This window comes from Triturus cristatus, chromosome 10, assembly GCF_964204655.1.
Source record: "Triturus cristatus chromosome 10, aTriCri1.1, whole genome shotgun sequence".
NCBI lineage: Eukaryota > Metazoa > Chordata > Amphibia > Caudata > Salamandridae > Triturus > Triturus cristatus.
In genome coordinates this window covers 342,076,236-342,652,951 of record NC_140593.1, presented here as the reverse complement: position 1 = coordinate 342,652,951, position 576,716 = coordinate 342,076,236, and positions in this window count along the sequence as shown.

Here is a 576,716-nt window from a genome sequence, read left to right as displayed (position 1 = left end):
ACATGCAATGCGCTATTGTAGAAGACTTACTAATTTGCCATAAGGACTACTTGAATAACACATGTTAAGGACAATTACACAGCATAGACTCCAGGCCCTGTGCTCTGCTAGTCAAACAAAAAAAAGTAGTGCCAGTGGACTGACACATCACGTTATATTAGGAGAAAAAGTGAATTGCAAGCTAAAAATTGAAAACAATGGGAGAAAACATCTTTATAGTGTAAAGACCATTGTGCCTTTAGACTGTATTAATTATTTCTCCTTTTTTCTCCATATTGCTGCTCTGAACTATGAAATAACTTTGGGACAACCTTTCTACAGTTTATATAATATGCAGAATGTTCCTGTAGCATGATTTTTTTTACCATAAACAAGCATGAAATATCGAATTCTAAATCGTGAGGGTTAAGTTCCAACTTCCAGCCACCGCCCCACCCTCAGTTCCTGGGAGTATTGTTCTAGATATTGCATTGCTGATATGGGTAGTAGAGGTAAGCAAGCCAATAAATTCACAGGGAGCTGTACTTGAGGTAAGGGTCTGGCCTGGCTCTAAAAGCATGAGCCAAGCCATTAGAAGATCCGGCAAATAAACAGAGACATTCAAGGTACCAGCAAAGGAGGCAATTGCCTTGGCCCCCCACCTTCTAAGGGGTTCCCAAGGAAACTAAACTTTCCCTCTATTTGACATATGTCTATTCTATTTGTTTACATAAACCTCTCACCTCTCTCCCTCCCCACCTACCTTTACCTCCCACTCTGCCTCTCTACCCAGTGTCATCATAAGGATTAATGTTGTCCCAGGCAAGACCTATCTAAACCTTTTTTTGTGTGACCCAGTAAAAATGTAACATATAGTGTAGTATTGTTGAGCATCATGTGGGCATGAATTTATTGGAAATGGGTAATAAAACTTCAAATGTGTTCGGTTCTGGAGCTCCTCATATAAGTCTTGCACAGGGACCCCAAAATCCTTTAGATGAGTTGCAAGTAAATGATGCATCGAGGGACCTGTAAAAACATGATCTGGGCTATTTTAGTCTTTTGTACAGTAGATTATATCACAGCATAGACATCAGTTTTAAGTATCAGTTTTTAAACATGAACATTTCCCCACATCCAGCTCCCTAACACTACAGCCATGAGTGAACCAAGAAATGCCAGCTTTTCATGCGCAGTGTATTAGTGGCCAATATTGTTGTCATATGTGCACAAAAGTATTTTCCACTTAACTCTGCTCAGATGAGATTTTGATATACCACACATGCTGAACTGAATGTTCTTAAGGTGGTGTAGGATTTGACACCTAATTAAAATGAGGCACAGTGAAGTATAGTGATTTATGTAGGATAACAGAATTTGTTCAAGAGGGGAAGTTTGGATTTGACCCCCACTGTCCATGATTGCACATTATGCTACTCACCCACTCAAGTAGTATTTTTTTCTATGCCCCTTAACCACCAAATTAGTATATGTAGGAAAGTAGGATTTGCTTCTTATGGTTACCCCCACTTTTTGCTTCATGTTACACTGTTTTTGACTAGTCTGACTGGGATCCTGCTAATGAGGACCCCAGTCTATCTGCTTTCTCCCTAAAATGTTATGTCATGTACTTAGGTTCACTCTAGATTGGATACTATGGTACCCTTGTCAGTCCCTAGTATATGGTACCCATGTACCCAGGGCCTAGGTACCCCAGAGGCCTCCCATGGGCTGAAGCATGTATTATGCCACCCATGAGAGGTCATGCAAAATGGAACTACAGGCCTGCCATTGCAGCCTGTGTGAGATGGTGCATGCATCTCTTACTTTAGATATAGGTTTCCTATATCTAAGGGTCGCTGCACTTAAAACCTATAAGTCACCCCTCTAGCAGGCCTTATCAATCCTGAAGGCAGGGTGTTTGGTTCTAAGTGAGAGGGTGCCCTTGCATGAGCAGGACACCCCTGTAGCCTACGGAGTCCATTCTCCCAGGTTGTCAGTGTATCAGCCATTTATGACACATAGAGTGGCATTATGCGACCGCGTAATGACCTACTCTAAAACTGCTGAAAGTAATCCTATCTTGTTTGGTATCAAACATTGTGGAATCATCCACCCACACCAGTAACCGGTGTGGGAGGTATGATTCCACCCCTCAGAAACAAGCTTTGGGGGGGTCCCTGGTGTTCCAGATACCAGACTTCTAGTCCCGGGCGGCCCAAAAGGGTTGCTGCTGACCGGAGACACATTTCTGCCCTCCTGCTGCTGAGCCAAGCTCGAGCAGGGAAAGGCAGAACAATAGGCATCCTGTCACAGGGAGGTGTGACCACCTCCCAGACAGGATTTAGTGTATTAGGCCTGGGTGTGTGCGCTTGCCAGTGACCAAAAGTCTGCATGAGGGGCACATTTGGGGTCCCTGTGCATAGTCCAGTTCAAACCAGTCGTGGGAGCTGTTGGCTCCTGCTCTGGCGCAAAACTGGACAATGGACATGGGAGTAACCTCCCCACTCCCCTGAATTTGTCCAACCCTCTCCCATGGGTACAAAAGGGCTTACCTGGCTGTAGAACCCAAGATTCGACGGGGACATGATTCTGAACCAGAAACAACTGAACTGCGACCGTCTGGACACTCTGGAATTCGTTTGGGACCAACTTAGTCTCCCTCTCCATCCAAAGCATCGCCTGTGCCCATGCAACATACAGGTTCCGTGCAGGTCCTGTGGAGCATCAAGGACAACCAAAGACATCTCCCTTGTAGTGAAGGAGTCACTCCCCTGCAGTCGCAGGCATCGTAATGCAACTAACTGGTCTTCTGATCCTGAGCTCCTGTAGACTACGAAGGCTCCAGCAACACAGGGGGTGGGCTCCACATCCCTTGAGGTCCGAGCTGCCCCTCACCAAGTTTGAAGTCAGAATCCTTCCTGGGGGCTGCAATACCTGTACCCCTGTGCACCTTGTATTTTTGCAAGTGCATATGCTTGTTGGCGTTCCCAAAACAAGTGCCCTGGGCTCCAAGTAGCCCCAACTTCTGGCACCATTTCCACCAAAGAACTTTAGCCTCTTTGCACTGAGTGCTCTGTGGGCTGTTGCTTTGTAATTCTGCTAGAGGTCCCCACGCGACTCCTGTGCCTCTGGCCTGTGAGTCATCCTGAGGGTCAACGCTGCTTTTCTTGGGCTTTCCCTGGTTGCTCCAGGCTTGCCCTGACTCCCCTGTGTTTGGTGAGTCTCCTGGACCTTGCTGGGCCGAACCGTAACCTTTCTTGACATCTTCGTGGGTTGCAGCTGGCAAGGCTTGTTCGTGCTCCCGCCGCACACTGACCTCTCAGCACTTGACATCCTTTGTAGGACAGCTTGTATGTGGCTCCTGGTCATCCTCGACATCTCCTGGTCCCTGTGGCTGCAGAGTCAAGAACCCCGTCAACTCACCTAAAGCACCCGACAACGGTGGGCATTCGTCTACCTAGCCCCTACTCACTCGTGAGTGACCCAGACTCTGTCCCCTCTGCTTTCAGATAGTCTTCAACACAAATCCACCTTTGGATTCCAACAGACACCTTTCTTCTTTCCCGCAGTGGCCTTTCCTTGAAGTCCTCCATTAAGATCAATGGCAGTTTCCGACACCACTTCAACCCTATGCACTCGACTTCCCTGGGATAGGTAACTCTGGTGCTATGGTATCCATGGGTGGGGGTGGCTCTTAAACCTCCTATGATCCAAAGGGCTTCTTCGTAATCCACTGGGAAGGGTCCTTAAATTTTAAAACTGCAACCGCGACTCTCCTATTGATTTGTAAGCAGCATGCGGTTGTGTTCTCACACTGCACCCGTCCTCCGTGGGGTCCCTAGTTACTCTCCTTGGGTGGTTCCTTGGGGTCCCAGCGATTCTACATCCTCTAGACAATGTCTTGACTCGAGTCGTGGTTCTTATACCACTATTTTAGTATATGGTTTGGTCTCCCCCTGGAGCCCACTGTGTATTAGTGCTACTTATGATTGTTTCTGTGCTACAGTAGTGTGTGCTTTGTGTTTATCTACGTGTAGCAGATACTGTGAAGTATTGAGCGTTTGTTATAATAATAAATACATATTTTTATAACTACTGTGTGGTTCACCTTTCATTTAACCAATACAATATGGTTGCATTCTTGTAAAACAAGCTGCTTAACATTCCTTCAAGACTAGGCCTGAAAGCTGCTCTCCGCAGCTACCACTTTGATCGCTTTCTAAGGTTATCTTTGACCTCTTAAATCACCATAAGGGTTGTTTGGAGTGGTGCCAGGTGCCCACTTTAATTAGTGGGCCATCATATACCAGGCCAACTTCTCACAGTATACTTTGCTCAAAACACAGAAGCTTCACTTGTTTATTTAGTCTAACTCAAACATCTTGTTTGAGAAACTTTAACCCCTTCAGCGCGGCGCGGAATACCGCGCTGTGCTGAAGGGTTCTTGTGCGGGCGGGGCCGTGACGGAGAGGTTCTGTCATGCGCACAGCGCGACCAACGCGCATGATGGAACCGCTCCGTCACAAGCATCGAAAGAGTTAAGGGTAGGTTAAAGTAGATGACTATTTTAATGGTGTTATCATTACCTTTGTACAATTTAACAAACAATAAAGAGGGAGGAGTCAGCACCACGGTAAGAGCAATTACATTGATTAGCAAATTGAAGAGGACCCTAGCTGTCTACATATATGTGAATTATAGCTTAGCTTGGCAACTGATACTCATTGCAGGAAGGGCACTTTTTTAGATTTTGCGCACTCAGTTGTTATGTGTCTAGTGCAGTGGTTATTGATCTGTGGTGTGGGGGCGCCTTGGGGTCCGCAAAGGGGGTCTACGACTGCTTAGAAAATTAAATAATATTAACAGATTAATAAAGTTGATATAAATAAAAAAGATCAATGTAATCCTGAAAATTCTAAGACCCATTTAGAATTTCAATGGGGGTCCCCGGGTTCCAGTAATGACAAAGTGAGGATCCACAGAATTCAAAAGGTTAAGAACCACTGGTCTAGTGTATTTTGTCTTTTCAAACTGCTTTAGAGAGAGAAAACGATAACACCTAGGATGCACAGTCCAGCTCTGTCAGCTCGCGAATCCCCCTGGGACAACAAGCAAAGCCAGACATTCATCTCCAGCTAGACTCATGGATGACATGACCTGTATTAATTTGTCAGGAGATAATACCGCACTAGGCTTGTTGTTCAGAAGCAGAAAGATTAATGACCTCCCAAGTGGGTATGTCTGAATCCTTCCTCTGAATTGTATAATATAGTGTGAGTCTGTAGACCTAGAAACAAGAAATCCAGGGGGGCATATTTATGAAATAGTGGTGCAGTGCAGCTCAGCAAGTCACCTTGCTGCGCTGCACTGCATCACTGGGAAAGGGCAGGAATGCACCACATTTAAGATATACAGTGCATTCCTGACTTTTCCCCCTGAGCTGGAGCCTACTGAGCAGCCTAGCGCCAACGCAAGCACCCATGCACCATGGGACAAGGGTGCCTGAGTTGCATGCCTTATTGATTTTGTGTGGGAAGGAGCACCTTCGAATTGTGGTGTCACAGAATCAATGGGTTACATATTCTTTACAAAAATAAGGTCAAATGTCTCCTTTTCCCATCCATGTTGGAAATAAAGACATACTCATCCCGCCTGGTCTATTTCTGTAGGAGTCAATGGCTGACTAATAGATTTCACATGAAAGTTGTGCCTTTATTCATTGTGCAGCACAAGGGTCGCTGTGCAAATCAAATGCATTTTCTTTTGTACCGACATTTTCACTTTTACTGATGTCTTGTAGAAGGTGCTTCTGAAAGTCATTTGCTCTGGTCCGATGCACTCAAACCAAGAGATGGCAGAGAAGTATTGAGAGCCTGGCACCCTTCTTGGTTCAAGAGGTGAAGAACCAAACTAAAGTAAGAAACAATTTGCTTGAGTGCATATTGGGTTTACCAGATTAAGCACATTTACTTGGAAGTGATTAAAGAGGGGAACCTCAAGGGAACATCAAGTGAAGGGGCTGGTGTGTGTTAAAGGTCCTGAAGTATTTGCAAGTTTGACAAGAATCCTGTGATCTGGGATGTTTTCTCATTTAAGAGTCAGACTGTTGGGAACATTCATCGCACTGTGCTCCTTAATAACTCAGCTCCCCACCCTCCTACCTACAAATCCCCAGCTGATTTGTCAGCCATGTTAGATGGAGTGGCAGAGTAAGGTACCACAAACAAGACAAGAAGGCCACATCACAAATAAGGGTGGCTTACTCTCTCCACGTGCCACCCAGAAACATCCCACAGTATAGGCACTGTCTATTCATATAGCCAAGTCACATACATCTCAGAGGCACTTGTGTCCCCAATGAGCATGCCACCAAAAGGGACATCCAGCAGGTGGGTGCATGTGTTCATCTCCTTCCTGAGTTGCTTAGAGAGAAACATCTCAGGTTTTAGAGAAGAGAGTTCTCATTCTTTGCAGCGGCTTAGCTAAACAATGGTGCAGGATGAGCAGTGGCACCGGGGCCGAGTGGCCTGAGGGGCTCACTGAGCCCTGAATATTACTGTATTGTATTGCCCAATCAATGGTGAGAAGACATAATTTCCTTGCTTGCACTAGGGTCCATGGCACACTAGCTACACCACTAACTACAAACCTGACTGCAGTGGACGGAGGTATCTGTGTTTGCTGAGACTCATTGGTAATTGAGCAACAGCACTTTCTCTTCCCATAAGAACATATGCCTCTCCTGAGAAACTGAAAATTAGGCCTGTTTCGAAGGATGCATGCGTCACAATATTTGGACCTTTGCCTGAATATAGAACGAAAAATAATTAAACTGGAGCTCCTGTGTAACTATATTTACCGACATGTCCAATAAAAAATTAATCAAACGTGATAGTCTTTCCTCTCTTCGAATACGAAATATTGATAATTGAATGCAAACATTTGGTTGCATGATAATAAAGTTTTGTAAGAGAACTGTCATAATAATTTTGACTCACACAAATGTAATCGTGAATTTGCAGTGGCAAGCTGACGTTAACGAGGTTTACTATTTCTACTGTGTTTTATGATGTGGTCTGCAGGAAGTGAAAACCAGGATGGAAACATTAACTTTTAAAGAAAATAAATATGTACAGAAAAATGGTCTAAAGTGTTATGGAAATTAAAATAGAACATAAAATGTTGCTTAACAAATCTCATTTTCTGATTTAACACGTGCGTGTTAAGGTGTTTCAGCACACACATATCTTATTACTGCACTAATCAAGATCTGAAGAAGATTTGCACATTTTTTCCATTCATAATGATAGGTTAAAAAGAATGCTTTGAAGTGCCATCTATGACAGCATCAGTTTCAATAACATTTCAGAGCAGTTACCGTAGTAAAGGAGTTTGACAACATTTCACATCAACATGTTTAAGGTAGTTGAATACATACATTTTCCCTATTAACAATCACAAGTATCTGACAGCAGTTTTCTTCCGCCTGCGGTGGAAGAAACCATGAAGTGTTCAGCACAGTCACAGGGTTCAGACACAACTGGGCTTAGGCTATTCAACAAAAGAACTAAAACAGGCGCCTGGAGTAAACAACGCATGTTATGCATGTGCTTGCTTTCAATTTATGGCAGGCACATTCCCTTATACAGACCCGTTTTTATGCAAGAGCCATTTAGTGAGAGCCTACAAAGCCCTCCTCCTGGGGGTGTACCTCCTGAACTACTCATTAGGAAGGAGAGGGGGTGGTAGTATGCCTGTTGAACTCATTATGTGGGGGGGGGAGGGCGGGAGGTTGGGAGTTGTGCGTAATATGTGTAATTGGCAATGACAAAATGCTCATTACATTTCTCTGGCCAGTTCCCTAAAACTTCCCGGATATACCAACTTTTCCAACCCAGGTAGACTGTCGCATGCATAAGATGCATATCTTTGGGCCGATTCACAAAAGCATAGTGAGTACAGGAAGTAATACTACAAGAGTACTTTTCTCTGTACTCTTACAAACCTTTGATAATTTGCCCCCAAAAGTTAACAACCTATTACTAAAAGGAGAAAGAGGCCGCAGTAATTTCTGTTTGGACTAGTGATATATGAATATTCCCTGAATATAAGTTTTCTCCTATTTAAGATGTTTTGAGCCAAGCCAAAAGGTATATGATGCTACAAAAAGATGATTACTGCAGTACAATTTTACACACTCCAAAATGCCTTTGTGAGTAGGCCCACTTGTGCACATTTTATACACACTTGTAACAGCTTTACAAGCACACACTTATTTGCTACTCTCTTTTGTGAAATAAACTGTCTTCATGCATAAATTGCAATCCTCATTTAGTTTAAGACAAACACATTCTCCATGTGTGACTCAAAGGGAAGCCCCAGGCAGTGACCGAGCAGCACCGTCTAGCATCAGCTACTAGAACAGCACTGACGCCTTGGTTCAAAATGTGTCAAAGTTTAAAAAAGTAAAATAAGTGACTCTACCGTTTGCCTTAAAGGCTAATGAACTGGAGTACAGGAAACACCTGTCCCTCCTAAAAACATCAGGCGGACAGTCCTCACAGTGTATTCAGAGCTCTAGTTTCATGTGGATTTAAAGTTTGCTAACTTGAATACTCCAAAGTAACTTAACATAATGTGATACTCCCTCTTTCTCTGATGTAGAAATGTGCTGATAGTTCCAGATCTTGGATTAAGAAAAGGGAGGGGTAGGAACAAGATGTAAAAAACATTAGTGATCTGTGAGGAGTACAGGAAAAATGGGACATTCAGCAAGATCAGACTAGCTTCTTTGGAAAAAGAACAAAAATGTTGTTTTTTGTGGCGTAAATCCAGGGTGCTCTTTGCTAGCGCATGTGAAGAGCATTCTGCTTTGTTCTCACTTTTACCTAGAAATGTTGACATATTTTTTATCAGTTTCCCTTCCTGTAAATCATTATTTTATTAGTGTAAAATGTTTAGAAATAAATGTCCTAAACAGGCTAATGCACTTCATAATTTATTCAATACATGATTACCGAATGAACGAATAATATTCCTGAGAAAGGACTGAATACAAAGACAACATTGACAAGCATTGGCAAAGTGTATTAATCTGGCTTTCATTTTCACTTGTAAGCCAGACACAGTGGCTTTGCCAATGCTAACACACAAGCGTATCGAAGACAGAAACCTATCTGACACACAATGTTATTGGGATTAAGGCAGGAACTGAGCTTTTTTTTTAGTTTACAGAAGCGGGGTTCCTAACCAATCGTTCTTTGACTTTGGCAGTGAGATCTGGACTTCTTGTGTGTGAGACGCATAGATGTTGAATGTTGTAGCAGAAGGAGGAGCTTCGAGGAGGCTGGACAGAGGCTCCCGATGTTCCTGCTTCTCCCACTCACTCTCCAGCTCCCGGTCCCACTGGTGCTCCAGCTCCATCGCCCCGACTTGACGGCTTTGTTGCTACCAAGGAGCAGCCAGGCACGGCAGAATTCAGCTTTTGGAGTTGGGGGTAATTGGGGGAGCACTCTGGGCAGCATCGGGTTGCACCAGAGACCCAGAGAGGTCAAGCAGCGAAGTTGCCTTGTGGGCCAGCAGTACACTTGGCACAGTGGCCAGAACCCTTGGGTGTGGAGGCGACCAGCCTAGTGGCTGGTGCAGCTTGCACCCGGGATCGCGGCTACCCTCTTAACCTCCACCTCACTACTGCTTCTATTCACTGTTTGGCCAGAGGGCACTTTGTTCAAAGAGAGCCAGCCTGTTGTGCAGTGATTCCAACTTGTTTTTTTCAGACGTGTCTGGCCCTGTTCTTGTCGTCCCCGGGCACAGCCACAACACCAGATGACAGGACCTCAGTGAGTTGGATTTTGTATGCCTTTGCTCCTTTAAAGAAAGACTTTCAACAATTCTGGTAAATACCTGCGGGATATTGTCTCAAAAGCACTGTAATTGTTCCATCCATCGGTCACATCGTTGCATTGGCTTTTCATTGGTTACAACCTGCACCAGCATTTGTACCTGTCACTGGTGTGCCCATGTCCCCCCTAATCAGTGGGCTGCCAAAGAACCCCCCAGATGAGACATAGGGGGGACGTGACCAGAGGATCAGGTGGAAGGTGGCAGCATTACCCACAACTGCAGAAGTTTACGGAGACTCTGGGACTTTGTGTCCATATGCACCTCACACCATACAGTTTAAGTGCCTAACTGTCATACTGATGCAGGCCACAAGCAAGCTGGCACCGAGATTGAAGAAGACCCGTAGAAGCCAATCAATCAATCAATCAATCATGGCATTTGTAAAGCGCACTACATACCCGCGAGGGTCTCAAGTGGCTAGAGGGTGAGGGGGGAAGCTGCTACTGTTCAAAGAGCTAGTTCTTGAGAAGTCTTCTGAAGGTCAGGAGGTCTTCGGTCTGCCGCAGGCGGATGGGGAGGGTGTTCCATGTCTTGGCGGTGAGGTGGGAGAATGATCTGCCACCACCAGTCACTCTTCGGATTCGGGGGACGGTGGCGAGGGTGCAGTCTGCGGAGCGGAGCTGGCGGGTGGGGGTGTAGAGGCTGAGTCGGCTGTTGAGGTACGTTGGTTCGGTGTTGTGGAGTGCCTTGTGTGCATGGGTGAGGAGTTTGAAGGTTATCCTCATGTTGGCAGGGAGCCAGTGTAGGTGTCTCAGGTGGGGTGTGATGTGGCTGCAGCAAGGGATGTCGAGGATCAGGCGTGTGGAGTCGTTCTGGATGCATTGAAGCCGCTTCAGAAGTTTGGCCGGGGCTCCTGCGTAGAGTGCGTTTCCGTAGTCCAGTCTACTGCTGACGAGGGCCTGGGTGACCGTCCTTCTTGTTTCGGTGGGGAACCACTTGAAGATCCTGCGAAGCATGCGGAGGGTGTTGAAGCAGGACGAGGAGACGGCGTTGACCTGCTTCGTCATGGAGAGGGTAGAGTCGAGGATGACCCCTAGGTTGCGTGCGTGGTCGGTGGGTGTTGGGGGTGTTCCTAGTGCAGTCGGCCACCAGGAGTTGTCCCAGGCTGAGGGGGTGGATCCGAGGATGAGGACCTCCAACTTATTCGAGTTCAGCTTCAGTCAGCTGTTCCTCATTCAGTCGGCGCCGGCCTTCATTCCTTCGTGGAGGTAGGTTTTGGCCGTGTGGGGGTCCTTGGTGAGGGAGAGGATCAGCTGGGTGTCATCAGCGTAGGAGATGATGTTGAGGTTGTGCCGTCGTGAGATGTGGGTGAGCGGTGCCATGTAGACGTTGAACAACGTTGGGCTGAGGGATGAGCCTTGGGGTACACCGCAGATGATCTCGGTGGCTTCGGAGCAGAAGGGGGAGAGGTGAACGCTCTGTGTTCTGACGAAGAGGAAGAAGAAGGTCCAGTCCAGGGCTTTCTCTTGGATTCCGGCGTCGTAGAGGCGTGTTCGTAGTGTGCTGTGGCAGACCGTGTCAAAGGCAGCTGACAGGTCCAGGAGGATGAGGGCCGCGGTTTCTCCGTTGTCTTGCAGGGACCTGATGTCATCGGTGGCGGCGATGAGGGCAGTTTCGGTGCTGTGGTTGCTGCGGAACCCGGACTGGGACGGATCCAGGATGCTGTTCTCCTCGAGGAAGCTGGTCAGTTGTTTGTTGACGGCCTTTTCGATGATCTTCGCCGGGAACAGGAGCAGGGAGATGGGTCGGAAGTTCTTGAGGTCCTTGGGGTCCGCCTTGGGTTTCTTGAGTAAGGCGTTGATCTCTGCATGCTTCCAGCTCTCTGGGAAGGTCGCTGTCTCGAAGGAGATGTTGATGGTTTTCCGGAGATGGGGTGCGATGGTGCTGCTGGCTTTGTTGAAGATGTGGTGTGGGCAGGGGTCTTCCAGGGATCCGGAGTGGACGGTGTTCATGATCTTGATTGTGTCATCATCGTTGATGTTGGTCCAGGAGATCAGGCGGTTGGTGCGGGTGGTGGTCGTGAGAGCGGGGGTCTCAGTGGTTGCCGGGTTGGTGACAGTGTTGAAGCTGTCGTGGATGTCTGCGATCTTGCGATGGAAGAAGGTGGCCAGCGAGTCGCACAGGTCTTGTGAAGGTGGAATGTCGTTGGTGTTGGAGCTGGGGTTGGAGAGTTCCTTCACGATGTTGAAGAGCTCTTTGCTGTTATGTGCGTTGTTGTCTAGGCGGTCTTTGAAGGAGGTCCTTTTGGCGGATCTGATGAGGTGGTGGTGTCTGCGGGTGGCGTTCTTGTGGGTGGTGTAGCTTTTCTGTGTTCGTTCACGGATCCAGGTTTTTTCGAGTTTTCGGCAGGTTCGCTTGGAGGCTTGGATGTCTTCGGTGAACCAGCTGGCTTTCTTGCTAGTGTGGGTGTTGGAGGGCATCTTGAGGGGGGCGAGGGTGTTGGCGCAGTCGTTGATCCACTGTTTGAGGTTGCGAGCGGCGGTGTCGGGGTTGGTCGGATCTGTGGGTGGGTTCCGGGCGAGGGAGGTGGAAAGCTGGTCTTCGGTAGCTTTGCTCCAGCAGCGGCTCGGCATTTGTTGGGTGCGGTGGTGGGTTTCCGGAAGGTGAAGTGGATGCAGCGGTGACCGGTCCAGTGGAGCTCGGTGGTGTGGTTGAAGGAGACGTGGGAGCTTGCGGAGAAGATGGGGTCAAGCGTGTGGCCAGCAGAGTGGGTGGGTGTAGTGACGAGTTGTCTGAGTCCGAGGTTGGCGAGGTTGGCGATCAGGGTGAAGCAGTTGGTGTCGTTGTTGTTCTCGAGGTGGAAGTTCAGGTCCCCGAGGAGGATGTAGTCCGTGGAGGCGAGGGCGTGTGTGCTGACGAGGTCGGCGATGGAGTCGCTGAACTGTGCTCGTGGTCCGGGGTCTCTGTAGATGAGGGTTCCTCTGAGGGTGGTGTTGGGATCAGTGTGGATCTGGAAGTGCAGGTGTTCGGCGGTGCTGAGGGTGTCATCAGTGTTGGTTGAGACTTTGAGAGAGTTCCTGTGGACGATAGCGATTCCTCCTCCTACTCCATTGGTGTGATCCTGTGGGTGATTTTATAGCCTTCCGGGATGGCTATGGCGATGTCGGGTGCCAAGGAGGGGTTCAACCAGGTCTCCATCAGGAAGGCGACGTCTGGAGTGTTGGAGTCCAGTAGGTCCCAGAGTTCCACGGCGTGTTTGCGTGCGGAGCGGGTGTTGAGAAGGATGCATCTGAGGTGGTTGGGTTCTTTGGTAGGTGGGTTGGTGGGCCGGATGCTGGTGAAGCTGCAATTCCAGCAAGAGAAGGGTCCTTGGGTGCCCTTGGGGGAGGCCAGGCAGCAGGTGCGTGATCGTCCGGCATTGAGTGCGTGGAGGGTGCTGGAGTCGTAGCAGAGGCAGGCGTCGTGGCGTTTGCGGGGGCCAGGGGTCCTGGCGCTGGGCGCGGTCCAGGCACGGACGAGCTCAGATAGGCTTGCCTTAGGCGCACCTTCGGCGTTCCAGCGGCGTGCCCGCTGCGCGCGGCCGCACAGCGGCCGCCTTATATGGGGAGGAGCGAGGGAGGAGCAGCTGGGATGCGGGATGTGGGAGGTAGGGGCAGCGAATGGACAGTCAGGGGGGCGGGGCCGCAGGGGATGCAGCGGTGGGAACAGGAGCAGTGGACTGCACGGGGGCAAGGGCACAGAATCACAGGGGCACAGAAGGCAAAACGGGGCACAGATCACGGGGGCACAGAAAGAAACAGAGGGCACAGATCACGGGGCACAGAAGGCAAAATGGGGCACAGATCACGGGGGCACAGAAAGAACAGGAGGGCACAGAGCACGGGGGCACAGAAGGTAAAGCAGGACACAGATCACGGGGGCACAGAACTTACCTCAGCAGCAGTAGTTGGGGCAGGGACAGGACGCACAGGCGGTGCTGTGCGGAGGGGGAGCGACCTACCTAGCAAGGTCAAGGGTCACTCACCTCACCGCGCAGTGGCTGCCATATATGGGGAGGAGGGAGGGAGGAGCATCTGGGAGGCGGGAGGCAGGAGGTAGGGGCAGTGAATGGACAGTCAGGGGGCGGGGCCGCGGTGGATCCAGCGGCGGGAACGGGAGTGGTGGACGGCACGGGGGCAAGGGCACAGAATCACAGGGGCACAGAAGGCAAAACGGGGCACAGATCACAGGGGCACAGAAAGAAACAGAGGGCACAGAGCACGGGGGCACAGTAGGCAAAACGGGGCACAGATCATGGGGCACAGAAAGAAAAGGAGGGCACAGATCACGGGGGCACAGAAGGCAAAGCAGGGCACAGATCACGGGGGCACAGAACTTACCTCAGCAGCGGCAGCTGGGGCAGGGACAGGACGCACCGGCGGTGCTGTGCGTAGGGGGAGCGACCTACCTAACAAGGTCAAGGGTCGCTCACCTCACTGCGCAGTGGCCGCCATATATGGGGAGGAGGGAGGGAGGAGAAGCTGGGAGGCAGGAGGTAGGGGCAGCGAATGGACAGTCAGGGGGGCGGGGCCGCAGGGGATGCAGCGGCGGGAATGGGAGCGGTGGACGGCACAGGGGCAAGGGCACAGAATCACGGGGGCACAGAAGGAAAAACGGGGCACCGATCACGGGGGCAAGAAAGAAACAGAGGGCACAGATCACGGGGGCACAGAAGGCAAAACCGGGGCACAGATCACGGGGGCACAGAAAGAAAAGGAGGGCACAGATCACGGGGGCCCAGAAGGCAAAACGGGGCACAGATCAAGGGGGCACAGAACTTACCTCAGCAGCGGCAGCTGGGGCAGGGACAGGACGCACAGGCAGTGCTGTGCGGAGGGGGAGCGACCTACCTAACAAGGTCAAGGGTGTGATCACAGTGGCACTACAAGACCTACTACACTCCTTACAAAACTGCATTCCCTCTATCAATTGTGTGTCTTTTGCTTTCTTGCCCTATGTGCGCCGGGTATGCCCAGACGTGGGTCCCGGGCTCACTGTGCCACTGGATTCAAGCTATCCTGGCTGATGAGGGGTGAAACCCCGAAACCGGCCCTAGGATGCTTGTTTCCGGTCCAGGGAGGACCTGGCTTGGCAGTTCGGGCTGGTCTGTTCCCATGAGGCACAGGGTCAAAACTGATTTGCATATGGCCAGGTCTAAACTGGGGTGGCATGGTGAGCAAAAGAAGGATGGATTTAACCAGATCTGTTGACTGGGGGTGAATGTTTTGATTTGTTCTGCATTCCGTCCATCAATTGTGTGTCTTTTGCTTTCTCGACCTAAGTGCGCTGGGTATGCCCAGACATCGCTCCCGGGCTCACTGTGCCACTGGATTCAAGCTATCCTGGCTGATGAGGGGTGAAACCCCAAAACCGGCCCTAGGATACTTGTTTCCGGTCCAGGGAGGACCTGGCTTGGCAGTTCGGTCTGGACTGTTCCCATGAGGCACAGGGTCAAGGCTGATTTCCATATGACCAGGTCTAATCTGGGGTGGCATGGTGAGCAAAACAATTATGGATTTAACCCAGATCTCTTGACTGGGGGTGAGTGTTTTGATTTGTTCTGCATTCCATCCATCAATTGTGTGTCTTTTACTTTCTCACCCTAAGTGCACCGGGTATGCCTAGACGTGGGTCCCGGGCTCACTGTGCCACTGGATTCAAGCTATCCTGGCTGATGAGGGGTGAAACCCTGAAAGCGGTCCTAGGATGCTTGTTTCCAGTCCAGGGAGGACCTGGCTTGGCAGTTTGGGCTGGACTGTTCCCATGAGGCACAGGTTCAAGACTGATTTGCATATGGCCAGGTCTAAACTGGGGTGGCATGCAGAACAAAAGAATGATGGATTTAACACAGATCACTTGACTGGGGTGAATGTTTTGATTTGTTCTGCATTCCGTCCATCAATTGTGTGTCTTTTGCTTTCTCACCCCAAGGCAATCAGGCAGACACACAGGACCGCACAGTCCTGTTGCTACCCTCATGTCAGGGGTTCCGGTAGAGCTGCAGCAGCACTCTGCAGATGGAGCTCCCCCGCGACATCCAGCAGTGAAACAGCAGGGCACCTCCAAGAGTTCTTTAATAGGGGTTCTAATCTGCTTATTGGAAACGCCCACTACTTGGATTGCTTCTCCCGAGAGGGATAGGTTTGGAATTTCTGCTGCTCTCACAATAGAATGGGTAGCACCAGTGTCCACAAGGAATGTAACATCATTACCTTCCACTTTTCCATCAACTAAAGGACCTGATTGATCTACCTCTAGAGATGCGCCAAGCACGCACTCTTCTCCCCCCTCAGGCACCGTCATTGAGATGAGTCTGAGTTACTCTCTGAACATTGCAACAAATATTGTGAAACCACTTATACATTTTGATTCTTACCAACTTGATCACCCGCGTGAAATCCACTATTCGCACTGTATCTCTGTACTTGAGCATTCACATTATGTGGCAGAGGAGCTTGAGGCACTTGTACGTGTTGCTGTTGTTGATTCACAACCACCTCATTCTGCATCTGCGGATTGAAATTTTGATTCATTCCATTATTCTTCATTAAAGATCTACACTCATTCCTCCAATGTCCAAACATTCCGCACACATAACAAGGACATTTCTTTATCATTTCTTCTCTACTCAATTTTCCTCTGCCTCTACCTCCATTTGGTACCTGACCATTTTGATTTTGTCCTTTCATCTGAAAATCTGTTTGAGAACCATTGTTTCCATCTTTCTGTTCTGCCACTCTCACCTGTGCCCACATCATTTTCTCTTTCAGCTTTTTATGCCTTGACTCAATATCATCACTACAATATTTAGCATATCTCAGAATCTCATCAACTGTTTTACTCTGCCAACAAATCAAATGTTGCTGAATCATGTCACTGATTTCAGGTTTCAGTCATCTGTACTCTTGAAACCACTATACGGATTAAAAACCTGTAACAACCTTTCATAAAAAGCATGTACCGATTCTTTGGGTTCCTGTGTTGTCCTGTCAATTTTAACCCAATTTGTTTCCTTCGGTGAAATCTTATTTTCCAAGAAAGTAATTACTTGATTATATTTTCTCATCACTTCTTCTGAAGGTGCTCTTGTTTTCACATCTCTAGGATATTCTTCTTTAGGCCAATCAACAGTTATTTTACACTCAACCATATATCAGCTGGAACTACAATTTCAAACACACCATCTAAATCTTTCAACAAAACTTTTGAAACTTTTACAAACCTCTCTACCTGATTATACCACTTGACAGGTTTCCCCCTCAACCTGGGAAAATCATTTGTAAAGGATAATATATCCTATCTTGACCAAGGAACGTGAACATATCCACCACCTGGAACTTCTCTCATCGGTCAGCCTGTTCTGTTTCTCTTAATGGAAACAAAGCCACATTTTTACTTGCAAGCATTTCTTCCTTCTTTTTCATCCATCTACCTTTCCGCTGTTCTAAATCACCCGATTTCTTCAAAGTATTCATTAATTCTTTTTTTTGCAATCGTTTGCCAGACGTATTCAAACTCTCCAAGTCTATAACAGTAAAATCCAGTCTACACGTTTTCTGCAAACCTTAGACCTCTCTATGTCCACTCCATGTTCTTGTGCAGCTTCTGCCAACCTCTCATGTAAATTCTTTGCTTTCCACTGAATATTCTTACACAAAAATAACAACTCTTCATCTCAGAACTTACTCAACCTCTCTGGCCATATTGCATCAATAATCATTTCTTCCAGATCCACTCACAGTCTACCTACATCTATACTCGATTGAGACTTATTATTTTCCATTTCTCTTATCCAGTCATCTAACTCCTCTGGCAAAGGATCCACTGAACTCCCTGATACTGGAGTTGTTCCTCTGAGGTTCTGCACTATTTTTCTAGGATCCATCTGTACACTTCTCTTGGGTGTTTCAGTCACGTTTTCACTAACTGGAAAATCAATCAATGAAGTATTCGTCTCAACTTGTTCCGATCCACTAACATTCCTGACATTATTCACGGGAATTGTCAATGCATGTACTCTCGATATATTTTGACTCTCATTATACAATGGAACTATAGGACCAATTGTTACTGGTACCAATAATGCTTCTGTATTCAGACTCATCTGACTAATTCTCTGAGTTAACTCTTCTCTCACCTTATTTAACATGTCAATCACACTGTAACACGGGAGTACCTAATGAAACTTGTGAAGCTACTGGAACTTGTGTAACCTGTGGAACTTGTGGAATTTGCAGAGTTTGTGGAATCTGAGGAACTTTTGTTTCAATCAATGGTGCACTTGGAATTGTTTCTCCTGATATGGTGGAGGCCTTTTTAATTGTATTACATCCATCAACTCATCATCGATTTCATTCGAGTCTATTTCTAGTTCTGAAGTCTCTATGTTATTCTTTTTCTCCTTACATTTGCCTTCAGTCTGATCTTCAGCATCTATTACTGGATATAATCCATCTGCATTTACATCTCTCCTCCGTCTTTTCATTTGATCATTCCATTTAGCTTCAGATTACCTTGACATTATATTCCTGTACTTTATTCCATTCCTGTCTCTCTCCTGTTCCTAAAGCGTGTCATACTGCATAGGTCTAGGATTTGGTTTTAATGAATTCATTCGTCCCCTTAAGTTCTCCAAAATCCTTACTTTAAATGTACATTGCTCTGGGAAAGCTAAAACTCCATCATCTTCTGTATAACCCAATTCTCTAACCATGTACACGTATGATACCCACGTTCCAACATCATAAAAGAAGCAGGCGTTCTTGGAGGAGGTATAGCAAGTCCTTCTCTAGTAACTATCAGCTTGTCCTTTTTGAAGATATCCTTTATTCTTTTTACCATCTTCATTTTTCAACTCTTTTACGCTAAATATTTCAGCAAACAAAAACAAAATCCTTCCGTAATTCTGCTAATTCTATTTGCTAGCGCTCATCCAATACCAGCGCAACTCACACCAACCAACCAATCACAGCTCACTATGTATCCGCTATTCTAACCAATACCAGCACAGCTCACAGCGATCAACCAATCACAGCTCTCTATGCGCCCGCTGCCTGACCAATGTCAGCGTGGCTTTTTGTGACGTCAGTATTACTCCTGCTACTGACCCTCCCTTTAAAAAATAATACAGCAATGTATTTCTAGGTTTTTCTCAACTAAATTCTTGTTAGAAACAACGCAAAACATTGATACTCTGTCTGCTCCACTAATAAAAGAGATAGTTTTATTGATTCAAAAAGAAATTCTTTCACTTCTAGTAAAATAACGACCAGTGCTACTCTACTCTCAATCAAGTTAAAGGAAGCCTTGGTACTCCTCTGGGGATGCTAGCCAAAGTTTTCGGAAGAGGACTTTCCTTTCAGAAAGAGGTCTTGGTACTCCTTTGGGGATGTAAGGCCAAAGTTTCGGAAGCGGACCTCTCACTATTTCATGCAATCTTCTCCCGACCGAATAGTCCCTAAAATAATATCAACAACCTTTTGCTGTTCGATATTACAACAACAGACAAAGTACTTCTGCAATGTGATACCTTTTCTACACTATTCCTCTTCCACATAGGCTAAAATAACATCATCCCAGGATCTTAGGCAACTTCGTACCCGTACTTTCAAACAACATAAAACAAAGACACTAACTTTTCATATTAATAACCAATAATTCAATAATCAATAATTATTGCCAAACTAATCAATAATTAACCATCCTCTGCTACCCAGATTGATCCAGTGATCAGGGATCGATAATTTTTCACTAACAGAGGCCCATTTAGTCTACCCTACTAATCCCTTCACGCTGGGGTTCAGTGTGATACAAGTTTATTCACCACTTACCAAATGCACAATAGAACCTGCATTTCTCCTAATAAAATGTATATGTCTGTGGCGACAGATCATAAAGTCGAAAAGTTGATAGCAATACTATGTACCTATCAATGACTTCTAAATAAACAGACTCAGTTTGTGATTTATAATATTTATCATAAATAATGTGAAATAAATGCACCTCAAGTACCGTCAGAAAATGCAAATCATAGACTATCACGGAGGAAAAGTATTAGCAATGTACAGAATCAGACTCATGTCAAATAAACAATGCATTGAAGGAGTAGATAGGCGAAGAGAGAAAAGTTTCAGAGACGAAATACATTTGCAATTGATTATGCAAATTCAGAATATTATCTATACTAACCCAATTAAGAATCTGGGAAATGTACCCTCTGGCCAAAGGGCAGCAAAAGCCCTCAAGAAGATTTGAGTGGCAAAGATTAAGTCAGGAATCAGGAAACAGGCAGGCCTATATCTGGAAACAGCAAACCGACGACAGCAACGATCTCCCGCTAACTAAACACCAGCCAACCATAACCACGCCCACCGGGGCACCTCAATTATACCCTAAAACCTGATTGTCCAACCCACATTTGTTTCAATATGAGAATAAACTCTGTTTCTCATTGGCTAAGGATGGGGGTGTTCTGCCACACCACTCTCACCGTGATCATTTTATTCAATATCCTTTTGTCTTAAAATTTCAGCATTACAACAGATTCTCCCCAGGAAACAACTTTTGAACACAATCATAGTACACTTTTCCTTCAGCATATTTTATGTACCAAGTCCTTGCGCTTCCATTATTTGCCTCTGCCATCTCGTGAAGGAAGTTGTTCGCTTCCACTGATATTATATTTTTTCTTCCGTAACTTGGCAGTCATTCAGCACAACACGAGGGTCATGTTCATGCTTTTGTGTTCTCTTTTCTCGTTAAAACCCTCTATTGGTCATTTTATTTTCTCTACCAAATATTAACCCCAAACTGGCATGCAGAATAGTAGGGCCATGCTTGCTTTTCTTCAGAAAACAAACACATAACATTTATTATTTTCATGATATGTAATTTAATTGCACATCATCCCAGCATTGCACTAACCCATGCACAACCCGTATTATTTTCCTAGCAATCATTATTAACGTGCACAAAAGCAGCATTAGTTATTTTTATTTTTATCAAAGCCAAAAGCAATTGTGGCCTAGTTCCATGCATCAGTACACGCATTCACAAAAGCATTTCCCATTATTTTAGCACTTCATTAATAATATTTTCACAGCACACTGTTAATGAATGTTACTGAGGGTTCAATCTGAGCAGGTTTTATTTTTGCAAAACCCTACTCCATCAAAGGCATCTATCTGCATTGGGGCTGTGACACTTTCTTGGGTGTAGAGGCCCCGGTTGTAGTCTGTGAACGCATTCACGATTTTCTGAGTGGCTGACAATGCAGCCGGGCTCGGTTTTAATGGCAGAGATAGCCATTCCTGCTTCCCTGTGTCGCAGTTGTGCTGATAGCAGCCTGACTGCCTTCTCCCTTTGCTTGTAGTTGCAGTATTTACATTTTTATAGTGTGCATTTTGCCCTGGAGGTGAGGAGCGCGTTGAGATCCATAAGTGCTTTCTCATGGCAGTGTCTGGTGTCAACAGAAAGTCTGACCGTATATAGGCGCGCTGACTCAGATATGTATCACTCCAATGTTCTCTGCTGTTCTGATGTTGATGTTTATTGATTACAGCGGCTTCTCTGATTAACTGTCCTCTAGAATTTGCCTTGGCCGCTACCCATAGGCTTTGAGCCAAGGCCATTGACCCTTTGTTGTACTCAAGGTAGGTGTGGACATGGGATTTAAGCTGGTCCTTGCCTGTGGGCGGGTTAAAACGGGAAAGGTTGAGGCACCAGGGTTTATGGATCAGTGTCTCAAGTTCCAGGTCAGCTGGCAAATGAATAGGTGAGTGATCAGATAGTGCTCCCTCCCTCAAGTATAATACTGTCGCTCATCATGGTAATCATTGGCAGGAAGGCAAGGAAGTAATCCAGCCTAATTGAGTGGCATGAACCAGTGAGATATAGGTGTATTATTTGGCTATGGGATGGAGGTGATGCCAAACTTCAAGGAGGCCATGATCCGCAAGAATAATTCCCATGAGGGCCTGATATACATTGTTGAATGCATCTACAGAACCGGTGCGATCCAGTATTGCATCCCGTGCTAAGTTCCAATCACCCCCCCTACCATGAGCAGATGGGTGGAATCTATCTCAGTCAGCAAACGATTAAGGTGAAGAGAAAAAGATGTTTGAGCCCCGTCGTTGCATATTTTAGGCCTACACAGAGCACTTTGTCACAGATTTGCATCTTAAGAAATGTGTACCAATGCTACAGGTCAGTCCATGTCTTGAGCACTGTGTGCAGGAGTGACTTGCATATCAAGATAGCCGCTCCACATTTCCAGGAGGTCGCATGCCCGCCAGCCAGTGGTCATGGGCAACTTCTATGAGTCACGCCGGAGTTTCTCAGCCTTGATGCTTGTGTGGTGGGTTTCCTAGATAAAGCATGTTTAGAGTTAAGGTATGTGAGCACCTTCATGCATTTCATATAATGCATGTGGCAGATCACGTTCCAAGATATGATGTTCAATGCTCTCAGTGGCATCATCCTAATGTGCTATATCAGTGGGCATCAATGGTGAAATTAGGAAAGGGGTATGCTCTATCTCGCTGTGTGCGATGTACAGTACACCACTGGTGAGGGTCTGGGAGGGATGAGAGACATGCTGGGTGAGTGATAAAGGGCAATATGGATCAAGCGAAGAAGGGGGAGAAAGGAGGGCTCCCCGTAAGGGGCTGTGAGTGGACCTGCGAGTCACTTGGGACTGGACTAGTAGTCTTACCAGTGGATGGGGTGTGGGAGACAGGGAGCTGGTATAGGATGAATGCTGAGTAGGGAGTGGGGCAAGAAAATCAGGAGGACTGGCAATGCAGTCTATGGCCCGGAACCAAGCAAAGATAAAACTTTAGTCAGTAGGTCTAGACCTGTGAGTCCACCGAGCCTGCGGAACCCCCACGGGGGAAGTAACAAGAGCAAATCCTGAGTATGGTCCTCGCAGTGGGGAGGATGGCAGTCATAGAAGTCCTTCTGTGATGGAGGGGTGGGGGGCTTGCTGAAGGCCACCAATGGGAAGCCAGGCAGGGAAAAGGAGGAAGTTGCTCCATAAGAGCTTTGTCAGCGGGCGAGGGAAAGTAAAGGTGTACAAAGGCCTGCGCTGGGCTGGATAGCTGTGGATGCATAAGACACACATTTGATGAACGGAATGCAGAACAAATCAAAACATTCACCCCCAGTCAAGAGATCTGGGTTAAATCCATCATTCTTTTGCTCACCATGCCACCCCAGTTTAGACCTAGCCATATGTAAATCAGTCTTGACCCTTTGCCTCATGGGAACAGTCCAGCCCGAACTGCCAAGCCAGGTTCTCCCTGGACCGGAAACAAGTATCCTAGGACCGGTTTCGGGGTTTAACCCCTCTTCAGCCAGGATAGCTTGATTCCAGTTGCACAGTGAGCCCAGGACCCACGTCTGGGCATGCCTGGGGCACTTAGGGTGACAAAGCAAAAGACACACATTTGATGGACGGAATGCAGAACAAATCAAAACATTCACCCCAGTCAAGAGATCTGGGTTAAATCCATCATTCTTTTCCTCACCATGCCACCCCAGTTTAGATCTGGCCATATGGAAATCAGTCTTGACCTTGTGCCTCATGGGAACAGTCCAGCCCGAAATGCCAAGCCAGATCCTCCCAGGACCGGAAACAAGCATCCTAGGACAGGTTTCGGGGTTTCACCCCTCTTCAGCCAGGATAGCTTGATTCCAGTGGCACAGTGAGCCCAGGACCCACATCTGGGCTTGCCTGGCGCACTTAGGGTGAGAAAGCAAAACACACACACTGTGGATGCATGGCAGGGGCATGGTGATGCTCGAGGTGACCATTGAGAGAAGGTAGGGATGCAATGCCAGTAGTCAGGCATCACTGACATGATTTTGGAGGGGTGCCGCAACCCCTGGGCGCAGGACACCGAACCACGTGCCTGGAGTAGGCGGGGCTTACTCGCCTTCAGTCATGACTGTGTGGGTACCGGCTAGCCATGCACTCTCAGAAGGCACCGCATGATAACCATTAGATCTGTGTTTTGGGTATGGTGTTAGTCGTATCTACTCAGATTTTAGTGGGTGCTAGTCCCACCTACTTTATTGGTAATGGGTGTTAGTCCCATCTACTCTGTTTATAGGGGGTGTCAGTCCCACCTATTTAATTTGTAATGGGCGTCAGTCCCATTTACACTCTGCATTATTGGTTGGAGGCCCATTTTTGACATGTTTTCTTGTTTGTGTTCCTTACATAGGAATACCTACATGGGTGCAGTCCACCCATAGTTTGGAGTACGTACATGGGTGCGGTCCAACATAGTAAGTAAGTATGTACATAGGTGCGGTCCACCCATAGTGTTTGTTAAAAGTGTAAGGAGTATGTACATGGGCGCGGTCCACCCATAGTGTCTGTTTCAAATTGTAGTTGTACGTACATGGGTGTGGTCCATCCTTAGTGTATGAGTTCTGGGGGTGTTCCACTCCCATTTGTCACATCACTGTGTAGAGTTCTCGTAGTCTTTTTATACCGTGTTTCTCTGCACTTTGTTTCACATGTATGTTCATATGGTGTTTTCTCACTTCTTGTCAGTGAGCTAAATGTCCTTTGCTCTTTTTTTGTGTTTTTTTATTAAAGGAGGAGGGTGGTGATAGTTGGTATATATCTTTTCACTCTTCTTTCTTCTTTTGTGTAGTCTGGTTCCGTCTCGTGGTGTGGTTTCTTACCATTTACCCCTGGGTTTTAGACTATTGATTTCATTTGTATATCTTCTGTATAGTTGTCTTTCATTTTTAGTATGGTGTGGTAAATATTTCATTACCGGTACTATTTTTTATGCGGTAAAATCTATCAAGAATAACTCAGTAAATATAAGAGGCAGAATCCGTGGTATTAGAGTGTTTTAAAAGGTTTTATTCCTATAAAAAGGGAGACAATTCGAATTGTGGGCCTTCTATTCCATCACCACGAAAGTTCAGGAAGGAAGGGACATATATTATTGATAGTTAAGCGGTTTTATAGAAAATGCATTACAGTGAAACAGATGCAAGAGGCGTGACAGCTGATAACTCAGATAAACTGTACATACGTAACTAAACATGGGTGTAACTAAAATACGTCATTTAAACATGATGTTACAAGTGGGTGGATCCATAAAAGAATCCTGCAATGTCAGCAGAAATATATGGCAGAGATGCGCGCGCAGCTGCATGACGTGTGATTGACGTGCAACTAGAGGGTGAAGGAGACTTGACATTTAGCTCTACATGTGGAGACAGAAGTCTGGGGTTCTGTCAACCTAATTCCAAATCATATCTAATATCCTATGTTTAAAGAACTGTGTGACACAAAAGGAAAGGTCTCTTAGGATAGAATCTTATTCTATACTGACTATACGGACTGTTAGTGCGTGTACAAGCGTCTAAGTGTCTACACTAGATGCGAGGGGATAGGAATATTCCATGGTAACGGGGCTATGAATTACTGGCATGAGGGCAGCGAAGCCTGGCCCTTTGCACGGAAGCTGGAAGAATGTTTACCTAAACTACTAGACAGGAATGCATCGGATGAGGAGCGAAGGAGATAATCTCGAAGGTGAAATACAGTTTTTGGCAGGCGACAGGCTGGATCAGGCACCGTTAGCCGCGCAAGGAGTAAAACAAAGTTCATGGTCACAGATGCAGGCTCAGACTGGAGCTTTCAGAGGCAGAAGGCAGGAAAAGGCTTGATGACAGAATTCGGGCCTACTCGCCTGAATCTGTGAAATGTGGAAAGTGAACCACATAAAGTCGGTGGCCTTTCATACTTAGGAATGGAATATCTGACCCATTCATGGCGGATCTGAAAGAGGACATGTTGACGGTGGACGCACATATGTTTGCGTCTTCAGAACTGGAGCAGGAGGGAACATACATGTACTTATAGCATGCACATGGAGCCGTTGGGGTCTACGATAGGGGACATAACTGATCACAAAATTCATATTTCCTCATTCCCTCCTTGTCCCCTTCGGACCCTTAGGAGATATCGATCTTCATCAATCCATCGATCTGTTCATATAGCATCATTTGTTCTTCTTTCTTCTTCCGGGATCTCGAATGAAAACTTGGATGTGGGATACACGAGGTGGCACACAGACCACAAATCGCTGGCCCACATTGTAGACATAAGCAGCAACTGAATAGTATGAGAAAGCCAATACCTAGGAAGGATAGAATTCTCCATCCCCAGGCTGACAACACGCCCCAGAACCAACCGGACCAAGTCCAGGTGCCTGGACTCTGGTGTATCTGGCTTACAATCTTATGAAGGCGAGTTATGGCTTTATATACTGACGGTGAATTTTCTGGTATGAAAATGCAACAACTTGATCCGATGATCCTACAAGCTCCGCCCCTATCGGCCAGGATGACGTCAAGGACAAGACGGTTTTGAAGCACAACAATCCGCATAGCAGACTGTTCTTCTGTTAAATTGCCTAAGGCGGAAATAGTTTCGTTCACTACTGCTTCAAGGGTTCTGGTTAATCTACGTATCAGCTTACTATTAGTGACTGTACCTATATAAGGAAAGAAACCTTTATTGAAATCTGTGTATTTCTCCCATGCTGTTTCAGTGTAATCGACAATTGGGAGATCTCTCTGCTGTCTATTGTGTACTAAATGGGTATTTCTATGATAATCAGGAGGAGCTAGGAAAACAGGTGGTAGAAGGAATGCTATGTAACAGGTACCATCCCAATCTAAAGGTAGACATATATATGCGGTCTGGCCACATATGAAGTAGGAATGATGGGAAGCTCTAAATGTAGACTTGCCTTGATCACTGAATTTTATTACAGTGGTGCATTTACTGTGGCCCATATGTATGGAACCATTCTTTCTTATACATAATTCCCCTTTTACTGGGAATACTGACATGGCGGGCAAGATTGGTGTAGCTTCAGATTCAACGTTCAGGATCATGAGGTTAAGTGTAAAATTACCTAATCCATATACTTCATTTTCTAGATCAGTTCCTGTTCTTTTGGGAAATCCCTCCTTGTTAGGGTAGCAGACTTTAAGCAAAACTAGGTTCAGGTTTCCCCATACCCAGTTGTCTTGATAAACTGCGGAATTTGAATCTAGGGTATTAATCAAACTAAACCATGCTCCACAGGAGCCATTGTGTGTGAACGGATAGGGAAAGAGGGGCAAGACTCCCTTATAGTTCTGATAAGGAGGGAGTCGGCCACATATCCAACAATTTGTGGCATTGCTGGTTTGATGGGAATGATGTAGCATACTAATGAATGTGTTGTTGCGCAGCGCAAATCTATATGACAACTCATGCGGAGGAAATTCGCTAAAAGAATGTTCTGCAGTTATATTATAAGCATGCTTAGGAATAGGGTAATACATGTGCAATAGGATGCTGACAATGATGATCAAAAGACTTAGGAAAAAAAAAATTAATAATGTTACTGTACAATGACTACGAAATGATTTACAATACGCTTGCTTTTTCAGCTGCTTTCGCTGATTTCTTTCTCTATTTCGGTCTAGAGGATACATGTCAGAGACAAATTCAACCGATTCACCTTGGAGAGGACTTAAACAATCAAATTGTCTGACTTATTAGACCTCAATTTTAGTTTATAGATTTCTGAGTTCGATTGCTCAACCAAGGGGAGCTTTGAGTCTGTCTTTGAGGAAATACAGGGTTTAGTCTCTATATCGGATGGTAGTCCATAAAATTTCTTGATATGACTCGAGTGCAACCATCCTTTTCTTCCCTCGATTTTCACGGCTGTCCTTGTGGTGAGTAAAACTAACTTCGGTGACTTCCACCTAGGATCCAGTTGGGTCTTCCGGTCAAAGTTCCTGACCAGCACCAAGTCCCCAGGAACCACGTCATGGGGCTTCACCTCAGTATTGTCGGGAAAAGCTGCGGATACCTGTGAACGACAAGATTGTAGTGCAGACATCAAGGAAGCCAGGTAATCTGTCAGCATATTACAGTCAACGTCAGTGATTTTACGAGGTATAGGCGTCCCCCACATATTTGGTGGTCTACCGAAGATCACCTCATACGGGGATAGCCCTGTTCGAGAATGTGCTACCATTCTCATGTAAAAGAGCGCAACTGGTAAGGCTACTATCCAATCGACTCCTTTTTCTCTACATATTTTGGACAATCTAATTTTCAAAGTTTGATTATGGCGTTCTACGAGACCTGCTGCCTCGGGATGTCGGACACAGTGAAATTTCCATTGATACCCTAATAGAAGGGAAACGTGTTTCATTAGTTCGGATGAGAACGGCTGGCCGTTATCTGAATAGACAACACGTGGTAAACCGTACCGTGGGAAGAATTCTCGAACTAACTGTTTGGCAGTAGTCGGGGCAGTGTAATCTGAAACCGGGTATGCTTCTGTCCAACGGGAAAGAGCACAGACAACTACGAGAACATATTTGAATCCTCGACATCGTTCCATCTGGATATAATCCATCTGGAGGACTTCAAAAGCATGATCGGGAGTTTGGAATCCACCCTGTTCTACGGGGATGCTTTTACCTGGATTAAACTGACAACATATCATACAGGTACGAACTTTTTGTTTAGCTGTGGCTCGCAAGTGTTTGTTAAACCAAATGTGTTGAATGCTGTCTAGCATAGCTTTCTCTCCTAGGTGCGCTGGACTATGTATAGTGTTAATGATGACTTGGACCATTGAGTCGGGAAGAAACCATATAGATTTTTCCTTCGTCATCCATCCGTGATCTGTTTGGATCCCTCCTAATTCAGTCCATTTCTTTATTTCTTCTGGTGTAGCATGTGTCTGTATGTCAATTACATCAAGGGCGGGATCCTTAACTGTCATGCAATGGGTTGGTGTCGGAACTATTGTCTTTGTCATGTCAGTTGTGTGAGTCTGATTCTGAGCAGTCTGTTTAGCTGTTCTGTCAGCTAGGTCATTACCCTGAGAAATGATATCGGTAACTTTTGTATGGGCTTTGCATTTCATAATCGATATTGCAGTAGGTAGATGAATCGCGTCTAATAGGGCTTGAATGAGGGGTCCATGTTGAATGTGGGCACCGTGAGAAGTTAAATAACCTCTCTCTCGCCACAGTACGCCGAAGTCATGGACGACTCCGAATGCATAACGTGAATCTGTGTATATGTTGACTTTTTTATTTGTGGCTTGAATACAGGCTTGTGTCAGAGCGGTGAGCTCTGCTGCTTGAGCTGACAAAGTGTTAATACAATTTGTTTCAATGACTTCAGTGTCTGTTGTGACTGCGTAAGCGGCCACTAGCTCTCCTGTACTTGCTCTCATACATGACCCATCTACATACAATGTCAAGTCTGGATCTGACAAAGGGATATCTGTCAAGTCTTGTCTGGGTTTCGTCGTGATAGTAATAACTTCGACACAATCATGTGCCAATGGATCTGTTCCGCCCACTGGTAACAGTGTGGCAGGATTTAACGTATTACAACGTCTGATTTCTATATGTGGCTGAAACAATGTTAATTCGTAACCAGTGAGTCTTGCTATCGTCAAGTGTTGTGTTTGTGTGCGGTTCAAGAGAACCTCTACTGCGTGTGGTACTTGTACTGTTAATTGATGTCCTAACACTATGGCATCGCTTTGTCTGATTGCTAAAGCTGTTGCTGCCACTGATTTCAGGCACGCTGGAAGTGCCTGAGCTACTGGATCTAATGTACTAGAGAAATAAGCACATGGTTTATGTGATCCTGCTTGTTCCTGAGTGAGTACTGACAAAGCAGTACCTTCGCGTTCTGTAACGAAGAGTGTAAACTGTTTACTGTAACATGGTGTTGCTAGGACTGGTGCTTGGCATAAAGCTTTCTTTAAGCTTTCAAAGGCGTGTGTATGTTCTGGAGTCCAAGGGAGGACAGTCGATGTGGCTGCCTCCTGTGTTGTCAACTGGATGAGTGGTTTTGCTAGAAATGCATATTGAGGGATCCACTGCCTACAGTATGAAGTGAGGCCTATAAAAGCCCGCACCTCCTTTTGTGTCGTAGGTGGTGGCATGTTAGCGATTAACTGGATGCGGTCGGATGTAAGCTGCCTTCCCTCCTTGGACAGCGAGTGCCCAAGGTAAACAACTCGCTGGACACAGAATTGCAGCTTAGAAGGGGACACCTTGTGCCCCTTGTCGGCCAGAAATTTTAAAACCGTCAGTGACGCTTTTTCACATTCAAGTTCGCTTCGGGCGGTGATCAGCAGATCATCGACATATTGAAGCAAGGCAGTGTTAATTGGCATATGGATACTGTCAAGTTCTCGTTTCAGTGCTTGGCTATAGATGCTGGGGCTTTCTGTAAATCCTTGAGGTGCGCGTGTGAATTTAAAACTTCGTCCATTTAAACTAAATCCGAATAAATATTGACTTTCCGGATCAATTGGGACACTAAAGAAAGCATTCTTGAGATCAATTACAGTGAAGAACGTTGCTTCTGAGTCAATAGCTGTGAGTAATGAAGAGATATCTGGAACCACGGGGTATTGTGGCACAATACATTTATTTAATTCGCGCAGATCAATAACTAATCGATATACTGGTGGAGCTTTTGGATCCGTTCTTTTAAGAATCGGAATTATCAGAGAATTACATACATTGGAGTCGGTTTCGACAACCACTCCTCGTGCAATGAGCTCGTCAATGATTTGCAGTAAAGCCACTACAGCATCTGGTGGTAACTTGTATTGTCGCATTCGTGGTAGTACTATTCCTGATTTCAGTGTAACTCGATATGGTGTAATGTTCATGCAACCAACATCAGTGGGGCCTTGTGCCCATAAATGTGTAGGTAAATTCTGCAGTCGGTGATCCATGTCTCTGGATACGTAGTGACCTTTAAAGTCACGTAAAAATAGTCGTACTCCTTCCGGAGAAAAACATATTATGGCTCCTAGAGCTTTCAATGTTTTTATACCTAACAAGTTTTCTGGACATGATTTAGTAAGCAACAAATCTGTTGTACGTGTTAATGGACCTACTGTGAGTGCAAGAGGTTGTGTTACGTCGTTAATTATAGGTTTTCCTGAAAATCCAAGAGAAATATTCTGTGAGCCTGAGAGGGGTGCCCCTGGAACTTCACTACGTCTTATAGTTGTTCTGCTTGCCCCTGTATCAAGTAAAAACTTTCTGTCTTCCCCTAATAGTTCACTATGTACATAAGGTCCTTCTTGGTCTACAGGAACCTCAATAAGGGGTAAGCCAACTTCCCTCTCTAGGCTATCTCATGAGTATCGCTGATAATCGGGATAATGATAATCTGCTTGTGCATACTGATACATCTGTTGTGTCGTTGCTTGTGTTGCAGCAATAGGCTGCGCTTGTGGTGGTGCTACAATTTGTTGTGGAGCTGCCTGTTGCAGAGCTAGCTGTTGCGGAGCTAACCTAGGTTGTGCTTGCTGAGGTATTTGTTGTTGGTTCTGATCCTGTCTAGGTGGACGTGGTCTCTCATGTGTTCTACCTGTAGCAATATTATGTTTCAGGACTGGACAATCGTGTATATAATGACCTGGTTGTTTACAATAGTTGCATGTCCCTTTTGCAGGGCCTGCGGAATCACTCCTTTGATGACTATCGGCTGGAACCGACTGTGCAACAAGCATTTTCATTTTTGTATCTTTCATACGTCTTTGTTCGTGTTCTTGTTCTTCTCTAATTCTATTGTGATGATATTGTAACATCTGTAGCATCTGTGATGGGGTATTACCTTGCCAGGTACTTTCGAATTTCAATACTCTATTCTTAACTTGTATCAGAGAATTTTCAACTAATTTTGTCACAAACAGATGTGGGTATGACTCACTACTGGCTTTTATGCCACTATTTATACTAAAACATTTTTCAAATCGGGAATAGAAATCACTTGTATCTTCATCTGGTTTTTGTTTACAGGCTGAGATTGCACCCCAGTCTTCCTTTTTCGTGGTTAATAAACGTGGCAATACCTGTATTAGTAATCCTGCTAGTGCTGTAGTCTTATCCCCAAGCCCTGCTCCTGCAGCTCGGGCCTTTTCTTCGTTTTCTAATGCTGTCCAATCTATCTTTTGGTCTCCTACCTCCCATTATTTTCTTTGAGTTTTTCATAAACACCTGCGGGTAATAGGACTTTTAATATTTTCATAATGTCGGGGTAGGTATACTCTCCCATGAGTAACATGTCTTTTATCTCACGGTGGAAACCTGCTGGATCTTTGTCATGACTGGGTACTACTTTCTTCATTTCTAATAATTCCAGTTTAGTTATAGGCGTGTATACAAACACACGTGTGAAATTATCGTCGGCACCTCTGATCGGGTGCACTTCGCGTAACGGGTTCTGTCTATCTATGTGATACATTTTTCTTCCCATTATGGGAACTGAGACGTGTTCTGGGCATACGAAATTTAAATATTGGTTTCGGGATTCTAGTATTTTCTTAATCAAATCAGTACCTGACCCTCTCCATATGTTCGTGAGTAGTTCTGTCAATATGTCAGGTAAGGGTCCTGGATCTGAGTGTTGGCTTTTATATAATATAAGGAGGTGTTGAATCATGTATATACTAGCCAAACGCTGTTCATATGGGTCTAGATTCAGAAACGTGTGTGCAAGTACATCATCATTGTATTCGCCGGGACTGTCAGCCCATTGTACTGCTGACCTGACTAATTCTTGTTCGTCCATGGAATCGAGCACGTGGTACCCCCTTTTATCTCGGAGTGATTTATCAGCGGCTTGGAATAAGTGTTCAGGGGATTTTGTATTCAGCATAGGGTTTGGAAAATGTCTATTATATTCTGGACGTATTGGACGTATTGGGTCGTTAAAACCTCTGTTATTACTATGGGGTCTTCCTTTACCTACATAAGCTATCGTTTCTACTTGCTCTGACTCTTGCTCCTCCTCTTCTCTGTTTAGGTCAGTAGCGTCTACCTCTAATCTTTCTTCGTGTATTCGTTCTACTTCTTTGCGGATCTTTCGGTACATAGCTACTATACATAACTGTTTATCATGTCTTCCTTCTGATATATTCCGACCCCAAGTGACAAGTGTTTGCATTTCTTCCGGATTTACCCCAGGCCGGTCTTGATTTCTAATTACACAGTTTATGAGGAAACGTAACAGTTGTCCCTGTACCTCCGCTTTCTGGTACTCCATGGCTCTACTAATACTTTCAGGACCTCGCCCTGACTGGACAAAGTGATATATATTTTCTAAATGTGTATTCATTCCTGGTAACTTCGTTAAATATATTGCAGCTTGTCTAATACGTAATGATGACAGCAGCATTTCGTCCCGTTTACCGGGCACAGGATCATATCTACAATCTACTAGAAGTTCCTTAAGCATGTCGGGAGTGGCTAGTTTGGGTGTACGTTGGAGGGCTAAATCTCTAAGGGAAAATTTCTTTCCTCTGGGTGGCGTAGAAAAAATGTCTGTCGTACCTCCTGTAGCACCGTCTGGGGTGCTGGACGTGAAAGGATTTGTTGAGGGTGAGACAGCAACCGTCGTTGTGGGAAAAGCTGTAGAAACAGATGTGCTTGTCGGAATGTGTGTCGAAGCGTGTTGATGCGGAGGTACAGACGAAAGATCTTGGTGATGAGCATCACCGGCAAGCGGTCTATGTGGTGCGGTATTAGCATACTCGGGAGCTGCGTCATCTAAATAGCGGGAGAGGAAAACATCTTCTGCGGTTCGGGGATGTCCCTTGGGATGTGCTTTTATCGGAAACAATGGAGTTGGCAAGTCTTTTGGTAGTTCCGGAGTAGCCTTAGGTAACCCTTCGGCCAGAAGTGGATACATACCATTCATAAGAGCGTTTCTTTGTCTATCTACTTGTTCTGATTTTACTCGGGTACCTTCCTCAAGTAATAGTTTTTCTCGGACTTTATTCGAATTCTCCTTACCCTTATTTTTCTGTCTGAGTGCTTTTTCTGTACGTCTATACGATTCTTTACGCCATAATTCAATGGCATCTTTCTGTGACTGTCTGGCTTTCTTTTTCCATAATTCTTCTTCTACTCTCATGATGCAATCTGCATCCCAGGTCCCCGCTGCGGGCCATCTCTGACTCTCTGGTAATTCTTTGGTGTAATCTACCCATAAATCAAGAAATAATACGGCATCTAGGCCATGCTTATGATACATGAAGTACCCTGGAGTGTCCCTCGGTGGGATGGGAACAGCTTCTTCGAGTACACCTTTTCTAGTTTTGATCTGTCTTAGTTTCGAAAAGAGCGGCATTTTTAGATCTTGTTTCTAGAACACACTTTATACGAGAAAACACAATAATGAACAGTCATTCATACCACAATATATAGAACGTATTTAAAACATTTTAACGCTTAACAGTTTTACGAACAATGATAACTAATAAGAAACTAGTTACTGACATTATACTGACACTGGATAATACTTATTTATATGCACAACCTACTATATATACTGCTAAACAGTACAGATACACTGCTAAAACAGTGCAGACCGGATTTGTGTACCCAAACCCGTCTTGACCGGCACAAACTATGTGCACGTTAAATGCCTCCCCGGTAATGGTACTCACCGGGTAGCTCGGAACGGAAGGCCTCGGAACGGAACTTGAAACTGGACCGGACTGGACTCGACTCGACTGGACTCGGAACTTCGGAACTTGGCGGGTCTCTGTATACCTCGGATCTTGCTCTCTCAGCTAGGCTCTGGTCGGGATACTTCGCACTTCTCACCGCCTCGTCTGGGTGTTGATCGCAGCCTCAGTCGTCCCCGCTTGGCCGGAAGGAGACACAGGAAATCCTGCAGATACGCGTTTTTGTTGTCCGTTCAGCTGTGGCAGGAGACCGGGCCTGCAACGCACCGCCGGCGCGTGAGATGAGAAAGTGTCCCTGTTCGGGCGCCAATTTATGTGGTAAATATTTCATTACCGGTACTATTTTTTATGCGGTAAAATCTATCAAGAATAACTCAGTAAATATAAGAGGCAGAATCCGTGGTATTAGAGTGTTTTAAAAGGTTTTATTCCTATAAAAAGGGAGACAATTCGAATTGTGGGCCTTCTATTCCATCACCACGAAAGTTCAGGAAGGAAGGGACATATATTATTGATAGTTAAGCGGTTTTATAGAAAATGCATTACAGTGAAACAGATGCAAGAGGCGTGACAGCTGATAACTCAGATAAACTGTACATACGTAACTAAACATGGGTGTAACTAAAATACGTCATTTAAACATGATGTTACAAGTGGGTGGATCCATAAAAGAATCCTGCAATGTCAGCAGAAATATATGGCAGAGATGCGCGCGCAGCTGCATGACGTGTGATTGACGTGCAACTAGAGGGTGAAGGAGACTTGACATTTAGCTCTACATGTGGAGACAGAAGTCTGGGGTTATGTCAACCTAATTCCAAATCATATCTAATATCCTATGTTTAAAGAACTGTGTGACACAAAAGGAAAGGTCTCTTAGGATAGAATCTTATTCTATACTGACTATACTGACTGTTAGTGCGTGTACAAGCGTCTAAGTGTCTACACTAGATGCGAGGGGATAGGAATATTCCATGGTAACGGGGCTATGAATTACTGGCATGAGGGCAGCGAAGCCTGGCCCTTTGCACGGAAGCTGGAAGAATGTTTACCTAAACTACTAGACAGGAATGCATCGGATGAGGAGCGAAGGAGATAATCTCGAAGGTGAAATACAGTTTTTGGCAGGCGACAGGCTGGATCAGGCACCGTTAGCCGCGCAAGGAGTAAAACAAAGTTCATGGTCACAGATGCAGGCTCAGACTGGAGCTTTCAGAGGCAGAAGGCAGGAAAAGGCTTGATGACAGAATTCGGGCCTACTCGCCTGAATCTTTGAAATGTGGAAAGTGAACCACATAAAGTCGGTGGCCTTTCATACTTAGGAATGGAATATCTGACCCATTCATGGCGGATCTGAAAGAGGACATGTTGACGGTGGACGCACATATGTTTGCGTCTTCAGAACTGGAGCAGGAGGGAACATACATGTACTTATAGCATGCACATGGAGCCGTTGGGGTCTACGATAGGGGACATAACTGATCACAAAATTCATATTTCCTCAATGGTTTAATTAATTGTCCATGTTAAAGGGAGCAGATAATGTAGTATCTTCATGTTATGTTAATAGTGTTCCCCTTCACCTTATAACTAGCTATTCAGCCAAGGTGAATGTTCTGTGTGGAATGTTGATATGAGTGGAATGGTTGGGGACCAGGTGTGAGTGAGACATCTGGAAGATGGGCTGAGCAGCTACCAGGCTGCTCCTGGTGAGGCTGTTTTCTCTGTTAGTATGGATGTTAAAAACTGAATAAATATGCTTAAGACATCTCTTGGCTACGTCCGCTGTGTCACCTCTACGCATGGAACCAGCTTATTACACAATGATAACTGCTTCAAACAGTGAACATTAAACATTAAAAGGACAGTCAATACTCATCTGCTGGTAACAAAGATACAATGAAGCAGCAACAGTCTTTGGACACATCAGTTATTAGTTGGCCCAGTCTTCAAGGGTGGGATTTGTCATAGCCCCTGTCCTGTGTCAGCTCCACCACTGCCCTGATCACCTTTTCCTTTCCACTCTGCAATCTAGATGATTTGTCCTGATGCCTGCCCCCTCATAGCAGTAAGATCTCAGTTGTGTGCATGTGCGTGTGCATGGGTGTGGTAGTGGCCGGTGTGACCTAATTGGGGGTAACTTGAGACATACCCATGCTCAGGTCTTGTAGTCCTTTCAAGAAAGATCGTAGTTCCTTCAGATCATAAAAGTCTTTGGACTTGCCATCCATCATGATCCACATGCACACCAGCTCGAAGAGTCCATATTTAATGTCCCATTTCCACAATTGAGGTCTGAAGTATATGAAGCATTCCCTTCTCATTCATCTCCCTAGAGAAGTCAGCTGATATGTGAATTTTGTGACCTTCATAGTCATACAGTCCGTGTGACAGCACTGCCGCAAGTATTTATAGCAGCTATTCATGACAAAGGAAGAATTATATGATGGGTCTCATATATCTGATGTCATCTGTCTCCACAATCAGATTCTGTGGGTTCTTTATATTTCCACTGGGGGCAAGAGCAGCCCCAAGACGTTAGGGAGCAGCTCCTGGAAGAAACCACAGGCGTTGGTCACCTCCACCTTTTCTGAGATACCAAAGAAGCAGACGTTGTCCCTGTGGCTCCTGTCTTCAAGGTCCATGATCTTGTTATGCAGGTGCCAGAGCTTGGGGTCTTTACCCAGGATGTTGTCAACTCTTGCTTCCAATGCTGTCAGTTGTTGGTCCAGCCCCTCCACTTTGTCGTGAAAGCCGGTGATGTCCGCCCTACTGGACTTCGTTTCTGCCATGAGGTCTGTCATTTTCACAACAATGACCTCCAATCTGTGTCTCGTTGCTCTGATTTCCTTGATGATCAGATCCATCGTGTGTTCTGAGGGGCCCATGGATGGGGTCTACATGGCTCTGGCCTGAAAGACAACTTCTGAGAAGTGCAGCTGTCGCGTTGACTTCCCAGAGGTCACTGCATTCAGTACAGATGGCCTGCAGCCATTCAGCTCCCTGGGGTGAATGCATGCACTCTTGTTGGCCGACGTGCCACCCTTTCCAGGCAGATGAGCAGGCAAATGCAAAGTGGGGTGGTGAGGTGTTAGTCACCATTGCCCTCTCAGTGGTGCCCCCTGGAGTAATAGCCAATGTCCGTAGGGTCCTTCAGGGCTTCTGTTTCAAGGGGGAAAGTGGGGGGGAGTAGTTGAAGCGTAAGATGACATCCCACCTAGGGCCAGAGGACAGTCTATGGCCTGCTGGGCTATTTTGAGTCCCTGACAATCCGGCCTCCCTCCTGTGGAGCTTGCAGTCCACCCTCGGTAGGAGGGGAGATGGGCTGCCACCTAGCTGGGGGTGCCCCATATCCAGCTGGGAGCGAGTGGTGTCTTGAGCCCACTCCCTTCCCCCGCAGGTCCTATACGAGAGGGGGAAGGGCTGGGTGTCGGCCCAGTGTAGCCTAAGGCAGCTCCCCTGCTGCAAGTCCTCCAGTAGAGGAGTGAGCAGTTGGGTAGAGGAACAAGGAGCAGTTGCTTATAATAACCTGCAGCATGATCATCCTCTTGCACCTCACCTGATTGGTAGTGGGGCAATATTCCACCTCTGTTTCACCCATGGAGCCGACTCCAGTTGTCCTGTAGGTCTGCGAACATAGACTGCACGGAGTTCAAGTTGAGCTGCTCCCTCAAGGCTGCTGCGTCTCTTCGGAGCGCGAGAGCTGGCATCAGGCTACGGCCACCCACTCCAGGTTGCTACCACTGAGGGGAAATGAAGGGAGACTGTCAATCAGCCCCTCAGTTGCTCCTGGGATACCCTCCATCCTGCAGGCATTGGAATTACGCCATGTGCCGGAGCTGCATCCCCTGAGGCCTCCGAGCTCAGCGGAGCCTCCAAGTCAGACGGCCATCTCTGTCTGTGGCCAGACTCGCCCCCCCGGTGTCTATGGAATTGTGTAATTAAAAGCCATCTTTAATGGTAAAGTCTGATTTTTAATCATAATTCTGAAAGTGCCACTTTTAGAAAGTTTACATTTTCTTATCCTAATGATTTGGTACCTGCAGCCTGATCCTAGGTCACATGGCTAGATGTAGCTGGCAGTTGGTCTTTGTGTATTGCACCCAGACAGTGAGACAAAGGAAAACTAGGTATTGGAAGGATGGGCCACTCTGAGTTAAGGAGGGGCAGGAGCTGTCACCTACTACACTTGCACATCACAAATGTTCTGCCTGAGCACCCTCACAAAGGGTTTGACATTGCTCTTTTGTGGCATCAGACACGCTGGGGTCAAGACATGGAGGAACGGGATGCCTGACACCTCAAGGATGAAGAAACCTCGGGGGGCGTGGCCAAGCCGCGGGCTAAGATGGCCGCACGGCGTTGAAGCTCCGCCATCGACCCGGCGCAAACCCTGCTTTCCTCGCCCTCCTGATGCGGGCGCGAGACGCCAGACGCTGCCGCTTACCCTACTAAGACTCCGGAGTGCGCTGGGATGCAGAGCGGACCTCCCGGGTCACGGGGGCGCCCGGAGATGACCACACCATCCTGAGGCCCAAGATGGCGGGCTGATCCGGGAGCGGGGGACTCGAGTGCGAGGAGGGCGGCCGGCCAAGAGACAGGTAACCGGGGGGCTCGGAGGGGGGGGCATTGAGCACCGGGGTACTGGCTGGCGGGGGCCCGCTTCCTTCTCCCTACGCCGTTGCGGACCGGAGGACGACCGGGCGCACGGCTCTGGCCCTGCGCTCCGGCCGCGGCCTTGCTCGTTGTCTCCTCCCTGGGGCCCCGGACTAATCCGGTCGGGGGGCCTGGGAGGGGTGGCGGGACGGCCTGCTGGCGGTGGGGGGGGGCGGTTGGGGCCCTGCGCTGGGCCTGACGCCCGGGTTGTCTCTGTCTCGTCACTTGGGCCCTCTCGGGTTTTGCCATGTGCTCCGCGGCTGGTTGTTGCGTTCCTCCCTTGCCCCTCCCGGCGGCTCCGAATCGAGGCTGCTGAACACATTGCGATGGCGCACTTGATGTTCCATTGGGGCCCTGCTGGCTACACGGAGTCGTGGCTCTTGCCTGCTGCGCAGTGAGGACGTGAGCTGTCCGGTGCCTGGTGGGCCCACCATCATCAGTGCTCCTGTCCAGATTGGCTAAGGATTGGCCGGACGCTCCATCGCACCATCGCCTCCCTTGCGCTCCACACGTCGGGCGGTTGTGAGAATGGGTCGCAAGGACCCCAAACAGAAAACGCTGCAATTCGAGAAACTGTCTGAGCAGCCCACGGATAACCCCCCTGACATGCCGGACCCGGCTGGTGGGGCGACCGGCGGCTCGACGACCCAGGCTCCGGCCCCGGACTGGCTACAGGAGATGCGTGCCGGCTTCAGGGCCCTGGATGGTCGTTTTGACGCCCTCAATAAGACGCTGGAAACTATGGGGGCCAAAATCCAGGCCCATGACAAGCGTTTGGGAGAGGCTGAGGCCCGGATCTCGGCAGTGGAGGATAAATCGGTACAGGAGATCAAAAGGGTGGACAGATTGGAGCGCATACTGAAGGAAGTGGCCAGCAAAAACGAAGATTTGGAATCACGCAGTCGGCGAAACAATGTACGGATGATTGGGGTTCCGGAGTCCACGGCCACGGGCCGGCTGGATGTTTTCGTGGAACAACTGCTGGCTGATATCTTTGGGAGAGACTCCTTCACTCCTGGCTTCGTGGTGGAGCGTGCCCACCGCTCCCTGGGGCCGAGGCCTAACCCGGGGCTCCCGCCTCGCCCCCTGATTGCCCGCATTATGAACTTCCGAGACCGTGACACGGCCTTGCGGCTTGCCAGAGAGAAGGGCGAGATTACTTGGCAAGGTGCAAGACTCTCATTCTACCCAGACTTCACTGCCATGGTCCAGGAGGCCAGGCGTAAGTATGCGGGGGTGAAGGCGGCGCTCCGGAACCTGGGCCTTAAATATGGCATGCTCTATCCGGCCCGGCTCCGGGTCGAGGTTGATGGCCGAGCACGGCTATTTGACAATCCCGCTGCGGTGCAGGAGTTTTGCCGTACCTACAAGCCGCGCAGGGGCCCGCCGGGGGGAGATGAGGGTGGACGGTCTCCCCCTGGTAGTGGGTCTGCGGGCAGCCAGGACCTGTTCTCATCCTCCGGTGTCGGCTGAGACTGCGCCCGTTACTGAACTTTGCACTGTTTTAACTTTGGTTATTTGAGGACGTATTAACATTTGGAGTACATAGGTGCTACAGCGCTGGGTTGATTACGGATCGTTGTCACCCCCCTTTGGTTCAAACCGCTGGGATCGTTTTCTGTTACGATGCTCTACTTTTTGTTATTTGGTTACACTGGGTATTCCTGCCTAGAGCTATGTTCTTCTTTTTTTCCAGAATTGGGATTGCCTCACGTTTGCGTGGTTTGGCTGGGCGGGGGGAGGGGGGTTGGGGTAAGCAATTTTGATTCTACTACTACGGCTAGGTGTGAACGAACTTTATTGATGCACAGTGACATTCCGATTTTGCTGCTCCCATCACTTGCTGACTGGCATCAATGGCCCACATAGGTTTGAATGAAGCTCCTCTCAATCTATCGTTAATGACTTGGAATGTCCGGGGCCTGAACAACCGGAGTAAATGCAAACAGGTACTGCATTACTTAAATCGGCATCAGGTGGACATTGCTTTTCTCCAAGAGACTCATCTGCATGGCCCCGTGCCCTCCCGCTTTGCGGCTTCCTGGGGCGCTCACCGATACTTCGCTAAATATAGTACTTACGCCAGAGGCACTGCGGTGCTGATCCATAAGAGAGTCCCGTTTCAATGCCAAACGTTTCTGGGGGACAGGGAGGGGCGCTACTGTATTGCACAGGGGGTCTTGATGGGCCATGTTGTTACTCTTGTCTGTGTGTATGCCCCCAACACTGATAACCCGGATTTTTTCAATGCGCTTGCGGCCCAACTGGTAACCCTGGCACCGGCTGGCGTTTTGCTGGGCGGCGACCTAAACATGTTGCTGGATGTGGGGCTGGACAGCACCTCTGGGGCCACAGACGCTAAGCCTAGGGCAAGGCGCGCATTCCAGGACCTTTGCCGCCGATTCTTGTTGACGGATATATGGCGCAGGCGACACCCAAACACTACTGACTACACACACTTTTCAGGGCAGCACAACACTTGGACCAGAATTGACTACTGGCTCCTCTCCCCGGGCCTGTCCCCTTGGTTCCGCGCGTTGAGGACGTTTCCGAGAACGTACTCGGACCACTCTCCAGTCCTGCTTGGCTTAGACGTTCCTCGACCTGAGGGGTTTGAGCGGCAGTGGCGCTTCCCTGGGAGGGCGCTGCTGGATGACCTTTTTGTGCACGAGGTTTCCGAGGCGATAGAGGACTACTTCACCATAAATACTGGCTCGGTGGACTCGTGGGCAGTGCTCTGGGATGGGTTCAAGGCATACATCAGAGGGGTCTGCATTGCCAAGCACGCAGGGGTCCTGAAAGTATTGCGCGCCACAATAACACAACTGGAGACACAGCTAGACGCGCTAGACACTGAGGCGCAGCAGGCACCCGCGGACGAGGTGTTTACCAGGCGCTTACGACTGTTATCTGACTTCCGGGAGGCCGCGGACAGGGAGATCCTGTATCTGGGGAAATACCAGGTTGCGCGTAGGTATGGAGAGGGGGACAGACCGGGGCGCACGCTAGCGCAGGCCTTGCGACCACCATACAGCAAGTCCCTGATCGCCGAGGTGTGGGGCACGGACGGGGAGCTCCGCACAACGCCCGCTGAGATCCGGGACGAGTTCCTGGCCTACTACACAGATCTATACACCACCAAGTTGGGTGACTCCGCGGCCGCGCGTGCGGCCTATTTATCGGAAATCGCTCTTGTGTTCCTGGATAAGGGCATGCAGGAGTTCATGGCGGAGCCTATAACGGTTGCGGAGGTGCGGGGGGCGATCAAAGTGCTCCGGGGCTCTTCTGCCCCGGGCCTTGATGGCTTCTCCGCTGACTTCTACAAGGCCTTTTCGGATCTGCTGGCGCCCAAGCTAATAGAGGTGTATGCGGAGGCCTTGGAACGTGGCTCCCTCCCGTCAACTCTTAGTGAGGCGGTCATTGTGCTGCTCCCGAAGCCGAATAAGGACCCCACATTGTGTGGGTCGTACAGGCCCCTCTCCCTCTTAAACACTGACTATAAGATCTTGGCCAAAATAGTGGCCAACAGGCTTTCCCAGCTGATGGAATTCATTATATCGCCCGCACAGTCCGGCTTTGTCCCCCGCCGCTCTACGTCGCTTAATTTGCGAACGCTCTTCACGGTTCTGCACAGAATTAACCCGACCACTCCGGCTGCAGTGATCCTCCTAGACACCGAAAAAGCTTTTGATTCTTTGGAGTGGCCTTTCTTTCTATCCGTCATGGAGCGCATGGGCATGCCCATGAACTTCCTGGCGACCGTCAGACTCCTTTATAGTCGCCCTACGGCCCGTTTGCGTCTCAACGGCACGCTATCTCGCCCATTCTCACTCACGCGCGGTACGCGGCAGGGTTGCCCGCTATCACCGCTCTTGTTCATTTTGGCTATGGACCCTCTGATTCGGCATTTCCAAGAGCGGCACCTCCACAGGGGTCTCCAGTTTCGGACGGGCCCATTGCTGGCCTCTCTTTATGCCGATGACACAATCCTGTATGTCAGGGAGCCGCAGGCCAACCTGGCCCCCTTGATACATGAGATCCTTCGTTTCGGTAGCCATTCGGGCCTGGGCATAAACTGGCATAAGTCCATCATCTTCCCACTGACTATCGGCACCTCCCCATGGCAGTGTGAGTTCCCTCTTGAGTGGTGCTCAGACTCGGTGCGATACTTGGGCATACATATACATTTGAACACGGACGAAATCATCCGCCTCAACTATGGCCGCGCGATTGCGCGGCTGGAGACTCAGGTGGATGGGTGGTTGCGGCTCCCGCTCTCTATGTCCGCCAGGATAGCTATTCTTAAAATGATAGTGCTCCCCAACTTCTTGTATCTTTTCAATAACATCCCTATCCCTCTGACCCGGGCCTTCTTCTCCACACTGCGGTCCCTCATGATTAGGCTGGTCTGGGGTGGGAAACACCCCCGGATCCGCTGGGCGACCCTCACACTCCCACAAGATCGTGGCGGCCTTGGAGTGCCGGATTTATATTTATACTATCTAGTCGCTCAGTGTGCACATGCCTATGCCTGGTATCACCCTGATGCTCGGATCCCATTCCTTCGCCCAGAGGCGGACTTTGTCCTCCCGGGTCGCCTGTTGACGGTGTTGCCCAAAGGTGTCCCTAGGGACCCAAAGGACATTCAAACCGTGTCTACCACCAGCTGGGCATGGAACAGGCTCTCGCGCTATTTGGCTCAGCCTCTGTTGTACTCGTCTTCCCTCCCGATACCCAACCCGGGGCTGTTACCTGACACGGATGAAGCACTAGTGCGACGAACGTTGACGAAATTTGACCTCACCAGGATCGGGGACTTGTACCCGGGTGGGCACATTTTCTCTGCGTCAGAGGACGCGCGATTAAGCGACGCTACATTCATGGACCGGTTCGTTCTTCGCAGACTCTATTGCGCCGCCCGGGCGGAGATTCAGGGATTCCCCCTCGAGCCGGCCTCCCTTGAACCTCTCACCATCCTGATTGACGCCGATACGGGGGCACATATTGTTTCCAAGCTGTACAGGGCGTGCGCAGCACGGGTCCCCTGTGCGGACGATCGTGCGCGGGAGGAGTGGGGGACGGACCTGGGTAGGCCTATCGTGGACGAACAATGGACGGCATGTTGCAAGGTCACCGACACAGTGTCATTGAATAGCCGTCACAAACTCCTACATTATAAATTCCTACGCCGTTGGTATATGACCCCGGTTAGACTCCATGCCATTGATCCCGCGCAGCCGCACGCCTGCTGGAAATGCGCTGCACCACATGCCGATTTTGCACACATGGCCTGGACGTGTCCGAGACTGCAGACGTTCTGGGCTCAGGTTCACAAGATCCTAGAAGAGATGCTAGGGCTTACACTCATTCCCACTCCTGAGGTCGCACTGTTGGGTTACACGGTCAATTTCCCAAAGAATGTTCGTAAACTTGCCTCTCTAGGGCTTCTTCTGGCCAAGCGGGAGATAGCAAAACACTGGGGGAGGAAGACAGCTCCCACGTCCAAGACATGGCTTACCGCCATGGCTTTCTGCAGCACGAATAGCGAGCTCTACTCTAGTCTCCTCCCAACGATAGCGCGTCCTAGGGACATCTGGGGCCCTTATAAAACATACATTGCAGGTTTGCCTGGCTCGACCCCGCCATCCCCAAATCCCGGAATAGCTCCCACTGGAGTGGGGTAGGTCGTACCAACCCACTATTACGAAGATGTATGGGTCCTGCTGGGGTGTCGACGCGGGGATATTAAGCTCCTGGGGTCGGGTACTATACACCGAGTGGCGTTTTCCCAGGTTAGAAATGAGGGCAGGGGAGGGGGACGTCTTTAGTACCCTGGAGACAGCTCACGGGTCAGGGATCCCCCTGGTTCAGGTTCGGGCAGATGTTGATGATGGATTGGTAGATGGGGTCTTGTTGTCGGTTGCATTCATGTTGTGGTATTGTTTATTTCAGGACCGGAAATGTCACAATGCTGCTACTGATTGGTCATTTGTGTATCGCACAGCCGCAAAATCTGTATTATTTGATTTGTCTAATTTCAATAAAAACATTTAAAAAAAAAAAAAAAAAAAAAAAGGATGAAGAAACCTCTAGAAGCCTCCTCTACTTCAAAGTGGACACCAGGAATAAATATTGGACCCTAAGTTCCAACTCTTCAGTGTACGTCTGGACCTGTGCAAAACTCTGCCAGGAAGAAGGGCTGTTGTGCTGCTGAAAGGACTACCACTCTTAGTGCTGCCCTGAAGGACTGCTGCCCCACTGTGCTGACCTGCTACCTGCCCCCTTCTTGCCTCAGGGTAAGAAGGACTGGACCTGCATCTCTAAACCCAGGACCCCAGAGTTACTTCAAGGGCTAGTTGGCTGGCCTCCTTATCAAAAGGATCAGGGACAAAACAGGCTTCCATCAACCTTGAATCCAGTACCTGGACTCTGCTATCTGTGAGTCCAATTGGTGGCATCCCAATCCTAGATACATCAGTGATTTCATTTTAGATGTCATGAGTGATGTCACTGATCATGTCATGTTGAGTATGCACCATGAGTTGCGCTGTACGATTGGTCGACGGCGTTTCGATCTGACTAAATAGGATCAAAACGCCGTCGACCAATCGTACAGCGCAACTCACGGCACATACTCAACCTTGGTTCATAAAAAGTTATATATCTTCCAATCACTGAAAAGAAATAAATCTACTGAACCATTGATTCTTGTATATATATGTTTTTCATCACCTTGTCACCTTGCGTCTTTTGCTGTGTTTTTCCCCTTGTCACTTGCACCGTCACTCATTGTATCACGAGCACAACTTGCACAACTTGCACAAAGTTCTCTTGGGTTGCCTTCGCAATTTATCCCCACAGTGCTGCTATAACTGTTTTGTATAAACTGTGAATTTAAATATATGATACCATGAGCACTTTTGAAAGAGTACTGGGAGTCTTCCCATTTTGCTTCTGCCGTGTAATGTCATGTACATACACATGTATCTGCCTGCCTCATTGAATCTGGTTGAGACATTGTTGTCAATTACGTTTGATAAATTAATGACACTTTTCCCACAAAATGCCTTGTGTTCTCCAACATTTGCCGCAGACAGAAATAGCAGTGGTCAACCGAATATTGTCCACAGATAGAGAAATCCAAGACACATGTCAAAAAAACAGTTTCTACATTCATCTGAGACCACCACATGGGCTCTATATACCACAACAACTTGCGGTTTGATATTGATGCAATGTATTGAAAAGATGGAGTCCATTTCACAGATGAAGGTAACAGGGTACTCCTCAGCAACCTGAAAGACTGCATCCTGTTCTCTGTAATTATCATCTACACATCCTAAACAAAAAGGCTCTTTTCAGAGCCAACCCTTTTCCCAAATACTGGTTAATTTTATTTTTAAATCCTTTTTTTAATTTCTCACTCGGGTCCACGGATCCGTTGTGGATCCCGACAAAAAGCACTCATTCAATACAGAACAACAACACATTTAGGCTCTGTGACAGATCTGCAGTGTCAAGTCACCACCCAACTGCGCTCCGGGTTGTTCCTTTCTTGATGCTGCCTTTTTCCCTGATCCTACCTGGTACTAATAGAGAGGCAAGGAAGTGTTACTTATTGCACTGATTGTTCCTCGGGGGAAGGGGAATTGGGAGTGAGAAACAAGAGAAAACACGAAACTGGATTCCATCTGCCCGACTCTCTGAAGTCTCTCGGGGATGAGGATGAATGACGGGACTTCGAATTCTACTTGTGACCTGTTCACGATTGTTAACTAAAAGAGAGATAATAACATGACCAACAGTGCGTTTAAAAGACTGTTCTCTTTTTACCAAAATATTAGTTCTGTTGTCTACCTACCAAAAAAATGATTGGTCGAGCATTGAACGCTCCACATTGGTTCTGCGCTCTTCAATTCTTAAGTACTTGGACCTTGAAAACGAAATTGCAATGCTAATTGCATGCTAAAGAAAAAACAACAAACACAGAACAACTCTATTCAAAGTTATGCACAAGGGTTTTCAAAGATTCGTCTACCCAGCTTAGTAAGCTTATTCTGTGCTAATGGCTTTAAAAGTACTGTAAAAGTGTCTTTACATCGTTAGTCGTTAGTGCATGTGTCAAATAAATACAGTTCTTTATACCAAACTTCTTGATTCCTTTTGTGTTCTTTGATGTCTTAAAAACACTTTCAAGTGCTGAATCGTTATAAAAAAAATAATAATAAACTACTTAGTTCGTGGCTTGCCAATGTACTCACCGTTTAGGGAAGTATCACCTTTTCAGCAAGATGCAGAGTTCAAAAAGATGCCCGATTGAAGAGACACTGTAACCGACGTTGTCTACAGTAATTGGTTATCTTACCGCAATGCCTTTCTCCTCAGGAAAGCGTTACCGTAAGGATTGCTGCGTTGCCAGGCAACCGGTTTGAGAATTAACCTACTTTCTCTCTTCAGTGCAGGGAATAGGACGGAACGTCGGAGGGAGTCTGGAACCGGAAGGACATCACAGGATGCAGAGGAAGTCAGGATGGAATCGGCGAGGAGCAAGAACAAACACCGACCAGGTCCAGAACCAGGTGAGTGATGCAATGAAGCCACAAAGCGAAGCGCTAGTAGGAAGGCGTGTGGGGTTTAAATACCCGAGCGTCTGACTTCTTCCACGAGGTTCACGTTTGCATGTTGGATCTGTTAGCACGTGTACCAAAGCAGTGGTTGGAACTCAATTTGACTAATGGCAGGCATCAACGTGAATGGATCTGTTAGCACGTGTTCCAAAGCAGCGGTTGAAACTAATTTGACTAATGGTGGGCATCAAGGTGAATCTGAAATGGTTCTGCATTTGTCACTACAACATCTTAAATGTATAACAAGCATTGGCAACCACGAATGTAGCACAAGCATAGGTACTTATACAGGAATGGCCAAAGCACATCGTGCCAATACCTTAGTACATATATTTTGCCCATAATAAAGCAACACATCATGACCCTCCGGTATAACATAACCATTGCTGCACATGTTGCCTTGGCACAGCTCTTAGCACTCTCGTAACATGCAGATCCATCTCATAACTGAAAGCACTCATTCAAAACAACAACATATTTAATAAAGTGGGTGTGTGAGTGGCTGTATGGGTGTGTGAGTGATGTGTAAGAACGTGCCTGTATGGGTCTATGAGTGGGTGTGTGAGTGGTCTTGTGGGTGTGTGAGTGGCTGTATGAGTCTGTGAGTGGGTGTGTGAGTGGGTGTATGGGTCTGTGAGTGGATGTGTGAGTGGGTGTGTGAGTTGAAGTATGGGTCTATGAGTGGGTGTGTGAGCAGTTTTGAGGGGGTGTGTGAGTGGGAGTGGCTGTATGTGTGTGTGAGTGGATGTGTAAGTGGCTGCATGGGTCTGTGAGTGGGTGCATCAGTGGCAAGATGGGTGTTTGTGTGAGTGTGTCAGAGGCTGGATAGATATGTGGGTGTGGGTGTGAGTGCTTGTGTGGATGTGTAGGTGGGTGTGTGAGTATTTAAGTGGGTGTGTGAGTCCGTGTGTGAGAGGCTGTGTGGGTATGTCCTTGGGTGTGTCAGTGCTGGTGTGGGTGAGTAAGTGAGTTTGTGAGTGGTTGTATGGGTATACGAGTTAATGTATGAGTGGTAGTGTGAGGATATAAGAGAGTGTGTAAGTGGGTCTGTGAGTGTGTATATTTTTCTGGGGCTGGATCTATAGATCTGATGTGGATTCACCTGGGGGTCACGCTGAGCGCAGCGATTAATCCATGGATCCTTGCACATAGTAAGAAAAATTGGGGGCAATTTCTTGCCCATCAAGCTGCAACCTTTCTATCACACCCATGGGGTCAATATACCTCTACCCTGACCCCTTCTATTACTTTCGATTTTTAACTTCATGCTCTGAGACCATGCCCTATACCTAAAATGGTGCTGCAACTTTCCTGCCAGGTTGCTATCAGCCAATCAGGGCATTGCTGTTGGTGCTGTGGATCCAGTATGGATCTACATCGCTAGATATTTATAAATCTTTTTTCTTTAACAACTCCAAAACTATAAAACAGATTGACACCAAATTACAAAAAGAGATCTTTCTGGACCAAGATCTAGCTTTTGGCCAAATTTGCTGTAATTCAGTCCAGGGGTTCAGGCAGCAGTCGTGTCTAAAATCTCTATGGGAAATTGCATGGGGAAAACGTGTTTTGGGGCCCCCCCTTTTTCTCAGCCCCCACTTTATGGATCAACCCAAAACTTTCAGGAAAGCAGCTGAAGTGGCAAACTACTTTTGAAAATGTTGTGAAGAGTCGTCAAACTGCACCAAAGTTATTAGCAAAACGAAAAATGCTTTGTCTATGGAAATTAGGTCCTAACTATAACTACCTACTGCCGACCACAAGTAGGTAATGTGTGTATATATATATTGTTAAACTTGGCTTCTTTGGCGTGACTTTTTGCCTCTACCTCCTGTACTTTTGATGCTGTGCTGGATTTCGTTTTTGCTGGCTTAGATGCTTTAGGCACTTTGCCACTGCTGATCAATGTCAAAGTGCAAGTGCTCCCTGTGTAAATTGTTATTACAATTGGCTCTACCTGATTGGCATATTTGATTTGCTTGCAAGTTCCTGGTAAAGTGCACTGAGTGTGCCAGGGCCTGAAAATCAATTGCTAGTAGTGGGCCTGCAGCACTGATTGTGCCACCCACATGAGTAGCGCTGAAAAGGTATCTCTGACCTGCCACTGCATTGTTTGTGCACTGTTTCAAACTGCCATGTTGACCTGGCAAGTGCACCCACTTGCCAGGCCCTAGCCTTCCCTTTTCTTTCATGAAAGGTACCCCTATGGTAGGCCCAAGGTACCCCCATGGGCAGGGTGCCGTATATGTGAAAGGTAGGACATGTACCAGTGTGTGTGACATGTCCTGATAGCGAAATACAGTGTATTTCGTTTTTCACTATTGAAAGGCTATCTGTCCCATAGAATAGCATGGGAGATACTTTGAGACATCTTACACGTATATCTTCCCATTGGGACAAGATAGAGGAGTAAAGTTTAGGCTCTCTGAACTCAGACTTTAATAACACATCTTTTTGTAAAGATGGTTTTTAAAATGTGTTTGTGAAAATGCCAATTTTAGAAAGTAGCCATTTTCTTGTTTAACCATTCTGTGTGCCTGTTTGTGGATTGACTGTCTGGTTTTGGATTGACAGGGGCTGGGGATATGCATTCACTGTAGACAGCCATTGGGGGGCCGAGGTGTGCCTAGCCCTTCCTGGATGACTCAGAGCTGAGCTGAATTGGGCTTGGCTGCATTTAGTGTAGTGGGAAGAGTTTTCCTTGTACCTGAATAGGATCTGTCTCGCTTGCACAGTGCTGTCTCCAACCCCTATGGTCATATTGCACCAGTGAGGACAGAACTGGTTTGGACTGGGCTCAGTGACCCTTGCACAAAGAAGAACAAAGACAAAATGGGGTATAAGTAGTGAACCTTAAACCCCAGAATGTTAGATCACTTCTGGACTCAAGAGGAACCTTTGCCAAGAAGAAGAGCTGGAGAGATGGGAGGAGGAGTACTGCCTCTTTGTTGTGGCTGTGTGGGGTTGGCCTGCAGTTGCTGTTTCTGCCAAGGAGAGGACAAAGACTGAAACTTGCCTGTGAACCTGCTTAATGAAGAATCTCAAAGAGCCTGTGTGTGCTGGCCTCTTTTTCTGAAGTCTCAGGGATACAAAGACTTCACCCCAGCTCCCCTGATCTCTACTGCTGAGAGTTCTGACCTTCTAGGAGGAGCCTGTTCCTGTTTTGGACCTCAGGAGGTTGTTACTGCTTTTGGAAGCTAGAAGAACCAGAAGGAACTGAAGAAATCGACACATCAACCTTCTTGCGGCTGTTTTTCTGATACAGCACCGCCATCCGGGAAGAATCTCCATGCACCACTGTTGCACCTCTGCAGAGACGACACAGCACCTACAACTGCAAGAACCAACACATTGTGGGATCGCGGCTAGAGAAACCAACACAGTGCCGCTTGCCGCCTCTGCATTGATCACCAGCGCATCCCGGATTTCCACGCATCGCACGTGGGCAGCAAGTTTTACCGACGCATCACCCACGAACCCGAACAGTCTTGGAATCGATGCATCACTTCCTCCTACAGTCCAGATTTGACGCATCACTTCTCCTGGTGCAGCAGAACTGTCGCATCGCTGCCCCAAGAACTCAGGAACTGACAAATCCCTCTGTTTCTTGACACTTCCCTTCTCTGCGGCTGTTTGGCCTTGTGAATTTTGGCGCATCTACAGGTACTTTGTATGAAATCCCACATCCATAGTTTCCTATGGACCAAGTTGCTTGAACCCTTTTAAAAGTCATATTCCTATTACATGTATGTCGGATTTTTGTCATTTTGGTCTTATTGAGTTTAGCACTTTAATTTCCTAAACTGGTGTGGTGTCCATTTGCGGTGTTATCACTGTAATACTGTGTTTTGTGAGTACAAATTCTTTCCACATTGCCTTTGGGATAAGCCTGTCTGCTCGTGCCAAACTACCAATGGGGTGAGCAGGGGTTATCTAGAATGCGTCTCCTCTTACCATGACTAGAATCAAGGGTCCCTATTTGAACAAAGATACCTACCTCTGCCAATTAGAGACCCCCATTTCTAACATTGGTGGTCAGCAGTGAGGATTTGAAATTGTATTTGTACCTGACCCACAGTGATTGGTGTACGTCACTGGTTTATTGCAGACAACTACGCAACCACATACTGTGTTTTATTTTTGGTTCTATTTTTTATCTGACCCTTGAAGTATCCACGCACTATCTCTCTAAATGGTAAACCAGCAAGTGAGGCTACAGAACTGGAGTTTGACATTGAAATGTTAAGTAGCTACAAAGTAGATCAACTCAAGCAGTTCTGCAAGAGCTTTGGATGTCCCATGAGGAGCAACTCTAGGAAAGAGGAGCTACAGAAGGCCTTAGGGGCCTGATGGGAGGTCAGAGAACCTGGAGAGACAGATAATGCAGATGTGGATGGTGGTGTGCCAGAGGGCGGCTTCATATCCCAGGATTTGACTGTTGGGAGAGCAGCCTCTGTGGCTGGCAGCGATCATTCTTCCAGAAATGTATCTCCAGAGGAAATGGGAGAAAGGGAGAGGGTCAGAAATCACAACTTGGAACTACTGAAGTTCCAGATGCAGAAGTTAGAAATGGAGAACCAAAAGTTTGAAATGGAAAAAAACAAGGAAGCTAGCCTAGCATTGGATGAGAAGAAATTGCTTTTGGCACATGAATTGAGCATGAGAGAGCTGGACCTCCAGCCAAACAGGCAGAGTCGAGTACAAATGGTGGCAGCGTACAGCCAGTGCAAAGACCTAGTGCAGAATTTCCAGAAGGGGGAGGATATTTATGCTTGGTTTGCATCTTATGAGGCAGCTCTGTGTATGAATGAGGTCCCTGAGAAGAGTTGGAGACAATTTGAGGCTAATGGGAGGAGCACCCTGACACTTTGGAAAAGGAGGGTGCTCTGACCTATCCCAATATGAAGGAGGCTTTATGCCTCAGGTATGGGCTCACACCCCAGCAGAGTAGGGAAAAGTTTAGGTCTTTCAAGAAGCTTGAATCCAATACAAGGGTTGAATGTGTGAATCTTTATTGCAGAGCACAGAATGGTTGGATAAAGGGCAGCAAGGTAACTGATTACCAGGGGTTGTACAATCTGATTGGTTGGGAGCACTTGAGTAGTCTGGGTGTTCCAGAGCTGCACCTGCATTAGATGGATAGTAAGCTGACTGATCCCAGGAAGCTTGCTCAGGACGCGGACCGCTGGACGAGTACCAGGGTCCACAAGGGGTATGTGGGAAACCCAGCCAAAGGTGGGCAGGGTCCCCAGCAGAAGAGTGGGAGGGACAAGGTTAATCAAAATAAGTTCTCTAAAGTGCCCCAGTTCTAAGAAACCATGGCCCCCTAAGGGTAGGCCAGGCAACCGGGGTCCTCACAAGAGTTATGCATGTGGTTAGGAGGGCCACATAAAGAATGATCACAAGTGCCCCAAGGCACCAACAGCTCCCACTGGTGCGCCATCACCAGGGTTAGTTAGTGTAGTGCTGGGGGAGGAGTTGGTGGGGAGCCAGCTGTGATGACCCTTAAGAGATGGTCCAGGAAACCTGCCGCCGGATAACACTAAAAAGTACCTGCAGTGGGTTATCATCAATGGGAGGAGGGTTGAAGCTCTGAGAGACACAGGAGCCAGTGTGACATCTGTCAAGTGTCAATGGGTGTCTAAAGAGAAGATCATCCCCAATGTGCTTCACCCTGTAGTTGCTGCAGACAACTCTGAACGCCTGTGTAAGGTGGCACAGGTTCCCTTTGAGAGGGGGGTCTCAGGTTCCTTGAAGGTCGTTGTAAGTCCATCCATGCCTATTGACTGTCTGCTTGACAATGACCTGGAAAGTTCCCCTTGGAAGGAGGCTCATTTAAAGATGTTGGGCCTACCTGAGTGGGCTTATGTGACCACTTGGTCAATGGCAGCCAGTAGGGGTACTCAAGAGGACCTGGAGCCTGAAACAGTGGCCCAGGTGCCTGCCAGAAAGAGAAGGGGCAGAGGGCGTGTGAAACCTGCCACAGAAGTTCCCACAGTCCAGGAGGAGGCAGACCCCGAGGGGGATGCTCAGACACCTACAGGGGAGCAAGTGGCTGAACTGGGAGACCTGCCTGAGCTGACCCATTGCAGCAGGAAGGAGGTCCCTCCAAGGAGGAGTTCTGCAAGGTGCAGATGGAGTGCCCTACCTCATGTTGGTTTGCGGCAACAGGCCAGGCAGCAGGTGGTCAGTCTGGATCACATTTGATTTATTGGGAGAATGGTCTCCTATATAGTGAGCCTAAGGCCACTGAACCCGGGGCAGCCTGTGTGCTGGTTAGGCCTGGGCGGCAAATTCCGTTCCGCTCGCGGAATTTGCGGAATTTGCGTAATTTCGCGTTCCGCGGAGAACGCGAAATTGCTCAAAAGCCTGCTTTCCGCGATTTCGCGAAATTTTTGCTTGTTTGCGTTCTCAAAATGCATGTTCGCAAGATATTTCTCCTCGAGCACGCAAACATCAATTGCGAACAGGAAAAAAGCATTGCGAACAAGCAATTCCGCGTGTTCGCGGAATTTCTGCGTGTTCGCGGAGATTTTTTACCGTTTCGCGGAGATTTGCGTAACGCAATTGCGCAAATTCCGCCACCCCTAGTGCTGGTGGTACCTGAGTACTACAGGACCTTCCTACTGGGTCTGCCTCATGATGTGCCTTAGGCAGGACATTTGGGGTGCCACAAGACCTATCACAGCTTGTCACCCACTTCTATTGGCCCCAAATGCAAAGGCGAATTGGCACACATTGTCGGTCTTGTCAGACTTGCCAGGCAAGTGGCAAGAGTGGGGGGAAGTGTAAGGCTCCCCTTCAACCCTTTTCTGTGTTGGTCACCCCTTTCGAGCGGGTGGGCATTGACATAGTTGGGCCACCGGAACCCAAGACAGCCTTAGGCAACAAGTTTACCTTGGTCTTGGTGGACCACCATGCCACCCGGTACCCAGAAGCTGTCCCTCTCAGGATAATCACGGCCCCTGTATTGAGCCATGCATTGATGGGGATCTTTTCCCATGTAGGGTTCCCCAGAGAGGTGGTCTCTCCCTGTGGTACAAACTTCATATCTAGGTATATGAAGTCATTGTGGGAGGAGTGCGGTGTAAAGTGCAAATTCACCACTCCTCACCATCCCCAAGGAAATGGGTTGGTTGAGAGATTCAACCAAACCCTGAAAGACATGATAAAAGGTCTTGCAGAACCCCTGAGACATAAGTGGGACGTCTTCCTACCATGCCTGCTGTTTGCCTATATGGAGGTACCGTAGAAATCCTTAGGGTTCAGTCCCTTTGAATTAATGTATGGGTTCCCTGCGAGAGGACCTCTGAGTCTGGTGAAGAAGGGATGGGAGAAAACTCCTGGTAAGACCCCTCAAGATGTGTTCAGCTACATGGTGGCCTTCAGGAAACAGACTCAACGCTTCAGGGAAATCGCTCAGGCGAACTTGGAAGCCTGCCAGGAGGAGATAAAACGATGGTACAACCAGAATACCACTCTGGTTGAGTTTCAACCTGGCCAAAAGAGTGGGTGATGGCACCAGTGGAGCTTTGTGGTCCATTTGAGGTAGTGGAGCAAAAGAGTGAAGTAACCTACTTGGTGAACTTGCAGACTCCTAGGAACCCTTTGAGGGTCCTGAACGTGAACCGCCTCAAACCTCCCTATGAGAGGTCTGAAGTGACAATGCTCCTGGCTACAGATTATGGAATGGAAGAGAAGAGTGAGCCACTTCTTGATCTCCTGTCTGCCAAGGAACGTGATAGGTCAGTGGATGGAGTAAACTTCTCTCCCACCCTGACCCCAGAGCAGCAAAGGGACTGTCGCCAGGTGCTGGGACAGTGTGCCTCTCTGTTTTCCCTGACTTTGGGAATTGGTGTGTGTTAGAAATTGAATTTCTGGTTGGCTGGGGTATACACCCAAGCCAGGCAGAACCCACAACTTTAGTCAGGGTAAGGGAGTTACACACCTAAAAGATAACCCCTGCTCACCCCCTTGGTAGCTTGGCAGAGCAGTCAGGCTTATCCCAGAGGCAATGTGTAAAGTGTTTGTGCAACACACACACACACCAGTGACACACTAGGCACCCCACAAAAAAAGACTACACACAAGGCTATATATAATATGTCCTTTGTATTGTATATATATAAAAACACATTAGACCATAAATCACTGTGCAGCATGTAAAGCACATTAGACCACATAATATAACTCACTGCACCCCTAGGCGCTAATAAAGAAGTCCTATGAAAACAACTCAGACCTCTGTCACATAAAATACCGTGCCACTAGGCACTTGTAATAAGGATGCATGAACCATAAACCATCATCACTTTGTCATGAACATAACATATATTGAATATATGAATCGCTGGGTAGTAGGTGTGCAGCACATGGGTCAGCAATGCCTGCTTCGTTCTTGGGGGCGTTTGGACTATTGAACTGCTGCCGACCCAAGAGGGGCCGAGTACGTGGGTGTGCCCCTGTGTTGCTGCTGCTGCTGTGGGGGAAGGTCGTTGCATGGGACTCCAGTGCCCAGGAGTCCGTGCGTGTCACCAGCCGTGTTGCGGCCCGCCCGCCCGCTCGCCCACTAACTCCTTAAAACTGCTCGCGGAACCCGCTGGCGCGGGTCCCGCTTCGTTCTTGGGGGCGTTTGGACTATTGAACTGCTGCCGACCCAGGAGGGGCCGAGTACGTGGGTGTGCCCCTGTGTTGCTGCTGCTGCTGTGGGGGAAGGTCATTGCACGGGACTCCAGTGCCCAGGAGTCCGTGCGTGTCACCAGCTGTGTTGCGGCCCGCCCACCCGCCCACTAACTCCTTAAAACTGCTCGCGGAACCCGCTGGCGCGGGTCCCGCTTCGTTCTTGGGGGCGTTTGGACTATTGAACTGCTGCCGACCCAGGAGGGGCCGAGTACGTGGGTGTGCCCCTGTGTTGCTGCTGCTGCTGTGGGGGAAGGTCGTTGCACGGGACTCCAGTGCCCAGGAGTCCGTGCGTGTCACCAGCTGTGTTGCGGCCCGCCCACCTGCCCACTAACTCCTTAAAACTGCTCGCGGAACCCACTGGCGCGGGTCCCGCTTCGTTCTTGGGGGCGTTTGGACTATTGAACTGCTGCCGACCCAGGAGGGGCCGAGTACGTGGGTGTGCCCCTGTGTTGCTGCTGCTGCTGTGGGGGAAGGTCGTTGCACGGGACTCCAGTGCCCAGGAGTCCGTGCGTGTCACCAGCTGTGTTGCGGCTCACCCACCCACCTATTGGTTTACGCCCCCTTATTACACCTTCGTCAACCGCTGCGCGGCACGCGCGCGGGACGCGCGCGGGACGCTCCGGACGAAGCCCGGACAAAGGGCGCACAGTCTGTGACAGTTCGGGACAGGAGGGGGCTGGGGGAGGCTGGACTGGGCCTAGGACTTTACGTGTCGATCCAAGGTGTTCGTCCACCCAGGTTGCCATATTAAGTTTCATTCTATTTTGCCTCCTATTGTGTTGTTTACTACAGTGATATTTAGCGGAAAGCCAACAGCAGAAGAGGGAAGTGGGTTTGTGTTGTACGCCACTGTAGGGTTTTCCGCTATCTCTGTGTTGTTGAACTAGACTATAAGGTCAATAAGGTTAGTCCATAATGTCCAAAGCCAAAACTGCCCCAGTGATAGCTACCTTGGACAATTATTTGGTCAAGATGGTGGATAAAATTAACCAAGAACGACGAAAGTCTTTGGGGCGGCCGGGGCCCCTTGATCCAACCCCCTCATCACCTAATCCATCTATCTCCCTGTCTACCCCCCCACCAGGACGTTAGCAATCATTCTAACCACATGGATAGTCCTACCTCGGCGGTACCTTTAGACCAAGTCCGCTCTGTTAGTTTAACACCTGGGGCTCTTATAGACTTAGAATCTAGTCAGGCTGTCCCTCTAGATTCACCGATACCATGCTCGACGGCCCCGAGATCACAGAGATTATTACGTTCATGTAGGAATAACAGTAAGAATGTCCAATTAAAGCGGGGGGGAGTCGACCTAACAAGAGAGTAGATCCCCTACTAACCAGCGCTGTTTGTGACCCTAAATTAGCACTGGATAGTACCTCGGTCACTTTAGACAGCGAGCAATTTGACTTCTTAATCAGTACTATAGACGCTAAGTTTGATCTGCTTGTTAAACCTTTATTGATCAAACTTGATACGATTACTGATGAGGTAGTCAGACTGGGAGGTCTGTTGGAATCACATATTAACACCAGCATAGGACCCCAAGTTAAGGACAAGGATCTTGGAGGTAGTAAAGTACCCTCTAAGATCTCTAGTGAGGTTATACCAACGGCCATGTCTAATACATCTAAGCCATCTTCCGGGGGCCATCGTGAGGAGGTAACTATTGTATCTAACCCCCCGCAGATATTGGGCCGAAATAACTCTTCTTCCAATTCAGCCTCAGGGATTCAGGTAGGACATAGAGCTAAAAGTCACGATAATTCACAGTTTGATTTACCACCAGCCTGTGCTCCTTTTGTGGCAGTCTTAACCAACGTCCCCCCTGCTAGTGGGACTGGACACAATAACATTTATAGAGAATCTCATGCCTCACTGAAGAACAAGACCGTGGATTGGCTCCATCGGGAGTGTGGTTTTCCAGTAGCTTTAGCAGATGAGATTCTAAGCACCAGAAGAACCAACTGGATAGGCAGCTCACGCAAGAATTGTGGTGGCGATTGCATAGTTGTTAATTTTAGAAATCCACAACTCGCCTCCACCGTTTTGCTAAGAGCTACTTCACTCCCCTTTCGAGATCAAGGGATTTCTCTTCGTCCCCTAGGTTACTTCTATAGGCACTTACTCAATCAGCCTAATGCTGAACTTACCAGGGCGGGGGATAAAGATATGAATTTGTACACCGGCTTTAACGTTGCTACGTCTAATAGATTCCAGTCTCTGAGTGGACTTGATTCCAATGTCTGACTGGAATCTGTTTTGACGAAATCAGGGGATGCAGCTGTTTCCTTAGGAGGAGGGGGGGTGATGCAATATCGGGGGTTTCAGACACTGTGGGTTCTAGTGGTAACTGTACTTCCACAGCCAACCCCAATAATGACTCCAGACGCTGCGAAGATGCGAGGCAGGTCTTTGATGGCCAGGGTGGGGACTCTTCCCCTAAGAACGTATCTCACGGCCATAGTAGACCAACATCCTTGACCAATACGCCCATTAAAAGTTCATGTTCGATTGCCAGTTGGAACGTCGCAGGACTTTTATCAAAGGATGCCTGCCTGGGCTGGCCTGAGTTTATTAATGCTTTTAATATAATTTGTTTCCAAGAAACATGGTGTAAGGACCCAATTAATTACAATGGTTTTGTTTTATATCAATTACCAGCTGTGGCCTCCCCTTCGGGCAGGGCAAAGGGTGGGCTCCTGGTTTTGATTTCAGTGGAAGTCCCTATCATTGTTAAAAACATGTATTGGTTGGGGTCCATTCCCAGATTTTATGGCTTTATGAGGAGCAAGGTAGAAATATTCTTTTAATTAATTGTTATAACAATATATTTGATAGTACTAGGCATCAGGTAGTGTTTGCTCTGGAGACCGCTTTGGCTGATATCATAATGGAGTATGATATCGATTTTTATTTCATTTGGGTGGGGGATTTTAACACTGCTGCGTATTCCCTTTCCGCCCAAAGGGTCTGTGGCTTTACTAATTGTTTCGGGGGTGGTGTCCCTCACTTTCCCCACAATTTCTATGGGGACTCATTGAACAAAATCCTGGCCACCTATGATATGGAAATTTTAATAAACACGAAAAATGCCTCTGGAGAAATTATTCCCACCTTCACGGGAAGGAATGCAAACACTATGATCGATTTTATTTGCATGTCCTCCAGCCTAAGTCCATGGTGTATGGCTCCTGTGGTCGTGGATAATCTGCTCAGTGATCATAATTGTATCACTATTGAGGCCATACTTAGGAAGGTGCAACAGGGTTCTAAAATTTGCACCATTGCTAACATCGAGCCGCACCGACCGAATGGAACCAGAATCAGATGGAAAGGGGATAAAGCGGATATCATGTCAAACTCCATTGTTAAAAGCTGTTTAACTGAAATCATTACCATTTTAGAGAGTGAGGAAGTAACTGATGAAATCGTGTGTAATTTTTTTAACATCAATCTCATAATAGATAGTAAATTCCCCAAACCCGGCAAGGGCAAGACATATCAACAAAGAGGGTGGTTTGACCACGCAAGTACTATCGCGCTCAAGGGGCTTAAAGCAGCATTGGCAGCCAAGCAAAGAGATAAAATTGTGGTTAGGGAGCTAAGAGCCACCTATCAGGCTGCAGTTAAACGTAGGAAGACCGAATTAAGGCAAGAGGCCTGGGATAAACTAGATCAGGCAGCCGTAACTTCGGATTCCTCTTTATTTTGGGCCACAGTTAACTGTCCGTTTTTAAAGGACGACAAGATGCCGAACTGACGGCCAACGTCAGTGTGGAAAACTGGGTTACCCACTTCCCTTCGATTTTTGACACGGATAGACCAAGGGGTGTGCACGAAGATGGTTGGCCTGTCGTTCCTCTGGACATTTCCATCGCTGAAGTGCAGGGAAGTATTACCTCCAGTAGGGGTGGGAAGGCCCAGGGGCCCGATGGGGTGCCCATCGATGTGTATAAAATAGTACCGGAGTTGTGGGGCCCGTTGCTAACTAACGTTTTTAATGCTGCTGTATGTAATGGTGTTCCACCTACTTGGGAGGAATCCATCATCATTCCTATTTATAAGAAGGGAGACAGGGGGAACGTGAAGAACTATCACCCGATCTCCCTCCTTGACTCCTCAGTGAAAATTATGAGCAGGGTGCTTACGGTTAGGCTGGAAGAATGGGCCGAATCTAATAGCATTCTGGCAAATTGCCAATATGGCTTTAGGAAGGGACGAGGGACCATTGAACAATATCTTAACCTTGAACTATTAATCGGGAAATATACGAAGGCTAAGAAAGGCTCCCTCTTTCTCTGCTTTGGAGATTTGAGCAGTGCTTTCGACATGGTGGACCATACCATTTTATGGGCTAAACTGCTTGAAATGTGGGCACCCGAGGGCATTGTCTATTTCTTGGCCCGACTCTATGCCAATCTAAGTACCAGTGTTCGTTATGGTCCGGGTGGGGAGCGCACCCCAAAGTTTAAGATTAGGCGTGGTATAAGACAAGGGTGTGTCCTTGCCCCCCTACTCTTTACTCTTTTTATCAACGATGTTGATTCCGCTCTAAAGACGATTGCGGCAGATGCACCTAAAATAAATGATCTTAACGTCCCTGTATTACTTTACGCGGACGATGCCGTAATCTTGTCCAGGACCCCTATTGGCCTACAACGCCTGATGGACAGGTTTTCACAGTTCATCAAGGATAGAAAGCTGTTGATCAATAAATCCAAAACTTACATCATGGAATGTGGCATGGGGCGTAAAAAACCCCACCCCTACTTTATTGATCGGCATAAGGTGCAAACGGTGGATTCCTTTAACTATCTTGGCATCACTTTTTCTAAAACCTGTAGCTGGACTAGTGAGCTTACTCATGTCCGGGCCAAGATGGCGAAATGTGCCCATGGGGTGTTCAAGTTTGATACCAAAATAGGGGACAAACGGATCAAAGACATGTTAAAAATTTATCAAATGAGATGTCTTTTAATTGCCCTCTATGGTGCTGGGGTTTGGGGACACGCTATGGCAGGGAGCCTACAAGTGGAGGAAAATCTCTTTCTCAAGAGACTCCTGTGTTTGCCTAAATCAGCCTCTAACGACCTGGTGCACAGAGAGCTTAGGATTCAACATCTTTCAGACTTGATCACCCTAAGACCATTAATGTTGTGGCGTGCTATCTGGTCGAAGTAAGAGACTTCCTTAAATAGAGCTATCATTAGAGATTGCTTTTCTACTGATGACCACTTAAAGATTCCCTGGATCAAATTTGTTATTACCAGTTTTTTAGAGATCTATGGTTTCGATTTAAGAGAGGACTGTTACGTTGCCTCTAGTCTGTCTAAAGCTGAGATGAAGACTGTCTTTATGAGCCAGAAGCTAGAGAGGCGGGGGAGGGACGGTGGCAACCTTACTACATGTATGCTCTACGGAAGATTTTGTGAGACTGTGGGCTATCAACCGTATTTGAGTTTTGTCACCAGAGCTTCCACCAGTTTGTTTTAACGAGATTAAGGTTTGGGATTGCGCACCATTTGGTGGCCTTCCCCTGCATTAAAAAACACCCGATTGGTCCGTGCCCATGTGATAATACCTCAGCACAAAGCACTATGCACTTTCTATTGCTGTGTAAACTTTATGGTAACTTTCGCTCAGCCTTTTTAAAACCTATTTTTATGAAGTATGGAGTTAGAAATGTACATGATTCTATGAAGTTGTTTTTTAACCCCCACCCTGATGTTTGTTTTTTCACTGCTACCTTTCTTTAACCTTGTAACCTGTACAGTATTTTTACTACGTTTTTTTTTTTATGATTGTTGTATTTGTAGTGTAAATGTTTGTGCTTTTATGGACTTTGTGTTTAAGCTCCGAATAAAGCCTTATGAAATGAAATGATGGGTCAGCAATGCAGTGCACCCCTGAGAATGAAACAAAGACCCAAATTACATCAGGGCATGAATACTACCATTAGGTAAGGGGACGAACCACATAGATCCCTAAAAAACATCACCCGTACATGCAAGCTTATGCAGTTATCACCCGTAGGCCACAGGAGCACTAGTGCACCTACTATGGGTATAACGGTAATTCTGCGGAGCCTTCATGAACTACAACGGGGTTCTTCCGTCAAGCACTCACCACATAATGCCGGTCTGTGTGAATGCCCCCAAATTGCATGCTTTCAGGTAAAGGGGGTACACACTGTCCAATTTGGCGGGGTATCCTTTCACTGCCACCCCGCATATCCACCATGGGATGGCAGCCACCCACAAATGTACCGGACAGCTGCAGATGGGCAAGGCAAGTTACGGCCCCACCACCCTGCAGATTCTTCTGGGGAGGTGGGAAGAACCTCCCGTAAACCCCTCCTCGCACAGTGGAGCAATCGGCGGCTGCGGCAAGGCAGTCTCTACCGCACACATCACCTTCCTTCTTGCAGCAGCCCCAGCTTCCTCAGGGAGGGCGGGCCTGCAACATCAATCCTGGCCATGCTGGGATTGGCTCCTTCTATCTGCATGGCCCTCTGGCAGCTTCCTTCTTCCTTTGGCTCACCCGGCAGCCTCTGCCTATGGCCCTCAGTTCCGCCCTGCTTTGAGGGGGGAGTCAATCAGTGCTGCGGTGCCTGCGACTGACATCTGTTGTAAGGGCCGCCCCCTGAATGGGTAGAGAGGAACATGCGCAGTTTCTCTTGCCGGGCCCCACCCACTGAAAAATCCTTGGCTCGTATAGAGGGATGGCAAGGCAACCCTGTAGACTGCTTCCCTGGTTGTTAGGGACAACAGAGCGACCTCCTGCCACGCTGGCTCCTGTCCTCTGGTCCCATTGGGGATCCAAAAGAGCTTCTCTGACCCCGGCCTGTTTACACAGGGTGGGGGGGCTCAGCCCTAAACTCCAGCCCAAGGATCTGTTAGTGGGCAACGCTCCATGCACTCTTCAAGGAGCGAAGCACCAGGAGGCTTCCACGAGGGGAACTGCCAGGAAAACTCCCCAATGAAGTAAAGCCTGAGGGAGCTTTCCAATAGATGAAGCACAGGGAAATTTCCAGCAAAGCCCAAAGAAATTTCCAGCCAGTAAAGCACAAGGAAGCCTTTGATGTCCCTGAGTCTTCCACAACAGAAGGCCAGCACACACAAGCGCTTGGAGATTCTTCACAAGCAGGATACCACAGCAGGGCAAAAGGAGTCAGACCTTTTCTTCCACCACAGATAAAAGAAGCAAATGCAGGCCAACCTCACACAGCATACAGCAAAGGGGCAGTACTTCTCCTTACAGCTCTTCATCTCTTCTTCTTGGCCGGGTCCTCTTGTTCCTGGAAGTAATCTAAAGTCCTGGGGGTTTAGATGTAATATTTATACCCCAAAATGTCTTTGTTTTCTTTGTGGCAAGCAAGGGTCTATGAACCCAGTCTGAACCAGGTCTGCCCTCACTGCTGCAAAATGACCACAGGGGCCGAAGACAGCATTGTGCAAAAGGAGACAAAGCCTATTCAGGTGTAAGCAAAACTCCTTCCACCACTCTAAATGCAGACCACGTCTATTCAGTCCTGTGATGAGTCATCCAGGCAAGGTAGGGCACACCTCAACCCCCCTCAGTGACTTTCCAGAGTGAATGCACATCTCAGCACCAGTCACTCACACACCAGACGCGGAATCCACAAACAGCCAGAGGCACACAGAATGCTAAAGTACATATGCTCTCTGTGTAAATTGTGACAATGATTGGTTATCCATGATTGGCATATTTGATTTACAGGTAAGTCCCTAGTAAAGTGCACTGAGTGTGACAGTGTCTGTAAATCAAATGTTACTAGTGGGCCTGCGTCCCTGATTGTGCCACCCACATGAATAGCCCTGAAAAGGTATCTCAGACCTGCCACTGCAGTGTCTTTGTGCAGTTTTAAACTGCCATGTTGACCTGGCAAGTACCCACTTGCCAGGCCCTAACCTTCCATTTTCTTACATGTAAGGCACCCCTATGGTAGGCCCAAGGTACCCCCATGGGCAGGGTGCAGCGTATGTAAAAGGTAGGACATGTACTGGTGTGTTTGACATGCCCTGATAGTGAAATACAGTGTATTTAATTTTTTCTCTATTTAAAGGCTATCTGTCCCATAGGATAGCATGGGAGATACTTTGTAACATCTTATAAGTATATCTTCCCATTGGTACAAGATAGAGGAGTAAAGTTTAGGCTCTCTGTACTCAAAATGTAATAACATCCTTTAGTAAAGATGTTTTTTAAGTTGTGTGTTTGAAAATGCGACTTTTAGAAAGTATATCCAAAAAATTCCCTTGAGGAATTATTTACATTAACAATAAGTTCTCACAGTTATTAACGGTCACATGTGTGATCCTAGACAATGGAAGAAAGAAAATACTGTATTCAAGGATGTATTCAAATATAAATGTATTTAACTTTATTTATATTGTATTTAATTCATTATGCATGACATCCACATTTATTTAAAAGAGCTGCCCTGGGGGATGAGGTCCCCAGGACTTAACACAGCTTGGGGAGAAGCCACATGGCCCCCCTCCCCTTTATTTAAATAAGTGGCCCTGGGGCATATAAGTGGCCCTGGGGGATGAGGTCCCCAGACCCGATAACGACTTGTGGAGAGGGTCCACGTGGTTCCCCCTCTCCTTTAACTAAAAAAACAGCACCGGAGCATGGGGTCCCCAGGGCCAAACCCTATGGCCAACACCCCACTGTGCACGGCCAAAGGCTAGGCGCAGCGTGGGGTTGGCTGTATGAGAGAATTGGTTTCAGGGCCTGGCCATAGGCCCTGCAGTCAACCTCCTACCACGCACGGCCAAAGGCTATGCAGGGTGGGGGGTTGCATTTATGTATAGGAATTAAGTATTACTTTAGGCAAAAAAAAACTAGAAATTCACTGAAAAAAACAAATGTTAAAGTAACGTTATAGTTAGGTGTGATAAAAAGATCTGGGTTTTTTTGCTTTTTTTTACTTAGAAATTCACTGAAAAAAACAAAGGTTAAAGTAACATTATAGTTAGGTGAATTTGTCAGTGACAACAATAATGTTTTGAACTAAAAAAACAGAGAAATTCACCAGTTATAGTTAGCAACAGTGGGTCGACGTGGGAGATGCAAAATCCACCTCCTTCTCCCTCCCTTGTGGGGTGCCACAGGGATTGACGCTTAGCCCCACACTTTTCATTGTTTACATCACCCCCCTGGTGAAGCTTATTCTGAGCTTTTGCCTGACTGTACTATCCTATGCGGATGACACTCAGAAAGTGGTGTCCGTTTCGTCTCAGTTTGAAAAAGATGCCCAAAAAAATTCTGTAGCTGTATGGCTGCAGCTGCAAGCTGGATGAAGGAGAATTGTCTCAAATTACATTCGGATAAAACAGAGGTGTTGCTCTTTGGGAATGAGACCTCCTTCTAGAATGGATCCTGGTGACCTCAGGAGCTGGGAGACCCGCCCAAGCCATTGCAGAAGGCAAAAAACTTGGGAGTCATTTTTTACACCAAACTACGTTTCGATGCTCAGATCAATGCAGTGGCCTCGGGGGGATACTTTATGCTACGGGTTCTCAAAAAATTCTCCCGTTCATCCCAACGGATTTACAGAATACCATAATGTTGGCCCTTATAGGATCCAAATTGGATTACTGTAATGCCCTTTATCTGGGCACCTCGAAATATCTGCTGAAAAAATTGCACTCTCTACAGAACGCTGTGACCAGAACCCTTTTGAACATCTTTAAGTTTAAACCAGTATCTCACCTGCTACATGGCCTTTATTGGCTACTGTTGGAGTCTGTGTCTAATACATGAGGCTCTTCACTGTACCGGTCCGCTTTATTTTCAGGAACGATTCACATGGTATGCGGCAAGTAGGACATTAAGTTCTAGCTCGCCGCACATGGTCCTGATCCCCAGAATCAGACTAGCAAACTGGGGGGGCAGAATGCTGACCTTGGGGGTGGGGGAAGCTATGGAACTCCCTTCCTCTTGCCCTCCAGTCTCAATTTAGCTTGCAGCTGTTCAAAGAGCAGCTAAAGACCTGGCTCTTTCCTTCTGGTAACAATAAAATAACTCAGACCTAACTCAGTTTGTTGCCATGTCCTCAGTCTTTGATCCGCCTAGCGCTAAGACAACTCTGGGTAATGCGTGCTTTATAAAATCACTTCATTCATTCATTCATATAACTTGCGTCTCCCCATGCACTACTTATGACCTCACATATGACATCACTCATGACATGTTCTATATCATTTATGACTACACTGATGACATCTCAAATTACATTATTGATAACAGCACTGATAACATCATCCAAGCCTCATTTTCCTGCACATTGCTGTATAAATTACTATGGCATTAGAGGTCTGACAGTAAGTGTAAAATAGCTCAGGAGATAGCTCAAGAGAAGATCAGGCATTATTACTACCAACACAGAAACAGCTCTCTTAGGTGTTGAAACCACGCACAATGTGCAACATTGACCCTATAGCACATACTTTACAGGTAGCATAGTTAACAATTAACCACAGATATATGGGAAACAGAACATATCCACACCAAATCACAAAAAGCACACTTTCTGAGTAAAGATCTAGCTTTCTGTCAAATTTGATGTGAGTCTTTACAGACGTTTTCTGTACAATTTGTGCAGTTTGGGACTTGCCTTTTTCTCCTTCCCCACTTAATAGATCACCTGAAAACTTTCTAGAAAGGACCTGCGGTGGATGAGACTTGTTTTGGGAAAGTTTTAAGAAGATTTGTCAAACAGTGCTAAAGTTATTAGCAAACCAAAAACTACATTTTCTATGGAAATTTGGTCCTAACTATATATACATATTGATAACCACCACTGGGTAATATATATGGTAAAGTACAATTTTATGTACATTATAAGGATACTTCAAGTAAAGAGTTCTATAGAGGAACAAAGCTACAGGTTGAGTGCCTTTATTGATCACAGAACACGGAGGTGACTTGCAATATCCTTTATATTATACTGAAGAGGGTATCATTTATCCCTTATAATATGTGGACTTCATGCACCCTCTTTCTCAAAATACATAGCTTACAAGTGGCCCCTTTCTATGTGTGTCAACCTCTGTGCAGCCTGCCTTTTTAGTGCTTTTGCAGATGAAAAGGCTTCAGTGCACTTTAACATTGTTTTTTCATGAATGTGGGTGCATATATGTGTGTATATGTGTGTGCGTGTGTGTCTGTGGGAGTGTGAGAGATTATATGTAAAAAATGTATGCAAACGGGGCATGGCTAAGATGGCAATAAGTGCGGATGCACTGTAATCAGCTCTGCACCCGGCCCGCCAAGAATCCTGTATAAAACCTGCATTTGCCGATCAAGTACAGAACCTACATAATATGCGGCACCCCCAGTCACTGCGGTGCCCCGGTTGCGCTGAAAAAGAGCGCATCGGAGCCTGAGTGCCGCGACTGATGTAGTGCAGGGCAGCGGTGCCCCACTGACCGGGAGCAGACGCTCTGCAACCCCCCATTGGTAGGCAGGATCGCACACCACTTCCGAAGTGGGTCCTGCAGAACGCGGGGGACTGCAGGACCCCCCCAATGTCACTACCGGAGGGGAGCTACTGTTAAGGAGTCCCACAGGTGCGGCAAAGGCAATACTACGGAACCAGAGGTCCACGGACACATGGCACGGAGCCTCCACCAGAAGGCTTGACTCAGACTGCATAGGTGCCCCACCCACCGCACCAATGCCACATTAGAGGTTTGTGCCCCCCTCACCTGCACCCATCAACAAGCAGAGGTGGCCCCCACTGTCGTGGAGGCCTCGGCACCCTGTGGCCAACCTCTTGTGTGTGGAACTGTGTGCGACCTCCATAGAGGGTGCTGTGGCACACAGGGACTGCAAAGCCTCACAATGTCATTCCCGGTGGAGGATTATTGTCGGTGAATCCCACGGGTGGGGGCGAAGGTGGATCTACAGAGTCAGGGGGCCGCGGGCAGCCGGCACTGAGTCTCCCCCAGAGGGCCCGAATCGGACCATAACACCACTGCGCCCATCGCATCGGAACCACAACGGAGGACAATGCCCCCTCCTCAACATCAACAAGCAGAGGCGGCCTCCGTCGGAGCAGAGGCCTGCCGCGTGGCACCCCACAGACATTACTGTGCCCCCTGGTGTGCCGGGACAGCGCACATCAGTAATCGAGCGCCACATTTGGCGTTAGTAGGCCTGGAAGCACGGTGTGCCGTTGGCTGTGATCTTGCGCTGTGCTACCAACAAACAAGCACACAGGCCTACACACGACCCCTGCGATAGATGCTCCTGATTGCGACAGACTCCAGGACCCCCGAGAACTGCCAACAGAGGAATCCCCCTGAGGGAGCACAAGGCAAGCCCAGGGGTTGGAGGGCAGGGGCAACCGGCACCTAGCCTCCATGCAATTTAAAAAATAAAAAAGGGGGAAAACAAGAAGCGGCTTGACAAAGACTGCTGTGCTATCGCGCTCAACGACACTATAATTAAGGCCTGTGCTCCCCCCTTTGCTCATCACCAAGAAGAGGTCTACCACGCAGTGTATGTGGTGTGGGTGCGACCTCAGCTGGGCTGGTGCCCAGTCCATTATCACCTGCATGTGGGGCACTGGTGTCAGCAACTGAGGGGCACTTGTGAGGCGTTATCAGTGTACTATCCTGCACAGCATCACATGGTCAGGCCACGACATGGGTAAAACCAGAACAGACAGGGCGCAACCCCAGCTGCCCGATATAGCAACTCCGGCAGCCAGTGCGGAGGGTGCTGCACAGGCCGTGGTCTCAAACCCAGCAGATCACGCAGACCATTCACACCGGTTCAACAAACTGATGGCAGCGTTACTTGATATCAAAACTACATTGGGCCCCAAGATCGACTTGCTATGTGTGTAAATGGGATTCCTGAGAGAGGATCACAAAAAATTGAAGGACAGAGTGGAGAAATCGGAATCGGCACTAGCTTCCTTGCGGGCCCTACTGTATTCATGGCAACAGACCAGATCAAGTCCATCCAACAAGAGGTGGAATACCTGAAGAGCTGGGTGGAGGACCAGGAAGGTAGGCCTTGCAGGAACAATGTGCGCATAGTGGGTCTTCCGGAATGTATAGAAGGCCACATCATGGAACTCTACCTGGAATCCAAGTTCTCCATGGATATCTTAAAGGGCAAGATCTCAAAACGTTTCTCAGTTGAGAGGGCGCATAAAGTGCCAGGATGCCCCCCGTGCCCGGGTAACCCTCCTAGGCCTGTGGTAGCGAGACTTTTCAATTACCGCGATAGGAGCCACATCCTTCAGGTCACCAGGGCCGTGGCCCATGGCAAATTGAGAATGCAGAGGGGCATATCTACCCAGACTACATGCTATCAGTACAACACCATAGGTCCTCCTAACGTGAAGTCAAGAAATGCCTCCAGGACCATGAAATACAATACTCACTGCAATACTCTGCCAAGTTGTGCATCCGTTACAAGGAATGAAGCATCTTCTGCCCTACCCCCGGAGATGTGTGATCCTGTATAGACCAGAATGGCTTTTCATATGCCCCACCTACCACCTCAGCGGACTCTCGACAGGCATGGAAACTGGCAGGCACACATAGCAATCGAGGCAGGTGCAGAGTGCACCATCCAACAAAGGTCCAGCTGGCCAGAGAACGCGAACAAGCTATTAAGAAAGCGGCACACCTTGGTAACTCTGTGTCCTTTGCACAATCCGAATCAGATTTGGATATGGCTCTGGATCAAACGTTGCTTCTTACTGATTCACAATACTCAGCATTGATGGAAGAAGGCCCTGTAGTCACCCCACAAACTGTATATGAGCTTAAATGATGCCTCATGCAGCAGAAAAAGAATGGCCCCAGCGGGACATTGCACGACCATTACTCCTACAGGGACTGGCGCCCCTCTCTACGGGTGTCAGCTGCAAAATTGAAGCATGAACACAGCAGGCTTGTACTGTAAATGGTGGCCAACTCGCAGACAAAGCACAGATTTGACACTCCCCCCTCATTTGATAAGTGGCTGGTATAGCACCCTTATGTTTTCATCTTCTTTTTCTCTCTCCACTCATTTGCAATTTATCCCTTGCATGATATACTGTCGAGCATGTATTGCCTTCTCTTATATATTGTTAATTCTTGTTTTGACTAATTGCATTTCAGTGCAGATGGCCAATTACCCGTCGGCTAGCAGGCCTGGGGTGGGGAGTTGAGTATTTTTGGGGTGGTTGTTGTTATGGCATCTGTGATTGGGAGGGGGTATGGGTGGGGACCTTACAAATAAGGGCAGAAGCCTGTAAGCAGAGCTGCTTTCACTCTTATACTCATTGATAATTAAATGACAAGCAATGATTGTCTCTTATTAACCTGGAATGTGCGGGGATTAGCTGGATGTGTTAAGCGTCACAAGGTTTATCAATATTTACGGAGTCATGGGATTTCATTTGCATTAATACAAGAAACACACCTTACTACACAAACCCTCAAGTCACTCTGCAAACGATGGAGGGGCACAATCATAGGAACCACATACTCGGGGTACACCACGGGCACCCTTATATGGGAGGCACCGGCACTCCTCTGCAAATACTACATACCTGGATAGACAACCAAGGCTGCGACACAGTCTTGGAAGGACTCTTAGATGGCTTCCCATTATCACTAGTCTCCCTGTACATCCCAAACTCAGGGCAATCCTCTTTTTTGCAATCAATAACACCATCCCTGCTCAGCGACCCCAAAGTGCCAGCATACTGGGGCGGGGACTATATTCGTGTGCATTATCTTTCCCTAGATCGCTCGCGTCCACTGCTACCGGGGCCACAATCCATTAGCCTGACACAACATATGAAGAACTGGACTGTCAACATGCAATTGGCTGAAGCCTGGCATGGTAAACATCCCACGTCGCGTATGTACTCACACTACTCCATGCTCCACGACCTCCAGATGAGAATAGATGCAATATATTGCTCTGCCAATGCTTTGCCCAGGGTCACACAGGCAGAATACCTGGCCTGCCCTTTTTGGACCACAGTCCTCTGCAACTGCGGCTCTCGTGGGGTACACAAAGATCCTGACCTGGCATATCCTCCTTGCCGCACTTTATTGATGCAGCGTTTCGCACTTCCCTATCGCAATCCATTACCTCATACTTTCAGATAAATGCAGGCTCTGCCTCAAATGTGGGAGTGATGTGGACACATTCAAGTCTGTCCTCCGTGGGCAAGCCATTAAAACAGTCTATGGATTTTGCATGACACTGATGAAAGAACTTCAAAAGCATGAGTCGGAATGCAGCGCTGCGACCGTCTCTCTCCCAAAGACCCACATATCATTCCTTCATTAGCTGAGGCTCGACTAGCTAATAAGGAGATGCTGGATAGTCTCTGTGCGTTGGACTATAAACAATAACTGGCCTGATGACACGCCGAAGAGGACAAAGTGGGTAAAATGCTAGCATGGTTACTAAATACCAGTGACCCTTCTCTTATACAGCAGTTTGTATCTCATGTCCAACTCCTGCAGGTAACGCAAACTCAAAATGCTCAACTAGAGGACTCCATCTCCTCAGATGAGTCCTCTGAATCTACTAAACAACTAGCCACAGGCACGACCCCGGGGGCAGACGGATGGCCATCAGAATTTTATTCAACCTATTCAGAGCAACTTATTCCCCGGTTGTACACCCTGTACGAAGAGACATTTGAAAGGGGGGAACTCCCGCCCTCCCTGCGAGAGGCGATACTGATAGTGTTACCCAAACCAGGTAGAGACCCACTCCAAATGGGCTCATACTGCCCCTTGTCACTGCTGAATTTGGACTATAAAATGTTAGGTAAGGTATTAGCTAATAGACTACTGGATACAGTACACATACTGGTGCATGAGGGCCAGAATGGCTTCATCCCAGGGGGAAATACCGGTCTGAACCTACACCGTCTTTTTAAATTATTGGAGTGGGCCCGTACAGAAGTGGGTACACCTTGGATAGCTGCCTTAGACATGGAAAAGGCGTTCAACACCTTGGGATGGCAATATTTACTGGCTGTGCTGTCGGGATTCAGTATGCGCCCTAACTTTCTGAGGTGGGTGAGAATACTATATACAAAGCCATGGGCCAGGGTTAAAACTGGTCGTACCATCTCCCCGTTGTTTGAAATAGAGCGCGGAACAAGACAGGGATGTCCTCTTTCACCCACTCTATTTGTGTTAGCCATGGAGCCGCTAGCATGCAAGCTGCTCCAACATGTACTTGATTGGGACTTACAGGCAGATAACCAATGGCATATAGTCTCTCTCTACGCAGATGATGCATTAATTTATCTACGTTGTCAGACATATCAATTATGCAGGAATTAATGGAGCTGCTAGACATACATGCCCAGGTCTCTAGACCAGAGACATATTCTGCCCTGCACACCGCTGGTATGGGTGTTTGACACCTTCAGATATTTGGAAGTTCAAATTTACCACTCCCAGGCAGATCTAATAGATGGTAACTTAGGTAGAGCAATCACTAGGGCCCATGCAGCCCTTCCATTCTGGTTGAGTTTACCCTTATCCCCCATGGGGTGGATCGCCATCTCCAAGATGCTCTTACTCCCCCGACTCTTATATTTCTTCTCTACCCTTCCCCATAGACTACCGCATAAGCTTTTCAAAGACCTGTAATCACTTCTTGTCTCCTTGAGCTGGGGGGATCTAGATCCAGCATAGCACTCCGTAAACTGTACCTACCACTAGCTGAATGGGGCCTGGAGGCGCCGAATTATGAACATTACTATGCCGCAGCACAACTGCAGTGGCCTATGAGGTGGCTCGCTAGCAGTAACCTCACTGAGTTGGCCCATTGGGCGGTAACACTGCGACAACCAGCTGTGATAGAATGGCTGTCAGGATCTACCACCACACTGCAGAAAAAACAGGGTAACATGTTTATGTTAGCAGCGAGGCGAAACTGGCTAAAATATGTACTACCTAGGGGCCAGCCTGCACAATCTGCCATTCAAAGTTCTCCCGGGTTCTTACGCCTGCCACAGGCGACCAAAACTTGAGGCCTGGAGGGCGGTGGGACTGGACGCCTGGGGTGACCTCTTCGCAGATTCACAATTACAAGATTTTGCGGGTTTGATGGATGACTAAGGGGTGAAACAGGGGACATTCCTGCTTCACGCATTGCTATCTCAGCAATAACTTCAGACATGGGGTAACACTCGAACCGAGCCCACAATATCCCAGCCGTTACAAACTCTACTAACACATGGACGTGGCAAACATGCGATAACTGCACTTTACAACTCTCTCAGGTCTGACTCTACGCTTTTGTTGGCAACACTGCGCAAATACTGGGACACAGCACTGACGACTAATATTACAGATAGGCAATGGATACAATGCATAAGTCATCCTAAAGTCATATCCACGAATGCTAGGCTGAAGTACACACAGTTCAACTATCTCCATCACACATACTTAACACCACACAGGCTGGCATATATGTACCCTTCCTCTGTTGATATCTGCCCCAAATGCCTAGCCCCAGAAGCAACGTTCCACCACACGGTTTGCCCATACCCACATCTCCAGATATATTGGTGCAATGTGGCTGCAATGTTAACGGAGGCAGCGGACACTCTGATAATAGCCCGGAGCACACGTTTTTTGCTTGGAATTACGAAACGTAATAATTCACAAAAAACCCTCAACAAATTCTTAGATCTGGAACTGGGGTTGGCAAAACGCAGAATAGCTATGGTTTGGAAATCGTAATCAGGCCCCAGTACACAATCATGGCTTCTAGATCTCCACAGAGCACTTGTTGCAGAGCAGACAACCCAATTAGCCAATGCACCACATCAGCTTTCAAGGGTTAATCCTGTACAATGGCGGGAACACCTGACTGTCATAGAGACTAAATTGAACTCCGTAAATCGAACCACACCATAAAGCACATCCTCACCCTGCACCTCCAGCGCATCATGTTGCAACCTAGATGCACATGTAGTAAGCCTTCACTGACTGCTTTTTTATGCCCAGATATGGGCCGGACTGTACTATATACACGACTATGTGGGTTGTGGGGTCCCCCCCCCAGCACTACCTAAGTTCGCACATAGACGTTTACTCCTGTTCACATACGGCCGGATTTACATCATAAATGCAAAACAGACGAGATCAAATAACTCCGAACAAATAGCAGTCTACTTGTAGAGTTTAGAAATTCTAGAGACAATGGCACACAATGTTAATACTGTTTTAAGAAGATTGTTGTATATGTTAATGCTTTGGCACCCCACCAAAGCTGCTCTATTTATCGGTATTGTAACACTAAGCATATCACTGTTACTAAAGTTTACTTGAATAACTTGCTGGAAACTAATAAAGACTATTTAAAATGTATAAATATAAAAAAAAAAATATATATATATATATATATATATATATATATATATATATATATATATATATATATATATATATATATATATATATATTCACTTAAAAAACCATAGGTTTCACACATGTCATAGTTAGCTGTACATTTCACTCGTAAAAAACCAATGAAATTCCACGTTATAGTTAGATCAGGTAACTATAACTTGCGCGCCCACAATAAACTGCTGATGACGTCACATATTACATCACTCATGACATGGTCAGTGACATCACTCATCACATCAATGATGACATCTGAAATGACACATTGTGGATTGCGGTCGCGCAAGTTATAGTTACCTGATCTAACTATAACGTGGAATTTCATTGGTTTTTTACGAGTGAAATGTACAGCTAACTATAACATGTGTGAAACCTATGGTTATTTAAGTGAATTTGCAAGGTTTTTTAAATGCTAATTCCTAACTATAACGTGTGTGAAACCTATGCTTTTTTCGGTGAATTTGAACGGTTTTTTAAATGCTAAGTTATGTATTTATTTTTAATTTTTTTTTCTGGTTTTTCACCGTGCGCACACCCTGCGCGCATGGTGCGCTGCACGCACCGTGCACGCGCTGTGGGCACTCGGTGCGCTTCGCGCACCGAGCGCCCACGTTGTGCAGTTCATACCGTGCGCGCCTCGCCTTTTTTTACACAGTAACAATTTTTTTTTTTCCCTTGCGGGTCCTTCAATTTATTTAATAAATGTGATTGTTATTTCGCGTTTTTTTTTAAAATTATTTTTTTTTGCCGTGCGCGTACGGTAAGCTTACCGTACACGCACTCCGCGATTTTTTTTTAAAATTATTAGATGTATTTTTCGTACTTTTTGGTCCTTCGTGGACCCCCTGACAAACGTTAGGGGGTCTGCAACTCTCTCCGTTGCCCCCTTTTCACGTTATCCACCTTTGTTTTTCAGTGCGAGAGACAGAAAATGGCGGCCGACACTTTCTGATTTCGACCGATTCGAATGTTTACAGTCATGTAACCACCAATCAGAATTGAGCTCGCGCACGGCACCGTACGCGTACGGTAAGCTTACCGTAAGCGCGCGGAGCACGCTTACAGATATATATATTGATTTAAATGCTATTTTCTCAGGACCTACTGAACAGATTTACACCAGACCTGCAAAAGGCACATCTCTGACCTGAGGACTACCTCTCTGCCAAATTTCAAGTAATTCTGTTCAGCCGTTCGGGCTGTAGCTCGGACTAAAGGTCCTATGGGAAAATGCATGGGGAAAACGCGTTTTGGGACCCCCCTTTTTTCTCAGCCCCCGCTTGACGAATCCCCCCGAGACTTTCAGGGTAGGAGCGGAGCGGAGCGCCCCACCTATTTTGAAAATTTCGCAAGGATTCGTCAACCGGCGCCAAAGTTATTCCAAATAGAATGTTGCGGAATTCCTATGGAAACACGGTCCTAACTATAACTATCTACTGGCGACCGCCAGTAGATAATATATATATATATATATATATATATATATATATATATATATATATATATATATATATATATATATATATATATATATATATGTAATTTCACAGAGCCTCTCCCCGTGGGAAAGATTGAGCCGCACACATCGCGGCAGTTTTCAGAATTTATTTAAAGCAGATTCACAAGCTCCGGTAGTCCTAATGCATTTCAGCCAACCTTTGGCCTTCTTCAGAGGAGGAGCTTCAGGCATCTGGGGACTGTACACGCAGAAACCAGGTAATTGCTTATTTTATATCACAGTGATTTCCCTCTAGTGGGCGCCGTGGTGGACTGCGGTATGAAGCATTCTGGTCCCTGTAGTCAGCCTCACAATTCCTTCCCTTCAGTGGGTGATGTCTGTTACAATCCGCCAGTAAGAATCTGCCGCAATCCCTTTGCACACCATTTTCAAGCGTGCTGAGGACTTAACCAAGGGTCGGTCCCTGGTGGCTGCCACTACCCATATTGCCTTCGCCAAATTAACACAACTGTTCCTTTGTGGGTAGTTTTGGCACGCTTTTCAAAGTGGTGCGTTGCTCCGCGGCTGAACCATGCTGCATTATATTTCACAGAGCCACTCCCCATGGGAAAGATTGAGCCACACACATTGCGGTAGTTTTCAGAATTTATTTACAGCAGTTTATATAAAATCGCCAAGGTTGCCCCTGTGGAAGAGCCACAAACAGGTAGGTGATATTCCATTTATTAAATCAAGAAGGCTGTGAACAAGTTCGGCAAAAGCAGTCATCCATCTTTTTCTCCAGGCACGTTTCGGGTCTTCAACCCTTCTTCATTGGCACTGAAACGTAGAAACAAAACCGGAAAGCACAGCCCATTTTGTTTTCACAAAGTCTGTCCCTGTAGGCGTGGCCACTCGCATGGCCTTGTGGTGTTTGTGGTTGTGCCTGTATTCCTCTAGTGAGTCCAATTTGTGAAATCGTTTATTCAAAGTTCATAGAACCCCAGTTGGGTGATGAAAGGTTTTGCAAAGAACAGGCCACATGCTTACGCCTTTGTGATGGACTACTTCCCGTGAATTTGGAGACCCCGGGTGGCGTCTCCACGTGTACCCTGATCAGCGGGGCTCATTCCGCGGCTGGGCCATGTCATGCAGTGATATCATGAGTGATGTCATTTGAGATGTCATCAGTGATGTCATCAGTGATGTCACTGACCATGTCATGAGTGATGTAATATGTGACGTCATCACCAGTGCCTTGCAGGCGCGCAAGTTATAGTTAGCTCAACTAACTATAACGGGCAAATTTCTCTGGTTTTATATGAGTCAAATGTCCAACTAACTATAACGTCCCTGAAACCTATGGTTTTTTCAGTGAATTTCAAAGGTTTTTTAAATGCTAATTCCTAACTATAACGTCTGTCAAACCTATGGTTTTTTCAGTGAATTTCGAAGGTTTTTCAAATGCTAATTTCATATTTTAATATTTATAAAACCTATATTTTTCTTTTTTTTTTGTAATATTTTGTAACTCTATTAACTTTTTTTTTTATTTGAAAAATTATATAATTTTTTATATCTTCAAAAAAAGTACGTATATCTATTTTTTTACCAAGCTCCATTAGCACGCGAATCCTATCCACCATATTGCTAAACTCGTAAAGGATGCGCATTTTGTATCCGATGGCTTCGTAGCGCCGCGTCCCACCTAACATCATATACATATAAGGTCGCGCAAGCTGCTAGTTTAGTATGCGACGGGTGTGCGGTAACAAGCCGCACGTTACGTCATATACGTATGGGGTCACGCGGACTGTGCGTTCCGTATGCGACGAGTGCACGCTGCCAGGCCCTGTTTTACGTCATAGACATATGGTATCGCGCCGGGTACGCCATTCCCTCATTTTTTTATGTCTCAAAACTATATTTAAATAAGTTTAAAGTGTATATGAGAGCAAGCGATAATCTCAAATATTTTAAACATTTATATATTTCTAACTGTAATAAACTTATATTATGGTAAATATATTTTCTCAAAATCACGTCGAGTGCGGCCTCCTTGCACGCTCGGTGCACGATTGCCATGTGACCTTAAATAAAAGCATTTGATTGGTTCATAACATTTCCCATTGTAACAGTTGGAGGAGAGACACCTCTTCTGCTTAGAGAGCTTTTTTGAAAAGTTTTTTGCTGTGTACACATATCTTATAGTACACACAACATACAACGATCATCTTGATCAATATTCATGCTCTGCACAGTAGCCTTCCACGTGTGATGGTCATGCATCTGAAACGTTACATCAAAAAACAAATGTGTGTTACACGATGCCCCTGGTGTGAATGTGCGTGCGTATTATTGTGCTGCCTTTCGGCCTGGGTATATGAAGGGGTATCATCAGCCATGGGCAGAGTGCACATCCTAGATCACATGTGAGAAACAGTAAAGAGTAATGTGTAGATTTGTGTTGCAGTATGCTCTGTTGTCAGGCTTTACCAGTATAGTAGTGTGTCATATGTGAGACTTTCAGATTCACGTTTGACATGCATTGCTTGACTGTAATGAGCGTTATCACTGTGTATGACGTAGCCTCACTGCTGATCCTCCCTCCATCCGAGCACATTCACATGTGTGCGCTTCGCGATAGCAACACTTTCAATAATACCGCACACCATTGACATGCGTGTCTGCGCATATCCACAAACGACATGTGATGTTGTCCATTCAGTGTTTTCGGACAGCATCTCATTAGCAATAGTTGCTGCCCTCCCGGTACATGCTACATTAATGTAAATTGCGGATTGTGCGACGTCAAAACTGCAACAGGGACACACACATAAGTACACTTCCTGCCCAGGCAGGAACTGAACAACGCCCAGGTCCCCGGAACAATTATTCACACCCCTACGCTGGCCTGGCATATGCAAGCCCAGCCCACTTTGCATACGTATAAATAGGATAACGACGACGCCACAAGTCCCAGTTCTTCAACACTGCCTCAGGTGATATGGCCGCATCCACCTCGCATTTCATAATGCGCAATAAAAAAAAGGGATCCATGAGGTGTACACCATCCTGGCAATCAAAACTAGATCTGGATTGTGAACCTTGCTGGCCGTCGTGTTTGGACACACACCAATGACAGCAGGTGAGCAGTGGGGCCTGGGTGCACAGGGGCTGCAATTGAGCGCGGTGCGGCGGGAAGGGTGGGGTGCATCAGCCTGGGTGCGCATGTGCAAACAAGCGATGTTGCCATGCGTAATGATGTGATCTCTGACCTCATTCAGTCACATCTCTGTCTCATTTTAAGGACCTGCTGGACTGTACTGTAGGCCTGAGCCAGCGGCCAGCGCTGCCCTACAGACACGTGGCATTGGCTTTTGGGGCACTGTAGTGAGCTGATTACTAAGTGTATATGCACACAGGCTCCCGCCACTGCATTGCACACGCACATTATGCTTCTAGCATGTGCTCTGTTCCTTTGTATGTGAGCGTTGGCATAACATATTATTTAACCTTGTGTATTCTCGTGCACTCCAACTCCTCTTTGAACCATGATTACCACTAACAGTTGGTAGATCGTACTTCAAGAAGGAAGGATGCACTCAACTGGTGTTCTCTATTAAGCTTGAAATAAACCTTCATTTACCTCAAGACGTTTCCAGCATTATATTATTTCTCACTTTTCAGACACTGAGTTAGTGGCACCATAATCGGCGGAGCGGATGCTCAGCCCGTGATGAGACCCTGGGCATTCTGACGCCTTCCATCGTGGTATCAAGACACCGTCCCTGACCAGAGACCTGCTGTGCCACCCTGAGAGCGGCACCCCGGAGTTGGAACTCGCACCGGCACGTCGTTGGACACACCGGTTGTGGCAGGCGAGCAGTGAAGCCTCGGTGCGCAGGAGCTGCAATTGAGCACAGTGCGGGGAAGGGGCTGGGGTGCAGCAGCCTGGGTGCACAGGTGCAGGCAAGCGATGTAGCCGTAGATAATAATGTAATCTCTGGCCTCATTCATATCTCTGTTTCATTTTAAAGACTTGCTGGACCGCACTCTTTCTCGCAGACCCCAGCATCCCAGACACACGGGTGACGGGAGGTGAACAGTGAGGGCTGGGTGCAGTAGGCCGACGCTCTGTCTCCTCCTCCCTCTGTTCTTTTGACTCTCCCTCCTCTTCTCCCTTCCACCCACTCACTGTCCTATTCTCACTTTCTTCCTTTCATTCTGACTACCTTTCTTTTTCTCTTGGACATGGCACACATACTTATGTTTCCTTTTTTGTCTTGCAGATTTTGTACGGTGCTTCCGGAGGAGTCCCACACACTTATTTCATGTTTTACAGTTGTTTGTTTGAATAAAGTTGTGTTTCCATTTATTTGTGTTGTTTTAATAAAAGTTATTTTTTTTACCAATAAATAAGTGAGTGTATGGGTCTTCTTTTTCTGTCAACACTTATCTGTAGTTTATTGTGAAAATCGGCAGTTGATAGGAGGTTATGAGGGAAAACATTTTTAATTTAGCGGTGCACCTACCAAATATAAACCATTACATAAATGAAGCCTAGATAATTCTACAACTGCAAGGGTTCTATGAGTGTATCACTTTATAACACTATGAGTACTGCCCGTGTGATTACAGAACCAATAAGGCACTGCCCCTTTTGTACCGCTTAGGGCCACCGAGGCGTCAGGGACTGTTGACGCCCACCCTGCATATTTAAGTGAAGTCCCAGAGGGTGGCGATCGCCGGACTTGAGTTGGCCTCGAAGCCCCCCGAACAATTACTAAACAATACCCGGGCAGGTGGCGATTCTGTAGGCTGTGAAACATCTCTGTGCCCTCCCGCACCTAATTACATGTGAGTTTAAGGTCCCCAGTGCTGCAGAGACCCCGCAATATGATAATAGGATAGGCCCCAGAACATTACCCACCAGGGGGCTCATTTAAATGAATGCGTGAGACCCCGCTTCATTTTTTCTTTCTCCATTTTTACCATCCGGATCCGCTTTATTGAAGCGATACGAGGTTTTCCTCCTCTCGCTTCAACAAGGCAAACACGGATTTGCTATCACAGGGTCGAAGCCATGCTCCCGCCCTGTAATAGCAAACATAAATGTCCCGCGGATGCACACCCCAGGACATAGTATGAGCTGCGCCTGGGAGGTGGCGCTCCATAGGGCCATGATGCATTGGTTACTGCATAACTACAGAATTAGTATAAATGCATGCTAACACTACTTACACACGTGTTGTACAGCAACCAGAGTGTAGTGAAGAGGCAGAGGAAGCCCAAAATCCAAAAATTTAAATCCTACCAGAGGTCGGATGACATAGCTTGATAAGCCGACAAACCTGGGATGAGTAGAAACAGCTTCACGAAGAAAACGTGTCTTCAGCAGAACACAAGGAAGCTCAAAATATTGGTGAGTACTGCCTTCTTTTTACCTTCTCCCGCTCGTTGCCAAATTTATGTAGTGAAGAGGAAGACAGCAGTGGATCCGATAAGTAGATTTATTGCAGGAAAAGAAGACAGCTTAAACAGCCACCAACAGGAGAAGACAGCAAGGCAGCCGTCTTCTCCAGCACCATGTACAAACTTCCCAAGATTCCCCTCATGACAGCCCTACATTCTAACATTACATACTTACATTCTAGTAGCATTACATACTAACATTCTACTATGACTTACATTGGAATACTACACAGAGCACATGACTTTACAGCAATGAGATCATGGTTTCAGCCACGAGTCTTGAGACCGGTAGGGGTGAGTAGTTCGCTTCCCACTCCCTGTATTGTATAAACGCAAACTAACACTACTTCCACAGGTATCCTACTGCGCCCAGAGCACATCACTTTACAGCAATGAACTCACGGTTCAATCCCCAAGTTTTCAGACCAGTAGGGGTGAGTAGTTTGCTTCCCACTCCCTGTATAGTATAAACGCATACTAACACTACTTGCACAGTTATACTACAGCGGCCAGTATGCTACAGCGCCCAGAGCCCATCACTTTACAGCAATCAGCTCGGTGTGATCCACAAGTCTTCACACCGGTAGGCGTGAGTATTTTGCTTCCCACTTCCGGTATAGTATAAACGCACGGTAGAGGTCAGTAGTTTGCTTCCCACCCCCTGTATGGTATAAACGCCTATGAACACTACTTGCACATGTAAGCTACAAAGACAAGAGCACATCACTTTACAGCAAGGAGCTCACGGTTTAGGCTCTTGGTTTCATACCCGAGTGTAGCAGCATCTCATCTCAGCACCATGTCACTCTGAGCAACTGATCAGCGGAAAGAGGTGAAATTTACATATCCTCCCTTCGTCACAGATCCGTCATCACACTTACTCATTCACACACACATTCATTGGTGGGGCCCATAACATCAACACTCACACTTCCCACTCGTATCTGCACGCAGGAGGATGAAGAATCTGCTGGACATATGGGGGTACCTTATTACCTATAGGGACGGAAACTTGTTACAATATATACATATATACATCAATACCTATAGAATCCTAACCTTAACATCAAGGCACTCCACCACTTGGTCGACGGACCAATTAGTTGGACTGGTTGATGGTGATTTAGAACCAGCTAAAACACATTAAAGCTTCGGAATCCTTATTCAATGCCCTACTTAAAGAACCACAAACTCATTCTCTGTTAATCAATGTTTAGTTTATCTAATTACTTGCTTTCAGTTGCATAATTAGCATTTCAGTCAACCAAGTTCAAATTTGATTATTCAGCAAAATTTTGCATGACATTTATATTTACCTATTCTTGATATCGGGGCTCTTTCTCTAACTCTGTTAGCTCTGCATAACTCAAATCCCTTCTGATAAAACCATCCCAATCGAATGCAGGCCAAAACTCAAACAAGTCCACAAAGTTCTTTTGCTCAGCACGGCACAGTCCCAAAGATATCCAAATGACCAAGCAATCGTGCAAGCAAGTCGATCACGCAAGTTCGGGTCACCCCTTCTGAACGCACTAACCTCCTCTCTCCATTCTCCAACCCCTCCTATTTTACTATCCTTCTTTTATAATAAAATTCTGGGTAACATGAAACATTTATTGAACTGGGAATGACTGTGTTTGGCTAAGCCTGTCAAAATTGTTATATGGTCCGACATTCTCAGAGTCTTGGGTTCTCAGTAAAAATAGCTATGTCATTCCTTTAGCTTATAACGTTCTCATGCGAAAAGGTCCGATGTATCGACATGTTGACCTTCCGTTATAGGTGGTTATTGTTTCTTTTGGTCATTCACACTGACTGAAATCTGGCAGTCCTCCACATTCCTATCCTTGACAAGGAACACTGTGCTCTGAACGGAGGATGCCTGGAGATCTTCGGAGCCATCCGAGTCTGCGCAGTAGACATCGCACTCACAAGACGGTGGCCACTTTCGAACTCCATTTTGAATATCATGGCCTGGTAGGCCCGAATGCCAACTTAAGCAAAACAAACATAAAACATAATTAATATACGGAAATGAAGATTCTAATAATTAAACCCACACTAATCCCATTATATATTAGTATTTTCCTACCTTATAGCGACATTTAAAGCAATCATACTCACCATTTGGTCCTAGCAGGAACGCAAAACGTCACAAAAGCAACAGAAATCATGCAATTTCTATCACAACACCGTCTATGATTAATGTGCGTACCATTGTTAGTCACCAAAGTTATTCTGCCATGCAAATAGCAATTAGTCCCGCGTTTAATTCGTGTTTATCAAGGTGCACTTTATTGGTTAGTATACCACGGCACACAGTTAATACAGGTTAATATATAAATTGATTACGTCATTAGTATTTTCATGCAAAATAGAGAAGGTACACAAAATTTTGTTTTACCTGCTCCATCAATCCCCCCTTTGGGGATTTTTAATATCACCACAAATTCCACTAAATTTTTGATAATTATTTATTTTATTTTATTTTTCACGGAAATTAATTCAGTTCTCTTAAGTTTTGTTACGTCACATCATAGTTTCCCCTGTCTCATCCTCTCTTGTTTTCTTATACATATTTTCTTTCCATTCTTCCAGTTCTATGTCTCCTATTTCTCTTTCCTTTCTTTCTTTCTTTCTTTCTCTCTTTTCTTAGCGACTTCTCTTTTTATGTTATTTTGTAACTTTCTTCTTTTTATACATACACATCCTAACCTCAGAAGTAATACTAATATTATCACACAAGTTACTGGAATTAGAATCTTACCAATAAATGAACTACCTAGTTTTATAAAAAAGTTTTTAATAGTAGAAAATCCCTTTCCAATCTTTTCCCATGCACTCTCAACCTCCAATGGAACAATTTCCTCATGCAAGTCCGTAATATTTCGAATATATTTCTTTAAATCATTACTCTCATCAGGAATATAAGTACAACAATGCTGCACTTTCAGCATTCCACAGACTCCTCCCTCTTTTGCTAAAATAATATCAAAGGCAAGTCGATTCTGCATCACCATGGCTCTCATGGCAACCATTTCGGTATTCACCAGCAAGAACCCTCCAGCATTGCTTGTCGATAAGCGATCCACTACTGTAGACAATTTTCTAATTTTGTGTGCATTCAGAGATATTCCAACGGCTGGTATCAGTGCTCCAAAAATATCCCCTACAATTTCTGACCAACTTTCCCTCCTTCTACGTGTTAGTTGTCTACCTATCTCGTGCGCACCATCTTTTCCCCTTCCCACATGAAATATCTTTGGGAAGACCAGGCCTAGGTAACATGTGCCATACCAATGGTCCAGTAATCGATAATAAGCTTTGTTCCCACAGATAAAATATAATCCAGGGAATACCGGATCATTTCCTCCTTTAAATCCCCATCCTCCCATGATTCTATACGTATCATGGCATTCACTCGCACCTATGAAATAGCTATCCTACACAGTTTCATTTCTTCTAATACACAATTTACCTCTCTGAGGCCAATCTTAAGCCATAGCCGGACTGGTTTCTCCTTTCAAATGTTTTTCTCTTTCAATGTCCCAGATTGTCTTTTCCCCTTTTCCCTCAGGTATCTTCCTTTGCATCTTGATTCTCCATTCTTCTACCATATCCAAAAAGGTATTTTCTTCCCTCTTCAGACTAAAAGTGAGATTATTCCTAAATACTGCTTCTAAAGTTAATTCTTCTAGTTTCTAAGAAATATTCACCTAAAACTTTTCCAGGTTTTATCTTATTCAATTCAGGAACTACAGGTACTTGTGAAAAAATGTTATCTATATCAGAGAAGTAATATTCCAGTCTCCCTGTTTTAAAGAACAAACTTGCTAATACACTACATGTTATTCCATATGTCACGGGAAGGTGGTGGTTCGTAACATCTTCAGACACTGATGCAGGTAACTGCATGCAAACGTAACAGTCTCTCACATCCATAGTTTTTACGTATTCTTATAATAACTTTGAGAAAACCTTGTTAGAAAAATCAGTTATGGACCTATCCTTATGTAAATCAGTTCTATCTATCACTCTAGTTGTATGAGTATCATGAATCTTGTCTATATTAGTCTTATTCTCACTATGACCTTCTATTGTTTCGAACGTTACCTTAAATGAAACTATAAAAGCTAATACACTCCACAAAAGCAGTAATCCTGTACAACAACAATACACCTTGCACCATCTTCGAAGGAACACACATGCAGATTTTCTACCTTCTGTGTTTGCCATTTCAGAAATGATCAGTGTCTTTTGACTCGTCTACTCACAACTAATTTTGTCTAAACCCAAGGCTCTGGGCGCCTACTTGGTTCCTTTCGGGTATGTGTCTTACTCAGTAATTCAATCTCTCTGTAACACCTGCGTGTCCCTTCAATCTGGCATTTAATCACTCTTCACTTCGTTCTCACAGTCTTGGTTCAGAATTTCCTGAACATCCGTCTCTTCTCCGATGTCGGACAAGATAACTCTCAGGATTTCCGAATCTTCGTCTTCCTCAACTACTTCTGGTATAGTCACACCTAGACTTCCTTGACTGTCCTATCCTCTTGTACTTCAGGAAGTGCCACGTATGTCCATTCTGGTGACTTATACTTCTGGTTGGGTTTCTTAGTCCGTTTTTCCTTCTCCAAGCGTGTCTGATCAATGTCCTTTGATTTCTCTTGGCTAGACACCTCATTCACTTGTTCTGCTCTTGATGACTTTACTCGTGTCAATCGATATCTTAATCTTTTTAGCTTGTTTGGCCAAATTTCCTCCTTCGCTGGTCTTTTCAACTTACTTCCCCTTTCACCTCTTTCAGTTTTCCATGCTCTATTCCTCAAGACTCGACCTTCTTGTACTTCTTCTTCACTGTCCTCAGATTTGGTTCCACCTTGACCCTTACCTTCGGTAGATTTTCTCTCCACAACTTCCTGTTCTCTATCTAAGTTTGTCCCTCCTCGTGTTTCTTCCACGCGTTCTTCCTGCTAACTAACTGTCCCTTCTTCTACCTAGATGTGTGGTTTCCCTACACCTCCTCGGGGGTATTCTGCAACAATCTTACCCTTACTCTCTGTATCTAGTACCTCACCTTCTACTTCTGTGACTTCAGGTGGAATTTCTCTCGTGTTTACATGTGGAGCTTCTTTATCGAGAATTTCCTTGACAGTTTCCTCAATGTTTTCTTTTACATTTTCATTCTCTTGCACTCGTTCAGTATCTGACTCTGGGCTAGTGTCAGAAATCTCCAATCTCCTTCTTAAGGGCAGATTCTCTGGTGCTATAACTGGACTTGATTCCAACTCCCCCCTTCCAGGAGTTGGTCTTGTTCTTGCTTCTTCTGAATCCGACTCGGAATTGGTATCTGATTCATCCAAGTATTCCTCTTCAGGGTTATTCACTGGACTAGGGATTCGCAAGGTATGACTCGCATGAATCCAGTTCTTCACTCTGGCACATTTCACAGCTGTCGTGGTGGTCAAGATCACTTGACGTGGTTTTCCCCACCGTGGAAACAGACAATTTCTTCCTCTATGCACTTTAACTCTCACCCAGTCTCCTGGACTTAAATCATGACCTGGCTTCTTTTCAAGAGTGGTTGCATCCAATCCAACCTGATGAAACACAGACTGAACGGAATCAGCCAACTCCTTGCAATAATCCAACACTAAGTCATCAGATATAGGCAGTAGTTTGATGACAGGAATGAAAACATGTCTCATTGCCCTCCCCATTACAATTTCATGGGGACTCAGTCCAGTATTCCTAGCGGGGATAGATCTAATAGTCATGAGCACTAGAGGCAAGACATCAGGCCATTTCAAACCTGTGGCCAAACATATTTTTCCCAATCTATTTTTAATGGTGCCATTCACTTGTTCTACCACTACGTAAGCCTCTGGGCGATAAGCACAATGCAGTTTTTGCTGTACATTCAATGCCTCACAAATCAGTTTCATAATTTCATTATGGAAATGTTTACCTCTATCTGATCCGATCGTGACTGGAAAACCAAATCTGGAAATGAATTCTCTCAATAGGAGTTTTCCTACAGTAATTCCATCACTCCTTCTAGTTGGGTACGCTTCCACCCAACGTGAAAATAAGCAAACTACTACTAGAACATACCTCAGCTTATTGCAGGGGGCCATTTCAATGAAGTCAATCTGCATTCTGGTGAAAGGACCTCCATCCCGTCCTATCGTCCCTAGACTCACCACTGTTTTTCTTCCTGGATTGTATTGCTGACATATAAGGCATCTCTGACACAGACTCTCAGCTACAAGCCTAAACTTGGCATTATACCATGTCTGTTTGAAAAGCCTAATCATAGCATCCTTTCCTACATGTGCCTGTCCATGATACATCCGTGCCATGGTAGAGACCATGCTATCAGGCATGACTGGTCTTCCATCCCGATAAACCCAAACGTGGTCTGTCTCTCGGGTTGTGCATCCTGATTTTATCCACTGTTTGCTTTCCTCATCTCCTGCCTCTTCTTGTAACTGCCTCACCTCCTCCCACGTATTCAGAGTGTTAGTAAAAAGTAAGGGACATGAATTAATTTTTTTCCCTGCCTCGATTAACCGAATTCTGGTTGCACGCACAATATTGCGCCATGTCATTTGCAAACTCGTTCCCAGCCGACACATAGTCAGCGGTCTTTGAATGGGCAGTGCATTTTACTAGTGCCAATTGCTTAGGCAGCTGTATCGCCTCCAGCAACTTCCCAACCACTTCAGCATTCCTTATAGGAGTTCCACTCGATGTCAAGAACCCTCTTTGGGACCATATCTGCCCAAAATCATGCACCACCCCAAAACCATACTGACTATCGGTAATCACAGTGACTCTCAGATTCTTTCCCAATTTGCTCGCTCTTGTTAATGCGAACAATTCGAATGTCTGACAGTATATCGACGGACAGAAAATCGACCTACAAAAATATCGACACAAAAATATCGATGACAAGAATATCGAGATCCCATCTACAACATGGTAAGTACAAAAATATCGAAAATAAAATATAGAATGTCAAAAATATCGTTATTAAAAATATAAAGTATTTTTTAGTTAAAAAAAAAAAAAGTAAAATAAACCAAATAATACTTATGATTAAAATAAACATAATTAAATATATGTTATAATGTTTAAAATTAATAATGAATATATATAATGTAATAAAACATTAATTAAACATATACATATAATATATAATATATATACTTACTTAATAATAACTTTTAATAATTGTTTTAATAACTTATTAAAAATTATTATACATTACAAATACATCATACACATAAAACAATAACATGAATAAAAATTAAATAATTATATATAACACATTTAAAAAATTACATTTAATTTGAATATTGTTAAAATTAATTATATATTACATTAGCTAAAATAATACAAAAAATATTAAATAGCACCGACAATAAAACTACTACTCCAGCTCCAAAAAAAAACAGTAAAGAAAATGTTGGATAGCGTAGAGCTAAAAAATACTATTTCCACTCCAGGGAGTGTGACAATAGGGGAAGTGTTGGATAGCGTAGGGGTAAAAATTACTATTCCCACTCCAGAGAGTGCAACAGTAGGGAAAGTGTTGGATAGCGGAGGGGTAAAAATTACTATTCCAACTCCAGAGAGTGCAACAGTAGGGAAAGTGTTGGATAGCGTAGGGGTAAAAATTACTATTCCAACTCCACAGAGTGCAACAGTAGGGAAAGTGTTGGATAGCGTAGGGGTAAAAATTACTATTCCCACTCCAGAGAGTGCAACAGTAGGGAAAGTGTTGGATAGCGTAGGGGTAAAAATTACTATTCCCACTCCAGAGAGTGCAACAGTAGGGAAAGTGTTGGATAGCGTAGGGGTCAAAATTACTATTCCAACTCCACAGAGTGCAACAGTAGGGAAAGTGTTGGATAGCGTAGGGGTAAAAATTACTATTCCCACTCCAGAGAGTGCAACAGTAGGGAAAGTGTTGGATAGTGTAGGGGTAAAAACTACTATTCCAACTCCAGAGAGTGCAACAGTAGGGAAAATGTTGGATAGCGAAGGGGTAAAAATTACTATTCCCACTCCAGAGAGTGCAACAGTAGGGAAAGTGTTGGATAGCGTAGGGGTACAAATTACTATTCCAACTCCAGAGAGTGCAACAGTAGGGAAAGTGTTGGATAGCGTAGGGGTAAAAATTACTATTCCCACTCCAGAGAGTGCAACAGTAGGGAAAGTGTTGGATAGTGTAGGGGTAAAAATTACTATTCCAACTCCACAGAGTGCAACAGTAGGGAAAGTGTTGGATAGCGACGGGGTAAAAATTACTATTCCAACTCCAAAGAGTGCAACAGAAGGGAAAGTGTTGGATAGCGTAGGGGTAAAAATTACTATTCCCACTCCAGAGAGTGCAACAGTAGGGAAAGTGTTGGATAGCGTAGGGGTAAAAATTACTATTCCAACTCCAGAGAATGCAACAGTACGGAAAGTGTTGGATAGCGAAGGGGTAAAAATTACTATTCCCACTCCAAAGAATGCAACAGTAGGGAAAGTGTTGGATAGCGAAGGGGTAAAAATTACTATTCCAACTCCAGAGAGTGCAACAGTAGGGAAAGTGTTGGATAGCGAAGGGGTAAAAATTACTATTCCAACTCCAGAGAGTGCAACAGTAGGGAAAGTGTTGGATAGCGTAAGGGTAAAAATTACTATTCCAACTCCAGAGAGTGCAACAGTAGGGAAAGTGTTGGATAGCGTAGGGGTAAAAATTACTATTCCCACTCCAGAGAGTGCAACAGTAGGGAAAGTGTTGGATAGTGTAGGGGTAAAAATTACTATTCCAACTCCACAGAGTGCAACAGTAGGGAAAGTGTTGGATAGCGACGGGGTAAAAATTACTATTCCAACTCCAAAGAGTGCAACAGAAGGGAAAGTGTTGGATAGCGTAGGGGTAAAAATTACTATTCCCACTCCAGAGAGTGCAACAGTAGGGAAAGTGTTGGATAGCGTAGGGGTAAAAATTACTAGTCCAACTCCAGAGAATGCAACAGTACGGAAAGTGTTGGATAGCGTAGGGATAAAATTTACTATTCCAACTCCAGAGGGTGCAACAGTAGGGAAAGTGTTGGATAGCGTAGAAGTTAAAAATAACATAGTTATAAATAAAATAATTATTTAAAATAATTAGTGATTTAATTATTAAATAACTCAAAATTATTTACAAATACCAATAAATAATTATTACAAACATAACTACCAAAGAATAATTAATTAACAATACATTAATAATAAATACCAATAAATAATAATTAAAAAATATTAATTACCAAATAATAAATATAAAACGATAAAATATTTTTCATAACCAAAAACATATGAATTATTAAAAAGTAAATACCAATTAAAATATATTTAACCATTTAAAAAAATATATACAGCAAAATAATAATGATGAAACATTAATTAACAATTAAAAAATATTGAACTATTAAATATTTTTCATACGCCAAAATAATAAATATTACACATTAATTACCAATTAATAACTACTTATTAATATATTAATTAGAAATATCAATGCATAATATTTAATTATATTTAATTCACAATTAATGATTAATCAACAATTAATTATTTTTCATAACCAAAATATTATAATTTAAAATATTTACCAATTAATAATTATTGTCCAATTAATTAATTATCAATACCCAACAACTAATTTAATAATGACTTAATTACATTTCAATTACTTCCAACACTATTCCCCTATAAACGCACGACACACTCCACTAATAAAATAATACACTTAACATAATTATCAATTAATCAACTAATTAAAACTAATTGCCAATTAATACAAATTAATTACCAATTAATACTTAATTAACAATAATATAATTATCAATACCAATAAATGAAAATAAATTATTAATTAATTACAATTAAATTACTTCCCACCCTATTCCCCTATAAACCCACAACCCGCTACAGAACTTAAACGCAAAAATGTATTAATATCAATTTATAATTCCTAAAAATGTATAATTAATTCCATATAATTAAATTACTTCCCACCCTATTCCCCTATAAACCCACAACCCGCTACAGAACTTAAACGCAAAAAATTATTAAAATTAATTTATAATTCCTAAAAATGTATAATTAATTCCATATAATTAAATTACTTCCCACCCTATTCCCCTATAAACCCACAACCCGCTACGGTACTAAAACACAAAATTGACTTAAAAAACCATTGTTAACATATAAAAATTGTATACATATATGTTAAAACCAGTAGAACACTTAACTAAAAACATATAACACATACATATTAAATACATAATAAAATACATAACAATAATATAAATATCGATATTAGTAACATCAATATTAGTAAAATCGATATATTTGATGTCGATATTACTAACTTAGATATTACTAACATCGATATTAAAATACTTACCTTAGGATCGATATTCTGTCCATAGATATTATTGACATCGATATTCTGTCCCTTCAATATTTAAAACTCGATATTTGTGTAGGTAGATATTTTAGTTTCGATATTTTGGCTGCTCACCGAACAATTCAGCAACCTGGGCTGATCTCACTCCTTTCAGGCAAGACGCTTCCAGTACAGCCGCTACAGTACATACTGCATACGCTGCACTCAAAATCCCTTGGTCAGTTCTCAAACATAACCCGTCCACAAACATCACATAGTCACTTTCTTTCAGAGGCACATCTTTTATATCAGGGCGTGGTTTTGTGCAAAAGTCAAGCACCTCTAGACAATCATGATCCACGTCATCCCTGACTTCCACATTCTCAGCATCAGGTAACAACGTCGATGGTTTCACATTGAGACACCTCACAAGGCTCACATTCGTTGCACCTTCTCATACTTAGTTAGACAACTATCCATCATAAACTGGGTGCGACTCCTAGTTAAAAGGATCGCCACATTATGAGGCACAAAAACTCTCACAGGATATCCCTTCACAATTCCTTCACTCTGTTCCAAGCTCTTACAGGTAGCCGCTACAGCTTTCAAACAACCAAGTAATGCTACAGCTACAGGATCTAGTACAGCTGAAAAATATGCAATTGGTCGCCTCAATTTTCCATGTTTCTGTACCGGCACAGAAAGTGCACACCCATTCCTCTCGCTGCAATAGAGCCCCAACAGCCTTTTCATAGTCAGGCATTCCAAGAGCTGGGGCTTCACACAAACCATCTCTTAATTGTTTAAAAGCCTTCAACTCCTCCTTATTCAATTCAAGGGGGTCTTTCACATCACTCTTTGTCAATCGTACCAGATGTTTTGCAATCAGTGAGAAGTTGCTGATCCACTGACGGCAATATCCAACCATTCCAAGAAACATTCTCATCTCTCTTTGAGTCTTGGGTGCTCTCATTCCTTTGATTATCCTGATCCTATGTGCAGTCACCTTTCTCAGCCCTTTTTCAATTTTATGGCCTAAATACTGTACTTCTTTTTGGCAAAATTGTAATTTCAATGAGGATACCTTAAGTCCTCCATCCGCCAAATTATTCAGCAACGCAACAGTATCCACTACACAGGCTTCTCAGGTTCACGATGCCACCAGTAGGTCATCGATATATTGGACTAGTACTGAGCATTCGGGCATTTTTAAATCCTCTAGGGACTTCTTCAAAATCTGATTGAATATCGATGGACTTTCTGTATACCCCTGTGGGATTCGGCACCATGCCAAAGTACGTTCGCCAAATCGGAACGCAAAAATCTGTTGGCTGTCAGAGTGCAATGGGATGGAAAAGAAAGCATGACACAGATCAATGACTGTGTACCATTCTGCATCATGAGGAATCTGGTATAGGATCACAGAAGGGTTTGGTACGATGAGACAACATGATACAACAATTTTATTCACTTTTCTCAGGTCTTGTACTATCCTGAAGGTTCTGTTAAGCTTTTTCAAACCCATAATTGGCGAATTGCATGGACTACTCATTATCTCTCTCAAAATACCTTGTTCAATCATTCTGTCTATTATAGGAGTTACTCCTGCAATTATTTCAGGTGTCAATTTGTACTGGGGAATATTTGGGTAACTTATTCCTTCTTTTACAGTAATTTTAACGGGATCTACATTTTTCATTAACCCCATGTCTTCTTCCGCGAAATCCCATACCTCGGGTCTCACTGTTTTCTTCAATTCTTGAGGCAATTCCTCGGGGGTCAAATACAGCAAATGCCTCAGTAACCTCAGGTTCCATATTGGCCATTGTCATTTTGTATAATACATCCTCATCAGGAGTCTCAAAAGCTATGCCATCAGGAGTACAGAAGATCGTACAATTCATCTTACACAACAAGTCCCTCCCTAACAAATTTACAGGCCTGGTGTCGCATATGACAAAGCGGTGCATGTCCGAAAATTTCCCTATTTTAACTTTAACTGGTTCAGTAAGATACGTTTTTATCTGTCTGTTTGAGACTCCAACTACTTGGATTGTGTCATCCGAGAGAGGAAGATTTTTAACGTCAGCTGATCTAACAGTTGAACGAGTAGCACAAGTATTTACTAGGAAAGTAATGTTTTCATCATTTATCTTTCCGTCCACATCAGGGCCTGTCTGGTCTACTTCCAGAGTTGCGCCAAGTACGCACTCTTCTTCCTCTCCTCGGCACCGTCAATAACTCTCTTCTGACTCACTCTCATCGCGTTGCAGCCAATACTGCGAAACAGCACTAGCGCGCGACAGCTTAGTTACCTGTTCCTCGGTGTAGAATCCTGTCTCATTACTGTATCTCTGAGGGTTTACGCTCTGTGGAAAAGGTGGTTTTGGCACCTGACACTGTTGGGCAATAACCTGCTGCTGTCGCTGTTTTTGACAACTCACCTCATTCTGCACCTGCGGATTTAATGATGCATTTTCGCCATTAGCACTTGGGGGTAATTTTCACTCGGATTTCCAATGCCCTACCTTTCCGCAGTTATGGCACGGCCACTTCTTTTTAGCCTCATCTAAACTTATCTGTCCCTTTCCTTTCCCAATATTGGGTTTCGGTTTTACATGGCTCATGCCATTTGCCTGTTCAATCAATTGGGCTTCCTGTCTTTCCGCCACCTTAACCTGAGCCTACACGGCCTTTTCTTTTAGCTTACGTTGCTTGGCTTCAATCTCATCACTAAAATATTTTGCATGCCTCAATACTTTGTCTATCTTTTTATTTTGCCAATCCACAGTATGCTGTTTTATCATTTCACTTACTTCAGGTCGCAACACATACACAAATCAATATACAAAATGACTTAAATATTTCTCACTCAAATTTTCATCACCACTGTATTGCTTAAAAGCCAATAGCAATCTCTCATAATAAGCATGTACAGATTCTTTTACTTCCTGGTGAGTACTATCAATTTTTACCCAATCAGTTTCTTTTGGAGGTACTTTCTTTTTCAAGAAAGTAACTACCTGTTAGTATTTTCTCATTACTTCTGGGTCAGGGGCACCTGTTTTAGGATCCCTAGGGTATTCCTGAGTGGGACAACCTACTGTAATTTTACATTCTGCCCATAGATCTGCTGACACAATTATATCGAACAGACCATTAAAATCTATCCATAATACTTTTGATAATTTGACAAACCTTTCTACCTGCCGGTACCATTCCACCGGCTTCTCGCGTAGACGGGGTAAGTCATTTGTAAATGATAAAATGTCCTGCCTAATCCAAGGAACATGCACATTGCCCCCTCCTGGGATCTCCCTCATGGGACATTCAGTTACCACTGTCTCTTTTTCTCTTACTGGGAAAGCTGAAAATGTCTTGTGTGTTGCATCGTCTCGTTTCCGAAACCACCTGCTCTTCCATTTATCTACATCGCCCCATTTTCTTAGCAAAACAATCAGTTCTTTAATTTGAGTTAATCTTCCTGCGGTATTCAAATTCTCAATATACTTTTCAGCAAAGTCTACTCTGTATGGTTTCTGTAGCGATTTTATTCTCTCAAAATCAATACCCATTTCACTCGCCACTTCTTCCAATTTCTCATGCAAACTTCTCGCCCTCCATGTTATACTTTTACATAAAAACATTAGCTCTTCATCCTGATAGGCTTTTAATTTTTCTGTTGGAATTGTCCCTACTATCAATTCTCCCAAAGTTATTTTCAATTTTGACACATCTAAAGGTCGAGGTTCTGCATCTTTTTGCTGTAGGCTCCTTAACCAATCACTTAGTTCATCAGAAGTGGGACCTACAGGGATTGTTTCATTCCTTACTCGTTCTATACTTCTCTCTGGGGATTCTGGTGCCGATTCTGTTGTCATCAATGTTTTACTTGCTGAACTTTGATTTATTGTCAAATTTTTAGGAGTACTTAACCCAGAAGTTCCTACCACTTTTCCCCGTGGATTTTCTCCTGAATCCCTTTTCCCTGTCTCAATTTGCTTATTACTATTGTAAGGAATCGTTAGACAATGCTCGCTATCTTTCTGCTTATCAAAGACAGGCATCCCTGGTCCTTTTGTTACAGGAACAGTTAGGGCTTCCATATTTTGGTTAATTCCCTAATCTTTTCAGTTAACTCCAGGGTAGTTCTAGTCAATTCAGCTGAGTTTTCATTTGCCATCCTAACGGGCTGTGTATTTTCAGATTCCCTAAATTGATTGTTTTTCACTAAATCAGGTGGCGTCTGCTCAAATGTCTTATTTCGTGGTGCTTCTTTTACTGGCGCACTAAAACATGTCCACGAGTACATCATCCTCTGACTCATTCACACTATACTTGTAGCCTTCTGACCCTGTATTGTTTCTCTTCTCTGTACACTTTCTACTACTAGTCTCTTCAGCATTTCTCATAGGGAACATCCCATCAGCCATGTTTGCACTCTGCCATCTCCTCATCCTGTCATCATGATTTTCCTGTCCACAAGGCCTCCCAAACATATATTTATACCTTCCGCCACTCCGCTGTCGCTCCCTTTCATACATCTCATCTTCCCATTCTGTTAAAGCCTCAAACTGAGTAGGTCTAGGTTTCGGTTCCAGTCTCATCATCCTTTCTCTTAAATTCCTTAATACCGCTAAACTAAAGGAGCCATTTTCTGGGAATGCTAATACTCCATCTTCTTTGGTATACTTTGCCCAATTATCTAACCAAATCCATGTATGGTACCCATATTTCGCCACCATGAAGGATGCGGGCGATTTCGTTGGGGGAAGTATCTGTCCTTCCCTAGTCACAATTGGCTTATCCTTTTTAAATAAGTTCTTGATTTTTCCAAACCATGATTTCTTCTCTTTTTCTGGTGGATCGTAATACATAATTTTCCTTATCCTATATCGCTAGATTTCCTCTACGACTATTCTGTGGTCTTATCCAATCGTATCGTGACTCACACTAACGCACCAATCCGGAGCGTTTACGTGACCCTCTAATTCTACTATCCCAGCGCGACTCACACTAACGCACCAACCCGGAGCGTTTACGTCACCCTGGCACTTCTCCACTCCTAGTGCGGCGTACACTAACGCACCAATCCGGAGCATTTACGTCTCTTAATGGCTGGCCAATCCCAGCGTGGTCTTCCTGAAGTCAGCTTTTCTCGCTACTCCTGCTTCTGCTGACCCCTCCTTTACAAATTTTATCGGCAAACTTTCTTCACGTTTTCTCTCACTCAAAGTCTGTTAGTAACGACATAAAACACCACCATTGTCCGCTTCGCTAAACCAAAGAGATAGTTTTGACCTTTTACCCAAGAATTCCGTATTTCTCGAGAGCAGCGCTTACCTCTGCCCTTCCACAGAATTATTCCATTCGCCGATAATGTAGCACTTCCCTCTACTTTACCCTTCTAACAAGCAAAGGCTAACCATTTCTCTGGGGATAAAACACATGTGGAGACTACCATGCTCCTGAGAATTAAGGCCAGAGTTTAACGAGAAAACCGAGTGCTATTTCACTTATGCACATTCATACGGAAAATGTAGTCCATTCTTACAAGAATCCTGTATTTCTCGAGAGCAGCGCTTACCTCTGCCCTTCCACAGAATTATTCAGTTTCGTTGATAAAGTAGCACTTCCCTCTACTTTACCCTTCTTACAAGCTTAGGGGAGACCTATTACCTTTCCAGTGATAAGCGTAATCAGAGCTCACAATTGACTCCTGTTCTTAAAGCTGAAATTTCACAGGTGGCCTTCGCTATCCATACACCACTTTCACACAGAAAATATCCCTACCGATAACACACAACAATGTTACCAATTCGAACCCAGACAATGCGTTGTGCGACTCCAATCGTCACACGTTTTCCCCGTGTAGCCACAGGGCAACAAGACAATAAACCGTGCGACTTCACTTGCCACACGTTTTCCCCGTGTACCTACAGGGCATTCAACTTCCTACATCCCGGAAGTCTTCAAAAACAACATAGAACGCAACACAATTCAACACAGAATGTTAGAACATGAATCAGCAATAAATCGATCAATCACCAATAATCAATAATCAATAATCACCAAACCAATACAATAAAACCATCACAAATCACCAAACTAGCCAAAAATACCCATCAATCTGCTACCAGAAAAACTGATCCAGCGGAAAGCGGCGAAATGTACATATCCTCCCTACGTCACAGATCCGTCATCATGCATACTCATTCACACACACATTCATTGGTGGGGCCCATAACACCAACACTCACACTTCCCACTTGTATCTGCACGCAGGAGGATGAGGAATCCGCTGGGCATGTGGGGGTACCTTATTACCTATAGGGAAGAAAACTTGTTACAATATATACATATATACATCAATACCTATAGAATCCTAACCTTAACATAAAGGCACTCCAACACTTGGTCGACGGACCAATTATTTGGACTGGTTGATGGTGATTTAGAACAGCTAAAACACATTAAAGCTTCGGAATCCTTATTCAATGCTCTACTTAAAGAACCACAAACTCATTCTCTGTTAATCAATGTTTAGTTTATCTAATTACTTGCTTTCAGTTGTATAATTAGCATTTCAGTCAACCAAGTTCAAATTTGATTATTCAGCAAAATTTAGCATGACATTTATATTCACCTATTCTTGATTTCGGGGCTGTTTCTCTAACTCTGTTAGCTCTGCCTAACTCAAATCACTGCTGATAAAATCGTCCCAATCGAATGCAGGCCAAAACTCAAACAAGTCCGCAAAGTTCTTTTGCTCAGCACGGCACAGTCCCAAAGATATCCAAAGGACCAAGCAATCGTGCAAGCAAGTCGATCACGAAAGTTCGGGACACCCCTTCTGAACGCACTAACCTCCTCTATCCATTCTCCAACCCCTCCTATTTTACTATCCTTCTTTTATAATAAAATTCTGGGTAACATGAAACATATATTGAACTGGGAATGACTGTGATTGGCTAAGCCTGTCAAAATTGTTATATGGACCGACATTCTCGGAGTCTTGGGTTCTCAGTAAAAATAGCTATGTCATTCCTTTAGCTTATAACGTTCTCATGCGTAAAGGTCCGATGTATCGACATGTTGACCTTCCGTTATAGGTGGTTATTGTTCCTTTTGGTCATTCACACTGACTGAAATCTGGCAGTCCTCCACGTTCCTATCCTTGACAAGGAACACTATACCGAGTCTGCGCAGTAGACATCACGCTCACAAGACGGTGGCCACTTCCGAACTCCATTTTGAATATCATGGCCTGGTAGGCCCGAATGCCAACTTAAGCAAAACAAACATAAAACATAATGAATATACGGAAATGAAGATTCTAATGTTTAAATTCACACTAATCCCATTATATATTAGTATTTTCCTAGCTTATAGCGACATTTAAAGCAATAATACTCACCATTTGGTCCCAGCAGGAATGCAAAACGTCACAAAAGCAACACAAATCATGCAATTTCTATAACAACACCGTCTATGATTAATGTGCGTACCATTGTTAGTCACTAAAGTTATTCTGCCATACAAATAGCAATTAGTCCCGCGTGTAATTCGTGTTTATCAAGGTGCACTTTATTGGTTAGTATACCATGGCCCACAGTTAATACAGGTTAATATATAAATTGATTACGTCATTAGTACTTTCATGCAAAATAGAGAAGGTATACAAAATTTTGTTTTACCTGCTCCATCACAACACCGCACTTTCAGACCGGTAGGAGTGACTACTTCGCTTCGCACTCCCCCACAGAGGTTACAGTGCTCCTATCCTCCTGTTTCCTACTCTTTTCGCCCTTTTTTCCCCTTACTTGTTTCAACGGAATCACAAAATGGCTGCCAACACTTCCTAGTTGCAACAGCTTGCAGCCAATAAGCAGCAAGCTCTTGCTCGTAACGCCTCAGCCAATCAGATGGCAGAATTCCCAAATATTGATATCTGCAAATTTCGATGTTTCTCCAAAACTACTGAACGGATTTACACCAAATAAACAAAAGCATGCTTTCTAGACCAATACCCTTTTCCCTGCCAAATTTGGGGTAATACCGTTAACCCGTTTGACCTGTAGCCTTGTCTAAAGTTTCCTATGGAAATTGCATGGAGAAAACACGTTTTGGGACCCCCCTTTTTTCTCGCCCCCCCTTGGCAAATCACCCCCAAACTTTCAACATAGGAGCTGATATGAACAAAGAATTAGTTTGGAAAATGTCATTAAGATTCATCAAACAACGCCAAAGTTATAAGCAAAACAAAAAATGCTCTTTCTATGGATACTTGGTCCTAACTATAACTACCTACTGGCAACCGCCAGTAGGTAATTACCTACTGGCAGTCGCCAGTAGGTATTGAAAAGAAGGGGGGTCCCTAGAGGAATGATGGGTAGACAGGAGGAATAGGGAACAGAATAGGTCAAGGAAAAAAGGAAAACCTACTGTTTACACTACACTGATTTTAATATGCCCAGAAGTGGGTCAGGATTAGAGAAAAAACCACGGACCACTACTAACTCAGAGAGATAAAAATACAAAGAAGGAGATATAACAATGCGTAATTTATTTAGATAACAGAGATCAGGATAATAATCGTTGTACACAAAATAAACAGTATAGGATACACTCCAATATACAACTATATGTAGGTCCCACACAGTAAAACAAACATACGTACACTCATTCATACATCATACTCATATATAGGACAGAACAGACATAATTGTAAAAAAGTTGCTTTTCCGTAAAATTTAAAAATCACATCAAACAATGTGTACATAAACAGAATGACAATTCAAACAGGCTCGTGCACTCCCAGTTCTTAGAGACAGATGAAGTCTTCTGGTGGGCACGAGAAAATAAGAGCCAACGCACGTTTCGGTGTTTGCCCATATAAGGCTACACCTTCATCAGGGCAGCGGTGATGGAGGGCGAGTGGGACAACACAAAAGAGACCTGTGGAAATGTTATAAAAGGAGAGAAGAAAAATATATATATCCGATCAAAACATTTTTGAAAGAACATACTTTTCACATTGCATTAAACTCATAATGTCTCCTTCAACACTCTTAATAGTATCAAAATACAGCTAATGTCGTATAAGGACCCAAAAAATGAAGATATAACAAATGAGTCAGTAAGGTCCAGGTTCAGCAAAAGTGTAGTATAAGATTAACTTCAAAACAAAAATGCTAAATTGCTTAGGAAAAACCGAAGTGCACCCCATACACGCAGATCGGAACAAATGAATAGTGATCAGAAGTGAGTGTTCAAATCCCAGTAATCCGAGGAAGATAGAAGCGAAAAACAGCAAAAGTGCCCAAAGGGTAACCAGATACAGGTGAGGGACGGAAGGAAGCTACGAACAATATTAGCAGATCAATGACAGGACACCAGTACCACAGATGAGAACAATATTAGGGGAGTGCATATATAGTCAGCCATCCACCCACAATTAAACGAAACAAATAATGATACAAAGAAGAAGAATAAAGGTGGTATAAACAGAATAGGTCAAATACCTTAGAATCACGTCAGTTGAAGAGACTACAGTTCTTCCAAATGGCTTTAGAGGAGCACGAGGAGATTTATCATCAGGGTGGGCAGCCCATCTAATATACATACACGAAAAAAAACAACTTAGAACTGGTCCTAAAGAGCGATCTAAACAGTCCAGACAGGGGATGAAGGAGGGTAAGAACCTGAAGGTGGCTTACCCATAGCTTGGTGCAATAAGCTGCGATATTCCAGGGATACAGGTAGGGGACTCCTCAGGGAGAGTTTAAAGCGTCATAGATGGATTCTTCTAGACTTAGTAGATATACGAAACGAGAGGGCCAAAACCTCACTGAGACCTGCTTCTGTATAAAGATGGAAGGGTGGGGGGGAGAATTTAGATTCAACTGGCAAAACATTCCCGACGCTGCTGCAGGTCAGACTGACTACCATCAGTGGAGATGCTTACCGAACATGGAGGGCCGACGTCAGGCGGGATAGTAGGCTTAAACGTAGCGCATACCACTCTTCGGGGTTGTAGCCATACTGTTATGCAAGGTATTGTGATTGGTCCTACTACATTTAAATTCCGGATCATCTAGTGTTAACCCTACGTGTTATTCTGGCACATCATTGCTGTTTTCCTTTTCGCTCGAGTGACGCTTTCATCTACGGTAAGAGCTCCCGTTTTTAGCCATGTCTCTTTGTATCCATGCAGTCTGTTTTGGGCTCTTGAACTTATTAGCATAACCAGCCCGTGTCTTTGTTTTAGTAATCTTGCCACTCTGACCAAACTCGTATACATGTTAAGATCTTGCCTCTAAACTCCGGGCTTTTTACCTCCAATAGTCACCCTGGTAGGAACAGCCTCCCCCCCGTCCGTCGTGTGGGCTATCCTCCCATTAGTACCTTGTTGTGAGTTGAACCGAGTGCTTGTCTTTCTTTTAGGCTTTGCTATATATATCCGGAGTTGAGACAGTCCCTATCTTCTCCTGTATGGCAACGACCGCGAAGAGTGGTATGCGCTACGTTTAAGCCTACTATCCCGCCTGACGGCGGCCCTCCATGTTCGGTAAGCATCTCCACTGATGGTAGTCAGTCTGACCTGCAGCAGCGTCGGGAATGTTTTGCCAGTTGAATCTAAATCCTCCCCCCCCCCTTCCATCTTTATACAGAAGCAGGTCTCAGTGAGGTTTTGGCCCTCTCGTTTCGTATATCTCCTAAGTCTAGAAGAATCCATCTATGACGCTTTAAACTCTCCCTGAGGAGTCCCCTACCTGTATCCTTGGAATATCGCAGCTTATTGCACCAAGCTATGGGTAAGCCACCTTCATGTTCTTACCCTCCTTCATCCCCTGTCTGGACTGTTTAGATCGCTCTTTAGGACCAGTTCTAAGTTTTGTTTTTTTCGTGTATGTATATTAGATGGGCTGCCCACCCTGATGATAAATTCCCTCGTGCTCCTCTAAAGCCATTTGGAAGAACTGTAGTCTCTTCAACTGACGTGATTCTAAGGTATTTGTCCTATTCTGTTTATACCATCTTTATTCTTCTTCTTTGTATCATTATTTGTTTCGTTTAATTGTGGGTGGATGGCTGACTATATATGCACTCCCCTAATATTGTTCTCATCTGTGGCACTGGTGTCCTGTCATTGATCTGCGAATATTGTTCGTAGCTTCCTTCCGTCCCTCACCTGTATCTGGTTACCCTTTGGGCACTTTTGCTTTTTTTCGCTTCTATCTTCCTCGGATTACTGGGATTTAAACACTCACTTCTGATCACTATTCATTTGTTCCGATCTGCGTGTATGGGATGCACTTCGGTTTTTCCTAAGCAATTTAGCATTTTTTGTTTTGAAGTTAATCTTATACTACACTTTTGCTGAACCTGGACCTTACTGACTCGTTTGTTAGATCTTCATTTTTTGGGTCCTTATACGACATTAGCTGTATTGTGATACTATTAAGAGTGTTGAAGGAGACATTATGAGTTTAATGCAATGCGAAAAGTATGTTCTTTCAAAAACTTTTTGATCGGATATATATATTTTTCTCCTCTCCTTTTATAACATTTCCACAGGTCTCTTTTGTGTTGTCCCACTCGCCCTCCAACACCGCTGCCCTGATGAAGGTGTAGCCTTATATGGGCAAACACCGAAACGTGCGTTGTCTCTTATTTTCTCGTGCCCACCAGAAGACTTCATCTGTCTCTAAGAACTGGGAGCACACAAGCCTGTTTGAATTGTCATTCTGTTTATGTACACATTGTTTGATGTGATTTTTAAATTTTACGGAAAAGCAACTTTTTTGCAATTATGTCTGTTCTGTCCTATATATGAGTATGATGTATGAATGAGTGTACGTATGTTTGTTTTACTGTGTGGGACCTACATATAGTTGTATATTGGAGTGTATCCTATACTGTTTATTTTGTGTACAACGATTATTATCCTGATCTCTGTTATCTAAATAAATTACGCATTGTTATATCTCCTTCTTTGTTTTTTTATCTCTCTGAGTTAGTAGTGGTCCGTGTTTTTTTCTATAATCCTGACCCACTTTCTGGGCATATTGAAATCAGTGTAGTGTAGACAGTAGGTTTGCCTTTTTTCCTAGTCGCCAGTAGGTAGTTATAGTTAGGACCTATTTTCCATAGGAAATCCGCAACATTCTATTTGGAATAACGTTGGTGCCGATTGACGAATCTTCGCGAAATATTCCAAACTTTTGGCCAGCTCCGGTCCGCTCCTATCCTGAAAATTTCACGGTGATTCGTCAAGCGGGGGCCGAGAAAAAGGGGGGTCCCAAAACGTGTTTTCCCCATGCATTTTCCCGTAGGCTTTTTTGACGCAGCTACAGCCCGAACTGCTGAACGGAATTACAGCAAATTTGGCAAAGAGGTAGTCCTCAGTTCAGACTCGTGCCTTTTGCTTAAATGGTGTAAATCCGTTCAGTAGTTCCTGAGAAAATTAGAGTTAAAAAGATAGATATATCTGGGCGGAGCCTAACCACACATCTCATCGTGAGATCTGATTGGCTATCAGTACTTCATCCAAGAAGTGTTGGCAGCCATCTTGGGACCAATATACATGATAGCACCTCATTAAAAAGCATTGCAGTTAGTAGAAGGTTTTAAGACTTTAGTTACATTATAAATCATTTGTTGATGGTACCATACTCATTTTAGGAACTGTGGTGTGTTCTAAGGTGATTTTACCATGTGAAAAAGCCTTCTGCTGTGATATCATGAATCATGTTTGAGAGAAAACTATTTTCTCATGCTTTTCCCACAGAGGTTTGGAAGGTGATCTATAAGCTAAACTGAGAGCATATTTTCTGTAAATTCACATTATCTTTCTCAGTCATGTGAGAATGAAGTCTGACATTCTCAGTAAAACATGTACATCCAACAAGGGCAGAGACTGTCAGTTGATTCCTTTGTGTTCTACTGCAGCTTCCCAGAGTGTTCTAAATAACAACTAGAGCGCTAACAGTCCTACTTATGACAAACGTATTGCACACCTGAAGCTATCTTGATTGGAATGAAGTGGTAACTCTTAAAACATTTAATTTAAAAAGGAACAAAATGAGGGGGTTCATTTTGCCGTAGAAAGTATGATTAGTGCCGCAGAAAGAAAAATTAGGGCACATTTTGAGTGACTTCTCAAATCCTCTTCTATTTCATTAAAAAATTCTGACATGCAGACTGAAACATGCACTTTCAATACCAGCAGCAGACTTCCCTGGTGAGCAGTAGCTTTACTACAGTGATCTAATAAGCAACTAGAGTGCTAACATTCTGAATTTATGGCAAATGTGTGACACATCTGAATGCCTTTTTGATGGAATCAAAGTAAAAAACTGAAAGTATTTCCTACTGAGAAGACTGTAGTAAATGAGGAAATAAGGAAACTTCATAACAAATAAGTCTCCCAAAATGGCCACCAGAGACAAAAGAGCCCAAATGTAGCACAAATATCACCCAGATGTAGCCCAAGTATAGCCCAATGACAGAATGTCCCAGAGTGTTCTAACGAACAACTAGAGCACTAACAGTCTTACTTATGAAAAAAGTATGGCACACCTGAAGCCATCTTGATTAGAATAAAGTGGGAACACTTAAAACATTTAATTTACAAAGGAACAAAATGAGGGGGTTCACTTTGCCATAGAAACTATGATTAGTGCTGCAGAAAGAAAAATTAGGGCACATTTTGACTTCTCAAATCCTCTTCTATTTCATAAAAAAATTCTGACATGCAGACTGAAACATGCACTTTGAATAACAGCAGCAGACTTCCCTGGTGAGCAGTAGCTTTACTACAGTGATCTAATGAGCAACTAGAGTGCTAACATTCAGAATGTATGGCAAATGTGTGACACATCTGAATGCCTTCTTGAGGGAACCAAAGTAAAAAACTGAAAGTATTTCCTACTGAGAAGACTGCAGTAAATGAGGAAATTAGGAGATTTCATAACTAATAAATCTCCCAAGATGGCCACCAGAGACAAAAGAGCCCAAATATCACCCAGATGTAGCCCAAGTATAGCCCAATGACAGAATGTCCCAGAGTGTTCTTAAGAACAACTAGAGCGCTTACTGTCTTACTTATGACAAAAGTATGGCACACCTGAAGCCATCTTGATTGGAATAAACTGGTAACACTTAAAACATTTAATTTAAAAAGGAACACAATGAGGGGGTTCATTTTGCCATAGAAATTATGATTAGTGCTGAAGAATGAAAAATTAGGGCACATTTTGAGTGACTTCTCAAATCCTCTTCTATTTCATTAAAAAAATCTGATATGCAGACTGAAACATGCACTTTCAATACCAGCAGCAGACTTCCGTGGTGAGCAGTAGCTTTACTACAGTGATCTAATGAGCAACTAGAGTGCTAACATTCAGAATTTATGGCAAATGTGTGACATATCTGAATACCTTCTTGATGGAATGAAAGAAAAAACTGAAAGCATTTCCTACTGAGGAGACTGCAGTAAATGAGGAAATTTGGAAACTTCATAAAAAATAAATCTCCCAAGATGGCCACCAGAGACAAAAGAGCCCAAATGCAGCACAAATATCACCCAGATGTAGTCCAGATGTAGCCCAATGACAGGAGTGTGCAAAACACTTATTTTTTGTGTATTTGCAGTTTTATATAGTGCAGTCTTGTCAGGTATTGGAGTGCTTTACATGAGCATTGGTTACATCACACAAGATCAAATTCATTTTGGTTGTAGACATGGGGAGATTAAGTGATTTGACCAGAATCACAGAATGTTGAACTGAAGCAGAAACTCCAACCTGGTTCCCCAGTTGCAAAGTCTGTAGCTCTGGAAGTAACACCACATCCTCTCCCCTAGGTGCAACATTTAATCAAGTGGTCAACTGGATAAAAAAAACATAAAGATTACAAATAATTTAAAAATTCTTTGTCGCTATTTGAAAACTCAGAAAATATGTCCTCATTTTAGTTTTTTAGAGCACTAACCATAATTTTGATGCAAATAAGACACTCTCATATATGTAATTTCTAAAGGAAATGCTCTAGGCATTACAGTTTTGATTACATCAAGATGACGTCAGGCGTTCCACACTTTTGTAATAAATATAGAATGTTAGCAATGACGATTTTTGTAAGTGGCTTGCTCAGTCACTGGATGTTCTTATACCAGCTAGGTGGAGCAAGGCTAAACCCGGCTCCCCCAGTCCCTGGTATGACGAATCTCTTAGGGTACTGAAAGCATCCTGTAAAAAAGCAGAACGCGCTTGGCGCAAAAACTATGATACTGAGCTTAAAGCAGTCTATAGATCTTGCATCAGGATGTATCATAGGGCCATTTGTTTAGCCAGGGCTGCTTTTTACTCACAAGAAATAAAAAATAGTACTAACCCTACCAAGACCATCTTTAGGGTGTGCAAGGACCTTACCAACAAAAGAACCGCCTCCACGTTCATTGCCTCTATGTCACACTGCGAAGATCTGACCTTGTTTTTCGTGGAAAAAGTGGAGTCTATATATAGGTCGTTTGCTACGCCTTTGGTTAGTGAAATTAACAGTGCCCCTCTGACCTCTAAATTCTTATTAGCCATTCCAGGTCCTACCCAAGAGGAGTTTCTAAATTTGACGATCAAAGTTAAATCAGGTTCTCCGGATGACCCTATGAGACCCATACAATTCCGTGATTTCGCCGATTGCTGTTACCCGGCGATGCAGAGCTTAATTGACCTATCTTTTAGAACGGGTAGTGTACCCACTGCTTGGAAGCAGGCCACTATCATACCAATCCTGAAAAAACCCTCTCTGGACCCTTCTAAACCAGAGCATTACCGACCTATCTCCCTCCTTCCTTGGATGGCTAAATTAGCCGAAGCCCACGCCAACAGGGTCTTATCTTGTCATTTGCAAGAAACAAACATACTAGATAACTCCCAGAACGGGTTTCGAGACGGTCACAGTACTGAGACCGCTCTCTTGGCGGTCGTGGAACATATTAGGAAAATACTAGACCAAGGTCAGACGGCGGCAGTGATCCTATTGGATCTAAGTGCCGCTTTCGACACGGTCTCCCACCACATCCTTCTACACCGCCTTGTGGAGGCCGGAGTTGGAGAACAAGCACTTGATTGGTTTTGATCATTTCTTAAGGGTCGAACCTTTAAAGTTTCCACTCCTCCCTACATTTCTGCCCCACGCCCTATTCTGCAGGGAGTACCTCAAGGTTCGGCTCTCAGCCCCACCCTTTTTAATCTGTATGTTGCACCGTTGGCGCAGGTAGCTGCCAGCTATGGTCTTACAATAGTGTCATACGCCGATGATACACAGCTGGCGGTATCACTTAATGGCGATTCCAACATGACTGCCCCCACCTTTCAGGCAGCCCTCAAAGCTGTCGCCGGTTGGATGGCGAACAATCGCCTACAACTCAACGCCACCAAGACGGAGGTCATTCTTTTTGGTAGAGACAGCGCGCTCTGGGGAGACCAATGGTGGCCTCCTGAATTGGGTCCTATCCCAACTCCTGTTGCCGAAGTCAGAAACTTGGGCGTATGGCTTGACGATTCATTGTCTTTTATTTCCCACATCAAGCGTGTCGCGGGAACTTGTTTTGGTGCTTTACAATGCCTACGGCCTATTTTAAAAAAATTTGACGCCGACACCAGGCAGACCATAGTCCAATCTCTGGTGCTGACCAGATTAGATTACGCCAGTTCTTTATTTTTGGGTGTTAATCAAGCCGAGCTTGCCCGCCTTCAGCGGGTACAAAATGCGGCGGCTAGGATGCTGGTTGGCCTCCCTAAATTTGTTTCCGCTCGCAGCACTATTCATGACCTCCATTGGCTCCCAGTAGCCCAAAGAATCAAGTTTAAGGCTTTGTGCCTTACTTTTAAAATTCTTAATCTGGCCTCCCCTCCTATTCTCTCCCAGACTATTCTTCATTATGTCCCCTCAAGAGCTCTTCGGTCTGCAGGGTCCAATCTGGCCATTATTCCTCGTTTTAAAAAGTCCAGAATGGGTGGACGCTCCTTTTCGGTAATGGCGGCGACATTATGGAACTCTTTGCCTGCCTCACTTCGTTCCATCCACGATTTATTTCAGTTCAGGAAACAATTAAAAACTCATTTATTTTCCTCTGTATAGTTTAGTACTCTGGTCTTTATCGTTGTGTTGTGTGCTCCATCTCCTAAAGCGCCGGGACGCCTCTTGGCTGCGGCATCTGTGCGCTATATAAGAAATATTAACATAACATAACATAACATAACATAACATAACATCTAGTTGTTCATTGGGATACTGTTGAGAGGCAGAGGCCAGGGGCACGGACTCTGAAAATTGAAGGCAGGTAGGAGAGTGCACAGGCAACAATTTGACCACACAACAGACTATGGAGGGCAGTGGAAAGGGGGGCAGGGGCAACAAACCAACAATAGAGGACTGGCAAGAGAGGCTGTGGCAATATAATAGACCATTGTGGGCAGAAGGAAGAGGCAGTGGTAGTACAACCATACATGCCAACAGACCCGTTTCAGCCAGGAAACGTCCAATGTTTTTAAGCTCAAATGGGCTTTATTTGATCTGTCTCCTGTCTACAATCTCCTCTTTTTCAATGTAACTCAAAGGGGAAAATCAATACCCCAGTTATTTTTCAAAATCTCCCTCTTACCAAGTTCAAAATGTTCGCAAGCATGGTACATTGGATCATGGTAGGCAGAAGGAATTGGGGTAGGGACATGGACTCGGATAACAGAGGACAGGAGGGACATGGAGAGGTGCACCAAACTGACCCTACAGGGCAGTCATCAGGGTTAGCAGCGGCACAATACACCACACAGGGCATGCAGGACGGGAGTGCAGCACAACAATCCATAGAAAGCAATAGGGAGGGGACAGGACCATGCACATGGACAACAGAGAACAGAGGGGAAAGAGGCAATGGTAGCTAGCTGACCATAATGGACAGACAGGAGAGAAAGCTGCAGCATAACAGACCAAAAAGGGCAGGAGGGACGGATCAAGGGCATTACAATGGAACAGACCAGCCAGGACGGAGGGAATAGGGGCCTGCACATGGAAACAGCGGGCTGGGGGCAAGGGGGCAGGGCAGGAGCAGCAAGATGACCACGGAGGTCAGGCAGGATGGGCACTAGAAACAAGACACACCATGGAGAGCAACAGTGAGACTATGATAGCATACACACAGACCATGGAGGGAAGGTGGGAGGGGGTCAGGGGCAGCTAACTGACCACACAGGGAAGGTGGGAGGGGCCATGGCAGCACAGAAGATCATGCATGGCAAGCGGGAGGGTTAGTGGGAGCACAATGGCTATGATGGGCAAGAAGGAGGGTGCAGGGGCATGCACAAAGGACCATGGAGGATAGAAGGGAGGGTCAGGACCTGGGCACAGACAAGAGAGTTCAGGGGAAGGGGCAGGCAGGAGGAGCAGTTGCAGCACAACAGACCAGGGAGGGCAGAAGGGTGTGGCAGTAAAATGGACATGGCATGTGAACAGGCAGAGTGGAGGTGGCAGGGACAGGTTACAGTCATCTGACAATGCTAGGCAGGTGGGAGTGGCAGCTCAACAGAACACTCAGAGTAGATAGGAGTGGCAGGTCCATGGAACATGGTGGGCAAAAAGGATGGAGCAGGGGCATGCACAAAGTCATCGGAGGGCAGTGGGAAGGAGAATAGGGACAGCAAGCTAAGCACAGAGGCTAAGCAGGAGGTCAATGATGGGCCAAAGAATTGGGCAATGGAGGGCAGGCGGAGTGGACTGGTACATCATGCTAAATGGAGGGCAGTGGCAGCACATCAGACCATGCATGGCAGGAGGGAGGAGGCTAGTCCATGGATTCAGACAACAGAGGATAGGGAGGAGGTGGATGGGGCAGCAAGCTAACTGTTCAGAGAAGGTGGGTATTAGGAACTTTATTGTTTTTAAAATGTGTGTCTGTGCGAACTACTTAAAATATGAACAAGTATGCAGCATAATCTCACTTTTATTCAGGAAGAAGAGGACGTTTGTGACTGTGACTCTGGGCTCACTTGGCAGAAACACCCCCTGACCCTCCACCCCCCATCGCAAAATGTAATGCCCGTGAAAAGGGTAGGTGGACGCAGTGTTATATAGAACATAGTCCTGAGAGCACGATTGAAAATGAAAACTAGATATAGTATATGGTATAAACTATGCACCAAAAAGTGTGATATAAGATGAAGCGGCGTGAAATATAATATGCAATACATTGTGCGCAATGACAGATTCATTGGAGAGCGCGAGATAGCACAGGCACTAGCACGTGCTATGCGATATGCGCCTTGGAGTGTAATATGCACAGGGCAGTGTTGTGTAACCTAACTAGTCTATAAAGTTGTAATATAAAATATGTGCTGTGGAGTGTAACGTTGCATATGCACTGTGACAAAGATATGGATCCCAGATTGTAATATGTATGGCATAGCGCTGTGCGTTATAACATAGGCATCGAGGAAGGCACGTTAGATGGGGAATATATCACGTGCGAAGGCAAGTGTGGCATGACATATTCACGGGGCGGTGTTACGGTGCACATGGGCTAGAGAGTGTCATAGCATATACACTAGCTGGTGGAATACAACACAGAGGTGTGTGGCACTCGGCGGGCACTGGTGGGTGTAACACAGCATTGGGCTCAGCCAGGAGTACGCTGTGACTCTCAAGTGAGGTTTGTCTCCTTTCCAGAGAGTAAAATAAAAAGTATTACACATCCGGCGGTGGATGTGTGTTTTATTAACCGTGAGGGGGGTTTCTTGCATAGTTTGGTTGAATTTTTGTCGAATCCCCTTTGAATGGCTTGGTGTGCGTGTGTATTAAATGTGCCCGTCAATAGCTACCCATGTCTGTGGCGCTTACTGGAGGTACCTAGTGGGCTAGTTTGACCCTAGGGACCCTTAGGATTCAAGGGGACTTAATCTCTCAACTCAGAACGGCCACAGGGCGCGTTTACACAGTGGAGAAGGGAGGGGACGGGGCCTGAGGTGACGTGTGCAAACACGCCCTATGGCACGTTTTAAGTTGGGGAAATAATTCCTCTTCAATCCTGAGGGCCCCTGGGAGCTAACTAGCCCACCAGGTGCTTCCAGTAAGCGCCACTGCTCTGCGTTGCAGGGAGGTGGTGCAGGCCGTGCCCCTTTTTACACCTCTCTGCAATGGCACTTACTGGACGTACCTAGTGGGCTATTTTGCCCCTAGGGACCCTCAGGATTCAGGGGGACTTAATCTCCCAACTTAAAAAACGGCCACAGGGCGTGTTTACACAGTGGAGAAGGGAGGGGACGGTGCCTGAGGTGACGTGTGCAAACATGCCCTATGGCGTGTTTTAAGTTGGGGAAATAATTCCCCTTCAATCCTGAGGGCCCCTGGGAGCTAACTAGCCCACCAGGTGCTTCCAGTAAGCGCCACTGAGCTGCGTTGCAGAGAGGTGGTCCAGGCCGAGCCACTTTTTACACCTCTCTGCAACGCAGCTCTGTGGCGCTTACTGGAGGTACCTAGTGGGCTAGTTGGACCCTAGGGACCCTCAGGATTCAAATGAACTTAATCTCCCAACTAAAAATGGCCACAGGGCGTGTTTACACAGTGGTGAAGGGAGGGGACGGGACCTGACTTAGCGTGTGCAAACACGCCCTGTGGCGCGTTTTAGGTTGGGGAAAAAATTCCCCTTCAATCCTGAGGGATCCTGGGGGCCAACTAGCCCACCAGCAGCTTCCAGTAAGCGCCACTGCGCTGCGTTGCAGAGAGGTGGTCTAGGCCGTGCCCCTTTTTATATCTCTCTGCAACGCAGCTCTGTGGCGCTTACTGGAGGTACCTAGTGATCTAGTTGGACCCTAGGGACCCTCAGGATTCAAGGGGACTTAATCTCCCAACTTAAAACGGCCACAGGGTGTGTTTACACAGTGGGGAAGGGAGGGGACTGGGCCTGAGGTGACGTGTGCAAAGACGCCATGTGGCACATTTTAAGAGGTAGTTTTAATCCCCTGCCCTATTATATACTAAGGGCTTACAGAGGAGGTCATGCTAATCACAGGGGGACCCCAACGCATAGTGTTCCCTAGCCTAGTGTATGTAGGTGTTTTCACTGTATTCTGGGCGTCTTTTAACATAGCACTGGCTCTAGGACTGGTTAGTCAGACTCAGTTACCACCAGTATCCTTCTGAAAAAGTTGAGGGTACAGGATGATTTTGCAACAAGGCTTCTTTCTGCTCTTCTGTTTGTTCTTTCTGCACGTTATCCTTCTTCCTGCACTTTTCTTCGTCTTTGAGGACTTCTGATGCTTCTTTCTGCATTTCTTTTTTTTCTTTCTGTGCGTTTTTTCTTCTTTCTTCACATGTCCTATCTCTGTAGACATAGTTAGAAATTAGCATTTAAAACAACCTTTGAAATTCACTGAAAAAACCATAGGTTTCAGGCACGTTATAGTTAGGAATTAGCATTTAAAAAACCTTAGAATTGTACTGAAAAAACCATAGGTTTCAGGGGCGTTATAGTTAGCTGGACTTTTCACTCGTACAAAACCATTGAAATTCCCCCGTTATAGTTAGTTCAGCTAACTGTAACTCGCGCGCCCGCAATGCACTGCTGATGACGTCACATATTACATCACTCATGACATGGTCAGTGACATCACTCATGACATCACTGATGACATCTCAAATGACATCACTGATGACATCACTGATGACATCATCCTTATGATAGAGTGGCAGACATCCTCTCCCCCTAATATAACCTTTGATACACACATTCAAAAATAGAAACTAAAATTTTCAAAACAATGGACATACCAATACCAGTACAACAACCTATTCAATAATTCTAAGATCCACATACACATACACTCATTCACCAACCGTCCTATACAGTCACTCATACATGTACTCACTCATCATATGTCATCATACACCTTACACAATGCCACTCATCCATAGAGTTACTCACACACATAGTCACTCATGCTAATAAAGAATCAAACATCCATTTACTTGCATATACAGTTATACACACACCACCACACTTACTTCTACAGAAACTTACACATACTTAGTCTTTTAAACAATCACTTATAGAAACACATACTTATTCATACAGGAACTCTTTCAATCTTTCACTCTCACATATACTCACTTATATACACCAATAGTCACATATACTAGTTTAAAACATATGTAGTTACTCATAAAGACACTATTGAGACAGTTATTCACTCACTAACACACCCATGCACACACTCATCCACCCATACAGTCCTGCACACATGCTGTCTTCAACACATACAAACAGTGAGTCACTCATTCATGCACCTATGCACTACACAATACCCCCCACCGAACCATACAGACACTCAGACACTAATATTGATACTCAAAAGACCAACTAATAACCTATATAGACACTCATGTAGCTACTCACCAACCCATGCAGCCACTTATACACAAAGTGAGAGACTGATACAGATATTTACATATTTAAACATTACTCACTAAGCCATGTATTCACTAAGATACACTTAATCAGTCAGTTATACAATCAATTTTTCAAAAACAAATCATCCATTTAGACACTTATATACCCATTTATTCTTCCATCGACCTTGAGATATACATATATAAAACATATGTAATTTTCAGAAAAACACACATTCACTGGATGATGTAATCAGTGATGTCATGAGCGATGTCACTGACCATGTCATGAGTGATGTAATATGTGACGTCATCAGCAGTGCATTGCGGGCGCAGGAGTTATAGTTAGCTGAACTAACTATAACGGGGGAATTTCAATGGTTTTGTACGAGTGAAATGTCCAGCTAACTATAACATGTTTGAAACCTATGGTTTTTTCAGTGAATTTGCAAGGTTTTTTAAATGCTAATTCCTAACTATAACGTGTGTGAAACCTATGGATTTTTTGTGAATTTCAAAGGTTTTTTAAATGCTAATTTATGAATGTTTTATTATATTATTTTTTATTTTTTTAACAAAATGCTACCTATGTATATAATTATAGATTTACTGTATCCTACAATATGGAATAGCTCACCTTTTTTGAAAAATGTTTAGATATAGTTGAACAGCATAGTTAATATCTTCTAAAAACCTGTAAACATTTTTTTTTTATTAAAAGTTTTTTTACCGTGCGCGCACCGTAAGCTTACGGTGCGCGCACGGTACGGTACAAGTACGGTGCGCGCACGTAGTTTGCATGCGTACGTGCTCCGCCTGCGCATGCGTACGTGATTTACGTACGCACGCGTACTTTGTCTACGATGCGTACACGTGAGCTCCGTACGCGCATGCGCGCGTGTTCTTTTTGCGCATGCGCGCGTGCTCCATACGTGGGTCCGCCGTACGCGCATGCACGCGTCTTACGTACGCGCATGCGTGCTTGTACCGTACGCGCACCGTAAGCGTATGGTGCGCGCACGGTAAGTCATGTGATCAAGAAACAACACTTTTCATTGGTTTAAAGTACTTTCATTTCCAGAAACTTCCAACACCACACCCATTCCCCTCATTATTACTTCTGATTCCCTGGGAGAAGGAGCTGAACCGTTTTTGTGATACAATGGCAGAGCAGCAGTCATCTTCTGGGAGTGAGCAGGAGAGCCTTGTCAGACAGAGACAGAGGAAACAGAAAGATTCTTTTGTCTGGCAATTTTTTACATTTCCACAGGGGCAGAAGAAAGTGAATGCTCCCAAAGTCACCTGCATTCTTTGCAAACGTGTCTTATCTAGAGGAGATCCTAAGAAGAAGTACTCTTTTAGTATCTACACTATGATCAGGCACATTAGGGATGTACATCCTGTGACTTATGCTCGAGCTACTAGAGAAAACCCTCCTGCAGCTCAGCCGAGTACATCCGCAGCAGCTCAGCCGAGTACATCATCGGCAGCTCAGCCGAGCACTTCCTCTGCGGTGGCAGCTTCACCTTCTTCTGCTCCTCTGGACATTCACCCTCTGTTTGAGAGGGTGCATATATGATGTAATACGTGTTGTGCTCTTCTTGCTTTGGGGGAGACCAGCATTCCCCTAATAGAGAACAAGATACGGCAGCACACGTGCGGCACCGTATAATTTTTGCCATTCTTTCCTTCCTCTGTCCCTCTATTAACACAACGACTCTTTTTAGAGCCACCTAACATCTAAAACGCGCACCCCTTGTGTTTTTTAATAAAATAAAATGTTTTTTTCACCCTTCATGGTCCTTCAGGTACCTCCTGTCAAAAGGTAGGGGGTCAGGAACTCTGTACCCTGCCCCCTTTTCACATTCTCCACCTTTTTTTTAAAGTGAAACACACTTTTTTTTTGTTGCATATTTTAACCCTTTCTAAATGATTTCTACCCCCAACATGACTTCTGCCTGCTAGCATAGCATTAGATCATGTAACAGTTGTGTGTGCAGAGACGTCAGAAGTTCAGCACATAATGTTTCTAATCCAAAGAGCAAGAGTACATTTCACAGATGAAGGGAACAGAGTCTTCCTCTTGATCTTTAGACACTGGATCGATACTTACTTATAGGTACCAAAAAACAATCAATTAACACAATGGCTCTTTTTAGAACCAACCAACACCCAAACACTTAATCTTTTATTTTAATTCTATTTTTTATACGATTTTTTTCTCGCATCTCTATGCTTCCCCTGCGCAGGCCTACAAATTGCAGCCATGCGCCAGCGCAGGTTCCCTTGCACCATGGTACAAGGATGCCTGCATGGTGGGGAGATTGTTCTTGTGCAGGAAGGGACACCTTCCTGCACAAAAACAATCACAAGAGGCTTTTTCCTCTTTCAATGCATGCTGTAGAATGGAGGACGCAAAAAAAGAGGAAAAAACGAGGAGAAATAAAAACATTTCTCCTCGTTGTGCCTCGCAACACCACCTCTAGGGTTACTTAGCATTCACACACATTTCTAGAGTTACGATTTCTCGTAAACCTGGAGATGTGTCTAGTTCTTTGTGTGTTGCGTGGGAACACCCGAAACAACATCCATGGAACGCCCCTTCAACGCACACTGCCGCGTGTGAAGTGGCTGTATTTACGAGGAAAGGAAAAGTCATGTAGGGTGGCTTTTCCTCTCCTTGTAAATATGAAGGAGCTCCCTGCGCCACCAGTACGTTATGAAAAGTGACATAGTGGTGGCACAGAGGCCTTGTTAATCTGCCCCAGAGATGTAATGGAAATTAAGGGTAAGACAGACAAAGGGAGAGAGACAGAATCAGACACAGAGAGCAAGGAACTGAGAAGGAGTAAGGTAGTTAGAATGACTGAGACACATGGAGACAGGGAGAGATACATGTTTGAAAAAGTAGTGATGGAGGCAGTAAACCTAGGGGAGTAGTAGAGAAGGAGTGAGGGAGTTACGAAACAGCAGTAAAGGAAGAAGACAGAGAGAAGGGGAATGAGAAAAGCAGAGTGAGGAGAAGTGGAAAAAAGGAAGCATGAAAGTGAAGGGGTGAGAAATACAGATGTTTCAAACTTACCTGACCAACAAAATAACTTAATTATAAATAAATGGTTTTTTTAATTGCTAGAAAAAAGGATTAATTTTCCTACATTTTCTTTCTTGATCTGAAAAAAAAGAAAAAAAGTATTAATATTTAACAATACATTTAAGAATACAGTACACATATTTTCATATTTAACAAAGTCATTTTTTGCCCTTTTTTTGCTGTTTTCAGAATATATTGAATTTCACTGCAAATTGTGAAACCAATTGCATTCATCACTTAACAGCGGGCAAAAAAATTAACAATCTTAAAGATTGTTTAAAAAAAGCCCTGAATCTCTTCTCAGTAAAACATACCTTGATAGAAATGTAACATATATAATAAAAATATCTTCTAAGAACAATAACTATTTGCAATAAATAACGTCTGTAAATCTTGTTGCTTTAGCACATACACCAAAATAATATCTGTCAAAGAAGTCCACAAAAGAAATTTTTACCTTTCCATGAGGCCAAATGTTAATTTTTAAATTCTTTTTTGGAGAAATAACCAATGGTAATCCAATAAAATCGAAATAATGGTTTGTTCAGATGCTGCAATTTGTATCTAAAATTTTGGTTTTAGAAAAATTAAGTAGGAATTTGGTAATTCTGCAGGCAAACGTTGCTTGAAAATCAATTGAGAATCATTACACAGTGTCCAGCCTTTTTTACATTTTAGATAAACTGTGTAATGACCAGAAGTTATAGAAGGTCCATCATGGAAAATTATTGCAACTGCAACAAAAGTTTTTCCAGATATTGATAATTGATGTCCTGTAAACTTCTTTATTAAAGTGTCCAATTTTGTACCATCAGCTCTACAACGTTCCATCCTTAAAATTACATACTGTCCATATTTATTTAAAAATAACGTTGATAACATGTCTGATTTACATTGAGAACATTCCATGTTGTGATTGGCATCTTTAACTAATTTACTAAAAGTCACTGATCTGGTAATGTTAAATATATGAACCTTTCAGAATCAACATTAGAGCTGCATGTGTTCAAACAGTTTTCACAACTATGTTCCCATTTATAAGAGAGACCAAACATATTTTCTATTTCTACCCCTTCATCTTCCAGTACCATAAGCATATACATCAAGAATTCCTGTGCATCTTGCTGGACATTTTGAGTAAACTGTGTACATCCTGAACATACATCTAAACGTTTTCTAACATCAGAAGCACTTTCTATTTTAGTTTTATCATTACTCAGCTTCTCAAAAAGAAAACTCAGCAGAGAACAGAATCTTTTTTCATGATTTAGTATTATCTGCTCTTGCAAACTTTCAAGATAAAATACAACATTCAGCACTACATTAGCGTAGCAGTTGACACCAGAGCTATTTTCAAAATGACAACCAACAACCTCTTCAACATTGTCCTTTTTCTTTTTGCTTGGAATCACATCACTCTCCTTTTGTTTTCTCTTCTGTACATCCTCATTACAGATATTCTCAATTCTCCTTTTCCGACAAACAACACGTTTTTCAAACACAGGATACTGACCTAAATGAGGAGCATAGCTTCTTCTTAATCTATTATATTCCTTTACACAGTTTGCATCAGCACTAACTTTTGACTCATCAAAGTCTATCATGAATAAACCAGATATTTTTTTCACGCGTGACAAAGCAACATATGCCATACATTCTTTAAACACAGTAGATCCAATGTTTACAAAAGCACTATCTACAGTTAATCCTTGAGATTTGTGAATAGTTACAGCATATGCTAGAGAAAACGGAAACTGCTTCCTACGTACATATAAGTCTTTCACAAGCAAGAAACGAACTGAACAACGACAAATGTCTTTAACCTCTTCAATCTGATCAAATTTTATTTTTAAAAATTCAATTCCATCTTTGTTCTGGTAATTAACAAAACCCACAACTTTACCCATAGCTCCATTAACTAAACCTTTTTCTACATCCAAATTACGTCTTAAAATTACTCGACAGTTCATACATACATAAAGATTGTTTTCTAAACCAGCTGTTTTCGAAAGGTTTTTCTCTAGAGAATCCAATTTAGTTGTCAATTTGCTTGTCAATATAATAGTTATTCCTTCATGTTGTATTTTATCCACAGCTTCCAGTTTGACAATCTCTTCATTTTCCAATTTCAAAAGTTCTTGATTGAATATAGAGCATTCATGTAGTGTTGGCATTAAGCAGATTACAGTATTTTTTCCAGCAATTTTCTTGTATATTTTCTCTGGAACAATTTGTTCTGTTGGGAACAAATTACATAGCAATCGACTCTGTAAAGCTTTTCTGCCATGTTCTGTGAGTAGTCCAATACTGATATCTTTGAGAATACTTGCATAATCATCATCATTTGCCTGCCGCATATTGGTAATGAGTTCTTTATACTGAAAGTATGTCCAAATATTCACATTACCTATACTTCCTAACAACTTTTTCGTGTCTTCATGTGTAAGAGTTTGAAATACTGGTTGTCCTTTAACTGGAGTGAGCTGCAGAAGATCCCCAAAAACTATAACATGTTTTCCTCCAAATAGCACTTCATAGTTTGTCTTTAGAATTTGCTGCATTCTTAAATGCACAAAGGCAAGCATTAAGTTTGATACCATGCTTACCTCATCAATGATGAGAACTTTCATTTTTTTCAATACTCTTGCAACTTCAAAACATGCTTCTCCTGTTAGCTTGTGGTATTGTATTTTGTTCTCATGCTCTACTGGTAACATTAGCAAACAATGGAGGGTAATTCCTTTTATGTTATATGCTGCTAACCCAGTTGGAGCAGTAACAACACAAGGCAAAGTTGAATCTGTTTTTTTCTGTAGGTAGCTTCTAATTACTTTAATCAAGAAACTTCTTCCAGTTCCGGCTTGTCCACTCACATACATTCTGATTGGTTCAAATGATGTGCATGAGCACTCTTTATTTTCATGTAGTAATCCATGATCAATTTGTTTTGTGACTTCCTCATAAATTTGTTGTTGTTCATCATTCAGCTGCTGTTCCAAACTTGGTAAGTTTATTAAATCTTCCTGAGCTTGATTCATAGCTGTTTCCACTTCAGTCATGGCTATTGCAGCTTCATTTTCTACGATTGGTTGTCCTAGGGGATCTTGACTGAGCGTCCCAGAAATTTGACTGTCTTGAGAACTGTCTCTAGCTACTTCAGCTGCAATTGTTGCTTCTTGTTCAATTTCTTCATTTAACATTTCTACATAAGTTGTGAAAGTACTGCATTCGATGGTACCCTTGCATGCATTAAAGGAATCTTCATAGCTTTAAAAATGTCCAAGTAATTCATCCTCTGAGCGCCATGGTATAAACAACTGTAAAAGTGCTAAGTGGTAAAATTCCTTCTTGTCAGTAGTGTCGCAACTCAGCTTTCTGTGATTAATCAAACTTCCTTTTGTTTGTTTTACCAAACATCCTTCCTCACCAATGACTTTATATTTTCCATTGTTGATGTCTTCTGTTGCATTCCGTTTATAAATGTAGTTCTGCAGCACTTCACAGAGACACATGTTCTCAAGATGATGACTTCTCTTTGGGTAATATGTGTCCAACATGTTTGTTCTTAAAATGTCTGTACTGTCAGGTTCGAACTCTGCTAAATATTCAATTTCTCGAATAGATTTCAGTACCCGATTTCTCATTCCTGCAAGGCCTAAACTTACCCAAATTATTCTTCTGGATTTGGAGTACAGACTTGCAGATGATAACCTATCTGAGCATTCGTAGGATCCAATTTCTCGATGCGATAACATCTTTAAACTGAAACTGTATAGCTTTTTACTGACAGTCTTCTCGTGAGAAATCTCTTCCCACATTTCTTTCAATTCCGTTTTCTCAGATTTAGTGATGTAAGATGTGACATACCGGGCAAAAGCAATAGAATTGTCAGCTACATACTGTATATCCATGTTAGCATTCCACATGGATAAAATGACTGGGTTGTAGTCATTTATATATTTTGACTCTTCTTTTCTTCTTAGGTTGTAGGTATTTTTAGGCGATTTTCTTGTAATAGTATGTCGCACAGCTGACATAAAACTGTTTACTCTTCCTTTTGAAAGAACAGGTCGTGGAAATCCAAATCGACATTTTGTGTAGAATTTATCTTTACTCTTGTACTTTCGTCGACAGTATTTTCCACACCGATGACTTTGGAAACGTAAAACTTGCTCTTTTAAGTTTTTTCTTCTGTGCTTTTAGGTATAGCACAGGTTGCATATCCTTCAATGAAAGATAAAACTGCATCATCAGAATCTGTTCCAAATTTTGGGGCATCCTTGATCCACAACGGCATATGAATATGAGGAACACCTCTTGCTTGGTACTCTTTTCTCCAAAAGAAATCCACAACTTCTCCAAGAGGTGGATTTTTTTTATTGCAGATGAAGGACATCATAGCCTCAAATCTATGATTGAAATATCTGCAAACATTAACCGGATCCAATGAGCACAATTCTCCTGCTGTCTTGTATTCTATGTTTTCAATATTTGAATTTGCCTCTCAAAGAAAATCCAGTAAATCATCCCAAGCGTACTCTGCACAGCTTAGGGTAAGGAACCATGTAGGAGTTCGTAAATTCCGTAACATACATTTCAATTCTCCATGGCGTTGGTACCAATATTCATTAGTCCCACGCTGACAAGCCATCAGATTAATTAATTGTGATTCCAGATGATCATCTCGCTGTTGCACTTTGTTCAGAAAATCCTTTGCAGACACATTATGTAGATGTACTCCAGTTTTCAAAATGTGATTTACTGTATAGGATAGTGCTGATAAGTCACTTTCAAATAAAAGATGGAACAAATAAGGAATACTTTGACGAAATCTTGGATCTTCTGCATATAACCTTATAGTCCGATACTCAGAAGCAGGAATCTGTACTGGACGTTCATCATATCGTCCACCTTTTCCTGTAGGAAACAGCTGGGGAAAACAACGAGCTTCCAAGCTCTCCTCCCATACACTCACGGGAGTTCCTTTTGCTTTTTTCATCTGAAAGAGATCAATAGTGTTTCCCATAACTTCTTTAGAATGAAGAGGATGTATGCTGAAATGTTCATAAATTTCTTCTTCTTTTGATTTATCCACTTTTTCAATTTGCCCAGTTGGTATTCCTGTGTCTGCTAGTAAATCTTCTTTATCTATATAAATTGATTCATACCATTTATTATTTCTTTTCAAATAGAAATTTGCTCTTTGTACTTTTCGTACATCCACCAGCTCCTGCCAAATTTTCTTATTCTTTGTAGGTACACCATTAACCAGAATAACTAATGGTTCAGTTTCCAAACTATCTGCATCAATTGTTTCAATATTTTTTTTCAAATTCAATGGCAAATAGACAACTCTTCCTTTTAAACCTCTTTGTAAATCTGAAGGAGGTAATTTGCCTGTTTTGGGCTCCATACGAACTATAGTCTGAAATGGATGGACACATTGAATGAGTATAGACTCATACGTATTTAAATCACTAAGTTCTGCAGGAATATCAACCAATTTTAAATTATTATGTACAGCTCTAGCAGGCATTTTATTTTCTTCTAACTTGTTATAACAATATTTACAAATACGCTGATCTTCACCCAAATCAAAACAATTTTCCAGAAATAAATATGTAGCAAAATCCTTCCACTCATAATTATTTTCTTTTTCACTTTTTTTATAGAGATCAACCTTCCTTGTTTGATTTTTGTAATGGCTTCTCCGGCAACAAATACAAGAAATATTTGGTCTTTCATTAGAGATGATAGTAAATTTTGTCATTTGATCTTCAAATGTTTTACTAAAAGTGGGTTCTACATTCTCTTCCACATTTTCTTCAATAACTCTGTCATTTCCTGAACTTTCTTGCTCTGGACCAAAGTAACAAAACTCAATATCCTCACAAACCTTCTTCACATCTGTTACAGATCCACGGAACAGAGCACTATTCAACTCATTTAACTTTAGTGCTGGACTTTTAGCAAAAAACAGTCTTCTCACAAACTTTCTCATTTCAGTATGATGGACTGCCAGCATCCTAAAATGGTGAAAAACACTTTGACAAACTTTCCTAGAAAGACAAGCCAGAGAATGTCCTTGCAAACCAGTATTCTCTCTCACTCTGCATGGATCTAGTCTTTGAAGCACCTTAATCTTCTGTTTAACACTTTTTTTACTATATTCTCTTAGAAAGTCACGAAATTTATCAATAGATTCCTGTCGTACAGTACAAATACTACTACAATTCCAAGTGTACACTGGGGCTTTAGGACGTCTCCCCATAACCTCATCTGCTAACACTTCTTCCTCATTCCTTGGAACCATTTTCTCCTTTTCCATTACACAACCATCCTTAACTTCATATGCTCGACCACTGGTGTCAACTGCATACAGCAAACTATTACTTTGAAGATAACTCTCTTCATTAAAAAATGGTTCAGTACTTGAACTATGCTTCCATTCTCCTAAGAACACTTTACAAAAGTTTTTTTTTCACTTCTCTTTTTCTTTTGCTTTTTGACTTCATTACATTCACTAATTTATCTAATGTACGGATCCTGTTCAAAATTAAAATGAATAGTTTCCTTTTAACTCCGAAGCCTTGGCAACAATTGTTTAAATATGTTTTTTTTTCTTATAAAATTTGGCTTTCTTCCTATATTTTTTCACATCCTTCAGCAAATTGAACATCACTCTTCTCTCAAACATTTTTCTACGAATGTTTTTAAAATCTATTTTTCTTTTTAAGTAATTCTTTCTTACTTCTGTTTGTACATTAGCATTTAGTATATTCTGTCGATTGTCTGCTTGTTTTCTACTTGAAACACTATTTCCAGTGGATATATTTCTTACATTTTTTCTTTGCTTGAAGATATTTTTAAAAAAATCCTTAGTCTGCTTACCAGAAGGCTTTTTCTTTTTTCCAACATGAGGTTCTTCAACTATTTTTTTTTTGTCCAGTTGTCTTCAAATATAGATGTTGTTGCTGTTCTTTTCTCTTTCTTGATTTTGTAGGCATCTTTAATTTATTTCAGTGTTGTTCAGCAATACCTGAAAGAAACCAAAAAAAAAATACCTTTATGTAATTTATATCTATTACTATATTTTTTATGAGCTTTTCAAAACATATCATATGAGCTATCCCTTTCCTACGACTGCAAGTCTTACACAATAAAAGCGACACAAATTAAATCTCTGACAAAAATTCCTGTATGCACACAGACTCATGGTGTGATTCTAGGCAGAAACCAATATTTGATTTGCAATTTCAAAACACATTTACTACTGTGGTTGAGCAAGTGATAATTACTGTAAGAGTCTGACACATTTTCATTATAGTTTAGAGAGGCAGAAAAGAGCACATGTCCTAACAGCTACTTGAGAGCATGAGCATGTGGAACCTGGATGAGTGATTAGACTAGAGCAAAGGAAATGAGCCTTGGTGATGTTGAATGTGGTAGTGTAACAAACTACTATCTGAAATACCACACAATGCTGGATACTTCACATGGGAGTGCAGGAGAAGCAACTGCCTGTGTGCTAAGAGCGTGCTTTTGGAGACTGTGTATTGTCAGGTGCAAGAGAGATCTGCATGGACGCTTGTAGAACTGCATGAAAACTGCACAGATGTATGTAAGAGTACATGTGGGGTAAGGGTTAATTGCAGTTTTGAACATGTAGGATCTACCTCACCCATGGCAGGTGTGGAAGGAAAATCTACCCTGTTGTTTTCAAATGTGTTAGCATTTGCCTCTCATTTGTGAGATAGTGATTTCTGCTGAATGCAAACCATCACAGTTCAAGAAAACAAGCTGCCCCTTTCCTACGAATGCAAGTCTTACAGAACCAGACCAACACAAATTAAATCTCTGACAACAAATTCCTGTGTGCACACAGACTCATGGTGTGATTCTAGACAGAAAACGATTTTTGATTGGCAATTTCAAAGCATATTTACTGCTGTGGTTTTGCAAGTGATAATTACTGTAAGAGTCTGACACATTTTCCTTATAGTTTAGAGAGGCAGAAAAGAGCACATGTCCTAACAGCTACTTGAAATCATGAGCATGTGGAACCTGGGTGAGTGATTAGACTAGAGCAAAGGAAATGAGCCTTGGTGATGTTGAATGTGTTAGCGTTACACACTACTATCTGAAATACCACACAGTGCTGAATACTTAGCATGGGAGTGCAGGAGAAGCAACTGCCTGTGTACTGAGAGCATGCTTCTGGAGACTGTGTATTGTCAGGTGCAAGAGAGATCTGCATGGACGCTTGCAGAACTGCATGAAGACTGCACAGGTGTATGTAAGAGTACATGTGGGGTAAGGGTTAATTGCAGTTTTGAACATGTGGAATCTACCTCACCCATGGCAGGTGTGGAAGGAAAATCTACCCTGTTGTTTTCAAATGTGTTAGCATTTGCCTCTCATTTGTGAGATAGTGATTTCTGCTGAATGCAAACCATCACAGTTCAAGAAAACAAGCTGCCCCTTTCCTACGAATGCAAGTCTTACAGAACCAGACCAACACAAATTAAATCTCTGACAACAAATTCCTGTGTGCACACAGACTCATGGTGTGATTCTAGGCAGAAAACGATTTTTCATTGGCAATTTCAAAGCACATTTACCGCTGTGGTTTTACAAGTGATAATAACTGTAAGAGCATGACACATTTTCCTTATAGTTTAGAGAGGCAGAAAAGAGCACATGTCCTAACAGCTACTTGAGAGCATGAGCATGTGGAACCTGGGTGAGTGATTAGATTACAGCAAAGGAAATGAGCCTTAGTGATGTTAAATGTGTTAGCGTTACACACTGCTATCTGAAATACCACACAGTGCAAACCATCACAGTTCAAGAAAACAAGCTGCCCCTTTCCTACGAATGCAAGTCTTACAGAACCAGACCACCACAATTTAAATCTCTGACAACAAATTCCTGTGTGCACACAGACTCATGGTGTGATTCTAGGCAGAAAACAATATTCCTGGTTGATACCAGTACACCTTTACTTATTTTGAAGACATACTCCATAATATCTGACAAGTTCAAGGCAGTTAAATATCTTCCAAAACATAAAATGTAAAACACAACTTTAAAACAAGAATCTCATTTACATTTTTTTTTATCAAAATGCACCACATACATCCCCTCTCAAATTCATAACTCACCTTTAAAAGTAGTTAGTTGAGAAAGAAATGTGGCACTCACACAGCAGATTATCAGAACCAGAATCTCTGAACTGTGCACCTCTTAGCAGAACCAGTAAATGGCAATGTTTCCCTCTCTTTTTTCACACATATACATGTTAACTTCAAATCACAGTGCTTCCCACATTTTTTCAAATGGAAACACACATTTCTATTGGTTGCAAATTCCAACCCTTTCCAAATGATCCCTACCCCCCACATGACTTCTGCCTCGTACCATAGCAACAGGTCATGGAACACTGGTGTGAGCAGAGAGGTCAGAAGTTCAGCACACAATGTTTCTAATCCAAAGAGCAAGAGTGCCTGACTTTTCAAACCTAACAGCAAATCCAAAGTAATGTTCTGTGGGTATACATTTTTCTGAACCAATACAAAACATGCTTTTAAAAATTTAAACTTACAGCCTAGTTTTTTGTGTAGAATGATCTGAAACAGCCAATGAGCTCTTTTTATTAAAAAAAAGTGTGTAAGCCTCCATTTTACAACTATCTTTCTTTTCATATTGCCATTCTACTGAAAGACACCTTCTGAGTGCATCCAGATCTCCTTGAAAGATGTTCACAGTGTGGATTGTAGGTCATAGCTATGTCTTCTGGAGTGAAAAGTATGCAGAAAAAAGAGGTATTTTCAAAGACCTTGCTTTGCCAAATGTAGACATTAAATGGATTGGTCAGAGAGGGTTAAAGTGGCACCAATTAATGCCTTTGGTGAAAACCTTTCTACATCTCCCACAGCCTGACCTTATAATTGTGCACTGTGGTGGAAATGACCTAGGCACTTTCACTGGGGTAGGTCTGGAAATGCTTGTTAAGGACACCTTTGTGCAATTGATGTCACTTTTTCCACAAACTACCTTTGTATATTCTAATATATGCCAAAGGCAAAAGTGGAACTGGTCCAACCAATATTGTCCACAGATTGACAAAGCAAGAAAGCACGTCAATAAGTCTGTTTCTGCTTTCCTCAGAGACTATGGTATGGGTTCTATATACCACAACAACTTGCGTTACAACATGCAAGGCATTTATAGAGGAGACGGTGTTCATTTCACAGATGAAGGCAACAGAGTCTTCCTCTTGAACTTTAGACTCTGCATCGGTACTTACTTGTAGGTACAAAAAACACTCAATTAACACAACGGCTCTTTTTAGAGCCAACCAACATCTAAACACTTATACTTGTTTTTTTAATGTATTTTTTTAATGTTTTTTTTGCCACCGTGCGCGCACCCCGCGATAATTTTTTTTTTTTTGAGACCTAAGACGTCTTTCATGGTCCCCCTGACAAGGCCTAGGGGGTCAGGGACTCCCTACCCTGCCCCCTTTTCACGTTCTCCACTTGTGTTTTTAACTCTCTTCTACCTCTAAAACTCAAAATGGCGGCTGGGGGTGCGCGCACCGTGAGCGAACCCCGCGATTTTTTGAAAAAAAAAAAAAATACATTTTCACCCTTAAGGGTCCTTCAGGGACCCCCTGACAAGGCTAGGGGGTCAGGAACTCTCTACCCTGCCCCCTTTTCGCGTTCTCCACCTTTGTTTTTCACTGTCACACATACAACACACAAAATGGCGGCCGACACTTCCTGATTTTGACCGATTCGAATGTTGACTGTCATGAATCCACCAATCAGAATTACGCTCGCGCACGTTAGGGTGAGCGCACCTTGCGCGTACGGTGCGCGTACGGTGCACGGCTATAGATATGTATGTGCTTTTAACTGCAATTTTCTCAGGAACTACTGAACAGATTGACTCCATATATGCAAAAGGCACATCCCTGACCTGAGGACTACCTCTTTGCCAAATTTCAAGTAATTCTGTTCAGCCGTTCGGGCTGTACCTTCGACTAAAGGTCCTATGGGAAAATGCATGGGGAAATCGCGTTTTGGGACCCCCCTTTTTTCTCAGCCCCCGCTTGACGAATCCCCCCGAGACTTTCAGGGTAGAAGCTGAGCGGAGCGCCCCATTAGTTTTGAAAATTTCACGAGGATTCGTCAACCGGCGCCAAAGTTATTCAAAATTGAATTTTGAGATTTCCTATGGAAACACGGTCCTGACTATAACTATCTACTGGCGACCGCCAGTAGATAATATATATATTATCTACTGGTGGTCGCCAGTACATAGTTATAGTTAGGACCTATTTTCCATAGGAAATCCGCAGCATTCTATTCCCAATAAGTCTGGCACCGGTTGATGAATCCTCGCGAAATTTTCCAAACTTTTGGCCAGCTCCGCTCCGCTCCTACCCTAAAAGTTTTGTGGTGATTTGTCAAGCAGGGGCCGAGAAAACGCGTTTTTTCCATGCAATTTCCCATAGGATCTTTTGTCGCAGCTACAGCCCGAACCGCTGAACGGAATGACACCAAATTTGGCAAAAAGGTAGTCCTCAGTTCAGACTCGTGCCTTTTGCATAAATGGTGTGAATCCGTTCAGTAGTTCCTGAGAAAATTAGAGTTAAAAGTACATATATATCTATGGCCGGGGAGAATCCGCGCACCCTACCCGCACCGTAAGCGCACCCTCCTCGAACCGAGCGCGCACCCTCCCGATCGCACGCTGAATGCTAATTGGCTGTCGAGTGTCTGTCTACATTCGAAACCAGGAACTGTTGGCGGCCATTTTCTGCCTCGGTAGAAGCGAGGCTGAAGATGCAAGAGGAATAAGTGTGTAAAACATATAAAGGGGGCAGAGTGGAAATACTCTGACCCTCTAGAGGTGCTTAGGGGGTCCCAGAAGGATCCCCTGGGGCCCCCTTTTAAAAAAAAACTGCGAAATGCGCGCACGGTGCGCACATCCTATCGCGTGTGGTGCACGGATCCTCTCGCGTTGGGTGCGCGGATCCAAGAAAAAAAAAAATGAAAAAAGACAAGAAATCATTGGTTGTATGACAACTTTCTACACTGAAAGGTAGGGTTATATTTCTGTTTTTTAAAGGCATGATTCTTATTGGTTAACAAAAACTGATTGTAAGCAACATTATATATGATAAGCTGATATATTGAAAAGTCAAGCACACTTGCTGTCTTGTTTAGCAACATTGTGTGCTGAACTTGTGACCTGTGTGCTCAGTGCAGTGTTCCATGACCTGTTTCTATGGTAACAGGCAGAAGGCAGATTGGGGGAAGGGTGGAAATGTATTTCATTTGGAAAGGGTTGAAATGTTTAACCAATAGAAATGTGTGTTTGCTTTTGAATTTATGTGTGAAGGATTGTGATTTGATGTTTACATGTATGTGTGTGGAAAATGCAGAGATTCTGTAAAAGAAAATCTGGTGTGTGACTGATATCTGGTGTGTGACTGATATACTTCTTAATCTACAAAACAACTTGAAAGGTGAGTTATTTAATTGTGAGGGGATGTAGGTAGACTATTTTGATTTTAATCAGACTAATGTATTTCTCCTGCTAAAGTGTAGGGAGTACTTTTTTTCTCTACAATCTTATTGACAGTGTGTGTGCATGTAGAAACCATTCTGTGATAAGCATTTGTGTTTTTCATGAGTTTGCAGACAGATATCTGTGCTGTTTTTATATTTTGGTAGAATTAGAAACCAGTCATTGTTTATGAATTTGTGAAATGAGTTATGTTTCTATACTAAAATGTAGTACTCCTTCTAGATGAAGAAATGTGTTTTGGTATAGTGCAAGGGATAGTGTTGTTTGTCTAGAATCACACAGTGAGTATGTGTGCATTTGGGAACCACTGTGAGAGAAGCATTTGGTAACATTGTGTATTTGCTGACAGATAACTGTTTTAAAACCTGTCATGTTGTCAAGTTTTAGTAGCATTAGAAGCCAGTCTTTGCTTATGCATTGATAAAATAAGTCATGCTTTGACACTAATGTGCTGTACTTTAATATGTACATTGTGTGTAGTCTCCTTACCCTTTTCACAGTAGTGAATGAGTTTTGGTAAGCTGCTAGGGATAGTGTTGCTTGTCTAGAAGCACACTGTGAGTCTGTGTGCATTTGGGAACCACTGTGAGAGAAGTATTTGGTAACATTGTGTATTTGCTGACTGATAACTGTTTTAAAACCTGTCTTGTTGTCAAGTTTTAGTAGCATTAGAAGGCCGTTTTTGCTTATGCTTTGATTAAATGAGTCAGTCTTTGACACAAAAGTGCAGTCCTGAAATGTGTAGATTGTGTGCAGTTCCCTTACCGCTTCCACTGTAGTGTATGAGTTTTGGTAAACTCCTAGGGATAGTGGTGCTTGTCTAGAATCACACTGTGAGTCTGTGTGCATTTGGGAACCACTGTGAGAGAAGCATTTGGTAACATCGTGTATTTTCTGGCAGATAACTCTTTTAAAACCTGTCATGTTGTCAAGTTTTAGTAGCATTAGAAGCCAGTCTTTGCTTATGCGTTGATTAAATGAGTCATGCTTTTACACTAATGTGCTGTACTTAAATATGTAGATTGTGTGCAGTACCCTTACCTCTTCTAGACTAGTGAATGAGTTTTGGTAAACTCCTAGGATAGTGTTGCTTGTCTAAAATCACACTGTGAGTCTGTGTGCATTTGGGTAAGGATTGTGATAGAAGCATTTGGTAACATCGTGTATTTGCTGACAGATAACTGTTTTAAAACCAGTCATGTTGTCAAGTTTTAGTAGCTTTAGAAGCTATTCTTTGCTTATGCATTGATAAAATGAGTCAGGGTTTGACACTAAAGTGCAGTACCATGTACTATTCTTTTCACTGTGCCAGAACTGAAAATTTAAAAGTTTTACCCAGGCACTGTCCTAGCAGTAGTCTGATGATTTAGTCAGTTTCCAAGTACTCATGTTGTGAACCATACATTACCACATAGACTGCTTCAAATGTCTATGCAGTATGCATGCAGTCTTCTAAGAGACTATACACTTGTCTTTCACATCTTCAATTCCCTAGTCAGTATCCATACAGTCCAGCAAACATCCTGTCACTCCCTTTGCACTCTTCTAGTGACCCATTCAGTACCAAGTACTAATCCATTCACTGTGTCAAAAGCCAACCACTTATAACTTCGCCCAGGCACTCTCCTTGCTGTACTCTAATCATTCTGTCAGTTCCCAAGTACTCATGCAGTGAGCCAGACCTTAACACATAGACTGCTTCAAAAGCCTATTCACTATGCATGCAGGCCTCTAACCACCTGCACAGTTGTCTTTCACACCTTCAATTCCCCAGTCAGTATTCATACACTTCTAGCAAACACCCTGTCACTCACCCAGTGTGTCTTCTTATAGTACTGTAATCATTCAGTCAGTTAGCATGTAGTCTTTTAGTGAGGTAGGCTTTAGGGCATGAACTGCTTCAAAGCAGTATGCACTATGCATGTAGTGTTTTAACCATCGTCACACTTGTGGTTCAGGGCTATAGTTTCTTAGTCAGCTTTTATATAAAATGTGTTTGTACAGTAATGGAATAGTATAAATTTGAAAGTTATACATATACATTTATTTGTGATTCTTTTTTACGGATACAGGACAGGAGTGTTTCTCATCCGTTTGCACTCTTCTCGTGCAAGATTGTTTGGATGAAGGGTCCTTAGGTGTTTCAAAACCAAAGGAAATGATGGACGGAGTGTTGAACATTGCAAGCACTCACCCCCAGTCAACTGATCTGGGTTTAATCCATCACTGTTCTTTAGCCCACTCTGCCACCCCAGTTCAGACATGGCCATATGCAAATCAGTCTGACCCTGTGCCTCATGGGAACAGTCCAGCCCGAACTGCCAAGCCATGTCTTCCCTGGACCGGAAACAAGCTTCCTAGGACTGGTTTCTGGCATTTCAGCCGTCTTCAGCCAGGCTTGCTTGAATCCAGTGGCAAAGTGAGCAAGGGACTCACGTCTGAGCATACCCTGCCAACTTAGGCGAACAAAGCAAAACCAAAGGAAATGATGGACGGAGTGTTGAACATTGCAAGCACTCACCCCCAGTCAACTGATCTGGGTTTAATCCATCACTGTTCTTTAGCCCACTCTGCCACCCCAGTTCAGACATGGCCATATGCAAATCAGTCTGACCCTGTGCCTTATGGGAACAGTCCAGCCCGAACTGCCAAGCCATGTCTTCCCTGGACCGGAAACAAGCTTCCTAGGACCGGTTTCCTTAGGTGTTTCATCATACTTGCCGTGCCGTACGAGTATTTCTTGTTAGGATCCCCTTGCAACAGAACTCTTTTGCAAATCTTGCACGTGACCAAGGTGGCATTGATCTTTGTTTGCCCCTCGGGAAAAGTAAAAAGTTTCCACACCACTGAAGAAAAACGTTGTGGGCGTGGTGCCTCCTCCAAAAATTCATCCTCAGATGAATGAGGAGATGCAGGTGATGCCTGCTGCCCTAAAGCCATTTTAAGTTGAAAAAAGTAAGAGCTAAGTGTAAACTTAGTCTAAAAAATCTTCTTCTCTGCAAAGAGATGCTCCTCCAAAGAAGGTGAAAGAAGAATGATTGAATTGGGTGGGGACTTTCAATAGTTAGAACAGGAAGTGTACTGAACCAATCAAATCTCTTTTTTTTGCACGTCACATGGGATCCGCGCACCCTGCGCTTACGCATCATGCACCCAGCGCACATCCGCGAAATTGAATAAAAAAAAAATATAGGATTACATGTAAAAATATATTACTTTAAAGACTAGTTTAGAGTTTGTCTTCAATTAATATTCACATGAAATACATATATATGTTTTTTCAAATGTTAAATATTTCATGGGATCTGCGCACCTACCGCGTCATAGACGCAGATGACGCATCGCGGAAGCGCGTAAACGTCGTGTTACGTACATCGAACGTGTCGCGTATAGGCTGGGAGTCGCGTACCGGTCGCATTGCGATCGCGCACTAAACACGTACCCAACGCATACCATGCGCGGATGCTAACGCGTAGGGATCGAGAACGGTGCGCATAGGGTGTGCGGATCCAAAAACATGGAAACAAAATATATAAAATAAAGTTTTGAACATATAGTTAAAAAAAAAATTGAAAAATATAAAAAAAATGTTTGAAAAACCCATTAAATTCAAATTATATTTTTTAATTTTTAAAAGAATTAATTGAAAAAATAAGTTTAAAAAATGGTGATAAAAAAGTATTTAAAGAAAACCATAATTAATTAAATTGACACACTGAATTTGAAAAATATAGAAATCCAATGAAAATCATTAAACATGATATCTTTAGAGATAAGTAGATAGGAATTAGCATTTAAAAAACCTTTGAAATTCACTGAACAAACCATAGGTTTCATGCACGCTATAGTTAGGAATTGCCATTTAAAAAAAACTTTGAAATTCACTGAAAAAACCAAAGGTTTCAGGGGCGTTATAGTTAGGAATTGGCATTTAAAAAACCTTAGAAATTCACTGAAAAAACCATAGGTTTCAGGGGCGTTATAGTTAGCTAGACATTTCCCTCGTACAAAACCCTAGAAATTCCCCTGTTATAGTTAGTTCAGCTAACTATAACTCACGCCGCCGCAATGCACTGCTGATGACATCACATATTACATCACTCATGACATGGTCAGTGACATCACTGATGACATCACTGATGACATCTCAAATGACATCACTGATGGCATCACTATCACTAATTTATACAGTAAGAAAATAAATAAATAGGATAATTAATAAATGGGAGGAAGATTAAAGCTTAAGCAAAAATACGTTTATACATGTAAAAAAGATAAAAAGTAAAATTGCAGTGTCATACAAACCCATATTTCATGGAGACCCACTAAATAAAGACAATATTTCACAGGACCCTGTAAAATATAAAAAATATTTAGTTGGTGCCTTTGATATCAAATTTCATCTTCATGACAGTCCCTAAGCACAATTTAAATATTGTCAATTCTTTTTTTTTAAATTCTTTTCATTAAACATATTTGACATCTTCAACACAGGTACAGTTCCATCAGATCAATGACAGGGCATACAGCGGCATCAATGTATACAGACTTAGGAAAATGAGGGTTGGGAGTTACGCTGTGGGGGGACTCTCACGTTCGGGGTCTTCTGGGGGGGCACATATGTAACCTCGATATGCGTTCCAGGGAGACCAGATCTTGGACCACTTTTAGGGACAGCCCCGGGCTGCATGTACCGTCTTTTTCCTCAACATACACCAGTCGAGGTCCGTTTTCCACTCTATGACTTTTGGGGCTTGCGTCGCCCCCCAGAGTTGAGCGATGTTTCTTTTGGCGATCATGCAGCCCAGCGTCGCCCATTGTATAGCATACGAGTTCAGGTCGGTGGGTTCCCAGATATTAAGGAGGCATCTGGGGGCTTCCGGCTGTAAAGGAAGTCTGAGCACTTGGCTCATGATATTGTGAATGTCTCGCCAGTAGGCCTGTATGGGGTCGCAGTGCCAGATTATGTGGGTGAATGTGCCTAGCTGGGTGCATCCCCATCTGCAGTGACCATCTGTTGAACTACCCATGTGAATCAATTGGGGTCCCGTGATGTAAACTCTATGTAGGATTTTCAGCTGCACAAGACGGAGGCGCGCCGAAATGGCAACCGTTTTGGGGGAGGAGACTGCCGTCTGCCAAGTTTCATCGTCCAACTCTATGCCATCTCTCTCCCATTTCTCTCGCAGAGGCATCAGTGGGTCGTCCATGTTGTTAATGAGTTTCCTGTATGTTAAGGAGATGGCCCTCTCAGGTAGATAGCCATCTAGCAGTCTGTCCTCCAGTGGTGAATAGTCAAGTGGGGAAGTGTCGTGAGGTAGTGTCGTTAGCAGTGCGTGACGCACCTGCAAGTAGCGAGAACGCTCTGAGTCTGCCATGGCATATTGACGTTGGAGGAAGTCAAAAGACTTGACGCCATTTTTGTCCCATAAGTCTCTGATATATGAAATGCCAATTAGGTCCCATTTATCAAAACCCTGCGAGTTGCCCAAGTCCCCGAGTTTCTGGGAGTCCCACAGGGGCGTGGAGAGGGTCAGTTTATTGCTCCAGCCCAGCGAGGCAGTCGCTGCGTGCCAGATGTGGACGGAGTGCTTGGTGGGGCCAGTGAGAGGGTATCTGTTGGGCTTGGAATAAAGGGCCTTAGCAAAGGCACCGCTGGGAAGGAGGTACCTATCCATACCATACCCAGGATCATCAGGCCGCCCGTATGTGCAGTGATTTATTGCCATCAGATGTGAGGCCTAATAGTATTTTCTGATGTCGGGAAATCTTATCCCCCCGTCAAACCAGCCGAGGGTGAGCTTTTTTAGAGCAATACGAGGCCTCCCATTCCAAAGAAGGTCCCGTTTGAGCATTTCTATTTGTTGAAAATAGCAATTTGGTACTGGGTCTGCCGAGTTCTGGAGAACATAGAGAAAGCGGGGTAAGGACATAATTTTGAAGAGGGCCGCCTTCCCTAGTAAGGAAAGGGGAAGTGATTTCCAATTTGCAATATCTTGCTTTAGTCGTTGTATTGGGGGGGCAAGATTTCGGGTGAAACGGAGAGTCTTGTCAAGTGAGATAAAGATCCCCAGATATTTAAAACCGCCTGAGGCAATTGTTATGGGACAGTTTCGGGGTATTGGGGGGCCTCTCCACTCAAGACATAATGGTGGGACTTCTGCCAGTTGATGCCGAACCCGGAGTACCTGCCAAAAACGGAAAGGATGTCGAATAGTGCAATAAGAGAGTTTTTTGGAGAGGCGAGGTATAAGAGAATATCGTCCGCATACAAGGATATTCGGTCCTCCCAGCCGGCAGCCCACTTCAATCCACGGATCATTACATCTCTGCGGATCCAGGCCGCAAGGGGTTCAAGGGCTAGGGCGAACAACAGGGGGGAACGGGGGCACCCTTGGCGCGTCCCTCAACTAAGTAAAAAGGGGTCGGACTTCCTGTTATTCACGACTACCTGGGCCAATGGGGAGCTGTACAACAATCTTACCCATTGAACAAAGCCCGGCCCAAATCCCAGTTTATTGAGCACTGCAAATAGATAGGGCCATTCGAGTGTATCGAAAGACATTGTGGCGTCCAAGGAGACCACAATGGCATCTTCCCGCAGGGTTGGCGCTCTGCACAATACTACGTGCAGTCTGCGAAGATTGAGGGCGGTATTTTGCCGGGGCATAAACCCCGATTGGTCCGGATGTACAAGGCCACTTATGACCTTGATCAGTCTATTAGCAAGCACTTTCGCTAGTATTTTGGGCTCGGCGTTTAATAATGAGATAGGTCTGTAGGAGGCACAGTCAGTTTTGGGTTTCCCTTCCTTATGAATCGCGACAATAGTCGCGACTCGTTGGTCATGGGGAAGTGCTCCTTGCTCAAGGCAGGTCTCAAACATTGATTTCAGACGTGGCGATACTTTATCAGGGCGTAGTGTATAGAGTTAGTTCGATCGGGAGGCCGTTAGGTCCCAGGGCCTTGCCTGGGCGGAGTGTCCTGATTGCAGTTGCGATCTCATCTGGTATTAGGGCGCTATCCATGAAAGCACGGTCACTATCAGACAACACCGGCAGATTTATGTCACGCAGGAATTCAGAGGAGTCTGTTTCGGTGTATGGCACTTTGGAGCGATAAACTGTACGGAAGTGAGCTGCAAAGCGGTCGACTATTTCCTGAGGGTCCACTATAGCTGTTCCCCCAGGATCCCTGAGTTCAGGGACTAGCCGGCTAGTTCGCTCCCTTTTGTCTAGCCAGGTGATTAATTTCCCGGCTTTGTTACCCCAGTCATAAACCCGTCCTAGTCTGCATTGCCCTAGAATCTTGGCCCGGTCGGTGACCTGGGCTCGATACGCCTCCTGTCTGAGTTGCAGGGCGTGAAGGGCCTCCGGCGAGGGGTCAGGGTCAAGATAATTTTCCAAACGGTAGATGTCTTGTTCCATGACCTCCGCTAGCTTATCTTTCTTTGACCCTGCTATGAGGGAGAGGGCTTCGCCACGCACTACTGTTTTGAAGGCTTCCCACAGTGTCTGCGGGGAGTCTGCCGAGCTTTCATTATCCAAAAAATAATTGTCGATGGATTTGACAAGGCCGGCCCGTATTTTAGGGCACTTGAGATGCCAGGGGTTAATCGGGGCAATGCGTCCCACCGGGGTGTCATCAAGGACAACATGGACCCAGAGGGGAGAGTGGTCGGAAATGCCCCTAGCCAAGTGCCGTACTTCCTGTATGTGCGACACCTGCGTGGCTGGGACGATGACATAATCTAGCCGTGAATGGCTGTTGTGAGCCCCTGAGTGGAAGGTATGTTGGATCTTGTCAGGGTGGTAAGCCCTCCAACAGTCCTCGAGTCCCATTGCCTCCAGAAAGCTAGAGAAGGAGTGGGCTGCGGGTGGCAATGTGCGGGGGGCATCTGTCTAGTGTACCTGACACCACTGAGTTGAAGTCTCCCCCGATCACTAGGTGTCCCTCCGGCAGTGTCAGCAGCACAGCACTAAGGTCTGAGAATGTAGTGGCTTGCAACCCTGGGGGGGCATAGACAGACATGAATGTGATGGTTATTCCTTCCCACGCGCCCGTGACCCCCACGTATCTACCCCGGTCGTCAATATAAGTTGAGGCAGGCAGGAATGGGAATGATTTCTTTTGCATAATGCCCACCCCTCTAGAGTTAGACGCAAACCCCGAATGAGTGTGCATGGAATAGCCCCATCTGTGCATGGCTTTACATGTGTGGCCAATGAGGTGGGTTTCCTGAAGCAGAACTATGTCAGGCGGCAGCCTCCAAATCTGTTGTAAGACTATACTGTGTTTGATCTTGTCCCCCAACCCATTTACATTCCAGTTTAGGATTTTAATTTCCTTGCTTCGCCGCATCCCCATCGGTGCTTTTGTGGAGAGTAACGTTGATACCCATTAGGAAAAGGAACTGCACCTTCATCATAACAACAAATTCGCCAAACAAAAAACAAATTACCACAAAGTCCCCTACCCAACACCCCCCCTCCCTGCTCCCCTGCCCTTCAGGTTCAAAACTACCCATTAACAACTTGCAGAGTGCCTGTCGCCCTATAAAATTCAAAGAAAGAAGAAGAAAACAGTCCAGGGGGGGTAAAGCGGGGAGCCCCGCGCCCAGGCCCTTGCTCAACATATAAATCACACCATGATCGTCACTTTATCGTAAACCCAACTAGAGATCTTTAGCCCCGTATCAGATCCAAAGATCCCGCCACTCTCCCCCATCCCCCCACCCCCACCGCGTACCATGACCAGTCCTCGCCGGGGCTCCTCCTCAGGTCGGCGCATTGTCACCAGGGCCACCGGTTCTTCCTGTCCCGGGTTTGTTAGTGTCTCGATACTCGATCCAATCTGCGGCGCCCTCAGACCGATCAAAGAACCAAGCTCTCCTCTCCGCCTCAACCCGAATGCGGTCCGGGAACAGCATCTAGTACTTTAGGCCTTTCTCTCTCAGAACACGTTTGATTGATAGAAATTGTCGTCTCTGTTTCTGTACTCTTTGTGTGAAGTCCGGGAAGAAAGAGATTTCAGCGTTTTCGTATCGGAGGGGGCCCCAGCCCTGGAGCTCTGAAGAATCACATCTCGGTCTCTATAGTTGAGGACGCGGGCCAACATAGGCCGCGGGGGAGCACCTGGCTTAGGTCGGCCGCCCAGGACCCTGTGGGCCCGCTCGATCGCAAAGAATTTACTGAGTCCCTTTGGTCGCAGGTGTTTTAGGATAAGGTCCTCAACGAATAGGTCAGGGGTCTGTCCCTCTGATTTCTCCGGGACCCCTATGATGCGGAGGTTGTTGCGTCGAAGACGGCCTTCGTAGTCGTCCAGCTGAAAGGCTGCAGCGCACCGAGAGTCCTGTAGGTCATGGACCTCCCTTTGTAGCTGCGCCACGTCCGCCACCAGGCCAGCAGTAGTGATCTCCACCTGCTTCACCTTTTCGTTACGTTTCCCAAGGTCTGCCCTTATGAAATTGACGTCCACAGCCACTGAATCTAGAGAGGTCTTAACCCCAGTTATTGCATCCAGTACATCCTTAAGGGAAAGTTCCTGCTCCTCAAGTCCAGGGCCACTCCGTTCTACATCGTCCTGCTGTTGCCATCGCTGTGGGTCCTTAGAGATCGTATATCTGTCTAGCTTGTTGGTTTGGACCGGCCTCGCTGTCCTAGTGCCAGCACCCTTGATGCAGTCCGCCATGGCTCCAGTTATCGACAAACGCCAGATAGGAAGCGTGGGGGGGGCCCTGCAAATAGGTAATGCAGCTGACGCTGCACTCTAGCCAGCTCTTCCGGGGTTAGGCCTGGCCCCCTCACACCCTCGGCCCACACGATCAATGCGCCCTCCCCCGGGCGCTAGACGGCTATCTGAGCCAAGATATAGTTCAGTACCTGGGAGGGCTCCCTTTATGTCACCGTTATCTCCGAGTGGGCCGCCACCAGCAGCAACCTCACACTTAGTCACAGTCCCCCGCAGCAATCGATGGTACCCAGGGGGGCCACTGACCCGCTGCCCTGCTCCTCTGGTTCAGTGCGCCCCCAGTCCCTGGCAGCCTCCACGACCCACACCCTGAAGGCGAGTTTGTCTCAAACACAGGTCGCCAGTAGCAAGTGCGTGTCACCTGTGAGCCCAGTGAGGCAGGTCTTATCTTGATAGGGTTCGTTAAGCAATTCGGCAGGGTCAGGCTATTCCCACTGTTTGTCACAGGGTTGGGTCACTTCAGCCGTGCTGCATGCAGATGGTCGATCACTGAGCACCACTAGATCTTTGGCCCCCAACTGAGTGCTCACCTACGGCGTCGCGCCGCCGCCTCCTAGGGTCCCGCAGCCGGCGTACACTGGATGGGCCGTGTGAAGGCGCTTTGTCCCCTCCGCCATCTCGCTTCGTGTCCGGGGAGCTCTCAGTCCCCGCAGTGCTGCCCAGGGTTCCAAATCGACGTCCGCTGTCTCTAGACTCCAGGGAGGGGGATGGGGGGCCAAACAACCGCACGGGCCGCGGCCTCAGCGGCGTGGAGGGAGGAGCGGAGCAGAGCCGCGCGGCGGCCGGAGCCGCCACCACAGGACCCGGCTCCGGAAGGGCGAGTAGGCCGCGAGATCGCGGGAGCCCCCGCAGCCACGCTACCGCCAACAGAGACACCGGGTCACCGCGGATGGGCTCCGCAGAAGTTCCGAAACCCGGGGTCACTTGTAGGTGCTGCGGATATTATGGCAGGATGGTAGAGGGCTAAGTCGGGCGCCGGAGCTCGGACGCTACGCGGCCATTTTCCGAATATTGTCTATTCTTAATCAATTTTCAATTCATGAAAATCTGAACATTCTAATTCCAAGAGAACAGTTTTAACAATCCGTACAAAGGTCTGGATTTACTAAAAGTTTGCCTTAGTGCTCATGTGATGCAATGTAATATAAAGTGATGCAAACACCAGAAACAGACCAACTTTCAGTCACAAAAGCTATTAAGCTGTACAGGTTAACCCTTGTGCAGTACCCAGATTTCTTGGATCCATCCCTCTTCTAATTTGTGCAAAGCTGATGTATCTATGTTTGGCCAGCGCAAAAACAAAGGGCTATATATATAAGGGGAGTTGCTTCACTCTGCACCAAGCAACATGGTGCAATCACAATGCAAGCCCAAAATGCGATTTATGAAGCCACGCGAGTGGCTTCATCAATATGGAGTAAGGCAACGCAGCGCAAATCGCTGTGTTGCATAACTCTGCCCTGGGAGTGCATTCCATGGGCATTGCGTGGGTGTTCACACTCAACTCTTGTGGTTTTTGAGGCATTCTCAGATATACCAAAAGTGGTGGACCTGAGAATGCGCCAGAAATATATGCCTTCTCAGGAGAGGTGTAACGAGGAGCAATAGCTTTATTTCTATGTGTGCTGCAGAAAAGAATGAAGAATATGCCTCTCAGGATTGTTATTGTGCAGAAAGGTCCCAGCAAAAACAATCCTGCATGCAACACAAGCACTCTTCCACCATGATGCATCGGAGCTAGGAAGAGAGAACAGCGCCAGCGCAGGAACAAAGGTAGGAATGAGCCATATTCTTTTAAATCCTGCGCATCCCTCTCATGTTCCTGTCACGCAGAACAGCAAGTAGACTTGCCGCACTGTGCTGCGTGACATTGTCATCAATATGCCCCGAGGATTTTGGTACAAAAGCAAGTCTACTAAAGTAGCATGATCTGACTTTGCTGCAGATCCTAATGATAGAGTGCCATGAGGTTTTGAAAATTGTAGGGGTGCATCATAATCACGTATAGTACACACCTACACATGTATCTTATGTTGTATTAACAGATGATCATTAGAAGAGTATATGTAATAACGAATAATGTGAGTGTAATGTTAGAAATTTAATTCGTGTTAGTTGAAAGAGTTCATGGGTTTTAAAATGTAACTACCTAGCGTAAGGTGCTTAGTAAATTAATTTGTGTGAAATGTAATGCATTAGATTAAACGCGCACCCTATCAACGTCTGCACATGTAGAAATGATTATATATATATTGAATGTAATGAAAATAACGCTTGTAGATGCAATGTTATTAATGTGTGATTTATAATGTGTGAAGGCCTGATCAAAGGTTCATGTATTGCAATCAAAGGCCTATTTGTTTCTTATGTTAGCTGAATATCGTAGGCCCGAAATGTATTTTCCTTGGGAAGGCTTCCATTTAGAAAGTCAGCAAGAATGATGTACGTGCAAGGATTTTAGTTTCTCAAGCTTCTGTTGCAGGTGCAAGGACATCCTCCTCATTAGCTAAGACTAACCTTTTGTTTTAGGAGTTAGATATGGAGAAGCATTTGCTACAAGAGTCTTCAGGTATGCAGATAATGAGAAGCCGATACTTTCGGTGCTGAGGGAGCCTGGGACTCAAGGACGTTTCAACCGTTATTGGACGAAGTACAGGTTTCAATGGAAAATCATCTCAAGGAGGTGTCCAGCCATAAGATGTCGAACGAAGGCGTTTTTCCATGTTGTGCATTTTGTATTAGTGACAGTGCTCTGAGGGAAGAGTTTGGAGATGAGACAGTGAGGCGTTAGAGGGCAGGAGTAAGGGCTTGATACAGAGGGAGAAGACTTAGAATGATGCTGTAGCTTTGGCTACTGACCCTTCAATGTGAGTGTACTTCTTAGGTAGTCTCCACGAGCTGACACCTTTTTCTGATCTTGCCTTGGGAAATGCTAAGTAGGGATGTCACTTTAGTGGTAGAGTAGGGACAGGCTAATCAATTTCTTGTAGGTATCCATGAAGACTGATTTAGATATTGGAGGAGTTCCTTATCCTCTTTATGCTTCATCGAGTTAGATTGCTGCGTAGATTTGTATTAGTTTCCATGTACTTTCTTAAACTCGTCATGAGGTGCTTGTATGTTCAGTTATTTTTGGCTTTGTAATACACCCCCTAAACTTAACTCGGAGTTAGTGATTCTTCAGTATCAAAATTGATCGGTTATCTGAATGAATTAGTTCTCTACCCTTTGACTCCACAGCAGGTAAAAAGGTCCAGTCGGCCGAGGATTCTTAAGAGATGGTAGGATAAGATAAGAATCCAACGTTATCAGTTGGTAGCAGAGTAAGATAGTTATGTCTGTAGTAAGGGGAGATCTAGTTTAGGGTAAGTTACTATTGAGTCCCCATAGAGCTCGAGGGATGGTGATCCAGTGGATCATGAGAGGAGGAACAGTGTTGATGGAAGCTGACGTAGAGTAATGGTGCGGCGAAAGCAGCAGTTCATGGGAGAGTGAGTATGAACAGGGTTGTGTATCTATTAGTTTGAAGTGTTGTGTTGATTGTGTGATGTCTTGCGGAGTTGGTGTGAGAGTCGAGTGATTGTGGTTTCGGACTGTGAGCGCGCACGATCCGTGAGGATTGACTTCTACACCACAATCTCTTATCCTGATAAGAGATTGTGGTGTAGAAGACACCCATAGTTGAAATTGTCTGACCAGAGATTTTGGGACTCTTTAGGCATCATAGACTGACACACCTGTGATAGGGAAATGCGTGTGTGAGTGCGTGTGTAACAGACGCAGGTCATGAGTTGCTATATGTGGAATATTGAGTGTTTGGTTCCTATCAATTAAGTCTGAGGCAGTTGTCCAGTCACTTTGCGGACAGACGATTGCCTGAGTTGAGGTTGACAATTTTGCGAGACTGTCCGGTCGTTTGGTGGACAGACAGTCAGAGAAGTGATCGTCCGGTCGTTTGGTGGACAGACGGTTTTTTCAGAGGGTGAAAGAGGCGTGTGAAAGTGTGAGAAGCAAATTGTAAAGGAGGGGAACTGCTGCATGCAGAGGAAGAGTGATGTCAGAGGGTGCCGCGCTGCGATAGGTCGGTTGGTGTACAGCCGCGCTGGTATTGGTGGATAGACATCAGGAAGTAGAAGGAAACGCTGTGTCTAAATAAGCTGATAAGTTGATTTTACCATGAAATGGTTTAAGGTTTTATGAGACCTGTGTAGAGGAGATAGAGCGGTGGTCACTCGGGGTGGGGAAAAGGCTCCGCCCGAAGATACCCCGGCTCATTACATGGCTACGAGTGTGGGTTTGCATACTATACTGTGGCTTGAGAATTGGCATAAAATGACTGAAAAGGAGGGAGAACTGACTTTTCCACGCTATGGCACATTCAGGTTGGAGGTGTTGTATCAGTTGAAAACAGTGATGTCCTCATTGCGACCTTGGCCTAGACCGATGCAGTTTGAGGCATTGCACGCATGGATAAGAGCAGCGTATGACAGGAAGAAAGACAGAAGTCAAGAAAGAGTGAAAAAATTGATCAGAGCATTTCAGGATGCACGATGGGATGCATTGGAGAAAAAATGGAGGGTGGAGATGATTGAGGGGGATAGATTGTTCCCGTTGAGGGTGAAGGTGGGGGACATGCAAAAGAAGAGTACTGAAGAAGATGACAGTGACACAGACAATGGCTTGCTAGAGAGGCTACTGTCAGAGAGACCACCTCCATATAACCCAGACTCAGAGGGGGGAAAGTCAGTATCAAAAGAGGGGACTGAGGATTCGCAGATCCAAACCCATGGGAGAGTAGTGGGAAAAATGTCAACAGGAACAGAAGGGATGAGGATGCAGACATCAGCAAGTACTGAGACTAACGGAACTGCAAGGTTACCAGATGCTCTTACAGTGCCGGTCACCATTGGACCCATAGTGTCCGTGTATGACCCGGACCAGGTGAGGGAAGGGAGCCCGGTGCAGTCAGCAGTAGGTGAAGGGATTACCCCTGAAGGGAATGGCACGGTGGGTGGAATAGCTCACCTTCCGAGACCTATAGAATCAAGTACACCATTGCCAGCCACTGCAGACTCCTCTAGAGGACAAGCGGATGTGAGATCAAAAAGACCAAAGCCCCTGGCTGAATCCAGATCAGATCTAAGAATGTGGGAGCCACCAGTAAGAAACCAGTAGGACAGAATGCAAGGAGACTGGGATCAGGAGGACTCATGAGGTCGACCAGTTCTTAGGAACATAGCAGAAGAGAACTGGTGTGAAGATCAGAGCAGTGGGAACGAAGAGTCGAGTGGCACATCGAGTCAAGGGACACTGAAAGTTGCTATAAGAGCAAATATGTTGGATGTGGTGAGGTTGAAGGCAGAGATAGACGAGATAGTTAGTGGGAACCTGCCTTTGGAAAGAACTTTATGAGCCAGAGGAGTTACTGTTTGTAGCAAAGAATGTAACTCGCAAACCAAGGTCCGCACACGAGAAATTGTCCGAACTAGCAAAAAGGTATGAAGTGGACCTGTACAAAACAAAGATGTTGCAGGGGAATAATAGATTGCAGTACAGTGATCAGGAACTGGAAGAGAAGAGAGTCATAGGGTTGAAGGCTCATATTCGAGAATTGATTGTAGGGATACGTGCATGGAGCATGCTTGATAAATGGAAAGAAAGGTGGTCCAAAAGGAAAAGCACTAGGAGAAGCATAGGAGAGACGCCGCCTCCGGGGGGAGGAATGGTAGGAGTGGAGAATTACCCTTTACGAGAGGTGCAGAATGAAGGGTATGTGCATCTGCCTTGGCGTAGAGGTAACTTGACAGCATTCAGTAATGATTTCCCCCGGCTGAGGGAGAAACCTGTTGAATGGTACAAGCAGGTTGATTGGTTTGTCAAAATCTCGAGGTGTTGTGGATCGACCTGAATACATTGTTTGACATTGTGGTACCAAGCGATTTGTGGGCAGCTTGTAAAGTTGCGGTTGATTGGCCAACTTCTGAACCAGACAGGGATTCTGTTACCAATGGCCCATCTCCAATTGTTATGAAAAAGTTTGAGCAGGTAATTACATGGCTAAAATCTAAAATCTCGCCACAAGATATTGATTGGGTTAAGATAGATCGGACTGTTCAGGAACCGAAGGAGACGGTGCATGAATATTATGAGAGGCTCTTACAAGCCTTCAAACAGTACAGTGAATTGGACACCTTAGACCCCAAGGACATGGGACAGTTTGTCTCAAAGTTTGTTCTGGGATTGAGACCCGAGGTTAGTCTCATGATTCAGCAACATCTGTTTTGCTTGACCTGACCGGTAGCGTGAGTGCATAGCGCGTTGCGCTTAAAGCAGTGATAGCGTAAATTGTAAGACTTGGATTTTTAATGTTTCCCGGTTTTGGCATTTTTTTTTATTTTGTTTTCTGTTTTCCCCTGGTTTTAATCTGCTGGCCCTCTACTTACACCATAATTGAGGAATATTCACCGCTCTTTTAGCGGGTCCCTTTTTCACCTGCACTATTTTGGGGGACATATTGGGGGGAGAGAAGGACGCCTGGCAGCGCCATCTTTGTTGATGGTCTAGTCGTCAGAAGGACGCTAGACCTGTACTTAAGGCGGTTAAACTCAGCGGTAATCCTTGACCTGACCGGTAGCGTGAGTGCATAGCGCGTTGCGCTTAAAGCAGCGATAGCGTAAATTGTAAGACTTGGATTTTTAATGTTTCCCGGTTTTGGCATTTTTTTTATTTTGTTTTCTGTTTTCCCCTGGTTTTAATCTGCTGGCCCTCTACTTACACCATAATTGAGGAATATTCACCGCTCTTTTAGCGGGTCCTTTTTTCACCTGCACTATTTTGGGGGACATATTGGGGGGAGAGAAGGACGCCTGGCGGCGCCATCTTTGTTGATGGTCTAGTCGTCAGAAGGACGCTAGACCTGTACTTAAGGCGGTTAAACTCAGCGGTAATCCTTGACCTGACCGGTAGCGTGAGTGCATAGCGCGTTGCGCTTAAAGCAGCGATAGCGTAAATTGTAAGACTTGGATTTTTAATGTTTCCCGGTTTTGGCATTTTTTTTATTTTGTTTTCTGTTTTCCCCTGGTTTTAATCTGCTGGCCCTCTACTTACACCATAATTGAGGAATATTCACTGCTCTTTTAGCGGGTCCTTTTTTCACCTGCACTATTTTGGGGGACATATTGGGGGGAGAGAAGGACGCCTGGCGGCGCCATCTTTGTTGATGGTCTAGTCGTCAGAAGGACGCTAGACCTGTACATAAGGCGAGTAAACTCAGCGGTAATCCTTGACCTGACCGGTAGCGTCAGTGCATAGCGCGTTGCGCTTAAAGCAGCGATAGCGTAAATTGTAAGACTTGGATTTTTAATGTTTCCCGGTTTTGGCATTTTTTTTATTTTGTTTTCTGTTTTCCCCTGGTTTTAATCTGCTGGCCTTCTACTTACACCATAATTGAGGAATATTCACTGCTCTTTTAGCGGGTCCCTTTTTCACCTGCACTATTTTGGGGGACATATTGGGGGAGAGAAGGACGCCTTGCGGCGCCATCTTTGTTGATGGTCTAGTCGTCAGAAGGACGCTAGACCTCCATTTAAGTCGGTCATGCTGACGCGCAGCGGGCCCGCGCAGCGGGCTCGCTGGACTTTCGCCAGAGTTACGCCTGAGTTCAGCCCGTCTGGCCCGTCCGCGCTCGGTCGGGCTCCGGGTTGCGGTCTTCTGCTTCGCGACAGGTTTTCGCTGCTAGAGATCTGCGGCGTTTAGATATTGGTAGGCAGAGGCCAGATCCCACCATTATCACTGGGCTAGAGGATATGAATATCCTCCGAGATCCCAGTGGGAGGTCTGGGACTGACCCACCTTCTCTAAAGTTAACTAGTCTGAACACAAAGTCACTTCATAAACATCATCTTGAAATCTTTTCACTCCTTCAGGATGAGGATATTGACGTTTTAACTCTTACGGAGACATGGTTGGGTAATGACTCCTTGCCTGATATTATTGCTGCCCTTCCCAATGAATATGATGCGGTATCGCACAATCGTGCCGATAACGCCCGGGGTGGGGGGGTAGCAATTCTGTATAAAAAACATCTAAAGGTCGTTAAAATAGCGGCCGAGACCGTAGATATATCTGACATACTTGGAGTGAAGACTATCCTGAATAACTCATGCCTTGTGATTCTTACAGTGTATCGTCCTCCAAATTCTACTTCAGCATTTAATGATCTACTTGCCCCTTTGATGTCTGACTTTTGTACAAGATATCAAAAAATTGTGGTAACCGGGGACTTTAACATGCATTGGGATAAAGTCTATAAAGATTCGGCAACCCGTCATTTGGAGAACATTATGTCCTCATTGGGCTTTAAACAGCTTGTAGATGCCCCTACACATATTAAAGGCCATATTCTTGATCTTATGTGGACCTCAGATCCCAAGGTACAACTTGTGGACATTCTACCTTGTATTTGGTCGGATCACCACATGGTGAACTGTGAGATTCCCATTGTTGGGTATCCGGCCCAAAAACCTCTAAAAATGAAAAAAGTTTGTCAGTGGATAAGAGTTGACTCACAATCTTTGACCAGTATTCTTCCTGGTTATACTCAATTATTGGCTTCTAGTGGGGATTTAGATCAGGATTACAAGGACATAACGCGGAATCTGAGCCAAGCGATAGATCAGATAGCACCTGAGAAATTACACAAAGTAAAAAGAGTAGAAAAAGGGGCTCCGTGGTTTACCCCGCTCCTGAGGGATCATAAAAAGAAGCTCCACCATCTAGAAAGGAACTGGAGGAGAACAAAAGATGGCATAGATCGGGAACAGTATAAAACCTCACTCAACTTATACAAAAAGTTGATTATGGTAACAAAAGCAGACTTTTATGAAACCCGTATAAATCAGGCCGAGAATACTCAGAAGGAAACGTTTAAAATCCTAACAGAGTTGAGCAAAAAATCAGAAACGATTGAAACTACAATAAATGTTGATACCTTTCAATGTTTCTTTCTGGAGAAGGTGGAGACTATTCTCTCTGAGATTAAGAATAGTACCTTGAATGGCCCGCCTTTGGTACAGGAAGCTCAAATCTCTGTGGAAGTATTTATCTCAAGGTTCCCGGAGATAGACTCTTTAAGTCTTGAACAGCTCATGAGTACAATCAAGTCAGGATCCCCGGCGGACCCGTGTCCCCCTAGGGTTTTTCGTCTGGCATGTTCTTTTTTAGAAGACCATATCATCTCCCTCCTTAATAGTTCATTGGAGACTGGCTTTTTACCATCGAGTCTCAAGGAGGCCCGTGTTAAACCGTTGTTAAAGAAGCCAGGAGCCGACCCGACTATCTTGAAAAATTATAGACCGATTTCCCAATTGCCTTTCTTGTCCAAAGTCTTGGAGCAACATGTGCTGAAGTCCCTTTCCTTATTCCTGGAGTCACACCATCTACTCCAGGAGCATCAGGCAGGCTTTCGTGCACATCACAGCACCGAGTTGGTGATGCTCGCGGGGCTGGATGAGCTTAGAGGCATGGCTGACAGTAAGAAACCGAGCGCCCTGATACTTTTAGATCTATCAGCGGCGTTCGATACTGTCAGCCATTCACTGCTATTGGACGGAGTGGCCTCTTTTGGGATAAGGGGCTTGGCCTATAAATGGCTTCAGTCTTTTTTGACGGGCAGGTCGCAGAGGATTCAACTGGGGGATTGTATCTCTGAGGTAGGTATTCTGGAGTGCGGAGTCCCTCAGGGCTCTGCTCTATCCCCATTATTATTTAACCTTTACCTGCAACCATTGATTAACTCTCTAGTAAATATGGGCTGTCGTGTGCTTAATTACGCTGATGATACCCAGCTGCTACTGAGTATTGATAATACGGCTTTAGCACAAACCAATGCTAAAAACATCCTTAGACATACGGTCGGCTGGATGACGGCAAATCTGTTGAAAATAAATCCGGACAAAACAGAGATACTGGTGGTTTCGACCACAGTCTCACCCTGGAGTGACCTTTTTTGGCCCCAGGAATTAGGTCCCACGCCGATACCAAGCGATAAAGTAAAAAGCCTAGGTATCAAGATCGACAATGAGTTGTCAATGGCCAGTCAGATTTCTTCTGTAGTAGGGATATGTACCGGCTTGATTGGACATCTGCGCAAGCTAGCCCCCTTCCTTTCTTTTTCCATGCTTCGTATGGTTGTCTCTGCTACAATTATTTCGAGGTTGGATTATGGGAACGCCCTCTATTTAGGTCTGCCTAAGTTTTTGATCAATAGACTGCAGGTTGTTTTGAATGATGCGGCACGATTAATTTTCAGACTCCCTAGAAGAACTCAAGCCTCTTCTTTACTGCTTAAGTTGCACTGGCTCCCTATTGAGCAGAGAGTGGAGTTCAAGAGTCTATGCACGGCCCATAAGGCAATTTATGGGCAGGCTCCCGCATATATCAAAGAACGCTTGGAGGTCTATAAGCCCAAACGAATTCTTAGATCTTGTGATGCTCAGCTCTTGGTTTGCCCTCGATATAAGCTGTCAACCAAAGGAGGTAGATCTTTTTCGGTTTTGGCTCCACAGTTATGGAACAGACTACCAGAACCACTTCGGAGAGAAGTAAATCTCCTATGTTTTAGGAAACAGCTAAAAACGCTTCTTTTCAGGTAGGCTTTTGGCCCATTTAAATAACTGCATTAAAAGGCACTTCCTTTCATCTTTGTTACGCTTTGAACCACAGCTGTCGGTCATCGGTCTTGAGCGCCTAGAGACCTGTAGGTGAGTTGGCGCTATATAAACCGAAGTTAACATTAACATTAACAAACCGGTAGATGAAATACTGCGGTATGCCAGGTACTGCAGTGACGAAGTAGACTCGAAACACAGGAAGCTGAAGGACAAGCTGATGCTTGTTCAAATGCAAACCTTTAATAAGGGACTCCAGGTGCAGGCCAGTGGAGGGACGCTATGAAGAAGACAGGGAAACAATCAAGGAGGGAATCAGAATGCACAGGGTCAGGAAAAGGGGAAACCCGTAGACCACAAAACGGGAGTGGATGTGGCCACACTGAAGAAGACCACCGCGTGTCATCTTTGTAACAAGATAGGGCATTGGAAACGCGAGTGTTTATTGAACCCAGCAAACCAGGTGCAACAGGAGGTAGAGGTAGTGCAAGTGCCTGAAGTTGTCAATACAGTAACGAGACCTAGATCCATGCAAGGGGGGGACGATGGTCCCGCAGGTCCAAGTCCCACATCCTCCGAGGATCCCGCAATGGACTCGGATGTACCAGCAGATGCCTCTCTTTGAAGGGTTTGATGAGTACAGCCCAGACCCGTTGGCATGACGGTGCCTGAGGGGGAGGAAGACTGCACTCTTGGGGCAGTCTTAGAGGTAGACCAGAGGGGACCGTTTTTAGAGGCGGATGTTGACGATCACCCTACCACCTTTTTGGTTGACACTGGTGCTACCCGGTCTACTGTGAGATCTGCAGTAGTCCCTAACCTACCCCTCTAGGGACAATCAATCCAAGTCATAGGATTAGCAAACAAGAAAATGACAAATCCACTGACTGAACTGATTCCAGTGACAATAGGAACCTTCCGAGACCAACACCAGTTTTTGGTGTGCGACTCAAGTCCAGTCTGCCTGCTAGGACGAGATCTTTTGTGTAAGTTGAATTGTACCATCTATTGCATGCCCAAAGGAGTGGAAGTACAAACGAAGGATGATGATGCCACCTTCAAGGTTGCGAATCAACACCTGTATATAAAAATGTACCCTGTGTTGACAGTGAAAGAGCTTCCACTTGACCTAAGAGACTCCGTTTCATTGGATGTGTGGGATTTCACGGGAGAAGAGATTGGGTTAATCAAAGGTGTCGAGCCAGTTAAGATCCAGATTAAGCAGAATGTTGAGTTCCCGAGAACACCACAGTACAATTTGTCACCAGAAACGATCGCTGGGATCAAACCCGTAATCAACTCCATGATTGAGCAAGGAATGCTGAAGGAGATAATGGGCAGTCCATGTAACTCACCCATTATGGGATTACAGAAACCATGCGGGAAATTCAAAGTTGTCAAGACCTGCGAAAGATCAACACGATTGTTGTTCCATGTTGTCCAGTGGTGCCGGATCCATTAGTGATATTATTCCAGATTCCATGCCAAGCTGAGTGGTGTACTGTGATTGATTTGTGTCAAGCATTATTTTCGATACCTCTTCACGAGGAGAGCCAATTTTTATTAGCTTTCCAGCTGGAAAACCCTGTGTTAACGTGGCATCGAATTCCTCAAGGGTATACGGAGAGCCCTTCGATCTTCAATCAGATCTTGAAACAGAATTTGGAGAGACTTGTGTTGCCGCAGAATTCGGTTCTTGTGCAATACATTGACGATCTCTTTATTGCGTCGGAGACTGAGGAGGCTTGCAGGATTGACACCATTGCCCTACTGAATCATTTGGCAGAGAATGGACACAAGGTGTCCCCAAACAAGTTGCAGTACTGTTTGAGTGAAATACATTACTTCGGTCATCGAATTGAGAAAGGCAAGAGAAAGGTGTGACCAGATCGAATTGAGGCAATCATGAACATGGCAGTACCTATCACTCAGAGGGAGGTCAGAATGTTCTTGGGTATGGTTGGCTATTGTCACCAATGGATTCCCAATTTCTCTCTGAAGACATAGCCATTACAGAGACTGATTCACAAGGATGTAAGTGATCCGGTACCATGGGACCATGATTGTCTGGTTTCATTCTTGGGGTTGGGAGAGGGCATGTGTTGTGCTCCGGCTCTGGGAAGGCCTGACTACAACAAGCCTTTTTCATTGTTCTGTTGTGAGAGAGAAGGTTGCGCAGTCAGTTCTGACTCAGAGTCATGGAAGTGTCCGTAGAGCAGTTGCCTATTTCTCAGATACTTTAGATCCAGTAGCATCAGCGTTGCCCGGATGTCTCTAATCCGTTGCTGCAACGGGTGTCAGTATTGAGAGATGTGAAAGCATTGTCATGGGTCATCCATTGATTGTGTTAGTTCTGCATTCTGTTGAACTGTTGATGAGGAGAACTAAAACACAGCACCTGACAAACAACAGACTCACACGCTGCGAGCAGGTTATACTTGTTGCAGAGAATGTGACTCTGAGGAGTTGTTCTGTTTTAAACCCTGCTACACTTATGCCATTGGCAAACACAGATGACGAAGATTGTGAAGACCATGACTGTCTTGATGTGACTGAACTTTGCACCAAGCCGAGACCTGACATTGTTGATGAACCTCTGCCTGACCCTGGTGAAATTTTCTTTGTTGACGGTTAATGCTTAAGAGACAATGTTAGGCAATTGAGAGCAGCATTTGCTGTATGTACCATTACAGGAGTGGTTGAAGCGGCTTGTCTACAGGGAGTATATTCCACACAAGTGGTTGAAATCATTGCTTTGACTCGCGCCTGTTTGGCAGCAAATCAGATTCGAATAACCATTTACACCGATAGCCAGTATGAGTTTGGTGTGGTTCATGACTTCGGACAGCCATGGTCTCAGAGGGGTTTTATGACATCATCTGGTTCTCCCATTAGGAACAGAGAATATGTTAGACAACTGTTGGAGGCTTTGCAATGTCCAAAATAAATTGCTGTAGTGAAAGGTGCAGCTCATGGAAAAGGAACTCACTTTGTCTCTCTAGGTAACAGATATGCCGACGAAGTTGCACGTTTTTGCGCTGAACAAGGTTGTATTTTTACTGGAGAGTACATGGGAGAGAGCCAAGAGAGAACCGAGCTCAACATGATGTTATCCATGACACTTGGGATGAGCTCAAGCATCTGCAGGGCGAGGCTTCAGAACAGGAGAGGGAGATATGGGTCAAAGCAGGCTGTGAGAAGGGAGACATTGACATTTGGGTTTCAAGTGATGGTCGAGCCGTGTTACCAGATGACCTATTGAGCCCGATGGCAAGAGAGATTCATGGTGCTGTGCATCTTGGAAGGGATGCGATGGTGGGAGTGTTCAGACAGACGGGGTACAACCCACGGTTGCTGAAGCAGTGTGTCAGAGATGCATTACTTGTCAACAGATGAATACTGGAAAGAAGACTGTGGTTACACTAAGTCACATTGGGAGGTCGGGAGGGCCTTTCAATAGGATGCAATTAGACTTTATTGAGATGCCTAAGTGTAATGGATTAAGGTACATTCTAGTGGTGGTGTGTGTCTTCTCACGGTGGGTGGAAGCCTACCCGACAAGAAGGTGTGACACTTTCACAGTGGCAAAGCTGCTACTTAGGGAGCTGATTCCTAGGTTCGGTTTTCCAACCTCATTGGAATCGAATAGGTGGACGCACTTCCACAGCGAGATCATGAAGTTGCTTTGTGCCGCCCTAAATGTTGATCAGAGACTCCATTGCATTTATCGACCAGAGGCTTCTGGGATAGTGGAGCAGATAAATAGAACTTTAAAGGCACGGATGGGAAAAGTGTGTTCGTCCACGTCTTTGAAATGGCCTGATGTTTTGCCTTTGGTGTTGATGAGTATGCGCAGTGTCCCAGATAGAAGAACGGGTCTTTCCCCACATGAGATCCTGATGGGGAAGGCGATGAGATTGCCAGCAGTACCGTCAGCCGCTTTGATAAACATCACTGATGACTTAATCCTTGACTACTGCAAAGGACTAGCTGATGTGATCTGTTCTGTGTCTCAGCAGGTGCAGGCTGCCACTGTTCCAGCTTCAAGTGATCTATGCCACGATTTGTGACCTGGAGATTGGGTACTGGTCCGTAAGCACATGAGGAAGAGCTGCCTGGACGCTCGGTGGCAAGGCCTGTATCAGGTGATACTGGTAACGAACACAGCAGTGAAGTGTGGAGGATTGCCAGTTGGGTACATGCTTCCCACACGCGCAGAGTTTCAGCACCCTTGGAAGAAGCAGCTCCTCTCACGAATGAGAATCCAGCTGTGGTAGCAGGGCCACAAGAGAGGACAAGCCAAGCTGTGAGGGTTGCTGGAGTAGCTGGTTACTCATCAGACCAGGCTAAAGAGGGTCACGTTGTCTATAACCCAGATATTGACTCTAAAGAAGAAAGTGACATTGGGAGTGGCATAGAGTCAGATTCAGCGGAAGTAAGTGGTGCACAGAGAGACCGAGAAGAAATCAGAAGGGCTGGAAGTGCAGAAGAAGCCTGGCCCAGGAGACAGAGAAGGCTAAATCTGAGATTGGCTCCCGAGAGAGATCTTGCCCCTGTGTCTAAGGTCTCTGAATCAGAAGAAAGCGAAGAAGAGCAGGATCAAAACCTGAGGTGATCAAGGAGGACGAGAGTACCTTGCCAGAGATACGCTACCCCGGAGTGGACTTACACAGTAACTGATGCCAGGAGTAGTGAGCTCCGGGAGACTGAAGTCCGTGAGCGTGGTCAGCAGGAATCCACTACTGAAGATCAAAGTGGTATTGCTGGTGCCTGGTCTTGAAATTGAGGGAGTGCTGACACTCGCGGTTCCGAACCCTCCACTTTTGAACAAGGTGTGAATCCTGGTTTTGCAAAGACTAGTTTTCCTGACGTTTGGATTTGAACCATCGACTCATGAACAGGTAACTATCCGTCTTGAAATTTTGCATCATGTTTAGCTGCAATTGGATCTGAACTTTTCGTGGATTGTGAATAAACTGTGTTTTGTAAATAAGTGCTTAACTGAAGATAACCTAGGCCTGAGTGGAAGAAGAAGAAATTTAGGGGCTTTCCATAGAAGAAGAACGAGGGTTAAGAAAGCCTTCGGACTGTGTAAATAAGGAACTAAAAGTACTGTGAATGGATTTTCCAGCCCTTCCGGAGTGGTGTTTTGAATTGGTGAACAGCAACTTGAGGTGGAGAAAGAGACTCTAAGTGTTCGTTGCTGAACCTAAAGGCAATAACGAAAATGGAGGCTGGAAATCCGAACCGCACGTCTAAATGTATGATAGGTACACTCATAGGAGGAGTGATAGTTTCAATAGTTGTAGTTATTATAGTGTCAGTTGCTATTCCACATGAGGTAGGAGTTGTAGAGGTGAAGGGAACGCCTACACCCAGTACTTCAACCAAGAAAGAGGGCATCATAGGAGCTGAAAAGGCTTTGCTAGATCAAGATAGTCGTAGATTGCATATAGATTTGTCTAGGGGTGATTTTAAGCTTAATGCGTATGCAAGCTGCTATATGAATATGTGGAGGCGATGGATGCGAAAGATTGTTATGTGTGTATGCAGTTGCCTGCCTCAGTGGACGAGGGGATTAAGTATCACCATCTTCCACTGACGTATGGAATTTCGTGTAGCTTGTTGCTTAGTATGTTCTATGGGAGAGGTCATTATGAGTACTTCTTTTCGAATTACGATGCAGTGCTTTCAGAGGTACCAGCTTACAAGCACCTGAATAAGTATTATTATTACAAGCAGGAGGACAGGATTGGAAAGTATTTCATTCCGACTTCAACATTGGATACAGCGTATGCTCATAGACATAATTTGACCTGTTCATTGACTGAGGTAGAGAAGAAATTTGTAGACCAAGTAGAAGATAGATATAGAACACTAACAAAAACACGTGATACTGGGGAGAATCAAGTAGATTGGACTGTGGAGGAGAGATCTCACAGAGCAAAGGGGAGTTATGGCCCTATAGCATTGGACCTGGTGCAGAAGGGGAAGTTGTTTGTGAAGCGGGTGCAGACATACTATGATAAGGTCTATGTGGGACAAAGTACGTGTGATCATGTTTTCACTATGGAAGAGTCGGCAAATAACTTTTTGCAAGGTTCAGTGCAAGTGGTGCCAACAGTATATTATGTGTGTGGAAAGAATGCTTTTGTGAGATTGCCTGCGCATTGGTATGAAACTTGTTATTTAGGAATCATTTTTCCCAAAATTTACCACGCTGAAGAATTAGATCTTTTGGAAGATGGAAAGCACTCTAGAGTCAAAAGAGGTGCGAGTGCAGGAGCAGTGATTGGGGATATCTTTGGAGCAGTAATTCAAAGTTTGGGAGTGATTCTGAATGATGTGAAGATTAGGAGATTGGCGACTGTTGTTGATGAGTTGTCAATGAATACGGCTAAGTTGTTGATACTTGTGGATGGAGAGATGTTATTAATAAGGACGATGGTGATGAAGAACCATCTTGCTTTAGATGTTTTACTGGCAAAAGAGGTCAGAGTCTGTAAAATGTTGAAGGTTCAAGAGTGCTGTACTTATATACCAGATAACAGCAAAGATCTGAAGAAGTATATAAGTAACATCACTGTGATCCACCATGAGATCCAGGATCTGACTGAAGAGGGTGTTTGGGAAAAGGTCGGAAAAGGATTTGGTAAGGTGGGAAATTGGTATGCAAATCTAGGAAAAGGCATTCTTGGTTATATTCTGAAGCCTATCATTATCATAGTGGTTTGTGTGGTTTGTTTGTGGGGATTTGCCCCAGCTTATCAATGGTACAGGGCGAACCAGGTTGAAAGGTCCCCTAGGGAGCAAGAGATGAGGATGGCCAGACTGCAGGACAGTCATTATCAGAATATCAAGAATCTCGAGAAGTTCTGACAGGGAAGAGGTGCAACGAGCTCTGTTTAGGTCGGTTCTTTCTCCAGGGAGTTGTGATTTTGGTGATGACACTAGTCATCAAAGGAGGGGACTGATAAAGCGCCATGAGGTTTTGAAAATTGTAGGGGTGCATCATAATCACGTATAGTCCGCACCTACATATGTATCTTATGTTTAGTTAACAGATGATCATTAGAAGAGTATATGTAATAACGAATAATGTGAGTGTAATGTTAGAAATGTAATTTGTGTTAGTTGAACGAGTTCATGGGTTTTAAAATATACCTGCCTAGCGTAAAGTGCTTAGTAAATTAATTTGTGTGAAATGTAATGCATTAGATTAAACGCGCACTCTATCAAAGTCTGCACGTGTAGAAATGATTTTATAAATATTGAATGTAATGAAAATAACGCTTGTAGATGCAATGTTATTAATGTGTGATTTATAATGTGTGAAGGCCAAGAGTCTTCAAGAATGCAGATAATGAGAAGTCGATACTTTCGGTGCTGAGGGAGCCTGGGACTCAAGGACTTTTCAGCCGTTATTGGACGGAGTACAGGTTTCAATGGAAAATCACTTCCAGGAGGTGTCCAGCCAGAAGAGGTGGAATGAAGGCGTGTCTTCCATGTTGTGCATTTTGTATTAGGGACAGTGCCCCCTAGGGAAGAGTGAGGAGATGAGACAGTGAGGCGTTAGAGGGCAGGAGTAAGGGATCAATACAGAGGGAGAAGACTTAGAATGATGCTATAGCTTTGGCTACTGACCCTTCAACGTGAAACTCTCCACGAGCTGACACCTTTTTCTGATCTTGCCTTGGAAAATGCTAAGTAGGGATGTCACTTTAGTAGTAGAGTAAGGACAGACTAATCAATTTCTTATAGGTATCCATGAAGACTGATATTGGAGCAGTTATCTTTTGTTTCACATTTTTAGAGTTCCTTATCCTCTTTATGCTTCTTCAAGTTAGATTGCTGCGTAGATTAAACTTTGTATTAGTTCCCATGTACTTTCTTAACCTCGTCATGAGGTGCTTGTATGTTCAGTTATTTTTGGCTTTGTAATAAACCCCCGAAACTTAACTCGGAGTTAGTGATTCTTCAGTATCGGAATTGACCGGTTATCTGAATGAATTAGTTCTCTCCCCTTTGACTCCACAGCAGGTAAAAAGGTCCAGTCGGCCGAGGATTCTTAAGAGATGGTAGGATAAGATAAGAATCCAGCGTTATCACTAATCCAAGAGAAAGCAGGCACAATCTAGGGGTCAAGTAGTAAACCTCCTGAGATACCTACGTGCAACATGCAGGCTTTAGTCTAAAGCACTCATCTTACATGTATGACCCCTGTGCAGTTGTCTAGAAGTAGCAATTTTTACTGGAGGCTAGACACTACTTGGTCACCTTTTATCACACGCGTGAAACTGAGCATCATACAGAACAGCCAGATTTCGTAGGAGCGCCACCGACAGCATCATGGGCAGGCTATTTTTACTAAATCAGGTGCTGCACTATTTTATGCCTTCCGGGTAGCACAGTGCTGCTAATTTTCATGCGCTGCATTGCATGTTGGGCAGTACATCTGGAGGGCATTACAGCTGGCCAGAGTGTGTTGGTCTGACTGAAAAAAATCAGAAAGCAGAGCAAAGCGCCAATTGCTGCTCAGATATTATCTATGGGGATCCTAATGGGGCGCTCATGTGGATATGAGCAGGTCAGCTTTCGGATCATTTAAAAAACCTTTCAGAGAGAGAGCGCATCAAGCCATCTCTAAAGGGTTTTAAAAATAAGGTTAAGATAGCAAATAGCAAAGCGGTGGATCGATAAAGTGATTGATTTTTTAGGAAAATGGATTAAAAGGCAGTCACGAACCTGATAAGGAGGTAGACCTAGGTACAGAAAAGAGCTATGATAAACAGCAATTACTGGAAGTAGCTTTAACAACAAAAAGACTCGGAATGAGAGATTCAATAAGGGTTCCAGTGATCTAATAAATGGCGAGCCAGATGTCAGTGTGTGGAAAATCTATATGCCGACTCATGTGAACAAGAATTCTGCAAAACGAACACAGAAAGAGTTCATTGCTGCGTCCTTCAGTCCTTCACAAAACAACTCGCAGTTTCTGAAGTGTGCATCCATGCCAATTAAAGCAAACTACTTCCCTAGCAAAAAAAAATAAAGATATTTAACTTTGAAACATGCAAGCCTAAAATCCCCCTAGATGTTAAGACCGTAAGTCTGCCCAAGAACACCACGGGAAGAAATCGTCAATTAAAAGGGCAATGAAAATGTATGAGAAAATCGATTTTATGCATGTTAGTGCTAGAATTTTTTTAACCTGTGGGCCTGGTTTTGTTTTACTCTGCCCCATCAATTAACAGGGAGCCTCTGTGACTGCCTTTTGGGGGTCTGAGTTTACTCACTAGCTTAATCAGGGGCGTAGCTTGGTCAGTAAAATTGGGGGAGGGGACGAGCATCAGATTTCTTAAAATACATTATATTACTAGCAGGGTGTATGAGTGCGGCTTAAGAGGCAATGGAAAGGGAGAGGAATATGGATTACTAAGAGTACTAAATGAGAGAAACACAATATTTTGTAAAATAACATTTTTAGGGCTTTCAAAACAGAGAGGAGTGAGAGTGTGTGTGTGTTTTTGTCAGTGTATGCATGCAATAATCCCAGGTGAAATCCGACAGACACCACTGCCTCCGCCTACCCGACTGAACACTCCTGTACCCAACTATTCACCAGAAAATACATTTATGAGGGGTGTGTAACGCCCGAAACACCCCCCCCCCCCCCGCAGATGTCCCCCTGAACTTAATACTGCCCCTTATGTGGGTAGTTGATGTTTTCCACCTTGATTTGTATTCTCTGTTTAGTGTCCAATCTGAAAAAGTTACTGAAATGAAAATAATAGCCTTATCATAAGGCATCAATAGCTATCCAAAGCCTCGTTAGCTTCTGGAGGAGTGCAAAAGCCATCATATGGTAACACGTTGCCAAATAATTTTCTTCATTCACTTTACACCCCAGTTCCATGCTCACTATCTGCTCTTTACAGTCAATGTCAATTGTTGAGGTACGATATAAAAAAAATAAGCTGTAAAACATAGCACAATGAGCTGGTCTTTTGTCTTTGTGTGCAAAACTTTCTTCTCTGAATAAGAAATATTAAAATTAGGTGTGGTATAGATCAGTATTACCTCATTCTCGCCTACCTAAGAAAAGCAAATAGAATTGCCTTTCCCATAGGGAATGCAAACAGAAACAGAACATCCACATACATTGTCATAAATATTTACTTGTTTTTATATAGCACCTCATAACGTTCTTCTGTTGTGCCTTTGCCAAGACCCTAATACCTGAGTTAGTAGTATTCAAATCACTGATGCCAGTGTTATATTCCATATAGGTAATATAAATATAGTCCAGGTAAGCTCATTACCCTTCACCTATATTCTTCCCTACATTACACTTGTCACGGTTTACAGGAACTGACCTTTTACCTACATACAACACTGCATTCAGAACGCGGGTTTTCCCTAGTTCGAAATCTCATACCTTATGCATGAGGATTCTTGGATGCACAGCGGGACTTCCATCTTCTGTATAATATCTATGTATAAAGTTCATGCCCGACGTCATCCTTAGGCCCACACAGTTAAACAGCAAGGCAGGACCCCTTGGGAGACCTATAGGTATATATACATTACATCTTGCTAAGATAGACAGAGGGGAACGTGACTGCCCGGCCGACACACTGACCAGAGATGCTGAGGTTCCTGCATGCAGATACTCCAGCTCGCAGTGGTCTAACATCCCTCGCGGGGTGTCCAACTCGAGACCAGGACGGGGTCCCATAGTCTCTCCCTTCAGGTAATGGGGTTGACTAAATCCTAGAGGGATTCTTGGCTTAACACCTACAACCATGCTAGGTAGACTTAGGTGCATCTAGTTAGGGAGGCATCGTAGGAGTACGCATCTTTTATCATGTGTTTTATATACTTGAATGTATTCATGATTAAGTAAGATGGTAGAACTATACCATCCATTTACCTTTATACTACTGTTAATCATTTATGTCTTATACTGTCTAACAGTTGTTGCAGCACATCTATTCTACACCAGAATAACAACTGTTCAATAAATGCTTTTTGAAAATGCCCAGCCTGTTTATTCGGTGTATCTCCCTGAGACAGACTAAGTAAGCACGAGTGACTGAGCGAAAGGTAGTATTTTGTTTCCACCGTCCTGCTGGATCAGGGTTGTCATGTTCAATGGTTGCCAAGAACTATTCTCTCCTTGGTAAGAGAATATTCTAGTGGCACTGTGAGCTAGTTGGTACAAAAAGGGCCAACATACCCGGTGGGGGTGATCAGAGTTCGTCTGACACCAATCCTACAGCGTATGTAGTCTAAACGTGCAGAATCAGATCCTGTATACTTTTATAGGAACTTGTGTTTATACAGCACCTCATAACATTCTTCTGCCATGCCTTTGCCAAGACCCTAATACCCGAGTTAGTAGTATTCAAATCACTGATGCCAGAAGAACGGTAGGATGAGTGGGCTATGCTCGGATTCATACAAGAGACCCGCAGCTAACTACAAAGATCACTGGTGAGCATTTAACTCATTGAGCCATTGTAATGTAATGTTATGTAAAGGATATTTCTAAAGCGCTCTGTTACGCCAAGGAGTGTCCTGGCGCTCTTCACCTACAGTGAAATGTAGCTGAGAGAAGTAACACTATTCCTGCTTAAAAGGCCATGTTTTCAGTTTCTTTCGAAACTTGGGGATAGATGAAAGTTTGTTCCAAAGGGAGTTTGTTCCAAAGTGAAAGTCCCAAAAGCGAAAAGGACCTGCCCCCCGTTCTGAACCGTCGAATCCTAGGGATTCTGGCCAGAAAGAAGTTGGCTGAGTGCAAATGCTTGGAAGGAGCATGATGACACCTGTATGAGGACAAAGCAACTTAACTATCTGTGCGTCCACATAGTCCAGCACACCTACAGCCAACCGCCACATAAACCAGACTCATGCACAATGAACTACAGCCTCCCAAGCTTATGAACCCTCTGACATGCTCTGAACCCATAGGCACACAACAAGAAACCTGATTATATAGTGCTCCATGCTGCTTTAATGCAATCTCTCTGTGAAAGAAGCCTGCAAAGTATGGACCGAGAATGAGAAAGGGAAAAGAGACTTGTAAGTGGAACCACCTTCCTCAAAACAGAGTGATACTGGATAGGCAGGCTGCAGAAAAGAAGGATGGACAGAAACAGGCTGCAGAAGAGGTAATGAGATATAAGGAGTAGCTAACTGGTGTAGTTTAAGGGGGCGGGATGCAGTATAAGGACAGTGAGGTAAGAAATATACTGGAGAGAGGCCAAGGCAAGCCAGTATAGCCTGATGGCCATATCCAACAACCTGTTTACAGTGTTGCACAATATGTTACACAATCTGTGTAGGTGCAGGTTTTTATGCAGACTTAGGCCCTGATTTAGAAATCGGCAGACTGGCTACCCCGTCACATCCACAACAGATATCCTGTCCACATACTTGTATGCTTGAAAGTATATCCGCCATGTTTGTTACTGACTAAATCACCCACCAAACTTTTAATATTCAAACACTAGGCAAGCAAAATCAGAATTTATGTAGACTATATATTGGCGCCAACTCCTATTCGAACTTTGGTCTCTTCTTGGAGAAATCATTTCCTCTAGGGGGATGGAATAATTCATTCTCCATGGCTGTCCAATCATTGGCTTTTTTGCAATGATCACTTGCCAGTGAACTGCATCTGCATGCCCATTCCATCCTTGGTCTCTTTGCCACATGCATGCTTATGTAGTACAGCAATTCAGCCCCTGCATGTCTTTACTGCTATCGTAGGACACATTTTCCAGATACCCATATCTACACCAAACACTGCCTGTGGTACTACATAATGCAGTATTGGTGCACATGGTAAATTGAGTCCAGCATTACAGGCTGGCAGGAACAGTCCAAAAACCGAAGTCCCTGAAAATCTTCTGCCAAAGGCAGGTGGTAAACGATAACAATTAAGAAAATTAACCAATATCTTTTTGACAAAGGTCACACTACCACACTCCACAAATGAAACACAACATTAATCAACTATTTTTCTTTTCCAATAAATGTGTAACAGTGCCAAAAGGATTATACAGAATAACAAATTAACATAACCCACCCACAGGTGGATCCAACTAACCACACAGGCTTGTAAATTCATTCAGTCATCACAAACAGCTATTGACATTCACAAACACCACCATGGAGGCAGTTTTTGTTGACCATTTATTTGCATTATACCAGATCCCAATCATAATTCTATATGTAATTCGGTTGGTGCAACAGCAGCAGGCTGCACAGTGTCATAGGGCAATGTCAGTCCCTAAATGGAGTGGAGTGACCAGGATCAAGTCTTGCATTTGTCAGATTCGCGCCTCCTGACAATATATCGCCTTGACAGGGACGTGACATCCTGTCTGCCACTGGAGCTAAAAGTGCTTAATTTGTAACCAATTAAGTGCCAGGGCGCTTTGGAAGGCCACTGCAGCCGGCACCACTCTTTTCCTCTGCCAGCACTGCCAGTGGCAGTACCCACATAACACCTAACCATCGCACTTCCACAAGTGTGACAATTCAGGCTATTTCAGGCCACACAAAGCAATAATAAAGGAGTGAGAAGCACGTATTATTCATTTGCAATGCCATTCGACTAAATAAACACCGTTGTTGTGCACATCTTGGACAGTGCCACCATGTGGTGGACTATCGCTAGAGCCGAGCACCGGAAACCACCGGCTCAAATTAAGCACTGATTGAGACGCAATTTATTTAGTTATTTTTGACAGAGTTTTATATAACGCGAATTTGACCCGAACCGGGTATCAGAGCACTTTACATAGCACCAGTTGCATTACATGAGGACACATTCATTTTAGTTAGGCACGGGGAGATTAAGTGATTTGCCCAGAATCAAGGATTCAGCTGTCATTGCCGAGACTCGAACCCAGTTCCCCAGATTTGAGGGCGTCAGCCCTAGCCGTTAGGCCAACTCGTCTCTCTGCGTTGACATCCCCTCTTGTGAAATGACTGGCAGTTCTGCATTTCTTGGAGCCAGCCCTACCAGCCAACAGTGGTGGAAGTGGATAGCACAGCCCATATTTTCCAAGATACTGACATAGGTCATGGACTCTCTGCTCGATGAAGTAGACCAGCATGTCATATTACTCAAAGACAATGAATGCTGTAAAATCAAACTTTTATGCCTTTACAAGCACCTCTAATGTTCCAGGGATTATTTATTGCTCTTACCAACTACTGTTCACTCCTAATGTTGGGGAAATGTTTACTGCAAAAGGAAGATGCAGCACACGTGTGTGCGCAGATGGCATGTTACCTGTGCTTTGCACATTGCTGTACGAAATTTCCAGGTTCTGCTGTTGATTCCGTGGTCCAGAGGATTGGCTGCATTCCATACATCATAAATGTATCACCTACTCAGGATATTGATACTTGCAGAGTACATCAGAACACTTCCTTATGTCCATCGTGCTTTCACAGACTTGCAGTAGATTAAATATACAAAGGCGGTTCATTTTGAAAGTCAGCATGTCAGCTCATCTGTGGGCACATACCATCCATTCATATGAGTCCCGAGATTTGTAAACAAATGAACATGTTGGTGTGTGCTCTCAGCATCACTGCTTATGTATGCACCCATCTGTGCATCCTTTGAAGGCGACCATGGCTATCCCCTAAAGTCACAGCTCATGACCCCTCTGTGACAACCATCGACTTCTCAGGGGCAATGCACTAGATCACATAAGGCAGGAGAAGTGCTTGCAGGCACTTTGCTTAGAAGCAATGGTTTGATCGAAGTCCAGAGAGCCAGCAACCCAGTCTGTCTACACAGTGGATGTCTCTGTGTGTGCTGCCCAGAGACCAACACACGGATGGCGACTCGGAGCAGGGAATAGTGGCTGTTGAGCTGGAGATCAGGGCCCAGGCAGAGTAGTATTTAGTTTAAGCCGGTGGTTTCCAAGGTGCTGGACACCTGCAATTAATTGTCAGCAACAGCACTTATGACAGTGTATACATTAAAATCATTAATACTTGCCGCCCAAGCCATTCTTCTAGCTTTTTGGTGCCTGGAATTGTTTGAAATGTCACACTAGTAGGTATGAGATGGTTAGTAGTTGTGTTTTTTTGTTTTTGTTTGTTTCTGTCCTCATTTGCCATATCCCACTTCTCTGAATACACCAGCCACCTCGCGTGCCCCCCTTTAGAGAACAAGATTTATTTCTCTGCCAAGCCCAGGCACGATTGTCGTATTGGTGGAAGATGATATACCAGAAAAAAGAATAAGCACTCACTCCATCAAGGTATGTTACTACCTGTAGGACCTGACTAGTGGAAAAGCCGGAGATCAATGACCCGAGATCCTTGGAGTCGTTTAGGCATAATCATTGGACCCGGAGGAAAGAAATAAAATTAAAAAAAATACCCCGGAACCCTATCTCCAATAAGTCAAAAAGTCCCAAAAGGCTCGATTACGCTTATTACCAAATCTGGCTAAATCAACCTTTGATGTCTCAATTAAGGACGACAACCAGCCAGAATGCTGAGGCGCAGATGGTTCCACCCAGACTTTACAAATTTGTCTTCTGGCCAGAAGAATTGCGTAGAATAAGAATGACCTGGCCTGGCCCGTAACATTGGGGTCTAAGCCAAGAACAGTTAATGGCAGAGTTATAGACAATGTAGTCTTTAGAATGGAATTCAGTGATATTATTACTTCTTCCCAAAACCGGCCAATGGAGGGGCAGTCTTTGAACATATGAACATCTGAGGCTTTGGGGAGATTGCATTTATTAAATTTTTTATTTTGCTGGTACTTCGAGAGTCTTAACGGGGAGAGGTAGGCCCGGTGTATCTTGAATAGGTGGTTCCGTCTCAACCATGCTGGTTTCACAATTTTGTAGAGAAGGGAAAAGGATTTTATCCAATCATCCTCACAATGGGGACCCAACTCATCTCCCCAGAGATCACCGGGAAGGGTAAACTCCCCATCAATCTCTTCCAGCAAACTCCAGTACCACAGAGTGACCTCTTTACCCCCCCTTTGCCGTTCTACCAACTGTTGTTCCAGATTGCTAGTAACCCCCAAAAACACTCCATTTTTACCTAGAGCCCTGGCCCAGCTAACAAGCTGTATATACTTAAATCTTGACACTCCAGGTTCTACCTTATCCTGCAGATCTTCCCATGACATTATAGTTCCTCCAATCAAAAGATCCCCCCACCTTGCAATTCCTGCGTCCCTCAAAGGTATAGCCAGACTATCTTTTAAACAGGCCGGTAGGCCTGGGGATTCCCAAATCGGTGCATAGCTGGAAAAATAAGAGAGCCCCATGTTCTTTCTGATCAATGCCCAAGCTTTAGCCAAAGATTGAAGGGTTTTTAGTTTGACCTTTTAAAAAAAATTTTGATCTCCGTATTTGAACATAAATCCATCTAGTGGTAGGTCCGCCCCCATTAGCATGGCTTTAAGCATTGTCCCCGTTAGTACACAGCATGGAGACTTCAATAGCATCCTTGAATGGGACAGCTGAAAAGCCCATGCATAGTATACCAAGTCAGGCAGTGCCAACCCCCCCTTCTCTCTCCTCCTCCTCAACTTTTTCCATGCTAGCCTAGTGGCTCTGTTATTCCAGATAAAGGAGTTGATTTCTCTCTGGCATCTGTCCAATATTTTGGGATCAAAAACCAAAGGGATAGTATTAAAAAGGAATGTGTATTTGGGCAGGATAGATATCTTAATTAGGCTGGCCCTCCCCAAGATGGTAAGTTGGAGGTAGGCCCATGATTTTAAAAGCCTCCGACATTCCTTGTAGACCCGGTCTAAATTACATTGTACAATTTTGCCAACATCTTGGGTTACCCGGATTCCAAGATATCTCATGGAGGAGGTCGTCTTCAGATGTTTACTGACGACATTCCATACCATAATTTCTGTTTTACCGGGATTGATTTCATACCCAGAAATGCGTCCAAATTCCTCCACCCTTTTAATGACAGTAGGAAATGATAAATCGGGGTCAGATGTTAAAATAAGGATGTCGTCTGCATAAAGTGCTACCCTCCTCTCCCACTCCTCTAATTTGAAAGAGGGAATATTAACGTCTGTTCTCAGAACCTGCGCAAAGGGTTCAATATAAAGATCAAAGAGGAGGGGAGAAAGAGGGCAGCCCTGCCTAGTGCCTCTAGTTATTGTAAAGGGTTCTGTCAACTCCCCATTAATTAATAACCTGGCCGATGGTACTCCATACAGCAAGGAGATGGTACGACAAAAATATTGACCAAAATTTAATTTCTTCAGGACCGCAGCCAAATAACTCAATTTAACCCTGTCAAAAGCTTTAGTTGCATTCAACGTAAGGGTTGCCAAAGGAAGGGAGAAAGCAGTAGCAATGTCAATAGCCCCCACCAACTCCCGTGTTAAATCAGCCAATTGTCGCCCCTTAATAAAACCTTTCTGGTCGTGATGTACAATTGAGCCGATTACGCTCCCCAATTTTGCTGACAAAATAGTTGCGAAGATTTTATAGTCGCTGTTAAGGAGCCAAATTGGCCGATAGGAACCACGTTCAGATGGATTTTTCCCTGGCTTAAGAATCAACACAATAGTTGCTTCATTCCAGGACTTAGGAGGAACCATACCCTTGATAAGAATCTCGTTGAAAAGGGCCGTCAGTGTTGAGACCAAAGTTGGTGTCAGCACCCGAAAGATCTCGCCGGGTAAGCCGTCGGGACCGGCTGCCATCCCTTTTTTAATTTGACCGATGGCTTTGCTAACTTCTTCCTCCGAGATTTCCATCTCTAAGTATTTACATTGAATCTCGGTGAGAGTTGGCAGCAGTATTTTATCCAACCAAAGATCTCTTATGGCTTGGTCCTCTATGGTATCCTCATTGTATATGTCCCTAAAGAATTCTAGGGAGGCATTACAGATATCCAAGTTAGATAATCTAGGGACGGTCTCCCCTTCCACTTTTATCTCTCTAATATAGTTTTTAGCCTGGTCAGCCTTAACTCTCCAGGCCAACAACTTTCCTGCAGCTTCACCGAATTCAAAATAAGAGATCTTACTTGCCTCCCACCTCCTAGTAACCCTCTCTTGTAGGATAGTTTCCAGCTGACTTTTTAAGTCCATGAGCTTCTTTTGCTCATCGACTGAGCCCATAGAAATACCGAGATTTTGTTCCATTAATTTCATCTCTAATTCTAAAGCTGTTATCTTCTCCCTATATATCTTCCGCCTATAGGAGGCTCTGTTGGTAATGATACCTCTAAGAAAGGCTTTCATTGTCTCCCACACCGTTGTTATGCCAGCAGAGTCTAGATTTATGCTTATACTTGGAGTTCTGAAAAGAGAACCCCAATTTATTGCCCGATCTCTCTCTCCATAGGTCCGCTAAGCCCAACTGCGTCATAATTACCGCCAAGGTTTGCCTAGATTTAGATAGTACATGGGCTCTACAGCTCGTTGATTTATCCAATTTAGTATTAATAACTATATTAAAGTCCCCCATCCATATTACGGGATTTTGGGATGTGATCATGTGACCAGATGATTTCTTATACAGTCCAGCTAATAAGGATCATCTTGGTTAGATCCATAATAGCCCACTAGTGTGTACGTTCGGCCATCTACCAGAATTCTTGTTAAAAGCCACCTACCACTCTGATCTTCTTTATAGTCCAATATTTGAACCTTCACCGATTTCTTAAAAATAAAAAGGATCCCTCTTATATTGGCATTATGGTCCGTAGATAAAAATTTGTCGATCCATCTCTGCTTCCCTAAAATTTCGGAGGCTTCAGCCTTAACGAGATGTGATTTCTGTATGACAATGATCTGCGCGGGAGAGTCTCTCAAATATTGAAAAATACGATCTCTTCTGCACCTCACGCGCAAACCATTGACATTCCAGGATAGATATTGTATAACAGTCATGATCCCTCCTCTCTGTCCCCTCCCCGATCCCCTGCCCTTCTCCCGTCCGCCGTCCCTTTCAACCAGCTTACCTTACCCGGCACTTGGGGATTTCCTAATCTTAAAAGGAGCTAACAAATGAGGATTTTTAAACATTTTCCACCCTCCACCCGAGACTTCCCCCCCTCCCCCCCCTGGAAAACCCTCCCATACTTCCTCTGACCTGTTGGACTGTCAGATTTGCATCCTTGAACAACAACCCCTTCCTCCACACTGCTTACGCAGTTTGCCCTTCTGATCCAAAAAAAAAAAGTCGCAAAAAGAGGGGGGAAGGAAAATTCCTAACAAAAAAAGAAGAATATATATATTTCCTCTTTTTTTTTTAATCTTTTTTCTTCTTTTTTCTCTCTTTTCTTCCTTTCTTTTGTTATATATATTTTTGTCTCCCTTTCCCCTCTTATTTTAAAAATTCTTCTTTTATTATTTTTTCTTTTTTTTCCCTTTCTTTCCCTTTCCTTTCTCTTTATAAGATCTTTTTTTTCAATTCGTCATATGCCCATCATTACAGTATTACACTATGGCTTTATTTCTATAGTCTTCACTAATAACCCCTCTTTATTCTCCCTCCTTCTCCTTTCTTCTTTTTTCTCTTTTCTTTTAATTTTTCCTACCTCGTATAGAGAAGACACACGTACTCAGACCCCAGAGTCGAATGCTTAACTCCCCCCCTGTGATTGCCCTGCAATATCTTTCAACAATTCATCCACCTCCCAGGGGGATCTAATATTGAGCATTTTTTTATTATGCATCACCCGCAGGAATGTAGGAAACCTCATCTGTACCGTTGCACCCAATGATCTGAACTTTTCCATTCTTTGGCCGAGCTCCCACTGTCGATCCAGTGTGGTTTTTGACAGATCTGACCGTACCTCGAAGGAAAACTCAGGCCCCTTGACCGATTTTTCTTTTAACGCCAAATTTAAGATCTTTTCCTTTATTGCGTATATATGGAAGTTAATCAGGATTTTTCTCAGTTTTGCTCTGCCGGGTTTTAAACGAAAAGGATCCCGATGAATCCGCTGTATGTCCTTCTCTAAAACCTCGACATCCTCCTCAAAGAACAAAGAACCTTTAAGCAAATTGACCAGATAGGCCTTAATATCCGCTCCTTCTTTCCCTTCTGGGATCTTAAGGAGCCGGAGGTTATTTTGTCGCGAAAATTTTCCAGGGACTCAACTTTTTCTTTCATAACGTCCCCCTCTCTCTGTAGGGACTGGATTTTGTTCTCGGCATTCTCTAAATCCGTTTTCAGGGCTCCGACCGAGGTCTCAAGAATCTCTATCCTTTCCCCAAGACCATCAACTTTTTTCTCAAGAATCTCACATGCGGCCCTTATCTCAGACTGATTAATCTTAGAGACTGAAAAGTCAGATCTGATCTCCTCCCTCATTTCTGTTATTGTTGCTATGAGGGCTTCCAGCATGTTTCCTCCCTCTAACCTTGCCACATTTCCAGTACTGGCACCAGTCTCAGTAGCCTCAAATAGGGTTTCCACACCCCTTTCCTCCTCCTCTGTGGCCCTGTCTTCTTGGGCACTGAGGATTTGTGCTTCTCTTTCTAAGGGCCTCATATCAGTCGCAGGGGCAAGAGAGAGATCAGCCATGTCTGACCCAGGGGCTTTGGTAGCTCGAATCTCTAGTACTTGAGGCAAGACCTTAAAGAATGAGCACAAGGAGGGAGTAATCCGTACTGCACTGCTCTGTTTATTTTTTGCCCCCTTCTGAGAGCTTGTTTTCCCTCTAGTGCGTTTACTTACTTCTTTAATTCCGACCTCCTGACTCACACCTGCCCTTTTGATACTTAGGTCCGCTTTGCCAACTAACTCAACCCTCCTGTCTTCGCCCGCATTGAGCTCTTCGCTGACCCTCTCCACCACCCTCGCGGACTTTGTCACTTTCTTGCCCAAGACCTGTTTGTTGAATACACTTTTATCGCCTTTGCCCGTTTTCTTCCCTCTACCGATGCCCTTTCTTTTGTCGAGTTCGCTGCTGTTGCTCCTGTAAGCCTCCTCCTTTCTCCCCCGCAGCTCCGCCTTACCTTCTGGCTCCCTGGCCGAGCCTCGGCGTTCTTCCGTACAGGCCGAGTCAGAGTCAGATGCCTCTAGACCTGTATCCCGATTTCCGGCCCCCATAGCCTCACCTGTGGACACCGCGTGACAGCCGGCAGCTGCGCCTCCTGTGGGGCTGCCGAAACTCCCCCTCAGGAATCCGCGAGCAGCCACCGCGCGGCCGCGCCTGAGCTCCATGGCTGCACGGCTCCACCGCGATAGGGAAGCGGGAGGAGATAACTTTGTCCCAGAGAAGCACATCCACGGGGTCTTGACCCGCCCGAGAAAAACTGCAAAAAACCGGGGGGAAAAAAAAAACTCCTCTCAAGCCATAGTTTTCACGGGCTTCTCAAATCAGAAAGACATTGATCTCGGGGATTAGTGGAGGTTTTCTCAGAGGTGCTGCTCAGGACGCGCGGACCGCACTAGCCTGCGGCCGCCATGTTTTCCCGGTTAGTAGTTGTGTTGGTGCTGTCACTGGCAGCCCTGGCAAGGGCAATGGGTGATGCAAGCTGCAGTGGCCTCCTGATGAGGGCCCTGGCATTTTTTTTTGTTGACAAACTAAGCAGTGACTGCAGAGGCAGGAAAGACACAAGAGACAGAACAGGCATGAATGGGCTACTCTGTGGTCCTCGACCTCGCGTAATAAGATTATCCCAGTACTGGCACAAACTAAATTTTGGCTGCTTCCCAAGGCCTTCTGAACCCCTGCAAGACTACACTCACTAGGGCTTAGGGATGACTCACTCTGCTGGAACTGCAACAAAGAGAAGGGGGACATTGCACACCTTATCTTCCTTTGCCCAACACTCAAGGGATTCTGGGGGAAAATCTTTGACTTCATTAATGTGGTGTTTAAATGCAAACTACCAATGGAATTCTCCACCCTCACTTCAGCATTCATGTGCTCGAACTTGAGAACTGAGCAAGACAAGGACCTAATGGACCTCTTGTTGACAGCGGCAGTGAAAATGGTCCTAATCAACTGGAAGGACGCAAATAAAACCAGCTACAAAGAATGTCTCAATTGATTCACGCATCTCAGAGGAGCAGACAATATTGCGCTACAGCTCTCACCATGGAAAGCGTCCTTGAGAGGGTTGTGGGAAGCTCTGGACACTTATCTTGACTCGTACGAACCACCACAGACAGATGTAAAACAACAAATCGACCCCCACCCAAGTGTTTGCTCCCTAACATAACACCGGTGGCCAGGCATCTGGACTAAAAACCTAAGAAAGTTTGACAGTAGCAACGTAATATGTATAGCTGATGCAAATGTTATGTATAGCGCCTGATGTAATGCAGTTTGCATAGCTGATGCCATTGGTAATGTACAGTGACTATAGCTCTCTCTTGTCTGTCCTTTTCCTCTCCGGCTTCACCACTAATTTGTCTATCCTTTCCTCTTAAATCTCTTTCTCTCCCAAAAAACAATCTAAAGGGGCTAGCTATATGTACGCCAATACGTAAACGACTATTACCCAAGCTAGTCTAACCCTGTAGCAGTGGCTGTGATTGTATTCTATGTAAAAGCAAATAAAAATTTATAAAAAAAATAAAAATAAAAAAAAGGAAGCAGATAGCAACCTAATGTCGTCCAACACCCGGTTCTGATTAAAATAGTCAATGCCAAGAACAACATGTGGATGGTTTGCTAATCTTCTGCACTAACCCTGATTACCCATGGTTGAAACCAGATTTACTATATGTTTGCATGGCGCTTGCGCAGTGCAAGGCAGTGTAAAGCAGAGCAAAGCAGTGTAAAGCAGCGCAACACCAAAGAACTTTCGGATGCAAAAACTATTTTGCGATGCAAGTTGATGCAAACGAAGCATTAAACTCGTGTTGCATCATAGAACGTCAACCTCACTCTTATCTATGCACACAGGGTTTAACATGGCAGTATAAACACCTCCGGGTTATGAGGCAAAGCCATTTCTACTAAAATATTGTGACCTGCCTTTGTAAGACATCCCAACACCAAATGAAAATAGGAGCAGACAAGAGACACATTAAATGGCACATAACATTAGAAAAAGTAATGTGTAATTTATGCAAAATTACACGCTATGTTGCTTTCCCCTTAGATGTTCTCGAACTGAAATTTGTATTGGAGAGAGAGCACCTGCACTACAAATGTCACACAAGGCAGCACCAGTTCACCTTTGACCCATAAGGCAATGAGCGTCATGCCTTTTTAGATCGATCATGTGTCGTCGTCGGTGATCGATTTAGCAGATGTGGCGCGTCATGATATTTTGCCACTCGAGTGAGACACAGAAAAAAACAACTCTACTGACCTTAACTCGGCCCTCGGCTAGGCAAACTTGAAAAAATCTGGGCCTAGATTTAATTTCCAATGAGGACATGTATACATTTTACATGCAATGTATACAAAAAAATGGCCAAGAGGCCTGAAGGGTGGAGAGGTATTTCCGCACAAGACGGGGGTTTTCTTGTGTGGAACCTCCAGGGAAGGATACGTCCTCCCAAACAATATACAATAACCACAAGGTATCCAACCCAGTAGAGACTAGTAAATAAAGTGTAGGCACAGGTCTCTGTCAGAAGGTGATCTTCTGATGGAGAACTGTGCCTACACTTTATTTACTAGTCTCTACTGGGTTGGATACCTTGTGGTTATTGTACATTTTACATGCCTCAAGAGGCTCCGCATTAAAGATGGATATATATTTTGGAGCAGGAGTGGGCGAGGAGACAGAAGACTACTAGAATAACAGAAATTGATTAAAAAGGTGGATTTAACTGCAATTTTAAAGAGAGGGCAAAAAGCAGAGCGGCATGGGGAGCTCAATGCAGAGTAGTGTGGTATTTCTCAGAATCCATTTTAACAAATTAAAAACTAAAATATGAACGAAAGACAGCAGTAACATGAGTCTAGCATGGTGTTGCTGACGCTCATGCAGGATGTGAGGCTCGCCAGGAGAGCCTGATAAACACCGGTGTCTACGAGGTTAGACAAGTCTAAGAGAACTAGTAGTCTGGGATTTCCACTGTCAGTAATACTTAGGGGCACATGGACTGCCCCTGCATTTGCTGCTTTGCAATTGCTTCCGAGATAGAAACATAACTCAGAGGCAAGAAGCAGCTGATGGTGAATAGAATACGATGAATGAATGACATGACTTATAAAGCGCACAGCTACTCAGAGTGTGTCCCAACACTAAGACACGCAGCTACGTAGTGGAAAACAGAGATTAAAGACTGAATCACTGGGTTTTGAGTAGTTTGCGAAAGGAGATCTCATTTGACAGATATATGAGTTAAATGGAGAGCAGGTTCCAGATTTTGGCCACACGGACCAAGAAGGACGCACTGACATGCCTTGCTTTTTTAAAGTGAGGGACCATGATCAGACAAGCCTTTCCAGACTGCAAAGCCCTGCCCGACTGGTAATGCTGGATTCTCGGATTTGAGTAATGTGGTCCTTTGTCATAGAGGGCACGGTGGGCTAGCACTCTGGGGTATTTTCACAAGAAAGTTTGATAACTACCTCAAGAGTAGCATGTCAACGTGGAATTCACAACAAGGTGGTACCATGCGATAGTCCGCCAACACCGCGGACAATGTCCGTGATACAACCACCACAACGGATAATAAAACCACAACACCAAAAAACAAGCGAAGGGCCAAAGCGCGATGAGGAAATCAGCAATAAGCAGCACCAGGCCTGCAACACACACCTGGCAGGCCAAAAAAATCACCATAAAAGTAGAAAAACACACACACCCAAACTGACCTACACCCAAGTACCATGGAGGCAGCCGGAGCAGGCGCAGAGGACGAGCGCAACCCCACAAGCACCCCGGACGACCAGCCAGGGACATCGGGGACAGAGAAGGGCAAGGACAAGAAGACGAGGAAAACGAAGTTCAGTCTGCAGGCGAACAGGATCATAGTCACGGAGGTGATAGAACACCATCAACAACTGTTCATCACCTCCAACGTGTCATTGGGCACTAAAACTGGAATATGGCGGGACATCGTCGACAAGGTGAATGCCGTCGGAGAGCACAAGCGGACAATGGACGAGGTCAAGAGGCGATGGAATGACATCAAGCGGAAGACCAAGGAGAAACTCTCCGCCAACCAGAAGGCAGCAATGCAGACTGGCGGTGGGGGTCCAGCGCCACAGCTCGAGCTGGATGACATGGAGGAGCTGGTGTCGACAGTCATCAGTGTGGATACTGTGTCAGGAGTCGGGGACCGGACTCTGCTCGACAGGACACAACACAACCGCAACAGGGTGAGTGACCATCAGGTACTGGGGGGACGGGTGGAGATGGCCACGATGGGACACATGCACAATCAAACAAGGCACAGTACACACCCACAATGACCCTGGCTCCTCGCACAGACCCACAGACTGTCACCATGTACAATGCCATGCTGTCATAATGTCACCCTGTACCATGCGGCTACATACATGTGGACACATTGTAATACACCATCTCCCCTTCACATTGCAGGGGCATCATCAACACCTCCTGCAGAGCAGTCCCAGCCTCTCTTCACTGATGATGAGGAGGACAACACCAGCATCGACGCACAAGCCCTCCTAGACATCATTGACCTCATCCGCGACTCACCTCCAGGATCAGGGCAGCCCAGCTACATCGAGGATGATCCACCCACCACCCAAACCACCCAGCAGGAGGCACCCACAGCCCCAGCACCCTCCCAAGTCCCCCCGGAACAACAAATGGCCTTCCAACGCCGTGTGCTGGAGGGCCAGAGGGAGACGGCTGAGGAGGTTCGGGTGGGGTTAGAACTCATGGCTGCCAAATGGGACGCCATCCTTGGGTGTCTATGTCTGCCCCATGGTCTCCAATGAGCCCTGACTGACATCGCTGGAGTCATGACGTGGAGAGTAGAACAGCTGTCCACTCAGAGTGGCTCCAGTGATACCAGCCGTGAGCTGGCACACATGCGAAGGCTCATGGAGGACATGGTGCGCATGGAGGCGGAAAGGATGGCAGCCACCGCTGCACATCATCGAAATGTAGCTGGGATCTATCATGCCCTGCAGACCTCCATCATGGCATTGCTGCCACAAGGCGTGGCGCTGATGAATGCTGCTGCCCCCTCACCATCCATATCCCCACACCTTGGTGTGTCAGTGCCTCACAGTGCGGCAGACGTATCCACTCAGGCCCCTGATGTGTCAGGGGTACACAGTGCCGCAGCCAGTACTGCAACACCCACAGGGTGGGCAGGGCACACATCCGGGGATGAGGACATGGATGGGTTTGTGATCAGGAGGCACTAGCATTCATTTCTGCAACCTGGCCTGTTTCTGCTTGGTGCCCCACATGGCCTCATGACCTTCCACTGACCCCCGATACACTCAGATGCACTCACCTTGGACAGCAACATGGACTACCAAATCTTGGTCGACGACCAATGACACGGTGGACAGACTGCGGACTGTACCCTTCCTCTTCCACAGTACATGTCATCCCTGGATGGACTCTGGCTGGCCCTCCACGGGCCCATATTGTGTAGTGTGCTCGGCATTGCCCTGTACCGCTCCCGCTGCAGAACTGCACTGGATGTCAAAATAAACATCTAGTGACGCACTAATGTGTCATTTCTTATATCAATCATGTATGAATGTGTGGATGAATGTAGGGACAGCGATTTCCCTGCGCCAATGATACTCATCCTGTGGGATGCCAGTCAGAGGTTACCACATTGCATATTGTGTACCTGGTCCAATGAACACTACAACAGGGACACAGGCATCAGTCACTTCCTTGTCCGTACATGGACTGACCAACCCCATGAACCCACAAGCCATTGGGGCTGGTCCGGCATACGGCAGGCCAGACCACTCCGATGACACACCGAGGGGGGCCATCATTGCTACCCGTCGCAGGAGTATGCGCTGGTGGTGTGCAGGTCACTGGTCTAGTCGTCAGCATGTCACAGCCACTCCCTGAGGGCAGGTGTGCACACACACCACACCCATCCAGCACAGGTGTCACTGGCCATGTGACTCGGCCAACATAAGGGGCTGACGACATCACATTCTCCTCTTCCGGTGGTGACTGGATGGCGGCCGCTCCATGCTTATAAAGGGCCCATGAGTTGTTGCGCACAGGGTTGGTGGCATCTGAGGCCTGGCGCACAGCACTGGCCTACCGCCACATGGCGCAGACTGGGGTTGCACAGGGTTAGTGGCACTCGAGGCCTTGCGGCCGGCACGGGCCTACCACCACGTGGCACTGACTAGGGTTGCACAGGGTTAGTGGCACTCGGAGCATTGCAGCCGGCACAGGCACCCTGCCACGGGACGGTGACTTTGGGTGCACTGAGTCAGTGGCACCTTAAGCTGCTGAGCGGGTGTGCAGCCTGCGATGATGTTCCGTCCCGGCGGTCCGGAAAGCTCAGGTTTAGTGTGCCCTGCTGGACCGCAGTGTAGGCCAGAGCCAGCGGGCAGCGCGGGCCTACTGCCACGTGACGTTGCTTCCGGGATCCCAGAGTTAGTGGCACCCATTGGGCTGAGCAGGTGTTCAGCCTGCGATGGTGCCGGGTGCACTGGTATGTCCTCTGCCATGGAGTAGTCAAGACCCAGCACCAAACGTGGCTGCATGGTATGGAGGGTGCCAAGTCCGTGGGCCGAAGCCTTGTGGCTTAATGCGGCACGTGGTGGCGGGAGGTGAGCAGTGTGGCCTGGGTGTGCATGGGCGGGCATGCTCTGATGGGCGGCGAGAGGGGTTGGGGTGCCTCTGCCTGGGTGTGCATGGGCGGGCAGGCTATGTTATCTTGTGCAGGTGTGTGTACTGTGCCAGTCATGTTTCTGGACTCTGTTTCAGCTGACGGCTCTTACTCAGATGTGTGACCTGGTGAACTGCGATACATACCGGCAAGTGGTTGGAGACACACCGGTGGCAGCGGGTGAGCAGTGTTGCCTGGGTGCACGGGGGCGGCACTCTCTCTCCCTCTCTTTTCTCTCTCCCACTCTCTTCTTCTCTCTCTCTCTCACTCCCCCTCTCTTCTCTCTCTCTCTCTCTCTCTCTTTCTCTCCCCTTCTCTTCCTCTCTCTCCCCTTCATTCTCTCTCTGTCCTTTGATGTGCGGAGGACACACCTTCTCATCATGTTTTTTGTCTTGCAGGCTGGGACCTACGGATTGTCCTGAGTGGATCGGCCATGTGTCTTTATTTCATTTCAGTGTTCATTTTAATAAAGTTTCATTTATTGCTTCGAAAGTGAATGTGTGCTGCTCATTTCTGTGTCTACACATGCATGTCACCAGTTGTGATTGTGCGACGTCAGGCGGATTATTTTGTGCATGTTTAGGTGTAGCTGTCTTTGGTCAGGGGTGCCAGGGAGGGGTGGTCCTGGGGGTGGTGTTGGTGGGTGTTGTGGCCCTCTTGGGTGTCCGAGCCGCATGATGGGTGGCTCCATGGCATCTGTTGCCCTTCCAATGTGGCTGTGGGCTGTGCTCCCTTTTGTTGTGCAGGCTGCCGTCCGACTTTACACGAGGTCAGAGCAGGTGTAGATTTCCTGGTGCTAACGCACCTTATTGCCTGTTTTGGGTTTTCATCGCAGTTCTGTCTGGCCATTGTGAATGTTGAGGTGTGATGTTGTTGCGGCTTTTGGCACGGGAACGCCCACTCTGCATCTCATTAGCGATAGTTGCGTGGGGCCTCTGTGGCGATGTTTTTTGCGGCTGCTATCGCGGGTATACTGGTGCTGTGGGCTGTTAACACCAGCTTGTGAATGGAGCGATAGATTTATCGCAACATTGACTGCGATAAAGTGCCGTAGACTCGGCGATAGTTTCTTGTGAATATGCCCCTAAGACTTTAAACATAATTCTCTTATTGACTGGAAGTCAGTGAAGTTGCTTAAGATGGCAAGATGTCGGGGAACTCCTAGGCACAGCCGTACTGGAAACCGAAACCAGTCCTGGCAAACAGATCGACTGCCCTCAAGGGTGGCACTGCTGCAAAACCGGCTCCATGTACCAAAACCTCCCCCTTTGGTCCAAAATTGGCACCAAACTCTTCCGGTCCACTGGGAAAACAACCGATGCCCACTACAGCCAGTCCGGCCCTGCTCCTAGGGAGATTTAAGAGAAGGCAAGCTGCATACTCTGGACTACCTGAAGATGCTGAATCAGGAAGGAAGGTAGGCCCAGGTATAAGACATTTGAATAGTCCAATCTGGATAAAATGAAAGCTTGAACAACAGTTTTTCGAGCTTCCCATGGAAGGAAGGTTAAGAATATTTAAGTGCCTTCAAACTCCAGAAGCACCTTCTCACTACAATTAGAATCTGAGACATAAATGAAAACTGGTCATTGAAGATTACCCCAAGATTTCTAGTCACTTGAGTAGGCAAAGTAGAGGCTGGACCATCATTAGGCCAGTATACAGTCCAACCTGGACTTAGGTTGGAACCGAAGAGGAAAAGTTCAGTCTTATCTGGCTTACATTGCAAGTGTTTTTCTATAAGCCAGCCCAGGACCACCCAAATACAAGCAGGGAAAGTTTATTTAGCAGTGTCCAGGACATCCCCGTATGAGAGCATTAGCTGAATATTATCCGCACATTCATAATGTTAATACCAAATAACTCCACCAGGGTGGCGAGCGGCGTCATATGTATGTTAAACAGCATGGAGCTCAAAGCAGATCCCTGAAGTAGTCCGCATTTGAGGGGTTTTGTATTGGAAAAATGTGGCTTCATCTACTCCAACTGTTCTCTAGCTGTTAGAAAGGACTTGAGACATTTCAGGGCAAGTACATCCAATCCGATATCTGCCAAACATTGAAGCTAAATATCATGAGAGACACTATCAAATGCCACTGACATGTCTAATAAAATTAAAGTGGTGTTTTGGCCCTGATCCAGTGTCATCTTCAGGGATTCAGTGATTTCCAATAGGGTGGTTTCGGTGCTGTGACATGAGTGGAAACCGAATTGGGAAGAGAGGAGAAGATTGTGTGTTTCAACAAACTCAGAGATTTGGCTATTAACAATAGATTCCAGCATTTTAGAGGCTGCAGGAAGGAGAGAGAACTGTCTAAAAGTAGTCAAAATTTTACTTTCATTGTTATTTGTCATGCTTTCAGTTGCTCCCCACCCAGAGGTACAAATGAAAAAACCTTATTTTCTGCAGGTGAAACAGAAGGCAAGGGGGCAGATTCCAGGGGCTGGGTAGAGTGCAACGTCAATATGTTTGTCTGAATTTTGACAATTTAATTTTCACTTCAAAGAAGTTGCTTAACTTCTGACATAAAGTCGGTTTGAATTCCAGAGGTGGAGTTCAAGCTTTTGGATCCATAAAGTGGGGCACAATTTTATAGATTTCCTTAGGGCTGTTATTGGCTACTCTAATTTTCTGAGTATAAAAGTTCACTAATTTGATACTGTTATCATATTTGCCAAAAGTCTGTTTGTACACCACTTTATCACAGTCCAGAAACTGCCTTCTCCATATTCTTTCAAGACTTTTACAATATTTTCGTCCTAAGGAAAGTTTAGAGGAGAACCATGGAGCTGATGGAATAAGCCTCTGGTTCTCTTTCACTTAAACATTAATAGGGGCTACAACATCCAAGACATCAAGGAGCCACTCGTTCACTGCCGTGGTGTCATTATTGGTGCCTCCCAATAGTAGGAGTGTGGAGTGCTCTGAAATCTCCTGTAATCGGGGAATAGACACTTTGTTCCATGGTCTAACTGAAGGAACAAGTAGGTGTGCACTCCTCTTTGCCTGGGGAGGGATCAAGCAAATGCCATTAAGTAGTGATCCGACCAGCCTACCTCCATAAGGGTCTCCATACCAATGGGGGTATTAGATAGATTTAGGTCAATAGTATGCCCTGTGGATAGGACTGGTAACGTTCAATATAAGATTGAAAGAAGTGGTGTTCTCTAAAAAAGATCTGGCCATTTTTTTTCTGTGTTGTCCATGTGTAGATGTAAATCTCCTAGGATCGCACAGTTTGTGTACTTTATTATGATAGGCGCTAAGGCCAAATCTAGGGAATTAATAAATTCCCCTGTGTAGCCTGTCGGTGGTAAATTAAGGCCCCAGTGAAGGAGGTTTGTGCAGAGAGAGATATACAAAATCATAAACCCTTCACACCTTTCAAGTCCTCAAATTGAATAGTAGAGCATAAAAGGTTGTTTCTAAATGCGGTAGTAAGCCCTCCTCCAGTTTTTTTCCTCCCGGTCCAGATGCACTCATGCGTATTCTCAGGGGATGCAAGTCTGTGGATAAGTTTTCTTTCATCCAGGTTTCAGTCATAAACAGTACATCAACTTTTGAATCAACTAAAAGGTTTTAGATATCTGAAGTGTGTTTAAGTGGAGAGCGAATATTAATAAGGGCAGATTTCAGGACAGTTTGCCCCCTAGCCATGTCCCTACTACTCTTTATGCCAATATATAAAGAAGTTTTACAATTAGTGCAAGAAATGGGGTCCATGCTAAGGGGTCAAGGAGACTTACAGGTATTAAAATTAAGCTCCCGCTAGTTCTCCGACGTTTAGCTGATCCACATGGTACTGGCTGGGTTCAATCCAGTTTAGTGGCTGGTGCTGGCCACTGATGGGATATGGGCGGGCCCGGACAGGCTTGCCTTTGGTGCGTCCATACTGCGGGCATGTTTTTATAAGCAGAGCTTATCTACTTGAGTGTGTCCATCGAACTTCTGGAGCAATGCCAAACAAAGATGGCACCGCTAGAGGTGTCAGCAAGGAGAAACAGGAAATGGGAAGAAAATCCTCTGCCACCCGCCCCCTTAAAAACATTACTTTTCAGCAACCAAAATAACATAGTGACTAAAAAATACGAATTGACTAAAAACAGCATTGACTAAGAACAGCAGTAAAACGTTTTGCAAGTTGAGAACTACGAATTCACATCAAAGTTCACAAGTCCACAGTTCAATCGTTCCAAAATCATAATATTCCGGCAACCAGCGCAACATATGATTAGTGCATTTGCACCACGGGCGTGTTTTTACAGGCATCTAGTTGAGCATCTGTACCAAACAACTAGAGCCCTGCAAAACAAAGATGGCGCCTCCAGAGGTGTCAGCAAGGACAAACAGAAAATGGGAAGAAAATCCTTGCTACCCACCCCCTTAAAAAGATTACTTTCAGCAATAAAAAAAAATGAATGACTAAAAACAGAAGAGACTAAGAACAGCAGTAAAACGTTACATTTAATAGAACAACAAAACATTTGAACAAATTCAGAATAATGTTAAAGTATACATAGTATATAGAAAAAAAACACACATCTCAAGAAGGATCTATGTGCCTAATCTAGAGTTTTGTGGATGCTGGACATTTGCCAACAAGTGGCGGACATCCACTCTCCGGATTTACAGTGTCGCACTCTGTGCCCTCTAAATAGGGTGGATATCTGCCGCTTTTTTAGCAGAAGTCACACATCTGCCAAAATCTAAATAAAATGCAACATTTTTATATTTTATATTTTTCCTATTTTATTGATAAATTAGCTTGAGACCGGTTCTCAGGAACATAGGAGACACTCAAGTGCAGCCAGGCAATCTTTGTGATTAGCATTGTTGCCCTGGGAGCCACAGATGCCAGGTGCTTCTGGGAGTTCAACGAATTAGCAAGTACCTTCTCTTTGGGTTTTTAATTTCAAGGGGTAGCAAGGTCGAACACTCAAGGCTTAGTCTTGGAGTTTGGTGTAGGGTAGTGTAGGAAATTGGGTTAATAGTTGTGCAGGATCTGAGGCCTGTGCAAGTAATAGGGCCACAATTTCCACTTACTGGGAACCAAGCACCCCATTGTATTGCTTGACTATTTCAGAGTAACAAAGCAGATCAGTCCAAGACCTACTTAGGAGAGGTGGTGTTGGCTAGTAATCACCGCTGCCATGCAACAACAACACTCAATAAATGATTGCCCCATCATGTTTTTCTTTGAAAAAGGAAGAGTATTTTTATTACACAAACTCTACTAAATCGGTGCCCAAATAATCTTTCATAGTTTTTTAGCCCTCTGGCCCTTTCATTCATAAACCCCTTTTTCCAAGTTAAATGTGGATACAAGCCAGGCAATCCATTGGTGAAAGGAGGTTGTTATTGGATCTAGCTAGGCTGTGGAAATGCAAATTCTAGCCACTGCCATGGCCAGAAACATAAAATATGGGTGGGCTGCATTCGAACCAGAGCTACTGACCCCCAACAGCATTAACTCAGGTGTAAGGGTTATTTTCATCTTCAAGGAGAACTCTAAACATTTCTCTATGTCCCTCTTCAGCGTTTCCAGATGTGAGCAGGTGGAAAAGATATGGCCCAAGTCTGCCATGGAACTTTGGAATCAAGGACATCCAGTACCATACCAACTACACCCCCCCCCCCCATTTAGCTATTTTTGCCGGTGTGTAATAGATATTGACGATCGTTTTATAGTGTTGTGCCTGAAGCCCTGAGAAGCATAATATTGTCTGTCCAAGAGGGACCCTAAAAAACCCGATCCCTTCAGCCCCAGCCTTTGATCATATTTATCGACTTGTTTTTCAAGGTCGTGCATTCGCAAGCTGTTCAACGCGCTATAGGTCTGGATAATTGTACAGCCCTCTCTATCCCCCCCTGAAGTACTGGGTATTTTAGACCCAGCGGTGCAGGGGCACACACCCTATGACTTCTGGGTTCACCCTGTTCCGGACCTACAGAAACACAGAGTCTTCTGGGTGAAGTCAAAGATTCGTTTATTGGCTGCAGACCAATGACAGGTATCCTAGAAGTACAACAGCGTGTATGTTCTCAGGAGACTGCTGAAAATCATAGGAACGGACTTCATCTTAAATACGTTTTTCCTTGCCTCAAGCATACATTCCTAGGTTTTATGATACGGCAATATACAAGTGTACATTACAAAGAAAAGGCAGAGTCATGATGACCATCCCACATTCCAGTTCGGCCAGCCCACAATGATTTACACAGTAAGGTTCAGATCCCACATCAGATGTAAACAGACCCCCCAATAAACATGAGCATCTCCTGTTTTGGGAAACAAGTCATAAAGCAGGAACAAGCAGGTGTGGAAGAGATTAGCCGGGGGATTGTATAGAATGAAAGGGTTTTATGACGGGTCAAGCCCTGATGCTAATCACAGGTGGACGGAGGAAGGGGAGCTCGTGAGACCGGTTTGACCTGGGGCAGCAGAGCCAGCTGCCCAGGTCACAGAGAAGTCAGAGGGAAAGCCCATGTACTGTGAGGCCCGTATTTACTCCATTATAGCCTATGTGAGGGCAATGACAAGATGGCCACTGCTTCCAAAATGGAACCCGCGTAGTGAAGCAGAATAACGTGTACACAGTGCATTCATAGCTAAAACGGTATATAAAGCACTAGTACATGCCGCATTTACCATTTGCGGTTTGCTAATACCAAGATAGACAGGGGTAGGGCCCTGTCCCCTACGCGGTCCCGAATATTAAAGTACGACAGACCCTCCTTTTGCCCTTACATAGGCAATCACTATACTCATCTTAATCCGAGTCTAGGTCAATGTTCACAAAGTCATGGAGATGTTGCTGTAGCATCATCCTATTACTTAGTTCGTCCCTCGATACAGGTTTCCTTACACATAAGGTAGCACAGAGACCACATATCGCAGGAGCACACTGTATGCACAGACAGAACAGGAAAAGAATGGCTAAGATCATTCCAATGACCATCAGAACTTTCCAACCCCAGGCAGATATCAATTCCCAGAACCACCCCACCAGTGACCAATCTCCCTTATCCACGTGTATGGCTTCAGATATTTTATGGAGTTTGGAGATGGCTTGATACACTGTTGGAGCATTATCTGGTATGAAAATGCAGCAACTGGATTGCATGACCTTGCATACCCCACCGCGGTCTGCAAGAATAACGTCTAGAACCATGCTGTGGTAAATATTTAAATTACCTGTACTATTTTTTATGCGGTAAAGTCTAGTAAGAATAACTCAGTCAAATAAGAGGCAGAATCCGTGGTATTAGAGGTTCTAAAAAGGACTTTATTCCTTACAAAGGAATTATAGTTCGAACCAGGCAATCTTATTCCATCACCACGAAGGTTCAGGAAGGGATAGGCAATACATTATTGGCAAGTAACAATATATATATAAAAAGCATTGCATTAAGACAGATGCAGGAGGCGTAACAGCTGATAATACAGATAAGAATACACATACGTAATGAAAATAGGCGTAAATACAGGCGTATACTAGGAACGTCATTTAAAATGATGTCGCAAGTGGGTGGATCCATAAGAGAATCCTGCAGTGTCAGCAGAAATATTTGGCAGAGATGCGCGCGCAGCCGCATGACGTGTGATTGACGTATAACTAGAGGGTGAAGGGAACTTGACATTTGGCCCTATATGTGGAGACAGAAGTCTGGGGTGTCAGGACAACCTAGTCCTAAATCATATCTGATATCTTGTGTTTAAGGAACTATATTATCTGGAAGGAAAGGTCTTCTCGGACAGATCCTATTCTATACTGACTGTTAGTGCGTGTACAAGCGTCTATGTGTCTACATGCGATGCGAGGGGACAGGCATCTTCCATAGTAACCGGGGCTATGAATTACTTGCAAAAAGACAGCGAGGCCGGGCCCTTTGCTCGGTAGCTGGAAGGATGTTTACCTAAACTACTAGACAGGAATGCATTGGATGAGGAGCGGAGCAGATAACTTGAAGGCTGAATACAGTTTTTGGCAGGCAACAGGCCGCGTCAGGCACCGTTAGCCGCGCAGGGAGTAAGACAAAGTTCATGGACACGGATGCAGGTCCAAGCTGGAGCATTTTCAGAGGCAGAAGCAGAAAAAGGCTTGATGGCAGAATTCAGGGCCTACTCGCCTGAACTACAAAACTAGAAAAGTGAACCACATAAAGTCAGTGGCCTTTCATACTTAGGAATGGAATATTCGACCCATTCATGGCGGATCTGAAAGAGGGCATGTTGACGTTGGACGCACATGTATTTGCGTCTTTATAGCTGGAACTGGAGGGAACATACATGTACTTATAGCATGTACATGGAGCCGTTGGGGTCTAAGATAGGGGACATAATTGGCCATAAAAATTCATATTTCCACATTCCCTCCTTGTCCCCTACGGACCCTTATGAAATATCCATCTTCATCAATCCATCAATCTGTTCATATAGCATCATTTGTTCTTCTTTCTTCTTCCGGGATCTCGAATGAAAATTTGAAGGTGGGATACACGATGTGGCACATAGACCACAAATCGCTGGCCCACATTGTAGACACAAGCAGCAACTGAATAGTATGAGAAAGCCAATACCTAGGAAGGATAGGATCCTCCATCCCCAGGCTGACAACACGCTCCAGAACCAACCGGACCAAGTCCAGGTGCCTGGATTCTGGTGTATCTGGCTTACGATCTTATGAAGTCGAGTTATGGCTTTATATACTGACGGCGCGTTTTCTGGTATGAAAACACAGCAACTTGATCCGATGACCCTACAAGCTCCGCCCCTATCGGCCAGAATGACGTCAAGGACAAGACGATTTTGGAGAACAACAATCCGCATCGCAGACTGCTCCTCTGTTAAGTTGCCCAAGGCGGAAGTAGTTTCATTCACTACTGCTTCAAGGGTTCTAGTTAATCTACGTATCAGCTTACTATTAGTGACTGTACCTATGTAGGGAAAGAAACCTTTATTGAAATCTGTGTATTTCTCCCATGCTGTTTCAGTGTAGTCGACAATCGGGAGATCTCTTTGCTGTCTATTGTGTACTAAATGGGTGTGCCTATGATAATCAGGCGGGGCTAGGAAAACAGGTGGCAGAAGGAATGCAATGTAACAGGTACCATCCCAATCTAGGGGTAGGCGTATGTATGCGGTGTGACCACAGATGAAGTAGGAGTGACGAGAAGCTCTAAATGTAGACTCGCCTTTATCACTGAATTCTATTACAGTGGTACATTTACTATGGCCCATGTGTATTGAACCATTCTTTCTTACACATAATTCGCCTCTAACTGGAAATACTGACATAGTGGGCAAGACTGATGTGGCTTCGGATTCAACATTCAGGATCATGAGATTAAGTGTAAAGTTACCTAATCCATATACTTCATTTTCTAGATCAGTTCCTGTTCTTTTGGGAAGTCCCTCCTTGTTAGGGTAGCAGACTTTAAGTAAAACTAGGTTCAGGTTTCCCCATACCCAATTGTCTTGATAAACTACTGTATTTGAATCTAGGGAATTAATCAAACTAAACCATGCTCCACAGGAGCCATTGTGTGTGAATGGATACGGAAAGAGGGGCAGAACTCCCTTGTATTTCTGATAGGGAGGAAGTCGGCCACATATCCAACAATTTGTAGCATTGCTGATCTGATGAGAATGATGTAACATACTAATGAAGGTGTTGTTGCGCAGCGCAAATCTATAGGACAACTCATGCGGGGGTAATTCGCTAAAAGAATGTTCGGCAGTAGCATTGAAAGCACGCTTGGAAATAGGGTAATACATGTGTAATAATATACTGGAAATAATAATCAGAAGACTGAGAAAAAACATAATTAACAATGTCACTATGCAGTGACTACGAAGTGATTTACAGTACGCATGTTTCTGTCTATTTCTCTCTCTATTTCGATCTAGAGGATACATGTCAGAGACAAATTCAACCGATTCACCTTGGAGAGGACTTAAACAATCAAATTGTCTGACTTGCTAGACCTTAGTTTCAGTTTATAGTTTTCACTCTTGGTTTTTTCAACCAGGGGTAGTTTTGAATCAGTCTGTGAGGGAATGCAGGGCTGAGGGTTCACGTCGGACGGTAGTCCATAAAATTTTTTGATGTGGCTCGAGTGCAACCACCCTTTACGTCCCCCAATCTTCACGACTGCCACCGAGGCTCCAGCTGGCTCCTCCTGTCAAAATTCCTCACAAACACGAGGTCCCCCGGAACCACGTCGTGGGGCTTCACCTCAGTGTTGTCGGGAAAAGCTGCAGCTACCTGTGAACGACAAGATTGTAGTGCAGACATCAAGGAAGCCAGGTAATCTGTCAGTATATTACAGTCAACATCAGTGATTTTACGAGGTATAGGCGTCCCCCACATATTTGGTGGTCTGCCGAAGATCACCTCATACGGGGATAGCCCTGTTCGAGAATGTGCTACCATTCTCATGTAAAAGAGCGCAACTGGTAAGGCTACTATCCAGTCGACACCTTTTTCTCTACATACTTTGGACAGTCTAATTTTCAGAGTTTGATTATGTCGTTCCACTAGACCTGCTGCCTCGGGATGTCGGACACAGTGGAATTTCCATTGGTAGCCTAACAGAAGTGAAACATGTTTCATTAGCTCGGATGAGAACGGTTGGCCATTATCTGAGTACACGATACGGGGCAAACTATACCGTGGGAAGAATTCTCGAACTAACTGTTTGGCAGTAGTCGGGGCAGTGTAATCTGAGACGGGATACGCCTCTGTCCACCGGGAAAGAGCGCATACAACTACGAGGACATATTTGAATCCTCGACAACGTTCCATCTGGATATAATCCATCTGGAGGACTTCAAAAGGGTGATCGGGGGGTTGAAATCCACCCTGGTCTACAGGTACGCCTTTTCCTGGATTGAACTGACAACAAATCATACAGGTACGTACTTTCTGTTTAGCTGCTGCTCGCAAGTGTTTATTGAACCAAATGTGTTGAATACTGTCTAGCATAGCTTTCTCTCCTAGGTGTGCTGGACTATGTATTGTGTTAATGATGACCTGAACCATTGAGTCGGGGAGAAACCATATAGATTTTCCCTTCGTCATCCATCCTTGATCCGTTTGGATCCCTCCTAATTCAGTCCATCTCTTTATTTCTTCTGGTGTAGCATGTGTCTGTATGTCAATTACATCAAGGGTGGGATCCTTAACTGTCATGCAGTGTGTTGGTGTCGGAACTATTGTCTTTGTCGTGTCAGTTGGATGAGTCTGATTCTGAGCAGTCTGTTTAGCTGTTCTGTCAGCTAGGTCGTTACCCTGAGAAATAATGTCCGTCACTTTCGTATGGGCTTTGCACTTCATGATAGATATTGAAGTAGGCAGATGTATTGCATCTAACAGAGCTTGAATAAGGGGACCGTGCTGGATGTGGGCACCGTGAGAAGTTAAATAACCTCTTTCTTGCCAAAGTACGCCGAAGTCATGGACGACTCCGAATGCATAACGTGAATCTGTGTATATATTGACTTTCTTATTTTTGGCTTGAATACAGGCTTGTGTCAGAGCGATGAGCTCTGCTGCTTGAGCTGACAAGGTATTGATACAATTTGTTTCAATAATTTCAGTATCTGTTGTGACTGCATAAGCGGCCACTAACTCTCCTGTATTTGTTCTCATGCATGAACCATCTACATATAATGTCAGGTCTGGATCTGATAATGGGATATCTGTCAAGTCTTGTCTGGGTTTCGTCGTAATAGTAATAACTTCAATGCAATCATGTGCCAATGGGTCTGTTCCATTTAATGGCAAAAGTGTGGCAGGATTTAATGTACTACAACGTCTGATTTCTATGTGTGGCTGGAATAATGTTAATTCGTAACCCGTCAGTCTTGCTATAGTCAAGTGTTGTGTTTGGGTCCGGTTCAGGAGAACCTCTACTGCGTGTGGTACTTGTACTGTCAATTGATGTCCTAACACTATGGCGTCGCTTTGTCTGATTGCTAAAGCTGTTGCTGCGACTGATTTCAGGCACGCAGGAAGAGCCTGAGCTACGGGATCTAATGTACTAGAAAAATAAGCACATGGCTTGTGTGATCCTGCTTGTTCCTGCGTGAGTACTGACAAAGCAGTACCTTCACGTTCTGTAACAAAAAGTGTAAAACGTTTGCTGTAACATGGCGTTGCTAAAACAGGTGCTTGGCATAAAGCTTTCTTTAAGTTTTCAAAAGCTTGTGTATGTTCCTGAGTCCAAGGGAGGACAGTCGATGTCGCTGCCTCCTGTGTTGTCAACTGAATGAGTGGTTTAGCTAAAAATGCATATTGGGGGATCCACTGCCTACAGTACGAAGTGAGGCCTATGAAGGCCCGTACCTCCTTTTGTGTCTTGGGTGGTGGCATGTTTACAATTAACTGGATGCGATCAGGTGTGAGCTGTCTCCCCCATTTGGACAGCAAGTGCCCTAGGTACACAACTTGCTGGACACAGAATTGTAGTTTCGAAGGGGACACTTTGTGCCCCTTGTCGGCTAAGAAATGTAAAACCGTCAGTGATGCTTTTTCACATTCAGGTTCGCTTCGTGCGGTGATCAGCAGATCATCGACGTATTGAAGCAGGGCAGTGTTAGCTGGCATGTGAATACTGTCAAGTTCTCTTTTCAGTGCTTGGCTATAGATGCTGGGGCTTTCTGTGAATCCTTGAGGTGCGCGTGTGAATTTAAAACTTCGTCCATTTAAACTGAATCCGAACAAATATTGGCTTTCCGGATCGATTGGGACACTAAAGAAAGCGTTCTTGAGATCAATTACAGTAAAGAACGTTGCTTCTGAATCTATGGCCGTTAATAATGAAGAGATAGCTGGGACCACGGGGTATTGTGGTACAATGCATTTATTTAATTCTCGCAGATCAATAACTAATCGATATACTGGTGGTGCTTTTAGATCAGTTCGTTTAAGAATCGGAATTATCGGGGAATTACATACATTGGAGTCGGTTTCTACAACCACTCCTTGTGCGATGAGCTCGTCAATGATTTGCAGTAAAGCCACAACAGCATCTGGCGGTAATTTGTATTGTCGCATTCGTGGTAGTACCACTCCTGTTTTGAGTGTGACTCGATATGGTGTAATGTGCATACAACCTACATCAGTGGGGCCTTGTGCCCATAAATGTGCAGGTAGATTCTGTAACCGGTGATCCATGTCTCTAGACACGTAGTGACCCTTGAAGTCACGCAAAAAGAGTCGCACTCCTTCCGGAGAACAACATATTACAGCTCCTAGAGCCTTCAATGTTTTTATACCTAACAAGTTTTCTGGACATGATTTCGTAAGCAATAGATCTGTAGTCCGTGTTAATGGACCGACTGTAAATGCAAGTGGTTGCGATACTTCGTTAATAGTAGGCTTTCCTGAAAAACCAAGGGAAATATTTTGTGAGCCTGAGAGGGGTGCCCCTGGGACTTCGCTGTGACTGATAGTGGTTCTGCTTGCCCCTGTATCGAGTAGAAACTTTCTGTCTTTCCCTAATACTTGACTCTGTACGTAAGGACCCTCTTGATCTACGGGAACCTCGATAAGGGGTAGGCCAACTTCCCTCTCTAGGCTATTTCATGTGTAGCGTTGATACTCTGGATAGTCATTTTGTGCATACTGGTACATTTGTTGTGTCGTGTTTTGTATTGCAGCAATAGGCTGTGGCTGTTGTTGTGGTTCGGTCTGTTGTGCAGCTGGCAAAGGCTGTATATTCTGAGGTACTTGTTGTTGGATCTGATCCTGTCTAGGCGGACGTGGTCTCTCTTTTGTTATACCCGTAGAGATATTATGTTTCAAAACTGCGCAATCGTGTATATGATGACCTGGCTGTTTACAATAGTTGCATGTCCCTCTAACAGGACCTACTGAATCATTGGACTGTGTCATACCCTTTTTATGACCGTCAGCTGGAACTGACTGAGCAACAAGCATTTTCATTTTCGTGTCTTTCATACGTTTTTGTTCATGTTCTTGTTCTTCTCTAATTCTATTGTGATGATATTGTAACATTTGTAACATCTGTGACGGTGTGTTACCTTGCCAAGTACTCTCGAATTTTAATACTCTACTCTTAACTTGGGGCAGGGAATTTTCAACTAATTTTGTCACAAACAGATGTGGATACGACTCACTACTTGCTTTTATGCCACTATTAATACCAAAACATTTTTCAAGTCGGGAATAGAAATCGCTAGTGTCTTCATCTTGTTTTTGTTTACAGGCTGAGATTGCACCCCAATCTTCCTTTTTCGTAGTTAATAAACGTGGTAGTACCTGCACTAATAATCCTGGTAATGCTGTAGTCCTTTCCCCAAGCCCTGAACCTGCAGCTCGGGCCTTTTCTTCGTTTTCTAATGCTGTCCAATCTATCTTTTGGTCTCCCACCTCCCATTCCTTTTCTTTGAGTTTCTCGTAAATACCGGCGGGTAATAGGACTTTTAATATTTTCATAATGTCAGGGTAAGTATACTCTCCCATGAGTAACATGTCTTTTATCTCACGGTGGAAACCTGCTGGGTCTTTGTCATGGCTAGGTACTACTTTCTTCATTTCTAATAATTCAATTTTAGTTATGGGCGCGTACACAAACACGCGTTTAAAATTATTGTCCTCACCTCTTATTGGGTGTACTTCGCGTAAGGGATTCTGTCTGTCTATGTGATACGTTTTTCTTTCCAACTTGGGGGGAACTGAAACATGTTCTGGGCATACGAAGACAATGTACTGATGTCGATATTCTAGAATTTCTTTAATTAAATCAGTACCTGAACCTCTCCATTTATTCGTGAATAATTCTATCAGTATATCAGGTAGGGGACCAGGATCGGAGTGTTGGCTTCTATATAATATAAGGAGGTGTTGTATCATGTATATACCAGCTAAACGCTGTTCGTCTGGGGTAAGATTCAAAAACGTGTGTGCCAACGCATCATCACTGTATTTTTCAGAACTGTCAGCCCATTGTACCGCTGACCTGGCTAATTCTTGTTCATCCATAGAATCGAGCATATGATACCCCCTTCGATCTCGGAGTAATTTATCAGCAGCCTGGAATAAGTGTTCAGGGGACTTAGTATTTAACATAGGAGCTTGAAAATGTCTGTTATATTCTGGACGTATCGGACGTGTCGGGTCATTAAAGTATCTGGTATTGTTACAAAGTCTTCCCCTACCTACATAGGCTATCGTTTCTAATTGTCCTGTGGGCATTTCTGATTCTTCCTCCTCCTCTCCCTCTGATTCAGTTTTGTCTGCCTCCATTCTGGCTTTATGTGTTCGTTCCACTTCTTTGCGGATCTTTCGGCACATAGCTGCTATACATGTCTGTTTATCATGTTTTCCCTCGGATATATTCTGACCCCATCGGGTAAGTACTTGCATTTCATCCTGGTCTACCTCGGACCTATCTCTGTCTCTGATCAAGCAGTTTATGAAGAAACGTAACAGTTGTCTCTGTATATCCGCTTTCTGGTATTCCATGGCTTCGTCAATACTTTCAGGGCCTTGCCCTGTTTGGACAAAGCGATATATATTGTCTAAATGTTTAATCATTCCTGGTAGCGTCGTTAAATATAGTGAAGCCCGTCGTATACGTAGTGATGATAGCAGCATTCTATAATTTTTACCGGGCACTGGATCATATCTACAATCTACAAGATGTTCCTTAAACATGTCGGACGTTGCTATTTGGGGTGTACGTTGGTTTGCTAAATCTCTAAGAGACGATTTACTTCGTGATGGTGGTGTGGCAAAAATCGCTGCCGCACCTTCTGAGGTGCTAGGCACAAAAGGATTTGTGGGGTGTAAGGTAGAGACTGTGGATGCAGGAAAAGCGGTGGAAACAGATGGACCTGTGGGATTGTGCGGAGGAGTTTGTTGTTGCGGATGTGGGGGCGGATGATCTCGGCGTTGAGCACCATCGACAGGTGGCGTGTGTGGTGGACCATTAACATATTCTGGAGCTACATCGTCTAAATAGGAGGAAAGGAAAATATCTTTTGCGGTCTTGGGATGTGCTTTAATCGGGAGTAATGGGGTTGGCAAATCTTTCGGTACTTCCGGGGTGGCCTTAGGTAAACCTTCGGCCAAAAGAGGATACATACCATTCATAAGAGTGTTTCGTTGTCTGTCTACTTGTTCTGTTTTTACTCGGATACCTTCCTCAACTAATACGTTTTCTCGGGCTCTATTTGAGTTCTCCCTACTTTTCTCTTCCAGTCTGAGCGCTTTCTCGGTACGCCTATGCGATTCTTTACGCCATAACTCAATAGCATCTTTCTGTGACTGTCTGGCTTTCTTTTTCCATAATTCTTCTTCTACTCTCATGATGCAATCTGCATCCCATGTCCCAGCTGCGGGCCACCTCTGACTTTCTGCTAGATCCTTGGTGTAGTCCACCCATAAGTCAAGATATAATACGGCATCTAGGCAGTGTTTATGATACATAAAATACCCTGGAGTGTCCCTAGGTGGAATGGGAACAGCTTCTTCGAGTATTCCTTTTCTAGTTTTGATCTGTCTTAATTTTGAAAAGAACGGCATCTTTAAACCTTGTTACTTGATTCTTACTTGAACCGGACTTGAACACAATGAATACAATAAACACAATAATAAACACTCATTCATACCACAATTTTTGAACACCGTAAAACATTTAACATTTAACATTTAACTTTTAACGAACAATGATAATTAGAAGAAAACTAGTTACTGACATAATACTAATACTAGATGATATTGAATTATATACATGAACATACTGGATATACTGCTAAACAGTACAGATACACTGCTAAAACAGTGCAGACCGGATCTGTGTACCCAAACCCGTCAGGACCGGCACGAATTAATGTGCACGTCTAACTGCCTCCCCAGCAACGGTACTCACCGGGTAGCACGGAACGGAAGGCCTCGGAACTGAACTGAACTGGACCGGACTGGACTCGACTGGACTCGACTCGACTCGGAACTTCGGAACCTGGTGGGCCTCTGTATACCTCGGATCTTGCTCTCTCAGCTAGGCTCTGGTCGGGATACTTCGCACCTCTCACCGCCTCGTCTGGGTGTTGATCGCAGCCTCAGTCACCCCCACTTGGCCGGAGGGAGATACAGGAAATCCTGCGGGTACGCGTTTTTGTCCGTCCAGCTGTGGCAGGAGACCGGGCCTGCAACGCACCTCCGGCGCGTGAGATGAGAAAGTGTCCCTGTTCGGGCGCCAATTTATGTGGTAAATATTTAAATTACCTGTACTATTTTTTATGCGGTAAAGTCTAGTAAGAATAACTCAGTCAAATAAGAGGCAGAATCCGTGGTATTAGAGGTTCTAAAAAGGACTTTATTCCTTACAAAGGAATTATAGTTCGAACCAGGCAATCTTATTCCATCACCACGAAGGTTCAGGAAGGGATAGGCAATACATTATTGGCAAGTAACAATATATATATAAAAAGCATTGCATTAAGACAGATGCAGGAGGCGTAACAGCTGATAATACAGATAAGAATACACATACGTAATGAAAATAGGCGTAAATACAGGCGTATACTAGGAACGTCATTTAAAATGATGTCGCAAGTGGGTGGATCCATAAGAGAATCCTGCAGTGTCAGCAGAAATATTTGGCAGAGATGCGCGCGCAGCCGCATGACGTGTGATTGACGTATAACTAGAGGGTGAAGGGAACTTGACATTTGGCCCTATATGTGGAGACAGAAGTCTGGGGTGTCAGGACAACCTAGTCCTAAATCATATCTGATATCTTGTGTTTAAGGAACTATATTATCTGAAAGGAAAGGTCTTCTCGGACAGATCCTATTCTATACTGACTGTTAGTGCGTGTACAAGCGTCTATGTGTCTACATGCGATGCGAGGGGACAGGCATCTTCCATAGTAACCGGGGCTATGAATTACTTGCAAAAAGACAGCGAGGCCGGGCCCTTTGCTCGGTAGCTGGAAGGATGTTTACCTAAACTACTAGACAGGAATGCATTGGATGAGGAGCGGAGCAGATAACTTGAAGGCTGAATACAGTTTTTGGCAGGCAACAGGCCGCGTCAGGCACCGTTAGCCGCGCAGGGAGTAAGACAAAGTTCATGGACACGGATGCAGGTCCAAGCTGGAGCATTTTCAGAGGCAGAAGCAGAAAAAGGCTTGATGGCAGAATTCAGGGCCTACTCGCCTGAACTACAAAACTAGAAAAGTGAACCACATAAAGTCAGTGGCCTTTCATACTTAGGAATGGAATATTCGACCCATTCATGGCGGATCTGAAAGAGGGCATGTTGACGTTGGACGCACATGTATTTGCGTCTTTATAGCTGGAACTGGAGGGAACATACATGTACTTATAGCATGTACATGGAGCCGTTGGGGTCTAAGATAGGGGACATAATTGGCCATAAAAATTCATATTTCCACAATGCGGTTCTGCAGAGTCATAAGGCGATCCGCTTGGAGCTCAGCTGTCAGATTACTAAGGGCACCAGCCGTTACATTGACAGTGGATTCAACCACACGAGTCAGCTGTCTCAGGTTCCTACTATTGACCATAGGTCCCCAAAACGGCAGGAAACCCAAGAAGAAGTCTCCTGCTTCCTGACCGGCAGTATCCTCCTTACTAATCACACCTCTCACAACTCTGGTCTTGTGATAGTCAGAGGCAGCAGTAAATGTCGGCGGTAACAAGTTCGCAATATAGCATGTGCCCGAGAAATCAGGGGGCAGCCATGTATATGCTCGGTCATGACAGATGAAATATGTGCCCTTGGCAGCCAAAAACGCAGGGGAAAACTGTGACGGGAAGGTGTACGTTTCAGTACAGTCACTTCTTCCCAGTTGAGCTCTAGGATTCTGACCATTACCCTGTAAGCAGAACCGACCCATGTGGGGTACAACCCAGATTGGAGATGAGATTTTTCGCTGTCTTTCACCCAGACTAATACTATACCCCGTCGCGTTCCATCCTACATAAGGTCTCAACTCTTCTTTGGGAATGGATGAGTAGGCATCGATATCCCTACTCATATCGGCAACTCCTTTCATCAAAGCCTTATTATTGGTGATAGGTCTGATGGAACGCGGTTGGCGAGGGGAGTACGTATCTAGAGCATAGAGAAACATGTTCTGGAATGCCCATGACGATCCATTGTAACTATACGGCAGCACCAGGTAGGGAATACCCTTGTTAATGGTATGTGGCATTAACCCACACACCCAGCAATTGGTCGTATTCATTACCAGTTGGTGCTGGTGCAAGAGCTGGATAAACGAGTTATTTACGAACTCTGATCGTCTGGTCTGTTCGTGCTCAGGCAAAGGGTGAAAAGAGTGAGAGGAGGCAGTAGAAAGAGGTATAGGCTGTTCAGTGGGTTCAATGGGCTTTTGAGCAGAGAAGAACACAAATCCTACAATAAACATTATGATACTACACAGTGTAAAAAGGCACAAAAAGACAAAACATTTACTTTTTACAATTCTACACATCCTTGCGTTAAAGTTCACTTCCTCAATCGGTCTCTCCATCTTAAAAAACTCCATCCTCTACTCGGGCCGCTCGCGGTGGATGAGTTTCTTCTGCTAAGGAGTACGCCTGTCAGTCCAGGGAAACGCCCTAGACCAACCAGAACCGTTGACCTAGTGTCTTCGGCCTGTACCCCAAAGTCTTGGCACCGCGACCCTGCGGCAGAACCCGGATGGTGGTTCGAAAAACAAAAATCAAGAAAGTCCTTCAGATGGGAGAGCAAAAATGTCAAAAAGGAAATAGTGAGGAAATCTTTATTTGTCCATGGGCCTAGGTCTCAAATTATAGCGGAGGCGGCCAGGTGCTGTTTGGTCTTGAAACAAAAGTTCAGGCTCAGTGGTGTCCAGTCGATTTGATGGTGGCACAGCTTCCTGCAGAATATTGTCACTCTCTTGGTCTGAAACTGTGTCTCTTATGCGTGCGTCACTGTATGGTACAAAACGAGGTACAGTGTCTGTCTCAGAGTCGGCGATACCCTCCTTGACCCACTGGTCATATGGCAGAGGCAAGGGGACTACTTTACAGTGGGTACCATGGATCCAGTGTTTCTTTCTTTTCACTCGCACTGCTGATCTTGTTGAAAGAAGAACAAGATGAGGGCCGATCCAGCGAGGCTCGTCGTTGCTCTTGCGCTGGAAATTTCGGACTAGCACCCACGTACCAGGGTTGATAGGGTGTCCAGGAGGTTCAGAAGCTTGGGGAAGAGTATCATGTACCTGTTGGTGCAAAACACGCAGTTTAACAGTCAAATCATACAGGTAATCGAGCAGTACTGGATGCTCTATCTCACTGAACTTCATGGGCCTCGGTACACCCCATACATTGGCCGGACGGCCAAAAACAACCTTGTAAGGGCTAAGCCCCGCTTGTGAGTGTATGGTCATTCTGGTGGACAGGAGTGCTAAAGGCAGAGCGTCAGGCCATTTAAGACCGGTGCTCGCCTGGATTTTGGCCAGCTTGAGCTTTAAGGCTCCATTGTAGCGTTCTACTAATCCAGCTGATTGGGGGTGATTTGCAGCGTGGAACTTCTGCTTTATCCCTAGCCCTTCACATACGTTCTTCATCACTTTACCCACAAACTCACTTCCATTATCACACCACACCATTCTTGGCATCCCAAACCTAGGGAAAAATTCCTTCACAAGGGCTTTGGCTGTGGATAGGGCAGTGTTATCTTTCAGAGGATAAGCCTCTATCCATTTTGAGAAAGCACAAACAACCACCAGTACATATTTCAGGTTGTTGCATCTTTCCATGTGAATAAAGTCCAGCTGCAAAACTTCGAATGGACATGATGGGGGTGCAAAGTGACCAGCTGGAGTTGGGGTTCCCCTACCAGGGTTGTACTTCAAACATACTATGCAATTCTTGACCACATTCTCTGCACACTTGGGAATCCCAGCATTCTGCCATACTGGAGCCAACAACTTGCATATACCTTTCGTGCTGATATGTGCCATTCCATGTGCCATAGTAACCACTGGAAGCACATATGCATCAGGCAACAACCATCGCCTATGTTCTGTCAGATCAATCCAACAACTATTCTCATCCAACTTACCCATACTTTCTCTCCACTTGCTTAACTCTTCCTCTGTGGCTTCAGCTTGAAGCGACTTCACACTCTCTATTGTGTTCTCACACATTCCCACATCGTCAACTCATCTTGCGGGGCCTGCAACATACATTCTAGTCTTCACATTCTGTGCTGTTTCTTTCGCGGTCTCATCAGCAAACGCATTCCCACGTCCAACATCATCTGTGACTCTCCTGTGCGCACTGCATTTCATGATCGCAACTTGCAACGGTAGGGTCAGTGACTCAAGGAGATCATTCACCAACTTGCCATTCTGAATTTTAGCACCATGCGACGTCAGGAACCCACGCTCCTTCCACAATCGCCCAAAATTATGAGCCACGCCAAAGGCGTACTGGCTATCTGTGTATATATTCACTCTCATTCCTTCAGACAACACACATGCTCTCGTGAGGGCGATTAATTCCGCTGCTTGGGCCGAATTATGTGGCACTCGTGCAGTTTCCACGACCGTGTGCAAAGTCGTGATAGCATATGCAGCAGTCGTGTCACCATTAGGGAGCTTGAAGCATGAACCATCTACCCATAAAGTGCCATCACACTCAGTCAGGGGAGTATCTTTTAGATCTACTCTCCCTTTCGTCTCTTCTTCTGTTCTGAACAGACAGTCATGTTGCTCAATCTCATCTGAGTCTGCTGGAATTGGCAACAATGTAGCTGGATTCAGCGTATTGCATCTTTTTATGTGTATGTGATTTGCTAACAGTGTAAGTTCATAGCCTGATAATCGCGCACTAGTCAAGTGTTGTGTCTTGGTCCTATTTAATAATGTGTCTACAGCGTGTGGAACCATAACAATCAATGTATTGTCCATTACCAAACCAGCAGATTGTCGGATAGACATCGCTGCAGCAGCTGTCGCTCTCAGACAGCTTGGCAATGCCCTTGCTACAGGGTCCAAGGTTGATGAAAAATACGCGCATGGGCGCGGTCTGTCGCCAAAAGGCTGTGTTAACACTGACAACGCACAACCATCTTTCTCGTGAACATACAATGTAAAAGGCTTACTGTAGTCAGGGGTACCCAACACAGGTGCTGAACATAATGCTTTACGCAATTCCACAAAACTTTTCTGGCACTCTTCAGACCATGGGATAGGATTCGGTGTGTCTTTACATGTTAAGGCTACCAAAGGTTTTGCCAATAAAGAAAAACTAGGGATCCAATGCCTACAGTATGAAGTAATGCCCAAGAAAGCACGCACTTCTCTCTGTGTTTTTGGCACACTCAACTGTGCAATGGCTTGAATTCTTTCTGGGGTCAGTTTCCTTCCCTCCTTCGATAAGAGATGACCTAAGTAGGTCACTTCTTGTCGATAATATTGCAGCTTGGAGAGAGACACCTTGTGATGGAAAGCGGATAAATGGCGCAACAGTGACAATGTGGCTTCTTTACAGATCTTCTCAGTATCCGCGGCAATTAGTAAATCATCCACGTACTGAATCAGGATAGCGCCACTAGGTAAAACAAGTGCATCAAGCTGCGCCTTCAAAGCCTGACTGTATATGGATGGACTCTCACAGTAGCCCTGGGGAGCGCGTTTGAAACGGAAGCTTCGGCCTCCCAGACTAAAACCAAAAATGTCCCTGCTCTCTTCTGCAATTGGGATACTAAAGAAAGCATTCTTTAAATCAATCACTGAAAACCATGTAGCAGAGGCTGGAATCATTGTTAACAAGGCTGTTATATCAGGGACAACCGGAAACTGTGGCACAACAATCTTATTAACCTCTCTAAGATCGATCACAAATCTGTAAACAGGTGGCTGTGAAGGATCCGTTTGTTTTAAGACAGGTAAAATCGGACTATTGCAAACGTTGCCTCTTGTCTCTTCAATCACACCCTTATTAATCAAGTCGCTGACAATGTCTAACAATGCTTTCTGCCCTTCATTAGAGATCTTGTACTGGGGAATACGTGGCAGTCTGACATTAGCCTTTAAAGTCACCACATATGGCGGTATCTCCAAGAGGCCCACATCATTGGGACCAGTAGCCCAAAGGGAATCCGGAAGGGATGACAATTCAGGCGGCATTGTGTTTTTAGACAAGTACATTGGGGAAATCACTTTCTTGCCTAATGTAAGTTGTACTCCTGAAGGAGAACAATACAGTGTAGCGTGCAATCTTTTCAACAAATCCAATCCCAGCAAATTCTCACCACAACCTGTTGTCAGGATCAGGGGTGCTTTCAGCTCGCAAGGTCCAACAGAAAGTGACATGGGACTAGAAATCGAGTTCCTAACAGGGGCGCCAGAAAAACCTACTGAAACATTTATATCGCCAGACAAAGGTGCGCCAGGGAGTTTTGAATGCATGATTGAACTCTTTGCAGCACCAGTGTCTAGCAGAAAAGGCTCCGTTACATTTGCTGTAGTCACCTCAACATACGGTCCACTCTGATCCACTGGCACTGAAACAACTCCCTCTCTCTGTCTATGGCTGTCCTAGTAATCATTACTTTCTGCATCACCGTCCTCTGCATAATAATCATTACTGTAATACTGGGCCGTATTACTAGTCGCGTTAGCTTGCTGATCAAAGCTATTAATGGTACTTTGAGGCGGCAGAGGACGCGCGTTCTGGGGAACACTTCCACGCCCTCTGCCTCTAGGAGCTTGCTGACCACCCCTTCCTCTGGCGCCATACATATTACCGTTCCGCTGCATCAATTTAGGGCAACTGTATTTAAAATGACCTTCCTCTTTGCAGTATGAACATTGGTTGGGACCTACAGGGACACGTGGTTGGTAATACCCGTTCATTTGCTGGTTGCTCTGAAACTGTTGGGGTTGGTGATAGACACCTTGGGGTTGCCTATAATTATTCTGACCTCCACGTGGCGGATAGGCCTGCTGTAAAAGGACCTTTGTCTTTAGTTCCTTCGTTTTCTTTTCTGTTCTATCTTTCTCGTCTTTATCTCTATTTTCATAATACTGTGCAGTAGCCAGTATTTGCGCTGAAGAAGAAACAGCCCAAGAACTTTCTGAATCTTTTAACTTTTTACACAGGTCAGGAAGTAAATTCTGCACAAACTTATCCACAAATAACCGTTGGCCACCCTCAGTACTCATATCCTGCCCACTGTGGTCAATAAACGTTTCTTCAAACCTAGTAAAGAAGTCTGACACTGTCTCATCTTTCTTCTGCTTGCATGCAGATAACTTGTCCCAATTTACGCGCATCGCAGGCATTATTGTCTTCATATACGTGATGATTCTACCAGGCAGTTCAGCTACCAAAGGTTCTGGTTTCGCACCACCAGTTTGTCTAGCATCAGCAGCAACAATGTTAGCCCATGTAGCCCCTAGTTCTGCATTGTGATCTACATTACGAATTGATCCCCATAGAGGCTGTGGAGCAACATTACCAAACAACATGTCTATGTCGGCCAGATTCATAATGCATGACCCTGCCGTCTGTGATAACTCTTTATAATAACCTGCTGGGTTTTTACGGGGATCAGGCAAGGACTGCTTAAGCGCTAACACCTCAGAGCGCTTCCATGGAACATGCACCCAAACACGCTGGAAATGCGCTGCCACAGCGGGGTTACCACCGGCAGCTGCAACCGCTTCCTTCCATACCGGGGGAACTTCTCTCATAGGGTATTGTCGCGCTTTTACCTTTTTCCCCACAAGGACATCTTGTTCAAACAATGACTGTTGGCAATCATCATTCCTAAAGGACAATACAACCGCAACTGCTTTATCTACTCCACGGTCCACAATTATACCAGTTCCAAAATCGAACCTCACTCTACACAATTCCTGCGGGTTCGGATTTTTACCACTATCCTCCAATTCTTCACAGAGAATTTCGCACATTTTCTCGAACACATATCTCTGTTTCGGGGCATCCCATTGATGGAAAACGTTGACAACTGATTCCACATTATACAGTGAAGGGAAAACAATCCATCTACGCGCCATGTTATCTATTACCTTTTTCTCGTCAGGGTTAGGCAATTGGCTACGCAATTGCTTACGCTGTAAACCAGGAGTCGCACCAGATGACTCAAAGAGAGGAGACATTAATGTAGTAACCACATTAGCTAAGCGCTGTCGCGCCGAAGGAGAAGCTGAGGCGAGAACAGGGGGAAAAACAGAGGGAAGAAAAGAGGATGTAGAGACAGGTACTGGAGTGGTGGAAGGAAGAGTGTCAGGGGAGGCAGCTGCTGTATTAGGCAAAGTCGCAGGAAGTGCGGGGGCAGTTGGAAGCACAACTGGCGGCCCTTGAGAGGGCTGCGCTACAGGGATAGGAACAATCTGCAAAGCAACTGGCGGTTGCGGCAAGGCTTGCAGTACATGCACTGGAGGCGGCATATTTACAAGCTGGGGAGGCGCCGTGGCAGTTTGAGCATACGGGGGTGGCGAACTCAACAAATGTGACATCAGGGGATCTTTCTCCTTTACTTCTAACTCATTCTGCTTAGAATGTGGTAAAGCTGGGTAACATTTGTCAATCCCTAACTTGCGCTGCCTGTGCAATTGCTCACTCATTTGCTCCTCCTCATTGTCTTTAAATTGTACAGCTGCTTGCATTACTGTCATACCTTTCTCTCTCTTATTCTTTTTCGCTAACTTAATTTCCTTTTGTTTGGCTTCCTTTCGCCATAAGCGGAAAGAGTCAAACATCGCCGGCCGGGCTTTCTTCTTAAACAATTTAATTTCCAAATTATCTAAAATATCGGTATCAAAACTACCATTTTGGGGCCATTTTAAAACACCATCTTTCCTGGTGTAGTGGATCCACACTTCGTTATATGCAATGGGGCCTACGCCATGTTTTACATAGAGCTCATAAGTTGGAGTTCCAACCGGAGGAACCGGACATGATTCCTCTAGCTGGAAATCTTTTCCACAACCCAAACAGAATAATCTACCAAATAGTCCAGAACCAGGCATCTTTGCTCACTAGTCTAGATCCAAACGTCAAAGGATTATCGATTACGATATTCTCGTGAATACACGAGTCCTCTGGTTTTGGCGTTTGCAAACTCCAAAGTACCAAATTACCAAATCAAACGATCCCGAAGGATACCAAAAACAAATGGGAGACGCTCCACTTATACTTAACTGAATATTGCTGATCGATGGCGTCACCAGAAGACTCTCTCGATTGTTTCGCTCTCTCAAAACTCATCAAGGGTCCAAAACAGGTCGATTAATCAGGGCAGCAGTCCTTCGTAGCCGTCGGGACGCGGAGAACCTCGCAGAAAAGACTTTCGGACCACGTCGACATGCAGGGGTCGATGAAGTGGCGGCCTTCCTCCGGAATTTCCACACGAAGCTCCTCACGAACCTCTGGCTTGGACTGGTACTGCTGAAATCGCCCCACGTTGGGCGCCAAACTGAAGTACTGGGTATTTTAGACCCAGCGGTGCAGGGGCACACACCCTATGACTTCTGGGTTCACCCTGTTCCGGACCTACAGAAACACAGAGTCTTCTGGGTGAAGTCAAAGATTCGTTTATTGGCTGCAGACCAATGACAGGTATCCTAGAAGTACAACAGCGTGTATGTTCTCAGGAGACTGCTGAAAATCATAGGAACGGACTTCATCTTAAATACGTTTTTCCTTGCCTCAAGCATACATTCCTAGGTTTTATGATACGGCAATATACAAGTGTACATTACAAAGAAAAGGCAGAGTCATGATGACCATCCCACATTCCAGTTCGGCCAGCCCACAATGATTTACACAGTAAGGTTCAGATCCCACATCAGATGTAAACAGACCCCCCAATAAACATGAGCATCTCCTGTTTTGGGAAACAAGTCATAAAGCAGGAACAAGCAGGTGTGGAAGAGATTAGCCGGGGGATTGTATAGAATGAAAGGGTTTTATGACGGGTCAAGCCCTGATGCTAATCACAGGTGGACGGAGGAAGGGGAGCTCGTGAGACCGGTTTGACCTGGGGCAGCAGAGCCAGCTGCCCAGGTCACAGAGAAGTCAGAGGGAAAGCCCATGTACTGTGAGGCCCGTATTTACTCCATTATAGCCTATGTGAGGGCAATGACAAGATGGCCACTGCTTCCAAAATGGAACCCGCGTAGTGAAGCAGAATAACGTGTACACAGTGCATTCATAGCTAAAACGGTATATAAAGCACTAGTACATGCCGCATTTACCATTTGCGGTTTGCTAATACCAAGATAGACAGGGGTAGGGCCCTGTCCCCTACGCGGTCCCGAATATTAAAGTACGACACCCCCCCCCAGTTTTCTTGGCTAAAAAACTCTGTGTCTGGAAGTATTTGAAAGTCTTTCCTGTTTATCCCATGGCTGTCTTGGAGCTCAACAAATGACATAAGTCCAGCACCATTTTCCTAAAAGGCGGGGTGTAGTAATTCGGTCTTCCAACATCTATCTTTCTCTTCACCCCCACCCACAACCGAAATGCAGCCAGAAGGGTCTTAAACCTTACTTTCTTAAAGTAACTTGGTTTAGTAAATTTTAAAAAGCTAATTTTTAGCCTCAGCTCCTACCAGTAACTCATAGATGTCAGATACCCTACCCTGATTCCACGGTTCCGAGGGAGTCCACCCGACTAATGTACACATATACTAAAGGGCAGCCGTCAGATAATACAAATTAAAATCGGGGACGGCCTATCCCGCTCTTTCTCTAGGGAGGGTCATGTATTTAAAGGCTCTCCTGGTCTTCCCATGTGCCCAAATGAATCATCTGTTGACTATGACTTCCATCTGCTTAAACCAGGATTTCCCGATTTCCAAAGGTATTGAACTAAAAAAATAGAGGACTTTGGGTAGGAAAATAATTTTTAACAATATTACAGGACCCAACTATTGACAAATGCAGGTTATTCATCCTACCAACGTCCTGCCTCCCTTGTTGAATAACTGGGGTTAAGTTCAATTGTAGGATTTGGTCTAAATCAGATGATGTATTTACTCCCAGATAAATTGCCAATTGCGTTACCCGGGGATTAGCTAATTTTACCAGACCGGTTATAATAATTTAAATGCCACCGCTTCTTTCCGCGATTTCTTCTAGCGCTGCTTCAGGGAACAACCACAGCTAAATCATCTGCATAGTCCAAAATCTTAGTATCGAGCCCTTGGAAATAAATAGGTTCAGTACCTGCGTCTGCTTCGATTTTCCATTTCAATGGGTTCGATACAGCAGGCAAACAATAATGGAGAGCAGGGGCACCCCTGTCTAATCTCTGTTTTGATCATTAGGTGCTCCGTTTGCCCTCCCATCATTAGTAAGGTGGCTGTAGCGCAGTGTATAATGAGCGCACTGCATTAATAAAGCCCCTTTCCACCCCAAGCCATTCGAGAGCAGCCCACAAATAATCCCAGGAGACCCTATCAAATGCCTTTTCTGCATCTAAGAGTATAAGTGGCATAGGGTCTCCTACGATTGTAGCCACATCAAATAGCGTGAAGACTCTTTTAACATGCCTGTGGTCTCTCTGCCAGGAATGAAGCCATGCTGCCTTGGGGAAATAACTTTCTCTATAATAGGACTGAGCTGGTTCACTAGGACTTTAGAATATATTTTGGCGTCACTGCTCATAAGTGTGATTCGCCAGTATGATCCTGGGTCAGTAGCTGGCTTTCTTTTTTCAAAAAGACAATAATCCCCCTTTTGTACCTGACAGAGGGTATTAATAAGGTCGGGCCCAGGGGATGCCAAAAAGATTTTATAAAATTTGAGTGGAATTCGGTCGGGTTCCGCCGCCTTACCCGCTGAAAGTTCACTAAGTGCCCTATATACTTCTTCCGGTGAGAAGGGGGCCTCAAGAGATTCATGGTCTTCCTGGGAAAATGTCTCTATATGGACTGATTCTAGATATGCCCTGATTAAATTTTCCTCGACTTCATTCTTCAAGTCATATAGCTTTTCATAAAATCTGCGGAATCCTTCCCCGATGTCCATAGCAGTAGTTACCGAATCTCCTATTTTGTTCTTAATCTCTGCAAACTCACTGCGCACTGTGTTCTGCCTTATGCGCACTGCTAATGTACGCCCCGCTCGCTCATTATATTCATAGCATTTTAGTCGCCATGCCATGTACTTCTCTGTCACTTCTGCTGTGCGGCCTCCCCGATTTCTGCTATAACCACAGCAAGATTGCCTGTTAGATTCTCTGTGCATGCCCTGGCAGCGATAATGCCAATAAGCTCCTCTTCTGTTTCCCTTAGTTGTTTATACAGCTCCTCCTGATGTTGGTGCAATTGTTTCTTACAGTGGGAACTAAAACTCATTGTCTTCCCACTAATCCCTGCCTTAAAGTAACCTCAAACCATACCCATACGAGCACTACCTCCATTACTTGCCATAAAGTCCTCTATCCATTTATTCATCTGGGTAATGTGTCCCTGATCAACCAACTTCCCCCTTTCAAATGTCCAATTCTGCTATATACTTTCGTTCCCCTTATACATAATTCCCAATACCAAAGGATTGTGGTCAGATATTACCCGAGGATATTTTTCGATACCGCAGTTCAATATTAAACTTTGCAAGACCAAGACATAGTGAAGTACTGGGTATTTTAAGCCCAGCGGTGCAGGGGAACACACCCTATGACTTCGGGGTTCTTCCTGTTTCAGACCTACAGAAACACAGAGTCTTCTGGGTGAAGTCAAAGATCAGTTTATTGGCTGCAGACCAATTACAGGCGTCCTAGAAGTACAACAGCGTGTATGTTCTCAGGAGACTGCTGCAAAACCACAGAAACGGGCTTCTTCTTAAATACAGATTTTCCTGCCTCAGGCATACATTCTTAAGTTTATGGCATGGTCATTCAAAGTGTACATTACAAACGAAAAAGCAGAGTCATGATGACCATCCCACATTCCAGTGAAGCCAGCCCGCAATTATTTACACAGTAAAGCTCAGATCCCACATCAGATATCGATTGGCCCCAATAAACATGAGCCTCTCCTGTTTTGGGAAACAAGCCATAAAGCAGGAACAGCCAGGTGTGAAAGAGATTAGCTGGAGGCTTGCGTAGGATGAAAAGACTTTATGGTGTGTCAAGCCCTGATGCTTATCACAGGTGGCCAGAGGACGGGGAACTCGTGAGACCAGTTTGACCTGGGGCAGCGGAGCCAAGCTGCCCAGGTCACAGAGAAGTCAATAAAAGGCACATGTGTTCTAAAAGGCCCGTTTTAGCTTCATGCTATATAGCCTATGTGAGGGCAACCATAAGATGGCCACCGATACAAAATGGAACCCACGCAGTGATGTGAAATAGCGTATACACAGTGCATTCGTAGCTAAAACGTTACAGAAGGCACTCGTACATACCGCATTAACCATTCGCGGTTCACTATTACCGAGATAGACAGGGGTAGGGCCCTGTCTCCTACGCGGTCCCAAATTCTAAAGTACGACAATAGTCCAAACGGGCAAGAGTTTTATGCGGGCCGAAAAGTATGTGTTCCCTAGGTCTGACTTCTTTAATTCTGGCCAAACACCTATAAGCCCATTATCCTGAATTAGATAAGGGAGAGCTATGTGAACCTTGGGTTTATGACCTTTGTATTTCCCTACACTATTTCCCCTCCCATCCCATTAATATTCAAGTCTCCACACATTATAATCAGAGTAAGCAAGGCAGCTAATCCTGTATTTAAAAATTCAAATAGCTCAGGATCATCTCGAATTGAACCGCATACTGAGCAGATGGTGAAGGTGCATTCGGTATTATAAAGTTCAACAATTGCCCATCACCCACATTTATCTGTCAGTTGCCTTTTACAGTTAATTTTTTTGTTCTGAGCTAAAATGGCCACCCCCCTTGTTCATGTTCTCTGCATAGTATAAGCAATAAGGCTATACCCTAACTGTTCCAACACCCTTTTATTTGACCCTTCAACATGTGTCTCTTGTAGACAAAGAATGTCGGAGCATAGAATTTTTAAATCCTCTGCCACCTTACGCCTTTTACCATAATCGTTTATGTCACAGATGTTTACTGATGCTATGCGTAGCTTAGTCATGGTTTACTTGTTACTTCTTTCTGGATATGATTTCCCCATTCATTAAACACTGTTATTCCTCCTCCCCAAACTAACCTCTTCATACTGCCATAGAATCTCATAAATCTCCTTGTGTCCCATTTTTTTGCCCTTTCCTCCTCCCCCTTCCCCCACCTACCGGCAACTCACCTCTGCCCCTACCCGCCATCTTCCCGCTTCCACCCCCCTCCACCCAAACCATGAGGCAAGCAGACCGATGAAGGTCTGATTGATGAAGTCTGTGCCCCCCACCACTCGGTGCTCCTTTAGCTACCACCCTCCTATGTGCAAAGAAACCCCACCCTTAAATGTCACTTTTAATGCCCCCATACACCCCCCTTAATTTGTGATTGAAGGCTTATTTCACTATTCTTTTTGAGTCTCGAGTTCCGAATTTCATCCATGAATTCCTTCGCCGTTATTTCTGACCTGAAGACTCTCACCTTATTTGCGAATTATTTTTGGGTGGGCTGGATTGAGTAAATACACTTCAGCACCAAGTGCTTGGCATGGCTGAATCAATTGCCTTAGCCTCCATTGTCTTTCCACCGTTACATGCCAGAAAACAGGACAAGTAAAGAAGGATTGCCCCTTATAAGACTCATTAGAGTCCAGAACACTGCTTCATGAAGAAGAAAGTTTTCAAAATACACTATTATGGCTCTTGGCTGCTTCGTTATGGCTGGGTAGGTCTGGCCTAATTTCTTTTGTGTGAAAAAATAGCGATGAACACGTTGAATTTCCATATCTCAGTTCCTCTGTTGGAGCTCCGGACAGGCCCTCTTCATCAGCTGCAACACATAAGCCTGGATGTTGCCACCTTCTACCCCTTCAATGCCTAAAATTCTCAGGTTGTATCGCCGTAGCCAGTTCTCGTAATCTTCCAATTTCCACTGCATGACCGTTATTTGTGATCCTTGGGCTTCTGTCTGGTTTGGAGATTTAGCCACATCGTTTTCAAGAGCCATAGTCCGGTCTTCAACTGCTGTTAATCTCTAACTGATTTCTGCACAGGTCCCAGATTTCTATGGCGTGTATGTGTAGGGAAAGTATGTTGAGGAGGATGCAGTTGAGCGGTTTGTGAGCATTGATGTCCAGTATGTTGGGAGATACTGCTGGGGTATGGAGGTGGGTTAAAGTGCAGTGGCAGTGTAGACAGGAGAGGAGGCCGTGTGTGTTGTTCGGCATTGAGAGCTGACAGTTATTGTTGCATCCGGGGTTGAGATCGTGGAGGGTGCTGGAGTTGTAACCGTGGTAGGTCAGAGCGCCAGGGTCCCTGGTACTGGTAGCGGTCGGGTCGCGGACGGGCGCAGACAGACACAGCTGCTGCCATTAGGTAGGGATTTGGGGGAGGGTAAGTCAGCTGGGAGGCGCTAAAAACACACTGAAGGGGGAGGGGCCACAGGGGCAGCAGCAATAGGGGGAAAATGAGGGAAAAACAAAAGAAAGAGTGAGAAGAGTGAAAAAAGAGAAAAGTGACAGAAGCGCAAATGAAGGAAGGGGAAAGAAAGAGAAGGAAAGGAAAGAGAAAAAGAGGGCACAAAAGGAAAGAGGTAAGAGAGGCAAAGGCAGATCAGCAGAGTGCTCTCCCACTCGACCACCAGGGATGAGGAGCCTGCAGGTGGAGGAGGGCCTCGAACACCCTGCAACTGTGAGCTCAGGGGCTCAGGGTACAGCACGTCGTGGGGGAGCTTCACCAGAAGAGAGCAGTCAAACTGACTTGCTCTTCTTGCCACGCAGCAGTCGCCATTAAGTAGGCATCAGAAGAGGGCGGGTCAGCTAGGAGGCAGGAGCGAAAAGGACACACTGGAGGGGGGAGGGGCTATGGGGGCAGCAGCAGTGGGGAAAAAATGAGGAAAAAACGAAGGAAAGATTGAGAAGAATAAAAAAATAAAAAGAGAAAAGTGACATAAAGGAATGGGAAAGAAAGGAAAGAGAAAAAGAGGGCGCAGAAGGAAAGAGGCAAGGGCAGAACAGCAGAAGAGCAGAGTGTTCTCCCCTGGACTGCCAGGGATGAGGCGCAGGCAGGAGCCTGCGGGTGGAGGAGGGCCTTGAACACTCTGCAACTGTGAGCTCAGGGGGCAGCACTTAGTGGTGGAGCTGCCCACGTGGTGAGCAGTCACACACTGACCAGGTCTTAATCTTTGAAAAGTGAAATCTTGACTTGTGTATGTTGGATTTTTGTCATTTTGATCTTTTTTTATTCAGAGAAATATTGGCTATTTTTCTAAAAGGGTGTGGACACTGCCAGCGAGCGACCCCTTTTTTAACATATATTTATAATATGTCACTACAGACAAAACAGTAAATCGTACTGACTTTACCTATAAGTGCCCACTAATGTTATTAGTCCTATCCTAGGTCACGTTCTAACCCTGTAGAGATCCCCTGCACCAGGGTACCTGTGGGCAGTTACCAGGATGTGCACAATGGTAGTCTCACACAAGCAGCCTGCATATACTTTTGCACATGTGTTCACATCTAACCAGCCAAGTGCCCCTACCCTAGCTGCACTGCAGCAGCTTTATCTTTAAAAGGCGGACACTGATGGGGTAGACCCCATTTTCCAACAGTTAGGATGCTTAGCGCAGTTAGCACATATCTCTCACAAGAAATATATTGCCCTAGGCAGTCTTTCTATATCTTTCTTTAAAAAAATTAACACTATTAAATTAAGGAAATGTACTTACCAAAAAGATCTGCCAACAGGATCAACCATGATCTTCAAGATGATGAAATACAGTGGCAGATCTCTGGGTGTGCAAGGACCGAGTCTCTGGAACACCCTTAACCAGAGTGGACAGCAATCATATGATGCTCGGGAAAGTATGTGAAAAACTTTTCAGATGTGCTTTCAATTGATATCAGCTTGCATCATGAGTTGTGCTGCAGAATAACAGTTATAGTTACTACCCCTGACCAATTTGACCCTAATTTACCCTTCCAACAAGTAAGCTGTATTTTCTTACCTGTCAACACTTTGAAGTAAATGAAAGGAAATTTGCAGAACTATATACATATATAAATTAACAGATAACTACATTCTGGAAGTCATACGACATAAGTTGTTACTGTAACATAAGTATCACACGTATAGGTAACTAAAAGTGTGTCTTTTAAAAACCTGCACATGACCAGGACAGGTGGAAATGTGCATTTGTTTGAAATAACAGTCACACACGTTGGTTTGCTTTCTCAGCTTGTTATTGGTGGAAGTGCCCACAGCACCTTGCAGTGGAGCCATGGGACTGAGCTCCCTAATTTCTATCCAAGTTGGACAGCATATGCTAGTATCTTCTCCTGCATATTCAGGGGAAAAGGCAAATGCAGTTCAGTGGTTGAGAAAATGTGCTTGAGCTGAGTGAAGGCACACAAAAGTCAAGCTACTCTTAAAGGAGTTCCATGCCTGACAAGATGAGAGGCAAAGGAGTACAAGCCCCCCTCTAGAGTTCCCATCGGTGACCGTGGGCTCATAGGACATCAAGCTCCTTGCCAGCACTGCTCCAGTAGGCGGCACAGTTAGCAGAGTCACATGAACCACTCAAAGTTTTTTCTCAGTGCAACTCAGACTGCATCAGATGCAATGGTCTTATCGGAGGCCCTCAGGACCTAATGCTCGTTGTTAGTGCCACTCACCAGGGAACAAATGTGTCAGTTCACAGCACACAGGCCCTCACATCAGTCACTCAGTGAACCATCTTAGAGCTCCCGTCACAAAGGCACATTGATCTTCATGGTTCTCATAAACATCGCTCATCAGTCCTGCTTAATCATCATTTGTGCTGTGGTCTCAGTAGTCTCAATCTCAAACTACCTCCCAACAGTGCATAGGGATGTTGGACTTAAGCTCTGGTCTGAATTATGCTTGCTCCCCTGACACCAAGTGGTATACTTCCCTATCTTCAAGCAGGGAGCAGCAGCATCAGGTCTTGTTCTCCGGCCTTGAGTATTGTCCCTAACCCTCCTGGGAGACAGCCAAAGATTCTACCTCTGTTTCCAACCTTCCATTGCACAAGTGTTCAGAGCCACTTTCAAGCAAAAGGTGAGCACTGGATTAGACAAAAGGGACAGATTATATCAAAAACAATGGTAGTTTCCGTCCAACAAAACAGCTACTCAAGGTCTGTACGTTTTGAGTGATCCAATCCAGTCAAAGCGAATTTCCAATATGTGTGCCACAGCTGTAAGGCAAATAGGCTTAAGGGGGAACTGTCACTCTTCTTTTGTAGATATGGGGCCAGATAACCTCTGCCCAAACAAGTGCTATTGCTTGGCTCTTGCCCCTCTAGCAGGACAGGACACAGGATGCAGGAGGCGGCCCGTATCTTTGTGTGTGATGTGCAACTTTGACCAGATTCTTAGCTACAGTCATCAATCAAGTGTGGCTCTGCAGGAATTGGCTTGTTCAAAGTTATGCTGGCACAAAAGATCCTAGCTGCTCCATTAATTTCATACAAAATCCACCCCACACATATGTGTCATGTTTTTCATTGGTGATGGCATAGAAGAGATAAGGGGGAAGCTGTGTATGTGGATAGGTGGGTAGGAAAGAAAACAGCACTGAATGCCATTAAACCGAGTGGAGCGATGTAGAGAAGCAGAATCTTTTTTTTATTATTATTATTATTTTATTTACTGGAGAGAAGCAGAATCTTACCTGTAAGAATTCACTTTTTTTTAAAAAAACTTTTGGACCTTTGGTAAGCTCACTCACTGTAAACTTCTGGTTTAAGCTGTAACCAGTGCCCACCATTTAAAATACGATCGGCAGTATGGGAAAGAGCCCTATGCAGGTGTTGTGTGGAACATCTGTAGACTAAGGCATTACAATTAAACTGGGAATCCAAGTAGCAATGTCCTGTTCCTTCTTAAATGAAATGACCAATTTTGTGTGATGTCCTTTGGACTCAAAAATGCCCCTGTACCGTTGATGCACCAGGTCCTTTCAGTATGGAGGCCTTCTCAGCTATCGGGAAGATATAGCTGTCTCGAGTAGCTGCTGGAAGATTTCATCTCCTGGAAGTGATTTAGGCTCTGCAACAGACAGGCCTGACTATCAAGGCCAGTAAGTGCCAGAGAGGGCAGGGTTCTGTAGTGTACTTGGAACACCTGCTGAGTAGGGGTAAAGTACAGCCCCTCCAGACCAAGATAGAGACTAATGTAGTCTGGGAGCCCCCCAAATCCCAGGTTGAGGTCAGAGCATTCGTGGGCCTCACTGAGTACCATAGAAGGTTTGCCAAGGGTTACGGTAGTCTTCATCTCCAGGAGGTTACATCCCCAGAAAACAAAAGGGGAGTGCTATAGGAAGGGAAGCTTTTGCTGTGGTCTGGGCAATGAAGACGTTGAGTGCCTGTAGCATTGGCCAACGACCAGTACATGTGCCTGGGTCTTTGTTGCCCCATGCACAGGCTTAGGCTCACAGTAAAGTAGGCTATCCTCCCAGTAAATTTGATGATTCCTAGAGGCATCAACTGCTGCTTGGGCTTCAGCCTCTTTCCTCATGCCCTCAAGATTTGGACACTCCCTTTGTGCCCTAAGGAACTCCTCCTTGGTGGGTCCTCCTGCTACATGCCATCCAGTAAGTGTAGGCAAGTCACTAAATGAAGCAATGCCCTCCTCAGTGGACTGCAGGGCGGCCACTGCAGTTGCCCCACTCATCTCACTGGGAGTATATTCAAGGGCTGGTTTCCCAGACCCTCTGTCTCTCCCCTTCTTAGCAGCTGGCTGGGCCATTGTTTCTGGTTTCTGCCCTTTTTGACTCACATCCTGGGCAGCCATAGACTTTGTCATAGTACAGATCCAGTCAGGTAACACGAACATCTCCACAGGAGCCTTGAGCTCCACTTACATTCAGGTCGTGTGCTCAAGGTCATAACCAAGCAAACAGTCCACAGGCATGGCAGGGCTCACTGCAATTTTCCGAAGTCCTGAAACCCATCCTCACTCAAATGGAACAAGGGCCACTGGATAGTGACCCTCTCTGATGTCAGCCGCCACAACCTGGTGGAATGCATTGGGAATCACCTGCTCTGGGGACACCAGCTGACTCCTTATCATAGTCATGCTGGCACCTGTATCCCTCAGAGCCTCAATGCCATGTCCATTGATGGTGACCCATTGCCAATACTTTGCAGTATTTGAGGGCTCATGAATCTTTGGAACGATCTCACTGTCACCCAGGGACACTAGGGTAACTACGCCAAACTCTGCTTTTCCTCTAAGTGTGATCCAAGGGCTTGTTGGCTTGCCTCCTGTTGTTTGAGACTCAGGGATATCAAAGTCTTTACCCCTGCCCCTTTGCCTGGTTCACTGGAGGCTGACCCAGATACTTGCAACACAGACATTGATGAATCTCGTGTCTGCATGTAGCAGATCCAGTGCGTCGACCCAGTTGCGGGAGTAAAATCGGCGCTCTCAGAATCATCACAGCACCCCAACAGCCTAACACATCCGAACCATGCATTGCCGCCGCATTAGTTCGGAGAGATCGACGCATCCCTCAAATGCATGGAGAAGCCCAGTGCATTGCACTATGGAACCAATGCATCTTGGCCGGTGTCTCACCTGCGGAACTGACACATCACCATCACTACATGGAGACAAATCGAATCATCCTCAACCTGCGGGATTGACACTGATGCATCTCACCACACATCCGATGCGACCTGGAACAGTACTTTGTTTACTGGTGCCTGCGTTGGTCCTGTAGCTGGCCTGTGCTCCATCATGGTCAGACTGAACTTTCACTTTGCTCCAGTCCAGCGTAACCCCTAAAGAGCTAGTTGGTTCTAAGTGCTATTTTTACAATTATTCTTTCAAAATTCATTTCTCGACTTGTAAGTATTTGATTTTTGTCATTTTTATCTTGTTTTGTTCAAAATATAATAATCTATTTTTCTAAACTTTTGTGGAGTCTTTGTGCAATGTTTTCATTTTTCATTGTATTACTGTGCGAGTATGTTGCTCAAATACTTTACACATTACCTCTTTCGATTAGCCTGACAGCTCTGTGCCAAGCTACCAGAGGGTGAGCACAGGTAATCTCCAAGTGTGTATCTGACTTACCCTCACTAGGATTGCGGTTCCTGCTTGTACAGGGTGCATACTAAACCAGAAAACCAAATTACTAACAGAAAGACTCTCACATTTTCCATTAGAGAGGCAGCAATAGTGAGAAAGACATAGAGTTGCTTCAGTTTTAGACAGTGCAGATTGGAGGTGTGGATGAGAGAAGGTTGCATGCCACTGGCCCACTAGAAGGAGTTTAGAGAGTGGGGCTTTGATTAAGAGTAGGTTGGATATGGATCCAGGGATGCTAGAGGCTCGTAATCTGTCATTACTAATTATAGTTCCCAGAATAGGAAATATCTATGGGGACCCTGTAACATCTGCTGACAATCATCATGTTTTCCTCAATCGGGGGCCTATGCTGAGTAAGTGGTGATTGTAAAAAAATAAATAGCTACAAATTGCAAGTAGATACTCTCAATATAGGAACTGTAGGCCTCATTTACAACAAAATGACCCAGCGCTGCGAGTCATTTTGCTGCGCCGAGCTGCATCATTTTAAAAGCAAAAGGATGTATTGCATTTAGAACAGTGTCGTAAGGAAACTTGAGGGGACCCCTCTGCAAAGTACATGGAGGGCCCCCCCCTCTGGAATCAATCAGGAGCTCTCAGGCCAGGGTATTGTGCTGTGGGGGACCCCCTGCACTGCTGGGGCTGTGGGGGCCTTTGTTATGCCACTGATTTAGAACAATACAAAGCATCCATGTGCTTTCCCATGCACTGGCGCACAATTGGCTGGCATGTGCCAACGCAGGCACCCTTGCACCATGGTGCAAGGGAACCTGAGTTGCGGGGATGATTGTTTTTGTGCAGGAAGGGACACCTTCCTGCACAACAATCATTGATGGCATTTTCCTCCTTCTATGTGTGCTGGAGAATGCAGCACGCGTATAAATAGGAAAAACGAGGAGAAGTAAAAGTATTTCTCATTGTTGCGCCTCCTTACGCCTCCCCTGGGGAGATGTAGAATTCTGACTCCTTCCCAGGTTTATGAAACGTTGTAAATCTGGGAATGCGGCAGAATCCATGGGTGTTGCGTGGGAACACCCACAGCAAAACCCATGGCACGCCCCTTTCACGCAAAGTGATGCGTGAAAAGGGGCCGTATTTACAAGGCCATGAAAAGCCACGCAGGGTGGCTCTGTGTGGCCTGGTAAATATGGGCCAGCTCACTGAGCCACCGGTGCGTCAAAAACAGTGACCCACCGGTGGCGCAAGGGAGCTTGTAAATAAGCCCCTGTATTTTGGTTGCATTCTTAAGATAGCGTCTGCGCTCGCATGCCTTTTTTTTGATTAACAAATACTGCAAATACAACAACATTTTACAATGAAAGCAAAATAAAATAAATGAACACATCGGGGTGATTCGTGAATTGCATTTATAACAGTGTAAAGCATCTGAGGAACAGTTCTTTCTTAAAAAACATAACCAGTTAAAATGTCAGGAAAGTAAGTACATCAAAGACCATACACAGGCTTTAGAATAGCATAGTATAGTATATTCATATGTAGGAAGTGCCATGATATTTTTTATATTTTTTTTTTAAAGAATTAATGACATGAGATGTTACAAACAGCTAAAATTGTCTGAATTTAGTCCTAATAAGCAAAGACTGTACATCTAGATACTCGTCGTTCAATCACTTCCATTTTAAATGCCAGAATAATAGAATTAAAAAAAAAAATACTTTTCTTTATTGTAGTCCTTATTATGCAACCAATAAACTCGTACTCAGTGGTTCTCGGACCTGGACATAAAAATTAGTGGAAAGCAGGTATTTCCAGCAATAATTACTGGACCTAAAACCCCGTTCACGATTGCTGCACCACTAAGTTGTAGTCGAGTTTTGTTCATTCTGCTTCGCAGGTTCAATGCCTTCGTAAGTGTTCTGTTTTATCCCACTTTATGGCGCCCTCTAGTGTTAAAATTGACGGTAAACGCGAAAGTCAAGATCTTAATTAGGCCTGGGCCAAAATTCCGTTCCGTTCGCGGAAGTTGCGATATTTTGGCATTCTCGCGTTCCGCGGAAAGCGCGATAATGTCAAAATTTCCGCATTCCGCAGCTTAGCGATAATTTTTTTCTTGCTCGCGCTGTAAAACAATACATTCTCGCGCGCGCGCGATCGCCTTACCTGAATCCCTGCGTTCTCAGACAAGTTTTCTTGACCCGGTCGCGTTCTCCACGAGATGTTGGATTTTGGTAGCCATTTTGCGCTGTCTCGCGAGAGTTCGCGGCCGCATTCAAGTCATTTTTCACGCGATCACGTCATTTGTCGCGCGATCAGGTATTTCTTCTCGCGATCATGCACCGCGCGAGTATGAGAAGATTGAGATCTCGAACATGTCATTCTACATCGCGAGCCAGAGAATGAGGACGCGGGCACATGAAATCGAACGCGAACAGGAGAAAGAGACCGCGAACACGTCATATCCAACGCGACAGGGACAAAGAAGAGAACGCGATCATATCGTTTTCGACACGCCGGCGGAAGTAATGTGAAGCTGGAGAACTCAACAATGTAAAATTTACAATTTGGAGAGGAATATCGGCTCTAGCAGCATGAAACCATCTGCAAATACTGATTTTGGATGAAAAGAACTCCTTACATTCACATTTGGCTTTCCTTTTTTGTGCAAGGACTCCAGGATTCATTTTTTTTTTACAAAGTGGAGAGAGGGAGGAAGTGACACAGATTCTCCAACTTCCTGTTCCTGTCCAGCAGGCTCCTCCCAGTGCTTTGTCCATCTCCTGCTCATTCTGCCTTTGGATTTGGAGCTGGAAAGATCTCTCTTTTTGTCTGCTGCATCATTGCAATTGGATTTCAGGATTTTTGGAATAGGATATTTTACAAGTAAGTGGTTGTTGTGTTTGATTGTGGGCATTGCAGTTGTTGTGTAACTACAATTTATTTTTGATAATTAATTATCATCATTCCTTTTTTTTTTTTTTAATTTATTTTAATTTTGTGGGTTGTAGTAGTAGGCCCGAGCTAGCCATGGGCATGGCCTCATGGGTGTGTGTGTGCATGATGAAGCAACTGTTCCTTTTGTTTTTTGAATATATTTCATTTTCAATCACATTTAGGGCATGGATGGCATTGGATTGAGTTGGGGAAGTGTGTATTTTGGGGTGGCCTTGCTGATGTTGTTGGGGCTCTCCATGTGGCTGGTGGCCATTTTGAGGCCTAGGCCTGCAAGCTTGCCTGGCCTTGTCTGCCAGCAGGCCTGCTTTCATCCACTGCTACCAGAGCAGGTAGCCACAGCTTTAGTAATCTACTGTTTTCTGTGTGTTCTGTTGATTTTAGACATCATTTTGGGCATGGATGGCATTGGATTGAGTTGGGGAAGTGTGTATTTTGGGGTGGCCTTGCTGATGTTGTTGGGGCTCGCCATGTGGCTGGTGGCCATTTTGAGGCCTAGGCCTGCAAGCTTGCCTGGCCTTGTCTGCCAGCAGGCCTGCTTTCATCCACTGCTACCAGAGCAGGTAGCCACAGCTTTAGTAATCTACTGTTTTCTGTGTGTTCTGTTGATTTTAGACATCATTTTGGGCATGGATGCCATTGGATTGAGTTGGGGAAGTGTGTATTTTGGGGTGGCCTTGCTGATGTTGTTGGGGCTCGCCATGTGGCTGGTGGCCATTTTGAGGCCTAGGCCTGCAAGCTTGCCTGGCCTTGTCTGCCAGCAGGCCTGCTTTCATCCACTGCTACCAGAGCAGGTAGCCACAGCTTTAGTAATCTACTGTTTTCTGTGTGTTCTGTTGATTTTAGACATCATTTTGGGCATGGATGGCATTGGATTGAGTTGGGGAAGTGTGTATTTTGGGGTGGCCTTGCTGATGTTGTTGGGGCTCGCCATGTGGCTGGTGGCCATTTTGAGGCCTAGGCCTGCAAGCTTGCCTGGCCTTGTCTGCCAGCAGGCCTGCTTTCATCCACTGCTACCAGAGCAGGTAGCCACAGCTTTAGTAATCTACTGTTTTCTGTGTGTTCTGTTGATTTTAGACATCATTTTGGGCATGGATGCCATTGGATTGAGTTGGGGAAGTGTGTATTTTGGGGTGGCCTTGCTGATGTTGTTGGGGCTCTCCATGTGGCTGGTGGCCATTTTGAGGCCTAGGCCTGCAAGCTTGCCTGCCCTTGTCTGCCAGCAGGCCTGCTTTCATCCACTGCTACCAGAGCAGGTAGCCACAGCTTTAGTAATCTACTGTTTTCTGTGTGTTCTGTTGATTTTAGACATCATTTTGGGCATGGATGCCATTGGATTGAGTTGGGGAAGTGTGTATTTTGGGGTGGCCTTGCTGATGCTGTTGGGGCTCGCCATGTGGCTGGTGGCCATTTTGAGGCCTAGGCCTGCAAGCTTGCCTGGCCTTGTCTGCCAGCAGGCCTGCTTTCATCCACTACTACCAGAGCAGGTAGCCACAGCTTTAGTAATCTACTGTTTTCTGTGTGTTCTGTTGATTTTAGACATCATTTTGGGCATGGATGCCATTGGATTGAGTTGGGGAAGTGTGTATTTTGGGGTGGCCTTGCTGATGCTGTTGGGGCTCTCCATGTGGCTGGTGGCCATTTTGAGGCCTAGGCCTGCAAGCTTGCCTGGCCTTGTCTGCCAACAGGCCTGCTTTCATCCACTGCTACCAGAGCAGGTAGCCACAGCTTTAGTAATCTACTGTTTTCTGTGTGTTCTGTTGATTTTAGACATCATTTTGGGCATGGATGGCATTGGATTGAGTTGGGGAAGTGTGTTTTTTGGGGTGGCCTTGCTGATGCTGTTGGGGCTCGCCATGTGGCTGGTGGCCATTTTGAGGCCTAGGCCTGCAAGCTTGCCTGGCCTTGTCTGCCAACAGGCCTGCTTTCATCCACTGCTACCAGAGCAGGTAGCCACAGCTTTAGTAATCTACTGTTTTCTGTGTGTTCTGTTGATTTTAGACATCATTTTGGGCATGGATGGCATTGGATTGAGTTGGGGAAGTGTGTTTTTTGGGGTGGCCTTGCTGATGCTGTTGGGGCTCGCCATGTGGCTGGTGGCCATTTTGAGGCCTAGGCCTGCAAGCTTGCCTGGCCTTGTCTGCCAACAGGCCTGCTTTCATCCACTGCTACCAGAGCAGGTAGCCACAGCTTTAGTAATCTACTGTTTTCTGTGTGTTCTGTTGATTTTAGACATCATTTTGGGCATGGATGGCATTGGATTGAGTTGGGGAAGTGTGTATTTTGGGGTGGCCTTGCTGATGTTGTTGGGGCTCGCCATGTGGCTGGTGGCCATTTTGAGGCCTAGGCCTGCAAGCTTGCCTGGCCTTGTCTGCCAGCAGGCCTGCTTTCATCCACTGCTACCAGAGCAGGTAGCCACAGCTTTAGTAATCTACTGTTTTCTGTGTGTTCTGTTGATTTTAGACATCATTTTGGGCATGGATGCCATTGGATTGAGTTGGGGAAGTGTGTATTTTGGGGTGGCCTTGCTGATGTTGTTGGGGCTCTCCATGTGGCTGGTGGCCATTTTGAGGCCTAGGCCTGCAAGCTTGCCTGGCCTTGTCTGCCAGCAGGCCTGCTTTCATCCACTGCTACCAGAGCAGGTAGCCACAGCTTTATTGATCAAGTGTTTTCTATGTGATCTGTTGAATTTTTAGACATCACCTTCCTGAGAGTGTAGTGTGGCTGTACACAGTACTAGTAGTATAACATAGCTCTAGTTAAAAAAAATTCATAAATGGCTAGACTATCTTTTGTTTGCACTAGTACAGTACTAAGTAACTGAACCACAAAAACAAATGCAACATTTCACTGATGTTCTTCTCCTGTCTTCTTTGCTTTTAGGTGCACAAAAGACAGAGTAGGAGGTGTCATCGGCATCACCTGGCTACCCGTTGTACTGCCAGCCAGACAGAAGTCCTGCTGCGCATCACGCCCACGTGTGACCAGAACTTGTTGTGCATCTGCCTCCTGCCTGACGTCGGAATAAGATGGCCCCAAAGAAAGGTACCAGGTCCAGTACCAAGAAAGTTGCTGGTGAGAAGAAGGAACAGAAAAAGGAAGTGCCATTAACCACGACTGGTGGTGTGCCGGCCAAGGTTTTTTTTGGCACCAAAGCGTTGTCCGGGAACCAAGCTGGGAGCAGCACAGCGGTCCAGCAACCCCACCAACCTAGGCCCAAGGGCTTTACTGTCGCAGAGGTAGCCAGTCTACTAACGGGCAGCGGTGTTGAAGAAATGTCATTACCGCAAAGTAGTACACAATCAAGTTCAACGCAGGCGCAAACTCAGCAGATCAGTGTGCAGCCGGCGCAACCAGAACAGCAGCAGCAGCCGGCGCAACCAGAACAGCAGCAGCAGCCGGCGCAACCAGAACAGCAGCAGCAGCCGGCGCAACCAGAACAGCAGCAGCAGCCGGCGCAACCAGAACAGCAGCAGCAGCCGGCGCAACCAGAACAGCAGCAGCAGCCGCCGCAACCAGAACAGCAGCAGCAGCCGCCGCAACCAGAACAGCAGCAGCAGCCGCCGCAACCAGACCAGCAGCAGCAGCCGCCGCAACCAGACCAGCAGCAGCAGCCGCCGCAACCAGACCAGCAGCAGCAGCCGCCGCAACCAGAACAGCAGCAGCCGCCACAACAGCCCACCATAGTAGTTGTTGCTCCTGACGTAGGGGCATTTCAGGAAATCGAGCTTCCTGCAGACAAAGCGGAGCGAAGTCAAACCACTGTTCCAGAACATCTATTGTCTTCCAGACCACCAGCAAGGAAAAGGAGGCTTAGTCCATCATCTTCTTCTTCAAGCCCCGCTTCTGATGATCGTGATGACACTTGGGTCCCACCAGCTCGGTCTGAGAGTGAAGTACGCCACAAGACATTGCTTCTGAAAAGGAAGGTCCCAGAAAAACTTAGAGTTATGGAGGTAGATGTAGAAGAGGGGGGTGATGATGTTGATGAAGACGAGCCAGTCATCACGCACATTACTCCCGCCCCAAAGGGATTGGAGACCGACATTCTAACCCTATCCAGAAAGGCTGCTACTGAGCGGGATGCAGCACGGATCTCACCAACACAGGTTACACCACCACTACCTCCAGCTGCCATATTTTCCAAGGCCCGGCAGGGACCTACATCCAGCTCAACCACCTCAGTAGGAAGTGGTAGTAAAAGTCACAGTGTAGGTGGACAGGGTCACATATTTTCAAGGACCCCCTCAAGTTCATCTGGTGTTGAAAGTGGCACATCCAGCAGTGCCAGAAAGTTCTCCTCCCCAGTTTGGGACTTCTTTTCTGTTAGCGCCAAGGAGGAGAACGTTGCTATATGCGCAATTTGTCGGCAAGGTGTTCGGCGTGGTAAGCTTGGTACAAACTATGGTACCGGAGGACAAGCAAGTCATCTCAGAACACACCACACTATTGTGTGGGAGGATCACCTACTTAAGTTAAAAGAAAGTAGGAAAACTAAACCCTTTGAAGTTGGTCAGGAATCAGGGAGCGATATTATTGTGGTGGCAGGTGAAGAACAGGGAGGCATTTCTAGCCCTGTCTCCAGTAGTGCAGTCACTGCAGTGGTAACGCCCACATCCTCCTCAGTAACATCAGAGTGGCACCGCAGTAAGAGCCATACTCAGAGTGTGGGTGAGACACCAAGGCGACCGGCGGCGAGTACCTCAATGAGACAATCTGTGTCGTTGAGCCTTAGTGGGTTAATGGCACCACTAAGGAAAGTAAGCCAGCCTACCATTGACAGCATGTTTAGGTTGGAGGGGCAGTTCCAACGCAACCACCCAACGGCACGATTGTACAATGCGAAGCTGGCTAAAATGTTAGCGCTGGACCTTCTTCCTTTTTCATTTGTGGAAGGGGTGGGTTTCCTTGAATTTGTGTCTGCCATCTGCCCGAAATGGAAAGTTCCAAGCCGGTCCTATTTCGCAAGAATTGCTGTTCCGGCACTACATCATGATGTGCTGGAATTGGTTGGACAAGCTTTGCAGAAGAGTGCTGTGCACAATATCCACCTGACAACAGACATGTGGACCAGTTGCCAAGCCACAGATTACATGTGTATCACTGCACACTGGATCTCTTTTGTGGGGGTTAAAGATCTACTATCTGCACGAGGTGTTGTTGACACAGCTGCGATTTTTGAAGGTACTCGGAAACATGCAACTGTAGCCATGTTCGCCATGGAGAAATCTCATACGGCTGAAAACATTTTAGAAGAGTTTCGCACCAAGGTTTTGGAATGGCTGCAGCCCAGAGGGCTTGGTATTGGTTTTGTTGCCACAGACAATGGCAGTAATGTACTTAAGGCCATGGAACTTGGTTCCTATTTCAGGGTTCCGTGTTTGGCACACTGCATAAACATTATAGTGCAAGACTTTCTGAAAAAAGAACCCATAGTAAGCAATTTACTGTCCATCTGCCGAAGAATATGCACTCATTTCAGCCATTCTTTTAAAGCTCGGAAGCAGCTGAGGATCTTCCAACGTGAGCGTAGGGTGCCAGTCAAGGCACTCATCCAGGAGGTGGCAACACGTTGGAACTCAACGTATTACATGCTTGATCGTCTGTACGAACAGCACAGGTCACTCAATGATTATGTCTGGTACAAAGGCAGTGATGCTAGTGTTAAAGGCATGACCCTTCAGAGGGAGCAATGGACCCTAATTCAATGCCTGACTGAGATGCTGTCTCCTTTTGAGGTCTTCACACGTGAAGTCAGCAAGGAGGACTGTACAATGGGCCAAGCGATCCCATTGTTGCAAATGCTAGAGCATGAGCTGAATAATGTGTCTGAATCCTACAAAGGTGTAGAGGACAGAAGGCAAGCCCATGACTTGGTGGAGAGCTTATCCAGGCGCTTATCAGAAAATGTAAGGATACAAAATAAAATTTTGTCACAAGACCATTACATTTGTGCCACAATTCTGGATCCACGTGCAAAATTAGGACTATTCCGTTCTTTTTCCGACACTGATGTTGCCCGCTACAAAAGTTGTATAGCTGAAGCAGCCATCAAGTTTGAAAACGAAGGGCTGCTAATTAAAAGCCCGCCACATCAACCCACAACAAGTACTGATACTGAAGCAGGCCATGCAGAATCAAGTGCAACTTCGTCGGCTGAGGGCAGTGCGGTTGGCTCACAATCGCAACACTCACCATCACCATCGACTACAAAAACAATAACTGGATCATTCGGCCGAGTACAATCATTATCAGATTGGTATGTAAAGATGGGCCGTAAGCACAGTGCTGATGCACAGAAAAAACAGCACAAAAGCTTACCAGCAGCAACCCTGAACATTGAGCGGATGGTCCAGGCCTATCTGGACGATCCAACAGAGGTGTACGTTGATCAAAACCCAGTGCAGTATTGGTATAGGAAAAGGTCTGAATGGCCACAGCTCAGCAGGCTGGCGATAAGCTATCTGGCTTGCCCTGTCGCAAGTGTCTCTTCCGAACGTGTTTTCAGTGCTGCTGGTTCCATTGTAACCTTGAGAAGGACCAGTCTATCTCCCAAAAACGTGGAGAGGTTAACAATGATCAAAATGAATCAGCACTTCATACCACCGAATTACACAATGCATGAATCAACAGAGGAAGATGAGGACAGCGGCTCAGGTGACGGTAGTATTGTGTCAGATGATTACCTACTACTGGAAGATCCCCCAGAGTTTGAGGACGAGCTATACTTCCCTGACAATTAGGCTCGCACTTACTGTCTTCCTCCCTTTTTTCCCCCTTTGTTTGTGTCTGTTGTTCCGGTTATAAACTTGTGAATCGCAACCAATGCATTATCACCGTCTTCTAATCTTCTAATTTAAGATACAAGTTTCAGGTGTCTGCCATTTGACACTACAGTCCTCAGAATCCAGCTCCTCCGCTCGATCATACTGCATCTCCTGGTCAATTCCATTTCCCTCATGAATGATGATTGGATGATGGTAACAACAAATTCAAACTTTCCTCGTCCTTCCAAAACAAGTGGACCATGAATCTGATGACTTCTATAGCTATCCTCCTTCAGAGCCGAGAGAGACTGGCCATTAACTGAAAATAAGATGCAACAGGTAATGATTGATGCCATGCATTGTCCGCAGAAAAGCAGACTGAGTGATGTAGATTTTGTTGTGTGTGTTGCGCATGAATGAATTGATGTAATTGTGCACTGCCACTAATCAACTTTCTACAGAACACACTAGTAATTACTAATTTTCCTCTTCTGGCAAACAAGAAATGTGTACTTCTCTCCTGCATCTTGGTGATACATTGCTTTTAATTCAATACAGGAAGGGCACTCACTCAATCTGCTGCGCAATGCAAATGACTGTGACTTAACAGCACCGTCCATCATGATGATGGCGAAAGAGACGGCCTGCAGCGTTAACGAGATGAGATGCAACAGGTAATGATTGATGCCATGCATTGGCCGCAGAATAGCAGACTGAATGATGTAGATTTTGTGGTGTGTTTCGCATGAATTGATGTAATTGTGCACTGCCACTAATCAACTTTCTACAGAACACACTAGTAATTACTAATTTTCCTCTTCTGGCAAACAAGAAATGTGTACTTCTCTCCTGCATCTTGGTGATACATTGCTTTTAATTCAATACAGGAAGGGCACTCACTCAATCTGCTGCGCAATGCAAATGACTGTGACTTAAACAGCACCGTCCGTCATGATGATGGCGAAAGAGACGGCCCGTTAACTTAAGATGAGAAGTAACAGGTAATAAATGATGATAATTAATGGCATGCATTGGACACCTGACTCTGAGCTATTGATCTTTGTGTTGGCGTTGTTTGTTGTGCACAAAGTGAATGATGTCAAAGTGTACTAGTGTTAATCTATCTTTCTGTACACAATAAAGAATGACTCAAGTCAGTAATATTTATATTTCTACTCTTGTTGTGTTCTAAAAATTACACTTGTACTGCAGGCCGATCTTCAGTCAGTAGAAGTATCAGAGCTGATGATGAAGTCAGGAGGATGTTTCATGAGTGGCATAAAACGGAAAAGCCTAAAGGTAAACACGTGAACCACAACCACAGCACACCCAAATGTCTGTGTAGAAGTTGAATAGAGTGTAGCGGTGGGATGACTGCAGTGCATTGATTTTACTAACTTTAACTGTAAAATGCTATGTCTGGAATGGATAATGTGCTTTGCGTTTGTCCAACTCTTTGAGAGAAAAAAAAAAGGACTCTAAAGTGGTAACGTAGGATGTGCTAATGGTAAGCACTGTGGGCCTGATCTCTCCTGTTACTGTTGAAGGTCTATGCTGGAAACAGACTACAGTAGAGATGATGCATATGCATACATGCCACCTCGGAAAGTGTTCTTGTTGCACTACACCATCACTTGTGCATTTGTTTTCACTTTCTTTCTGAATATCCCCTTTGGTTTTCAATCTAAAATTACAGGCCGGGCCTTGTCCAAAACTTTGTAAAACATTACAATGCATATTAATTACCTTACCAATCAATCACCTTTTTATTCCAGCCGGGCAGTGGCGAGTGGTGAGGCGACACACCCTAGATTGATGGACGAGAGGAGCAAGAGGAATGCCGAGATGCAAAAAACCAGTCCACATTTTTGACCAGGATAAGACAGTAACAGTATCCACTTTTCACTTCTTTTAAAAAATTTGATTAATATCTTGTATACATTCTTTACAACAGTGTGTTCTTGGAGTTGTTATTATCAATCATCATTACGTTTTCTCTGTGTTTACGATTCTTCACTACCAATATTTAAAATTTCTATTTGCTATCTGTTAAAGTTTTAAGGCCGGAACAGAACAAGAAATAGAAGTGTATGTAATCCGGGTCTCATCATGCATGCATTTCCTTTTTTATACCTTAACATATGGAATGGATATGGTATGGTAGTCTTCAATGATTGTCGTTTGTTTGTCTATGTATGCATACTGTTTTTCTATGTCAAACCTTTCCCAAAATCCCCCTTCCCATCCAATCAACGGACCCTAACCCTCTTCCCCCGGGCTGTGTGACTTATTGTCGAGGTGTAACTAAATTAAAAGTACACCAATACTTAATCACACACTTGCTGGGGCGGATGTGGTGAAAGCAACACTACTTCAATTTCAATGCAGAGCGATGATCTTCTTCTGCTTGCCCACCCATGAGTAGGATATTTCACAGGTTATTTTATTTAACAAAGGAACATATACCTCAGCATGAATTGCCGGCATTGATTTGATTTGTTTGTTGTCATTCCTCATATACAGCACTAACTGTTAGACTGTAGGCATAGCCAAGTCGACAAAACTATAGTTTGTAACTCTGTCTAGTAGGCTATCCTCATAATATCCAGCATTCATTTTTTTTGTCAAATATTTGAACATATAATTGTTGCTCGGTAAATTCTGTGATGTACTTCATTCAACTACTCCTCTAACAGTCTCTCAAAGGCGATTGACTATCTCCTTTTCTTTTTTTGGAAATGCTGCTACCCTGCCAGTGTATACTACTACTATACTACCACCACCACCCCAATCATGGCATGTATGAAAAAGGAAACCATCTTCACCATGCAGCCAGTGCTGTGCCACAGTTGGACATAAACATCAAGCACCGGTAAGAGAGAAGTTTGGGGGAGGCAGAATCAATAATGGACATGTCAATGATGTCAGTTTCAAACACCACTCCAAAGAATGCATAGTAGGACCAGTCAATGAGTGAGGTGTGTCGCATCTATCTGTTTGTGTCTTATACAGTCAGCAAATTATTGAAATCAAACACACGCTATGGGCGGCCATGCACCAGCAAAGAAACAGTGTGATGTAAAACAGTTACCCCACCTACAAAACATTAACAACATTGCATGTAACATAGAAAAATATATTTAATTGACCCTAACAAATAAACTAAACCCACAAAAGCTGACCCACCCCCCTCCCTAACCCCAACGACTGTCCATAGAAATAGAGAACGCCCAAACGAGTGAGGAAACAAACAGGAATTAAAAAAGGGGCAGTGACAGGGACTAACTGGTGGGGCGGGACTGGAGGAGGACACGAATCTGGTCCTCTAAATGGGCGACGCGGCGTCTAAGGCCGCGGCAGTTGCAACCACAGTGGGGGGGGCACCGGAGATGGCACGGTGGCGGCGGGCAGCCGCCAGACGGTGGCGCCGTACCGCTGGAGGGCGGTGGCTGGGGCCCGGGGCACTGGAGGAGGCTTCAATTGCTGCTGCACTCTCCTCCTCCTCCTCGGCTAGGACCACCAGCCGCCGGTATTCCTGCTGGATTGCCTCCAGCTTCCGGCGCCGTGCCTTGGCGGCCAACTCCTTGCGGTTGATTTTCGGAGTAGCTGTGTATCAAAAAGAAAAAAACACGACAATTGTAAAATATAGTCTTAATAAAACAGTAGGACAAGGTAATTATTTATACACATAGTGGCATGGTAGAGTAGCACTATAAAATAAAGCACAGTAGTACATAACATTTTAAATGTCGCCCGTCCTTCTTCCTTCCACCTGTCTTACACTTTTTAGTTGAACAGTGCACCAGGTGCTCTTCTCCATAAAACTTTCAAAGCGGAGTTGAAATCAGATAGATGAGGCCATTGGTTACTCAATACTCTGGCTCCTAGTCCTATACCAATTAAAGGGAATTCTAGTCTTCTAGTTCACTCTTCAAACGTCCCCAAGAACTCATACTTACTTACGACATCGGATAGCGGGCGGACTTTGTCCGCCCGCCATCCGACTGCTAAAAAGGGTGGGGGTCCCGTGGGGACAATTAATTAGGATGATGCGCCCGGCACAGTGGCGGGCGCACCCTGTTATTTTAATTTTAAATTCTGGTTGGCTTTGCTGAAAGCAATGCTAAAATGTTGTGCTGCTTTTCCAAGCACAACATGACGGGCCTCGCACGGAGCCTGTCACGTTTTGCTTTGAAAGTCGGGGGGTACCATAGCATCGGTAGGTACCCTCCATGGGGGCCCCCAAGCATACTCTGCAATGTGTGCATGCCTTTCCGTGGCGGACGGTAATGCCGCCACGCAAAGGCATTCCAAAATGCAGATTATATGGCTGCCGGTGTGGTGAGAGAGACACCACCGCCATATTGAACCCTTTTCCGCCTAGACATGTCTGAATATTTTCTACAGGGATGGCGGGAGGTTTGCCCCTGCTGTGACGGCAGTGAATTCCAGCCAGCCCGGCGGGGGCAATACGCCCACCATCCTAATGGGGCCCTAATTCACAACTTTACAGTATACATAGACATACAGTACACCTTTGCAGTGAGTGTGCTGTCAAGTTCAACAATAGTTAAAGATTATGAATCTAACTTACCACCGCCTGCCACTGGTGCTGCCACTCCCCCTCCGTTGCTATCTGCAACTGCCGCATCCTCGCCCTCGGCGTCGCCTTCGCTGGCCCCAGCAATGGTGGTCGGTAGTGCGCCTAGAAAACATTACACATTTATTAGGCAACATATACACCTCCCCCCTATTGATCAGTAGAAAGGTTGAAAAATGAGTTAATACTAACATAAATCACTAGTACAAATCAGGTAGTAGTAGAGTAGACACTAAGTTATATGATCATTGTAGCATTTGCTTGATTAGCCCTAGCCATGCACATGTGACGTTACCTTTACCTTGCAGCTTCTTAAGACACCTTTGAGCCCACATGACCTGCCTCACACTGCTACTGTCTAGTCTACGCGCTGCGTACAGGCGGTCAACAAACATTAACCAGCCACTTTTTTAGGAAGAACTGGTGTACTACTGTTACTGTTAGTCCATATTGCTTATCCATAGATGCTACACTTTTTGGCACGGCTGAGAAATGCTTGCAAGTTGCAATATACTAACGCACACCATTTCTTTTTTCGCATTACAGACGCAAGATTCGCTTCTACGAACCAGAGCTTCTGAACGATGCACCAACTACCAGTACTAGGTTCTTCTGAGGTGAGGGGTCCCTTCACTCACATCTTCATTTATAAATGTATATAAACTAAATTGCTATGGGATGGTGGTGCTGCCTTCCACCACTTCAGTTATCATGATTTAATTCCCAACTGTATTAGTGTAACAATGTATTTTGTTTTAATGTTATTGATTTGCCGGTTGGTGCTGCTAAGATAACAGTGTACAGACCTTCTCAAATTGAAATAAAAATTTTAAACTTACATAGACTTCGTGGTATTTGGTGTGGAGTGGACTAACTTACACGATTGAGCAAATTAAAGTAAGGGTGTGCATGTGAATTGCTTCCACGACAGAGGTTGGGTGTGTTAATGTTCTGGGTTGTCTACTTGTTGGTTGTCTTGGGGGGAGGGTTCCGAGACCTAATAGGTATGACAAGACAGTACTATAGTCAAGCAGTGGAATTGTGGTGGGTGCGGAATTTCTGATTGAGGTGTGCAAGGAAGGTCCAACCTACCATCACCAACATCCTATTTTCTGGTGCAAATGTATGTGCAAGATCCCTACAACAGTTGTATGTCCTATAGGGTATCATATCAAAATATTAAGAAATCTGGTAGGGCTGTTGCTGTGAATTTTCAAAGCCTAAACATCAACAAGAGTAAAAAGTAGTACAAGACAACGACCCAACGGATTGTACGAGCTACTGGTGAATATGAGTTTTATATTACAACCTTTCACAAAGAGTGCCACTGGGCAAGACTAGCTACTACAGTACAGACAGACAGACTGATAGTATGTAGTAGTACTCAGTCATCGTAGCGGAGGCAGGGATAAGCTTTTTGAAACCGTACAGATCGAAGGATAATTGGTGGTAAAAAAATAGCATTTGGAAACACACTATAGTTCGGGAGAAATGGGGCAGTAAAAGTTATGGAATAAGAAATATTATTAAAAACAAGAAGACTTACTGGGGCCAGCAGAGGAGCCCTCAGCGGTGTCCTCCTCGTGGTGTTCCTGTCCCGCCGACTGCCCAGTCCCTGCCCGTCTGCCCCTGGGTGCTGATGAACAGGAAAGATATAAGAAAGACAAACATTGATGGATGGTGTCAACTTAAGCAAATACAATTTTTTTCAACAACGGTCAAAAAACACTTATCTAAACAATTGCAATAACTACATTGACCGATCTCATCTGGTCAACATGTAATATCGGGGGATTCGCAGTTCGACTACTTAAGTTACTATTTATCAACAGTAATCCATTCTTCCATTCTGATTCCAGAAAACTAAGTTACAAGTAAGCCTAAGTATTAGTACAACCTACCACCCAACCTAGCCCACCTATTCCAGGCATGCCAATTGTACATTAAGTATGCATTTCGACTGTATTCCTCAACAATGTGTATGATCCAATCATGGAGGACACATTAACATGACTACATTTTTTGTATATACACAATTTTGGTTTGATTGATGCTCATCTGCTACTGCTAAGTAACTGCAAAGCCTACCTCCACTCATTGAACAAACTAGAAAGGTTCTAAAGACTGGCGTACTAGCAGCACGTCACGTAACTGAGTGAGGGGGCATCACGCATACCACTAACCAATTAGAAGCTCATACAAAGTACCTAAACCTATGTATCAATCCGCCCCTATCTATTAGTGACAGGACAAAGTAAGGAGTGGACATGAGTCACTGTAGCATTACGTAACTTAATTTCTCTAAAATAAACTCGTAAAGAATCACGCTAAGCAAGCGCAAACGCAAAGCTGCAAACAAGTAAGATTAGTAGTAGCGCAGAAGAGCACCTGTGTCATAATCACAGAAGACTTTTAAACATTATTAACCTGGAATGTATTGCAAGCAGCAACATTCTATCTGGTTGGAAGGAAAAAAAGATATTCGCAATATATAACATAGAGCAGAAGAACAGACACAAAGTTGTAATAATTAAATAGGTACTCACCAAGCCCCGGGACCTCCACTCCTAGCAGGTCCAGCAGGTCCTGCTCACGGTCCAGGATGTCGGACCACCGGTGCGTCAGCTGTGCCTGGGTGCGCCGGACCCCAGAGATGCGAGACACTGCCCGGCGCACCTTCCCCCACCGCTGCCGACGCTCCCGGAGGCCGTACCCGGACCCAGGCCTGCCACCTGCTGCCAGGGTTGAGGGGAGGTGGCGCTGCACAAAGAAAATTAGTGCAGCCAACTCCGCCTCCCCAAATAAGGCCCGTGCATGCACCCCTTGTGGGCGCCGCCTTCCGCAAGGAAGGCGGTCGCGGCTCTGGCTGCGCCGGCGAACAGCCCTGCCCTTGGACATGGTTCTGGGGACGGGGCGGGAAAGAAAAGGTAAAATAAATAAAGGAGTAAAGGAAATAAATAGCAGGCAATACAAAGAGAAAAAGTAGCTAAAAAACAAAAAAAAAGGTACACAAAAACCAAAAATATAGAGGCAGGAAAATAGTTAGAGAAATAATAAGTAATAAAGATCCGAAAAAAGTGGCTATAAACAAAGGATTGAAAAGATTTAGGGAGGATTGAAAATCAGGCCCCAGAACCATGCAATAGAGTGGAAAACAAGATGGCCGCGCCCGTTGCGACCACGTGGGCAAGTTCGCGCGATATTTTCTCCCTGAGCAAGCAAAAAGCAACGCGATCAAGTAAAAGCGATCGCGAACAGGAAATATCGACCGCGAACATGCATTGCGCGACCCGGAACAGGAAGTAAACAACGCCAGAGGGCGGGACAAGTGACAACAAGATGGCCGCGCCCATGAGCGACCGCATGGGTAAGTTGGCGACCCGCGAACACGCAAAAAATACCGCGAACAGGCGGCAAAAACACTTCCGCATCTTCGCGATATTTCCGGCGTGTTTGCGGAGATTTTCTGCAATCTCGCGATAATTTGCGGAGGTTAATTCCGCAAATTCCGCCCACCCCTAATCTTAATCCGACGAAATCTCTTATCTTTCGAAATATCAATCAATTTTTTCATCACAATGGTTCAATGACTGTATACATCATACATACTCCTCTTTTTGGCAGACGTAGCTGACAGAGCAACAAAGGGAGTAATTTCCACCCAAGTGTAAACTGGATTTATTTAACCCATGAAAAAACAAAAAACTAGCAAGATAAATTAACACCCTTAAAATAATACAGTGCCTTACTCTTTAAAGTAAAAATATACAATTAACTAAAAGCGGTAGCCTTTAAATTCACGTTTTTCAGCATTGATATCAAATGGAAAATTGATTTAAAAATTACTGCATTATATTGCCTTTCACACTTTCGTAAATTAATCACCTCCTCATCGTTCACAATAGGTGCTCAGAGCTCTTTTTAAAATCATTTCTACTATGCCATAATTAATCACCTTAGCAGTGAGTGGCAAATTTCACATTGTTTGCTATAAAAGCGATCATTATAACCAACACAAGGCTTTACGGTAATTATAAAGGGTCTTAAAATGTCAAACAAATGGAATATTCGAGATAGATAATAAATAAGGGAGATTAAGAAGTTGAAAACGGAGAGAAAAGCAGCAACTTCAGGGACGAAAGGAGAAGTTGCATTTTGTGGCATAAAAGAAACCAGGTGCGGTGGGGTTAATAGCAGGTGTTCTCGAGTGTGGACTTTTATTCTGGGATAAACATGAACTACTTTGCGAGAATTAAACTGGGGTGCTGGCTCAATCAATCCCCTGAACTGATTCCAGTAATGAGGCTGAAGACCTTGAGGTGATAGCTTCAGGCGCAACCAGTGAAATTAGAAGTGGAGAAGAAACCTGCCATGAGAACTGGGTCACTTTACTGCTAGGTTCACACAAACACCGCACAATGATGGGAGCAGGCGAAAATAACTTGTGGTAGGAATGAAGGCCTGTGGAATTGAATGTAAAGCTGTTGTTTTTCAGCTACTATTATAAAATTAGAAAATTAAGGGGCATATCAACAAGGGCTTTATCTCTGCTTTTTTGGCTTTAAAAGCCAAAAAAGGAGAGATAAAACTAGCGCCCTATCAACAACAGGGTGCTAACATGCAAATTTGCATGTTAGCACCCTTTTACTCTACGCTTCCCCTTGCATCTCTAATGAGATGCAAAGGGGGCGTTCCAGAGTAAAATAATAGGAGAAATGTCGCTAAGCGACATTTTTCCTATTATCAAGAATGTCGCTAACCCTGTTAGAGACAAAAACAGCAACTCTAACCGCGGTTAACGCTGCTTTTTTACGTCTGGTATTTTTCTGACTTAGCCATGATATCCTATGGAAAGAGGATATCATGGCTAAGTTTGGCTGTCCCTATCAACAAGGTAACGTGAGATTATCGCAGCGATAATCTCACGTTAGCCTGTTAGCGTGAGGATTTTTATCGCTATTGAGATAAGCGTTGCTAATAGCACGCTATCTCAGCGATAAAAATTCGCGCTAGCTGGCGATAATTATCCTAGCGCTAAGTGCGCTTAGAGATAATTATCGCCGGTTGTTGTTGATATGCCCCTAAATTCTTCTGCATGAAACTGACGATATAAATCTCAGAAAACTAATTTACAATCTTTGCAATACACTAATAGTGATTACTTTTGCCACAATTCTCAGAACAGTTTTTCACAAACAAACTTATCAATTCATAAATAAGCTAGTTCTTTCACCCACAAAGTGTGGCTTGAAACAACACAACTCATTAAAACGAAAGTTTCTCAAAATGTTTTTCACTACCAATCATCATTGGACTTCTTTGGGTGTCTCTGGTGCTGTTATAACGTTGTTTTCCTATCTTTCTGATCATTCTGTGTCGGTTTCTTGGTAGATTTCTCAGTCTGCTTCTATTTCTGTCCACTACAGTTTCCCCTGGAAATGTGTCTCGTTTGTTACTCTTTTCCTTTTTACTATTAGTCTATCTTCTATTATTTCTGCTTATACTTTTGATTTTCACGTATTTGCTGATGATTCACAGCTGTTCCTCACTTTTTTTCCTCATTTCCTGCCTGTGTGCAAGGCCATGTCAGTAGTTTTGTAACTGCCGAATTTCATCCCATTTGAAATCAGAAGTTCTGTTTCCCGTTGCACATTCTACTACTCCCATTCCAACACTTATTGATTTTCCTAAACTGAGCTACTTTTTAATTCATTTGCGTGCAATCATCAAGTATTCGTGTGCAATTCGTTGCCTAATTTTCATTGCAGACTTCCTATGTGTCTAGGCCCTGTCACTTTTGTTTATTATTAGTAAGATCAAATATTTTTCCTATTTCTTTTCAATGAAGCTGTTCTTCAGACATAACATCTTTCTGATTTTAAATACTGCTCTTCCTTTCATGTTTGTCTTCCTAAATATCTCACTGGGTTTCTTGAGACTATTGCAAATTGCATACCTGAAATAATGCTGCAGTAAAGAGTACCTCAATCAATGCTGAAGGCAAGAGCGAAAATGAAAAGGGCTTCAGATGAATGAGGGACTATCGATCACAATGGTCAGGGAAAAGGTTTTAGAGGGCTGCATGCACCACAAAGAAGTTATCATAACTAGTATTCCAGAGTTAACCAATACTGGAAAGATTAAGGGGCATATTAGCAACGGCCAGCGATAATTACCACTGGCCGTGCTTAGCGATAACTTTTTTATCGCAGGCTATCTCTGGAATGTATCGCCCTGGTAGTGCATTATTAACAACGCGTTTCTCCAGGGCGATAAAAATTCCAGAGATAGCGAGGTTATTCCCGTTTTGCAGGGAACATCGCTGGTTTTCCAGCGATGTTCCCTGCAAAACGGCGATAACCTTGCTGATACGACCCTGTGGTCGTATCAGCATAATCCACCCCCTATGTAAAGCATAGGTAAGTCTGGATTTTAGCAGACGTTAGTTTTTGGCGCAAACGGCCGTTTTTGCCAAAATCTAACATGTGCTAAAATCCTGTGGGCTGCCTTGTAAATATCGCGATGTGAACATCAGCGATATTTGCAAGGTAGTCCATCCGGGGAACGCCCAGTGACGCCCACTTTGCATCTCATTAGAGATGCAAAGGGAGGCGTTGGGAAAAAGGGTGCTAACATGCCATTATGCATGTTAGCACTCTCTTGTAAATAGGGCGATATTTTTATCTCCGCTTATTTGGCTTTTTTAAGCCAAAAAAGCGGAGATAAAGCCCTTGTAAATATGCCCCTAAGGAGTTTGTTGAACAGATGCTAAATGCTTTTCATGTGTATCATCTTTAAATAAGCCAATAGATCATGAACTCCTGGACCTCCTAAGGAAGAAACTCCCCCTTGTGTTTTGCCTTACTTCTCAAATACAGGGCTTGGATATAGTAGTAACGCAGCCCAGAGAAAAGGAAAATTAGAAATTCAAAGTCCACAGAAATGCGTTCTCTCCTTCTTTGCCACTGCCATTCAATGAGAAAAAACTGAGGTACCTTGCTTTAAACTGCACCATGTTCTGGCTAGAAACATGGACCTCTTGATGCAGATGTAGTTAAATTGGAGATGCAGCCATTGACCCCATACTTATAAAACCTTTGTGTGGTCCTTGCGTCACACAAGGCGCCACAAGGACAATGCAAAGGCTTAGTTATATTTACAAAGCTACGCGAGGTCTGATTTGCGTGGTCTTGTGTGGCTTTGTAAGAGAAGAAAAGCAATGCAGCTGCTTGCACTGTGTTATGTTACATTTCAACTTGGGAGGTATTCCATGGGTGGAGCATGGGCATTCCCACACATGCACCCGTGGATTTTGGCATAATCCCAAATTTGCAAAGACATGCAGACCTGGGAATGCGTCAAAATGCTACGCCTTCCCAAGTGAGGCGTAACGAAGAGAAATGTCTATTTCTTCTCATTGTTTCCTGCATTTTTCAGCTCAAGTAAAAAGAGGAAAATGCTTCTAAGGATTGTCTTTGTGCAGGAAGATGTCTCTTAACAGCACAAAATCAATCCTGTCTGTAATGCCGTCATCCTTGCTCCATGATGCGTGGGTGTGTGCTTTGGTGCTAGGCTGCACACAGTGCGCCAGTGCAAGGAGAGAGCACAAAAGCTCCATATCTTTCTAAATATGGATTATTTCTGCTCTCTCCCTTTCACGCAATGTACCTCCGCAAATGTGCCTGCTGCCCTGCGTTGCGTGAAAGTTTACTAAATGTGCCCCCAATGTCATTGAGAGAGTCAGTAAGCACATTCCCTGAAGCTAGGTAATCTCTTCTTTGGCCGATTTTATAGGTTGGGGAAGTAATGAGCTGCGTAAAACCAACCCAATTAAATTCCAATCCCCGGGCTCAGTATTTGCCCAGGTCGCTATTACTGTACCATTATGAGTTTTAAACTTGGGAATGAGAAATTGCAGAGGAAATCAGTGTTTTGAAGTTTTTCCTAAAGCCCAGTATTTTCCTGGTGAAAGGTAAAGGGTAAAGTATAGCGATGCTGGTATCCATAGAAAACTTGTATCCATGATTCTGGCGGAATCTCCTGTTTCCACCCAAATCGAGATTTCCTTGCAAAGCACAAGAAGGGGGTCTGACTGAAGAGTAACTTCTTTAGACCGGGTTATGACCTTTGTAGAGATGATGGCGTGTACGAAAAAGATACAAGGAGAGGACAGCGCAAAATAGCATAAATACTAGAAATAATCACTTTAGCGGCAGCTTGTGAACACACAATATCCTTCCCACTGTATTCTAGTCGAGTAGATTTTTCACAGATAAACTAAATAGATCCCAAAACATCCTTGTCTCACTCTTTTGAAGTAATGAGTCATGGTCAAAAATTACCTACAGAATTTGTTAGGGGATAAAAGGAAACAAAACACAAACCAAAAGCACTGTCAAAGAATTTAAGGTGAAAGGAATGTTCAAAGTAAGACAAAAAGTATTAGGAATTAAAAGGAAGCTGGAGAAAACAGTCACTGCGAGGACGATAATACCTTTACCTCTTTAGCTACTTGGTATAAATATAAAATCACAGACTGTCAAAAATTCTAAAAAGATTACATCTTTGAGATTTAAAAAAATGTCCTAGTTGTGTGTCAAGCAAGTTATTAATTTAACAATATAAATTGTCATTTTGGCAACAATGTCCACTGGAAGGCTTCTAGAATTATTCTTTAAAGGGCACATCATACCAAGAGTATTCACACAGATCAGCGGAGCTGGGCTAATCAGTTACCCTGGTAGCTTCACAGAAACTCTCTGAGGTTATATAGCAGATTTTGAAATACGATGACACCTCAGTCTAGGGGCACTAAATCACTGCTATTTCCAGCATCGGCACCAGATTTTAGTAGCCCATTTGTGCCCAGGTGAAGCTGGCATGCTGAGGTAAGTCTTACACATCCAGACTTCATGGTTTTTCGATCTGTATGCCGAATTGCCATACCCAGTCTCTCACTCGTCTCAAACATAGTTCAGTATAGGGATGAGTTTACAGGGGGGTCTGCTTGCAGGCTCTGAAATCTCAGTTTACCTTGAATCCCAGAGTTATTAGGTATTACAGACCTCTGAGCACTCTGTTCTCTTTGGTCTTTTAGGCAAGCCAGGCAAAGCAGCAAGAAGAGGACCCCTCTGGGCCCAGGGCTATGGCGGTGAGCATGTGCATCCAACTCCATTTCTCAGGTTCAGCACAAATGGAAACAGTCACAAGGTGCCGTAGGCTTCTTCGTGTTTTGAGAAATCTGGAAAATCTACAATTGCTACGAAGTCAGTGAGGAAAGCATGTAACTTTAGCGTACAAAATGTGTTCTCATCCATACAAATTCTAAACCTAGATTTAGCTTGGAGGAGGTTGCTAAAGTTTCAAATATTCATTCCTTTACGTCACAGATGCCAGATTGATTTAAAGTTTGAAATGTTGAGAAATCCCTTTTTGAACCCTTCGGCTCTCATACTCCTAAACTTCAGAGGAAGCCCATGTTGTGAAGCCATGTATAAAGGAAGGGCCACCATCATTGATCCAGAATAAACATGGATTCACAGTAAAGTAGCATGGTCGACCCTATGAAGAACCCTATCCAAGACAGAAGTTGTCCATAGAACTGTACCTTAGGTTCACAACTTAAGATGACGTTCAAGTATGCCTGTGATGTCAACCACTTTTCGAACCATAGAAAAGGGAGGAAATTTCATCCCCATTTTACATCATGCTCGTCAAATTCTTGCAGCTATTTTTCTCTCTGTTTCACTCCTTGACTTGGACTACTTCTTTGATGTTCTTGTTGATAGCTTTGCTCAGCTCTTTTCTCTTCTCTGATGTGAACGAAGGTATAGTGCATGGCTTATCTACGGCTACACTAATCCTCAATCTAGCACTACCGGAATGACGACAAAGTTTTTAACCATTGTGCTTTTTTCTCCTATTTGGGGTCCTCTTAAGGAGGCATGTGGCACCTTTTACATGCATTATTAAGTACAGGGTGGCAAGGTGGCTACTGGGAGGAGTCACCCTTTCATCCTGCAGTCTAAAAGGAAACCTAACAGACCTTTGCCATGCCTAAATCCTTAGCATTAATCCACACAATGAATGAAAAACTAGTGAAAAGTCTAACACTGCCTCGTGGTTGATTGACTGGTTGATGTGATTAAATGGAATATCTGATGGGTTCTTTGGCTCAATGTTCCTAAATTTAGCTTAGCCACTTTAATGGACAAACAAGTGTCAAAATCATCCTTGTTTATGTTTAGGTCCCACAGGGTTCTCCATCCTTTTCTGTAATGAGAGCTACTTCTGATCAATTAAACTCGTCGTGAGCTACTGAAGGCCAAGTGATTCGCACATTGTTACCATACACCCCCTCACCCAGCTTTATTGACTTTAAACCTAATGTCCATGGAGCCCGATATTATGGTTTAACAAAATACTGTGACTAGCGGTACTATGATAGGGCTGCCATGTGCACCAATGAGTGCATGGTCTGTGGGGGTGTATAAACGTATGTGAATGAATGGGATATATGTGTATGGGTGACTAAGAGCCTTTGTCAAATGTACTTGCGGCACAGGACATATCTTTCACCATATGTGGCACCATTATATGTAAAACACATACAACCATTTTTTTTTTTTTTAAATGAAAGAAATTTAAAGAGCAGAAAAATATTCTGCAAAAATGTTCATAATAAGGAACATTGTTATGCACTTGACGCAACATTTTTATGCACTTTAAATATCTCCAATTTAAAAAGAAATGGCAGTATTTTTCAGTTATAAATATGGCAGTGTGTCTACCAGCCACTGGGAGCAAGATGCCTGCTGTGTGTAAATGTAACACTTTGAAATAGGAAATAATTCAACTCAAGAGTTAACTTTATGTTTATATGCATTACATAAAACTTTTCATTTTAATTTTCTCCCTTCCCAAAGTATCTTTACAAACAGCAGGCATATTACTCGCAGTTGCCTGTAGACATGGTGCCATATTTATAACAGGAAAATACAGGACTTAATTGGCTTAATTTAAAGTAGAGAAAAACATTAAGACAATGTTTCATAGAAACTTTTTTCTTCACTTTAAACGTCTCCCTTTTAAAAGAAAATGACTGTATCTTTCATTTTTAAATGTCACTGTGTCTACCAGCCACTGGGAGCAAGATACCTGGAGGCCCATTAGAATGTCGGGCGGATCGCCACCGCCCGCATGGCGAGGGCGATCTGCCCGACATTCTTTCCCACCCGCATGCCATTCTTCCCCCGCCATATTACTATAGCATTGAAAGGCACAACTTGCTTTTGTGGCTTGCGGCGGGCAGTGCTTTCAGCACCGCCTGCCGCAATGTTACAAATGTGGGATGCGCCTGCAGTGTGGCGGGTGCATCCTAATTGTAGGTGCGGGACCGCCGCAAGCATTGCGGGCGGTCCCATTTCCCGGGGGTTTGTCCGCCCGCCATACTAATGACCCTCCTGGTGTTTGTAAATGAGACACTTTGGGAAGGGAAAAAATTAAATTGAAGAGGTAACTTAATCATTAAGTTAACTCTTCATTTTAATTTTCTCTCCTTTAAAGGCATTCAGAAATAGCAGTTTGTTCTCTAATATTGAGTTGAGAAAACCTTTTTGTTATATTGAAAACCAAGAACAGGTAAGGAAGGAACTCTTCTTTATTAGTCTTCTCACCATAACAGGTTCCAGTCAGCTGGAGGGCACTGTGGAATGTTGGCAAACACTGGAGGGGAAACACCAATAGGAGGTGCAGGGGAGGGGGAAGCGGAATGTACCAAGTGGAATAGATTACAACACACCTCCCTGCATAGGGTGAAGAAAGACAGGGCGGCAGAGAGGAAGGCGAAAAGGGAAAGAGGAAAGGGGGAAGCAGAGCGATGAAAAGCAGAAACAGGAGAACAGAGATGAAGTCAAAAGCATGCAAATACAATAACCATACAAATACAATAAGCAGGCCTGCAAGGGTAAGTAGGACACAATGAACAGTGTCTCTCACTTAACACAATAGTCTCTGGTCCACACGGGTGTGCTTCTTTTTCTCAGAGATCTCCTGGGACCGAGAGCCTCTGACTCTCTCTCTAGATTCCTACCGTTGCCGAGATCACCACCTTGTTCATGAGGGATGATTCAGTCCATGCTCCATGTTTGGCCGTTATCAAGAAGGAATACCTTTTTTCCTACCCTTGATATTCTGCATGAATCCGAAAATCTGGACACTTCTTACCTGCGTGCTTTGGGTAAGTCCACACGACCCATTCTCCTTCTTTGAACATTTGGTTTTTGACATGTTTGGTTTGGTCATATCTGACCTTGTATTTGACTTGATGTTCTCCTACACTTCTAGAGATTTCGTTACGATTTACCACACAAGTGTCCTTCCTTGGCAATGCAGGTGGGGTAAGTTTAGTTTTCGGGATCCTCCCTTTGAGAGAGGTGAACGGGGAATAACCAGTTACACTATTGGGAGAGGTGCGATAGTCCCAACTAGTCTCCATTAAAGCGGAACTGGCTGATGTCCCCATTATCTCTGCCCTCTGCAGACACTCTTTGAACAAACGGTTGATACGCTCCACTAACCATTTGCACGGGGACAATACAAGGCAGATTTGTGATGAGTGATGCCCCTGTGAGAGAGAAACTCTTTTATGCTGTCCGAAGTGAACTGCACTCCATTGTCTGTTATGAGGGTGTGAGGTAACCCCTCCTCAAAGAACACGCTTTCTAAGAACTGTGTGAGAAGTCTTGTGTCGATTTGATGGACACATTTGTAGATCACCCATCGTGTGTGATTGTCCACTAGTACTAAAATAAAGCGTTCATTCAATGTTTTCAGGTTGAGAGGACTCATAATGTCCAAAGCTAACTTTGGACATTCTCTAGAAGCATACTGATGCAAATTTGTTTGTCTTTTGTGTTTCTTGATGTTGTACGTCTTTGTTTGTCACAACCTTCCCCTTTTTTGGGCTAGAATAAACTCGGTTCCTCTCTACGCCTGACGGAATCTACTCTAAGTGTTTTTTGATATTTTTAACACTTGCGAACCCTTGGTCAGGGTGGGCCTTAGTGCGCCCATACTGCCGGGTTCTTCACACTTTACACCTTTGGTCCTGATGAAAGCCTGATTAATATTCATGTAGGCAGAAACATGTTGACCGCACCTTCAGGGATAATATATGAACTTCTAATGTCAGTTCGTTATCCCACACAGATATTTTTACCTATGTCTGATTGGCAAAATTAATAAAGTTTTTTTGACACAATTGGGCATTTTTAAATTTCACCAAATTCACCTTCACCTCACACGTTTTTTACCAGCTCCGCAATAAACTGGCGTCGCAGCACACTAGGGTGGCATTCGGCCACTCCTGGTGGGGCCCAATGATGAAGCATGTCAACAACTAGGTTGGTGAGTGAGGGCTTTTATAAAAAAAGAGTGTTTTTTTTCAACAGTAATGATTTACTGCGACTACCAGCATGCTTGCTCTTCTATTTTGGTATTACTTTAATACACTCCTCTGTTGATTGTTTCAAAGCTAACTTTGACCATGTCCGATCACGAACTTCAACAAGAGAAAGTGGTGGCTTCCGGGTTTGGTGAATTTTGTCACTGCAGCTACATTCCAAACATTCCAAACAATTTTTCACTACATTCTCCATTATGGCATCCATCCCTGGCCACCAGTATTCCAACCGGATTTTGTTCTTAGTAAGACTGCATCCTAAGTGTCCTATGTGTGCTAATTCCACTAATTCCACTATTTTCTCTCTCAAGTTCTCCGGTGGAATTACTTTCTCCCCTCTGCAAACCAAACCTTCTTGTAAGTTTAATTCTAGTCAGAATTTACATAAGGTTGTAGGAACGTCACTTATATTATCAGGCCAACCATTCCTGATGAATTCTTTGATAGAACTCATTTCTGCATCTGCTTGCATACTGTTGTCCCATTCCTCCTTATTCAAGCAGGTAAGCTGCAGAATTACATCATCACAATCACAGCTAACAGAACTGCTTTCTTCCCCAGAAGGAGATCGTGATAGAAAATCTGTAACTGTGTTTTGAGATCCTGGCATGTACTTTACGCTGAAATTGTAGCCTTCGAGTCCCAGAATCCACCTCGCAATCCTGGGGTGGTTTTATTTGTTGTGAATGCAAACATTAGTGGTCTGTGGTCGGTTTTTACAGTAAATGGAATACCCCACAGCAAGTGCCTCTTTCTCCACCACAGAGTAGTTGAATTTGGCACCCTTTAGGACACGAGAGGCAAATGCAACAATCTGTTCTTTTCCCTCCACAATTTGGGTGAGACTGACTCCTAGACCTTTATTGCTTGCGTCTTTGCAAAGGATCGTGGGTTTGCTGGGGTCAAATCTACCCAGGGATGGGGCCATAATGATGCTTCCTTTGACAGTTTTGAAAGCATACTGACAGTCATCAGACCACACAAAAGAAGTTCTGGATTTGAGCAATTTGCGTAAGGGTTCAACAATGGAAGCATGATTTTTGACAAACTTGGAATATTATTCGGAAAGGTCCAAAAAGGGTTTGAGATCTTGGACGCTTTTGGGGGGCCGCAGTGTCACGAACAGCTTCCACTAGGTCCATTTTGGGTTTTATACCATCTTGAGAAATGGTGTGCCTCAGATAGTCAACCGATCCCATTCTAACACGACATTTCTCTGTTTTTAGAGTGAGACCAGCTTTTCCCAGTTTGGTCAACGCCATTCTGAGGGTGGTATTGTGTTCTTCCTGATCCTTCCCATAGATTAGTATGTCATCTTGAAAACAGAGAGTTCTAAGAAGATCTTTTAGAGCATGCTGCATGATCCTCTGGAAGGCAGCAGCAGCCGATGCTAAACCAAAAGGAATTGGAATGCCCCCAGAGGCGTCACAAAGGAAGTGAGATGGCGTGAGTCAGGGTGAAGCTCTACCTGGTGGTAGGCTGAGGATAGGTCAAGTACGCTGAAACAACTAGCTCCTTTGATTAGGGTAAGAACCTCGTAAATGCGTGGAAGGAGGTGCCTGTCTACCCAGATGTTCTAGTTGAGGTCCCTGAGGTCCACACATAGCCTGATGTCTTTACTAGATCCCTTCATGGTAAGGACAATGGGTGCCAACCATTGAGAACACTCAATGGGTTCAATCATCCCCAAAGACAATAATCAGTCTAACTCCATGCGCAGGGGAGCATGCAACAAATGAGGTATGGGTCTAGCCTTGTGTGCCACCAGCTTAGCATTGGATTTTAACTTAATGGAGTGTTGGTAATCCTTAAGTAACCCTAGTTTATCCGAAAATACATTCGGAAAATCGTTGCACACCTCCATCCCCCCAACTGAGGGGTCTGCCAATAACACCTGATCTTGACTGTTGGGATCTAACTTGATCCCGAGTTCCCTTTGGTGTTTCCACCCCAACAAATTGGATCTCTTCTACGTGATGTATATCTTGCCTACTGTATATCTTCCTTTAAACCCTATCTCCTTGGTGGTCATGCCCAGTAAGGGTATGGGAACCCCGTTGTACCCACCCGGATGGATATCTGGGGGCTGTACGGAACCTTGCCATGAGGGAAAAAGTTGAGAGAATACATTGACATCAACAAGGGTGTATGGAGAACATGAATCAGCAAAGACCGTTATGGGTTTATTGTCTAAGGTGATGTTACAAGAAGGAAGTTTGGTAGTATCATCTGTATATTTAAGTTGGAAGATTAACTTGGACTCAGAATCCGATTCTGATTCAACAGACAAAACAGCTTTGGAGCACTGATCATTACAAACCCTGGACAAATGACCCCTTTTCCCAGATTTGTGGTAGATGACAGAACGTGCTTGGCATATGAGGTTGTTGGCTAGGTGGGTTGGGCTCCCACACCTATAACACTTGAGTTTGGTTCCAGGAGTGAATGTGTTAGCCTGCTTATTTTTGTTATCTTTACCTGTATCAGGTTTGCGTATGGCATGAACCTCAGTAGATTTGCCCGCTTCTCCTTTCATTGCAACCATACAATCTGCAGTGTGTTCAATTCCCACCGCTATGTCTATGGCTTCCTTGAGGTCGGGGTTGGTCACAGAAGCCTCTTTTGGGATTGTTCGTGCATCTAACCAACTGGTCTCTAATAAGGGACTCTTGCAGAGATTCAAACTCACATGTGTTCACTAGGCCCTTTAATGCAGCAATGAATGGTTTAATTTTTTCTCTTTTACCCTGTGTCCTTGAAAATAACTGATGCCTCTCTAACACCACATTTGTTTTCTTCCTGAATTGTTTTTCTAATTTGTTGGCAGCCACCAGATATACATTCTCATCATCATCGCTATCACTTCCACCATCAGCATTGGCAGAAATATCATCATAAACTTTACTGTCCTCAATACCCAAATTGTGCAAAAGGGTGTGTAGTTTAGGTAAGTGAGAACATTTCTCCCCACCTATGACCATTAGGTAAGATTCTAGTCATCCAAACCATTGCTTCCAGGGTAGTAATGGTTCTCCCCCCTCGTTAACGAAGGGTGGAGGTTGCGACATGTTAGCAGCGCCCATGTTTGCACAATGTAACAATAAGAGGGTAAGTAAAGGAAGAGAGAATAGGAGTGCAATGGCACAATTTACAGCATACAGCAATGTGAGACTCAGATATGAAGTAGTAACACAACAAACTACTGTCCCTACGTGAAGGTTATATGTCAAAAATTACTTGTAGCAACCAGAACAAACATATGGAACAGAGCACCTGCAAAATCAAACAATAATGGTTTTACCTCACCAGGGGCAACCAAAATCCAAAACAGTGCGGATAAAGATAGTAGAGCTGTGCCCATCAGCGTAAAATGATAGGCTGACCAAGATGAGTTTGAGCTGTGCCCATCAGCGTGAAAATGACAGGCGGAATAAGTTGGAAGCTCAGCTGTGCCTATCAGCGTGAATCGTAGCAAAGCTCCTAATAATGCTTAGACAAGCAGACCAATGAGCGAAATAGAATTTATGCCCCAAACCGAGTTAACATCTGTGAGGGAAGGGAAAGATTTCCCTTCCAGGCGCGTGGATTGCGTGCACTTCTTAGTCAGGCTCCCCCTCGTGATACTAGAAGAAAAGCTGTGCTTGTCAGCGAAATAATATACCAGGACGAGCGTTAACCCAAGAAAGCGTTAATTCTGGAGCAGCTCCAAGGGAGGAGTGGCGGCTGCCGGTAATTGACAACTTCAACAGCCTCTGAAGCGGCGGAAGGCGTGAGGAGTCGAATCTGGCTTGGGATGTGCTGTGCCTGTCAGCGAGTGAGGACTTGACAGGCAAAAAGACACAGGAATCCCACCAGCGACAGCCGAAGTGCGCAGGGTTGGAGCTCACCGCTATGGAGTGGAAGCAAAGCACAAAGCGGAAAACAGCTTCCCTGTCTGCGAGGTCACAGGAGAGCGAACTGCCGGGAGGAAGCAGTGGAAACCGCTTCCCTGTCTGCGAGGTCGCAGGAGAGCGAGCTGCCGAGAGGAAGCCGGCCCCCCTCCCGCCGCGGAATAGTGCTGCACCATTAAATCACGTGAGGTAGAGGCACACGTTCTCCGCTCACCGCTCTGGAGTGAAGGCAACGCTCTAAGCGGGAACCACTTCCCTGATTGCGAGCTGTAACGTGGAAGCCGGCCAGCCTCCCGCTGCAGGGTTAGAGCGCCACCGTCAAATGAAAGCCGGCTGGTGTACTCGTTCTCCCACCACAGCATATGCTGAAAGGAACACCCTCAACAACACGCAGAGACGGAGGACAGAGTCACTTGAGAGGCCGGATCATGAAGGGCTTCCTCAGACAAAGGCACGCTGAAAGCCACTGGCAAGAAGTCTCACTGACTGAAAATCTTCACGTAAATGGCAAAACCGCCTCACAGTTCACCATGCTGAAAGTGGTAGGTTCACCATGCAGGAAACAGCGAAGTACTCACTTGACATAGATGTAAGCAGGGCACAGATCATCAAGCAGAAAATGGCAGAGGCACCACGTAGAAACAGTGAAGAGCTCACCAATGTTGATGTAAGCAGGACAGCTGAACTGGAATAAGCATTTGGGGGTGGTGGTGAACCGTCCCCACCCGTTGAATCATCGCCAGTGTTATATAGAAGACCAAAAACAGGTAAGGAAGGAACTCTTCTTTATTAGTCTTCTCATCACCACAGGTTCCAGTCAGCTGGAGGGCACTGTGGTATGTTGGCAAACACTGGAGGGGAAAGACCAATAGGAGGTGCTATCTGCAGCCTGATAATAATGTAAAATAAATATAGCCTTACCTTAACTTTAAAAGGAAAAGGCAATGCTTATTAATTGCAGTTCTTAGTTAAAAATGAACTAAAATCGGTAAGTCGATGATTCTCTGGTTAAATCACCGCAGGGCGATGTCCGCACCGGGATGGGGCATATACGCCGGGATACCGAACAGGACATCCAGCCCATATTTGGGCATAGATTTAGCTCCCACTGTTTCCCAAACGGTCAAACTCAACTATGCCAAATTAACTATGCAGATTATTCGGGAGCTGCAACAATGGAGACCCCACCATCTATCACTATTAGGGAGGGTGGCAACCATTAAAATGTCCATCCTCCCAAAAGCATTTTATATCTTTCAGACCATACCGGTGTGGCCCCCTCAGGGTACCCTAGACAAGTTGCAACAGGCAATACAGAAGTTCGTTTGGATGGGGGCACCTCCCAGGATGCAAAGAGAGATTGGCCTCTTACGGCCAGAGGAAGAAGGGTTAGGGATCCCAAATATGGTGGAATACTTCAGAGCAACACAACTCAGATATCTCGTAGAATGGAGTAGGTCGTAATCCAAAAAGAGATGGTTGTTTCAAGATCGGGTGCTAGCAAAACTATCTATCTCTGTGGAAGGTTCCTTTCCTAAAAAAAGCAGACAGACCAGAGAATCTTCAGGGTTCTCCCATAACGCACACCCTGCTAAGGGTGTGGGATGAGGTTATTGAGAGGAGAGGTCTTTCCTCTTTCCCCTCCCCTATGCCCCCTCTGCTAGAAATTAAGGAGTTCAAACCAGGGTGGGATGAGAAGGCGTTCATGGGCTGGCGGGGATGGGGTGCAAAGCAGCGGGCCAATTTTTTAAGCGAGAGAAGATTATTCCATTCCATAATCTATGTCAGGACTATGGCATTCCGGAAACAGAGAGGTTCCATTACTTACAGCTTCGCCACTGGCTCCTCCATTCGGAGGTCCGCCCACAGGTAAGCAGGAAATTGACCACATACGAACGGTGGTTAATGACAAAGACTACAGACAAGAAAATTATCTCTGAACTTTATGGTATGCTGCGCTCTCAAGCTCCTAGGACACCGGTGGCAAGCCGGAAGAGGTGGACGAGGGAACTGGGTCGGGACCTTACAATAAAAGAGTGGAATGATATTTATTATAGGGCTAATCATACCGCACGCAACACTGCAAGTAGGGAGACGGCGGTCAAGATATCCATGTATTGGTACGTGACGCCAGTCCGTCTCAACAAAGGGAATCCAGACCGCAGTCCGACTTGCTGGAGGTGTTGTGGGGAGGAGGGCACCCTGGTGCATCTGCTTTGGGAATGCAGGGCTTTGGCAGGCTCCTGGGGTCGGTCCTAGATGATGTGGACCGACAATTCGAGACACAGATCCCAAGGTTTCCGAGCTATGTGGTGCTATGCCTCCCCAACCCCTTGACATATCATTTACGGTCCAAGAAGGGAAACAGATGGGACTGGTACTGGGGGCAGCACTCCAAAACATCTTATCGCACTGGGGGACATAAATACTGCCGACTCACACAGGATGGCTATCCTAGGGCTGGAACGGATCCAAGCAGCCTGTCCAATTCCGCAACAAGTTTGAATGAAATTTGGCAACCACTGGTCTCTCTGTTGGCACAGGAAATGAACGAGGTCACATGCCCAAGGTATCTTCGCCTCCTCCGACTCACGGCTCCAGCAGAGCCCACCACGGTAGAATGAGCAGCATACTCGCCCATGCCGGATAGAAAGACCAGACAAGAAGGTGTCTTAAGCGCACCAGTCAGGGGGAGGGGCAGGAGGGGAGAGGGGAATGATTTTTTAAAAAAGTTTGTTCCTTCTTTGTTCTTGACATTGCTGTTTAATCAAAGTCTCAGCAGGCAACGGGCATTTCAGAGACTTTAAGGACCCGTCCAATCAACAGGGGAGGCAAGGAAGGGGGTTACCTATTAGCTTGCTAGCAAATGTTCACAGGGTGGCATACAAAGGGGCTCTTTGGCAGAAGCCAAGAAGGCATCAAATGTAATGTGTGTTGTTTCTATGATGCAGAATGTCAATAAAAACAAAATTAAACCTAAAAATGAACTCAAGGCTGGGAGCTACTCCAGATTGACTGGTTGGAGGCACCTGGTTTAGGATGATAAGGAAATTCCATGCCCCATTGTTTATCTTGATCTACACTACTTCATTGAACATTTTGAAAACCCCAGAAAGGGTTGTCTAATCAATAAGATATTTCTTGTTGAGTCAATATATTACATCTAGGAGAGTTTTTACTGGTTCTTACACACAGCTGTAGTTGGGGATATATGGACATTTAATAGAAGAACTGAGAGCTGCATTGTTAGAATTTGGGTTTCTGGTTGGCAGAGGTATGCACCCTGTCCAAACAGGAGCTACAATCCTACTCAGGGAAAGGTACAACACACCCTAAATGATCCTGTGCTCACCCTCCGGTAGATTGGCTCAGAGCAGTCAGGCTTAACTTAAAGAGGCAATGTGTAAAGTATTTGTGGAATACTTCAAACAGTAACACATGAAAACACCACAAAAAGACTCCCCACGAGGTTAGGACAATGAAGAATAACTTTATAAATAAAACAAGACCAAAACAACAAAAATCCAATAAGTAGAAATTGAGATATGAGAATAAACCAAAATATAGCGCTTTGAAGCAATAAGTTTGGTCCGACTGTGACAGAGCGCGGGTCAGATACAGAGACCCAGTTAGGCTAGCTGAACCAAAGTACCTTGATCCAAGCTGCATTGACGTCGAAGGAGATGCGGGGTGCAGCCAAAGTGAAGCGTCAATGGTGATCCTCGCAGTGGCAGTGATGCACTGGTCCTGATCCGAACAATAGCAGTGATGTGTCAACTGCTGAGTGCAATGGCTGCGATGAGGGGCAATCGGCGTATTCCCAGAGGCTGTCACCGGAGATGCGAAGAGCTGGAGCTGGGGTGAGCGCTGTGCAGTGCTGGTTCCGAAGGTTATGTGTCAACGTTGATCCTTACAGCAGAGGTGATGCGCCGGTTATTACCATGCAACAAGGGCGATGCGCTGGTTTTGTCCCACGCAACGGAGTTGATTTGCATGTTCTAAAGAGAATGCCTGGAATTCATTGAAGCAGCACCTCAGGCCTCACTTCTAAGTGTCCAGGAATGAGATGGCACCACTTGGCAGGTGAAAATCACAGATGGCATAGTGCAGGTTCAACAGTAGAGAGTTGAAAGTCTTTTATATCCCTGAGACTTCAGATCAGGAGGCAAGTCAGCAAGCCCTTGTAGTCACTCTGGGTTCAAGTAATGCACTCTAGTCCTTCTCACCCTGGCAGGGGTGCAGAAGGCAGCAGGGCAGCACAACAAGGCAGGTGTCTAGCAAAGCAGCAGTCCAGCAGAGCGGCAATGTTTTCAGCAGGTCTTCTTCCGAGCAGAGTGGTCACAGGTCCAGAAGTGTACTAAAGTCATGGTGTCAGAGGTTCAGTACTTATACCCAGTTTGCCTTTAAAGTGGGGGAGACTTCAAAGAAGGCTTTGAAGTGCACAGAGGACCTCCCTTCTTGCCCTGGCACCAGACTCACTACAGGGGGGTATGCAGCCCTTTGTGTGTAGACAGGACACAACCTAATCACGTGTAAGTGTGAGGTTGTGCCCATCTCCTCCCTACCTTCTCCATGGATGGCCCAACAAGACACACCTTAGTTTCCAATTTGTGTTGCTATCCAGAGAGAAAACACAAAGCCCAGCTGTCACCCAACTCAGACTGAACAGAGACAGGCAGCAGGTACCAAATGGCTAAGGTAGGAAACTGCCAACTTTCTAAAAGTCCATTACAAACTAATGTGTAACCTTAAACGGCCAAAGGACCTGGGTAACATGTAGTATATATAACAATACATTTGGACACTCAGCAGAAACCCTACAATGGTTGGCAATAGAAAAGGTCAAAGCAAACCCGAGAGGTGGGAATTTTAGTAACATCCTAATCCTGAGGGAGTGCAAATGGATACATAATTTGGATACAGTCGCAAGGGGTCTGAACGAGTACGAGGAGGTTTCAAGACAGGTTGCTACAATGTGACAACTAATATACGTGCCATATCAATATATACCAGTGACATCACTACAAGTGCTGAGAGAACATATACCTTCACCACAAGGGCCTTTATGATACCCCTCTGTATTCCAATGATATTCTATCTCACATATGCCTAATGTCCAATGAATACGGATGACGTTTACAACTGAAGTATGTTAAATGCCCAATGAATATATATGATATTTTGGCCTACAGAGGTCTTAAACTGTTTGTATTGCATAACTTGTCCCCTTTCTAAAATTTTCTTTGCATATCAACTTTGACTGCTACTTACTGTATCAATTTATATCAGTGACATTACAATGATTGTTGTGAGGATATATACCTGCACCATATATACCTTAATGATATCTCGCAGTATTCCGACATATGTCCAGTATCTAATGAATACAGATGACGTTTGCAGCTGCAGTATGTCCAATGTTCAATGATTATAGATGACATTTTTGTTTCTAAAGGTCCTAAACTGTTTTTATTGACTTTCCTCTTGCAACTTTGGGGCACTTTTCTTTGCAGAATAACTTTGACTGCTGTTATCACTCTTAAAAGTAACACTATCTGCTGCTACAATATCTTAATGGATAACTTTTTTGTCTTTTTTTTAAAGAAAGGGAGAGGCCCTACTATCCAAGGGACAGGGTGCCACAAATTGTAATAAATAGAAAAAATATTCCCTTGGAATTAACTATCAACCAATGAGCCACATTCAACCATACACTATGCAAAATTCTTTCATCAATGAATGTCTTCAAAAATCCCACATGTAATTATAAAACCACAAATTAAAATAAAAGGTACATAAATGTATTCAATGTACATTAACAAAAATCACTAATACAATTCATTAAAAAGACAGCAAACACTGTCCACAGTTCAGAAAAACAATGCATATAATGAACCAATTAACAAATAAAGAGACAAAAAAGTGACATATGAAAAATCATTAGCAAACCATTAATTCAATTGAATCTATATCACAGTCATACCATATATAGAGATTTTTTACTCAATAGTTCCTCAAATTTAATATTACAGGAGCGTCAACGCGTTTCGGTGTGTACATAGATATAGCACCACCTTCATCAGGACTTTTCATAATAATTGTCTCTTTATGAGGAATAGCACAAAATCATGTGTGCTTTCAAGAATGGATGCTAAAATGCAGAAGACGTTATCTGTGTTGTTATCACTCAAGACTCTTCTAAATGGGCGTTTGCGTCATCTGATTAAATTTGAGTGCATGTTGACGGCAACTTCCCCATTCATCAAGGAATCCGTGCTAGACAACATCGGAGACTCTCATCAAATTAGTAAGATGTATAGACACCTTCGTATTTTTCGTGATGAAAGCAACCACAATGGGTTGTCTGCATCCAAAGTTAAAAAACAGAGTTGTAGCTCACGTGTTCGTAAAAATATCTCTGGTCCCTCTGCGTACTATTGTATATGAAGATGACGCCTTCTCATTCCGTCTGTAGTAGTCCTCAGTATTCACTCAAACATGATCTCAAAGGATGCCTCGGGGTCGAGAGAGCTCTCGTGTAGTTTAGCGTCTGACGCAGCTCCGCAACCTGCCGATTCACAGGGCCCACCATTAATTAGTGTGTTTTTTTTAGGTTGCCCTCTCACCTCCCCTTTTTTATCGGCCTGATGAAGACTTGCCTGCAAGGGCAAAAGTGACCTCATGCAGCAGTTGGGTTGAAACATTGTCAGACAAAAATAATCCTCTAAGCATGTATTGAACATGTGCATTCCTATGAGTGGTGAGTTTTGATTTACACATCACCCTTCCAGATAAGAGTTATTAATTCTAAACAAACTATTCAGACAGGCATTTGACTTTGGCTATTTTGAATAGTTCATAGCCATTGATATAAATTAGTGAATACTGTGGGAACTATTATCATTTTCTTTCTTTCTCTCTCTAACGACTAAGCACATGAGCACTTCTTAAAACACTTTTCTTTGCACTATCTTTGGAGCAACCATGATGAAAGTAAATACATTTAAATGTTATGCATGATTTTTAAATAAATAATGTGTTTTTCTATTTGAAACAGTTGTGAGTCTGATCTGTTCAAAGTGTCTTCTCGCTTGCCAATATTGCAATTAAGTTTTGTATTCTGTTTTTTGAGTGAATAGCCAATAGGACCAGATTGTTATATGTACTAACTTTCTAAAAGTGGCATTTTCAGAACTGCAATTTAAAATCCAACTTCACCATAAGTTCTCTTCACAATTGGGAATTACACTTAAAAAGATGTAATAAGGTGATCCCAATGTTATCCTATTGCAGAGATAGGCCTTGCTGTAGTAAAAAATGACTTTGGGAGTTTTTCACTACTAAGACATGTAAAACTTCAAAGTACATGTCCAGCCTTTTAAATCCATTGCACCCTGCCTTGTGGGTTATACAGGGCCTACCTTAGGGCTGCCCTTTATGTAGAGAAAGGGAAGGTTTAGGCCTGGCAAGAGGTTTAACTTGCCAGGTTGACATGCCAGTTTAGAACTGCCCGCACAGGCTCTACAGTGGCAGGCCTGAGACATGGTTAATGGCTACTTAAGTGGATGGCACAATCAGTGCCGTGCCGCAGGCCCACTAGTAGCATTTAATTTACAGGCCATGGGCACAGCTAGTACACTTTACTAAGGACTTGTAAGTAAATTAAATATTTAAAATGGGTATGAACCAGTGTTACCATGTTTAGAGGAGAGAGCACATGCACTTTAGAACTGGTTAGCAGTGGTAAAGTGCTCAGAGTCCTACAGTCCGAGGTCAGAAAAGGAGGAGGAAGAAGGCAATGTTGGGTGTACTGCTCAGTTCATTTACTGACAAGTTAAACTTGATACTAATTAAAGGTAAGATTCCTCCACCAGGACTGACACCCATTCCTATGTGTCCAGTCCAAAATTCACATTTTCTGTAAACATGTGATAAGTCAATACACTTTTTAGCCTGTGATGTTCTAGGAGGGAAACAGCCATTACAACGCAGCTGTTTCCCCGCAATGCCATTACATCGCAAGCGTAACAACACATGTGGTGTAACAACACGTAGCCATTACTACGCGTGTTTTTACATCGCATGCGTTGTTACAACGCATGCGATGTAATGCCGATCCACCTCGTTGTGAGGAAACAGAGGATTTTCCGTTTCTTCACAACGACGTGCACTGCCCATCGACGTGAAGCAAAAAGCAGGAACCGGGAGCAGAGACGTCGACGCTGGAGAGGAACCACGAGGAAAGAGAGGTAAGGGTGATTGTGCTTGGGGTGGGAGTAGTGTGGGTAGTGGTTTAGGGTAGTGTTGTAGTGTCGTAGTATTTTAGGGTTTAGGGTAGTGTAGTGGTGTTTGGGTAGTGTAGGGGGTCGTGCTAGGGGTAGTGTTTTAGGGTTCGGGGTAGTGTAGGGGTGGGAGTAGTGTGGGTAGTGGTTTAGGGTAGTGTTGTAGTGTTTTAGGGTTTAGGGTAGTGTAGGGGTGGGAGTAGTGTGGGTAGTGGTTTAGGGTAGTGTTGCAGTGTTTGTGTAGTGTAGTGTTTTAGGTTTTAGGGTAGTGTTGTAGTGTTTGTGTAGTGTAGTGTTTTAGGGTTTAGGGTAGTGTTGTAGTGTTTGTGTAGTGTAGTGTTTTAGGGTTTAGGGTAGTGTTGTAGTGTTTGTGTAGTGTTTTAGGTTTTAGGGTAGTGTTGTAGTGTTTGTGTAGTGTAGTGTTTTAGGTTTTAGGGTAGTGTTGTAGTGTTTCTGTAGTGTAGTGTTTTAGGGTTTAGGGTAGTGTTGTAGTGTTTTGTAGTGTAGTGTTTAAGGGTTTAGGGTAGTGTTGTAGTGAGTGTGTAGTGTTTTAGGGTAGTGTTGTACTGTTTGTGTAGTGTAGTGATTAGGGTTTAGGGTACTGTTGTAGTGTTTGTGTAGTGTAGTGTTTTAGGGTTTAGGGTAGTGCTGTAGTGTTTGTGTAGTGTAGTGTTTTAGGATTTAGGGTAGTGTCGTAGTGTTTGTGTAGTGTTTTAGGTTTTAGGGTAGTGTTGTAGTGTTTGTGTAGTGTAGTTTTTTAGGGTTTAGGGTAGTGTTGTAGTGTTTGTGTAGTGTAGTGTTTTAGGGTAGTTTCGGGGGGGTCATGTAGGGTAGTGTAGTGTTATTGTAGGGAGAGGACTGGGGGTCGGGGGAGGGTTGTGCAGAGGCAGGGTAGAATCACTTACCTTGCAAACTTTAACCACGAGTATAGCTTTACCACGCGTGCCTTTGCGTTGTAATGGCATGCGTGGTAAAAGCATAGTCGCGGTTAAATTTTGCGATGTAATGGCATGTCGTTGTCATTGACATCATGTAATAATACCCACATTCTAATGGCACACGTGGTATTGGTATGCGATGTTATGACATACATCCGTTCTAGGAGAGTTTATGTATAGAATGGTCTTTAAATAAAATACAGTCTGGGAGATTAGAGGTCCTGGGAGTATCTAGGTTTGGTAATTTAGGGAAAGTTCTACATTGTGATACCAAGAGCTGATGGCAACACACTGCAATCAGCTATTGATTTATATTTAAACTTTTCACCTCACATTCATGCAAGTCCATTTGATTAATGGTAATCATCTGTGCTCCATTATTATAATCTCTGTTCATGGAAGGTCCTTGTGCAATTCCTAATGCTGGGTGGCCCAGGTTATTAGTTCTATCTGTTCGGGGCCAGTTCAGCTCAAAGCAAAGCGATAATGCTGCCATATCAGTTTAACTTAATCCCCCATTTTATCTTACTCTTCAAATATCAAGTCAATCTTTTCAAAGCAGATCCACAAGTAGTCTCAGTAAACTCCATTGAATCTTACTCAGTGCCTTTAAAACTCAATGAATACTATATCTTTTGAAAGATTCCTCAATTTTGGTTCATTCAGGTCTCAGCTACTGTGCTTCAGGCCTTTGGAGTGATCACATCTTTTCGGCCTCTTCAGCCAATTTAGATCTCGATCTGATAGTGTCAGGGCAAAACAATACACAGGCTCTAACCGCTGTATTATCGGCATGGCACAATTATGTCTGTCCTCCTTGAGCTTCTACCTTCCCCATGGCCTCTATTACAGGTTCTAGATTTTCACAATTTCCTACGATGAGTGCAGAAAATGACAACAACTGCCTATTCCTCTCAATTACATTCTGGTCGTGATGGGTATAGGAATGTTTGAAGCTGGTTGAATCACCAAAGCTGTCTTTAATTATGAACTCCACTCTGAGTTGTTTACTGAACTGGGTACTCTTTTTGGCTGATTCTGAAAGACTGGGTCAATGGATTCAGTTTAATATGTGTTGGCTTGTCGTCTCTTCTTTGAGTTTCCTTCCCTTATGTTATCGTAGCATATGTGTAAGTGACTGTTGTAATTGAAGGAGCATCTTCATTTCCATCCCCTGTTGACCAAGTGTTTCTCAGTTAGATGCAACTAGTTTCTTTATGGCCACCAGACACCTATCAGAGGATGCCAAATTATACTTTTTGTACATTCATCACTGACATTTGACTCAAAGTATTCTCAGGGGCACCATTTGTTAAAGTGTGTTCATGATCATATATTATCTTGACTCCAATATTTTTCAGATAAAGTTACCACTTTTAACGGCATCATGGGTAGGTTCATTTTCAAATGTGTGTTACAGATTTAAAAAGCTGAACATTCATCCCCTACTGTTTTTGATCAGTTATCTTTCCTGGTAGTCAAAATACCTGGAACAAAAGCCAGCTTTTTATCAGCAAACCACAAGCACATCTCTGTACCTTCTCACTACCAATTCTCCATTGATTCTCTAGCAAGATATTCATCTTCCCAACTTTCTTATCAAGCACTACTCATGTGAGACTATCATCTGCAGAAATGCTATCCTGAAATGTAATTGTATCTGACTGCTGGTTTAAAGGTGTAACTGTGGCATCCTGAACATAACTCATATCAAAGTAGAATTGAAGCAGGTAGCAAGGTTAGATTTTGAGGGACTCTTTTTTGAGATTGTAAATTATCTCCTTTTATGGGAAATGATCAGTTAACATAACTGAGGTAGAACACTGCAAATTCCCAGAAAATAAAATCCAGTTTAGGTTCTACTGTTGTAAACTGGAACAACATGCTATTGCCCTCAATCAGAAAAGCTATTTTCTAATTTTACAGTCTTTCTAATCCCTTGTTAACTAAAAATGGTAGTACTGGTCAGAGCTAGCTGAAGGAGTACCGATGTATTAATGTAATCACCTGCTGTCATCGACCCAGATGCCAAGTGAGATAATCCGGTGGGTGGCCCAGGTTCATTCTTCTCTGTGACCACAAATTTCAATTAGAGAAATGTGAGACTATATATCAGTGGTATATCCACCAGAGCTTTGAGGGGCTCAGCATGAGAAAACCATTTCTACATATATCCTCGTGTAATAATAGTACGCACTACTTCTTCCATACCCATTTATCGAGTTTGGAGAATATCAACCTGGTCTTAGATGTAGTTTGACTTATTTTGCCTCGAGAAATTGACAGAGGACTAATCCACAGTCCTTTGGTCGGCCAGACCGACAGTCTGAGGGTCGTGTATATACAATTTGCTCACTCCGCAAACAGACTCCACTGTGTCTCTTATATCGACACTCTGGACTATGTTTAGACTGTATGTAAGTCTGAACCCATCTAGAAGTGCAAAATGCCATACACCGCCCTTGTCCACACATACCCTGCTCCTACATCAAAAGTGAGATGCAGAGAGCATCAACAAAGGAGTCAAACAAAATAAGGATAAGATTTATAGAATTTAGCATTAGTGTGGTAGTCCAAAAACTGCAGAGGGCCAACCAAACAAACTATTTTTACCCCCATCTTCCAAGCATGGCCTTTTAAACTGAAGTTCACAAATCAAGAAGCAGAACAGAGCACACACTTGCCCTCTTCACACACTTTCGACACCTTCGCTAAAAAAAACTAATTTTAGGTGCAAGGAATTTCGAAAAGAGTGCTTAAATTACAGCAAGGGTGGTTTTCTGGATTTCAGTAGCATTCAAGTAGCTAAAGTTTGTTGTGTCAAACAAGGCAAAAAAAGCACCTATGTGGTTAGACAATCGCTCAATAGGGTGAGATGATAGTGAAAACTTTCTGGTTAGCGATTGGGACTTATAGCCAGTCGACGGGCCTCATTATGAGTTTGGCAGTGCGGGAGTGGGACCACCCCACTCCTGCACTGCCAAACCTGTGGTTGAACCGCCAGCCAGAGTTTTCTCCTTTCTGATGGGCGGTTCTATGACGCTTCCACGGAGGAGCCTGTGAAATAGGCACCGCAATGGGAACATCAAAATCAGTACCTGCGAGGCATTGACTGCTGCAGTCCATGCTGTGGTCATACTAGGATGCATGCACACAGGGGAGCACAACATGTGCCCCCCCTGCATGCACCCAATGGCCCAGAGGCAAGAAGGGAACCCTATAGGGCCCCCTTTGTTTCCTCAATGCAACACTTTTCATGGCATCAAAAATGTGGCGGTGAGGAAACTCGTAATATGTTTGACGGGGGCAAAGCATATTGCGACTTCAAGATCGCTGCAAGGTTGCAGTGGTTCCAGGACGACCAGACTGCCCTGGTCGTTACACAGCAGTCGGAAGACCGCCACAACTGCGCACCCGCGAGTCTGGCTTTCCGTGAACCACCAGACTTGTCATAAGCTCCTAGATATGGTACCATTTAGAGGGATGCGTGAACAATTATGAGAGCTGTAGTACTGTAAATGTGGACAATCCTAAACTGGATGCGGATCATGAAGAGGAGACACAAGAAGGACAATTGGACACACACAAATGGGCTCATCAGTTGGATCTGTTGCTCGTCCCTGTTCTTGTCACACCCAGAGAGAGAAAATCGCCATTACATCCATGTTTTGATAAAGAAAATAAAAATGCTAGAACCCTCTTGAGTGAAAGCCTCAATGCTACCCCGCCTTTCTTTCACAGGACAGATTTTGTGGACTTCAGATGCTGCAATAGGGTCTACAAGAAATTACTCTGACCAAAGATGCAATAGGGAAGGGCAAGGGCATGGCTGGACAAGGATGGATGGCGTCAGCAAATATGATATTAGAATGTTCAAATTGGTTGATTCTGGTGACTGGAGGTATTTTTAAAATATCCAAGGCCTGAGTATCTCTGTTTGTTTTACATGTTGTGGTGTGGAACTATTCATAGTTTAATACTGAGGGCACTTCCCACCACCTAAAAAAACAAAGTGAGGAACATCTGAGGGCAGCTGGAAAGAAGAATGAAGATGGGGTAGCCATGCACCATACTTTATTTTTCATAGTAACAGATTTACTTTACACTGTTAGTTTTTCCTTGTGGTTGTATGTCATATACTGAGTACAAAAATATAACTATACAAAAATATCATAGCCAGAATATCGACTCATAATATTGTGAAAGTCAGGGTACGTAGGTAAGGATAGATTGATAATCTTAACTCCTTTTCCATGTACTTTGAAGATATGTATTTCATCAACATATAAATGTGTGTGGTGTTGAGACTATAACAAAATATTCTGCTGGATTACCTTATTTGTTTTTTAATACAAAGATTTAAGTACCTTCACTCACAAGTGCATTGATTTGTTTTGAAAATGGAGGTAGGTGTAATAATCACTGACTCATTCCTTACGTAAGAGACTGTATATACTTATGTTCTTACTTACTTATGTTTTTCTCTCTGGACGACTCTGAAGTGAGAAATACTTTTTCTAATAATGGTTCAAGTTGGGTTCTTGCTTGGTGTATGTATTTCTAAAGTTTAGTTTGGGAGATGTTAGTGGCCTTTGTAATGCAATTCAGAACATGCACTATGCTTTCCCTATGTTCTAAATCCTTTGAATTGCCAAAAATTACAATTACACGTCTGAAGCTTCTTTTCTAGAATGTTATTAAGCCTTTTATGTGTGGCCTTTTTATTCTGCACCTTACAACCACGTGTGGAACATTTAGCCATGCCTTAGGATTTCACACAAACTCAAAAAACATATTGTGCATCATCTATACTCCAAAATGCAACAATAAGAAATGGATCAGCAATTCCCTAAATAACAAACAAAGGGATTTCCTCGAGAGCTACAATCTGAACTGCAAAAGAAGAACCCAAAACTCTAAAACTAACCATCTACTAAACGAAAGCAAAACTTGACAAAATCAAGAAGGTTACAGCAGCGGCCCTTTGAGGACTTTGGAAAACGTTTAAAGGTCTCACACCAGCAGTTCCTCATAAGAATGCCTTAACAAGCTACTTTTCACAAGGAACCTTTACCACCAAGAGCTAACCCATGCCAAACAGTATGCAACCTTCACCTGGCCACATTTCAGTCCTGGCAGGGAATTACTTGAATTCGGTGGGCTCCAGAACAATGCCACAATGTGTCAATTCTTTCAAGGCTAACCATGAGCTGGCTTCCAACCTGAAAATACAAAAACCGCAGACTTATCTCTGATACACTGATTGCATGTTCCTGGTTATATCACGCAGCCAACAGTCACTCCAATAATTGAACAAGATGTTAACAAATGCCACCCCTGCATAAACATCAACGTGGAATATAACATAAACAAACGACGGATCAATATAAATAAATAGCCACATAAAATAAATCCATTAGCCATCAAAACCCTAAGTATACAAGGAAATTGATGCTGTCTAATCAAAATATGAAGGCACGAGAGATGTACAAGACCCCATTGCCTCAACGCAGACACTGCCAGACTAATTGACTTCAAATGTGTACTGTACTAGCTAGAGGGAGCTTTTTAATATACACAGAAATAAAATGAGTGACCTAGGATGACACACACCACCCAGTGCCTTCAAAACTCCCCGGCCTAACATATGTGATGTAAATGCTTTCCAGCAGGCACCACATCTGCTAAGTGTTAATTAATGGAAACCCCCATTGCAAATGGCAACAGGCACAAACTAAAACATACCCCTGAACTGGGAATCTGTGCAAGGCCTGCTGACAAACATGCACAAGATATTCAAGTGCACTCCCCCAATCCGTGGCTAGTGGCTCTCAGCGCACAAAGAGAGTGGTTCTCAATGGTACCTCCTCCTCTTTCAGTGAATCTTTGTTTCAGTTATATATGCAGCAAAAACAACCACGCTCAAACACTCATTGCACATTGTATTAGTTTCTGTTCATCATGTATATGTCAACTTCTATCAGGAATGGCTTTCTCTGTTCCGAATGGTGCATTTGAATATTTGATATTAGGTTCCTGGAGCAGCAAACGTCACCTTAGTTTCCCAAGAAACATTATAAAACAAGGTTAAAGATGTCCAAGAATCAGTATCTTGCCGCCCAGACACTGCAGCACCAACAACATAACCGAGAGATCCTAGATAGAGGTACAGTAATGGGCTATGAGACACAATATCGGGACGCAGACCAGGAGGGAGGGGGAGGGGGGGGGGGGGGGGAGGGTACGGGGTTGTTCTGGAAAAGTAATAGTTTAATTGCACGTCACTAGTAACTGTGATAGGCAATACATACGTAGTATTCATGCAAATGATATTGATCGGACAAATAACCAACTTATATCCTGTTGACTTATGAATCGCACTGCATTGCATAATCATTTCTGATAGAATATGTGTGATGGAGATGTTTCAACAAAAAACAAAATGAACATGCCATGATATATTGCATATTGCCAGTGTACCGTTCAATGGTGTGCAATAAAGTTTGATAAAAAAAAAAGATGTACAAGAATCAGAATTAAAAAAGAGTGCCAACCAAGGAGGAACTCAGCAAAGATTTCCAGAGAAGTTTTAAGGCTTCGGCAGAGTGGGCTCTGGCCCGGGCCCCCCGCCTTTTAGGGGAAACCCTGATAGAGCCAGCTCTGTTCTTGCCCTGGTTACTTTGAATAATTCTTAAACAGTATGTTGTAAATAGCGTTTCCCTTTAATTTATTTCACACAACATCCATAATAATAGTTTCTTTTAGATCCAAACAGGACCTCACATATCAGAAATGGGGGGGTTCACAGAGATTATTAGTAATAATATTAGTGAACTGCTGCTGTGTTACAATACTGAAAACACACATCACTATCCCTGAATATTAGATGTAAACACATTTAGAATTTAGACTTGTGTGCCTGTGCACTGATCTGGCAAAAGAAGGCATGAAAGAGCTGAAACTGGATCATAAAATCAAAGTGTTCCGAACAGGGGCCCCCAAAATACGTTCGGTCCAGGGCCCCCAAAATCCATATACGGTCCCTGAAGATTTGTGAATGTAAAGAAGATCTACCATTTACACAACACATTGTCAACTAGCACAAATTAAAGGAACATAGAAATGCAAATCAGCTATTGTTGTTTGCCTTGTTCACTGGAAGAAGGAATTGCCGCCCAAGTCCTTTCTTTTACCAGTCAGTACTAAATGGAGTGTGTAAAGCTTCCCTACAGGCACCATGTGATCTAGCTAGGGGACATTCTCCGTATCTTCCTCCTCAGTGTCCTGCATCTCTCTCCCTGCTGTGGGGCCACACTGCACACCCTGCTTGTTGGGTTGTGTTTCTCCAGATGGCACCATGGGCTAAGCTCCCTTGTGGAGTGCAGGTCTTTCCACATTGGGGTGAGGAAGGCACGTGGAAGCTGCTTCTCTTTTGCTTTTCATGTTTGGGTGCTTCGAAGGCTCTCTGCAGGTGTGGCTAGGCCATGCCCCAGTGTTCTTGCAGGTCGCCTAGCCTGTCTTTCTGTTCTGCCATGGGGTGGGCAGAGTTGATCCCTGGAGCCTGCTCTGTTGCTTCTCTCCTTACTGCTGGTTCTTGTCCTTGCCTTTCACAGGTCTTTGGCCTTGCTTTGCACGTGGGACCTCTAGGGCTTAGGGATTTGCGTGCCTCCTCTGTTCCTGACTGACGCAGCATATGAGGTTGGTGGGGGCTTGCAGCACTGCTTCTTTTTTACCTGGGTTGTGGCAAAACTATTATATATTTTTTCAGTTTTCACCCTGCATATTTTTTGTCGCTTTGGTATGTACAGGCTCAGCAGTGAGTACAATGTCTGTGGGCAAAGTTGCCACTGACACTCAGCTCCTCTTCCCAGTGTGGGATTCTGGTCTGGGGTCGGATCCTGGTTGCTCTGTGTTGGGTTCTTCTTCCATTCTCTGGACGTCTGGAATTTCTGTAGGTCAAGAGAATGGAAGGAACTTTGTGGTGCCGGGGTTCTGGGGACAGGTGGAAAGGAGTTTGCCTGACAACCAATAAATGCAACTTTAAATCGACGTACCTGCGTCTGTACTTCCCTACACTCTACTTCAGCGATTCTCTTTCCATATGCTCTAGGTTGTGGGGGCGTGCTCTTGCTTCTAGAACAGCTGTCAGGGTTGTTCCTAGGGGCATGTGCCATTTTGTACCCACCCCCATTTAGGTTTGAAGAAAGTAGCAGGTTCTCCACTTCCCTGCTCCATAGAGATTGTGTGGTTTTTTTGCATTTTGCCTGGGCCATGGAGCCTGTAGCTTTCATTGGCCCTGCTTGCTGTCCTGCTCTTCCCACGTGGAGACTTGCATTAGAGTCTTGTGGCATTAGCCTCTTTTCCCTGCTGCTTAGCGAGGCGTTGCTCATTCAGGGATACTGGTCGCACAACAGATCATTTGCCATCTGTGGCTTAATGTAGCCATAATGCCCTTCAATGTCTATGACAGTCTCTAGGATTCCCTGACTCCTGGAATGTTTGCTTGGTCTTTCCTGATTGCTACCAGCTTAACTAGGCGCTTCAAGCTGCTGTCCATTGCTGCAGGCTTCTTGATGTTTCTCCTTGTTTCTGTTGTGTCTTGCCTCCTTGTGTGGTTTGTTAATGTATGTGGGTGCTCCTTCATTGGTTGGGTAGCTTCTCCAATGCTCCCTCCCACATTCTGGCATATGCTGTTTGTGCAAACACAACAATCGAGGGACAGAATGTAGAACAATGTCATACAATCACCCCAGTACAGAGATCTGGGCCTAAATCTATAATTCTTTTGCTCACCATGCCATTCCAGTTTGAACCCAGCCATATACAAATCAGTCCTGACCCTGTGCCCAATGGGAACAGTCCAGCCTGAACTGCTAGGCCAGGTCCTCCCTGGACTGAAAACTAGCAACCTAGGACCGGTTTCAGGGTTTTACCCCTCATCAGCCAGGATAGCTTGACTCCAGTGGCATGGAGAGCACAGTACCCACGTCTGGGCATAACCGTCCCACTCTGGGTGACAAATACAAAAACAACAGTTGATGGACAGAATGTAGAACAATGTCATACATTCACCCCAGTACAGAGATCTAGGCCTAAATCCATAATGTTTTTGCTCACCATGCCATTCCAGTTTGAACCCTGCCATATGCAAATCATTCTTGACCCTGTGCCCAATGAGAACAGTCGAGCCCGAACTGCCAGGCCAGGTCCTCCCGGGACTGGAAACAAGCATCCTAGGACCGGTTTCAGGGTTTCACCCCTCATTAGCCAGCATAGCTTGACTCCATGGCATGGAGAGCACGGGACCCACGTCTTGGCATACCCGTCCCACTCGGGGTGACAAATACAAAAACAACAATTGATGGACAGAATGTAGCGCAATTTCATACATTCACCCCAGTACCGTGATCTGGGCTTAAATCCATCATTTTTTTTGCTCACCATGCCATTCCAGTTAGAACCCAGCCATATGCAAATCAGTCTAAACCCTGTGCCCAATGGGAACAGTCCAGCCCGAACTGCCAGGCCAGGTCCCGCCTGGACTGGAAACAAGCATCCTCGGACCGGTTTCAGGGTTTTCCCCTCATCAGCCAGGATAGCTTGACTCCAGTGGCATGTTGAACATAGGTTGTCCTTTGGTACTGGACTGCCCAATTTACCATGTGGGGAATGAGTTGCATGTGGAGTTTGGGCTTATCTGTTTTGATTAGTTCTCTCGCTTCTCTCTCTGCATACATAATAGAGAGAAAATGTCTCTTAACCCACCCAGTTGTAATCTCTCCTTGTAATCTCTTTTGGAGACACAAATAATTTAGGACGACCCAGCTTTTCCACTGAGATCTTAATGTAGCAAAGTCACAGGATGCTGTTTGCCCTCTCCAAGGACAGTCTTTTATGATTATCTGGTTGAACTCCAGATCTGGATTGATCCAGATCCTGATCCATTGAAACAATGGTGCTAGGGCCACCAGATCAGCAATATACCCCATCCCCAGCTTTCATGAACTATATAGGAGGCTTTGGATTGTGGACCAGTTAACAGTCTTTCATAAATAAATGTCTACCCTATTTGTAAGGCCGTAGTATCCTTATATCCCCAGATATCACAACCATAGCTGGCGGTGGAAATGCATCTAACTTGGTAATCTTTCACAAGGGTCTGTATGGGATTAGCCCCCAATCTTTTAGCAAGGTCAAAAACCACAGGTACTGGTGTTGACATTGAATTCCTCTTGGCCTTCCCTAATGGGGCTCATGGGCCTCTATCAACAAAAAGGACACCCAGCTGGAGAAGGTATACACCCTGGTTATTTCTATGCCATCCCCTTACTGTTTTCTCTGGCATTTCTTCCTAAAGCCTGTTGCCATTGTGGGAGCTTTGGAAAAATTAGTACTCAAGTCCAACAAGTTCAAGAAACCTATATAGGTATAATTGCCCCAAATGCTATAAAGATTGTTTTAAGAGGAGTCAAGGGAAATCTTACTCCATTTCGATATGCGGGCCTGGTCCTGTGGCACATTGCCAGTGTTCCTGGGGCTAACTGTGGGGCTAACTACTTCCCCATGCCCCATCCCAGGGACAGAAATAAAGGGTTATGGTCACTAAACTGGTTCCATTTGACCTAAAAAAAATAGGACAAACTGGAGCAGGAAAACAGACATAAAAATGTAATCAATGGTGGAATTGGAACCTCTGCCAATAAACAATGGAATAACTTCTCCCTTTACACCATCACCAATATATTTCAAATTAAAATCAGTAAAAAGTTTCCTCAAGCAGGTCCCCTTGAGGAGTGTGCTTGAAGTGGGCACTAATGTGATTCCCTGCACAAGGATCATCAAATATGTGCCACCCCCTTTGGCATAGAAGAAGGTTAAAATCACCTAGCAAATGATCGATGGGATTAATGAACACAAAGGAATTGTAAACATTTATAAGTAAACTCAGCGCATTCTTAAAATCTAACTGGACAACCAACATAAACAATACAATATAACATTTCCCACCCACAACAAAAAAATTATATAAAACCTACTGTTCTGTACCTGCTAATCTCTCACCAAATTCACATATCAAAAAATTGTGATCCACCAAGAAAATAAAGAAACCTAATACAAAACAGTCCAAAAATAAAAAAAGTTAACAATCCAAGTGCAATCAGTTAAAACAATCCAAAGTATGTAAGTTCCATAAAAAAATCAAAAAAATAGTTTAAAAAAGAACCGATCAAGGAAACCCATAAATAAGGGAATCTAAGTGAAAAACAATTGGTTTATAATAAACCAAAACAGATTTCCTTTAAAAAAAATCATAAACTCCAACTTCATATTGAAATCGTTCTTCATAAACACAAACCTGTGAAAGAAACATTAAACATTACAGTTTCAAATAAATCCATGTATAACAGTTAGGCCCTGAGGACCGCCGAACCCGTGGTGGCGTTCCGACCACCGCCAGACTGCGGGACCACCCGCAGTATTTTGACTGCCACAGGTCGCACTGCCACAGGACCACTGTGTCCGCTGGTGGTCCAGGATCCTTACAGCGGTCAGAGGCAGTAATATGATGGCACTGCCGCAAAGGCACCACCAAGCAAATTACGAGTTGCCTCAACGCCACCCTTTTCATGGTGGTGAGACCACCATGAAAAGGGTGGCGGGAGGCAACAAAGGGGACCCTAACAGGGCCTCATGTGCCTCTGGGCCAAGGGGTGCATGCAGGGGGGGCACATGTTTTGCTCCCCTGTAAATATGCTCCCCCTGTTCCTGCACAGTGTGGCATGTATGCCACACTATGCAGGAAGGTGCAATTTCTTCAGGGCTAGGGGTCAGTCCCTGCCACACTGTTAGTTCAGTAATGTACCTGGGGATAATAGACAACAAAGGTGGCTGCCGGTATGCTAAGTGGGGGCAACCAGTGGGTAAATATTCCGTGTGTGTAGGCAGTAAGTCACATATAAAAACACGCGTTCTGTTGCAGCGTGGAACATCAAATTCTCCCTTCGTCGCAGACCAAATACCTCAATAGCAAATTCACTCAAATACATTCATTGGTGGGGCCCATAACACCAACACTCACACTCCTATGATCTACTTCCCTAGAGGAATAAGCTTCCAAACGCTGACATGAAAGGAATATCTTTACCTAACCCTAAATGCGTTGACTCCAACCTTGTGATATTCCCCTCATTAGGAGATGAATCATTTAGTTGTTTTGTAGTTTAGCGAACCCATTCATTTATCTATCCTTTACTCTTTATCCTAGTTTTCCTTCTTCAAATAATTGACACAACACATTTATAAATTAATCAAATATCATTTATCTTAGAAAATTGCAAATTGTTAGAAATCATCATTAGAACCGCTGAACATCATATTTACCTAATCTGGCTAAGAGTCGTCCTCTAAATCAGTCAAGTCGGGGAAAAACTTTTAAATTCATCAAAGTCAGGCCGCAATTCAGTCTCTCAAAGATTCAGGATAATAGCTGTCCAGCAGTGTCACCGTCCTCTCCGTCAGCATAAAGTCAGGAAATCGAGTTCGTCAAAGAAGAAGAGTTTTTTTAGTTCAATTCCCTACCTACTTTTATAATGAAATTAATGTCAAAATGTATCAAGATTGGGGTTTTGGAAAGTTCTGATTGGAGGACTTGTGGTCGTCCGGTAAAGTTCTCACATAGTCCGCAAAATGAAGTCATCGCACTTGCTGGTTCCGGTTTTAAGACAGTTCTTTGTATTGTCATTGGCGAAGCTCCCAGAGTGTCCTTGACTAGAACACCATCTCCTGGGGTCAGGACCAGACCATTGTTGCTGGAGGTAACGCATGCGCACTTCACCCAGAACCTCGTGTTGTCAGGAGCAGTCACGTCAAGTGTCTCGTTCAGCCATTTTGGATTAGGCCGAAATGGTCAACTTAAGCAAAACAAACACAAAAACTTAATTAAAACATGGAAATGGCTAATAAAATGTTAAACCCTCACTAATTCCCTTATGTGTAAGTAATTATCCAGCAGAATAGCAACATTCAAAGCGTTTATACTCACTCAATGATGCGCAACTTACAATTACATCACAAAACCAACATATATCATGCAATAATCTAATTTTCTACTATTAGAATGCGTACATATATCAGTTTACATTTAGTTTAGCCATGCAAAGTGCAATTCCAACGTGTAATGCTTCTGTTATTATAGGTGATAAGTCTTTCACTGCAAACAAATTAATAAAATTACTATTAGTTGATTATTCAGATTAATATAAACATGCAGAATGGGGGGTGGGTATACAAAATGTTGTACTAACCGCACCATCAATCCCCCCTTTGGGGATTATATCACCACACCAACAAAATTTTGGTATCCCCTTTTTACGGAATTTCAAAGTGATTTCTTGTTTCATTCATATTTCAGTTTCCCCTGTTTCTTCTCTTTTTGCTGTTTTATACATACTCTCCTTGATTTCTTCTAATTCTATTTCTTCAAATTCTCTTTCTTGTTTCTTATCTCCTCTCCTTACATTTTCTCTTTTTAACCTTTTCTGATTTTTATCTTTTCTACGACAAATACATCCTAGTCTTATTATTAATACTAAGAAAATCACACCTAATTTAACTACAAAAGTGCCGATTCCGATTCTGGAGAAACCGGGTACAAACCGTCGGACGGAGGGTTTTCTCCGTCCGACTCGTACCCGGTTGTAAAACTTTACAAACATGCAAGTACGATTCGCACGGAAACACTATTTCCGTACGATTCGTACAAAACACCAACCGAGGAAAATAAACATACAAATGACATCCGGAAAAGCGCCGACGTGACGTCGGGACGCATGCAGCCTGCATTCCACGAACCAGGAAGTACGATTCGCACCGACGTCATCCCGCACGGAGAATATTTTCCGGCAGCCAAAAACTGCCGGGAAATCAGGACGACGCGCACAAGGAGCACCTGTACGCGACGGACAGACATGGACCCGAACCTACGTGTCATCCCGGCCCTCATAGCAGTCGACCTCCTCTACAGGTACCGACGCAGACGCCGCAGAAGGTCAGAACAACACCCAGGGGCAAAGGGGGGGGGGGCAGGGGCAGGACACAAAACCCCCACCCAAGTCACACAGCACACATGCCCTGGACATACCTGACCTCCAGGCCCTGGTCACTTCGAGGGGGTGGGGGCGTGTCCAGCAAAGCCAGCGTCCGCCACAACGGAAGTGGGCGAAGACGCGAACCGGCAACACAACAATACAGGTACGTACCGTACCCACGCCTTAAGAGCGTGGGTACGAGTCGTACCACGCCCACACCCACGTCACCCCAACAATGGCGGTACGGCCCGTACCCATGTGCCAAAGGCCTGGGTACAGGCCGCACAAGCATTCCACAGCATGGGCACGGGTATGTACGGACCGTACCCTCACCCGCGTATGTATGGAGCGTATCCCCACCCCAACAGTGTATGTACGGACCGTACCCCCACCCGCGTATGTATGGAGTGTACCCCCACCCCAACAGTGTATGTACGGACCGTACCCCCACCCGTGTATGTATGGAGCGTACCCCCACCCCAACAGTGTATGTACGGACCGTACCCTCACCCGCGTATGTATGGAGCGTACCCCCACCCCAACAGTGTATGTACGGACCGTACCCCCACCCGCGTATGTATGGAGCGTACCCCCACCCCAACAGTGTATGTACGGACCGTACCCTCACCCACGCATGTATGGAGCGTACTTGGCCAGACGCAGGAGGGGTGGGTGTAGAGTCCTCCCAGCAGTGCCCAGACACAGGAGGGGTGGGTGTAGAGTCCTCCCAGCAGTGCCCATGGAACGCAAAAGGTGGAGTAGCCACAGATACAATGCCCACAAATGTCAGTCAGGTGCACAAAGACCCTGCAGTACATGTACCACATGTGTGCGAGGCTGGGAGTACACACATGCATAGTGCCTAAAAGAGAACATGTCCACATGAAGTCATGTCAACAGTCTACATACACAAGTACAGTGACCACCAAGGATGCCACGAATGATGCAGGTGGAGACATCGCTCAGCATGCATGTGCAAAGTTGAAGGAGTCCGTCACACACCCAGCTGATGTAGACACAGCTCAGCACCACATAGTGGAAACACCCTGCAGGGAAGATGTCAGGTTACACAGAGGAAGGAACACACCTTGGGACGATGTCACCATGCAGTAACTGCTTACATGAACAAAGTAATTTAGCCAACAGCTTGTGATGGCACACAGATACCAGGGTCCACCCTATGACCAGCACAAGACTACATTTCCCACACACCCAACACATTATCACCACCCAAAATCATGGAGCAGGTCCACCAACAGCAATACCAGATAAACAGTAGTGTTCCAAGGAAAAAACAAATTGCTTTATTCAGCAGGATGTAAGTAATATTCATCATAAATGTCAATATATACAAGGCCCATAGGGCAGTCCATGACTCAAATCCGGATGGGGGACACAGTGGTACGTGTGTCCCCTAGCTTGCCTGCACAGTCAGACTCCTTTGTCTTCCACAGGGGGGGGGCATCATGTTGGGGGGAAGGACCAGGCACCGCAGGGACAGGAGGGGCAAGGGTAGGTGTTGTGGGTGCAGGGACGGACGACTCCAACACAGGGGGTGGAGCAGCGCCAAAGGTGGATTGGAACACGGCGCTGCACACTACTGCCAGGTCGCCCAGCGTCTCCCCTGCACCCGAAGGAACCACAGGCCCCAAGGAGGGGGGGGGGTCACAGGGATGGGTCGCAGCGCTACCCGGGGAGGGTGTGGACAGGGGGGGGACTCAACCACCCTGACCGGGGACTCCTTTGACCGCTTGCGGGGTGTTGTCACTGTGGGGCTCAGGGACAGAGCGGCCATGAAGGAGTCCTTGCTGGATTTGTGGCCAGGAGAGCTGAGGGGAGTGGATTTGGAGGGAGTGGATTTTTCAGAATGCGGACTCCCACTCTGGCTGTGTGTCTTACGTTTGCCCCCCGACCCAGTGGGTGTGCCTACTTCACCCTGTGTGTGCGTGCCAGGAGATGTGTGCTTGTCCTTCCTTGCTAGTGTGGTGCCTGTGTCTGGTGGGGTGTATGCATGCTGACGTCTGGGTGTACGTGGGACAGGCATGGGAGTGGGAAGTGTGGATGGGGCATGGGTAGGGGGTGGGACGAAGTGCTGCAGGAGACCCACTGCTGCAGTCAGTGTCGAGTCAATAGACCGCAGCAAGTTGCGTTGGTCAGCCTGCAATGCTGAAATGCCCTCCAAGTATGCCTCCATGTTGTTGAGCACTTGGCTGTGGCCATGGAGGACATTAAGCATCGCAGCCTGACCAACCTGCAACTGCCGCAGGATGTCCACAGACTCGGCATTGGCGGCAGCAGTGGAGACAGGGGCAGGGGGTGCGGTGCCTGGCAGGAAGGAGACACGTGGTGACCTAGCATGCCAGGAAGGGACACGAGCAAGTGGGAGGCCGGTGATGGCAATGGAGGGGGCGGGGAGAGATGTTGTGCTGCTGTCAGCTGTTGGAGCAGCCTCCGCCCCCTCGGAGAGCTCAGCCTCGGACCCGTCAGCTTCATATTCTGTGGTGGCAGTGGACAGGTCCTCCGGCTCACTCCCCTCGGCCTCAGTTCCACTCGATGTGCCAGCTAAGATTTCACTGCTGGCACTGGTACCCGGTCCCTCCGCACGGTCCGTGCCGGTGTCTCCATCCGTGTCCCCCGACGATGCTGCGGGCAAGGTGAATAAACAGGAATTAATCAGACACCTGTATACATATGTCACATGAGTCAAATCTACATAGGTTACAGTGCATAGCCTGAAATGAAAGATGAGTAACATCTACAATACAAGGTACATATATAGGCCCTGCAACACACCGTTGGTTCACCCACCATGCCACTGAGAAACTATGGAGAGCATGACACATTTGCAAATGACATGATGAGACACAGGAAGCACTTGCATCTCTTAGTCTGGGAGAAATACACATGGGCTGCCAGAAACCCATATTGGACCCAAAATACCCCATGTGCGCCTGTACAACGATCTCATTTACAAATGGCCATCATCAGATAATTGTAACAAGACACACAGGCACTGGCCACCGTGAGTATGAACGAGGAAAATTAGGTCAGGCTGTACAGTGGACACTTGTAGAACACGTTACGTAAATATACATGGTGCCAGGGGACAATGGCACAGAGCACATCCTATGCTGTAGACACTGAGAGTGTCCACATATTGTGATGACACACATGATACCTAGCAAAATATGCCCCAGGGGACAGTAGTGGCCACAATATTCCATGGTCCTGAATGGTAATGACTGCAACACAGGCCACCATCCCTGCACTCTGCGTATCGCACACTCATGCACATCATGTCACAGGCCACAACATAGGACATGCTTGCTGTAAGGCATTACACTTCAGAGACATACTCCTATGTCTGGACTCAGCATCAGTGCCAATTGACATGGACCCCACAAGTACTGAACTGGACAGGGCACAGGCAAGGTCCCAAAACCTGTTACACACCACCCCCACACATGATGCTGCAAGCATTGGTCACGTGGATAAACTGCCAGCCCAGATGACCTTGTGAAAGAGTGACTACACACAGACCAGGGAACACATGGGAAGGAGGGGAAGGGAGGAAGGACAGCACCGCTATACTGTGGGTGACAGGACCTGCACCGCACATTTAAACACTGGACACTTACAAACAACTGCGCACTTACAAATGCTGGTGACACACAACAAACACACATGTACCTACCCCCTTCCTGCTGCTGCTTCTCCCATAAGCGCCTGTCCATGTCAGGAAAGACCACCGCCAGCACATGCTTGTGGATGTGGGTCAGACGGCGACGCCCATGGTTCTTAGGGCCCACAGGTGAGTCCCCCAGCAGGACCCGTGCGATCCTCCGCGTCCAGCACCGGATATCCTGCCAGCGTTTCCTCACCTGGGCCAGGCGCCGCTTGCGACCATCCGTCCTCCTCACGGCACTGACGGCGTCCCTCCAGATCTGCTCCTTGGCAGAGGCGCCTACCTGTGGGGTTGAAAAAGTGAGACTACATCAATACACCTGCCACATGTCACAGAGACACACATTAGAACAATTTTGCTGGTTTCAACAAGGCATAGTATGCAGCCAAAGCATTGCACCTTTGTCATAGGGACATATTTCTCTGTGTAAGGGCAAATGCACCACGTGCCATTGAAAGTACACAGGTGGCATGAGGGGTACGACACAATAAATGATCCAGACTCACACTGTGCATCAGAAGGTACACCAGGATTATGTGCAGCACCTCAAAGCAGTCACATGCCACAGGCCACTGACGCTACCTCAGCAGAGTACACAGACACACACAGGCACAGGACATTCACCTGCCATTGCCAAATTCAGCTACAAACCTCACTCTGCACATGTGCCACTAGACTGGGGGGGCTCACAGGTGTGGGGCTGGCTCTGCACGTCAGACACACAGCACTGCTCCCTGCTCACATCAGATGGGCAGGGTATATCCATCCCTCATGCAGCTGGGGTGCTACACTCCACATATGCACCCACCCACATGACAGGGGACTTACACACACACCGATGTCCAGGGTACGAACACATCATGTGGACACTCTCAGCACAGGTACACTGAACAAACACACATCTGTAGGTACAGTCACCTGTCACACTGGGGTGACCACAGAATCACATGAGGACTGTAGAAGCAACATTCCCAGGAGGATTAGACAGGCAGAATGTGGCATGCACCATGCAGTGATTGTCACAGTAAACACAATGCAAGTGAGGACGGCAGACATGCACCACAGCATGCTCTGGCTGGGAGACATCAGGCATTCCCCCCCCCCGGGACCCACTCTACAGTACAATGCATGTGTGTCACACCTGGACACAATGCCAGAAGTCCCAGTCACAAAAAAGGGACACAGTCTGTGCTAGTGGACTCAGCACTCACCTGAAACCCTGGTCGGCCATACAGCATGGGGTACTGTGGGAGGATCACATCCAGCAATGCCAGATTCTCCTCCAGGGTGAAAGGCTGGGCCCTCTCCACAGACCTTGACATGGTGCCAGGGAATCACGAGCAGCAGCAGTGTTGTTGAATCAAAAGATGTGCAGGCAAGTGCTCTCTCATGGGACCTGGCTGCCTTATATCTGCCTTGCTGGCCTGTTTCATGCACAGGAGTACAGAGTAATTGGTCACTCACATTTGCATCCTATGTTTCCTCCAATCCACGTTGACGTATATCGGACAAAGTGTTTTTTATCCATATCTTTGCATTTACGTACATTACTGTGAATATCATGCCTCAATGTTTACAAGCAAGATATTTAGATTGTAAGCTGGTTGACAGCAGTCTTTATCGGCACAATTGAGTGCCCCTCGTGCGGTGTTGAACCCTGTCTGCCGCCCGTGTGAAAACACTTTCAGTTTTGTCTCTTCCAAGTGTTCAGCTGTGCTGACACACACACACCCCCTGCCCTTGTCCAATGAGCGCTTCACGCGCTAATCCTTGACGTACCTGCTTTCGTCAGCTACTTAAAGGGTCATGTGACACCTCCCAGGGTTAGCTGTCAGACGATGTTGACGCTGCCCTGGAGGTATGTCAGACCGCGATGCATGCGCGCTTTTTCTTCTTTCTGGAGATTGTCTCCCTTCATGCTGCTCACCTGCCTTTGCCCCACTAAGAGACTGGGTGTTGCTCCTCCTCACCTCTCCATTTGCGAATCTCCCGTTGCGAGACACTTCGCCTTGTTGGGTTTTAGATGTAAAAGCCGCAATAAGAGCTTTGGATTTTAGATGTAAAAGCCGCAATAAGAGCTTTGGCTAGCCACACATTAATTGACTGTAGTCCGGGCTTCTAGAGCCGCCAGGCGGGTTACATGTTAATTCCGTAACACGCTGTGAGATACATTGCCCTTGTTGGGTTTTAGATGTAAAGGCCTCCATCTGGGCTTTTGCCAGCCACATATCTATTGACTGAATTCCGGGCCCTTAGAGCCGTCAGGCGGGTCACATGTTAATTCTGTAACACGCTGGGTGTTCGCTTATTATAGATTGTTTAAACTCGAAAGACCCCGCTGCGCTGTTTATGTTCTAAGGCTCCCGTACCCCCGTTGCCTCACGGTGACTATTTGCCGTTATTCTGTTTTTAAACTTTTTCTTTTATTTTTGTGGGTCCCATGATGTTTATATAATAATTTAGGTATACTACCATTCCTGGCTTTGAGGTTTGTAATTCGTGTTCTTGCCCCCCCAGCTCTGGTTACGTTTGAACCACTTCCCAATCTGATTCTTCAGATACCGATAGGAATATCCTCATCAATAGCACCGGTTTTTCAACATTGAATGGTGAGTAGTACACCATCTTGGTTTGATCATTAGGCCTTAATTGAGACCCCATCCAGATGTGCATTCTCCTCTTGTTCCGTCTTTTTGTTTTAGGAGCCGTCCAGGCCCAATCTACAAATAGTCCAGCATGAGACATCCCTGCTGTTGTTGGTAAATAATATCTTAATTCTACCTTTTGACATTTAATGACCCCATAGACACACCGTACTAATACTACTCATTATCCCTAGGTGTAAGTCCATCTTCTCTACCCCCCACTGGTCCTGAAGAAGACCCCGCTTCCAAGATTTCCTAATTGCTGGCTCGATTAGGGGTCGAAACGTCGACGACTTTCTTTCCCTTTGTTCAATACATGAGACTGACAGTGATTTTATAACTGCTTTTCCTGTTCATGTTATTGCATTTGTGTTATTGCCATTCGAGTGGCAGGTTAGGTCTTCAAATTGATTTTGGATGTTCTTAAACACACGACCTTCCCCCTCACATTGTCTGCACTTACCCTGATTTATGTTGCACCTTTCACTTCACTTACACCCTTATTAATTGAAAATGATGATTTTGACATGCGTTTGTCTGTCGAATAGGTTGATATGTTGACCTTTTTCTATGTTCAAACAATTAAATGCAGTCATTTGTGTATCTCAATAAGGTGTTGTCATAATTCTATTTAAGTTTACATTATAAACTTGCGTTCTAATTGAGTCAAATTGTTCCACTGTGACTGTCTTCTCACATACCAAGATATGTTGATGTATCTCACTCCTGTATTGCGTCTGGCTGTTCACTTACACTGGGACACAGCTAGTCCCATGCCATGGGATGTGGAGGTTCACAATCCCCGTGTGTAGCTGGGTCTTGGTAGGAGTGTCACCTGGCAGCCATACGTGTCCAGGGCATGTAGCACATACCTGACTCCATATGTAGCATTTGTGTATTGACAGATTAACATGTGCTCAGTACAAATAAATTGTTGTTGTAGTGCACTCACTCTTCCTTGTCTCTTCCAAATTACTGCAGAGCGTCGCCTCTTCCCCGACCAATTCCGGACTTGGCTGACATGCGAGAGAATGACTGTATACGCTGCTACCGCTTCCCCCAACCGTTGATTGAGGAGTTGACGGCAAGGCTGGCACCACACCTGCAACCGCTGCACAGGTATCCTACGGCACTGACACCCAAGCTGAAGGTAATGGCAGCCCTACATTTTTTTGCCACGGGTACCTTTCAATATACCATAGCTCATGTTGGTGGCATGTCCCAGACCATGTTCAGCCATGTGCTGCATGATTTTTTAGAGGCCATGTTGCTTCACCTGGATGAGTTTATCCATTTCCCAACTCCTGAACAGTTGACAGGTGTCAAGCGTGGATTCTATGCCCTGGGAGGGATGCCCCATGTCATTGGGTCCATAGATGGGACACATGTGGCTTTGGTACCACCACAGGCACAGGAGGTAGCTTACAGGAATCGCAAGCACTACCACTCCATCAATGCCCTTGTGGTGTGTCTGTCCAACATGGTGATTTCACATGTCTGTGCTCGTTTTCCAGGATCAGCACACGATGCCTACATCATGAGGCGTAGCAGGGTGTCTGAAATGATGACGCAGCTGCGCAACGAACGAGCATGTGTTGTTGATGGGTACACTCTGTCTGTCCTGTATTTTGCATAGACTTCCTGCCCGACTGCTTCTCCTGTCCTACTTATGTCCATGTGGTTTCCATGTAGGGGACGCTGGCTATCCCAACATGCCATGGCTGATCACACCTCTCCGCAACCCCAGCACGCCGGCCCAGCTCCGCTACAACACCGCCCATGGCCGGACAAGGCGAGTGATAGAGAGGACATTTGGCCTCCTGAAGAGCCGATTCAGGTGCCTACACAAGACCGGCGGCGCCCTCCCATATGCCCCGGTGAAGGTCTGCAAAATCTTCATGGTCTGCTGCATGCTGCACAACATGGCAGTTGAGAAAGCTGTGCCACTCATCCTGGATCAAGATGATCAGGACCATCCACCCGTGGAGGACGAAGGGCTTGGCAATGGGGCTAGTGATGTGGAGGATGTGGAGCCGCAAGAGGACATCTGGAGTCGGCTCATACGCGACTTCTTTGCTTAGTGGTGAGTACCAGTGTCTGAGTGTGCACGCATTGGTCCTTGTGTGGCATGTGTTGCAATGTGTGTGTCCATCTGCATGTATGCCACATGAGTCAGAGGTGTGTGTGGATGTGTCACTCGAGTGATGGTGCCAGTGATGAGTGTATTTCCACAGTCATAATTGTGACCTAGCATGTTGTCATCCTTATATGTGTCAAGTACATGCACATGCAAGTGGATGAGCTTTTTGTGGCTGACTTCTTGTGTGTCTCTCATCCCCAGGTACTTGCGCATGCCGTCTGCTGGTTGCATTGTTGTGGCACTGCTATTCCTCATGGACACGTCATCGTGTGCTGACTCAGCGTTACACGCACGGACAAGTTTGGAAGTCTCCTTAGGGTAAGGGATGCATCAGGGGTGTATTGGGTGTGGCAGTTGTTTACGATGTGTGCACACTGCCCCTGTCGATGTTTGGTTCCTCTGCAGACATGTCGCATCACCATGGGACACATGACATGTAGCTGGATTCACCTGAATAGATGGTCAGACTTGTTGACAGTCATCTGTAATGGGATAGTGGATTGTGATGAAGGCATCAATGTGTGTAACACTGCCCTCGGACACATACGGTTTGCATTGGCTTGACATGGTGTGGGACTTCCACATCAGAGGATCAATGGTGTATGGCAGCCTCTCCGTGAGCAGCAGGGGGTGTTTAGCTGTTACCCGACACTTGTGTGCCAGTTCCATGGATATCAAGCATTTGTGGTGCAGAAGGGGGGGTGCCAGTGTTGGACCCACATGTTACTCCACATGACCTGTGTATGTGTACTCCGAGTTGCCTCTGCATTCCGGAATACATGACTAATAAAGGTGTCCCTATGCCTCCAAGGTGCCTCTTCTCAGTCAATGCTGGTGTGTTGCCACGGTGCATACGGCATGTCTGGCATGGTTCTCAGTGATAGTGGCTATGTGTCTATGTGTAGAGTAGCAAGATGCAAGCTGTTTGTCTGGGATTAGACTCTGTATTGTGCATGATGTCCATGACTGTGTGGGTATTGTGACATGTGCCATCCCCATGCATCCAACGTTGGCCAGGCCACCATTCTCTGCATCCACCTGACTCAAGCTTGCAGGACATGGTTCTGCCACCTGTCTACACATACCTGGGTGCCCCCCAGGACACTCCACATGATCCCTGACCTCTGCGCATGACTGTTGCTGTACTCAATATGTCTGTCGGCACGGTTGTGCGGCCACCCCCTCAGCTGGTTGGGCCCATCACGGGTGTGTATGGTGCTCCATGTCTGTCTTGCCTAATACATTGTGACCCATGTGTGTCCTGTGCCAGACTCAGGCCCCAGGGTATGGATGGTTGAAGTCATATGAGAACTCAGGCATGGTTAGACTTTACAAGACACATGTAATGTAATAATGCAAAATGTAGGCATCATCTCTTGATCGTGTAAGTTTTTATTTGTGTTGGGGTACGTGTTGGGGGGGGGGGGTATGACAAGAGGGGCTTTCCGGGTGTGTGGAATCCAAAGTTCACTGGGGGAGTTGGTATCCTTGCCATTGGAAATCATCAGAGTCCATGCCACAGTCTTTGTCAACATTGGTCAGACAGTGACCAGCAAGTCCATGTGGCAGAGAATGTCATTTGCTGATGTGCTGCTGTTGGGCCAGTGGGCCAGGTGCCAGGCCAGGTGTCCTGGGAGATGGTGCTGTTGCGCCGACCCTCACGGTCTTTTCCGTGGACGACCCGCCCTCCTGCGGGAACCCTCAGAAGCAGGCCGTGACGATGCTTGGGATGCTCCGTCGGATGTATCTTCCTCCTCCTGATCCCTCCCTGTGGGTGGTGATGTTCTTCGCCTGGTGGCACAGGGAGGGTTGCCCATGTTGTCGGCTATCCGACGGAGTGAACGGTTAATTCCCGTGAGCACCGTCACAAGCTCAGCCTGTCTGTCCTCCATCCGTCCTTGGTGTCGCTGTTGACAGGCATGTTGCTCCGCATGTTGCTGGGCCTGCTGGGTCTTGATCTCCTCGAGGGTCCCCTTCATCTCGTTGAGGGTGGACACAACCTGGCTCATGCCCGTGGTGTCCTGCCGGTATGTGTCCAGGATGTTTCTTACATGGGAATATACCGGTTCCGCAGCCAAATGGTCAGGCTCGCGCCTCCGCCGTCCTCCACTCCCACCACCCCTGCCCACTTGCGCCTGGCCTGCCCTTGTGGGCACATCGGGTCTCCGGGACCCCTGAGGGGTGGCATTTGCGTTGTCGCCTGCCTCCTCCTGGGTGCCCGGTACACCGTGTCCCTCCTGGTCAGCCTGGCTGCGTTGTGGTGGTGGGGCAGGGATCCTGGGTGTCTCCTGGGATGTGGCAGGAGTGGGGGTGGTGGTTGGCCCAGTTGTACCTGACGCAGGTGCTGCAGGTGGTTGGACACCAGAGGGGCCAGGTTGGTCGGGGTCGTCCACAGAGTGGTGAGAGTCGTCACTGCCGGTGGGATCGTCATCCCGCAGAGACAGGTCCTGTGAGTCTTCCCCCCCAGTGTTGGGGGGTGATCCACGACGTTGACCTGTGTGTGAGAGAGACAATGTTATTTTTGTTCCATGCAACATCCATGTTTCATTAGTTTCAAAGTTGGCACATTTCCTCTGGGTATTTGGATATGTCTTGCATTCCACTCACAGTGCACTTGTGCATGGGTATGTCCCTTGGCCACAGCCTTTGAGACTTTACCTATGTGTGACACAGTCTTACTTGCTGCGTCAATTGTGACTGCAGTCAGCAGTGGAGTGAGCAGGTGTGGCGAGCCATGCATTGGCGCCTTCCGTGTTGCACTGTACGTGGGCAAATGGAGTTGTTCCACACACTTATATAATGCAGGTAGCTGGCGTTGTGCTCGTGCACAGGTTGACACATGGCCCAGTGTTTTGCCATGGAAAAGAGAGGGGGATTCAGGCACTGGCCACCCTTGTCTACATGCACGCAGTCCACCTGCTGACGAGCAGACATTCCCACACCACCCAAGGCTGAATTGGTCTCCCTGTGTATCCCTTTCTCACTCCCTCTCTGTCCCCCTCTCCCTCCCTCCCTGTGTCAGCCTCCTCCCTCTGTCCGTCTCCCTGTGTCTCCCTCCCTCTCTCTCCCCCTCTCCCTCCCTCTGTGTGTCACCCTCTGTCACCTCAGCCCAGCTTCCTAGGCACACACTGTTTGCAGATCTTTGAATGGCCCTTGGCTTGTTCATGTGAGTTTGTTTCTGATCTCCAGGCACCCATTGGGTGTAGTGTCTGTGTCTGCCCTGCTGCTGTGGTGGTGTGTGCTGCCACTCTTTCACAGTGTTGGCTGTTCATTAGCTGCTGTCATGTGCAAAAAGTGCCTTCACCCCCATGTCTTCATGCAAGGCGTCCGCCATTTGCAGGCAAGTCTTTCCTGTGTGGGGACAAACTGTTTGTCTGGCTGTGACCTAGGCCATATGGGCTGAGGGCATTGTTGTCTGCTTCTGATTTGCACTATGTGATTTTTGAGGCCCACACTCCCGCCATCCGGGTTACCGTGTCTTGTGTTGGTGTTTTCTGTGGCCTGTGACTTGGCATTGTCTAGCTGGGTGCATGGGGCATGGTGGCGCTAGTGGCATGTGCGTGTTTATGGAGTGTGGTTGAGTCATGCGATAGCTTTGGGGTGGTTGCGTGCATGATTGTGAGTTTGGTTGTGGATGACGTTCCCCCCATGTGAGGTGAGTTGTTTGTGTACTCACCAGGCTCTCGGAGTCCTTCTACTCCCTCCACTCCCACCAGCGGAAGCATGGCCATCACCTTCTCCTCCCAGGGATGGTAGTGTATCGGTCTGCGGGGCGGCCCTCCTCCAGTGATGTTGGCCTGGTTTTGGTCGTCGGTCATTTTGCGGCGGACCGTCCTCCACAGATCGTACCACCTGGCTTGGCATTCATGCCTGGTCCTTCTGGTGGACGCAACAGCATTCACAGCATCGACAATCGTCTGCCACATGGCTGTTTTTTCGGAAATGCTGGTCTGTCTGACCAATGTTCCAAAGAGGTGTGGCTCGACTCTGATGATTTCGTCGACAAGGACCTCCAACTCTCGGCTAGTGAACTTTGGATTCTTGTTAGTGGGCATGGTGAGGGGTGTGGGTGTGAATGGTTGTGGGGGGTGTGGATGGTTGTGGGTGTGTGGGTGTGGTTGTGCAGGTGTGTGTGTGAATGTGATGAGGGGGTGTTTGTGAAGGTGGTTGTGTGAAGGTGTGCAGGTGTAAGGTGTAGTGGAGGTTGTAGTATGGTGCAGTTGTTTCTCTGTGTGGTCTGGCAGCAGTGGGTCTGTTGCAAAGGATCATGGTTTGTGTGTGTTGGGCCTTTTTATTGGTCCATTGGTGGGTGTGGCTGTGTTTGAACTTTGGGTGGGTGTGTTATAAGGAGTGGTTGTGTTTTGGGCCTCTGTTTGGGAGTTTGGCAGTTGCAGGTCAGTGAATAGGTTGTATTTGTGCTTGTTGGACATGTTTTGTGGCTTTGTGCGATTCGAATGGAGTCTTCTTGTGTTGTTTAGCTTTGTCCTGGTTGTGTACGTGTGTTTTTAGCGTCTGTACGGTGCGTACATCGGCCATTTTGTTGTACAGTGCTGTCCTTGTCTCTGGCTTGGTACGACTCGTACATGCGCGATGTTGGGTGAGGGTGCTGGTGTTGGGGCCTGGGGTGCGCTCCGTACTTAGACTGGTGGGGTGTGTGTTCACTCCGTACATACACGGGTGGGGGTACGGTCCGTACATACACTGTTGGGGTGGGGGTACGCTCCATACATACGCGGGTGGGGGTACGGTCCGTACATACACTGGTGTACATACACGGGTGGGGGTACGGTCTGTACATACACTGTTGGGGTGGGGGTACGCTCCATACATACGCGGGTGAGGGTACGGTCCATACATACACTGTTGGGGTGGGGGTACGCTCCATACATACGCGGGTGTGGGTACGGTCCGTAAATACAATGTTGAGGTGGGGGTACGCTCCATACATACGCGGGTGAGGGTACGGTCCGTACATACACTGTTGGGGTGGGGGTACGCTCCATACATATGCGGGTGTGGGTACGGTCCGTACATACACTGTTGGGGTGGGGGTACGCTCCATACATATGCGGGTGGGGGTACGGTTCGTACATACACTGGTGTACATACACGGGTGTGGGTACGGTCTGTACATACACTGTTGGGGTGGGGGTACGCTCCATACATACGCGGGTGGGGGTACAGTCCGTACATACACTGTTGGGGTGGGGGTACGCTCCATACATACGCGGGTGGGGGTACGGTCCGTACATACACTGTTGGGGTGGGGGTACGCTCCATACATACGCGGGTGGGGGTACGGTCCGTACATACACTGTTGGGGTGGGGGTACGCTCCATACATACGCGGGTAGGGGTACGCTCCATACATACACGGGTGGGGGTACCGCGGTCGGACTTCACATTTCACATTTGTACGGTAAATCGTCCGGGGACGTGTCGGACACATTTTCCGACCCGAGGACGTGTGGGGAATTATTCCCAATGCGATTCGTATGGACTTTTTCCCATGCGAATCGTACTTGGCAGTTTGTACGGCACTTGTACGATTTGTACGGTAAAAAGACCGGATACGAGTCGTACGGGGACATTTTTTCCAGGATCCGAATCGGCACCAAAGTCTTTAATAGCTGATATTTTCTTTCCAATCTTTTCCCAAACACCTTCAACCTCCAGTGGTGCAATTTCATCATGCAATTCTGTAATATTCTTAATATAAATTTTCAAATCTCTACTTTCGTCAGGAATGACTGTACAACAATGTTGAACTTTCAGCATTCTACAGACTCCACCCTCTTTTACCAATAAAATATCAAGGGCAAGTCGATTTTGCATTACCATAGCACGCATGGCAACCATTTCAGTATTTACCAATAAGAATCATCCAGCGGTGCTTGTTGACAAGCGATCCACTTCTGTTGAAAGTCTTCTAATTTTGTTTGCATTCAGAGATATTCCCACTGCGGGTATCAGTGCTCCAAAAATGTCACCCACAATTTCAATCCAAGATTCTCTCTTACTACGTGCTAAATAACTACCTAAACTATGTACACCATCTTCTCCTCTATCCATATGAAAAATCTTTGGAAAAACCAGGCCAACATAACATGTGCCATGTCGGTAACCCAGCATGCGCTTGTGTCCTAGCATCTTGCGCTCTACTTTTTCTTAAACCTGGCTCGCAATTGAATTGAATTGAATTTTAAATTATTCTCGTTTTGTGCTGTGCTTAATTGTACCTTTTGTGGTTATTCCTTGTTTTTAAAGTCCTCATACTTGCACCATAAAAATCTTACCTTGCTCACCGCGATTCCCGCGGGTCCCCTGCCCGGTTGACTGGACACCCAGGGCCATCTTGGGGGTTGATAGGGACGGATAGCGGGCGCCATCTTGGGTTGCGCTCTAGCTGCTAGGCTGTCGCGTTAGACCCCTACTAAAGGCAATGATGCTTACGCGCAGCGTTGACGCGCAGCAGGCGCGCCGTATGCGTGCCGTAGTCGCGCCAGAGTCCAGCCCGTCAGCGCCCGTCCGCGCCAAGGACGTGCCGGAGGACGGACATTACGCTAAATCGTCCACATACGGTGAGGCCATTTACGTAAACAATTCTTATACGTATGAAGATTTAGTTGCCTTCAGACCCCCTCGCTTATCATGCCATCACTCTTTCTCTCCGGATGCGCTTTTGAACTCTCCGGGCTGTGATTGCTATCGGCCACAGTGCTCCTTGCCGCTAACGGTTGGGACTTCGGCTAATCCCTTTACTACGGCTGAAGCACCTCCTGCAACCATATTTGAGAGTGGTTTCCTTATTAATGTTAGATCACTAGTGAAAAATAACATAGCTTTCAGTGAGTTTGTGTCGGTTGAAAAACCCTCTTGGGTGTTCTTAACGGAAACATGGGCCTCGGACTCCTCCGGTCCAGATTTTATAGATGCCATTCCCAAAGGCTACGCTCTTGTAAGATTGGACCGTGTGGGGCGTAGAGGAGGTGGGCTGGGGATTTTACATGAAATTTCCCATTCTTGTCGTACCACCCCGTTATCTGCTCCTTCAGACTCTTTTCAGGCCTTACATTTTATAATTACTTCTGCGCTTTCTGCCCCTTTTTCGGGCATACTGATTTATAGACCTCCTGGACCCAGAACTGAATTTAGTCAGAATCTACTCAATCTCTTAGAACCTTATTTTGGTTGTGAGCATCTGACGATCCTGGGGGATTTGAATTTTCATCTGGATAACCTTGATTCTAGGGATTCCCTCTCCCTCCTGGACTCGATGTCTGCTTGTAGCCTCACCCAGTTGGTTAAATTCCCCACTCATCGGGCCGGGCATATCCTGGATGGGGTCTTTTCTAATGATCCTAGGATTTCCACGGGCCGCCCTATCCCTCTGGTCTGGTCTGACCACTTGGCCGTTCCTTTGGAGCTTCAGGGTCCTCCTGCTGTTTCTATGCTCCATAGTCATAGTAGAAGAGAACCTAGGCGGAACTATAAATTGATTTCCAATGAGACTCTGGCTCCCCTGATTCCTAATAGTAAGATCATCAATGTCAGAGATGTCAGCTTGGTGGCCTGTGAACTGGACTCCTCCATGTGTAGGGCGGTGGATATTCTGGCCCCCGTTTCTCTGCGCTACTCGGAGAGGAAGAGTCCATCGGCCCCATGGTTCACTGACTCTTTGAGACGCCTAAGGCAGGGCTGTAGGAAACAGGAGAGACTGTGGAGGGCGAGCTGGGACAATAAAGAAAGGGAGAAACATAAACTTTCTCTTAAAAGGTATAAGGCGGAGGTAATCAAACAAAAGCAGGACTACTTCGCTAAGTTAACCACCGATCTTTCGTCCCCCAGAGATCTCTTCCGAATTGTTGATTCTCTGTGTACATTGCAAATGCCCGACCCTATTGTAAGTTCTCAAGATCTCTGCGATAGGATTGCTCAGTTCTTCCACTCTAAAATAGCCAATATCTATTCTGCACTGGAATTGCAAAGAGCCTCCTTGTCCCCCCCTACTACTCTTGTTACACCCGGCTATGGAACTGAAAATCGGGCTTTTAAGGCGAGTCTGTCTAGTTTTCCTCCGCTTGCCCTAGGCCAACTGGACATGTTGCTGAGTAAAACCAGGTCGGGATCGCCCTTGGACCCATGCCCTCTTAAAGTCTTCAAGGACTGCAGGGAAACCTTATTGCCCCCCCTTTTGGACATTATGAACAGGGCAATACAGGAGGGTGTGTATCCGGCCGTGTGGAAGAGGGCGGTTGTCAAGCCTCTTTTAAAAAAGCCCACCCTTGATCCTGAAATCTTAAAGAACTTCCGACCCATTTCATTGCTCCCGGCACCAGCTAAAATGCTCGAGACTCACCTAAATGAACATCTGATGGCTTTTCTTGACTCCTCCGGGCTTCTCGATCAGGCCCAGCACGGGTTCCGGAAGTGCCATAGCACGGAGTCTGCCCTTACAGTCGTGCTAAATACCATTCGCAAGGAGGTGGATCAGGGCCATACTACTCTTTTGGTCCTGTTAGACTTGACAGCAGCCTTTGACACCCTATCCCCTATGACTTTGACATCTCATCTGAGGGAGATGGGGGTGGAAGGCTCGGCTCTGAGTCTTCTGGGCTCTTTCTTGGATCAAAGGAAACAGAGGGTTAAACTAGGCGAATTCTTATCTCCATCCCTGCCTGTCCAATGTGGGGTCCCACAGGGTTCGGCTCTTAGTCCGACCCTTTTCAATATCTATGTGGCCCCACTTGCCAAGCTTATAAGATCTTATGGGATGGAGGTGGTTTCCTATGCGGATGACACGCAGATCATGGTGTCCCTCTCACACCCTGGCAATTCCTCGGCATCCAGCTTCAGGAACTGCATGGAGGCAGTCTCTAAATGGATGATTTTTAATTCTCTGAAGCTGAATGGTGAAAAAACTGAGGTTCTTGTTTTTGGTGGTGGGAGTGACTTATGGTCTGCTGAGTGGTGGCCCCCCTCTTTGGGAACGTGTCCTACACCCACTGACTCAGCTCGCAATCTGGGAGTTCTGATTGACCCCTCTCTTTCCATGAACCAACAGATAAACAGAACGGTTTCTACTTGCTGGGGCATTATCAAAATCCTAAGGAAAATAAAACATTACCTTGCTCCCCTAGCGCGCAAACAAATTGTGGTAGCCCTTGTGATCTCTTGGCTTGATTATTGTAATGCCCTTTACTCTGGTATTGACAAGGGCCTGGTGCAACGGCTACAAATTGTTCAGAACGCGGCTGCCAAATTTGTGACTGACGCCCGAGGCTTTCCTCGGCTACTGCTGTTAGGAAGAGCCTTCATTGGCTCCCTATCTCTGCCAGGATTACTTTTAAGATCCTTAACCTTACGTACGGGGCGATTTCTGGCCAGGGAGCTGGAGGGGTCAAGGACCTCCTTGTACCCTATGTCTCCTCTAGAAATCTTCGCTCTTTAGGAAAGAATCTGTTATCTGTGCCTCGATTTAGGAGAGCCAGGTGGGGAGGAAGGTCTTTCTCTCATTTGGCTCCTAAGCTCTGGAATGTTCTCCCTATGGAAATTAAAGTTCAACCCTCTGTCCCCCTGTTCAGGAAAGCATTAAAGACTTGGCTTTTTGTTAAGGCATATCCGTGAACTGGGTTCTGTGTTTTTGATCGTATTGTTAGGCGCCTTGATGCCTTCGGGCTTAGTCTGCGCGTTATAAATCGTCTTTCATTCATTCATTCATTCAATGGTCTGGCAAACGATAATATGCCCTGTTCCCACAAATGAAATACAGTCCTGGAAAGACTGGATCTCTTCCACCTTTAAATCCCCATCCTCCCATGATTCGGTATGTATCATGGCACTCACTATTCCCTACAAAATAATTATCATACGCTGTTTGATTTCTTCTTATACACAATTTCCTTTTCTGAGGCCAATCTAAAGCCATAGTTGGACTCGTTTCCCCTTTCAAGTGTTTCTCCATTTCTACATCCCAAACTGTTTTCTCCCCTTTCCCTTCTGAAGCCTTTCTTTGCATTTTCAATCGCCTTTCTTCAACCATATCTAAAAATGTCTTCTCCTCTTTCTTTAAATTACAAGTCAAGTTATTTCAAAATATGTATTCTAGTGTTAGTTCTTTAGTCTCTAGGAAAAATTCACCTAATACCTTTGCAGGTTTTACCTTGTTTAGTTTGTTAATTGCCGGTACTTGTGAAAATATAGTATCTACATCTGAAAAATAATATTCTAATTTACCTGTTTGATAAAATAAACTGGCTATTACACTACATGTTATTCCATATGTTATTGGAAGGTGATGATAAGTCACTCCTTCAGATACAGATGCAGGTAACTGCATACATACGTAGCAATCCCTTACGTCCACTGTTTTTACATATTCCTAAAACACATTATTAGAAAAATCTGTTATAGACCTGTCTTTATGCAAATCAATTTTATCTATTCTAGTCGGAACAACCTTTTGAATCTTCCCTATATTAGTTATGTTATCATTATGTCATTCTAAGGTATCTATAGTAACTTTAAATGAAATTAGTAGAGCAAGTATACTCCAAAGAAGCATTAATAATCCTGTACAACAACAACACATTTTACACCATCTTTTAAAGAATGTACATCTACCTTTGCTACTATCTATGTTTGCCATCTTCGCTAAAATGGGCTGTGTCTTTTGACTTGGCCTCTTCTACTTCACAACTAGTTTTCTAACCCAAGGCTCTAAGCACCTACGTGTTTCTACCAGTTTTTGTCTTTTTCAGTATTTTATTGTCTTTCCATTAGTAGTTTTCTTGTCTCATTCAGTTTGGCATCTCATCATCTTTCACTTTTCCTTCGTTTTCAGTATACAGAATGTCCTGAACATCCACTTCTTCTCCAATATCGGACAAGATAACTCTCAGGATTTCCGATTCTTCGTCTTCCTCAACCACTTCCGGTACAACCACCTCTGGATTTCCTTGGCTATCCGCCTCTTCTTTTACTTCAGGCAGGGCCACATATGTCCATTCCGGTGATTTATACTTCTGGTTAGGTTTCCTTGTTCTTTTGCTTTCTTTATCCACAATTGTTTCTTCTTCTTTCGATTTCTCCTGTCTCGTCACTTTATTCACCTGTTCAGCCCTTGGCGAATTTATTCGTGTCAGTCGATATCTCAATCTTTTTATTTTATTCGGCCAAACGTCATCTTTTGCCGCTCTTTTCAGTTTTCTCCCTTTATCATTCTTTTCAGTCCTCTAAGCTCTCTTTCTCAGAACTCGGCCTTCTGGTACTTCATCTTCGCTTTCCTCTGACTCTGTTTCAATTTGCTTTTTACTCTCAACAGATTCTTTTTCCACCACTTCTTTTGTTTTCCCTACTTCTGATCCTCCTCGAATCTCCGGCACGCAATCTTCCTGCTGACTACTTGTCCCTGCTTCTAACTGGATGTTGGAGTTCCCTACACCTCCTCGGGGGTCTTCCGCAATAATCTTTCCCTCTCTCACTGTATCTGGCACCTGTTCATCTAAGTGTGTTGTTTCAGGTGGAATTTCTCTCAATCTTTCATCTGGCACTTCTTTTTCATGAATCTCTTTTATTGTCTCTCCACTGTCCTTTTCTTTGTTCTTCCCTTGTGTTTTTCCCGGAAGAATGTGCTCTTTGTTCTGTCTCTGAGTCTGAACTGGGATCAGAAATCTGTAACCTTCTCCTCAGGGAATTACTTCTGGGGACCAAAGTTAAACTCGGCTCTGTTTCCCCCATTTCAGGGTTTTCTTTGTCTTTTGGCTCTCCGTCATCCAACTCAGTCCTGGATTCTGATTCGTCAAAATACTCCTTTTCTTTGCTGTCGACTGGATTTGGAATTCTCAACGAATGGCTTGCATGGATCCAGTTCTTCAATCCAGCACACTTCACAGCTGTCGTTGTGGTCAAGATGACTTGTCTTGGTTTTCCCCACCTGGGAACCAAACAGTTTCTTATTCTGTGGACTTTTATCCTTACCCAGTCCCCTGGGCTTAGATCATGGGCTGGCTTCTTTTCAAGGGTGGTGGCATCTGCTCCAACCTGATGAAACACAGAATGAACTGTGTCAGGCAGGCTTTTACAGTATTCCAACACCTTGTCATCAGTTATACTCATCAGCTTGTTGACTGGTATAAACACATAACGCATGGCTCGTCCCATGATGATCTCATGTGGACTCAACCCTGTAGTTCTGTCTGGAATTGATCTAATAGTCATGAGTACTAGAGGCAAGACATCGGGCCATTTCATACCTGTGGCTAAACACATCTTCCCTATTCTGTTGTTGATAGTACCATTCATTTGTTCTACTACACCAGAAGCCTCTGGTCGATAGGCACAATGTAGTTTTTGTCGTACATTCAATGCTTCACAAATCAGTTTTATGATCTCATTATGAAAATGTCCTCCTCGGTCTGATTCAATTGTCACTGGGAACTCAAGTCTAGGGATAAATTCCCTCAAAAGTAATTTTGCCACTGTCATCCCATCATTTCTTCTTGTTGGGAACGCCTCTATCCACCTGGAAAATAAACATACCATAACCAAAACATACCTCAACCTATTACAGGGAGGCATTTCAATGAAATCCACTTGCATTCTGGTAAAAGGCCCTCCTTCTCGACCTATTGTTCCTAGACTCACTACTGTTTTTTTTCCTGGATTGTATTGCTGACAAATTAGACATCTCTGACAACGACTTTCTGCTACAAGTCTGAATTTTGCATTATACCAAGTCTATTTAAAGGACCTAATCATAGCGTCTCTCCCTATATGTGCCTGTCCATGATACATCCGTGCCATGGCAGACATCATGCTATCAGACATAACTGGTCTTTCATCTCGATAGACCCACACATGATCCTTCTCTCTTGGTGCACATCCTGCTTTTACCCACTGTTTTATTTTTTCCTCTCCTGCTTCTTCCTTCAACTGCCTTACTTCTTCCCATGTTCCCACAGTGTTAGTAAACATTGGGAAACAAGAAATCAAATCCTTTTCCTTTGCCCGATTGATTGAATTCTGATTTCGTGCACAGTATTGCGCCATGTCATTTGCAAATTTGTTACCAGTGGCAATATAATCACCACTGCGACTATGGGCAGCACATTTTACCACAGCCAATTGCCTAGGCAGCTGTATCGCCTCAAGCAACTTTCCAACCACTTCAGCATTCTTAATGGGAGTTCCATTCGAGGTTAGGAAACCTCTCTGCAGCCATATTTGGCCGAAGTCATGGACTACCCCATAGCCATAATGGCTATCAGTTATCACAGTCACTCTCACATTTTTCCCAATCTTGCATGCTCTTGTCAAGGCCACAAGTTCAGCTACTTGGGCTGACCTTACCCCTTTCAAATAGGATGCTTCCACCACTGCTGCAACTGTACATACCGCATATGCTGCACTCAGCACTCCATCATCTGTCCTCAAACAAGATCCGTCAACTAACATAACATAATCACTTTCTGGTAAGGGTTCATCTTTCATGTCAGGTCGTGGTTTTGTACAGAAGTCAAGTACTTCCAAACAGTCATGATCTGCTTCATCTCTTACTTCCACATTCTCTACATCTGGCAAAAGTGTTGAAGGATTCACATTCACACATCTCACAAGACTCACGTTCGTAGCACCCAATGTGACCTTTTCATACTTAGTCAGCCGACTTTGCTTCACACAATCCTTCTCTCAATCTTTTGAATGCTGTCAATTCCTCTTTGTTCAAATCAATTGGATCTCTCACATCACTTCTTGCCAGTCGTACCAAAGGTTTTGCAATCAATGAGAAATTGCTAATCCACTGACGGCAATATCCAACCATTCCCAGAAACATTCTCACATCTCTTTGGGTCATTGGTGGACTCATTCTCTTTATGATCCTGATTCTGTCTATGGTTATTCTTCTCTGTCCTTTTTCAATGCTATGTCCTAAATATTGTACTTCCTTCTTACAAAATTGTAATTTTGATGGTGACACTTTTAGTCCTCCATCTGCCAAATGATTCAGCAATGCTACCGTGTCTACCTCACAAGCTTCACGGGTTTTCGATGCCACAAGCAGGTCATCGATGTATTGAACCAATACAGAATTTTTGGGCATTTCTAGACTTTTCAAAGACTTCTTCAATAGCTGATTAAATATTGAGGGGCTTTCTGTATACCCCTGTGGAATTCGGCACCATGCCAAAATACGGTCACCGAAATGAAATGCAAACATTTGCTGACTGTCATGATGCAAAGGGATGGAAAAGAAAGCATGGCATAGATCAATCACTGTATACCATTCTGCGTCATGAGGGATCTGATATAAAATCACAGATGGATTCGGAACAATGGGACAACATGGTACAACAATTTTGTTTATCTTTCTAAGATCTTGCACTATCCTGAACTTCTCACTAGGCTTTTTCAGTCCCATTATTGGTGAATTACATGGGCTACTCATTATTTCTCTCAAAATTCCTTGTTTTATAATTTTCTCAATCACAGGAGTAACTCCTTCGATTATTTCAGGTGTCAATTTATATTGTGGGACATTTGGGTAACTTACTCCTTCTTTTACAGTTATTTTTACTGGGTCTACATTTCTCATCAATCCTACGTCTTCTCCTCTGAAATCCCGAACTTCTGCTTTTACAGTTTGTTTTAATTCTTTTGGTAATTCATCAGGGTTAAATACAGCATAGGTTCCTGTAACCTCTTTCTCCCTGTTTGCCATTGTCATTTTATACAGCACATCATCATCTGGTGTTTCAAAGGCTATTCCATCAGGAGTACAAAATATAGTGCAGTTCATCTTGCACAATAAATCTCTACCTGACAAGTTCACAGGACTGGTGTCGCACACGACAAAGCGGTGCATTTCAGAGAATTTCCCTATGCTAACTTTCACTGGTTCTGTAAGGTAAGTTTTAATCTGTCTGTTGGATACACCAACTACTTGGATCGTTTCATCCGAGAGAGGAAGATTCTTGACATCAGCTGATCTAACAGTTGATCAAGTAGCACCAGTATCAACTGGGAAAGTAATATTTTCATTATTAACTTTTCCATCTACAAATGGGCCTGTCTGGTCTACTTCTAGAGTTGCGCCAAGCACGCACTCTTCTTCCTCTCTTCGGCACCGTCAATAACCCTCTTCTGAATCGCTTTCATCGCGTTGCAGCCAATACTGCGAAGCAGCGCTAGTGCGTGGCGGCTTATTTACCTGTTCTTCGTTGTAGAATCCGTTCTCTTTACTATACTTCTGGCAATTTTTGTTCTGTGGAAAAGGTGGTTTTGGCACCTGATTCTGTTGTGTTACAACCTGCTGTTGCCGTTGCTGTTGACCACTCACCTCATTCTGCACCTGTGGATTCAATGATGCATTTTCATCGTTAGTACTTGGAGGAGATTTACACTCGGATTTCCAATGCCCTATCCTACCGCAATTATGACACAGAAATTTCTTTTTAGCTTCCTCGATATTCCCTTTACCTTTCCCAGGATTACATTTTTGTCTTGACCCTGCTTGTTCTGCTAATTGAGCTTCCTGTCTCTCTGCTACCTTTACTTGCACCCACATAGCCTTTTATTTCAATTTTTGCTGTTTTGCTTCAATTTCATCACTGAAATATTTAGCATGTCTCAATACTTCATCTATTTTCTTATTTTGCCAGTCTACGGTATGTTGTTTTATCATTTCGCTAATTTCTGGACGAAGACCATATACAAATCTGTATACAAAATGACTCAAATCCTTTTCACTTAGATTTTCATCTCCACTGAATTGTTTAAAGGCTAAAATTAACCTCTCATAATAGGCATGTACTGACTCTTTGCTTTCCTGATGTGTTCTGGCAATTTTGACCCAGTCTGTCTCTTTAGGAGGTACTTTGTTTTTCAAAAATGCCATAACCTGTTCATATTTCTTCATGACCTCGGGGTCTGGAGCCCCTGTTTTTGGATCTCTTTGGTATTCCTGGGTCGGCCAATCTATCATGATTTTGCACTCTGTCCATAGATCTGCTGGTACTATTATGTCAAACAGGCTATTTAGATCAATCCACAATACTTTGGACAATTTTACAAACCTGTCCACCTGTCTGTACCACTCGACAGGGTTTTTCACGTAGTCGAGGGAAGTCATTCATAAATGACAAAATATCCTGTCTAGTCCATGGGACATGTACATATCCTCCTCCTGGAATCTCTCTCATAGGGCATTCTGTCACAACCTTCTCTTTTTCTCTAACAGGGAAAGACGAAAAGGTTTTGTCTGAAACTTCATCTCGTTTTCAATACCATCTACTTTTCCATTTGTCCACATCTCCCCATTTTCTCAATAAAATAATTATCTCTTTAATCTGACCTATTCGTCCTGTGGTATTCATGTTTTCAATGTCTTTTTCAGTGAAATCTACTCAATAGGGTTTCTGTAGTGCTTTTACCTTTTCAATATCAATACCCATTTCATTTGCTACTTCTTCTAACCTTTCATGGAGACTTTTTGCTCTCCATGTTACGCTTTTACACAGAAATAACAACTCCTCATCTTGGTAAGTTTTTAATTTTTCCGTAAGGATAGTTCCTACTATTAATTCTTCCAATACCATTCGTAGCTTAGCCACATCTATTGACTGAGATTCTTTGTCTTTCTTCTGCAAGCTTCTCAACTATTCACTCAATTCCTCTGCAGATGGTCCTACTGGCTTCTCTACATTTCCTTGTCCAAAATCTTTTTGTGTTTCTGATATTGACTCCACTATTGTCATACGCCTTTCTGCACAGTTTTGGCCTACAAACGGGTTATTTGAAAAATTCGGTTCAATCATACTCATAGTCTGTCTCCATGGATTCTCATTCTGACTTATTCTTGGTTGTTCAACCGGTTTATTACTTTTATAAGGGACCGTCAAACAATGTTCGCTATCTTTTTGTTTATCAAAAATAGGCATTACTGGACCTATCGTTACTGGAACTGTTACCGCTTCCAGATTTTTAGTAAATTCTCTTATTTTCTCTGTCAATTCTAGGGTTGTTTTTGCTAGTTCTGCTGAATTTTCATCGTTTGTTTTACCCCCGGACTTCTTCTCTACCTCTCTAATGGAATTGTTTTTTCCCAAATCTTGGAACTCTGATTCCGATTTTATGATTCATACAGTTTCTTTCATTGGGGCACTTGGGGTTAATATTTCTGGATCTGGTCAATATGGGGGTAGATTCTTATAGAACATGTCATCAAGAACATCATCCTCTGATTCATTCATTCCATATCCTCTCGATTCCACATTATACCTCTTTTCTACACACTTTCTTCCTTCATTCTCTCCTGCAGTTCTTACGGAAAACAAATCGTCAGTCATACTCGCATTCCACCACCTTCTCATTCTATCATCATGCGTCTTATGTCCGTATGATCTGCCAAACATATATCTATATCCTCTACCATTTCTCTGTCTTTCTCGGTCATGCATCTCGTCTTCCCACTCAATGCTTCAAATTGTGTCGGTCTGGGTCTTGGTTCTAAATTCATCATTTTTTATCTCAAATTTCTCAAAACTGCCAAATTAAATGAACCATGTTCTGGAAAAGCCAACACTCCGTCCTTTTCGGTATACTTGACCCAATTATCTAACCAAATACAGGTGTGATATCCATATTTCGCAACCATAAAGGATGCAGGGGTTTTCGGTGGAGGAAGTAACTGTCCTTCCCTAGTTACGATCAGTTTGTCCTTCTTAAACCACTTTTTAATTCTACCAAACCAAGAATTTTTCTCCTTTTCTGGTGGATCGTAATACATTTTCCTTTCTTTCGTGTATCACTAGTTTCTCCTTACTACTGTACCGCTATTCTGTCCAATCGCAGCGCGACGTACACTAACACACCAATACGGAGCATCTATGTCACTTTTACAATTCTCCAATCTCAGCGCGACTCACACTAACGCACCAATACAGAGCGTCTACGTCACCCTGTACTTCTCCACTCCTAGCGCGGCGCACACTAATGCACCAATACGGAGCGTTTTACGTTGCTGACCGACTGTCTAATCCCAGCGCGGTCGTTCTGACGTTAGCAGCCGCTGCCGCAGCTTCTGCTCTTGTCTACCCCTCCTTCACAAAATCCACTCAGTAAGTTTTGTTTCGAAATTTACAATTCGGTTAGTAACAACATAAAAACACCACCATTGTCCGCTTCGCTAACCAAGGAATAGCAATAGTCCTTTCTCACAAGAATTTCGTTTTTCCCGAGAGCAGCACTTACCTCTGCCCTACTACGGAATCGTTACTTCCGTTGATAAAGTAGCACATCCCTCTACCTTATCCTTCTAACAAGCATTAGCTAACGGTTTCTCCAGAACTAAGACACATAGTTGGAGACCCAATGCTCCTGAGAAATAAAACTAGAGTTTCACAATTAACCCGAATGCCTTTACATTCACGCCCTCTCACATGAGAAAAATGTAATACATTCACACAGAATTCTGTCTTTCCCGAGAACAGCGAACAGTCTGTTCTACTACAGAATTATAACATACGTTAACAAAGCAGGGCTTCCCTCTACTTTGTCCTTCTAGCAAGCTCAGAGAACACCTATTAGCTTTCCAGTGATAAATGTTATCGGAATGCCATTTGGATTCCTGGTACCTAAGACCAAAATTTCACCGCTGACCTTCGCTATCATACACACTTCTCTCACACAGAAAATGTCTCTAATGGCAACACACGACGATGCTACCAAATCGAACCCAGACAATGCGTTGTGCAACTTCAATCGTTACACGTTTCTCCCTGTGTGCCTACAGGGCAACAACAATTCCGTCTTTCCCGAGAGCAGCGCTTATCTCTGCTCTACTACGGAACCGTTACAAACTTCCGACATCCCAGAAGCCGTGCAAACAACATAGAACTCAACGCTTCTCAACATAGAGTGTTAGTACATAAATCAATATCAATAACCAATAATCAATAAGCAATTTACAAGCTATATTCACCAAACCAAAACAATAAAAACCATAACTCTGCTACCAGTAAAACTGTTGCAGCGTGGAACATCAAATTCCCCCTTCGTCGCAGACCAAATACCTCAATAGCAAATTCACTCAAATACATTCATTGGTGGGGCCCATAACACCAACACTCACACTCCTATGATCTGCTTCCCTAGAGGAATAAGCTTCCAAACGCTGACATGAAAGGAATATCTTTACCTAACCCTAAATGCATTGACTCCAACCTTGTGATATTCCCCTCATTAGGAGATGAATCATTTAGTTGTTTTGTAGTTTAGCGAACCCATTCATTTATCTATACTTTACTCTTTATCCTAGTTTTCCTTCTTCAAATAATCGACACTACACATTTGTAAATTAATCAAATATAATTTATCTAAGAAAATTGCAAATTGTTAGAAATCATCATTAGAACCGCAGAACATCATATTTATCTAATCTGGCTAAGAGTCGTCCTCTAAATCAGTCAAGTCGGGGAAAAATCTTTAAATTCATCAAAGTCAGGCCGCAATTCAGTCTCTCAAAGATTCAGGATAACAGCTGTCCAGCAGTGTCACCATCCTCTCCGTCAGCATAATGTCAGGAAATCGAGTTCGTCAAAGAAGAAGAGTTTTTTTAGTTCAATTCCCTACCTACTTTTATAATGAAATTAATGTCAAAATGTATCAAGATTGGGGTTTTGGAAAGTTCTGATTGGAGGACTTGGGGTCGTCCGGTAAAGTTCTCACATAGTCCGCAAAATGAAGTCATCGCACTTGCTGGTTCCGGTTTTAAGACAGTTCTTTGTATTGTCGTTGGCAAAGCTCCCAGAGTGTCCTTGACTAGAACACCATCTCTTGGGGTCAGGACCAGGCCATTGTTGCTGGCGGTAACGCATGCGCACTTCACCCAGAACCTCGTGTTGTCAGGAGAGTCACGTCAAGCGTCTCGTTCAGCCATTTTGGATTAGGTCGAAATGGTCAACTTAAGCAAAACAAACATAAAAACTTAATTAAAACATGGAAATGGCTAATAAAATGTTAAACCCTCACTAATTCCCTTATGTGTAAGTAATTATCTAGCAGAATTGCAACATTCAAAGCGTTTATACTCACTCAATGATGCACAACTTACAATTACATCAAAAAAGCAACATATATCATTCAATAATCTAATTTTCTACTATTAGTATGCGTACATATATCAGTTTACAATTAGTTTAGCCATGCCCCGTGTAATTCTTTTGTTATTATAGTTGATAAGTCTTTCACTGCAAACAAATTAATACAATTACTATTAGTTGATTATTCAGATTAATATAAACATGCAAAATGGGGGGTGTTATATGCTGATTTCTACTTGCTGCCACATGAGTTGTCATTTGTTATGCATTCTAGTTCCATTTGGAACCATGGACTAGAATCTGGACTGAGACTGGCCAGTTGTACTGGAGCTGTCTTAGTATCAGTTGTTCCTGTTGCTGTGCTGCTTAATTATACAATAAATCTACTAATTAATTCTGGATTGATGGTTTTCTTCAATGGCGACGAGCGGAGGAACATTCTTCTCAACATAAGAAGCAGCACAGAAGAAGATTGATGTTCCTGAACCCATTATAAAGAACTCTATTTATTTTTTTTAAAAAAGAAGGAATAAACCAAGAAAATAGGCTTTGAAACGGTGAAGATACAGCGAGCTAATTTTACTATATAAAACGGAACTTGGAAGTATGGTGTATTTTGAAGCAGCTTTCATTTATTTTGAAATAAGACGGATTAAACGAATTACAAGGAAAAGGATTAAGCAAAGGGAGAGATCGATAATCAAGGTGTCTGGAGACCTGCTGATATAGTGTCTGCTGATCTACGCTGGAATCTCTGATTAACAGCGACAAAAAGGTATTACAACGTTGGCTCAAAATGGACTGTTAAACTTACCTGACACTTCCTGCATCTTTTGAAAATCGGTGCATGATTTTCGCGAGTCTCCCTGGAACGCTGGCACGTCGTGGTTCTTCTTCGAGTCCTGGTGTGTCCTCTCTGTTCTGTGTTCTCCGCCATTGCTGCTTCGTGTGGAACTTCGAACTGCAGGCTGGGAATCGGATGGAAGCCTGGAAGTAATCATTGACGTGAACAACGCGCTTTGCGTGGTGGCCATTTTGGAACAGGGTAAAGTATTCAAGGACGCTTTTGGCGTGGCGGCCATTTTGGATCTGGATGTACACGGTGAGGAACAATAACGTCTGAAAGAGACTGGAATTCATCACCGTTAAAATCTATTGTACAGGTGACGGTTCGGAGTAACGGTTTCTGAAGCTTGGTGCTTTTCAGGCCAGAAACAAGGATTAAACGCTTGTAAGTGTTTAAAATTATTTTTAGTTAAAAAAAAAAAAGGACTTTGGGCAGAGGAACGTTAACAATTACTGAAGTTTCCTCATGTAAGAGTCGGAAGATTTGGTTGCTTCATCTGCAAGATTGCAGGAGTAAAGGAAGAAACGGCATGTAACTGAATTGGAAGACTCGGTGTGAAGTAACGGTGGACTAAAAAAAAAAAGGGAAAAAGGGGCTCAGGGTCTTATGTATATACATATATGGTTAAGGTGATTCTTGTAGGTCAAATTTAGGTTATTGAACGGATGTTATGAAGAAAAAAATGTATAAAATATTGTTTTAAGTGCGGTTAGTCTAGGTTTTTAAAGGTTAAGTAAGGTGTTACATGCTTAAGGATATTAAAAAAAAAAAAAAATGCAGTTTGAACCACCAGCAAAATTCCTACAAACGAAAGGCGATCCACCTCTTCCATGGGCCAGGTGGAAGGAAGAGTTTATAAATTACATGAAGGCCATAGATGGGGAGAGGATGGGAGCTGAACGGAAGAAAAGTATTCTCTTACACTGTTTAGGCTCTGAGGGACAGATGGTTTTTAGAGCTTTACCACAAATTACAGTTGCGGAAAATGCTGAAGCAACTAATGTGTACAATGAAGCGTTGATTAGAATAGAAAAAAGATTTAAACCCAGAAGTAATATAGCACTAAACAGATTTAAGTTTTATACGAGGGTACAAGAAGAAAGTGAGTCATTTGATGACTTTTTAACAGCGTTGCGCAATTTAAGTTTACATTGCAGTTTTGGTAACATTACAGATGAAATGATAAGAGATCAAATCATTGTACATGTAAGATGTAAAGAAACACAAAAATAGTTGTGGGTGATGGGGGATCCCAAATTATCAGAAGCAATTTCGACAGCAAAAGCTTTTGAACAAACTGAGAAGTGGATGCATGTGGTTAAGAATAATAGCAAGGTAGATAAAGCGGAAGAGATTGTGTCTGTGAAACGCCAAGATGAGGTTAAAAATGAGGTGCACAATCCGCTGTCAGGGAGTAATCCTAACTTCAAAAGGTGGGGAAAGAGTGTAGCCTGTTACAGATGTGGGAACAGGAACCACATGGCATCATTTTCTGGATGTCCAGTCTTAAAGAGAGAGTGTAAGAATTGTGGTAGGATTGGTCAATTTGTTAACATGTGCAGGGAACAAAGGAAATTTGCAGGTCAATTTCGCCCCAGAATTTCATGTACGTTACAAGGCCCTGTACAAGATTTGGTTGAGGGAGGTAATCTAGACAGGCCACAGAATACAGGGTTTGTGGTGTCGGTTTTGGGTGGCATGGCTGACTGGGAAGAAAATGAGAACATTCCGGCCAAGAATCCTCCCATGTGTGTGGTTCGCGTTTCAGGGGTAGATTTAGATCTTATGGCTGACTCAGGTTCACCATGGACCATTATTGGAAAACAATATTTTGAAGAAAAGCTGGAAGGGATTTTTGAGGTTAATGAGATGTTGCCACCAGACATAAACCCGCTGAGTTATGATGGTTCACGCATAGACATGGTGGGGTATTTTAAAACATCAGTGATTTTTAAAAACAGGTCGGCAAATATTAACTTCTACATTGCAGTTAAGGGTATAAATGTATTGGGCTGGAAAGATCAATGGAAACTTGGGATAATGTTGAATCCTAGACTTAAGGATCCGGTGGTGTTGGATGAGTCTGTTAATGATAGTTACATCTCCTTTACAGGATGTGACAGTATGGAGAACTTCTTAAAAAACTCGTACAAAGAAGTTTTTTCAGAATCATTGGGAAAACTTAAGGATTATTCCCACCAGATTAAATTTAAGAATAATGCCACACCGGTTAGACAAAGGATTAGACCAGTACCCATAAATGTAAGGGATGAGTTGAAAACTATGTTAAAAGATTTGGTATCAGAAGGCATCATAGAGCCCATTAATTCGTGTGAGTGGGTTTCGCCCATTGTTTTAGTCCGGAAACCAGATAAATCTCTGAGGTTGTGTGTAGATTTGAGAGCCTTGAATTCAGAAATAATTGTTGATTGTCACCCATTACCCAATATAAATGAAGTGGTGTCATTGTTGGAAGGGGCAAAAGTATTTTCGACCTTTGACTTAAGGTCAGCATACCACCAAGTCGCGCTAACTGAGGAATCGAAAATGCTGACAGCGTTTATAACTCCACAAGGGTTATTTCAGTATAACAGAATGCCGTTTGGTTTGGCCTCAGCGGCATCGGTATTCCAAAGAATAATGTTTAACATCTTCAAGGACATTGATAACTTCGTGAAGTGCTTTCAGGATGATATCTTAATATTTTCACACAATAATGAAGAGCACTTAAAACACTTGGAGGAGGTTTGTCTTAGGCTAAAAAAAAATGGTTTAACCCTTAAATCTCATAAGTGTAAAATGTTTAAAGAAAGTGTGGAGTATTTGGAGCATACACTAACAGGTGATGGCGTGATTCCAAAAAAATCAAACGTAGATGGAATTTTAAATGCTCCCTCGCCCAAGACTAAGGAACACTTATTGTCTTTTGCAGGAATGTGCGAGTATTATTTGAAATTTGTGTCAAATTTTGCTAATAAAATGGAGCCTTTGAGGAAGTTATTGCGCCAAAAGGCAAGTTTTGAATGGACAGATGAACAACAAGAAGCCTTTATGGTGATCAAGAAAGATATTGTCAATGCTCCCATTTTAAGGCCTTTTTGTATTAACAAACATTGTGTAATTACAGTAGATGCCAGTTTATATGGCATAGGTGGTGTGCTATCACAGAAATCAGGCAATGAAGAATGGAATGTGTGTTTTGCGTCTAGAACGTTAAATGAAACCGAAAGACGTTATGCTGTCATAGAAAAGGAGTTGTTGGCATGTGTCTGGGCGATTGAACATTTTAGGAATTACATTTGGACAGATCATAAACCATTGGTTAACATTCTTTCTCCAGGAGGAGGGTGGAATTCCACTGCCAGGATTGCGAGGCTAACTTCGAGATTGCAGGAGTATTGTTTCAAAACGGAGTTTGTACCAGGGAAGAAAAATGTAACTGCAGATTTTATGTCACGTCATCCCTGTGTTTCTTTTCCTAGTAAAAAAGATGATGATACAGATATTGTTACAACCATTCAGGATGTGGTGGTTGGTGCGTTTGCGGACATATCAGAGGTATCATGGAAGTCTAGTGAGGAGAATGATTCTCTATGGGAGTCAGTGAAGAAATTTATTGTGGAAGGATGGCCAAACAGGAAAGATGTGTCAGAAGAGCTTATGCCTTTGTATAATGTGGCGGATGATTTGGAGTTAGAAGGGGATTTTGTCTATAAAGCTGGTAAATGTGTACCACCCTTTGGATTCCAAAGTATGATTCTCAATCTGGCTCACAAATCACATCCAGGGGGATACCTGTACTTGCACCAGCACTGACTCTACCCAGGCCAAGCACCTACCGGAGGTTTTGAGCGGGGGATCTCTAGCGGGGCACCAACGCTGTTTGTCTCCCCCGCTGCCCTGACGGCATCGAGGGCCGCGGTGGGGGGAGACTACAGCTCCCGTGATCCTTCATTGTCACGCCCCCTTCCGGCTGATTGCGCGCCCGGAGGTGCTTCATAATCGGCGGCTCCCTCGGTGGAGCGGGGGATACCTGTACTTGCACCAGCACTGACTCTACCCAGGCCAAGCACCTACCGGAGGTTTTGAGCGGCGGATCTCTAGCGGGGCACCCACGCTGTTTGTCTCCCCCGCTGCCCTGACAGCATCGAGGGCCGCGGTGGGGGGAGACTACAGCTCCCGTGATCCTTCATTGTCACGCCCCCTTCCGGCTGATGGCGCGCCCGGAGGCGCTTCATAATCGGCGGCTCCTTCCGCGTCGCGGGACGCGCGCGGGCGGCGCCGGGCTGAGCCCGGGCAGAGGGCGGGCCGTCTGTGGCCGTCCGGGGCAGGAGGAGGCAGGGCTGGGCCACCCCTCGTACGTGCCAGCTGGCCCACCAAGGTACTGTACTGTTGTGACCCTTCTACCCCCATAGAAACACTGTGACTATTATATATTATACAGCACCGCCCATTGTGAGAGCCTGAACCAAGTATTGTTGTAGTATATTGCCCTTCGACCATATATCCTCCCTAGGTTTGTGGTATTGTTGACATTTTTCATTCCCCTTGCGATTGCAACATGGCCAAAAGGAAATCCATGGAAGGAGGTGGGGGCAGCGTCATAAAAAAGGGAAAGAAAGCAAAAAAAGTTAACCATGCAGCAGGCAACTGCATTCTAGATAGGATTGAAGCTATTGTTGACAATTGCCAAGTCATATTAGAGGATTCTAGTTCTGCTTCTTCTATTACTGGGGACCCGACAAAAGACTTGTCACCTAGTATCTGCACTCGCAGGATCCCAAGTATGTTTACCAAAACCAGGGAAGCCCCTCCTACAGCACCTACTCCCCTTACACCTATATCTCATGATTATGAGCCCTGTCAGAAAGATAAACAGGCTACACAGGACCCTATATCTGTTACTGAATCCCCCTCTTCCATTATCCAGCTCGACCTCACTTGTTCTAATAGGTTTGCTATTCTGGAAGATTTAGAGGAGGATACATCTACATCCCAAGTGGTTAGTCCCTCGCCCTCTAAAGTAGCTCAGACTCCCAGCTCGCATGGGGTTTCGTTGGAACAAAAAATTGATCAGCTATTATCCGAGATAGTATCCCTGAAGAACATAGTTACGGAACTGAGCAAGAGGGTTCTATCAATCCCTATGCAGTCTACAACGCATAGCAGCCCTGGGGTGCCAACACCACTTGTACCTCTAATTTCCGTACAGACCGGCCCTTTGCCAATTACACACAGGGCTAATGATCTAGTTTATGACACGATTAATCCCACCAGAAAACCACCTCTGCCCTCCACTAACCGGAGTATACCATCAAATAGGGATACTATCAACAATCAGAGAACCCATAAAGTTATCACCCCTACTCCACATTTAGCTGTAGGAACTGGATCTCTAAGACCCAGTACTCAGAGGTCTGTGCCATGTTCCGGAGACAACACCGCACTAAATCCTATTGCCGATGGTTTGTTGTCTAACCCAACCATAGTTTATATGGCTGGGGTACCAAGACTCACTAATAATCAATCTTACGAAAATGTGGATTCCCTCACAAACAAAGCTATACACTGGGTCAGGCATGTCAGGGGCTGTAGGTCTATTATTCGGGAAGACATTATCAAGGCCAGAAGATTGTCTCATTACACTAGCCAATTTGACTGTATTGAGCTTACATTTTCTAATAGCATCCTGGCCGAGAATTTGGTGCTCCTTGAATATCGCACCTCAGCCCCAGACCATTCCGGTATCCAGATAAGGCGTACTCCGCTCTGGATTCCAAGCAATTCTCCACCAGAGGGTAGAAAGAGGATTCCTAGTAATGATTCCAACTTGAATAGGGTTGATTGACTGGCTCAAAATCCTTCTCCTAAGGCTTGTTCTATGGAGCCGGCCACTATTGCTCTCAATCATATTACCACAGCCCCTGAAAGCTTACCCCCTTTCATATTGCCCTCTCTGACCTGTGAGATGCCCCCTAACACCCAGCCCACCATTACACTCGCCAAGTCTATGCCCCTTCTTAATCTTGTGTCATGGAATGTTGCGGGGCTTTCCAAAAAGCTTTTGATCCCGGAATGGCACGATTTTATTGGCGCATTTGATGTATGTGCATTCCAAGAAACATGGAGCACAATCCCGCTATATAAATCAGGGTATTCCACATATTTTCTACCGGCCCTGAGCTCAGGGAAAGGTCGCCCTTCGGGGGGATTACATGTGTGGGTAAATATCAAGCACAATTGGCAGGTTCAGCGCCATAATAATGTTTCCCCCGATCTTCTCCACTTGACAATAAAAGGTTCACATAGCGGCCCCACCCTAGATCTCTTTAACATCTATGCTAGAGGTTCTACGGGTGGACAGATCTCTCAGACAGTGTCTGCTTTGGAGCACGAACTGACCCTCATCGATCGGAACTCTACTGTTATCATCTGTGGAGATTTTAACTGTACTTTCGAACCCCTAGCCTCAGAAGATCTATTGGGGTCCAGTGACTCAGATCTCACTTGGGGAATTCCGCCCTTGGAGCTCTCTCCGATTAAGAAATGGTCACAAAGGGCCATTCAATTGAATGCACTTACTCAAGAATTCAATCTACGTGCAGTGAATGGCAGATCCATATCCGACAAGGGCGGTGCCTTTACTTTTAACAGGTTAACTTCGCCATCACGCATCGATTATATCCTTGTCGATATTTATTCCTGGGGGCTCATCATAGATATGGTTGTCAAAAACACAATAGATAGCGATCACAATCCATTATGCTTACAAACTAAAGATCTCTGGATGACAATACCCAATGTGGCCAACGAACCTCCCTTAATGGCAACCAAGGAGGTATCACTGGCAGGATGTTGTCGACGCCTCAAATGGCATGGGATCTCCCAACATGAGGAGAAGCTCGCTTCAATCAAAGAGCTCCTAGCTAGAAAACACATTGAACTTTGCGATGCCAGCACCAAAATGGATGATCCCCACCTTATAGCTTCTGTTTATCTTGATACCATCAATAAAATAGGGGATTTCTTTATTCTGGGGGAGAAAACCCGTTCCAAGGCGGACTCCTCGAGAAGCGGAAACCCTTGGTATTCTAAAGGTTGCAAAAGGGCCAGAGTTACCCTGTCCCAAGCCCTAAGGAAACAGGATAGAAATCTAATTAGCAAGGCAAGACAAGACTATTCGAGATCCTTGAAAGTCGCCAAACGGGACTGGGAAGAAACTCACTGGCAGGAACTTATGGAGGCGGCCCTAAACCGGAATTCTACAGCCTTCTGGGACATTTTGAATAGAGCCAAAAGGGCCAAAACAATAAGCATCCCAAATCACATAGCGGAGCTGCAATGGTTCGACCATTTCTCTGCTATATATGAGGGTGAGACTGTCTCTGCTACACCGGTGGCGGATGATTTGCCCCCTATCGTTGAGTTTCCAGCGGAGACCAATTTTGGGACCCACGAAACTATTTTGGCTATCAAAAGTATTGCCCCCGGTAAGGCGGCTGGGCCCGATGGCATACCAGGTGATCTTCTTTTACACGATCCAATCCCCTGGGCCTCTTTTATCTCTGTTGTTATGAATGCCATAGCTAAGGGTTCTATAGTACCTGAGTCCTGGAAAGCCGCGGTGGTGGTACCAATTTTTAAAAAGGGCAATAAGGAGGACCCTGCCAACTATAGACCCATTAGTCTAATTGACGTAATACAGAAAGTGGTTGGCAGGGTTCTCCTGATGAGACTGAGATGCTGGATTGAGAACGGGGATGTTTTATCACACTTCCAAGCAGGTTTTAGACAAAAGGTAGGCACTATGGATCAAGTTTTTAGATTTTTTATGATATATTGGAAAACGGTAGTTCTAGGCAAGGGAACCCTATATTTAGCTTTTATAGATTTAAAGTCGGCTTTCGACTTAATTCCTCGCCAACGTTTGTGGCAGGTCTTATTTCAACTAGGTGTTCCCCATGAGATTCTTGCCTTTTTAAAGCTTTTACATGAAAACAATCATGCCAATATTAGATGGGGGGCCCAGGGCCAGCTTACAGGGAGTGTCGCGGTGAATAGGGGGGTACGCCAGGGCTGTGTGCTGGCTCCCACCCTGTTTTCCCTATACATCAACGGGGTGGTGGATTTCCTTAGAGAGGTCCCAGCTGATGCTCCAGTCCTGGCTGGCGAAAAGATCCCCACTCTCCTGTTCGCCGACGACACTCTCCTGATTTCCAAATCCCCGGCTGGCCTACAAAGAAACCTATATAGATTCGACTCCTTCTGCAAATCCTATGGGCTTATTATAAATACCGAAAAAACCAAACTAATGGTAATAAACCCTCCGAGACGTTTTAGTTATACTTTTACCCTGGATGGCACTCCTTTAGATATTGTAGATTCTTTTGATTACCTAGGGATACGCATTGCAAAAGGGATGAAGTGGAGTTCGCATCTGACTAAGATGCTTCTGTGCCACAAGAGGGTATCCGGTGCCATTATAAGAGAACAATATCTCTCTACTAGTCGACCTGTGGCACCGGCTCTTGTGGTATATGAGGCCCAGGCACTGTCTAGTTCTATGTATGGGGCTGAAATTTGGGGCTATGAAAATATTCACGATCTGGTTGTCTCGGAGAATAAATTTATGAGGAATCTCATCTCTGTCCCAACATCATCCCCCCTAAAACCTTTGCTGTATGACCTCGGTAGACACTCTATTCAGGACATTGCACGTCTACGACCTTTATTATTCTGGGCAAGACTGCGGCGGACCCCTGAACTTGTTAAATATGCAGCAGGTTTAAATGATCTCATATCAGCAGAAACTGGGCGGAGGTTAAAATGGATTACTCACATAAAGCAAACATTGAAATCCATTGGCTATGAAGATTCCTGGGTATCCCAGGTACCCCCTTCGAAATAGGATCTTAAGGAAGCCTATTGGAGTTGGGTAAATACAAGAGAGCTGAGCAATCCCAAATCGGGGAAGCTGAGTGAGGCTTTTTTCGAACATAAGCCCTTTTGTAAATTGGAGGCATATCTCGACTTCATCCAGTCCCCACTAGACAGATCCTTGTACGTACGTTTTAGATTTGGGTCCCTCCCCCTTAATTGTGTGACTGCTGGCTGGAAGGGATCCTTACCTTCATCCGCTGGCTGTCCGAGCTGTACAGCACCTAAGGAGTCCATTCCTCACTTTTTATTTGCTTGCTACCATTATCGAAGGCCAAGAGCCAAATGGTTGCGTCCGATTTGTAGAATGCTCGGATGCCGTGACTATCGTACTGTGCTACGCATTCTGCAGACTGATACCTCGTCCCTTACTATTGTCTGCGGCATTGCCAAGTATTTGGGCTGTGCTTGGCTGTTGCGTAAGAAAAAAAAATTTCCCCTTAACCGCATTGATCCACCTCTGTGATCTGTTCCTATTTGCACTTTAACGAACTCCAAGTCACTAAGCACTTTGTCTTTGTCTTTCATATGCTGTTCTTAACCTTTTTTTATAACCCTTTTAGACGTATTCACGATCAACTGTTGTTGTTTTTATTGTCTAACTTGATCCTTTTATCATTGTATGTTGTGCTTTTATGATATTTTTTATCGAATAAAGCTTTACCTACCTACCATCCAGGAATGTCTGCCATGAAGCGGTTAATGAGAACTTATTTTTGGTGGCCAATGATGGATCGCATGGCTGATAGGGTAGTTAGAGAGTGTGATGTTTGCATTTCTAATGATAAAATGCTTAGGGTCAATGTCCCTCCTCTTACTCCCACAGTTTGGCCAGAGGAACCTTGGAAGAAACTGGCTTTTGATATTTCTGGTCCCTTTTTGAATTTGCCTTTGGATTCACGGTATGCTCTTGTGTTGGTAGATTATCATTTTAAATGGCCAGAAGTAAAGTTTGTTTCAATGGCCACCACTTCTAGAGTTTTGGATTTCTTTAAAGAAATTTTTGCAAGGGAAGGTTGTCCTTCGGTCATTGTGACTGATAATGGGGAACAGTTGACTTCAAAGGAGATGGAGGAATATCTTAAGTGTCACCAGATCAAACATGTTACCACGGCATTGTATGCGCCACACGAAAATGGGCAGGTTGAGCGTTTCAATCGTGTCTTAAAGGGTTATGTCTCAGAGGTTCTTAAGTATTCTCAGGATTGGAAAGGAGAATTAAGGGAAAGGTTATGGACGTATAGAATTACGCCACATTCAATTACGGAGGTCAGTCCCTTTTATTTGTTAAGGGGCAGGAATCCTGCTCCTTATATTTGTCCCTGGTGGCTTAAAGAGAAGTGTGACAATAAAATAAGGAATGTCCAGGATATAAATGATACCAGCATTAGAGTTAAGGAAAAACAAATTAAGAACAAGGAATGGTATGACCGTAAGTGGAATGTTAAGGAACACAATTTTAAAGTAGGAGAATGGGTGAGAGTAAAAAAAACGGGTTTCTTAGGGAAATGCATGAGTAAGTTCTATAAACCCATTAAGATCACCAAAGTCTTTAAGAATTCTCTTATAACCCAGGATGGTAAGCTTTGGAATGTCAGGCGGGTTTCTAGATGTCCAACGAATCTTAGATCTCGGGCAGAAGGTGTTTATAATGATTCTCATGCTTCATCTCCAAAATTACCTTTGGATGGTTGCTCCCATCTGGTAATTTCCAATGGTCTGGATACCACTAGATCACATGGTGATTCAGTTGCTCATAGAGTAAAAGATTCCACTCGTGCAAGATCTTTTCCTGTGAAGTTCTCAGATTTTGTTTGATAGTTCTGTTATATATAATTGCACTATATTCATATCTTCTTTTCTTTGTTTTTGTATAGAAGGGGGATATGTTATATGCTGATTTCTACTTGCTGCCACATGAGTTGTCATTTGTTATGCATTCTAGTTCCATTTGGAACCATGGACTAGAATCTGGACTGAGACTGGCCAGTTGTACTGGAGCTGTCTTAGTATCAGTTGTTCCTGTTGCTGTGCTGCTTAATTATACAATAAATCTACTAATTAATTCTGGATTGATGGTTTTCTTCAGGGGGGTATACAACATTTTGTACTACCTGCTCCATCACTGCGTGGAGTGATTTTTATTGTGTGCTATGCCTAACTGTGTGTTACATGTTGTCTTTGTTTGTGTCTATTATCTCCAGGTACATTACTGAACTTACAGTGTGGCATGGACTGACCCCTAGCCCTGAAGAAATTGCCTAAATTGTTAGAAGACAATGAAACATGTTGGCTTTCCGTAAGAACTAAGAGAATGCGACAGTATGTCTTGTTTTTAAACTGAGCAAACACACAGCAGTGATTAAAGTTTGAGGCTTGTGCCAGTGATTGTTTAGCTCGTTTTTAATTTACAGAGGTAAAAAACTTTTTGCCCCAATAGTAAGGGGTCACGATTGGTTAGCACGCCAATGTCCTTTGAAGTGCGTGTTTTACCTTTTCACACTTTTAATTTATTTGGGCACATTTTTTCACATTTAATTTTTTCCGGTGTGAAGGCTGCCGATGATGAAAATCGGAGTACACTGATGAGAACCTGTCAGTAGCTCCCATGGGGTGTTTCCGTGAGGCGCCTTCATTACCCTCACACATTTTTTGTTTTGTGCAAATATTTGGAATGTGACTGATGTATTTGTCCATCTATGGGGATAGACACTTTTTGCAAAAAATATTTTAAAGGGATTGGAGCACCCATTGTTTACAGCATTTGAATAGCTGGTATCTGATTATTATATTTGTGTGTGCAACTATTAAAGTTCACCATATAATTGAACAGGCAGCTTTGTGTTGTCAGAGCAGATGAACCAAGTCTCCCTTCTGCCCTCATGTGATCAAAAATCCCTATTTCCAACTATGGTATGTGCTGTCAACTTCTACATAATCTCCCACCAATGTATGGATGATCAGAGGAGAATGAAGGACATAGAATTTTCCCAAAGCAATCACAGAATGTGAAGAAAAAGTGAGGAAGAATGTAGGCAGTGCCTCACGGGAGTACACCAAGGGAGGTAACAGGCTGGTACTCGCCTGTGTCCTCAGGTTCTCATCATTAGCAACTGCCTACTTAAAAATAAATAGGGTAGTGAGGAATAAAGAACCAAAAAATTAGAGAAAAGTGCTCTCAGTGACCCTTGAAAGACAGAACGGGATCTACCTTAGAAACCCGATGTGCTTTAGTGTTAAAAACGAGCTAGATACACTGGCTATATTGTTTTATTCCTTGCTGTGTATCTGCTCAAGTTAAAACCAACATGTTTCATTGCCTTACAAACTTCTTGGCAATTTCATCAGGGTTAGGGTCAGTGTCCTCACTGTACCTCGTTTCTCCGTTTGTTGTATCTAAATAAGACAGCATATCACATACCATCAACTCTCTCCACACACCGCATAGAGTAAAATAATCTCACTGGGAAATTACGCATATCAGAAGTGTACTTATTACCATTCAATTGCCCCACTTCGGCATACCTGCTACCTCAATTTTTGAATGTGGGACATTCACAAGTTCCAAGTATGTTGCTGCAATAAGTCAGTCTGTAACAAGAAAATAGAGGGAATATGAACACATAAAGGTCAAATATATAACGTTAACAACCCTCCAGGATAATCTCTGTAAAAGTGCACACGGCTCTGGATCAGTGTGCTGTTTGGCTACATATCTCCTCGTATATCCCAAATTAAGCTATCCGTTACATGTTTTCAAATGTTTGTGGGGCAACCCTGAATTATAATGGTGCCTATTTTGAACCCCCTTGCTCCCTAAAGTCTACATGTAGCTCACTCTGGGTATACAGTGCATATATCATAACCGGGCTTGTCTTCCCTGGTTTGTATGTAGAGACAACTCACGCTTTTTGCATATGGCAAAGTTCGTATGTAAGCGGGATTACACAGGCTTGTCTACCCCGATTTAAACAGAGAGACAAATCACGCTCTTTACTTTTGGCACGCTTTCTGTACAAGCGCGGTTACACAAGGGGGAAGACTTTTACCACTTCCAGCATTCACTCATTGCAATTCGTGTCTCCTTCGTATCGATAAAACTTTCAAAATACCCAGGTTTACATGAGCTCAGTGATCCTTGCTTACCAGTGTGTTTAAGGTGGTCGGCCAGTGCTCGCTCCTTGAGCAACGCCACCATGGAAACTTCTTTATCGCGAACATCGCCGTGTCTTTACTTCCTGTACCACGCCCCGCTACCGATCGTGCATCTAGCGAGTGGGCACCTATACACCTACGCTCCCGCGGCGGCCATCTTGGAATATCTCGATCAGCCTTATATATTCATTTAAAAAATGTCAAAAGAGTGTTGCATTAGTGCCCCATTATCAAAAAGGTGGCAAAAATACTAGAACATAACTACATGTATCCCTTGAACTTAGTGTAAAAATAAATGCAAAATTAAGTTGAAAACATATATGCATTTATATATATATATACAAACGTATATACTGTAAGGGATCATGGATTTCATAGCAGTTCCTCTCATTATATTTATTATGTTCTGACTCAGTACTACTGATTCTTACAGAAGCTCAATTCAGATCATGTAGATGTTACTCAGGGATGAATTGGACCTGAAAACGAAAAGCTCTCCCTGTCCCCTTTTAAAAAATGACTGAAGATAAACAGAGGTCAGGGGGATGTCTATGTATGCATGCCTAGAATGGTACCACTTTATTCCACTCAATAAGGTCATTCAAACCCTTTTGATCTGCCCCCTCTTGGTAAATCCAACGGGCTTCCTTAGCAATAAGTCTATTTTCCATATTGTGATGGTCACCTAGTACTTTTTCTAGTACCACCCATCGTATATCTCTGGGTTGATGTTTATGGGTGACAAAATGTTGAACTAGTTTGGTGGTAAGTTTACCAGATTTTAAAGTGCTCATGTGTTCCTGAATTCTGACCTTGGTTTTGCGTGTCGTGAGACCAATATAATGTAAATCACAGGGACATGTGATCCTATTGATGACATTAGTCGTATTACAATTACTGAACCTGTTAAGATGCCAAAGGTTCCCCTTTGTTAGAGTCACACTTTTGGTAGTTACTGGGAAATCACAGACTGTGCATCCACCACAAGGATAATGCCCACGAGGTATACCCGATTCTTTGAATACCTGCATCGGGCGAGTATGGACCAGCCGGTCCCGGAGATTGGTAGAGCGTTTAAACGCAAACCACGGTTGGGGCATTTTCATGGATGTCGTACTAAGCAAGTGCCAGTGTCTTTTGATAATCTGTCTAATCTTCGTGGAGCACGGAACAAATGTCGTGACCACTGGGATACAGTTGTTGCAAATTTTTACATGCCTTTCAAGAAGGGCGGTCCTAGGTGTTTTCAGGGCCCTCTTCCTGGCTTGTTTTATGATCTTCTTTGGATAGGCCCTATCTTCCAGTTTTACGGATAATGCCTCTGTTTGTGCAACATAGCTCTCAGTGGACGTGCACTTCCTACGGTAATGTAGGAATTGCCCCACCGGTAAATTATCTCGCAATGCCCTAGGATGATACGATCTATAATGGAGCAGCGAGTTTTTATCGGTGGGTTTTTGATGGACATGTGTTACCAATTTGGTATCTATGGCTTCGATGTCAAGGTCCAGATATGTAGCTGTATTTCTATTTATTGTCCATGTAAACTTAAGACACCCATCCAGGTTATTCAACCATAGAAGAAACTTCTCGAGTTCTTCTTCTGTCCCTTACCATATGCATAGGACATCATCAATATATCTCTTCCAGAGGACAATGTTTCTCTGGAAGAGATTGGTGGAGTGATTGATGTAATTTGACTCAAACCGGCCTACATAAATGCAGGCCAGACTGGGGGCGAATGTAGCCCAAATTGAAGTCCCGGATACTTGAAGATATAGCTGATCTTTATAGGCAAAGAAATTGCGTGTAAGTGCAATTTCAATGCATTGCAACACAAAAGTCTGGGGTGTGTCATAAAACCATTCACACTCACCCAGGGCGTGCGCTGCTGCCACCAGCGTCGCTTCCTGGGGGATGCTAGTGTAAAGTGATTCAATATCAATGGTCACCAAAAATTGGTGACCAGGGTCATACACCACGGTATTAAGATGTCTTAAAATATCCGTGGTGTCTTGTATATAAGATGGTTGAGAAACCACACACTCTCGTAGGAAAAAATCAGAAATTTGCGATAAGGGTTCAAGGAGGGATTGAATCCCTGAGACTATGGGGCGTCCTGGGGGAGGGCGCTGAGCCTTATGTATTTTCGGTACAATGTAGATAGCTGGGACAGTCGGTTTGGTATTCATCAGGAATTCTGCTTCTTTATATGTGAGCCATTTCTTTTCTCTGGCTTCAGATACCATTTTAGATATAATGCTCTGTAGCTCCATAGTTGGATCTCTAGATAGAGGTTTGTAATGTTGTCGTACGCCTAGTAGTCTTGAAACTTCAATTTCATAGTCTGTGGTATTCATCACCACCACCTCCCGGCCCTTGTCGGCCGGTTTGATGGTGATGGAGATGTTACTTTGTTAAGATTTTACAGCTAACCAATCTGCTTTACTCATATTACTATGAGTCGGATTATTCATACAACATTCCAAGTCTATGATGTCACTAAGTACTTTTTGTTCAAACACATGTACCTCTGGGCCTAATAGATTATTAGGGGGGTAAAAGCGTGATGGACGTTTCAAATTCGACGAAAAATTAGATTGATCTTCTTGTTCTTTACCATCAAAAAACTTTCTAAGCTTGATCTTTCTCATGAGTTCATTGAACTCTCCTCTAAATTTGAAACTATCATGTCTAGGCGTTGGAACATAGCCAAGGCCTTTATTCAGTACCCTGTTCTCATCTCCTGTTAATGACTGGTCCGATAAATTGACCTCTATATTTTTATTGGGGTCTATTGGGGTATTCTGCCCCGACTGCGAGTTATCCTTGGTGAGAAGGGCTGCCATGTTGAATTCTGTCGAGCTCGACCCCTCCCCCTGCCTCTGTAATTGGTGCCTCTCAGTTCTGTGGGGTGTTGTCCTAACAAAAGCCCGAAACAGGCCTCCTAGATCTTGATCAGAACTATCTTGGGGATTAAATCTAACCTGTGAGTTTACAGTGGGGGTTCCTCGTCTTCGCTGCTAGTGTTCTCAAATGTCCAGTTGTATGGTGTTCTCTTCCCTTGACGTCGCCCACCCCTGGAGTATTGAGATACTGGGGCTTGTTCTGAAGCTTGTAAGTAATAATGGTCTTCTACATATGGGAAAGCCCATTCATGACTAAACCTCTCTAAATTCCTTTTGAGCCCTTTGATTTTTTGGTTCACCATATATGTTTGATAATCACTCAGATCATTTTGAATTTTGGCCAGTTGTTCTTTTGTGTCCTGAAAGGTAGTATCTGCCTTGATAGTCGTTTCAAGATCTAATATCTCTCTTAATAGTGCCTCACTCAGTCTCTTGGCCGTGTTAATAATGAGGATGAGCCAGTCCCGGGTGCACCTATTTGCTATATAGCTCCATTTAGCTATTTTTTTGGTTCTTTATTCCTCACTACCCTATTTATTTTTAAGTAGGCAGTTGCTAATGATGAGAACCTGAGGACACAGGCGAGTACCAGCCTGTTACCTCCCTTGGTGTTACTCCCGTGAGGCACTGCCTACATTCTTCCTCACTTTTTCTTCACATTCTGTGATTGCTTTGGGAAAATTCTATGTCCTTCGTTCTCCTCTGATCATCAATACATTGGTGGGAGATTATGTAGAAGTTGACAGCACATACCATAGTTGGAAATAGGGATTTTTGATCACATGAGGGCAGAAGGGAGACTTGGTTCATCTGCTCTGACAACACGAAGCTGCCTGTTCAATTATATGGTGAACTTTAATAGTTGCACACACAAATAGAGGGAACAGGTCTATTGTTGAGTTACAGTTGATGAGTGGTGGGCGACCTGTTCTCTTTTACCCCCTGAGCTATAATAATCTGATTATTATAGCCAAGACATGTCTTGGGGTATGCTCACAGTAGAGTCCCGGTTTAGAGCAGGTTTGTGTTTTTGAGATATATCGTGAGTGGAGGGTGACCTGCGCTATATACCTTTTGAGCTCCTTTTGTGAAAGCTCACCACACTGTGCATGGTTTTACAGGGGTGTCTCTTGGGTACCCCCTGGACCCCCAACTGGAGGCCTCAGGACAAAGGGGGGCCTGCTAGGGGCCCCCAAAGTCCGTTTCCAACAGCTTTTAGTGTAGGACAGACTGAGTCGGAAAAAGCTGTTGGAATTCGACATCGTAATCAGTCGGGCGTAAACGCGGTTCATAGAGCTGTACGATTCGGCTCAGACCGACTCAAATTCTCTGAATGCCGTTCGGAACTGATTCGGAATGACCGAACGGTTCCCCTGCATCGTAATCAGTCAGTCTGAAAAGTTTTTGACCGAGTCGGGTGGATGGTTTCCGACACGGTCTAGGAGATTCCGACTGTCGGTTGGCGTCTTTCGACTGACATCGTAATCAGGTCCATTGTACAAAAAACAGTCTAAACATAACAAAAAACTCTTGAGGCACACTATACCCAACTTTCAAAACATCCATCCTACATCCCCTACCTTCAAAACCCTTAAGGAAAACCTTTAAAAAATCATAAAAAGGGACTTTCCTGTCCAACAAACAACAGCACCTGACCGCGACTTGCCTCCTGTAAAAATGACCCAAAATACCACCAACAGACTGCAAAATAGAAGCTAGCACTAAAAAGTTTTAAAACATGTCAAACACTATTGTAAAAAATGTTGGAAAAATTGAAAATATTAGTATAATATATATAAAATTATTTAATATAAACTAATGAGAAATATGTTAGACAATGTTTAAAAAATGTATATAAAAATATACAAATTATATTGACTGTAAAATAACATGGGAAAATGTACATTATACAAATTAAACAAATATGTATAAAATCTGATGTATTTCTATTTTTTTCAATTAAAAAAACACATTATTTATTTACTTCACTTTAAAATTGCTATTCTTTTTATTTTAAATGTATATTTGACAAAATGTAAAGAAATACAATAAATTAAAATTGTCAAAAAATAAAGTTTAAAAGATATGTTTGACATCTTTTTATTATACTAAATTTGGGGAAAATCTTAAATCCTAATGCAGACATTTACTATTCCTACTCCAATCTAAACCAATTTGGGGAAGGTGTTGTAAACCAAAGGGATGGCATTTACTATTCCCATTTCAATATAAACCAATTTGAGGAAGAAGGTGTAAGACACCAAAGGGGTGAAATTTACTGTTCCCGCTGAAATTTAAACAAGCTTAGCGAAGGTATAAAAAAAAATAAAAGTACAAATCACTTTATCCAATTCAAAATAAAACTTTTTACCTACAATATAATATTTTACAAATACAAAATACGTAATTAATACTAAGGGCCTCATTATGATGTTGCTTCCGAACACCGTTTGGAAGGACTCCCATTGACTCCTATGGGAGCCTGTGTTCCGACCGACAACACAGGCTCCTATGGGGAAAAGGGATGTCTGCGGATAACCTTGCACCCTGGTGCGGGCACCCCATGGTGCCTGCTACACAGTGCATGGTCTTACAGGGGGGTATCTAGGAGCCCTCAAAGTCAGTTTCTGACAGCCTTTTTGTGTCGGACAGACTGAGTCGGAAAGGCTGTCAGAATCTGACATCGTAATTCGTTGGTCGGAAACGCTGTCAGTAGAGCTGTACGGATTGCCTCCGACCGACTTGGATTCTCTGATTGCCGGTCAGGACTCATTCGGAATGACCAAATAGTTCCCCTTCCGACCGCGAGCACCATAATCGTTCGGTCAAAATAGTTTTCAATCGAGTCGGGCGGATATGTACACTTAAGGAAATTATATATTTTTCAAAAAATGTACTTTATAACACTTAAGTTTAAACTACTAAATTTATATCAAAAAGGTCAAACAAAACATGTTTTTTTAGTAATAAGATTTTTAAAAGTGGAATTCATATTTTCTACCAATCAATACAATTTTAAAAATAGAACAACATTTTTTCCCAAAAACACATTTTCTACAAAACAAAATTCTGGAATTTACTAAGAGTGTTGACATTATAACAATACTTTATCTTTCTCAACATTATTTTAAAAATGTTTAATACAATTACAACAATTCAATGAAAAAAATATATGCTTTTAATTTAAACATATAAATAAATACAAATATAACATATTTTAAAATAAATTCTAGTATATGTAAATATATCTTAATTCACATAAAATATTTCAAACATAGAATATATTAAACTACATTATGAAATTAATTTAAAAACATGCATATCTAAATTAAGAATTATAATATATATATTTTTTTAATCTCCAAGTAACCCGATATCCACCTACTAAAAAAAGAAATCAAAGTAAAAAAAAACATTAGAAACAATTACATGTGCAAATAATAACAACGTATTTTAAAAAATCTCAAATTAAAACATATAAAAAATGTTAAACCTGTACAATAGAAAAAATATTTCTTACATACTATTTTACTCTAAAAAGTGATATTATATCCAACGATATTTACTACATCAATATTTTTTACATAGATACTAAAACCAACACTGAAAACAATATTTTTGCCTTAGATATTCCTGTCCACGATATATTTGAGATCTCGACATCCTTGAGACAATACTTCTCCAACACAATATTTTTTATCTGATATTTTGTCTAAACACCTTTTATTGGCCATAACTCCATGGGCCTTATTACGACTTTGCTGGTCTTCGGGGGCAACGTCACCGTGCCGTCCGCAGGAGGACAGCCAAAGCCACGGTGCTCCCGCCAGATCACGAGTTTAATCCAGGTCGGGCGGGCGGGCTATGCTGCGGCAGTCTCACAGCAGTGGTTTGTTAGGCTCATAGGAGAGCCTAAACTGCAGACCGCTGCCGTGAGAGCACCTACACCATGTCATGCATGCCACACCATGCAGGAACAGGGGTGCCGCTTGAGATGTGCCCCCTTGCATTCACCCTCAGGAGCAGCAGGGGGCCCAGTTAGGATCCCCTTAGTTGCCTCTCTGCCACTCTTTTCATGGCATGCTCACTACCCAGAAAAGAGCTGTGGACAGGCAACTTCTAATATCGTCAGCGGTGCCACAGTGGCACCGCCAGCATATTAGTGCTCCTAACTGATGCCCGACCATCCCAGGATCCTTGATCCCCAGAGGACGCAGCAGTCCTGTGGAGGTTGGACGTCACAATCTGAATTCTGCAGATGGGCCTGCAGTGTGGCGGTTGTCGGACGGCCACCGCGAGTACCGTATTTGTAATGAGGACCTATTTTGGTTTACCCCTGCTAACCAACAGTAAAGAGCTTGTGCTCTACCTTTAAACTTGGTCATATTTGCATATCCCTAATTGGCACATTTATTTTTCTTGTAAATCCCTAGTATATGGAATTACACTTACCCAGAGCCTGTAAATGAAATGCTACTAGAAGGCTGCAGCACTCATTGTGCTACCCACTAAAGAAGCACTATAAAACATGCCTCCAGGCCAGCTTTTGAAGCCTTGGTGGACAGTTTTCAACTGCCATTTCGACCTGGCAAAATAAACCTTTTGCAAGGCCTAAACCTTCCTTTTTAATGAGCAACGGGGAAAGGCAAGGAATGCGCCATGTTTAAAAGGATACGGCACACTCCTGCCTTTGTCCCTGTGCTGGCGCCGTTTTGGGTGCCTGGTGCCTCTGTTGCAAGCAGGATTGTTTTTGTACAGGAAGGGACACCTTCCTGCACAAAAACAACTCTGAGATGCATATTCCTCTTTCTATCTGTGCTGCTGAATGCAGCACACATTGAAAGAGGAAGTAACGATGAGAAATAAAGATATTTCTCCTTGCTACGCCTCCCCTGGAATAGCGTATCTTTTTGGCATATTCCCAGGTTTACACCTTTTGGTAAATCTGGTAATGTGTCAAAAAACACAGGAGTTGCATGGGAACACCCACACAAAGTCAGAATATTGAGTAGAAAATGTCGACTTGCACTAATATCGAGTGCAAATTATCGATGTACGTAAATTTCTACTGCAAGAATATCGTGGTCAAGAATATCAAGTTTCAGGTAAGACATATCGTTTTCTAAAATATCGAAGTCATTAATATCGTTTGCAAGAATACAGTTGTAAAAAATATCGTTTTTTAGTTAGTGTTATGTATTTTAGTATGTATTTTAAATGTATTGCATTTGTTTTTTAATATATGTGTTCCACTTTTAGAAATTGTTAATTTTATTTTAATTACATTTTGCATTTTAGGGGCCGATTCCGATCTCGCTCGGAAGGGCTCCGAACGCGATCCGGCCGTAAAAAGTACGAGCCGTTTGTGTGTTCTCCGCCCGACTCGTACAGCTGTACGAGCGAGCAAGTATGATGCGAGAAACGCAAAATCGCCGACCGACTCGTTTCTGGGTCCGTAAGCAAACCCGTACCGTGCAATGGAGGCAAATTCCGACCGAGCCAGTACAATGCACGCGTTGGACAGCCAGATTGAGCCGAAGTTTCCGGCTCACAAGGCATCCGGGAAGCTGCCTTTGGGGGTCCGCATCGGACCCCCCGTCACCCGCAGCCTTACGACTCGGACACAGGGGGGGACCCAAGGGTCTCCCCAACACAGGCATGTACATTTGCGGAGGGCACCAACGCGTACCCACTGTAGGGGGCGCCCTTGTGCGAGACGTACCCATTCAGTCAATGGGAGCCAATGCACGCGTCGTACGACCGGCTCCCATTGACTTCTATGGGAGTACGACCAAACCGAGTCAGGCAAATGCAAAAAGAACTGTTGATGGACAGAATGCAGAACAATGTCATACATTCACCGCAGTACAGAGATCTGGGCCTAAATCCATGTTTTTTTTGTTCACCATGCCATTCCAGTTTGGACCCAGCCATACGCAAATCAGTCTTGACCCTGTGCCCTATGGTAACAGTCCATTGCTAGGCCAGGTCCTCCCTGGACTGGAAACAAGCATCCCAGGACCATGCCACGCCAGTTTTTTATTTTTTATTTTTATGTCATAGATGTATGTATATATATTTATCTTTGTTTTTTAATATATTTCTAACATTTTATAATTAATTAAATGTTTTCTTTATCATTTTTAAGTATATATATATATATTACATTTCATATATGTATGTTTCATTTATTTTTAGATTACATTCATTACTTAGAATTGTTAACATTTACAAATAAATCAATTTTTTAAAGTAAAATGTATTATTTTATTTATTTTACATTATTTATAATACATATAAAAAAAAATATTTTGTACTTCGATATTTTTAACAACTTTATTTTTTTAAAAATATTTTTGTACTTACAATTATGAAGATAGGAGCTCGATATTTTTGACAACGATATTTATGTCCTGATATTTCTGTAGGTCGATATTAGTGTTGTCGATATTCTGTCAGTGATCCCCATGTACTGCCACTCAGGGCCACTCAAGGTTGCCTTGTGTGGCTTCATAAATTGCATTTAGGCTTACATCACGCTTGCACCACTTTGTGCGGTGTGCGAGACACAACGCCCCTCATAAAAATGCCCTTAATGTTCTACAACCCCTGACAGTGAAAAATCTCTAAAGTTGTGTTTTCATTGTGACAGGGCTGGCACTGCCATAAGAAAACACTGGGTTACATAATAAACACTTATAATGCTTACCTTTAGTTTGCGAGTAGCTGGAAAAATGGTTCAAGGACTCATTTTAATAGTATTGTAAGACCCAACTTAATTGTCTAATCAAATTTTGTATTACTATTTTTAAAATGACCCTTTGAAAAACTTGTCATTTTCCCGCCTAAACCAAAAGGGGCTTTTCTGTCAGTGCCCAGTGTATAGAGGGTTTGGAGAGGTGTTTTTCTTCCCTGAGCAGGATGGCCTGTGGCCGTGTGCTCTGCCCCTTTCCGAACTTCAAAGGAAGCCTACCCTGTCACTAGCCGATGTGGCTCACACCTAGGCCTACCTTTCTTTTGTCTTGTCAACCAGCTTTACTCCAAACCCAGTGTGAGGGGAAGCTGCCCCAGAACTGGGTTGGAGTGATCACAAGGGAAGGTTTGCCCAAGTAGAAATAAAGATATTTCTTCTCGTTACCCCTCTGTTGTGATGGCATTTTGACACATTACCAGGTTTATTAGTCTTAGTAAATCTGGGAATGGGTCAAAAACCATGGGTGGATGCGTGAAACACCCACACTCAACCCATGGATGCCTCCCCAATGCGGAGTCATGCATGCCAGCAACTTACACTGCCTTGCATTATTCTAGATTTATTAAGCCATGCAGAGCCCAAGGTGGCTTTGCGTGGCTTAGTGAATTTTACTGAAGCCCTTGCGTTGCTTTGCGCCTCCTTGCATGAAGCATGGGCAATGTCTGGGCTTTTTAAATCTGTGCCAATGTCCCTATTCCAACCATTGCTCCATCACTGTCAGCCTTAATGTTTGACTTTGACCTAGTCTAGAGGGACCAGATAACTGCAGTTGGCATTATTTCGAATTCATCCTTCAAAAATGCATATCTCTAGTTCCACTCTTTGGGGTCTATTAGGATGGCGGTCAAAAAATCACTCCGACCACCATGGTAGCGGGAAAACACCACCCGCTAGGACCACAGCATAACCGCCGGTCCAATTAGTATGCTCCACAGTCTAAATTCGACTGCGGCGGTACGATCGTGGCATTTAACATTGCGGCGGTTGCTGCTGCCAGCAGCACCGCTGCGATGTCCAAAAAAGCATGTCCAGCATATCCCTACACTGCACAGTGACTGCCACCTGGTACAGGGACATGTAGGGGGGTACCCAGTGCACCCACACCCCCCAACACATTGGGGGCCCACAATGGGCCCCTGGAGACATTCTCTGCATGCCTCCCCGTGGTGGTTCAACCGCCGCGGAAAGGCTGGCTACCGCCGGCATCACAATCATGCCGGCGGAGCCTGGCCCTGCACAAGCCCCATTTTAGCGGTCCAGCTCCGCCCACCACGCAAGCGTGCGGACTGCTACCGGCGGAAAAGTGGCGGGCAGAAAGTCTCACCGCCGCGGTCCTCACCGCCATGCTAATGGGGCCAGAGGTTTTCTGGGTTGCAATTGCGCACGGATGACTGCCGCCGGCCTGGCGGTTGCCACCGCTGGCCCGGCGGCAGCCATCCGACCGCCATCCTAATAGACCCCTTAGAGTTTTGTTGTTCTAGTTTCATTGCATTTACTAAATAGTCATTATCTTTCTAAATTGGTTTGGTATTTTTCATCTGTTGTGTTTTCACTGTTTAAGTGCTGCATAAATACTCTACATATTGCCTCTAAAATAATCTTGACTGATTTGCGCCAAGCTCCCTGGGTGTTAAGCACAGGTTTATTTATTGACTTTAGTGGTTCACCCTGACAAGGATTGAGATTATTATTTGATGTGGTGCGCATCCCCCTCAGTTAATACAACTATTTCTTACAGCCCGTTGCTCATGGTTTGTTGTGATGTAGCACTGCTTCCCTGTAAAGCACCATTCACACACAAAAGTTATTTTGCGCTGAATGTCGACTCCTGTGTAGCACTAAAGTCACTTTTTGTCAACCTCCTGTTAACTTATGCAAAGGGCTCGAGTCTTGGCGATGATGTCATCAGTAGGTGACTCTTGCTAAATCCTATGCGGCGCTATTTTTTGCCAGTCGCGTGAAGCAGTGCTTTGTTGCACGAAGAAAAGTAAATGTGTGCATTATTATCAAGAAAATCCAATACACTTGAGCATTGCTCACGTTTCCAAATTCAAAATTAGACAATGAGCGCAAAAATCAGTGTTCCCATCAGATGGCGGAGGGAGACCAATAGGAAGGTAGAAAACCCCCAGGGAGTTGTAGCTTTGTTGATCGTCATCAATCACCCTAATAGTTTTACAAACCTATTTTATGCACTAGCGTTTCGTGCTAAAATAATTATGATAGACGTGTGCTCACTAGACGTGAAAAACAAACAATTGTTCCCTATATTTCAGCAAAGAGCATGTACAGGTATTTCAGTGACGAAAATGCTAATGCACATTTGCAACACACTCGGGGGCATATTATCAAGAAACGGCATTAAAATTATCGCCGGTTTAGCGGCAGAAAACTGACGCTAAAGCGGCAATAATGGGCTTGATAATATGCCCTTGAGAATTCCAATAGAAGCCCATGTTCACACCAGAACTGCTAAACTGGCGATAAATTTTGACGCCACCCTTGATAATATGCCCCTAGTTTCTTTCAGTTGACTTCCCAGTTGAAGATCCTTTCTGCAAAATATTTAGAAATAGTGTACAGCAATTCCCTAATTTATTCATACCCGCTGCATGATTGCTGCTGCAGCAACCCGCTTCGGATAATGTGCTGGAGGGCAATTCAAAGAAGAAATGTTATTTTACACGTACTTACTTTAATCATATTGTACAGTTATTTATATCTTTTAGGTTTTGGAAAGTCTGGTTTGTTTGGAAAGGTATTCGACAGACGTTTAAAATACCCTGTAACCTACTGAATTCCACATTATTGGAGAGCACAATTTTACCGCAAATTAGGAGATGAGAAAGAGGCCGAACGTGGATATAAATCTAAAGCGAATATATGTGCTATAGTGTCATTGCCCCACCTAGTGGAGAAAAAAGATACCAACAACCGGAAAATGATTGAAACTCGGATATCCTTGTCAGTGCAAATGTACTTACACTGGCCCTGAATCATGATGAGTGATCTCCTGCCTCAAGAATTACATTGTCCCCACAGGAGCTAGCACAAATAACTCTAATTGAATTTAAAATCACGAATTTTTATAGAATGCTGCGCGGCAGATTTGCGAAGATGTCAACCACGGAGCGCATCAACCAAAGTTGCTGCTAAGACTTGCAAGAGATAGCAGGAAAGTGCAATTTCTACTAAAATAGGGCACTGTCCTGCTCCCTCCCTAGTGCTGGCGCACAATCGGACTGTGTAGCGGCACGCACATATTTACACCATAGTGCAAATGTGCCAGCATCATGTCTACCATAGGTTTTGTACAGGAAAGGTATCCTTCAAGTACAAAAAAACGATAATCATATTAACTCTAAGGGGCATATTATCAAGAACGGCATTAAAATTATCGCCACTTTAGCGGCAGGAAACTGCCGCTAAAGTGGCGATAATGGGCTTGATAATATGCCCTAGAGAATTCCAATAGGAGCTCAGGTTCACACCAGGAAACCGAAAGGAGAGGAAGTTTTGGAAGCCTGGTTTAGGACCTATAGGTTCAAGTGCAATTCACCCTATGAATATTTTGGAAACTACTCTGTGACTCAATTTGGAAAAACAGAAGCCCTGATGAAGTTCCCTATGGGGGAATGAAACGCGTATTGTGCTATGGAAGGACACATTTCCATTCTGTTTTGCAAAAAAACTGTGTGGGGAAGAAACTCTGCAGTCTCATAAAAGAATCAATTTGTCACTTGGCTTAGTCAAAGAATGACCAGACTATTGATCTACTTCATTTCATTGTATGCCATACAGTGAAGCTGAGGCCAGGGCTTTAAGTGGATTGACAAAACGGGGGAGTTTCTCATAGGGGCATGGCCGATGTAATTAAGGGCATGGTTTAAAACATTTAAGCTAAAAGTCTGTGCTTAGCGTAGTGTGCCCCCGACAGGTATTTTGCTGCTTCTGACCATTCATCCAGATATATGACACAACAAGTAACGTTACACCTGCAACAAGCCAGAACTGTTGGGTTTGTCAATGATTGTAAACTGCATAAAATATATAAGCAACAACTATAACTTCCTTGCATATAATATTGAAAATGCTTCCATTCTTGTGGGCGAGGCTGTGGCTAAGGCTAGAGCTACCGACTATCAAGCTCAGAAGCAGATTTGAGCCTCACGTCGGCTCAATCAACATCCTGTAATTTAAAATATGAAAATGTAACTGGTGTTCATGTTTTCTCTACGTATACGCTATATAAAACTGAAAAGCGAGGCTCTTTGAAGTTACAGCAAAAGCAGTGACGGATGCAGAGCTAAGCTGTTTTTCCTCCCCACCCAGAAGGTAAAAATGAAGAGCCCGATAGAGACCCGTCTCCCCATCTTCTCAAAGTCCTGGCTGGATTTCTTTTGTTAATAGAGCGCAGCACAATCTGCCCCGCTCTATCAACAAAAGAAATGCAGCAAGTCAACAAGCACGACATGTGCTTTCACCTGAAGCTCGTTGACAATGATTGGCACATGTTTTCATCTGTTACGTCCAAGAAGTGTTCATTACACAAACCTTATCCCCATTCAAGTATCAACTACTGTCCACTGGGGCAGTTTAGCTCTGATAGCTCTCCCAAAAAGCAATGTCACATGACTCTCACCAGTTGTGGAGCGGGGAGATGAACAGTAGGCATGGAGGGCATGACACAGGGCCCAGTTTAACTTGATTCTCTCCATCAATGCTTGTTGAATTGCCCGTTTGAGGCTATCGATGAATTGTTCCACAACACCATGAGCCTTTGGCCACAGAGGTGTGCTCTTTTGATGCTTGACATTGACCAGGACCTGGCCTGGCACTTTGGACTGGACTGTTCCCACGGGGAACACTCATTTGCATAAGGCTGGGTCCAAACTAAGGTGGGGTGGTGAGTAAAAAAACGATGGACTAAACCAAGATCTGTGATTGCAGGTGAATGGTTGATTTTTTCAGCATTCCAACCATCATTTGTTATTTTTGCTTTTGAGATTTAGGCTGACCAGATATTCCTTGAATTCTTTGCTGTTGAACGGGGAGTCATTGTCAGATATGAGAAAGGTAGGGATGCCCCGCGATGCAAAAACATCATCCAGCTACTCCATGATCTTGTCATAGGAGGTTGATGTTAGCTCCTCTACTAAAGAAAAACTGGAATACTCATCGATGATTACAACGAGAAGATGTTCATTTTTTAAAGGCCCCAAAAAATTAACTGCAAATCGTTCCCACGCATATGCAGGAAGGTCAGACATTGTCAATGGGTGCTGTGTCATTTTGGGGTACAGGCAGTTGCAAAGATGCCACTCTTTTAGTTCCCTCTCCACTCACTCATCTAGGCGTGGGAACCACACTCTGGGGGAGACTTTCATACCTTTTGCGCTGCTTTAGCGCCACAAAACTGACGCACACTAGCACAATTTCTTTTTGCTATTTTCTTTCCAGCGCCAAACTTGTTTAGCGCTGTAAAGAACCATGTAAGTAGCGCAAAGCAGCACAAAGCACTGCTTTGCATTACTTTGCACCGAGGGGGCGTTACATGGGTGGTACATGGGCATTCCCATGCAATCACCCATGCCTTTTGATGCAAAACAATATTTACAAAGGTTTGTAAAAATGGTTTTTCGCCAAAAGTTAATGCCCCTTCAAAGGAGGCGCTAACAGGAGAAATGCTTACATTTCTCTGTGCTTTTCTAACTTTCCATGTGTGCTGCACTGTGCAGCACGTATGTAAAGTGGGAAAAGCTTTCCCTTGTGTCGAGCATAGTATTTTGCACAGGAAGGGTACCCTTCCTGTACAAAACCTATGCTGGACTCATGCACACACCCTAGCGCTGCAGCGCTAAGGTGTGTGCATGCCGCACGGCAACTGTAATCAGCGCCGGCGCAAGGGAAAAGGGAGGAGATAACCATATCTCTGGAGATGTGGAGCTCTTCTGCTCCCTCCCTGTCATGCAAAGCAGCGCAGCCTCGCGGGGGGCTGCACTGCGTTGCACGACATTTTTTGTAAATCTCCCCCTTGGTCTCTTAGAGCTCTTTTGGGAGCTACAATGCCACAATGTCTTTCATGGGCTAGTTCAATGACTTGCTGTCTTAGACTCTCAGGTATGATGATTCTTGAGCCTTTCAATACAACGCCTTCTTTAGTAACGGCAGTTCATGGTGTACATTTTTTTATTTTACAAATCCAACTTCATCAGCAAAAGGTTGAGCATGCTTCTTCCACGACTGAGTTGAAATGATGTGTTTGAGGCTAAGCAAGATCTCAGCAGCATTAGTAGCAGCATAGATTTTTTCGCTGGACAGGGCTGCTGGCTTGCTAGACCTTACAATGAAGTTAATGTACTCCTCAGCCGTTTTGGATGTCTAACTGTGCCACTGTAATAGTACTCATGAAAAGTAATCAGCAGGGTTCTGATCTTTACCTGGCTTCTGTACAATTGCATAGTCATACTCTTGCAGTCACAATCCCCACATCTCAATGTGAGGGGGCATCTTGACTTTCGTGTTTCTAAAAATAGTGAGCAGCGCTTGATGGTCTGCAATGATAGGGAAAGGTTTTCTGTATAGCAACACATGAAAATGTTCTCAGGCCCACACTACAGCCACACTCTCCTTCTCTGGCTGAGAAAAGGCACATTTTGTGTAAGACAGACTTCTACAGGCATAGGCCGCAATCTGTCTCTGAACATTCTGATGACCCTTATGTTGATCAATGATTGCCCCCAGCCACACTAGGCTTGCATTGACTGTAAACTCAGTATGTAACTTAGGGGTCAAAATAGGTCATATCAGTTGCATTTTCAATCACATGTTTTATTATTTTGAAGCTTTGAACACATTCAGAAGACCACGGGAAAGGGCCATCTTGTTTTGTCAAGTTTCCCGGTGGGGCAATCACAGTAGCAAAGTCACAAATGTGCATTGAGCAATAACTGGCCATACCTAAGAAGGATCACAGCATGGTGACATCTTGTGGGGGGCAGGTAGCTGATAGTGCTTTCACTTTGTCTGGGTCAGGAGTCGGTCCCCTAACAGAGATGATTTGCCCAAAGAATTTGAGTTTGGTCTTGTGAAACTCACACTTTGCTGCATTTAGAGTGAGATCTGCATCAGCAAGTAATAGGCACACTTGTGTAAGAACCTTGTCATGCTTCTTTTGCGTTGCCTCAAAAACCAGTATGTCATTACTGTAATTAAAAGCATGCATGACAGGTTGAATTATTCGACATATAACATCCTGAAACATTTGTGCAGCTGATGACACTCCAAAGGTCTATCATTTGTATCTGAAAAAACCACCATGAGTCGGAAAAGTAATGATGTACGTGCAGTTCTCTTCTAACTCAAATTGATGGCATTCCTAGTTAAGATCAAAACACGAAAAGACTTTGGCATCGTTCAGGTGCATGAACATGTCCACTGTGTGTGGTCCAGATTGTCTTTTTCTCTTGATTACTTTGTTGGCCTTGCGCATATCAACACAGATGCGCACTGTACCTCCACTGTCCATTTTTGGCATCACCTCTGTGGGTGAAACCCATGGCCTAGTACCGGGTGAGTGCTTAATGATGTCATGCATCAACAGCATTTCTAGTGATTTCTCAACAGCTTCTTGAAAGTGGAAAGCAACTCTGCAGTGCCCCTGGGCAAAGGGGCAAATGTCCTCATTGATGTGAAGTTGCACTTTCATTGTCTTGAGCCTCGCTAGGCTACAAATAAAACTTAAATTGACTCACAACTTCAGATTAGCTGTGGAGGTTGTAATCAAGACAAATCAATCCCATGTCAAACCTGGTGGCAAAACTGAGTTGGCATGCACTCGGCAAAGTTCCTGGAAGAACGTGAATTGGTGCTTGCCCTGATACTGCTTTATGTCACATTGTTGCTGTGAATGACCCTTTACTCTGCAATAGCTTAGAAGGAAGCCACGTGTATATTTTTATGTTTGACGGGTTGAGGCATGGCCCAGGAGATAGGCTGTTGAACATTTCGACTAGCATGATGTTAATCAACGCACCACTGTCTATGATAAAAGTTATAGTGCAACCATTGACCTTTATTGTGATTTTGAGGCAACTTCTAAATGAATTCTGTTGTTTCTTGCGGTGGTTCGCCTTTGTCTTTTGTTCATCTCAGCAAGCAGCTAAACCTACATGTGCCTTTCGCTCCTTGGTTGATGCCATCATCGCACGTCCATCTTTTTCACTGGTGCTTAACAATGACGTGACAAGCCTTTGTAGAATGAAAATGGCCATGATCAACATCGTCTGGTTTCTACTTGTCGTAACTGATGTCCCTTTTTGGCTTTGTGGGAGTGGCAAGAATGCTTCTGGAACCTTCTGGCATCCATTTTCTCTTCCGTTGTGACATAGTTGGTTTCTCTTTCGCTTTGCAAATCGTTATGAAGTGGTTTTCTTTATCTCAACCTTTGCATGTTTGTCCTATAGCTAGACATTTGCCTTCACGGGCATATGTAAACCCACATCACAAACATAACTTTTTCTTTTTTGGGGCCGTCAACTTGCTTGCATCTACCTTATGCTTTTGCTCGCTGTTCTTGACAAACACTGCTTCATTTTTCACTGTCCAAACTTTCATATCACGGGCTAGTACTTTCTCTAAAGTGACCGTCTTCAAAATGGGACCGAAATCAATAACTCTGAGGCGTGTGGCTTCTTCGCCATTAAATTTAGTAAATTTACACTATTTGATAAGAACATCAAGTCTCTCAACAAACTCCTCCATCGTTTCACCAGCTTTCTGTCTTGCTTTATTAAAAATGTATCTTTCATAGTCGTCATTGGATTAATCTTCGGTTCTAACGCTTCCTTGATTTGATGGTACGATATTGCATAAGTCTGCAAGAATATATATGACGTTACAATACAAACAATTACAACGCTTGCCTTTACAATGCAGTTTTTACATCGCAACTACCATTACATTGCATGATTTTACAACGCATATCAATACAGCACATTTTTTAAAACTACCATTACAACACATACCATTACAATGCATAATACTTTTTAGATAACAGTGGGGTAAGTGTTAGATAGTGTAGGGGTAAAAAAATACTATTCCTACTCCAGTGAGTGCAACAGTAGGGAAAGTGTTGGATAGTGTAGGGGTTAAAATTACTATTTCCATGTACCCCAGAACGCATACCACCCTAAAACTTAATAATCTCCTTTACTTATCTTATAATGCGTTGTAATGGCACGCATTGAAATGTTAAGCGTTGTAATGGCATGCAATGTAGTGAAATGTGTTGTAATGGCATGCGTTGCAATGGCATGCAATGTAAAGGCAGTTGCGTTGTAACAGCTGCATTGTAAGGGTAGTGCGTTATAGTGACTGCATTGTAATGGTTGCTTCCCGTCTGCGAGATTTTCTTCAGCACTTCTTTCACTCCATCACCGGCAAGAGTTTAAAATATTTAATGATTTTCTTATCATCTACTTCTTCTAGGGCGTCTATGAAGTCATCAAACTTCTTGAGCCATGCAGTCTACAATGGTGCCTAAATTCTGCTTCTTCTCGGTGCCGAATGGCAGTATTGGTTTCAGAAACACAGCTGCATCGTACTTTGTGCTCTTTGCTGCTACCGTTGAGAGCATATGATGTTCAGACAACTTTTGCTGTGCACCTGAATACATGCCTTCTGTAAGTACTAGCTTTGTGCTTGAGCTTGAGCCCCATGCCCTCTTGGAGTTCGTATGACACTTCCTTCCTCCTTGATGGTGAGTGAGTTTTATGGTTCTCGCACCTGGTTGTCTTTGTTGTTGTCTTTCTTCTTGATGGTGGTTGGCAGTTCTGTCTCTCACACTTGATCAATGTTGCGTTTAACTTTTTACATTGTACCTGGTTGTGACTGCTTTTAGTGTTTCACTTTGTATCGATGACGGCTCTGAGTTATGATGTGGTGCAATAACTCTACTTTTGGCCTGACCTGTGAGTTTTTTGGCAGGCTTTTTTTAATGCGCTCCTCTGCAGGATCTTCAACTTTTCGAGGGATGTGTATGGGCTGGAACTGTGCTTCGATTCCACACACACACACTTCCAACTACTTTTCATCGATTCCGGCACATGTGGCACACACGAGCAGTTTGCTATAGCGTTTCAAACTCTCAGGTAGAGCAATCTCATTTCTTCGAAGCACAGATTCCCTACTCGTTGCCAATTGTAGCATCCTCCCCAGCCCTGGAGCATGCAAAGTGAATACACCACACATGGAGCTCCGGATGCAATCATGCACTGCACTCTCATTACATCATACCGTTAATAACTACACCTTAACACCTCCCAGAAAGGTATAAAAATTACTTGTTGAGTCCACCTAGTACTTCAAGGGTCCTGGCGCACATACTCTCACGACACTACAGTAAGAATTTAAGTTCTGACACTTCCTCATTGTTTTTAAACACCATTTAGATTCAAAACATTAATTTCAATGTGCCGTTTTGGGATACCACAAGATATGTGGTTGCTTTTCCTCCAACAAAATGTTTTTTCATTAAAAAAAAATGGAAACAATACTTTATAGACAAACACTGGCAAACCCAACAGTTTAGCGCATTTTAAAGGCGCAACATATTTGCTTTGCTATTGCATTTATGTGAAAACATTCCCAGGAGGCAAAAGTGGCATATCTATTAAGGTATGGTACTGTTTTCCTTTTCCATGCCCTAGCACGCTTTAGGCTGCCATGCATCAATTCACACGCCCTTGCGCCATAGTGCAACAATATATCTGTTCTGTAAAGAATATATTTTGACAAGGTAAAGTTCCAGTACTAAGACTATCCTTTAATGTATTTCTGCTTTGTGAGCATGGTATACAATGCAGTCCATATGCAAAGTAGGAAAATCGAGGAGAAATTAAAACTTTTCTCCTCATTACACCTGCCTCGAGGAGGCATAAGATTGTTTACAAATGTTTGTAGATAGGGATTAGCGAAGAAACCCATGGGTGGTTTCATGGGAACGGCCATGCTCCCCACCAATGGAACCCTCCCTTGGCGCAAAGTAACTCAACGTGCTAATCCTGATTGGTGTTGTATAGTAAATCTCAGCATAACAATTTGCCGCGGGCAAAGTATTAGTAAATCTGGGCCTTTATGTTCACTCTGACTGCACAGAATAGGAAACTTGTATGCTCTTGTTGACTATAAGATGGCTCAATTTAAAATAAATAATTCACCCTCCTCAACTACCTGTTCTAAGAGGGTTCTTAAGTTATTGGATGGGTAATGAATTTCACACCATATTGACAATGGGATCTGACTCCTTTAGAGCCACTCTATAAGATGGGCAGACTAGACAACTAAGTCAAGTTTTGAGTGTGCCAAACTCTGTCGATGATGCAGTCTAGCTTGAAGTAGAATTCGGCCTCTGGTCGAAGCTAAATATGTTTCTTGAGGCTCGGAGTGAAGTGGTAGAGATTATTTGATCCAGTAATAAGTCTATCCTCTGAGCGAAGAATCTCTCTTGATGGAATCAGGGTCTATTTGAGAAGACTTTCACTTAGGGGGTTCTGAAATTAATGAGTTATATTGCCAAAACCACTTGCTGTTCACAGGAAATGTTAAGGGAGAAGCAGCTTTGTTTTGTTCATCAGGTAGTGTTTGTTGGTAGTTTGCTGATTTGTAGATGTGCGTGACAGAACATTCTTGATGATATGACATCTAGAATAAAACCTAGCTATTTTGTATTAGGTTAGACGTTAAGAAATAAGGGGGCCATTACGATGACGTACGGACGGCCATCTGTGCTGGTGGCGGAAAACCGTCACGTCCTCCGCCCCAGGTTCGGTCATTGTGACCAACAAATCACAATAGACGTATAGAGGAAGACAACAGGGCAGGTCCGACGTGCGGAAACACGTTCTGTCCGCCAAGCAAATCACGAAGGTGCAGACAGTCCTTCCCACCACCGCATCAAAACCACCATGTTGCGGATGTCGGAAAGAAAGAGCCGATTCTGTACCCAACCAAATCCCTGGACCCACCATGGATCCTGCACCACAGGCCTTCCCGCTGCACTACCGGCTGCACGTCCAGCAGACAAGTTGCCGCCGCGCACAACAACAGAGGTACGTACCAGACATCTCCACGCATGCAACCCCTGAACAACTACAACTCCCAGCAAGTGTGGCGGCACCGCGATGAATGTGGTAACCTGCCAAATTCAAAGAGCGAGGCCCACCCAATCCCCATGAGTGACCCTTGGTGCTCCAGAAGGCAATTGGAGCCAATGACGAGCCCCGCAGTTGCAGAGCACGCACACCGCAGCATCTAAAAATGTACACCGAAGGCACCCATTGGCTGATGGCTCATCCGCATTGTGTGTGTCACACCCTGGAGGCTCGGAAGCTGCGACCACAACCCTGCAACATTTAGATGTGGACAATGCATGTCATCTCTGCGAATACCAGCTACCGCGCATGCAAACACATACTAGATCTGCACTGGCGCCCTCACTATTACATAAGACATCACAACTCATTTGCCTAAAGTGACTGGTGCACCCCATTGGCAATGTTGTGGGGCACGAGGCCCCCATGCATATCTAGTAACCACACAGACACCGTACATGCATAGGAGAACTGGCTCAGGGCACGTGAGTCCTCCCCATCTGCTGGCAGGGTCACAGGTCCAGTGACGCCTGTGCTTGGTGGCTGTGGAGTGGGATGTAAGTCAGCCCTCTGGGAGTGGCTGGCTCATCAGAATAACTAGAACAGCGACCAGCTGGTCACTACACTGTGAAGGGATGAGAGAGTGTGACCCGTGAGCCAAGTCTTCACACACAGGGAATGTCCAAGGAAAGGAGAGTGAAATTACATACATAGCTATGCCTCGTGGCCAGCATGGACTTAAATGAGGGAAGGAGTCAAAAAGGGCAAAGATCTCCTGCACGGTACCAATGCTGTGTAATGAAATATCCAACCTGTGAACCACGCTTGAACATCCCTTGACATCTGACTGGCGTCTCTTGGCCAGGGGTCGAATTGTGAAGGGTCAGTGGTGTAGGAAGACAATCAGAGGTGTCCATTGTCTGCCAATCAGACATACGTGTAATCCCTAGCACACCCAACACACGTACTGGTGTGGCGTGCAGTGTGCCGAGCTGCCACTGCCTGTAAATGTCCCCACACACGTCCTGACCAAACGCTCTCAAAAATCCTGCCCACCAGTATGGATAACGTGATTACCGCACCTTGCAATCCTCATTGGTTCGTGACATTCCCTGTTGACTAATGTACTTACACATCTGCATGACTGATTGTCACTGTACAATGTGTGCGTGATGTAAAGCACTGTCACACTTCACACTCATATCAGTAGCGCCATGTAACAAATGAGAAGCACATGAGCGGGCGGACATGGAGAGATGAGGGGCGATGGACGAGGGTGGCAGAGAGGTAATCCGAGGAGGAGGGCATGAGTGAGAGCAGGAGAAGTGTCACTTACCTGATACTCCCACCTCAGGAAACCTCCACATTCCATCAGGAGGTCCTTTCAAGAAAATAGCACACTTCTTGAGAGTGACAACATCTATCAAGAAAATCTGGAAGGAAATAATGTGTCTCCCTGGCCCTTGTGAAACTGAGGCGAAACAAAGTTGGGCCCTGAAGCAGGCCTGGCGAGAGACAAACTTGGGCACGCAGTGGCCCACCCAAATGTATAGTTGAACCACACAAATAAAGATTCCTGGAGCCGGCCCTGCATGGAAGGTATCCCAAATGTTGATGGTAGCCATTGATGGCACACACATTGGCCTCATACCAACACAGACAAGTGAACCTGTCTCTAGGATCCGCAAACACTACCACTCCATCAATGTGCCAGTGGTATGACAGGCTTAGCGGATCATCTCACATGTGTGTGCAGAGTAACCGGGGTCGGCACATGATAGCTACATCTGGCGGGACAGCACCATCACTCCCGCACCCAAACCACACATGGCCAGTGACGATGACAGTGGTGAGGAAGAAGGCCTTCACCGGCGTCTACAGCTCATCGTCAACTACTCCCGTTGAGTGTGATGCAACAATGAGCGAGCATGACTGAGTCTGTGTGCCTTGCTGTCGTCTCACAGACTCAGACAAATTTCCGTGAGATTTCGTACACATACCGGACTATGCACCGGAGTTGAAAACACATGCATGCAAGGACTGAGCACCCAGAAGCACCACTACGCACAGGACACCATTGTCATACTGCCTCACTTGCTCCCCCACTCACTCTGAGGCATCCAAGCGCATGTACACAAGCAGACAATTTGAAAACAAGAAACGTTTCCAAATGTGAAGTTTTTACTAGAGTGTCAAAGCATGCTAAATGGGGAACAACCTTTACAACGCAACTTTTACAACGCACTACACTTACAACGCAATTTTTACAACGCAACATCCACTACAACGCATTCCATTACATCGCATGACACTACAACGCATGTTTAAAAACTACCTTTACAACGCATTCCATTACATCGCATACTACCTTTACAACGCATACCATTACAACGCATAATATTACACTACACTATCCAACACTTACCCTACTGTTGCACCCCCTGGAGTTAGAATAGTAATTTTTACCCCTATACTATCCAACACTTACACTACTGTTGCACCCCCTGGAGTTAGAATAGTAATTTTTACCCCTATACTATCCAACATTTACCCTACTGTTGCACCCCCTGGAGTTAGAATAGTCATTTTTACCCCTATACTATCCAACATTTACCCTACTGTTGCACCCCCTGGAGTTAGAATAGTAATTTTTACCCCTATACTATCCAACACTTACCCTACTGTTGCACCCCCTGGAGTTAGAATAGTAATTTTGACCCCTATACTATCCACCATTTACCCTACTGTTGCACCCCCTGGAGTTAGAATAGTCATTTTTACCCCTATACTATCCAACATTTACCCTACTGTTGCACCCCCTGGAGTTAGAATAGTAATTTTTACCCCTATACTATCCAACACTTACCCTACTGTTGCACCCCCTGGAGTTAGAATAGTAATTTTTACCCCTATACTATCCAACACTTACCCTACTATTGCACCCCCTGGAGTTAGAATAGTAATTTTTACTCCTATACTATCCAACACTTACCCTACTGTTGCACCCCCTGGAGTAAGAATAGTAATTTTTACCCCTATACTATCCAACACTTACCCTACTGTTGCACCCCCTGGAGTTAGAATAGTAATTTTTACCCCTATACTATCCAATACTTACCTTAAATGCAATGTAATATTATGCGTTGTAATTGTATGCGTTGTAAAGGTGGTATGCGATGTAATGGAATGCGTTGTAAAGGTAGTTTTTAAAAATGCGTTGTAGTGTCATGCGATGTAATGGAATGCGTTGTAGTGGATGTTGCGTTGTAAAAATTGCGTTGTAAGTGCATGCATTGTAAAAGTATGCGTTGTAACATCATACATCCATGCTAAATACGTATCACTGCAGGTTGAAAATGTATAAGTACTGAACCAGTAACCACAGTGACATATGCATTTCACATGAAGCAAGATGTGGCATCAGTAACCCCTTGGAATGGTGAATCACGAGCATACCCCCTTCCCCCACCCCTTGAAGGAAGGAGTCGTATGGGATGTCCCTGGTCTATGGCCTTTGTCAGCAGAACCCATTACCCAGACTATACATGGTGAAATTACACAACATTGGCTGTGTCGCACTCATCACTGGATGGATGACCCTCCAAGTGTGGGCCATCTGACCCGCATTACCATGTCAATCAAAGGGGATCTGTGTCCTCTAGCAGCTGTGAGACCTTGTTGATTTGGGGTGCTATTGCCTGAACAGAACAGAATGACGAGGGACTGGCTTCTGCGACCATGGACAGAATGTTCAGACAGTACACCTGGACCACGCAGTGAACAATCTCTGCGGACACCTCCCATGTGACAGACATGTACTAAGGTACTTGCAGGGCACAAGTCCCAAACAATGAAGTGGGGGGACTGACCAAGTAAGACAAAACGCACTTGACCTCACAATGCCCGACCTAGCGCTATGAAAGAAGGAAAATCGTGCGACTAACATGATTTGTGTAAATACTGGGACAGACCAACCCATCTGACATTATTACAGTGTCAGCATTGATATAGGAGGGACAGAATAGTGACAAAAGCATGCCTCCCTTAAGTACCTGTGTAGAGATGGGAAGCTCTGTGTACAGGTTCCCCTCTGTGGCATCTACATTCAAATGTAAGGTTCAAGGCTGGCCCCAGTCAGCATGTACAAACAGAGGGATGCCAGATAGCCCCTTTACTCAGGCCCAGCTGAAGGTGAAAAACAGGCACACTCGCTGTATGCACGTTGCTGCTGGGAAAGGACTGCAGACAACGTGCAGGTGCTGCAGAACGTTTACCTTTACCAGTATCTGGACGGTACAGCGGGACAAGTTAAGCATATCCCTGCGTGTACCCCCGACTCGGGCCCTGGGTACTTTCAGAACAACAACGCCATGTCTTCTTCGTGCGCTACAGCTGCATAATTGAAGCCGGGGTTCATGCCAGACGACAAAGTCCACGACAGTCAGATGACAGCATCCACTTGCCCTGGTCTGTGGTACCAAGCGCAATCGACCACAGAGCACAGCACGGTCCAGGCCAATGCAGACAGGGCCATAGTCAGAGAGGTGGATGCCACATCTTGACAGGTGGCGTGCAGAAAGGGAGACGATGATTGATTTTGTCACCAACAGATCCTGTTGCTGTAAAGTAGTTACGAATCCAAGAAGGCAAAGGCAGCTTCGAAGGCAATCATTTCCAAGAGACGATCCAGTTCATCTCCAGCGAAAAGGACCGCCATCCAATCCAGCAGTATGAAGGAACAAATGTGTTCCTCACACCACGAGGTTGCAAGGGGCATCCCATCCCAACCTGGGAGAGGTTGGATGTAGGCATGGCACAGGAGCCATTGCGCATGAGCACAGGCGCAGCTGTCAGCCTGCCTGACGCATTGAAAGGCATCCCATAAACATGTCTCACCAAAGCAGTCTTGCACTCTGACCAACAAAGGAGTCACCCACAGCTCTTGATCCAGGTCAGCAAGTTATGTGTTTGAAAGGCAAACATCCATGGCCCACTGAAACTGACATCTTCTGCAGGAAAAGACGGGTTGAATGCAGGTGTAGTAGGCATAGCGGAACGTTAACCTGTAGCTGATGCCCAGCACAGCCAGTGGGACACATCCAAAGAAAAGCTGCATGCGGGCATGGTACAGTTGCAACAGACCGGGCCCAGCCTGGCCCCCTGGACAGTCAGACATGGAGTGAGAGCAGTCTCAGACACAGCGCTCATCTGTACAGCCAAAATAATGCAAAATGCAGTGTGAAAATTGGGGGACTGACACCCAGTGGTGCTTCCTGAAAAGCATGGAAGGGAGGGACAAGGCTAGAGCCCACAAGTCTTCAGTATCAATACTCTGTGTGTCAATTCCCGCGAAAACAGTAGGAGAGCCGTTTTCAGCATTGACTGAATCGCGCGAGATGGTCAGGACACCTGGTATCCGAAGGACTTTGGGCTGGTGTGGGAGCGACTTCTTGTCCACACAGAGGCTCATTGTGCCTGCACACTCATTGAAGTATGCTTTAGCTGTGGGAATGTGAGGCCACGATCACTTATGGGGGAGTTAGCAGAACATTGGCACAGTAAGGACACGTTGTGCAACTGTTACCATATGCGGAATGCCTGGCCTGTGCACGCAGGAGGGGCCATGTAGATCTGCATTACCTGAACCGACCAGGGACCCTACATCTGAGGCTTCACCTTCCGGGCAGGGGGCTGGCTGGGCTCGTCCATGGCACAATCCCCTTCTGTTGCTATCGAGTCACCATTTGGAGTTAGGTCACTTTTGTCAGCATGTTCTGCACACAGCACAACTTACTGTTCATGTTTGCCACATTTGAATTGAGGTGACATGTCTTTTGCCTTGGCTTTACTAGGCATTCTTGTCAGAATGTCATCAGTCACACATGATGTTGAGGTACATCCTGGGCTTTGAGTGGGCCGTGTCTCACCGGTGCTGGGCACCGTCATTTTCATAAGGGGGCCTCGGGCTCTGTTTTGTGCCCTGCCAAAGGGGGTCCGTTCTCTTAGCTGCAATGCATTGACAGCAGGCACACCGATGTGCGCATGGTCACACTCCTCACTTCTCACTGATGAAGTAGTTACGGCATGACGTCATGCCAGGTGTGCGTTGTGGGGAAGTGAAGTCCTTTATGGATTTCTTTTGTCTTGGGAAATCACTCCTTTGGAAATTCCTGAACAGCAACATCCTTGTGGGGGTCATTTGGGTCCATGATGTTTGTGAGAGGAGACAGAGAGCCATGTGGGAGTTGTGGTGTTGCAGTCAGGGCTCAGCATCCCACTCCCCAGTGAGATGGCTAGCTACCTGTTGGGAGGCACAGTCAACGGTGTTAGTTGCCACATGGCTGTGGGGTGGGGAGGGTGAGCCATGCTGTTCCGGTGGGAGGCCAGGGTGCATGAGCTGCCACCTACCTGTGAGGTTGAGCTGATTGAGGAGATGCTGTCCTTGTGATCCATTCATGTTGTAAGCATGCATTCCACACGAGTTTGATGTGGGCGGGCGATTGGGGCTCACTTGTTGTGCACAACGGTGTATTATATTGTGATGTGATCATTTTGTTGGTACTTACCAGCCTCCAGGACCCCCAGTTCCTGTGAGACTCTGTGGATGCATTATGGCAGGCACCTTCTCCTCCCATTCGGTGAAGGTTAGTGGTACAATGGGAGGGACGTCACCAGTACTCTGTGCCTCCGCATTGTTCCTCTGGGCCGGATGCTTGTCCCGGCCCTTGGGGTCGCACCACCTCTTCATGATATCACACACAGTGCATAGGGTAGTCCCTGCGGCATTGACTTTGCTGTGGATTCTTGCCCACATCTGATACTTGCTCAATAGTTGGGTGTGTTGGACCAGGTATCCAGACAGATGTGGTTCTGCCCTGATTGTCTCGTCTGGCATCACGTGAGTCGGTGATGTTGGGCTTGTTCTTGGGGGGCATGGTGCTAATGAATGAGGGGTACAGGGTGCAAGGTAATAGTGGAGATATGTGTAGCGTGTGAGGTGTGTGGGTGTGGGTGATGTTGTGTGGAGATAGGTGGGTGTGTTGTTGGACAGTGTGAGTCAATGGTGGCCTGTCTCTCTGTCTCGGCTTGTGGTGTGCAAGGCCTGCTGGCCCAGCTAGGTGTTGGTTTCCATCTGTGGTATGTGGGTGTGTCCACATGGGTGATCACCTCCAGGTGTCTTTTCCATGCTGCGCATGGCTTTTCCTACCAGGAGCAGGTTGGGGTGTGTCGTTGTGGTGTGTGTGTCGTGATTGAGGGCTGCAGAGAGTACAGGCACACTTCGGCGTTGTTTGAACACAAGTTGGTCGCACACTGCTCGTCACACCAGCAAGTTGCCCCTAAGGACTGTGGTGAATGTAGTGGCGACGGCGGGTACGCCTCTGCCACGATGTGTAAAAAGAAAAAAGTATGTGTTGCATTTAGCTATCCCTGGACACGTGTTTCGAGGTAGTTGCCTCTCGTCAGCAGGGAGCAGGACAATGTAAAGGGGTGCCGAGTGGACTGCCAAAATGTAATTAAAACAGGTCAAATACCTCTCATGGCGCGCAGGTGCAGAACCAGGGCTCGTCAGCCCGTTAGCTCACGGGAGCCGTAATAATTTGAACACAAGTTGGTCGCACACTGCTCGTCACACCAGCAAGTTGCCCCCAAGGACTGTGGTGAATGTAGTGGCGACGGCGGGTACACCTTTGCCACGATGTGTAAAAAGAAAACAGTATTTGTTGCATTTAGCCATCCCTGGACACGTGTTTCGAGGTAGTTGCCTCTCGTCAGCAGGGAGCAGGACAATGTAAAGGGGTGCCGAGTGGACTGCCAAAATGTAATTAAAACAGGTCAAATACCTCTCATGGCGCGCAGGTGCAGAACCAGGGCTCGTCAGCCCGTTAGCTCACGGGAGCCGTAATAATTTGAACACAAGTTGGTCGCACACTGCTCGTCACACCAGCAAGTTGCCCCAAAGGACTGTGGTGAATGTAGTGGCGACGGCGGGTACGCCTATGCCACGATGTGTAAAAATAAAACAGTATTTGTTGCATTTAGCCATCCCTGGACACGTGTTTCGAGGTAGTTGCCTCTCGTCAGCAGGGAGCAGGACAATGTAAAGGGGTGCCGAGTGGACTGCCAAAATGTAATTAAAACAGGTCAAATACCTCTCATGGCGCGCAGGTGCAGAACCAGGGCTCGTCAGCCCGTTAGCTCACGGGAGCCGTAATAATTTGAACACAAGTTGGTCGCACACTGCTCGTCACACCAGCAAGTTGCCCCAAAGGACTGTGGTGAATGTAGTGGCGACGGCGGGTACGCCTATGCCACGATGTGTAAAAAGAAAACAGTATTTGTTGCATTTAGCCATCCCTGGACACGTGTTTCGAGGTAGTTGCCTCTCGTCAGCAGGGAGCAGGACAATGTAAAGGGGTGCCGAGTGGACTGCCAAAATGTAATTAAAACAGGTCAAATACCTCTCATGGCGCGCAGGTGCAGAACCAGGGCTCGTCAGCCCGTTAGCTCACGGGAGCCGTAATAATTTGAACACAAGTTGGTCGCACACTGCTCGTCACACCAGCAAGTTGCCCCAAAGGACTGTGGTGAATGTAGTGGCGACGGCGGGTACGCCTATGCCACGATGTGTAAAAAGAAAACAGTATTTGTTGCATTTAGCCATCCCTGGACACGTGTTTCGAGGTAGTTGCCTCTCGTCAGCAGGGAGCAGGACAATGTAAAGGGGTGCCGAGTGGACTGCCAAAATGTAATTAAAACAGGTCAAATACCTCTCATGGCGCGCAGGTGCAGAACCAGGGCTCGTCAGCCCGTTAGCTCACGGGAGCCGTAATAATTTGAACACAAGTTGGTCGCACACTGCTTGTCACACCAGCAAGTTGCCCCAAAGGACTGTGGTGAATGTAGTGGCGACGGCGGGTACGCCTATGCCACGATGTGTAAAAAGAAAACAGTATTTGTTGCATTTAGCCATCCCTGGACACGTGTTTCGAGGTAGTTGCCTCTCATCAGCAGGGAGCAGGACAATGTAAAGGGGTGCCGAGTGGACTGCCAAAATGTAATTAAAACAGGTCAAATACCTCTCATGGCGCGCAGGTGCAGAACCAGGGCTCGTCAGCCCGTTAGCTCACGGGAGCCGTAATAATTTGAACACAAGTTGGTCGCACACTGCTCGTCACACCAGCAAGTTGCCCCAAAGGACTGTGGTGAATGTAGTGGCGACGGCGGGTACGCCTATGCCACGATGTGTAAAAAGAAAACAGTATTTGTTGAATTTAGCCATCCCTGGACACGTGTTTCGAGGTAGTTGCCTCTCGTCAGCAGGGAGCAGGACAATGTAAAGGGGTGCCGAGTGGACTGCCAAAATGTAATTAAAACAGGTCAAATACCTCTCATGGCGCGCAGGTGCAGAACCAGGGCTCGTCAGCCCGTTAGCTCACGGGAGCCGTAATAATTTGAACACAAGTTGGTCGCACACTGCTCGTCACACCAGCAAGTTGCCCCAAAGGACTGTGGTGAATGTAGTGGCGACGGCGGGTACGCCTATGCCACGATGTGTAAAAATAAAACAGTATTTGTTGCATTTAGCCATCCCTGGACACGTGTTTCGAGGTAGTTGCCTCTCGTCAGCAGGGAGCAGGACAATGTAAAGGGGTGCCGAGTGGACTGCCAAAATGTAATTAAAACAGGTCAAATACCTCTCATGGCGCGCAGGTGCAGAACCAGGGCTCGTCAGCCCGTTAGCTCACTGGAGCCGTAATAATTTGAACACAAGTTGGTCGCACACTGCTCGTCACACCAGCAAGTTGCCCCAAAGGACTGTGGTGAATGTAGTGGCGACGGCGGGTACGCCTATGCCACGATGTGTAAAAAGAAAACAGTATTTGTTGCATTTAGCCATCCCTGGACACGTGTTTCGAGGTAGTTGCCTCTCGTCAGCAGGGAGCAGGACAATGTAAAGGGGTGCCGAGTGGACTGCCAAAATGTAATTAAAACAGGTCAAATACCTCTCATGGCGCGCAGGTGCAGAACCAGGGCTCGTCAGCCCGTTAGCTCACGGGAGCCGTAATAATTTGAACACAAGTTGGTCGCACACTGCTCGTCACACCAGCAAGTTGCCCCAAAGGACTGTGGTGAATGTAGTGGCGATGGCAGGTACGCCTATGCCACGATGTGTAAAAAGAAAACAGTATTTGTTGCATTTAGCCATCCCTGGACACGTGTTTCGAGGTAGTTGCCTCTCGTCAGCAGGGAGCAGGACAATGTAAAGGGGTGCCGAGTGGACTGCCAAAATGTAATTAAAACAGGTCAAATACCTCTCATGGCGCGCAGGTGCAGAACCAGGGCTCGTCAGCCCGTTAGCTCACGGGAGCCGTAATAATTTGAACACAAGTTGGTCGCACACTGCTCGTCACACCAGCAAGTTGCCCCAAAGGACTGTGGTGAATGTAGTGGCGACGGCGGGTACGCCTATGCCACGATGTGTAAAAAGAAAACAGTATTTGTTGCATTTAGCCATCCCTGGACACGTGTTTCGAGGTAGTTGCCTCTCATCAGCAGGGAGCAGGACAATGTAAAGGGGTGCCGAGTGGACTGCCAAAATGTAATTAAAACAGGTCAAATACCTCTCATGGCGCGCAGGTGCAGAACCAGGGCTCGTCAGCCCGTTAGCTCACGGGAGCCGTAATAATTTGAACACAAGTTGGTCGCACACTGCTCGTCACACCAGCAAGTTGCCCCAAAGGACTGTGGTGAATGTAGTGGCGACGGCGGGTACGCCTATGCCACGATGTGTAAAAAGAAAACAGTATTTGTTGAATTTAGCCATCCCTGGACACGTGTTTCGAGGTAGTTGCCTCTCGTCAGCAGGGAGCAGGACAATGTAAAGGGGTGCCGAGTGGACTGCCAAAATGTAATTAAAACAGGTCAAATACCTCTCATGGCGCGCAGGTGCAGAACCAGGGCTCGAAACACGTGTCCAGGGATGGCTAAATGCAACACATACTTTTTTCTTTTTACACATCGTGGCATAGGCGTACCCGCCGTCGCCACTACATTCACCACAGTCCTTAGGGGCAACTTGCTGGTGTGACGAGCAGTGTGCGACCAACTTGTGTTCAAATTATTACGGCTCCCGTGAGCTAACGGGCTGACGAGCCCTGGTTCTGCACCTGCGCGCCATGAGAGGTATTTGACCTGTTTTAATTACATTTTGGCAGTCCACTCGGCACCCCTTTACATTGTCCTGCTCCCTGCTGACGAGAGGCAACTACCTCGAAACACGTGTCCAGGGATGGCTAAATGCAACAAATACTGTTTTCTTTTTACACATCGTGGCATAGGCGTACCCGCCGTCGCCACTACATTCACCACAGTCCTTTGGGGCAACTTGCTGGTGTGACGAGCAGTGTGCGACCAACTTGTGTTCAAATTATTACGGCTCCCGTGAGCTAACGGGCTGACGAGCCCTGGTTCTGCACCTGCGCGCCATGAGAGGTATTTGACCTGTTTTAATTACATTTTGGCAGTCCACTCGGCACCCCTTTACATTGTCCTGCTCCCTGCTGACGAGAGGCAACTACCTCGAAACACGTGTCCAGGGATGGCTAAATGCAACAAATACTGTTTTATTTTTACACATCGTGGCATAGGCGTACCCGCCGTCGCCACTACATTCACCACAGTCCTTTGGGGCAACTTGCTGGTGTGACGAGCAGTGTGCGACCAACTTGTGTTCAAACACTCCAGCGTTGTTGTGGGGTTGGTTCCATCCGCCATTCATTTGACGTATGTGCGTGCGCGGCGGTCGGACGCCGTGCTCGGTCCGCCAACTTCGCATTCTCATCGTAATTGGCCGTGCAGTCATGCCGTGGCAGGAGCGGTCTTTTCGAGCCCTTGTACAACTTTCCCCGTCCGCCGTGGTCAGATTTGCAGCTTTTCCGACCATGGTGGATGGTGTTTTGTGATATCCGTCTGCCGCGGTCTGATCTGATTTTGCATACGTTGCATCGTAATTTGACCGACGGAAATGCCACGGCCCATGTGGGGGGATTTTTCCGACACCATGGCGATCGGAGGGCTTTTCTGTCCGGCTTCGTAATGGGCCCCTAAGTTCTCAGTTTTCAATGCCCTGACATTTCAAATCTAGAAAAGTGTTTTGATGACATAATAAGAATTGTGTTTTGATGGGTTTAGCATAAGGAGGTTCAGAGAGATGTAGGGTTTTATTTTCCCAGACAAACAAGTTGGATACCATTGAGCTTAGAGATTTTCCGGTGTTACTGGGTCTCATTCACATACAGTTGCCTCAATAACCATAAACCTTTTATTTAGAAGATCAGTGATTTATGGACAAATTGGAAAGAATAGAAGGCAGAATGGTTTTTTGGGGAGGATGTGTGCTGTCTTCGTAGATACCTAGCTTACTCTACTAATCAATTCAAGTTGTACTTGTTCTGTTCGGAATAAGCAAACCCATCAGAATTTTTTCCAAAAAGCCCATGCACAGCTCCATCACCTACCTTAGTCTCTCATGACTGATAGTTGAGAGAATAAAACAGAGAAGGACATGGGGGGTCAGGCAGGCTATTATCATGGCTACTAAAGAACGAACAAAAGAAGACAACCTTTCCTGACAATAGTAGATAACAAAGTAAAGGTGCACAATTCCCAATGGGAAAAAAAAAATACTTAGATCACCTATCTAATCAAATTGAAATGATAGATACAGAAGGCATTGAGACCTACTTGAGAAAAGCAAATTTACCAAGCCTGACGGTAAAATAAAAGATGCTATTAGATGCTCCAATAATCAAAGAGGAATTTGCACCCACACTAAAATAAATAAAGAAGGGGAAAACTCCAGGATTAGTTGGCCTTCAAACAGAGTTCTATACTACTTGATAGGCGTCTCAAGATCTCTACAAGGCTCTTGAGAGGGACACTCTTTCATACACAAGGAGAGAAGCATCAATATCGGTAGTCTTAACGCCAGAAAAAGATCCTCAGGACAACCAATCATATAGATCTCTTTCTGTGATCCCAGTAGACAATAAGATACTCAGCGGCAGGGACCTGATACACTCCAATCAGTCAGGATTTACTCCAAGAGGCAGTATTATGCTCCATGTTTGTAGACTGGCACACATAGAATGCTCTCTGGAATACATAGAGGGTATATACAAGATGGCCGCCCTAAATATATAAAAGGTGTTTGATACACTAGATTGGGAGTTCTTCTTCCGGGGATTGTGAAAATATAATGTTGGCCTCCAGTTCATGCAATTGTTAAAAATGTTGTACAATAGACCCAAACCTAATGAAAAAAGTGGGTAAATATGCATCGGACATTTGGACAATATAGCGTGATACCCTAAAGGGATGTCCCTGTAACCATTAGTATTCACTCTGGTGATTGAGCCATTGGCACAAACCTGTAGAAACAGATCACAAGACTGGGGGGCTTATTTACAAGACCCTTGCAATGCAGGAACATCACGTTTTCCGATATTAAAAGTGATGCACCAGCGGCGCAAGGGGCTTGTAATTAAGCCCCTGTGTTTTCAAATAGATGACACCACACGTGTAATTTCGCAATAAACTGACACCTTATTATATTTAGGAAACCCAAGGGACTTGGTGCTGAGGCTTCTGCAGCTAATCAAATGATTCAATGCAGTCTCAGGCCTGCACAGTAACTGGAACAAATCCAGATTATTCACATGAAAGCAAAGGGCACGCAAAATCAGTAATAATCAACCGAATATGGAGCTCCAGTGTCAGGCACAGAAATAAAACCCCAGGGAATAACAGTTATTCAACTCAAACTGAAGCATAAATCTGGATATTGATAGAATACTCATGAACACACGTCAGCAGGTAGAATTCTGGACGAAATTGCTGCTACCTAACTTGGTCAGGCTGTCGCTAATATAAACTAGAAATTAAAAATGATAATAGTCCCACAAGGTCTATATGTATTAAAAGGTGTGTTTATCCTTCTGTCCAAGCGACTGTTTTGAGAATTAACAATTAACAATTGAGAATGTGTGCAACCAAGGATTAAACCCAAAAAATTACCATTACCGCATAATAAAGGCGGAATGGGAATACCGCACATGGTGGCGAACTACTTGGTGTCATAGCTCCAACATATACCATACTGGTTGTCCGAATCTGGCAATTGAGAAGAAGACCTGGACCACTACCAGAAAACGAACCATGTACATGCGGAAGTGGACAGAACAAACACATTGAGTAAGACTGAGATTAAAGGGAAGAGTGTTGATATTTACCATTGCATGAGTGATTACCTAAGCAACTCTGACCAGTAACATTGAAACCTTGACCATTACTGTAAATGCAAATGTTAAATTATATAGTAAATGAAAAATGAAATGAAAGGGTTAAAAGAAAGTAGTGGATAGAAAATGAGTTATGGTGAGGTAGGCTTCCCCGTGATTGGGTTAAAAAATAAGTAGTACATTTTTCATTATTTATTTTCTTTTACTCTTTTAGTTTTCGTTCTCTAGTCTATTTCTGTTCTACATCTGCAATCTGAATTCACATCTTCGCCTATTTCTCCTGAGTACTATTGTAATTATCTTACCTTAAATCTTTTTCTGGCCAAGGTTATAACCTGAAAAGAAGTGAATTAACTTGTTAAAGGAAATAACTTCTTATTTCACAAGGCCCCCATATTCAAGTTAAAATGTCCTTCAGCCTTTCAAAGTATGCCAACTGCTTGTCCCCTCCATCTGCTTTTACCTCAGGCGGGTGAGCCTTCAATTGCCCCGCAAGGTAAGTATCCGCAATTTAGTCTTGGCTTTTTTATAGCTATTGTTTTATTAGTAAACATGCATGCACATTTTATTTAAGGAAACTGTCCTTTTGGTTTCATAGCAGTCAGAGAAACCCCTATTAATAAAAATACTATTTCAAGTTGTGGTGTGCGACTGTATCATACATGTTTTCACGTGTTAGAAATTGGGTTGTTGGTTCACTGGGGTGTAAATCCTGGTCGAGCAGCAACCACAATCCTTGTCAGGATAAGACACAAGCAAATCGCAAATTCACTTATGCTCACTCCCTTGGTAGCTAGGCATGGAGTAGTCAGGCTTAACTTAGAGGCAACATGTAAAGTATTTGTGCAACACTTTAAACTGTAAAACAGAGAAAAAACGAATTCAGCAAAAAGGGGAAGAGGAGGGCTAAAGGTTTTGGGATAACCTTGCAGAATGGGCCATTTCCAACATCAACCCAACTATAATCCATGCAATGTAAACTTCTTCATTTAGCAGCATAGAGGAATTTACTAGGAGTCACTGTCCCAGCTCCGATCCCTAGAGACAGGTTCTGCGTCTTCGTGCAGAGTTCCCAGCACTGCTCATGCAGTTCTGTCTTACATTCTAGTTATAATCTGAGCCAGCTTCAGTGCCTTAGAAGGAAATAAAGAAGTGCTGGTCTTTACTATCCAGAATACCAGTTTACTCCTGAAAAGTGCCAGTACTCTCTCATTAAATGTATGGAAGCAGGGCTGAGAAATGCAGGTACTCTCCATTTCAAATTAAAAGTGCAGGTACTCAGCACTGGACAGCACCTGCCCATTTAAAGCACTGGTTTGTTAGCCTTTCCCACGGCTGGCTCCATCTGACTGTTCAGACGCGAGGTAACTGTTGCTTCTTCTGCATGAGCACCGATATGTAGAGCTCCATCCCTTCCCTCCAGGATTCCCTGCTTATATCTACTCTTTCCAAAATGCCACCATCCTTCTTCACTTTCATTCTTTTCTCTTACATCACTTCCTTTGACCTAGGGGCGTGTCTGAATGTGATGCACATTCCCAGGGTGATAGCCTTCCCTCGTTCTGTGACGTCAGTTCTTCTCTCTGCCCATGCATGTCTAATGGTAACTCCGCTGTCAAATGGTAACTACGCACAGCTCCCTTCACCCAGTTTGCATCAGGCATAAACCATTATCTCTAATGCTGCAGTTTACAGTGCTGCAGCTCAACTGCATGACTGATCAACAGGGGATTTTTGATAAATCATCTGTGGACTCTGGTGAGAATTTTAAGCATTCAAATTTTGCAAAAAGTGACGCGACTTAAAAATGGAAGTTTCTTCATTGGTATTCATGTTTCATCTGATGTGGTTGAATTTGTCATTGAAGAAGTTTATAATTTGAGTTCATTGGGATGGTTTGATGCATCCTTAATTCCATTTTGAAAATAAGATCATTTAGCTGAAGTAATGTTGGGGCACATGCATCAAGCTTTTTACCGGTCGCAAACGGGACGATTCGTAGAATTGGCCCGTTTGCGACTCGTAAAAAGCCATTTATGATGCATCAACCCAATATGCATTCGCAAAATAGGTAATTTTTGCGATTACCTATTTTGCGAATGCATTTAGGGAAAATGCAACGCTAGAATCATTTTCAACATGCGACTTTGCATTAAGGAATCGCAAATTACCATCAACTTCAAATTGATGGTAATTTGCAAATCCTTAGAAAAATGCACTAAATTTCATTTTTCTAAGTGCCATGTGGCGCATACACATGCCCTTAGGGGGTGTGTGTGTGCCACATGTGCACACTTACCTTTTTTGGGGGGGCATCAGGGGGACCTTGGGCCCCCTAGCACCCTTGCAATTGCATTCCCAATTTGCGATTGCCTATTTGGTAATCGCAAATTGCGAATGCTTTCCCATTCATTCCTATAAGCCTCTAGGGAAAGCATTCGCTAATAACTTTCCCTATAGCATTCCCTAATTGCGAAGCGCAATTTGTGATTCGCTATTAGGGAATGTGTGGGAATCGCTATTATTTTTGCGAAACCTACATGCATAAGGAATTGCAACTCCTAAATAGCGATTCCTTAAAAATCGCTATTAGGGAATCGCAATTCCTTAGCTTGATGCATTTGTCCCGTTGTTTTGTGTTTTTTGCTTGCAAATCAATGCTAGCATTGTTTTTGATTGCCTGTGGTTACTTAATTAGTGTTAGGGTTGTCACTTAGCCGTTTTTTCCTGACATCATCAGTGTTTTAAAGTTCTGGCCGGTGCCAAACTGAAAAAACATCACCAAATGCCAGTAATTCTTTTGTCTTATCTTTACACACTTAGAATAATAAACATAAGTGGAAACCACTTTAAATTCGTTCTAAACCAGCCTTAGTAATCTGTGACTAATAGTTAAATTAGACAAAAGCAGAAAAGCCATATTAAAAATGAATATGGGTGATTTTATATAATGTCCTATTTAAGTATCACGCCTTGTCTTTGCAGAATCTTAAAACGTTAACAATATATTTTTCTCTGGAAAAGGTGACTACCCTAGTTGGTGTGGGCTGCATTTGTCCTTATTATAGTCTTCCTTATTGGGAATCTGCAGTGGTGTTTTGATTTTTTCCAGAGTCTGAAAGATATTCGTTTTTCTAAAGGTAGTTTTTCAGATCAACTCTGCAGAAGAAAGTATGATGAAGCTGAAAATGATTAGATTCATTATTTTTCCATCCTTCGGTGGTGAGAGGGAGAGAGGGAAAATTGAAGAAAATCCACCAGCTTTGCAAGACCGTCTGGTACCTAAAAATTCTCCTAGTGCGTGCAGTGTGCACACATGCAGGCAGTGCTAGGGAGATTGTTTTCAGCCTGGCATCTGCACACATGTACCACTGTCCTATTGAGGTGCAGACTAACCATGATTTCATTGGAGACCAAAAGGGATGCTACTATCTCTTTTTCAGTATATTGTAATGTGTGTAATGCATACCATGTGTAATGTATGTACTATGGCCCCAATTAGGGAAGAGGTGTGGCGCCGCGGCCAGAGCGACTGACTCCAGAATCTGGGGATCACGGTTCGATCGCCGGCGGCAGATTAGCCAAGCACCATGTGACTCTGGGCAATAGCTTGCTTAATCTTCCAGACGGCCCCCCAGCACCTAGAGACCCTTACGGGTGATTGTTCGTGCTTTACAAATGTGGATTATTATTATTATTATTAATTACGAGTTGTGTGGATCACAATGCTGTGTGGGACGGTGTTGCTCCAGCTGGATTTCCCAGGTGTAGCCACACTGGACCTAATTTTAACAGACGGATAATCCGGCATGCACGCCCCTACATTCTCCATCCTGCCCTAGCCCCTCCCTCCCCTTCACAGGTGTACTTCTTCATTTACTGCCTGTTCAGAGCTGGTGGTATGTGTCTGCATTACCCAAAATTGAGGACACTGTGCAGACACCCACCCAGTAAATCCGGGTCCACACAGTTATTCCCTATTCGCAGGAGATCTAACTCACAATGGTGATGTTTTATGTGGAGATTCTGCTGGTATCAGTGATGCTGGCCTCTTGGAATCTCCACATAGAATTCCTCACAACTCGCAATTGGAGTTTATGTATTTATACAATGGGGCCCATTTATGAGAAAGTCACGCAGTGCACAGTGGCATAACAAAACTTGACGGGCCCCCCTGCAAAGTTCATGGAGGGGCCCCCTTCCAGACTTACTCAGGAGCTCTCAGGCCAGGGTACAACTCTGAGGGGCCCCCCTGGATCTTTCCCCCGCACTGTGGGGGCAGCTGGGGCCTTTGTTACACCACTGGCAGTGCAGCACAGCAAGTCTCCTTGCTGTGCTGCACTGTTTGACAGGGAAATGCAGGAATGTGCCGTATTTAAGGCAATACAGTGCAGTCTTGCCTTTTCTCCTACGCTGGCTCCTTTTTAACAGCCTTCCGTCAACGCCGGCAGTCTTGCACCATTGTGCAAGGGTTCCAGCGTTGCATGCAGGATTGTTATTATGCAGGAAGGGGCACCTTCATGCAAAAAAACAATCCTGAGAGGCATATTTCTCTTTCTAAGTGTGCTGTAGGATGCAGCACACATAGAAAGTGGAAGTAGCAAGGAGAAATAAAGATATTTCTCCCTTTTATGCCTCACCTGAGAAGGCAAATCTTTTTGGCACATTCTCAAGTCTACCAGTTCTGGTGAATCTTAGAATGTGTCAAAAACCATGGGAGTTGCATGGGAACACCCACTCAATGCCCATTGAACACCTTCCCAGGGCAGAGTAAGTCAACGCAGCGATCAGTGCTGCGTTGCCTTACTCCAGATTTATGGAGCTACTCAGGGTCAAGCAAAGTGGCCTTGCGTGGCATCATAAATCATATGTAAGGGTTGTATTGCTCTAGCACCACATTGCATAGTGCAAGAGCGACGCAAACCGGCCCATAAATAGGCCCCTATATTTCTAGACTGACATACGATGTAAAGGTAAGAGTCAGTGCCTTGTATACAAATTGTGGGGCCAGGATTCTAAACGTGAAAGGAGTTTTGACATAAGTGGATTTCTTCACTTGCTTCAGAATATGGTATATTGTTTTGCCCAGGCCATAATGACATTCTTGGTTTGAGCTCCCTGTAGTGTGGCTAAATTTCTCTGCTGCACCAGTTGACATATCAAGACTGATGGGAAAAACAGGCCAATATCAATGAGAATAAGCATCTCCTGCTGGAGGAAGGATGGGGGCTGGAATCTCCAAACGATTTCCTTTAAATAAGGTAAGAGGTTACAGTGCATTTCTGTCCTCACGCTCTCTTGATATGAGGTTTTTTTTACCAACATCCTGTATCCTTGTGACACACGTCCCCATTTAGGACACGCTTTATTCTTGGATACGTTTGATCCATTGCATTCCTCCACAGAATTCAGCATAAATTCTATTCAGACCAGGTGAGATTCCACTGGCTCAATACAAGACACCCTTCTCTCGTGTTTTAACTCTTTCGCTCATTTATTCCTCTCCATCACTGAGACACATTTTCTTTCATCACACAGGCTGTATTGATTTTCTCTAGTCCTGAGGAAGACCCTCTGTGATGTTTTGCATAAACACATGTTGTGTGTAAGCGTCGAAATGTCGACAATATGAATGGGTGTTCTGTAACAATGTCTCATATATCTACCGCCAAGAATGAAGGATATATGTTTGAGCATTCTAAAGATGTGTAAACTGATGCCCAATTGAGTTACTTTGTATTTTCTGTTTGATGACAAGTGTCTTTTAACTTGGATTATGTTTTAAGTGATGCATGCTGTTGGGTTCTGACTCGAATGTAGTGGTTGAGCTTGTGTGAAACTGAACATTAAGGGCATACAATAGTCATGAGCACAGACAAGTCTGCCTCTTTTAAATGTGGTGAAGTAGTAAATAAATCCAAAATGTAAATCCTCTATACTCTTCTTTTAAAACCAGTGTGAAACGAAAGATAATGATGGATAAGGAAGGATCGAAAGCTCGGACTTCTGGTAATTATGAAAGGTTACCTGAAAAGGAAAGAGATGTAAGTATTCCAGTGAATAGAAAGTTAGGAATGCAGCACTGTACAAAAGACAATGAATGCAGCACTATAAACTACAATACTATATTTTATTCATTCATTAAATAATCTTTAAAACACTTAAAGACGTTTCCTTTAAAGATATTTAAATATGAAAATAAATATAAGGTAAGGCTTAATCATCCAAGGGAAGGGATGGGTGGGATAATGTTAGCCTCCGTGTCTTTAATGAAATCCAGATTCTCTGGTCATGGTAATAGGAAAATCGCAATTTCATTACAAGACCGTAGACTACCATTTTGCATGTTGGTAGCTTTGTAAGACTACATCAGACATGTGCTCTATTGGTTTGCAGTAATGTTGTGCAAACGTGTTAGCACTAGACCAGTCGGATGCTTTAAGAATATCGTCTAACTTACCTCCAGACCAGTAAGACTTACTGGCCATAGCACCCCTAAGGGAATGTGCCTGGAATTTCTTTAGATCAATACCAGCTAGATTCATAACAGTTTTAACCCATCTGGCAATAGAAGCAGAAGTAATAGCTCTGTAAGGTTCAACAAAGGATATATGTAATTTGTTCACACCATGAGCACGAAGACCATTCATTCTGCAATCGTTCTCCTTCATGCAATCTACCACACAAAGGTTTTTGCATAAATCAAAACGTGGGTAAAAGATTGAATCAGACATAGTCTTTTTTTTTTTTGTTTTTTTTTTTTAAAAAAATTTTATTGAACAATAATTCGGTTACAAGCACGGGCCTACAACCACCAGGGCCGGCCGCTAGGTACAGAATGAAATATACATTTATCAAGGCTGCAGTCAAGTCCCGGGGCGCAGCCCCGTAGTGGCTCCGGATAGTTCTAAAGGAACAGGAGACTTAAGTCCAACAGACACAAAAACTAAAAGAGAAACAAAAGGCGAGGCATAAGGGCAAACAGTGCGGGTCAGGCTTCCTCCGGGGAACTCCAGTGCAGACCATTAGGCAGTCGGCAAAAGGAAGGAGTACCGGGAGGCTGGGGACGGGGGGGGGGGGTCAAGGGAGATGAACGTCCATATGTAGTTATTACAAAAGGTGCCAGGAACCATCAAGGGTCAGGGGGACATGGCGATATCGGTGTCCACCAGGGGGGGCGTACAGATACCCCCGCGATACGCATTCCATTGCCCCCAGATTCTACCCCATGCCCCCGGCTTACCACGGGCCACATACACAGTCTTCTCCCTGAACATACACCAGTCCATATTCTCCTTCCACACTGACACGGTGGGCGGCCGTTGGGCGCCCCAAAGCTGCGCTATATCTCTCTTGGCAATCATGTTCCCCAGGGCCGCCCACCGAGTCTGAGCCGCGCTGTAATCATTGGGCTCCCACACATTCAGGACACAGCGACGCACCTCCGGCAGCAGCACAACCCCAGTGACCTGTCCCATAATCGTATGGACCCGGCGCCAGTAGTCCGCCACCTCGCGGCACTCCCACAGGATATGGAGAAAGGTGGCGCTGAGCCCACAACCCCGCCTACAGAGCCCGTCGTCGGAAAATCCCATCGAGACCAAGCGAGGACCCGTCACATACACCCGGTGAAGAATCTTGAGCTGTACCAACCGGAGACGGGCTGGAATGGCGACCTCCTTGGGGGACAACAGTGCAGACTGCCAGTCCTCGTCGTCCAATTCCACCCCATCCCCCATCCAAGCCTCCCGGAGGCGCACAAAGAGGTCAGCCCGATGATTAATCAGTTTTTTATAAGTTAAAGAAATGGTACTGTCAGGGACATGTCCGTCAAGTATGCGGTCCTCGAGGGGCGAGGAAACCGGGATCTTGGTCCCCTCCCCAAAGACCGAGAGCAGGGCGTGTCGAACCTGGGCATAGCGGAAGAACTCCCTGTCCGTAAGCTCGTATTCGGCCTGGAGCGCCGCGAAAGTCTTAACCGTGCCCTTATGCCACAGGTCTCCCACTTTGCTGATACCAATCGTATCCCACTGGTCAAACCCCTTCGTAGTCCAGAGGCTGCCCAGGCGGTCGGAGGCAAACAAAGGAGTAGCACATGTTAGTCGCTCACTCCAGCCCGTGGCCGCAGTGGCAGCCCTCCAGGTCCGCACCGCAATCTTAGTAGGACCCGTAAGGGTCCGGCCAGCCGAGCGGGAGTAAAGTGCCCTGTTATAGTTCCCGCCGGGAAGCAGGAACTTGTCCATCTCATACGCCGGATTCAAGCCAGGCGCATACGTGGCATGGTTAATGGCCGATAGCTGCGAGGCCCAATAGTACCTGCGAATGTCAGGAAGCGCGATGCCCCCGTCGTACCAGGGGAGAGTAAGCTTAGCAAGAGCAATACGCGCCCGCCCGTCCCACACCAGTCTCCTCTGCAGGCTCTCCACCTCCCGAAAGTAGGCCACCGGGATAACGTCGAAGGAGTTCTGGAGTGCATAGAGGAACCTGGGAAGGGACATCATTTTGAACAGCGCGGCCCGACCCAGCGGGGACAGGGGCAGCCTGCACCACCGGGCCGTGTCCTCCCGCAATCGCCGGAGTGGACGCAGGAGATTCTGCTCATAGCGAGCCACCGGGTCCAGCGAAACGTATATCCCCAGGTACTTAAAGCCGCTCAGAGATATTTGGATCGGAAGCCGAGGCGGCAGGAGAGGAGGACCACCAGAGATGGGATAGACGCAGGATTTAGACCAATTGATCGTGAGACCCGAATTGTTCCCAAAGGAAGTCAGAACGTCAAAGAGGACGTTGAGCGACTGCCGCGGTGAGGTGAGATACAGGAGAATATCGTCCGCATACAGCGAGACCCGATCTTCGAAGCCCGGGGCCCACCGGATCCCCCTAAGCGAGGGCTCCCAGCGGAGCCAAGCAGCGAGTGGCTCCAGGGCGAGAGCAAAGAGCAAAGGGGACAACGGGCACCCCTGCCTCGTGCCCCTGCCGAGGGCGAAGGGCCGAGAGACGCGCCCATTCACCACCACCTGAGCCATGGGTCCCGTGTAAAGAAGCTTCACCCAGCCAATAAATCCTTCCCCAAAGCCAAATTTAGCCAAGACAGCCCAGAGGAATGGCCACTCGATGGTGTCAAAAGCCATCGTGGCATCCAAAGAAACCAGCACGGCCGGTTCGGAGAGGAGCTCCGCCCTGGCGAGGGCGCCATGAAGACGCCGCAAGTTAAGAGCGGTGTTGCGGTGCGGGATGAAGCCGCATTGGTCCGGATGAATAAGATCGCACACGACGCTCAACAAACGATTGGCAAGGACTTTCGCCAGGATTTTAGGCTCTGCATTTAGCAGTGAAATAGGCCGGTAAGAAGTACAGCGGTCTCGCGGCTTGCCCTCCTTGGGGATCACGACTATCGTGGCCAAACGCTGGTCAGCCGGAAGGGAACCCGCCGCGAGAGACTCACGGAACATGCGACTGAGGAAGGGCGCAAGCTTATCAGGGCGCAATTTATATAGCTCAATGGGCAGCCCGTTGGGACCCATAGCCTTGCCCGAGCGAAGGGAACGGATCGCGGTCGCTATTTCATCCGCCGACAAGGGGGCGTCCAGCCGCTCACGGTCCTCAACGGACAGGCCGGGCAAGGCAATATCCCTCAGTAGAAGGCGAGAGTCGTCCTCATCTCTGTCAGTCACTGGGGAGTACACAGCCCGGAGGTGGTCGGCGAAACATTCCACAATCTCATCCGGCTCAGTCACACACACACCTTCCGCAGCACGCAACTCCGGGACCACACGATTCACTCTCTCCTTTTTGTCCAGCCACACAATCAGCTTTCCCGCCTTGTCCCCGGCGTCGTACAGTCTACCCTGCTGCTCCCTATACATAGTTTTGGCCGCGTCAGTGACCAGGGACCTATATTCAAACTGTTTCAGGCTAAGGGCATGGAGCCCGTCCGGAGTGACATTCGCCTCCAAGGCCGACTCCAGCCCCGAGATGTCAGTCTCCAGCCTCACCACTGCCTCACTCCTGACCTTCTTAGCCACCACTATCTGGGAGAGGGCGTGTCCGCGGATCACGGTTTTAAAGGCTTCCCACAGGGACATTGCAGACGACACCGACCCCTCGTTATCAAGGAAGTATTGGTCCATAGCCTTAACCAGGCTGTCGCGAGTCGTAGGGTCTCGCAGGTACCATGGGTTAATGGGAGCGATCCGCCCTGCAGACCGCGACCCGGTGTCAAAAAGAAGCCATAGCGGAGAATGGTCGGAGATACCCCGCGCCAGGTGCCTGACCTCTCTAATCCGACCAGTCTGCGCCGCGGGCATAAGGAAGTAATCTAACCTAGAGAGACTCCCATGCGCCCCCGAGTGAAAGGTGAACTGACATTGGGTCGGATGCATTAATCTCCAGCTATCCACCAGGCCGAAGGTCTCCAACATCCCACCCAGCCATGCCTGGGCAGCGGGGAGGGTCCTTGGTGGGTGACGATCCAGTTCACCCGAAACCACAGAATTAAAGTCCCCGCCCATGAGCAGGAGGCCGTCCGGAAGGTCAAGCAGCATTCGACCCAAGTCAGTGAAGGTGGAGTTCTGGAGGCCCGGGGGGACGTAGACTGAAACCAGGGTAAGGGGCTGCCCCTCCCACCTCCCAATCAAACACACATAGCGCCCTCTGTCATCAGAGACTATCTTAGTGATCTCCACCGGAAGGGAGGTTCGCAGGAGAATGCCCACCCCCCTGGAACCAGTTGTGAAACCAGAATGGGCTACGAGGCGATATCCCCCCCCTGTTCATTGCATGACAAACATTACCAACCAGATGCGTCTCCTGGAGAAACACCACATCAGGAGTCAAACGACGCAAATATTGCAGCACTACACCCCGCTTGATACGGTCCCCCAACCCATTGACGTTCCATGACATAAGCCTCAACCCGTCCCCCCCCATCCCCTCCAATAGATCAAGGGTCCCCCAGCCTGCAGCACAGTTCCCAGATGTGAACAAAAATCAATACCTCGCCCTATAAACAAAAAACACACAACAAAACAACCCCTCCTCCCCCCCAACCCCACCCCAAGTCCAACTCCCCCCACCCTGCACCCCTGCGGGCCAAAAAACCCCCCCAACTTGCAGTGTGCCTGTCGCCCCACTAACCCCATTCTACGAAAAGACCCCGGAGGAGGAAAGGGACCCGTCCCCGCCCGCCCCCCTCACAGGTCCTGGTGAAACACAATATACAAAAGAAGTAAGACCAAACTGAACAGTGCAAAACGCCAAAATCAAGGACCAAAAGTCATTCTAAAGGGGACCCGTCACCTGCGGTGCCCGCAGAGGGTCCGGGACGGCCACCTCCGTCCGGCAGCGAGTCCAGCCAGTCACTTGCGGCCACAGGAGAGTCAAAAAAGGCTGTCCGATCCCCATGTTCCACTCGGAGTTTTGCAGGGTAGAGCATCGAATACTTTAGGCCCAGCTCGCGGAGACGACGCTTCACCCCTTGGAATCCCATCCGCTGTTTCTGGACCAGTTGCGTGAAGTCCGGGTAAAAATTGATGGTCGAGTTCTCGTGACGAACCGGGCCGTGGGTCCGTGAGGCCTGCAGAATAGCGTCGCGGTCCCTGTAGTGGAATAGTTTGGCCACGATAGGCCTCGGGGGGGCCCCCGGCCGTGGCCGACCGCCCGGAACTCGATGGGCCCGCTCCACGGCAAAGAACTTACTTAGGCCAGCCGGGGACAACTGTTGCAGGATAAGTTCCTCGACCACGAGGTCAACCGGGCGGCCGTCGGAGGACTCCGGTACACCTATGACGCGGATGTTGTTGCGTCGGGCCCGTCCCTCGAAGTCCTCAAGCCGCCGGGCCATATGATCGTTGACCACCCTGATGTCTCCAAGCGCGGCCCGCAGATCCGACACCTCCACACCGAGGGTGGAGGTCCGTGTATCGAGGGCCTGGACCCTCTCGTTAGTTTTGGAGAGGTCGGCCCGGATCAGGGTGACATCAATCGCGACGGTGTCGATCTTACGGGCCAGGGCCTCGTATTGCGTGGCGATGGTTTCCCTGATGCCAGCGATGGCGCCCATAATGTCCTGCAGGGAAAGTTCCGTAGAGACGTTCGTGCCTCCCCCTGCAGCGTCCGGGGGGAGGCCAGCAGCGCCAGGGGACCCTCTGCCCTGGGTGTAGCGGTCCATGTTGTTGCTCTGGACCGCTCCCCTGCGGAGGGAGGCCTTGGTCTTGCGCCCCTCGGGACCCCCTTTGCCCCCCATGTGAACACGGTCACTCAAGGGGACCTCCAATCCAGAGGTGTAAGGGCACCAGCAAGAAGACCTCAAAATGTCGGTATAGGGGGTCCGAGGCGATAGGCACTCTAGTGGCAAGTGGAGGAAAACCTCGTGCAGAGGCCCAGGAAGCACCTCGCCACCCCGAGCGCACCCGCCAGCTGGTCTCCTGAAGTCCAAAACCGAAACCGAAAGTGGTGGATCGGCAACTGGCACCGCGCTGAAGCCGCTGTTGTTCAATTGCAGCTCGGCCCCACGGGTCACCTTCACCCCGGTCACCTCCGTCGGGTGGGTCCCAAAAGTTCCGACGACGACAACTCAGGATTCCCAGGTCCGAGTTGATTTTTGAAAAGAGATATGTGCTCAGCTGGTCTTCATCTCCCAGATTCCATAAACCACATCAGGATATTCTCAGGATAAATTCCGAGGAGCAGAAAGGGTCCGGGGAGCCCTGTGCTCACGCGACCATCTTGGATGCGCGCTAGGCTCCTCCTCCCAGACATAGTCTTGGTTCTTCTAATTATCTCAAATTTAACTCCATACATGTTATAAGATCTATTTGGGATTTCAAGAGCTTTGACATCAGAAACCCTTCGGCAAGAAATTAAACATAACAAGTTTGCAAATTTAATGGATATGTTTTTTCTATTCAAATGGGTATTATCCGGCTAATTAGTGAAAAGATCTAATACTAGTTTAACATCCCAAAGAGACTAGTATTTGGGTTTACTTAACTACGTGGATTCCAGGTTCCTCTCCAGGCACTTACTGAACAGGAGTGGCTGGAGGGTAAGTCTGAGGATCTGTGGTTATGAAGGTCATCGACCTTTTAGCTGTGGTGTGGCCCAGCGTCAAGGATTGTCCCTGTGAGTTGGTTCCTTACAGGAGAGTTAGTGTGGAGTTATCTGTGGTTGATGGTGTATTGAGGAGAGGTGGTTTGTTAGTGGTTCCCATGTCTGTGCGCAAATAAATTTTGGATTTGGCCCATGAAGGTCATCCTGGGATTCGGGCAATGAAACGCAGGGTTAGACAAGATTTTTGGTGGCCTGCATTGGATAAAGATGTTGAGCACTATGTTCGCAACTGTTGTGTTTGTGTTACTAGTGACAAATCCCAGGTGACTCATCCTTCCCCTGTTGAACCGGTAGTGGTTAGGAATGTTCCATGGTCTAAATTAGCCTTTGACATTGCGGGTCCTTTTGGGCTCATTGGTAGTTCACCCAAATATGCTTTGGTCCTCATTGACTACATGGCAAGATGGCCTGAGGTCCGATTTGTGGATAATGTGAATTCGCTGTCCATCATCAAATTTTCTTCTGGACGTTTTTCTCAGGGAGGGTTTTCCTGACGAATTGGTGTTGGATAACGGAACCCAGTTGGTTTCCAATGAAATGCAGGACTTTTTGAAAGTCATTGGTGTGAAGCACATTCTCACATCTCTTTATAACCCAGCAGCAACGGTTTAGTTGAGCGCTTCAACCGTGTGATTAAAGATCACTTGCAACTGGCTTTGGTGAATGGTTTGCATTGGCGGCGAGCTGTCAGCGACATGCTGTGGGCTGTGAGGACTACCCCACATGTTAGCACTGGTATTACTCCCTTTACCTTACTAAGGGGGAGAGTTGCGGGGTCCAAATTGAACAAGGAGTGGATGTATAGGAGAGTGGTAGACATGAGGAAGTTGGCTGATATGGTTGATATCAGGGCTGCCACCCAAGCCAAGTATGATTCTAGGCCTGGGGTTCGTACAACCTTGTTTGTGAAGGTGGGTGATTGGGTAAGAATCAAGAGGCCTGGTTTTGTCCGCAAAGGTGAGTCTCGTTTTACTTCTCCCAAGAGAGTGTCTGCGGTGAGAGATCATGTTGTGGTGTTAGAGAATGGAAAGGTTTGGAACAAAAGTGCCATTTCGGTGGTACCCGAGTCCATGTTGGGTTATGTCAACAAGAAATTTGGTGTTCACTCTTCCCCTGTGGTTGTGCCCACTGTGGTTCATGAAAGGGAACGTGTTCTTTCTAGTCGTGTTCCTGCAAGATATGCATCCACAAGATTAAAATTTGTTCCCTCCAAATTTCAAGATTATAAAATGTTATAATGCCTTATCTAACTATTTTTCTCTGCCTTATAATGCTGTAATGTTTTATCTTGCATCTTTCCCTGTGTTATTTTTTCCTTCATACTTTGTTTCACATATTTTGTTACTTCTTTTATTCTTTGTTTTATTGTCATGAAGGAAGGGGGGTGTGTTGGGTTCTGGCTGGAATGTAGTGGTTGAGCTTGTGTGAGCTCGTGTTGAGATGGTGGGATTCTATTGTGAAATGGGAGTACGTGGCAAGGCAGTTGCTGCCGGGACCTGAAGGACGCTTGACCGAATAAACTAAGTTCCTACCTCTTCTCCGTAGTGTCTTCGTTTCACACGCTTTGTATGGTGATAATTTATGTTATTATTTGTGTTACATAATAGTCCTGTGTCTTTGATATATGACGTTTATGTTTCTCCACGATATATGAATATTAATATGCAGAGTAAAGTACTGTTGTTGTGTCAGTTGTGATTTAGTATATCATCTTTTAGTAACAATATACTTGTCACATCATTTATTGGCATTTCCTAGTTAATCAGGATATAAATATTTCAACTTGAAATAAATTACGTATTTACCTACAGAATCAATTGTTGGTGTATACTATTCATTCCCCAGGTTCTGCGGAACACCGGGACATCCCATTCGTTTTAATGGCTTGTCTACAGAAAAGCACACTTTTCCTTGAGCAAAGTCAGGCTTCTCTCTTGTAACCTTTGCAGATCTTTCCGTAGGTGGGCATGATGGTTTTCTATGGTCGCAGCATGTACCAAGATGTTCTCACTTATGTTAATGGCCCACTCCAGGCCTGATAACACTTTTTAGATCGCACTTTGAAAAACTTCAGGAGCACTCCAGTGCCCAAAGTTTAGTCTCTTATTACGATGGAGGTCCATGTGTATTGGGAACATAGTGATGTAGCGAGTTGGGAGGTAGCATTATCTGCTGGTAGATATCTCATGGTGACATGGTGGGACGTCTGGTCTATATGAAGAGCTGCAGTCTTGCCTTTCATCCCTCCTATACCTTGGAAGATGTCTTGAAATTCAGTCCAGATGTCGTCTATGGCAACTGTGTGGACCCAAGCCTAGTTTCTCTGCCGTATGGTAGCTCAACAGCATTCTGTTTCCTTCGTGGGTTATTTACACTGGGCAGTAGGTGCTTGTTTGTCATGAGAGATGCTGGTAGCCAGTTGGCCGGCCATGGAGAATAGGTGTTTCTCTGAGAGTTGCCGGTGCAAGAATTGGCTGGGGGGCTTCATGTTCTAATTTTGGCCATGATTTATTTTGAAACCCCCGTTTCTATGCTCGCCATAACATCTGTGGAGCCTATAGTGACGACATTTTGGTGGACCTCCGGTCTGCTGGGGCGTTTGGCTCACCGCTAGCATTGTAAACACAGCACCATCACTTGGTCTTTGTCCATATCTTCCTCCCCATCTTCATTCCCTGGGTTATTGGCAACAGCATTCACAGACGACTATGTCTTTTATTTGATGCTGTGACTCGACCTGCAGACTTCGGCGAAATTATTCTGTTTTCTGCATGCCACACATTTTTCCCCCTGCTGGGTCAATCTGCCTGGAACTGAACTGGTCCTTTACAGTATCCACATGCCACCTGGGTGGTTGACGTGACTGGCCTTTGTCAACAGACCGGTTATGCATGACTAAGTTAACTGATTCTGTTTTGATTGGGTTGTGTAACACTGACTCCTTGTGGGAGGCCTGAACCTGCAACAACGCTTTTGACCTCCCTAAAGTCAATATGTATAGGAGGGTCTTTTCTTGTTCTTGGAGTACTGCTCATTCAGCTTGTTGGATGCACACTCTTGGATTATTTGGGCATGTAATTCTTCTGTTTACTTGGTGAACATGCCGTCCTTGCCAGTTCTTTTAGTCTCAAATGGAATGCATCCAAGGATTCTTCTGGAACTTGATGGGAGATGAATCAGGATTTGCCATTGTCTTAAAATGGGGGTTCATGGCTGCAACCCCGGTGACATAGGTGTGTGGTGGCCCCGGTTCTGGTATTGTGTGTGATATATATGAGCTCCTGCTAGTTGGAGTAATAGCATCCTTTTCCTATCTTTATCTACTCCTGTGGCTGTAAAGTACAGATCAGTCTTTCCATCCACAACTTCCATTGGGGTGCTTGCTCAGAAGGGGGGCCCTCGATGACATAAAGCCATGACCGGTAATTGGAACATTTTGAGAACATGGTGGCGCTACACCATGGGGTTGAGTCTCTGTGCTTGCAACATACCTCGTGTGTGAGATATTCTGTGCAGGGAGTCATGGAGGTGTTGCACTCCTCCCCTTAGCTAGCTTGTCACAGGCCTGAGGTACATCACCATCATTGCCCATCTGCTGAGCTGCCTGCAGATGTGAGTGGCCTGCTTGAAGCCCTGCCAGGCCCCTACACGCGCCTTGTCTGAAGGAGTGTGGCCCATGGCACCCACTATGCACCTATTTGCAGTCTTCTGGGCCTATGGGAGGCCTTGAGAGGGTATGGCAGGTGTGTGTGCTCCTTGATGTGCATGTCTCTCCCTCTGTAAAAGCAGGAGACCTCAAGTCCCTTGGAGAGCAGCAGGGTGGGGCCGAGAGTGCCTGCCATGAGTCCCCGTCGTCCTTGGGGAGCTCTATAGTCTAGCCTCCCAGTTAGCTGGCCCAACAGAGATGAGGATTATAAATTAAAGAGGCAGAATAACACCAAGCAATCAATGCTATGGTTTGAAAACACTGCTTCAGTCATAAACATACAAGACCACCGCAATCGCTTATAAAGGAATTTTATCTCTTCTGTTATTGCACAGATCCAACTAAGTCTGTTATAAAAGTACACACCAGTGCATGCTTTCCCCAGTGAGGAAAACCACAACAAAGCATGAACAATGACAACAAATATGAAGTACAAAAGTGCGTGTGGGTTTGTAACAAACAACCATCAAGAATGATTTTAGGACAGTCCATTGGCTGTAGTTGATGGATCCATTGTTTGTTTGTCATCACTGTCGACGACGTTTCGATCCTTATTCTGGATACAAGGGTCTCATCATGACTTAAGTAATAGGGAAAACATCTATAACAATCAAAAAAGAAGTTAGGGGAGTTGGATGGTCTAAGCGCATAATAAGCGTGAATAGGAATGTTGTTACCTGACATTCTTAAGTTCTATAATACGGGTAATATGCCGAATTACTCATACCCAAAGAATCACCTTAGAGAAAGTGCCAAGAACAAGATACTCAGGGGGCAATTGGTACCTGCAAAATTAGACACAGGTAGTGAGCAATGGCGATCATGTAAAAATCACATTGGGTGATATTGGTGGCCACACTGAGGATGATGGGATGGCGCTCACAGGTCACACCCTCTGCATCAGCGGCCGTGCTAGAGAAACCTTCACGGGTGATTATCCGCGCTGTACAAATCCTGTTTGATTAATTGATTGGTTGATTGATTGATTGATTGAGGTCTGTGGAAAAGAGGCAGCTTGGGTAAGCCCTCTTCAGGCATTTAAGAGCCTGGGCTGTCCTTCACGTTTCTTATATCAGTTAACAAAGCAAAACATAAAAGATGGAAAAGCAGTTAAGAACTACTTTTGCCTCATCACTAAAGCTATTTGGTAAAGTCAAAGACACAATATACACATCCAAGGAATGATATTGGTTTGACACACAGACCAACTAAGCAATGCATAAAAAGTAAAAGGTGGCACAGCAAATGGTTGAAGGGGGCTCAGCCAAACTCATCCCTCTGTCACTATAATTCTTTTAATATTTTTTTTAAGAGTTGTTGACATGATCTCTCACAAAAAATAGATGCAGCTGTCTGCATCGAGACTTAAGTCAGGCAGAATGAGGGAGGAACGGATTAACTTGATCCGTTTTACAAATGCATATCATTAGAAACTGCCTGAAGTAAACAGAAATCCTCAATTGGAGTTTGGAGATGTAGGCTGGTGATGACGACTTAATATAATTTGAACCTGGTCTGCAAATGTCGAGGGATACCTACCCACAGAAATAGAAACTGACCCTAATGGCCTCATTTACATGTCCATTGCTCCACAGGTACATCACTTTTTTTGACGCACCAGCAGCGTCATGGGTTTGGCCATATTTACAAGTCCACGTAAAGTCACCCTGTATTACTTTTCATGGCCTTGTGAATATGGGCCCCTTTCACACATTACTCGCCATGAAAGGGGCATTCAATGGGTGTTGCTGTGGGTACTCCCACACAACATCCATGGAACCTGACACATTCCCAGATTTACAAAGTCTCAATAACCTGGGAATGCGTCAAAATCCTACGCTTCCCCAGGCGAGTAGTTGGTGCGGCGCAACGAGAAGAAATACTTTTATTTATCCTCGTTTTTTCTCTTTCTATGCATGCTGCATTTTGCTGCATGCATAGAAAGAGGAAAATGACATCAATGATTGTTTTTGTGCAGGAAGGTATCCCTTACTGCACAAAAACAATCAACCCCGCAACACAGGCACCCCAACAACATGACACATGGGTGTCTGCGTTAGCGCACGGCTGCCGATTGTGTGCCTGCACAGGGGAGAAAGACAGGAATGCTCTGCATCTTATAGATATGGCACATTCCTACCCTTTTATTTTAACACACGGGAGCACAGCAGTAAAGCTTGCTGTGCTGCCGTGTGTCAAAATATAGTAAGTGAGGCCTTAAGTGTGCCAATTGCAACCCATACCGAACGCCATTTCCCTTGCATAGCAAGCTACTTACTTTCACAGGCAGCGAGGACTTTATGAGGACAGCATGGAAACAATAGTGGCCATTGGTTTCCAAACAAAATTACTTTTTTCTATCACACTGTTTTAATTGAAGTTGGCACTTTATCTAGGATGCTCATTTTTGAAGGATTATAATTACTTTGTGTGGATGGTATTTACAGCATAATCAATCCAGTGACCCTTATAACTTTTTCTGAAATAATTAGGCTTTTGCATAGAAAAGAGCTTTTAATTTTACACTCACTGTATCTCTGATGAAATTACACATGCTATCGACTGAAATAAGAAAATAGACTAATTAAAAAAGATAACATAGCCGCACATCAGTAGTGGGCAGTAAATGCACTGTACCTTGACAACTGGCAGAAACAGTAAACAAATCCACAACTGTATAAAGAACCGCATAAGTTTAAAATCAATACGAATCCCATGAATTTAAAATATTCTACGTGCATTGCCATCACCACTAGTCTGTACAAATCCGGCCTTTTTGTTGGAGAATCGTCTATGCTCTTTGGCTAGTGGCAGAGTCCCATTTTCCCTCTAGTGGGTCAGGATCTTCAGCTGCCATCTTTTTTACTGCTATGCACCAGGCACTCTTCTCTTTTGTGTGTTTTCTCATTTTTATGCTCCCTCTATATCACAAATATCCAGTTTCTGATGTCTGCTATGAAACTTCACCAAAACAGCTCATGGGTTTGCAAATTGTCATAAGTATCATAGGTGGTTCTCGTGCTTGGTGATCCCTGAGAGTTATAGGTCAGAGCTTTTAAGGAACCAAGCACCAAACGTCACCAATAAGTCTGCCTAATGTATTACTGTTGAGCCTCGGTGTAGTACGATCTAGGGTGTGACCCACATACACCCAATTTAGTGGCAAAAAACCACCGTAACCAAACTATACACTGATCCTGCACCAGAGAGATGTATATTTCATATTTCTCAATATAATATGGATTATTTCGATCGAAACATTACAAAATCACAGTTCTTTGGCTTCCCATGCATGCATTTGTCTAAAAATGACGTATATCTTGATTGTAGCTTTTATTCCATTCTTTATTGAAGTTCAATTATCTTCTTTTAACACCAAATTAATCAATTTTTTTGGTGTTAAAAGAAGATAATTGAACTTCAATAAAGAATGGAATAAAAGCTACAATCAAGATTTACGTCATTTTTAGACAAATGCATGCATGGGAAGCCTAATAACTGTGATTTTGTAATGTTTTGATCGAAATAATCCATATTATGTTGAGAAATATGAAATATACATCTCTCGGGTGCAGGATCAGTGTATAGTGTGATCCCTGAGAGTTCCAAAAGGCTGAGTCGTGTCCACACTTGCACTGTAATATCTCCGCCAATTGAGAAACTAAGGGGCAGATTAACAAGAAAGTGACGCATTTGTAGAGATGCGTCACTTTCCTTGCGCCACCCTGTGAAACTCTTGCGCCACCATGGATGCGCCGTATTAATAATACGGCGCACAATGGCTCAAGGATTGACAGATGCATCAGAAATTCTCACACATCTGTTGGCCCAAAGTCAAGCATTGCTGGAGTTGTGTTGCAGGCACGACGCAACTCCAGCAATGCATTTGTGAGGCCTATTGCCACTACACTGCGTCACTCCTTACGCCTGTTTCAATCTTGTAGATTTCACTACGTCACTATTACGAGGTTTTCCTGCGTGGGAACGCCTGCCCCGCATGCATTATACCTGACACAGGTATAATGTGACTCAGGGCTTTACAATGTGACGCATCTCCCTACATGCGTCAGTTTGTAAATTAGCCACATTTTTTACGCCGCCGTTCACAAAAGTGACGCAACGTCAGTACAAAAGTGTTGCACGGGGCTTGTAAATCTGCCCCTAAGTCTCTTAGCTGCAAAGCAATCGATCATGTTTTCTCAGCAATTGATAGTTGTCTGTCATTTTTGACCACTGCCAACTCTTAAGGACTTTAACTATGGAAAGAAAGTTTTCGGTTTCCATAGTCTACATTTACGGGATGAGCAGTACATTGCCAATGACCCTCGGCTCTAATTGACTTGGCTTCACCTCTTCATCTTTCTAGCACAGAGTAGAATGGCAATTAAATGCACAGGCAGGAATCGTGTCTCTGAAATGACAGAAGGTAGTGTGAGCAAAGGCTAACAGCACTCAGGCAATCAATCAGAAACGCTTACTCAGGTAATTTTACCATAAAACACACAAAGATCACAGACATAAATAAATGGGAATTCCATCCAAACACACACACATTCACACACACCCACACACACAGGCACACACACATACACACACACACACACACATACACATATATATATTCAATGAAAAAACCATAGGTTACAGGGACATTATAGTTAAGCTGACATTTCATAGAAATTCAGCAGTTATAGTTGTTGATGATGAAGGATTTATAAAGCACGACAAATACCCTGGGGTGTCTAGGCACTGCATTTATTATATACAGGTCAGGCCAGACTAAGGTATAGAAATACGCCTTAAACAACTAAGCTTTAAGGCACTTTCTAAATTTTGGTAGGCTAGACTCTTTTTTTAACGTGGTTGGCAGAGAGTTCCATAGGCTGGCAGTTATGGCCGTGGAACTCTTACCGCCCCACCTAACCCTACTGACTCTAGGAGCAATTAGGTGTCCGTGTTAGGCAGATCTAAGGAGTCTTGTAGGAGTGTATGGATTTAAAGCTTTCGCAAGCTGCACTGGCCCTAAGTTGTTAAGAGATTTAAAGGCAATGCATAATGATTTAAATTGGATCCTCTTGGTTACCAGTAGCCAATGAAGACGGACTAAGGCTGTGGAAACTGAATCAAGTTTAGAAATACCTAGCAGTACTCTTGTTGCTGCATTCTGAGCAGTCTGGAGTTTTTTAATACTACGCCTTGGAGCAAAATGGGCATTACAATAGTCCAGTCTTGAGGATATCAGCACTGATACCACAGTTATGGTCAGTTGGTTTTTTGGGGACTGTGGTGTGCAATCTACCCTCCATCAGTGTTATCTCCAAGTGCAGAAATAGAATACGAGTGTCAGAGATGGTGTTTGTGAAGCGTAAGTACAGGTTGAGAGTGTTCACCCACCTACAGAACTCGTTTCATGTCTGTACATTCCCCTTCCAGAATACCAAGATGTCATCTATGTACCTTTGCCATAGGAGTATGTTCTGGGAGAATGGATTGGAGATGTCGAAAATGCATCTTGCCTCAAAGGATGCCATATGCAGGCAGGCCAGGCTGGGTGCGAAGGTGCTCCCCATTGATGTGCCCTGTGTTTGGTGATAAAGTTGCCTTTTGAATTGAAAGAAAATTTGGGTCAGTGCTAAAGAGGCACACTCCATAATGAAGCTGATGGATGTGGGAGAGACCCAATCAACTGACTGCAGTGCTGCTTCCACAACCTCAAGAGTAGCCCCCTGTGGAAGGTTTATATGTAGGGACTCCACATCGAGTGTCACTAGTAGTTGGATCTTCTGGTCAGTGTCAACGGTATTGATAAGTCACAGGATGTCTCTTGTGTCCTCCAATAATGATGGGATCTTCTGGACCACTGGTTGGAGTAAGTGGTCGCAGAACCTGGAGAGGGATTCAAGTAAAGAATCAATCCTGGTGACAATTGGTTGTCCAGGTGGGGGAATCCGCGTTTTATGGATCTTAGGGATTATGTAGAAGTAAGGGACCTTAGGGTCTTTCTTGAGCAGGAAGTCCGCCTCTTTCTTGTTGATCCATCCCTCAATTTTAGCAGTATACACCATGGAGGTGATATGAGTGGTTAAAACCCCCAGCAGGTCTTAATCAATGGGAGTGTAATACTGGCGATTGGATAGTTGCACCAGGCACTCCCTATCGTAATCATCAGTGGATAAAATCACGATGGCCCCACCCTTGTCTGCTGGTTCGATCATGATAGAGTTATCATTAGCAAAGATGTTAACTGCTGTTGTTTCCACATAGGAGAGATTGTAGAAAGGTCATTTCTTATTCCCCTTGGTTGCCTCCTTCAGGACCGCCTGCTCAAAAGTGAGGATCTCGTGGGGATTTGGCCGGATTGAGACGTGAATTTAGAAGGGTTATGTAAACCCGAATCATCCCGTGACTGTTCTGGTTTGCCCTGGAAGAATGCTCTTAAGCGTATCTTCCTAAAGAACTGGTGTAACTCACAGGACTTCCGGAAGTCTTCCTGTTTGGGGTTAGGGACAAATCCAAGTCCTTTTTCCAGGACTTTAGTCTTCGTCGTTGTCAGAGGCCTAGAGGATAGGTTCACTATTAGGTCAGTTTGCCTGTCTGGCTCCGGGTCTGTACTGGTTGTTGAGGTGGGGCCTGCCAATGTACCCTCTTGATACCTCTTCTTCGTCCTCTTCCTCTTCCTCTGCCTCAAGCTCTGTCTAAAAAAGGTGGGGGAATCAGAGGTTGTGGGTAGAATTGTTGTGATCCGTGTGGGAACATGGGGTATTGCCAATAGTGGGGGCCTGGAGAGCCTTGGAACTGTGGTCCCTCGTAACCGAGGAAGGGGGTTTGGGAATTGCGGGACTTATTTATGAGCCCTTGCTTCACTTTTGTGCCGCTAGTGCGTCACTTTTTGTGAGGCACCAGCAGCGTAAAAAATGCGCCATGTTGCGTCATATTTATAAAGTGACGTTTCTAGGTAGATGCGTCACTTTGTAAACCCCTGCGCCACATTATACCTGCGCCAGGCATAATGTATCTAGGGTGGGTGTTCTGATGCAAGTAAGCCTCGTAGAAGTGATGCAGTGAAATCTATGAGATTTCACTGCGTCACTTCTAGGACGCAAATGAGTCAATATCTTACGCCTGCCTCATAGCAGGCGTAAGACTGACGCAGGCACATTTGAAATGGGACTTGCCCATGTGAAATGACCCATTGATGGAGTTACGTCACTTTTGTGACACACTCCAGCAATGCATAATTTTTGCGCCTACAGATACGTCAGAAATACTGATGTATCTGTAACTCCTTGCGACATGATGCGTCATACTGTAAATATAACGCATCCAGCATGTCGCAAGAAGGACGCACTGAAAAGTGATGCATCGCTGTTTTCACGCAGCGATGGGTCACTTTTCATAAATGAGGCCCTGCGTCTATTCCCACCACTCCCCAGCTGTCAGTTCTGGAGTTGCTGTTAGATGAACCTTGTCTGCAAGAGACCTGACTCTCGTCTGATGAAATGTCTCCCCCTGGTGGGGCGTAATCATCCTTGAGGTAAGGGTGCACTTTCTCTTTCCCATTTGTGTCCTATTACAATTTTGCAATTTTCTGTTTCATCAAAAACTCCTTGTGATCGGTAATGTCATTATTGATCTCTGCCAGTTTATTTTTGTATGCCGTGATCTGGATACTGGTCTTCACTGCTCCCTCAGCCATTTGGATCTTCACTAGTAGGGCATCTGCCAGGCGTTTGGCGGTGTTGATTATCAGAATCAACCAGTCCCTGGTGCATTTCCAGGCTACCAGGGACCATTCTTTTTTTAAAGTTGCATCCTCTAGGAACAGCCTGGGGAAGTTGCTCACTAGTAGTCCGTTGGGGGCAATGTTTGCTCTCAAATACTCAGTGATTATGGCACCATCAAGGGTGATCTTGAACCACTCTTTTTTCATAGCTGTGAGTGACAGCCAGTCGCCTCCCTAGGTACCCGAGGCACCACTATCTGTCCCTAATAAATATGGTGTCCGAAGAGTTTTTGCCACCATGTCATCTCCAAAGCGCAGGCCTTGGTTGTTTTCTATTGTGAGGAGGGTCTCTCAAGGGCAAAGGAGTCCCAAGAGAAGGGAGAGTCGGAAGACTTATCCTATGGGGGTCCCACGGTTGTTCACCGTGCTCAAGTACTCGATACAAATGAGGGAGAAGGGGCGCATATAGGTCCAGCATACGGGCCCCATTAAATACAATGTAGCACTGAAGGAGTATGCAGTTCCTGTAGGGTGGGGAAAGAAGAAAAGAAGGCTAAGTTGGACAACACCCTTAATCAGTAGTGGAGTGTGACATAATACATCTCAGCACACATATCCACTCACTCACCCATACAGCCACTCATACACCCACTCACGCACTAATACAGCCATTGGCATATCCACTCATAATCCCATACAGCCCCTCTATGGTGTGTGAGTCACCCATAGAGGTACTCACACACCTACTCATTCACCCATACAGTCAATCGCACAGTCACTAACTCACCCATACAGTTACACACACACTCACTCACTCACTCACTCAGTCAGATACTAACATGTACTCACTCACCTATACAGTCACTGACACAAGCACACACTTACCCATACAGCCACTCTCACATTCACTCACTCACTCATACAGTCACTCACATATCCCATCACTCACCTATACTGCCTTTCACATACCCAGTTACTCACCCTTATTCTACTGACACATCCACTCACTCACTGACACACCATATACACACTCGCTGACCCATACAGCCCCTCACACATGGACTCACTAACCCATACAGCCACTGACTCACCCGCTCACTTATCCATGCAGGTAGTCACACCCACCCTCACCTACCCACACAGACACTCATACACCCATACAGGTACCCTGATAACCAATGAATCACCCCTACAGCCACTCATGTACCCACTCACCAACCCTTAAAGCCACTTAGAGACCAACTGACAGACTAATTCAGACATTCACACAACTTGGTCACTCACCCATACATTCACTCAGACACCTAATAAATCACTTATACAATTAGTTACGCACCCACTGAATCATCCATACAGGACTCATACACCCAATGATTCACCAACACACCTTCATATATATATTTGACACTCATGAACTTTTAATAACACTCGCAGTCACCGGATGATGTCAGCAGTGATGTAATTTGAGATGTCATCAGTGATATCACTAAGCATGTCATGAGTGAGGTAATATATGAGGTCATAAACAGTGCATTGCATTGCGGGGCGCGAGTTATAGTTATCTCAGCTAACTCATGAACAGATACAAGATCCACTTGAATTAGCTACCCCAATCCTCTCTTCCTTTACTACTATGACAATTGAACAAACTTCTAAACTCATTGCTGTAATTAAATCTGGCTCCCCATCAGATTCATGCCCTTTAGCGTATACACACGCACACGTGACACATCCAATACAGTACCCACCTTCTGGATGCCTTGCACATTCCACGTTATAAGATGGCCGTCATAGCTTTAATCAATAGCTTTATGCTTCTACCCCCTTCAAAGATGGCTGCCGTATATTTAGCGACCTGTGGATGCCACATGCATTCCACGTTCTAAGATGGCCACCACTGTTGCGACCAGGAGTTTGTAGCTTTAACCCCCTTTAATGATGACCGCTGCATGTTCCTCGACCTTTCACTACCAGGTCGTTTCCTTGCTACTTAAACCTACTAGCTTCACACACCTCGCTTCCCCCCAACGAGGCAGAGCGAGGGGTAGGTTCCCGGCACCTGTTTTCCAGGTCCACGCTGTTCTTCCCCATTTACCACCCCCCCCCCTTCCCCCTCTTGCACCAGAGACCTATGCCACTTTGACAGGATGCTCATCCTTGGGCAACCTTCCTTCTTTGCTTATACCAATTGTATTTTTATCTTTCCTCTTTCTCTCCTCAAAACCAGCATGACATTAACTTTTGTAACGATCATTGCTCTGCCTAACTATTGATGAGGCGTGACTTGAACCTGAATTGGGTGAACTCCATCACGCCATTTCCTACGGTGGACCACCAATGACACCAGTATGTTTTGTATATGTCACATGTGCCACAATTCTGCTTATTATGTTTGTCTGGTCATGCTTCTCTTGAGTTGCACTAACCACTTCTGCATGTGGTTGTGGCATGTTTTTAATTTAATTTTGAAGGCATTATTACTGTATGTACATACCTTAATCATGCACCTTTGTTTTTCTCTCTCTGTTTTGAATCCCATTAGGTTGGTCCCATGATTTGTATTATTAAGGTACCTCATTGAAAAGTCATCAGAGTGATTGGTTCATTTTCCATAACCAACCACCCGTGTAGATAGTGCATCAAGATAGGTCCTGCAAAATTGCTGAGTGTTTTACATACATAAGCAAGAAACATGATGACCATAACTACACACATAACATAATTTAACATGTGTATTTGTAAAGCGCATGTTCACCCGGAGGCATCTTGGTGCTGAGTAACAGATGTTTATTGGTACCCAACTCAATGGCACTCTTTTTATCAACCTTAGATGGATGAAAGGCTGCATGGACCTGCCGGGATTTGAACCTGTAACCATGAGTTCGAACACAGGCCCCTGCAGTGGATGCATTAGTCCACTGAGCCACCAGACCCAGCGGCTCCTCCGACCATTATAATCTGGGGTATCCCTATTCTAGTTTTAATTGAGACGAGTGGGCTCGCAGATTAAAATTCATTTTGGAGCACCACCTCGCCCCTCATTTTATTTCTCCTCACATCACCTCACATCTACACCAATAGGCCTCTCACACGCACCTCACCTATACGGCTTGGGAAAAAGATCTCCGACAACGAGCCCCTCATAGGGTGCCCGTCAGGCATTTCAGCACCGGCCTGACGAGGAGCAACCCCTATGATAAATCATGACACCCAAATGGGTGTGTGAGGGCCCCTCTTCCCGAATTGGGAGACACCCACACTCCACTGCTGATGAAGGGTATTGACGAACCTAGCCTCCTTCTCTTCATCAATCAATCAATCAATCAAGAAATTTGTATCGCGCACTACTCACCCGGAAGGGTCTCAAGGCGCTTGGGGGAGGGGGGATGCTACTGCTCGAACAGCCAGGTCTTGAGCTGCCTCCTGAAGGCGAGGTGGTCCCGGGTCAGTCGCAGGTGGACAGGCAGGGAGTTCCATGTCTTAGCCGCCAGGTAGGAGAAGGATCTTCCTCCGGCGGTGGTTCTCTGGATGCGAGGGACGACGGCGAGGGCGAGGTTCGCGGATCGTAGATGGCGGGTGGGCGTGTAGAAGGTCAGTCGGTCGTTGAGGTATCTTGGGCCCAGGTCGTGGAGGGATTTGTGTGCGTGGGTGAGGAGTCTGAACGTGATCCTCTTGTTGACAGGGAGCCAGTGCAGGTCTCTTAGGTGGCTCGAGATGTGGCAGCGTCGGGGCAGGATGAGTCGGGCGGAGGCGTTCTGGATACGTTGAAGTCGTTTCTGAAGCTTGGCTGTTGTACCGGCGTAGAGGGTGTTTCCGTAGTCTAGTCTGCTGGTGACGAGGGCCTGGGTGACCGTCTTCCTGGTCTCGATCGGGATCCATCGGAAGATCTTGCGGAGCATGCGAAGGTTATGGAAGCAAGCTGAGGAGACGGCGTTGACTTGTCTGGTCATCGATAGGGAGGAGTCCAGGATGACGCCCAATTAGCGTGCGTGGTCCGTTGGTTTGGGTGCGGTGCCTAGTGCCGGGGGCCACCAGGAGTCGTCCCATGCGGAGGGCGATGGTCCCAGGATGAGGACTTCTGTCTTGTCCGTGTTCAGCTTCAGGCGGCTGATGTTCATCCATTCGGCGACGTCTTTCATTCCTTCGTGTAGGCAGACTTTGGCGGTGTCGGAGTCTCTGGTGAGGGAGAGAATCAGTTGAGTGTCGTCGGCGTAGGAAATGATGTTGAGGTTGTGTTGGCGTGCGATGGCAGCGAGGGGTTTCATGTAGACGTTGAAGAGGGTGGGGCTGAGCGATGATCCTTGCGGGACGGCGCAGATGACTTCGGTGGCTTCAGAGCGGAACGGGGGGAGGCGTACTCTCTGTGTTCTGCCGGAGAGGTAGGAGATGATCCATTCCAGGGCATTTCCTTGGATGCCAGTGTCGTTAAGGCGTTGGGCTAGGGTGCGGTGGCAGACGGTGTCAAATGCTGCGGAGAGGTCTAGGAGGATGAGTGCCGCTGTTTCGCCGTTGTCGAGCAGGGCTCGGATGTCGTCGGTGGCTGCGATGAGGGCGGTCTCGGTGCTGTGGTTCGCTCTGAATCCGGACTGCGATGGGTCGAGGGATCCGTTTGTCTCGAGGAAGGCGGCTAGTTGCTTGTTGACGATCTTCTCGATGACCTTGGCGGGGAAGGGAAGGAGCGAGATGGGGCGGAAGTTCTTGAGGTCGGTCGGGTCCGCTGTTGGTTTCTTCAGCAGTGCGCTGAGCTCGGCGTGCTTCCAGCTCTCCGGGAAGGTGGCTGTGTCGAAGGAGGTGTTGATGATGTTTCGGAGGTAGGGTGCGATGGTAGCGGCGGCCTTGTTGAAGACATGGTGGGGGCACGGGTCGGTCAGCGATCCGGAGTGGATGGTGTTCATCATGCTTGCCGTGTCTTCCGGGGTCACCTTGGTCCATGTCTGGAGGGTGGCAGCAAGGTGTGTTGGTTCGACCGATGGGTGCGGGGGTGGAGCGCCGAAGCTGATGTGGATGTCGGCGATCTTGCGGTGGAAGTACGAGGCGAGGGAGTCGCAGAGGTCCTGCGAGGGAGTGATGTCGTTGTTGCTGGTGCTGGGGTTGGAGCACTCTTTGACGATGTTGAAGAGCTCCTTGCTGTCATGGGCGTTCTTGTCCAGTCGCTCCTTCAGGGATGTCTTCTTGGTGGTGCGGATGAGCTGGTGGTGTCTCCGGGTGGCGAGTTTGAGGGCGGTCATGTTGTCGGCTGTTTTGTCGATGAGCCAGGCCTTCTCGAGGGTGTGGCAGGTCTTCTTAGAGTCCTTGAGTTCGTCGGTGAACCAGGGAGCCTTCTTGCTTCTGGGTCTGGTGGGTGGGTTCTTCATCGGGGCGAGGTCATCGGCACAGGAGGTCAGCCACTGCGTGAGGTCGAGGGCAGCTGTGTTAGAGTCCGTTGTTCTGCCTGGTGGGTTCTGGCTGAGGGAGATGGTGAGCTGGTCGACGGTGATCTTGCTCCAGTTTCTGTGGGGAACCTGCTTCGGGTGGTGGCGGATCGTGTTCTTTTGGAAGCTGAAGTGGACGCAGCTGTGGTCAGTCCAGTGAAGTCCGGTGGAGTGGCTGAAGGTGACGTGCTTGCTGGATGAGAAGAGGGGGTCGAGCGTGTGGCCGGCGTAGTGGGTGGGGGTTCATTCCACACCTTACAGGAACTGCAATGAATTGAGGGGGCATGAGTTATAGTTGGCTCAGTTAACTATAACTGCTGAATTTGTATGGTTTTGTGCGAGTGAAATATTAGCCTCGTTTTTTCAATTCTATTTCCAAACTATAACGTCTCTGTAACCTTTGATTTTTTTCAGTGGATTTCTAAGGTTTTTTAAAATACACTTCCTAACTATAACATACCTGTAACCTTTGTTTTTTCAGTGAATTTCAGTGGTTTTTTTGTAGTCGCGTTTGGAGAGTGGTGGAGAAAGGAGTCTGGGCCTCCGCCCAGCTCTCAGAAATCCCGTAGTGTAGGACTTACAGGTGGTAGCAGGAGGGTTTCTTGGCCCCCAAGGTCCCTCAGGAGTAAAGTGGACTTCATGCCCCAAACAGTAGTGAATCACGAGCCGTGTTTGCAGAGTGGTGAAGAAAGGGGGCGTGGCCTCCGAAGACCCCTTAACAATCTCATTGTATGGGACTTACTGGAGATAAAAGGAGGGGTAGTTGGCCTCTAAAGACGTCCTTGGGGGACAAATACCCCTCCTGTTACCTCCAGTAAGTCCCACACAGTGCGATTGCTGAGACCTTGTAGGAGGCAACGTCCCCTTTCTCCATCACTCTGCAAACACGCCTCCTGGCACACTACTAGTAGGGGGATGAAGTCCCCATGGCTATTGAGGGCCCTTGGGGGCCAACTAGCCCTTTTAATACCACCAGCAAGTCCCACACAGTGGGTTTACTGAGAGATAAGATAAGATAAAATAGATTTATAAAGTGCTCGATTGCCGCGGCGTCTTGGCGCTAAAAAGTGTGAAGGGGGGCTGCTCCGTAAGATCCTGCAACTTAGTTGGAAGGAAACAACCAGGATTGGAACGATTTCCTGAAATGCTGCTTATTTGGCTGCAGCCTTATAGCAGCCGGCTTCTTGTTCCACAGTTTAGCTGCACAATGGGATAGACTCCTGCCTCCCCATCTTGCTCTACAAATCCTGGGAATTTGTACGAAACCCACGTTTGGGAATCTGAAAGTAGCACAAAAATAGTTTCTGAATATCAACAGCACCCCCTCCTTATAGTGCCTTGTGAACCAGACAGAGGGCCTTGAATTCCACGTGTTGATGGGTAGGGAGCCAATGTAGTAACCTTATACCAGCAGAGGTGGGATGACCTTAGGAAATGTTTAACAGCAATCGTGCAGCTGCATTTTGGAATGATTGTAGTTTGGTCATCTGCGCTTGGTCAATGCCCAGGAAAAGTGCATTGCAGTAGTCTATTTTGGAAAGTATAAGGGCTACTACCACAGTTTTCCTGAGGTCCTGTGGGATGAAGGGTAAAATCTTGTGTAAAATCTTCAATAAAAAGAAACAGGAGGACGTTAGACTGTTAATCTGGCCTGCAAAATTCAGCTGATTATCAAGGATCACTCCTACATTCCTGACCTTAGCTGTCAGCCAGGGACATTCACCCGTCTCTGTTGGGCATCACGTTTGGTTCCACAGGGTTAGGCCCTTGCCAAACTCCATGACCTCCGTTTTATCTGTGTTAATTTTAAGAAAGTTTTGACTCATCCAGCTCATAATTTCAATCAGACAGTTATGAAAGCTGATGGCAGTGGCCTCAGAGTGTTTAGATACGTATATAACAATCTGAGAGTCATCCGCATAAAAGACCAGAGTGAAACCGTGCTCTCTAATAAGTCTGGCCAGCGAAGTGACATAGATGTTAAATAAAGTCGGTGAAAAGGCCGAACCGTGCGGTACCCCACAAGGGAGATGGAAAATATCAGATTGTAGATTGTCCCAGTATATACTCTGCTCCCTGAGAGCTAGAAAGGAGGAGAGGAGGGCCAAAGCCGTCTCCCTAATCCCCACAGCCTCCAGCCGCCGCACTAACCCCGTATGATTCACGTGTCAAATGCTGCTGATAGGTCTAGTAGAATAAGGACGGCTCTGCCCCCCCAACCAACTGTCTGTGAATCTCCTCCTTAGCCATTATCAGAGCCGACTCCGAAATTATTGGAGTCCAGATGTTGGGTTAACTCGCTGTTGTGAGAAGTTGGCCTGATGTATGATGTCACTAGTTCTAGTGTACACCTTATATCAGTCCAAATACCCTTATGGTGATTGGTTGTAAAGTCAACCTTATAGACCAGCTATCCTAGTGGTAGCATGGACAAGAGCAGTCTTAGGCTAAACTCTGAATGGCATGTGAAGCCAGCTGTGATACCATATATAATCCCTTGAATACCAAATGAAAGGACACCACAACAGATATATATATAAAATAAAGTGTATTTATTCTAGTCAAACCCTCAGCACTCTTTATGAGATTAGAGGTAAGTACAACACAGTCTTATTTAAGCATACATTAAATCACACAGGTAAGTAATACAGTTAGGCCCTAGGGGCCACGCAAACCATATACTAAGTAAGTGGTATAAGAACCACTGTCACGGAAATAGAATAGGCCTAGGCCTAGGGAATCGCTGGGGCTACACTACACTAGCGTTAGTTAGGAAGTGGGAGGCCCACGGGATTCGTGTGCAGAGTGGAAACACTCACGCGTAATGCGTAAAAGTCAATAGCAATAGTACAGTTTAGAAAACGGTAGATTTAGGACACTTCCGGAGTAGCTAGGAAGTTGAGACTTGAAAACTAGACACTAAGATAGTCACTATCCTGATGAGCACCGGAGTACCCAAGTTACCTAGCCCACAGGCTGCGGGTGCATAGGGGTGAAGATACGTCGTTTTCGTCGTCGACTCCTATGGATGCCTGAAGAAAGATGCTGACAGGCAGTCAGTGAAGAGTGTCCGGTGGATCCCAAGGCTGGGATCAAGAAGAGAGGAAACCTGCAAGCAGAAGGGACAGAGTCAAGGTCACTAGCCAGTGACCACGTGGAACCAGGAAGGAACCAGGCGATGTCGTGAAGATTGCAGGTGAAGGTGAAGCTTGTCGCTGCAGCCAGGAGGACCAGGAAGCGTCGAGGACGACCAGGACCAGGAGGCGAGCTGTCCCACGAAGGCTCTTGCTGTCGGCGGCGTCGAAGTTGGACTAGGACTCACCAAGCCTTGGCAAGCGGAACCCACGAAGAACGGAGGACTTGCTTCTGGTGCAGACCAGGAAGGTCTGGGGTGCTTCTTCTTTGCAGAGAAGCGGGAGCCAGTCTGGAGGAGCCAAACCAGCACAGAAGATTTCAGGGAGCGTCGTCACAAAGGCCACCAGCCAGCGGGCAAGCAACCGGACAGACGCGGCAAGCAGGAAAATGCAGAAGGGCCCCACGCAGGACTCGTGGAGTGTGGGGGGCTGATCTTCGGTGCAGATGGTGCTTGGGGTTGGGGCTTCTCAGTCCCCGGTGCACAACTTCGAGGGTGCCTCAGAAGCTGCGCTTTAAGTTACTAGCCACTTTTTCCAGGTAGCCGGTCCCACGTCGCTCGTCGCCTCCACGGATCTCAGCTTTGCTGTCGATGTGGATCAGGGTCGGAGAAGTCTGGAAGTCAAGGCTCCGGTCGGGCTCTGCAGTCGGTTCCTCGTAGAACGTGGGCAAAGCAAAGGGTAGTCTCTTGATGGTGCCTGTTTGCACAGGGTAGCCACTCCTTGGCTACAAGGGAGATTCTTCAGTCTTCTTCTTTCGTCGAATGTCGAAGGTCCAGAGTTTCTGTTCAAGTTTGCAGGTTCAGGATAATCTAAAGTCTTGAGGCCCAACTCCCACTCTTATACTAATCTGGGGGGCTGGGATACCTGCTAGGTCACGCCTTATGGGTGGGACCTGGGAGGGGGTGGTTACACCCACTTCCCTTTGTCCAGTTTCGCGCCAGAGCTGGGGCTGGAGTGCCCCAGCGCCGGTTTGAACTGGACTATGCAAGGAACACCTTGTGTGCCCCAGGCATGTCTCATTCCTTTCAGCCCACCCTGCCCCAATACACTAAAGGCTGTCTGGGGAGGTGCTAGCACCTCCCCAAGCAGGAAACCTATTGTCCAGGCCTCCCTGGCTGGGATCACTCCCAGCTGCAGGAGGTCAGACTTGTGTCGTGGCAGCAGCATCCATTTTGTGATGCTGAGGCTTTGGTCAGAGGCCAACAGTTGAAGTATGATTTTAACATGTCTTTCCCTCTAGAAGGGGGGAATAATATTCTCATGTCCAGAAATGGCATGGGGGTATTATTCCACAGTGTTAGACACCTTACACGACATGTTTCGATAAAGCCAAACCATAGTTACCATAACCATCTAAGATTATAAGGCACTTTAAGAGTATATGGTAGGCTATATCATAGAACAGCTATAAGGACAAGGTTCGGAAAGCTGCAGACAGGCTCAGCTCATGCTAGAGCACCATCTCACATGTTACCAAGCACTCTGCCTCCAGGATTGTTAAGGCCTGCCATAGGAGTGACTGATAGGTACACATGTGTCTATATGTAAGTTAGGTATAGGAATACTACACCTAAGCAAGGGGTGATTACACGACCTTGCCCCAGCTGAGTGATCAGCCAGTTGTGTCAAAATGGAAGGCCAGGCCAGGGGTGGCATAATACATGCTGCAGCCCCTGGTAGGCCTAGGGTACACCTATGCCCTGGGTACCTAGGGTACACTGTACAGGGGCCAATAAGGTGATCCTATCCAAATGGGTTATGCACCTAAAGTACATAGTATTAATTTAGAGAGAGAACAGCAGGGCTGTGGGTCTGATTAGCAGGCCCACAGCCACATCTAAGTCGAAAACCAGTAAAGCAAAAGCAAAAAGTGGGGGTGAACATAGAAAGCAGACCCTACTCTCCTACACAACCCCCCCCCCCCCCAAACTTAGGGACATTAAACTAACCTTGACCAGTTGAGTCTTCATGTTCTAAGTGGAAATATCTGGAGAGTCCATCTGCATTGGCATGGTCAGTCCCAGGTCTATGTTCCACTGTGAAGTCCATCCCCTGTAGGGAAATGGACCACCTAAGAAGTTTGGGATTTTCACCCTTCATCTGATTTAGCCACAGAGGGGCTTATGGTCTGTCTGAATCTTGAAGTGAGTGCCAAACAAGTATGGCCTCAGCTTCTTCAGGGCCCAAACCATAGCAAAGGCCTCCCTCTCAATAGCTGACCAACGTTTCTCTCTAGGGGTCAGCCTTCTACTTATAAAAGCAATGGGCTGGTCTTGACCATCTACATTCAGTTGTGAAAGAACAGCTCCCACACCTAACTCAGAAGCATCTGTCTGGACAATGAACTCTTTGGAGTAGTCTGGACTTTTCAGAATAGGTGCACTGCACATGGCCTGCTTCAGGTCATCAAATGCTTTTTGACAGCTTACTGTCCACTGAACTTTCTTTGGCATCTTCTTGGAGGTCAAGTCATTAAGTGGTGTCACTATGGACCCATAATTCTTAACAAACTTTCTGTAGTACCCAGTCAGGCCCAAGAAAGCTCTGACCTGAGTCTGGGTAGTTGGAGGAGCCCAGTCCTTTATGGTCTGGATCTTGCTCTCCAGTGGTTGAACCTGACCCCCACCAACTAGGTGGCCCAGGTATACAACCTTGCTCTGCCCTATCTGGCACTTAGTGGCCTTGATAGTGAGGCCTGCCTTTTGCAGGGCCTCTAAAACATTCCTCAGGTGGACCAGGTGATCCTCCCAGGTGGAGCTAAAGACAGCAATATCATCAAGATAAGCTGCACAATAATCATCCAACCCAGTAAGGACTTGATTCACCAACCTTTGGAAAGTGGCAGGTGCATTCTTCAAACCAAAGGGCATTACCACAAATTGATAATGTCCTCCTGGGGTCGAGAAAGCAGTTTTGGCCTTTGCACTCTCAGCTAGTCTGATTTGCCAGTAGCCTGCTGTTAGGTCAAATGTGCTCAAAAACTTAGCAGCTGCCAGTCTGTCAATGAGCTCATCTGCCCTAGGTATTGGGTGGGCATCTGTCCTAGTGACAGCATTGAGACCTCTGTAATCCACGCAAAACCTCATCTCTCTCTTACCATCTTGGGTGTGAGGTTTTGGCACAAGAACTACAGGACTAGCCCAAGGGCTCTCTGAAGGTTCAATGACTCCCAGCTCCAACATCTTTTGTACCTCAACTTTTATGCAGTCCCTGACATGGTCAGGTTGCCTGTAGATTTTACTCTTCACAGGCAGACTGTCACCAGTGTCCACCTCATGGGTGCACCAGTTTGTCTGACTTGGGGTCAGAGAGAACATATGTCTGTAGGATTGCAGAACTTGTCTGCAGTCCTGTTGCTGATGGACAGTGAGGCTGTCAGAAAAGACCACACCATCAACTGAGCCATCATCAGGGTTCTGAGTCAACAGGTCTGGGAGAGGGTCACTCTCTTCTTCCTGCCCCTCATCTGTAGCCATGAGTAGCCCCATGTCTGCCCTGTCAACATATGCCTTCAATCTGTTGACATGAAGCACCCTGTGGGGGCTTCTGGGAGTCCCAAGGTCCACCAAGTAGGTGACTTCTCCCTTTTTCTCAACAATAGTGTGGGGTCCAGACCATTTGTCTTGGAGTGCTGCTGGGGCTATTGGCTCCAGCACCCACACTTTCTGTCCTGGCTGGTAAACAGTCAGTACAGCCTTTTGGTCATGCCAAGCTTTTTGGAGTTCTTGGCTTGCCTCAAGGTCTTTAGAAGCCTTCTTCATATACTCTGCCATCCTGGAGCGGAGACCAAGTACATAATCCACTATGTCTAGTTTGGGTTGTCTGAGAGGTCTCTCCCATCCTTCCTTCACCAAACACAGGGGTCCCCCTACAGGATGCCCAAACAAAAGCTCAAAAGGGCTGTAGCCAACCCCCTTTTGTGGGACCTCTCTGTAAGCAAACAGAAGGCAGGGTAAAAGGATGTCCCATCTTCGCCTAAGCTTGTCTGGTAATCCTTTTATCATTCCCTTTAGGGTCTTGTTGAATCTCTCAACAAGCCCATTGCACTGTGGGTGATAGGGTGTGGTGAACTTGTAGTTAACACCACACTCCTTCCACATTGCAGTCAAGTATCCTGACATGAAGTTGGCACCTCTGTCAGAAATGACCTCCTTTGGAAAGCCCACTCTGGAGAATACTCCAAGCAGGGCCCTTGCCACAACAGGAGCTGTTGTGATCCTCAGGGGAATTGCTTCTGGGTACCTGGTGGCATGGTCCACTATCACCAGTATGAATCTGTGCCCAGATGCTGTTTGTGGGTCCATTGGTCCTACAATATCTATGCCCACTCTTTCAAAGGGGACCCCCACCACAGGTAGTGGTATGAGGGGGGCCTTTGTGGTGCCACCTGATTTGCCACTGGCTTGGCAGGTGACACAGGAGCGACAAAACTCCTTAGTATCTTCTGACATATGGGGCCAGTGAAAGTGAGGGACAAGCCTGTCCCAAGTCTTGTTCTGGCCTAGATGTCCTGCAAGGGGAATATCATGGGCCAAGGTAAGAAGGAAGCCTCTGAACTTCAGTGGTATGACCAACCTCCTGGATGTACCAGGCTTGGGGTCTCTAGCCTCTGAATACAGTAGCCCTTCATCCCAATATACTCTATGGGTACCTTGAGCATTCCCGGCAGCCTCAGCAGCAGCCAGCTGTCTGAGGGTTTCAAGAGAGGGGCAGTCTAATTGAGCCTGCCTCAGATCTGCCCTTGAAGGTCCCCCTGTCCCAAGAAACTCAACCTGATCAGGTTCAAGTTCTTCTAGGACAGTTCCTTCAGGGCTCTCAGAATCATCCTCCTGGGAGGGCTGATCCACCACCTGAGGCAGGGGGGAAGGCACAGCCTTAACCCTACTGCTCTTTCTCTTGGGTTGTGACTGGTCCATAGTTTCAGGATCCAGCACTTGTTCAGTGGTGCACTTTTTGGCCTGTGACCTGGTCACAGCAAGGACATGTGCATCTATCCCCAGCATTTCTGCATGGGTCCTATACTCCACTTCAGACCAAACTGAAGTTTCAAGATCATTGCCCAGTAAACACTCTACAGGAAGGTCTGAACTAACAACAACTTTCTTGAGGCCAGTTACCCCTCCCCAGGAGAAGTTAACAATAGCCACACTATGGGAGGTAGTGGCATTGCTAGCGTTGGTCACTAGGTAATTCTCACCTAGAATGATCTGTCCAGGGTCCACAAAAGCAGGTGTCACCATTGTGACGCTAGCTCCAGTGTCCCTGTAGGCCTGAGCCATTCTTTGGTTGATAAAAGGAGTCTGTCTGTACTTGCCCAGGTTACTGGGGCCTACAGTAGAGGACAAAGCTAAGTCCCCATCACAGATCAGAACAGCCTGAGTAGGTACTCTGACTAGGCCAGAATCCTCCTCAGTTCCCAGGGTTAACCCTACTACACCCTTTTGCTGGGAACCACCACTTACAGCTGAACTAGGGGGTACAGTTGCCTTAGGGGCAATGGTGGCTGGGGGCTTATCCTTTTTGGTGCACTCACTAAACCAATGTGAGTTGGACTTACAATAGTTGCACCATGGTTTCTTTTGGCCATCTTTCTTTTTATCCTTTTTGGGACCACCCTCCCCCTGAGCCTTTTGGGGGCCTGGTGAAGACTTCTGGTCTTTTTGTTTCTGCTCATTACCCTTCTGGTCTGCCTTTTTCTGATCACCGCCCTGGTTCTGGTTTTTCTGCTTAACTCTAGTCCTGACCCATCTATCTGCCTTCTTTCCCAATTCTTGGGGAGAAGTCAGATCAGAATCAATCAGGTGTTGATGCAATAGCTGGTTTTGACAGTTGTTAAGTATTTGCTCTCTCATGATCAAATTATACAATCCTGTATAGTCCTTAACCTTACTTCCCATTAGCCAGCCTTCCAGAGCCTTAGTGGCACAATCTACAAAGTCAGTCCAGTCCTGAGTCTGTGTCTTCTGGGTATCCCTGAACAACAACCTGTATTGTTCAGTGGTTAGGCCAAACCCATCAATCAGAGCACTCTTCAGGACAGTGTAATTATCTGCATCCTCATCACTAACTGTGAGGAGCTTGTCTCTGCCTTTCTCAGAGAAGGAGAGCCACAAGATAGCTGCCCACTGACTTTGGGGTACCTGCTGTACTTTGCAAGCTCTCTCCAAAGCAGTTATCCATTTGTGGATGTCATCCCCACACTTGTAGGGAGGGACAATCTTGCTCAGGTTTCTATTATCATAGTGCCTGTCTCTATCCTTAGGGATATTGCTGCCACCAGTGGGTTCTGACCCACTTAACTTTTGTTCTCTAGCCAGAGCAAGCTTCTCCTTGGCAAGGGCAAGTTCTTCCCTCTGAATCCTCAGATTAGCTTCCCTCATTCTGGCTTCATGCTCCTTTCTCTCAGGGGAAGTCATTCCCTTGTGGGAGGAAGCATTAGAGATGTTAGAGACATGGGAGTGGATGGATTCCCTTGAAGGGGATCTGTCCCTCCTGCTTCTCTGTGTAAGCCTACTTGGGGGTCTGTATGGGGGGACCCCATGCAAACTCCCATGCAAGCTTAGGTTAGCCTGGCTAAGTCTTCCTACTTGGCCCTGGCTGTCTACCTCTTCATCTGAAGTCCCATCTGACTCCTCTGTGGTGGGTAGACCCTCCTCTGTACCTAGGGTACCTGCCTGAGATGCCCTAAGAGTATCATACTCCTCTAGGAGTTGTCTTAACTGAAGGAGGGTAGGGTTTGCACCCTGTTTTATTCCTCTGGAGGTACACAAGTGTCTCATCTCCTGGAATGTTAAGGTATCATATCTAGAGGGGGTCTTTTGCAGACCTGCCCCTCCTGAGAGAGCATCTACTTGATCTCCTCTCAGAGAGGGTGTGGTGTGTGCACCTACCTACACTAGTTGTTTCTACTAAACCTCTCTAGTAGTTGTAGTCAGGGTGTGTTACTCCCTTCAACCTACAACTACTAAGTCCAGTAGGACTTAAGTATTATAATCTATGTTATATGTACCTAGACAATATCTGTGTGATCTTTCAATTTAGTATCTCAAGATTACAATGGTATTACAACAGCAAGCTCAGATCCCAACCGCTGCTCACCAATGTGAGAAGTTGGCCTGATGTATGATGTCACTAGTTCTAGTGTACACCTTATATCAGTCCAAATACCCTTATGGTGATTGGTTGTAAAGTCAACCTTATAGACCAGCTATCCTAGTGGTAGCATGGACAAGGGCAGTCTTAGGCTAAACTCTGAATGGCATGTGAAGCCAGCTGTGATACCATATATAATCCCTTGCATACCAAATGAAAGGACACCACAACAGATATATATATAAAATAAAGTGTATTTATTCTAGTCAAACCCTCAGCACTCTTTATGAGATTAGAGGTAAGTACAACACAGTCTTATTTAAGCATACATTAAATCACACAGGTAAGTAATACAGTTAGGCCCTAGGGGCCACGCAAACCATATACTAAGTAAGTGGTATAAGAACCACTGTCACGGAAATAGAATAGGCCTAGGCCTAGGGAATCGCTGGGGCTACACTACACTAGCGTTAGTTAGGAAGTGGGAGGCCCACGGGATTCGTGTGCAGAGTGGAAACACTCACGCGTAATGCGTAAAAGTCAATAGCAATAGTACAGTTTAGAAAACGGTAGATTTAGGACACTTCCGGAGTAGCTAGGAAGTTGAGACTTGAAAACTAGACACTAGGATAGTCACTATCCTGATGAGCACCGGAGTACCCAAGTTACCTAGCCCACAGGCTGCGGGTGCATAGGGGTGAAGATACGTCGTTTTCGTCGTCGACTCCTATGGATGCCTGAAGAAAGATGCTGACAGGGAGTCAGTGAAGAGTGTCCGGTGGATCCCAAGGCTGGGATCAAGAAGAGAGGAAACCTGCAAGCAGAAGGGACAGAGTCAAGGTCACTAGCCAGTGACCACGTGGAACCAGGAAGGAACCAGGCGATGTCGTGAAGATTGCAGGTGAAGGTGAAGCTTGTCGCTGCAGCCAGGAGGACCAGGAAGCGTCGAGGATGACCAGGACCAGGAGGCGAGCTGTCCCACGAAGGCTCTTGCTGTCGGCGGCGTCGAAGTTGGACTAGGACTCACCAAGCCTTGTGTTAGAAATGAGGGGGCTCTGGTTGACGCAGGTGTGAACCCACAACAAGCAGGGACCCTTTACTTCTTGTCAGGGCGAAGGATGACTCCCCAGAATAACCCCTGCTCACCCTCTAGGTGCGTGGCGCGAGCAGTCTAGGCTAAGTCTCAGGCGTACACGGTTAAGCAAATGCAATTACGCATACAGTAAACCCCTTGCATGCACCACAAACGGACACCAATCCGGGAGTATATAAAAATAAGCTTTTATGTAGTTTCAGCAGAGTTAAATACAAGGCCCAGTAACGTTGAACTGATGGGGCCACAATTCTTGGAAATACGGTCAAGTTCTCTTGGTTTTACGGAAAGTTCTTTAGGCGGGCACAAGGTAACTGTAGGCCTCAGCGCACTTCGTGCTGAAGCAGCGCCCGGGGAGCACACAGCAGATGACAGGGAAATAAGAACGTTGCGGACCCTGGATCCGATGCGAGCTCGCGGTCGAGTTCGTAAGTACAGTACCTTGTTTCTTGACGCAAAGGCGGGTGCGGGATTTCAGCGGCTCTTCGACAGAAGAGCGAGGCGGCGTCCGGGGCTCCCACACTTCACGATGGGGGTCTGATCTTCAGGCTCACGACAGGAGCGGGGTGTTGCAGGTGGCGGGTGAACAAAGCGGGGCAGCCGGGCACGCCGATGCGTCCGGGCCGTCCGAGGCTTGGAGATGCTCACAAACGCCGATTCCGGCGGGAGGGTGAAGGGGCACAGCGAGCCTCCACGAGCGAGGTGACGGGGCAGCCCAGCACAGCGTAGGGGGAGCGGCTCCGATCGAGCGAGGCTCTTCCCAAGGCGGGGGCGGCTAAGCAGTCCTGGTCACGGCTCAGGGAGGGACTGGGCACGAGGGTCACAGCTCCGGCGAGGGAAAGGACACCACAGTCCAGCAGCAGGCGAGTGAAGATCAGGTAGAGCCCAATGTTCCTGGGGCTCAGTTCAGGGGGCAAGCTCAGTTCCAAGCCCTTGGAGATCGTTTTGGAAAAGCACAAGTTTTGAAAGTAAAAGTAAAGTAAAAGTATTCAGCAACAGTTTCTCTTCTCTCCTTTGGCAGCAAGGTCACCACTGCAGGCCAATCCCCCAGGATAGGGACAGTCTTCCTCCTACAGCTTTCCCGGTGCCTCCTCCTCAGGCAGAGATTCTTCTTGGTCAAAAGCGGATCTAGTTTCTTAGGAGCAGGGCTCCTCCATTTATACCACAAATCTTTTGTTCTCCCAGGCCAGGGGGGCCCTTGCCTAGTTCAGTCCGGTTTCTGAGCACTTTGTTTACGTGATGCAGGCTTCTTCTTTCAGAGTGCAGGGCAGAGTCATCAGACGCTCCACAGGGGGTGGAGCCGGCATCGAGGTAGCGGAGCACTGTCCTATTCAGAGCCTAGGAGCACTCCTCCCACCCATCTACCTGTCGATCGTCCTATTCATACCAGGCTACCTAGCCCTGCCCATCTGGGTTCCCCCAGCCCTGTCACTCACACCAGCCAGACATCAGATACACATCACGCAGAGGCGGCTGAAATAGTTTAGGCAAGCAAAGGCCAACTTTCTAAAAGTGACATTTGCAAACCCGGAATATTAAAATAAACCTTGCGAAAAGATGTACCTTATCATTCCGAGTTCAGGCATACTAAACTCGATCTCCTACCATGTTCCCTGGGTCGGTTAGGATCATAGGGTGTAATAATCCAGGCCGCCCATACTGGCCTATGAGAACAGGGTAGCCTTACAGTAGTGAACAACAAAATGGCGGTCATTCACTACCAGGACATGCCACGCATCTAGGCTTGTCCTACCTCAGGCTCACAATGCACCCTGCCCGTGGGCCTACCAGAGGGGTGACTAACATGCAGCTAAGGGAAGGTTTCGGGGACCGGCAAGTGTGGGCACTTGTCGGTCGGCGCGTCAGTACCAGACTGCACGCAGGCTCTGCGACGGCAGACCTTAGACGTATTTTACCGGCCGCTTCCGTGGGTGGCACAACCCGTGCTGCAAGCCCACCAGCGGCGTTTGCCTTTACATGCCCTGGCGCTCCTGGCGCACTTTACTGGGGTCTGATAGTAAATCCAACAATCCAATCATGGAATCCAACCAACACATACAATTTATAAAGGGAGCACTCGCACCGTGACACTGGTTGGCAGTGGCACAGCGCGCTGAGCGGCCAACACCATAAAATCACATGAGGCACAGCGACAAAAAGAGGAAGGGAGACTCACGCCAAGGTGCCAGGTCTAACACGTGTCCCCTCCAGCTGAAAGGTGGGGAGAACTACCCTACCCCAGGGAGTTCCTCACCACTAAGGCGGAAAAATCTGGACAGACCGTCAGCATTGGCGTGATCTGTACCAGGGCGATGTTCCACCGTGAAATCCATCCCCTGTAGGGAAATGGACCACCTCAACAGCTTGGGATTCTCACCCCTCATATGCATCAACCATCTGAGGGGCCTGTGGTCCGTCTGAACCCGGAAGTGAGACCCAAACAAGTAGGGTCTTAGCTTCTTCAGCGCCCAGACCACAGCAAATGCCTCACGCTCAATAGCACTCCATCTCTGTTCCCGTGGAAGTAACCTCCTGCTAATAAAGGCTACGGGTTGATCTAGGCCCTCCTCATTAATCTGTGAAAGAACAGCCCCCACACCATGCTCTGAAGCGTCTGTCTGAACGATAAACTCTTTGGAGAAGTTGGGAGCCAAGAGCACGGGCGCCGTGCACATAGCAGTTTTCAAGGCCTCAAAAGCTCTCTGACAGGTGTCAGTCCAGATCACCTTCCTGGGCTGCTTCTTCGAAGTCAGCGCTGTCAAGGGGGCAACCAGGTTGCCATACCCCTTGACAAACCTCCTGTAGTACCCGGTGAGACCTAGGAACGCTCTCACCTCCGTCTGGGTTTTGGGCGCCTCCCAATTCAGGATGGTTTCTATCTTGGGCTGAAGGGGTGCCACCTGGCCACTCCCAACTTGGTGTCCCAAGTACACCACGGAACCCTGCCCGATCTGGCACTTACTCGCCTTGATCGTGAGGCCTGCCTTCCGCAGCGCCATCAACGCTTCCCAGAGGTGTCGCAAGTGTTCCTCCCACGTGGAGCTGAACACGGCGATGTCATCCAGGTAGGCTGCACTGAACGAATCCAGCCCAGCCAACACCTGGTTGACCAATCTCTGGAAGGTGGCAGGGGCATTCTTCATCCCAAATGGCATAACCCGGAACTGGTAGTGCCCATCTGGGGTGGAAAATGCTGACCTCTCTTTGGCCCCCTCGGTCAAGGCGATCTGCCAATACCCAGACGTTAGATCAAACGTGCTGAGGTAGTTGGCAGCCCCTAGCCGATCGATGAGCTCATCAGCTCTGGGGATGGGGTGTGCGTCAGTCCTAGTGACTGAATTGAGTCCCCTGTAGTCCACACAGAACCGGAGTTCGGGTGTGGCTCCCGGCGCTGCAGCCTTTGGGACCAAGACCACGGGGCTGGCCCAAGGACTGCTAGAAGACTCAATGACCCCGAGTGCAAACATCTTGGAGACCTCCTCCTTGATGCATGTCCTCACCCTGTCAGTCACCCTGTAGGCCTTGTGCCGTACAGGAGGGCTATCCCCAGTGTCCACATCATGGACGCACCAATCAGTGACACCAGGGACCAGGGAAAACAGATCAGAAAATTGTCCCAGCAACTGGCGACAATCATCCTGTTGCTCAGGGGTCAGGGTGGAAGAGAGGATGACACCATCCACTGACCCATCTTGCTCCTTGGCTGACAGGAGGTCCGGAAGAGGTTCGGTCTCCTCTTCCATCCCCGCATCCGTTGCCAAGAGCATGCCCACTTGGGACCTCTCCAAGTGGGGCTTGAGGCGGTTGACATGTAGGACCCGTAAGGGGTTCCTGGGAGTCTTCAGGTCCACCACGTAGGTAACAGGACTCTTTCGCTCCACCACCTCAAAGGGACCGGTCCACTTATCCTGGAGCGCACACGGCTCCACGGGGGCCAAGACCCATACTTTCTGCCCAGGCTGAAGCTCTACCAGAGTGGCATTCTGGTCGTACCACCGCTTCATCTCCTCCTGGCTGGCTTCCAGATTTGCCTCAGCAAGTTGCCTGAAACGCCTAGTCTGATTCCTGAAGGCCAGCATGTAGCTATATACATTCTGGGGAGGTTTCCTGGGAGATTGCTCCCAGCCTTCCTTGACCAGACTTAGAGGTCCTCTGACGGGGTGACCATACAGAAGCTCAAAGGGACTGAACCCCAGAGACTTCTGTGGCACCTCACGGTAAGCGAAGAGAAGGCATGGTAAGAGGACGTCCCACTTGCGCCTCATGGGTCCTTCTAGGCCCATTATCATGCCTTTGAGGGTTCGGTTGAATCTCTCAACCAACCCGTTTCCTTGGGGGTGGTAAGGTGTGGTGAACTTGTAGGTTACACCACACTCTTGCCAAAGAGATTTCATGTACTTGGACATGAAATTGGTACCTCGGTCAGACACCACCTCTAGAGGGAATCCCACTCGGGAGAAAATTCCCATCAGTGCACGTCCCACCACGGGGGCCGTCACTGTCCTCAGAGGAATGGCTTCCGGGTACCGGGTGGCATGGTCCACCAGGACCAGGATGAACCTATTGCCCATCGCTGTCTTGGGGTCCAGTGGCCCTACAATGTCGATCCCCACTCGCTGGAATGGAGTACCGACCACAGGGAATGGCTGGAGTGGAGCCTTCTGCTTCCTTCCACTCTTTCCACTTGCCTGGCAAGTCTGGCATGTCCTGCAGTGAGTATCCGAACTCCTGCGCATTTGGGGCCAATAAAAGTGGGTGACAAGCCTTTCAAAGGTCTTGTCCTGCCCCAAATGCCCTGCCAATGGCACATCGTGAGCCAGCCCCAGTAGGAAGGCTCTGAAGTCCTGGGGTACCACCAGCGCACGGGCTGACCCAGGCTCAGCAACCTTAGGCTCTGTATATAGGAGGTCGTTCTCCCAGTAAATGAAATGTGATCCTGACTGATCACCTGCGGCCTGGTCTGCAGCCTGCTGCCGCATACCCACGAGAGAAGGGCACTCCTTCTGTGCCTTGCAAAAGTCCTCCCTGGTGGGACCCCCTTCCTGCTGCCAATGGGTCAGCTCCGGCAGGTCTCCCAGTTCAGCTATCTGCTCCCCTGTAGGCTCCAGGGCATCCCCCTCAAGGTCTGCTTCCTCCTGGACCGTGGGAACTTCAGGGGCCGGCTTCCCACGCCCCTTGCCCCTTCTCTCTGAGGCCGGTTCCTGGGCCTCCCTCTCAGGCTCCAGGACCTCTCGAGTACCTTTACTGGCTGCCATGGACCGTGTGGTCACACACGCCCAATCCGGCATACCCAACATCTCCAGGTGAGCACTCCGCTCCACCTGAGCCCAAGGTGAGCTCTCCAAATCGTTCCCTAACAAACAGTCTACAGGCATGGCGGGCCTCACAGCTACCTGAAGAGTACCAGAGACCCCCCCCCACTCGAAGGGAACCTGAGCCACCTTGCAGTGCCTCTCTGTGTTGTCAGCGGCAACAACGGGATAGAATGCATTGGGGACCACCTGCTCCTGAGACACCAGGTGACACCTGACAGCGGTCACACTGGCTCCTGTATCTCTAAGAGCTTCCACCCTATGGCCATTTATGGTCACCCACTGCCTGTACTTCTTAGTGTTCTCAGGCAGCTGGGTTGGAGGGACCACTTCACGGTCTCCTAGCGAGACCAGGGACATCTCTGCGGGACCCCACCCACCTTGGACATCCCTCTCCTCCCCCAAGGCTACACTAGTCACCTGCCGGGGTGGAGCACCAGTGGGTGCTGGTTTACCAAACATCGGACACTTCACATCAGAGGCAAAATGCCCCAAATTGTTACACCTGTAACATCTTACGGGCCCCTTCTGAACAGGAGGACCTGTCGGGGCCCCGGTCGGTTTCTGGGGTGGGGGAGGCTGAGAACCCTTCCCTTGGTTCCCGTGGGGATTATTTTGTGGCCCTTTTTGGAACTGCTTCTGTTTACCCCTGTCCCCCCCACTCTTCTGCTGGGGACCCTGCCCACCTTTGGCGGAATCTCCCACGGTACCCTTGTGGACCCTGGTACTGACCCAGCGGTCCGCCTCCTCAGCAAGCTTCCTCGGGTTAGTCAGCTTACTATCGATCAGGTGCTGGCGCAGCTCAGGAAAACAATTACTGGACAAGTGCTCCCATGCCATTAGATCAAGAAGCCCTTGATAATCAGTCACCTTACTACCCTTCACCCAACCATCCAGCGCTCTGCAAAAGAAAGTCACATACTCCACATACGTACTATTGGGAATCTTAGTGCAACCCCTGAACCTCTGTCTATATAACTCAGGGGTCAACCCATACCTAGTCATCAATGCTTCCTTCATATGGGGGTAAGAATTACGAACATCAACAGGTAAATCTAACAGTGTGTCCCGCCCTTCACTCAGGAACCTTCCCCACAACCCCGCTCCCCAATCTTTCTCAGGGACCCGGTGGGAAGACATGGCTACCTCGTAGGCTCTGAACCACTGCCCGATGTCGTCATTCCTGAAGAACTCCTTCACTACATCCTTAGGAATATAAACTCTTGGTTCCGCCGATCCTGGCGGTGTGCTGCCACCAGAGGGATTAAGCTCCAAACTTTTGGCTTTCAGCTCCAGCTCCCTCAGCTTCATGTCATGCTCTAATTGTAGTTTCTTTTCTTCCATGGCTAATCTTTGTTTTTCCATATCCATCTGCCCATGAAGTTTCGCCATTTCCACCTCGTGTGCCCGGGTTGCTGCCCTGTCCGCCAACTCCTCTGGCGACAGGCATCTGCCGAACTCATGGACACTTTCTGGTGGAACCACTTCCACCTGATTCTCTGGTGCCTTTGACTCATACCAGGCCCTCAGCGCCTTTACGAGTTGCTCCTTCTTTTTCAATCCAGTTTGGGCAATCCTGAACTTGGAGCAAAGACCTTTCAAGTCTTCATTGGTACGATCATGAAGTGCGCCTTCCTCCCAATCTATGTCTTCAAATCCAGAGATTACGGAAGCCGCCCTTCCGGCGGAAAGTGAACCAGGCATGGCTCTAACAACGGAGATTCTTGGCAAAACAAAAACAATGCTAGCCTTGTGGCTGTGTTACTGGTCTGCTCTCACTACGTGGTGATCAGTGATTCACTACACGCAAACCACAAATGCAAATCCGTAAATCCCACCGCTGCCACCAATGTTAGAAATGAGGGGGCTCTGGTTGACGCAGGTGTGAACCCACAACAAGCAGGGACCCTTTACTTCTTGTCAGGGCGAAGGATGACTCCCCAGAATAACCCCTGCTCACCCTCTAGGTGCGTGGCGCGAGCAGTCTAGGCTAAGTCTCAGGCGTACACGGTTAAGCAAATGCAATTACGCATACAGTAAACCCCTTGCATGCACCACAAACGGACACCAATCCGGGAGTATATAAAAATAAGCTTTTATGTAGTTTCAGCAGAGTTAAATACAAGGCCCAGTAACGTTGAACTGATGGGGCCACAATTCTTGGAAATACGGTCAAGTTCTCTTGGTTTTACGGAAAGTTCTTTAGGCGGGCACAAGGTAACTGTAGGCCTCAGCGCACTTCGTGCTGAAGCAGCGCCCGGGGAGCACACAGCAGATGACAGGGAAATAAGAACGTTGCGGACCCTGGATCCGATGCGAGCTCGCGGTCGAGTTCGTAAGTACAGTACCTTGTTTCTTGACGCAAAGGCGGGTGCGGGATTTCAGCGGCTCTTCGACAGAAGAGCGAGGCGGCGTCCGGGGCTCCCACACTTCACGATGGGGGTCTGATCTTCAGGCTCACGACAGGAGCGGGGTGTTGCAGGTGGCGGGTGAACAAAGCGGGGCAGCCGGGCACGCCGATGCGTCCGGGCCGTCCGAGGCTTGGAGATGCTCACAAACGCCGATTCCGGCGGGAGGGTGAAGGGGCACAGCGAGCCTCCACGAGCGAGGTGACGGGGCAGCCCAGCACAGCGTAGGGGGAGCGGCTCCGATCGAGCGAGGCTCTTCCCAAGGCGGGGGCGGCTAAGCAGTCCTGGTCACGGCTCAGGGAGGGACTGGGCACGAGGGTCACAGCTCCGGCGAGGGAAAGGACACCACAGTCCAGCAGCAGGCGAGTGAAGATCAGGTAGAGCCCAATGTTCCTGGGGCTCAGTTCAGGGGGCAAGCTCAGTTCCAAGCCCTTGGAGATCGTTTTGGAAAAGCACAAGTTTTGAAAGTAAAAGTAAAGTAAAAGTATTCAGCAACAGTTTCTCTTCTCTCCTTTGGCAGCAAGGTCACCACTGCAGGCCAATCCCCCAGGATAGGGACAGTCTTCCTCCTACAGCTTTCCCGGTGCCTCCTCCTCAGGCAGAGATTCTTCTTGGTCAAAAGCGGATCTAGTTTCTTAGGAGCAGGGCTCCTCCATTTATACCACAAATCTTTTGTTCTCCCAGGCCAGGGGGGCCCTTGCCTAGTTCAGTCCGGTTTCTGAGCACTTTGTTTACGTGATGCAGGCTTCTTCTTTCAGAGTGCAGGGCAGAGTCATCAGACGCTCCACAGGGGGTGGAGCCGGCATCGAGGTAGCGGAGCACTGTCCTATTCAGAGCCTAGGAGCACTCCTCCCACCCATCTACCTGTCGATCGTCCTATTCATACCAGGCTACCTAGCCCTGCCCATCTGGGTTCCCCCAGCCCTGTCACTCACACCAGCCAGACATCAGATACACATCACGCAGAGGCGGCTGAAATAGTTTAGGCAAGCAAAGGCCAACTTTCTAAAAGTGACATTTGCAAACCCGGAATATTAAAATAAACCTTGCGAAAAGATGTACCTTATCATTCCGAGTTCAGGCATACTAAACTCGATCTCCTACCATGTTCCCTGGGTCGGTTAGGATCATAGGGTGTAATAATCCAGGCCGCCCATACTGGCCTATGAGAACAGGGTAGCCTTACAGTAGTGAACAACAAAATGGCGGTCATTCACTACCAGGACATGCCACGCATCTAGGCTTGTCCTACCTCAGGCTCACAATGCACCCTGCCCGTGGGCCTACCAGAGGGGTGACTAACATGCAGCTAAGGGAAGGTTTCGGGGACCGGCAAGTGTGGGCACTTGTCGGTCGGCGCGTCAGTACCAGACTGCACGCAGGCTCTGCGACGGCAGACCTTAGACGTATTTTACCGGCCGCTTCCGTGGGTGGCACAACCCGTGCTGCAAGCCCACCAGCGGCGTTTGCCTTTACATGCCCTGGCGCTCCTGGCGCACTTTACTGGGGTCTGATAGTAAATCCAACAATCCAATCATGGAATCCAACCAACACATACAATTTATAAAGGGAGCACTCGCACCGTGACACTGGTTGGCAGTGGCACAGCGCGCTGAGCGGCCAACACCATAAAATCACATGAGGCACAGCGACAAAAAGAGGAAGGGAGACTCACGCCAAGGTGCCAGGTCTAACACCTTGGCAAGCGGAACCCACGAAGAACGGAGGACTTGCTTCTGGTGCAGACCAGGAAGGTCTGGGGTGCTTCTTCTTTGCAGAGAAGCGGGAGCCAGTCTGGAGGAGCCAAACCAGCGCAGAAGATTTCAGGGAGCGTCGTCACAAAGGCCACCAGCCAGCGGGCAAGCAACCGGACAGACACGGCAAGCAGGAAAATGCAGAAGGGCCCCACGCAGGACTCGTGGAGTGTGGGGGGCTGATCTTCGGTGCAGATGGTGCTTGGGGTTGGGGCTTCTCAGTCCCCGGTGCACAACTTCGAGGGTGCCTCAGAAGCAGCGCTTTAAGTTACTAGCCACTTTTTCCAGGTAGCCGGTCCCACGTCGCTCGTCGCCTCCACGGATCTCAGCTTTGCTGTCGATGTGGATCAGGGTCGGAGAAGTCTGGAAGTCAAGGCTCTGGTCGGGCTCTGCAGTCGGTTCCTCGTAGAACGTGGGCAAAGCAAAGGGTAGTCTCTTGATGGTGCCTGTTTGCACAGGGTAGCCACTCCTTGGCTACAAGGGAGATTCTTCAGTCTTCTTCTTTCGTCGAATGTCGAAGGTCCAGAGTTTCTGTTCAAGTTTGCAGGTTCAGGATAATCTAAAGTCTTGAGGCCCAACTCCCACTCTTATACTAATCTGGGGGGCTGGGATACCTGCTAGGTCACGCCTTATGGGTGGGACCTGGGAGGGGGTGGTTACACCCACTTCCCTTTGTCCAGTTTCGCGCCAGAGCTGGGGCTGGAGTGCCCCAGCGCCGGTTTGAACTGGACTATGCAAGGAACACCTTGTGTGCCCCAGGCATGTCTCATTCCCTTCAGCCCACCCTGCCCCAATACACTAAAGGCTGTCTGGGGAGGTGCTAGCACCTCCCCAAGCAGGAAACCTATTGTCCAGGCCTCCCTGGCTGGGATCACTCCCAGCTGCAGGAGGTCAGACTTGTGTCGTGGCAGCAGCATCCATTTTGTGATGCTGAGGCTTTGGTCAGAGGCCAACAGTTGAAGTATGATTTTAACATGTCTTTCCCTCTAGAAGGGGGGAATAATGTTCTCATGTCCAGAAATGGCATGGGGGTATTATTCCACAGTGTTAGACACCTTACACGACATGTTTCGATAAAGCCAAACCATAGTTACCATAACCGTCTAAGATTATAAGGCACTTTAAGAGTATATGGTAGGCTATATCATAGAACAGCTATAAGGACAAGGTTCCGAAAGCTGCAGACAGGCTCAGCTCATGCTAGAGCACCATCTCACATGTTACCAAGCACTCTGCCTCCAGGATTGTTAAGGACTGCCATAGGAGTGACTGATAGGTACACATGTGTCTATATGTAAGTTAGGTATAGGAATACTACACCTAAGCAAGGGGTGATTACACGACCTTGCCCCAGCTGAGTGATCAGCCAGTTGTGTCAAAATGGAAGGCCAGGCCAGGGGTGGCATAATACATGCTGCAGCCCCTGGTAGGCCTAGGGTACACCTATGCCCTGGGTACCTAGGGTACACTGTACAGGGGCCAATAAGGTGATCCTATCCAAATGGGTTATGCACCTAAAGTACATAGTATTAATTTAGAGAGAGAACAGCAGGGCTGTGGGTCTGATTAGCAGGCCCACAGCCACATCTAAGTCGAAAACCAGTAAAGCAAAAGCAAAAAGTGGGGGTGAACATAGAAAGCAGACCCTACTCTCCTACAGCTGTTTATTGATTTTTTCGTGAATTTTGGCTGCTATTGGCAAGCAAGATATTGGTCGATATTTTTTTACCTCAGTCGGGTCCAGGTCAGGCTTTTTCAGGATCGGCCTGATACATGATTTTTTCCAAGCACAGGGAAAAATCCCTGACTTAACTACTTTAATAAGGAGGGGAGTTAGATCGGAGCTAATCTTTTCTGAGACCAGATGTAGAATGGCGAGGGGCAGGGATCGTTGGGGGATCCTGATTTAGTTGTTAGAAGGAGGTTATTCACTTTGTCTTGTGTAAGGGTCGGAAAGCTACTTAGTTGCAGAGTAACATTCTCCACAAAGGGCAGCCTTTTGGATTTGGCAGCGTTAGGGGCTGTATTGAGGAGATCATCATAAATTCGTTGCACCTTTTTTTGAAAACAATTAGCCATCTAATTACAGAAGGCTTGGTCAGGCCTAAACTGGTTGGCCTGCTGACACTTAGATAGGGCTTGGACTGATTTAAAAAGCTCCTTAGAGGAGTTATTGGCAGCCCCACTTTTTGTTGTAAAGTAGTCAATTTTTTGCTTTTTTGATGTCCTCCTTATATTGTTCTAAGGCTAGATTATATGCCAATGTATGCTCCTTACTATAATCAGTTCTCCATAGTCGCTTGACTCTCCTGCATTTGAACTTTATGCTTTTAAGGTCTGGTCCATGCCATGGTGCTGTCATCTGGAATCTTCCTGTTCTGATCATTTTTTCTGGGGCTACCTGGTTGACCGCTGATCTGATCCATTCCTCAAACTGGTGAACTGCCTCATTGTTATCAATGCCCTGTGAAGTTCTAAGTCGTTTCTCTGTATTTTATGCCAGTGTCGGATTGTTACAAAGGGTGGGCTATTTGAAAAATAGCATTTGGGCTGCCATAATTTAATTTTAAAATGTACAGCCTTATGATCAGTCCAGGGTAATAGGGAGATTTTGACCAGGATGACGTCGGGGTTGTTAGTAAATATGCCATCCAGTGTATGACCGGCCGAATGAGTAGATTCAGAAACAATTTGAGTAAGTGCATGAACTGCCAAATTATCAAGTAGCCTTACAGTATCTGGATTAATATTTCATTCCAGGTGAAAATTAAAATCACCTAGAATGGTAAACGTGAGAGATTCTAAGCAGGATTCAAGAAAGGTCAGGAGAGCTAGGTTGAAGGCTGCTCTAGGTCTGGGTGGACGATATAAGAGTAAGCTGTGAAAGGTAGAGATATTGTTTATTTTAAAAGTAAAAAACATAGCCTCAGCAGGATGCTGTGTGATGGATTCTACTCGGACATTAAGGTGGGATCATTGTATTATAGCGATGCCCCCTCCTCTTCTCTCTATCCTATCCAGGCCAGTCAGTGAGTAACCTGCCGGAAGTTCTATTTTCCAGTCGGGGTCAGATGACTGATTTGTCCAGGTCTCAGTCAGAAATACTATGTCGGGATTAGAGAGCTGCAGCATACATTCCAGCTGAAATTTATGTTTGATTAGTGAACGAGTGTTAAGCAGTATACACTGAAGGGACTCTTCCTGAGAGGCCCTGGAAACTATGCCACGTTTTTGAAAGCTAGCTGGTAGGGTGTCTGTGCCAATAGAGAAGACCAATGGAGCTCCAAGCTCTCCCTCCAGCCAATCGGACCCGATTTTTAAAGCAGCTGGAGCAGCATTATTAGTCATAAGCTCAGTATTAAACCTGAAGTCACAGCCGCTACACTTAAACTCCCCACACTTGCACAACTGGCAACAAACATCAGGAATACGGCACTCACCCCTCCTAAGTTTCAGCAACTGTTTGTGAAACTACGTGGGGGAAAACGAGCAGGGGTTCTGGCGTTGGGAGCGCTCGGGCGCAACGGGCGCAGATGGGCTTGCATTTGGCGCGACCGCTGCGGGCATCTGCTGCACGGTGGGTCCAGCGTGTCTTTTATAGAAAGGAAGTAAAAGAGCTAGAACGCTGACCCCTGAACATGGCGGGCCCGCTCTTACTTACGGGCACTGCGGCTCTAGCGTAGTTGGTAAAAATAGGGATTGTTATTTAAAATGGATTAGTTTGAAACTGAAACAAAGTGCAAAGTGCAACTGACAAGAAACAATGAACAGACGCGCATTAGGCAAACACTGAACACCTCATCTAACACGCTGCGCTGTCGCGCCAGCGTGTCTTTTATAGAAAGGAATTAAAAAGAGCTAGAATGCTAACCTCAGAACTTGGGGGGCCCGCTCTTACTTACGGGCACCATGGGTCTAGAGTAGTTGGTAAAAATAGGGATTGCTATTTAAAATGGATTAGTTTGAAACCAAAACAATGAACAGACGCACATTAGGCAAACGCTGAATACCTCATCTCAGTTGCTCCAACGTGTTGTTTAAGGAAAGGAAGTAAAAAGAGAGGATTTTGGTGGACACGCCCCCTTTCTCCACCACTCTACAAACGCGCCTCCTGGTGCACTACTAGTAGGGGGATGAAGTCCCCTTGGCTATTGAGGGTCCTTACGAGCCAACAAGATCTCCTGTTGCCTCTAGTAAGCCCCACACAGTGGGATTGCTAAGTGGTGGTCGAAGGCAACGCCCCCTTTCTCCACCGCTCTGCAAACATGCCTCCTGGTGCACTGCTGCTTGGGGGAAGAAGTCCACTTTAGTCCTGAGGCCCTCAGGAGGCAAGGGTACCTCAACCTCCACTAGCAGTGCACTGGGAGGTGGGTTTCCAGTGTTGGCAGCCTATCAGGTCTCAGGTACGAGATCAGGAGGGGGGATGCAGATCCACCGCAGTCTCAGTTGTATATCTTAGAAATCTTTACGTTTCTCAGCAACTACTGAATACCATTTAACAAAAAGGCCGCTTTCTGGACCAAGAGCTACCTTTCTGCCAAATTTGGTGTAATTCCGTTCAGCAGTTCAGGCTGTAGCCGAGTCTAAAGTTTCGTATGGAAGTTAACATCTAGAAAAAGCATTTTGTGACCCCCTTTTTTCAGCCCTTGCTTGACTGATCACCCCATAGTGTTTATGACAGCAGCTGAAGTGACTCACCATTAGTTCTGAAAATTTTGTGAGGATTCGTCAAACTATGCCAAAGTTATTGACAAATGAACAAATGCTCCTCCTATAGAAACTACATCCTAACTAACACTACCTACTGGTGACAGTAAGTAATATATATATTAGAACCCCCTGCCTTTGTTTTTTTGCGGCAACCCAATGCAGACACACAAGGCCTGCCCCCTTTTTAAAAATAAATTCCGATCCAGTGAAACTCCCGTGAGAGCCAGTGTGGGCCCCTCTACCGTGCGAGTCCTGCGGCAGCACTGGCTCCCGATGAAGACCCACAGGATTGCAGAAACACCAAAAATATAGTTATTAATTTGGCATCAGGAAATGTCCTGCGGGAAAGCATAACCCTACACTTCACCTTATACCTTATTTTTTTAATGTGCAGGATACAGGGATTGTTATTCCCCGTGTCCTGAAATGGCAGCCGCTGCATTTCTTTTCATGTTGCAGACAGCCAATAAGAGTGTAGGCTCCTGAAGGAGTTCACAAGAGCCTTACACTCCCACAGAAGTGAGGCGGCCGGTGGTAAAAATGCCTCTCGGCCAATCAGATCGCTCTATTATTTGAAGTTGCGTGATCGCATAACTCTCATGAGTTTCTTGCAAACCCAACAATCCAGATACAGTCCAACACTCCAGCTCGGACACAGCCAACTTCCCTAACCAATCCTGGCACTGCTCTCATGCTGAAAAGCAGCATGAGAAAAACGCCATGATTGGATGGAGCAGGCTTTCTCAGCACTGCAAAGAGCACTGAAGACCTGTGCTTACTCTCAACACAGCTGTCCAAAACAGCTGGGTTGAGAGGATTAAAGTGTGCATGTCTGGCTGGCCGTCGAAAGACAGCTGGCCAAAGAGACATGCACACATCACTCCTCTCAGCTGCTGTCACTCAGACTTATTGCAAGCAGCCTCCCATTAACTTTTGTGCGTTTCATGTACCTCTTCCCTTGGCGGAGCTATGCAAAATCACAATAAAGCTCTTTAAAAAAATACAACTGGATTGGAGTCAATGCGTTAAATAACAAGTGAATTAACAATTAACTTTCTTAAAAGGAGCCCCCGACATTAAGATAGATCTTCTACCTCACTACATTATAATATATCAAAAATAATTGTATAAGCACACTTTTACCCTGGTGCAGCTTACTTGGCACTGTTTGACAAGTGACAGATGTTTATTACCCAATTAGGTCATACTAAGGGCTAAGGAACTAAGATCTGATATTAAGATTCCCTGTTCCCTAATTTGAGGGAGTACTCGTTGGAGTTAATGCTGCCTTCAACCAATGTAATGGTGTTCAAACTTTGGGGTGGCCTTAAAGATGGGAAATGTGGTGCTATTTATAAAAATGGCAATAAAGGAATATTCTTACAAAATGTTCAGTGTTACCCTGACACACAGACCCTATTTTCTCAAGGAGCTATCGCCGAGTTATCGGCACCTTAACGCAGCCAAATATGTGATAAACTTACCATCCCATTCACAAGTTGGTGCAAACAGCCCATATCACCAGTTTTCCGGCGACAGCAGCCGCAAAAAACATCGCCAAGGATAACCCCGGCAACTATCGCTAATGAGATGCAGAGTAGGCGTTCCTGAGCAAAAAGCAGCGACAACACCACACCACAACATTCTCAACCACCAGACAAATCTGCGATAAGAACACAAAACATGCGATATGGCGTGTTAACAGCAGGAAATTAACACCTGCTCTGACCTGGTGCAAAGTCGGACCACAGCCTGCAACAGAAAAGGAAGCCCAGCCCAGAGCCACACCTGAACAACAACAGATGCCATGGAGCCACTGAACATGTGGGCTGGACACCCAAGAGGGCCACAACACCCACCTCCACCACCCCCAGGATCACCCCCACCCACCCGGACACCCACCGCTACCCTCGGACCAACACTGAGGCAGCGCAGACAAAGACAGCGACCCTCCCAAAATGCACCAGTCCCTCACAACGTCTATGGATGACACATAGGCTTGGTACCCCACTATCTATACCTCCCACACACTGCGCAGGAACAGCCGGAGACCAAGCAAGGCGTGAACGCCACAGCTGCCTTCACGTGTCAGGGGGCAATTGACTGCACACATGTCCCACAAGTGGGCCCTGGCAACACTGCACACAATAAGATCAACAAAAAACGCACGTATCCCACCAATGTCCAGCTAATAGTGGACCGCTGGGGAATCGTCGCCAATGCCGCCACAAACCACCCAGGCAGTGTGCATTATCCCTACACCTTCCGACAGTCCATCATCAACCTGCGCCACCATGATGGCACCGACGGAAATGCACTACTCGTTGGCCAATACCAAATGCACACACCACACACCTCAACTCCACAATCATGCAACACAAAACACAGAAAATGCACACGTCACAAGCTCACATACAACATGCACACAACAGCACATACTCACCGTGGGAACCTGGGCCAGCCAGCCATCAACGGCATGGCACCTCGACCACACAATAGCAGAATGTCGGAAGAGGTGGGGACCAGGCATGTGTGAAGGAGGCAAGTGACACATGAATGAGAATGTACACAATGCCATGTGTGGCGTGGATGTGATGGCCGGACTGCAGCATACAGACAACACACATTTCCATGTCTACACACACCTCAGGTGTTTGGAGTGTAGTGGACAGTGGACGCAACCATGCCACCTTAGCCAGTGGAGAAGATCCCGGAAATGTAGCTTGTTACGTCCCCCCCGTACGCCAGGCCTGCGTAGGGGTGTGAATAAAATGTACATAACTCTGGGCGTGGTCCTCTTCTGGAATGCCCAATGTCTCTGTCAGGGCGGCGCCTCTCATCCGGCCATGAGGCCGATGCCGAGAGCGGAGTCGCCAGTGATCCTGTGTGGCAGCTGCACCCCGGGACGCTGCTCCCCAAACCAGTCCTGCCCGCCCCTGCGCACGCAGGCCTCAATGCCCACCTGCCCACCCCGGTGTTTGTCGAAGAGGGCCCACCACATGATGGTGCAATCGCCCAGACCGGGGCCTGCGACCCTGGCAGCCACCTCAGACCATCATGGCCTCCGCAACACAGGCCCGCAGTACTTCTTTCTCACTGATGTACTCCACCTGCATGCACAGTGGACAAGTAGGTCACACATTTGGGACTGAGTCTTGATTACACCATGGCAGAGAACATTATTCATTGCAGATTTTATAGCACTGTACTCCCTTCGATGTGGTGCCACCAAGTCTGTGCATAGCATTACAACCTGTGGTGCCTGTGCTTGCCGCTGTCCATCCGGGGCCACTAACTCTTTGCTGGTCAGGTCCAGGACCCCTTCTTCTGAGATAGTGGATGGCCTCTGAGACGATGGCCTTGGGGTCCTCAACGCCACGTGTCTGTGGCCCTGCGCTGTACGCTGCCTCCGGCCTCAACTGCGGGCCATCAGGGCTCACACATCAACTCGAGTCCTGACCGGCCCGGACGTCGCATCACCGCAGGAGGCACACACCACCATCACAAGGGCCAACTCCATCCACCATCTGGCAGAGTCGAAACAGTGGTACTGGCAGACTAACAGAGATGCTCAGGCCTATCGTGGATGCCATCATCTGCCTGATCCCCTGCTCAGCACTCCAGGTGCCACTAACTCAGTGCACCACGAATCATCATCCATTACTGATTTGCTTATGTGCTGTGGAGAGCTCACGCAGCAATGTCACCTCGAGCAGTGTGGGAGACCGGGAATGACAATGAGGAAGATGATGCATGTGTGACCTCCCCCCCCCCCACTGCAGCTGCATCAGGAATGACCCGAAGGGACTCAATCCTAGACATTTTCTTCACATGAGCACGCTCATCTCTATTGCCCCAACCTCTGTGCACTGCAAATCACGGATACTTCTGTTTGTGTGTTGGGTGACCTCTGTACTTGCTCCGGCTCCCTCCATGTTGCTCAGCAGTTGACTCTGTTATGCAGGTGTTTTCTGTTTTCATTGCACTGGTGTCCGCTGTTCAAGTTGTTGCCAGCACAAAGCTCGTATATGGAGTCTAGCGCGAGGAGGTAGCATTACACCCCCCAGTCAAGATCTACGATAAAGTAACAAGAAGATTATAACGAAATAAGCTTGGAATCTGAACTCTTACGGAACAACGTGCCAAACCCTTAAAAGGGTACCTCCTTGCGTCACAGGATAGTGTGACCTGGAATTATCGTCACACTTTATACCACTATTGAGAACAGTATTCAGCCGTGAACAAGTCGCATGTACTATCTTACGGAGGCGACGAAACACGTGTTGGCTTGATGAACTGATAAAAGAGGAATATTAAAGAAAAGAAACCACAAAGAAAGAAGCAAAAGACTAACTTATTTTGTTTCATGCCGTAAATGACCTTGCATTTATGCTAACTGATACTCTGCGTGTGCTTGGGTATACCTTTGATGATTGTTTTGTTGCTTTGCCACAAGAATATAGGGAGGCTGGTGGTTCTCCCCAACCCTTTAGCACCGTGAATAATATTTCCACTTGATAAACAGGTGAATAAACCATAAGCGCCTATTACCTATTAAAAATACCACCACCCAGAACAAGTACTAAGTTGCCAGCACAAAGCTCTCCGTGCAGGCAGGCTTCTACTCACTCCACACACATCCAGAACAGGCGTCACTGTACATGTGGCCCTGCCAATAAAAGGGTCAGGCGCACGTGCCCGTAGCCAATTCTACATGATATATGCATGTGTCCCTGTGGTCTTGTTGTATGCATGAGGGCCCTGGGCCCTGTGACATTAGATTGTGCTGTGTACAGCGGACGCAGACATGTCACCGCAGGCAGTGGGTGAGACCTTGGACATGTAGCTTTGTCATCAGCCACTCAATGTCTATGGGGAGTGGACTGGTCCGTCGTACAGAGGTCGAGCTTGGGGGTATGAATGAGGAGTCCGTGGCTCTGGGCATGGTTCATTGCAGGACATGTGCACATGCGTGTGTATCTGTCGCGTGCGTGTCTCCTTTGTCGGGTGTCGGTGGTCTTGAACACCAACGTATGTGATGTAGTTCGGCTTCCATGAGCTCTGAGCCCACCCGCACCGGTTCGGCCACCTCCTCTGGGCATTCTGACACCTGGCATTGGAATGCGCTGTGTGCCTCGGTGAAGTGTTGGGAGCCAGCCGTGGTGGAGGGTGCTTCCTGCTGTGTGGTTTGTGCAGGGGCTGGGGTCTCCTCTATGTAGCTTGGCTGCCCTGATCCTGGGGGTGTGTTGCCTGAGAAGTCAATGAGCTGTTGTAGGGCGTCGGTGTCGGAGGTGTGGTGGTCTTCTCCGGCATCACTGATGGGTTGTCTGATCTGACCTGCTGGAGGTGTTTTTTGTCCCTCTGCAATGTGAAGGGGAGATGCATGTTGACATTGTGTTGTCATTTATGTTTGCGCATTGTTCTTGTTTGCATGCTGACTGTGTGACAATGTACATTATGACTGTTTGGGGGTACTGGCAATTTGGGAGGGGATAGTGGATATTGGGACTACATTACAGATGTGAGGTTGTACCCGTGCATTTGCATCTCACAGTTCCCTGCTCTGTCCAATGTGATTGGCCTGTTTCTACGCATGAGCGGACCCAGTTGTGTTCCCTGTTCTGCAGTGTAGGTGTTGCACTTTGTGCTACATTGTCATTGGATGTGCTGTGATTGCTATGTGTGGGTGCTGCAGTGTGCCACGGGGATGAGGGACCTGGGTCGTTGTGGGTGTGCATTGTGCTCTACTTGATTGCGCATGTGTGCCATTGTGCCTGTCTTCCCCCGTCCCCCCGGTCCCTGTTTGTTACTCACCCTGTTGTTGTTGTGTCCAGTCCTCTCGAGCTGTGTCCATACTTCCACCTCCTTGCACTGTCTCCACACTGATGACTGGCCTCCCTTTCCTTCTGCTCCTCCTGTGGCGCAGGACTCCCACCTCCTGTCGCCGTTGCTGCCTTCCTGTTGGCGTCGTCTTTGTGCCTGGTTTAGGTTTTCAGGTCATTAGAGCATCTCTTGGCCTCATCCATTGGCCTCCTCGACACTCCAGCTGCATTCCAGGTGGTCTGATTGTGGGACAGTTGCTGGTAGTGTTCTGTCAGCTCCGAGATGCTGGTCTTGTGTTGCTGCGGACTGCACCCAGTCTTCCTCTCCCTCTTCTCTCTGGCCTTTCCTGACCCCGTTGTACCTTGCTGGTGGTCTGTGGGGCTTGTGGGGTTCGCGTTGGCCTCTGAGCTCGGTCAGGGTGCATCCATGCGCACTTTTGATTGTTTCTGGTTTGTTTTTCTTGTTCTGCTTTTATAGTGCATTTTCCCGCCAGGCGCGTGGGATTTGCAGGCGTGTGGCTGGTTTTCGCAGCTTTTAGTATCACGCTCGGCCTCATCTCAGCTTTTTTTGCATTCGTGTTTCGCCTTTTTGCGGCGTGGCGGTGCTTTTAATGCGGCCATTTGATGCGTTTTCTGGTGACTATCGCATGGTACCGCCGTGTTGTGAATACTTGGTTAACACAGTGTAAAATTCCCGCAATGGACTGCGATGTCGTAGGTTGCGTTAAGTAACTTTTACTCTCTCTCCTGTATTCCAATCTTCATGCTGCAGTTTGCGCTAATGGCTTAGTTTCCTCTTTTTTTGACTTGGGTAGGGGGGTTCGCCACGGTTGCCCTTTATCTCCCTTTTTGTTTAATTTGGCTTTGGAACTCTTCCTCTCCAAATTATGCCAAAATCCACACATACATGGTTTCCAATCGACTGATTATCATTTTAAACTCGTAGCTTATGCTGATGACATCTTGCTTTTTATCTCCAATCCAAATGACTCAATTCCTGCCTTCCTAGCTGAAGTTCAAACGTATCCCCTCATCTCCGGATATAAACTAAATAACTACAAATGCGAAATCCTGCCTCTAACCAAATATACTTTTAAACCTGATTTCATTGCTTCAAATTTTACATGGAGTCCTAATCAGATTAAATATTTAGGATTATACATTACCCCCAGCGTCCCAGACACAGTAACATTATGTATGAACAAGTGTACTCAAAAGCTCGCGGATCTAACCACTAGATGGCATCCTCTCTATTTATCTTGGTGGTGGCGCTTAGTAGGGGTGGGCGGAATTTGCGAAATTAACTTTCGCAAATTATCGCGAAAATGTTTAAAATTATCGCAAACAAGCGGAAATATCGCGAAGATGCGGAAGTTTTTTTCCCGCATGTTCGCGAGATTTTCTGCATGGTTGCGGGTCGCCAACTTACCCATGTGGTTGCTTGCGGGCGCGGCCATCTTGTTTTGAGTTGTCTCGCGGTGCATGATCGCGAGAAGAAAGACGTGATCGCGCGACGCATGACGTCACTGCGGGCGCGAACTGTCGCGAGACAGCGCAAATGGCTAAAAACAATACAACATCTCATGGAGAACGCGACCGGATCAAGAAAACTTGTCGGCGAACGCAGGGATTCAGGTAAGGCGATCGCGCGCGCGCGAGAATGTATTATTTTACAGCGCGAGCAAGAAACAAATTATCGCCAAGCTGCGGAAACCGAAAATTTTGACATTTTCGCGCTCTCCGCGGAACGCGAAAATGTCAAATTATCGCAATTTCCGCGAACGGAACGAAATTTTCGCCCAGGCCTAGCGCTTAGACACCATTAAGATGATGTTATCACCCATAGTTTTATATACTATATCCAATATACCAGTTCAAATGCCGGCTAAATTATTTAACAAGATTAATTTAATTCTCTCTTCATTCTTATGGAGCAACAAAAACCCCAGAATTTCTCTGAAGAGATTAATAGGTTCCAAGGACGAGGGTGGGGTTAATTTTCAAGACTTCCGGTTGTATCAGAAAGCATTTATTTTACGCCAGGCAGCTTTTTGGTTACTTGGGCCTGCAGATAACTCTCCTTTGTGGACCTCCAGTGAAAGCCTTTTTCTGTCCCCCTTTTCCTTTCAGGAATATATTTCTTTCTCACGTAAACCACAAGTTCTGTCTACCCCCATAATTAAATTTACTTCCAAACTTCTTCAGCCACCGACTCCTCCTGTACTGCATACTTTAGATTCCTTCCTTGCTTCAACCATTTGGCATAATCAAAGCTTGCTCATTCATAATAAACCTTTTTATTGGAAATCTTGGAGGCAGAGAGGATTAATTTGGGTTCATCAGTTATTTTCCCAATCACTTTTTTTTCCCTTTTCCTCACTCAGCCAATTGCATAACTTGCCTACTTCATTCACTACTAAATACAATCTATTAAGGGAAGTCGTGTTATCTACTTACACCCACATATCAAACGCATCTGTCACTTCCAATACTTCGGATTCCACCTCACATTTACATACCATGTTACAAAGCACACCCAAAGCCGCCACTATATATGGCTTTCTACGTGCTACTGATACCATTAGACAGAAATCCAAGGTAGAGATGGCGTAGGAACACGATTTTCAGACCTCTTGGCCAATTTCTTTATGGAAGAAATTATGGATCAAAATACGCAAATCCTCCAGAGCAGCCAATACAACGCAGACACTTTTCTTTGTATATAACAGACTTTTATTATCACCGCATGTTTTAAGCAAAAACTTTTCAACTGTTTCAGATGTTTGTTGGACATGTTTATCTTCAAATGCTGATTTATACCATATGCAGTTCTCTTGTGCTCCTGTTTGTAATTTCTGGAAACAAGTATGGTCTCAAGTCAACTTAATTTTTGGTGTCAATTTTCCCTTTTCCTTCACCAATGTCTTTTTGGGGAGCATCTCACCTGTTTGGGAAAATATGACATCAAATGTTAGAATTCTTGATTTATTGTTAGCCATCGCTTTTCAACAAATCACTACTAACTGGAAAGACTTTACAAAAATTTCTTACAGAGCCTGGTGGTACGCTATTTGCTATAATCATAGGTTGGATACTGCTTTTGTTTATCCTATTAATTTGGCGACGAAACATTTAGATTTATGGTCGCCGGTTACGCTATTTTTTTATGCAAGTGCTAAAAAGTTTTCTCAACTACAACCCTCACAACAAGAAGTTCTCAAACCCCCCTGACCCCTTCCTCTGTTCCTACTTTCTCCTATACTTATTGACTGTTTGATTGCATATGCATTAGTTTTTCTTATGTATTGTCATTTATAAGTCTGATTCGCTTTTTCGTAATTACGTTTATTTTGGATATTTTTACATGAGGCTCTTTATATGTAATCTTTGTTGACACCCTTATAATTATCAATAAAATTCTTCTGAACTTAAAAAAAAAAGTAACTTTTACGATGGTTATCACACGTTCTTGAGAATATACTCCATAGTATTTTCATTACATCTCTACTAAAGTACATATGTGTCCACGTATTTACTCACTGAACAAAACAAAATTGTAAATAAACATGCTATCATGCAGCAAACTTAAACAAATGAACAAGCTAAGAAAGATTAGTGAATAGAACTGTAGAGTTAAAGTGCTGTTTCCAAACAGCAACCACTTTCTAAACTAAAAAAGCCATAAATTGGACGTAATATGTTGTGCCATCAAAGTGAATACATAAAAGAACATACTCTGGGCCTCGACCTGCATGTTGCATCTGCTGTCTAACAATAGGACTACTTGATGGTTCAATATCAAAACTTAATGTGAACACAAATGGGCCTAATATGAAACAATGGAACAATACCAAAATGATATTGTCTTGAAGAGCAGCCTATCCAATTAATCCCAAACAATGAAAAACACATGATGAATTGATAACATGATGTGTTCAAATTTTCTGAAGCTGTCAGAACCCAGACATAAAATGGCTGAGAAGGCAATTCGAATCTTCAGATGGCTATGGCTGAGTTTGATGTAATGTCAAGACAGGAGGCTAGCTTTATGCATGAACTTGTATTCACTCCTTCTGAGCAGCAAGTAATTTAAAGCTTCCAAACAGAACTTTAAAAAACATCCTAATGGAAATAGAAGGTTCAGTACCATAAATACTCCTTGACCTCCATCTTCTTAATCTTTTGTTTGCTGCTTCTGAGCAGATAAGTATATGGAAGATTTTATTTGTGAGCTATTTTGATGGAAGTTTGGATGGCTTTTAATGTACGTTTATTAGTTGATACCCAATTTATGGTTATTGTGGTGTTTCTGTGGTTTGTAATTTAGAAATTTAGCAAATTATTTGTGTGATTTCTGAACATGAAGTTTTGGTAAATGGGAATGTCAGAAAATAAGCATTCACAGTAATTGGTAAGGCATGTAGATGGTTTAAAGTGTATTTTTCTGAAGAAACAAATTTTTAAATAAGGATCCTTACTGTAACAGTGAAAAGCAGGCCTCCCGCTCGAGTTTAGAGCGCCTTCTTATGCTTGAGTGCATACAGCAGCATATTAACACGAGGAGCAGCAGTTGCTGTTTCCCTGAGCATACAGTGTAGCAGACATTGCTTTGGCCCGAATGCAGCCTGGTGAACAAAGTGAGGAGGACGTCAGGACGTTTTAGGCCTGACGTATATACTTTATTAGGGAATCAGCATTATTATAGATGTGCACCCTTTTTTCTAAAGGCGGTTGGACGTTGTTTAAACATTGCTTCCATTTTCGATGGGAATTAGGCCTGTTATGTCTGTTTCTAAAAACAATAAAACTCTGATAAGTGCGTTTGTTGTCAGAAACGGTCAAAGATCCGGAGTGAGGTTTGTGAGATAGGTTTTGAGGTGATTTGAAAGGGAAATGTTATTTAAACAAAAGATAAAGGAGTGTTTTAATAAAAGCCAAGGTATTGGTTGAATACTAAAATAAATGAAAATAGTAAGGAAGTCAACATGACAGAGAATACTAAGGACAACACTAGTCAGGAAGAGATGATTTGGAGGAGTGTGAGCAAAGAGATTCAAGTGACTGTCAAGAGTCAGTTTGACAGGTTTTGGGCAGGAAAAGGAAGGTTGATGAGGAGGAATATTTTTCTGTATGAAGATGAGGAGAAACAGAATAAAGGCCTAGGTAGTAAGTGCCTTAAAAAGAGGAAAAATATGGAGGAATCATCCAGTGAGAGAGGAGCCCAAAGCGTGCCAGAAGCAATACATGGAAGGGTCAGTTTCACAATAAGAAGGCTCGATATCCTGAAGGAGATATATGAGTTTTGAAAAGTAGATCTGATGAAGATGTTGATAAGTAAATTTGGGATTTGGAGTACTAAGATGAGTTAGATGAAGAGAGTGACGTAAGTGGTAGGAGTAAGGTAATGGATATGGTGGTTGATCCTTTTGGGGAGAGGTTATTCAACCCAAGGGTATAAGGCACCCCAGAGGGAAGGATTGGTGGCCTTTAGACCATGTTTCAGATTACATAAAATCCAGGTTGAATAAATCCTTGGAGAAGGAAGAGAGGAACATAATGCTGGTGGAATGTACCCTATCTATTAGAGAGGTTTAGGTGATAATGACACCGAATCAGGATCCTGAACACTTTACATATTTATTTAAGATGGGTAAGGATCGGAGTAAAGGTTTGGAGAGATCACGGAAACAGTACGAAGACAGGGTACTAGATATACATGGTCCGCTGGCATAGATCTTTGATGGAAGCCAGTGCTTATGTGCATTACTCCAAAGCTAAGAGATTCAGCTAAGAAAGAGTATAACAATGAGGCACAAGGATTGTTATTAGGGATGGGATTGTTTTGTATCTATCCAAATACATTTGCACCTTTACGAGCATGGACAAGGCGGAATTCTCTATGCATAGAGTGTTTTTAAATAGCAATTTTAATGGCTGGGCTGGGAAGAGAGGGCACCCTTCCAACTGGGAAGGTTATAGAGCCTAGTCTCAGAACTAAGGGTTCGGTTATTATAGGGGGACTCAAGGAGGTTTCCAATTTTATATCCAGAGGGGAAGATGAACAGATCACAGTGGCAGAGGAAGAGGACAAAACCCCGGTCAAAGTCAAAGCCAAAGTGAGTAAGAGGATTTCTTCTGGTTTTTATCCCAAAAAGTGTGAGAGGAAGGTTGAAATATTTCAAGGAGCAATGGAAAACAGTGACATAAGTTAGCGGGTTTTGCAAATAATAGAGGGCTAACGAATAGAGTTTGACACAGAACCAGTCCAGCTGAGAGAGCCGAACAAATTGGTGTTTCAAAAAGATTGGGAACAGATAGTGCAAGAGGAGGTATTGAAATGTTAGAAAAAAATGTGATAATAAAAGTAGGTGAGGAAGAGAAGGGATTTGTAAATAATTTATTTCCTATGGAGAAAAAAGACAAAGGTTGGAGGAAGGTGATACATTCAAGAGTTTTAAACTAGTTTGTGATGAATCAGCAGTTCAAGATGGAGGGTACACACCTACTGAGAGATTTGCTTCAGTATCTAGATTGGATGGTGAAGATGGATCTCAAAGATGCATATTTCACAATTACGACAGCGAAGGAGAGTCAGAGGTTCTTGCAGTTTTAGATGGAAGGGACAGCTGTGTCAGTTTCTAAGTCTCCCTTTCGGGTTATCTGCAGTCCCTTGGTGTTTCATGAAGGTGTTGAGACCATTTGTTGGTTTTCTAAGAGAGAGGGAAATAAGGATGACCATTTACTTGGACAATATCTTGAAAATGGATCAGGCCCCCGCTAGGGGAGCACATGCTGCTGTTTCCGATTGTGGGTTGCCTTGTGGATTTGTTCTTGTGTTGTTATTTATATTAAAATGAAACCGTTATGTGTGCTCGGATGGTGTGGCTACCACCGCTTTTACCTCCTGTGCATTTCCCTTCGCCGCGGCATGGGCGCTATTGTTTGTATCCAATGCTCCTCTTGCTTGCTAGCGGCCGGCCTGAAGGTTGTAGGCCCATCTCTGTATATTTTTTTAATTTTGTAATAAACGGTTTCAAAAAAAAAAAAAAAAAGAAAATGGATCAGGATGTGGACGGGTTGATCGAGCATTTGGAAATGGTGAAGAGTTTATTACAGTATCTAAGATTTGTAATACATTTGGAGACGTCTGTGCTGGTTCCGATACAGAATTTGGAATTACTTGGCTTTGTGGGGGACACAGTAATGCACCAATTATAGTTACTGGAGAAGAAAGTGATGAAAATAAAGCAAGAGGTGCAGATTTTGTTAAGTAATGAGGCAGTCAAATCAAGAGAGGTGGCTTGGGTCATTGGTGTATTGTGTATCAGTTGGATGCCGGACCTGGGAGTAATAGCAGTTGATATATTTATGCAGATTTGGGAAGAAATTAGGGATATGCTTTTTCCCCAATCTCAATGATGCAGAGAGTGTTGGTACAGATGAGGAGACAGAGATGTTGGTTGGTTCTGGTTACATCTTTTTGGAAAAGTCAGGCGTGGTTTACGATGGTAATGGAGATGGCAGTGGAGGAGCCATATTTGATAATATCCTGCAGAGGTCTTTTGTTAAGCGTGGAAGGCAAGGAACTTCTTTTGGTGGAGTAGGAGTTACTCAACCTTCTAGTATGGAGGATATCAGGTGTTCTGGAAGATTCATAGAAATTGTGGGTACAGCTACAAGCTTACTCAATGAGTCATGGGCACCAGGAACTAAGAAATGGTATGGAGGAGCATGGTTACGTTGGTGTGAGGAAAGAGATTTGGATACCATGAAGGCTAATGAGGTAGAGGTGGCAAATGTCCTAATTGAAACAAAGGTGGTGGTGTCCCCTGAGGGAAATATCCACAAATTCAATATGAGGTTAAATTATTCATTCTTTTAAGCGTGTATAATTAGTACCCTTGGGTGCTCAATCTACCCTAAAAGAGCCTACCACCAAAAAGCTCTAATAGCACAAAAAATATTTTCGTGTAATAACTTGTTATAACAGAATTAGGGTTTCTACGGCACACCTTTATGTGTATTGTAGATCTATAAACAGTGAAGATCAAGTGTATGAAAACAATAAAATTAAAAAGATTTTCTTTCTTCTTTTTACAATGAACAAGACACAGTAAGATGGATCCAAAACATTAATCCAAGACAATCAGATCTTATGCAAATCTGTGTTTCCTTATTCTTGTCGTTGAAGATATTCCTTTGTTTTGATAAAATATTCCCAGCACACTATAGCCAACACGTGTTTCGTCTTATCCTAAGACTTTCTCAAGGCATATAAGTACGAAACTGCATGTCATGTAAAGGTAGTGGCCAGTGTTCATTAAAGCATGGTGAGGTTTACAAAGAAACGGCAAGAGTAGGTGATGGTACACCCCTCAGAAACTTTCACAAGTGAACAGAATTTATCGAGAATGTAATCTCAAAGCTTCAAGTTTTATTCTGACATCCTCGGTACAAATATAATAAGTTGTAACCGAACAATAGTGAAAGAAACGCCGATCCGCGTGTTTCCGCACCAATGATGGACCATCGACAAGAATAAAGAAACACAGATTTGCATAAGATCTAATTGTCTTGGATTAATGTTTTGGATCCATCTTACTGTGTCTTGTTCATTGCAAAAAGAAGAAAGAAAATCTTTGAATTTTATTGTTTTCATACACTTGATCTTCACTGTTTATAGATGTACAATATACATAAAGGTGTGCCATAGGAACCCTAATTCTGTGGCAAATTTCCTAGCAGGTTTATTTGATAAAGGTATTTCATAGAGGACAGTAAATTGTTACAGGTTGACGGTGGCAGCTGGACATTCTTTGCAGCAAAGTTTATCTGTTGGTAGAAGTCCTTTGGTTTGTTGGGTGATGAAAGGGATTTGGTTGAGAATACCAAAGTATCAAATCTTATGGAATGTGGATTTGATTTTACAGTTATTTGAGAGTTGGCCAAGTAACAGACACTTAGAGTTGTGAGGGTTGTTTTGGACGTTAGCAACATTACTTTGTCTTATTTCTTTTTGAAGTATCTTGGATGTTCGGGCTTTGGAAGTGTCATGTAGAATCTTTCAGTCAGGTGGAGTACTTTTGAGATTTGTAAATGGACTAAGACTATGTCTGGGTCTATTTTCTATGCAAGCTTTGATAATTCACCCAACTTATGTGTGGTAAGGTGTTTTAATCTCTCATGTAAAGCTGCTTAAAGCAATTATGAATGCAACAATTGCAAGATGGGTGAAAGATACTACAAAGGAGGCAGGTGTGGATGTGTCAAAATTTAAAGCACATTCAGTCAGGGAAGCTATGGCAAACAAGGCTTGTATGATGGGTGTTCATTTGAAGGACATTCTGAAGCAGCCCATTGGCCATCTGCAGAGACATTTAGGAGATTTTATTTTAAAACTATAGAACGTGTCTCATAACATGTTTTGAAATACTTTGAACATGCATTATGCTAGCCTCCTCTCTTGACATAAAATGATGATTCTAATAGGTTAACTACAAAAGGAAAGTGATTTTATTAAAGGCAAAGAGGCTAGCATTATCACACCCACCTTTCCCTTGAGGAGGGGCTAAGAAGTAATGGAGTTATGCTGGAGATAATATGTTTATTTCATGGTGATATTACAGAATGTTAAGTTGAAGTGAGATTTTATGTTGGTGATAAGAGTCCATGAACTGTTTTTTTATATCTTGGTTTATTTTGCAGAAAATTAAATGTGGATACATCTGATGATAAAGATTAGTGCAGAAGTGGTTTGGGGAAAGGAGAAAACAAAAGAGGAAGAAAATTGAGGTCAAGGAGTATTTATGGAACTGAACAATCTATTTTCATTGTGATGTTTTTTCAAAGTTCTGTTTGGAAGCTTTTAATGGTTTACTGCTCAGAGGAGGGAATAAAAGTTCATGCATAATGCTAGCCTCCTTTTCTTTAATAATATTGTGATTCTTTATTCCGTTAATTAATAAGAATTGTCATTCTCTGCCCTTTAAAGCACACGTATTTAGTAATGAAGACAGGATCTCCAATTGAGGATTCAAATACAATTTATTGCATGAGCCCCAGACGCATCTGGTTCCAACGGAATCTCAACAAGAAAAGGATCTCATAACTGTCATGTGTGGAATGTACAGAGGTGGGGTGGCACACAGTGCCAATGGGGTGAGAGTATAAGGTTACATCACAATAGGGCTTTAGCATAGCAATACAACAACAAAACACATCCTCTCTTCCACAGAGGAAATAAAGAAACGATAAACCTTGCAGAGGATGGGGGGGGAGTAAAATTTGAAAAACGGTTGTACTGGGATGTGCACTGAGAGTTGCGCTAAGGTTTCCATACATCAATGACGTAATCATCAAGTTTTTTTAGGCCTGATTGTGGTTCTCCCGCGACTACTAGTATGTCTTGGGCTGTCAACAGATTTACCAAAACTACGGGCTGAACTAGTTCCACCTTCCTGGATATTGGCATCAATATGAGTAGTTTCAGAGGAAACTGTGCCCCATCAGAGACACAAATGCTCCTATCTGAAACACCCACAGTATCATTGTTAAAATCAGGTATATCAACCCTTTCATCGTCAAAATCTAACCACATATCACTGTTATCATTAGCCACCTTTCAGCGTGTGTTGCCAAGTAAATTTCCATTAGCTCTAATCAAGGCCAGCCTGCTCATGTGCCAGATCTTATCATCACTCAGTTTGACAGAGATACAAAGTATTTCACAAATACGTAATGGGTAGGAGAATCTGCTCTCTCCTTTTCTGCTTTTCTTTTCCAAAAGAACTTTCACCCAATCTCCAGTCTTGAACAACATTTGTTTTGAACCATGTTTCCTATCGTACCATTCTTTGTAAGTTTGCTGTGGTAGATTAATTTTCTTTCGTATACATTCAGGAGACCACTCGACTTGTTTTGGAACTGGCATCCAAAACAAGTCTTTGCTCAGTGCTTGCCTTCCCCTCATCATTGTAAACTGACTGTTGTCAGTTATTACGCTTGGAGTAATTCTGTAGGCCCAAATCAATTTACAAAGCTCGCTTTCCCACTTCAAAATTTCCACTTCTAGACAGCTGAATGCTTCCTTTGAGTACAGAGTAAAGTGCATTTTTCAAAGGTTTAGCAAATTACCATGAAGTTCAACTTCATGGTAATTTGCGCCCCCTATTAGCGAAATCGCTAATTTTATTACCTTAATGCATTGCATTTAAGGAATATCAATTTGCGATTCCTTAAATGCAACTCCAATTTAAATAATCGCAGTTTAGAGAATACTTAAATTGCGATTTTTACATTTGGGATGATGCATCCCAAATTCAAAAATACCGGTCGCAAAGGGGCAGATTCTGAGAATCTGCCCGTTTGCAACCGTTTTTTCTTTTGATGCATGTGCCTAATAATGTCTACATCTACTCTTTCCCATGACATACTTGGTCTTTTGATGGGATGTAAAGGAGGTTTAAATGTTTTAGGCTCTCGTCAGAATCATTGCATTTTATGCATGCTCTTACCATTTGTTCCACTTGTTTATCAATACCAGGTCAACAGTAATTGTATTTCACTCTTTGTTTTGTTTTGTATATTCCAAGATGCCCCTTATGACACAGTTTTAACAACATTCTCCTTAATGACGCTGTAGCTACTATCCCAGCTCTGAACAGAAGGTTCTCCTCTACACTTAACTCATTCCTTACCTCCCAGAATGCCTTGTCCTCCATGCATAATTTGTTCTTATCGGGCCATCCTTTCAACACAAATGATGTTACACGTTTGAGAAGGCCATCTTCAGACATTAATCCATCCATTCTAAAAGAGTAACTCCCTCTTGGCCAACATTAAACAGTAATGCCACTTTCTCATCCAGATTGTGCAAAAACAATTCATCTTCTGGCAAAGGTAAGGGTAACCTACTTAAAAAATCTGCTGCCTGATTCTTAACCCCAGGCCAATACTCAATATTATATGTATAATCAAGTAATTTCACATACATCTTGCTCAGTCTGGGAGGCGCATATTTTAACCCTGTTGTGGATAATATGTTTTGTGAAAGGCTTATGGTCGGTGCATAGCAAAACATGATAACCGCAAACATACAAGCGAAAATGTCCTAGGGCCCATGTGCACGCTAATGTTTCACGCTCTATTACCGAGGAGTTTTCCTCTGTAGGGGTAAGGGAACATGAAGCAGAAGCTACCACCCACTCATTGTGTTTGTGATTACGCTGTGAGAGGACAGCCCCAAGCCTTTATCACTAGCATCAGTGGTTACTATAATTTGACACTTTGTATCAAAACCTTTGAGAAAAGATGCATTTAACAATTCTTTCTTCATCCTGTCAAAGGATTCCTGGCATTCATCTGACCAAATGAACTTCGTTTCCCCCTTCAAAAGCTGGCGTATGTCGTAGGTTTTTCAGAGATTATTTTAATAACTTTCGAATAGTATTCTGTCAGAACCAAAAATGCCCTGAAATTGTCTTTCCCTGTAGGACTAGGTGCATTCACAATCGCATCTACAAGTATGGTTTTTATTCCTTCTTTGCCAGTCTTGTGGCCTAAGTACACAACCTTATTTTGTTTAAATTTGCATTTGCTGAGTTCTACATTTAAACACTTCACCTTCAAAATCACAAGGACTTGCCGCAAACCAGTATCATGCTCACTTAAATCACTGCCCATTATCAGGATATCATTCTGGAAAAACATCACACCTTTCACACCCTTAAATATGTTAGTCATTACTCTTAGAATAAGTGCTGCAGCGGATGCCAGTCCAAAAGGTACCTTTGTAAACTGAAAACATCCAAACAGAATGAAGTGTACTTTTGCTGTCAACATGCAATAGTATTTGGTGGGATGCAGATTTCAAGTCTATGGTTGAGAACCGACACATCCCTTTAGTTGCAGAGAACATCACGTTGATACGAGGTAGGGGAAATTTATCAACCAACAGAAACCCACTCTGCAGATTATACCGGTTCTGTAATGCCAGCAGCAAATAATTTTTTTAATTCCCTATGCAATTCATCACGAACTGACATGGGTAAACTTTGTGAATGCATGGTATGGCTGTAGGTTTCAATTCTATGCGATGCTCAAAATCATTCAGTAGCCCTACCTTGCCTGAAAATTCTTCAGATAAATCTTTTACTAATGCAGAACAGTTCAAGTCAATATCATTAATAGATAACAGAGGTTCAGCACTGTTTGGGTTGAGGATGATGCCTAAATTTCCTTGGTCACTAAAAAACACAGATGGTCCTTTCTTTGCTACAAATAGTCTGCAATTGGCTGATCTATATTTGTATTGGAAAACAAGATTCTTGCATCCTCAAAGTCAATTTTGTCTCCATTGTAACTTTTTGCAACCACGTCCGCATTCTGTAAATGCGCACCCAATTTTTCAACAAAGTGACGCTTCCATACCTCTTCACTAACTATCGTAAAAGGTGAGCGTGAGTCTGCTCCTACACTCAATTTCGCACCACCCATATCGACCTCACAGACAGGTTTTTTAAGTCTAACCTGGTTAACATCTAGGATGTCATAGTCAATACAAAACACATAGTTGACATTAGGATTATCAAAATTGTCAGGAACATTAGAGTTGCTATCATTTCCTTCCTGTACACAATGTACCTTCTTATTATATCCCCTGTTGGCCCTTTTTTAGCTAAAGTTCCTTAAACGTTTTGCTTTCCCCCTAGACCTTTTTTCTGACATGGTGTTGCCAACTTAGATGCTGTGAGCACTTTGCCACTGCTGATCAGTGTCAAAGTGCAAGTACTCCCTGTGTAAAGTGTAATGGTAATTGGTTGTCCATGATTGGTATGTTTGCCTTACTAGTAAAGTCCCTAGTAAAGTGCGCTATGTGTGCCAGAGCTAGTAATGCAAATGCTACTAGTGGACCTGCAGCACTAATTGTGCCACCCACACATGTAGCCCTAAAGAGAGAACTCAGGCCTGCCACTGCAGTGCCTGCCCGCAGATTGTTAAACTGCCATGTTGTCCTGACAAGTGCACCCACTTGCCAGGCCTTACTCTTTCTATGCACATCAGACACCCCTATGGTAGGTCCAGGGTGCCCCCCTGGGCAGGGTGCAGTGTATGTGAAAGGTAGGACATGTACTAAAGGTGTTAACCACGCCTAACAGTGAAATACTCTCCATTTTGTATTTCAGTGTTGAAAGGCCATCTTGCCCATAGGACAGAATGGGGGAAGGCTGTGTAATATGTTTCCAGCCTATCTTCCCAAAGGCTTAAGATGGAGAGGTGAAGTTTAGTATGCCTGAACTCACAATTTAATAACACAACTTTGTGTGAAGGTGGTTTTTGAATTGCGTGTTTAGAAACAACTCTTTTAAAAGTGGCTGGGTTTTTGTACTCTAACATTTCTGTGTGTCTGCCTGGTTGTGGATTGACAGTCTGGACCTGAACGTGATAGGATCTTGGGAATGTCTTGACCCAGGGGAGGAGGTGAGACAGCAACAGGCTGACATGTATCTGGAGTGTAGGGGGAGGAGTAGCCCCTGGAGGTAAAGAGGCCTGGGCTGCAACCATAAAACAATGCTCCATGCCCTGCTGAGTGATTAAGGATCCAGACCCCCGCTATCAAAGGAAGAAGGTGTCACTGGCATGGAGACACCCAGAACCGGTTTGGACAGGGGTCAGTGCCCCCCTGAACACAAAGACTTTAAAGACATTTAGGGGTATAACTATGAGAGCTGAAACCCCTGGATTTTGGAATGGAATGGAATGGAACTGTTCAAGACTTTAAAGGATTGAAACTACTTTGTGGTCAAGAGGAACCTCTGCCAAGGAAGAAACATCTGAATAGAATGAAGGAAAGGACTGACCCTTGCTGTGTGTTCTGGGTCTGGTCTGCAGTTTGCTGCTTTAACCAAGCAGAGGCTAAAGGGACTTTGCTGTGTGCTGTGTCCCCCTGCTTGAAAGGACTTTGCTGTGCTGTATCCTGAAGTAACTTAACCCCAAGGGCCCAAGGAGAGCTGGATCCCTGTTGTGGAAACTCAGGAACACAAAAGTTTCCAGAAGTGTCTCGGCGATGCTGTGTGCGTGTGCTTTGTGCAGCCTGAGACCTTTATAAGAATTGCCCTGTGATCATGGGCAGCTGGAACTAAAGTGAGTCTCAGTGACGCTGTGGGCATGTGCTTCGTGCTGCCTGAGACCTTAGTGAGGATTGCCCTGTGATTGTGTGCATCCGGAATTCAAGTGAGTCTCAGCGACGCTGTGTGTGTGTGCTTCATGCAGCCTGAGACCTTCGTTATCGCCATTGGCTCAGAATCAACCAAGTCGCATCGGAGGCCCAAGTCTCAAGAGGAGGAGAGGAGAGCGAGGTCTCACCCCCCAGGTAACGTGTGTCGCCACGTGGGGCGGGGTGCGGGCTCGGAGAGAGACGCTCTCAGCCTCTCCCATTCTCGCAGCACGAGCCTCTGTTCCAGTTCGTATCACGGCCCATACTTGCCAAGGAGTGGCAGTACCGGGGCCGGAGTGTGTAGCTGCACTGTGGATTACACCATACCCGCGTATGTTGGCGGAGGCTGATAGCGAGTCAGTACGAGTGGCAGAGAGATCATCTGAAGTGCCGAAGTGCCTTGAGCATTGCATTGTTTCTGCATTATGAACTGCCTGATTGTTGCCTTGCGCATTGCATTGTGTTTACATAACCAACTGCCTGATTGTTGCATTACTCATTGCATTAGTTTGCATAATGAACTACCTAACTGTTGCATTACGCATTGCATTCGTTTGCATAATGAACTGTCTGATTGTTGCATTACGCATTTCATTCGTTTGCATAACAAACTACCTGATTGTTGCATTACGCATTGCATTATTTCTGCATAATGAACTGACTGATTGTTGCATTACGCATTACATTATTTTGGCATTACGAACTGCTGGATTGTTGCATAATGAACTGCATTATTTTACATTGCAAAGTGCCTGATTCTTGCATTACGAACTGCATAGCATTGCATTAGGACTGCATTGGATCATCTAGAATTGCTCATTAATACCACCAGAACCTACAATGGCTGGCTGGCCTAATAACCGGCCAGGAGGAATATTACAAATACTCATATGTTGGATTTTTATAGTGTAGTCTCATCATATATCATTTTATATAAATATATATTTGTTTTTCTATGAAACTCGTGTGGAGTCCTTTTGTGGTGTCATCATTGGGCCACTGAGAACGTGGTTGCAAATACTTGACACATTTGCCTTGAAGATAAGCCTGGCTGCTCGTGCCAAGCTACCGAGGGGTGAGCAGTGGCTATCTGAGAAGGTGTCCTTCCTTTCCCTGACGTGGAAGCGAGGGTCCCTACTTAGCCTAAGGTACCTACCTCAGCCAACTAGAGAATCCCATTTCTAACTTCCCCCAACCTTTCTCCTACAAATTTTTGCGTAGTGGCCAGTTAAACCACAAGACGAGCATTTTTTATACTTGGCCAGACACTTTTTATAGTATGCCAAATGTTCCATCGAACCACAACGATAACATCTCCTGGAATTGTGGCTATCAATCTCATTCCTCCAGGGAATCTTTTTGCCTTCTGCACTGGTATATTGTTCCTGCGCATCATTGGATCTGAAATAGCTTTTTGTTTCAGGCTTCTTGTTTCTTACATGTCTGAACTTAAAAACTACCTTGGCATCCTGTGCATCTTCAAGTACAGCCTTAGCACACCGTCCCGTCAATTCTGCTTTCATAACTAAGGCCACAACATCCTTTAAAAGAAACTCCCCATTGATCCATAATTTATCCTGAATATTAGGATTACTGGCTTCCATCCTTCCTACTGAACACTATGGTGAGGTTATCAAAAGATATAATCTATCTGCTGTGTATGTTGCACTATACTCCCCATTTGAGGATAGTCAGTAGTTATGGCATATGGCCATTCAGATTTAACGATCTGTTGATTGAGCTTGCAGAATGCAAGGTGACCTCTGTGGCAATTTTAGATTTGATTAAGGAATGCATTGATGACACACGTATCTTATTATATGATATACTGCAAATTTTGAGATTTGTGTACGTTGTATTATTTTTTTTAATAGGAATTAAGCATACATATGCTAATTGTTTCCTGGGGCTGGTACAGCTAAGAAGTGATAAGGTAACCAATGGGAACATCCAGCCTACTAGCAGAAGGCCTGTCTGAGCAGCCAAGTTTTTAAATCATTCCAAAACTGAAGAGAATCAGTTTGCAATTGTAGCTGATCCGGAAACAAACTCCACAACTTGGGTGTCTGGACAGAAAAGCTCTGCCCACCCAACCCTTTCCATGAGTATCTTGGCATGATTAGGTAGTTCACTCCAGCAGATCTAAGAGCTCAGAAAGGGATGTGTTTCTTAATTTTCCTATTCGGAAAGCTGGAGGGGCATGCCTTCAATTGCTTTAAAAGTGGTACAGCAGGTCCCAAACAGTATCCTCTGTTTCACTGGCAACCAATGCAATTGCCTCAATACAGGTGTTACATTGGTGTTACATCAGAGTTCTTGCGGCGTTTATAAATGAGGGAGTAGCTTCATTTTGGATCACTTATAGCTTGTGAGTGGTGTTGTTAGGGAGTCCTAGGTGCATGGAATTAGCATAGTCTAGTCTTGATATAATAATAGCCATGATCACAAATTAAAGGCTTTTAAGGGAATGAGGGGGATTGATTTCCCAATAATTTTTATCAGGTAAATACATTTTACAAATACAACTCTGAGATGTCATTGTTGACTGGCTGTCTACAACAATGCAAAGGCCTTCTGCCAGTGTCTTAGGTGTGGAATGTTCTCCCATCTCAATAGGCCCGTAACGGCTGCCCCTGAGGTCTACTCGGTTATTTAGAATGGCAATTTTAGTTTTTTCGGGCAATTTGTTAGTTGATTCTTGCCCATCCAACTCAAAATAGACTTCATTGTTTTGGGAAATGTTGATTGTGTGGCCACAGAACTATCAAAATGGAGAGGTAGTTACAAATTGTCCATGTAATTATACAATCTACTTACTCTGGATGCCAACTCTTTTGTTAGGGGACTGGCATACACATTGAACAGATGTAGTGAAAATATGGATCATTGAGCAGAAGTCAAACCTCTTCTCAAGAAACCATCGACTGACCCCAGCGAACTCAAGAACTATCTCCCAACTCGCTGCTCCTCTTCCCCACCAAAGTCCTTGAAAAAGACATCAACCGCCAACTCATGGAACACCTGGAGAACAACAGCATTCCGGACTCCTCCCTATCCTGATTCCACACCAACCGCAGCACGGAAACCGCCCTGATTGCTGCCTCCGACATCAGAACCTTCCCAGACTGGTGCGAAATGACTCCACTAATCCTTCTTGACTTTTCAGCAGTGTTTGACACAGTATCCCACCACACCCTAATCAAAATGCAAATCGCATCAGATTCCAAGGAGACACCCTCAAATGGATCGCCTCCTTTCACACCGGAAGAACGAAGACAATCCGCCAACCATTTTTCACCTCGGAACCCAAAATCATAATCTACAGTATCCCTCAAGGCTCGCCCCTCAGTCCTACTCTGTTCAACACCTACATGACCCCCTAGGCCATATTGTCAGAGCGCATGGACTAAATATCATATTCTACGCAGATGACATCCAATTCATCCTTTCGCTCTCAGAAGACCCCACAACCATGAAGGCCAACTTCCACAGGTGTTTGATGAGCGTTGCTGACTAGATGAAAAACAACTGCCTGAAGCTCAACACAGACAAATGAGAAGTGTTGATCTTTGGGAACAACTCTTCTTCTTTGAATGACTCCTGGTGGTCCTCTGAACTGAGGGTCTCACCCACTCCCACGGATCATGCCCGCTACCTCGGCATTATCCTGGACAGCAACAGTTCCGGATCACTAAATAGGCAAAGTAGGCACCGGCCTATAGCCCGTCTCCTTTTAGGGGCCTTGTGACAATAGATCAAAATAATATTGATTTGATCTTGAAAGAAAAATACAATTATTCTTTCTTAAATTGTTTCCTAAAGATAGAAAAAAATTAATCAACTCAAAGAAATGAAAACTTTACATTAAAGACTCTATAAAGGAAATACGGAATTAATGTGATGCACCCATTAACAACTTAAAGTACATAAACCAAAGACATCAGATTCACATAACAGTTTGGGGCATATTCACAAGCCCCGGCCGCCATCGCAACGTCACTTTGCAGGACGTTATGGTGGCGATAGGGACTTATTTACAAGACAGCGTTAAGCCACAATAAGTGGCTTAACCCCTTCAGTGCCACCCCCTTTCCCCCTCCAGTGCCGGGCGTTGTATTAGTGGGTGGGGTTCATGACGAGATAGTCTCGTCATGGGCACAGCGCAACCGTGCTGCATGACGAGACTATCTCGTCATGGGCACTGAAGAGGTTAATGTGGCTTAATGCTGACATGTAAATAAAGCACCCTTTCCCGCTTACTTAGTGTGAAAGGGGCGAGCAGAGGGTGTTGTTGTGAGCGTTCCACCTCAACACCTATTGATTTTGACGCTGCTCCATATTTACAAGGGTAGCGGAAATATGAAGCAGTGCCAAAATTTAGACCAGGGAAAATCTGGTCTTACCCTGGCGCAACGAAGAGTAATTAAACATTCCTCCTAGTTTTTGCTGTTTTCATGTGTGCTGTGTTGTGTAGCACACATGGAAACAGCAAAACGCCAGTGATTGTTTATGTGCAGGAAGGTGTCCTACCTGCACATAAACAATCTTCCCCTGCAACGCAGACATCCTTGCACTATGGTGCAAGGGTGCCAGTGTTGGCGCTAGGCAGCTAAATTTAGCACCAGCCCAGGGGGAAAGGCAGGCTGCACCATATTGTTGTAAATATGGTGCAGCCTGCATTTTTAAAGTGACGGAGCATGTTGTTAGCCTTCCTGGCTTAACGACACGCTTCGCCACTTTACTATTAAGTATGCCCCTTTGTCTCTTAAAAGTAACCCCGGGCGGTGTACTCCGCGCTCTGCTGGGAACGTGAAGTTGAGGTAAAACTCCGACTTCGTGGCGGAGCGGAGTATGCCACTCAGCCCCCTACACTACGGCCCAAAAAGGTTTTAAAAAATGCACTCACCTTGTCTTCTATGTCATCTGTGGCCGCCCTCCTCCTTGCCGCGGTGTTTCCTGGGAATCCTGGCTCTCCTCCTTGCCATACTCATCCTCCCCCTACGTTTTACGTCTTGCTTGAACTGCGCATGCGCAAGGTGTAAAACGTAGGGGGAGGAGGAGGACAGCAAGGAGGAGAGCCAGGAGAGAGGAGACACAGCAGCAAGGAGGAAGGTGGCCCGCAGACGACATGGAAGACAAGGTAAGTGTGTTTTTATTCCATTTTTGAAAAATTGTTTATGGGCCTGGGGCGGAGCTTAGTTCCACTGAGATTTTTTTAAACTCTGTAGAACTACGCTGAGCACCACTCCCCATACTCCGCCCAGGCTTACTTAAAAGCTCATCTTCTGGCAGCTGTAAAAAAATCCAGAGTGAACTACATACGTGTACTGTACAGTAGTGATGGTCATCTCCTTGCCGCCGACGTGCACACTACTTAATTCAATGTTATCCCACTAGATCGCGAGCATGAGAAAGCTCCACAAACGAAGCTTTCTGTGAGTTAGTGTGTCGCGAGTTCCCACCAAGTCTGACTCCAGATGCTAGTAGAATATTTGCGAGTCGAATAATTGTTAATGTTTAGTTATGTGTAATAAAATTGGTTTATTAAAATTGTTAGTTGGTAAAATTAAAAACATTTAGGAGATCATTTGCGCGAGGAGCCCCTGAAATTTCGACTGCCTAGGGGCCTCCACAGGGTTTAATAGGGCACTAGAGAGCAAAAGTGAAAAGCCAGATAAATGCAGATTCATACACCCTTTCCTCACTCTAAACATGATCTGAACAATCTTCAAATGGCTCCCCGTCAACACCAGACGAACCATCACTCAAGCCCTAGTCACCAGCTCTCTGGAACACACTCTATGCAGGAATCACCACCTCCTGAGGATACTTCTAACAATACAGAACTTAGCGGCCAGGCTCATCCTCATCCTCCCCAAATGGATCCACATCACCCCTCACTTCAATAAACTCCACTGGCTCCCCATCTAAAAGTGATGTCAATCCAAGATGCTGATCAACACCTTCAAAGCCCTATACAACTAAGGACTAGCATACATCAACTACCTGTGTGAACATCCACCAACCCTCTAGGCACCTGCTTACCCCCCAAATCCACTGAAGCAACAGTAATGGAAGATCCTTCTCCTACCTCGCTGGCAAATCCTGGAATGACCTCCCCCTTCATCTCCGGACCTCCAGTTCCTTTCTTGAATTCCGGAAAGGACTCTAGGTCTTGCTGTTCAATGGAACCACCTAAAGTAGCAAGGACCTCAGAGCCTGGAAACCCTCATAGGTGACTAGCCACAATGTATTAATTCTGTTTGATTGATTGAGGAGCTCTACAAGTAACATGTTTTGCAGTTGCACTGAAGGGTCCAAGTTGAATTGCCGCGACACGATCCTCTGAAAAGGTGTTCATCCATCAGCATCTATTTCAAATAGCATCATAGATTTAGTACTAAGGCCAAGCCCAAAACTTGCAGGTAGTGAATCGAGGAACTCTAATGTTTACAGATGATTACAAAGTTCCTGGGCTACGTGCACTTCCATAATTTTAAATGAATAAGGTAGCATACTAATGAGGTGTTCATTTTGAAGGTTTTGAGAAAGTCTTCTTGCTTTTTTAATAATGAAATGATCATTGCATTTTTTTAAACTTTATTTTCATTTTATAAAACCTAACAAGTTGGCATCAGGAGAAGTGCACTTCCTCCACGGACATGATGTATGAGATAAATATACTAACCTTTCATATACATGTCAGGAATAGCAGGAATTCAGAGTTGGTTGATATAGTGGCAGTAAGAATGTGAAAAATATACATAGACAATGTTGTCTCCAATAGTTTCCACTGAGTATGCATTAGACGTGGACTCCCGCCTTCTGTCAACAACCATGCACACAGTGGCACTCAATGATGGAAGATAGGGACTGTCATCCATCACTACATCACCCCCTGTACACAGCAACCCAGGTCTCTTACGACCAATGAGGAGCCAAATATTTCCACCGCCCAGGAGCACTCACTCATCTCCTTCCGGATCCTCCTCGCCCTCCGCTTCGTATCCTAGGTGAGTCAAATACTCCTGGTATAGGCCCCATATATCTCTCGGGCTACAGTGGGGTAACATAAGGTCATGAAAGGCATTGGATTTCGTATTGCAATTTGCCATATCAGTCACTGTTGGGAGAGTTCCCTTCATCCATCACATTGCGATCCTACGCAGCACCAACAAGAGGCCTAGTGCCACCAACTTTCGGATGGTCCTCGGAACACCCCTGTCATAACCTAGCAAGGCCAAAAGCGGTGTTCAGACCAATGCCTCCCCTGTAATCTCTCCCAAAAACCATGAATAATCATAAGGCAAAAGTGCTGTACACCAGGCCAGTGCCATGCTATGGGTGCAAAGTCTGAGCCCTCCATGCCGCAACATGGGCTTCGAGAGTCTTCTCTCAAACCATATCTAAATAATCGGGCCAGAGTATAATATACCCGATTAAGATATTTAAAATGCACAAATCGATAGTGGCCATTCAGCAAAATAGTGCATACTACAGAACAGCAGTAACCCCACTGTTTTTCAGCGATATCTATACCTAGACCATCTTTCCTGTCTCTGCAAGCCTTAGGAATTGCCAATTGCCATAATTTTCACATGTCCCTACCTCCGGATCAGTATGGACCTGAATACCCAAGTAGCGAACTATCTCAGTGGTCCATGCAAGTGGCAACTCTGCATGTATTGGTGTTGTAGCAGCAGTAAGGGGCTTGTCCCAATTAATGTACAGTCTAGAATGGCCACCAAGGAGTACTATCTCCCTGAGAACTGGAGAGAGCTTCTGCTTGGAGTCTTTAATGTACAAGAGTGTGTCGTCAGCATATGCAGATATTAGGAGGTTATAATGTGGAAAGTGAATACTTTGGTGGGCATGATATTCCCGAAATGCACAGGTCAAGGCTTTTGAAACAAGGGCATACAGAAGCAGCGACAAGGAATAACCCTGACATGAGCCTCTAGTGGTAGTGATTGGGGCTGACACTAGACCATGCAATACAGTCTCAAATAGAATATGACAAATACATTGACAACAAGCTTAAGCTTAGCATATCATGAAATAAAACAGCACTTAGTCTTAAAAACACAACAGGATCAGGGGCAGGTATAGTTCAGCCATGTCCATCAAGTTCATGGGAGGACCCCTGCTCATCCTCCTCCAATCTTGGGGATCGCAGTCTTGTGTTCGCTGTTCATGTTGCTTGAGGAACTGCTGCACACTTTTAAGGACATTAAAAATCGTATTCTTCACTCGCAGGAGGGCAGGGTAAAGCATTGCATAGTCAGGTTTTAGTTCCTGCAGCTTCCGTTTCACTGGGAGGAATTGTCTCCTTGCCTTCTGCACATGGGGCGTAAAATCAGAGAAAATAGAAAGTTCTGTGCCCTCATTTCCTAGAGTCTGTAGTTCCCTAGACTGGCGCAATGCCTCATCATGGTCTCTGTAGTTGAGCAATCTCGCTATAATGGGGCAACGCTAGGCTCCCGGCACTTGCTGTGGCAGCAATGAAGGGTGAGCAAGCTCCACAACGGACATATCTGAAAAAGTCTCACGCCCTAGCACTTCGATGAGAAGGCGCTCCGAAAAGCTCTCCATGTTGTCAACATTCATAGACTCAGCCAGACCAACTATATCAAGATTATTCTGTGTGAGCTGGCCTCTAAATCCTTGGTCTTGGCCTGCAATGTCAACAACGCCATATCTAGTTGTTTCTGAGCTCCTGTAGTCGTGTCTTGCTCGTCTTTGGTTTCCGATACAGCCTCTACACCATATCAAGGCACTCCACATGTTTATCAATGCACTCCGACATCTTGTCCAATCTGTAGGAGAGGGTATCTATCTTCCCTTTTATTTTGGTGAGGCTAAATTGCATAGATGTAAGGATTTGGCACAACTTACTACCCATCTCCAACCATGTAGCATCTGTGCCAGTCTCAGGTGCCGCTGACCCATCTTTGCGAAGCTTGGTCATTTTGAGTTGCTCAAACTGCAGTTTCGGTTTTCCCCATCGTAGATGGTTTTCCACAGATCACAGCCACAGTAATGACCAGGATGTATGTACCACTGGGTATCGGGCCAACAGACCAGACCATCAAAGACTCTGCAAGGCAAAATGGGCGCAAGCACCCGCCAAGGGAAAATGGTGGCTGGCACCTCAAACCGGGTTCGTCCCCAATGGTGCTACCTCAGGCACCACCGTGCACAATGTAATCCAGGTTTAGGCCCACTCTCCTGCATCCAGCAGCTGATGGCACACATCTCACTGTCCCGCCAAGCACCATCACCTCAGCCATCCAGGGGCTCTACCCATGTGTATTTCGTAATCAAATGGTCACAGCTGAGACCGGCAATGAGGAGCCTCACTTAGAAGCAGTGGTAGTTCCAATCTCCTCCAGCACCACACAGCAGAGAGACTGGCTCAGCCCCCACAGTCAATGTAGGCTGGGACTCCTGCCCCGCTTTGCCCTGTGCCTCCAGCCGCGCAGGCCTGACCCAGCCCAGAACATAGGCAATAAGTACCAGGCAGCAAAACAGGCACAGTCTCTTAGGTGTATTGTGGTGTCACACCCCAGCAGTATAGGGGTAAAAGGACAAGCTGCATCCCCCTTGCAATATAGCAAGTTTCTCACACAGCCTCCCGGGCCACCAGCGCTCGCTCACCTCACATCGCTGCATAGCTCCGGGAGGCAGCAGGCTGAAACAAGTCATCCGGCCCTGCAGCCCAGTCCCCAGCAAGACACAGACATCGGTATCAATGTATCCGGGAACCTAGGCATCACTAGCAGACTCGAGCTAGCGCCACCGTACGCGGGTCACATCTATTTATTTTTTGGGGCCAGGCTTAGTGTGCACCATGCCCCAGGGTAGGCAGTAATGGGCCGCAGTAAGCCTCCGGGATCCATTCCACCCCTGAAATTTTAGACTCAATAAATGTAGCGGGGAACAGGAAGGAGACAGCGGCATTTTCTGAAGCATTCTTTAGCCCAATTGAGCAGGATAATTCAGAATAGGTGAAACGACCGAAGGAGCTCACCTAGCAGGCGTCTAATCCACAGATTTATTCAGTACATTTATTAGTGAGTCAATGGTACTGATGATAACCAGGGCACAGGGTTCCAACAGGGAACCTGACTTGGCATTTTTCATCAGGTCTTGTGGATGGCCCCCTTATGAAAAGTAAAAAAGGAGAGGCAGTAGAGATTGTGTTCTGCATCCCAGATCTGTGAATCCATTGAGTTTCTAACAATGCTCTCCTTTATTAGCTCAATTTTTTATTTTGAGAATCAATTTTATTGATTTTAATGCAAACAATGCAATACTGCCACTTACAAGCACGATAAAGTACTTTTCGACCCACTGTATGGTTTGTACTATTTGTATTGTCTCACCCACAACACTAAGAAGCGTATATGCACCCCCACCTGAATAGACTAGTAGCATGAAGTCTCCCATCTTATTCCGCTTGCCCAGCCATTTGCCTCACATCCTGTCATACTTCTGCAGGTAGCTCCGTGCTATAAACACTTATTTCTCTTGAATCGCACACCAGCCTCTGTACCACTGTGACATTGTGTGGGGTGTTTCCATGTGGTGGTTATGTCTCTTTTTGCTACAATAAGGGCTGTGCCCAGCAATGCTTTATCTGCTCAAGATCCTCCCATGCCCTCCAGAACCCCCAGGAGAAAGGACACAGGTGTGCTGGGGACCTCCCAGCCCAATACTTCAGTAAGTTCTGCGGCTATAGTGGTCCAGTATCTTTCTATTTCCAGGCATGCCCACACCATGTGATAAAAATCTGCAGGTGTCATCGCACAGAGGGGGCAGTCAGGGCTCGGTAAAAGGCCCACCAGGTATAGTTTGGCCGGGGTGAGATAAGCATAATATAGATAATATATCTGGATTAGTTTCAGTTGGGAAGAAATGGTAATGACCCGGGGGGCCATGAGGGTGTCCCACCAGTCATCACGCTCTAGGGGGGGCCAAGCCAATTCACCCAGTGTGTCCTAAGGTAGACTAGCATAGGGGAGGCATTGATAACAAGTGTGCGGTTGATTTGGGAAACACCTACTTTCCTCAGTGCCCACATCAGGATCTTGGCCTCCAGTGGACTCTATTCTGGGGTGGATACATCAGCGGGAAGATGGGCAGTGAGTGTATGCCTAAGTTTCAAGTATTTGTAAAATAGTGTTTTGGGTTGATCCTATAAGTATCCAGCAACTCCTGGAATGTGCGTATATGGGCTTCTGACCAAATGTCTCCCAATTGTGAAATATCTATAAGATCACATTTTCCCAAACCTTTCAACGTGGTCCCTTCCCTTAACCAGGTGCCTTGCCAGAGAGGGTTCTCTAGCATCAGCTTTGCATCCCAATGTGTCATCCGAAGTGCATATCTCCACGCAAGGAAAACCACTCTGGTCATCGCTGGGATGGAGTTAGGAAGTGAGGTCCCATACAGCATCACCTGGATCTTGAAAAATCCCCAGAAAGGCAAGCTCCATTTGGTACACTGGTTCAGACCACCCTCCTGAAAACCAATCATTAATCACCAATAGTTGGATAGCAAAGTAATGGAAATAAAGGTTAGACATACCCAGGCCACCATCACTGGGAGCCCGCTGACAATGGGAAAGAGCCAATCAGTGTCTGGAACCACACCACAGGAACGAGGTAGCTAGTCTATCTACGGCTAGGAACCAATGACACAGCAGGCCCAGTGGAAGATTCTGTAAGCAATAAGAAATCAGGGAAGGATCATAATTTTCTATAGGACTATTCTGCCCATTGGATTTCACTATAGCATCTTCCATCTTTGCAAGTATTCCCATGCTTTCTTAGTCAGTAAGATTCAGTGCCCAAGTGAGCTCCAGCAGGAGCGCCACCCCGATCCCCAAGTATCACAAACTTAAACGCTGAATTGGCATAGTGGGCATCACATCTTATCAGACGGGCCAAATGCTCAATTGCCAACGGGAAGAGGAGTGGATAGAGGAAGCAGCATTGACACCTTCCCCTTCGAATGTTAAAGCGTCCTGAGAGGACTCTGTTCACCTGAACTCGGGCCGTGGGATTAGAATAAAGCACGCAGACAAGTCCTCGAAACCATGGCCTCACACCCGCTCTCAGAAGCACCTCCTTCAAGTATCTCCAGTCCACAGTATCAAACGCCTTTTCAAAATCGATAAAGAGAAGTGCTAAGCTCAATGAGAGGAGGTGCCGATGTTAGTTAGCTAGAGCAACATGGAGGCGTCAGGGGTAGTGTCTCATGCTTCTATGAGGCATATAGACACACTAGTCAGGATGGATAAGGGTACTAAGCACTGGTCTAAGTCAGTGGCCAATATTGTTGCGTAGATTTTCCCGTCTGTATTGATAAGGGAAATGGGTCAAAATCGGAACAGGAGGTCGATTGTGGTTGCGAATTACTGCAATCATGGCATGTTAATATCTGTGGTGAAGAAACCCCTCTGCGCCACCGTACAGAGCATGGAGATGAGGTGTCGAATCCTCCCAGATGCGAAGTAATACTCCACAGGAAACCTATCAGGGCCCAGGGTTTTCCCAGATGCCACCACTGAGATGAGATAGCCGCGCCCACCTCCTCCATGGGAATTGGCTGATAAAGTCTCTGGGTTTCCATGTAAGAAAGTCTGGGAGAGGTATCTCCTATAGGTGGTGGGGCTGAGGTTCAGGCTCAGTCAGTGGAACCGTTGTCTAGAGGTTGCGACAGTACTCCGCAGAGTCTGTTCGATACCATGAATGGTGCGCTAGGTACGCCCCTTATTTTCAATGACCTCCGGTATGATCCGATTGGCTAGGGGACGGGATGCAAGCCAATAGAGAAGTTTACCATTTTTGCCCCTCCACCTATAGACCCTGACAGTAGACGCCCTCCACATTTGTTTTACTGTTTCTAGGGAAAGGTGACACATTTCTTCTTGTATAAGGACGAGCTGGCGGGAAACATTTCCCTCACTATCTTGAGTAGCTAGTTATCCCTCCAAGCGGAGAGTCTGAGCCTCTAATTGAGAGAGATGCTGTCCCTGGGTCTTCCGATGGTATCCTTTGGCATAACCTATGATGGTGGCTTTACCTGCCGTCCACAGCATGCTCAGTGATTGAACCGTGCCATTGTTATGTTGAAAATATGCCTGGATCTCTGTCTCCCAAGCCTGTTTATAATTCTTGTCTTGAAAAAAACAGGCATTTAAGAGCTACCCAGATCGTAATTCCCCTGTAGCGGTACCCAGGCAAAGAAGCAGAGGGGCATGGTCCCAGATGCCTCGGGAGAGGATTTGAAAATGAGTGACGGTTCTGCATGTCTGGGACCAGCATAAATATGTTGTCTATGTGGAATTGACTGTGATGTGCAGCTGATGTGTGGGTGTACTGGCGCTGCCTAGGGTTCCATATTCTCCAGACATTGGATACTCCGAGTGTGGCAGTCCATTCCGAAAGGCAGCGAGCACCCAAGTGGCGACCTGCCAAGAAGGTCCAGGTGGCATCCTGGGAAGGATCCATTACTTCATTGAAATCACCACCAATAACCATCGGCCCTCTGGAAGTGTAGAGATTGTATCAGAGAGGTCTTGAAGAAATGTATCTACTGCTGCTGGGGGTGCGTTAGTTGAAACTAGATTCAGTATTCTTCCTCCTATCATCCCGGTCAAGGCTAGGAACCATCCCTTGGGGTCAACTACCATCTTCGAGACTGTCAGAGAAAAGGAGCGGCGCAGAAGGAGAGCCATGCCATGAGATCCTCACGAGAAGCCTGCTCAGACCCTCTTGTACCCCTGTCTCGCTATAATGGGACAGTGGTTCCCCATCAGATGTGTCTCCAGCAACATCAGGACCATCAGGAGAAACTGGTGAGAGCATTTCAGAACTGCTGCACGCTTTACCCAGTCCAACAGCCCATTGACGTTCCAGGAGAGCACAGCACTTGGAAGGGCTCTAGGTCACAGGATTTGGAAACCATAGAGGCATGGTGTAGGGAGCGACTACGTGCCTTTTTGGCTTGGGGGCTGTGTCTACCATGGTCAATCCGGACGTTTGCAGGTTGGCAGGTGAGGAGTTGTCAAGGGCTGCGCGGCCTTTCCGTAGTGAGCCAGGTCCAGACAGCCTCCGGGGTGTAAAAAAAAGCAGGATTTGTTCACAAATATCACCCTGAGGTGAGCCGGGAACAGCAGTTGATATAACATGCTCAGAGTTTGGAGCTTCTGCTTGACTTTTGCATACGATCGTCAACGAAATTGTACCTCCCTTGTGTAGTCTGGAAAATAGAACCTTGTGTCCTTGGTAGGATAAGTCTGCAGGCATTCGGACAGTGTTTCAGGCGTGCTTAGATGATCCAGACACCTGGGTTGACTCATGCGTAGGAGATGGCAGTATCTCGAGACAGTCCATTAGCTCAACGGACCTGGGGCGATGAAGTGCACAGTTCACAGTCCATAAAAGGAAGGCCCCAGGAGCAGTATCTGCATAACACCTGTTCCACCATTCGGGTCACAGTTCTGGTGGTGCATACACTACAGCCTCCGAGGAGTTGTTAGCCCCAAGAGGCAGGGCAAGAGCATTGCCGTGGCCCCTGTTTCTTTCCTAAACGTACTTTCAGGATCTCAAGCACTGGGGGAGCATAGGTATGGCAGGCCCTTGTAGGTGCCTGTAAGGTCCTCCACTGCATTGCGAACCGCTGGACGGGAAGTTGCTCAGATGTGGTGCTACTAGTGTCTGCAGGGGGAGGCAGAACTGGGATGTCTGCAAGTGCCCTGGTGGGATCACCTGTCACTCGCCTCACAAGTTGGCCATGATGCACTGTGTGTGGGATTTATGTCCATATCTGCCCTGCATAATATCTAGGACCTGAGTCGGTATAGCCAGTAAGGGGCCAGGGCCCATTGAGAGGGCGGTATCTTTCACCAAACAGCTTTCTCTGTCCACATCAGGTGGGTCCCACCACCACCTCCCATGCCAGTCTCTTACCAAGCACCGCGGGGCCAGCCGGGCCCATCAGGATCACCCTAGGACTACGGCTCGATGAGCGTGTTGGTTCCAGGGCCAGAGGAGGTAGTCCCCCCCCCAGATCACTGCCACCATTGAGCAGTCTGTAGGTGCTGGCCTCGTCAAGTTGTTCAAGCCGCCCAGGGCAATGGGGCTGCTCCACTACATTCAGCAGGGAGGTGGGGGCCAATGCCGCTTGGTCCAGGTCGGCAGCAATGAAAGCAGTTCCGGGTTCAGGAGCCACAAAGCTCCTCGCTGCATTACAGAGCGGGGAGTGCGAAGCTGGCCCCAGTTGGCTCCAGCTCTTGACTCAGCCTCCACAGCTCACCCCTATGCTAGCCACAGCCAGACAGTCTCTCTTTGGCCAGGGGGGCTCGGGCAGCAAATCGCAGTCCCCTTCACACCACCGAGCTGCCTCAGCCTTCCAACACCGAGTCCTCGCTAGCTCATAGTCTTCATTGGGAGAATGGGGGAGCAACAATTCCGACCCCTGACCATTTGTAACGCTTCGGCTGCCCTCACCAGAGCCTCCTCAGTCCGAGGCAGGGGTAGGAGGGGGGGGGGGGGCGAATTGGCATCAACTTGATCACATCCCCAACCGCTGGGTTTCCTCGCCTACCCACCCAGCCTCACCGCACAGACCCTCGAGAAGAGGCATGGCTCATTCAGGGCACTGCCATCTTGTCTCAGCAAGTGCAGCCGGCATCTCCGCAGCTCAATACAAACGTAGCTAGCCGTTGCCAAGTCTTCGTTGTTGGTGCCCCCAAGGTCGGGACCTGTACGGTTGCAGCTCGATGAGCACCTCGAATCCCGGTACCAGCGTGGATGTGGGCGGATGATGAAGGGGTCCGGAGAACTCTTAGGGGCCAATTTACAAGCCCCTTGCGAGACATTTACGCCGCCGTTGCGTCACTTCTGTGACGCAGTGGCGGCGTAAACCATGTGCCATGCTGCGCCTTATTTACAACGTGACGCATCTAGGGAGATGCGTCACGTTATAAAGCCCTGCGCTACATTAAACCTGCATCAGGTTTAATGTATGCAGGGTGGGCGTTCCGTTGGAAAAGTGACGCAGTGAAATCGACAAGATTTCACTGAGTCACTTTTCCGACGCTGCTGCGTCAAAACCCTGCGCCTGCTTGAAGCAGGCGTAAGGCATGACGCATCATGTTCGGTATGGGCAGCCCCTGAGCATTGCTGGAGTTGCGTCGTGCTTGCAACACGACTCCAGCAATGCGCCGCCCTTATGCCATCAGATGCGTCACGCATCTGTTTATCCTTGCGCCATGATGCGCTGCATTGTAAATGCGGCGCATCTGTGTTGGCGCAAGGGTAAACCTGCGTGACGCATCTTTCCTGGCGCATCCCTGCTGATTTGCAGGGATGCGCCAGGAAACATAAATCTGCCCCCAAGAGTGTGACCGCCATTGTATTAGCTCAATTTTATTAATATAAATGTGTTTAAAGAATCACAGAACTCTTGTGATGGCTCTAAGCCTGAGCCACTCTTTTGAAAGAAGATAATTCATTCAGTGGCTTAATTTTATAAGAGTATTGTTTAGACTTTGTTTTGACAAGTATATGTTTAGGTTTTATCATCCTTGCTTTTAATGTAACTTTTTTTTCTTCACTGTAATCTTTACATCAGTGTCGCCAGTGTTGTTCTAATCATTGGAGTTGAAGTTTGGCCTTTTTGGATCTTGTAACAAAGAGAGCCCAAGGAGAGGGGCGAGCTGTTGTACAGAGATAGTTGAAAACATTCAGGCGCTTGTGCATTACTGGCTGTTGCCACTCCTTAGCCTATTTGAAATTCAAATGCTATCCTGTATGCGTAAATACACAGAATGGCAGGTGTTTCGCTGAGCATTCTGGGAAGTCATTTGCTGAAGATGATGATGATGATGGGAGCAGACGAGCAGTTATGAAAATAGTGACCATATGGTTAGAAGCTGGTCCTGAGTAGTGAGAACGTTAAATGGACATAGCCATAATGTGATGTAGCAGGCAAGAAACAAAACAATGCCTGCACACCAACATTTGTGTCATGGAACTAGTTTCCATTTTGTGCCTTTTATCTGCTCAAATGATGTAATTCTACAACAGGAAATATGGGCTATAGGTAAACGTTTTATGCCACCCCCTGTGTTAGGAGCAGAGCCAGTGATGGGCTGTTTGCAGCCATAAGGAAATCACTCAACTGGAAGGCCACAGTCCTGACACTGTGTATGAAGTATATACTAGCATGTATGGTTGACATAGGAGCACTGGAACATCACAAAATAGGTGTAGTGCTTGTCAATTGCTATTTTAATCCACAAATCAATGAATAATCGCAAACATTGGCACAGCCCAGCAATGAAAAGCACATAGCTGCAAACACTGCAGTTACTGAACTGTTAGTAAGGTTTAGCAAGATTCACGGATACAAGATCCCGTTCAACTGTAATTATTAGTCGGGAAAAGAGTGAGGATTTGCAGTCTGCCTGACAAAATGGACTTCATTTGTTATCAGTCAGTAACATTTATTGTTCCTGACTCTAGTGTTCGCGAACCCTTAAAACAATTCAGTAACGAAGCAAAAGCTATGACAAGAGACATTGATGGTAACCTGCAGATGAAAGTTTGGAAAGTGAATTCTCTGGAACCCCGAAGGTAAGCCTAACCTCCTTGGTTAGTAGTGTGTGTTGCCCACTAAGTAGAGATATTTCTTTGAGGCTTCGTTTCAGTGGACCCTCACACAGAGGATATCAACAACAATAATGGTGGTAAGCAGACATCTGTCTTATCCATTTAAATAGTCCTAAACCTTGCAGCACAAAGGGTGTCTCTCTCAGGCCACTGGGCATCACTTGTTCCAGCTAGCTGGTAAATCTGTCTGCTGGACCACTGCAACTACAGCAAAATTGAATGAAGAAGAAAAACAAAAAAGCCGGTGCAGTAAGGGAATGTGATCGCCAAACAGAGCCACCACTCCTCTCACCTGCACTTGTAGCAGTAGGTGTCTAGGGCAGCCCTCCTCTGGTCTCTGGTGGGTAGTAGAGGGGGCTTCAGTGCACTGTGTCCGCGTTTCTGGACTTTGTGGGTGGGAATTTCACACAGGAAAGACCTGTGTCATCAGCAGAGCATGCTGGTGGAGCTTCAGCAGGGGACTTCAGGATTATTCATAGACAGGAGGGAGTGGGCAGCAATCAGCTACACATTCAGGGAGGACCAACAGCAGCAGAGTCCATGCAAGTCCAGGGAGTGTTCAGGATACTGCAGGAAGCACTAGCTTATATGCACAAGTTCTAGAAGTAGAGCATTGGCCTACTAGCAGAGTCAGAGCATCCTCTATAGTCAAAGGGCCCAGTCAAACAGACCGGACCACAATTTCCCTGCTTAAGAAGTTGCCAGGGAAGGTTCTCTCCTCTGAACACAATGCAGTGGTCCTTACCTACTTGTAGCTAAGTCAATAGATCTTACAGGTGGCTTTATTGAGAGGTACATTCCTTCTAGACAACATTGGAAACAATGATGAAGTGGGAAATGGGTTGGTCTATGGACAACATTCAACCTTAATCTTGCAATTGATATGCAAGCAAAAGTAAATGTTTGTAAATAGCAATTGATATCCTGATCAACTGGTGTAGCGTTTGTGAAGCATTTACTGTGCGTATACACTCCCAGGATCAAGCATACTCACTATGCTTATAATGTTGCCAAACATACCAAACAAACCAAAACTAATAAACTCAAAAAGACCCCCATTTCCTCTAAGCATCTGGAATTAGTTTCAAATGGTAAAGTAGTAGACATGTCATAGATTACTGACAGAACATTGGAAACAAAAATATTGTGTAGACAGAATATCATGTCCCAATATTGAGGAGCAAAATATCGAGAAGGTAAGTGCAAATAGGTAAGCATAGATTTGCTATTGTTAATGCCACATCTACATACCTTGAATATACATATATATATAGTCAAGGTACATATATGTGGAGGTATATATAGTAAAACTTGTTTAGCTAGAGAAACTTACCTTCACAATATATATTTGTCCCTGATATTCCTGGCAAAATATTTTCTCCACACAATATTTTTTCTCTGATATTTTGTCTAACACCCATGTCTCCTGAGTGCACTTATAATTAAGCTGCGATCAATCAAGGTTGTGTAGAGGGAGTGAAAGAGTGCTTTGCCAATGGAACTGCAATAAGTGGGAAACAATCGAGCGTCTTCTTCTCAGGGTATTCCAAGAGGGTTTGCTTGATGAGCTGCAGTTTGTAGTTTAGGAGATAGCACAGGCTCACAGACTCCACAAACTTGCTAAAGAAACGATAAGATAGGGAACTTTCAATTACAAAGTAAACATAACAGGATGGTGGAAACAAAAACAAACAGACATTTTAGTCCTTGAAACTAAATGTGTCACTTCTTTTCCATTCAGTTGACCATATAGTTTAAGGCCTGCTCCCACCCTCCACTATGAAAGTGAGAAACCTTGGGTATTATCTTTAACTATGACCTCATTCACCCCTTATATCAGCTCTGTGATTAAAGGCATCATGATGCAGTTCTCCATGCTCTACACAAATCTCCCTCTACCTCAAACGATCCACTGGATTGGGCTGACAAGATATTGTGTCACTGTGTGCTCCAAATACTTTAATGTAATTTAATTATGCCTCCCAACAATTCTGCTAAACAAACTAAAATGCAAAATCAGTCTGCCAAGATGTGTCTCAACTTGTGAAAAATTGACCAAACCTAAACCAGTTCTGAAAGAGCTCTAATGGCTCACAGTGAATGGGTAGATATAATTTAAGTCATTCTGTCACTGATGTACTAAGAACGTTATGAATTTGACAAAACGTACATTTGGATTAATTGCAAACTGTGGGTATGTGCATTCTGACACACTTAGGGGCATATCAACAACAACCGGCGATAATTATCGCTAAGCGCACTTAGCGCTAGGATAATTATCGCCGGCTAGCGTTGATTTTTATCGCTGAGATAGCGTGCTATTAGCAACGCTTATCTCAATAGCGATATAAATCCTCACGCTAAGTGGCTAACATGAGATTACCGGTGGAAACCCAGCGATAATCTCACGTTAGCTTGTTGATAGGGACAGACAAACTTAGCCATGATATCCTCCTTCCATAGGATATCATGGCTAAGTCAGAAAAATACCAGACGTAAAAAAGCAGCGTTAACCGTGGTTAGCGCTGCTTTTTTTGTCTCTAACAGGGTTAGCGATTTTCTTGATAATAGGAGAAATGTCGCTTAGCGACATTTCTCCTATTATTTTACTCTGGAACGCCCCCTTTGCATCTCATTAGAGATGCAAGGGGAAGCGTAGAGTAAAAGGGTGCTAACATGCAAATTTGCATGTTAGCACCCTGTTGTTGATAGGGTGCTAGTTTTATCTCTGCTTTTTTGGCTTTTAAAGCCAAAAAAGCAGAGATAAATCCCTTGTTGATATGCCCCTTAATTCCTTAGACTTTTTAATTTTGGACCGGCTGGTTTAGGGCTCTCCGTCATGAGTTAGACATCACAATGGATGGAAGTTCTCTTGAAATGGTTTTGAGTTACCAAAAGTGCATACATTCTAAAATAAAGCCTGTTGCTGTGAAGCATGTGTAAGAGGCTCTGCACTCTTTTACAAGCAATCACGTGCAGTCTTAACAATGAAGACTATTGTGTGACACATCCAGATATATGATTACATGTAGCCAATTGCAAATAAGACACTGAATAAATTGAGAAAGAGAGAATGACACCTCATATGAGACCAGCAGAGGAAGACATCAACTATGTTGAGGCACTTCCAAGCTCAACTCAAATGTCTTTAAACTGACTAAATGAGGTATTGAAGCCAGCTTTTTAAAATTACAAACATTTCCCTCTTTATTATATTTCTCCTTTGAAAATAATTTTCAAGTCTTTATCATTATGATGAATCAAAAGATAATTTTTGAAAAATGAAAAAAGAATGAAAGCAACACGTGTCTTGCGACCATATTGATTTCATTTACAGAAGAAAAAAGAGTGGTGCGCTGATGAATCCCAACATGTAGAGGACTCCAGGCCTGTACTCGTCGGGACTCTGTGGAATCTTTTTCTAGGGTCTGTGGCACTGGCATCCCCACTCCATCTGGGAGACAGTAGAGGGTGGACTTCCTGGAGACCTAGAGGAAGAGAGTTCTCTTGGATATCGTGGACTGGTTCTGTGGTGGGTATCCCTGGAGAGGGACTTCCTGACCTCTGCTGGACAAACAGGTGCCTTGAAAGAGACTAGAAGAGCTGGGTCAGAGGAGTGAAGGCAGGAAATGTATTCTGCCTTGAGGGTTGTTGGGTGCTGGTACTGAGAGGCCCAAGCCCATTCACATCAGCAGCCCACTGCCACTTGGCCCAGTGAGCACCAGGGACTCTTAGTGGTGGTCACTGGAAAGGGGGGCTTTCCCAGTGGTAGCTCCTCCACTAAGGCAGAGGAGCGTCGCCCTACGGCTATGCAGCAGTGAAATAAAGGAAAAATAAAATGATAATAACTTGATGTCATTATCATTTTATTTTCTCCTGCTGCTGCAGCTTTGCGGGGCGGAGCTGGTGGCACAGGAGGAGCTGTGGTGTGCACACACTAAGTGCACATTACCGTTTGGGCGGTCGTCTCGGGCCGGCAAAACAGTCATGCACACTTTGTATGTTCTCCACCCAGGCCGCATTACGGCCTGGGTGGACAACATGCCCAGGCTCCCATTCCCCCTCTGAGAGCCAAACCACTGCATTCAGACCAATCACAATGCTACATTGCAGCTTTGTGATTGGCTCAGGGGAGCCTGGGTGCTATGGCCTGAGTCCGACGGGAGGAGATACAGAGGAGAGATGCAAGGTAATTATTTAATTTTTATATTTTTATATTTTTTAACATCCTCCTGGTACACCTCACTCGATCTGTGCAGGCCGCCACTGGGCTTTCGTGGGCCAAAGGCAATGCCATGGCGTTCTCCTGTCTCTCTCTTCCATGTGGACAGAAGGAGAGCGGTGAGAGAGAGAGACAGGAGAATAGCCAGCACCCTTGTTGGCATGCAGAGGCTGTGTGCCAGACTGACCAGGAGCTGGTCTGACAGAGGAGCCCACACAGTCTGCCCAGAACTGTGTGAAAGTGCACTACATTGGGCAGGAACATCTGCCTCTGCTTCTTAAAAAAGAAATGCACTAGCTGGCACATAAAAAACAAAAAGACCCTGTTAGAAATGGGGGTCTCTAGTTGGCAGAGGTAGGTGCCTTTGTCCAAATAGGGACACTTGCTTCTAGTCAGGGTAAGGAAAATACACTCCTAAAATAACCCCTGCGCACCTCCTTGATAGCTTGGAATGAGCAGACAGGCTTATCTCAGAGGCAGTGTGTAAAGCATTTGTGAACACATACAGTAATACAGTGGAAACACTACAAATGGACACCACCAGTTTAGAAAAATAAGTAATCTTTATCTAAACCAAAAAAGACCAAAATGACAAAAATCCACAATTCAGTAATACAAATAAGACTTTCAAATGGTAGAAAAGCTCAGTTCAAAGCAAATTGCAGATGCAGCACTTTTCACCCAAAGTACCTTGGATGTGTCGCACACACAAACAAAAAGGGTCACAGGGAAGGTGATGTGTCGGTTCCTTGCTCTGGGGGAGGTGATGGTTGGATTCTTACTGCTGCGCAGGGGAGGTAATGCATCGGTTCCTTACTAGAGAGGAGGGGATGCATCGGTTTCTTACTGCATTGGGAGGTGATGCGTTGGTGTCTTACTGTGTTCCCCAATGATGCAACAGACTTGGCACCTCAATGCGATGCAACGATCCTGGACAATGCATAGGTTCTTGTTGCAAGTGATTGAGGGGAAAAAAATCATCATCCCTTACTAATCATGTAATAAGCATGTATCCTTTTTGTACTGGTTCTGGCCCAGAAACAGGGGGAGAGGCCCCTATCCCCCTAATTTAAAGTAGGACTTGAAAGGTGTATATGGGCAAGAGTTTAAGTTTTGAGTTTCTTAGAATGAAATATCCAAATCAATGTAGATAGATCCGATGAAATTAGTCATATATTCGTGCTTTATTCATCAAGTAGGGAAAAAAAGAAGAGAGATGGCACAGCCAACATGTGTTTCGCCCTCTAACAGGCCATCAGGCCTGGGGCTTCCTCAGGGCTGGTAGTCACGTAATGGGGTAGCTATGAAAAGAAATGGGTATGTAAACCCGGGATTCTAGAAGGGAGAAAAACAAAGATAACAGAATACAATGTAGTATCGTGTGTACTATAAATTCAAGTGGGGCACTAGGGTGGTAGTGGCGTATCTCTTACCTCCGGTCTCGGCTAATGCCAGATTCGGTGAGTTTCTACGGCTTGGAGCGTTATGTGAGGTCGGAAGAGACAGGCATTCTATAAGGAGTCGCGTATCATGACTTTCGGGTGGTAACCCGGAAAGGAAAAGGTTCAAACTCTCGGCGCCATATTGGAATGGTGTGAATCACAAGCGATAAAGAGAGACAAGGGAGTGAGCGGGAAGGTATTAATAAACGCCATGTTAGAATGGGGAGAAAATTAAGGAAAATCAGGCGGGAGGGTAGATGTATTAGTCGAATAAACAAATACGAGTAGATAATTTTGTGTCAAGAGGTATTGCATAGGCAGAAATACAATTAAATGGCATATCAGGGCATATAGGAGTTAGGACTGACAGAGATATAAGAAGGTTGACAAATTGGACTTTATAGTACACACAATACTACATTGTATTCTGTTATCTTTGTTTTTCTCCCTTCTAGAATCCCGGGTTTACATACCCATTTCTTTTCATAGATACCCCATTACGTGACTACCCGCCCTGCGGAAGCCCCAAGCCCGATGGCCTGTTAGGGGGCGAAACAAGTGTTGGCTGTGCCATCTCTTTTCTTTTTTTCCTACTTGATGAATAAAGCACGAATATATGACTAATTTCATAGGATCTATCTACATTGATTTGGATATTTCATCCTAAGAAACTCAAAACTTAAACTCTTGCCCAGATACACCTTTCAAATGCATGGGTTCTTGCTGCAACAGAGAAGGTCTTGTGTTGGAATCGGTGCAGTGATCTTGGACTTCAGAGATCGGTGCACTCGATGCAGCTTGCAGTGATTTATTGAGCCACGGGCAGGTGCTGCAACGATTTCTTTGGCGACATGTCAGAAACAGGTGTGGATGTGTCACGCTTCTCGAAGTTGCATCACTTTTCCAGCTCCCAGAGCCAAACAGCCTCCTGAGGTCCAAAACAACAGCAGGCACCTCTTAGCAGGTCAGAATTTGCAGCACGGAAGTTCAGGGGATCTGGTGGTGAAGTGTTTGTGTCCCTGAGACTTCAGAATAGGAGGCAAGCTCACTTTCAAGCCGTTGGAAATCTTCCTTAAGCAGGGGATACAGCAAACAGCAAAGTCCTTTTCCTTTTCCTTAGCAGAAAGTAGCTACTGCAGGCCAACCCCAGACAGCAAAGAGGGGCAGTATTCCTCCTCAGCTTCTCCGGCTCTTCTCCTTGGCAAAGGTTCCTCTTGATTCCCAGAAGTGATCTCTGAAGACTTTTATATCCCTGAGACTTCCAACATGAGGCAAGCTCTACTTCAAGCCCTTGAAGAAAACTCTAACAGCAGGATGATGAAAGCACAGCCCAAGACAGAAGCAACCCTGCAGGTCAGCCCACAGCACAGGGGCAGTACTCGTCCTCCTGTTTCCCGGTTCTTTTTTCTGGCAGATTCCTTAGTTCAGCAGTGATCTAAAAGTCTGGGATCTGGGCCCCTCTTTTTATACAGTAAATCTCTCTTTATTCTCTCCTGGGCCAGGGCTCTGAGCCCAGTCCAAACCAGATCTGGGGGGCACTTTGTAAGTGCACAACAACCTCCATTGGCAGTGTGAGCCCTGGCTCCAGACACACCACAGGGGGGTGGAGCCATCATTGTGGAAGGCAGGCACAGCCATATTCAGGCCTCCCACCTCTCCAAATGCAGACCAGGCCTATTCAGCCTAGTGCTGACTCATCCAGACTCTCTGGAGCCATTGCACATCCCCAGCCCCTGTCACTCCAAAGTCAGACAGTCAATGCACATCCTAGCAGAGGCGCACTGGATGGCTAAGCAAGAAAATGTCTACTTTCTGAAAGTGGTATTTTCCAACACAGAATGTAAAAATCACCCTCACTAAAAGATGCATTTTAACATTCTGAGTTCAGGTATACTAAACGTTATTTTACGATCTGGTTCCCAGGGGCAGTTAGGGGCAGTTATGCTTATAAGATGTTATAAGCACAATCCCCATTCTATCCTATGGAACAGATAGCCTTACAATAGTGGAAAACGAAATTGGCAGTATTTCACTATCAGGACATGCCACACACTTCAGTCCTACCTTTCACATACACTGCACACTGCCCACAGGGGTACCTCGGACCTACCTTAGGGGTGACTGACATGGAAGAAAAGGGAAGGTTAGGGACTGGCAAGTGTGTGCACTTGCCAAGTCGACATGGCAGTAATAGACTGCACACAGGCTCTACAAGGGCAGGCCCAAGTTACATTTACAGGCTGATTATGAGGGTGGCACAATCAGTGCTGCGGGCCCACTATCAGCATCTGATTTACAGGCCCTGGGCACACACATTCCACTGTACTAGGGACTGACTAGTAAATCAAATAAGCCAATTATCGAAACACCAAACCATGCATATAATTTACAGGGAGAGGATATGCACTTAAGCACTGGTCAGCAGTGGTAAAGTGCCTAGAGTCATAAAACCAACAAAAACAGGTCAGAAACAGAAGACCACAAAGAAAACAAATCTGGGGATAAACCCACTGTAAAAGTCAGGCCTAACAAAAACATTTACCTACCCTTGGTGGCTGCACAGTGTAAGGATCTACCAACACGGACCTGGATCCAGCAAGGATTTGCATATTTTGGCATTGCGTTCTAGGGAGGCAGAGGCACCACTTGAGCAGACCCAGGAGAGCGGTAAACCCTCCAAAAGTTCAAGAAGCCCACCGTAATATTTAAGAATCTCACTTCATGTAGCCCAGGTGTTTGAATCTATGAACCCAAGGGAGAACAAATGGCTGATCGGCAACTCCTGGAGATGGGGGGGTTTGCCGAGAGGTTCTGGGGTCCACAGGCCTTTGTTACTAAGTCATCTGCGGTTACTAGGCAATCGTGCTCAGTATTATAAGACTCAAAATGCTTACTGTTTCAATGTTATATTTTTTGGTGAGGGTATGCGCAAAGTGAAATTCAAAATCAATGTATATTACAGATGCAAGTAAAAGTTTAAATCAGTACACGTTCTAACCCACCTTAAAATGTTTCCCATTGCTAAATACATAATGGTTGAAGGACGTATTGTGTGCAATTGAAAATTATGGTGACACCCTGACAACGGCAGCTTTCTACCCTGTCATTAAGGCACACCTCATGGTTGTGTTAGGCACTTGGGGGTTACTGTGTTTTTAGGTGCTAGGCAGGCTATGATGCAGGCCTTTAAAAGTGCCTCCAACATAGAGGGTTACTTGCCCTGTGTGGCCTTTCTGTGTTGTGCACCCCTAGTAGATTGTGAGGCCCTTCACAGAGTACCCACATAGGCCACTCGACAGACCAATCAGTATATATTTGTTCATTTTTTCTGTAGTATTTAATTTTAGGTGTAATAAAGTCCTTTATCTTTTTCATAAGTAAAAGCACAGACTTGGCAGAATATTTCCCAGCTTTGTTTGTTGAGATGCTGAGTTCTGAGTCTCGACCTCACATCACTTCCACTGAGTAAGTCTTAGACTTCTCTTCCTCCCTACCTTGAATGTCAGGAGCTACAAGGGGTGCCCGGGTCTCAGTTTGGATGTCCCCCACGCAGGCCCGGACTGGCAATGCCGGGCACCGGGCAATCCCCCGGTAGGCTGCCAGGGTTGGGGGCCGGTTTTTTGGCCAGGGGCCGGTTTTGTTGCTGGGTGGGGCTGGGGCCGATTTTTTTGTACACTCAATAGTCAGTCACTGACTCACTACTGTACTCTGCTGCGTCTGCGTGCGTCTCACTCGCTCCGGAGCCTCCGTGCGGAAAAAGCACAATTTAATCAATCTCTGCTTGAATGGATAGGATTCTCTTAATTTCAGTCACCTGTGACCGCGTTCTGTTCAGGATAAATAATGCATTGGAGCAGGCGCAGCAGTGCCATTTTAGGGGGTGGGTAGGTCGCAGATGTCTTCACCGCCACGTCTTCGCGGCCTGCTCTAAGTCTTCAGTTCACCCACCTTAGGGGGGTGGGGCGGGCGCGTCTGTTGGTGATGACACATGCGCATTGGGCCTCGCGCAATAAAAAGTGCGCCTGACCCGCATTCCAGAGCCCAGAGACTGCGACGAGGAGAGGCCCTCTCCCGGCACCCCATAATTTAATTATTTCTAGCCCTGGCCTGGCCCCTGCCTGTCCCAGTGTCCCACTCCCTGCTGTCGACTGTCTGCCGCCTGCCGCCAGGTGAGTGTCGTTTGCATTTTTGCAAATTGCATTTAAAATCAGATATGCACAGCAGAAGGTGCAGTAGGAGCGCGGGGTCAACGGGTAGGTAGGACTGAAGTTAGTACATGTAGGCAACTGCGGGAGGGGCAGAGCTTAAGACCAAAGGCCAGAGGGCCACCACCAGGCGCGCAACACCCATTGGACTCGAAGGGCTTCAGCCCCCCCCCCGTCGTGTGTGGCAGCCCGGGATGAGACAGCTTCCCGGGTAGTCACACAGCCGCACCCGAGCACTTCACAGGTCTTTAAAAGACCATTTGCATGTTAATGAGGCCTCGCTGTTGTTTCACCCCTTCTAAGAGCCCCTGCAGCTCCACTCTGCCGATTGCTTAAAGTTTCAGCCCCCCCCCCCCGAAATTTTTTCTTAGCCCCCCCCCCCCCGAAATTTGGCTCTAGTTGCGCCTCTGGCCACCACAGTGGGACAGGAAGCATGCATTTATCTAATGTGCGGAGTGAACATAGCGCTAAAACGAGGCAGCTTTTTCTGCACAGCCGCATCGCCCCATTTCTGTTTTCTATGCGCTTTGCTGAGTGCCTGCTCCTGCGCCCCGGTCTCTGGGGCTGCCCCTGACAGGAAGTAACCAGCTCACATCACATGAGCATTACCTGTCTCCAGCAGGCAGATGACAACACATGGGCCATATTATCGGCCCACAGGAATATTGTACAGTTGTGCATTTTGCAATGGTGATCAGTGAAAAGGAGTGACTCTCATGTGACTCTTCCTGGCTGCAGCTTCAATGTGCTGATGCAGTGGCCCTCTTAGATGAGGGGATTCAGCCGGTGAGGCCTCATGAAGATTCACCCGTGGTTTACAACGCTACTGCCATTGTGACATATAAGTGTTATTTAAATGTCAGTAACAGCTCCTTTTCCCTCTGCTCCTTCGCTGAACAGTAGCACTAGCAGAAGAAATTAGTAGTTAAAATAAGAAGTGATTGCACTGCTTAGTAAATTAACACCTCTTACTATTAGGGCGACTCTTGTTCTAGTAATAGTTGCTTGGAATTTAAGTCATATTGCATGCTCTACAATGGAATTATTCACAATCTTGCGTTAAGTTTTCTTTCAAGCCACTATTGCATAGCATCATCTTATCCGCTGCTTCATCTAGCTGTAGTGACTCGCATATTAACTAGTACACAGAGAAACGTGAATCCCTCTTCTAGACGGTGGATACAGTGCTCTCTGCCGGGGTTTGTGGGCGTGGTGGCAGCATTTATTCCAGCGCATGTATAGGTGTTTCTATCTGTGCATTAAGGAGAAGAAGCGCACCGGCCTCCCCTGTTTAAAAATTGTTTCCAGTCTCTCAACTCTGGGGTCTTTCGCGCTCATATGTTTGAAAGCTCGATGAAGAGGGGCCACAGAATCATTGGAAGTTTGCCTCCTGGTTCTCCACCGAGGGACTCTTAGCTCTGGCCCGCTTTCTGTCTGTGCTTGACATTAGGGGTCTGCAACGTATGGCATCTGGAGTGTGTGTAGAGAAGAGGGGGGGATGGATAGATTCATCATGGCACTGTGGGCCGGGCCAGAATTAAACAAAAGGTAAAGGCCACCCCACCCCCCCAAATGCCCAGGCCCAGCCTGGGCCTATACCTTTTGGTTTAATCCCCGGCCCGGTTCTGCGCAGGATGCACAGCACACTAGCGCCCTGGCCCCTGAGTGTGGATTTATTTGTGAGCAGGCCTGCCTGCTCTGGTTCTTCCTGCCACTGCCCTCGGGCCGCCCAGCACCCCCATCAGTGCAGCACTGACCTCAAACCCTGATGAGCTCAGGTTAGATTCTGTAAAAATGAGTTTTCTTTTCGTCAGGGTCAGGTGTTGTCTGTTGTTCGTGTGTGTGTTGACTCCGAGCAGGGCCAGGCCAGCTGAAATGTTCCGAGCCAACAGGCAGGATACATGTTGGGTGCTCCCTTTGGTGGCGCTGTGCTGCTTGACTCTTGGGGACTGTAACTGGGGCAGAGGTTGGGGTCAGCAAGTCTGCTTAACATATATTTTTCAGCACAAGCCCCAACTTGGGGCTTGTGATGAAAAATCTATTTTAAGCAGACAACAGGGCTTTGTAGTGTGGTGTTTTTTTTTTTACACAAGTGTTTTGTTTTCCACTGGCCACTGGTGTTGCCACTGGCACTTGCTGCTTAGGCTAACGTGTAAATTTATAGGAGCCCTCGGTGCGTTCCCTTGACTCTGGCTCAGTTGGTTTGTGACCTATATTTTTTTTAATTGTTCGGATTTCAGTCCGGATTTCACAAGAAAGGAGTTTGGGCTGTTAAAATGCGCACTTGTGTGTTCACTGTTCAGCAGATGGTTCACTTCTAAAAGATGCGATCGGGCCACAGTGACGGTAGCTGCAGTTCCCAGTGTGCAATCTGACAGAAGTTTTCGAAAGAGACTTGCTGTTTCATAATACCCAATTCTTTTGTGTTCTATGATATTTCTATTTCAATGTCTAAGGAACAAATTATATATATCTATCTATATATATATATATATATATATATATATATATATATATATATATTACCTACTGGCGGTCGCCAGTAGGTAGTTATAGTTAGGACCACGTTTCCATAGGAAATCCGCAACATTCTATTTTGAATAACTTTGGCGCCGGTCGACGAATCCTCGCGAATTTTTCAAAATAGGTGGGGCGCTCCGCTCCGCTCCTACCCTGAAAGTCTCGGGGGGATTCGTCAAGCGGGGGCTGAGATAAAAGGGGGGTCCCAAAACGCGTTTTTCCCATGCATTTTTCCATAGGACCTTTAGACAGGGCTACAGCCCGAACGGCTGAACAGAATTACTAGAAATTTGGCAGAGAGGTAGTCCTCAGGTCAAGGAAGTGCCTTTTGTAGGTTTGGTGTAAATCTGTTCAGTAGATTCTGAGAAAATAGCCTTTAAATCAATATATATATCTGAGCCAGCTTACGGTGCGCTTACGGTACGGTGGCGTGCGCGAGCGCGATTCTGATTGGCTCTTAGATCTAAGTAAACATTCGAATCGGCCGAAACCAGGAAGCGGCGGCCGCCATTTTCTCTCTCGCACTGAGAGTGATTTTTAAAATATAAAGCCCAAAAACATGTAAAGGGGCTGTTTAGACAGCTCCCACACACATTGCCATGTTGAGGGAGTCCCCAAAGATCCCCCAAGGCCAAAAACGGAATTTTTATTTTTTTGGTAATTTCGCCGATTACGCTTACAGTACGCGTACGGTAAAAAATAAAAATAAATAAAAATTATCCACACTCTCTCCACCCCGTGTGCAATTGGTGCACGAAGGGCACCAATTGTGCATGGCTTATCACACATGAGATAAACTAAAATATTTAAAAAAAAATAATAAAAAAAAAATTATCCACACTCTCTCCACCCCGTGTGCAAATGGTGCCCGAAGGGCACCATTTGTGCATGGCTTATAAAAGATACGAAAAATTACAATATTACCTTTCAAAACGAAGTGCATCATATGTCCTCCATGTGCGCACGGTGCGAACTGCGTTAAGTGGGCGCGCACGCCACGAATGGCGTAAAGTAACTTAGCATTTAAAAAACCGTACAAATTCACTGAAAAAACCATAGGTTTCACACACGTTATAGTTAGGAATTAGCATTTAAAAAACCTTGCAAATTCACTGAAAAAACCATAGGTTTCACACATGTTATAGTTAGCGGAAATTTTACTGATAAATAACCAATGAAATTCCCCCGTTATAGTTAGTGCAGGCAACTATAACTCACGCGACCGCAATCTTCTGCTGATGACATATGTGTCTTTATGAAAAAAAAATATTTGTAATATATGTATAGCTAAAAATGTATGGAAGAAGACATGGGCAAATAAGTGTCTAAATACAGTATTAGCATCAGCAGAGGATTGCGGTCGCGTGAGTTATAGTTGCCTGCACTAACTATAACGGGGGAATTTCATTGGTTTTTTATCAGTAAAATTTCCGCTAACTATAACATGTGTGAAACCTATGGTTTTTTCAGTGAATATATATATATATATATATATATATGTGTGTGTGTATATACACATGTACATACATGTGTGACATATCACTCAAATATGATATGAGAACCCTCACTCACCAACCTGGTTGATGACATGCTTCATCATAGGGTTCCACCAGAGATGCCTACTGCATCCCTGGTGTGCTTCAACGCTTAATTAAAGCGGAGCTCAATGGTGGTTATGTGCCTATCAAAAAATTGTGTGATAAGTGAAAAAGTGCAAAGATTTCAACCAAAATAATTTTGATGGCGGAAAAACCGGCACTGAATAAAAGCAGGTGAAATTGGATGTTCCTCACTGGTTTAAGTTGACCAGGTACATCCTACTCATTAATGGTCGTCATGTTTCAGCTTCTAGACGTATTACACAAAGCTTTCTTCAGGACCCAAAAAGGCACCACGGCGGTATAAGCACGCTAAGGCTTACCCTAACCTGTCGTGCAATAAACCGAAATAACTCACGGTTTTGTAGATGACTTTCAAGTATTTCCCAAAAGCCAAGAGTGTGTGTAAACAAAGACCACACAGCTACTTAGCTACCGTTGGGTGGCAGGACTCAAAAAACAAGATCCAGAATGAATCACCGCCGGCCGAACACCTACTGCGTCCCAACAGACCCGAATAGTATTCGTGTTTTTGGCCTCAGAAAGCTGAAAAGGCTGGGTCTGCCTTGCATTGATTCTAATGTGTAACAAATTAGCTGCACAGAGTTCTCAACAGAAGGCACAGTGTTAAGCAAATGACATCACCAATCCTCTGATGACATCACAGAGTTGATCCACAGTTGATCGTTACACACCATATGGGGGGCTGGTCTCACTTTTACTTTGTTCTCTCTGATTCACTACTTATGTCTATTTTTGGTGCTCTCTGAAAGAATGTCTATATGTACATATGCCTGGGTGGGTAACTTGGTGCTCTTTAAGGTCATCATCTACTATTTACTGTGCTTTGAAAGTTGATACAATTGAAAATGTAATGAAAAATGTGCTGTCGTTTTCCAAAATTTTCTAGTAGCTGTCCGGCTCGCTCGCACGCTACGTGCCGGACGGGGGCTGGTCTGCCAAAATTTGCCAGGGCTGCTTTCAGTTCCCAGTCCGGCCCTCATTCAGGACCTCTTTTCAGCGTGGAAGGAATTCTCTAATTTGCAGTGAGGAATAACGGTTTTATATACTAGAGAGGTTACTCCAGGGTTTTATTATAGAAGCGATATGTTTTGAAAACAATCATAAATGTTTTTCTAAAATAATGCAATCATGCACAGCGTGCTTGTTGACCAAGGATGAAAAAAGTGGTGACCCTTATACAAAATAATTATGCAGTTCCTGAGGACATGTTTATGTACTCAGTATAGACTCAGCTAAATGCCTCTATAAAGAGGCCTTGAAGAGATTTCATAAGCTAAAGCGCAGCAAGATTAGGGATTACTTTTCTAACCAAATCAATAATTCGGACAACTCAGCCAAAGAAATTTTCATAATCGTCAAAAGCTTTACCAATCCTTCAGCTTTAGATATCACATTTGCGCCTTCGCCTACTCTTTGCTGAAATCTGTTAAATTATTTTGAGGATAAGATACAAAAAATATATCCCGCTTTCCCTTTACAGGCACATCCCCCCCACACTTGCAAATTCTAAGTCCAGACTCTCCTTGCACCTTGTCTGTATTTCTCCCACTGTCTCCTGAGAAGTCTCTGAAGGAGTTGTCTGAATGCAAGTCGGGCTCTCCGGGAGATCCATGCCCTTCAGATCACTGGCACCCTGGCTTAATCCATTGCTGAACCAGATTTGGAACCCTTCCCTGAAATCTGGTATTTACCCAGTCGCCTGGAAACAAGCATTTCTATTGCGGCTGATAAAGACACCTGAGGCAGACCTTGCAGAGCTCAAAAACGTTAGGCCTATTTTCTTACCACAGCACCGGTGAAAATTCTAGAGAAGGAAGTCCAGGAGCAACTGGCAGAATACCTAGAAATGCATAGACTTGCATGACTCGCAATCGGGTTTTACACCTGGGTACAAAACAGGCTACCCTTGTTGAGACATAGGGTGTGAGGGTGGTCTCCTATACTGATGATACTCAGCTGATGTTCTCTTTCAAAGAACACGCAGTGGCAGCCTTTTAAAACTCTAACCAATGCCTCAAAAACATTGTGTGCTAGATGAATGAGAATTGCTTGAAGCTGAATGCAGAGAAGACGGAGGATACGTATTTCAGTCAGGCAGCTCCTCCATCGTATAGTCTGAGCTGGAATCGGACAGAAATCTGGGAATCAAATTCGGCAAATACCTCTCTTTCAAGATGCAGGTGCGCCAAGTCTCTTCCACGTGCTTCTGGAAGTTACGAGCTATCAGGATAAAGTGACGTTGTGGTGGCGATAGGGACTTTGCCTTATTTACAAGGAAGCATTAAGCCACTTAACATGGCTTAACGCTGCCTTGTAAATAAGGCACCATTTCAAGCTGTACTTCGCGTGAAAGGGGAGGTCAATGGGTGTTGTGGTGGGCGTTCCCACACAACACCCATTGATTTTGACGCTGCCCCCTATTTGCACGTGTGGCGTAAATAAGAGGCAGCGCCTAAATTAAGACTCAGCAAAACTCGGTCTTTAACAGGCGAAACGAGGAGAAATGCTTTATTTCTTCTTGTTTAGCTGTTTCCATGTGTTCTGCTTTGTGCAGCACACATAGAAACAGCAAATTGCCATTGATTGTTTATGTGCAGGAAGGGGGGCCTTCATGCACATAAACAATCATTTCACCTAATGCAGACACCCTTGCACAATGGTGCAAGGGTGCCTGTGTTGGCGTTGGGCTGCTGAAATCAGTGCCAGCGCAAGGGAAAACGCAGGGGTGCACCCCATTCTTGTGAATATGACACATCCCTGAGTATTCAGAATAGAGAAGCGTGGAATTAGCAATGTTTGCTTAACGCCACACTTCTCCATTCTGTTGTAAATATGCCCCTCTTATTCTTAGGGCCTTATGTACAAAGCCCCAAAGTGTGCAACTCTGTGAAAGGGTATCAAGCTTGGGATTTGACCTATGTAATATTAAGTCGAATTGCAATTTATTCATTTGCAGGCAATCTTCTAACATAGCACCGGTGTCTCCTTAAGGCTCAAAGCTCTCTCCACATATATCGTCCACATCATTAAAGTTGAATCATTTTAAATAAATCATATTTTCTTTTTATTTTCAAAGAGTTTCACGTTAAAAACATCCAAGTATAATAAAGCTAAAAGGTTTTTTAAAAATGCTCACAAAGTACACTCCCTAACAACATCACTTAGTTGTTTTTAACATGAAACCTTGTGGGAAAAAGAAGACATGATTTTTTTTTTAAGTGATTCATAACGTGGATAGCAGATAAGAGCGGTGGTAGATTTCAGCCAGAGGAGATGATATATATTAGAAGTGTCTTTGCAGCTTCCCACCACCACATCTCTCTTACCAGCACCACATTTAAATGTTTGCATGCCTTCAATGGAAGCACAGCTAGTGAGAACCAGCTTGTAAAGTATTTGCATGACGTCGGAGAATAATCTGCTTAATGCATAATAATTAGCCAGGTTGCAATTTGTGACTTCCTCCTACACCCCCAAACAATGTCTGTGATTGTGGGGATAGTGGCCTCCAAGGGACAGCTGACCACTATCCTTCCTTTTGCTGCTCCAATAGGAAACAGTCTTTTAGCCCATGCGCTTAAAAGGGACATGTGCTGAATTTTAGACAAACAAACCGTTTAGGAACACATCTGGTAGCTGGAAGTAGTTACTTTAACTCCTGTCTGTTCCAGCCAAGGCTGCAAGACACAATTCTCGAAATGTGGTGTTTGTATTTTTCAGATTTGCAAAGGGGAAGCTGTAGATGAAACATATACTGTACCTTTTGAGGTGTCCGTATCGGTTTGAGACACATATTCGTGACTATCAAATATTAAAAATGCCCCTTTCACATCCTCTGCTATTTGTGGTTTGTAATGGGTCGCAAAACCCCTTTCATGAGTAGGACAGACTTTTACAAATAGTAAATAGGGGTTTTGTACATTTAAAAAAGCTCTTGGATCACAGCAAAATTGATTTCTACTTCAGGCTGTAATCCTGTATCTAGATCACTGTCTGCGCTTCTACACAACTCTAGCGCTCTTTGCCAGCATGTCAGTTCAGAACTATAGGGACGGCATCAGTGTGGTAGCAACCGCGCTTCCTGTCGGTGGAGAGGTGCAACTGAGATCCTCCTCATCCAATGTGGAAAGCAGGAATGGAGAGCATTTTCCTCTGGCAAGTTCAATAGTTCCAGTCATGGCACCTAAAAAACATATTAAGCTCACTGTGAAAACCAAGCAGTGGGCACACAAGCCACCACTCGAAAAAAGTGTGTGTGTGTGCGTGTGTGTGTATAACCGCTTTTAAGGACCCCAACTCTGTAGAACACACAATATGTGCTATAGGATCCTTATAATATCCAGGTTAAAAATTAGAATGTGGACTGGCATGCAAATGTGGGTTTGCTCCTCCCGAAATCTGCCCTTTTGCACCAGTAATGACCAATGTTCCTTGTAAAATTCTTCCAGGTAATAGGTGGAGGGATTTGTGGGGAGAAGATCCAGAGAGTACAGTTTTTCATACAACGCAGAGTCCAGTAACCCCGTTTTCGCCCAATATTGGATTTATCTAGATGTTATAATTAGGTCTTTAATTTCATGCCATGAAGAAATTTGGTGCAAAAGGGGGTGGTGATGGACGGAGCATCAGAACCAATCAAACACTCACACCCAGTCAACAGATCTGGGTTTGATCCATCACCGTTCTTTAGCCCACTCTGCCACCCCAGTTCAGACATGGCCATATGCAAATCAGTCTGACCCTGTGCCTCATGGGAACAGTCCAGCCCGAACTGCCAAGCCATGCCTTCCCTGGACCGGAAACAAGCTTCCTAGGACCGGTTTCTGGCATTTCAGCCGTCTTCAGCCAGGCTTGCTTGAATCCAGTGGCAAAGTGATCAAGGGACTCGCGTCTGAGCATACCCTGCCAACTTATGGCGAACAAAGCGGTACAAAAGGGGGTGGTGATGGACGGAGCATCAGAACCAATCGAACACTCACACCCAGTCAACAGATCTGGGTTTGATCCATCACCGTTCTTTAGCCCACTCTGCCACCCCAGTTCAGACATGGCCATATGCAAATCAGTCTGACCCTGTGCCTCATGGGAACAGTCCAGCCCGAACTGCCAAGCCATACCTTCCCTGGACCGGAAACAAGCTTCCTATGACCGGTTTCTGGCATTTCAGCCGTCTTCAGCCAGGCTTGCTTGAATCCAGTGGCAAATTGAGCAAGGGACTCACGTCTGAGCATACCCTGCCAACTTATGGCGAACAAAGCGGTACAAAAGGGGGTGGTGATGGACGGAGCATCAGAACCAATCAAACACTCACACCCAGTCAACAGATCTGGGTTTGATCCATCACCGTTCTTTAGCCCACTCTGCCACCCCAGTTCAGGCATGGCCATATGCAAATCAGTCTGACCCTGTGCCTCATGGGAACAGTCCAGCCCGAACTGCCAAGCCATGCCTTCCCTGGACCGGAAACAAGCTTCCTAGGACCGGTTTCTGGCATTTCAGCCGTCTTCAGCCAGGCTTGCTTGAATCCAGTGGCAAATTGAGCAAGGGACTCACGTCTGAGCATACCCTGCCAACTTATGGCGAACAAAGCGGTACAAAAGGGGGTGGTGATGGACGGAGCATCAGAACCAATCAAACACTCACACCCAGTCAACAGATCTGGGTTTGATCCATCACCGTTCTTTAGCCCACTCTGCCACCCCAGTTCAGACATGGCTATATGCAAATCAGTCTGACCCTGTGCCTCATGGGAACAGTCCAGCCCGAACTGCCAAGCCATGCCTTCCCTGGACCGGAAACAAGCTTCCTAGGACCGGTTTCTGGCATTTCAGCCGTCTCCAGCCAGGCTTGCTTGAATCCAGTGGCAAAGTGAACAAGGGACTCACGTCTGAGCATACCCTGCCAACTTATGGCGAACAAAGCGGTACAAAAGGGGGTGGTGATGGACGGAGCATCAGAACCAATCAAACACTCACACCCAGTCAACAGATCTGGGTTTGATCCATCACCGTTCTTTAGCCCACTCTGGCACCCCAGTTCAGACATGGCCATATGCAAATCAGTCTGACCCTGTGCCTCATGGGAACAGTCCAGCCCGAACTGCCAAGCCATGCCTTCCCTGGACCGGAAACAAGCTTCCTAGGACCGGTTTCTGGCATTTCAGCCGTCTTCAGCCAGGCTTGCTTGAATCCAGTGGCAAAGTGAGCAAGGGACTCACGTCTGAGCATACCCTGCCAACTTATGGCGAACAAAGCGGTACAAAAGGGGGTGGTGATGGACGGAGCATCAGAACCAATCAAACACTCACATCCAGTAAACAGATCTGGGTTTGATCCATCACCGTTCTTTAGCCCACTCTGCCACCCCAGTTCAGACATGGCCATATGCAAATCAGTCTGACCCTGTGCCTCATGGAAACAGTCCAGCCCGAACTGCCATGCCATGCCTTCCCTGGACCGGAAACAAGCTTCCTAGGACCGGTTTCTGGCATTTCAGTCGTCTTCAGCCAGGCTTGCTTGAATCCATTGGCAAAGTGAGCAAGGGACTCACGTCTGAGCATACCCTGCCAACTTATGGCGAACAAAGCGGTACAAAAGGGGGTGGTGATGGACGGAGCATCAGGCACAGGGTCAGACTGATATACATATGGCCATGTCTGAACTGGGGTGGCAGAGTGGGCTAAAGAACGGTGATGGATCAAACCCAGATCTGTTGACTGGGTGTGAGTGTTTGATTGGTTCTGATGCTCCGTCCATCACCACCCCCTTTTGAACCGCTTTGTTCGCCATAAGTTGGCAGGGTATGCTCAGACGTGAGTCCCTTGTTCTCTTTGCCACTGGATTCAAGCTAGCCTGGCTGAAGACGGCTGAAATACCAGAAACCGGTCCTAGGAAGCTTGTTTCCGGTCCAGGGAAGGCATGGCTTGGCAGTTCGGGCTGGACTGTTCCCATGAGGCACAGGGTCAGACTGATTTGCATATGGCCATATCTGAACTGGGGTGGCAGTGTGGGCTAAAGAACGGTGATGGATCAAACCCAGATCTGTTGACTGGGTGTGAGTGTTTGATTGGTTCTGATGCTCCGTCCATCACCACCCCCTTTTGAACCGCTATGAAGAAATTTGGAGCAAAGGGTTCTCGTGACAGGGAGACAGACCATAGTCAGATATTATAGAACTCCCACAAGAAGCATTTTGACTCCATAACACCCACCGCAGCCGTGGATGATTGTGAGCATCTGAATTACAGACGCTCCACGAAAGGGAATATCCCAGCAAAAACCCACCAGATCTACTATCAGGCTGTTAGCTACAGTGGGAAGGTAGGGGAAGTAGGCTGTGGAGCACCCAAATGAACATCTTGGAAAGGGTGTTTGAATCGCTTCAACGGGAAGCTGTCATTGAAGGACATGAGGTAGTAGGACACGTACAAGCAGGGACCACTGACCACAAAAGTCCTTTGCAAAACGTGTTCTTGTTGAAATAATCTTGTTTCGACGAAGTAGTAGTGTTATAAGATGGTCAAAAATGTATATTGTTATTGGATGGCTAATTGCAGGAGAAGTGCAGGAGGAAGTTACGCCATCTGCCAGATTTTGAAATGAGCCGAGTTATTAATTAAAATGTGGGTGTCAAGTTACTGAATGTGTGGTTTACGAAAGAAGGGAATGCCTGCCTTGACCTACGAACCTTAGATGTTTTGAGGTGCATTCTGTGATCTAGGAATCAGTTGCTCAAGCAGTCTGGAATGCTACTACGTAAATACTACGCTATTATTGACTGTTATAAGATCTGAACATTATGTGCAGCATATTGCCCCACCTGTTTCTTCTATATAAAAAAGAAGTAAAGGGTCGTTTACTTAAATCAACATTTTATTACACTTTCTTTAAATTACTTTAAATTATTCAGTGTGCAAAAGGCTGGCTGCTCTGTTTGTTTATGCTTGAAGTGGTACCGAAGTGTGCGAGGATGGCACAAAAGGGTAGGAACCAAGAGCATGTTTTTCAAATGGAAAAATGCATATTTCCTCGCTAAAAGGTGCGATGCTTCCACGCTAATTTTATGCTGTGAATTTAGTCCAAAAGAAACAGATAAACATTCTAATTAACAACGCTGGAGTCATGATGTGCCCATACAATAAAACAGCTGATGGATTCGAAATGCAATTTAGAGTTAATCATTCGGGTAAGATTATTTCACAGCTGACTAATTCCACCAACCATTCTAAAGGGTACTCATTAAAGATTGCCCGGGGTTATCACTGTGCGTTCAGGTTTGCAGAGAGCTGGCATTGAAATGTTCCCATCCAGCTAATTATTAAGGGGACTACAGGCAGGCTGGCAGAAGAGAGAGAGAGATTAGTGTTCCTGCCGTAATCCGAGGCTTAGAATAACTCAAGTGTCTAATCAGCAAAACACTCTTTTTAAATTGTTAGGGACATGCTGCCATTCTGCCTCCTCGTCCCATCCTTTGTGTGCAGGATAACCTTCGGAAAATGAGCATTTCAGGATGAGAACTCATCAGTAATTACTAGGACTGTTGACAATGGTCTCTGCAACTTTCAATTTGTTTTTTGTACTTGCAGTAAGTGTTGAAGGCCTGGGTCTAAAAAGAAGACATTTTATGTACATTTACACAGACGTTCTAAAGGGCTACCTTTGCAAGGATTGTTCAGGAGTCTTCTCCATTAACACCTGTCACCAAGCAGAGCTCAAGCCTGGGTAAACCATGAACACTGAAAGGAGCAAAATGACTCTAGGTCACAAGGATTAGTAAATTAGACACTTAGGTATTCTTTTAGATGCCCATCCTTTTTTGGGGTTATACCCCAATGCAATAATCAGATTACCACTGCCAGGATGTAGGTACTAAGCCTGATTTAGGATTTGTCTGCCGTAAATGGTGACTAATTAAAAGTGTTCACACATAGCTATAACATTTTCAGATATATCATAAGAATTGCGTTAACAAGCTTTTTGCTGGTGGTAATGTCTAGTTTTGCCTTGAATGATATAGTATTACCTAATTTCGGTGATCTGGTAATACAGTTTTTTTCTAAATTAGCAAAATATAGTACATATGCAGTAATCTGATCAACACACACGTTTCCTCTTAACACACAGGCTCCCTGTCTTGAGAGTAACTCCAGGATCCATCTGAAGGCAAGGAGGCAAGTTTATCATGTATGATGACTTCTTCCAACTACTGAAAGGCAGTGGCGGCTGCCGCAATACTAAAGTGGGGGGCATGACGGGGGATTAGTGGGAATAATATATATTTTTTATTTACCTGAGGAACCAGCCACATCGGTCCTCTTGTCCGACTCTCCTCCCAGCATGCACTGTGGCACAGGCTCCCACCCAATCCTGGTGCTGCTCTCATGCTATACCTAACATAAGAGCAGCACTAGGATTGGTCTGAGCAGTGTGGTTTGTCACTCAGGCAGTGTCTAGGAGCCTATGATGTTTCTCCAACACGGCTGTGCAAAACATCTGGGTTGGAGGAACCTAAGTGCGCATGTCTGTTTGGCCGGCCTGTCCAGCCAAACAGACATATGCACTTACAGTGCGCCTACCACTCCTCCCTGCTATGCCCAGCCCTGCCACTCTCTACACTGCTGGCATCGGATAAGTCAGTCAGAGGTCATTTTGTTATTTGCTTGACCGCTGACTGACTGACCAGTGGGGTGATGCTCCTCCTCTATTACGGTGGAGCCGCCCCTGCTGGAAGGTGCCAAATGACAGGGGGTAACAGTATGAGTAAGTTACTCACAACTGCTTTTTAAATGGGGCTATACATATATCTTGACTGGCTATACTCTCATTTGCCTTAAGAAAACCGCCCTAGAATCTCCATGAGTGAAATCATTTAAGTTTTGTTGGTTGGAACTTAACTGATGCTGTCATCGTGTACCCTGTGATATAGATCAGAGTATGTTGCCTACTTATGTTGCACTGACACAAAATTCTGAGAAATGTTTAAAAGAAAGTGAGGATGACAAACTTGCCTTTCCTGTTTACTTAATCATCATCGGGCCCCAATATTTTGAATATTTGGACTGTGTGATTCCATCTGAATGGGGGAGATTCATAAAGGTTCCTGGTCAGGAGTGATTTAAGATTTGCCATGGTGGGAGTTATGGGGTTGTTATGTATGTATGAAAGTAAGTGGTATTTGTATAGCACAAGAATAGTCAAAGGACAAGGGAAGAACTGTACAGGGCCAAAGGCACATATACACACTGTGAGTGACAGGATAAATAGGTGGGGTCAGGAACCACAAGTGTACTGTTACTGTATTGTAATGTAGTGTTCCTCCAAAAGAGGCACCTTCACCTCTTCCCTAGACTGGAGCAGCACTGGGGATGTCCTGATGGATACTAGGATGTTTTTCTAGATCCTGGGTGCATAGATGGGAAAGGCCTGCTGCCTTGTTTTTTTCTGTTCTTATACTTCATAGTCACCTTAAAATAACAGTTTTCAAACTATTATTTATTTATTTTTGTTACGTAGATAGGGATTCAAGAAATAACCCATGAAAAAGGTAAAATGTCCTTTCAGTAACAGTTTTGTTTCGTTTAATCAAGTATCATGCACAATTAAATATTGTAAGTTACTTCTGCCTAATAAAACCTGTAAGAAATTAAACTTTTGTTGTGTGTTACCCAGGATGACTGGCATTTTAAACCTCTGAGTAGTGAGACACTACTAAATTGACACTTAATGCATGTGCCTATCCCTAGACCATTGTTAACCCTTTTGTTATATAAAAGTCAAATTCTTCCACTACTCACATTCAATCACTCAAAACATAGCACCTGAGCTAAAGCCCAGCCAAGGCACACTGCTAATTTTACATTAGCTATGTCAGCTGCAATGTTCCATCTAATTATTTTTGTCTGTGTGAGCCAGCAATATGTTTGAGTGCACACTTCTCTTGACTTTGTGCGCAATCGAGGGTAATGGTGAGTGAATTAATGACGTGAGAGGTTGGCTCAAATACCTTTCCCGTGGTTCTATAATAAAAATTAATCAAAAGGTGACAATTGTCTTTCAAACTTTTCAATTTCCTTTTTGAACTTGGATTAAGGCTCTGATTACGACCTTGGCAGTCGGACCGTCAGTACGCAGCGTCGGCGGTCAGGAGAACGCTGCCAAGCCAGCAGCATCCCGAATGCCGCATTTGGAGTTTGCCGCCAAGTTGGCGGTGTGCTGGCGGTGGCATGCTTCGGCTCGCAAACAGAGGCTGAAGGCAATGCCGCCACACTGCAGCACCTGCACTGTTGTGTGCGTATTGTTGCCATGCACCATGTTGTGCATGGCACACAGTGCGCGCACAATAGTGCAAGCATAGGGGGGCACAATATGTGTCCCCAGTCACAATGCCCAGAGGGCAAAATTCCCTGGGGGCCCTGTTTGGGGCCCCTTTTCCTGAATTTCCGCCCACCTTTTTATGGTGGTGTCCCTGCTATGAAATGGTCAGCGGTAATGCAGGCCATAATCAGCATGGCAATGGAGTGCCACTTGCCACACCGCCGCGGGATCCACGATCATGGCAGTTGCAGTGGTGTTGTGGCGGTCTGACCACCCTCCTCGTAATCGGGCGGTCAGACCGACGAGGAGGCGGAGGTCGGACCACCAACGACAGTACGGCAGTCTCAAGATAGACATACTCGTAATTAAGGCCTAAGTGTTGTGGGCCTCAGTCTAAAAAGAACACATTTTATGTACATTTACACACACATTCTAAAAGGGCTACCTTGATAAGAATTGTTCAAGAGCAGTCTTCCCATTTTAACACCTGTCACCACTCAAACTTAGGTAAACTATCAAATTGTAACAAAACAAAATTACACTAGGTCACAAGCATTAATAAATTAGACACTTAGGTATTTTTTTAAATATCCATCCTCTATTGGGGTAATACCCAATGCAATAATCAGATTACCACTGCCATGCCAGGATGTAACTACTACAGGGAATAGGGGAGGAAATAGGAGCGTTACATAAAGGTTCCGGGTCAGAAGTGATTTAAGATTTACACTGGTGAGATTCGTGGGCTTGTTATGTTATGAATGACCGTATTGGTGTTCAGGTCACCCCAAATAATTTAATGTATGGTGGAGCATAGATGCGCAGGTGAGCCATCACCTGGTAAAGCAATCATGGCCCCAGAACATTTGGGCAATGAAATGAGTGAATGATCCCATGCTGCTGACAGGAGTGCCTGCATCGGCTGCCGATACCGTGACTTCCATAGCTCCCTTTTCGCTGCCCGTTTGAGAACCTTAGCATGACTGGAGGAACACATGAGCTCATCCATCAAGGTGGAGATGTCACTTGAGCCTGCTGCATTTTGTTGGCGTTTTCCACAGGGAGAAAAGGCTGTTCAGAGAACATGAATGAAGTGAGCCCAGCTATGTGTTGGTCAGCCCTCAAGTAACACTATGAGCCGAGCCATCAAAAGGTTTAAAAAGTGATTTAAAAGTATTTAAACTTCAGAGAAAGTAGTTCTTCAAAGTTTTTTTTTAAATGTATCAATTTAATGCATTAATTAATAACACTGACTAGACATTAGACATTTATTGAAAGTAATCATTTCTAAACATGAACTTTGAAATATCTAGGAATATTCCTGTGCCGTGACAGTGTTGGCATATGTTAAACATGAGAGATTTCTGTCTGTCGTCTGCACCATATAAATGACCTGTGTTATTGAAGCAATACTACTCCCTATTAAACCATGTCTAATTGACCTTCTTGTGTAGCGAACATCCTTAGTGTATGGTAGAGTAATTTAAGTCAGATTGGTCGCACAAGGAAATTGAGGCACTGTGAAGTACAGTGAATTGCCCAGGAGCACACAATTTGGTAAAGTAAGGTAACTGATATCGGGGCACAGATTTACTGGTAACACATTGTGGAATTCAGCCTGGAGATGAATGTTTCCTCCAGTTAACAATGGTTTGTGTTCAGCTAAGTTAAAATGTATCACGTTAAATCGAGCTGACACCATATATGAAAAAAAGTTATTAAGAAAAAACACACACACACATATTGGTAAGTAAAAAGGAAGGCAGGGCACTATGTTTATATTCATATTCCAGACGTACACTGATAAAACACGTCGTTTTGAAAACACTGTTATGAAAAAACGGACTAATGCCCTGAGCAGAGGATGGTGTGGGCTCATTGGCATTTGCCCTTTAAGGAAATGTTAATGTTTGCCGGTGCTGATAAGAAGAAATGGGAATGTGCTGAGAGCAGCAGGAGACTTATCCAAAAGCCTTTGATGCGGCATGTCCTGAAGGCTTTTGTCTGATGAGTCGAATGGCCCATCCACCTTGGAGGTAGGGTGATTATTGGTATGTTTTCAATGCCATTAAGTGCACGCTGTAACACTTTCTGAGCGCAATTGGAAGGCAGCACCTGGGCGGCCGCCAAGCCCGCGCATTACAGGGAAAATGGGTCAGCTGTCCTAATACCTTGCAGAAGTACATTCTAGCTGCACATAACTCACATTTAAGCCCGTGAGGAGTACCCACTGCCATCTTCGAAGGGGCTAAAGGGCTATGGGCCAGATCTAGAGTTTGGCGGACGGGGCTCCATTCAGTAGGGCTGCAGAAAACATTACATCTGCCACCCTGGTGGACGACCGTCGACCAAATTTAGAGATTAACGATGCCCAGCTGTGGTCTCTGTCCCTTGACAGGAATCACAGTCATGGCATTTCCTGTTAAGGTACAAAACGTTTGGTGGGCAGCTGCCGCCAGTTTTAACAGCTGTCTTCCAAATTATAACAAACTGTAACAACACCCAAAGTGGTAGTTTGTTATTGAAAAACAAAAAACTAATGACCCCCCACACCCAGGGAGTTTTTTTCCCTGGGTGTGGGAGTCACTATTAGTTGTTTTCTGTCCCTTGCTGCCAGGTACTACCTGGCAGACAAACAGGCTATCGCACTGACTGCTCTAAATAAGGCAGGTGGTGTAATCCCTTTTCCCCGACTCTGTCAGGCCGTCAGAGTAAACTTTCTACCAGTTGGGACTCTGTTGACAGGAAGCTGACAGTGCTCTCAACCCTAAATAGGGTGGACAGACCATCATTTTTGCGTACACTGTACTCTGTCACTATTGTGACCAATGTACCCTTTATTTTTTTCCCTCTGTGTGCGTCAGTGTAAGGTCTCTGTGCACTGCAGCCCAGGCTATGTGCGCCGGGAATCAGACCGCGCGTGTGGGTGCAGCGCCAAATATCACTCCAAATTTTTGCTTAAAAAGTGAAAGGACGGTGCATTTCCACACCTGTAGCACCACATGAAGGGTCTAAAGGCAGGTGTTCAATTTAGATACACACGCCATGACATGAATTGGTTACACAGGCAAGTAAGTACACTTCAGGTTTAGAAAAACATAGGACTCCAACAGTGGTACCATAATAAGATTTTACTAAAGATCCTCAACTCGAGCACTGTTCACAGGGTAGGAAAATGTTGGGAGCCTATATATACAATACACATGGATGTGGCACTAGATGAATCTGGCTGTGGGCGGCTTGGAGAAGCCTTTAAATACACAAAGTGCAAGCACTGGGTCAAGCCTCACAATGACCACGGAAACGTATCTTATTTTCCGGCTCCTGAAACTACTGAGCTTAAACACGGAGTTGCATAAAACCGTGTTCCAATACTGCCCCGCGCATTGGCTTGCAATGCCAAAGGAGTGTGTAATAATTACAAGGAGACTGACACAGCATCACCCAGCTTGTCATTGAGGTGCCTTACACAGTGTTTGGTTAAAGTTAGAACACTCTTTCAAGCAATAATACAGTAAATTACCTTTGACACAATTCTGTCCCAAGTCACTATCAGGAAAGTGTATTTGTTGCGCTTGATCCCATTAAAATGGAAAAGGTTGAAAGAGTGGCGGATTTCAGAAAGGAAAGAGTCTATTGTGCTTTAATGTCGTTCTCTGCTCATAGTTTGTTTTGCTTAATTTTGATTCTTCTTGAATCTATACATTTGTGAGCGATAAAAGGTTCCCTCCTTTTAATTGCTGCTAGTACCAGTGATCACTCATGTTCAAGTGTTAGTAGTTGAACAGTGGTTATTGAAGGTCGATGTGAAGACGTCTTTTTCAAAGAAAATCCAGCAACACTTTGTATTTCAAAGGAATTGGTCACTATTCGGTATGCTTGAAGTGTTATGTAGATGCCTTTTTTATTTCAGAACAATTTTATATGTAACAAGGAAACATCATGAAATGCAATACAAGCTTTGTAAAGTATACAAAGGGAACAAACACTAAAATCAGATGTGAAATCATAAGTTCTACAGTTTCAGGTGCATTGCGAATCGGGATTAAAGACTATGTTAAGTAATTCACTGTTATATTGGTTATGGATCAAAATGTTGTTTGGAAGCAAAATATTGAGACACATCAGTCATAAGAATAGAAATGTCACACAAACACAAGGAAAATATGAAAATGTCACATAAGGAAAATGAAACTTGCCAGCTATCTTTTGCTGGAAAGAAAGCGTCACTCATAGTTGTTAAAATGTCACAAAAAATTACACTGAAATCATGAAAAGGTCACACAGAGCAATGTGAAACCTTGACAGCTATGCATCTAATTTCTATATACGTTTCACTCCTCTTTCTGGCTTGATTTTTCTAGCGAGAAAGTGTTACTCACAGCCCTGCCAGGGACCACGCATCAGGTGTTAGACCAAAGCATTTCAGTGTGGTGGTTCACATTGAAATGCAAATTCACGCACAATAGGCATAGCACCTGCCTTGGCTGTCAAGCCATAACTCCGCTATGCTGAAACTGGAGTGGCAGCAGGCCTGTGCAAGAGCACTGCTCCCGGTAGGCTTTGCGGGCTGCTGGCTACAATGTATTATTTAAAATAGGAAGTAATCCTCATGGCTGCGTGCGGCATTACGCAGGACATGGCAATCCCAGGGCAGTGCTTACACCGTAGCACGGTAATATAAGCATAATCATGAATGATCCCTGCCACCGTCAAGACCCAATCCCACGGACCCGTGGCGGCTTCTGGAGTCTAGAGCACGCACTGTGCAACTGCCGAGTCTGAATGCAGTGGGTTGCACGTTTGCAGAGGGAGTCATTCGTTGTGGCCAGGAGGACTCTCGTTTCTATGATTCGAGAGAGGGCAAAGCTCTGGTAAATTAGGCGCGTCGGTGCTTGTTAGTAAGTGTGCTCGCTTTTAAAATGCATGCTTTTAATGAATATGCATACCTAAGCTCATGGTATTTAGAGAAAAAACATGCCTTGGAGTTGAAAACATTCCCGACTTCGGTCTAATCTATATATAATCACGAGTGTATGATTTTTATTGATCCAGCTAGCTGTTTAGTGGGGCAATCAGTGCCCCAGTTGTACGCCGGCGGAGCCAGAGGACAGGGCCGCCAGTCACTGACTCTGTGCCTCCTCCCGTGGAGAGCGAACAAAGACTTTAACATGTGAGGGGTGCTCCCTGTGACCTTTTGCAGTAACATTCCTATACCTGAAGCGGGGACAACATTTAACAGTATTTAACATTATTCCTGCACTGGTGAATATTGTATTGTCTTTCTAGATCTCAAATCTTGCTCCTCACAGCCCACTTTCTCCACGAGTGGCGCCAGCACAACCCCACAGGCACCCTCTCCTCTTATGCTGCAGTCTGGCTGTTTTCGGCTGCCTCCAATGCTGCCTCATTGCAAACACGTCCCCCGGCTGGCAATTACCAGAACCCCTCGGGGTGATTCAGGCAGGCACTTGTGTTATGACCGATCGCCTGTTTTGACCGCTGCGCAGCCGGTTCTCGCCAGGGGCTGTTCAGCCCCCAGGGCACCCCTGCCAAAAGACACCGCCCTCCACTGGGTCAGCCCTTCTTCACGCAGCCTCCACTTCGGAGTCTTCTCCTCAGGGGCCTCCGCACCAGTGCCTTGCTGCAGGCCTCACACAACTTTGTTTCTGCCGTTAGCCCCCTCTTTCAGCTCTCTGTCTTAACCCAGGTGGCAGGGACTGCAGGATTCAGCGTTGGATTAAAAATTACAGTTTTGTGTCGTGGAAGAAGCACTTCTTGTTGACATCTTGCCGGCAATGCCTCTCCATGTGTGGGTATTTCAATGCCAAAATAAATGTTTCTACTCAGGGCCGGCTCTGGGGCGGTGCGATCGGTGCCATCGCACCGGGCGCTGACTTGGGGTGGGGGCGCCATGTTTATTGTTTTAGAGGCAGCTGGTGCGGCATTCTTAGTTCCAGCAATAAAAATGTCAAGATAACTCATCTGATTAATGTACTTCCTGGAGAGAGACCGGAGCTTTGTCTAAGAAATGTTGACTTGTAGTGCAGAGGGTTAATATGTCTGCTGCAAATAACGTGTCCCATTCATATCATAAAGTGCAAAAAATATAAATTGGTCAATGGGTTACCGCTTTTGTCAGAGAGATCCTGTAGTTACTTGTATAAGTTAAATTCCTAATATATTAATTGTCAGCAAAGAGCTGCATGCAAACTGCAAGGAATGTGTTAAGAGCTATGTGTGTTTTTTGCCAGTCTTTTGTTATCCTAATATTGCAAAAAGGGTTCATATATGTAGAAATCAATTCTTATTATTTAGGAAAACCCCCAACATTGGTGTAACTTTTTAAAATTCTGAATTAGTATTTTTCAAGACCAAAGACTCAAACTATACTGCCTACCAGAATGGATGACATTTTACTCCTACACCTTGTAGGCCTTTGTCTAATGTAACATTTCCTAAACACTCATTTACACATGTGTGATTGTCTCTGTGCAATGTGTGTGTTCTGACACCTTAAACTGGTAAGAGTTGTGCTATAAAACGGAATTAATCTAAGAGACAGTCGTTATTGAGACTTGAGGAGCACTGTCACATGGTGGTAGTGTGGGAGTCTGTGGCGGAGGTGGTCATTGCGGGGGTGCCACAAAACATTGTCGCACAGGGAGCCACCAGTGCTAAATCCAGCCCTGTTTCCACTTATGCCTTGTGCATGCAAATGCATCAATGTCGCCTTGCACCTAATTTGTGTTTTGACTCTAAGGGGAAATGACTCTGCATTCCATTTGCTAATAGTGCGGGGCTGAATGTGGGCCTTTGAGATAGCATTCTTGTTTATTGCAGCGCCCGTGTGCACTGCAATTAGCATGAAAACTATTTCAAAGGCCCACATTCAGCCCCGCAGATGCCAACTATTAGCAAAGGAATGTGGTAATCTAAAGCGCGACGTGTTCTTTCAGAATCAAAAACACGTCGCGCTTTAGATTACCACATTCCTTTTCCTAATAGTGCGGGGCAGTTTGTGGGTCTTTGTGAAAGTATTCATGTTAATTGCAGCGCATGACGGCGCTGCAATTAACAAGAATACTTTCACAAAGGCCTACAAACTGCCCAGCTGGCGTACACTATTAAGAAAAAAATGCAGCAAGTGTAGGCGTTTTAAAATTGGCGGCGCGAACGGGCTGTGTTGTGTGTGCGCGCCACAATTGGGACACTGCACGCTCGGGGAGACTTTAGTGAGCGCACGCACACCCGCGCACGTTCTAGGGAACAGTGATTGTGACTGAGTACCCTGTCCACCAAACTCTGAATCCCGCCTTTTATTAGCAATTAGGCTGCAGAATACTCCCTTTGGTAAATCGGCACAATGTCAAAAGTCTACTGGTTTCTAAAATGTATAAGCTACCAGAGTGACTTTTATAATGTTGCTACTTTCCTGCCTTTTAAGGAAACACGATTAAACCTTGTGGCTACCATCTAATGCCTGCATGCTTGGGCTTCACTCAGGGCACCAGTAATCAGTTTATCGCACACCTCACCACAACCTGTTAGAGGTGTGAAGAGGTGGGAATGGAGTCCAAATATGGCACTTCCTGGAGCAGCGGGCTTCCCGCATATCAGACTCCTTTCCCTTTGACAGCCTCTTGTCACAGGAAGATTACAACAGAACAAAGTCCTGCTTAGTAAATACCTGCCCACTGTCTGTACCTTCTGTCATAGCAACCTTCTAACAAGGATGTATCAACAAGAATGAAAGAACATCCTTCACAAAGAAGCAACCTGCAATCTGTTGTTGGAACTTAGTGCCAATAGACAACCATTCCAGTTAAGTCCTTTAATACTCAGGGCTCTCAGAGGCTTTCAGCTGCAGTTCTACATATGAGAGACGAGGCAGTCAGTGCCAAGAAGGAACATGTTTAGCTTTGACCTCAAAAATGGTTATAAGGAGTGTACGTTAGGAGGAGCTATGAGACAAGGATAGAGAATCTTAGTTGAGACTCATTTTCACTATCTTGCAATGGTGAAATACAAGGCCACAGGAACTGAATCATACCTTTGAGAAAGAAAGGAGGAGATTGCGCCAGGAATATTGATAGATGAATCTTTTAGGGAATCTGTTAAAACAATGGTGCCACCAATCTTAAATCAGATTGTTGCTTGAATCTAGGAATCCAGCAAGAAGACAGCCTGTAAGGGAGCTCATATCTGCCTGGGGAAGAACTAAGGATTGTTACTTCTGCTCCCCATGAATGGTTGACTCTGAAAAGCTACTCTTGAGATCAGTGAAGCAGGAATCTTGTTTACACACAAAGTGAAGAGGGACTAGCGCCTTTTTGAAAGACGAAAAAAAGGCCACTTAAAACTGGTCTTTTGACTGTGGTCCTGACTAGAGGTATAGAGAAGCCTTTTTCACTTTAACCCATTGGGGCATATTCTCAAGGATTTATCGCCGAGTTACCAGCACTTTATCGCAGCCAAAACGGCGATAAATTCATCGCTCCATTCACAAGCTGGTGCTAACAGCCATACCACCAGTTTACCTGTGATAGCAGGCGCAAAAAACATCACCACAGATGACCTCGGCAACTATCGCTAATGAGTTGCAGAGTAGGCATTCCCGAGCAATAAGCCATGACAACACCACATCACAACAATCTCAACGACCAGCCAGCTCTGCGATAAGATCACAAAACAGGCGATAAGGCGCATTAGCAGCAGGAAACTAACACCTGCTCTGACCTGGTGCAAAGTCGGACTACAACCTGCACAAGAAAAGGGAGCCCAAGCCAGAGCCACACCTGAAGAACAACAGATGCCATGGAACCAACGATCATGCAGATCGGAACCCCAAGAGGGCCACAACACCCACCGCCACCCTACCGGACCACCCCCCATCCCCCCCAGGCCCTACCCCGGGCACCCCCCACCTCCCCCGGACCAAGAGATTGCACATCAACGTCACAAAATCATGAACAAAATCATTTGCCTGATGCCGCAGAATCACAACAACTAACAGTTATGTGAGTACAGAAAAAGCAGAATCAAACATTCACCATTGAAAGTCCAAACAAAATATCACAATCAAATTTGTCTCCAAACAACTATTTGGAAGAGTCATGGCGGGTCATCCCTGAACAATCTATAAGTGACAGCCTGTAAGACAATATCCAAGATAAGAAGGTGTGTCAGGCACTCATCAAAGGACAGACAGAGAGATAGAGAGAGAGAGAGAGAGAGAGAGACTGAACAAGGAGCGCAAGGCCAATCGGGCCCTTGGCTCAAACATGCCAACTGTTGCGTGTGTTTCGCAATTGGTGCACCCTAAATCTAAGACCTGGCATCAATTTCAGCGCAAAGACCACATCACATTTCGGAAATGCAAACAGTAGTCAGACTAAAATTAGGCATGAAAGCTCCTTTGTCTCAATACACAAGGCAGAAGGACATCCGAACCTCCGACCTTGGTCTTGAATGTGCCTGGCACCCCCTGAGTGAGATACCATACCAGACGTTGATGACTTTCACACCATGAACTGCGCTAAGGAAAGACCAAGGTGTCCTAATACACTTTCCCTGCTCGAGCTACACCTGCATGGGATGCCCCTGACACATTGGTTAAAAACAACCCATACGTCCAAACGTTGAACACACATACGACTCATTGCTCCGAGCTGTGGCATATCGTCCACAGAATTGCCACGGGTGTGAGGAGTGCCGGTGGTATGAGACCAACAAACGCAATGGCAGGCAATCCCGGGCACATGCACAACCCCTGTCATGTGGAACTGTACCGTGCACTAATGTTGCATCTGTTGGGATCACTGTCACTGGCAGTTTTGCGAATAAGTTACCGTCTGAGTTTCCTGCTTGCGTAATTCACATGCATCCAGCCCTGGTTCCACTGTCGATCATGCACATTCGAGTGGCCCATGGATGTCTGCCTATCAAACACAACGGTAGCTGAACTGGATTATGACTTGTGTGTGCGCCCCCTGTTGGCTCACGAACAGAAGTGCAACCGGGATACCCGTGTATGGGATGCCTTGATCTGTGGCGTATGTGCTGGTAGTAGTGGATGGGAGATTGCACAAGTCATCGTGTGCAGTGACCACATCGAGGCGCTCCCCTATTGGGCTGTGTTGCGGATTGGTGAAACTGTGTGGACGGGGCACATCTGTCCGGACCAGTTAATGAATTGGCTCTCCCTCGTGTTCCTTGAACTCGAGAATGACGTACTTATGGAACTGATTGTCTATGAAGCTGCGCTCGCATTCATGGACGAGTAACTACCTTCCTGCAGCCACAACTGATTGACACCCAGAGCACAGGTCCCAACACCGTGTTGCATCGTGGAGGAATGGTCACATATCTCAGAACAGTGGACATGTCTGCTTTCGCCCGGACTCAGAATGCATGTGCGTGCACCTACGCGTGTTGTCACACACGTGTGCAAGGTGATGCAGCCCCATGGGCGAAGAATGCACAGCGTCGTTTGGCAACGTTCCTAAATCTGACATACTGCTGGAGGGAGTTTACACACATGGCAATGTGGCACGACATGTGACCTTGTTAGTCCTTTTTACCTGCTCACTGTCAGCATAGCACACAGTCGGCACAGTCGGTGGTACAGCTCCATGCAGATCCCATGGGCTGTGAGTTGTGTCCCCTGACACGGAGCAATGAGCAGACGCCAAACATCACATGACTCGACCACAAGGCAAGGTGGGCTGAGACCGTTGCCATCCGTTAGGATATGTGTTCATTTTTGCCTCCCCATTTCTTGCACCTCGACACTTTCCCATGCTGTTTGTTAGTGTCTGCATGTTGTGGCCCATTCCTTGTCCGTACTGACACGCACATGCTAATAAAGTCTATGCAACTTCACTAGTGTTAACTGTGATGATTGTTGATTAGTATGACAAATTGTGTGCCTCAATGAGCACTGTCCGCACCCAGGGAGGGACAGACTGCCACCTGTACATTGGTGGTGAATCCCTATTGGCAGCTCCACTTTTGTGAGCCAGACATTGTGTTTCGGATAGTTGCTGGTAGACCTGTGCTCTTACGTGTCTTCAGCAATGTGAGTATGGTGTCCAACTTCTTAACATGTGGATCAATGTCATCCATTAAAACAGGATGTGTCCACACTGATGTTTGTAAGTAGATCATGCGAAGAGATGTTCTGTAGCCACATGCGATAGGGGACACTACTTCAGGCGTGCTACCGATTTTGACATTTCTACACACAGCCCTAATTCATACATGGACGTGTGGCTACATTGGGGGGGTTGCGAGATTGTTGTTCATGTGCAATGAGGCCACAGCTAGTTCACACCTTCACAGTCATCTAATTGGCCATGTGGGTCAGGGTCAAACATGCGCATTGATGACATTTACCAGGGTATACCTTTCTGTGCAATCAATGTCCCTACATTCATCCATACTTGTATACGTGAGTGAACATAGAAATGACACATCTGTGTGTTTTGGAATGTTTTATTCACATTCTGGGGAGTGACAGAGCTGGAGCGGTACATGGCCAGTTCAAGTACACATAACATGGTTGCCCAGTGGTGGGCCAACCAGAGTCCTTGTGGGAATGCAAAGTTAATCTGAAGAGGAAGAGTTCAGCCTGCAGCTGGATTGCTGTGTCATTGGTACCAGAGCAGATATTGCAGGCCATGTCGGGGTCTAGGTGAATGTCGCAGAGTGTTTCGGGGGACAGTGGGAGGTGTTGTTCCAGGGCATGATGCATAGGGATGAACCAGGCAGGGACAGGCTATGTGGCGGGTACGGATGCTACTACCTCCTTCCTCACACAGTCATTACCCTACACATCTTACTCCTTTGAGACTTCTTCTGTGTCCGGTGTGTCAGGTGTGTGTGGTGGTGTTATGGCTCCATCACTGTGGGCCACTGACATGTGAGGGGGCGGAGATGTGTGTGTCGATGTTCCTGCAGCAGTTATCTGTGACAGGCTCAGTGGCAGCAATGACAAGATGAGGAATTGCAAGGCATGGAAGATCCCAGCTACATCTCACTGGTGTTCAGCTGTGGCAGCCATACTTCCAGCCTGCATTGGGTCCATGGTCTCCATTGTCCTCCGCATCTGTGCCAATTCTGTGCTGTCATCGCTGGAGCCTGTCTGACTAGACTGTTCTTGCATCCGAGTAATGGCCCCGGCGAGGTCAGACAAGGATTGTTGGTGGGCATGGTGCGGACAGTGGGTGTCCATAAGGGGCTGTAAGTGGTCCCTGATGGGAGTCAGACACCCACGTATGGCTTTGACTTTGGCTGCCATGAGGTTGAACCCCACCCGGGGCTGATCAGCCATCTTCTCCTGGCACCCTAACACACAGCGTTTGAATTCCATTTGCTGGTCGTGGGGGTCCTGTGCGCCAACCATGGTGGTGTGTGCTTCCGGCTGTGTGGTCTGTGCAGGGTGTGGGGTCACCGCGATGCAGCTTGGCTGCCCTGCTCCAGGGGGTGGGGTGCGGTGGCTGTCAACAAGCCGTTGGAGGGTGTCTGGGCAAATGTGCAGGGTGTACTCTACATCATCACTGTAGATATGTGTGGTCTGCTCTGTAGGAGGTGTTGATTGTCCCTCTGCAATGTAACGGGGACATGCAGGTTAACAGTGTGTTTCATGTATGTTGATGCATTGTAGTTGTTTACATTCAGACTGCATGACAATGCACATTGTGGCTGTTTTGGTGAAGCTGGCTATTTGATGGGAGACAGTGGACATTTCGACTACATGACGGATGTGTGGTTGTACTCGTACATTATCATCTCACAGTGTCATGCAATGCCAGAAGTGATTTGCCAGTTTAGTTTCTACGCACGAGCGGCACCAGTTGTGTCTTCTGTTCTTTGGTGTAAGGGTTGCACTTTGTACGACATTGTCGTCAATGTTGATGTACTGTAATTGCTATGTTTGTGAGCTGCAGTGTTGGCGAGTTGCCCCTGCAGCTCTGATTTGGCGGCCCCTTATCCCTTTGAGTCGGTGTGCCTTTCACTTGTGTGCTTTTCGGGTGCTGGGATGTTTGTACTCTTGTGCATTGTTTGTCTGCAGATTTTTTTTGACATCATGGGTTGTAGGTGCACGTGGATGTGTCAGAGTGTGACCTGCTCCTTCACGGATGTGGTCCACACTCAGCCACCTCAATGTCGTCCCGTGCACCATGTCATGTATTGTGACTACAGCCATGCTATCTGTCATGCAGTGTCACTTGCATTGTCAGTGTGGCTCACAGAGCCGCTCCTTTTCTGGATTCAGCACTTGTGCATGGATGGGTTGTGGCACTGGTGATATGGAGGGGAGCCCATTTGTGCACATTGTGGACGGGGGCCTACTTGGTGTTTCTATGTGTGCTGCAGTGTGTCAAGGGTTACAGGGACATGTTCCACACTCATTGTGGGTGTGCAGTGTGCTGCACATGATTGTGCATGTGTGCCATTGTGCCCATCTCCCTCCGTCCCACCAGTCCGTGGTCGTTACTCACCCTGTTGCTGTTGGGTCAGGTCATATCAAGCTGTGTCCAGACCCCCAACTCCTTGCACCGTCTCCACACTGATGACTGTGGCCACCATTTCCTCCAGCTTATCCAGCTCCTCCTGTGGCGAAGTACTCCCACCTCCAGTCGCCTTTGCTGCCTTACTGTTGGCAGCGATTTTCTCCTTGGTTTGGCTGTGCACTTCATGCCAGCGCCTCTTGACCGCCTCCATTGACCTCCTTGACATTCTGACTGCATTCACGTTGGTGACGATGGACTGCCATTTTTCCGTTTGTGTTGCCAATGACGCAGTAGAGGTGACGAACAGTTGTTGGTAGTGTTCTATCACCTCCGTGACGATGATCCGGTCTTCCTGCGGACTGAACCCCGTCTTCCTCTTCTCCTTTCCCTTCCCCGAACACAGGTTTCCTGGCTGGTCCTCCGTGGGGCTTGTGGGGTTCGGGTTGTCCTCTGCACTCGGTCCGGGTGCATCCATGGTGCTACGCAATTTGATTTGGTTTTGGTCTGTTTTTGTTTTTGCTTTTATAGTGCATTTTCCCGCATGACGCAAGGGAATTTCAGGCCTGTCGCTGGTTGTCGTTGATTTTTGTATCGCGATTTGGGACATCGCAACTTTTTGCGCGTTGGTGTTTCACATTTTTGCGGCGTTATCGTGGGACTATCACATGGTGCCGCCGGCTTGTGAATACCACGTTAACACAGAGTTATTTTCCTGTGATAGACTGCGATGTGAAGAATTGCGTTAAACTAATTTTGCGATGGTTATCATCACACGTTCTTGAGAATATCCCCCATTGTTTGTTATCTAAGGAGCAGTTCTTTAATAATTGGGGACATTTGGAGCACCAGAAGATAAGATATAGAATGTTTGCTACGTGTTTTGAGATTTTGCTACTACTTTCTAAACATGGACATTAGCTGAATACGAGTGACAGTGTTGGTTTCTTTTTTCTTAAACTTGCACACATTGTTCTGCTTCTGTGGGAAATACAAATTCACAAGAATTTCCAAGTAGCTGTTTTTGGAAAGAACAATCAGGGGTGAGTAGCTAGTGGTCTAGGGACCACTGTTCTCACTGATGGTTTCTAAAACATAAAACCTTTCTTAAAAAAATAGCACCCCTGGTAGCTATCAGAAACTCTGGCTGATTTAAAAAAATAAAGTTTTCAATGTTTTAAAGCAGTCACTGATATGGTGGTCTGATGTCTATTGAAAGCCATTATCCCTGTGATTGTAGCCAATCCCAGTAGTACCATATTGCCACCTATCTAATGAATATTAATTAGGTAGGTCTTTCTGCAACTCCCTGTGATACATTCATTTGTGAACCGATGCATTAGTACATAGCACAGTATGCAATTCAGAACCCCTTTCATAGTACATCTGGCCATAGCTTGAATGACAGTGTGGGAGCTCAGCCACAGATCAGATCAAAACTATGCCTCCCTCAACTAATTTTATAACAATACAACATTCTTCAACATCTATATCATTTTGTGAGATACTACAGCATATAGTTAAAGATTAAAGTTTCAGAAATCTGTTTTACAAATAAACCTGTCCCCAACAAACTTTTATATAGAAACATCTACAATATCTATGCAATACTGTTTGGTTAATCTATTTGTAAAGTGCATACAACATATTTTGCTGTAGTAGGAACTACATTTATGTGTCTCCTTTACATTTTAATAACAGATTTAGTATTTTTCGTACATTATTTGTTTTTGCACCTTTGAGGTTGATGGATTTCAGGCCTCTTCTTTCTTTGAAGGCTGTTCATATGACCAATAATTATAGCAAAAGTAAAATCGAGTGGTGTTATAGAGGGCTTGATTTAGAGTTTGGCAGACAGGGTACTTCGTTGCAACAGCGACAGAATACCCTGTCTACCAAACTCTTGGTTCTCCTACCCAATTTTGTAGTGGGCAGACCACTAGGTTTATGTTGAAGGAGTGAAATGTTCTGTATTGGTGTAACCCTTCCTCCCACGGCCCGAGGGACAACAGGCCATAGGAGGAAAGCTATCTGAAAATGTCATCCTATGTACAGTGGGTGATTAGTGGCTTTTTTGTTTTACTGTTTGTCACTGGCAGGAATATCCTGGAGGTGAGGGACAGTAAAGTTTTTAAAAATGACCCACACACTATGGGTGTAAATTCCCATGGTGTTGTGGCCAATAGATTTTACTTTTCCAGAAACAAACTCCCATTTTGAGGGATGGTTTTTGGAAAAGTAAAAACGTTTGAAATGTTGGCATAAGAGTCTATCTACAGTGAAGGATGCACACCAAGCTTTTAAAAGGGTTTTGTATGAACCCCCGTAATGAGGGCTTATACAACCGATAGAGTTCATTGCATGGCCAGAGCTGAACACTGAAGGGCATAGTTCTAAACAGATCCCACAACGCAAGAAAGCAAGTAAAGTTGCTGTTCTGCGTTGTGCAAATGGGAGAGAGGGAGAGCAGAACTGTGCCATATCTACTTAATAGTGGTGCAGTTCTGTTTTCTTCCTGTGGTGACGCACTTTAAGCCACAGTGTTAAAGTGTCTGCGTAGTAGTCAGTATAGTTTCTGTGCATGAAGGAATCCCTTACTAAACTAAAACTATACTTTAAGGCAATTCCTCCTTGTATGTGTGCTGCAGATTGGAGCACACTTGCAAAGACTTAAAAATGAGAAGAAATTAAAACTTTTCTCCTCGTTGCACCTGCCTCTGGGAGGCACAGGATTTTGGAGCAGATCTCTGGCTACAGATCTTTGTAGATAGGGATTTTCAACAAAACACATGCCCGAGCACCACCCAAAGAAAGGCCTCCTTCAAACAAAGTAACTTTCAGGGCAGCACATTGCACTGTGCTGTGTTACTTTGGGTTACAAACCAATGCAAATCATGATTTGTGTTTACATGTAAATCCCAGTAGGAGACTTTGCCTCGGTTTGTGTTAAAAAAAATAACGCAAACCTGACACAAACGTTTTGTAAATATGGGCCTACATTTGGCAAGTGAAGTAAAGGCAGGGTGATGGATGTGAAGCCCTCCACAATGCTGACTGTCTTTACTACATTTGCCAAACTATAAATCTGACCCAGTTTCATTGAAAGCATTCTGTTGAGCTTCTTGTGTTTTTGTACAAATTAACACAAGTTAATGAACTGCTGTGTAAGAGGAACTCTCAGGACTAGTTTCTCATACTATCCTGTATGAACTTACTGCACTTATGTAATGCAGTGGTTCTTCTGTTATTACATATGTGTGAATGTGGCGGACAAAACCACGTCATGGAAATTGAAAAAAGGTGTTTGTATATATATATCTATATATCTATATATATATCAGGCTCCAAGAAAGATGCAAAGCACTCACGGGACACGTTTCAGGTAGATTTATTCAGCAAATGCATTTCGGCATCAAGCCTTTCTCAGTGCTGATCAACTCGGCATTCGGCATTACACAGATTTTGAATGCATAATCCCAGGATTTTATTGGTGGAACACAAAGTCATGGGCAGCAACGAAGGACTCATTAGGTTGAGGTCATGATACCTCTCTCCCTGGCGGCCATGACAGCATGTCTTTGATGATATATCACCTGATGGTGAACACTTCATTACTTTTTTGTAAAGGTTCTCAGTCTCTCATAGACAATTTACAATTGAAATGTTAGATGTTGCTCACATGCCTCATGACATATCCAGTCCCCCGAAGCTGAATCAGCCATTGTGCCTCCAGATTGCCGGTGCCACAGTCATTTGTTCCAGTCCCTCGCCTGCCTAAAATTCAAATGTTGCACACCCCACAGGCTTCAGTATGGATTACTGGCAACCTCCAATTCGATAATTGGCAGCAGTGGCTGACAGGATAGCTCTCTTTGATCCTCGGCGGTTCATGCAGTGTTAAATAGACGCTCCAAGTCTCACCCATAAACTGCTGAACTCACGGCGGGTGCCATTCATCTCAGACGTGTGGGTAAGTCACGTTAAAATATCAGGCTCCAAGAAAGATGCAAAGCACTCACGGGACACGTTTCAGGTAGATTTATTCAGCAAATGCATTTCGGCATCAAGCCTTCCTCAGTGCTGATCAACTCGGCATTCGGCATTACACAGATTTTGAATGCACAATCCCAGGATTTTATTGGTGGAACACAAAGTCATGGGCAGCAACGAAGGACTCATTAGGTTGAGGTCATGATACCTCTCTCCATGGCGGCCATGACAGCATGTCTTTGATGATATATCACCTGATGGTGAACACTTCATTACTTTTTTGTAAAGGTTCTCAGTCTCTCATAGACAATTTACAATTGAAATGTTAGATGTTGCTCACATGCCTCATGACATATCCAGTCCCCCGAAGCTGAATCAGCCATTGTGCCTCCAGATTGCCGGTGCCACAGTCATTTGTTCCAGTCCCTCGCCTTCCTAAAATTCAAATGTTGCACTGTGGGGTGTGCAACATTTGAATTTTAGGCAGGCGAGGCTGATTCAGCTTCGGGGGACTGGATATGTCATGAGGCATGTGAGCAACATCTAACATTTCAATTGTAAATTGTCTATGAGAGACTGAGAACCTTTACAAAAAAGTAATGAAGTGTTCACCATCAGGTGATATATCATCAAAGACATGCTGTCATGGCCGCCAGGGAGAGAGGTATCATGACCTCAACCTAATGAGTCCTTCGTTGCTGCCCATGACTTTGTGTTCCACCAATAAAATCCTGGGATTATGCATTCAAAATCTGTGTAATGCCGAATGCCGAGTTGATCAGCACTGAGGAAGGCTTGATGCCGAAATGCATTTGCTGAATAAATCTACCTGAAACGTGTCCTGTGAGTGCTTTGCATCTTTCTTGGAGCCTGATATTTTAACGTGACTTACCCACACGTCTGAGATGAATGGCACCCGCCGTGAGTTCAGCAGTTTATGGGTGAGACTTGGAGCGTCTATCTATATTCACTGAAAAAACCATAGGTTTCACACATGTTATAGTTAGCGGAAATTTTACTGATAAAAAACCAATGAAATTCCCCCGTTATAGTTAGTGCAGGCAACTATAACTCACGCGACCGCAATCCTCTGCTGATGCTAATACTGTATTTAGACACTTATTTGCCCATGTCTTCTTCCATACATTTTTAGCTATACATATATTACAAATATTTTTTTTTCATAAAGACACATATGTCATCAGCAGAAGATTGCGGTCGCGTGAGTTATAGTTGCCTGCACTAACTATAACGGGGGAATTTCATTGTTTTTTTATCAGTAAAATTTCCGCTAACTATAACATGTGTGAAACCTATGGTTTTTTCAGTGAATTTGCAAGGTTTTTTAAATGCTAATTCCTAACTATAACGTGTGTGAAACCTATGGTTTTTTCAGTGAATTTGTACGGTTTTTTAAATGCTAAGTTACTTTACGCCATTCGTGGCGTGCGCGCCCACTTGACGCAGTTCGTTCTGTGCGCGCACGGTGCGCTTCGCGCACCGTGCGCGCACAGTGAGCACGCAGTGCGCTTCGCGCACCGCGCGCCCACTTTACGCAGTTAGTGCCATGCACGCACGGTGGGCACGCGGTGCGCTACGCGCACCGCGTGCCCACGTTACGCTAGATGGGCCATGTACGCACGATGCGCTTCGCGCACCGTGCGCACATGGAGGACATATGATGCACTTCGCTTTGAAAGGTAATATTTTAATTTTTCGTATATTTTATAAGCCATGCACAAATCTATTTCTGCTTTCCTCAGAGACTATGGTATGGGTTCCATTTACCACAACAACTTGCGTTACGACATGCAAGACATTTATAGAGGAGATGGTGTGCACTTCACTGATGAAGGCAACAGAGTCTTCCTCTTGAACCTTAGACTCTGCATCGGTACTTACTTGTAGGTACCAAAAAACAAACAATAAACACAAGGGCTCTTTTTAGAGCCACCTTATATCTAAACACTTAAATGCGATTTTTTTTTAATTTGTTTAATAAAGTTTTTTTCCGGGTGCGCGCTGGGTGCGCGCACTCGGCGATATTTTTTAACAAAATATAAATCTTTTTTTTTGCCCTACAAGGTCCTACTTTGACCCCCTTACAATGCCTACTGAGTCAATTTCTACCCACTCTGCCCCCTTTTTAAGTTCTCCCCCTTTGTTTATCACCCCCTCTTTATGCGATAGACAAAATGGCGGCCGCCGCTTCCTGATTTCCACCGATTCGAATGTTTACTAAGATCTAACAACCAATCAGAATTGCGCTCGCGCACGGCGAGGTGCGCGCACCCAGCGCGCACGGAGCGCGCTTACAGATATATATATTGATTTAAAGGCTATTTTCTCATAATCTACTGAACAGATTTACACCAAACCTACAAAAGGCACTTCCTTGACCTGAGGACTACCTCTCTGCCAAATTTCTAGTAATTCTGTTCAGCCGTTCGGGCTGTAGCCCTGTCTAAAGGTCCTATGGAAAAATGCATGGGAAAAACGTGTTTTGGGACCCCCCTTTTATCTCAGCCCCCGCTTGACGAATCCCCCCGAGACTTTCAGGGTAGGAGCGGAGCGTAGCGCCCCACCTATTTTGAAACATTTGCGAGGATTCGTCGACCGGCGCCAAAGTTATTCAAAATAGAATGTTGCGGATTTCCTATGGAAACGTGGTCCTAACTATAACTACCTACTGGCGACCGCCAGTAGGTTATATATATATATATATATATATATATATATATATATATATATATATATATATATATATATATATATATATATATATATAATTTGGTACGTTTCTTTTGTATGTTATACGTTAATACATCATACAGGATTTAAAAGCACACCTGAAATAAACTTTTACGTACTGCAATCATAATATAAATTCATATAAAACCTACCTTTCTTATCTATTTCAATGCTCATGTTACACATTCTAGTGTTATTATGTTTCCCTAACACATAAAGTAGTTTTATTCTTATATAGAAATTTTCTGTGTTATCGTTTATTTGTCAAGTTTATCTATGAATAGGAAAACATGTCACTAAAATGTCAAACTTATTAACTGTTCGGTGTTATCAGAAATATACTGCTTACAATGCAATATCGCGGACGCGCGCTGGTACAGTAGCTGCATTAGAACTGCTCCAGCTGGCTCTATAGCGTTTTTGCACAGATCTTTTAATCTTAATCGTTTATTTGAATATTTGGACATTTGTTTTACTGTTCCTCACCTTTTAACTGCTTTTAGTCAATCCTCTCCGGTCCACCGCAAGACTAGCTCAAATGATGTGGAGGGAGCTTTGACTAATTTCTGGCTGCGAGGGAGGTTGGCGCTCTAGTGGCCCAGCCCCCTCTACATAACCGGATGCCCCAGACGACGCACAGCGGACGCGCGCTGGTACAGTAGCTGCATTAGAACTGCTCCAGCTGGCTCTATAGCGTTTTTGCACAGATCTTTTCATCTTAATCTTTTATTTGAATACTTGCGCATTTTTTTTACTGTTCCTCACCTTTTAACTGCTTTTAGTCAATCCTCTCCGGTCCTCGCAAGAGTAGCTCGAATGATGTGGAGGGAGCTTTGACTCATTTCCGGCTGCGAGGGAGGTTGGTGTTCTAGTGGCCCAGCCCCCTCTACATAACCCGATGCCCCAGACGAGGTGCAGCGGACGAGCGCAGCGGGTGCCCTGGCGGGGCGCCAAAGGCACGCCTAAGGCAAGCCTGTCTTTGCCCGTCCGCGCCTGGATGCCGCCAGGAGCCAGGGACCCTGGCCAATTTATCCTTAAGCAAGGCCCCACTCCCCTTCTGTCTTATTCTAGGCGGGAGCTGCTGGAACTAAGGATTGACTGTATGCTCTCATGCCAGACTTAGACCTGGCCAATTCTAGAAGGCCCCTTCTCTTGCCGAACCTGTCGGTTTCAGGGTAACTCTGCTGAGACGGCACCGATTCAAGAGGTACTTATTGTCTTCTCCCCTGTGCTGGCCCCCCTACTCCTGAACCGGCCACCTTTTCTGACCATGTTATAGGCAAATCCCACAAAAAGCCACAGAAGGGATGGAAAGGTTTGCTATGCAATATCCGATCGCTGCCCAAGCACTCCATTGAGGTTTGGGATCTCTTGTCCTCCACGCAGCCTGAGCTGGGTTTCCTGACTGAAACTGGCTTAAGCCTCACTCTGTTCCTTCCATTGCGTTAGCTATACCTGAAGGCTATAAACTTCTTAAGATGGACGGAAAACTAAAGGTGGGAGGTGGAATTGCTATTGTGTACAAAGATAACATTAAAGTCACCCCACTGGACCGGTATTGTAATGCCATTATGGAGGTCCTAGTTTTCCGGATGGATCTCTACTCCCAAGCCAGCTGGAAGGGGGCTCTAATCTATCGACCCCCAGGGCCCTTAGTTGAATTTTTATTATTGCTTACCGAACTAATAGCTCCCCACGTGATTGCGAGCAGCAACTTTCTACTATTAGGTGATTTTAACATCCATAGTGAATGCACCTCCAATGCTCACTCACAGACTCTTTTGGCAGACCTAGCACTCTTTGGCTTACTTAAGCTCAATGAAGGCCAGACCCACAAAGCTGGCCACACACTGGACATTATCTTTTCTAACTCCTCCAGCATTCAGTGTGAGCCCCCCCAACAATTAACTTGGTCTGACCATGCGTCAATTGAATTTTCCATTCAGGGTCCAAGGGAGCTAAAGGGCTCTAACTCTGTCGCATACCACACCCGCAGACAATGGCAGAAAGTCACCCCGGAGAGCTTTCAAGTCTTTTTCTCAGCTCCTCAGAATATTGCTTCGGTCAATATAGAGGAAGCCCTGGCCAAATACAATTGTGCTACCGACCACCTTGCACCACTGAAACGACTCCCTAATCATTCTAACCCCCCTCAGACTGCCTGTTTCTCTCCTCAGCTGCGAGTACAGAAACAACTCTGTAGGAAATACGAAAGACGCTGGCGTACTACTCATGATGTGAGGGATAAAGACCAATTTCTGGCCACCTTGTCCAGCAATCTTAAAAATATAAAACATTACGCATAAAGCTCATATTGCCTGTCAATTAGCCCAGGCTGATAACAACCCTAAGATCATGCATCACCTTCTCCAGTCGTTCATAAACCCTAAGGCCTGTGAGAACCCTGTGGCACCCACGCAAACATTATGCAACGATATTGCACAATATTTTTCGCAGAAAATAGAGCTCATCTACGAAAAAATTGTCCCATCTGGAAGCCAACCTCAGGCCCCTATGACATCGGATCATTCAGAACAGGCAACCTCTCAGATGATAGAAAGCTTCCCTCCGCTGACCTCGGCAGATGTAGAAACTCTGATTCATACGGTAAAATCAGGGACCCCCTTGACTCCATCCCGGCCAAAGTTGTCACCTCTTTGGCCTCTCAACTGTCTCCTTCGATTAAATATCTCCTTAATCTCTCACTGAGAGAAGGCCACGTTCCATCAGAATGGAAAGCAGTTCAGGTTATGCCCATTCGCAAGAACACCAAGGTCCCTTTGACGGATCTTTCCAATCTCCGTCCCATCTCGTTTCTTCCCTTCCTGAGCAAAATATTGGAGAAACATATCAACAAACATCTCTCCAACCATGTCAAACTCACAGCTTCTCTGGACTCTTCCCAGTCAGGCTTTAGACGCAAATACAACACTGAATCAGCTCTGCTAGTGGTCACGGATAACATCAGGATGACCGTAAACAAGGGCCACACTATGATACTGGTGCTGTTGGATCTATCTGCCGCGGTCGACACGGTATCACATCAAATATTGCTCAGGAGACTGAAGGAGATTGGATTAAGAAACTCTGCTTTTCAGTGGATGACGAGCTTCTTATCTGCTCGCTCCCAGACCATCAATTTGGGCCCGTATCGCTCGGCACCCATGGAATTGTCCAAGGGAGTACCTCAGGGCTCATGTTTGAGCCCCACACTGTTTAACATCTATGTTGCTCCCTTGGCCAATCTACTGAGGATGCATGGGTTCAACCCCACATCCTACGCTGATGACACACAGCTGCTTTTCACCTTTGACACATTTACTGCATCTGTACAGTTGGCCTTCTCTTCTGGTATGAGAGCCATTTCCCACTGGATGAAGAGCAATTTCCTCCAGTGTAATGTTGGTAAAACTGAGATTTTGCTCTTCGGAGAGGCGCCCTTATTATGGACACCGGAATGGTGGCCAGACGACTTGGACTCCCCTCCTGGCTCTAAAGCCTCTGTTAAGAACTTAGGTATCCGTCTGGATCAAGCCCTCACTCTGAAGGAGAATGCTGCTCAGACTGCTGGCTCCTGTTTCCATACACTGGGCCTACTCCGTCGTGTGTTTCCTTTGCTTCCTGACTCAACTCGGAAGACATTGGCTCACGCGCTCATATTAAGCCGCCTAGACTACTGCAGTGGTCTGCTGACTTCCGCTAATGAGACCTTGCTCAGCAGACTACAGGTAGTCCAGAATACTGCGGCGCATCTGGTCCTCAACGCCCCCCCTAGGCCTGCCTCCTGCCCTCTTCTCATGCAGCTCCATTGGCTTCCCATATGCCAATGGGTAAAATGTAAGGTCTGCTGCACCATCCACAAGGCGCTTTTCAATCTTGGTCCCACCTATCTATCAGAGAAATGTACACCCTACATACTTTCTAGGTCTCTCCGCTCAGGCTCCAAACATCTTCTTGAGGTTCCTCGAGTCAGGAAGGCAAGATTCGGGTGTAAGGCCTTTTCCAATCTAGGCCCCCGCTGCTGGAACGAGCTCTTCCTGCTTTTGAGACAATGCCCTGACCACCTACAATTTTGTAAGTTGCTCAAGACCACTCTTTTTCGTCTTTGAATCTAATGTAGTAGCACTACACTCATGTTGCCCATCTGAAGCGCAGGGATACCCCTTCGGGGGTCGATTCAGGCACTATATAAACAAATAAATAAATAAATATCTAAATTAGAACTTTATTTGTGTGTTTCTTGAAACATGGGAACCATATACACACTTTGGGGGTCATTACGATGGCAGGCGGACTTGAGTGTGCTTCTTCACTAAGACCCAGTCACTGGGACACAGGTCATGAAACTGCTCCTGTTGTGGTGAAATGGCAGCTTCCCCATCCTGCTGAGACACAGAACGCACCACATCAGCCAATCCTTTACAGTAATCAAGTACCAAATCATCATTTATATTCACTACCTGATTGGCTGGGACTGTAGTCTCATAGCCCTCCCCATTATGAATTTGTGTGGGGATAGTCCAGTTCTTCTGTCTGGGGTACTTCTCAAACTTATAAACACCAAGGGCAAAGCATTAGGCCATTTCAGAGACATGGACGCACACACCTTTTCAGGACTTTAGCATTCCATTTACTTGCTCAACCACTCCAGACGCCTCTGGTTGGTATACACATTGTAACTTCCACTCAATTTGCAATGCTGCACAAAGCATTCGCATCACCTCATTCTTAAAATGAGTCCCTCTATCCGATTCCAAAGAGGTCGGAAATCCAAACCGTGGTATGAGCTCTCTAAGGAGTAATTTAGCTACAGTTAAACTGTCATTACGCATGGTTGAATAGGCTTCTACCCAATGAGAGAACAGACACACAATCACTAGAACATATTTTAGTCCATTGCAAGGGGGCATCTCAAAAAAGTTGAGCTTCATCCTACTTAAGGGTCCTCCAGATCTCCCTACGTGACTTATGGTGACTAGTGACTTCTTTCTCACATTTTCTTGTTCACATATTACACACCTCTGGTACAACACCTAAGCAACAGCTCGGAATCAGGGGTTAAACCAAGTCTGTAGAAAAAGACGCATCATAGCATCTCACCCGACATGTGTGAGACCATGGTAGTTTCTTGCCATTGGTGACAACAAACTATCAGGTAAGACTGGTCTTCCATCTGAGTACACCCACACCTCACATTCTTGCCTTTTTGTGCAACCTGCTTTGATCCATCCCTGTCTCTCTGTTTCTGACGCTTCATCCTGTAATGTTTTTATTTCCTCCCATGTTTCCACAACTGAAAACATCAGCCTGCATCCACATTAAACATGTAAGATTGTAGGGCACAATAGCGCGCAATCTCATCCGCTTAGTGGTTGCTGACCAACATATAATTATTTCCCTGTTGATGGGCGGGACATTTTAGCACCGCAATTTGGGCTGCCAATTGCAATGACAACAGTAGGCTTTTCACGCTCTCTCCATTTTGGATTGGCGAACCCAGGGGCATATTAACAAGGGCTTTATCTCCGCTTTTTTGGCTTTAAAAGCCAAAGAAGCGGAGCTAAAAATATCGCCCTATCAATAACAGGGTGCTAACATGCAAAATCGCATGTTAGCACCCTTTTTCACTACGCTTCCCTTTGCATCTCTAATGAGATGCAAAGTGGGCGTTCCAGAGAAAAATAATAGGAGAAATGTCGCTAAGCGAAATTTCTCCTATTATCAAGCTTCAGGCTAACCCTGTTAGAGACAAAAAAGCAGCGCTAACCACAGTTAACGCTGCCTTTTTACAGCTGCTAATTTTCAGATTTAGCAATATAATCCAATGGGAGGTGAATTACATGGCTAAGTCCACCATGGGCTATCAACAAGGACATCCCTATCCTTGTAGTTTTATCGCTTCATTACCAGCAATAACCTCCAAAAATGCCACTATCGGTGGATTTTTTATCGCCTAGCCGGTTAGCGTTGTTAATAACGTGATAACCAGGCGATATTATCCAGCGATAGCGGGTGTAAAAAAAATTAACGCTAAGCGCCCTTAGCGTTAATTTTCCCTGTTCCTTGTTAAAACGCTCCCCAAAGAGGCCATGAACCCACTCTAAAACCACAACTGCTCAAAATTATGGACAGCTCCAAATCCATATTAGATGTCCGTGAAAATGGTGACTCTCAATTCTTCAGTAATGCTGCAAGCCTTGGTCAGCGCAGTAAGTTCAGCCACCTCGGCTGAATACACTCCTTGCAACCATGAAGCTTCCACCACTCCCAAGACCATACAGATGGCATATGCAGCTCTCAAGTTTCCTCCTGCAGCTCGCAAACATGATCCATCCACAAACAACACACGATCTGACTCAGGCAACGGATCGCCCAATATATCTGGGTGGGGCTTTGTGCATAACTCCGTCAACTCCAAACAATCAGGATCCGCTTCATCAATTACAACTTCATTTCCTGGTAAGGGCATCAATGTAGGCCGGATTCAAACCCATACATCTCACCAATGACACATTCTCAGCACCCAGAATCACCTGCTCATACTTAGCTAACAGGTTACTTATGAGATGTTGCATTCAGGTATGAGTAAGAAAAATCTCAAAAGAATGTGGTACATATACTTTCATCGGGTGACCCATCACAATGCTCTCACACTATTCCAAACTCACACATGTAGCAGCAACTGCCTTTAGACATCCATGCAATGACGCAGCTACAGGATCTAATGTAGCTGAAAAGTCTGCAACAGGTCTACGTGCAGTTTAATGCATCTGCGTTAAAACTGACAATGTGCAACCTTCGCGCTCACTGCATAACAGAGTAAAGCTTTTGTTAAAGTTGGGTGTTCCCAATGCTGGAGCTTGACACAGACTCTCCCGCAGTTTCTTAATAGAGCGCATGCATTCATCACTCCATGGAATTGGATCTAACACATCCTTCCGCATAAGCCTCTGAAGTGGCTTACCTGTCGATGAGAAATTTGGAATCCACTGGTGGCAACAGCCAACAATTCCCAGAAACATGCGAATCTCCTTTTGTGTGCTTGGTGGATTTATCTGCAGAATGGCAATAATCCAATCCTGTGACACCTTTCTGGCTCCCTTCTCAATGTGATCTAAATAAAGGACTTCCCTTCTGAAAAACTGTAACTTTGATGGTAACACCTTATATTCACTCACTGGCAGATGATTCAGTAGTCCAATAGAGTCACATATACAAGCCTCCTGAGTACCTGACACTTCCAACAGGTCGTCAATGTACTGTACCAGAACAGAATGATTTGGCATTACCAATGATTCCAAGTTCCTTTTCAGTATTTGATTGAACAACTCTCTGTAGACCCCTGTGGAACTCATCACCAGGCCAAAACATGATTTCTGAACTAGAAGGCAGACAAAAATTGGCTATCCGGGTGCAAAGGGATGGAGAAGAAGGCTTGACACAGATCAATGACAGAAAACCATTCAGCTTCACATGGAATCTTATATAGTATCACGCCAGAATTTTTATTAACTTTGAGCAAATCCTGCACAATCTTATACTTTGTGTTCGATTTCTGAATTCCCATAATAGATTAATTGCATGGGCTTCCCATGATCTCTCTCAAAATTCCCTGTTCAATCAGTGACTCAATCAGAGGTGTTATACCGGCAGTGGTCTTAGGACTCAGATTATATGGTGGAATTTGAGGAAACTCTGCATTTGGTTTCAGAGTAATTCGTATCGGAGCCACTCCTTTGATAACCCCAATATCCTTTACCGTGAAATCCCAAAACATGGTGTCTCTCAATTCTAGGGGTAACTCATCACTGGCTAATAAGGTAAATAACCCTTCAATTTCCGTCTTTTGTTTTGCCATTTTGAATCCAATTTCTTCATCATTGTAATGAAAATCTATTCCTGTTGGAGTGCAATAGATAGAACAATTCAATTTGCATAACAGGTCTCGACCCAGGAGATTTACAGAGCTAGAATCACATATCACAAATTTGTGCAAATCCTCAAACAATCCAATTTGTACCTTAACAGGTTCAGTTACAGGAGTTGACATCAATCGGTTAGAAACTCCTACAACTTGGATTCCTTCTCCTGAGAGGGGTAAGGTTGGGAACTTCCGCTGTTCTCACAGTGAAACAGGTAGCACCAGTGTCGACAAAAAACAAAATAGGTGTTCCATTCACCTTGCCATCCACATAAGGACCACTCTGATCTACCTCTAAGGATGTGGCAAGCACGCATTCCTGGGATAAGTCAAAATCACTGTCATCGATCTGTATCAGGTATTGTTGGTTTACCTTTGGGTTTCCGTCAGTTTGGTCATTTGTATGGAATCCCATGTTCACATTATATTTCGGCACCTGGCCATCCATATAAGGCATAGGAGCTTGTGGCATAGTCAAATTTAATTTTTTCTGGCTTCGAGTCTGCTGGTTCTACATCATATCACCTGCTTGGGCCTTTGCATTTTTACCCTGTGTTACCTGCCCATTCATCTGGTTCAATGGATTAAACCTACACTCGCATCTCTTACAGGTTCTATTTCTGGCCAATACACTGCAATCTTCGAATCAGTCCATAAATCACTTTGGACCACAATGTCAAACAAGGTATCTAAATCCTTCAACAAAACATTGGAAACCTTCACAAATCTCTCAACCTGTCTATACCATTCAACAGTTTTTTCTCTTATCTTTGGGAATTTATATGTAAAGGACAATATGTCTGGTCTAGTCCAAGGAACAAAAACATACCCTCCCCCTGGTACTTCCCTCATGGAAAATATTTTTGTTTCTGAATTTTCGGTTTCTCCTTCGAACATTGGATACATTGGCATGGTTCCCTTTTTCATTTCCTTCTTTTTAGCCCATCTGCCTTCCCATCTCTATAACTCACACCATTTCCTAAGTGACGACAGTAACTCCTTAATCTGTAATCTTTTTCCGGATGGGTTTAGACTCTCAAAATCTTTATCACTGAAACCCAATCGATACGTTTTTTATAATGTTTCTGATTTCTGTATGTCCACCCCATATTTCTGTACAACCTCAGCTAATTTTTCATGGGTATCTCTAGCTGTTCTGGTGATATCTTTACATATGAACAATAATTAATTGTCCTGATATTTGACAACCCTTTCAGGACTAATAGTTCCCAAAATAATAATTAATCGTCCTGATATTTGACAATCCTTTCAGGACTGATAGTTCCCAAAATAATTTCTTCCCATTGCACCTTGAGCTTAGCTACATCGATTGAATTCTCATTCAAATTTCTCATCCCTGGAGTTTCCTGTTCTTTTTCGCACTTGTCAAAAGTAGAAGGTGCAATATCCTTAATCCAATCATTGAGTTCTTGTGATGTAGGCCCTACTGTCTGGTCAGATACACCCTCATGTGATCCTCCAGTGGCTCCCTCCATCTGTGGTGTGACACGAATTTTAGTACCTTGAGTTCCCATTTGTAAAGTTTTTCCTGCCATAGCCTGTGATCCTCTATTAGGAGTTTCCGTAATCCCTTCTGCAGTATGAGATATTGGAATTGGTCTCACTTCAATATGTGACACAGTAGTTCATATGGTCCCTACACTGACTCCTGATTCATTTGCTTGTTGAGAGGCATCTACATTCTGAAAATGTCAAATTGGAATTTATTTGATCTCTACTCAATTCCCGTGAAACACTATTCATTCCTCCCAATCCAGTGGGAATAGTTAGCGCATGTATTTGCTGGCCTCCCATACCTGACTGAAACAAAGGAACGACAGGTCCTGTGGTTACTGGGACTGAAAGAGCATCTGGAGCATTCAGTATTATGGGGTTATTAAACATTACTCCTCTAGGCGTCTGCTTTTCAGTTAGGAAAGGATTTCCAGAATTTAAACTATTTGGTAATGCAGGTGCATCTGGTTGAATTCCCACAAATGGATTTAATCATGTCTGTGACAGTTCTTCATTATATGGTGGAGATCGATTCATCAATAATTCACTCAGAAACTCATTATCAATCTCATCACCACTCTCATCAGTTAACGTGAGAGCTTGAGGGTTTTCTAAATGTTTCTTCTTCTTTTTGCGTTTGTCTCCCTCATTCTTTTCTGCGACTAATACAGGATACATTTGTGCTCCCACTGCAATACCCCCTGACCATATTTTGCTTTGAGAATTCCATTTAGCCTCTACATGCTTATTTAAATTATTCTTATATCTGCCCCGATATTTCTCCTTTTCTTTCTGATTGGCCACATGTTCCAATTCTTCAAGAGCTTCAAATTGCATAGGTCTTGGTGGTGACTTAATATCATTCATCTGTCTCCTTAAATGTTTTAGAATTCGTACATTAAAGGTACCATATTGAGGGAAAGCTAAATGTCCAAATTTCTCAGTATATTTCATCCAATTTTCTAACCAAGTACATGCATGATATCCTTTCTCTAAATACATGTACAAAGCAGGTGTGCCTTGAGGGGCTATTGGTACTCCTTCTATTGTAGGGCACATCTCCATGTATCAGTGTTTATAAGCTATTTATAATGTTCATGATTCTGAACAAGGTAATTTATTGCCCTTTACAATTTTTTCACTAGTATTTCCGAAGAAATACACTTCCTTATTATCATTCCAATTCCCAATCACTCCACGGCTCTCTCTGACACCCTAAACCAATTCCATCGTGGCTCTGCACCAATCGTCCTATCACAGCGCGACACTCTATGATGTCAAAGCAACTCCTTTCAGCGACTGACCCTCCCTTTATAATCCAGATTTTTCCAATTCTGATCTTAAAAATCCACTAGAAACCAATAAATTTGTGTCTGTTCCACTAAAAGAAATTGTAGATTTCCATACAGCCTAAGCAAAATCTCGATCAGCGAGACTTCACCTGAAAAATCCTTACAATTAATCTCAGTGCACTTCAGAAAAATCCCAACAATTTTAATCTTCACACTCTCACAAAGATCCCTTCTCTGGTGATACTGCCAATGACGTCTCACGCGCAGCACCTTCAAACCAGCAGACAAACTTACTCAGCATATGCCACACTGAGACCACCTTTCAGTGTATATCCCAAGGTCTTAGGCCACTTCGGACCTGATAAAAATGTCAATACAACAACTCTATTCTACATAAAACACTAAATCACTTCTCTATCAATTCTTATTAATGATACATTTAAGCAACAGTGTTTCACAATCTTATTGATACTCACACCACTTATCTCGTCATCTTCAGAGCTGGCATTTGGTCAAAAGGATCACTGAACTTGAGGTTTGGGCAAATCTATAGTGACCTTATGACATATCCCCCTTATATCCCAATCTTGTCAGACAGTAAACCATCCGACACGCTACCAGAAATACTGTTGTAGCGCGAACGTTTTGGGCCTCATAAATTATTATATGTAATTTAATTTGTCTCTAAACCCAGAATAGCCTCAACTACCATATCAAATCTCCTAGGTCCTCCGATGGATCTTGTTCTGTGCTGAAAGGGACTGGAATATTTAGGGGATGAGCAATTATCATATGAGGAACTGGAATAGATAATCGCTAACATTCAATAATAAATGCAATCTCTCATATAAGCCCACTCTTAATTAGTTGATCATCAAATCAATTTTGAATTTAGCAACTACCAAATAAATGAAACAGAATCAGCAGAATATTTTATCTTAATATATTTCTGTTTAAGTATCAAAAGATTAGCATACAGCCTTAATTTCAAATTAGATCAGGTTTAATAAGCATTTGCAAATTCTGTGAGATTCAGAATTGAGAGAGCTATCTTCCTCAGCCAAGGGAGAGATTATTGATTCCAGGATAATGAATTAACAGGAAATCAGTTGAGTCTCATACCAACCCTCTAGGAAAGTTCAGCAAATATCAAATGACCAGTTCCAGTTCATAGACAGAATCGTCTGTCTCTTTCTGCACTGCGGTGTCAATGCCACAGCTGCTCTGTTATGAACTATTTCAGCCGAAAAGGTTCCAATACGTTAGCAAACCAGTTGGCAACAAACGCAGTATTTCATCACCGTTCGTGTTGTGTCTGGAAGTCCAAATCGTCAGTCTCTGTACTGCAAGATGGGTATAGGGATGATGCCCCTTAGTTCAAAGTATAGGCAATTATACTCCTTGGATTCCAGGTTTACACCCCTTAACTTCACCAAATTTGTCAGGCCACCCTGTCCTATTGGTTGCTCTCGATAGGATGAGATGATGTAGTAAGTAAAAGTATACAAATCCAGAAGAGTTAAATAATCCATTTACTTGCAGTTTCCTTAAGACCACTGTAGTTTTGTCATATGATTGTTTGTTGCATTTAGAGAGTTCATGCTCTGATCTCTTGTCAGTCCATTCTCAAGCGTTGCTCTAGGAAGTAACACTTTTGTTGCAAGTCTAGTCAAGTAAGCTACAAACGTGAATGAAGATGATTGACTGTTAGAGCGCAAGTGGAATCTTCACAAAAAGTTCCCATAGGCCTCAGACTATTCTTTTCATAAGTTCATACTAGTAAAGGAAGCAGAATTTGAGGCCTTCATGAAACACAGCTCATGCATGATGAATTTGGGCGAAAATATGAATCTCTCATTACATAGAACAGTGCATTAATTCTCCAACTAAGCATACATTAGTTATAAATTGAAATTAATTAATCTAAGTATAGGGTACTCATAATATGTTGACACACTATCATTTCATATATAACTTTGTATGTCTTTTTTGCTCGTTATACGTTAATACATCATACAGGATTTAAAAGCACACATGAAATAAACTTTCACGAAGTGCAAATCATAACATAACTTCATATAACATCTACTTTTCTTGTCTATGTCAGTGCTCACGGTCCACATTCTAGTGTTATTATCTGTTTTCCTAACACATAAAGTAGCTTTGTTCCTATATAGAAATTTTCTGTGTTATCGTTTATTTGTCACGTTTATCTATGAATAAGAACACGTCACTAAAATCTCAAATTTCACATCAACTTATTAACTGTTAGGTGTTATCAGAAATCTACTTCTAACATTCTTCATGCTTTTACGATGCAGTATCTAAATCAGAACTTCATTTGTGTGTTTCTAGAAACATGGACAGCATATACACACTTTATTATGTAGAACAGTGTCACAATCCATTTTCTGTGTAGAATTGTCATAAATAGGTCAATTATAACATCTCTGCTCCATCAATTGCCAGCAGTGCATCAAGCACTTGCTTATTTGGTATGGACAGGGTGTGAGCTCAGGGTACCCCCGTACCAATCTGGCACTCCAACGCAGCTACGTTCTGCTCTAGTTGCTGGGTCCAATTAGAAGACATAGAGGCCTATTCTCAAGGACGTATCGCAGAGTTATCGTCACTCTATTGCAGCGAAATTGGCGATAAATCTATCGCCCCATTCACAAGCCGGTGCTAACAGCCCATATCACGAGTTTACCTGCGATAGCAGCCGCTAAAAACATTGCCACAGATGGCACCGGCAACTAATGCTAATGAGATGCAGTGTAGGCGTTCCCGTGCAAAAAGCAGCGTACACACCACTTGGCAACATTCTCAACTACCAGCCAGATCGGCGATAAGAACACAAAACAGACAATAAGGTGCGTTAGCAGCAGGAATTTAACACCTGCTCTGACCTGGTGCAAAGTCGGACGGCAACCTGCACCAGAGAAGGGAGCCCAGCCCAGAGCCACACCTGAAGAACTACAGATGCCATGGATCTACTCATCATGCAGCTCGGAGCACTAACAGGGCCACAACACCCACCACCACCACCCCCAGGCCCACCACCGCCCCCCGGATCTCCCCGCCCCCCACTCGGACCACCACAGAGGCAGCGCAGACAAAGACAGCGGACCTTCAGGAAACGCACCAGCCTCACAGACTTAACACCAGAGAATGTCATTTTCCACTACAGACTCAAAAGGACAACCATCCTCCGCATCCTGAACATCTTTGCCTACAGGCTGACGGTACCAACACAGCGTACAACCAACATCCCACCTCAGACAAAGCTGCTGGCTGTGCTGCACCTGTTGGCCTCTGGGACATTCCAACCAACAACCACCAGAGTCAGAGGAGTCTCACAGCCAGCCCTATCCAAGTTCCTCACACCTGTCCTGGATGACATCATCAGCTTGGTACCCCACTACCTATACTTCCACCACACTGCGCAGGAACAGCTGCAGACCAAGCAAGGCTTCTACGCCTTAGCTGGATTTCCGCACATGTTGGGGGCAATTGACTGCACACATGTCCTACTTGTGCCCCCTGCCACCACTGCACACAATTACCGCAACAGAAAGCACACGCATTCCATCCATGTGCAGGCAATAGTGGACCACTGGGGACTCTTCCCCAATGTCGTCGCCAACTACCCAGGCAGAGTTCATGACTCATACATCTTCCGACAGTCCATCATCAACCGGCGCTTCCAGGATGGCACCTATGGAAATGCAGTGCTCGTTGGTAAGTACCAAATGAACACACGACACACCTCAACTCCACAATCATGAAACTCACAACTCTGGGAATGCACATGTTACAAACTCACATACAACATGCCAAACAACATGCACACCCGCCATACACGACAGCACAACGTACTGCGGTAACCTGGGCTAGCCATGTACATGAGCCATCAACGGCATGGCACCTCATCCACACAATAGCAGAGTGTGGGGAGAGGTGACAACCAGGCATGTGCGAAGGAGGCAAGTGACCCATGAATGAGAATGCACACAATGTCAAGTGTGTCGTGGATGTGCTGGACAGACTGCAGTATACAGACCACAGACATATCCATGTCGACATATACTGCTGGTGGTGACAGTGGACGCAACCAAGTCACCCCAGCAAGTGGGGAAGATCTCGGAGATGTAGCCCGTTACGTCCCTCCTGTAAGCGTGTGCAGAGTGGGCTGGCCCAGCGTATGCCAGGCTAGCGTAGGGTGTGAATAAAAAGCACGTAGCCCTGGGCGTGGTTCTCTTCTGGAATGGCCAACGTGTCTGCCAGGCTGGCGCCTCTCACCCTGCCATGAGGCCGACGCCATGAGCGGTGTTGCCTGCGATCCTGTGCACCAGCTGCACCCCAGGCTGCTGGTTCCCAGACCTCGTCTTGCCCACCCCTGCGCAGTCAGGCCTCACTGCTCACCTGCTGACACCGGTGTGTCTCCAAGAGGGCCCACCATGTTCCGGTGCAAGCTCCAAGCCCGAGGCCCGCGACCTTGGCAGCCTTCTCAGACCATCAAGGCCTCCGCGAGCAAGGCCCACCGTACTCCTTTCTCGTTGACGTACTACACCGGCATACCAAGCGGACAAGTAGGTCACACATTTGGAACTGAGTCTTGATTACACAATGGCAGAGTACATATTTCAGGGCTGTTTTTATGTCACTATACGCCCTTCGATGTGGTGCCACCAACTCTGTGCATAGCATTCTGTCCACACGTGCCTGTGGGCGCTTGCTGACTTCTGCCTCCAGCCTACACTGCAGTCGAGTAGGTCACACATTTGGAACTGAGTCTTGATTATGCAATGGCAGAGTACACATCATTGTATGCAAGGAGAGGAGTAAGAGGAAGACGTGGTTCAGTCCTGAGGAAAAAAGGATCCTTGTTACGGAAGTGATCAAACACTACCAACAACTGCTCTGGTGCCAATAACTGTACATCGCAAGCCAACGACACGCAGCTGTGGGCCCATGCTGACCACTGACTCTGGCCCACACTGCGGTCCTGTAGGTCACACATTTGGAACTGAGCCTTGATTCATTTATGGCCGACTTGATATCATTGTACAGGCCTCATTGCAGACTGCATCCCCTTCCAGCTCTGGTGCCACTGACTCTGTGCCATGGGTGTCAGGGAAACTCTCTTGTTGAACTTTGGTGGCATCTGAGTCTATGGCCTGGGTGTTGTCATCATCATCATGTAGCTGATACTGACCTGGTGGGAAAAAGTAGACTGTAGCATTCAACTCCTCCATATTGCCTGTTTCTGCTTGCTTCAGCCCTCTGCATCATGCCCTGGATGGACACCTTCCACTGTCCCCCGTAACACTCCACAACATTCACCTTGGACATCAATGAGGACCTGCTCAGCTCGTGTAGCCCTATCTCAGTGCATCGCAAGTCACCGTCCCTTGTGGGTATGCCTGTGCCTGCCGCAGTGCATCCGGGACCACTAACTCTGTGCAGCTCAAGTCATGGACCCTTGCTGTTTGAACTTTGAACTTCTGATTGTCTGATTACTGTTGTAGTTGTTGCCAGCATCTACCAATCCCTGAGTAGTGGCTTACACTACCCAACACCCATCCAGCACAGGCGTCACTGGACGTGTGACCCTGGCAATAAAAGGTGCCGGGCGCACGTGCCCGTAGCCAGTTCCACAAATTATCTCAGTATGTCCGTGTGGTCATTATGTATGCTTGAGGGACCCAGGCCATACCACATTACATTGTGCTGTGTACAGCGGGCACAACCTTGTCACCCCAGGCAGTGGGGTAGACCTGGGACATGTAGCTGTGTCGGAGCCCCCTGTGAGAGTAAGGGAGCGGACTGGCGCACAGCAGTACAGCGTAGGGGTGTGGTCCTTCAACACGTGGCTCTGGGCATGGTTGAGTTTAGGCCTTGCCAAAGAAGTTGCTAATGGGTGTGTCTCTGGTGTAGTGTTGGCACCACCAGTCACGCAATATACAATGTTGCTATGTAGTATGCCCCCGGAGTACGGGCTCAGCCAAGGGGGTTAATGAAGGAGCGCAAGCCCAGTCGGGGTTCAGGATCAGATATGCCAACTGTTGTGTGTGTCTCTATTTCCGCAGCATAGGCCAAAGGTCTACCCTCAACCGCATGGCGAGTTCAGCCAGTCATGAACTCTACATCTGTGTCCGCCCTGTCCTTACCATAGGCCTACACACACGTGGCCGTACACCTTCAGTGCACAACATCACTGTGTCGTTGTCAGGCTTGTGGACATGCGCAGACAGGCATGACAATGGTGTGCCATAGGGGTGCAAGTGATGCAACGAGCTGCGCACACTAGTGAATAGACTTGGGGGGAGGAGCAGCAGTGAGGCTACGTAATACACATTGATGCCGCTCATTTGCAACAAGCAGTACATGTCATACAGGAATCACAAAGTCACACATATCACACACCAATGAACCAGTGAGCCTGCCAACACATCATGCAGAACCAACCATTGACTCATGTCCCTCTGCACTGTCACAGGTGACCAAGTATATGCACTATGCGCTTGGATGATAACACTCCTCAGAGCCCTGAACACACAGGCCCAGAGGCAGTACAATTTGGCCCACAAACGCACCAGGGGCATCGTGGAATGCACATTTGGCGTGTTGAAGTCACGTTTCAGGTGCCTGGATGTCACAGGTGGAAGGCTCCTGTACAGCCCAGGCATCATGTGCAAGATGATCGTTGCATGTTGTGTGTTGCACAACATATGTGTATGCAGCAATGCCCCATGGATACAAGTGCCAGATGCACCGGACGATGATGATGAATATGAGGCAGGTGGACCACACCCCACTGCAGCTGCAGCAGGAATAGCCCTTAGGAACATCATTATTGACAATTTCTTCTCATGAGCACGTCACATTGTGACAGTCCTTAGCAATCATGGGACAGTACAAAATGACCACAGGCACAGCATGTGCAAATAAATGCATTCCAAAAGCACATTCCCTGAGTGCATGTCACTCATCTGTTCAGGCACATCACCCAGACAGGTGTGTGTGCTACATGTGGGGCTAACATTTTTATGATGTGTTCATGGATGGTGGGGGTGTCACCTCTGTGCAGAGAGGCTGTTAATGGTGTCACGTATTCAAAGTGCCAGTTCTGTGTGTCACAGTTAGTAGGGAATCCCACTCTTCGGCGTTTCACATGTGTCCCAAATCATTCCAGTTTGACTGCCATTTGTGACCTACAGGTGACAAACAGAGCTCCTTTTGGGGTCAGATATGTACCTACATGATGCAGGGATGCCCCCTGTGACTCAAGTCCCACAACATGGGCAACATGTACGTAAGTGGGAGTCACTATCCCTCCATTCGTCCATTCTTTCATAATTGATTGATCATAGTCATGACATGTCTGTGTGCAGGAGGGGTGGCTTGTCCCTCTGTGATGTGAAGGGGAGATGTGGGTTCACAGTGTGTTCCATGCATGTTTCAGCAATGGTGCAGTTTACATGCAGGCTGCATGTCAATGTACGTTGTGACTGTGAGGAGATGCCTATTTGGTGTGGGACAATGGTCATTTGTTCTAAGTCACGGATGTGGAGTTGTGCTCGTACATTGTCATCTCACTGTTTTTTTACTCTGCTTATATGGTGCATTTTCCTGCATGACGCATGGGAATTGCAGGCCTGTCGCTGGTTATTGCTGATTTGTGTGTCGCGATTGGCCTCATCGCACCTTTTCTGGCATTGTTGTTTGGCATTTTTGCAGCGGCGTGTTGATTTTATCGCAGTCATTTGATGCATTATCGAGGGACTATCACATGGTGCCGCCGTGTTGAGAATACAACGTTAACACGCCGTTGTTTTCCCGCGATAGAATGCGATATGCAAAGTTGCGTTATGCTGAATTGGCGATGTTTATCTCACGTTCTTGAGAATATGCCCGATAGATTTATCATCGGATAGTCTTTACAGCCCTCAATAAATGTTAATTCCGATGCAAAACCTTTTCTCCTTATTTAAGATATGGCTCATTTCCCTCATTTAATACTGTTATTCGAGTCAAGTAACGTCCTGAGGTTATACATTTTGGAAATAGTTTGACTGGTTGCATTCCTTCATAAGCAAAGGTCAAATCAAGAGAAGGTATATAATTTTCTCACAATATGCAACATGGCAGTTATTTCTTTTTTGGTACGTGATCTTAGACCTTATACCACAGCCACATGTATGGATGTGAATTTCCTCAGAATAGATTTAAAAGCAAGACGATTTGGGGCTGATTTAAAGCTTGGCTGACGGCGGGTCCTCTATTCGACTGTCGGAGAACATTGACCCCACCATCCGAAGGGACCTCTGCCCTCCAAATCTATAGTTGTCTGTCAGCCCCATGGAAAACTCTTAAAGTTGACACGAACTGCAGTGACAGCTGTTCCTGTCAATGTTGTAAAGGTTTGACAGATGGCTCATTAATCAGGATTGCCATCCATCAAACTTTTACTCAGCTTTATATTTTTCAAAAACATAATCCCAAAGGGGTAATCAGCTTTTGAAAAATTAAAAACTAATGACCTCCACACAAAGTTAGTTTTCCTATTATTGTATTTAATTTTTTTACTGTTCCTTATTGCCAGGTTTTACCTTGTGCTGACGGACAGCAAAAATAAGAAAAAATCTGATCACCCAATTTAAATTGGACAGGCAATCAGATGGCTAATCTACAACAGCACATACTCTGTCCTGCCATCAGAAAAGTATGTCAGCAACAGAGCCAAAGTAGGATTGGTCATCGACAAACTTTCGGTCTGCCCGCTTCTAAACCAGGTAGCGGACCGGGGGTTTGGCAGAAAGGGTACATCATCGATGTTGAGAGGCAATACCCTCTCCACCAAACTCTAAATCAGCCCCTTTGCCAGGGTGGCAAGGTGAGTCAAATGTGTTATACAAACAAAAAGAATCTTGATGCCCTCAAAGTTGTCAAATGTAAAATTCCTTCTTATGGGTTTTATTGGAAAAGTCTTACTACAACCTGAACTCTAAAGCTACTTACTAGCACACAGCTCATTTCTATTTGGTTAGTTTTTCACACAAATCTGCAACATTGGGGTCAGGGAGTGGTAAATGTTATTATAATTTGCTATCTCAATTTTTCCATTGTATACTTTTCGCAGTGCCACAAGTGAACCTTATATTTTGAGCTTTGCCCTGCTGCGAGGTATTTTAAACAGTTTGGACACAAGAGTTGATGAGGGAAAGCATTAAGCATTTTTCCAACAAATAGTTTTGATTGTTCACAAATGGTCCTTCCTACACAAACGTTTGTTATAGTTGAAATTGCATAAGGATAAGATAAGCGTGTTTAAAAAGCTCCAAACAGAAGCCAATATCCTAAGAGTTCTAGCTCGAGGGTCCCAAAATGTCGGCTTCTGTTTCTAGGTCGGCCTGTGCTAACTCAATATTCTTTTAAATTATTAGAACAGATGGCAGCTCCCAGTGTTTTCTTTGTTAACTGCTAAGTGCCTTCCAGGGCCTGCTTCTTCCTGTGAAAACAAGTACTTTTGTCATGTCACAATATTTCTGTAAGGCAGTCACCGTTGAGTCCAGTATGACTATATATGAGCCATACCGTCTGCAAAGGAAAACAATATATTGGCTTCCCATCTGCAGTGGGCAGGGAAAGTTGTTTTCTGCTCTAGATAAGAGAGTAAATAAAAAATGAAAGAAAAGAGGTGCGATACTTATCCTTATTTTACACTATTGCGGCTTTAGATTCCTCCAAATACATACCTTGCTCCTTTCTTACCTCTATCTACATATTCATGAGAATATGTGTCAATAAAATCAGAAGTTGTTTGTTCATCTCAGAGCTTCAGGTTTATTGCACTGCAAAAAAATGATTGTGTGAAGCGAAGGCCACATTGAGGTCAACAAAACAAACTTCAGTTAATTCCGTTTTTAATCCCACTAATTATTCTTGTTGTTTCTTTTTCAGCCATTCCCTCACTGTTTGTCTCCAACATGCATATCCGTGTGTACAGACATTCTGATCAGAGCAGCTTTTTTAATGCCCCATGAGAAATGCTGGCAAACACATTTTGTGCTTATTTCTTTTTAAGTTTAAAAGCTTTATTTCAAATAAAGGTAGTACAGAGAACAAGAAACCAATGATACAAATTTTTTCATTATAATAGAAAAAACATATCAAATGAGGGGTTTATGTACAGAAGAAAAGAAAGCAATTTTACATTTTTAAGGGAATAAGGGAGAGGAAAGAAAGGGGGGAAAAGAGGGTAGGAAGGAAGATAAACATTCTAAAACTAATAAATTAAGAAATTGCATCTTACATCGGAATAAGAAAGATAAAAACTAGTCAAACTAATATATATAGTAATCAAAAAGAACAGTAAAAGGTAAGGAATGAGGAAAATAAACGTTCAAGGAGGTTTGAAATTTTCAGCATTTGAACGAATGTTATCAGTTAATACTAAATGATCTAAATAAGTGGTAAGGGGTACCCAAAAGAGATCTCTATTAAGCAAAGGTTTACAAGAGGAGGCAAAAGCAATATCAAGTCGATGCATATGACAGAGGCTATTCCACCAGTGTTGAATGGAGAGTTTTGTTAGTGTTTTCCTATTTAGAGTGATGTGTTGGATAGCCAAAGCAAGCAGGAGGTCAAAAAGACCCTTTTTATCACGGAGAAGGTCTATGGAATCAGAGAGACTTCCAGAGAAAAGTAGGGGGATAGAATAGGGAATAGAAATATTAAATAGGCGAGACACATAGGACCAAACTTTTTCCCAAAAAGAGGAGACTGAAGGGCAGAGGAGAAGAAGGTGAAGAAGACCGGTATTAGGGGAACCACAGGTCCAACAGTTTGTAGTAGTAGAGTGAGAGAATTTAGCAATAGAGGTGGGAGTGAGATAAAGCCTATAGTATAGAAAGAACATAGATTGAGTAAGAGAAGCGGAACGAGAGATTTTTAGAGAACGGGACCAAAGTTTGTCCCAAAAGGTAATAGACCATTCACATCCCAGGTCAGATTCCCATGCGAGTTCCTACTTGGTTCTCATACACTCTGGATTAGGAGCTGAGAAATATTTATAAATAGGAGATGCTTTAGGAACTCAGAGAAGAATTTTAAGAAGAGAATGAGAGGCAGGGGGAAGAGATGAGGATGGAAGAGAATAGAAAATATCAAGAATGACCGTCATTAGAACAGTAAATTTCTTTAGGAAGGAGCGGGGACATCGAAAAGCGGTCTGAAACTGGGGAAATAAACACGGAGTTAGACCATCAAAAAGTCTTTGACCCAGGTTATACCTCTTGATCTCCAAGAGTTCCAAAAAATAGTTCTACCATTGATAGTAATGAGGGAGTTATGCCAAATAGGGGAATCTAAAAAGGATTCTTTAGAGATAGGATTGGGATGTAGCAAAGGTTTCAGTAGAGAACAAGTGTGTTTAAACAAAGGGAGAGAAGTAAGAGGCGTTTTGGCAGAAAAGGCCAGGACTTCCTTTAAAGAGAACGGTAATAAAAAGGCTCGCTCAATGGAGAGCCACAAGGGAGTGAAAGGGGAGAAGTCAGAAAGGAGCCATTTGGAGGCTTGTCGAAGACAAAATGATTTATGATATAAGCGAAAATTAGGGAAATTTACGCCACCATTATATTTGCTCCTACGAAGAGAAGAAAGAGAGATCCTTGATTTTTTATTTTGGCAAGGAAATTTAGATAGACGGGAATCGATTTGTTTAAAATAGCATGCAGGAATGTGAACAGGGAGCATGGAAAGAGTATAAATCAAAATAGGAGTAATCATCATCTTGATTGAATCCAACCGACCCCACCATGAAAGGAAGAGAGGATTCCAAGAGGAAAGTAATTTGTCAGTCCGAGACAGGATCGCAGACATATTTAATTTAATAGAAGAGGCGATAAAATTGGAGAACCATATACCTAGATATTTGATTTTGGAACTATTGCATGCAAACCCAGTGGAAGAAAAGGAATGAGGAAGACAAAATTTTGTGAGGGGAAGAATTTCTGTTTTGTCAGAATTAATTCTATAACCAGAAACAAGGGAAAAAGAAGCAAATTCTTTTAATAAGGGAGGAATGGATTTGTCAGGATCGGAAATAAAGAGTAGGATGTCATCTGCGTAAGCAGAGAGTTTTAAATGTTGCTCACCGTACGAAAAACCAGAGATGGAAGCATTGTTGCGGATTGAGGAAAGGAAAGGTTCAAGAGCAAGAACAAAAAGAAGAGGGGATAGAGGACATCCCTGAGGTACCCCACTTGGAGGTGAAAATAAGACGAGATACAACTGTTAACTAATACTGAAGCTCTGGGGGCTGAGTATAACAAAGATATAAGAGAAATAAATTTGGGACCAAAGCCATGCCATTTCAAGGATGCAAATAAAAATGACCAATCTACTCTATCAAATGCTTTTTCAGCGTCAACAGATATGGCCGCTAAAGATGTGGAGAGAGAGGGGACTTTGTTTAAAACATTAAGAAAAAGACGAGAGAGAGGAGCCTAGCGTGCAACCAAGATGGCCGCGTAGGTGCGAGGCTCCCGGGGACCTCCGCAACCTCCTACGACTATCCTGACTTTATCCTGTCTCGGATGAGGGGACGGTGTTGATGAGCCTGAGCTGAGGTGGCACCCGTTTCCCGTTTTCGAATCGGACCTCGGACACCGGAGTGAGCACCGATTGAAGTTTGCGGCCTTCTCCTCGCCAGACCCCGGATTTGCGCTGAGGGGTGACCCAGCGACAAAGTGAACAACAGCGGCGGGCCGGGCCTGGAGAGTCGCGTACCCCGCACTTTCGCTTTCGCTTTCGCACCCCCTTGCCGTCTTTGCAGGGCTGGGTCGCGGGGCTCTTGGTGTTAGTGTGGCCTCGCTGGGGGACCCTGCCTGCCCGCCGGCTGTGACCCGCCCCGCCGGCCTGAGGTGGCCCCCCCGGAGCTCGTGGCCCTGATTGTTAGCCCTTTACGACGTGGCTGGTGCGACTGGGAGACTGGTGGCCCTGGCCACGAAACAAGATGGCGACCGGGCAAAGACCAAGTCGACCCGGCGTGGCACCGTCCATCAAGCCAACAGTATGGACCGCTATACCCTCCAGAAGGGATCTCCCGGCGGACCGCACAAGTCCCCTGAGGGCCCTCCTGATGCCCCGGACCTGCCCACGGATCTGACTCTACGGGATGTCATGGGCGCCATTGCCGAGATGAAGGCCTCGGTGGGCCAGCGGTTCGACACACTGGCACAGAAGATCGACTCGGTCCTCGTGGATGTTGGCCTGGTGAGGGCCGATCTTTCTAAGACCAACGACCGAGTGGATTCTTTGGCCCACACCGCGTCGGGCCTCACGACTGAGGTGGCGGCACTACAAACAGAGGTGCGCCGGCTTGGTCAGGCGAGCGCGCTTATGGATCGGCGCCTGGAGGAATCCGAGGGTCGGGCCCGGAGGAATAACATCCGCATCATCGGGGTGCCCGAGGGACGGGAGGAAGCGGCAGCGGACCTATTTGTGGAGGACCTGATCGCCACCCATCTCCAGCCACGGGGGCTGAGTAAATTCTTCGCTGTGGAGAGGGCCCACAGGGTTCCCGGGGGAAGGCCGAAGGTCGGAGCCCCTCCGCGACCTCTCATTGCCCAGATTTTCAATTTTCGGGACAGGGACGCTATCCTGCAAGCCTCCAGACTGCATGGGCCGGTTAAACTTGACAATATGGAGGTGAACTTTTACCCTGATTTCACCCCAGCGGTCCAGAAGCAGAGACTGAGCTTCCTAGGCATCAAACGCCGTCTTCGGGACCTCAACCTTAAATACGCTATGCTCTTCCCGGCCAAGCTGCGAGTGGAGGTAGAGGGTCGCACGCACTTTTTTGATCGTCCCGAAGCGGCCGGGGACTGGCTGGACACTCTGTCTGGGGATCGTGATCGAGGGGGCGTGGGGGGGGGCGGCGGGGGGAGGGGGCACGCTGGATCGAGTCTGAGGGGTTAATATTAGGCCTCACTCTGGACAAAAATGATGCCACTCTCGCTTAGGCGCCTGTCTGTATACTTTCCCCTCCTATGGAGGTTGTGTGGGGTCTACTGGGGGTTCTCCTTCCTCCTCTAGGGGGTTTAGCTAGTTTTACTGTATATGGGGCGACAGGCACACTGCACGTTGGGGGGGCTGTCCGGGCTCATGCAGGGGTGCAGGGAGGGGGAGTTTTGGTGGGGCGGGTGGGTAGGGATGGGGTGTGTTTCGTTTTCACCACAAGGCAAAAGTATCATTGTGTTAGCTCTATAGTGCTCTCGGGGGGACGATGGGTGGCTTCTGTCTATGATGGGGGGTAGGGAACTAACTTTGTTGTCCTGGAACGTGAATCGACTGGGGGACAGGATTAAACGTGGTGTGGTCCTGCAGTTCTTGAAGCGAATCTCGCCCGATATAGTTTTTCTGCAGGAGACACACCTCATTGGCAACTCCTTCTGTGCCATGAATCGGCGGGGTTATCGCCTAGTGGCCCATTCGGGCTTCACGTCTGGCTCAAGGGGTGTGGGCATCATGGTTAAGAACTCGCTCCCGTTGGAGATTGATGAGGTGCTCCATGACGACAGGGGACGCTACACGGTCTTGGTGGGAAGACTGGAGGGCAAAGTGGTTGTTTTTGTGTCAGTATACGTCCCGCCGGGGCTGCAGTCGTCTACCTTTGCGGACCTGGGGCGCCTCCTCCTTGGCCTCCCGGGGGGGATTCTAGTGGTTGGGGGGGATTTCAATGCGGTGGTTTCCGGGATTGTGGATCGTCACCCCCCTAGGGACCTCCCCCGGGCCCAGGCGTGGCTATCTGGCCTCTTGGACACTTTGGGATTGGTGGATTGCTGGCGTTTAAAGCATCCCACGCAGCTCCAGTATACCTTCCATTCGGGGGCCCATGGTAGTCTCTCACGACTAGATTATGTCCTGGTCCCGGCGGCCTATGCTGGGAGGGTGGGAGAGGTGCGCCATTTGGCGCGGGGTATCTCGGACCACTCCCCGCTTTTGTTACACTTTGATATTTTTCCGAGGGGCGAGGGTAGGGTGGTCCCGATCAATTCCTGGTACCTGCGCGACCCCACCATTCGCGCTGAATTGATTAAATCCCTCCAGCGCTATTTTGATGAGAACGTGGGGTCCGTGCCTTCGGCTATCTCACTGTGGGAGGCGTTCAAGACGGTACTCCGAGGTGAGGCCCTGTCCCTGATTTCCCACGCCCGGAGGCGCGAGAGGGAGGAGGTGACCCGGGTGGAAGCTGAGATAGCCGAGTTGGAGGGTAATTTAGAAGATGAGGTGACGGAGGCCGCATTACATGTTCTCCAACTCAAGCAAGCGGCCTATAGGGCCCTCGTCACGGAGGCGGCCAGGGGCCTCAGTAGAGAGCAACAGGGGAGACTGTATGATGTGGGTGATAAGGCTGGTAAATTGATTGCGTGGCTGGACAGAAAAGAGAGAGCGAGTCGTGTAGTTCCGCTGATTGAGAAAACGGACGGTGTGTGTGTTACTGAGCCGGAAGAAATTGTCTCCTGCTTCGCGGATTATTTCCGTGGGGTGTATTCCCCAGTGTCTTCCCGCTCTGAAGAAGATTCCCGTGCCCTGCTCAGGGATATCGCGCTGCCTTCCCTTTCGGAGGAGGACAGAGTGTCGTTGGACGCCGCTCCAACTTCCGACGAAATCGCCCTCGCCATACGCTCGGTCGCTTCCGGCAAGGCCATGGGTCCTAATGGTCTCCCCATCGAGTTATACAAGTTGCGACCAGATACGCTGGCACCATATCTCCGAGCTATGTTCCTGGCGGCCCACTCGGTGGGCTCCCTCCCGCTGGACCAGCGTCTGGCTACAATCGTGGTTATCCACAAGGAGGGGAGACCTCGGGACCGGGTTACATCCTATCGGCCCATTTCGCTACTGAACGCGGAGCCCAAAATTCTCGCCAAGGTACTGGCCAATCGGCTGGTCGGCGTAGTGGGCGACTTGGTTCACCAGGACCAGTCCGGCTTTATTCCCCATCGCAACACAGCCCTTAACTTGCGGCGTTTGCATGGGGTGCTCGCACGTGTCCCGTTTATAAGGGAACCGGCCGTTTTGGCGTCCTTGGACGCCACCATGGCGTTTGACACGCTTGAGTGGCCATACATCTGGGCGATGCTTGCGAAGTTTGGCTTTGGCGCGGGATTCATCAGTTGGGTCAAATTGCTGTATTCGGGCCCATTGGCGCAGGTGGTGGTGAACGGTAGAGTATCGGCTCCGTTCGAGTTGGGCCGGGGCACGCGGCAGGGTTGCCCCTTGTCGCCGCTCCTTTTTGCGCTGGCCTTGGAGCCCCTGGCGGAGTGGCTGCGGTGGCATCCTTCAATTCGTGGTCTCCGTTGGACCCCCGAGTATGAGGACCGCGTATCCCTATACGCTGATGACATCCTCTTGTACCTAGCTTCCCCACGTAAATCACTCATAGTACTGGTTGATGTTTTGCATTCATTCGGTCGTAACTCCGGTCTTGTCATCAACTGGGCTAAATCGTGTGTGTACGTTCTCTCCGGGGAGGCTCCTATCCTCCCGCGGGGCTGTCCGATCCAGATCGCCCCGCAGGGATTTAGGTACCTGGGTGTCTTCATTACTCTGGACCCGGAGGCCCGGTATGATCGGAACTTGCTTCCCCCCCTCCAGCGCCTCAAAGAGGATGTCGTGTGCTGGCGGCGCTTGCCGCTTTCGCCGCTCGGCCGGGCGGCATTGTTTAAAATGATGTCGCTGCCGCGTTTCCTGTACGCGTTGCAGAACACTATGGACCTCGTCCCAGCGCGCTACTTCCGTGAGGTGGAGAGTTTGCAGCGCCGCCTGTTCTGGGACGGGAGGCCACGTATCGACCTGGCGAAGCTTACGCTCCCATGGTATGACGGGGGGATTGCCCTCCCGGATATCAAACGGTACTATTGGGCCTCTCAGCTGGCTGTGATTAATCACGGCCTATACGGGCCCGCCTTAAACCCAGCATTCGAAATGGATAAGATGCTACTCCCGGGTGGGGACTATAATCGAGCGCTCTATTCCAGCGCGCCCGACGCTAGGCTAACGGGCCCCACGCGTGTTATGGTGCGAGTGTGGCACGCGGCTAGCGTTGCAATGGGGTGGAAGGATCGTTTGACCCGGGCGTCACCACTATACGCGTCCGAGCAGTTGGGCTCCCTGTGGACCTCGAAGGGCTTCGAGAAGTGGGACATGATAGGCATCAGCAAAGTGGGGGATCTCTGGACGAGGGGAGGATTTAAAACATTCGAGATGTTGCAGACGGAATTCCAGTTGCAGGACAGGGAGTACTTTCGGTACTTGCAGATCCGTCATGCACTATGTTCTGTCTTCCCGGACGTTCCCTCCATCCCGGAGTATTCCCCCCTGGAAGATAGAGTGCTGGATGGACACGTTCCGGACAGCACGATCTCACTGATCTACAAAAAGCTGATCAATGATCGCGTGGGATTGCTGACTGCCCTCCGTGAGGCTTGGGTGGCCGATGGACTGGAGCTGGACGACGAGGACTGAACCTCTGCGGTGGCCTCCCCGAAAGAGGTGGCCATACCGGCCCGCCTTCGCTTCGTCCAGCTCAAGATACTCCACAGGGTCTATGTGACGGGGCCAAGGCTCCTGCGTATGGGTTATGCTGTGGACGGATTGTGTAAGCGTGGGTGTGGTGCTTTGGGGACCTTTCTGCATATCTTGTGGGAGTGCCCGGAGGTGGAGCGATTCTGGCGTGGTGTGCATGAGGTCCTGCGAGTGGTTACGCATGTGGCGCTGCTGCCCGAAGCGAGGAGATGCCTGTTGAATGTGTGGGAACCTACCGACTACTCGGCGCCACAGACGTGGTGGGTGACTCTGGGATGTATGGTGGCCAAGCGTGATATTGCTCAACTGTGGGGATCCCAGAGGTCCCCGACTGTCTCGGCTTGGAAGGAACATATGGACTGGTGCATGTTTCGGGAAAAGGTGGTGTATGTGGCGAGAGGTAAGCCTGGGGTGTGGGTGAAAGTATGGGGCCCCTGGAACGCCTACCGCGGGGGAATCTGTGCTCCGCCGTTATTGCCTGATCCGTCGCCTGCCCCGTCCCCTTAGCCGCCTCATCTCCCCGGTACCGGGCATTGAGTCTACCCAGCCCTAGTCCTGATCTCTTCCCCTTCTTGATCTTCCTATGGACTGGTAGAGTCCCCCTTCCAGGGGAGCACATGCTGGTATTTCGGATTGTGGATTGCCTTGTGGGTTTGTTTTTTCTGGTTGTTCTTTAAGTTTAAAATTAAACCGTACAGTGGGGTCCGGATGGTGTGGCTATCAACGCTGCTAACTCCTGTGCATCTTCCTTGCCGCAACATGCGCTTTATAATGTGTATCATATGCTCCTTTTGTCTACTAGCGGCCGGCCGGAAGGTTGTAGGCCCATCTTTGTAATTTTTTTGAGTCTTGTAATAAACTTTTTAAAAAAAAAAAGAAAAAGACGAGAATTATCAGAGGTCAACCTGCTGTTGACAAAACCACATTGCTCTTTACCAACTAAATGCGGTAAAAGAGGATCTAAACAAAAAGCAAGTGTCTTGGCAAAAAGTTTGTAATCAACATTAACCAGAGAAATCGGTCTATAATTGTTGCAAAACATAGGATCTCGTCCTTCTTTATGAATCAGGCAAATTGTGGCTTCTTGAAAAGTACCTTCTGTTTTACCAGAGAGAAAAAAGGAATGAAAAAGGTTTAAAAGCTTAGGAAGGAGTAAGTTAGAAAAATGTAGGTAAAATTCAACTGAAAAGCCATCAGGGCCAGGTGTTTTCCCTTTCTTTAGAACAGACAAAGCAGAGGAGAGTTCATTAAGGGTGAGGTCAACCTCAAGACCAGAAAGATTAAGATGAGACTTGGATAAGGATGGTAATTTATCAAGATAAGATTGAATGAGAGAACTAGAGGGAGGGGACTCCGGGGTGTACAAATCTTCATAGAACAGTTTAAATTCATTAAGGATGTCTTGATCCTTATGAAGAAGAGTGCCATCCGCAGAATAAACAGAGTCAATCAATGTACGATCTTTACAGGATTTAAGGTAATTTGCTAGAAGTTTTCCAACTTTATTACGACCACCATAATAGCAAGCGCTACTACGGAGAAGTATGGAAGACGCATTGTCAGTCGAAGTTTTGTTGAATGCCAATTTAGCGCGAATCAGGGCTGGAAGAACTGCGTTATCCGATGAGGTATAAAATTTATGTATACACACTTGAGAGGTAGGGACAAGGAGCATAGAAGACGAGAGAGGGGTAGGTCCTGTACCGATGCTCCTAGAGTAAGTACACGTACAAATGAGGTAACAGTTCCTAAGAAAACCAGTGCCACTATGGTCTACTGTGAGGCGAGAGATAGACAGAGCAAGAGGTGGGCTGTGGATAGGGTTCGAGGATAAAGGTGTAGTGAAGACCAGATACTCCTGGGTGGTACTATAAGTGCCCTCACACACCCTTGCGGGTGCAAAGCATCATCATCGGGCGGTGCTCCTCGTGGGGGTGGCGCTGCAGTCCCTCACGGGCCCTTCAGGAGGGCTCTTTGTCGGAGATCTTTTGGTGGAGTCGCCGTAGTTGTGCGTGCGGGTGTGTGGGGTGGGGGAAAAAAACAGTGTAGTGGTGAGGATAAAAAGACCTTGTGGTACCCGAACAATTTATTAGTGGGTCCGTAGGGTCTAGTAAAATATAACGGGGGATAGTGTATGAATGACACTCTGAGTAGGGGAAGGCTAGATGTAAATAAGCTCCACTGCTCTCGACCCGTAAGAGTGAGGGTTAAAGTGAGAGAGAGGGTGTAAAAGGGGTGGTCAACATGTTTCGCGCTGCCCGCGGTCCCTAGTGGATCATTAGCGCTTCGTCAGGACCTTGATGGAAAAGTAAAACAAAAAGGAAGGGGATTCAGGACAAAAAGGAGAATAACCTATAATCCCAACATAGAAAGAAGGAACACGTGTTATTCGTGTCCTTGGCGTCGAACCCGCAAAAGTCAGAGTCCAGGCTGTACCGGTTATGGACCGTCTGGGGCGGGGGCTACAGATCTGCCCCGGAAGTTCCAAGTCGGTAACCTAGGGTGCCCCCAGAGTCGCCGGTAAAATTTATGCTCTAAAGCTTTGATGTGGACCAGGGTAGCTTTATGTTGCTGGAGAAAACGTTTCTTCTTTCTTGAGACAAAGTCTATAATGAAACCTCTTGCAGTAGCTTTAAAGGAGTCCCAAATTATGCAAGGGGTGGAAGTAGAAACTTTATTAATGTAAAAAAATTCATTAGCAAAGGTGGTGAAAGAAGAGGAGAAAAGAGGGTCAAGAAGAATAGAACTGTTGAAACGCCAACGGGAGGACCTGGGATGTGGTGGAAGTAGATCAAGGTCAGTTATGATTGGGGAATGGTCAGAAATAACAATAGGTTCAATAGAAGAAGATAATACGTTTTGAGATAAAGATTGAGAAAGAAAGATATAGTCTAAACGAGAGAGAGAATTGTGAGGGGGAGAGAAGAAAGAGAAGTCAAGGGAATCAGGGTGAGTGAGCCTCCAGGAGTCAACAAGATGTGTTTGGGAGATAGTATCCAAAAATTGTTTATGAGATCTATGGGGTGTAAAGCGTGTTTGTGATTGGCGATCAACAACTTGTTTACAGTCACCTCCTAAAATGAAATTTTCATCTCTAAATTGAATACATTTTTGTGTGATCATAGGCCAAAATGAGAAATCAGGATGAGTGTGACCATAAACATTAAAAACAGTCAAAGAGATATTATTAATTAACAGCTTCTGTATCATTTTCTTGCGATATAATTTTACAATTTAGTTTCTTATGACATAGAATTATTACACCATTTTTCTTATTAGAAGTGGGAGAGACTAAAACTGATCCTACCCAGCTTCTCTTCAATTTCAAAACCTCAGTTTCTGTTAGATGGGTCTCTTGCAGAAAAATCAGGTCAGGGTTATAAGAGGCAAGATGTGATAGAATTCTCTGTCTCTTAATAGGGTTAATGAAACCTTTCACATTCCAAGAAATAACTCTGAATGTAAAACCATCAAAAATACATAAAAAACGACAACAATAAAAACAAAACGTACAATATTAACAGAGATGCAATAAATACTGTAATCAAACTTACAATCCAAATACAAGTACACCATTAGAGAAAAGGAGGGAAAGGGAAGGAAAAAGGAAGAAGGGAAAGAAGGACCAAAAAAGGAGAGGATTGAAAAAAGAGACAATAAGAGAAGACAGTACATGACAACCACCGATGCAGTAAAGGAATGAAGATTGAGAAAAATAGAGAGGATGACGACTGTGATACGTACCTTTCAGGGGAAGACAAAAGACGTGCGGGGAGTGGTGACACGAGGAAGACGGCACAACTAACCGGGGAGGTTGCGTCACAGCGGGGAACATATTCAATAAACAGGAAACAGAGAGAAATGCGTTAGAGGATATGAACTTTTTTTTTAAAAAGTACCTATAGCAAATAGAAGAATATGAAAAGAAGAACGGAAAACAATATAAGATAAACATAGTGCTACGATACAATTATTAACAATAACCTGAAAAGATAAAAAACAATAAGTAAAACCAAGCAAGAGTACATTCAAAATAAAGGAGAAAAAAGTCAAGGTCTGGCGGTTGAAGAAGAGAGAGGGCCAGAGACATCCATCGACGATGTGGAATGCAACTGGATGAATTTTCTCAGCTCTACCGGTTCCTCAAAAGTGGAGGTTTTATTTTGGTAAGTAACCTTGAATAAACATGGGTGAAAAAGTCCATAACAAGCTCCAAGTGTGCGTAAGGGAGGTCGAAGATCCAAAAATTCTTTGCGCCATTTAGCAGTCGCAGAGGAAACATCCTGAGATAAAAATAACTTAGCACCTGACCAGACAAGCTGTTTTTTGTGTTTAGCTGCATTTAAAACCAGTAGCAAGTCTATAAATTTCAAAAACAGAAAAATAACACCTCGTGGCTTGGAAGGAGCAGCTGAAGAAGACAAATGAGGACCCAACCTGTGTGCTCTCTGTATATTCAGATTTGTAGATGCAGGTAGGTCCAGAAGCTTTATGAGAAAATTGTTGAAGATGGGAACTGGATCATCACCTTCTAAATTTTCTGGAAGACCATGTAAGCATAGATTGTTGCGCCTATTTCTGTTTTCCAAGTCCTCTGCTGATTTCTTTAGCCAAAGGACCTCCTTCTCAAGGACAATTAATTTTGTAGAAACAGTTTGAAGTTCATCAACTTGCTGTTCCACTGTGGAAATACGAGAGTCCATAGAAGCCCACTTAGTGTCCATAGTCTGTAAGCGTGAATTAGTCTCCTCGATAAAGGGGCGCAAAGCACAAATTTCCTCAAAGATAGTGTCAAGAGAGATCGGAGAAGCAGGCTTTGGTGGAGAAGGAGGGTCCTGTTTGAGGCGTTTATTAGCGGCAGATGAAATTTGCGTTTTAATTGATGCTGGTGACGAAGTTGACTTTGAAGAATTGGATTGCGCCATAGTGATAGGTTTCCTAAATACAGGAGCAGAGGGAAAAGATACTGACACTGGAGACTGAGGTGTGGATCTCTTCTGTAGAAGTAATAGTTTCTTGCTCCTGCCCATAGGGTAGAGAAGGAAAAACTACATGCGAGAAAAAAAAATAACACCAGTGAAGAAGTAGAATGACTCAGTGCGTGAGGTACGCTTCACATGTGGATGCGCAAACAGTTTAAAAATACAGCTGTATTGTTATTAAAGTTAAAAATATGACTGGTCAGGCATAGAATGGCAGAAAAAATGAGAAATATCATCAAAAATCAGGAAAGCAGCATAGTAATTGAGGTGTAATGCCAGGAAATCCTCACAGGGAAAAACAAAATGGCGGCCGCAGAGGAGATAGAACAATAAAGAGAGGTTTCACCTCAAAATACAAAGAAGTCACCTAGTTCAGGCATATGAGGGTGATCAGGAGCAGTTCCGATGCCTATAACTCTCAGTTTCGATGTGTAGAGAGAGTTTTTTGCCGCGAATTTTACCGCGCCATTTCCGCCGCGACACAGAGCTCCGGAGCTAGGCGGCCGTCTTGTTTGGCGCCGCGTGCGCTCCCCATTTGTGCTTATTTCTTTTTATCATTATTTGGAATGTTTGATGTTCTTGTACCCCTTCCCACAGAATGGCTTCAATTTCTCTGCCATTGCCCAGTAAGCTTGATTTTCTTCATAGTGGATTTCCGGAAAGAATTTCTGGCTCAAAAGTGGTTGCTCAGTACATTGTGCATCATTACAAGAGCATTTCTTGTGAAATGTGTCTATGTTTTTCTATAAACACCTGATAAAACAGATTTTTAACAAAAGTATTTCTAGATGAGAAATGTTTTACTGGCAGAAAAGAGTAGTCAAGTTTCACGTTGAAATCCCGAGTATTAATTATTAAATGCAACTGACACAACCTATTTCTTATTCTGACCAAAACATGGTCCATTTCATTCATATTTTCCTCATCTCGCTTCCCTTGAATAAGCCTAATGTAGATATAAATTAATATTAAATCAACAGATAACCTCTCACAAATTAAAGAGAGAAGAAAGTGTTACCACTCTTGGAGATGATAAGTCAAATTTCACAAAAATCTCACAAAGTCTATATCCGCCTCAGGCCGCTTATCACTGGCTATTTTTCAAGATACACAGGATAATAAAGCAGAATATTTGGAATGCTAGAAAAAGTAAGCAAACCCAAATACCACTTGTATTATCGCATTTGTGGGTGACTGCCTATCACCTTCAAATTGAATGCAATATCTCTTAAGTACACACCAGATGCATCCCCTTGAATCTGTACTCCCGTCTCAGCTTCCTTCCTAGGTGCAGAAAGTGTTATCGTTTGAGATGTTGAGGGTTTGAGGTTTAGCTTGGTCTTCTGGCCTTCCTGACCTCTGTGATTCCCTTCAGATATTTGTCAGCCAAACTAATCTCTTCTTCAAAAAATAGTGGTGGTTTGATTTTTTTAATTGATGTTAGTGTACAATTCTGTTTATACTGGCGATTCTTACATGAGAAGCTGAATATTATACGTTTACCTTTGCCCTTGATCACATTACACATGAAAGGTGAATGGAATGACACCCCTGGGGTTTCTTGAGCACGTGGGGAGTGATACATGATAAGTGCCTGAGATTGTTTGCGATATGTGCCTGAGATTGTTTGTGGTATATGCCTGAGATTGTTTGCGATATGTGCCTGAGATTGTTTGCGATATGTGCCTGAGATTGTTTGTGACTTGTGCCCGAGATTGCGATATGTGCCTGAGATTGTTTGCGATATGTGCCTGAGATTGTTTGTGACATGTGCCCGAGATTGCGATATGTGCCTGAGATTGTTTGTGATATATGCCTGAGATTGTTTGCGATATGTGCCTGAGATTGTTTGCGATATGTGCCTGAGATTGTTTGCGATATGTGCCTGAGATTGTTTGCGATATGTGCCTGAGAATGTTTGTGATATGTACCAGAGATTGCGATATGTGCCTGAGATTGTTTGCGATATGTGACTGAGATTGTTTGCATTGATCCTTTCTAAGCCAGGAATGCATACAAACAACTCTAAAGCACTACTATTTGGGCCTTCACAGAGCAGAAAAGAGCTGGAAAAATGATGGGGGTTATTCATAAAATCACTTATAAGTGCGGATGATAGCTGCACCTGAGTACTCTTTTACGTATCATTGCCTGTATTTATGAATTGTTCTCGAAATCTCCATTCCCCTGTTAGTAACAGTGCAAAGATGGCACACTCCTTTCAATTTGTCCTAAATCAATATCAATATTCCTTGAATGTTCCAGTTTTATTTCCATTTTAGATATTTTGGGACCACTTTTAAAAGTTTGTAAAAGAGGACTACAGCTTTACATAATCTTAATGCCTTTTGAATAGGCCCTCGTGTATATTCAAAGAAAAGGGAGCTTCACTGAACATTCAACACAGTGTTAGTGATAGAGACACATGTTACCTGCTTTCTTTCGTGAGACTAATCCGATGTGCTCCAGGCCCACTCATCACAGAACAATCGACTGCACACAAGAGATCGCTATGGTCGTTGGAGGACTCATCCCTCGTTCGTTATAAGTGGCCACATTTCCCATGAAGGTTTGATTAATCATTGCCCTCAGTTGAGGTTATTACATTCATTGATGATCTAGTACAGCGCGTTGAGGCAACTTTGTGCCACAGGTTGCCTTTTATCTCATTTTATTTCTGTCGAGAAACCTAATCCCAGAGGGCTTTCAATGGCATACGCAATGGCTCCCACCCAGAATCCCATGTTGTTATACGCATGTTCTCACTGGGTACCACATCCCCCAGATTGGGATTTATTCCCTGCCACTCCTGTGCCGCCTTATGCATCAGTACCCTGGGAAGCATTTCCATAATCTTCCTACCAATTGGGCATGGCTTCCCAAACCTGTATGACCCTGTCTAAATTTTATGCATTGGGTCAAAAGGGTGACACAATAATAGTGTACTGTTTTTATTTGATTCTGGAGCATTTCACTCTGTGTTCAGAGTGTGTACCACCCACGTATGCATCCTAGATCAGTCACTATTTATGTACAGAGATTAGCACCAACTCACTTTAAACTCAATATTTCACTTGCATTGCACCGTTGCACCGTTTGGGATCACCTTTTTAATTTCAATTTGACTTGAATATAGAAATGCAATGATTTTTTCTATAGTTGAACAAACTGAATAAAACTGACTCGTTTAGAAATGGAATAAATCTTTTGATGTTCAAAATGTCTTTTTCCAAGGAAGCAGAGGTTCATACTTTCCCCTTGACGGACCACTGTTTCTCTTTATTACTCGATTACTGAGGTCCCAGAGTTACTGAGTTGCCCCTTATGCTCACACGTATATAGTGTTGGAAATTGGATTACTGGTTAACGTTGGGTGAACCCCTACTCAAGCAGCAACCACAATCTCTCAGGCAGGCTTAACTTAGAGGCAATGTGTAAAGTATTTATGCAGCACTTCAACCAGTAATAAAGTGAAAACAACAACAGAAGAAAAATCCACCAATTTAGAAAAATAGAGTAAAATGTAAATTATTTGATGCCAAAATGACAAAAATCCAATCAATAGAACCGGAGATATGCAATGTTAAACTCTCAGGTAAGTTGGCGGTAGCTGCGGTGCATAAAGTCAGGTTCATTGGAACTTGGCATTGAGAGGCAGAGAGGGTGGCAAGACCTTGGCACAAATGCACCTCTTTGCATTCACGAAGAGCCCAAAACTTCAGGGGAGCTCAACTGAGGCCACACCAAGGGTCCACTGTTATGTCCCTGTAGATCACTTCAGCTTGGGATGAAGGGTACAGGTCCTGTCTTCCTTCTCAAAAAGCAGGGCAGCAGGCAGCAAGGAAGCAGTTCTTCCCAACGCAGTGTGGAACCAGATAAGTGCTTATTTCCTTTTGACGCTGTGGTTGTGATCACACTTTACAACACTCTCACTCTCACAGCATTTCATTGCATTCTTTCAGTTCATAGAACACACACAGCATTTCATTTCATTTCTACAAGTACTTCTGCATTCTACGTAGGCCAGAGAATTTTAGATAGAAAACAGATGGTGTCGTGTTGTATGACTGCTACCCAGACCTTAACTCAATAGAGGACAGCTCTGAGGCAGGGTATGATACAGTGACAGCATCTGAGGGAGATGGTTAGAGAGCAGAATCTGGAAGTGATCTTTCATTTGGAATTACATTCACTAAGAACGTGGTTTCCAGTGATTCTGAGGTACATGCCCATGACAGTCATGATGTTGCTTTGCAAGCACAACTGTGCAGGGGAGACACATTCCAGCGTGCACACTTGTAAAATGAAGAGTATTGGATGAATGCTCACTTGGCAGACTCCTAATTTAGTTCAGGCACTAATACCCAAACCACTGTAGATGCTGGATATAAAATAAATACTGCAAATTATTTGCACATTGACTACTTACTTCTTTTTCTGAATAAAGTCTTTCCTGAGAAAATTGTGCACCAAACAAATGTGTGTGCTGAGTAGTTTATGAGGGAGCATAGAGGTAGTCTGGGGCCTCACACTAGGGCACACCTGTGGGCTCCCATTTCACTTGAGGAGTTGAAAAAATATCAAGGCCTAATGCTCAACATGGGAATAGTACACAAACTAACCGCACAGTCCTACTGGTCTGCTCATCCAGTTTGGACAACACCCAGTTTTGCACTGGCCATGAGCAGGCATAGGTTTTTGATTTTGCAGCGTATGCTGCATTTCCATGGTCATTTTGTTGCTTTGCCCTGGGAACATCCAGACCATGACAGGTTGTTCAAAATTTGATCTGTCGCAGAAAATGTATCTACCAAGTTTCCAGAGATTTATACTCCTGGAATGAAGCTAGTGCTTGATGATCCCTTGAATTATGTACAATGGGTGACTGCTGTTCAGGCAGTACAAAACAAGTGCACAAACCTGTTACTTCATCAGATGTGCATGCTATGTGAGAGCTCTGCTGGTTATGTATTCAGCCGGAGAGTATGTACAGGGAAGTACTCCACAATAAATCCTGCACATTGTCCTTCCACATTAGGAGTTAGTGAAAAGACGGTATAGGAGCTGGCTCAATCTCACCTTCATAAATGTTATAACCTTTATATAGATAACCTCTATACAAGAGTGCAGCTCTTTAGTGAACTGTGGAAAAACTGACACTGTGGCACCACGAAGGATTCCAACAGGAGCTGGTTTATAAGAAGCTCCAGAAGGCCAGAGCAGTATGTTGCGTTGTAACAAACTGCTCACTGACATATTCTTAAATAGGTGGGAAGTATATGTGCTCGCTACATTTCACGATGAATGCACTACTGTCAGGGTTTGGGGTTAGTTGGCAGAAGTCCACAACCTCGCCTTTATATTTGATTGCAACAAGTAAATGGGTGCATGAACACAAATTGGCAAGTTCTTTAACCATATGATACAGGCCGTAAAATTCACACATGGTATAACAAGTTGCCAATGTACCTGATTCAGTTGGTAATAAATATACAGTGCGTATATTGTCTATCAGCAGAAAACCACAGGAAGACTGATTCCCTTCATGGACTTTCAGTTGGCTGTTCATGAATGCCTTAGTGCTGTAGAAGCAGTGTCCTCTACATTATCGGTTGTGGGTGACATTGAAAGGTTGCAGGATCGGCACTTTGCAGACCACATTCCTGCAACAGAGTAAAAGAGTTGGTGATATCACTACTGCAGAGTTTTTGCTTGGTAAGGGGAGAGGCAGGAACGTAGATATTACTGTCCCCAATGCCTATTTAAGACTGGCCTGTGTTTTCCAACTTGGTTCACTTTGTGCCACACTAAAATGAAGTTAAATTAGATTTAAGCCACAGTGTCTTTACTAACTCCAGTAAAGAGGTGCACATTAGTCTTGCTATTGGCTACTTGCTGCCTTCATCCTTCATCAAAACGAAGATGACGTTCGGTCCGCCTTATTGCAAGTGCATTACAGTCAATGCACTATACACTGCACAGAATGGTGGACAGGACATGCCATGTTTTGACAAAGTACCCTTTCCACCAAACCATACGGTCCTTAGTCTTTCTAGACTTACAGGCAAATGCATCTAGCAAAAAAAGCCTCGCAAAAATTGCGATTCGCAAAAAAAGGCCATTTGCGAACGCGATTTAATCCTTTCAAATGCAGGGACCCATTTACCGAAAAACAAACTGTTTCGCAAAAATAAGGACTCGCTAAATTTGCAAGAACCAATAATGTGAATCCTTATTTGCAAGTACCTCAAAAGTGAATGCAAATAGCGATTAGCTAATAAATAGTCACAATTCAATGCATGTAAACTCGCAATTAGCGATTCGCTGGAAAATCGCTATTTTGCAAGTGCAGAATAAGGAGAATCATAATCAGGTGGAAAAATTAAAAAAAGAATCGCACAGGTGCAACCACTCCGAAACCTATTTAAACTGACTCAGAAGGCCCCTGAAGCCTTTCACAATGGCAGCGCTCTACGTGATGGCGAGGAGGATGAGGATCCATGCAGCAGCCCAGCGCAGAAGGAGAATACAGGAGCGGATTTTCAGGGTACGCATCACATTGCTGGGACAAACAGAAGATGAAATCTACGATAAGTACAGGCTGAACAGTGCAATGATCATGTACCTAATTGTAGAATTGGAACCCCCAATGCAGCGCCAGACCCCTAGGACTCATGCTATCCCCGCACCATGTACAAGTCCTATGTTGCCTGCACCTACTTGCCTCAGGCAGTTTCCAGGGGGTAGAAGCTGTAGCTGGAGGGGTATCACAAAGCTCCCTTTCAGGTTTCTTCAAAACCTTCCTTGACGCCATGATGACAAGGATAGACACCCACACCCACATCACCTTCCCCACAACCCAACAGGATTTGAACAAGACAAAACTGGACTTCTAACAGGTAGCACAGTTCCCTCCTGTGATTGACTGTATAGATTGTACGCATGTCCCTATTTGTCCCCCAGCAGTGAATGAATACATTTTCCCGGAACAGGAAATCCTATTACTCAATCAATGTGTAAGTAGTGTGCAATGCAAAACATATCATAACAGATATTGTGGCGCAATTCCCTGGAAGCACCCATGACTCCTATATATTCTGACACAGTGGCATCCACATGCGTCTGCTCAGGAGTGAATTTGGCGAAGGACATCTACTTGGTACACACATATACTTATTCGCTACATAAATGAAACGAAAGTCAATGCCTAACTGTGGCTAACCCTTTGCTTTCGACCCTGTAGGTGACAGCGCATACGCCGTGCGGAACTACATATTGACACCATAACTCAACCCAAACACACCACATGAGCAGAGGTACAATGCAGCACACATCAGCACAAGGAATGTGATTGAACGCATGTTTGAACTACTGAAAAGCCGCTTTTGCATCCTACACAAAACTGGTGGAGCGTTGCAGTACCGTCCAGAGACCTGCTGCCGGATCGTGGCTGCATGTGCCATGTTGCACAATATTGCCACCAGGAGAGGTATACACATCAAGGTGTCCGACAGTGAGTCTGAGGGGGACAACCAACCACCCACACAACTCCGACAAGCGCATGGGGCAAACTCAGCAGAAGGGCAAAGGAGACATGCAGACATCCAACAACATTATTTCTGAGGTAGGTAATAATGAGACAAGACACTTCAATTCAATTCAATCAGCTTTATTCGATTAAAAGAAATAATCATAAAGGCACAATACAATTTTGGAGTCAATATATGCAAACATTAGTTTATAAAATTTATAAAATAGCAGTGCAAGTCAAATCCAATAGAGTTAAAAAATGTGAATTACATCATGATTGAATTTCTACATTTTAAAACAAGCTTTAAAATATTAAAATTGAGACGGTCAACTGTTCTTCTCCTAATGTTTGTAAAAACAGAAATTCTGGATGGCATTGTCTTAGGCCCCTATTTTTTTAAATTGGCAAAATCCACCTATACCTATTATGAGAGTAGAATTTACAAAAGGACAAAACATGGATAGTCGATTGAGAAGACACATCATCACATGGGCATCTACACAGCTCCTTTGACCAGTTGCTTTGAACAGGAAAAGTAACGAGCCTATGAAAAATGCCCAATCTCAAACGGGTCAAGAGAAATCTATCATGTTCTCTTGTGAACATATTTAGATAGGGCTGAAGTCTATCGACTGCCATTATTAACTGATGCGCTTGTACTGAACCGTTTTGAAATTCTGTGTTTCTTCTCTTATTATCCAGATAGTGAAGACAGCTAATTTTAAGTTATTTCCTATTTACATCTAGTAAACTAAGGGGCTCAGAGAAAAATTCGAGGTGGCCAAGGTTACTAACAAAATATTTAATGTACTCTAGCCATCTAATCTTCCGCACCCCATCTAATTTACCACAGTCTATGAGTATCTGTCTGTTGAGCTCCAGCGAGTTGGAGGTCCAGATTCTGTGCCACTGGAGTACAGGTTGAATATTACATATGTCCACTATATAGGACAAGCCCAATTCAGTGTGGCAAATATAGGTAGAGGTGCTATCCGGGACAATCAATAAAAATCTTAAAAACCTGTTCTCAATACATTGGAGTGAATTAACATTCTCGTGACCCCAAATACCTGCCCCGTAAGTAGCTATTGAGGTGTACAAAACAGTAGCCTCCTGGTCTTAATAGCCTGTGTCCATGTCCCCCTCTTATCAAAAAGTATTCCCAGGTAAGAAAAGGTTTTGCAACAGTCAATAAGTTTCTTACCTATTGAAATGGGTCTAACATGTGTATTCCCTGTCCCACATTTCATCACAAAGGTTTTAGAGATATTAACGTTTAATCCCAGTTTGGCCATGTAATCAGCAAAACGATCAACTAGCCTCTGCATCCCTACCGGGGTACGAGACATCAGGACCGCATCATCAGCATACATTAATGTGGGTATAGATATCTTACCACACTTAAATGTCGAACAGAAAAGTATTTACTAACATGAGCCCATGTAGTAATGTGTAGCCACACAGGGATTTGTGCAAAATAGAACCTTGATTGCATAGAAGAATACCGTATAATAAACAATTCCACGCCCTGGATGCAATCACTATAATGTTTTTGACCATGGTTATGTCACCATGGGCAAACAAAGGAGGACATGTCTGGCTAGCAGAAGGTGTTGTGCTGCGGGAACTGCGACTTCTGGCAGTAGTCACTGGCACCGACAGGCTGCTAAGACTGGATGCCTCCTCACTCCCCTCCTCCCCTGTTAAGTTGCTGCCACCAACAGTACTGGCCTTGATCTGTTCCACGGCAGTGGTCACTTGTCCTAGGGCCCTCACCACATCCCCACAACAATGGCCCATATCAATTTGCATGGCCAGGGAGCGACGTGCCAGCAGCGCAGTGGTTGGACCTGGTATAGGCTGCCATGCACATCATGCTCTGGCGATGCCTTCTCCTCTTTGTGCTGTGGCCTGCAAGCAGCGCCCTGGTGAGCTCCTGCATGCTTGAGTTGGTCTCCCTATTTCCCTCCACAACCGCTGTGGTTAGTTCACACACTGTCTGTCATGAGGCTGATGTTCTTGGACAATTTTGATATGTACAGCTGGATTGAGGCCATGTGTCTTGCTTGCAGGTGCTGCACCCGCAACATTTGGAACTCGACGCCACCAAACACATTTGGAACCTGGGCTTCCTGAGCAGCAATGTGGGCCCTTGAACTGCGCCTCCGTCCACGTTGGACCTGTGCCTGGGCTGTAGGTGGTGTGTTCACACAAGGCTAGCTGGTCGCAGGAGTGGGTGCAGGAGCCAGCTCTGTTTCCATGGGCTGCAGTGAAGGGACTTGGGCCCTGTGTTTGGTGGGTGCGGGGGTGTGCTTGTTGGGGCAACTGGAGTCTCCACATCAGTCTCAGCAGGAGTTTCCGAGATGTGTAGACAATCACTGTCTTCCGAGTCAACTTCAGCTGCATCTGTGATAAGAAACAGTGCAATGTTAATTTGTGTTAATCTTACTATTGTGTTACAAAATGAATACTTGGCTCACATTGAATCACTGACTGCAATGACTGACTGCCATGCAGTGTTGGCGTGTTTTACTTGCCATTGTTGTGTTTGACTGCCCACTTGAATGCCTACAACCCCCATAATGCATTGGGTGTATGAGGGAAAACGTGGATGGGAGTTTGACCTGTACACTGGGGTTGGCCTGGGGGTATGTGCACAATTGAACAGTACTTAGAGGTGTATGGTTGCATGCATCTTACCTTGTGTGGTACTAGCCACGCAGGATATGTCCAGCTGGGTCACGCCCACCACTGCCTCGGGCTGAATTGTCGCCTCCACCAGGTCCTCCAGGGCTGTGGTGTCGGGTACTGTAGATGGGCCCCTCCTGTGCTCCTTGCCTCCTTCAGCCTTTCTGCGATTCGCTCCTTGGCATGGCTACGCAGGTCGTACCACCTCTTCTTGAGATCATCTATGCTGCGGTTTGTGACACCCACAGCATTTACCTTGCTCTTTATACGCAGCCATATCCTGCGTTTTTCTGCCTCTGGCACTTTGTGTGAAAGTTTTCATGGCTTGTCATGGCTCTTGGACACCTCCTCAATGAGGTTTTCAAGTTCTCTTTCACTGAATTTCAGTTTTCTCCTTCTGGGCGTGGCACTCTCCCCTGATGTTGTCTGATCCATTCCGGTGCACAGAAAGTTACAGCAAACAGACTTGGGTGATGTATCAGCTCAGCTCCAGCACTCTGCTTCCTCCTCTCAATTTCTCTGGGCACTGAATGAAGCATGGGCTGGATGAATACCTGGTTGTGATGTCATCAGCATGCTTCCAATGCGACACGCTTTTTTGCGAACTCGCAATTTGCGAAATCGCTAATTGCGATTTTGCTAAATGTGAAATCGCAAAAGGTGTTTTTCGGATTTTACGCGTCTCTTTTGGGAAATCGCTATTCACATTTGCGATTGTCAACGAATCGGTAACAGGTTCATGCATTGCAGATAGCGATTACTAAATTGCGATTCCTTATTATTCGCAATTTAGGAATTGCTATTTCTGATTTTGATGCATGTACCCGTTAATCTTTAGGAAACTTAAGAGAGTCTGTACCAGCATATTTACTGCAGTCAAAGGTAGTTATGCTCAAATCTTTCTGAGGAATGGGCCATGGGTGCATCTTCAGACAACCCAACGTACTTCCACACACTGGAAGGAGCTGGATTTAATGAATGTACTGAGCCTGCAAAAGTACATTAAAGACAAAGCTTCCTGAACCAAAGCGGGCTGCCATGGGGAGATGCTGGCATGCACACATTAGTCAGAACTCCCAGTGAAACAGACACATGAAAAGGTACTAGAGATTTAACCTAGCCTTGTTTTTATACGTTCTTCATGTATGTAGAAGGCAGAAGTAAGGAGTGACACACAGATCAGCTTACCCCCCCCCACTAGTCACATAGTTTATATTTGTGGTCAGTTTGCCACTTTCATCCTCTTTCAGAACAAAACAGATTTTCCACTGTCAGTATTACTAGTACATTACAGTCAATGCACTGCGCAAAATGCTTGACTGGACATGTGCCGTGTTTTGATGGAGTATGCTTTCTGCTAAACCCAAAGAACTTTAGTCATTTTGGATGTACTCTTCAGGAAACTTAGGAGAATGTGCCCCAGCATATTTATCCCAGTTTTCAGAGATAGTTATGCTCGAACTGTCTGAGCTGAGGAATGGCCCACAAGGGCATCCTTCAACACCCCCAACTTATTTCAACACTGGAAGGTGTTGGATTGAGTGAAATTGTTTGTTAATAGCATTCAGATTTTGAACCAATGACTGCTGGTTGCACCACAACCAGTGGGTATACGCCTGTACTTATATGCCCAACCCATTGTGGAAAACAGACCAGGAAATGTCCCTGATGAAGGCACCACAATAGGAACGTCAAAGCAAGTTCCTGAATGCATGGACTTACCAGTGCAGGAACTAGGCATGCATGCAGACAGTGGGGCACAACATGTGGCCCCCTGCCTGCATCCCCATGGCCTGAGGCAACAAGGGGCCCTGTAGGGACCACGTAGGTTCATCACCACCAGCAGTTTTATGGTGTGAACACCGCCACAAGACCGCTGGCAGTGAAAAAACTCGTAATATGCTACTTCACACCACTGTGAAGCTGCCAGGGATCGCAGATCCCTGGTGGTTACAGTGGTCTGACCATTGAAGAAGTAATTCGGCGGTTGGACCACAGCATCACGTAGGGTCTGACGATCATATGCCATCATTTGTGTGTCTTTTGCATACTCGTAATCTAGCCCTCCGAGGAATCCAGGGTGTTGTCCCTCCACATGGATCCCACAGACCTTTGTTACCCAGAACAATCTGCAAACCACAAACTTGCCTAGAATCATACATTTTCTTCACATTTCTGTAACAGAGACTTCCGGGATTTGGGGGATCCACAAAATTCCTACCACCCAGCATTTGCACACTTCGCGAGATAAAAACGCTACCCCAATTGTGTGGCTGGGCCTAGCTTCACCAAACATAACTACTGTCAGTTTACCAATCTGTGGACCTCTTGCAGTGGTGGGAGCCACTAATTGTACCTGAAGGACAGAACTTTTTATCTGTAGCCTATGAAACAGGTGTCTCCAACCAGTTGCTCTGGAGCTACTAGTAGCTTGTTGACACCTTCAGAGTAGCTCACAGCCTTAAGTTCATTAAAAAAAAATAGATTACATTTTTCTTTTAAAGTTATGGGAAGGCTTTGTTTATTTTACATTATTATCTTTAGGCTGCAGATAGCCGAACCTGATAATGAGCAGTGCCGGTGTCAGATTTATGACCCAGGGCACAGCAAAGAGAAGCACTGAGGCATTTAACTCTTAAATAAGTGCTTGTCAATTCACTGTTGGAGTGTGAGATCAAAATTATGTTTCTGAATGCTTTTAAATGGTGAAAAATTAAAAACGAAAAGTTACCTTAATGATTAAGTTAACTCTTCATTTTAGTTTTCTCCCATTTCAAAGTGTCACATTCACAAACAGCAGGCCTCTTGTTCCCAGTAGCCAGTAGACACTTTGCCATATTTATAACTGAAAAATACAGTCCTCTTTTTTAATGGGAGAAAATTAAAGCGAAGAAAAATATTTCCATGAAACATTAAGTCTTAATGTTTTCCCCACTTTCAATTAAGCCAGCAAACTCAAGGGGATGATGCACGGGGCACTGAAACTTTTCAGATACTCAACCCCAGTCACAGATCTGGTTTTAATCCATCATCATTCTTTAGCTCACTTCGCCACCCCAGTGGCAGGGATGAGGTGCCTGGAGCAAAGGAGATGTCCCACTCTTTACGGAACCAGAGCCGGACAACTTAGTGGGGAACAATAGGGAGGGTGACGATGGAATGGGAGGTGGCAGAAAAGATTGGTGTGGACACAGGTCTTGTGGTGTCCACCACCAACATGGGAGCTGCCACCGGAGGCCCATTCAGAAGATGAAGATGTAGAATCTTGATCCTCTAGGGCACGGGCATCACCCTTCGGTCCACTTACTCCATTGGTGTCAGTCTCCTGCCCGGAGTCACTGTGGCAACATGCATCGCCAACATTGTCGACTGCGTCTCCTCTGCTTGCCTTGGTTGGTGCAGAAAAGAAAGTGGAAATAGGTGTAAGACATCTGCATTAACTCAATGTACAAACATATCTCAAGAATAACATCATCAAATGGGCACATTTCACTCCACCGACAAGGTCACGAACAACGTCCTTGTTGATGGTGGCCTACGTTTACTGTTAGCAGCAGCACAGATATCCATGGTACCAGGCCCCACATATGGCTAGGGACATCCCCACTGCACATTGTTCCTGGTGGCAACACCATCCTCAGGTTGCATGTCTACAACTCCGTAGAATAGTGGAATGCTTAAGAGGTTCAGCTAAGCTCCAATCCATGATCATGAGTTGTCACCTGTGTCCAAAAGGGAAGGCACATGACACTACCCAAAATGTTTTACACACACAAAGACCATGGTATCACAGTGTACAAAAGCCCACATATGACCAAACCAAATGGCATTTCACTCCCTGAGGCATGTCATCAGTGAAAGCACCTTCAACAGTGGACACCACACTCCCATATCAATGCTAGCAAGGTAAAGTTTGTGAGACGCAATTGTAAGTGGACATAACATCATATACGTAGCCTCAACATTAGGACATAAATAATAAGATAGACCAATGTCTCTCCATATGTTTAACAGACCCTCCCATGTCTACACACCCCAGTCTGTGTGTACACCTGCATCCCCAGCATGAATGAACATTTACTTTTACACACTGGCCAACAAATACAAATTAGGAGGACCCTCAGCCTTAACCTATGTACACCCTTACATCATGTGTCATGTCCTTGTGCAGACGATATCACACAAAACAAACCTACACATGACATTGTGTAGGCATATATACAGATGGAACCAGTGTGTTTGTCATCTCAAACTGCTGTACATACCCCACTTACCAAGGCCAAGTATGGTTCATTAACTGCATCCTATGTGCACTGTAGACCATGTCATATGTAACAGTTCCCCAGGACAAGATGCACAGTATTGGGAGTGTATCACTCCTGACACAAAGAAGACATGTGGTATGTGTGGGACAGCTGGCACACACAACATCAAACATGTGTAGGGGCAATGTCACATTACTCAGCCATGTGTCTGTACAAATCTGAAGACTGACATGTGACTCTACTCAGCTCTGGATCAGGAACACTAGACATAAGTCTTGCCCAAATATCATGCACCGTCACTACCTACACATGAAACAACACCGAAATTCCTTAGAACATGAGTCACCTACAAAGTTGATGGGGCAACTGTTGCTTGTAACAGGAGGAAATTTTAATGCACAATGTCAGACTCGGTACAATACTCACCCCTTCCTAGCTGCTCTTGGGCCCTCAACTGCCAATCAAGCTCTGGGTAGGTCACTGCAAGGATGCAGGCCATTGGGGGGGAGTCACGGTCCGGCGCGTGCCCCTTTGACCTGGGGAGGAATTTCCCAGCTGGACTTGTGCAATGGTCCTGGTCCAGCATCTCAGGTCCTCCCACCTCTTCCTGCAGTGGATGCTGCACCAGCTATAGACCCCCGAGGAACGCACTTTTCAGGTGATGGATTTCCCCAATCCCTGCTTCTGATGGGTGTTGACCTGTATTGAGGCAATAGATAAAGCAAGATGTTGTAACTGATAGTAAATGGGTCATTGTGGTGCTCTCACATATCTTTGAGACAACTAGAACAAGCAAGTAATAAATTTAATAAGCTACATTTGTACTCCTCACATGCTTAGCACCACTAGTAGGGGTATACACAATGTTGTAGTCATCAGAGGACTCTCCTTTATTTTGGTAGCATAATATACTGACAAACACAGACCACCAACACTATGTAGGGCAGGGCATTCAAAATGTAGTCTGCTGTGAGCAACAGTGGCACGCACCACACCATTCTGACCTTCTGAAGGGGAACCTACTTGGCAATGTATGTACACACCCTGTAACCACCTGGCCCATTAACAACATTCATACGCCATATACCGCCTGACACCAGGGTACATAGTAACGCAAATCACAAAGGTCACAATGAAAGGGCTTGCATGTTTCACACTGACATATACCACTCTGGTATGCTCTGACCATGTGGACAACAGAAAGGGATCAAATACAATGTGTCACTGCTTAGGAGTGGTTGCTAATGCCATCACAGAACATACCTGCTGCAACATGTAGCACTGACACATGGTTGACATTAACAAACTTTAGAATACCCAGTTGTACATGTTGCGTTTTAACAAGCTACGGAACCACAAAAGTCGATTGTCTCACACAGGACAGGCAACATGTCACATGAGCATTAGGCACCTACAATGCAAGCTTTATGGAGAGTAACAACACTCCAGCGTACATAAATGACAAGGCCCAATCAAATCACATACATACACAGTGTGGTCCAACCTAAAGAAGTCTCAGGTCAGGGGCTGAGCTCAGAGAACATACAGAAAGTACTACATGCACAGTCAATCATGAAATAGTAGTGGGGTAAGGGATTCATTTTGGAAACATCCAAGGATCTGCAGGAATACAGGGAGCTAAAGCTGTGACTCACATGGCTAGCCCAAAGTGACTGTTTAGCTCAGCCTCAGTCATGGCCAATGATGGGCACAAATCTGCATCTACCCTTGCCCTCTGCAGCCACTGTAGACTCAAAGCACATTTACAACCCTTACACAGCACTTCAAAGAAGATTGTATATCCTTGTGCCATGCTAATTGTGACTTTACCTTTGTGTGGCACTCTGAGGGGGCCATTGCAGTATAGATATCTCCAAAAGCATACTGTGACGACTACGGATCTGGCCTGCGTCAGTACATCCACTGTACGCATGCCTCACTTCATCCTTGCCTGCTCTTTACAGGACACATACACAGAATAGACTGTGAGCCTAGAAATATCCACCAGCCTCCACAAGTGTTACATGGCATTAATAACAGAACATATGCACTGAAATGTGCATGCTACCCAGGAATTCTCTGTGCTTAGACAAACGTCACAATGACGATGTGAAGTATAGAGTGAAGTTCTTCACTATCCATTACATGGATGTGTAATGTAGGAACACCAAAATTCTACCTGTTATCATATCATAGGACACACTGGACACCAGAGCCTGACACCAGCATGACTATTGTAGATCAGGAGTAACATGGCTGAGAAGTGAGTGGGGTCACAAACAGGCTAGCATCTTGTTTGGAGTTGGAGTGAAAAGGCCTCATTGTAGTTGTGGTACCTTTTCTATCTCTACGTACCAAAACTTGAGAAATGTTAACCAGCTGACTAGTATAGATCAGGTGTAACATGGCTGACAAGTGAGTGGGGACACAAGCAGTCTAGCATCCTGTTTGGAGATGGAGTGAAAAGGCTTCATGGTAGCTGTAGTTAGTTCTATATCACTTTTGCAACTCTTGACGAATGTTAAGGGTACCATGGCTGTTGACGGCATGCATTTGTGATGGACCATCCATTTCCATATTGCCACATATCATGGGTCCTGGGATGTTATTTTGATGATAATGTACTTACAGACAGCATTGCAAGATGTGGCAGGTCAAAGATTTGAAGGCATGTGGTGTCATATGCACCAATAGTCATTGCCACAGACAAGCAGATATCTGAGATATGTTCTATGTTGCATGTTATGAGAGTAGATGTAGGAGACAATAGCAAAGGTAGAATTGAGAGCAAACAGGACCTTGTGATATTGTGGCAGTTCTTGAAGTGTAACTTACCAGAGCCCAGTCCCTCAAGTATTCCTGACAAGCCCTCTGTGTGCAGGATGGACAAGACCTTCTCCTCCCAGGGTATGAGTTGTAGAGGTGCGCTGGGAGGGCCACTGCCAGTACTCTGTGCCTCCTGGTGGTGGCTGGTAAACTTGCCACACACCTTCTGACTGGGATCATTCCACCCCTTCCTGATGTCGCCCTGTTTGCGCATGGTGATCCCAACAGCATTCACTCTGTTGACTATCCTGTCCCACATTTCCATGCTCCTGGTGTGAAGAGTATGCTGGACTTGGCCTCCAAAAATGTAGGGTTCTCCTTTGATACTTTCATCCACCACAACTGTCAACAAAAATGTGTGAGTGGGTGTGTTCTATTGTATGATTTACAGGCGTATTCACTTACCATTGTGACAGACCATACATTTCCATATTGCCACATATGATGGGTCCTGGGTTGTTATTTTGAGGATGATGTACTTACAGACAGCATTGCAAGATGTGGCAGGTCAAAGATTTGTAGGCATGTGGTGTCATATGCACCAATACTCATTGCCACAAACACAGACATCTCAGATGAGTGGGTGTGTTTTATAGTATGATTTGCAGGTGTGTCCACTTGTCAAAGCACATCAGGTGTGTAGCTTTTAAATCCATCCGATGGTCAGCGTTGTGTTTTTTTGCTTTTTTTTTGCGTGAACCCCTGTGGTCTGGCGCTACCATAAAACTGCCAGTACGACTGTGTCGTTCTAATATTTTCAGTGGTAGGACCGTGGGCCATGCGGCAACTACTGATGAAACGCCAACATTTTGGACCGCTGCAAGACTGCTGGCTTAACCTGCCATGCTGGCGGTCTGGATTTCAGACTACACAACATGTAATATGGCAGTCGGTAGGGTGCCGGCGCAGCAGTGACGTGGACGTGACGGTTCTCTAGCGGTCGGACCGCCAAACTCATAATCAGACCCTAAGTCAGAAGGTCAAATATTTGACCAAGATGAAACTGGTTGGTTTATTCAATCTATGCTCTATTGTGGCCAGCATCAAATTGTGCCTAGGTCCTGGTCTACTTTCTTGGCACTTTACGCTTCTTTAAAAATTCATATCTCTGGTTCAGCTTATTGTATTTTTTTATATTTTTGGTGTCATTTTGTTTATTAAATTTTACTTTATTTTTTGATTCAGGATTTGTATTGTTTTGCTTTTGACTTAATTACTATTTGAGTACTGCCTGAATACAAATTAATCTAAATTAAGCCTGTCTGCTCTATGCCACAGCTACCAGGGGAGTGACACAGATTAATTTAGTGACTGTAACGGTATGCCCTGAGAAGGGACATGACTAGTCCTTTAGGTGGGTAGTTAACCATTTGTTATACCTGATATTTTTGGCAATGCATTCCCCCAAACTTGTTGCCTTCACTCCTACTGTTTGCTGAATTTGTTTCAATGGCTTTAGAACCCTGCACACTTTACCACTCCTAACAAGTGCTAAAGTGCTTGTGCTCTCTTTCTAAAACATGGAATAATTATCCTACACCTAATTAGCACATTTAATTTACTTGTAAGCCCCTAGTAAATGGTACTACATGTACCCAGGGCCTGTAAATTATATCTTACTACTGCACCTGAAGCAGTCATTATGCCACCCACTAAAGTGGCCTTTTAAAACATGTGCCAGGCCTGCAATCACAGTTTTAAACTGCCATTATGACCCCTTACCAGGCCTAAACCTTCATTGTTAATACATATAAGGTAGGCCCTAAAGGCTCATTGAGCAGCGTGCATTGTGCTAAAAAAGTGGAGACTGTAGGTTTAGTTCCTAATTGTGAAAAACTCTTAAAGTTGTTTTTAACTACTGCAAGGCCTATCATGGTGTTACCTCAATATATTTAATAAGTGATAAACTTTGATTGGAAATGGATAGAAATATGTTGTTTACACTCAAACAAATTGTAATTAAGGTTCCCTGTTTTATGGTATTAATTTATTTTTAACTCTCCCTTATCCATATTTATGTTTTGGGCCATTTCATTGGTATTTATCCATATTTCGTTTGTACTTTGAGAATAAATGGAGTTGTAAAATGGTATAGTTCCTAATTTATTGAACAGAAAAACCATGCACACATACTTTGATGACTGTTTATCAAATTAAGCAGTCAAATATAACAAAACACTATAGCCACAGGTCAAAGTTAACAGTATGTTAACATTGCCTTGTATTTAAAAACATCTCATCCTGTGTTTTAACTTCCATGCTGTCTATCTGTTCACCTGTTGGCCTAGAATTTATGAAGGACAGCATGAAGAGTTATTCAAAGTAGCACAATTTTCTGTATTTTTCGCTCTTAAAAAAATACAGACAGGAAACACATTGTTTTCTATCTGTATTTATCCATTAAAATCAGTAAAAATGTAAAACTGTTAGCCTTAATTGTAATTTAATATAATCTTTAATGGTAGAGTCACAACTCGGAAATTGCCACTTTTAGAAAGTTGGCATTTTCCTAGCCTTATCAAATCAAAAGTCAAAATCAGCTTTATTCGGTGCAATAAATACCACCATAAAAGCATACTAGTCAAAAAGCATTCCTACATTACATCATAAGTAAAGTTTAGACAATTTAACAATTTAAAAATTCATCAGTTAAAAATATATAAAGCAAGACACATACTAGTGCATGAGAAAAATCTAACGTACAAAGTGCAAAATGCCATTTTTTGGAAGTCATAGAGAATTGGAGATAAATTAATGATACACTTCAGACTTATCAGGGTGCAATACATACATACATAAAATATAAAGTGCTAATGCATGAAAGTGCATAATGATACATATAGTACAGATTCCACAACCTGACTCGGAGCCTAAATTTAGGGCTAAGCTCATTCATCTTGATTTCTATATAACAATACGTCCAAATGTGAATAGTCTTTTCTTTTCCTAATTGCTAGTTGTACAAGAAGAGAAACAACATTAATGATTTTCACATTTTCCAGACTACATACAAAATTAAAAGCATATTTAAAAAGCCTGTTTGATAAAAAAAAGTGGTACCACCATAAAAGCATACTAGTCAAAAAGCATTCCTACATTACATCATAATTAAAGTTTAGACAATTTAACAATTTAAAAATTCATCAGTTAAAAATATATAAAGCAAGACACATACTAGTGCATGAGAAAAATCTAACGTACAAAGTGCAAAATGCCATTTTTTGGAAGTCATAGAGAATTGGAGATAAATTAATGATACACTTCAGACTTATCAGGGTGCAATACATACATACATAAAATATAAAGTGCTAATGCATGAAAGTGCATAATGATACATAAAGTACAGATTCCACAACCTGACTCGGAGCCTAAATTTAGGGCTAAGCTCATTCATCTTGATTTTTATATAACAATACGTCCAAATGTGAATAGTCTTTTCTTTTCCTAATTGCGAGTTGTACAAGAAGAGAAACAACATTAATGATTTTCACATTTTCCAGACTACATACAAAGTTAAAAGCATATTTATTAGTTAAAAAGCCTGTTTGATAAAAAAAAGTGGTTTTAAAACTGATTTCCGGATGTCCTTATAAAAACTACAAAAAAGAATAAAATGCAACCGAGATTGTTTGGCTTTTCCATCACATGGACAATTTGGTAATTTATGATACAATTTTTCCATTCTAGGAAATGCAGCTAAATAATGTAGTGTACCCATCCTTAGTCTAGTTAAATAAAATCTCTGTTGTACATTTCTCACCAGTATTAAATATGGCTGTATACACCTCATAAGTGGGCGTTCACAATAGGAAACGACACTATGTTTATGACTGGCATTCCTTTCTCTTTCATTATCCACGGCATTTAGATATCTCAACTTCAGATCTTTTTTACTAATCTCCTGCATGGATATAGAGTTCTTCCTTTTAATATCAACTTCGCAATATTTTTGGAGACTAAAAATGTACTCCAGCCAAGGTATTTTCCTACTAAAGTCGAGGGCTAAACAATCCGTAATTAATTCTTTTGTAAATTTTGTTTCGTCTTTAGCCCAAATTCCATGCCAGAAAGTGAGACCAGCCAATTTTATGGAGTCGCTTACATACGGGACTGAGAGTTCTTTGTAGACTATATAATTTGCTGTTGCGCTAGGGACTGCCAACAATCTTCTTAAGATCTTATCTTCTAAAATTTGTAGGGAGGAAGTGTTAGCTCTCCCCCAAATTGCGGCCCCATAGCAGACCCCTGTGATACATTTACTCCAAAACAAAGTCAGGATTTCTCGGATGGGTTTATTACCTATTTTCGCTGAAAATCTCAAAATACACTCTATAACCCTTAACAATTTCATATTACATAATTCAATATGGGTATTCCAAGTACCACTCCTATTAAAAAGCATCCCCAAATAAGAAAAAGATGAGAATCTGTTAATAACAACCCCGCCCACATGGTGTTGTTTTTTCTTAAGCCTACTGCTCCCGCATGTCATGACAAATGATTTCTTTAAGTTTAATTTAAGATCTTTTTCGGTCATGAACAGGGCAACATTTTCTATTAGGCTTTGCAGGCCATTTGCTGTCCTTGATTTAGGACAGCATCGTCAGCATATAAAAATACTGGTGTGGGGGCGAGTCCCAATTTTCGGGGCTTCCACAATTACGTTTTGTAAAAAGGGGTCTACATTGTTTATATATCGTGAGAAAAGGAGGGACGCTAATACACCCACCTGTCTGATGCCACACTGACCCTAAAATCAGGTGTGGATTCCCCCATTTTTCCAAACCGTACCCTAGATATTAAAAAGGTATAGATCTGGGATAGGTATATAATTATATCGGTAGGGGCCCCTAGCGCTTTCAATGTTTCCCATACTTTACAATGATTGACTAGGTCGAAAGCGCTAGTAAGGTCAACAAAGCAGAGGTGAGCTCTCCTTCCTTTCCTAGGGTGTATTTCCCTATTAATAACTCTAGGTTTAGGCATTGTTCTACCGTCCCAATACCTCTTCTGAAACCATACTGGGCATCAGTTATAATTTTGTTCTCACTGGCCCAGTTTTCAAGTCTTTCCAACATTAATCGGCCCATTAATTTGGACGTGGAATCAAGACGAGCTATTGTCCGGTAGCAGTTTGACTTCCCTCTATCCCCTTTTTTAAAAATTGGTACGATGATACTTTCAACCCAAGTTGCAGGTAAAATGCCCCCAAGGGTAGCATTAAAAACATTCATTAAGATTGGTATCCAGAAGTCAGTTTTATATTTAAAAACATCTATGGGTACTCCGTCCGAGCCTGCGGCCTTACCATTCGCACTTTCTTCGCAGGGCTATTTCAATCTCTTCTGGTGTTATAGGTAATGATTGGATGGGTTCCACCAAAATAAAATTTCCTTTTTTACTCTTATTCACTTTTGTAGCATCTGGGTTAAAAATACCCTCAAAGTGTGATATCCAATCTTCCGGAGGTACCACAATATCAATATATACTCCTGAGTTCATTTTAAAAAAGGGGTGATTAATTGTTTTCTAAAAGTGGATTGAGTCTTTCAATTCTGCTGCCTGTATTAATTTCTCCCAGGCCTCTTCACGGATCTCCCTTTTCCTTTCTTTCATGGTATTTTTATAGGTTCTCCTCAAGGTGCTAATCCTTGCACTATCTCTTGGCTTTTGTTTAAGGGCCAATTTCAATTCCCCATTCAATTTTGAACATTCATGGTTAAACCATCTGGGATTGAGATCACATGTCTTCTTCCTCCTTTTAGTTGTTAAATCACCGCCAATTTCAGTTGTGATATTATAAAAAGCTGTTACGATTGCAGTATTCATGGAAGAGCTATCCAGACATATATCTAGGTTTCTTTGTTTTTTTCCTTTAAGATTTTCCATGAATGAGGCTGGATTCACACCCGACCATTTTATTGAAACTCCATTAGTCCCCTGTGTGGTAGTATCGTTATCGACTGCCTTTCCCAGTTCTTTTTTAGTCTCAATGACACTGTTAGGGGATGGTGGTCACTAAGGAGACTAATGTTAACCCACAATTTTTCCACCAATTCGCTACAATTAGCTGATACAATAATGTGGTCTATATTTGAAGATGACCTTGCTCCTACAAAAGTTTGTATGTTTATTTCCCCATCCTCTGTAGTGGGATCTAAAGTTACAAGGTCATATTTATGAACAGCATTATTAATTGTTTCTCCATACAGATCAGGTGAGAAATGGGGAATCCTATCACCAAAACTATTGCAATATCCACAGGGTTCTCCAGTTTCAAAACCACATTTGGCACAGTTAAAATCACCCGCCCAAACTAAAACATATTCTCCTCCTACTCCCTCCAGAAAGTGATCCAAGTCATTTTCTAGTTGGTTAATGACCTTGCTCTTTGACTTGTCAAAAATATTATTATAAAAATTAATAACAATAATAACCTGTTTCCCTACTGAATAAAAATACAAAAGCTGATAATGTTGTGATAATATTAACATTTTCTTTCAAATCAATGGCGATGTAACTGCAATCAATGTGGCTAAGCCACCTATCGCTCGTCCCATCCTGGACCGGCTGGCATTCGTACAAAAAGTTTGATAACCATTTACAAGAAAAGGCTCGGTACACCAAGTTTCTTGGATTAGGACTAACGCATGCCCATCTACGTTTTCAGCCGACCCTCATCACTAATCTTATTTTTGATCCCTGCTACATTCCATGTCATAATGTTTAAGGTCTCACCTGAATGTATACTGGGACCCACTTGCCTCAAATTGCTAATGGGGATATATTCAGTGTTGCCTATCATGGGCTTAGCCAGATCCTCTTTCTTGGATTGTACAGTTAAATCAACTTTCTGAGCTAAAGCAGTTAAGTCGACATATTCTAAATGTATGTTTTGGTTACAAGTATAGACTACATCCTTGTTACTATACAAGATCGCTTCAGCAGCATCTTCCTCTAATTGTGGGGTCAAATCAGCATCTACCACACTATAGTTACTAGTGTGGTCCATTTTCGTATACTTAGTCTCAACCATGTCGTTTCTTTGTCAATCTATTTCACTGCATCTTCTCAGTGGTGCATATCTATTGTACAGTGAAATATGTTCTAGTGCGTGATGATGCATGGTTATTGCTATGACTTGGCCTAGAGAAATATCCCAGTGGGACAACCTTTATAAGATCAGCATTTTCAAAGCTGTACCCATTGTCATTATTCATAAAGACATTCAGCAATTTACCTACCGGATTACTGCTACAAAGGTTTACCACCACACAATCACCCCAACATGATTTTCTAGACTTGCCCACCCAATTTACTCTCCTTATCATGATAATAGATTGCCGAAACATATTCGCCCCAACGTTAGTGTTTACAGAGATCCAATGAACCACCTGGTTCTTCAGTGACTCATACGTTTCCTTCTGATTTTCAGCTAGTTTAGGGACATTATTTAAAATAATGACATACGGAGTCGCCTGTGGTGGAAGATTTAGTAATCCCTTGTTGGTAATATCACCTTGCATAGTTCTGTTTGTCTTTGCCAATTGCAGATTTTGGCTCGCCCTTGTGGGATGGGGGATATAATTTTTTGTGGCCTTGTTTGTTGTACAGTTTGGGGTATCAAGCCATCCTTTAGAGTCACAGCAGCAATAGTCTGGTTTAGATTTGTAGTGCTGCTACTTACAGGGCCTGTGTTTTCTGTTACACTTTCCATTATATTATGCACTAGCTTGGTAAAGGTGGTTGCATTGTTCTTGAGTTTAGAGGGTAATATTTCAGTAACTATGTTAGAAAAGCCATGTCCTTCTGTATCAGTTTAATTTCTGACATTAAACGTCTTTCGATGCTGTCCAGTTTACCATGTAATTTCTTGAATTGTATCTCGAGATCATGCGGTTTTTGATTTATAAGATTAAAATCCCCTCTATTCACCCCTGGGTTATTTCCGCCCTTTTTTGGTTTTGGTTTAGCTTTGATGTTAGTTGATTGCTTCTTTATGGGACTTTTAGCAATTTGCAGAGGTTGTTTCTTCTTTTTTGCAGGGGGGATATCGGAGACGTATCATCTGTTGACACTGAAATCTCCAAGGGTGTAATCAATACACACGGGTTCGATTTATGGGCATTTTCATCCATGGTTATGATTACTGCAGGTGACTCTATCTCCTCTCCCATGCTTCTCGTGTTAATTGCGGATGATAGGGGATCGTTCCCGCCGTCTAATGCATATTCTTTTAGACCAGAATCAAGTGCTGATTTTGTTGCTGCTAATTGCTCCTCTACATGGATGGACAATTTCACTGATAATGAGGCCCATGGCGTTCTTCAGATATTTGGTAATGGGTGCACTCTTTGTGGACACTTTCCCCCCTTTTGATGGTAGCTTGCCCATGGTTTAGCTGTATGTTGCTCTTTAAAGCTTGGATATGAAAAATAAACTGAATAAATGTAGGTTTCTCTTACCACAGATGGCGGTTCGTTTTCAGAGGGACCAGGGGGTTGGCCCTGCCCTGCCTCGTCCGGCTGCAGACGGGCACAGACCCGTGTGCATCCCTAGCTGCGGGAGCCCTGGGAGCTGTTTAAAGGCTTCCCAAGGCGCTCTCCTTGGTGTCAGCGGTGTGCGCGCCGCAAGTGGTGATGGGAAACGTATTCCCTCGTGCCTCCGCTACCGGAGATCCGGCGTCAGCAACCCGGTGGTCCATAAAGGCAAGGACAGCAGGTATGTCAAGGCAAAATGTTCAAAAAAACTCCTGCCTTATCAGTTGAATCTTCTGCCAGTGTGTGTGGGTCACATAGCTGGGAATGGATCTACTGTGAGACAAAAGGGGATTAGGTGTGGACATGATGTGCCATCCTGCCAGGATGGTTGGGGGCAGAACTGTACCCAGCCCCACTTACATTTCTAGGGGCCTTGCCTCCAGCACACACAAAGGAACCTGAAACTAGTCTTTTGTCACCCCAGACTTCATGGAGTCTTGACATGGAAAGGGAATAACTTTCCCAAACCAGATGTGAAAAGAGTATAGGGAATCCCTATACCTCAAAGGTTGGACCTCCAGAGCCCCTTTTCAGTACACTCCTGGACCTGCAACATTACAAGAGGAAGGACTGCCTTGTTTCCCAGAGGAATGCCCTGCTGCTTGAGGCCTGTCATGTTCCCCATAGGACTGCCCTTCTGCTTGAGGCCTGCCTTGTCCTCCAGATGACTGCCCTGCTGCTTGAAGCCTGCCCTGATCTCTGAGAAGGAAGACTGGATCTGCTCCATTCATCCCAGACTACCCGAGTGACTCCAAGGGTCAGGTGACTGACCTCCTGTTCTGAGCTACAAGGACACAAGAAGCTTCAGAGGCCTCACTGCAACTCCAAATGCAACTGCCCAGCTGCCCTGCTGTACTGGACCTGCCTAAAACTTCAACTGGACCTGCCTGAGTCCTGATGGCCTCTGATAGAGTGAATCACTGATCCCCAAGAGGTGCTTTCTGAGGTTATTGACCTTTGGCAGACATCAGAGAGCAGTAATCTGTAGAGACAGGTGAAAGCCTGAAGTTTTGGGTTCTTTACGACCGCAAACATGCTCCAGTGAACCCAACTCTTCGTGTAACAGTGAACTCCATCAACAACTGGCAATGCAATATCTGCAGTTCACGCTACAGCAACAACAGCCCATGGTTACCGACAACACGAAGCTCCAGCAATGACCTTCTACATCGCCCTACCAGATCTTCGTGCTCCAGTGACGACCATCCACAAAGCTCTCCCTGCTCCTTGCGGCGTCCTCCACCAGGAACTCTTCGCACCAAACTTTGAGAAGGTAACTTTTTCAGTGGAACCAACCTGGTCCCTGTATCTATAATTTACTCCATTGCAGATGGATTTAACTTTTGACTTTGCACCGGTCTCGCACTTCCAGATACTCGCAGATAGCACTTTAATCTTTTAGAAACAATTTTGCACTAAAATAAAAATCAAATCCTAACTCTGGTTCTACAAATTATATTTAATTTGTTATGGTGTCATTTAATAAAATGTAGTCTATTTTTCTAAATTGGTTTGGGATTTTTCTTTTATTGTATTTTCACTTTATAACTGTGTGCTGCATAAGTATTCAGCACTTTGCTTCTAAGGTCCTGACTGCTTTGTGCCAAGCTGCAAGAAGGTTAAGCACTGGTCAGTTTAGTGATTTTTGTGCTTCACCCTGACATAGGTTCTTCAACCCCCTCAACCGATAACCTGATTTCATCCACCATACCAAATAATAAACACACATTTACAATTTTGAGTTACAAATCTTCTGCAAAGCATTCCTGATGGCCTGAAACTCTAGGTGTGGAGGATAGGAAACAAGGGGCCAGTTTGAAGTATAATGACAGCCCTTACCCACTTCATACACCACCGGCCATCACTTGGGTCTTTACCTCACCATTTATTTTATTTATTTTTCATTCCTACTTACTTCCTATGTAAATGTTTTTCTGTATGTCCATATCTCTCTTTTTCCCCCTGTTGTTTTTTCCTCTATGTTGCTCAAATTGAAAGTCTTAAAAGGAAAAATAAGATCTGGTCTCTAAAAATGAGTGCCTGTGGGCCCCATCTGCAACCACCAGCTCAAATAAAGCACTCCCATTCCTGCTGACACCATCGGATAAAGGCAATAGGGCCTATTCATAAAGGTAAACATATACGTGCATATCTACTCACAGACCTCATGAAATCTACTCGTCCACTCGCTATGTTGATTCAGATTTTATACAGGTGCACTTTTTTAGGGCTTCTGGCCCCTTCTGGCGAGTTGACAAAGAACAGGTCTTGTGTTAACTCAAAAAGTGAATGTGCAATAAATATGCCTCAAATCTTGTTTTTATGTTGTCACATTTGGTGTGTGTTCAAAGGCAGAGGTCAGATTTCAGCTTACATCTTCTTACAATTTGCTGCCCATTTTATCCTGGAGGTTGATGTTTATTTTCCTTTCTCCGACTACAAAGCATTTTGCTAAGAGTACTGTCTGATAACCATGCTGCACCAAGAGTCTAAACTGAAAGGCAGTGGGATGTCAGTTTTTTTCTCTGTTAGGATGTCAGTTTTTTTTATAACACACAACATTTAAAAAGCTTGTGAATTAACTTTTTTTTTGTAGTTCTGTGTGATGGAAACAAATATTTTTAATAGAATCAAAATAAGCAAGAACACTTTACTTAGTGATGAACAAATTATGAATATTTTTGCTGAAGCCAAATTTCCACACATTAATGTTTTTCGCTACATAGTTTTATCAGTAAAACGGCATGTTACTGGGAACGTTTGTGCGCATTTCGATGGAAAATGTAATGTCTATAAATGGCATTGTGCTACCACATCATTCTTTATTAATATTTTTTTTAATGAGAGTTTTTAACCATGAACTGAGAAACATTCCTGCCCTTGCCCTGGTGACAATGCTATTAGTAAACTAAGAGGCAAATCAGGGATCACCTGTACCCTATATATGGGCTAGATTCTTATTAAACAAGGAGCAAAAGTCAATTAAATCAACCAACATATTGTTTTGTACAGCAGAACGCTAAACTCACACATTTGAAGGTGCTCTTATATGTGATAATGAAGAAAAAAGGTGTCTCTGTAAAAGAACATTTATACCTGGGATCATACAATTTGAGACCAGTTTATGGGTCAAGCACATTACAGTTAGGTCGAGTGAATTATTCAAGTCACTAGACCAACAGGTCTGTTAAAGATTTTATGACTTTTTCAATGTCTGACTCGTGTATATTTACTACTACACCTAAATAAAACTTCATACTTTGTTTAACTATACACTTTTTGCTATTCACCATTTCCGGGTATAGAGTTACACCAGGTGTACATTTACATGTACCCACTACCTCAAATCAGTGTGGAGTATTTTACAACAGAAATTATGAAATGTAAAGTTGCTACTAGTAACTTAGCACCCGTATATTGAATACCCACTACCGTGGGTGAAATCTCCCTGTGGGAAGTTATGAGGAAAATGATTAAAGTTTATTAGTTTGTAAAAGAAAGTATTCAAATATTTTAATGTAGGGCATAAATGTGAATCAATTTTAAAAACCAATTTTAAACTTAAATTATTAAAATCTCTTTAACTCATGAAATTAAATGTGTGTTATATAATTATTTAATTAAAGATAATAATTAATAAATCATTTTAAACAATAATTTCCCCAAAAAGTAAAAGATAAGTAATACTAATTATATATAACTGTTTTAACACTAATATATACATATATACATATTACCTACTGGCGGTCGCCAGTAGGTAGTTTTAGTTAGGACCTCGTTTCTATCAAAAAAGGGGCATTATTTTGCCAATATCTTTAGCACCGTTTGACGAAACTTCGCAAAACTTTCAAAACTAATGGGGCGCTCAGGTCAGCTCCTATCTTGAAAGTGTCTGGGTGATTCGTCAAGCAGGGGCTGAGAAAAAAGGGAGGGTCACAAAACACGTTTTCCCCATGTTAATTTCTATAGGAAATTTTAGACACAGCTACAGCCGGAACTGCTGAACGGAATTACAGCAAATTTGGCAAAAAAGGTAGAGCTTGGCTCAGAAAGTGACCTTCTTTTCAAATGGTGTAAATCCGTTCAGTAGTTCCTGTGAAATTCAAAAAATAAAAATATCTATATCTGAGTACCGAGGAGGAGTCGTGACTACTCCCGGGCACGAGCTTCACTGTGATCCACTGCCAACACTCCAAATCAGGAAGTGTTGGCAGCCATCTCGTGAGTCGGTAAACGAATCACAAGAAATGGGGGCAGGGTACAAACACCCTGACCCCATAGGCCTGCTCACGGGGTCCCACAGAGACGCCCAGGGAAAAAAAGCATTTTTCTTGTAAAGAATCGTCCACATTTTCACTGGGTTCACGAATCCGGCCGAAAAAAAACCCACGAAACGCGCTTAATTTTTGAAAGACCCCGGGTGGGGGACTGCTACCTCCCAGGGGCTTTAAAAAAAAAATGCGTGGGGGTCCCAATCCCCCCACGCTGCCCTGGGTACCGCCACCTCCCTGGGACTTTGATAATGAAAAGTGGGGGGCACGCGGGCCCCCGCAGCCCCGGGGACCGCCACCTTCCCGGGGCACATACTCATTAAAAATATTGGGGCCTGTAGCTAACCCCCGGGCCCCAGGTTCCACAACATCCCTGGGGCTTTAAAGACTTGGGAGGGGGGCCGCGTGGCCCCCCTCCAGGAGCCCTTGATGGCCCTGAGGACCGCCACCCCCCAGGGCCGGCTACTGCAATGTCCCGAGGTGCCCACCCCTGGAACATTGCTGTTTGCTATTGCCTGGTCCCACCCTGTCATAGTAAACTCTGCTTTGCTTCATTGAAGTGAGAGCAGGAAACCCTGCTCTCACTTCAATGAAGCAAAGCAGATTGCTTTTGAGCAAGGGGAGCTGCATGTCAGCAGCTCCCCTTGCTCAAAAGCAATGCCAGCTCCCGCAGGAGGCGGGGAGCTGGCGGGACCTTGGGGGCATTGGGGCTCTCCCCACTGTCCCCAATGCAAAGGGCCGGCCCGGGGCATGGGGTCCCCTGGGGCAAGAGTGGCCCGGGAGGGGGCCGCATGGCCCCCTCCTCAATTTAAAATTATTTGAATAATGGGCAAGCCACGGGGATGGGGTCCCCATGGCCACTAATGGCCCGGGAAAGGGGCGCCATGCGACCCCCTTCCCTATAATTAGGTAAGAAAAAAAGGAAGCCATGCCCCAGGAGATGGGGTACCCGGAGCCAAAAGTGGCCCAGGGAAGGGGGACCATGCGGCCCCCCTTCCCTATAATTATATATATATATATATATATATATATATATATCAAAGGAGGCCATGCCCCAGGGGATGGGGTCCCCGGGGCCAAAATTGGCCTCGGGAGGGAGCCACGCTGCCCCGTCTAGTTTTTTTGTTTAAAAAAAAAGGGGTCTGGCATTGGGGGTTGGGGTCCCCAGGGCCCCAAAAATAGTAAAAAGACGAGGGCCTCACAACCCTCCTTGTAAAAAAAAAAACATGCCACCACTCTGCAAACGCGCCCCCTGGTGCGTTGTTAGTTGGGGAATTAATTTCCCTTGAATACTGAGGGTCCCTGGGGGCCAACCAGCCCACCAGGTACCTCCAAAATGGGCCACAGAGCTGCGTTGCAGAGAGGTGATCTGAGGCCATGCCCCTTTTAACACCACTCTGCAAACGCGCCTTTTGGAGCACTGCTGGAGGGGCAATGAGGCCTCTTGTATCCTGAGGACCTGATAGTTATAGTTAGAAATTAGCATTTAAAAAACCTTAGAAATTCACTGAAAAAACCATAGGTTTCAGGCACGTTATAGTTAGAAATTAGCATTTAAAAAACCTTAGAAATTCACTGGAAAAAAGTTGGACATTTCACTCGTACAAAACCAGAGAAATGTCCCCGTTATAGTTAGTTCAGTTAACTATAACTCGCGCCCCCGCAATGCACTGCTATGACGTCACATATTACGTCATTCATGACATGGTCAGTGACATCACTGATGACATCTCAAATGACATCACTGATGACATCACCATCCATGTGAAAAGCTGATGCACCTCCTAACACCCTAATATAACCTTTGATACACCCACTCTAAGATACAGACTACCATTTTCGAAACCATAGACACATCAATACCAGTTACTACATACACACTCACTGATTCCTAGGTCTACACACACATCCACCCATACAGTCACTAATACATGCAGTCACTCATCAATACAACACTATCATATGCACTCATACACCTATACAGACACTCACACACCGCCACTCATCCAGTTACTCACACACCTAGCCAATCATGAAAAGAATCAATCACACTTCCATTTACTCACCTATGCAGTTATACACACACCACCTCACTTATTCATACAGATACTAACACATACTTACTCTCTTATACAATCACTGATACAAGTGCACACTCATCCATACAGCCACTCTCACAATCACTGACTCTCATGCATAGTCATTTATATACTCCAAATCTCACATACACTGCCTTTTACAAATGTAGTTACTTGGACATGTACCACTGAGACATCCATTCACTCACCAACATACCCATACACACACTCACCCACCCATACAGCTGTTTCTACATGCACTCTTGAACCCATACACCCAGTGAACCAACCACTCACACATCTATGCACAGATTCACACACCTCCCACCCACCCACACAGACACTCAGGCAACGATACAAATACTCAGGCAACCAATCAATAACCCATATAGACACTCATGAAGCTACTCACCAACCCATGCAGCGGCTTATACAACAACAGACAGACTGATACAGACATTCACACAGTTTAGTCACTAACCCATGCATTCAGTAAGACACATCTTTTCACTCACTTATACAGTCAGTCATGCACCTACTAAATCCTCCATCCAGACACTTATACACCCACTCATTCTTCAATACACCTTAGCATATATATAAAACATATTTAAACTTCATAGAAACACACAGTCGCTGGATGATGTCATCAGTGATGTCAATTGAGATGTCATCAGTGATGTCACTGACCATGTCATGAATGATGTAATATGTGACTTCATCAGCAGTGCATTGCGGGGGCTTGAGTTATAGTTAGCTGAACTAACTATAATGGTGGAATCTCTCTGGTTTTGTACGATTGAAATGTCCAAGTAAAAACCTGTGGTTTTTTTCAGTGAATATATATATATATATATATATATATATATATATATATCTATATTACCTACTGGCGTTCGCCAGTAGGTAGATATAGTTAGGACCCTGTTTCCATAGGAAATCCGCAACATTCTATTTGGAATAACTTTGGCGCCGGTCGACGAATCCTCGCGAAATTTTCAAAATAGGTGGGGCGCTACGCTCCGCTCCTACCCTGAAAGTCTCGGGGGGATTCGTCAAGCAGGGGCCGAGAAAAAAGGGGGGTCCCAAAACGCGTTTTCCCCATGCATTTTTCCATAGGACCTTTAGACACAGCTACAGCCCGAACGGCTGAACAGAATTACTTGAAATTTGGCAGAGAGGTAGCCATAAGGTCAAGGAAGTGCCTTTTGCAGGTCTGGTGTAAATCTGTTCAGTATTTCCTGAGAAAATAGCATTTAAAAGCATATATATATGTGGGCGGAGCCTAACCACACATCTCATCCTGAGATCTGATTGGCTGTCAGCACTTCATCCAAGAAGTGTTGGCAGCCATCTTGGGACCAATATACATGATAGCACCTCATTAAAAAGCATTGCAGTTAATAGAAGGTTTTAAGACTTTAGTTACATTATAAATCATTTGTTGATGGTACCATACTCATTTTAGGAATTGTGGTATGTTCTAAGGTGATTTCACCATTTGAAAAAGCCTTCTGCTGGGATATCATGATTGAGAGAAAAATATTTTCTCATGCTTTTACCACAGAGGTTTGGAAGGTGATCTATAGGCTAAACTGAGAGCTTATTTTCTGTAAATTCACATTATCTTTCTCAGTCATGTGAGAATGAAGTCTGACATTCTCAGTAAAACATGTACATCCAACAAGGGCAGAGACTGTCAGTTGATTCCTTTGTGTTCTACTGCAGCTTCCCAGAGTGTTCCAAAGAACTACTAGAGCGCTAACAGTCCTACTTATGATAAACGTATGGCACACCTGAAGCCATCTTGCTTGGATTAAAGTGGTAACTCTTAAAACATTTAATTTAAAAAGGAACAAAATGAGGGGGTTCATTTTTCCATAAAAAGTATGATTAGTGCTGCAGAATGAAAAATTAGGGCACATTTTGAGTGACTTCTCAAATCCTCTTCTATTTCATTAAAAAATTCTGACATGCAGACTGAAACATGCACTTTCAATACCAGCAGCAGTTTTCCCTGGTGAGCAGTAGCTTTACTACAGTGATCTAATGAGCAAAAAGAGTGCTAACATTCTGAATTAATGGCAAATGTGTGACACATCTGAATGCCTTCTTGATGGAATCAAAGTAAAAAACTGAAAGTATTTCCTACTGAGGAGACTGCAGTAAATGAGGAAATTAGGAAACTTCATAACAAATAAGTCTCCCGAGATGGCCACCAGAGACAAAAGAGCCCAAATGTAGCCCAAATATCACCCAGATGTAGCCCAAGTATAGCCCAATGACAGAATGTCCCAGAATGTTCTTAAAAACAACTAGAGCGCTTACTGTCTTCATTATGACAAAAGTATGGCACACCTGAAGCCATCTTGATTGGAATAAACTGGTAACACTTAAAACATTTAATTTAAAAAGGAACACAATGAGGAGGTTCATTTTGCCATAGAAATTATGATTAATGCTGAAGAAAGAAAATGAGGGCACATTTTGAGTGACTTCTCAAATCCTCTTCTATTTCATTAAAAAATTCTGACATGCAGACTGAAACATGCACTTTTAATACCAGGAGCAGACTTCCATGGTGCAGTAGTTTTACTACAGTGATCTAATGAGCAACTAGAGTGCTAACATTCAGAATTAATGGCAAATGTGTGACACATCTGAATACCTTCATGATGGAATCAAAGTAAAAAACTGAAAGCATTTCCTACTGAGGAGACTGCAGTACATGAGGAAATTAGGAAACTTCATAACAAATAAATCTCCCAAGATGGCCACCGGAGACAAAAGAGCCCAAATGTAGCCCAAAATCACCCAGATGTAGCCCAAATATAGCCCAATGACAGAAGTGTGCAAAACACTTATTATTTTGTGTTTTTGCAGTGTTATATAGTGCAGACTTGTCAGGTATTGGAGTGCTTTACATGAGCATTGGTTACATCACACAAGAACAAATTCATTTTGGTTGTAGACATGGGGAGACTAAGTGATTTGACCAGAATCACACAATGTCGAGCTGAAGCAGAAACTTCAACCTGGTTCCCCAGTTGCAAAGTCTGCAGTTCTGGAAGTAACACCACATCCTCTCCCCTAAGTGCAACATTTAATCAAGTGGTCAACTGGATAAAAAAACATAAAGATAACAAATAATTTAAAAGTGCTTTGTCGCTATTTGAAAACTCAGAAAATATGTCCTTATTTTAGTCTTTTAGAGCACTAACCATAATTTTGATGCCAATAAGACCCTCTCATATATGTAATTTCTAAAGGAAATGCTCTAGGTATTACAGTTTTGATTACATCAAGATGATGTCAGGCGTTCCACACTTTTGTAATAAATATAGAATGTTAGCAATCTAGTTGTTCATTAGGATACTGTTGAGAGGCAGAGGCCAGGGGCACGGACTCTGAAAATTGAAGGCCGGTAGGAGGGTGCAAAGGCAACAATTTAACCACACTGAGCAGGCAGGAAGGGCCGTGGAAGCACAACAGACTATGGAGGGCAGTGGAAAGGGGGGCAGGGGCAACAAACCAACAATACAGGACTTGCAAGAGAGGCTGTTGGAGGGAAGATCTATTACGGGTCAAGGAAGCTAGGGGCGGTCCCCAGATCCCCGGGAGCCACCACAGAACTGAGCAGGAGAGTGAGTCAGGGACAAAAGGGGCACCTTAATTTGAGCCGGGGTGCCTAGGAACGCTTGCTCCAAAAATGAAGAAAACAGACATATGAGACATGGAATTGGAGGCAGAATACAATGGCAGTTTAATGAGAAGATGCAACTTCAAAGAAACCGCAGAATAGAGACATAAATTACAAAATACAGAATCCAGATAATCATACAGCTGTCATAATATTCTCTGTATCTCAATTAATGTACTGACAGAGAGAGAGAGAAAACACATCTATAAATGCATCATGAGAAACAAGTTACACCAAGGAAAATGTTACCTAGGAACACTCACGTTTACTCTTAGAGCAAGCATTCCTGCAATTACAATACAAAATCTTTTAAATGCAAAAGTAAAGAGAACAATGGTTAAACATAACATGACATTTCATATAGGTAAAATAGAATAAGATACTTCAAGCAAAGCAGAGCAAGACATTTTAAGCAAAGGAAGACAAGAACTCCCAGCTCTTGGGGAAAACCTGCACTGCCTGTTAACCTACATACAGACGGCGAGGTAGTCCGTCGATATCTGTGGGTGCTCCCTTTTTATATCATTTTGTGGGCTCCTTTGCACGCTACATCTACCTACGTATGCTACCCAAAAGCTTCGTCTGCAGATTTTACCAGACATTTCGCCATTTACCCACTTAATGCTGACAATGGACTGGGTGAAAAGGTCAGTCTCTCAGGCCAATCGCTTATCGTAAGTTCCATAGAGCAAGCAGAAAATAATGGGTATTGTACGGGAATTCAATATATTCATGTATAAAATCTCCTCAGTTCTCCTAACTTGACGCTCTGCGGTTGCCACTTCCTTAAAAGCGGGAAACCTGCCCAGGAAGCAAGTACCAGTCCAGGATGCAGCCTACTGTATGTCGACAGCTTCAGGGGGATGTTGAACTTTGATACCGAGCACGGAGCACTCGGGTAGGGTGGGGGCTACTAGTTTGGATCAGAAGGCCTCGCAGACCTGCCTTCAGACTGCTATACACTAAAATTGCAGAGCTATGGTCAATTTAACAAAGAGGCCTACATATTGAACAGAAGGGCCTACACAGGGGTTTTATGCTGGCTGAGTGGTAAGGATGTCCTAGGATAATTATATAGCAACACAGGACCCGCTGGTCAATTTAATACGGCCTACAAATGCAGCTGGCAGGGCAAGGACAAGGGTCTCATACTTCAGGTGTGGACAGAACGGGCCAGGGGCCCCCTGTGATACAAAATCTACCCTCCTTCAAGGCTGTGGCAATGTAATAGACCATTGTGGGCAGAAGGAAGAGGCAATGGTAGTACAACCATACATGCCAACAGACCCGATTCAGCCAGGAAACGTCCAATGTTTTTAAGCTCAAATGGGCTTTATTTGATCTGTCTCCTGTCTACAATATCCTCTTTTTCAATGTAACTCAAAGGGGAAAATCAATACCCCAGTTTTTTTTCAAAATCTCCCTCTTACCAAGTTCAAAATGTTCGCAAGTATGGTACATTGGATCATGGAAGGAAATGGGATAGGGACATGGACTTGGATAACAGAGGACAGGAGGGACATGGAGAGGTGCACCAAACTGACCCTGCAGGGCAGGCATCAGGGTTTGCAGCAGCACAATACACCACACAGGGCATGCAGGACGGGAGTGCAGCACAACAATCCATAGAAAGCAAGAGGGAGGGGACAGGACCATGCACATGGACAATAGAGAACAGAGGGGCAAGAGGCAATGGTAGCTAGCTGACCATAATGGACAGACAGGAGAGAAAGCTGCAGCATAACAGACCATAAAGGGCAGGAGGGACGGATCAGGGGCATTACAATGGAACAGACAAGCCAGGAGGGAGGGAGTAGGGCTGGGGGCAAGGGGGCAGGGAAGGAGCAGCAAGATAGCCATGGAGGTCAGGCAGGATGGGCACTAGAAGCAAGACACACCATGAAGAGCAACAGTGAGACTGTGATGGCATACACACAGACCATGGAGGGAAGGTGGGAGGGGGTCAGGGGCAGCTAACTGACCACACAGGGAAGGTGGGCGGGGCCATGGCAGCACAGAAGACCATGCATGGCAAGTGGGAGGGTTAGTGGCAGCACAATGGCTATGATGGGCAAGAAGGAAGGTGGAGGGGCATGCACAAAGGACGATGGAGGATAGAAGGGAGGGTCAGGACCTGTGCACAGACAAGAAAGTTCAGGGGAAGGGACCTCACAACAGACCACACGGGGCAGGCAGGAGGAGCAGTTGCAGCACAACAGACCAGGGAGGGCAGAAGGGTGTGGCAGTACAATGGACCATGTAGGACAGGAGGAAGAGGATAGGGGCATGGCATGTGGACAGGCAGGGTGGAGGTGGCAGGGACAGGTTACAGTCATCTGACAATGCTAGGCAGGTGGGAGGGGAGTGGCAGCTCAACAGAACACTCAGAGTAGATAGGAGTGGCAGGTCCATGGGACATGGTGGGCAAAAAGGATGGAGCAGGGGCATGCACAAAGACATCGGAGGGCAGGGGGAAGGAGAATAGGGGCAGCAAGCTAAGCACAGAGTTTAAGCAGGAGGTCAATGATGGGGCATAGAATTGGGCAATGGAGGGCAGGAGGAGTGGACTGGTACATCATACTAAATTGAGGGCAGTGGCAGCACATCAGACCATGCATGGCAGGAGGGAGGAGGCTAGTCAATGGATTCACACAACAGAGGATAGGGAGGAAGGGGATGGGGCAGCAAGCTAACTGTTCAGAGAAGGCGGGTATTAGGAACTTTATTGTTTTTAAAACATTGTGTCTGTGCGAACTACTTAAAATATGAACAAGTATGCAGCATAATCTCACTTTTATTCAGGAAGAAGAGGACGTTTGTGACTGTGACTCCGGGCTCACTTGGCAGAAACACCCCCTGACCCTCCACCCCCTATCGCAAAATGTAATGCCCGTGAAAAGGGTAGGTGAACACAGTGTTATATAGAACATAGTCCTGAGAGCACGATTGAAAATGAAAACTAGATATAGTGTATGGTATAAACTATGCACCAAAAAGTGTGATATAAGATGAACTGGGCGTGAAATATAATATGCAATACATTGTGCGCAATGACAAATTCATTGGAGAGCGCGAGATAGCACAGGCACTAGCTCGTGCTATGCGATATGCGCCTTGGAGTGTAATATGCACAGGGCAGTGTTGTGTAACCTAACTAGTCTCTAAAGTTGTAATATAAAATATGTGCTGGGGAGTGTAACGTTGCATATGCACTGTGACAAAGATATGGATCCCAGATTGTAATATGTATGGCATAGCACTGTGCGTTATAACATAGGCATCGAGAAAGGCACGTTAGATGGGGCAATATAACCCGTGCGAAGACAAGTGTGGCATGACATATTCACGGGGTGGTGTTACAGTGCACATGGGCTAGAGAGTGTCATAGCATATGCACTAGCTAGTGGAATACAACACAGAGGTGTGTGGCACTCGGCAGGCAATGGTGGGTGTAACACAGCATTGGGCTCTGTCAGGAGCACGCTGTGACTCGCAAGTGATGTTCGTCCCCTTTCCAGAGAGTAAAATAAAAAGTATTACACATCCGGCAGTGGATGTGTGTTTTATTAACCGTGAGGGGGGTTTCTTGCATAGTTTTGGTCGAATTTTTGTCGAATCCCCTTTGAATGGCTTGGTGTGCATGTGTATTAAATGTGCCCGTCAATAGCTACCCATGTTTGTATAAATAAACGACAAGGGTGTCTACCAGGATTAGGCACGGTAGGGCATCAGACATGTCAGAGCTTCACTAGCGGTGTAAATACATTCCACGTGGATTCATTGCATGCATAGTCGCCTTTTAATGAATATCACGCAAATCGTCATGGTGATAGGTACGTACGGTTTGTCCAGCATGTCCTAGGTGTGTCTATAAATATATATTTTTTTAAAATAATAAAAAACAGTGGCCGGCCCTGGGGATTGGGGTCAAAAAAATATAATTAGGAGACTGGCCCTGGGGGATGGGGTCATCAGGGCCAATAAATTAGAATAACAAGGGGAACCAAACAGCCCCCTTCTTAAAAAACTAAAATAAATAAAAGACTGGCATCGTGCCGGAGGCCATGCCCCCTCCGTGCAGCACTCTGCAAACGCGCCCCCAACAGGCATCTCCAGTATGCGCCAGGGAGCTGCGCTGCAGCCAGGTGTTCTGAGGCCAAGCCCCTTTTTACACCTCTCTGCAACGCAGCTCTGTGGCGCTTACTGGAGGTACCTAGTGGTCTAGTTTGACCCTAGGGACCCTTAGGATTCAAGGGGACTTAATCTCTCAACTTAGAACAGCCACAGGGCGCGTTTACACAGTGGTGAATGGAGGGGACGGGGCCTGAGGTGACGTGTGCAAACACGCATTATGGCACGTTTTAAATTGGGGATATAATTTCCCTTCAATACTGAGGGCCCCTGGGGGCTAACTAGCCCACCAAGTGCTTCCAGTAAGCGCCACTGAGCTGCATTGCAGAGAGGTGGTCCAGGCCGTGCCACTTTTTACACCTCTCTGCAACGCAGCTCTGTGGCACTTACTGGAGGTACCTAGTGGGCTAGTTGGACCCTAGGGACCCTCAGGATTCAAATGAACTTAATCTCCCAACTAAAAATGGACACAGGGCGTGTTTACACAGTGGTGAATGGAGGGGACGGGGCCTGAGTTAACGTGTGCAAAAACGCCCTGTGGCCTGTTTTAAGAGGTAGTTTTAATCCCCATGCCCTATTATATACTAGGGGCTTACAGAGGAGGTCATGCTAATCACAGGGGGACCCCAACGCATAATGTTCCCTAGTGTATGTAGGTGTTTTCACTGTATTCTAAGTGTCTTTTAACATAGCACTGGCTCTAGGACTGGTTAGTCAGACTCAGTTACCACCAGTATCCGTCTGAAAAAGTTGAGGGTACAGGATGATTTTGCAACAAGGCTTCTTTCTGCTCTTCTTTTTGTTCTTTCTGCACGTTATCCTTCTTCCTGCACTTATCTTCGTATTTGAGGACTTCTGTTGCTTCTTTCTGCACTTCTTTTGTTTCTTTCTGTGCATTTTTTCTTCTTTCTTCACATGTCCTATCTCTGTAGGCATAGTTAGAAATTAGCATTTAAAAAACCTTTGAAATTCACAGAAAAAACCATAGGTTTCAGGCACGTTATAGTTAGGAATTAGCATTTAAAAAAACCTCAGAAATTCACTGAAAAAACCATAGGTTTCAGGGGTGTTATAGTTAGCTGGACTTTTCACTTGTACAAAACCATTGAAATTCCCCCGTTATAGTTAGTTCAGCTAACTATAACTCGCGCGCCCGCAATGCACTGCTGATGACGTCACATATTACATCACTCATGACATGGTCAGTGACATCACTCATGACATCACTGATGACATCTCAAATGACATCACTGATGACATCACTGATGACATCATCCTTGTGATAGAGTGGCAGACCTCCTCTCACCCTAATATAACCTTTGATACACACATTCAAAAATAGAGACTAAAATTTTCAAAACAATGGACATACCAATACCAGTTACAACAACCTCTTCAGTAATTCTAAGATCCACATACACATCCACTCATTCACCAACAGTCCTATACAGTCACTCATACATGTACTCACTCATCATATGTACTCATACACCTATACATCCTGTTACACAATGCCACTCATCCATAGAGTTACTCACACACATAGTCACTCATGCTAATAAAGAATCAAACATACATTTACTTGCATATACAGTTATACACACACCACCATACTTACTTCTACGGAAACTTACACATACTTAGTCTTTTAAACAATCACTTATAGAAACACATACTTATTCATACAGGAACTCTTTCAATCTCTCACTCTCACATATACTCACATATATACACCAATAGTCACATATACTAGTTTAAAACATATGTAGTTACTCATAAAGACACTATTGAGACAGTCATTCACTCACTAACACACCCATACACACACTCATCCACCTATACAGTCCTGCACACATGCTGTGTTCAACACATACAAACAGTGAGTCACTCATTCATGCACCTATGCACTACGTAATACCCCCCACCGAACCATGCAGACACTCAGACTGATACTCAAAAAAACAACTAATAACCTATATAGACACCCATGTAGCTACTCACCAACCCATGCAGCCACTTATACACAAAGTGAGAGACTGATACAGATATTTACATATTTAAACATTACTCACTAAGCCATGTATTCACTATGATACACTTAATCAGTCAGTTACACAATCAATTTTTCAAAAACAAATCATCCATTTAGACACTTATATACCCATTTATTCTTCCATCGACCTTGAAATATACATATATAAAACATATTTAATTTTCAGAAAATCACACATTCACTGGATGATGTCATCAGTGATGTCATCAGTGATGTCATTTGAGATGTCATCAGTGATGTCATGAGTGATGTCACTGACCATGTCATGAGTGATGTAATATGTGACGTCATCAGCAGTGCATTGCGGGCGCGCGAGTTATAGTTAGTTGAACTAACTATAACGGGGGAATTTCAATGGTTTTGTACAAGTGAAAAGTCCAGCTAACTATAACACCCCTGAAACCTATGGTTTTTTCAGTGAATTTCTGAGGTTTTTTAAATGCTAATTCCTAACTATAACGTGCCTGAAACCTATGGTTTTTTCTGTGAATATATATATATATATTACCTACTGGCGGTCGCCAGTAGGTAGTTATAGTTAGGACCACGTTTCCATAGGAAAACCTCAACATTCTATTTTGAATAACTTTGGCGCCGGTCGACGAATCCTCGCGAATTTCTCAAAATAGGTGGGGCGCTACGGTCCGCTCCTACCCTGAAAGTCTCGGGGGGGACCGTCAAGCGGGGGCTGAGATAAAAGGGGGGTCCCAAAACGCGTTTTTCCCATGCATTTTTCCATAGGACCTTTAGAACGACCTACAGCCCGAACGGCTGAACAGAATTACTAGAAATTTGGCAGAGAGGTAGTCCGTAGGTCAAGGAAGTGCCTTTTGTAGGTTTGGTGTAAATCAGTTCAGTAGATTTTGAGAAAATAGCCTTTAAATCAATATATATATCTGAGCCAGCTTACGGTACGCTTACCGTACGCTTACGGTAAGCGTACGGTGGCGTGCGCGAGCGCGATTCTGATTGGCTCTTAGATCTTAGTAAACATTCGAATCGGCCGAAACCAGGAAGCGGCGGCCGCCATTTTGTGTATTTCACTCTGAAAAAAAAGAGTGAAAACAAGGAAAGGGGGCAATGAGGAGAGTTACAGACCCCCTAACAATTGTAAGGGGGTCAAAGAAGGACAGAAAAGTACAAAAAAAACATTTATTGATTTTAAAAAAAATCACGGGGTACGCGTACGGTAAGCTCACGGTAAGCGTACGGTAAAAAAAATAAAAATAAATAAATGAAAATTAGATTTAAGAGTTTAGAAATTAGGGAGCTCTAAAAAGAGCTGTTGTGTTTATGGAGTCATTTTTTTAGTGGTACCTACAAGTAAGTACCGATGCAGAGTCTAAGGTTCAAGAGGAAGACTCTGTTCCCTTCATCATTGAAGTGCACACCATCTCCTCTATAAATGTCTTGCATGTCGTAACGCAAGTTGTTGTGGTAAATGGCACCCATACCATAGTCACGGAGGAAAGCAGAAACAGATTTGTTGACGTGCTTTCTTGCTTTGTCAATCTGTGGACAGAAATGATTGGACCAGTTCCATTTTTGCCTTTGGCATATGTTGGAAAACACAAAGGCAGTTTTAGGGAAAAGTGTAAACAGTTGTGCAAAGGTGTCCTTCATAAGCATTTCCAGACCTACCCCAGTCAAAGTGCCTAGGTCATTGCCACCACAGTGCACTATTATGAGGTCAGGGTGTTGGATTTGAATGAAGGATTTCACCAATGGCATCAATTGGTGCCACTTTAACCCTCTCTGACCAATCCATTTAATGTCTACATTTGGCAAAGCAAGGTCTCTCACCATATCTGTTTTCTCTGCAAACTTTTCACTCCAGAAGACATAGCTGTGCCCTACAATCCACACTGTGAACATCTTCAAAGGAGAACTGGATGCACTCAGGAGGTGTCTTTCAGTAGAATGGCAATATGAAAAGAAAGACAGTTTGGAAATGGAGGCATACATATTTTTTACAAAACAAAAAGAACTGATTGGCTGTTTCATACCATTCTAGAAAAAAAACTAGGCTGTATGTGAAAATTAATAGAAGCATGTTTTGTATTGGTACAAAAAAATGTGTAACCAAAGAACAGTACTATGGATTTGCAGTTAGGATTGAAAAGTCAAGCACTCTTGCTCTGTGGAATTGAAACATTGTGTGTCGAACTTCTGACCTGGTAGCAGGCAGAAGTCAAGTTGGGGGAAGGGTACTAGGCAGAAGTCAAGTTGGGGGCAGGGTACTTTTGGAAAAGGGTTGGTTTTCAACCAATAGAAATGTGTCATTACATTTGAAAAAAAGGGGGAAGCACTGAGATTTGAAACTTACATGTATATGTGTGGAAAAATAGAGGGAAAGTTTGCCATTATCTGGTTCTGCTGAGAGGAGAGAGGTGTACAGAACAGAGATCCTGGCTCTGATAATCTGCTGTTTGAGTGACACATTTCTTTCACAACTAACTAATTTTAAAGGTGAGTTTACAGTTTGAGAGGGGATGTATGTGGTAACTTAAGAAATGAATAATAGAAATGGGAATTGTTTTTGTTGTAGTTACACATGGTGGATTCATAATGTGTCAGTCTGTAAAAGAGATTTTCACTTGGCCCGAAAAAAAAAGAGCAGTAAGTGTGCTTTCAAATTGGCAAAGAAATTTCGTTTTGGCACTAATGTGAAAACATGACTCTGTGTCCATAGAAGAATTATAGGCAGAAATTTATTGCGTCTTGCTCTGGTGATTTCACAGTTGCAGTAGATGGAAAAGAGGAGCGAATTTTTGGGGGAAGAAGCAGAGGCTTAGCACACACCCATGTGCTTGCCATGTATAGTCATGCACAGTAATTAGAAGCGAGTGGGGTTTTCAGGTTTAAGTCTGTAATGCAAATACATTCAGCATCACTAAGGCTGGTTGCCCCTGCTGGAGTGTAGGCAGTCACAGAGAATACACACGGTGGTGGTCTGAAAAAAAAACAGCTTGGACATGTGCATTTAAATAAATTTAAAAAAAAGGTTTCAGAATGTGTCAGTCTGTAAAAGTGATTTCAAAGTGTAAAAAGAGATTTTCACTTGGCCCAAAAAAAAAAGAGCAGTAAGTGTGCTTTCAAATTGGCAATGAAATTTCGTTTTGGCACTAATGTGAAAACATGACTCTGTGTCCATAGAAGAATTATAGGCAGAAATTTATTGCGTCTTGCTCTGGTGATTTCACAGTTGCAGTAGATGGAAAAGAGGAGCGAATTTTTGGGGGAAGAAGCAGAGGCTTAGCACACACCCATGTGCTTGCCATGTATAGTCATGCACAGTAATTAGAAGCGAGTGGGGTTTTCAGGTTTAAGTCTGTAATGCAAATACATTCAGCATCACTAAGGCTGGTTGCCCCTGCTGGAGTGTAGGCAGTCACAGAGAATACACACGGTGGTGGTCTGAAAAAAAAACAGCTTGGACATGTGCATTTAAATAAATTTAAAAAAAAGGTTTCAGAATGTGTCAGTCTGTAAAAGTGATTTCAAAGTGTAAAAAGAGATTTTCACTTGGCCCGAAAAAAAAAGAGCAGTAAGTGTGCTTTCAAATTGGCAATGAAATTTCGTTTTGGCACTAATGTGAAAACATGACTCTGTGTGCATAGAAGAATTATAGGCAGAAATTTATTGCGTCTTGCTCTGGTGATTTCACAGTTGCAGTAGATGGAAAAGAGGAGCGAATTTTTGGGGGAAGAAGCAGAGGCTTAGCACACACCCATGTGCTTGCCATGTATAGTCATGCACAGTAATTAGAAGCGAGTGGGGTTTTCAGGTTTAAGTCTGTAATGCAAATACATTCAGCATCACTAAGGCTGGTTGCCCCTGCTGGAGTGTAGGCAGTCACAGAGAATACACACGGTGGTGGTCTGAAAAAAAAACAGCTTGGACATGTGCATTTAAATAAATTTAAAAAAAAGGTTTCAGAATGTGTCAGTCTGTAAAAGTGATTTCAAAGTGTAAAAAGAGATTTTCACTTGGCCCAAAAAAAAAAGAGCAGTAAGTGTGCTTTCAAATTGGCAAAGAAATTTCGTTTTGGCACTAATGTGAAAACATGACTCTGTGTGCATAGAAGAATTATAGGCAGAAATTTATTGCGTCTTGCTCTGGTGATTTCACAGTTGCAGTAGATGGAAAAGAGGAGCGAATTTTTGGGGGAAGAAGCAGAGGCTTAGCACACACCCATGTGCTTGCCATGTATAGTCATGCACAGTAATTAGAAGCGAGTGGGGTTTTCAGGTTTAAGTCTGTAATGCAAATACATTCAGCATCACTAAGGCTGGTTGCCCCTGCTGGAGTGTAGGCAGTCACAGAGAATACACACGGTGGTGGTCTGAAAAAAAAACAGCTTGGACATGTGCATTTAAATAAATTTAAAAAAAAGGTTTCAGAATGTGTCAGTCTGTAAAAGTGATTTCAAAGTGTAAAAAGAGATTTTCACTTGGCCCAAAAAAAAAAGAGCAGTAAGTGTGCTTTCAAATTGGCAATGAAATTTCGTTTTGGCACTAATGTGAAAACATGACTCTGTGTCCATAGAAGAATTATAGGCAGAAATTTATTGCGTCTTGCTCTGGTGATTTCACAGTTGCAGTAGATGGAAAAGAGGAGCGAATTTTTGGGGGAAGAAGCAGAGGGTTAGCACACACCCATGTGCTTGCCATGTATAGTCATGCACAGTAATTAGAAGCGAGTGGGGTTTTCAGGTTTAAGTCTGTAATGCAAATACATTCAGCATCACTAAGGCTGGTTGCCCCTGCTGGAGTGTAGGCAGTCACAGAGAATACACACGGTGGTGGTCTGAAAAAAAAACAGCTTGGACATGTGCATTTAAATAAATTTAAAAAAAAGGTTTCAGAATGTGTCAGTCTGTAAAAGTGATTTCAAAGTGTAAAAAGAGATTTTCACTTGGCCCGAAAAAAAAAGAGCAGTAAGTGTGCTTTCAAATTGGCAATGAAATTTCGTTTTGGCACTAATGTGAAAACATGACTCTGTGTGCATAGAAGAATTATAGGCAGAAATTTATTGCGTCTTGCTCTGGTGATTTCACAGTTGCAGTAGATGGAAAAGAGGAGCGAATTTTTGGGGGAAGAAGCAGAGGCTTAGCACACACCCATGTGCTTGCCATGTATAGTCATGCACAGTAATTAGAAGCGAGTGGGGTTTTCAGGTTTAAGTCTGTAATGCAAATACATTCAGCATCACTAAGGCTGGTTGCCCCTGCTGGAGTGTAGGCAGTCACAGAGAATACACACGGTGGTGGTCTGAAAAAAAAACAGCTTGGACATGTGCATTTAAATAAATTTAAAAAAAAGGTTTCAGAATGTGTCAGTCTGTAAAAGTGATTTCAAAGTGTAAAAAGAGATTTTCACTTGGCCCGAAAAAAAAAGAGCAGTAAGTGTGCTTTCAAATTGGCAAAGAAATTTCGTTTTGGCACTAATGTGAAAACATGACTCTGTGTGCATAGAAGAATTATAGGCAGAAATTTATTGCGTCTTGCTCTGGTGATTTCACAGTTGCAGTAGATGGAAAAGAGGAGCGAATTTTTGGGGGAAGAAGCAGAGGCTTAGCACACACCCATGTGCTTGCCATGTATAGTCATGCACAGTAATTAGAAGCGAGTGGGGTTTTCAGGTTTAAGTCTGTAATGCAAATACATTCAGCATCACTAAGGCTGGTTGCCCCTGCTGGAGTGTAGGCAGTCACACAGAATACACACGGTGGTGGTCTGAAAAAAAAACAGCTTGGACATGTGCATTTAAATAAATTTAAAAAAAAGGTTTCAGAATGTGTCAGTCTGTAAAAGTGATTTCAAAGTGTAAAAAGAGATTTTCACTTGGCCCGAAAAAAAAAGAGCAGTAAGTGTGCTTTCAAATTGGCAAAGAAATTTCGTTTTGGCACTAATGTGAAAACATGACTCTGTGTGCATAGAAGAATTATAGGCAGAAATTTATTGCGTCTTGCTCTGGTGATTTCACAGTTGCAGTAGATGGAAAAGAGGAGCGAATTTTTGGGGGAAGAAGCAGAGGCTTAGCACACACCCATGTGCTTGCCATGTATAGTCATGCACAGTAATTAGAAGCGAGTGGGGTTTTCAGGTTTAAGTCTGTAATGCAAATACATTCAGCATCACTAAGGCTGGTTGCCCCTGCTGGAGTGTAGGCAGTCACAGAGAATACACACGGTGGTGGTCTGAAAAAAAAACAGCTTGGACATGTGCATTTAAATAAATTTAAAAAAAAGGTTTCAGAATGTGTCAGTCTGTAAAAGTCATTTCAAAGTGTAAAAAGAGATTTTCACTTGGCCCGGAAAAAAAAGAGCAGTAAGTGTGCTTTCAAATTGGCAAAGAAATTTCGTTTTGGCACTAATGTGAAAACATGACTCTGTGTGCATAGAAGAATTATAGGCAGAAATTTATTGCGTTTTGCTCTGGTGATTTCACAGTTGCAGTAGATGGAAAAGAGGAGCGAATTTTTGGGGGAAGAAGCAGAGGCTTAGCACACACCCATGTGCTTGCCATGTATAGTCATGCACAGTAATTAGAAGCGAGTGGGGTTTTCAGGTTTAAGTCTGTAATGCAAATACATTCAGCATCACTAAGGCTGGTTGCCCCTGCTGGAGTGTAGGCAGTCACAGAGAATACACACGGTGGTGGTCTGAAAAAAAACCAGCTTGGACATGTGCATTTAAATAAATTTTAAAAAAAGGTTTCAGAATGTGTCAGTCTGTAAAAGTGATTTCAAAGTGTAAAAAGAGATTATCACTTGGCCCGAAAAAAAAAGAGCAGTAAGTGTGCTTTCAAATTGGCAAAGAAATTTCGTTTTGGCACTAATGTGAAAACATGACTCTGTGTCCATAGAAGAATTATAGGCAGAAATTTATTGCGTTTTGCTCTGGTGATTTCACAGTTGCAGTAGATGGAAAAGAGGAGCGAATTTTTGGGGGAAGAAGCAGAGGCTTAGCACACACCCATGTGCTTGCCATGTATAGTCATGCACAGTAATTAGAAGCGAGTGGGGTTTTCAGGTTTAAGTCTGTAATGCAAATATATTCAGCATCACTAAGGCTGGTTGCCCCTGCTGGAGTGTAGGCAGTCACAGAGAATACACACGGTGGTGGAATGAAAAAAAAAAACAGGTTGGCCATGTGCATTTAAATAAATTTAAAAAAAAGGTTTCAGAATGTGTCAGTCTGTAAAAGTGATTTCAAAGTGTAAAAAGAGATTTTCACTTGGCCCGAAAAAAAAAGTGCAGTAAGTGTGCTTTCAAATTGGCAAAGAAATTTCGTTTTGGCACTAATGTGATAACATGACTCTGTGTGCATAGAAGAATTATAGGCAGAAATTTATTGCGTCTTCCTCTGGTGATTTCACAGTTGCAGTAGATGGAAAAGAGGAGCGAATTTTTGGGGGAAAAAGCAGAGGCTTAGCACACACCCATGTGCTTGCCATGTATAGTCATGCACAGTAATTAGAAGCGAGTGGGGTTTTCAGGTTTAAGTCTGTAATGCAAATATATTCAGCATCACTAAGGCTGGTTGCCCCTGCTGGAGTGTAGGCAGTCACAGAGAATGCACACGGTGGTGATCTGAAAAAAAAAAAAAGCTTGGACATGTGCATTTAAATAAATTTTAAAAAAAGAGCAGTTTGTGTGCATTCAAAATGGCAAAGAAATTTCGTTTTGTGACTGTTGTGAAAAGAAATGTAGTAATATATTTAAATACAATAAAGGATTTTTTTTTTTAGTTTTTTTCAGGTACTGCTGAAGAACAGTGAACAAAATTTAAGATGCCTACAAAATCTCGAGTTCAAAAAACGCTAAAAAAAAAACTATATTTGAGGACAACTGGAGGACCAAAGTTAGTAGAAGATGCTGATGTTGGGAAAAAGAAAAAATCTTCTGGTAAGCAAAAAAAACATTTCCTAAACAAAATATTGAAAACAAACAAAAATGTACAAAATGTCTGTTCTCGGAAAAATGTAACAAAACCTACAGAACAGCAAAAAATTGAGGATTTAGTTAATGCAAATATACCTTCTGCAATTGAAAAGTTTAACATAAACAGAAAAACAGCATTTAAAGAGATACGTAGAAAAATGTTTCAGAGAAGAGTTATGTCCAATTTGATAAAGGATATAAAGAAATATAAGCAAAAGGCTAAATATTATAAGAGAAAAAAAGAAATTGAAGCCATTGCAGCAAAAGCATTAGAATTAAAAAGGAAACTATTCATATTAATTTTGAATAGGATGCGTACATTAGATAAAATGGTTAATGTACTGAAATCACAAAGCAAAAGCAAAAGAGTAGTGAACAGAACAAACTTTTGTAAAGTGTTTTTAGGAAAGTGGATGCATAGTTCAAGTAGTGAACCTTTTTTTAATGAAGAAAGCTATTTTCAAAGTAATAGTTTGCTGCATGCAATTGACACCAGAGGTCGTTCATACGAAGTAAAAAATGGTTGCATAATGGAGAAGGAGATAATGGTTCCAAGAGATGAGGTACAAGTGATGGCAGATGAGGCAATGGGGAGACGTCCTAAAGCCCCAGTGTACACTTGGAATTGTAGTAGTATTTGCACTGTGCGTCAGGAATCTATTGACAGATTTCGAGAGTTTCTAAGAGAATATAGTAAAAAAAGTGTAAAACAAAAGATTAAGGTGCTTCAAAGTCTGGATCCATGCAGAGTGAGAGAGAATACTGGTTTGCAGGGTCATTCTCTTGCTTGTCTATCTAGAAAAGTGTGCAATAGTGTTTTCCATCATTTTAGGATGCTGGCTGTTCATCATACTGAAATGAGAAAGTTTGTGAGACGGTTGTATTTTGCCAAAAGTCCAGCAATAAAGTTAAATGAATTGAATAGGGCTCTGTTCCGAGGAACGGTATCAGATGTAGAGAAGGTTGTTGATGAAATTCAGTTTTGTTACTTTGGTCCTGAAGAAAACAGTGCAGAGAAGGACACAGTAAATGAGGCAGAAGTGGAAGAGAATGTAGAACCCTCTGTAAGTAACACATTTAATGATCACATAACAAAATTTGCAATAGTCTCTAATGAAAGACCAAATGTTACTTGTATTTGTTGCCGCAGAACTCATTATAGAAAACAAACTAGGAATGTTGATCTCTACAGAAAGAGTGAAAATGAAGATAATTATAAGTGGATGGATTTTGCCACATATATATTTCTTGAAAATTGTTTTGAATTGGGTGAAGATCAGCGTATTTGTAAATACTGCTACAACAAGTTAGAGGAAAATAGAATGCCGACCAGAGCTGTACATAATAATTTAGAATTGGATGCTATTCCTGCTGAACTTTCTGAATTAAATACATATGAGTCTATACTCATTCAATGTGTTCATCCGTTCCAGACCATAGTACGTATGGAGCCCAAAACTGGTAAATTACCTCCTTCAGATTTACTGAGAGGTTTAAAAGGTAGAGTGGTGTATTTGCCCTTGGATTTGAAAAAAAATATGGAAACTATTGATGCAGATACTTTGGAAACTGAACCATTAATTATTCTGGTTAATGGTGTCCCTACAAAGAATAAGAAGATTTGGCAGGAGCTGGTAGATGTGCGGAAAGTACAAAGAGCAAATTTGTATTTGAAAAAAAATAACAAATGGTATGAATCAATTTATATACAAGAAGAAGAAGAAGAAGAAGAAGATTTACAAGGAGACACAGAAACACCAACTGGACAAATTGAAAAAGTGGACAAGTCAAAGGAAGAAGAAATTTATGAACATTTTAGCATACATCCTCTCCATTCGAAAGAAGTTATGGGAGACAATATTGATCTCTTTCAGATGAAGAAAGCAAAAGGAAATCCCGTGAGTGTATGGGAGGAGAGCTTGGAAGCTCGATGTTTTCCCCAGCTGTTTCCTACAGGAAAAGGAGGACGATACGATGAACGTCCAGAACAGATTCCAGCTTCTGAGTATCGGACTACAAGACTATATGCTGAAGATCCCAGATTTCGACAAAGTATCCCTTATTTGTTCCATCTTTTATTTGAAAGCGACTTGTCTGCACTGTCTTATGCAGTAAATCACATTTTAAAAAGTGGAGTACATTTACAAAATGTGTCTGCTAAGGATTTTATGGAGAAAGTGCAGCACCGAGATGATCATTTGGAAACACAACTGATCAATCTGATGGCTTGTCAGCGTGGGACAAATGAATATTGGTACCGACGCCATGGTGAACTAAAATGCATGTTACGCAACTTAGGAACACCAACATGGTTCCTTACCCTAAGCTGCGCCGAGTACGCTTGGGATGATTTACTGGATTTTCTACGAGAGGCCAATTCAAACATTGAAAACATCGAATACAAGACAGCAGGAGAACTGTGCTCATTGGATCCGGTTAATGTTTGCAGATATTTCAATCATAGATTTGAGGCTATGATGTCCTTCATCTGCAATAAAAAAAATCCACCCCTTGGAGAAGTAGTGGATTTCTTTTGGAGAAAAGAGTACCAGGCAAGAGGTGCTCCTCATATTCATATGCTGCTGTGGATCAAGGATGCCCCAAAGTTTGGAACAGATACTGATGAAGCAGTGTTATCTTACATTGAAGAATATGCAACATGTGCTATACCTAAAAGCACAGAAGAGAACAAGTTAAAGGAGCAAGTTCTACGTTTCCAAAGTCATCGGTGTGGAAAATACTGTCGACGGAAATACAAGAGCAAAGAAAAATACTACACTAAATGTCGATTTGGATTTCCTAGACCTGTTCTTACAAATGGAAGAGTCAACAGTTTTATGTCAGCTGTGAGACATACTATCACAAGAAAATCACCTAAGAATACCTACAACCTTAAAAGAAAAGAAGAATCAAAAAATATAAATGACTACAACCCAGTCATTTTATCCATGTGGAACGCTAACATGGATATACAGTATGTTGCTGACAATTCCATTGCTGTTGCTCGATATGTAACGTCTTACATTACGAAATCAGAAAAAACAGAATTGAAGGAAATGTGGGAAGAGATTTCTCACGAGAAGACTGTCAGTAAGAAGCTGTACAGTTTCAGTTTGAAGATGTTATCGCATCGAGAAATTGGATCCTACGAATGTTCAGATAGGTTATCTTCTGCAAGTCTCTACTCGAAGTCAAGAAGAATAATTTGGGCAAGTTTAGGCCTTGCAGCAATGAGAAATCGGGTACTGAAATCTGTTGGAGAAATTGAATATTTGGCTGAGAATGACCCAGAAAGTACAGACATATTGAAAACAAACATGTTGGACACATATTATCCCAAGAGAAGTCATCATCTGGAGAACATGTG